Source organism: Ascidiella aspersa, chromosome 9 (assembly GCF_963924565.1).
Source record: "Ascidiella aspersa chromosome 9, kaAscAspe10.2, whole genome shotgun sequence".
Classification (NCBI taxonomy): Eukaryota; Metazoa; Chordata; class Ascidiacea; order Phlebobranchia; family Ascidiidae; genus Ascidiella; species Ascidiella aspersa.
Window position 1 is genome coordinate 21473456 of NC_139455.1, and position 534954 is coordinate 22008409.

General features: G+C 36.7%; 26 protein-coding genes, 1 long non-coding RNA gene, 2 other non-coding genes and 1 pseudogene across 32 annotated transcripts; 10 read left to right on the forward strand and 20 right to left on the reverse strand.

Moving 5' to 3' along the window:
- Positions 1–27720: 27720 nt before the first annotated feature.
- On the forward strand, positions 27721–77159 carry LOC146133569 (uncharacterized). Its single transcript, XM_083397793.1, has 10 exons — positions 27721–27805; positions 29412–29526; positions 30593–30687; positions 32666–32972; positions 43421–44438; positions 44828–45091; positions 46387–46468; positions 47834–48042; positions 74398–75698; positions 76907–77159. The coding sequence occupies exons 1-10, from the start codon at positions 27775–27777 to the stop codon at positions 77157–77159; spliced, it is 3675 nt and encodes a 1224-aa protein (XP_083253919.1). The 5' UTR covers positions 27721–27774.
- Positions 77160–77918: 759 nt separating this feature from the next.
- LOC146133570 (uncharacterized) lies at positions 77919–96110 on the forward strand. Its single transcript, XR_014501652.1, has 3 exons — positions 77919–78046; positions 80203–80333; positions 96055–96110. It is a non-coding gene; the product is annotated as an uncharacterized LOC146133570 (long non-coding RNA).
- A 512-nt stretch (positions 96111–96622) lies between these two features.
- On the forward strand, positions 96623–140443 carry LOC146133571 (uncharacterized). The gene is made up of 16 exons (XM_083397794.1): positions 96623–96865; positions 98107–98254; positions 98920–99033; positions 124549–124729; positions 128948–129008; positions 129791–130112; positions 130969–131121; positions 131722–131856; positions 132466–132549; positions 133289–133404; positions 134425–134560; positions 135040–135210; positions 135658–135800; positions 136262–136377; positions 137057–137179; positions 138632–140443. Exons 1-16 carry the CDS (start codon positions 96623–96625, stop codon positions 138771–138773), a joined length of 2388 nt encoding a protein of 795 aa, XP_083253920.1. The 3' UTR covers positions 138774–140443.
- A 9847-nt stretch (positions 140444–150290) lies between these two features.
- On the reverse strand, positions 150291–153939 carry LOC146133572 (large ribosomal subunit protein uL29-like). Its single transcript, XM_083396741.1, has 4 exons — positions 153886–153939; positions 153630–153766; positions 152053–152134; positions 150291–150459 (listed from the first exon to the last, which is right to left on the reverse strand). Exons 1-4 carry the CDS (start codon positions 153886–153888, stop codon positions 150310–150312), a joined length of 372 nt encoding a protein of 123 aa, XP_083252867.1. The 5' UTR covers positions 153889–153939; the 3' UTR covers positions 150291–150309.
- A 3090-nt stretch (positions 153940–157029) lies between these two features.
- Positions 157030–164592, forward strand: LOC146133573 (voltage-gated potassium channel regulatory subunit KCNF1-like). The gene is made up of 10 exons (XM_083397795.1): positions 157030–157145; positions 157615–157682; positions 157874–157983; positions 158689–158823; positions 159232–159423; positions 160015–160218; positions 161164–161298; positions 162252–162384; positions 162994–163136; positions 164239–164592. The coding sequence occupies exons 1-10, from the start codon at positions 157030–157032 to the stop codon at positions 164590–164592; spliced, it is 1590 nt and encodes a 529-aa protein (XP_083253921.1).
- A 1803-nt stretch (positions 164593–166395) lies between these two features.
- Positions 166396–169754, reverse strand: LOC146133574 (uncharacterized). Its single transcript, XM_083397331.1, has 5 exons — positions 169297–169754; positions 168854–168951; positions 168142–168213; positions 167857–167983; positions 166396–167529 (listed from the first exon to the last, which is right to left on the reverse strand). The coding sequence occupies exons 1-5, from the start codon at positions 169742–169744 to the stop codon at positions 167456–167458; spliced, it is 819 nt and encodes a 272-aa protein (XP_083253457.1). The 5' UTR covers positions 169745–169754; the 3' UTR covers positions 166396–167455.
- A 1535-nt stretch (positions 169755–171289) lies between these two features.
- On the reverse strand, positions 171290–182018 carry LOC146133575 (uncharacterized). Its single transcript, XM_083397393.1, has 12 exons — positions 181833–182018; positions 181460–181581; positions 181149–181293; positions 180847–180990; positions 180604–180765; positions 179802–179981; positions 179540–179641; positions 177648–177727; positions 175446–175542; positions 173270–173472; positions 172246–172396; positions 171290–171941 (listed from the first exon to the last, which is right to left on the reverse strand). Exons 1-12 carry the CDS (start codon positions 182016–182018, stop codon positions 171837–171839), a joined length of 1677 nt encoding a protein of 558 aa, XP_083253519.1. The 3' UTR covers positions 171290–171836.
- Positions 182019–183391: 1373 nt separating this feature from the next.
- Positions 183392–186171, forward strand: LOC146133576 (dolichyldiphosphatase 1-like). The gene is made up of 6 exons (XM_083397796.1): positions 183392–183446; positions 183513–183613; positions 184513–184694; positions 184999–185182; positions 185291–185418; positions 185962–186171. Exons 1-6 carry the CDS (start codon positions 183392–183394, stop codon positions 185996–185998), a joined length of 687 nt encoding a protein of 228 aa, XP_083253922.1. The 3' UTR covers positions 185999–186171.
- Positions 186172–186318: 147 nt separating this feature from the next.
- On the reverse strand, positions 186319–193399 carry LOC146133577 (TBC1 domain family member 13-like). The gene is made up of 11 exons (XM_083396588.1): positions 193256–193399; positions 191309–191382; positions 191159–191225; positions 190815–190944; positions 190270–190383; positions 189955–190083; positions 188992–189193; positions 188627–188725; positions 188217–188319; positions 187734–187856; positions 186319–187464 (listed from the first exon to the last, which is right to left on the reverse strand). Exons 1-11 carry the CDS (start codon positions 193279–193281, stop codon positions 187326–187328), a joined length of 1206 nt encoding a protein of 401 aa, XP_083252714.1. The 5' UTR covers positions 193282–193399; the 3' UTR covers positions 186319–187325.
- A 604-nt stretch (positions 193400–194003) lies between these two features.
- On the forward strand, positions 194004–196597 carry LOC146133578 (peptidyl-prolyl cis-trans isomerase NIMA-interacting 1-like). The gene is made up of 5 exons (XM_083396841.1): positions 194004–194131; positions 194234–194319; positions 194682–194793; positions 195008–195118; positions 195930–196597. The coding sequence occupies exons 1-5, from the start codon at positions 194065–194067 to the stop codon at positions 196037–196039; spliced, it is 486 nt and encodes a 161-aa protein (XP_083252967.1). The 5' UTR covers positions 194004–194064; the 3' UTR covers positions 196040–196597.
- A 2518-nt stretch (positions 196598–199115) lies between these two features.
- Positions 199116–220256, reverse strand: LOC146133579 (uncharacterized). The gene is made up of 13 exons (XM_083397797.1): positions 220112–220256; positions 218583–218747; positions 217988–218109; positions 215993–216137; positions 214243–214389; positions 213087–213248; positions 210538–210708; positions 208315–208389; positions 205470–205549; positions 204388–204484; positions 203260–203462; positions 201903–202053; positions 199116–199914 (listed from the first exon to the last, which is right to left on the reverse strand). Exons 1-13 carry the CDS (start codon positions 220124–220126, stop codon positions 199810–199812), a joined length of 1638 nt encoding a protein of 545 aa, XP_083253923.1. The 5' UTR covers positions 220127–220256; the 3' UTR covers positions 199116–199809.
- A 3401-nt stretch (positions 220257–223657) lies between these two features.
- Positions 223658–243073, reverse strand: LOC146133580 (uncharacterized). The gene is made up of 13 exons (XM_083396795.1): positions 242935–243073; positions 241356–241529; positions 239511–239632; positions 238047–238191; positions 236569–236712; positions 235982–236143; positions 234298–234471; positions 231944–232030; positions 230856–230935; positions 230453–230549; positions 228634–228839; positions 226500–226650; positions 223658–225859 (listed from the first exon to the last, which is right to left on the reverse strand). The coding sequence occupies exons 1-13, from the start codon at positions 243040–243042 to the stop codon at positions 225755–225757; spliced, it is 1755 nt and encodes a 584-aa protein (XP_083252921.1). The 5' UTR covers positions 243043–243073; the 3' UTR covers positions 223658–225754.
- Positions 243074–246969: 3896 nt separating this feature from the next.
- LOC146133581 (testicular spindle-associated protein SHCBP1L-like) lies at positions 246970–258029 on the reverse strand. The gene is made up of 14 exons (XM_083396914.1): positions 257896–258029; positions 257384–257536; positions 256865–256981; positions 256115–256389; positions 255240–255377; positions 254470–254527; positions 253794–253912; positions 252987–253124; positions 252082–252203; positions 251427–251533; positions 250145–250288; positions 249463–249588; positions 248322–248496; positions 246970–247366 (listed from the first exon to the last, which is right to left on the reverse strand). The coding sequence occupies exons 1-14, from the start codon at positions 257998–258000 to the stop codon at positions 247296–247298; spliced, it is 1848 nt and encodes a 615-aa protein (XP_083253040.1). The 5' UTR covers positions 258001–258029; the 3' UTR covers positions 246970–247295.
- Positions 258030–260819: 2790 nt separating this feature from the next.
- LOC146133582 (E3 ubiquitin-protein ligase PPP1R11-like) lies at positions 260820–263209 on the reverse strand. The gene is made up of 4 exons (XM_083397335.1): positions 263077–263209; positions 262212–262332; positions 261705–261845; positions 260820–261374 (listed from the first exon to the last, which is right to left on the reverse strand). The coding sequence occupies exons 1-4, from the start codon at positions 263110–263112 to the stop codon at positions 261331–261333; spliced, it is 342 nt and encodes a 113-aa protein (XP_083253461.1). The 5' UTR covers positions 263113–263209; the 3' UTR covers positions 260820–261330.
- A 4008-nt stretch (positions 263210–267217) lies between these two features.
- Positions 267218–286276, reverse strand: LOC146133583 (ER degradation-enhancing alpha-mannosidase-like protein 3). Its single transcript, XM_083397945.1, has 18 exons — positions 286184–286276; positions 285383–285523; positions 284830–284976; positions 284428–284580; positions 283675–283828; positions 282867–282972; positions 281941–282058; positions 281581–281692; positions 280139–280255; positions 276278–276445; positions 275810–275905; positions 274752–274955; positions 273386–273537; positions 272395–272584; positions 271016–271180; positions 269986–270151; positions 268967–269158; positions 267218–268165 (listed from the first exon to the last, which is right to left on the reverse strand). Exons 1-18 carry the CDS (start codon positions 286213–286215, stop codon positions 267852–267854), a joined length of 2727 nt encoding a protein of 908 aa, XP_083254071.1. The 5' UTR covers positions 286216–286276; the 3' UTR covers positions 267218–267851.
- A 3795-nt stretch (positions 286277–290071) lies between these two features.
- LOC146133584 (uncharacterized) lies at positions 290072–313689 on the reverse strand. Its single transcript, XM_083396585.1, has 28 exons — positions 313106–313689; positions 312583–312777; positions 311781–311903; positions 311302–311517; positions 310821–310998; positions 309650–309990; positions 308768–308944; positions 308083–308156; positions 307658–307819; positions 306625–306836; positions 305991–306102; positions 304833–304934; positions 303915–304079; positions 302527–302664; positions 301223–301358; positions 300227–300325; positions 299354–299555; positions 299021–299118; positions 297709–297974; positions 297087–297193; positions 296388–296608; positions 294511–294620; positions 293766–293916; positions 292946–293014; positions 292494–292587; positions 292326–292356; positions 291438–291599; positions 290072–290263 (listed from the first exon to the last, which is right to left on the reverse strand). The coding sequence occupies exons 1-27, from the start codon at positions 313165–313167 to the stop codon at positions 291445–291447; spliced, it is 3996 nt and encodes a 1331-aa protein (XP_083252711.1). The 5' UTR covers positions 313168–313689; the 3' UTR covers positions 290072–290263; positions 291438–291444.
- Positions 313690–318473: 4784 nt separating this feature from the next.
- Positions 318474–325673, forward strand: LOC146133585 (uncharacterized). Its single transcript, XM_083397798.1, has 5 exons — positions 318474–318512; positions 318584–318746; positions 319470–319690; positions 322491–325007; positions 325648–325673. Exons 2-5 carry the CDS (start codon positions 318586–318588, stop codon positions 325671–325673), a joined length of 2925 nt encoding a protein of 974 aa, XP_083253924.1. The 5' UTR covers positions 318474–318512; positions 318584–318585.
- Positions 325674–326826: 1153 nt separating this feature from the next.
- Positions 326827–337122, reverse strand: LOC146133586 (tRNA-dihydrouridine(16/17) synthase [NAD(P)(+)]-like). The gene is made up of 15 exons (XM_083396640.1): positions 336806–337122; positions 336448–336604; positions 335930–336042; positions 335128–335261; positions 334510–334646; positions 333903–334021; positions 333372–333464; positions 332676–332743; positions 332276–332345; positions 331809–331913; positions 330450–330602; positions 330023–330107; positions 328912–329058; positions 327648–327836; positions 326827–327001 (listed from the first exon to the last, which is right to left on the reverse strand). The coding sequence occupies exons 1-15, from the start codon at positions 337034–337036 to the stop codon at positions 326889–326891; spliced, it is 1914 nt and encodes a 637-aa protein (XP_083252766.1). The 5' UTR covers positions 337037–337122; the 3' UTR covers positions 326827–326888.
- A 2057-nt stretch (positions 337123–339179) lies between these two features.
- On the forward strand, positions 339180–348021 carry LOC146133587 (eEF1A lysine and N-terminal methyltransferase-like). The gene is made up of 13 exons (XM_083396925.1): positions 339180–339374; positions 339881–339990; positions 340418–340519; positions 340899–341084; positions 341305–341448; positions 342202–342313; positions 342572–342700; positions 343495–343652; positions 344356–344542; positions 344986–345115; positions 345712–345962; positions 346790–346915; positions 347399–348021. Exons 1-13 carry the CDS (start codon positions 339230–339232, stop codon positions 347674–347676), a joined length of 2058 nt encoding a protein of 685 aa, XP_083253051.1. The 5' UTR covers positions 339180–339229; the 3' UTR covers positions 347677–348021.
- Positions 348022–351005: 2984 nt separating this feature from the next.
- On the reverse strand, positions 351006–386554 carry LOC146133588 (uncharacterized). Of its 4 annotated transcripts, none has more exons than XM_083397011.1 (9): positions 386333–386554; positions 385486–385566; positions 359187–359312; positions 358238–358399; positions 357241–357409; positions 354737–356586; positions 352901–353101; positions 351971–352103; positions 351006–351598 (listed from the first exon to the last, which is right to left on the reverse strand). In XM_083397011.1, exons 2-9 carry the CDS (start codon positions 385555–385557, stop codon positions 351390–351392), a joined length of 2922 nt encoding a protein of 973 aa, XP_083253137.1. In that variant the 5' UTR covers positions 385558–385566; positions 386333–386554; the 3' UTR covers positions 351006–351389. The 4 variants fall into 4 exon arrangements, with proteins under 4 accessions (XP_083253137.1, XP_083253136.1, XP_083253138.1 ...); XM_083397010.1 differs by having other exon boundaries at positions 352898–353101; positions 386333–386552; XM_083397012.1 differs by lacking the exons at positions 385486–385566; positions 386333–386554 and adding an exon at positions 365992–366877 and having other exon boundaries at positions 352898–353101.
- On the reverse strand, positions 376908–377039 carry LOC146133589 (U4 spliceosomal RNA; annotated as a pseudogene).
- A 2030-nt stretch (positions 386555–388584) lies between the features above and the next one.
- On the reverse strand, positions 388585–393675 carry LOC146133590 (acyltransferase PGAP2-like). Its single transcript, XM_083397799.1, has 5 exons — positions 393489–393675; positions 391465–391623; positions 391028–391121; positions 389638–389847; positions 388585–388715 (listed from the first exon to the last, which is right to left on the reverse strand). Exons 1-5 carry the CDS (start codon positions 393627–393629, stop codon positions 388585–388587), a joined length of 735 nt encoding a protein of 244 aa, XP_083253925.1. The 5' UTR covers positions 393630–393675.
- Positions 393676–403629: 9954 nt separating this feature from the next.
- On the reverse strand, positions 403630–406331 carry LOC146133591 (NADH dehydrogenase [ubiquinone] 1 beta subcomplex subunit 3-like). The gene is made up of 3 exons (XM_083397466.1): positions 406193–406331; positions 405439–405571; positions 403630–403791 (listed from the first exon to the last, which is right to left on the reverse strand). Exons 1-3 carry the CDS (start codon positions 406240–406242, stop codon positions 403687–403689), a joined length of 288 nt encoding a protein of 95 aa, XP_083253592.1. The 5' UTR covers positions 406243–406331; the 3' UTR covers positions 403630–403686.
- A 1004-nt stretch (positions 406332–407335) lies between these two features.
- Positions 407336–416427, reverse strand: LOC146133592 (FIGNL1-interacting regulator of recombination and mitosis-like). The gene is made up of 18 exons (XM_083397800.1): positions 416359–416427; positions 415735–415907; positions 415398–415458; positions 415182–415331; positions 414764–414923; positions 414582–414666; positions 414322–414461; positions 413887–414053; positions 413694–413811; positions 413113–413280; positions 412507–412717; positions 411551–411753; positions 410995–411119; positions 410738–410800; positions 410037–410210; positions 409399–409527; positions 408749–408955; positions 407336–407727 (listed from the first exon to the last, which is right to left on the reverse strand). Exons 1-18 carry the CDS (start codon positions 416425–416427, stop codon positions 407461–407463), a joined length of 2670 nt encoding a protein of 889 aa, XP_083253926.1. The 3' UTR covers positions 407336–407460.
- Positions 416428–418337: 1910 nt separating this feature from the next.
- LOC146133593 (leucine-rich repeat-containing protein 49-like) lies at positions 418338–438615 on the reverse strand. Its single transcript, XM_083396417.1, has 20 exons — positions 438458–438615; positions 437242–437399; positions 436828–436892; positions 435789–435901; positions 435315–435401; positions 434748–434802; positions 434288–434393; positions 431673–431876; positions 431065–431203; positions 429423–429556; positions 427535–427682; positions 427082–427153; positions 426075–426232; positions 425454–425528; positions 425017–425135; positions 423003–423109; positions 421588–421776; positions 421002–421152; positions 420322–420416; positions 418338–419381 (listed from the first exon to the last, which is right to left on the reverse strand). The coding sequence occupies exons 1-20, from the start codon at positions 438515–438517 to the stop codon at positions 419178–419180; spliced, it is 2439 nt and encodes an 812-aa protein (XP_083252543.1). The 5' UTR covers positions 438518–438615; the 3' UTR covers positions 418338–419177.
- A 2312-nt stretch (positions 438616–440927) lies between these two features.
- On the forward strand, positions 440928–460468 carry LOC146133594 (cyclin-Y-like protein 1). The gene is given in 10 exon segments (XM_083396406.1): positions 440928–441096; positions 441337–441411; positions 441690–441724; positions 443232–443335; positions 444047–444140; positions 445117–445236; positions 445319–445391; positions 446428–446521; positions 450150–450312; positions 457629–460468. Coding segments are annotated over 10 exon segments (1032 nt in total). The 3' UTR covers positions 457734–460468.
- Positions 460469–462046: 1578 nt separating this feature from the next.
- LOC146133595 (growth hormone secretagogue receptor type 1-like) lies at positions 462047–473765 on the reverse strand. Its single transcript, XM_083397182.1, has 8 exons — positions 473489–473765; positions 470799–470930; positions 468014–468143; positions 467260–467388; positions 466260–466399; positions 464696–464934; positions 462566–462704; positions 462047–462212 (listed from the first exon to the last, which is right to left on the reverse strand). The coding sequence occupies exons 1-8, from the start codon at positions 473566–473568 to the stop codon at positions 462047–462049; spliced, it is 1155 nt and encodes a 384-aa protein (XP_083253308.1). The 5' UTR covers positions 473569–473765.
- A 16825-nt stretch (positions 473766–490590) lies between these two features.
- Positions 490591–506496, reverse strand: LOC146133596 (dipeptidyl peptidase 4-like). Its single transcript, XM_083397801.1, has 22 exons — positions 506421–506496; positions 505871–506014; positions 505617–505711; positions 504448–504522; positions 504082–504134; positions 503355–503427; positions 502780–502900; positions 502327–502481; positions 501770–501864; positions 500801–500933; positions 499790–499948; positions 498370–498467; positions 497657–497853; positions 496378–496551; positions 495184–495253; positions 494460–494584; positions 494070–494142; positions 493776–493830; positions 492759–492858; positions 491975–492106; positions 491275–491348; positions 490591–490722 (listed from the first exon to the last, which is right to left on the reverse strand). Exons 1-22 carry the CDS (start codon positions 506494–506496, stop codon positions 490591–490593), a joined length of 2409 nt encoding a protein of 802 aa, XP_083253927.1.
- Positions 498943–499017, reverse strand: Trnaa-ggc (transfer RNA alanine (anticodon GGC)). Its single transcript has one exon. It is a non-coding gene; the product is annotated as a tRNA-Ala (tRNA).
- Positions 499202–499276, forward strand: Trnaa-ggc (transfer RNA alanine (anticodon GGC)). Its single transcript has one exon. It is a non-coding gene; the product is annotated as a tRNA-Ala (tRNA).
- Positions 506497–534954: the final 28458 nt, after the last annotated feature.

Genomic DNA, 534954 nt, shown 5'->3' on the forward strand with positions numbered 1-534954 from the left:
TCGTCTTGATAACTGCAGAGGAAACCTATCGGAATCGAACATCGCAGTTTCATTGAGCGCCATAAAACTGCACTGAAGGTGCGAGTAAGCAACAGATTAAACATAATCTTAGTGGGTTAGTCACAAGAACATGGATTCAGCATCCCGAAATCGGTGGATTTTTTTAAAGAAGCTCGCAAGCCCGTACTGCTGCATCTTCTGTTCTGGTGAGTGATGTTGTAATATTTATTTGGAAGTGCTGTATTTCTGATATTTTTTATATTAATTTTGAGTACTGTATTTCTGATGGCAGTAGGGCTAGTGTAAGTCATATCGTTTTAAACTACGTATTTTGTCGGAAGTTAAGAATACGAATAATGTAATCCAAAACAATTAACAAAATATACCGAAACGGCGCGCGTTCAGCACAGAATACAACACTACTGGTAACATTAGGCAAAACAGCATTCTGAGAGAATTAGGAAGTTTTTTGTGCTTAAACGAAAACGAAATAGGCTACACCAAAAACCAAACACAAAACGTGCAATAAGTTGACCATTGATAGAAACAAATCGTTATAATATTAAATCTTGTTTTAGAAGGCTTGTTATTTCTTGCTACTTTAATTTTACGGCGCTGATCTACGTAAGCCGGAAACAAAGAGTGAGCTCCATACCGACGTATTATAATATTTCGATTTAAAAGCAAAGTTAATTTTCAGGGAACTCTGCCTTTTGTTACTGAGGCAAAATGACGCTTTTCTTAGATTGAACCAATATACATGATGTAATTTTAGTTTTCAAAGTTTTTTTTTTATTTTGAAAATTAGTTTTATTAAACAGTGTAAAAAATGAAACAATAGTTAGCGGCAATTATTAGTCAGTGCTAATACGGTGAAAAATATTATGAATATATACCAGACCTGGGCAAACTAGAGCTCGCGAGCCAAATCCGGCCCGCCAAGAATTTGAATCCGGCCCGCAGCTTACTTTTTTTAAAACGTTTTTAAGTAAAAGTAAGCTTATATTTTTTAATTTTATTTTATCGATTAAATTTAACTTTGTAAGACATCCTCATCTATTCCTATTCACCAGCTTCAAAACTAAAATATGTATAGCTTCCTTTACAAAAAACACACATTATGCTTCGTAATCCGAACCGCCAAGACATTTTCTGGTTCTAATGCGGTTCCCTGTCAAAATACGAAAATCATAAAAATGTATACCGCCGAGCGGCCGTTTGCCCTCTGGATAGGAACTTTTATTTTACTTTTTACAACTTTAATCGCAAATATTTTGTAAAGACAAAGTAGTGGAGATATAGGGTCATCAATCACACACCTTCTTAAATGCTTTAGTGCTATATCGACCCACGCTCCACATCAGGGCAAAGTGTAAAAGAAGTTGTTTCAAGCCGCCGAATTGTCTGTTGCGCGGCGGCATCCCGACCAAATACTTTTGGGCTCGCAATTCGATCCAGGGCATTCATTGCCTATTTACACACGAAGTTTCGAGTTACGTGTTGGACTAAACGCCTTTCGCCTGTCCACCTTCTTGACTTCAGTGTTTAGTCGCGAAGGCAGAGCGTCCAAGTCAAACGACTGCTGTCTTGTAAGCTACGAAGTTTCGCAGAAAGTTTGAAGACCGAAAATCTACAAAGCAGACTACTTGACTTGCCTTTGGATGAGCGAAACATGTGTTTTTTAGTTATTTGAAGTTGAGTGATTTTTTGCCGAATTTCCAGCTATGCAAGGTAAAAACACCGACGTGTGTTTTCTAAAAGTGTATAACTGTAAATGTTGCACCCAGTTTAACATTTCACAGCAGACACTATAAGATTTATTCACACTTGTATTAACAGGTCGTTGCCTTTAGACTTTAAGCAGTGAAACTGGCAATGAGCACTATTTAAGTGCTAAAATACAGGTTAAATACATGCATTTACTTTTAAGCCATGTGGAGTGTAATGATGATGCAATTTAATCACGCGTGTGCATTGACTGTACTCTTAAACATTTGAACAAAATAATTTAGTTTTTTCCCTCTGTTGGCTGATGTCTAGTTGTAGAATGGAAATTGTTTAATTCCCGCGAAATGGTTGGTAGACGGTCACATGCAAAAGCATACAGACGGGTTGTCTGAACCACTTTAATACAGGAAAGGGCAACGTCATATAGGAAAAATCCCGGGTAAAGTAAACATCACGTCCTTGTTACGATAAAATTGTCATCAATTGAGTATGCAAATATAAGACAAAAAATAACAGGAGACCTTTTCTATTAGCGGGTGTGACCTGTACAACTAAAAAACTAACATTATTTTTACTTACGCCAAACATCACCCTCAAGAATAGTTGACCCACTAGCTTTATATGAAAACAAAGCCGAAAAAAAAATGACAAAGAATTGAATGTACTTAAAATCTAGGTCTTGCCTCTTGGCAAAGGGTAACCGTGTACTGGTATGAAGGCAGTCCCACAGCGTTTACCAAAAAACGTTTATTTTAACACTAGTGTTTTTTGTCTACTTTATTTGTTAACTCTTATTTGGACGTATTCTTTTCTAATTCATAGTCAAGTTTGCTTTTCCCTCTGCTTATGACTTACCCTCTTCGTTTCTGGCGTAGTCTTTCTTTGTCTATCCTGCACTACTACGGGTTACGATATATTTAGGTTCTCTTATTTGGTTTACAAAAAACGGCTTTTCCATTTCCTATGATTCAGACTGCGGTTTAGACTGAGAAGCCTGTAATGTACTTCGTCTGTTGCACAACAATCAAATACCGTGACGCAACAATCCCGTAAAAAAGCGCGCGTGTAGTCTGGCCTTTTGAAGTCGTTTGCTATATTGTGTAGTTTTAAACAAAAGCTCAGAGCATAGTTCGCCAACACTTGGACATGAACTGAAAACTTATAAGTTATAGCCTGTTGGAATTCAGTATTGACAGTTAATGAATAACTACATCGAGTTCAGTTATGGTGATTTAACGCAGCTGGAATTTATTACTCGTTAAAGTGAATTAGTTTCAGGGTTAGTTCCTTAATGTGAGCTATATGGAATTAAAGCTTCTAATTCAGTTATGCACATAACGCACTGCTTCATTTGCGATGTCTGTCAATATTTTAGGCACGATAGGCTTCTTTAGGAACGTTTTACTAGCACTTTAATGCAAAACCAATGGCATAAATTTAGAGGCTCTAAGTAGGCAAAGTCGTATGGAAATAATTGTCTGTACTTGATGTATTTTTATAGGCGGAATCGCTGTGTGACCTAAGGGGCACTAATTGTTGTCCGCCTAACTTTCTCACCTCATTGCTACTGGCTACGGTGTTTTAAGTTTAGAAAGTTTAGCTTTGTTATTTATGTTTAGCTTATCTCACGAAAGCTTTGTTTGCTGTTAAGCATTTAGAGTCGTTCTTGATTTGAACCTGAATATGTAGCCTAGTGGAACCAAACACATTATACTTTTTGTTTTGATCATTTTAATCTTCTTCAGCATTATACCAACGTTGTGAATTTAGGTAAGATGGAAGGTTTTAGGCTAGCTGGTTGACTTACCGGTAGTTTTTAAAACTGTTAAAGTGCTTTCAAACAGAGTCCCATACGCGTCAATCGATTTAAATTGGCTCTCATGGTGGGAACGATTACGCCACAAGCGCTGGTTTTATGTACTTCACTGTCGTTAACCCTGTTACAAGCAAAATGTAGGTTCTGTACACTCGCGCAATTGACAGTTTTGAATGCTTAGCAAGTAAGGGAACACAGAAGAACGTAATAAGTAAAGCGATGCTTCCAGGCATAATATCAATCAAGTTTGTTGAGCTCTTCTGGCAAATGTAATTTAATATCAAATCGGGACTTTAGCAATTATATTTGTGTCCGAAAGACAAGCACAGAAGAGCATAATCACTAAAAAGAGTCGAACTGGTAGCTGTTATAACAAGGGAATTATGCGCAAGCGGTCTTACAGATCGCCCAATAAACCCCCGACAGAAAAAATGGGCGACTTTCGAACGCAAGGTAAGGCGCGCTGTTTAAAAACCACGCTGATTGCCTGTTTATGTTCAGCAGAGCGTGAATTTTGGCTGGGCCGCTACTCGCACACGCACAACATAGATGATGAGTCTTTTGACAAGGTCGGGGTTTTGAATAGCTGCTGTAGTTTACAGAAACTTGAATTATGTTTCTAAAGGCGAGTCCGTTGATATATATTTTAGACGGTTATAATGGCAGTATTGCAGTTAAGAAACAGCTCAGTGGTTAAAGAGCCTCTCATTGTGTCTTGACCTACCTGGAGTATTGTAAATGCAGTGAGTTTTGTGAGAGCTCTTTGGTAGGTCGGTGCAGTCACTGCAATGCTGCAAACTTAGTATTATGGCAGCAGAAACTTCTTTTAAGTTTGTGAGGGTGCTTCGTGTTATGTTGTAAAGCTAATATTGTGGTAACGTCGTTTCCTCGCGTACCCGCAGCAAAACTCAGTAGGACATGTAATAAATAACAAAACAGTGGTGTGAGCGGGATTATCGCTCAAATATAGATGAAACACGAAGTCAGAATGCAGGCGTTGGAGTTAACAGGAAGTATATTTACCATTGTCAAACCCACCCACCGCCGAAATCTGTAATTAGCCAGGCGCTTTTTCCTGCTTCACTTAACTCACGTGCCAGATTTACGGTAAATTGCCCGCGCGGTAATTTTTTCGAAAACCTATTTGCAGTTCCGTTATACGCTGTGTACCGCCAATGTGCCGACCAATTCGCAGGGCTTGCCACAAGTTAGAATCACACACTTTAATACTGAGACGGTTGACCTCTCCTATGGCCCGCAGCTATCTTGCAGTTGAACCTGTCTTGTGCTGTGACAGATTCTCTTGATTGATCAATTACGCGCGCCGACACAGCACCACTTGCATTAGGTTCGTTCAACTGAGGCTTACATCAGAGATTTAATGATTAAGTGAGAGTGTATAGCAGTGTTGTAAACAAGTCATTTAAAAATTATAGAAGTCCCAGGCAAGTCATTTTTAAAATAACTTAAGTCCAGGTCAAGTCTCAGTCAAGTCATTATTAGAGAAAGGCAATTCCAAGTCAAGTCCTTTTTATGAAAAATTAAGCGTTAAACTATTAAGATTGGCATTATGAGCGATAACCTTTCAAACAAGCAGCTTGATTAATAATTATTAAATAATACATTATCAAGCGGCTTAATTAATAAGAGTTATAGGGTCGATGGTATAATATGTTGCGGGGAAGAATATTAGCTTTTATTTTGACGAAGGCTACCTCGCTTTTTTTGTACCATGTTCGCGTTTCTGATACTTGATAATGTAAACTTATTTTCGGAAAGACGCTCATCCCAGATTCGTGGAATTAAAACAAGACTTTATTCCGTTGAAAGCAGCTAAATATCAAATTCCAACGTTGTCCGACAGGTGCAGAATTACAAACCGGAAAAAATGCTCCTTTTGTAATTTTACCATCGCTTTGCCTAAGGCGTGTTTACAATATTTTCCTTGACCGGCATTTGAAGTTATAGACGTGCTTTCAAGTACAAGTGGTTTCACTGAAATATGAAATTTAGATTTTGATCATAACTGCGAGACAGTCGAAGACGAAATTTGCACATTTATTGCAAAAGTCAGTTTGCAAATATGCGAATAAGATAGTTGGATTTGGGGTCCGAATCTTCATTTAGTTTGCGTTTAGAATCAAAGTATTGCATTTGTTACTGTCTATAGTGACAGTTTTAAATCCTTCACCAGAAAGGCAAAACAGGAGAACATAATATGTGAACTGATTCTTCCAGGCGTAGGCTATCAAATCAGGACTTTTAAAGTTGTAAAAAAAATCGCAAAGTTAGGCCGACATTTGTTTTATTTTAAGCATGTCAAGAAATTAGAATAAATGTAAAACTTATTTTCTTTAGGAAAAATCATTTCGACAGGACCCCACAGGTACAATCCACCGTGTTTTTTTGCCGAGACACAGGAGAAAAGTGGTGACACGTGTTACAACAAAACTACAATATATACATTATACACCTTTACAATGTATACACCTTCATTACGGCAGCGCCAGTCGAGTAAGGGATTGTCTTATGAAAAGGTTATTTCCGTCGATTTTGTTGTGGTTAGTCTTGATCTTTAGGTGTGTTTTGAGGCTTGTACCTTGGCATAGGAGTGTGTGTTTGTAATGTATCGTGTTGTTCAGTTAGAATCCTGTGTTGTTTACCGGTTTGTGGTCCTCCGCAGTCGTGGGAAAGTAATTTCTGTTAAAAGAAACCTTTAACAGCACCGATGTAATTTGTGCTTTCACCCCCTTTTCAAACACGATTAAGGACGAATCGAGAGTTTATTATGGACAAAACTTTAAAATGGCTTCGTTGCGTTGCCTTTGCAATTCGTTATGCTGCTTTAGTTTTAAAGTTTTATGTTTTTAACTGGAATAACTTAAGTATAACGTTCAACTTGAAAACCAATACTTTTGTATAACATTCAACTTTCGTATAACGTTCAGCTTCAAATACAATACTGCATAAAGAGGTATGAAATGCAATTGCAACTTACGCAAAAATGCTTGACCCTATTTCGTGTTATTAAGAATTCGCGTTACTATATAAAAACTTACTAACTTACTATAGACTCGCATCAGCCTTGCCGAACCTCCGGTATCGCCATTTGTAGGGAGACATTTATCCCAAAACCCGATACTTTGAACTAAAAATATCGCGGTGCGCTTTGATACCAAATTTCGTCATTAATGTGCCCAGACAAGCAAAATAAATGAACAAAAACGTCCATAGGGAGCATTTTACTAAGTAATTAAACCAAATTTTGCTTTGGCGTTAATGCATATAGATACCTCCAGTTGTTAACCTACTATATGTTCTTCATAAATTTACATCAAAGTAGAATTCGCCGCGTTGGATCGCAAGCCATGACTAAAAAGCTTGTATTATTACCCAAAAAAATATTTTTCTTCAATTGGGTGGGTAGCATGTTTTTTTACCCAACAAAAAAAGGAAATTTCTTATGAAATACACGCTACCCAATTCTACTTGGGTAGGTTTGAAGGGTACCCAATTTTTTTGGCCCTGTTTCGGGGTAAAACGTTGCACTACCCAAAACTTTCTGAATGAAGTACCCAATATTATTAACAGTGTGGGATCGGATTGTTTCCGATACGAGACGAGTAGCGAATAAGTAGTATTACTTGGCATCGCGGACCACTTGGCGTCGGGTATCGGCTTCGATCCGATATTATCGGACATCCCTATAGTTTTTTTCTATAAATTAAACGTGTTTGCCTTTTTATAGTGGGATCTTTTAAATAACAAAGTGAATAAAGTCATATAAGACGCGCCAAAAAATGTAATATAACGATAAAGCGTTAATATTACCAAATTTAAACGATTCGATCAAAATCGTAATGTTAGAACGCACATTAGTTTCGCGATGCAATGGTCATACGCAGAAGTTGCACAAAATCCCCCCCCCCCCCATTCAGTTGCCGAAAATCGATAATTGTCTACTCTGCCTTTGAATAGTTTTTATCATCCCTATAGCTTGTTTATGTGAGTATTGGATATATTATAGGTTAACGCCGAAATCGCCCGGTTAACGCAGTTATCGGTAAAACGTAAGTTCAAGAATTGCAAATGCGTCAGTCAATTAAACAGTTTCAATAAAAAATTAACCTGCTTAGCATAATCGAGTGCGTTGTTTCGTTCAAAGTGGAATCTTGCCCCAGTACCAATCAGGACATCGTAAATGCGCATTTGAGAGTCAATAGCATGCCAACGAAATGGGCGAACTGCCGCTGGGTTTTGCTGTAAGCGGGGAATTACGGACCTGCGGGAGTTCCTTTTGTCCCCGGCTCACCTCTGCACTTTTGGATTTGTGGCTATGGCAGTAAATCATTCGTTGAAAGTGTAGTCACATACAGGAAGATGTAAACAATAATAACGAAAACTGTTTAATTTCCGTTTAGATTCATATGATGTTTTATCTCGCTGCAAAAGAACAGGGAAAAACAGTTTGCGCGTATTTCCATTTTAAGTATATTTCCTTTATAAAATGTAATTAGAGATAAGTGATATTCGCTGTGGATCTTGTAAAGTTAGTAAGGTGGTTTGAAAAGGTTGAGAACATTAACTTTTGCAACGTGGATATTTAAATCACAATTAATAGGCCGTTTCTGGATTGAAGCTATGCGTAACGACTTAATATACGCGTTGTACCTTTTAGCTGGTCAAAATTTCTGTCATTTAGCCTTAAAACTTATAAAAAAAATACGATATATTACTACTTTTGTTAATTGGGCAACAACCATTATTCGATTTAATTAATTTAGCAACAACAAATATCCGATTTAAGGTAAATTATAAAACACAAGGTATCAAAAAATTACATACAAAAATTGTTCTGTTGACTGTTTTATAACTGGAATCAGAATGTTATTTCTGGTTTCGGTTTTATATTATCGGCTTTGGCAGGAATGTTGTAAAAAGTGCGGTGTGCGACTTTCGGCGTAATTCGTCCAAGCGTCAATGATTTAAGATAAATGAGAAACACGAGGTATTAAAAAAATACATACTAAAATTGTTCTGATGAACTCAAAACTGTTTTATAACTGGAATCAAAATGTTATTTCTGGTTGTGGTCTTATCTTATCGGCTTTAGCAGGAATGTTTTGAAAAGTGCGGTGTGCGACTTTCGGCGTAATTTTCCCAAGCGTCAATAATGCAGCACAGCTTAACATGCTTTGCAGTCTTGTAACGACTATGGTTAACCACTTATAAAACTGCCACTGTTTTTAAATGACCTTGGATTGTACTCCTTTCGTATGTTGACTGACTTTTTTTTTGGGATGTCCATGTCAGGAAAAATTTTTTTCCACAAATTGTTTCCATAATACCTTAGCAAAAAGTTCGCTATTCGTAGTGAGTTAGCTATTTTTTCATTCCGAGAGAATTGTTACTTATTACTATAAAGGTCTTAGAAACTTCACAGCAATTTAACTAATACCGAACTAGTATTTTTTTTTTTTTAACTCTATCTCCGTTATTTGTATTTTGCGAACATTTGGTTAGGAGTTTTTACAAAAATTACCTACTTGCAAATTTTATGGCAAGACTTGGTGTTTAAAACGGAGTGTAAAGTTAACTCTTTGTTCATCTGTAAGACGTTTGCACGGCAAACTATTGAAATCTCGGGGAGAACAACGTTGAGCTGCGTACATAAATTGTCAGCACGATCCTGTATTGCGTTACTTGTTGAAACGATCTTGTTTTGCTTTACTTGTTAGAACAATGTTGTGTAGCTTTATAGTGCAAAATCAATATTGCGATATAAGAGGTGTTACGCAATGTTAATAACACAGCGAATTGCCGGCAAAAGTCCCTGATTTTTACCCACCCTTAATTCTCAGCTGTCTAAATTTTTGCCATTTCGTTGCTTCACATGACGCGACAAACAAGACCGCCTTTCGAACTCGGTTAACCTGCAAAGTCGGCCCATCTCAGTTTTGACGCGTGCAAACTTTTTGGCATTTCGTGAAGTTCGTTGCCGCGACACCAAAATCGCAAGCCAATCTCTCGCGAACCGCGCTCGTCATTATTCGATGACGTCACATTTCCCCTGCCCGAAAAAGTCGTGATAAGTCGAAAGTTGAGAGGTGCGTCTTTTGACGTTGTGCCAAAACCCGAAGCAAACACGTTCGAAAACAACAGCTGACAAACGAATGTCTTTTTTACTGCTGTTATTTCCTGTAAGATCTCGTTGTGCGTTGACTGCCAATCAAGAGACTTTGAGTAATTAATGTATGTATTATCACTCGCACTTTACTTTAATGCCGAAAGTCATTGGTTGTCTTTATTGTGTCGCAAAAGCAAAATGATCTGACCAAACGGAATCATATTTGCTTTAATGTTTTATTTAAAGTCTAAAATTCCGCGCGGATGCATATCCTTATGTGTGTGTTGTACGTGCTATGAGTCAGCTATAGGCAACGACAAAGCCCATTGCGCAAACAGCTTTCGGTCTATTGCGAGACAACCCTAAAATATGTTTGGGTTTAGCTGCGTTTTTATTATACTCGATATCCAACTAGGGAAATTGCAGCGTGTCGGAAAAACTTAATGCAGGTAAGGCTAGAGAAAAAAAACTCAAGTTGGAGTTGCCAGCAACTTAAGTTTTGTGCGACTAGTACGATTCTGGGTGTGTGCTTGTGCTTCAGCGTTTCGCGAAATTAATCCATTTATGTCTTGCCTATCGATTCCTAAGCTGGCGTATGGCAAGAATATATCGCGTACAGCTGAGCATTATGTTGTAACAACGATCAACCAGTCTTTAGTGAAGCGTAGTTTGAAAATGCATCTAAAGGTAGAGCTGTATGTTGTGTGGTCAGCCGAACACAGGATGCCGGGTTTGACGGATGGTTGCTGGATAATTTGTCGCGCATTAAAAATTACATACTAAGAATTGCTGTGCTTTCCTCACGGTATTAATGTCCAATATATTATATATAAACAACCAACAGTGGGTCGGTTGTAAAGCGGATTCGTTAAGGCCCATGTTATCAATATTATTGGTATGTTGGCTTGTTTGCTTTTTTCTTTTGATGTGTGCGCGTTTCTGTAATTTAAAACAATGTCTAGACAGGGGTTGCGGTGTTAATATTAACTGTTAGTGGTATTCTAGCTTTGCTTTATTTGCGGTTATTCGGTTCATTGTCCTAGATTTGGTTGGTTACATTCGGCAGTATGCAGTGCAAGAAATATTGAGAATAAAAGTTTGCAAAACAAAGGCTTGCATAAAAACCCTTTGTGTTGTGTTAATAGGGATAAAACGTTAGCAGAGAAAACTGAAAAATAATCTGTGCTTGCCTGGTGTCTTGTTTCTATAGAAATCTGATATTTCACCCTGTTTCTCGACAGTTCTGCACGTTTAGGCAAATTTTGTACCGCAAAAAGGCGCAGAATAAACTATAGTCCACCTAATTAAGCCTGGCATTATAAACAATACGCACCGGTTTATGGAGGAATGAAGAGCCACGCAGCCAGAAAAGAACGCCCACTGTCTTTTCCGTCATCGTTCGATTCCCTGCCAAACGACGACCCATCATCGCCCATTGAAACCACCTGCTGTCGCTGTCGGCGCGCAAAAAGCGTCCAGACCATTTACTCGCCCGCGAATAACCGCCAGACGGCGCCGCGGAGCTCCTCTCGTCTACCGAAGCTCACCTGGTCGGTTTTCAAAGGCCGTGGCCAGTCAGAGAACGCGAACCAGCAGGCCGTGCGTGTAGGCTCATCGCAGAACCTGCACAAAAAGGACTCAAAACCCACCTCGTGGACCTTTATACCGTGGACCGGGACCGCCGGACCTCAAGAATCACTGAAAACGCCCAACTTGCTGACCAAGCCTAGGAGTAACTGGGAACCAAGCCGCTCGACCGAGTTTCGCCTTTTGCCGGCCAAGCAGGTCTTTATGATGTCGCGTGTCGCGTCGCCAGCTCCTTCTGCTGCGTCTTCGAAATCCGCTTCTTGCTCAATGCACACCTCTTCGACCGGAAGAACTGCAAGCCTGAGGAAACAAGTTCTCAGTAAGGACTCCACGCAACCCGGGAGCTTAAAAGCGAACCGTAAGTTGGCCTACAGCAGATTAGGGTTTAGGTGTGTATTTTTATTAATAAGAATTGCGGCAAATGGATGGGCTTGTTCGGTTATGGCGCCTGCCCTCGTAACAATTCGATATAAATAAAGTGGAGCTTCAAAACGCTGCCTTCAGATAGTCAGTCACATAACGCAAATAGAAGGTGATTGTTTTTAAACCTATGACTGATCAACATTTTGGCTAAAATGGCAGTCAAAACACACATGACTTTTTAATTTATAAATATCTGTTTTGCCAACTTAGTTTGTTGTTTTGGGCTAACAGTGTTTCCAAAACAATTAGAGAAATTATGTTTAAGGGTTTTAAAAGACCCCATCAGTATGGTACTACTTACCTCGACGCGCTGTAAATAGGTAACAGTGTGTAGCGATGTACCGTTGTATTTAGTGCGCCGACAGTTGTGTGTATTACACGTGGGGCGGAATATGTAAACTATGCAAACGTCGCTTTCGCTTGGTACTTCACCATTACCGAAAACTTTAGGTGTTTAAACCTAAGACTGTTCCGTTGGCAAGTATAGACTGGCCCAAATACGTCATAGCGTTGTTCTCATTTAATTGTTTACAATTTCGATGTTGATGTTAGAAAAAGCCCTTTAAGCAACTCTTAAGCAATCAATATTTTTGTTTAACGTAAGCGTTGCTTTAGTTTAAAATGACGGACAATTAAATGCTTTTTAAGAAGTCTTTATGTCTAATTTGAAAGTACTTTAATGGATTAAACCATCAAAATATCTTGGATGTGATTCGTAACTTATGTATATCTTACAATAGTTTTATTCCAAACTCGTCGCTCTTAAAGACACGAGTCATTTCTCTGCGAAAAGCGTTGATGTACATTCTTCGCAACGCGCAAATTTCCCAAAGAACCGCCGCAAAAACTCGCAAAAATTCACGTTGCCCTGTTTGGCCTGGTCGATGTATTACAATGTGGAAGTGTGCGCGGCACTCGAGTCCAGCCCGCCGCCACTCACGCCACTTTGCTGCTTAGTTGTTTGTCTTACGCCGAGCACCATTAGGTTTCGGTCGAGGACTCCCGCAGTCTCGCAGCGGCGCTAAGCATTTGGATGTGGTATCGCTAAGTACATAATCCCGGGCCAAAATGTTGCTTTGTTTGTGTGAATACCGCACTGGACGCTTTGTCGGATCTGCCCATTTGACAAAGTCAAACTGACCTTATAAAAGTCGCTATCATGCCATACACAAATTCGTACATGGTAGCGAATGTAACTGATTACATGTAAATTTTGTTTTGTTTGTTATTGCCGCACTGGACGCTTTGTTGGATCTGCCAATTTAAAAACGTCGAACTGACCCTAGTAAAGTCGTCCCCAGTCGCTACACAGATTTAAAACCGTTACATATGTAAATTTATTTTGTTTGATTACCGCATTTGGCCTTTGTTAAATATGCCATTTTGACAAAGCCAAACCGATCCTGGAAAATTCGCCAACAGTCGATAGTCTATACACAGATTAAAGCGTTAATTTCATTGTACATGGTAGCTAATGTAACTAGTCTCGTGTAAAAGCTGTTTCGTTTGTGTTTTTTGGTTTGTACCGACATTGCTTCGACGGTTTTTGGTTTTAATGTCACATTTTTGCACCATTAGCCATGGTTTCAAAACTTAACCGGAACCGATCAAACATCGGTTCAATTTCACCTAAATGTTTAACACACCAATTGCAGAAAGAACCAAGGGTCATTTATTTACAAAACATTTGTTTGCCGCCAAATTTCGTAGGCTTTAGAATGCATAACCACATACCTCAATGTGGCTGTATGAAACCACCGCTTATATAGCTCGGTGAGCAATTTACTGCTGCAATACTTGGCCTAAAAAGAAATGATCTTATGGTTTATGCCTGTTTCACAAACAGTCTTAACATCATCTGATACAAAAGCAAGAATTTTTCTTTGACATTTGTTATCTGCAGGAGATTTCTTCTGCATACGAAAGTGCTTGTATTAAAATAGCTTGGAAAACTGTGCATTGTGCTCTATTGATTCACCTTTTTGTTCATATCTTTATAAATACTTAGTGGCAAGTTCAAGTGTTCTAATTGCGCCTCCTGTACATACACGATATTTCTATGTCTTCGAGGGATCACCGTTATTTAATTCGGGGGGAAATACTTAAAATGCTATTCCATGGGCGAAAGAATACATAAACGGCTTCCGGCGGGTGTCGCCAAAGATCGCTTGGCACAAGAGCCAATCTATAAATACTCCATTACGCACGTTGTTTGTAGGTCGCTTTGGCGATTTTTTTCGTGCAGGTCGCAGCTGAATGTTTTGTCCGTACGCACTGACCTCAGCCATTGTAACAAAAGCTAATTTTGTTGTTGCTGTTGACCTGGAACCTGTTTTGGCCCCACGCGTATGTAAAGTATCTAGTTTATTAAGTACTGTTGACAAAAATGCGAACCTATGCCTTTTGCAAATTTTAAGGGTTACATGCTTTATTTTGCGATAACGTTAGCAAAAGTTCTGCTTTCTTGGTTTGTTCATAAAAATATAAACGTTTCGTTGGATTGATTTGTGTAGCTATGTCGTTTAAACAATATTGTTTTTTATGTAACAAACAAAAGTGATTTCAATAAAAATATCAAAGCTATACTTGATTTTTACACTGATAATGGCATGAGTTATTGCTAAAACGTCTGTAAATTGCGAAATGTCGATTTTATCGAATATTTTGGCTTTGATATTTTTATTGAATTTACTAAAAAAACGTGTATTTTGTTCCAAAACAAAAGTGTTTTTACTTTTCATAAACGCTTTAGCGCCAATTAACGCAATAATATACCGTAGTAAAGAAAATTTCAGGTACACTTCGTAAGTTGTTTTATTCATGCTTAATGTTGTACTAAAGCACCAATGCTTTATTCTTGTTTTTAAGTCACGCAAAGCACATTTACGAGTTGCCAATCACCGCGTTAATCGGTTAAATTTCTCGCTGGTAATATTTGTTTATTTTGTTTTAGCTGTACCGCGTATAGTGCCTAAAAACGAAAGGCGTGTTTTCGGTCAATCTTGTTTTGATGCAGTCACGTGGCACAGCCAGCCCACCAGAGAAACCCAATGTTGACTTTGCATTGTAAGACTTGGCAAACAAACTTTCACTATCAGCAGAACGGCGAACTCTCGACGGGTCAACGCAAATGTACTTTCAAACTTAGTTTGGTATAATTCCTGGTAATCCATTGTTTACCGAATTCCACAAATACTACAGAGCGTAGCACACTTGTTATTTATTTGTTAAGTCTCGAAGAAAGGGTTTATGACAAGTTTGACAGCCGGTACCGAAGCGGGGTCTACGGGGCCGATGTGGGTTCGTAATCAGTTTTCGAAAGTCCGCTAATCTAAAGCCCTCAGTCCCAACCCAATGACAAAAATAGATAAACTAAAAAATACGAAAATAAATAAAATATCAATAAAACAAAAATGTGTAGTGACGTTTTCCCATGTAAAGTTGTGTTTATAACCAGTGACCGCAAATTAAAAAAAACGCAAGTGGTCCTCTACTTTTTTTTTTAGACTTTGAGCATTGCTATAGGCGGAAAATCAACCCGTACCGGTCGGCCTATCTTTAAAGATAAACGTGGCGTTGCCTTATCCTCATACGTCGTTTCCAGTTGCTTTTTTGCTGGTAAATGTAAGGCACGCGGCAATCTTTGCACGAGAGGAAATTGCCACTTCTGCTTGGCCCTGCACTGCCTGTTTACATGTACACTTTTCAGGGCCCAAGTTGAACGCTTAAAAAGTGAGAACGCGGTGCATTAGACGACAAGTTACACACCACCAACATGGTTTAAGCACCGTCTCTGCAGTAACCTGAGCTAAATGAACGAGCCGAGATCTTTATAGAGCAATATCTCCGAAAGTTGTGACGTTACAGAGTTGTTTTACCCGGTCCTTGTATTGGTTAAAGCTTTTCAGCAAACACACTTTTAGCAAAAAACTATTACAACAAGCTATGTGCATAAATATTTACCCTTAATTGTCGAACTAACAAGTTCGAACTTTAACATTTTAAACTAGGAGGCACCATCTTCAAAATTAGCGATAGATGATGTTGAATTACATTCGAAAGGGGTGTTTAATTTTTCTTCGAAATTTCATAACCGCTGAAGTTCAAAAAATGCTCTTCGTTAAAGTTTAAAACTTGTTTGCTCGATAGTTAAGGGTGAATATTGATGAATATTAATATTCATATTTTCCCATACTTTTTAATATTTTTTAAAATATCCTTTGCTAAAAGGGTGTTTTCTGGAAAGCTTAAGACAATACAAAGGCTGTGCAAAAATCTCAACTCTGTAACGTCACAACTTTCGGAGAAATTGCTCTATAAAAGTATCGGCGCGCTTAGTTCGCTGAGGTATTGCAGTAGCCTTGCATATGGCGTGGTCGACGCCTGGCTAAAGCAACACAAACCGTCGCGCCTCGCATGTAGCTTCAAGTTTGCTCCAAGTAAACAACCTTCCGCATTCCGAACACGCGATAAAAAAATGCGTACACTCGTACAGCCGTGGAGACATGGTTAATGGCGGACACCTTTGGCCTACTCATGTTAAAGCTGACATCGATCGCAATTAGAAGTTGTCAACAAGTGTTGATCAGCAAGTGTTGTCAACAAGATAGCTGTTGTCAACAAGTAAAGTTTGTAATCTGTGGAGGTTTTTTGTAGACGTGAGCCGATTAGTGTTACCTTTTTTTAAAATAGGGTATTTTAACTCGATTTCAGTAATCGTTTTAAAATACTTGACTCGATCTAATAAGTCAGTGTTATTCAATAGGCTTTGAAATGTTTCAACCCGGTGAGTCATTTAGTCGTCTGGCCAGATGTGCTATTCGGAACCTTAACAAGTCTTGTTCGTTACATTATTAAGGTATTTGACCCGTTAATTTAAAAAAAGCGATCATAAAAAAAAAATTGATCATTTTGTAGGTTTAAATTACCGTCTTTTAGAAACCTACATGTTCGTTTCGATATTTTCTTAGTGCACCAACATATTATTTATACATGCCTTACTAGAATTCCACTCCGGGCTAAGCATATTAGTGGTGGGCCGTCATAGGTCGTAAATAATTTATCGCCAAAACCAATTGCGTGTTGTGTTTTCGGGCCGTTTAATGGCAAAATTTGTTTAAGGTTTCAACTGGATGGTTCGTTGGTAGTAACTTAGTGGCAGCTTGTTAACACGGTATTGTCACTTTGAGTTATCGAATTGTGCATGGACGACGTCCTAATTAAATGGCAAGGGTCAAATACCTGTTTTTGGCAGTATTTTAACAGCTTGGGCCGGTATTATAAATATGCGAAGCTGTTGCTTTTAAATGCCGCCTTTGGAGTTATCGAATCATTTTGAACTGAAGTTAAAGTGACAATGGGTGTACTTAGGTTAAATTCAGTTGCGTGACAATGCAAATATCGCAACGTCAACACTCACTACGTCGAGTGAACCCAGCTAATGGACGGTGCTTGTTGGTTTAGAAGATCTCGTAGTACCAAGCAGCAATAATATTTTTCTTGCTCCTAACCCGGCATATTGACCGAAACCCGGCGCCTCACGAAAGGGCAGTTACCGTACTGAGCTTAAAAACAGTCGAGTCTACGTCATTACACGTTACCTCCTAGCGTAGTGCATTGTCCTAGAAGTTATAGTATCATGTTTTGGATCGTAGCTTGTCTTATCGCGTGGGTGGGAAACGCGTATTTTTCGCGTACGTTTTGCTGAGCCTCCGCTTTCTTAGCGCTGCGTGATCTCTTTGTGTGTGATTTCTTTTCGCATTGCGTCGCCATTCGTCGGGTGGATGACGAGAAGGTTGGACGTATTGCAAGGGCAGTTTGCAGTCTCCTGGTTAAGAGGCAAGCTGTAGCCTAATGCGAGCACTTGATGTGCATATGGTTTGCCTTATACAGATTGTCGTACTGTCCAATAAACGTCTTGCTCGAGAACGTAAGGTCAAACCTTGTCCTTAGCAGCAACTATATGGGGATTGTATCCCTAACTAGTCTGTGAGTGCGACACATGTATTAGATCCCGTCGCATTGCCCACTGAGCACCGAGGTCTTGAAATGTGTGTCGTCTGTTTGAATTTTGGCCTGTAGTACCTGACTCGACAAAATATCGACATGGAAGAAGATTGCATGACCATTGCCTAGCGACCACCTGCAGTCTGCAGTCCTCCATGGTGGGGCAGGCATAGAGGAATTTGTATAAAGAGGGATACACACCAGCGTGCTTTATAGAGGGACAGGCGCTTGCTTTAGCCAAAAGGCAATGTGTTCAATCACAGAGTGCAAAAAGTGCTTGACTCTTGGAGTCATTATTTTTTCCCCTTTCTTCAATGTCGAAAACCGAAAGTGACTTGACAATGTTAAAAATAAATAAAGGTTTTGTTCGAAGAGTTCAAAAGGATACCTACTTCTGTATGGGCTTTGATGTTTTTTTACGTCTTACTACAATCACCAACCATTATGCCCGGAAAGTGTCTCTTTTTATGATTCGGGCCACTGTTCTTCACGAAAAGGTTTATTTTATTATTCGTCATTAAACAAGGCCACGGTGCTAATTTAGTATTTGTCATCCACTTGATTCGACCATTTCAACGAATTAAAACACTTCTTTAAATCCACCTTCTTTAAATCCCAAATATTAAGCAAGGTTATTTAAGTGTTGGCTTGTTTGGTGGGTTTATACTTCAAAAAACCTTAAGAAATTGTTTTCGGCACTGTGGTGTACGTGACTAGGATCGCGCACAGTCCTACACGGCTCTGTTTAACTCACCGCGGTTGAAGGCAGCAATGCATCCCGTCCGACTCTCTCGCTTTCACCAAAAAAACAACACGAGCATTCGCCCGCATTCGTTAACCGACCGAGCGCAGAAAACTTCCACATTCCAGAGACGCTACGTAAGCTGGACTGGAGACTGCGGTCGCGCATGGACGGGCTTGACATGAACGCTTCAAGGCGCCCCGGGCCTACTCAGCGCTTAAGTTTGACTTAGCCGCCGCTGCCTCCGTCGACAATCAAACTCGGCCGAAAATATCATTGCAGTTAAGGACGCCGAGCGGTTAATAAGCGCTGGTTGCAGCCGCCTATTAATGCTGCTGCTATAGGCTGAGGCGATTGCTGGCCGCTGCAAAAGCGTCGCGTGAGAACTTCCCATACGGAGGTTTGGCGTTTGTAAGAACGGTCCGTTGTATGTTTTACCTGAGGTAGGAGATTTTTATAATTACACAAGAAAAAAAAACAATTGTGTGTGTGTGTGTGTGTCCAGGTGTTAGAGAAAATGTTGTGTGTTTAGTTAGTTATTCGCAGAAACGAAATCTTCACACCTAAGTATTTTAGGAAAAGAAACAATTTATGTGTGTGTGTCGGCATTAGAGCGAGTGTGTTTAGTTCGTTATTGGAAGAAACGAAATCTTCCCACCCAAGTATTTTAACAAGATGGCGGTGAAATCTTATGGCGAGGAATACAGCGGAATAATTGCTGATCCGCGTTCTTTGGTTTCCACGGAATACATAAAGAGTATGTCAATTTAGTTCGTTATTCGTAGAAACGAAATCTTCACACCTAAAGATCTCATGAAGATGGCGGTGAATCCTACGAAGAAGAATACAGTGATAACCGCGTTCTTTTGTTTCCACGGAAATACAGAAGAGTATGACAAGCGCACACCCCACACCTGTAGCCTATATATGCGCCGAAACGAGGTAGCACGGCAAGGAAGGAAAACTATATAACGTTACAATACTTTCGATTCTTGGACGACGAATCTTGTTGTGTGCGACGACGATCGAATTTGTGTCGCTACATTGTTACCTTTCAAGACAGGGGCGTCGGGTTTCTAATCTGTTTGTTGTGTACCGCAGCCGACAGGCTTGGCAAAGTCCGGCTGCGTTTGTGATCGGGGAAACCGGGCCTCCCTAATCTTTCGAAAGCGAAACGACAGGAGTTTGACACCTCGCATATGTGGTTTGATACCTCACATTATGTAGCAACCAAATGTGAATGTAAAGTGTCGACTGGAGTTCGGAATATAAAAATTACCGTCGATTGATTTACTTAATCAGGCTAAGCATACTTTTTAAACAAGGTAGTATTAAACAACGTAAACAGGCCAGATTGAGAGGAAGTTTGGCCTTGTTACTAGTTTGAAATGAGTAACGCTAAATTTGTGAGCAAAAACTGTATTTTTATAATGAAAAAGTTTCTGCGTTGCAATATTTTTCCAATGAGTTTAATTTGTAACATGAGAAGAGTTACCATGGCAGAATTACCATCGTACTACTTTGTCTCTCTTCTAGTTTTTAAGGAAATCCCTGTTTCTACAGTTTAGCAATTAAGAGATCCTGCGAAAGGTGTTATATATAAACCTTTTTAGGAGTATATGATACACAACGAAACTGGTATGGACAGGTCCCTAATATATTTAGGAATAGGAAGTTATAAATGTTGACGACGTTGAGAATGTGTTGACAGTCGCCATTTGGACATAAATAACGACAATGACTTTGAATTGAAGTAACTTATTCTTAAAACCGAACTAAAACCAAATCAAAGTCAGTAATTTAAGAGTTGTTTCCAAGAGAACAATATTCTGCAATAAAAATGGCATCGTCAGTTTCTTAATTCGTTCAAGCAATTTTTGAAAACTTTTTGAAATTAAGTTTGGTAATAAGGTTAAGCTAAACACATTCGGCTTGAAAGACAGACTTGATATTTTGCTCGATAGCGACACAAATGTTCCACCTAACAATGATCATTTTTTTTTATTTTTTCCGTAATTAACAATGTTCTTTCGCGTTTCTAATTGCTTCGACGACTGACAGTTCGCTGGGTAAGCAGGTCGCTGAGCGGAATAACGTGCAGCGAGAGTCTCAAACTGTATTGATTGCAGCCTTAGATCAATCGTGCATCTGGGCGTTGGCTGCCTGTCTGCTGGTGCTTGCTTAAACTTGACCGAACCAATTACCCTCGTGAGATCGATGGATGCGAACCTTTCGAGGCTGATGGGGTTAAGCAATGCTACGCTTGCAGATAATGCAGACAATTTTGAAGTTTTCATTTTTTACGTTCATAAGTGTCTGTCTTTATATTTTGCACGGGTTTAAATTTTAGCTTTTAGAGTTTGTTTTTAGGTGTGTAATTGTATGGATGTTGTTCGTTTTGCCAACCTTTCGAGGCTGATGCGGTAAAACAATACAGCACTTGCAGATAATGCAGACAATTTAGAAGTTTTCATTTTGTACGTTCTTAAGTGTCTGTCTTTAGGTTTTGCACCTGTTTAAATTTTGCTCTTGGAGTTTTTTTTTAGGTGTGTATGGATGTTGTTCGTTTTCAGTTATCGTTTACAAGCCGTTTACAGGTGTTACATTTTGATTGCGACACAGAGCTGTCCATAACGCTTGAGCAATTGAAAGCCGTATGACAGCAAGCTTTGTTTGAGTTGTTGTCAATATCGCATGTCAGAGAAAACCTCGGCGATAGAACTTCCTCCTCTGTTATGCCGGATGTCTGATCTCGCTTGTCAGTGTAACTCCCCTGCTTGACGTGTTTCGAAGGGTCAGCAGCGGCCCATATAAAAACTTGTGGCCACGGCACCTGTTAGTAAACTTTTTGGAAGTGTGTCGCTTTAGCGTAGCGTAGGTATTATGATGTTAAAAAGCACAGTTTAAATATAAAAATTGGAGGTTGTGGTAAGACGCAGTAAGAATATCGAAGCCCGTGTAGAAGAAGGTAGCATTTTCATGTTGAAAACGAATAAAGAGTCAATGGAAACGTTAAAAATGAAACCTACTTCTAAATGGGCTTTGCTATTTTTACTACAGCTTGAAAACTTTTTTTAATTTTTTCGATCGCGTACCAATATACTCACTTTACGTAATACGACAAATCGACGTACAGTCATACGAGGGGATAACTTTAAAAACCAGCATTCAGACTATTACCTACACAAAATTTTGTCATTGTACTCTTGTGATTCTGTATAGTATCATGTCCACTTAACATGCTAACATTTTCTGTATTTTACTTTCCGATACTCGTTTGAAAGTTTAATCGATTAATTTTCTGTTATGTAGCCTACAGTACTCTCGTATTCGGGTGCCCTGAGATTTGTTCAGTGCCAGACTTTCTCTCAGGCAATCCAGGAAATACTTTGATAGTTGATTGTTTACCAATGTGTCCAATAGTTCGGCGTAACCCCAACCTTATTCGGGTTCACATTCCAATTCGGGTCACGGTAGTATCTCTATATATATACACACCCTTTGTTTAATAAACCCAGTGAAATAGGGACAAGGGCTGTACACGGAAGCCTATTCATTTTAAGCGTGGTCAGTTTTAGTTTTCTAGGACGATGGTGGACAATTCTGCTGTAACTGGTAACTTTGAATGGACGCTTTAAATAAATTCCATCAATATTTGAGTTATTTTGGGATCCGCTATTCACATTGTGTTGCTTGTTTCTAGAATATGTAAAATCAGCGATTTTTAGTTTTCGATCATTTTAGTTATTTTGGGATCCGCATCCAGCATTTGGCTCCAGTTTTAAGATAAGTTACATCGGCAGTTTGTAGATTTAGTTTAGTTCCGTAGTTCTTTGACGCTGTTGTCCGACAGGTTAACTATAACAGCGCAGTTTTCAGATTCAGCTTTTGATGCTTGCTTTAAACCGCAGTGCTTAAACTTGGGTCGCCAGTAGACCGGTAATAATTTTACACAAACCTGCATCTCTCTCTATATATACAAGTATTAATACATCTTGTAGTTTTCTGAATTGCTAAAACTAATCCAACACCGTCACAAAGGTGGTTGCACATTACTTGCAACGAGAAAAGTTGTGTTTAACTGTCAAACGCAGTAAGGTCGCGAGTTTTAATAGATTAAAAAGGGTCGCAGACTCGATAGTTTTGGCGGCCCTGCTTTGAAGGGCTGTTCGTCGAGCTCGATAAGGTTCTGGCAAGGTATGACCGAAGATTTTGCGCCGCCTGCTCTACCATTACGTCAGTGCTTCGCAACCATTTTAGACTTGCGGCACCCTATGTAAATTATAAGGAGTTCGCAGCACCCTTCGTATTTTTGCTGGGTGGTTAAGTGCACCGTTACAATAAACGAGATTGAAACAGCACATTAACTGTGCAACAAGGTTTGATAAACCTTTTTTAATTATTGGCACTATCGTACACAAAAGATTGTCAAGAAGCTTACCAACAGAGCAAACATTGGAATCCCAAAGAATTCTCAAATATCTCTCGGCACCCTTGAGCGTTAAAAAAGGCACCCTAGAGTGCCGCGGCACCCCGGTTGAGAACCACTGCATTACGTAATCGCCGTTCGAAAGGCATTTGCTGGGCATCTCGAGATGCAAGCAAGCCTGGCCGTGAGGCACTTAGCCCTGCAGCGTGGCGAACTGGACTGAGCCGCGGAAAATCTTAGCCAGGAAACCTAAACACTGTAGATAGACTGGTGCGAAGGCTTAAGTGACGCCCAGGGCCACTAATTATGCCTTGCTGTGTATTGTGCAAATGCCAGTGCGGCCGCGTTGTAGTCCGTAAGACACTGTGGTTCTTTTGGCCAATCCGAAAGTAGCCAGAACGCCTTTTTATCTTGTTTATTTATTTTATCTATCCCTCAATCTGTTGACTTGGACTTCTCGAAAGCGCTCGGCTTCCTTTAGCCATTCGTGTTTTCGCTCATACCTATACCTCACGATATAGGGGAGGCTTGTTTTGCTGTCCTGCCTATAACCGCACACAGCAGGAGTAGTACGCACTTGTTTTTGCCGCATGCGCCGTCGCTCAAATTAGCTTACTGGGAATCTACTCTCGTCTTGTGTGAGTGTGTTGCGATGTTGTCGCTAAAAGTGAACGCAAAAATGGATGGAAAAAAGACACGACTCTAGCTCGGACTTTAAGGATTTTGTTGTTTTCTACTACTCGACCGAGTTTAGCAATTTATAAAGCTATATACGCTCGAATATTTGAAGATGTATTGTTTTTAGGTTTTGATCAAAAGTATGCCAATTATTTTCGTAGGGTTTTGTGTAAAGTCAGAAAGTTGTGCCATACGGATCGCAGTTGTTGTCCGAGTAAGTCTTACCTATAAAATCCTAAAAATGTACTATTGGCAACTCTCATGACTTTAAGCGAAATATATTAACAACGTGTCATCATACCCAAGCGCTCAACGCGATAGATTGTTATTATCCAAACAGGAGACCGGATAAACTAGTCACTTCTTTGGAGCATAGTGGTTGGAGGTTGTCGTAACTCGTAAGACGTAGTAAGAATATCAAAGAAAATAGGTATCGTTTTGAACGTTTCGAATATATCTTCGTTCATTTTCACCGTAGTGAGAAGGCACTGATTCTAAAATATATTCAAAACGTTCAGAATGTTACCTACTTCTGTATGGGCTTATTTTTACGACGTCTTACTAATTTCTTTTTTAAAACAACAAAGAATACGATTTCGTAATGTCTATAATTTCCCCAGCACCTGGCTGCATCGGTATTAATTCAACTAGCAGATCAAAAAGGTTGTATTACCGCGTAGAGACCGACGGATACCCATAGGGTTCCCGACCTGGGGTAAACTTGATACTTTTAGAACAAGCTTTCATAAGTCTATTTTAGTAAATTAAGTAGTTATCCTTTTTTACTTACAACAATTGGCAAACCTAACCAGCACCGAGTTGATTTTTTTGTCATAAGAGTATTACACGGGAATTGTATTGGGTTTCAAAGGATTGTCCTAAAATTATCTGGAATTGTTGATGTAAAGCTAGATTATACATATAGCTTCTGCCTTTGTACAGCCAATGTATAATAACTAAGCAAAAACACCACGGTGAACCTCAAAGAACTTCAAAAAACCGGTCTATCAAATATTTAGAGCCGGTTACGCATTGAGCAACTACGTATTTCGCCCCCTGTGCTCCTGGCCGCAGTGCTCGAGTTTGCAATTAAAGGCAGAACCGCGGCCACTTTACTGATTACAAGTAGAACATAATCGCTCGAGTTTGGTCGGCGGTTAGTTGCGCTCGAGATAGGACGAGTGGCTTGTCTTCTACACTCTTGTGGCGTTATTTGAAGTGGGCTGCTGCTGTGCAGAGATGATGGCTTAGCAAGCAAGCCAACCACGTTAACTTGCAAAAAACGTAAACTTCATATATACTGCAGATCGATTTAGATTTCCGGGTTGAGGAATCGCCTTGCGTTGCAGTAATTAAAGAAGTCTCTATTTTTTGAAGTTTTGTCAGTTCGAAAGTTTTATCAGATTTTGAAGTCTTTTTCAGTTACTCGTATTTATTTATTGTATCAGAAGTGTGGTTGCAATGCATTCCAAAGGCTGAGTGTCATCAGAGAAATCGTTAAACCGTTTGAAACTGTTTGAATTTCTAATTCTCCATTATGAAAACTATATTTGCCCTGCGTTTAATGCATTTATACGCAGTCCGAACGATTGAGTTCATCGAAAGACCATTTTACCTAATGACGTAATTCTGTAATGCGTAGAATAGTAAAATGACGGCTACACACCGTTCTATCGCTGATACTGTTTTAATGACGTCAATGACAAATGACTGCCTTTAGTGATCACAAGTCACTGTTTTCATATGGCTTAACTTGACTGAGTCGTTTGGGTAAAATAAGTTGAATTGACTTGGGTCTTTTAGACACATGACTTGACTTGGATTTCAGTCATTGAGTCAAGTGACCTTGGTTGAAATTAAGGGTTTTCATTTTACGATTTATCATAAAATTGGGCTTTTTATCTTAAGTTCTACACGTAAAACGATTAGATTCCATCGTTTTGTCTTTTTTTTGCTACATTAAACTGGACTATTTTTTAAAAATACTTGACTTAGACTTGGGTTATTTGACAAATAACTTGATTGGGCTTAAGTCATTTTAAAACGACTTGTTTACCCAACTGCTGATACTAAACCAAACTTTGTTTGTCGACAACCATCACAGGGTTGTTAACAGACGCGCCTTCCTGCAGCTACTGATTTATTTACCCTGGCGCCGACTTTGATTACTCGAGGCTTATACTGACCATATGCATCATTTGGCTAGCATTGTGTGGTCTTCTGTTGCGCTGTTATGAGGAATAATCGCTTGATCCTCATAACTTCTACTACAAGTTGGGACCTTTTAATGCTAACAAAGTCGTTAAAGGTTTGACAAAGAACTTACGAATTTTGCATTTAGACGGACGATTGAGTAGGTAAATTCCCCGTTACAAGATCACCTGGCATTTTTGAACTAAGCAGTTATGAATTTTGAACGAACTTTACTCACCTACTCCGAATGAAATTAAACGTGACTTATGTCTTGTTTTGTGGAGTGTGACCTTTTGATTTGTTAAAAAGTGTACTTGTTAGCTCGGCAGTTAAAGCTGTTAAGATTTATTTCTAAGAATATTAATGTTTCGCGAAAAGTGTGTGCTCTGAATAGCTAAAGCAGACACAAGGATTGTGTAAAAATGTTATCAGACAATCAAGAGATAATTTACCGAGATGGGGGGGTTGTTTTCATAATCAGTGTTGTAAACTAATTATTTTGAAATGTCTTAAGTTCCAGTGACGTCTTTCAAAAAATACCTTAAGTGCAAGTCTTTTGAATAAATAGCAAGTCAAGTCCCAGTCCAAGTCATCTCATAGTAATTAGAGAAGTTCAACTTCATGTTAAGTTCTTGTCGTAAAAATAAATGTTCAAATTATTAAAACTGTCAAACTCGTCCGATTATGAGCAATGACTCAAGTAAAATATAACATAAATGCAACATGTAGCAATAAAATGGTTTTATGTGCAAAAACGAAGATACTAAATAACCCAATTTAGTGAAAAATTGCTAAATAAAAACAATAAATGATAACCTAACTGTCCAAAAGACTTAAGTTAAGTAAAGTCGTTTTGGCCAAAAACCTTCAGTCAAGTCAATTCATTTAAAAACAGTGACTTAAGTGCACTTAATTTAATTCACCGACTTAAATCATTGCAACACTGTCATTTATGTTGTGACACCTGGAGAGAATTTCGATACGTGCAGTTGCTGCGAGTAAGCTCATTTCCCGATACAGCTGCGGCAAATTACAAACCAGGTGGTAATTTCGCACAAATCGTGTGTGCAATATTCGCTGCCGGAAAGCCAAAGAGAATGATCCAAAGATGTTTACAGAAGTGAGGTCTTATTGGTTTTGAAGCATAATGGTTGGAGGTTGTAGTTAGACGCAGTAAGAACATCAAAGCCCATATAGAAGTAGGTATAATTTCGAACATTTTGAATAACTCTTTATTGATTTTCAACATGAATAAAGAGTTATTTGAATCGTTCAAAATGATATCTACTTATGTATGGGCTTTAATATTCTCCACATGAATTCCGAATTTTTTTTTTTTTTTAAGAATTATGTTACACAGAAATACTGAGATGCCTTTACGAAAAGTTACTATGTTCATCTTCAAAGGTTCAAACAGGAATACTTATCACCCATGTTTACGCTCATCTAATCCCAGCGAAAGGTGTACCCTGTAGTGCGTTGTGTAAGTTGTGTTAGCATCAAAAATATACAGAATCACTAGAACGTTCGCCGTTCGGTCTATCCGGAGCAGCCTGCATACCTGGTGCTTACATCAAGATTAGTCTGCGGTCTTTACCGCAGCCCACTCGGTAGATTATATTCCTAGTGTTTTCAATATATTACGCATGGCATTGATATTAAAATTGGGGCTTTAATAGAATTAACTTTCTATTATAGCCCAACTTCTTTTCAATTTAATTTTTCTTTTTCAATTTTAATCAATTAATAATTCTTCCTAATATTATCCGACGCGCATAGCTCATAGCGATAGTGACAGATACATGGCGATATTCTAAAGCACTAGATTACGTTTGTAACAACATTTAGTCACTTCAAGTTTTTTGTGATACATTTATCATTATTCTCTTTTTGCGATTTAACTATTTTTGGAACATTCGTTCCAGCCTGGTGTTGTACAGAGTAAACATATTTACCCCATAGTGTTCTAGTTGTGTTGTGCCTGTCGTCGTATAGCACGCTGTGGATTTAATTCTCGGATGTGAAAAGCGCTACTAAAAGGATTAATGACTGACGAATCGTCCCTCAGTGACTCGGGTAAGATGTACAACTTGTATGACACACGAACGGAGGTTATACTTTCTACGTATTTTTGTACTTTCTACGATTTTTCTGCGATCACGTGTCATCTAACACAATGTCAATATTTTACATACTAAAATGGAGCAACGGTCCTTGAACAAGTGTTACTTTGAGTAAGAGTACCGTTTATTGCGGTGGTGGTATAAACAAGTAAAGTTGAAATGACATAAGTCCAAGACAAGGTATTTACAAATAATTAAGTCCAAATTTAGTCAGTTGCCAAACATAGCAGATCAAGTGCCAATCCAAGTATTTGGTAAACTTGTTCGATTATATGAGCAATATCTCAACTAAAAACAACCAGAACGTGACCTATGGCAAGCAAATTGTTTTATGCGAAAAAATTGAAATAAATGACTCAATTTTATTTTTATTTAAATGCTTCATGAAAGCGCTATATTTCAACCCAAGTTAATTGTTTAAAATACTTAAGTCAAGTCAAGTCATTTATAAATAGTGACTTTTTAATTGACTTGAGTCATTGCAACACTGTATTTTACCCCTAAAACTGTGTTTTCCGAGACTTATAATGAAGCTTGCGCTATTCTAAATGACTTTATTCGGCATCAACGTCATTTCTGAATCAACATGTTGCATATTAAACGTCCTCGGCACACCGACTTTTTTTGTTTTAACTTTTGTACACCAAACCTAGTGTTAAATTGCCACTTCAAAAGCACTATAGTAATCAATTTTCGTTCGTTGTTTTTTTAACATTTTCACACCTGTAACATGCAAATGCGCAAGGGTAAGAAAAACTGAAGATTCGGTTAAAATAAACATAAACAGGATTGGGAAAAGCTTCGTCTTCAAAAGATCAATAGATTCGTCTAGACCCGGTTCGTGACACACAGTGTTGACCTGCTGAGCTTTTATCCGCCCGAAATCAATCGAAACAAAGTTTAGTTCCCGAGCCTTGCCTCCGCTGCTACTGCTGGCAGCTGGAGTTACTGTGTTTCAGCAAAATCTTGGCTTTAGCTCGCGTGTTAATAAACTTTGTCGATAGTGACAACTGGGAAAGCTATATTGATTTTCGTATGTCCAACAGGGTACGAAAATTGTAAAAATTGTGAAAATAACGCAAGTGTGTTCATCGCCTTTACAGCCGACCAGCTTCGCTGTGTTGAATGCTAATTTAGATTAGAGTACAGACAGTTAGTCCAGTACTTGGTTGTTGGAAACTCAGTTTATTATATTGCCTAAAATAGTTTTCGTGCTAATTAATCGTTGCTCCCATAGTTTGCTGCACTAAAAACGATTTAGGTATCCTGTATTTAATTTGTTATATAATTGCGGTTTGGCGATGATAATCCAAAGTTAAACCCATTCAAGTTTGTTCTCTTTTGCCCGTAACGGACAATTTGGCTCTTTTTGAGTAAAATTTGAATTTTACTTAAGGAGGTTTGTCAGGCAAATTCGTTTATCAATTTAGTGGCAATGTTTTGCCGAAAATAACATGAAACCTCAGGTTCTGTAGTTCTTGGTGAAACCTAGATCGTTTGAAACATAGCAATTATAACTTTGAGCTTAAATTGACTGGAAATGCTATATATTTTTTTAGACGTACCTCGTTCGCCCGGCCCACTGGACGGTAGTCTTTACACACAAGTTAAAAAATCTAAACGAACATTGACCGACGATTCTGATGATAGCCAGGGAAAAATCAATCTTTACAGGTTTGTGGTCTTCTTACTAACTGGTGCACACCCGACGTACAATTTAAATATATTAACTGTTGTTGTCCGGTATAATATTAATCAAAATCAAATAACAGATACTCTGGTAATTATATTATTTTCCAACGTTTTGGCAACATATTTGAGTTGCCCTTTTCAGGGTAAATGATGTCTATCGCTCATGGGTCGTTTTGGAGAAGAATTATTTTAATTACCAGAGGGGCTGTTGTTTAATTAGAACAACTTTTCTATATTGCGATTGTGGATAAATTACAACATGCTTAAAATGTCAAGTCGTGCTGTCAATGTAGAGTTTAGTCCACGTTCTTGGCTATAAATACAGTTATTATTTGTACTCATTTTGTTCAATATGCGGAATCTTGCTATTTTAAAGGATTTGTTTTTCGTTTCCTAATCCCGATTTGGGAACATACTTCGTATTAAACCGCAAACAGGGCACAGTCGACTCGATGTACCTTACGGTGTTCTTTGTAAACTTTGTACTGCGTTCTGGTTGTTGCGCATCTATCTTTTCCAAGAAAGTAGTCTCTAGCACACATCTTGTAGTCTCTATAGAACAGTGCTTGTCAACCTTTTTGGAACTGTACACACTTTAACGTTTACTGAAGGACCTGTACAGTGTACACCCCAGAGTACACAATGCACTAAAGTACCACACAAAAACGTATCAAGAGAAATATTTGGTTATGATGTTGCAACTAGAGTATAGTATCCTAAACGCTACGTACACCTAAATACATGTTGTGCCATCTATTGTACACTTAAGTCAGTCTGGTATAAAACCTGTTTATTTATTATGATACCTGATCATAGGCTTATTGTAATGCGGTATGTTGTACAGCCCAGTACACCCCATCAATGTGCTACAACCTTTAACAATTCTTGTACACCCTGGGGTGTACAAAGCACCCGGTTGAAAAGCACTGTTCTAGCACACCAACTTGTATTTTCTTGACACAAACGAAATGGACATTTCATGCGATGGTCAACTTGGTCATCGCCCACTTTAGTTCTCTATTTTTTAATCTACTCTCCGGTCATCCAGGAACTATCATTCAGCAGATGAGTTAAGCGACGTTTCTACCCTTCCAATGCAAAAATCTATCCAAAGGAAAAGTCTATCCGGATCCAACATAAAAGGTAATTTGAAGTCGTTATGTGCGGTGTGATCCCTGATTTTCATATGTATTCCTGGTTTAAAGAATCACGTATATATAAGGTTAACTTTGTAGTTCATACGTTTCAGTTACATTTTCACAATCCCATCTGCTTTTGTAAACATGCAATAAAAGTGCTGTAGTATTTTCTAACTTTTTACAAATGAGATTGGCAACAGTTTAAGTCGAATTATTTTCAATGTGATGTTTTTGTCGAAAGTTGGGGCTCTACGTTGAAAGTATAGTGCAGGGGTGGGCAAATGTATTCAATGGAAGAGCCATTTGCAGAAAATACAAGCACCAAAGAGCCTAAAAACTATTTCAATACAATAACGGTAAATAATGCAAGGTCAGCCGCAATATTAACAGAATTGTAATATAACAAAATGGTAATAATCAACACAATAATAACGGTAATAGCAAAATAACACGCACAATTTGTTAATATTAGTATTTTGTTAACTAACTCTTCGGACTCTATGTCTAGTGTTGCGTCATAAACGAAATGCTGGCCTAAATAAAGAAAAGGAAAAGATAGAAACATTTATAAACGGTACTCTTGGTAGCCTTTACAATTTTTGGGAATTTTACGATTCAACCAGAAGAGCCGCAAAAAACATGCCGGAGAGCCGCAGTTTGCCCACCCCTGGTATAGTGCACTAGCAGCTATTGAGCCCGGAATTCACAAAACATTCAAAAACCACGCTAAAATTACCCTATAGTCATATATTCCGTAGTATAGCGACTGAAGGGTAAAGGTTCAAAGTTTTCTCGCCATCCAGTTAAGTCAGACAAAGCCGGAACAAGGTGATTCGCCACGCTTCGAACTCAATGGCACCTAAGGGCCACTGACGGTTGCCGAGTGCTTCGCTGAGGTGGCAATTATAACCGGGCCGTGGCCATAAGTCACAACATTAAATATTTCAGGCGTCCAACCGAGTTGTAGTTATGCAGCTATATAAGGAGAAAACGTTTTTGAGGACTTTTTGTCCCTCTGCCTTTTTAGCTACGCGCTGACATTTAGGACCCAAACAACTTGCCCTTTTTGCTTTGCAGGGTTTAATACCGATTCTCGAGGGAATACATCAGGAACGAATTGATATTAAAGGCGAAATTTTAGTTGGGTAGAAACTTTTTCCCAGCTACTCGACATAAAAAATGATAAAATTTAAACTTATTTTATGATATACTTGCCTAAAACAGAAAAAAGAAAAAATCGACATGGCTGAGTAACGAGTTTGGCAAAACCACTTGTCGAGTACTCGATTAGAAAAACTGCGAACGAAAAAAAATATAAAAATGCATCGTGAAACAACCTTTCGTTCATTCGCCAATTTAGGAATGAAATAAATCATAGGTTTACAGCAGGGTATGCCGAATAATTTGTTCAACCATATGTATTTACAAAATTCAGTGGCAAGTATTTTAATTGTTGTACTATTTGTGAAAGTTCAAGTACAACTCAATGTTCGAGTGAAACGCTTATTCAATGAACTGAAGGTGCCTGTATCGGCGAAACATATAATCTCTTTGACAAAATGTCTGATCCTGTATTTCACTCTAGTTTTTAAACTTGTTTTTTTACTTGTTTTCTTTACTTGTTTCAACACGCGTCAGCGGAACAGTGATCGACAAGCTGAAACCTGCTGCCAATAGTTCACACTCAATAAAAATATACCCTTTTATTTGTAAATAATGTTGAAAGATACACAAAGACACACACATATGTGCTCAATAAATGTGATCTAGCCCTTCTAAAGCTGCTTTTCGACCAACGATTACGGCTAAACCATCAAGGACTAACCGAATCTGTCGATCAATGATGCAAGCAAACTTTTCTAGCCTACCTTGCTTGCATCATTGATCGACAGACTCGGTTAGTCTGTGATGGCGTTCGGTGTTCTAATGTTCCCGTGTTCAGTTTTATGCCAATTGCCTATACTATCACTATGTGTTGCCAGAGAGCGACCTCAGAAGCGGCGACTTCAACGACTCGAACTTTGGCGACTCGAATCACAACAACCTCGATGAAGCGCCGCTGATTCCACTAGGGGCGCCGCGGAGCAACGACGGCGAGGCCGACGCAGTTTGTGACGTCACAGTCGAAATTCAAAGCGTCACGGCGGACGCGCAGCGCTCGGGCATTATTCCGTCATTGCACAAGGAGTATGCGGTCACGGAGCCAAGGAATATGACCAAGGAAGATCAAGGGACGTCGATAAAGATAGAGGTTGTGAAGCAGCAGAACGTCGTTACAGTTGACAACGGGTGAGCGTTTTGCCGCTTTTTTGTCATTTTGGTAGGTGTATTTTTTTGTTTTAAAAGCATTCGCTTAAATTAAACCTCCTTTAATTTTTATAGAAAAGTTTTACTTTTGTGCGTATAAAGCAGTTATCAAGTGCCTTGATTCAATTTTTTGTATTTTGTTTTAAACATCTACTTGAATTGAAAAACTTCGTTCCTAATTTATAGAAAAGTGTCATAAATGTGTATATATGCAGTTATCTAGTACCTTGATTCCAATTCTATCTCAAAGCTTAGTTAATAGTTTAAACTAAAAAAAAACGTGTCTATATTTAAAAAACAAACGCTAAATAGGGTTCCAATAGAAGTGTCGGCTATCTATTGTATTATTCTTGTCTAAATTATTACGCTGGTGGCTTTTTGACAAGAAACTGTTGTAGAAAACGATGCTGCTCACTTTTCAACGTCTGTCAGCAACTCTGTTACACGGTGTATGTAAAATGCTTTATGTTGGTGCTTCTTAACAAAACAAATGATTCAGAAAAAAATAAGTTTTTGACGGCGAGGGATATGCGCCAAGTCATTTTAAGACGAAGCGTTTTTTGATGGAAAGGTTCAGTTTTGTTTTTGGCGAGATTAACAGATTGTAATTGAAACAACAGCAAGCCTTGGGCAGCTATGATACTTGGTTTATGTAGAAATGCAGTTGTCTTTCACTGCAGTTTGGTGTTCAGTGAACAAACAAAAATATTAGCAAATTGGACGATACGCAGTACGCTTGTTGAACAAGATGCAATTTCAATGTCACATACTTGCATGAGAATTCCATTCCTCGGTAAAATGACAACTTGCAAAAACAGCAGAAGAATCTGTATGATGTAGAGCGTGGATTATTTAACGTGTCGTATGCTAGTCGTGCAAGTATGTGACATTGAAATTGCACCTTGTTCAACAAGCGTGCTGTGTATCGCCCAACTTGCGAAATTTATTTGACACGGCCAAAGCAGTCTCTCCCAACATTCCTTTCTAGCACGCCGTAAACAAGTCCAAATTTGAACTTGGATAAACTCGCATTTGCAATAACGCTTCCTCTGTCTCTATACCCGAGTTCTATACATTGTTTCACACAGTGGCGCCATTCATATTTACAGCTTACGACTTGGGATGTGATCTCACCCGGCAAAGTAGTTCAAGAATTGTTATTGTTTTTTGGCTCAGCACGCCTAGCTATGTTATAAAAAGACTATGTGGAAAATAAATAAAGAGTTATTCGAAACCTTCAAAATGATACCTATATAATGCCGTATGAGCTTTGATATTTTCACTACGTCTTATTACAACTTCCAACCATTATTCTCCAAAGTTAACGCCCAATATAGCGTTTCATGACAAGCCTGCAGCGTTTACCTTTTTTGCTATAGCTTTTGCGTCCGCGATTTCCCCATTAATTAAGTTGTTTTGCCCCTAAGAAACCGTTTGGAGATTATAATAGCGCCCGCATTAGTAGCATCAAGGTCCGAGCCTTCGATAGTATGCTGCTTTAAGTCGCTAGCTCAGTTCTCACGTAAGATATATAGCATCACTAGCGCACACTGTGTAAGACCCATAAGCCCAGGTGAGTTCATTGGGCGCGCAATTACAAGCCAAATTGCACGTTTTCGCACTCCTACCAACGCTTTCAGTCCCGCCCTTCTGTCGGTCTTGACTCGTTAAGGCGACGTCGGCAATTAAGCTGATTTGAAACGCTTTCCCAAAGCCGATATCTGCCGCGAAAGCCGGACGCCGGCCATTTGGGGGTTTCGCCGCCCGGCACCAAAGCTATAACGTGCGTTGGCTGCGGTCGGGGAAAACGTTTGATGAAAACAAAACGCTGGTTTCTTTGCCATTAGATTTGTTGGAAATAGAGTCGGGTCTGTGTGAAGGCGATTTTGATCAAATTGAGAGGTTTTGCCGGTTGAAAGTACTACGAGGATTTTGAAGAAAATAGTATCAATGTTTGTCTGGAATATATATTTGTTTTCGCCTTGAGTTGCAGTTATATTGCCATGAATAATATTGCCCGAATAGGTGGTCGAAATGTTGGCACTTGAATAAAGTTTTGCCAGAAGAACAACTGTACTATTCAAACAATGCCTGGCAGCAACTGCATATTCAATAATATCAATTTGTGCGCAGTTGGCCTGAATTGGGATTTACGTTTCACACGATAGCAGTTTGAAATTTATGTTGTCTCTATGACTGGTGTTATTAACCCCCACACTAGTAGCGGAATCAGTTTCCTATTGACTTGTGTGCCTCGAGGTATTCAACAGAACTAGAGTTTAAGGCATTTTGTTTATATAACTTGTACATAGTGGTCTGGGACGAATAATTTTTACTAAATGTTTTACGAGCGCATGTTTATCATTGTTTGCGTGTCTCGGGTTTAAATTGACTGGGTCCGCAGTTGTTTTGGCCCAGCATTGCGTAAAATAGTATTTAGAAAGAGATTAGATTGGCGATATACTTGGATTTGACTTTGCTTTACTTGATGGTCAAAATAATATTCGAACTGAGTTAATGCTTGTTTTAATAAGCATAAATACTCCAAGGCTGAGTTAGCAGCGTCATATGTGAATTTTTAATTTTGTAATTAAGTAGAATTGGTAAACAACTTAACTAAAAACAAAGTAGACATTAAACTACCTTCTCCTTGTATATGTTTTTTTTTAGTTTTAAACACTTCTCCTCTTATTGTCGAGCTTAGATAGAAAGGCAATTGTACAAGTAAACGAAGGCAACTATTACTTCGCAAATAGTATAGTGGTGCTGCGCAACATGAAGGTAAATGTGAGACTATAGTAGAGTCTATAACCCTTTCCAATCACCGAGCATATCTCTGCTTTGTTTAAAAGGCTGACAGAAGTCCGTAGATCGACAATTTGCAGATTTTAACGGTTTAAAATAAACTTCAGAAGAAAGAAAAACGACTAAACAATGGGAAAATTAGCAGAACTACAGGATAAGGATATGCATTAAGGTTGCGAGAGACCGAACTAAGTGAAGGCGCGAACTTACCCAGGCGTGCGAAATCCGCAGCTTCTGCATTTCCGCGTCATTTTCAAAACCCTGGCTTTCATTATCGTCTACTTTTCCGCAGCCGCTTTAGCGTGGTGCGAGGTCCAAGGCTAAGTGTGTAACGCCTCACTTACTCTTTACCTTGTACGGCGCGAAATCTCGGGTTTCCTTGCTATGTGCCGCCCCTATGACAAGGGCGCACACAGAAAGTTCAACGCTCCCCTTTTTTAAACGCATTTTTTAACCGCGTTGCCCGGCCACCGTAAATGCGCCACCTAATTCCTATCATTTTTGCGGCATTTTCGCACTCAAGGGTTCAAATGGCCATTTCAGCTGGCCCACTGGTATATATAGCATAAAAATGTGGCCCGTTTGCTTTTTAACTTTTCGGCGAGGAAGGTGCGCCAAGTATTTTTAAGGAGACGCGTTTTTTTGATGGAAAGGTTCAGTTTCGTTGAGATTAACAGATTATAGCTGAAACAACAGCAAGGCGGGGCAGCTAGAGAATTGGTTTGGTTTCAAATGCAGTTGTCTTCTCTGTAGTTAGTTGTTCTGTGAACAAACCAACTGTTTATGTTTTAGTTTCAGCTCACAGTCAATGCTATATTTAACAGATTTCGAACGTGTGCTTTGTTTGTATTGTTTGAAAATACTTTTACCGGAAATCGACGGTTCGATTGTTTACGACAGGTTTTGTACTAACCCATAAATGCCGTTGTTCGCCGAAATGTTTCGCTTGATATGCCGCGTAACTCAAATAAATCCGATTTTGTAAGGGATTTAAAGTCCTAGACAAAAGCTAGTCTCTTCTTTTGGGTTAGGTGTTGCTTAAAACCCAGCTGTTCTCAAACCATAAGGTAACGTTTGTCTAGTGTGCATAATGTTACATTAGGTCTATCAATGTACCGGTTGACAATAAAAGAAGTAGACTGTTTTATGTGTCGCAAGTGACACATATTTGTTTCTAAATGTCTCTTTAAAGTCTTAGCTAACAGCGACTATTATACATCGAATTTTAGTTCGCTCTATAGGCATAAAACCAGTATATTGGACGTGAAAACAGCGTAGGCGAACACGCGAACACTTCGTAACCCATACAATCAGTGTTTTGGTCCAAAACTTCCGTAGCATCCTTTTGGCGAAAATGCTTTCCTGCGCCACGCTTTACGCCTAAGGTTGGACGTAACTTGATAGAACTCTAAACAACTCGCTAATGGTTTGGTCCGTACAAACGGAAAACAAACTAAATGTAAAGAAAAGATTCAAATAGAATGATATTACTGGTCTTAGGCCTTACGGCAATGGGTCTTACCGGGGTGGTGTGTGCCATTTCTAATCTTCAAGGGTTCTGCGATATAATTGAGAATCTTTAAGGATCTGATTTGTGCTCAAATCTTACAACTTTTTGTGGAAGATTAGAGTAGAATAAATCCAATTATAACTTCCTACGTTGTGTAGAGTTGATGTGTGTTGTTCCAGTTAGTTTTATTGTGACATTCTAGTGAATTACCTACCGGTAAATATAGTAGGGATGTCGCAATCTATTCATTATTTCGGAGGAGTGCCGCTAGCCATTAAAGGCTGAGAAACACTGCTTAAGGATCCGACGATTCTCGGAAAGATGGATTGCAAAAAGTAAACGTTGACAACTTTTTCTTCTAATGCGCCAGCACTTGGTAGTGAATTTAAACAAAGTGGAGTGCTTTGTGATCACAAAGTCCCTGGTAAAAGGTGTGACAAGACAAGCCTTCGTCTTGAGGATAAATCTTAACCAATTATAATTGGCAGCGTAAAAATGCCAGTTTCAGGTGTCTGGTTAAACCCACGTAGTCGCACAAGCGAGGCTGTTTCTGCTTAGTCAGGCTTTCACACAGGTAAGCAAGTTGGCGAGAGAAGTATTTAAAACTGCAACAATAAGTTTTGCTCAGAAGCATTGCGTTAAGCGACCCCGTCTCACATAATGCCAACGGTTTTCTAGTTGCCTCAATAGACGTGCTTTTAAACGTGCAAAGGTTCGTTTTGGCGCTGGAAACCAGAAAATATTTCTATTGGGCCTCTCCCTGTTTCCTATGTTTCTTTTTGGGGATAAAAGTTGCTAATTAGGCTTAATACGTAATATTACACAGTGTGTTTGGTTTTGCTCTGTCCTCGTAGGCTCGTATAAGTCTCCACGCGTATTTGGTCATTTACTTGCATTATTTTAGCCCGTATCGATCGCCCACTAAGCCCTTGGGATAAGAGATGGCCTTGCTGTTGCTTGTAGTGCACTGTTTGCTTATGATCCGCCTCTTGGAGTGACGGCTGTGCATTTTGATGCGGCAACGGGAGTTTGCAGAATTTAATCGTTGTAATATTTGTTTTCGGGCATCTAGCCCATTTTAAAAGAGTGATCGAAATCCCAGCGACGAAGACGAACGTTTTAAATGAAATTGCATGACAGCTAACCGCCCGCGAAAGTTATTGCAGATGTTTAGCAATGAAATTTACATCACTCTTGTGTAATCAGTAGACGCCTTAAAAAGACCAGAGTGGTTTAGATTGACTTACTTGCCTGTTGAGGTTGGTGATAAACACAGCTTTGTTTCTTTTACAAGCTGTGTGAGATATATTGTGAAATGTTGTTGTTTTGTTGTCTATGCCTGTCCCAAACTGCGGATTGTCGATAATTTTCCATATTGCGTAAACCGATTTTGATCATAAATGCTTTATTTTTTACCGCCCTGCACTTTTACTCGGGTTGGTAATTAAGTAAGTAAATTTTATTTGCCAATGATAAGTACCAATAAGCAACTTTGGAACGAAAAAAATAAACTGCTTATTTAACATTAAGATAAAGCAAGTGACTTAAAAATACTTTCAAGCCGTTAGGATTTTAGGCATAATTATGACAGAAATAAAACCGAAAACAACCAATATTGAGTATAGTATTGAAAGATATATAACAGATTTTACCAATAAACAATCTTTTTAAATGTGAATAAAAGCCAGAATTATCTTTTAAAACGCGAAAATATTACTTTTAAACATAAAATACGAATCGCAGTGAAAATAGTGAAAAAATACAAGGCATTATTAGAAATGATTGCTATAAAGACAGAAGGGCTACAGTTGTGAACACACATATGTGTGATTGTGTGTGTATCTTTCATTCTATAAAGACGATTGGTTTCTACTAGCAGAGAAGATGACATTTCACAACATTGTGAGGCGTGTTGCAGAGTTTGCTGTGCGGACAACGGGTGTTTGTGGCACAACCACGGCCAACCCTAAAAGCGAACATTCGCCTTAAACCGCCAGCACGACCTCGCATAACCGCCTGTGTATAGTTCATTGTAACAGACCGCCATTCAACCAAAGGTCGCGTGAATAATATGTGATTGAAATCGCGGCGTAATGATGGAATCGCCGTAAAACAACTCGCACCGTGGTGCTGAAACCGCTGCCATAGTATTGGTGAAAACGCTATCCCTATAAGGGCTTATAGCATAAGCACTGTACCAGTGTTGTAAATAAGTCATTTTCAATTGGCTTAAGTCAGAGACAAGTCATTTGTAAAATAACTTAGGGCCAAGTGTTTTGAAATAAATAAGTCAAGTCCCAGTCGAGTCATAACATTGTCAAGTCAATGCAATTCAAGTCCTTTCAAAAATTAAACCTTAAACTGTTAAAATTGGTAAACTCGTTTTGTGTGCAAACAGCAAGATAAATAACCCCATTTTGCAAAAATAAATGCTTAATTAAAACACCTCATTTAATCGAAATCATTTGTCCGAAAGACTTGAGTCAAATCAAGTCATTAATCTGAAAGACTTAAGTCAAGTGAAATCATTTAAAAAAAGTTAAGTCATTTGAAAAGAGCTCTTAAGTCAGTGTATTCAAATGACTTGACTCGACTTCAGTATTTTTTTAATTGACTTAGTCATTACAACATTGTACTGAACATTTAATGTCGAGATGCCGCTTCGCGTGGGTTACGGGTCAATTTGGTTCGCTCCGCCTTGTTGTAATGCGACAAGGTATGCGGGTGATTACACTTGAATGGAATGCTTGATTATTACCCGAACGACAACGTTACGACCACGTGGCCCAGTCGACGCTTACGACCTGTTATATTCGCTGAAAGAAGTGTTGGTTGCTTGAGTTCAGCAGTTTCAGTGGCGATTTTTTGAAAGTGAGCAAAAAGTTGCCTTAGATTTTAGGATTCATATAGGTGTTGTACATTGATATCACACAAGTGACAAGTGACTATGTTAGTAGGCGATCAACAAAAGTTTGAGAAGCTTTATGTTTCGTTTGTTTGGCTGTAGAATTTTAAATTAGATGCTGAATTGAAAATCTTCCCTTGGGAAGGCGTTCTGAACGTATAGGATCTGAAACAGACTCCAAAACATTAGGTTTCGGAAACTTCGAAATCAGCGTAAAAGAGTGAACATTTACTTGTAAAACTAACTAACCCGACAAGCAGAAAGTTTTTATGTCGCCGTGAACAGATCCCTCGGTTATTTTGAAAAACAATGGCGAAACATTAAAATAAAATAATACAGAAAACATGGCAAACAGTCACCTACAAAATGCAAAAGCGAGCGCTAAATGAAAGCTAGACTTTCGTCGGACGAAACAGGTCATTTGGGCAACTCACACGTAATTTATCCTGGTGAGGACGCTAGACCGAAAAGTACACAATGGAATGGCACACAACATTCACAAGCTACTGCTATGCTGCAAAATTGAACATAAAATCGCAATTTATGCAGTGACTGAGTGAAATTGCGGTTTAGCTTTATACTACATGTTCGGCGCGACAAATACTATGGTTGCATATTTAAACTAATTAGATCCAGGACTGTTAAGTTGACTGGTGCTCCGAACAAAGGCTTCGTCTTGTTACTTTCCAAACGGATTTTAGATTGCAGCAATTTTTAAGCTTTGATTAAAATCTGGATCCCCTACCGGACAGATTCATTACAGCATCACGCACCTGGTTAATTCATTATGTATCGATTTTGTTATACCGAGGGTCTGTTATACGCTTTGTTTTGCACAGTCTCCTGGCGTGTGGCGTGCTTTGTTGACTATGGCATTGCGTTGTTTGTTGACTATGGCATTGAGTTTGGTTACCACGTGCATAGGGCCATTACATGCTACGTGGTTCAGGTGGTGTACGAAATGGGAAAAATGTGGTAAAACTGGCTCGACTTGACAACCTAAATAGTTGGTTTGATGTCGTAATGCTTTTTTCTTACGTTTTCTAGTATTTTGTCGACCTGGGAGAAGAAGTTGTAGAGGGATGAAATTCTTTGCCAAGGCCGTGTTCGTAACGTGACACATTTTATATAGTTTATCATTGACTAGATTACTAGAAAGTCATTGGTGCGGTTTTACTACGTTTGAGCGACCTGAGGTTTCACAGGATTTTTTTATTCTCGCTGTTTAAGCCGTTTAAGCAAACCAGAAGCTACACCAAAGTTGGAATTTACTTTAACAAGTGTCCGTGTTTTTTTAATGGTTAGCCGCATTGGTATCCCAAAGCTATTAATATCGTATTTTTGTATAGTTTGAGACTTTTCAGTTTTACCACCTATTGTTGGAAATACTTTAGTTATTGAAAATGCTTTATTTTAGCAGCAAATATTGAAACGTGTGCGTCGATATATCCCTTTTTTTTCAAAACCGCTATTTTTTTTCAAATGTTGATTTTTCTGGCTTAATCGGTGGTGCTACTCGCGTTAGAATTGTTATTCTTTCACAGCAGGTAACATCCCCACGCTGTCCCGTTTCGTGTGTGGTACCGGTAGGTTTGCATAGCGCCAAATGCGTTAAAGCATTCCAAGTTAAACTGCCTTTGTTCGGCCTACGGTGCTGGTAAAAGTCAAAACCAGATGCGAGTCACACCCCAGAGCACACACAAACTTAAATTGTTAACGAATCCTACATAATGCGGTTGTTGATTTAACTTTAGCGATCGCTTACGAGATAACATAACAGCTGGATAAACTTTGGCGTTAATTTTTTCGTCGATTTGTCAAACTTTTGTATAAAGCAGTTAGACCAGCTAGAACTCGCTATGAATTGTGCACTCAATCATGTCAGCTGTACGTATTTGCAAAGCTATTATACGCTTTTTGTGTTTTATATATGGCAGCAGAAAATAGCGATTAACCAAGAGGTTTACAAACTGTGAGTAGTTACCCCAAATGGACAAATTTGACGTTTCTGCGGGTAAAACTGCAACATCGTTTCAAGCTATTTTTGTTCTGTTGCAAAGTAGTATCAGCCTCACACTTGTATTATTGAAATGAGGCAAAATGTGTTGTTTTACACTTTATCGATTGGGGAATAAAACATGTTATAAATGGGCGCCGAACTTTTTTTAAATTCCAGGGCGTTTTTTCCAACCAGTGCAAACATGAATACTAATTATCTAATAACGTTACAGCTATTAGATAACATATTTTGCGCTGTTATTTAGCATCGCGTAACTTTCATGCAGCGCCGTTAGGCTAAAATTTAAAACGGCAAAACTTAAAAGTTGGATTTACGTATGAATAGTAATATAATTTGGAAGGTTCATATCCATCCTCGTAACCATATGTGGTAATTCAGGATTTTTTGAACACTTCTGGTGAAATAAAACTGTGCTACAGGCCTTGATTTTGCACAATAATAATTGTAACTTGGTCAAATTTCATGGCGTTTTGACATCTAAATGCGCTTTGCACACCCACGTTCGCCGCCCATGATGTATATATAACCGTCAGTTCTCCCCAGGTATAACGATGCTAAAATTTTGCTATCTGTTTACCCGATCGCAATCTAGTTAGCGTAGAGGCCAGACCTTTTGATTTTCGCTTGATACTAAATGAATGCGAACTACAGTTTAATTGAATTACATGAGTCAGGAAGGTTAACAAACGAGATTAACTTATCTCGAACGTGGCGCACTTGCTGTCGCGTCAAATTAGAGAAAGGCTAATTAAAAATCCATGAACCTCGTTTGCGCGTCCCCTGAGCCTTCAGCTATCCCATGAGTCCGGGTTCTGGGCACGTTCTCAAATTATAATTACAAACAGATACTGCTGTGGTTAGTTAAGCGTCAACTAATACTTCCATGTAGGTCGGGCTTGCAGGTTCCAATGCTTAGGCTCCGTCAATTTTTTGTTTAATGAAGCTATTTTTTTGGGGGATTTAAAAAAATTACTTTCACTATGCAGCGAAAAATGTACTACGAGTATTTGGGTAACTGTTATGACTTTGTCACTGTTTTGAGATTTTTAGATCTTTTAAGAGTGTCTGACTTGAATTGGTAGCTTTTCTAGAGTTTTCTGCTGTTACGCCAATGCTAAGTTGTTTTTTTTTGCGTTTAAATTTTTGCTTTGTGAATTCAATTTCAATATCCACTCCTTCCTATTTCGCAGAACGCGCAACGAAGCGCCTACACCAGAGACACAAACTGTCATAAAAGCTGAAAACCCAGGGTCTGAAGAGCAAAAAGAAGACGCCAAGGAAGAAGAGCAGTCCCCGGAGGACATGGAGGAGATCTTGCATCCGACCGCCGAGAACCACCTCTCACAGGAGGAGGTCGACAATGCTCTCGCTCTTCTCAACGAGTGTCTGGAGGACACGGAGGCTCATCACTCCTCCTCTCGAAGCCCGGGATCCACCATCGGATCCGGGAGCTTCAACACAAAGTCCTCAACCCTAGGGAGCCACCAGGACTCGGAGGATGGGGACGGGGGACCCACCTTTAGCCCCGAGCAACCAGATTACCCCAGCTTGGAGGGGGAAGTCCGCTTCGCCGAGAAGGGTCCTGAGTACGCACTTCCGGTGAGGGATGTAATTTTGGGGACCGTACCTGCGCGCAAGGCCGTGCTTATCACATCAACCATGACGACGATGGAGTACCGGAGCAACAGTCCGGATGCAGTCGTCATTAACGACGACAAAAATATTGCGGCCACGTTGAACTACGGAAACAACCCTTTGCTCGAAAGTGGCGGCTACGCTACCATCGAGGACCTACACGCCCCCCAATCGTCGACCACGCCCACCCGCTCCACTGGTAAAGGCAGTATCGATTCCGGCCAATCAGCGGGCTCCATCGTCGCGCTTCCCGCCCACGTCACAATGTCCAATAGTGACGTCGACAGTGGATTCGACGGCAGCGCGACCGTCATAAGCAGCTCCTCGGAAGTTCGCCTAAGTCCCACCCTGGAAAGATCTACTGTCGTCACAGCAACCGTGACGTCACCCGAATGTGGCGCCGCGCTGACGTCACCCGGGTATGACGTCACGACAACCTCTGGTAAAACGATTAACGTGGCATCGGATGTGACCGATTCCCAGTTGTCGGGTGCGATTGAGTATATTCCAGCACCGAAGGAAGCTGAGATTAAGATCATCACCATAAAGAACGTTTACACAGACGTTCCAAACGTGAGTATTTATAGCACATCGGTGTTATTTGAGCCGTGGTTAAGTTTCCTCGTTTTAACAAAGGATTTTAGGTTGTGTTTTTGTAAACCAAGTATTTGTATGACAAAACTAAAGCTTAGGCAAGTTTGTATAGTTTATGGTTTATGGTATGGCGAACTCATGAGTCATGACTAGGATAATGTCAGTTATAACTCCTAATATTTCTGTTATGTAAGAGTGAATCCAAATGGCGTCTTAGATAGAAAATACGGTGGACATACTTATGGCTTAAATCACGTTGTGTTTGATTGCGATCTTTGGTAAAATTTCGTCCAAAAACCAATTCAAAGCACGTTACTCCTCTCTGTGACCACTGACCAATGCTCTTAACTTCACGCTCTTTTTCACAGACTGCCCAGACGTCGACCACAATCAGCCAAGCGGCTCTTCCGCAAACCGCGCACTCAATACAAGGCCAGGTCCCCGCCCACGACACACCCCTTGTTCAAACCCTACCTCCAACAGCAACGTCACAACCACACGGTCATCATTCTTCTCCTGCTCCGGCGGAACAGACGGATGTTGCGGAGGTTGTTGACGATGAAGAAGAGAGAAAAGTCCAGGAGGAGATTGAGAACACGCGGAGGAGACTCTTGTGGCTGGAGGAGCAGCAGGTGAAAATAACTTGAAACTCTTAAAGCAGAAAACGGTAACATGAATAAGCGGAGGTGGTTTGTCTATAGGGCGGTGGTTCTCAACCCTTTCAGCTTATGGACCGAATTTTGCGAACCGGTGGACCTTCAAAAATTAAAATCAACCCAAAATGTAATTACGACAAAAGTATGCAACCTAAAAGCAAACAACGAAAACCTCAATGTAATGAGCAAATTGCTGCCGTCTTTTTGATATCATACGTGTTTTACGTGGTTTTATTGTTTTTCACGAACATCTGGTTTTATATATAATTTAACGAGTTGTAGACCTCTTTTAAACGATTGGCCACAACACTTGTAGCATTGTGACGTACGATAAAGTTCAAATTAGACCATTAACTCTACGTTACGTCGCAATGCTTCAAATTACAGAACTGGCGAAGTTCTAAATTTCATGGACAAGCAGCGTTCAACGACTTGCATTTTGCAATTGAGATATAAAATTGTAATATATTTGGCGGACCGGCAGAAAAGTTGACGCGGACCGCCACCGGTCCGCTGACCGGCGGTTGAGAACCACTGGTCTAGGGAGCTCGTTTACCAACCCTCGTAGGTTTGATTGTACAGGTAGGGCGTACAAAATAGTTCATTCAAATGTTTTAGGCTTGCCTATAGTTTAGTTTCGTCACCTAACGGCACGCTGTTCAGCTAGCTAAAAGTTCAGTAGCCATAAAAAGTAAAGACAGCGAACACACCAGTTGTGACCCAAGTTAATGACAACCGAATAGGTGGGGTATCTACGAAAAAAAAATCGCAACAGATCCGGCCGTGTTTTTCTTCCGGGAGAAAACAGACCTTTGCCAAGTTTAATCACCATGATGGGTTCTTATGCAGGCGTATTGCGGTAACGGGTCGCGCCCTTCTAAGAATATTAGCCTTTCCAATTTAAAGCACTCTGACTGTCTGGGTAATTTCTTTTTTACTGCCGACTGTATAACTTTGTCTGACGAAGGTATTTCCCGGAAATGTTGCAGCTACGATAACACGTTTTGGATGTGGTTTGTCCCGGGAAAACTGGCTTACCCCTCGTAGGTTTGATTGTACTAGTAGAGTTTTTTTTTCCAATGTTACTGAAAAGTTTGCCTGTAGTTTAGTTTCGTTTGTTGACAATTTGAGTTGAATGCCACCCAACTGCACGCTGTTTAATCAGCTAACTGAAAGTCAAGCAGCCATCTGAAGTAAAGTTAGCGAACACACCAGTTGTTACCCAAAGTGATGCGACAACCCATTCACCTGTTTCATTTCCTCTTTTACAGAATAAAATAAAGAAGAAAAAGGAAGACCAGGCGAAACGGCACAGCTTTGGCTATTCGAACGCGCGCATAGCCCAATCAATGGGTAAGTGTTGTTCAGGGAAATGTAAAGTTTAGAGCAGCGTCAAGCTTTAATGTTTTCTCCGAAATGCTTGGCACTGCGCCTGAACATCAATGTCAACTCAAACGAAAGGCTGCGGAAAATCTAATTAAAGGGCGCTCACGATAATACAATACAGTTAATGAATTCGTAGTTGTGTAACCATTTCCGTCTAAATCGCTCCGCCTCTAAATTAATTCGTGAGATCCTTTTAGCTTCAAACGCAGCTTCAGGCAAAGCCAACGATCGACATGTTGTATTGTTCATAAGCCGACAAGCACTTGGACCTCATCCCTATAGACTGCAGGATTAAGTATTAAAGAGTGACGATCAATACGGCTGGCTGTCTGTAGCAATTGATAAGGACGACAGGCTAAAAAAATCGATTTCGCGTCCATCCCGCCAAGCATTAAGCAAATGTTTCCGTTTATGCAAACCGATTTAAATAAATAGGACAGGCCTATCTCCCTTTCCGCGCTTCATAAATATAATCCAAACGCGACATGTTGGTGTGTTTTTTAATCTCTATACACCAGTGGTTCTTAACCATTTCTTAATGTCCAGTTCTATACGTTAACCCCTAAACCTTTTAATCTAAATGTTTACAAAATAGGGCAACGCAAAACTATAAAGCTAAGGATTCGCGCAAAACGTGAAAATTACTGTTAAAGTTGGAGGATCCGACCCATTTGCTCACCTTAGCTCGCCATTAACTGTTCCATTGTGCTGATCACACCTATTCTAAATCGGTCGCCTAAATGAGATAATAAAATTCGTAGCTCAAACAATTTCAAATCGCTAAATTATAAACCATGTTTTGCAGTTGCCAAAACTACATGTCGTGGATGTAAAGCGTAGGATAGCATAATAAACTTTGATGCTTATAGGTAAGTCTGTTATTAACTACAACTCGCACCCCTCTAAGAATTGTTCACCCCCGATTAAGAACCACTGCTCTATCCTAGGCTGTTTGTGTCATTTGTATTGGTTTACAACCAGGTCAACTTGATTCCGAAACTGAAAATGAATGAAGCCAAATGGACCAAACAGTTTTTGTAAAATTCTCGATGTTTTCTACATAATATTAGATTTACAAACTCTAAACTTATGGACTCCTAACGACAAACAATTGGCAGCAATCCGCAAAACCGTTTCAATTAAAAGCGCAACTTGATTCCAAAATTGAAAACGAATGGAACCAAATGGACCTAACAGTTATAGTAGAATTTTAGCTCCCTCGATGCTTTTGTTCATAAATTGGCACTTCAAAACCTAAACACATAAACGTAAAGATTCACATAAGGTGTGATCAGTTTAAAACCGATTTAATTGAAAGTGCCATTTGTCCAGACATCCCACCAAGTCACGTGATAAGCAGCACCTTGCCGCGTCGTCCCGTCACGCACGTGACCTCCGGCATCAGCCAATCAAAATCGAGCTCGTTGGCGCCGGACGACAGCAAGTTGAGCGAAAAGGAACGAAACGATATCGACGAGCTTCTGAGATCGGTGCAGGAACTCGACTTCACAGTTTCAAAGCAACGTCCCAAACCTAAAATCGTAAGTTTGTCGATAAATCTTATTGGGCCAGTTAAAGCATATCATTTTTGCTCAATTAGTGAGCTTCTTATAATTTTTTGTGTAAGATTGGAGTAAAAAGAATCAAATTAAAGTTCCTACGTACTGTAGAGTTGATGTGTGTTGTTCCAGTTCCGGTTTTTTTGTGGCGTTTTAATAAATTACGAAAATTTCAGTAGGGATTTGGTGATATTCGAGATGTCTGGTACTTCGTACTTTATTTATTCCAAAACAGATGGCGAATATTACATTAATTTGATTCTATACCATTGACTGCAATACTATGGTCAAATGAGCAAAAGTATGGCAATAAAACTCTTAAAGGTAATGTTTTCCATGTGTTCATGCACAAATTGAGTGGTCGTTTAAACTGGACAAAATAAAACGGCAGTTTTTGTTCATAGCTCCTTTTTGTTGCTAGATTGCTTAATCATCGACTTTTCCATAAAAAATCAAATATGTAACGTCTAATGCAAATCGCAGTCGGTGTAAAACGCAGACTTTTGTTTTTAGTTGCATTAGAGCAGGCATACTCTTTTTATCTGGGAATTTGTAGATACTGCCAGCAGGGATGTCGTTACGTTACATTTTTTTTTCGAGCCTGACAGAGTTGACTAAAAAACGTTGTTCCTATACTTGAGTCCTCTGAAGGCTTCGGGAATTTCCAGCATAGACCGAATAGCTGTGTTTTGACTGGTATAGACCGAATAGTTGCGGTTTTTACAAGTTGAAGTCGGTTGTAAACGAAATTTCCACACTTTAAACTGGAACTTGCCTCCAAAACAACCTCAAGTCGATTGACGCGAGGTTTCACCGGAATTTTAAGTGTGCAAAACCGCATGTATACGTGCGATCAAAATTTCATTTTAAAGCTAACGCCTAAATTGTTGTTGGAACTTGGTTTTCTGTTTTTCACATATTTATATTCAATTTTCCGGCACGTTATTATTGTTTAAATGTTTTCTATTTGTAATGCACTACATGACTATCATGGACTATATACCATTTTCATGTAATATTACGCGTTATGTATTACACTATCGCAAATTGCTTCACGATAGTTCGAAAAAGTCTTGAATTTCAAGCGTGTTAAGCGTAAATACCTAGCGTTAAATTTAGCCTCCAAATGGTCGGATTAAATACTCGGACCGGGAATCGTTTGATTTTTTTTCCGATTTTAATCTTGTCGTGAAAGGTGGTTGACGAGGGCGGCGTCGTTCCTGTCTAAACGAACATCGCATTCACATTAAACCGCGTTGAGTTTGACGTATAGCCTTGTTTATGGTAAATACAAGTCGGCAATGAATAATAGTGACGCCGGTCAGTTTTTCGGTTTTAACCGTTTAAAGTTGAAAAAAATTTGCCGGTTTGCGGGAATGTTTTTCGACAATCGTAAGGAAGAAATTTGAAAGCATTGACTAATCATTTGGCGTTGGCTGATTATTTGGTGTAATGTGTTTTCTAAAATGCCGATCACAACCTTTGCTGTGTAATCCTGCGAATGGCACACAAAAAAAATTGTGTTTTGATGTTTTATGCTGGATTAAAACAATATACATTCCTATAGCCTAAGCTCGGCCGTATCTATAGGTTACCAACTAATATTTTCTGTCCCAAGATCTGATTGCCATTAAATAACCTTTTCTAATCAACAGCTCATACAGAGAGTATTTCAGTGAGCAGATAAAATTAATCTCACAACAAACAAAACAAAAACGCTTTTTTTCGGTACTTGTTTGTAGTATCCCACGTTTCGGCTACCTACCCAGGACGCCGTTGTGTTAGGCGTGGTGTTACATTCCCCGAGGAAGGTGTCCTGGATAGGAAGCCGGAAACTTCAGATAAAATAAATATTATTATTTTAGAAGCTGCACGAAATGCCTTGCCCTCGCTGCGAGAACATAAAAGCAGCACAAAAAATATTTTTTTTTAGTTTTTTTATTATATACTATGTCTGGTGGCATATTTAATAATCCGCTTGGTTCGACTTAGCGTCGACGACAAACTATTACCAAACGTCAACGGTAACCAGCACCGTTCGGGCGTTTGTTTTGTTTTTCGCCGTGTTCGCAAAAACGCCATCGTCTTGTCGTAAGCATCTTGCGAACTTGACCTGACATACTGTTTTGTGCCCCAGGGTCACGATAGATATCTCCACTCGTTTTGGAGCGCAATGTTTTTTTTTGTGCTGCTTTTAAGTTCTCTTTGCGAGCGCAAGCCATTTCGTTCAGCTTCTGCTGATTACGTCTTCCGTATATAAGCGCCGCTCGCTTCGCACCTAAATTGGGAATAAAAGTGACGTTTTGGGGCAGCTACTGATTGCGCCTTAGGTATATGAGCTTTGTACCGAAATTCGAATAAAATTGACGTTTTAGGGCAGCTACTGATTGCGCCTTACGTATATGAGCTTTGTACTGAAATTGGAATTAAAGTGACGTTTTTGGGCAGCTTTGCCTTTTAAATATGCTGAACTATACGTCGAAGATATAGCTGGCGGAGAATGTCAAAGCAACCAAGTCAACCTCCGTGTAAGGTATGACTTTTTTAATATTTTGATTTAGAACACTCTGCCACTGCAGCCAGAGTTAAACAACTGGAGTGGTTTTAGCGTTTTCAAATTGGTTGTTATAAAATTTATTGCTTTACTTTTGCCAAATGAACATAGATTTAAAAATATTGAATTGGCGCTAAGATCTGAAGAAGTTTTAGTTATCTTCAATTTCGACAAAATGACTTTTTTTTGACATAAGAATGTGAATGGTAAATATTCGTACGCCAAGATGGTACTTTTTAACTATACAAATTACATTTCGGTGAAATCGGAAATAAATTAGAATTCGACCACACAAGCAATTAACAAATTAGAATTAGCAGCATATTACTCTAAATCGTCAAATTACTTAACTCGATTTACCAATTTGCCCAAGTCTGTCTGCCACTCCTGTGTTTGTGTAGGTGTGTTTTGAGTGACTGGCGTTTAACTGCTCTGTCGTATTTTATCCGCGTTACGTTTAAATTAAAGCGGCTGGAAATTACACGTTACATGCCGCAGCGACAGCTATTTTCCGTGTAATTTACGCTTTTATTTCGGCTACAAACGTAGCGTCACAGGTTAAGCATTTTTTATGTGTATGACGTAACGGACGGATAGCATGCCTAAGTGTTTTTATGATTCTGTATATGTTGATAGTGTTTATGATTTATGGTCCTGAAATGATAGTACAGCCGAGTTTATATTTATTAGTTATTTATTGTTTTGTAGTTTATTGAAGTTTTAAAGATGTATTTTTTAAGCTGCTCAACTTAAGGGCCATGTACAATTCAAATTGCAGCAGTCACTTAGTTTTAACAGAGCTAGCTGTGTTGAAAGGTTGGTCATTTTGCAACACATGACTTGCGAGCTCGCAACGCATTGCTACTACGTATCAGCGTTTCAATAAAAAAAATTTTCTTGTTTATTGAAGAAGGTTTTTTTAGCTACTTTTGTGTTTGGTGACTTTAGGCTTTTAAAGCAGTATTGATACGTCCTAAGTCCATAATCATTAGGCGAAATTCTTCGTTATATTAGCAAGCCCATTTATTCTATATGTATGCTTGTCGATGTGGACTTATTGTTTTATTCAGTCATTCCCACAGGGGTCAATATTAAATCAATCAAGTAATTCCGTCAAATGGTGCCTTTCGTAAATTTTATGCTTGGCGGCTCAACCTCTGCTTTCAATTATGCTAGTTAACTGACTATTGTTTTGGCCGATGATTAGTTTCATTGTTATTACTTTAAATTGTGTTGGTGATTTTTGCTCTTTTTCACGTTCGGTTGACATTGATTTTGTTGTCTGATGGTGGTTCACTACGTTTGGTGAAGTTTTCTGCAATAAAATAGGAGTTATTTCTTGTTTGTTTAAATAAACTAACAAAATTCTGTCCGTTCAATGTGTAGTTTGTGTTACAGTCTTGTATTTCTGTTTGCAAGAGTTAGCGAATTTTAAACAGTGGCTGATAGGGATGTTCAAAGTAGAATATCGAATCCTTGGATTCGAATCCAATTCTGCCGTATATTTCGGGTAATTGGAACCGATATAATTTAATGTTTTACCGCCGATTGTTGCGCCTAATTATACAAACGCGTCTGGTAAGTTGGCCTGTCGCTGCGGCGACAAATTTATAGTGATTGCTTTAAATGTAACCAGGTAGTGAAGCGTCAGCGTTTTTTCGGGTGACCAATTACTTCGCGTCTCGCGATAACGTTCGTCTAATAATTAGGTGTCAATCAAGCATTATTGGGCGAGCGACTAACGTGTATTTTCAGGTGGGGAGTTCCCAATTTCCCTAAATGCGTTAAGTTGCAAAAGTAACATTACGTTGAAAGAGGTGCTGGATGTCGACCAAATGCGCTATAGGGTTACTTAAGGTCAACTTTAGGCCAATTTTCAGCGAGGTTATCCAGTATTGCACAGCGTAATTGTCAAGTATTCGTTATGTCAATAGTAACATTCTTTGCAGTACATTATTTGACTGCATAACAGATCATTTTAGTCACAAAAAGAAGCACAAAAACCCAACAATGCTTTAAAAACAGGAACGAATTGCTAAAGAGTTCTGTGTTCGGTGTTCTGTGTTCTGTGTTGCATTGTACTCACTATTGGAAAAAATATAAGTTTTGGCAACAACCTGGACAGTGGACATATTACAGTTTGCACAACTGCTTCAAATGACAGTTGTTAAGAATGTTAAACATATGGGAGATTTTTTTTATTATAATGTACACATGTTAGCAAAAAATACCTTCCCCAAACAAAATCGAGGTTGAATAATTTAATAAAATTATACCAGGATTCGATATTCTGAATTCGTTATTCTAGATTCGAAACCTATTATTCTAGAATACCTTGGTATTATACTTTGAACATCCCTAGTGGCTGATCTGATCTTCTAATTTCAAGTTTTACTATTTTGTGCTGTACTACAAGAAACAGTTCAAATCGGTGCAATTGCGTATTGAACTTACAGACCTCGATAAGACCAGCAACGCGGCCAACTAGAATGCCGGGCTTATAAGTTCGCCTGCCGATTCCGATAAACGCCACAATTGGCTTTTGCAATTGGCATCCCCTTTTGCGTGGAAATGGATCTCGTTATAACTTTGCAGCGATTTTCCTTGAAAGCCTTGTCCCTTCAATCGCAAACAAACTATGTGGCACTTTCGGGCGCTGTGTATATGAAATGTCAAAGGGACATGACGTCTTCGACAGCATACAGTTAAGCTGCGAAGCGTAAGCATCAATTATTATCTAAGATACAGTTATACCTTTATTGAATAAACGTATAATGAAATTTGCATTCACTTTTTTTACCGATTTAATTGTACAAATTGTTTAGCGAACTAAACCAGAAGATGTTCAACGAAGTAAACCAAACACTATGTTAAATTAGTCAGCCACTAGATCAAAAATAAATTAGAAAAAAAAGAAAGAAATAGAAGAAATTTGTTTCTTATCAAGGAAACGCCATAAATAATATCATATGAACATGTCAGTCTTATAACTCGCTAGGCCTGGTTTATTATCAACTGATGCATCGGTCTTTCTCTAAAACATACCAAAAAATGGAAAGATACTTTACTTCGGGTTTTTTAGTTGGTCGTCGGTAAGTCGAAAAATCTGCATTCAGTCGCGGGTCTGTCTTGCGTTGATAACGCCTCCTGCAGTCTTACAGGTGTCAGTCGCGCAAACCGCTTTCCCTTTGGTGTTTTCGTGGGAATCACGCGTCTTGTTTACATTCGAGCACAGCCCGGTCTGCGTTGCTTCTCCGAGCTCCTATAAGGCGCATGTAATTGTTTCGATAACGATTAATATTTGTGCTCGGCACAACGCTGAGAACATTCTGGACCTAAACGTTTCTATATAGTTTTGGGAAAGTTCTTGTAAAATTAATATTATTGGTCAAAGCACGCAGCTTTAAATTTCATGGTGTATTATCGCCGGAAGTAAACAACATATCGATCAGAAATTTTTACACATTACTCAAAGCAATCGAGCTTTGCCAATAATCAGCATTTTATTAAAAAATATTAATAATCATATTTATAAATTTCGTATCGATATCCTGTTTAGTTCCGGAGATATAACACAATAAAATTTCGAGCTGTGTGCTTCCTTTGGTCAATTGTCACACCGCCGCTGTTAAAACACGCTAGTAAAGGGTAGTTTTTTCAAGACAAACAGTGACTTTTCCGAGCTTTTAGGATCACAGGATGGAGATTTCCACGCTATAAACCTTATACTATCGATGTTGGTGGAAAAATCAACGCTTAGGAGTTTTATTTCCACCTTTTTTCACATGATGGTGGAATTTAACACCATTTTTTTACGAATTTCCACCCCAAGGTGGATTATTACACCCCCCAAATTTTACAGTGGAGCGATTTTACATTTGTGCCGTTTTTTGGCAGCAACCTAAAATTGCTGTAAGGTGTTTTAAGCTGACGGTTTTAACCCAGCGGCTATGTAATCTTTGTTAGTTAAACACCGGCCTTCTAAATCCCCCGAAATCTGCAAGGTTCGCGCTCGATTGAATTTCGATTTGGCCCAGGTCTTTTTGCCAAGCAGAATCCAACAAGGAACTCCATTCACAAATTACTTGAAGATTTATGAGGTTTTAATACCGAGGCGGAGAGTAAAGACACGCCTTAAGCCGGGCAGAGCAGAAAGTAAATTCAGGCCTCGGTGGAAGATTACGTAAAGTAAACTGCGAAGTCTCGAACTAAACTCTCCCCTTGTTTTGAAACCTTATAATGCATGAACGTCACCGTCTTTTCTTGGCCAGCGAAAACGCCGGTTTTGGGTTCGACAGATTCCAGTCGGGTTGCGAAAAAAAAACAGACTTCCTACAAAAAACAAAGGATTATGTTTTCGCTGCAAGAAACCCAAAACCAAAACTGGCCGCGCTAAACGCAACACAGCTGAGTCAAACCACATTTCCAGACCCCGGAAGTACCGTGTGTACAATAGGCTCCTGGCCGGCTTGTGTTCCAATGTGCTTCGTGGCATTCCGATTGTGAGCGAACGATTTTTGGCGTGTTTAAGGCGTTCTTTACCCTTAGGGTTGTTGCTGTACAGCAGCTGTTTTCCGCTTTCGCTTTCTCTGAATAATTGCTCGTTGAGATATATTAAACTTTGCATCACGTCTGTGGAAGCCATACATCATGTATGCCAGGGGTTCTTAAAAACTGGGGTCAACGGATCCTTTGGGAGTACGTGGAATCGTTTTAGTGGATACATGATGGCCTAAGTAAAATATATTAAATTATCAAAAAAAATTGAACACTATTTTAGAAGAAAAATATTAAATGAAAAAACGTCGCTTTTTTCATGAAATGTGTTTAGACTCCACGTCAATTTCCCTTTTTTAGGGACCGAAAACAGTAGGTTTCCCAGGTTTACTTGTTTTATGACGTCCTAACTAAAATTTCATGTCGACGATGTTCCTCGCTAACCAACTTATTTGGTAAGGGTCCGCGTTCAAAAAACTTTAAAAACCCTTGATGTATGCGGTCCAGTTTTAAAAGAAAACGCATATAGAGCTTGTTAAAAATGTAGAATGTTCAAGAGCCTTCAAACCATAGCCAATTGATTAAAAGCATTAACCTAGTAACTAATTTTGTCACAAGTGAGGTGTTAGGTTATTAAAGCGTCACGTAAGGCGAAATGGAACCCTTGTTTGGGGTTTTTGATAACTTTATCGCATAAGTAGTTTTAAGGAAGGATGCTTAGCTATCCATTTTGGAGCATAATTGTTGGAGGTAATAGTAAAACGTTAGGATATCAAAGCCCATTTAGAAGTAGATAACACTTAATGTTTCAAATAATTCTTTATTCATTTTAAAAAATTAGCCTTTTTTTCAACAGATATTGAAAATGAATAAAGAGATATTCGAAACGCCTCAAAATGTTAACTATACTTCTGTATGAGCTCTGATATTCGTACTACGTCTTAGCTGTACAGCAAATCTTTTTTTGTTTTGTTAGAAGGGAACAGAAAATACAACGAAAACGTATACTTTGTAACACACGAAGTGAAACTTATAGTGAGGCATATCATGTGCAGTCGGTCATGTTAATTTTTTTTAGTTATGCAGTAAATCCAACGTCATTGTGGCGCGCTAAATGTTAAAAGAGAAACCAAGTCAGGCAGCGATCCATTTCTGTTTGTTTTCGCCGACGAAGCGTTGTCAAACACCAGACGCCAACCGCGAAATAACGCGACGGTCAATGTTGACGAATCACCTGCAAATGTCGCACGTCATACGTGTTAGATGCAATGCTGCAAGCAAATCGAGCAGTGTTTGCGGGCGTGGCGAGTTACAAAGTGCTACACATGCTTGCGCTCATTTCTTAGCATCTTCACCGCGGCCCTATAAAGACCGTCCCCCTCCTAAATCCGTTTGTTGACATTTCACATTCTGAAGTGAATTCGGTTTTGTATACTTTTGGTAGTCATTTGACCTTTATGGTATTACTTGATAACCGTGTGTTCCGTGATTTTAATTTTTCAACTCTTGTAAAGTATTTGTAGATTCTTCTGAACGGTATTGAAGGGCTTGCAATTTTCCAATTTTGTATATTTTTCGAAGTTATTTGACATACCTGCTATTATTTTAAACCTTTTTTGTCGCGTTTTTTTTTTAATTTTTAACTCTTGTAAAGTAGTTGTTAGTTGTGGATTCTTCTGAACGATATTGAGGTGCTTGCAATATTTCAATCTTGTATACATTTCGAAGTTATTTGGCTTACCTGCTATTATTTCACAACCGTTTTTTTTTAGTTGAACTCTTGTAAAGTATATTTGTAGATTCATCTGAGGGAATTTGCTGACAGTCAAGCGATTTTGATGGTAATTTACAGCGACTGTTATCCATAGTGAAACCTTGCGTTATATGCAATCGATCGCCAGAGAGGTCGTTACTTGTAATCTCTTGCAGCTTACAGCGAAATACGTTAAATTGCACCCCCTTCCATTTTTTTCTTTCTACCATAATCCCGGATGAGAGCGGCTTAAATTTCCTCCAATCTCCTAAAACGAACCGGACCGTTAATCTTTGACCTGGTTGACCTTGCCGGAATTTCATATTTTAGGCTTCAGCAACGAACCTTTGTAAAAAAAATTGGTGACCAGCCATATCAGACCACTTACCAATTAGATAGCTACGTCCTATAGCAAATCGAACGTTATTTTAAGCTCATGTTTCAGTTTTCTCTCATAAAAACGTGAACGACCTCCTGCTGAAATTCAAAAATTTTGATATTAAAAAGGGTTCGCAGACTGAAAAGTTTGTGAAGCCCTGACTTAACTATATAAGCAACACGTATTCTACTTTTGAAATCCAACATTTAAAGTCGCGTATGCATTGAGATAATATTAATTGCAATGCTTGCCAGTAAAACCACCATTGCCCTGCTATAAGAAAGATAAGTATTACAACAGGCGTTCTTACAATATTTTATATATGGGAGGTTTTGTAATAAAAAATTAAAACAACAAAACAGAAAAAAAACAGTGAAGTCATATTTCTTCTTTAGGTTCCAACGTAACATTATCTGTGGCTCTGTGAAGGCTTTGCAATAATGTAGAACTTTTTGTTTGCCTTCTTCCGATTTTGCCACCTGTCAGTTATTCCACGGAACTTGTCAAACAGCATACGAGTTGTGGGTTGTTCGTCCGATGCTTTTGGTGTTGGTTGAGGCGCTGTGTAAATTGTGCATGACATTATGTCCACATGTAATTGTTTATGGTGCAAACGAAGTGCGATAGTTTACTGCCGCATTTAAAACCTGCAAGTTGCGGCACATGCAGTTCGTTGAAAAGGAGCTTAACAGCTGGTGTTTCTTGTTTGGATAAAAAAAAAAAAATCTTCTCCGGTCAAATTTTTTTTCAAACATGCCTCTATACAAGTAATTTAAGAAGATTAAAATCATTTTTTTCTTGTGCTTTTTATATTACACACATTGTAGGTTATATGCAAAAAATCTTCTCAGGAGCGTTTTTTTAAATATTTCATCAGTGTACATATCTTGTAATAAGTGCAGATTTAACAACGGAAAAGGTATATACACACATTATGTAAGGCGTGGACTACATATAGGCTTCACATGGCTCCCATATTTCTTTTTATGTCGTGTTAAATCGTTTTGCGCAACTGTGAAGAGCCTTTATCGCTGTTTCTTAGCTTAGTGCGGTGTTCCTTAACCTTTTTTCCCACCGACTTAAATACTAAGCGTTAGAACTGTGAAATTTTGGCGACCCAATGCTTTTCAGTGAATTTTTTGTGTAAGCGAACAACACGTAAGGCAGCATAATTACGTTTGAAACAATTTAGTATGATCGATGCCTTTGTATTTCTCCTGCAATTTTCCAAAAGTTTAAATCAGTGGTTCTCAACCTTTTATGGCTTGCGGCACCCCTCAGAGATAATAAATCGGTTGCGGCACCCCTACAAGATTTTTTCATAGGCAACTCACTAGAATGTCACAATACACGAAACTGGAACAAAACACATCAATTCTACACAATTTTGGAAATTATAAATGGTTTTATTCCACTCTAATCTTAAACAAAAAGTTTGTAAGGGTTGAGCAAAAATCAGATGGCTAAAGATTCTCAAAACTCTCTGGACCGTTGGGAATTAGAAGCTGAGAAACACTGATTTGAAGCAATCTTGCTCAGGACCAATCTCAATGAATCTTATCAGTTGAGATTACTGCAGTCGGCGACCAAACCAAATGAAACGGCGACACAAAGGTCGCGACCCATGGGTTAAGAACACTGGCTTATAGTGACTATACGTTCTGTCTATTTACCTATAGGCGGTTACAAAAAAAAAGTTTGGAATATTATCAGTTTATCACCAATTTGATTTTTTATTAAAATTTTGTCACACTAAATTATCTCCTACATTTTTCTTTCACATCGGTACTTGGCTACTTATACAGCATTCGATATATATGTTTTTAAGTGCGTTTTTTTGGCGGTTAGCAGTAATCGATGGCACGCCTAACTAAACCAATGAGATAAGGATCGCCATAACTCACCAGCTGTCGGACCGTTGCCGTAAATCAATATCTGCAGTAAAGGGCGCAGGCTCATAACAATAGCCTTGCAATTTCCCCTAGGGTGAATGCAATTACGTATGCCACGCGACTTTTGTGTACGAGTCATTGCCAGTTATCGATGTCTCTCTGGGGAGACCATTGCTATTTACTTGGCTTTTCGATCGATACCGTTTTTCAATTTCAGCAACTTTTGCGCGCTTGATTGATGGAGCTTGTACCAATAAAGCATTTCTTATTATTATGCATTCATGTGTTCAACGAAATATCCTATCATTTCTCGTCGCTATACAATAATTTTACGTTTGATAAAGGGTTACAAAATTCGGATGTTGCTCATAAATTATGACTACTAGGTGTTTTGTTATAGCAAGTAAAACACTTGCTTAAAGGCAAATATTATTGAAATGTTTAGTGTTATCGCTCCGCGAGGTGGCGCTATGTGATAACGTTTGTCATGAGAATTTCCAGTTTTCGTGTAATCATATGACATGGATAGAAGTTCAAAACACTAGTGAAGGAAGCGTGTTAAGCAAACAAGCAACTCAACGACCCTTGCTTTTAAACATAGCTGGCCCAAACAATATTTAACTCCCAAAATATGACAAAAAATGTCTTTGAATTTGCACTAATTTTCCATCCCTAATGTTGCTATACCAAACCCAAGCTTTAACATATGTTTACGATAATTTAGCTTGTTAAGGAATTTGCAGTCAAAAAGGAGTAGATCGACATCACGTTGATTAAGACGTTAGGACACGAACTTGTATTATCATCAGTTAATCTTCAGTTTTTCGACAATTGGTGCTGGAACTTGAAAATACGACATACCACAGATCGACAACCATGGATTTAAGCCAGGGGTCGGCAACCTTTGCGGGCCGCACAAAATGTTAACTAAGAATTTTGTTGTTCTAATTTTGAAACAACTGTGAATCAGGCCGGTATCGGATTTTTAGCAAAAAAGGCAGTGACGTAATGGCAAAAAGCAAAGCCTCATCCAAAACCACTATTTGTCGTTTGGTATATCATATTTAAGCTGTCCAGTCTGTTATGTGTACAACAGGATGCTATCTCCTAACGACGCCGCCAATCAAGGGCAATAACTGATGCCCATATACGCCTCTGCGATTGGCTGTTAAACATCGGTGACGTAGTTCTGCTGTGTTGTATCTACTCCGATTGACGTCATAGCTCGCGTGCTTGGCGCGCTTTTAAAGATGTTTCCAGATTGAAAGACCAAGGGAACTCGGTTGTCGTGGTACACGGGCAAAGGGCACCGTTTGACCCCCAAACATGGTCATTTTTTTTGAAGTGGAGCTCTGTAATTTTGCATTGTTTCGGTAAACTTGTGGCTCCATCCTTACAAGAACTTTCCGTTTTACGCCTTAAATAATTCGTTTCCATAAAAACTACATTTCATCTGGCGAAGTTGTAATTTGTAGCTAATCTTTTAAGCACAAGACAATTTGCGCATTCTAAACACTTCAATACCGGTTGTCTTGTGCTTTAAATCATCCCACAGTAAACGACGCACATCCAGCCTTGGCGTAGCGAAGTTTGAGTTCAGATTTCCCAGGAGCTTCGGGAATTTCCATCTAAATACTGTAACGCCACTATTTCTGTCGCCTTAGCTAATGCCCGGACGCACCCTACAACACATCAAGCGACATCGTGTTCTGTCAGACACCGATGATGACAACGTCTTCCACACACTTGTAATGCGGCGTGAGAAACAACGTTCATTGCACGATCTCGCGTCACTTCGACAAGTCCTTGGGAGTCTAGACTTGGACGTACTAAGCGTTGGACAAGTTTGCAAGGCTACATCAAAGAGAACCGATTTATTTTTATTACATCCAATTTCCCAACACGCGACATGTGAAAAAGAATAGTGCAAAAAAAGGAAAAAGTATAATTAAACGAGGACCTGGTGTTGTTTTTAAGTGGGATAGTAACCCGGTCGTATAAATCCTCATTATCGGCATTTCCCAAGCGTTTCTTGGCGAGATGACGATCGCCACACATGAACTAGACTTGTTGTGTTAAAAAACAGGAAAAAAGTATGCTTTAAACGGGAGCATCAAGTTGTTTTAAGTGGTCCAGTCTCCCGGTGCTATATCTCCTCATTATCGCGATTACTCAAGCGTCGTTCCCTTTCGAGATGGCGAAGTGAGATAACCCGCAAATCGAGCGAACCAGCTTGTGATTCATAAATTTGCTTTTTCGTGCTGCGAGACATTTGTCGGCGGTTGGAAAACTGTATAGCTGCCCATTGCTGCACAATGCAGTTAAACGCTGGAAGTTTTCAGTCGCAATGGACATGTTTACCAACTTCGAAACTGCTGTGAAGTTTGGCAAAAAAATGATCGTGGCTAGTGATGTCAGATTTTAACATTTTAATGAATCTGATACCGATACCCGATATTTTGGACGAAAAGTATCGTTTAGTGTTATTAGGTTATTCACATCTACTTTATTGCTCGATAAATTTGTGTTTCAAAAAGAAAATCGCTGGTTGGATCCGATCGGCACCCATACCAGCCTAGTATCGAACGAGTACCGATACTAACCACTTAGTATCGGGTATCGGATCCAACCCGATATTATCGGACATCCCGAAGTATAACTTTAACATGCTTTAGTTTGCCAAGGGTTGCGCTTGTTTATCTTGGTTCTATTCTTTTACTTAGAACGTTGTAGTAGAACGTTGTACCCGGCTTGGCCAAAACGCACTTTTTCATCTTACGGGTCAAACCCGTTGTTCTGCCGTCCCCTAAATGTGGCCGCGACGCAAAACAATGCGAATATACGCTTCTTTCATCCAAAACGTTTGACCTTATCCGCGAAATACGAATCGCGCACCACGACCCACGTTCGAATCCCATGCCGCAAAAACCGCAAATAGCCCGCGCTGTCTGCCATCGTGCGTCGAGCTAGCAGCAGCCACAAGGCCATTGTTACCTCACAGGGGCCGCGAACAATAAAACAGAACAGAAGCCGTACCGGAACTGAAGCGACTTCCAAAAATGTACCGGCGCCTTGTGAGAATGCCGACGCGAAACAAAACAAGCCGTTCTGCGCCTTTTTTCTCAAGGCCTGAAAGAGACGAGCGGTCGACGGCGACCAGCGGCTCGTTTGAGCTTAGCAAGTAAGCCGTTTTGAGAAAATTGGAAAGCGCTATTTATGGCTTTTTTATTTTGGGTGGAGTGCCGTTGTTGTTTGGACAGCTTGCGTGTGAAGTCGGCATCAATGGGTGATATTTTTGTATTCCTGGCTTTTTATTAGTGGAAAAGTGTTGCACAGTGCAACGACAGGTAAATAAGTATTGGTTATCACCTGACTTGGTCGGCTAGGTTTATCAAGCTTTAAGTTAAGTGACTAAAATTCGCTTTAGTTGGCGCCTGGGATCTTTATTCTAATATTTTGCACTTACGTGAAAATCGAGTGTATTTCAAATTTGTTCCAAAATTGTCAAACATTTTATGAGTAGCAGCTCGAAATTCAGTTGTATCCGAATCCTTAATAAATTTCAGATGAATCCTAACCATCGTGGAACGGCTTAACCCATGAAAAAAACAAAAAAAAACTGAGTCGCTTTGGTTATACTGAGCCAACTTCATCGCTATTGCAACTTCATCGCTAGAGTTGTTGACTCGATTTTAACCGTTGTCCAGTGGACCTGTCAGCGCCCAGTTTAGAGCGATATCAGTTAGGGTTTTTCATTCCAGCACAACAACAGGCCATTGACACGCTTGCCACCGGCCAGATCCAATAGGAAGTGTCGCTGTTTGTCCTTCTTATCTCGCGCCTACGATCACTTGACGCCGTCGCGGCGACACGGTTCCGCTTAGCGCGAGCAAAAGGCAGAATGACGTGCGTAATATGCCGCCGTCGTAATGGAAAGTTGGTTTAGCGACGAGAATTGAACTTTTATTTTATTTTTTTTAAGCTGATAGATTTTGCTGAAATTTGGCAATCGCCCTGCTTCCCGTGATTTTGAGCTTAGGCCTACTCGTTTAGAGCGGATATCATTTTTAATGAAAAGACTTTGAGCAGTGGTTCTCAAGCGTTGAAATTCCTACCACATTTAGAACGTGTTTAGCAAGAATTAGGTTATTAAAACGGTGCTATTAGTTATTTTTTTGTTTTGCAACAAAGCAATTCGTAGAAAATGGTCAGTTTAATTCTTGTCCCCGTTTTTTTTTCAAAAACAGTGAATGCCTTTGCTACTACTAGCTGGATACATTTGATAACCCCCGGGACAACTTGTATGCCACCGTATACGCTGGACCATAATGCTATACCACTGTAACGTTTGCGCTTGTAGCATAAAAGACAGCAGACCAGCCAAGCGTATAGGCGCAAAAGGGTTAAGCGAGTAATTGAGGGATCGGCCTATCGGGGATCTGCGGCTATTTGGGGCCGACGGCGTTCACTCGATAAGGTTCCTGCCTTCGCACTTCGAACGATAAGAAGCCTCGGCTTGTGCTCAGTCCGTTTCCAGCAGTCGACTAGCTGGTTTTGCCGCCTTGGCTGGAGTTGTTGTTGGATAACTCGCGGACAGGATGCAGGGTTTAATGCTGTTTATTGTCGAGTGGTTGTCTTTGATCTTCTGATCGTATAAGCGCTTTTATTCCCTAACGGAAACGTTTGATATACGGTTTTGTCGGAGTGCGCACGGCTGAGGTGTGTTTTAGTTTTTAGGCGATCGCGCAGCGTTTTTCGCGGCATGTGGCTTTTAAGTTAATATCGTTGTGTTTGTGCGAGTACTATGTAAGTTGCCTTTGATGTCGTTTTGGAGAAAAATTAAAACGACAAACCAAAATTACATTCCTTTTTCTTAAGCTATGAGCAAATAATTTATAACCAAGTTTGTTTATGACTCGGACAGTTCATGCTAAGCGAACGAGACAGTTATACTTATCAACTTTAAAACTAGGCTGTCGGAATGCAGGTTCTGAAACTGATTTTGAAGCACTCATTGCCGAATAAGTCAAAGCAGCATTACGAACGTTTTGGAATAACTCGCATTCGTGTCACTTCAGTTCTTTTGCAGCTTACCTTAATCCTTGGGACGTGCGATTGGGGTTTGTTACGTGATCTCCATAGAATCTGCGGCATATAAGGAGCCACAATTCAGATTTTTCTTGTGACTAAGTTCACCAGTTGTTATATAACAAGGAAGAATTGTTTTTATTTTCTTCTGGTCGATTTAAACTATTTGCGTTCCTTCTATATTTTAATTTTTCATGGCAATTGCTAATACAGCATGCACATCCCGACAAAAACTTGTACAGATAACTTAAACCACAACAAGTTTGAATGTTGATTATTTGCGAAATATGCATTGGCTAAAGATTTAAATTTACAAAAATTAAATTTGTTACAGACTTGAATTTAAAAACAAACTACCCTTTGTTTTTTGTGGCCATTACATACGCACCAGGTAATCACCACTTCTTGTGTATCAAGTTGTGCAATTTTTGTGACGAAAAACTTGATGTATCATTTGTTTTCATACTAAATTTTGTGATTATCGCGACCTAATTTTTTTTTATTTATGTATTTTGTTTTTAAATTGTTGGTGCTTTTATACTGTGTTTCAAAGCCTGTCTTGCTTTTGCCGTATTAGACAGTGTAATTGATTATGCTCGCTTAGTATAACGTTGCACAGCGAAATCTGTTCAATCAATTCCAAGTGTCTCCGCTCGTTATGAGCTGTCGTTTCGCATGGGCGACTCCGCGGCGACGCATGAGCGATTGCGCGTGTGTGCCAGTTTTCATTAGCTCCATGGGTGGTTGGCGTTTTAAGTGATTTACGAGTTTGTTGATGCTGAGCGACTGAACGTTGTTATTTGGTCCATAGGGCCCAGACGAAATTGTGGGCCTGTGTCTGCTTAGTTTAAACAGATTTGACTCGATAAAGTTAACCCCCTTTTCCGTTTGCCGTCAATTTGTACTAATGTCCACTAAATTTATTACAGTTTTGTGTTTCCAAAAATCGGTAGGTCCAATTGTCGCGTTCTGGTTAAATATTGTAACTAATATTCGAAAATCTTTTGCACTAACACTTTCTGCGAGTTTACCAAAATACAATGCATGTTTGTAGTTGACTTATCAGTTAGTAAGCAATTAATGTTGTAATGACTTAAGTCGAGGACTTAACATAAGTGCACTGTTTGAAAATGACTTTCACCACTGGGAATGTTCATGACGTCATAATAAGGATGTTCGCGCACATGGCGGCACTTCCTGTGTTTATCGAATTTCGCGCAAAGTTATCGGACCAGCAACTGTGGAGTGTTGAGTGGGACCTGTTACAATGGTTTGGTGATACTAATGCGTTAACTGGTCAAATCTGGCAAGTGTTGAACGAGGCTTTCCAGTAAGAGTTGCACAGAGAGGCTTGACAAAGATAGCTTGGCGACATTAAAAATCACAAACTCAATACAAAACAACAGTTTGGAAGTATCAGTACGAAAAAGCTAATTTAATTGTTATGCGACCATTTTACTTTACTATGATAAGATATCCTGTCAAAACGTATGTTTGTCTTTTTACATGGAAAACACCAGCTATACACTGCAAAATTAAGCTTGTAAACCTGCGCTTTTATATTTTTACCTTTTCACTACCCTTCGCAACTTCGAAAAAATTTCGCCGCATACCTTCGCCTGTTTATCTCACAACAGGGCCTTCCCCCAGTGCCAGCTTTGGGCTTCTGGGCTTCCATATAAGGCGAGGCTTGATGCAGTGTTATGTTGCGGCTCTCCTGTCGGCATGCTTCGCTGGCTGATTGATCGACCGATATACCCAGTCGCTCTTTCCCGCGTTTCAGCGCTTTTTGACGAAGATTATGGGTAACTTTTGGCAATAATGGGTTTTTACGAACGTGCCAGCACTTATTAGTAAAACACTAAAACTTCAGGCCCATAATTTTCGAAAAAAAAAAGACGCAGCCCATCAACTTTCTCTGATCACCTACAACTGTAGGTGTTGTACGGTCATACAGTTGCTGGTATATTCTTAGGGTTTTAAAAGTCAATGACATTAATTTTAGCAAAAAGCATCATAGATATTCACGACTTAAACGTTAAGTATTTACATCGTTTTAAAAATCGTTTAGAAATGGAATTGTTCCTACAAACCTTGTTTCTATCAGTATTTAGGCAACAAAAACATTGTTTATATTTATTTAAGTTTCAATTGAACAACGCCTGTTGCCCAAACATTGCTTAAAATTACAAACGTATAGTGCAAATTATTTCTAAAAGTTAAAAAGTCACGGACCAACAATGCTCGTAGTACAGGATCTCCTATTCACAACAAGATGTTCGCAACCCTAAGTAGAAAGGTTGATTGGCACCCAACGTTTTCGGTCTCCTTCTTTGCACTAAAACATGCGCCCATATTTGGTCTTGAGCTCGCGCGAGTATCACCGACGCAATACACTCGGTTCGCATAATTGCTCGACCAAACAAGCAAACTGCAAATACCTGGGAACCGCATGAAGTCTGGCGCGCGGCCAAACGCCATAACAAGCACTGCTTTGTTGTTTTCTCAACGGTTCAATCCGTGCTGCATTCCATTGTATCGTTTTTTGCTTTTTTTGTAAGGAAAGGTTGCAATGAAGGCACTAATCGAATTCGAGTGACAATGGAAATTTCTATTTTCACTTTTAATTTGCAAATGGTTCTCCTTCTTAGAAGTGAACTTCGAAATTGATTACATTTTTAGACGTATAAGAATATCAAAGTCCATACAGAAGTATAGGTAGCATCTTGAACGTTTCGAATAAGTCTTGATTTATTTTTAGATTTATTCGAAACTTTCAAAAAGCTATATACTTCTGTATGGGCTTTGACGTTCCTACTACGTCTCACTACAACGTCCTGTCGTCCAACCATTGTGGCTCCATAATTCCATATTCTTTGTCAATACACGAAATGCTGTCGCACTTGTCAATTCGGTAGGGATTACATCCTCTGGAAAGTTTAGCGAATTGTATTTGGGGCTTTTTTGAACCTATTTGTTCCATTGTCCTTTGATTTTTGAAGTTTCACACAGAAAAACGGTCGTACGTCCTTAGCGACATTTAAGCTTGCCAACGATGCTCTGTCAACTGGGGTTAATAATCTGTTAATAGCCCAACAATTTTTTGGGCGTTCGGTATGCATGGTTGCCGCTGCATTTGACTGCGGCATTTGTGGCGCATTTGGGCCGTTTAACCGTTAGTTATTAACTCAATCTTACTCGTGAACGAGATAAACCTTTTAATGTGAATGACTTGATAAACAAGATCGTCTATAGTTCCTGTTGGTTTTGAGTCACTTGTTGCATGTTGTACGCCATCAATAAAATACTGCAGGTAGGCTATCATAAGTATGGCATATGGTTACTAAAATTTGTTTTTTGCAGTTTTGTTGTTAAAAGTTGTCAAAACACAGTTTGGGAAGAGGGTGGCATGGTGCTAAATCCCTGTGCAAAACTTAGAACTCCATCACCAATATCATACTGTTTTGACTAAACATAGCTCAAATTGGCCATAATAGGTAGCAAATATTCTCCCATTCACCGATAAACTATTAAAAAATTGTACAAGAATTATAAAAGGTTACATATATTGCAGTAGAGCTCGCTCCCCCCAAAAATTGATTGGCGCCGTCAGCCAACTGACAAATAACTCGTTGGTTGCTTTAACGACCAAAAAAATGTCCTTAGTCTTTTACCTGAAAGCGACGAACTTGAAATATTTCACCAATTCACGACTTTTTTGACGTTTTCTGTTAACGCACAACGCGTCTACGGTGACCCAACATAAAGAGGTTTAAACCATTTAAAATTCCCTTATACTGCCCTCGTCCGCTACCCAAATATCGAAATATTAATTGCACAAGTTGAGCGTATTTCAGACCAAGTTATATAATGGACTTTTCCACGGACGACCGAAATTCGCAAACCGCTTCTCACAGCTATTGAATTGCTCCGTTTTGTTTGGTCGAGACGATCCTTAAATGGGCGCTTTTTTCTCGGCAATTTCCCGAACTGATTTTTGTATAACTAGACCCTCAAAATAGTTTACGGACTGCGATTTATTAACGTTGTGCCAATCCATTTCGTTTTGTTAGCGCAAATCTCTGCAATAAATAAGTTTGGTACGCTATGCCTGAAATAGTATATATACCATGCAATTTATAATGTTGTAAGTTGTTTTGTCGTAAAAATACTACGTAAATGTGCTTGTTTTTATTAATGGGTTGTGCGAAATCTTGTCGAGAATTCAATACAATTTGTCTTTATGTAATGCAACCAACCCTATTTTGTTCAATTGAAATACCTGGAGAGAAACTGTGGGTAGGCTTATGGTGTGTTGCCAAGCGTTGTCCGCGAAAACGAATTTCAATGCAATCGCGACGCTTCAGATCTGCAATTTACTGATGCTTGTACACCTTGGCTCGGTCGCCTACCGTTCCTTCTGTAAATAATTTATACACGGTCTTGGACGCCACTTACGCTAGCTCCCCTTATCTTGGTACCAAGTTTATTCAGCCTACACAACACGGGAGTCGTTGTAGCGCGATCGCTCGCGAGACAACGATGGAGAGGCTGTTTTTGCGCAAAAGTTGCTAGCACTGTGGACTTCGTACGTCTGCAAAATCCCTGATTCAGGTTTTCACATCCACTGTGGTTTGAGCAATCAATTTACACCCAGTTAAGGAAACTAACGCGTGCAAGGCCACGACTTTGCAGCATGACATTACGTCATTTATAAGGCACGGGGTGAGAAAAAATGACGGGTATTACCCTGAAGAACCGTATTTTGGCTTACCTGGAACATTCACACATCGAAAGGAATAGGTTTAGGCAACACTTTTATATACGGAATCCAATGAATCTGATAAACTTTTATTAATTCACAAAAATTAAGATTTTTTATGTTTTGTCCTATACTTATTGGCAGCCATTGTTCCTGTGGTAGTACGTGATGTTTTAGTTTACAGCTTGGTTAGCGTTAAATTGTTGCATCAGTCTCAAGGCTAAATAAGAATCTATAAAAAAGACATGTATATATGTCTGCATTATTATCAATGCTGAATTATAGGTTCCCTCTAATACTGCGAATCCCGCCCTGTCGGTTTTTGTTATTCCTTCGCAATTGCATCCAAACAAAGTTCGCCCTGGCGCCCTGTAGTACGTCACCAAACGGTGATCCGTCATAAATTTCGAACAGGCGACCAATCGAACGCGAGATTAGGCCTGGCAGTCATTAATAGACGGGCTGTAAATCGTTTAAACCAGATCGCCAGTCTATCAGTCTGTTCTTCCCAGTGTTGTATAGACTTAAGTCAATGACTTGAATTAAGTCTTTCTGGCAAAATGACTTTACTTGTCTTAAGTTATTTGAGCAAAATTACTTTACTTGACTTAAGTCTTTTGAGCAAGTGACTTTGATTGAAATGAAGTTTTTTGTTTAAGCATTTTTTTTTTATAAAATTGGGTTATTTATCTTAATTTTCACACATAAAACAATTTGATTGCTGTACGTAAGTTAGGTTTATGATATATTTTACTGGAGGTATTTCTCGTAATCGGACGATTTTATCAGACTTGTTGAAGTAGACTTGCTGTAATTATGACTTGGACTAAGCCTTGACTAAGCCTTGACTGAGCCTTGACTTGGACAACTATTGACTTGGGCCGGAACTTGACTTTGTTGTTTATTCGAAAATACTTGACTTGGACTTGAGTTATTTTACGAATGACTTGACTGGGACTTCGGTCATTTCGAAATGACTTGTTTACAACACTGGTCCGTCCCGCTTTTAACCCGCTTTCACTAATTGGATTATTCGATCTTTTACGACCATGCATAGGTCAAACTCGCCTTTAGCCCAGCCTTTCGCTGGCGTCTTCCGCATTTCGAAGATGACAGGTTTATGATGACGGGTCGAAGCTTATGACAAGCGCCTTTATTGCAATATCTCCTGTAAGCTCAAAGGATAGATCTGGATCTCGATGTAATTTAAGTCAGTAGATTTATTTGTTTGTCGCCTGGCGGGTTGTTGGTAGTGATAGACACGTTAAGAAATTTGATGTGCTTATCATCTGGTATATTTGAGTAACCTAGAAATGGAGGCGTGTTTATGTCTTCATGTTGCGATTTAAATGTTAAACGTAGAATATTAGCACAGTTTTAGTAATAGCAGTTATTGAGTTTAATTTGCCTTTAGATAAAATAGTTAGGACACTACTCAAATTGTTTCCGTGCCCAGAATTTGTCAAGCATATAAGATATTTGATAAAATCTCATGATCTTCGGTCGTATTTGTTTTAGGAAATTCACGTACGGCACATAAAATGAAGTAAGCTGTGTGGACTTTTACCGGCACTGCTTGCTTTGCAGTAAATTTATAGAAACAACTAGCGGTAGATTTTGTAGAATAAGCAACGTATTTGAGTAGCAATATTTGTTGCCAGCGCATATACGCAAGCATGCTTCCTTCAAAGGTGCATCTTCTTAAACAAGACTGCCCGCCATTACCAGTCAGAGTAATCGCTGGCCGGCGCGAAGTGTGTAAGCACGCGATATTGCTCCCTGCAAACACTATTAAGTCCTCGCAAGCGATCGGCGGCCTTCGAAGCTTCTTAAGGCGCGGGAATTGATACAGGCTTAGCGCCCTGGCTTCTCTGTAGTTGGTCGTAGGGAAGCCCGCTTAGGTTTATTTGATGTTGCGCGCCGCCGCTGCCAGACAGACAGCGCCAAATGCGCTCACGCTTGTCAGTGAAGGCGCCGCGCATAAGACGCGAGACAACTTAGGAAAGACACGTGAAAAGTGACCTGGTATTGTGCTGCGCTGTTTAGGGTTTATCGGGCTAGGGCGGCAGGTTGGTTGCAATTACCTACTGCTGGCGCCCTTTGTCGTTACGTTAAAACAAGTCGATCATTCTAAGGAGCTAATTTAGCTTTAGTGTGAGGGGGTTATGTCCTGGGGATGGGGAATTGTGTTTGGTGCACTTGACGCTTGTTTTGCTTTGTGAAATCGAGACACTTCCTCTGTATGTTTTGATAATTCTAATGGGTATAAGAAAATTGAAGCCCAAGTATATCGTTACTCAGATTGAAGTATATTTATGATGACATTTTACGCTTGTTTTGCTTTGCGAAATTAAGACTCTAGCTCTGTATGTTAATAACTCTTATGGATATAAGAAAATTGAAGCCCAAGTTTATCGTTACTTAGGTTTACGTATGTTTATTTGTGCTATTGACTTAAGTTATTAATTTGAGGAATAAATCGTCAAACAGTATGGTAACATCATACTAGCCGCCGCTTGTCTGCGATATTTATTAGTCATAGTTAATTAAATTGGTTTAGCAAATACTGGATGACGTAAATGCTCAACCAAAAGGCCAATACTGTTTACTTTGCTGCTATATCGTTCTAGTTTAAATGAAGGGAATCTTTAGCTTCCATGACTATATAAAACGCGCCATGCTTCGAGTTTATTGCCGTGTCTACACACTTTCGTTTCTTTAAATTTCGCTTTAAAACATGTTTTCTGTTTTAAGCAAAGTTTTTTTCAGAAGGGTGAAAAAGTAATAAAAATACATAACGGGATCAGCTGCTTTTAACCTCACTATGCAAACTGTCGTGCCTACGTTATATTGGACTTTGTAGCGGTCATGTGTCACTACGCGGAGTCGGCAATAAGGAAGTGTGCGGTTGAGATGCAAGGGACAAATCAAATTGTGGAAGTGTAACCTCGCGATTACCCTGAATTCAAATTTCTGTGTACTTCATAGAGTACAGTGTATATACTATACATACGGGGCCATATCGATTGCACGAGATTTTAAAGTTTATCACGGTAACTAACTATAATAAAGATCAGCAAAGCGTCGGTTTTTTTATTAACGTTTTAGTGTCATTTTCGCACGCGAGCCTTCTTGTTAGTCCCATAATAAAATACTCCATTGACACGGGGCGCCCATAAATATTGTCATCCGTCCAATTGCTTTAATGCAGTGTTTCCCAATCTTGTAGTACATTAGTGGTACAAGAAGGTTTCCAAGCAGCTTTTAGGTTTTATGCAGATTTTTAAAATTAATGTTAGTTGTATTCTATACTCTTTGTCACCTTTAATCGATGAGAAGTATCTGCGGCTAGCCATATAGGAGAGAGTTTGTTTAACTATAAACTAAGTAAAATACTGAAGGACCAACGTGTCCAGGGCAATATTATTGCAATTATAGACCAAAATATGTTTGTGTACCAAACAAACAACAAAAGAAAAATCACAATGGACCACGTTCTAATAATATTGTCCTAACGAAGATTGCCCGAATAGGTCGTCGAAACGTTGGTACTTTAATAAAAGTTTGCCGTAAGAACAATTTTACAATTGAAAGAATGCCTGGCAGCAACAGTATATTCTCTACTTAATTTAACCCAAGTTTTTTTCTGTATGAAACCAAATGGTACGCAGCGTCAGCAAGACAACTCTACGAGTAGCAAACCACTGCTTAAATGCAACTTTAATCGAGATATAGCAAATAGCTTTCGTGCGAAGAACCGACATCCTCTGTACACGGGCCCGAAAATTATAAGGGTCGATCTAATAACCCACTACAGGATAGAGTTTCCCATATTTTATCCCCACCTGTTTCCCCCCTTTTATTATCACCCCACGGGTTCACAGTGGGTTAAGTTTCCGTCGCATTCCTGGAATTCGGCGAGCCTAGCTCGTTTTATTTGCTCCAGTGCTTCCATTGTCGCAGCTCTTGAGTTTCCAGCGAACTGGCGTTTTTTTGTTGCCTCTGTCTTGTTTTTGCCAGTGCGAGGGTTTTTCGCACATTTGCTCCTAAACGTTTCGCGTTAGAATTTTAGCCCGAGGTACAGACGTTATTGGTGTAATTGATTACTGAAACTTCGGAGCCTAATGGTTTGAGGTTGTAGTAAGACGCAATGAATATCAAAGACCATACAAAAGTAGGGAGCACTTTGAATGTTTCGAATAACTCTTTTTTCCTTTTAATCGTGTGTTGAAAATTAATAAAGAGTTGTTTGAAACGTTCAAAATAATATCTACTTCTGTATGGGCTTTGATATTCTTAATACGTATTACTGAATTTTTTTTTAAGGTTCCAAGTTAGCGAGTCGTTATTTGTTAGTTTAGTTATCTGGAAAGGAAGTTTTAGTGATGATGGTCACATTTGCCTTATAGCAACAAAAATTTTTTAATCGACCTTCAACTTGTTAAAAAATGTAACAGAAATATGAATGTAAGTTATCCTGTCAGTTTTGTGCTGATCATTAATTTAATGCACATAATATTTCGTGCTTGGAATAAGGCTAATTAAAATTATTCCGAATCTTCTCATAGTTTATGATATTAAAAGTTAAACAACCACTGGTGTTAATAGCTTCGCATTGCAGTTGTGCAAGTGTTAACTTGTGCTTTGCCGAAATCAGCTTTCATATTTAGTTCCAGTTTCTGTTTTCTTAACGTTAGGTTTGTTTAATCGGATTCTGTTTCTTAATGCAAAACTGCATCAAAATCCATCTCTGAATTCATCTCTGATTGCTTTTAAACACACACATCTACAACGAAGGTATATACTACGTTTAGGCGATATACTTTTAAAAAACAAAACAAATCAATTCACGTGCGTCGTCCCTGATTTGATACACACTTGTAGTAAATATACCGAAAGCTGTCGCAGACTCGTCGAATCTGATCAATGATGGAAGACAGGTTAGAAAAACAACTAGCATGCGGTGAGGTTTAAACTCACGACCTCTGGTCATACCGGGCTAGTTGTTTTTCTAGTCTGCCTTGCTTGTATCGTTATTTCGGTGAGTCTGCGATAGCTTTCGGTGTACTATTGATACGGAAGCCGCAATCGTTGGTGAAAAGCACCTTCAGAAGAGCTAGATCTTAGTTATTGAACACATGTGTGTATATCGTGCTTTGTAGTAAACATGGTTCAGGAAACATTTACATAATTTAGCTTGAATATGAATTGCAAGGCCAAAAAGGTCGAGTAGATCGACATCATCTCGATTAAGACGCTTCAATACGAGCTTGCATCATCTTCAGTTAATGTCGATCTACTCGACCTTTTTTACTTTGCAATTCATTATCAAGCTACATTACAGATCTGTACATAGAGAACTTATTACCATATTTTTCGATAATGCTTTACCGGACTTCTTTGTTTCCGCAGAGCGACCCGCCCCAAACCCTCCCATCGATGGCTACGTCAACAATGACGTCAGCATCCGCTGACCCTTCCTCGCCGCGCTACCCTCACTTCCACGAGACCTCACCCGGCTTCTCTGTACCCGACTCGCGCACAGCTCAGCGCGCCAACGTCTTCACCCCAGCCTACGCGCATCCAATGCATCAGCCACAACAGATGGGCCGCTACGAGCAGCAGCTACACGAACAAAAGCTACAGCAACAACAACAACAGCAACAACAACAACACGACCAGGAGGTGCGCCGCTACGAACAGCAGCTGTACGAGCAGAGACAGCAACAGCAGAGGCAACAGGATCAGCTACATAAGCAACAGAGACAGGAGTACGAGCAGGAGGTTATGCGGAGGCGGAGACATGGCCAGGAGGACCCGCAGAGGACGCGCTATGAGGAGGAGCTGGAGCAGGAGAGACTGGACCAGCAGAAGTTGCAGCAGCAACAGCAGCGTCGGCACCGCGAGATACAGCAACAGCGAGACCAGGAACGCCTGCGATACGAGCAGGAGAAGATACAGCAACAGCAGCTGAATCTACAACAACAAAATTTACTGCAACAGCAGAATTCACATCAGCAGCAACAAGTGTTCAACTACGATCAACCAGTGCGACAGGAAAGGCTACAGCAACAAAGCCAACAGGCTCGAAATGTGCAACAGCAAAATCTACAACAGCAGCAAAATCTACAACAGCAGCAAAATCTACAACAGCAGCAAAATCTACAGCAGCAGCGAAATCTACAGCAACCAAATCTACAGCAGCAAAATCTACAGCAGCAAAATCTACAGCAACAAAATCTACAGCAACCAAATCTACAGCAGCAAAATCTACAGCAGCAAAATCTACAGCAACAAAATCTACAGCAGCAAAATATACAGCAGCAAAATCTACAGCAACAAAATCTACAGCAGCAAAATCTACAACTACAGAAACACGCTTTGGACGCGTTCAACTACGAGCAACAACTCCAGGAAGATTTGCTCCAAACGCAGCGAGAGGAGCGCCAGAGAGAGATCCAGCGTCGGAGGCGCGAAGAAGACTTGGACATCCTCCGGAGGCAGGAAGAACAGGAGAGGCTGCTCCTGAAGAGGAGGGAGTCGCAGTTCGATGAGCAGGAGAAGCAGCGGCAGAAGGAGAGAGAGCGCCAGGACAAGTTCCAGGAGGAGTTTGAGAACAAACAGAAGCTCCTCCGCGCCAACATGGATCCTCCGCGCGATCCCGGACCCGCCCCTCTCGCATCACAGCTCCAGGAGCAAAAGAAGCGTCTGTCGTAAGTAAAGAAATGTATATAATAATAAAATAGACTTCAATAATATCATATGAACCTAAAGTTGTCTGTTTTGTACCGCAGTAACACCACCGCCTTATAAAACGAATCGACGGGCCCTGCGGGAATTTTTAAAATACTGTTAAATTGTCCGTTTAAAAGCAGAAAATCCCATATAGCTTTAATTTGGCCTATTAGCTTTTTAAGTAAGCAAAAAAACAATCATTTTAACAATTAAAGAGGTGCCCATACAAATGACTTACTTTAGTCGAGCTATCAAATGCTTTTTAATCTTGGAAACCCTAGTAGGATGTGCCCAACCAATGTGTCCTAAACCCCCCGCAGTTAAAAAAACTGATCTAGCGAGATGTAAGTTCGCAAAAAAGCTTATGCTAGTCCATATATAGTTGGCCACTTATCTTATCCGCTTATGATGAGGTCATCAAAAGGCACGCATGGCGAGCGTTGGGAAAAACACCATCGCCTGACGGATCGTCGTAAAAACGCGATCGCGCGATCGTTTTCGAGATGACGGAAGAGCGAAGATCTCAAGGCAAACATCAATAAACTTTCGCCGCCGCGCCTTAACCACATCGTACGATCCTCTTGGCAGTGTTCATTAGCCATCACTTATTCATGAGCTAACTGCCAGTCACCTCGTAAACGCGCCAGGGCGAAAATTGCCCCCGCTCTCTTGTTTTTGTTAAATGCGATATTAATAAGCTCGGTCGTTAAAAGGTGAAACTACACGGTAGGCTGTTTGACTAAACGAAGTCTTGTACTACTGTTCGCTTTTGTTTGAATAATGAAACTTATAACTACAAAACGCAAGTCCGAGAAAAACAAATTGACGATATGACCAGATTAATCCTATTAGGTGCCCTAAGCACTTACAATATTGCGGCACATAAAACTGTAATATAAAAATATTAAACAAGTAAATAAGTAAATTGCAAAAAAAACAATGATTAGGATAGAAGAAATATAATGTGAATTCGACAGTAATTGGTTTATGGTGCCACTTACCCTGGATGCTGTAAGCACGTACTTATTTCGCTTAATGGTTAATAGAGCCCTGATTACCCCCATTAAACCAATTTTCCCATTTCTAAAGTATAACCTTCGTGTTGTTTTTCTATCCTGGCCTTGCTTGCACTACGACAAACCTCCCCGTATATGCATCTTGTGTATTAATATTTGCAATTTTCCAGGCGTTCGAGCATTTCATCGCCGCCTGCAACCGCCACGTCACCAGAACTGGCGTCACCGGTGACGTTGCGTGCCGACGCAGCATTTGCGTCACCGCCGCCCGTTGCGTCGCTTCCGGGCCGGGGTCAACCAGAGTTCAAGACGCAGCCGGATTTGGCTCCGGATCTGCAGAGTCAACTGGACGACTTGGACCGATACATTGCACAGCTGACCAGCAGTGTTGCTGACCTGCCCGAAGTCCCCGCCGGTAATTGAGTTGATTTAGCTCGATAAAGGTTTAATGGTGCGTTTCTTTTGTTGTGCCACTGAAGTTTAAAGGGCGTGCTGTGGTTGTTTCGCCACTTGAACTTAAACGGGGGACGAGCGTTGCTGACTGACTAATAGCAAAACGCTGGTAATGTCAAATATTGTGTATACAAGCTTCTATATTTATCTAGACCAGGGGTTCTTAAACTGGGGTCCGTGAACTAGTTTTAGGGGGTCCAAGCCTAATTGAAATGTTACTGTAAAACTTCAATTTTTCTTAAGAATAAAACGGTTTTGTACGGACTGTTTATAAACTCCATTTCACTTTCACATAGTTTGGACCAAAATCAACAGATTTATGAAGTCTAATTGTATTGTAAGTCGTGAGTCAATTTATGGCGTCCTATTTTAAATTTCCTCGCCTATCGTGCTCCCGCGAACCAAAAACAAATTTTAAGTGTTTGCGGTGAAAAAAGTTAAAGAACCCCTGTTCTAGAAGTTTAACCAGTGTCGAAACAAGTCAAATAGCTAAAAAATAACACAAAACACAACATTAGCAAGCAATTTGTTTTACGTGCAAATCTCTTTTTACTGTAAGCACTTCATTTTTTAACAAGTCATTGCCATAAGACGTCAAAACAAAACTCAAGTCTTAAGTATACTAATTATATAATTCATATTATAGACCATCAGTATCCATTTTGTCTTCCAGCTTAGCAATACTTTCCACGGTATCACCATTTGTTAACTTTCGGCTTTTTATTCGCAGTCACCCCAAAAGTGCAACCTTCCCCGGCCAAAAGCGAAGTGGTAAGACGCAGACGTCGATCGTTCTCCATTGAGCTCGAGCGTAGATTGGATCCAAGCGTGCCGCTCACTCAAGGCGAACTTGCAAGGTGAGACTTTCTGGAAGCTGAATAAAAAAGTGCGATTAAAAAATTAATGCTACAATTTTGTTTTTCACTCAAGGCGAACTTGCAAGGTGAGACTTTTTGAAAGCTGAATAAAAAAACGCCATCATAAACTAACGCTAGAATTTTTGTGTTTGTTAAATAAACTATAACATGATTCCCGAATTGCCAAACTGAGCTATCGAATACCGTCGGAGTACGTGTCTTATACGGGTTTCTCCAATTGAGCATCGAAAATGTTAAATTGCGATGAATATAGATACACCTTTTTGTACACTAAATCTATTTTTTAAACTGGTACCGCTTACTATATGTAATGCGTGTGTAGTACACACAAAAAGTAAGTCATATATTGCCAGTATCCAATTTGTCGAAAATCGTAAATGATCGTAAAGGTAGAATGAATATCAAAGCCCTTACAAAAGAAACATTTGTAAACGCTTCGAATAATTCTTAAATCATTTTCAACATATTCGTACCAGTACCTATATACCAGGGGTTCTTAAACTTTTTTTACCGCGGACCCCTAAAATTTTCTTTTATCTCGCGTGGACCACTGTAGGCAAAACCAAAAAAAATTAAAAAATGACGTTATAAATTGACGTCACAGTACAAATAGACTTCATAAATTTGCTGATTTTGGTCCAAAATTGTGAAAGTGAAATAGAGTCTAAATACATTCAGTGCAAAATCGTTTTATTTTTAATTAAATTGATTTCTTTAATAAATTGATTACTTCTTAAATAAACACTAATATTTCAATTAGACCTTCATGGACCCCCTAAAACTAGTTCACGGACCCCCAAGGGGTCCATGGACCCCTGTTTAAGAACCCCTGCTATATACAATATACTTACAGACTTTCATATTCAATTCAATCTATACGTCTCACTTTAGCCTCTAGCCATTATGCTTCAAAGGTATTTTTCTGTTTATGTAGCATTATTTGATAAACTAGCTTGACCCGGCGTATAAACGTTTCCAAAAAGTAATTTAACATGGTCTATTCAAGTTAGTATCATAAAGAAGTTTTCTCAGCTATAATGTAAGCAGAATATGTGCATATACCTCGGTAAATTAATAGTGGCATAATTTGCCGGCCAATGACGCCAATCTGATTTATTTTTTCTTGTTGTTGTGCCAATCTGATTCAATTACACCATCTAATCTTTTTTGGGAGCACTGCCACCCTCTAGCGAGCGAATCCATTTTCAAAGTCTGCCCGCTGGGTGGAGCTAAACATTAGAATCGTAAAGATAAATCAGTTAATCATAAAATAGAAAACCATCTAGGTCACAGGGCAACTCATTGAGTCGTTATCACGCGGTATTCGGTGTATTCTGTTGGTTCGTTATTTTAACGATTTTCACCTCAAACGGTTCTGGTGGCGAATCGCCTTTCTTGTTGGCCGCGATTGCTTTTACAGCCGCGGCTCAGTTTGCAAACAGCAAACACCGAACAGCTAGGCTAACTTATCGTCGCTTTTTACGGCGTTGCTGAAATGACTTTATCGTCGCCCCTGTTAAGCAATGAAACGGGTTTGTTTTACGGCAGAAATGTCCGCTCTGCCTACCTCGAACGCTTTTGTTTCACCCAAGTACGTAACGGTATAAGGACATCATAATAACGTAATAATGATAGATTGAGAGTGCCATTTAAATATTAAAGGAGAAATGTAAACAGCACGCGTTTATAAATTAAAAAAGTCTAGTCTTCTGCAAACCTTATGAGGTTTTATTTCTTTTAAAATTGGGTGTTGTTTGATATTTTATCATGACAAAAAAAAGCGTTGCTAATGTGGTGAATATTTGAGCGGAACAACAAAAAAAACTTTTGGAGTGTTTTTTTCATAGAATATTATTAAATTGCCTTGTTTTATGACCAACGTGCAGTAGAACAACAGATAAACCGATTAAAACCTGATTTTTCATTAAAACGATACATATGCCATCACAGTTTTTTAATAAAACTTTGGATATTATGACACACAGTGGCTGTGGGACCATTTATGCTACCTAACCCTTTCTGCTATACAATTGCGTTTCACTGTTATTCAAACCTGACAATATAACCAACTAGTTTAAAACGTGCAGTTTGCATTATCTCTGTTACGTAACAAGCGCTCGATTGTCTTAACGCAGTCCAATCAGCAACGCTCTCGCCCCACCACGCCCACCATCCCGCACCAGGAGTAGCTTCGAGTCCGTCTCCCGACGTTTATCTCACGGTTTTGAGCTCGCTCAAGCATTAAGACAGAACTCGGCCGAAAGAGGTAAGGACTGTCTTGTTTTTAAGTGAAGAATAGACTTTCCACTTATCTCTGAAAAACATTCTAGTGAGATCTATCCACAAAATATAAAAAATGTGTCCCTTAACCTGACTAAATTTTCACTCATGTCAAAAACTGTGAAAACAGCATCGTAAGAGTCTTTTTAAACTTGCAATCGTGTCCTTCTATCTCTGCAAAACATTCTACGGCAATCTATGTGAAAAAAATCAATTTTTTACCCCTAAATCCAAATATATTTTTAATCATGCCGAAAGCTATGCAAACAGCACCGTTAGAGTGTTTTCGAATTTGCCATGGATCCCCGTATCTCTGCAAAACATTCTAAGGCGATCTATAAAAAAAATTAAAAATGTTTGCCTATAAACCCAAATTTATTTTCTCTAATGCCAAAAGCTGTAAAAACAGCATTGTAAGAATGTTTTTAATTTGCTACTGTAAATTGTTTTCTTTAATCGATAATACCAACCAAATTTCTGCATACCTTTATGCTGTTTTATCTTGTGTGCTTTTGACGTGTGGTTGTTTTTTGCGTTACGAGTGTATGTCAGATTACGATGTTGTGTGCGCTACGGACCCTGAATGTATCGGTTGATGTTACAACAGAACAGTCGAGAACATCACTTGAAATGTGTCGTTGACACGCCATTTGCAAACACTGGCGCATAATTCAGTTGTCGGGCCTATACTTAAGGCCCTTAAACTAAGTGTACTCGTGTGCTGTTTAACGCAGTCGATATGTATACACTGTCTATAAATATATATTTTTTAATAATATAAAATTCAGCTATGTTCAGTTTTAACGTAGGCTGTTGTCGCTGCGTTCTTTGCCATTGGTCATTGTGCTACTTTTAAACTAGAGCCTTATCGATAGTTATGACGTAAAATAAAGTAATTTTTTGACATCTGGAATCTTTATACCCTTAGTTTCGGTTGAACCGGTTGGTCGTACGTTAAATCCACATGCGTGAATCTAGCAAATGGATAAAAAGATTACGAAATGGCGAAGTTAGTTTTTTTGAACAGCTTGCTACTTTTGCTGTTTAACCTTGAAAAATGTTGAGTGCAATGATTTATATGCTTACCAATAACGCGCCGAACAGCCGTACCGATTTCCCTTGTTTTAAGAGATCCCAAGTCAGTGTTGTACTGACTTAGGTCAATGACTTGACTTGAGTGCACTCAAGTCACTTGACTTAAGTCTTTTCGACAAATTACTTGGGTAGAAATGCAGTGTTTTCATTAAGCATTATTTTTGTAAAATGGGGTATTTTATCTCAATTTGTGCATGTTAAACGATAAGCTTGTGTACGTTGCATTTTGTGTTATTTTTTAGTTGACTTATTGCTTATAATTATGGATTATATTCGAAGAAGTTTACCAATTTTAATGGTTTAACGTTTAATTGTAACGACAAGGACTTAACTTGGAATTGACATGCTCATATTATGACTTGACTTAGACTTTTGTTATTTATTCAAAAATACTTCACTTAGACTTAAGTTCTTCTACAAACGACTTAAATTGAAGTCATTCCAAAATGACTTGTTTACAACACTGCCCCAAGTACGCTCGTTCGCGCAAACTTTACGTCACGAGAAAACACATTCCGGCAAAGCCTCATTGCCCTTGTTCACCCAATCTAATTCGGCCACACCCCAAAACCCATTTACGTCGAAGCCCATTAGGCGGTCAACTTGGCATTGGCGCTTGTTTATTACGACTTTATGCGTTTCTACCCTTCAAATTGAACTCTAGTCTACTAGGTAAGGAATAAAGTTTAATCGACTAAAAACAATTCTCAAGTTGACGTCAAAGCCGAACCCTTTTGCCTGTTGTTTTGCCGAACAGTGGAGATAGTGTTTGGGCTGTTTGTTTGGGCTGGGAGGTAGGTAGGTCTCAGTGAGTTGAAAGCTGGTATAGGGTGAGCAAAGTGCTGTTTGAACTTTTGAACGTTTCCTGTTTAGAGAGGGAGAGAGTTATAAGCCCTGGAAGGCGCCCAGGTGCAGCGTGATCGCAAGGCTGTTTTCGTTACGCTAAATTACGGTAATGATTTCAAGGGAGCTGTATAAACAAGACGAACGAGCTGTTGTTTTGTGTGCTTTTAAACCAATTCTAACCTTAGGTCGACTATTTCCGTGTTGTTTTCTTGTCATATTTAGTAATTTCTAGGTCAAACTGGACTAACAAAACGTTAGCGTTCAGAAAAAGTTTGTAAAAGTTATTTGTCGAAAAGCGAGATAATAGGTGGTTGTTAAAAATTGTTTTTACATATAGCTCCTAGAGTTGTTCGATATTATAACGCTCCTGCGTCGATTCTATTCTAGGACTAAACTCAAAAACGCAAAGGGTAAATTTCAACATTGATAATTTTGCAAGCAGGATTCAGATTACGTAATTTCCGAACAGGCAGTATGAACAAAACGGAGTAACGTCGTAATCACCTGGTCTCCCTATAGTTGTCGAATTTCGCGCCGTTTTTGGAGCGCACGGCGTGCAATGCGAGACGGCGAACATATCCAATCAATGGCGGCCCGATTTGTTGTGAAAACTAAAGGGGCGCTTTCGGCCCTAGTGATTTTCGAAAGTGGCCCGCAACTCCATTATAAATTTCAAAGGTGCTATGGCCCTGCTTTGCGCTTTGATGGGCGCTCGCTCCGTTTTCGGTGCTTTGTAACACGACACGCCTGGCATGACGCGAACACGCAAACGCAATGAGGGTTAATTAGGTTTTCTGTTCTTCCATAAGCGAAAACTGCGATTGGCGAAGCCCGGGATAAAGGCTATTCACATCAGTACACTTTAGGAGCTAGAAGGTTTGCATTTTAAAGTGTTTAAACTTTAAACAAGTCTAAATTAATTTAAAAAAATTGGTACATACTAAATCGTAGCGTCCAGACCAGGGATGTTAAACTGGGGTCCGTTGACCCCCTTAGGGGTACCTGGTCTAATTTTAGTGGATCCATGAATGTCTTATTAAATTCTTAGTGGTCAATTTTAAAAGTGAAACAAATTTTGTAAAAGAAAGGAGTTCAATTGAGCCAAAAAGTTTGGCACCTTCTTCTTGTAATTAGACTTCATTGCAGGGGGTCCTCGTTAAAAAAAATAATAACCACTGGTCTAGACCATTTTTAATATGTAAACCATATGCGATATTATCCTTCCAAGTTTATATTTCCATCACGCTTTCTATTAGATGGCAACATCAAATTAGTCAAAAATAACAAACCGAATATCTTAATACCGTTGGCTGGGCATTTGTTATTCCATATCAAGGGTACAAGTGCTACAGCTCGTGAAACCGGATCCAAAGTCGAGATGCACACGCAATAGGGCGGCTTGTGGTGTACAAATCCAAGTACCCAGGCTAGTTCAGAAAATACCGCGTAAGTGGGACGTTATACTACAGGCGGGAAACGAACACAAGGGAAGTTCATACGACCGGAAGTTTCTAAAACCTTCTCAAAATCGATACAATAGGGTAAAATACCCGTTCCGGAGAACCAGTGGTAACTTGATCTGGTGTCAAACAATAAGGTTTTTTTTTTGCCAAAAACGAAAAAGTTTGTAAATAAGTATTTTTGAAATGACGTCCCTGTCAACGTCATTTGTATAAAACCTAAGTCGAAGTTAAGAATTTTTCATAAATAACAGGTCCCAGTCCAAGCCATCAGTTGCCCAAGTCAAGTACTAGTCCATGTCATAATTAGAGCAAGACCCAAAAAAGACGAGAAAAAACCTTATACTTAAAAAAAAATTGATCGTCCGAATAATTATGAGCAATACCTCACCTATAAAATAACTAAACTATAGCATGGAAATTGTTTTATGTGAAAAAATTAAGATAAAAACAAAAAATTGCTTAATGAAAACACATTATTTTAACGCAACTCTTTTATCTAAAAGACTTAAGTCAAGTCAAGTATTTTGTCCAAAATTCATAAGTCAAGTCATTTTGAAGCAGTGACTTGAGTGCACATCACAACACTGTCGAACCATCTTTAACCCTAAAACTGAGGTGAAGTAATAGGAAAACACACTTATCGTTGGGGAGTGTGTCTGCAAGAGATAAATGAGGCGCTTTACTAAAGGAGCGTCGAGTTCTCGTATAAAGCTTACGGCCTTGACGTCTCACCACGTGTTAGTTGATCAATCGCCCGTTGAGCAAGATTTTATTGACTCACGTCGTGTAGCTTTTGTCAACGATCAATCAGCGTTTTGTCGGCATCTCGGTTTTCGGTTATTGCTCTTATCTGCGCGTTTTATTGCTCAGGTATGCATTGCTAAACAAAGGCCAGTTTAAGTGTTTGTTTTAAAACCGCCGGTTTCCTTGCTGTTACCCTATACATGAAAGTCCATTTAGCTTTATTTTTTCCTTTTTTTTTAAGTGGCGCTAATTAAATTTAGCGGATGGTTATTCAAGCGGCTAAAACCGTTTCCCTTTAATGCACAGAGGGGTGCAGGGAAATAATAATTGGCCTGATGCGTTTCATATAAAGTTTATAAACTGTCCAGTGTCCATGTCCATGTAGTCTAAATTACGCATTTTTTTAACGAATTTTAACTAAGGCGGAACTAGATGCATTTTAAATAAAAGCAACATATTTCGGTAAAAGCCCGGCCACATACATGACCTGAGCGAGCTGTGCGCGCCGAGAATTTTCTAGAACAATATTTCCGAAAGTTGCGGTGATTTTTTTATACAAACCTTGTTTTGCCTTTAGCTATCCAGCAAACACAGTTTTACCTAAAAATCATATTGAAAAATATAAATATGAATATTTATATTCAGCGATATTTACCCTTTACTGTCACAACTTTCGGAGAAATTGCTCTATAAAAATTTTGGCGCCTTAATTTCGCTCAGCTACATACATACAGGGGACCTGCTGGCGCTTCCATTCGAACCAGCCTCGTATATCTCGCTTCACATAGAAGGCGCCGTAACGCTCAACGTAGCAACAACAATATCGACGCGAGCGCATTACGCCGCTGTGTGGCCTTGCATGAACTCGGCTCGGTCGCTAACCTTTGGCCTCACCGAGACCCGAGACAACAGCATCGGGATTACTGCCGAACCGTTGTGACTGCAGAAGGCGAGTTTTTCGCCGCTTTCGCACGTATTTTGTATTGGCGAGGATATGTTAGGTTGGCTATATGCGTATAGGCGATCGCGGCGCTTGGAAAGCTGGTACGGCTGTTGTTGTTTTGTTTGGCTTGCGCAGGTTAAGTTGAGAACCTTATCCATTCGCGTAAACGGTCGTTTATTTGCGAATTGCTCTTTTGCAGACAGAATTTTTGCTGGACCCTTAACCGCATGGGAATACGAAGGTTTTGAAGGAATATTTTTTACGTAAATATATTAGCGTGGCAGCGAACCGGCTTTAATACATAGCTGTGTTGAGGAGATAAGTCTAGAATCCAGCAACCTATAGTCAAATATAGTTTTCGAGTTGTTATTTTATGGACAGATGTTTTTTTTACTGAAAGGCATCGCGAAAGGTCAAATTTCGAAACAGACCCTTCAGTGGTTAATTGACAAGTTTCTATACGTGTCTGCAGCCTGGAATCATAAATTCAACTTTTTAAACAGGAGATACGCTAAAAATGACAAGTTACAAAACACGCTCTAGGTCTAGGCAAACTTGTCGAATCTGCGCGGTCTGCTAGTGTAGCAACCGCCGAATGTTTTGGGGCGAGTTAGGAACAACTCGTAAGCCACTCGACCGAGCTACTCAGACTAACACAACACCGCGCCACCGTACAAGTGCAATCGGCAATGCTCGAGTTTTGACTGATGCAAGATTTCACGCGGGTCATGTGCTGACAAAGGCAATGTGGCTATACCAAAAAAATGATGGTGCCTAAATAAAGAAGTTGTTGGTATTTTATCTAAATGAAGCAAGGATCATTTGACGTGTTTAAGGCTGTTTTGTCAGCGATTTGGTTGTACATGAAACTCGTTTTAAGTATTTAACGACGTTTACAGGTTGTAAAAGATGATTTTAACTTAGAACCACACGGCAGTCGAGTGTAGAGTAAGATCTAGAAAACTAAACCACACGCATGCCGTATAGGGAAAGCGATTCAGAGACATTGTTTATCATAGTATGTTTTATAGAAATAGCCAACCGCCAACATGCCAGATTCAAAGTATAAACGAGAATATTGCATTGGTGTTTGCCATGCAACCCTGAACTTCACATTTTAAGGAGGCATTCGTCAGACAACAATGCTTATGCCATGGTCATATAGTGTCATATTTATATGGTGCCATAGCGTGCAGTCGCGCGGCTCCATTAAGTCAGTGAAATTGTCGCCAATCCGTAAATTGTTTCTCGCTCAATAGAAACCCGTATTTTGCGTGACCTTGGCCCGAGAATTACGAGCGAAACGACCTTGGGTTCAAACGTTGTGTCGCTTCGAAGACAATAGAATAAAGAAGTTTAGATTGCGACTCCAATATTCCCCTTTTCATTGGAGCCTATAGTAATTGTAGTTTTGGGATGAAGCTCTTAGCGATTTTTGATTAAATTACGCCGAAGTTTATTCTGATCGAAGTTTATTCCGAAAAACGCAGCGACGGTCAAATTAAAAAAAGTGAAAAAAACAGAAAACCTTGCATTTGCCTTATATTTTGTTAGTACGGAATTAGGATTTTTTGGCAGTATTGTAAATTTTCGCATTTGCCATAAAGCAAGATCTGTTGAAAATATTTACCCGTTGTTTTTTTTTTAGCTACAAACTTTGTGTAAGGGTTTTTAATGGAGTTATAACAGTGTCTGCGTAAGCTAAATAGAAATATTCGTACTAAAAAAATTAAATTTTTACCCCCTAAAAATCTCAAAAGGGTTAGCACTAGGGATGTACGATAACACCGAAGCCAACACCAGGTGCCAAGTTGTTATATCACTACTCGTCCGATACTAGGTAGGTATCGGTACCAAACCGATATCAAATCGTTATCGGAATTTTCTACAGTGTTTGCGATCTAATGCAGTGATTCTACAATGACAATTTTTTTAAAAATAAATAAGAGTTGAAACTACAGATAAATTAACTTCTTGACACTTAAGCAAATTTTGCCCTGATAACCTGGAAAATGGTTGCCTTTAAGTTTAATGATTTAAATGTCATCTATTTTAGTTGTATGTAGAACGGACATTCTAAGTTAGCACAAGAAAAAAATCCATGTTCAGCAGTCCTGCTTAAATTAAAGTCTTTTAAAACCGTTTACTGTTATTGGTGTTTGTACTCTTGCAGAAAGTCGAGCACCGCAATTTGTGAACAAAATTAATTAACTTGTAATTTGGCAATACATTAAAAATTTGATCAAACGACTGGATGCTACCGGAAACACAGGCTCGATTGATCCCTTGCAAATGTCGCGAAATCTTTTAACGTATGTGCAGGATACAAATTTACACAACCGCATTTTCCAAACGCAGTCATCTTAAATATGTTACTCGGTCGCGATCGTCCATTAAATCGAATTGACAGCGGTACAGCGTAGGAGAAGTGCGTTTTGCAGGCCGATAACAGCACAAGCCAAATACGGGCTGTGGTTAAAACAACATGCGATTTCGTTTTGGCGATGCGCAGTTTTGTGTATCTGCACGCGGTTGTGTACCCTACTGCACTTTGTCGAAACACAGAAGTCGCCACTGGATTAAGGGGCGATTTGCTTTAAGTCGCTGCCGGATTCTATTTCGATTTATATTGGTCCACAGTAATGCCCAAACTAGGTGGATTTGTCTTTTTTGTCCTTTGATGTTTTGGCAGTATCAGTCACCCTTCGGGCAAATTTAAGTCTCAGGATTCTTAATTTCGCGATATTAAAGAATATAGCTTGATAATAAATCTCAAAACTAAAAAAGGTCGATAAAAAAGGCGTTTCGATACGCACTTGTATCAAAATCAGTAGATGCGACTGTCACCATCTGTTAAATATGATACAAGCGTGTATCCCAAACGCATTTATCAAGATGATGTCAAATTACTCGACCTATTTAACTTTGAGATTCAATCAAGCCATATTACAGATTCGTGCATAGCGCACCTAAAGAATATTTATATGGTAAGAAGACAATTAAAAAATATTGCGTTTACACTATTTTTGTTATGCTGTAGCGCTCATTTTTTTTAAGGTTAAACATTGCCGTTTTTAAGATTAAACATTACGTGTTAAAACCTAGATGTCAGACACAATGTGTTAAACGTACTCTAACTGGTTTACTGCTACTGTAAGGATATTGCGTTTACAAACCGGGTCCAATCTATTTAGAAGGAGCCAGGTCAGCCAGATCAACAAATTACCAAACGACGCAAGACACTGTTCTTTCGTAGCACCCGATTACCATCGATTGCAGAAGCTAGTTCGCTGGGCTTAAGTTTTTTTTTCGCCTCGCGGCTTCGTACCCAGTTGACACTTTCACTTCAGCAGTTAAAAGGCGGCATTTTTTTCGACAAACACTTCTAACCGGAAAGATGCTTGTAAAATTTTAGAGCATAATAATCGGAATTTGTAGTAATAAGACGTAGTAAGAATATCAAAGCCCATACAGAAGTAGGGAGCATTTTTAACGAAAAAAGCTTAAAAGACGCTTAGAAATTACTGAAAACATTTGGTTTAACAGAATCGAATTTTCGCATAAACTAGACAAACTTAGGTAAATCGTCGGTCAAGAACGTTCAAAATGCTCCCTACTTCTGTATGGGCTTTGGTATTTCTTACTATTTTTAAAGTTTTGGCGTTTTTTTTTTTTTGAAGATTTTTAACGTTTTCCGACCTAGAGTGAACTCGACTGGCCCCGGATCTGCCAATAGCTCGTGAAAATACCGACACTACGCTACCGTCGCCGTAATGTCGTGCCGCAAGTTTTAGCTGCCCTGTTGGCGCAATAGGCCAAACCCTCCCGGCCTGTGCATGCATTAAATCGTATAAATTTGCCACAGTTCGAAGGCATTTTCGCCCAGATACGCACAAAATGGGTGTAGTTGTGATTTTATTATGCAGTAATCATTTCAGTTTAGTAATTAAAAACAAACAAAAATGTGTTTGACCTTTTTAAACGTGAGTCACGTTTAATTGTTTTTAGTAAAATTTTACGCAAAAACAATGTTTTTTGTTACTTTCTTATGCGCAAAAGCAACCTTTTTGTTTATTTTACAAAACAAATTGTTTTCTCTAAAAATGGGCAAATTGGCAGGGTTCTAGACCGATTAAATGTACTCTTGTCAAAACGAAAAATACAGTGATATTTAAAATCCGATCCAAACGTTATTGAGTTATTATGCCAAACGCAACTGTAAACCTAGTTGCATGACGCTTAAAAAATTACTGAAACGCTACTCTGCGTTAAACACACCAAACATTTAGTTCAACAGAAATCGAATAACTTCCCAAAAACTAGACAAAATTAGGTAAATATAAAAAAACCAAACGCTTTGTGTTTTCTGGATAAAAAATGCATTGGGTGAAACGTTGCGTACCATTAAGGCAGTTTAAGTCTCTATGATTGTTGCCCCAGAGATCGGCCTCAAGATATAGGGATGGCGATATTGACATGGCAAGTACTGGTGGTCGTACCTACGTATAGTGTACAGGTTTGATGAATGCCATTCCATAAATACGTAATACGTATAGTTTTGATTGATGCCATTCCTCGAACGGTAGCAAAATCACTCAGATTAGCGGCGAACCATTATCATGGGGCTTTAGGCAATGCGCGATTTTATCAGCTGATAAAAGTTTAGCTGTCGATTCTTCTATTGTGAGTGCGGCGAACCCTTGAGTGTGTGTGTGTGTGTGTGTGTGTGTGTGTGTGTGTGTGTCTATTCCCGGATGGACTTGGTCAAATATTTGTGTCCGCCCGTCGGCAGACAACGCCAAAGTGCGCTTCGGGCATTCGATGAGAATAAGCGACTTTTCCCGCTTTTTTCTCTTGGTGTCCATACCTCGACAAACATGTTGTTTTTGCCCGATGAGATGATTCGCGACGCGCTGTAGATAGATGTGCCTGCAGTTTAGCTTTATCTCACAGGCGACGCGCTTATTTTGTGATCGAATGTCGGCAACCCTAATTACCGAAGTAATAGGGATGCAATATGTAAATAGAAATTTGCTTTTAATTAAAAAGAAAACAGGTATCAAGCGCCCTTTGCAAGCGTAATATAGTACAAAAAATACAAATTTATTTTTAACTACGGAGAAAGCACTTTTGTCCCCACAAAAAGGACCCACCTCATATTTTTGCCCCAGGGTGTCGTTGGCAGCATCGTGTCTGTACGTACGCTAAGGCAATGTTAAACTATGTATCAATTAAACAAACTGAGGTTGTACCGTGCCACCGAGGTGTCAAAGTTTGTAGGTATCGAAGATAAAGGAAACTTTACGTTTCAAGATTTTCGCAAACTCTGCCCGCAAGACGAGCCTCCACAAACAAACTGCTATCAACCTGTCCTTGCTTGATAAGATAACGGTCAGGGCGACATTTAGCTTTAGCGTGCACACTCCAACAGAAAGGATGGAAAGTACATTGTTAAAGTATCAATATGCAATAAATTTATACCCTATAGCAGTCGTCGGCAAACTGTGAGCCGCTGCTCAAATATGGGTCTTTTGTCCGTTTTTTAGCTGTTGTTTTAATATTCCAGTTTTATCGTGTAGCTGTTGTCCGAGTGATAACCGTACATTCGTTGTACTGTTTTTAAAAGGTTGGTGTGTTTAAGAGATTTATTGTGGCTCATGTTGTATCACATCAGGTCTATTTAACTATGGAAATACAAAATTGTTTCGCGCTTCGTAAAACACGCAATGTTTCGGGCTACGCGCATTTAGACTGCATTTTAGCGGCATATTTGCGCACGACTTCGCTCGAGAACAGCAGTTGTTTGAAGATTAATTGTATTATGACGTAACCAAAATATTTTAAGATTTCCAGCCCCAACAAAAATCCTGGATCCGCCCTGCCCGTTGTCGTAGTGGTTTTCACATCGTAACAGCTCTTGATAAGACCATTTTAGGCCTCAACAAAAAAAGTTTGCCGACCATTGCCATATAGCCTTGGCTGCAGTGCAGTTTAATAACGATAAATAATTCTTAATTAAGTCTTTGAGCTGGCAAAGTTTTGACTTCTCAATAGGTTTTAAACCGACATAGACAATATTAAACCCTATAGTCAAACAGAAATAGTTCGACTTGTAACTCATGGTCATTTTAATAGCTCACCAGTATGAGGGTAGTTACTGATCAACCAGACACGATTCCAAATGTTTGGCGATTGGAACAATGTATCTGCAGTGAGCTCTCAGGCCAGGCCAGCATTCGAGCACGAAAATGTTTGCGTAATATGTCGGAAAACTTGAAACTAAACGCGTTTGGTCTACTCTATTGTAGACGATCATTCAGTATTATGTTGATAGTAAAAATGCTACGCTCGAGGTATCAATTGTAAAATTAAGGGATTAGTGGAAGAGGTATACAAAAAAAGTAAATATAATGTCCATCGTACTTTTAGCCAAGTAAAAACAAGTAAAAAAACATTCGCTTTAAAAATTTATTATGTAGTGATTTAGTCTATCGTATTTAAAAAAAAATCAGACACCTGCGATAAAAATTACAACTTTACTGCAAAAAGACAATTCGTTGATATTTAAGGTAAAGTGGGACAACCACGGCAAAAATTTAAACACGGGGTTGCCTATAGTTAGTTTTAGCGGAAACGGAAAATTAACCAAATAATTTCATCAGTTTTCGCGTAAAGTTAAGTTTTATTGCCCTGCGATCGCCACCCTTTCGCCCGACAGCACTTTCGGCCAGGTTTCAGGCTAACGAGCGGGATACGGGTCCCTGCTGATCCAATTGATTGGCAATTACAAGGGGTGGTGTTCCTGTCAGTGGCCGCTGAAGGGATGACAGTGATTTTTACACCTTGGTGCCAACTGCTCGACACCCCACTTAGTCTGTGTAATCTGCGCTCGGCCGCGTCAAGTCCTTTTCACTTCGATTAATGTCAGCTCGTTAGTTTCGGCCTCTATAGAGTGTGTGTATTGGCATTCGAACGTCGGTTGTAATGCAAGCAGACAGGACGGAAATTTTAAACGTTATTGAAACAGTTTTAATAAAAAAGGAACGATGTTAGAACTGGTCATTGCATAAGGTTATTGGTACGAGAGGTTAAGGTATGAAACAGGAAATGGTTTCCGAGGATAAATTGTATTATTAGGTTAGTACCCTTATTGAAGTTCAGACAGTGGCCATTATATTGATTTTATACTTGGTTGTTGTAGTTTTAGGCAAACAGATTAAAGGATTTGTGCGCTATACAAGAAGAATTATTTCGATAGTTAGTGTGCAAGAAGAAATATTTCGTTCTTCTTTCATAGAAGAAACCCATTTTTACTGAAAAGAATTTAAATAATTGTGATTTTTGAATAGGCGGGATGAAAAATAACTGAATGTAATACCATAATATTTGAAAGTCGTTTGTCCAAAAAACTTAGTCAGGTCAAGTTATTTTGGTCAAAATACTTGAATCAAGTGTCCTGTGTGCGCTTAAGTCAAGTCAACAAAGTCAATCCACAGTGGATTGTATGTACAAAATATATGTTATTTCCCGTAAGCTGGTAATGCGGTACGAATGAGAGGCGGAACTATTATCCAAAAAGGTGAACTCTTTACAATTGTAAGGTAACAGTTCAAAGCTATAGGTGTATCAAGTGACGTGACGGAAGTATCACGTGCATAACATACGCTAAACAGTGCACAAAAATACCTAACAACGTCGTAATACCGTCGACGCAGACTCAAATTTCCGCTATTAATCAATAAAACCGCAAAAAATAGCCGTGACCTTTTCGTGCGCCGCATTTTTTGGTACGAAAAAGATCCTTAAATGTATACATAATTCCCCGCCGTGTATTGAATGAGTCTCTAGATTCGCAAATATTGTGATGGAATAACGCCGGAAAAATCGATCTATTTTCATGCGCTCGAAAGAACTGACATGCTCCCCGCAAATTTATTGGCGATAATGTTTTTTTTTGGCTGGAAAGGGGGCAAATATAAGGGAAATACGTGGACAACGGGAAAGGTATAAAACGCGCTTTTGTCATTCAAACATATAGAAAAGGTTACTGTTTAGCGCACGAATAGCTACGTTCAGTAACCGATTTTTGTTGCGTTTTTAGCAGAGCCAATGCAATATTTTCAGTTTTATGTGTTAATCTAGTTCTATAGTTTATCAGTTTGCGCCCCAGCTTTTATAAGTCATGCTTTAAACATTCTTAGTCACCTTAACTGAAGATGATACAAGTTCGAATCGAAACGACTTAAGCAAGATGATGTCGATTTACCCGGCCCGTTCGGCTTTGTAATTTATTATCAAGCTGGTTTATCAGGTTTTAGCAATTTTTTTTTAGCCAATATAGTTAAGGTAATGCAACTTTAACTTGCGATTGACAGCGGTAACTAACAACCTTTGAACAGGGCTTTTTTGTCAGTTAAACATAGGGGTTTCGTCGTGCTGTTGTTCTCCCGACCTTCTCCTAAATGTAATTTCTGACGTGATTCCAATTTTCGACCTTACAGTTTACGTATAGGTTTTCTCCCGTAGTCCCTAAAACCACTTTTCGCACGCGACACTGTCCGTGTACAATGGAATGTTTTTCACCGTGGCGACAGTATGTTTGTTCCGAAAGCACATGAAGGGTAAAGCAAAAGCTACAGCCCATGTCCAAAGGATTTGCCCCTTCGTGCCGTCTTAAACGTTCTGATTGTTTGGATTGGCACCGCGACATTTAAAGCTATTTCTAAATTCCATTCACTGGTTTTTTCGTAGACGCAATGAAGTTTTATTTCATTTTCCAAGCAATATCTCTATATAATGTATAAAAATATCGTTCCTTTCGTTTAGGGTTTGGTCAGATAATGTAGTCCCCAATGGTGTGAAAACAACACAAAATAAACTTAAAAGAACTGTAAAATGGTCATGCAAGCTTAGGTATCCTAATGGATGGATTTCGATAAATGGACATCTACCATTGTCGGGAATTCGTTGCTGTAATGGCCGAAAGCTCAGCGGCCGGATTTCAACTATTTTGAGAACTTTAGAGATAAAAGTCTGGGAATTATTTCTACGTCTTCGATCACTTTGGCGTTGTAGTACGCGACAACCTTAAGCTTGGAATGTGAAAGGGTTTTTCACTTGAAATTTGAACCTTTCTGGACGCCCGTATAAATGAGAAGAACTTTGTTTAATGTAATATGGTCAATGGACTTGTTTAAATTTATTTAGGACAGCTTTGTTGACGTAACCAAATTTAATTTATGTTAGCAAAAATCGCATTTAAATCGGCTGTTTATCCAAAATTCGTGTTTGTTATCGTTTACAGTTTGTACGTTAGTTTGAATACACTATAAGCTTAATTTTTTATGCTTAGTCTTTGGCAGTCGACCTTAGTTTCTAAGAAAAGTGCTAATGTTATTTATGTTTTGCCCTAATGAGGCTACTTAACGCCAGTTTATCTTAAAGGTGTTTGACTTTTCTTGTAGGCTCATCAATAACCAGAAAACACGAAGTTTGACAGTAGGGTTTTTAAACGTAAACACGTTCTTATTACGTCATAATCGGACTTGCCTAGTCGTCGCAAATCGCAATGCGCGACGATGAGGTCGACTGTTTCTCGGAGCTTGAAAGGGTCCTGGCCGAAATGGAGGCCCTGACGCCGGTCCTGAACGCCCGGGCCCGTGCCAGGACGCCCGGTTCCAGTCCGGAGAACGTTTGGGTCAAGAGGGTCGACGACAACGACAACCACTTGGTTTCGCCCTTCGAGCAATCGCGAATCTTAAACAAGGCGGTCGCGGCGAAAAAAAACAAATCCCTGATGCGAAAAAGCGCGGCGCCGGCCCCCGGGGTCGCCCCCAAGCTGATCAGGGACCGCCCCAGGACCGGCCAGTTGGGCGAGGCGCCTCTTAAGGCTCGCAAACCCACCGCCAGGCGGCACACTGTGTCCCTGAACGGCGCTAAAAGCAACTACGTGCGCTTCGACGACCCGGCTGACCAAATGACCGCTCTGAGGAAACTCAACATGGCCGGCTTTTACGGCTCCCAAGACGCCTCAGTGTCCGGGGCCTATTTTCTTCCGCCGAAAAGCAACGGCTTTCGCGGCGCTTCGGACAGCGTGGCCGTGCTGAAACCGCGCGATAACAACAAGCAACGCGGCGCCGTCAAAAGCGACTCCGGCGTTGCTGGCGTCGGCCGACGAATCGCCCGACTTGGTAGGGGCTTTGGTTTGGGGCTCGGTATGCGGATTTTTGAATGATTGCCGATATGGCAACACTTCTGAGCATCTGGATAATCTCTCTTTCCACTTTAGCGTTAAGTTTAAAAGCAAATGTTGCACGTTTCGCATTTGAATGATTTAAATAAAAAACACTGCCTTTAACAGTTTTTGGCGGGCTTTGAACGTGTGTTTGCAAACGGTGGTGTGTGTGAAGAGGTTTCGGTTCGAAAAAAAAACTTATTTTTTCTGAACCTTGTGTGTTTATTGTGCGGTTGAAATGCCAGTGAACGGGTGACTGACATATTTTGTGTTTTGGTTTATTGTTTGTTTACGAACGCCTGGGGACATTTTGTAAGACGAATTCCTTTATGTTTTTCCAGATCTGACATATTTTTAACCTTTCCCATCTCTAACTTTGCAGAGAATCGACTTTCGGTTGGCAAGGAAGATGATGTCTTCACCCCAGGACCACAAGCGTAAGTTGAGATTGCTCATAATTCGTGAAATATTTTAAAACGCAAGTGATTGTGACCATAACATCTTAGGCGGTATTTGAATAGCAGGTTGTCCGCTATTTTTTAGTAGCAGACCGTTGTGTACAGTAACGAAATAAAGGGTAGTATCGGTACCGATCCTAAACCAAATTAAAATAAGAATTGTAGCCATAATCTGCAAACTGATACACCGATGTCTACCTTAAAAGAAAAGTTTATCAAAATATTCAAGTTAACAATGGAAATAACTCAACTTATTTACGCAAGAGCAACTTCTGGCCTAATAACCTGGAAAAATGACCTTTGAACGTTTCTTTCGATTTCATCTATTTTGCCAGTTTTTGCATAGTAGTGACGTCATTTTATATCGGATCAGATCGCAATACTTTTGTCCGAAATATCTGATATCGATTTTGGATTAAAAAGTCCAGTATCGGACATCTCTAATGTGTACGACATATAGAATATATCGTACCAAAAAAAAAAAAAATCCTTATGCACCCAACATCTAGTAACCCCCACTTTGTCCACAGGGCCCCACTTCCTTCGTACCCCCCTAAGTCGTCCAAGACCCGGCCGGCCCAGCAGCAGATCAGCGCCACGTCCCCGCCCCCCTCGGCCCAGACCCTGGCCCAGCCCCCCTTAAAAAAGGTCACTAGCCCCAACCCAGTCGAAGATAGACTTTCCCCGGAGCTGTTCCTCGCTATGACGTTGAATCCGGGCGGGAGGCCAGTCGAGGTAAGAGAATAGCTGAATGTTCCGCTGTTTGTGTTGTTTGGGTGCTTTGGATGTTGACAAAATAGTCGAACTGCCTGAATCAGTCGCTAACGATTCAAATGGAAAGTATATTTTATTGGAACTCGGTTTAATTTGACATTTTGTTCAGCTCTGTGGGATGTTTTGGTGTATTAGGTGTTTACAAAGTTGCTTGGATCGCCATCAATCAGTCGCTAACGAATTAAATGAAGTATTATTGTTTATAAGTATTATTTATAGGAACTCTTTTTTGTTATTATTTTTTATGTAGGAGTTTAAGTTGACATTTGCTTTTGCCTGCGAACGCGGGTGACCTTAGTTTCAACTCGATCGCCAGAACAAGACACGCGATAATCCGTCCATGAACTAATCCTTTTCTGCGGACAACGTCGCCAACTTTTTATATATGATACTGTTGTTATACTAAACGTGTCTTCCTCTATTTGGTGCTGAGCTACATAGTTGACGCATGATGTTTTCTATCGGTTTGACTTTTCTTAGAAGGGACAGAAATTACAAAATCTAAATTAACTTTTCAAGTAAAATTGTAAGATTCTGCTGACCATTGTAAAAGAGGGAGAAAGTATTTAATGTGCAAAGAATATTTTTGGTAATAATCATTTTATGTCTATTATTTCTTTAAAATACGTAGTAAGAATATTAAAGCCCATACAGAAGTAGGATCATTTTGAACGTTTTGAATACCGTATCTCTTTATTTATTTGTTTTCAACATTGGTTGAAAATGAATAAAGAGGTATTCATAACGTTGGTACGTACTTCTGTATGGGTTTAATATGCTTACATCTTGCTACAACCACCAACCATTAATGCTCCCATCGTTTGAAATACGTTTTGGATTTTACATTTTACCATGTACGATACATGATGTCGCAGTTTTTCCCACATCTACCATAAATAACACCAAGGATTACCCACTTAAAAAAATAATTTTAATTAAAAATACCATCTTTATTTTTGGCTTTCTTCTTTTGTTCTTCCTTATCAGTCGTTTTTCAAATTTTTTCGACTCCGTTATTTCGTCGCCAGGATTTAGTGACCTGACCACCTTCAAAGTCCTTAAGCAGTCCGTGTCAGTTAAGTCCTTAATATCGTGTCATTCAAGTCCTAAATGTCGTGCCATTTGAATCCTAAATAATGTATAACAATACTTCAACGTTTATACAAACACGAGTGCTGCATAATCGCTTCTTTTTCACGCAGAACATCCACAGCTTCAAAGAGGATCTAGATCCGGACAAAGTGCCGCAGGACACGGTTGACTGCGCACCTCCCCTTACTCCTGGATTCCCACTTGATCCAGCAACTCCAAACACCCCCTACTTCAACGCTACATCATCCCCTGAAAAAGGTATCAACTTGAATTATATCACAGTATAGCCTAAAGCAGTTCTTCTTAAACTTATTTAGTTTTGTTCACCCCTAGCATCTATCTCCAGATTTCATTCACCCTTTTCTAATGATATGATAAAACTATCTCGTCTATTATAACAGCACAAAATGACTTAGGTTGTTATTATCCATTTGTGACGGTTCACCTTATTCACCCCTTTCGGTTGGTTCACCCCTGTAAAATTTTATTTACCCTTTGGTGAACCATTCACTTAATTAAGAAACACTGACCTAAAGAACGCATTGTACATAACAAACTAATTTGGCCCGCCTACAAGACTAGATTTTGCGATTAAAATGCATTTTAAGAATCCTCTATGTGAGTAAAGTCTCATATTTCCAGCGCGGTCCTTTCCCATCAATATATTTTGGTGCCGCTTTAACTCTGACGCTTAGACTCTGTGTTTTCAGTTTCCACCAAGCTTTTGGTATTCCCAAATTTAGTTTCATGTTCCGATTATAATTACGATTGGTGTTTCTGATTGCAAACCGTCTAAAGCCTAAACTTGGTCAAAGAGAGAAAATAAAATAAAAACGAAATGCAACCTACATTATATACTCTTTTAATTGGGCCCCTAAGTCAACTCCTGTGATTATGTTTGCTAATATTGCGTCCCTTTTTAGGCCACACTCCGTTCGGACTTTCGAAAACTCCTCTGGCCGCTCTGGGACTCAAACCGTCGGAACAACCGACTCCTTCGTATCACGAGCAACTTGCGCAAGAACAGGCTGGCGAAGGTATGTTTATTTGTACTTTCTTTGTCCGATTTTTATATGGCGGAGGTTTTGCAGCCATTTTCAATGTGTTCTCTGTTCAGTAAGTTTCCCTCGTTTTTGAGATTAGGAAATAATAAGAAACATTCTCAGAAACACACAAGATGCTCTCCGTAAGGTTCTTGTGTATGGCTTCCGTTATCGTTACAACTCCAGGAGTCCTTAATCAGAGAATGCCCATTGTGTGTACGCATGTATCAGTTGTATTCAGAAACTAATTATAACACACACGCGCACAGATATACATCCAAATAATTACACACATGAACTAACAGGGGTAGGTTAAAACACTACACAGGTACATGCCCAACAGCATAAAGACGCACTTAAGTGAAGCCGGTAGTTTGTTTTGCGCTATGGCGCCTACCTGCAATGCAGGATAATGGATAAATAGAGGAAAGCTATATTTTAATGTAAAATTGAGTGAATATGTATCCACTCTGTAAAACTAGATTGAACATTTGAAAACCTTTCCAGCAAATTAACCTCAACTGCTGAAAAAGTGCGGAAATACACTACATTTCCGACAGGGCGCATGTTCTTTATACAAACTTTAACTTTGTCACAAAAATTTCCCGGTCCTATAGGTCTAAAACTTACAGAAGTGATTGGTATTAGGAGAGCTGGCCTTAACGACAATGGCTTTAACAACAAACATCAACAATAGCTTTAACGACAAACATTTTCCACAAAGTTAAGAAGGGATATTGACCCAGTTATGTGCCGAGGTCGCAATTTTCATTCAGCGCTGGTATGCCGTCGACGTCACCGGTCAGTGTTTGCCCTGCTGTTACGTCACAAATGGCATTCCATTGTTGCGTGTGCTGTCCAAACTCGGACGTCCATCCGGCTCGCTTGGCAAACAGAGCGATACCGTGTTGTTGTTTTATTCCAAGTGCTGTCCCGTGTAATGTACACAGCAGCCCGTTTACGATTCCATCGGCGCACATTATCTGTGTTCTTTTTCCGTGTGTTTATTGCACGTATTCTTTCGTGTGGAAGTTTGTACGCCCTCGCGATCTGCGGAATGCTGCAATGATTTTATTCCACTTTAGACGTGTGATCTCTCACGACACCATGCGGTGGTAAAACTTTTTTCCACCTGAAAAATTTTTTTTCGCAACGGTTTTAACTGTTAAGTCAGTGGTCCTCAAACGGGTTCCGAAGCGCCCTGTTGTGACATTTCTGATGCTCGCGGGTTTCGATAGGTATTTGAGAATTTGAATCTGATTTTTTGCTCAATTAGTAATCTTTTTGATAGAACTATTTGTGTACGATTAGAGACAAATATATAAAATGACATTTTTCTACACGTTTTAAGTTGATTGTATTGTTCCAGTTCCATTTATAATGGCATTTCAGTAAAATACTAACGAAAATCCCAGTCGGGGTGCCAAAAATATATTTGTTAGTTTTGAGGGGTGTCGTAAAAAAGGGTTGAGAATCACTGCGTTTGATAAATTATGCGATTCACAGTAAACACTTTAAATGGGCAGCTGTTGAAATAGTAAACATCAGGAAAAATTGTTATCAATAAGACCTTTTAGATACTTCAAGACTTACATATAATTATTTATTTGATTACATAAATTGCTATTAGTAATCGAATCAAGTAAATACAAGTAATTCGTACGTTGAATCACGTAAGTTAGTTTCGTTTCCGAGAAATATTATTTTAATAAACCCTAAATGAGTGTTAGCCCTAGTTCAATCATCGTTGTTCTTGAACCTATACCTTACCCTCACCTAACTTATGTTGTGCAAGCTGCATTGTCACATGCTTTGTGTGAGTGGGACATGTCGTTAGCATACATTAACGACAGGGTTTCCCTATGCGACCCATGACATCATAGTCAAATATGACTTTTGATCTTTCAACCGACCTACTCGAAAATCTAATCGAACAACGATATCACTGTAAGTATGATACACATCTCCTTCAAATCGGACTTTGTCATAAATTGATCTTTGTACCGCTTTTACTTGTCCCTTTTTTTTGAGCAGCTGTGATAACTTTGGTAAACTTTTCATCTGGTCATATAGCTTATTTCCTGAAAGATAACAAGAAAAACAGTTTGGTCAGCGTTGACTAATAGTTCAGTAATATCACTGTTCTGGACACCTCTTTATTATCAACAAAGGTACTTTTATTTAGTTTGGTGGTTGGTAATCTTTATAGCACCCACCAGCGAGTAAAAACAAGCATGTTAAAGCGTATAGTTCCACCAGTGATTTTTAGATTTTAAAGCCATTCGTAAGCTGCTGATTGCTAAACAACGTAAATTATGACCTTTGTACAGTTAAGTCAACTGTTCATGCTAAAATCGCATATTTGCACGCAGCTGTGTGACGTCACAAAAGTTTGTTTTCTTTCAAATCAAAATTCCAACATCAGAGCGTTCGCCGACTTCTCACTGGGAGGTATAATTCAACAGAAAACCACTCCAAATCGACTTTTTGTTATTACTGGCGATACTTTCAAGTCCTTATATGGAAACGCGCGGTATTGCATTAGTCCACATGGCCATTTGTGATCGAGTAATTTTCAAAATTTGATCTTTAGACTATTGTACTATAGCCTAGTTGTCTTGATTTTGGACGAGTTCGGCAAACTTCAAAGCCAACTCGATCAAACGACCAACCTTATTCGTTGTTTGGGCATGTTTTGTTGTTTAGTAGAGCAGGGTGCAGGTTAGCGTTTTGTAACAAGAAAGTTAAAGAAAGTTGTTTCCGTTTTTCTCGCCTCGATTTTTTAAACTGCCTTCGGTTGATAACATCACAGCATTGGTGAACTGGAAATGTTTTAATGTTTTATCTGGATGGAAACAGCTGAAGAAACATACTGTAAGATGGGGGTATGGGTAAACAGGTGCTTGTATTACCCTTACAGATGCCTAGTAGAACCCTAAAGAAGTAAAACAAGCCATTAGTGTCCCAAAAACCTATCCCCAGGCGTTTACAGCCTCCGCAGGGCGACCGTATCTGATCTCGATCTGTGATCTGCTTGTGTGTATTGCCTGCAGTTTACCATCGGGGTGCTAATTTGATTTGCCGGACGATTGCCGTATTCTGCGCACCAAAGCTAAGAGCCAACTGCTGTACGTAATAACACGGACAGGATATGGCATGTGCATGTGATAAATAGACGCTGCTTAAAAGACCTGTCCCTTGTAAAGATTGTATCTCGTTGTAACGTAATGTTTTCACGGAACTCTTGTTTGGCCTGAATGATGCTGCTGTTGTATTATGATTATAATTTCATGGTATTCTGTGTGGCGTTTGTGTATACTGATTAGGCGTATCATACAAAGTAAGATTGAGAAATCTGTATATCCTATCATCGATTAAAATATGAAAATGTCATTTGGCAATAGGCACTTTTTAAAAACACTTTATTAGAGTCATGACTTCCGTTTTAAAGATTAAGTATGAAGTATTTTTTTATTGCATATTTAGTTTTAGATAAATGACTAGGTCCCCAAACATTTTTCTAATTTGTGATCAAAATTTATTTTGCAATATTTCTATAGCAACACGTTTAATATTACAACGGTGATTTATTCCGCACCATGACGTCATACCCTGGGAAATGTATTTTTTTTGTAAAGTTTAAAGTTTTTTCTTATTTTTACTTGTCGGGTCATTGACTGCGGATGGCGTTCACATGGATTAGTCAGCAGTCGTAATCCTGACTAATAATTCGCACCAGCCAGAATTCCAAGAACTAAGAAGCACCAGAATGTGTGGGACGTTATATCCGGCCGATTCAAGTAAAAATGCCTCGACGCTTAATTTTCGCAATAACCGCCGAGAAGTTTGCGATGCCGTTTTGCGTTACCTTTTATGGAAAGCTTAAAGTCTATAGTATGTAACCAGCTTGCGTGTTTTTTTCGTAAGAGGTTCCCTTCTAAACGGATCTTAATCCATTTAGACATAGTTTTTTTAAAGGCATAGTTATTTTTATGCTTTCGTTTATTTTCCCATTTTGTGTCAATAGGTGTTAAGGTTCTAAACAAATGCAAATGGGGTTAAAACGGAGTGTAGTTTTTTTGTACCAGCCAAGTATAAGTACATGGTTTTGTAAATCCCAACTTTAACCATCGTAATGCGAAGAATTTAAGCAAAGAGATTAAAGCTTATTATAGCCCGTCGTTGCAATACTGAACTCTTATTGTTTCTATACATTTATAACCTACTGAAGTCAGTAGTTTTACTTTATTTTGACAACAACTATATTTTGTTTTATAATTGCCCGATGGAGGAATGTCGGAATGTGTTTTAATAAAAAAAATCAATAACACAAAGAACACGCCATTTAAAGCAAGTCAAGCCGCACTGCTTGGCTAACTTGGTCAGTTGCTTTGTTGCGCTAGGTTACCTTTGTTTAGCCACTAGTTCTTCAAAGGAAATTTAAAATCGAATTCGGGAAACCCTTTTTGGTCGTTGCGTCGTTAACTTACGTCATCAAGTGTAAGTGCGTATTTAACCAAACTAGTACAACGAGTATTATTATAGCAACCAACGTTTCTCTTTGGCTGTAGAGTAGCAGTCTGCGGTTTGGTCTGTTTCGTAAATACCCCGGTTGTTGTTGCTTTTGAAGGTTTATTGTTCCTTTTACGCATGTCAGGCGTAGTATAGTCTGTGTGTAATGTTCTGCTTTCGTGAAACAACTATACCCAAAAAGCCAATACTTTTATGTTTTATTTTTCCGTTTCAAACAATAAAACAAAATCATTTTTCTGCTTTCGTGAAGCAGATATACCCAACCAGTTTATTCTTTTATGTTTTATTTTTCCGTTTTCAACAATAAAAAAATTTCCTGTAATGTACCCAGGGTCCTCTGAAGGCGTATGGATATATATTTAGTTGGTGCTATATTGGTATTACTCCATGTAGTAACAAATAGAAATCCACACCGTTTGACGTATCAACTTTCTCCAGGCTTCTTCTGCATTTACCTTTCTTCACCACAATAAAAGCCAAAATGCAAACATATAGGCATGCTCAAACTGTGGTAAGCTTAAAGACCTACTTGTTTCGCTAAGGTTTCCGAATAAAAAACAACAACGTAAATCCCGCCCACCCCAAATTGCTTTCGCCCGATTTCGGTTGCCCTTTCGCAGCAGCGAAGCCCGGAGCCCTTCTACGCGTTTCGTTTTTCTCCTGAAAGGCAGCACCGGGGCAAAACAAAACACTGGCCCGATTCTTGGGGACAACCGGTGTTGTTTTTCCCCGCCCGCTACGCCTGGCTGCACAAGATACGCTCGTTGTCTTTTAAACGAAGAAGTCTCTCTTTCTCTCCTTTCTCTTTTTTTGTTTTCTCTTCCTTTTCTTTTTTTTCTTTTCTCTTCTAAATCGCGCACGGGTCGGGAGAATCTCTCGCGAAACGGCGCCGCCGTGTTTTGTTCGTAAATAGGCGAAATAAGCCCGGAGCGATGAGACCAAGACGTTTGCAGCTAGCTGGAGAGTAGTGCGTGCTGGCGATGAAAACGGAATTCTTCACGCTTTTTTTAGCCAGAAAAGCGTACCCGGAGGGTTTAGAACGCGAAGTAGAGAGAGAAAGAGAAATAAAATGTGAGCCTGAGAAACGAAATCATGTTTGTATGGTCTCTACAATCTGCAAGATGTGTTTTTGTCGCAATGAACGAATTCTATATTGGGCCTTACGTAAAATAGTTTAGCGTCCTTTGGAGCATAATGGTTGGATGTTGTAGTACGACGTAGTAAGAATATCAATATCAAACGCCCATACAGAAATAGGTATCGTTTTGAACGTTTCGAATTACTCTTTCAGCATAGTCAGTATAGCAAGAATAGCGTCCGTAGCTGATTTTGAAAACCTAATTTCTTGCTTTAGTCGTTGAAATGACTAAGGGCATCCCTCGTTTCGCTCAGGCGCCAGTTGCGCACGATTTTGCGGGTGTTCGAGGGGCTTTTTAGTCCTACTCGTTTATGGGGACTGAGTTTGGTTGACAGGTGAGGCGGATATGTGTTTCTGTCACTCAGCTGCGTAAACTTTGCCCAGTTTGGGGTCGTGCCAAGTTGAATCTGGAGGTTAGTATTTAAGATGATTGATTTTTACGTGCCTAAAGGTGCTTTCGCGTCTCACCATTTGCCCGTTTGTCATTATTTCGCCAGTTTTACGTGAGTTTTTCTCGAAGATTGGCTAAATTGAAAAATTCACCAAAACCTGGCAAAAGTGGACAGGTGTTAGTTGCCCATTAATTAAACAGAGCTAATGTGTCCAATTCCAACTCTCAACAAAGTTTGATTAAAACAATAACAAAATACATGATATTTTTTTCTTGTGCTTAATAGTTGCTCAGGCATAAGTAAAAGTTCAACTGAAGCTTGGTTTGTATTTTTGTTAGCTCAGCTGTTTGAAAGACTATATATACAAAAATATCGTTTTCAAGAAGGCTTTTGCTCTTTTACCTGTATACAAAATAAAATATTAGATCACCTTTTAGTGAATTGTAAAAGCGTTTTTTTAGGCTCAGTTGCCAGCAACGTTTTAGCTGTGTAGCCCGGATTCCACGTACTTTCGTACTTGTGTTTGCAGCTAAGCTCCAAAACAAACATCGACCATCGATCGGTAGTCAAGCATCGAACCAAATGCCTGGCTGCCAATCGACTATAGAAACCCTCAGCATTTTGCTCGATCGCCCACGAAGCCTCTGGGCCGATTTGTGTTTGGCAAATAGAAGCTTTTCATGCAGCTTGCGAAAAGTATCGAGTTCTTACGTACAAAATACCAGTTTACTTTGCATTTTGCCGAATCTCCTAGTTAATTCGAATTTTTCAAAAATATCTGATCCTGGTTTTACTCGGGTTTTTAAACTTCGAGTGTTATTATTTATATACGCGTCAGCGGAACAGTGATCGACAAGCAGAAACCTGGTGCCAATGGTTTGGAATTCCATAAAGATAAGCCGTATCCAACCTGACTATAACGACAAAGACGAGCAGGTGTCTTGGCAGTCGACATTTTGCGCTTGCACTCTTGTCTTACCAGCTGACCCTGTAATTTGTGTCTAAAACCGGACTCCGGTACTCGACAGTCACAATTACAATCTAGACTCGACAGATGTCATTAAGCTGTGTACAAAATCGCTATCATTTTTTAAATAGTTGTACGCCATCCCTTTGCAAGTTCGATAAACTTGTTGGAGAAGTTTAACACTGTTACATAAAAAAACTAATATTTTCGTATTTAGAGATAAACGACCTTAAGTGTTTCGGTGAGTATTAAAAGTGATCAGTTTTTAGGTTTCTTTAGCATAGTAGAAACAGAAGAAAAACGGAAATCATTTGATTAGACAGTTAGATCCCATTAGAATAAATACTCGTGGTTTTGGAAAAGACACAATGCTGCTCTGTGCGAAGGTTTTAGTCATACATCGCAAAAGGGCTATTGCATTTTTTGCACCTTTTTCGTTTTTAGGCCTTGCTCATAATATGTCCGCATTTTCATCGGATCCATTTTGGCATCGAATCGTCGCTGCGTTGTTAAATTATTGACGACGGTTGTAATACGAATGGCGACATATAAGCCAACCAAGCTTCCGATGCCGACAAATTGCTTTGCTGTTTTCAAGAGATACAAGGTTGCTTATGTCTTTCAGTTAAACAAATGTTTTAACATATGTCAGTAAATAAGATTGTTTCCTGACAGGAACTGATACCTTTTATATTGCTCGGGCCGCTGCACGAAAACGTTTTTAGTTTCCGCAATATTTCATATAGGTATGCTCGTCATGCCCGTATATGGAAGTTGCATAGATTTGAGCTTCATTTTTGCTGTTCTAATTACCGCTTTGTTGTTGTTTGTCTCAAATGCTTACTTTACTCGCATAATTGACGGTCTTACGCACAGCATTTCAAGCAACGCGTGTGTTTTAAGTTCAAACCTCGTTCATGCTGTTTCTCGTTTCCCGGCGCAGCACGACGCCAATTAAAGCTTGCAAAATCTCTAGGAAGGCTTAAATCGGCAACAGTAGCTTATGAGTCCGTTTATTACTTGCCGTATGACGTAGTAGCGTGGTAGACCGTCCGCTTGTCACCCAGAAAGCGCAACAGGTGGTGTTTTGTTCCGTTTTCCGTTAAACGAGACTATTCCTGTAAGGTTTTTTAGGGTATATGCAGTGAACTGTCGGAATGTAGATTATACCCTAGCAAGTATTTTCATCTTCGCGTAATCTTGCTCCAGCTAATGTCGTGTTTGGACAGAACGACAGAAAGAGGGTTATTTTGCGTGCTGTTGGGGTAATTTAACTTTAAACACAAGTATGAACCTGGCAATTTGCCCAAGTTTTTGCGCAACGCCGTAAGTCAGCCGTATATCCTATTTACAAGGAATGAGAAAGTCACCGTAAGGCTTAGCCTTAAAGAATAACAAAATATTTACGAATACCGCCATTAATTCTATGAAACGCGCGAAGGTAGTCTGCGAATAATTGAGAAGACCTGATTTGCAACATTTTTTTTATTTAATCGCCAAAAATTGAAAAACCTCTCTGTACGATGCAAACCTTTTTATATTAAAAGTAACAGTCTAAGTACGTTGGACACGCGGCTGTGAAGCACATAATTCTTCTAGATTTCGTTAAACGATTTCAAGGTGGTTCGACTTAAAAATTTTCAGAAGAGCCCTTCTCTATTAAAGTGAATATAGTAAGTAAACATAAACTGTTACCGCAGAATACCTATACACTGTAGTTTATTTACGTATTTACAACGTTGCTTTGTTCTTTACGTGCGTCATATCGGAAAAGGCGACGTTAAAAAAGAAAACCGATTACGGCCAAGTTGAAACGACAACATTACCTCACTGTGCACTTTGTGTAGCTTGGGCAAACACAAATTACGTCAGTATTTTTCGGCGGTTGTGTTAACAATGCCGCGGGTGTGGCGACGTGGTGCTTAGTTATTTTAACTCCTCCATTTTCTCATTTCTATCGGCGATATTGGAGAAGCTGTAATGAGGCAAGCTGATTTCAAAATCGCATGTAGAGAAACATATAGCCTTTGTGTTAGTAGAGAGACTTTAGGCGAAATCAGGGTGAGAATGTTTTAGGGTGTCGTTAGTTTGCTATTATACTTAACAGTTTGCAGGAATCGCGCTTATCTCGATCAGAACATTCGTTCTCAGTAATATGTTTTCCCTACAGTTTCAGTAATATAATAGTTCTGCCTAGTGTTTCAAAAATATAGTAGTTTTGCCTAGTGTTTCAAAAATATAGTAGTTTTGCCTAGTGTTTTGTTCAATAATATGTTTAACTACCGACCTTGGACGTCAAACTTAAAATTTAACCTAAAATGTCACAATCGTATCTGATTTGGCAATGTTGAAATTGTTATTTTCAAAAAAAGACTCACCCTGTGTTGTTGTTGAGTTGCAGCCGAAATTGTATAACTGAACCAGTGACTTAAATAATTATGCTTACCCGTCGTTAAACGCCATATTATTGTTTTCAGTGTCGAGTTTTTCCCTGTTGATTAATATGCTACGTGACTTGGTGAGCGCGCTAAGTGCCGCGAATGTCGAGTGTTTATTCTGTGACGTCAGCTACGATGACGTAGCGCGTGACAACACCTATGAACAGAATGGGTTTGGCTTGCGTCAGATTCAGCCCTTACCTCAGTCGGCACTGTCAACTTGCAGCAATTACTGTCGAAAGATATCTTGAGGCAATAGTTAATTTTCCCTGCGCTACATTAGAATTTCTTAGTAACCGGTAGTGTTGTTAACAAGCCATTTTGAAATGACTGAAGTCCCAATCAAGTAATTTGTAAAATAATCAAGTCCAAGTCAAGTTAAGTCAAGTCACTTAAGTCATAGCAACACTGGTAACCGCTGCGTAAAAATGGTTAGGATTGCCTTAACTAGTGGATTATTTTAGTGACGAGACCATTTAAACGATTCGTTTCAGATTCAGTCTTTACCTCAGTCGGCACTATTAACTATAAAAACTTGCAACAATTACTGTCGAAAGATATTTCGAGGCAATAGTTAATTTTGTATGCGTCACATTAGATTTTCTCAGCTGCGTAAAAAAGGTTTAGAAGCATTGCCTTAACCAGTGGGTTATTTTAGTGACGAGACCATTTAAACAAGTCATTTACGTGGTTGTGCCTGTTGGTCGCGGTTTTACCAAGTCCGAAACTCGTTTTGTCGTTTTGTGATGTGAGCCTAACCTAAGCCGAGTTCCCACACGGCATTCAATCCCTTTCCAGCAAAAGAAAGCAATATATCGCCCAGTTGGCCCGTAACAGCAATAACAAACGCCTCGTAAGCACGTATTTCGCGACAGCTGAGCGAGCATCTCTGAACGGCACAAGACACCGCAATGCTTTCCTTGCGCAATTGGATTTCCTGTTTCTCACACCCACCTCTTCGCCCAAACGTCGCAGCAGCCCCCTGACTTATATGGGATTTTTTCTCTTTCGCCTTGTTAGTACCTCGATGGTGTGTGGTGAGCGTTTGCATGACAGCCCACGCGAGACGAGTGTTGTTATGAGTTTGTCGACGGGCGGCAATTACCTACTAGACGGTAATTTTAATTTAACGTACTTTGTTGTTGTGCCTTATTATTGTGGAGTGCGCGCTTGGTAAACGCTTTCGTACAATGATGTCACCACACCTCTAATTATATGATAGGTTTCAGTATCGCTGACGAGTCTATTTAAAGTTCGATTTCCAAATATGGTGGCATTGAGGGTATAAAACGCGTTTGAATAAAATCCCGCAGATAAGGGGGTGGTAAGCCGCCATTGAAATCGCTTGTTTTGCCTTCATCTGATTGCAGGCCTGATCCTGTTTTGGCAATTTGTGTGAAGAGTCTGTGAGGTCATAAAGCCCTTTGTGTCCCCGCACTGCAAAGCATATCGGGTTTCAATTATGACGTCATTGTCGAATGGGTGCCTTTTCAGTTTTCTGTTTACTTCAGAAACAGTCCTGGGGCCTATTTCGCTTGAATTGCCTTGCTTGTCGTGTTTTGGGTCAAGAGGGTGAAAATGGCGAAGGGGATAAAAGAGTCCTTTATCTCGGTGGTTTATTGGTTTTGCAATCTAATCAACTTAAACAAAAAGGTGTTTTAGTTTAAATCAGATATGGGTGCACTATGCATGGATCTGTAATGTAGCTTGATAAATGAATTGCAAAGCCAAAAAGGTCAAGTAGATCGACAACAACTTGATTAAGGTGTTTCTAATACGAACTGTATCATCTTCAGTTAATGTGAAAATTAATCAGATTCGTTTCCTATTTTTGAACATGAATTATTATTTCTTTATTTTTTTGGTGGCAGTTTAATATGAACACAGCATTTTTGCGCAAAACTCAGATTTATAGCCAAAGCTTCCACATTACACTATATCGAATCGGATTGTTCGAAAATCAAACTTACTAGCCCTCGGCAAACGCATTTGCCCCCATGTTGACAACTTGTCGGTTTTCCTCTGGCCTCGGACGATAAGCAGATGTGGAAATGTGTAACCGCTAACACCCCAAGCCTTCCAAGATTGCTCGACAGGCGCCAAAGGGTTTATCGGTGTCTGCTGCTTTCGCCCTGCTGCCTTGTACAGTTTCGAGATAGCGACACGCCAGGCCAGTTTGCGGCCTTTTCGGCCAATGTGACTTTTTTCAAATCCTGCCTGGTTTACACGGCTAGTTGACATGACGGAAACCAAGAAAACCCCTGTTTTAAAGTAGTTGGGACAACAATATTCCTTGTGCTACATTGATTTTTGTAGGACGCTGACTCAGTATGCATGTATGGTTGTAATGCGCATTTAAGATAATTTTTTGTTCTTATAAAATCAGACTGGTGCGAATTAAATGTTAGCGTTTGAAAATACAAACTATATTTTTAGAGGACATCACAGTTGGAGGTTGTAGTAAGTCGTAGTAACAATATCAAAGCCCATACAGAAGTAGGTAGGTAGGTAGATATTCGAAACGTTCAGAAAACTTCTATATGGACTTTTGGGAAACTAAATTACTTTTGCTAAATGCGTACTTCTTTCGATTGGTCTTTCGAGTTTCAAATTTGCTTCGCACAGTTCAGCGGCTTTGCATTTTTTTGACGCAAGTGAGTTTTTAAAGAAGGACTCTTTCGGGCCATAAGGGCCCGAGAGGCATCTCTATTGTGCCGAAGTTTACAAAACTTACACCGGCTTCGGGACGCATCGTAGACTTTTTTTCTGTAAGGTACAACTCAGGCATTCATTCGTTTCAGAGCTGTGTTGAACTTCAGTATCGTGAGAAATAAATCCTTCGATATGGGGTGGCTAATTTCTTAAGTTAAAGCATAAATATAATTATTCAATCTTCTTACTAAGGTATAAACGCTGGTGGCTGAAGTAGTGAAACATTTTTATTTGAAAAGAACGTGTGTTTAGTTATCAAAAAAAAAATCATTTAACTGTATAACTTTGTACTAATCATCCCACGTGCAACATTTTAAAGCTAAATACATTAAGACAGGCTGCCTTATTTTGAGATATAGATTAAACACGCCTCTTTAACGTAAGCAACATATTTGAATATGCTGTTCATATAATTTACCTTTAAATTTCTCAGAATCAAATTGTATGTGACGTCATAACGCTCATTATGCACATCATTAAGATGCGATGCAAATTACTCTACTGATTCGCTTAATTAGTTTCTGTGAAGTGCATATCATTCGCGATATATTTAGAAGCGTTTATTCAATTGATAGATGATCACAATAGCCGAAAAGAAACCCATGCCGTTTCAAAGCAAACGTACTGAAATAAACTGACTTCAATTGGTTATATTGGGTATGTTCGCTATTATGCCGATGCTTCATGTTAATTGAAACCGATTGCCTACAAACCACTTTGACATTTTGGCTCGTTACTGTTATAATAATTTAACACACGTCATGGCAGTATAGAACAATTTACTCACAGTCGTGTATATCGCTCACTCGAATAGTATAATGATATGAATATCCTGGTAGCTAATGTTTAGTGTTCTGGATAGGTTTTCGTGTAATGTTGACAGCAAGACGGCCTAAGGTGCGATAAACTGTAACGCCTCGAGCGGAAAAGCGCCTTAGACTTGTCGTTTTCCGTTGCTTGGACGGCTTGTTGCCTGACCTTGTCATAACATCCCAATCAAAACCGCCAAGCTCATTTGCAGAGGAGTGCTGTTAAGATTGCCCTCGGTTATCGGGCCTGGTTAATCTGGCATGGAAATATCAAGCTAGTTTTCGCGAGTATAGGCAAATACAGTGGAACAGTGGAACAAAAAACTAGAAGGTGTTTAGACAAAATAGGCCAATGCAGAGCTATTTTCTTAAATTGGTATCCAGCTCAGCTACGCAGCTTCAAGTAGGCCACTTAATTTGGCCAATTTCGAGCAACCGGTCCCATTTTAGTCCTGTTAAGGTCAGCAGAAAACGAAATATGGTTAAAAAGGGTCTGTAAATGAACGAAGAGTTTTTGGGGCGTTTTAGGAGATTTTATTAATGAAACATGCGCAAACTAAAAAACGCTTTTTCGTGTTTAAAAAGGGCACTAGGCTAGTGGTTCTCAACCTTTCTTCCTGCGTGGCCAACTTTTCGATGCACAAAAGAACACATTATTTATTCAACCGTGCATTAGTGAGATACTTGTTGTTGGACAATAAATTCACATTCCTTTTCGATTACTCCCTACGACATTCTTTATTTAAAAGTAAGTATTGTGAAACAAATGAAACAAAGTTCCTCAATAAATCTAGCTTTTTAAAAATTGGTCTGTGGCTCAAAATGGTTTCATGGCCAAATGGTTAAGGACCGCTGCACTGGGCCTACTTGAGACGAGACGCTGCGCAAGAAATCCCTTCCACCAGGGGTTCGACGTAATTGGCTTGCAAAGCAGCAGCAGATCGACAAAGCACACCCAGTGAGGTGCCCAGAGTGCGCGCCAGACTTGTTACGAGGCGGCGGCGACCTCGGACACATTTTGAGGGCCGTTCGCTTTGTCCCTGGCTTGAGTCGCCGCCTGTAATCTCCCGGTGCCTTGTGTAACAGTGTCCAACAAGTCTGTCTTTACAAATGTGCGCTATTGTTTGACGTTCGCAGTCTCGTCTGTGCAGTTGAGTGTTGAGAACCCTAGACGCGCTTGCAGCTTTTTAGTGTTGCAGTTTTTTGTGTATACTAATTTTTGAATGCTATACGTCAGGTTAGTGAATTGATTATATTTGCTTGGGAACACACAGTAAGACCTGCGAGACAACAGTGTCTAAAGCAGAGGGTTGGACGCCCTAATTCCCCGATGCCGTTGTTAATTTTCACCGACGGCGCCGCTGTTTTGGCACCGGATATTTTGCCCCTGTTTGGGGTTAGTGGGGGAATGGTAGGGAAATTGGGTTAGGGGTTAAAATTATTAGGGGAGATGTTGTTCTTTGTTCAGTCTTATGGCTGGAGTCCGTCTGTACGGTGGTATAAGGATGTTTTATGTTGCGACCAATAGTTCAAGCGTATTGCTTTTTTCGTGCGAAGTTTAAGCGGCTACTAATGGCCACTTCCCGGCCAATTAGGGTCTGCAGCGAAAGTGAAAAGGACAAAACGGGCAATCTCGCGCTCGCTCGCCAGTCGTAAAACCGCCCGTCCACTTTGTTTGAGCCGGTCAGCCCGAGTAAAGGGGGGAAGGGGGATTATCGCCGCTGCCCAAACACGTGGTCAGTGCCGCTTTCATGTCGGCGCGCTCGTAAACCGAATTCTTGTCGTCAGAACTTCCAAAGCTGCACCGAAGTTGTGCCTTGCCCAGCTGGCCGATTAAGTACATCAGAAAGTTCGCTGCTGTGTGCTCTCAGAGGTTACACTAGGCGTTAGATAATTTTGAATCGTAGTCAGGCCTGCGTACTTCTGTTTTTGCAAGATAGAACACCAGATAGTTTTTCGTGGATATCACGCCCTATTTGGGCGACAAGTTTTGAAAAAGCTATACTTTTTGGGCGACAAGTTTTAAAGAATGGCTATACTTATGGGCGCAATTTGCGATTGTGTTTTGACAGGTTTTTGAACCACCGATTTGCCTAATGCACATTGTGGTACAATTGCACAGTAGATAGATCGTTTATTCCTATCTGTATTTACAAAGATGCAAAGGAAGGCAATTTGTGAGAGTAAAGCCAGGGGATTTGCTGCTACAGGCCAACCTGGCGATCAAAACACTCCGAAATCGCGGCTTAAATGTCGCGGTTTGCCAGGTCAAGCGAGTAATGGCAGGTTATCGCTTGCCGTGTGCGCATGTTTACGAGTGCAGGAAGGCAAAGCCACTCGACTTTCAAGTTTTGATTGACGAGCTTTAAGCCCGTTTCGGACCTTATGTGTCCATAGGCAAATGCGCACAGTAAGCCCAAAGGTAAGACTTAATATTTAGCTTGTTCTGTTAAACAAGTTATTAACAGTGCACATCGTATAAAAACATATGTAAAAAGTATAGGCAGGAAGGAAATGTCGGTGTCGTTCACACTGACTAAGGCGATCTCAATAGGTTGCCGAAACGTTGGTTAACAATTACTATTATTACCAATCTGTGTTGAATGTTGAAACAGTCCATAAATAGGTTTAAAAATGCAGTAGTTCTTCTCCGAACTGTTCGCTTTTGGTCTCAATGAACTTAAAAACCGAAATTAAACCCACGATTAATGAGTTTCCTAAAATAGTAAACTCAGGGTTATTATGCATCGACTCTGATGTTCTTTAGATAGAGCGCAAAGGAAGAAGGTTGCACATTATATTTACTGATGGCGCGTATCATTAATAATAATAAAGACAGGTTCTGGGCAAGGTCGGCCTCAATCTATTGTTGCAGCTTGCATTCTTGCGTTATTATTAGATTAGAAAGGTGCGCCGTGGGGACGCCCGGGCTTTATCTCAGGGAGTGTGCCTAGATTGAACGGGTGTAACCAAAGGTTAGCGATTAGCACGGAACTCACCCAAAAGAAAGTTTGCCAATCGCAGGATTTCCCGTTAAAAAAAAAAAAAAAGTTGAAATTTATTTTTGCGTTCACGTCCCTAATGTACTCGGCTATGTAAAAATACTCGAATCGTGTCAACAACAATACCAAAATGTCTCAGAAGTTATTGACAGTGTTGTAGCTGTTTTCAAATGACTAGACTTGACTTTAGGTCCTTTAACCAAAATAACTTGACTTAGAGGTAAGTCGTTTTGTCAAATAACTTGGGGTAAAATTAGGTGTTTTTAGTGATTTGGGCATCTGACGACTTTGACTATGGGACTTGGCTTGTTAGTTTTGCAAAAGACTTGACTTGGACTTAACTAAGTTATTTTACAAATGACATGACTGGGACTCAAATCATTTCAAAATAACTTCGTTACAACACTGGTTATTGGTCAAAAGCGTCAAAGGCGATCACTGATCGATTACAAACCTCGGTATTCTCGACGTATTTGAGTGAATATACACGTTAGCGCTTGAAGCCTGTCTTGATATTTTCATCCCAGCACAAAAGGAACCTAACAGTTCTAATCCGGGTACCCGCAGGCTAAATACAGTCGGGCTTGGCGAAAAATCCGCCATTCATACCCCGGATTGAGCACCTCCGCCCCAGTTAAGCCCATAGTCAATAGTTGGCCGCTATGTCTCCATTGTTGCACTGAGCTATTGTGACGTCACATTGCGTAAAAGGCAGGTCGTTGATTTTGAATGTAAACAGAAAGCGCTAAATCTGGCCAAGCATCGAACGCGTATTACGAATAGCAATTAATTTGTGCCGCGCTTAACGACATAGAAATAGTTCCGGTTTTTAGGGCGTCAAAATATATCTGCATGACGTTGCAAGTTGATAAATAGTTTTACACCCGCCCATGTATTTCCCTTAGGGTTGCCAGTTTTGCCTTGGTGGACTGGCTGGCGCTAATTGATACACGCTAGTGTGCCGAACACCTTGCAGTTTTCCGCCTAGGCCTTCTAGTATTACCAAAGTTTGCCTAGCGTCTAGCCCGAGCGGAAGCAGGTCCTGTTTTTATGTGCGTCTGTAACTCGACGCGCGTTTTTGTGCCTCGTTTTAATACCTGGGACCTAGGGTCCGGGGGTGCCAGCAAACTACATTTAATCCCAGGTTCCAGTTTAGTTGATGTGTAGGCAAAGTTCCGAAACCCCGTTCTGTTACATTTATTGGTATCAAATAACTACCCCAGTGTTATTCCCGCTGCTCATTTAATCACACCCACTTAAAGCCCTCTAGCTTCAGTGAAATGATGACGGTGTTGTGTTGGGACTTTGTTTACCGGTTTAACCTCCAAGGAGAAAGTGCTGCCGTGAGTGATAACAATCGCAAATCGTGTCTGTCTCCGAGCCAGGTGGATTTATATCAGCCAGCGAATGTCAATGTCAGAACTCAGATAGCTACAGCAGTGCACAGGCAGATGATTGATGCCAGATAGTCGACAAAGCTCAATTGCTGAATCAAAAGCACTTTAGCATAAAACCAGCAGAATACTCTAGCAAGGCTAGAAATTCAGGTCAGGCGCTATTAAAATATCTGAAAAGATGTATATATTTCGCAAGCAAAGGTATCGTCAGTGTATCTTATTCTAATAGAATTTGATTCTATTTTTGCTGTTACTGCTCGAGATTTAAGGTTGGCGTTCATCTTGCAAGGGTCAAGGTGATTTCCATTTTCACATATTCAGTGCAACATAGAAAAAAAACAAATTAGTTTGCAATTCCTAAACTAAATTCATGTTTTAGGTATTTCAACATAACTCTCAGATTTGGTTTTATATTCATTTTTTTTTTTTTTTTGGTTTTATATTTTATTTTTTATAAGCAAAATTTGGGAAAGAGAACTAATTTAACAGGCTCTGTTATTGGTTGCATACTTATAAAGAAGCTTGCTGTTTTGCATAAACTCATTAAATGGAAATATGAAGCGGCTCTTTGCCGACGACGCTGTTAAAGGCAAATATATTGTGCACAGCAACAACAAAGTATTTTTGCAAGTCGTTGAAACGTCACTATCCGTTGCGCCACAGACTAAAATAGATGCATAATTTGCTTGCAGTTATTTTGCTGAGCCAATCACGGCGGTCTTGGCCTGTTTAGGGTCACAATTACCAACACCTATATTCATACACCGTGCATAGGCAGTATTTTAAGCGGCGTTTCACGTTCATAACCATAAAGCGACAGCAGATGAGGTTGATGCTTCCATTTGCTCGCTACGTGTCGCTGAATTCGGGTTAAACTTAACGACCCGTACAACGCGCAATTGAGTGTGATTAGGAGTTTTGCTGGGGTGCGACTTCTGCGTAAAAGGCCACTTATACTGGGATGAAATATTATTTGAGGTTTGTCCTATTGCTCTTTACGCTCTTATGCCTGTTTACCGTTACGAGAAGCAAAAACTACTTTAAACAAAAGTTAAGTCAAACAAGATATACTGCGCTCCTAAACATGTATTGCGCATTGTTAGTTGTTCAAAGTACACCGAAAGCCATTCAAGACTCACCTAGTCTGTCAATCAGTGATGCAAACAAGGCAGGCTAGCAAAACAAATTGTACTAATGATACGTAAGCCGTAATCGTTGGTCAAGAAGGGCTAGATCACAGTTGTTGAACATACATGTGTGTGTATCTTTCTTTGTTCAAATTATGTTGACGTTTTTTTTTTTCAGCGTTTAGGCAACAAGGTTATCGCAGGAATCAGGTCGGGTTTAGAAACGGCAATCACGTTTTTTTTTATTTTGAATAAGTGGCGGCAATCTTACGGCGGCTCTAATTTCAAAACGTGCAATTGGAAATTCGAGGATCGATCATCGTTTCTGCTTCGCCCTATATCATTCTAGGTTCTAGCCCATTTTTTTTTTCAGCGCAATTTTCCAGCACCAGCCCAAGGCGTTGTGCAAGCGAAGAGCTGTTTTTATGGCCGGCAAATTGTCCGTTAAATTACCCGTACCGTTTCGCAAACTTCGATTGCTAATTTCCCCCGTGTCCACTTACGCCGTTCCGCGGGGTTGCGGTGGCATCAAAGCCGGCAAGAATATCGTTTTCGCACCGGTCGGCCGCCAACGCTTTGATGTGGCCTAATCGGAAACGACGGTTGTTCGGCAATCAATGGCGCCCATTTACGCGCAACAGAATCTGCAGAACAGATGCCGCGTTAGGATTTTGTCTCGTCGTGTTATTACACATGCTGGGATGCCAATCAATAATTTACGGGTGGCTCTTTGTTCAGCGCTCAATCTAATCATTATCGCAGTTGATATTGACCGAGCCATAGAGAGAATTGCGTTGCGCTAATGTACGAGGCGAAACAGCTGTTTACTTTTATGTGGTACGTACGATGTTTTGTTTACAATTGCGACCTTACACTGAAGCGCGATGCTGTAAAAAAATGCATTTTTAAAGGAAATAGTTTCTGGTGGTTGCTAAAACACTTTTGCAGTGTTGTAAACAAGCTGTTTCGAAAGCACCTTAGTCCCACGTAAGTCATTCGTAAAATAACTTGGGTCAAATCAAGTCTTAAATAACAAGACAAAGTCTCAGCCCAAGCCATCGATTGCCCTAGTCCAGTCCCAGTAAAGTCGTAATTAGATTAAGTCAACTTCAAGTCAAGTCCTTGTCATAAAAATAAACTATTAAAACCTTTAAACTCATCCGATTATGAGCAATAAATCAAGTAAACCAATAACATCAACCCAAAATAGGGCAAGTAAATTATTTTACGTGCAAAAATTAAAATGAATAACCGAATTTTATAAAAAAAAATGCTCAATAAAAGCAATTCTTTTCGATCATTATTTGTCTAAAAGAATTAAGTCAAGTCAAGTCATTAAAACATAGACTTAAGTGCAACAGTGCTGATTCGCGCTAAGGCAGTTAACAAAAGTCACCCATTCATGTGGCTCTGTAAGGATGCACGTTATGATTAAAAAGCGCACAGCAAAAATGCCTTTTCTTTAAAAAGAAAGACGTTACCGAGCTTAGCCTTTGTAGAGCTTAAGAAACGCTGCGTTCGGAAAATAAAGAAAAGCGGTATTTTGCGAAGCTGGAAAACACCTTGCCTCGGGGTTCCACGTTACAAATTGATATCGAATGGCGATAATCGCAGTATTTACGGAGACAGTTTAGACGGCGCTCGCCAGCAATCCAAGGCAGAGGCGTGAAAGTGCCTAATCGAATTCCCCTGAATGGAAATCGCGTTCGGGTCGCGTGCGTCGCCCTTTTCATACGTCACAATGCGCCTTTGTCGGAGGCGAACGCTGAAAAATCGCCGTTTTTCTCGTCAGGCGGGAAAATGGGTTGCGGTCGCCCGAGCGAAACGCGATGCCAGTTGTAGTGGGACAACAGCAGAAGGCAAGGGAGGAAAGTGAAGTTTCCCAGTCGTGGGCTTTTGTCTCGCTGTTTGTAAAAACACACGCTGGAGTTTCTTAAAAGCGGAAGTTGGAAATGTTTTGTTTCTGCTTTTGCGTGAATTTTTGTCTGGAAAAGGCTTCCCTTCCAGGGCGGGATTAAAAGTACGTGGGCCTAAGGCTGATTACTTTAGAAGGGATTAATTTTGCAAACCAAGCTACAAAAATTAATAAAAATACATACAAAATTTTAGCCTTAAAAACATTTGAGGGCCGATTGTTTCCAGGGCCGAATGCTACAGCCTTAGTAGCCTAATAGCTGTCCTCTTCACTGCAGTGATTTGTCGTTTTGTGGTAGCTAACAATTTATTTTAGTTGCATCTAGTAAATTTTTAGTGTATCGCATAGTGGAGGAAACTAAAATGTCAATACAAAAAGATAAAATAACGTTTAGTCAGGTACCGATAAGAAAACTACAGTTTCTCAGCTATTTAGGCGATGCTTAAGCGGAACCAATTGCCTTATTTGGCGTTGACTCGAAAGTTAGCTGCATTCGAAAGGTACTGAAATATGATTTGAAAAGCACCAAGGCCGTTGACTTTGTTCAGCCGGTTGACACTTGAATCAAATTGAACGGCACTCGAGGATTTGAAAAGCGCTGCTGGCAGATTGGGTTAAAACTTTTAATATTTTTCCATGTGATTTTTGCTTTGTATTAGTTATTATTGCTGCTAATTATTATTTATATCACATTGCTTTTTGGCAAACAATGACTGAGCTTATCGTACTTCGAGGCAAATGGTTTTTAGTCAGTTAGGCTAACCGTGTGCATTTGCAAGAAAGTGTTTCGCGCGATGTTAGAAGTCTTTGCAGGGCAGATAACCCATCGGTTAATAATAGCTCGGCCTGTAGCGTGGCTTTAAAAACAAGACTTCAAATGCCGGTGGCATCTGTCGCCTTGTTTGTGTTTGTATACGTCGTTGAAGGCCTGTGACTTTTCGCGTCGTAACAGACGCTTAAAGATTAGCCTGGCGACATGCTGCTTATCTCTAGCTCTCTGCAGCGTTCTTCAATCCGCCTAACGACACTTCTGCCTCTTTATTTATAGCTGCGTGGCCTGAGATCCACGTTATTTTAGAGTCTATATATACTGAAACACTGGACCCGCTGTCTGCGGTCTTACGATAAGCTGACTTCACAATATTGCCCGTGTCTTCACAACAACTGACAAAAGGATTGCATTCCTTCATAAGCAAACCCTTATTTGGACATATAGATCTTCACTCTTGTAATTTGTGAGGATTCTTTTCGCCGGTTTCCCCAGCCAATCAGAAGGCTTTTGAACAATCGGGTTTGTGACGTAGTTATGAGGATTATCGAGGGCGAATCACGTGGTTGCCGAAGCCACCACGACGAGCAAAAAAGTGCAGAAAATTCCGACTACATTATTCTCACCAATATAATGGCCAGCGACGCCAAAGGTAAGACCATTCCACGTAACTTCAAGAACAGTGCTGTGAATGTTCACGTTATTTAACTTGAAACGCACATAGAAAATGACCTAGAACTGTAAAATACCTATTTATTTGCTATACACGGTGCAATAAAAGACAAACAATAGCCTCTGCAAAAACGTGAAGACAGTACACGTGTGTGTATGTTGTTGGATTGAGCATTAAACTAACTTTTAAGGTATGACGAAAACCTTATTTTTTACAAGTTCACAACATTGTTTACGTTGTTGTTATATTTAGCATAAAACCAACATTTTCGGAGCGACACGTGTAATCTAAATTGCTAGAACTATATTGAGGCAATGTTATTTTAACAAAACACTAACATTTAAGGTGCGGCCGAAATTATATGAATCTCAATTGCAAGCGCACTATATTAAGACAATGTCGTATTTAGCATATAAAAACAAACGTTCAAGGTGCGATAAAAATTACATAAATCTAAAAGGCAAGCGCACTATATTAAAGAGCTTGTTTATTCGGCGTCGAGTGCAGCTACTATGTAAGGGCGTGTACCACTTCCACGGTAAAATCTCCCCGCTATTCCTGGAAGCCTAACACCCCCGCTAAGTGCCCAACAATGTCCAGGCACCTTTATTGACGCTGGCCCGGTCAACATCTGTAAGTGCTACAGTTAATGTAATATCGACGTTCTTTATTAAGGTCGGTCGTGGACTCGCAGTTTGCTCAGCACTCGAGATTCGTGCTGTCGTGAGTTAGACAGAGATTGTAGCCATACTTACCAATGGCTTAGCCAGCAAAAAAAAATTGGGGGAAGGGCACAACGTTCGAATATTTTTTGTTCGGCTTTTGTCATTGTATGAACTACCGTATCGAACACAAATAAATATGCCGGCAAACCGTTTCGAGCAACAACTGACTGAGTCTTAACGCAATACTTAAAAACCACGCAAAAACGAACGACTAAAAAGTAGTAAAACTTCATTAATAAGTATAGCAAACGTAATAATAAGTACATCGTTTGTGACGTAACAGTGTATGATAAGTAATTGAAGGTGTGGTATGCCTTTAATCGACTGCTGTGATACTTTTCATAAATGTCCTGACCTACGTCTATGATAATTCCTCGCTTGATTAATACGCTCGGCTTGGTTTGTGATGTCATTTCTCGAGGTCGAGTGTAGCCTTCTCCAAACATTTCAAATTATCAGTCGTCGTTTTCAAATAATTCAACCCCATCCTACCAAGATGTACAAGACGCAATATTTAGGACGCGTGTTTTTCTCCTCCTCCACCAAATTTCGTTTCCGTTTATCAAAATTGAACCCAAGCAAATATTTCCCAGTTCCGCGATATTTTGTACCAAATTGCTTGCCAGAGCGAAAAATTGTCCACAACCGAAAGGGCCTTGTAGCAATGCAAATAGGCGTTACACATTGAAAGGTGCGCGCCATAAGCACGGCAGATGTGAGTAATATGGGTTGCGGATTCGTCATAGAGGTACAAGGCCTTTATCAGAATTCAAGGATTATCGAAAAAAACGTATAAAAAGGCACCGAGAGCCTAAAAAACATAACGCCACCCGTTAAAAAACTATACAAAGGCTATAGGTGGTGTTTCATAAAAAAATTGGCGTAATAAAAAAGAAAACAAAGTTGTGTTTAAAAAAACAGTGCAATTGGTCAGTTTCACTTTTTCGAACTAATTTAAAATTTTGTACTTTGCCACACTGAACTTTTAACACATCACTTATAGCCTTCGTAAGAATAAATTTTGTGCTTTGTCACATTGATCTTTATTGGCCCCCCAGCAAAATGCTAACCCACCGAAGCTCATAAAATTGGCGAATCAAAACCTTTGTTTGAAATTCAAGATACCAATTGATGTCTTGTTGGAAGGCTTTTCAAACCTAGGTAAATAAAAGGGCACCAAGAGTATAAAAACACATCACCCCACCCGTTAAATTTCGAAAGCCTGTGCCAAGGCCGAACCGACAACGTCACCAGCGCCGTACTACGGATCGCGTGACAGTCCTTGCCGTTGACAGAAGGCCTCAGCGCGTCTCTCGTTCGCGATTACGTCCGCGTCCGGGCGCCTATGTTGTTTTGTTGACTGGCAGGACGCTAGCTTGTAGGGCTGGCGGACGAGCGGACAGATTCAATTTCCGTCCCGTCGCTTAAGATAACACGACGTGTGCGCCTTCCCTGCGTTCCGCATCTGCTTTGCTTCGTCCAGCGGGTGATTGACACTTGGTCAAGACCGTCGTCGGCGCCTGCTGTATAGCTTGTCCTATCTGCTGTGTTGTCTTCCTGTCTTATGGTGACCGCTCGTCGTTGCGTCCTTGTTGTTTTATGTAATATTTATGTATTAAAAAGCATTTCAAAACTTCGGGCGTTCGTTCGCGTTATCTTCGCCAATAAAATAGAACAACATATCTTGGAAACAGTAACTCGAAGATCTAAGGAGCTATTTGTTGTTACTCGGGTTATTCTCATAATAAAACTCCTTGTGTTTTGTCAAGCAGAAACCTAAGCAAGTCACTGTGCGTCGCTAACTGTTGGCTACTAAATGATTTTACCGATAAAACCCTTTGCAATCCCTGGCTTACCCCAATCTCGTAAAGTTCCACTTCCTATATTTCGCGCATATTTATGGCAAGGCGTAAAACTTTAATCCATGATTGACAGCTTTACAAGCTGAGCAGTGTGATTGGTCGATCGGTTATGACAACGCAATAGTTCGTTCAGTAATAGCCTCCCAATATTTTTCCCTTGGCAGTATAACCCCCAATATTCGCAATAAGGCAGACTGCTCGCTTTCGTTCAGGTGGAAATTTCTCTATTTGCCTTCCGGGTTAAAACGTTGTCCGTCGGTCCAATGTCAATATTTGCTTCTTTTTGCGAGAGCGAGGACCGGTTGTGTTTTTGTCCCTCTCCGTTCTTTTATCTGCGGAGGCCACGTTTTCTGGCACTCTTCCGGATCTCAACGGTATCCGACCTGTGGGGCAGGGTTTCTCAACCAGGGTTGCTCCTTTCGGGTGCAAGGGTGTGCGGAGATGCTGAATCAGACACATACAATGTATTACTGTTGCTGTAATTTTATTTCTTCGCTCGGTTAAATGTAAAGCTAACTCGCATTTTGGTATTGTGTAACTGTGTTATCATTAAAAATAAAATTACAAAGGTTTTGTTATTTAAACAATTCTAAAATGGGATGTGAGAATTGGTTGTTGATTTAAAAGTGGTGCAGCAAGTAAAAAGGTTAACCACTGCTGTAGAGTGTCAAACGACTGACCGCGCGTAAAAATTGAAGTTGTTTGGTCCTATCACGAAAATTTCCTACGTGTCCGGTTTTCTTTGCGGCCTAGCTTTAAAATATGGCTATTTGAAATGCGTTGCACACACTTTTCATGAGTATGTAATTGTGCATTTAATCTGCTTATGCACATCAATCAACCTATATTATGCTTTGAGCAGATAAATGCCTACAAAAAGCGCTATAAAACTCTATTTGTGCCAAGGAGGACGCGGATGTATTTTTCACGTTAAAAAACTATCTATTAAACTTAGGTGACACTAAAATGTTATATTTTGACAAACCTGATACTCGCACAATACGTTCAGCCAAATTCAGCCAGTTCATTCTCTTTTTAATTTCATCGCAGTTGTTCGCGCCCAACAGCAGCTCACTGGCGCCACCAAGCCGCAGCAGCAACCGCTGACAACTTTCGCCAGCCCGGTCGTGACGTCATCAAACGGATTCGGTCCCGCCTCGGTAGCACCACCTGCCGGACAGATTTTGATGGGCAGGGAAACCTCGCTGATGCAACCCAACCCCAACTCGAGGTGGGAAAATAAAAAATACGTTGTAATGACTTGAGAAATCGAGTTTTTGTGAGATGAACAATTTATGATTTTTGAAAACTGGTAGGAAAAATGAGTAGATCAGAATTTAAACGCTCATTAAATGTCGCTCATAATGCCTTTGTTTTGCACCAGCTAAGTTTTGTTGTATTTGACATGTCACCTGGTAGGAAGTTCGCATGCTATGCCATTTAAAAAAGTGTCGAAAGGTTTGCTAAGGGAACCCAAATTCGATAAACCTCAATTGGACAAAAGCTTCGAATAAATTCTACCGAATTCGAAGGGACGTGGCGAAAAAACAATGCAATTCGTCAGTTTTACTTTACGAACTAATTTAAAATTTTAAACTTTGCCGCCACATTAATGGTCCTAGAAAAATGGCCCCCACACCGAAGCTTATAACAGTCGCGAACGGATTTTTTTATATTGGCGAAAGGCAATATATTAATACGGTAATGTCTTGTTCGATTTGCTTAATCACGCAGAGGGGTCCATGTGGTTATACCCCAGCCTCAAATAACACACTGTCGACCAAATTGTACAACATATTTGCAGACGCATAAAAACAAGGGGACTCTATGTTGAAGAAAATTCCCATGTTGGTAAAATTTCCAACTAATTAGAAGTCGAAGTAAATCGTTTTGACCCGACCCTGCGGGCAAGTTTCCAGAACATTCGTCTGACACGTGTTTTCTTCCTCCCTGGCATTCGTCCCATCATCTTTAGGTCCCCGTTAACCTTTACCGGGAGATAAGTGAACTCGCGCTCAACCCCCCGCTCCCGCTTTTGATTGGCTCATGCCGAATCACGACTCTTGTGACGTCACTATGGCACGTATTTTGAAAATCGCGATCGGTCGTTGAGCGGCGTTGGCTGGCGAGAGGTGTCGTTTGTCACAGATTACCTTGACATTTTGGGGAGCGGGGGTTTTTGTTTCGATCTTGGCAAAAATCGTGTTGTGATTAAATGACCTTTTTTGCCCTCGACGCAGGGCTACACGCTTTGCTCAAACGTGTTTAATATTGGTGAAATGAAGTTATTTTTATAAAAAAAGCATTTCAGGTGAGTTTTTTTTTTTTGGGGGGGGGGGGGGGGGCTGAGTAATCAGATTAACAGATATCGCTCTTTGACCTGCTTGCTCCACCCATGATACCATTATAGTTGGGTTGAGGGCTTGAGGCAGAGTAGGCGGTTACCTCTTTACGGGTGGTTTTGGTAATTAAATTATAAAGTGTTTAAGTGTAGTTGCAATGCATTTAGATATGCCAACATTGACTACTAGCGGTGTGTTTTAACGTTTGTAAACGAAGTAAAAGGGCAAAAGAAGGGTTGTAGCATTTTTGTACAAACCACTTGTACAACCACTGTGGCTCTGGTAAAAAAAACTTCCAGTGTTCAAAAATTTCGATCGCGCCCCTGGAAAGTTGGTTATCCATGATTGCCGCAAACTGGTCCAGGACAACTTTTCCATGCATGCCATTATGCATACACACACAGCTTAGGGGAAAAACGAGGGTGAAACGACGCGAGAGAGATCGAAAAAGCGGCAGGGGGAGAAGGTCGACAAATGCCATCGCAAATGTCAGTGAGAAGTCATCGCCTCCCAGTGACGCAAGTCGAACGACCTGATTGCTCGAGCGCGTGTTTATGTCGAATCGCGAACGAAAAGTTTTTCGGCAATCAGGGGGGCGTCCCCCTTGTTTTTTTGTTTTTTTGTTTTCGAAATTTTAGAAATCCCGACGAAATAATGACAACACTATTAAAAAGTTTTTTTCAACAAAATTTACCTGAACGAGAAATGGGTGTTTTAAGTCTACGGGAGGCTTTTTTTGTAAACAATAAAGTTTGAGTTAGGTGTATTGCGCCCCTTCCCCTTTTATCAGCCACAATGTTACTGGGTGGGGCAGTTGTGAAAACAACAATTTTTTTTCATGGAATTTCGCGTTGTTTAAGATTAAAACGAGAAACTTTACATAAAAATACCGAAGCTATAATTTTAGCGAAAATCGGCGTATTTCATGCCATCGTCAGTGCAAAAATCGAGTTTTAGAAACACAAACCTCAATAGATTTTTTTCATAAGTAAACCCTTTTAATTTTAATTTTGTTTTTTTACTTCGCTTTGCTAATTGTTCGAATTGGCGGCGTTTGGACCCAAAATACCCTGGAAAAGCTCAAAATGTTGCTGAATCACGCAGCGGGGCGATGTGGTTATCCCCCAGCCCCATATGCCACACTGTCCAACAAATTGTACAAAATAATTGCAGAAGCATAAAAACAAGGAGACTCGATGTTAAAGAAAATTCCCAGCCCCCAATCAAATGCGTTAACTATGTATTGCGGCAATCCCTCTTAGACGATCCCCGACCGCTTTCGTTTTGCCACCTCACCTTCTCGCAAGTCGCGGCCTTTTTTCGCGCTCGACGCGTGACGTAACGCGACGACAGCCGTCCGTTTGTGACGTCACTGTTGATTGGCATCGCGCGCGAGCGAGGCGCCCCATTGTGGGTCTGGCTGTCGTCACAAATGGTTAATTGTCGGCGCGAAAGCGCGCGCGTATCTGATTTAGGCCTTTGTGGAATGCCTTTCACCGACTAACCGCTGCACAGGCGAACGGGATTCTTTCTTTTTTTCGTTTATGGAGCGGCGCCCATTGGAAAGTGTTTGGTTTCGCCCGGTCAGCGTAGTATCAGTGCGGCCTGGCATCGGTGAAAGTGACAGTGGTTTTCTGAGGAAGAGGAGTTTGCTTGACTTGTAGTGCAGAAATTACAGCGCGCCGTCTCACCTTTAAAGTTAGTTAGTTTGGTTTGTGCAGCTAATGAGTCCGCTCAGCGTATATTTCAATGTGGTTGATTGCTTAACGTTATAAACATATATTAGCCGTTAGCGCTTACACGCGGCTTTTGGTAGCAATATTTATTACATATGATTGTTCAGTTGTATTCTTTACTCAAAACGCTTACCGTTTTTGCTATGTTTGTGCCGCTAAGAGTGTCATCTCAGTGTAGTAGCCGCTAGCTCAAACGCGGGTTTAGGTAGCGATATACCACGTATAATTGATATAATATAATTGATCAGCTGTATTGTTTACACAAAACACCAACTGTTCTTTTTTGAAAGTCAAAAGTAAATTTCAAATCACGTGATTCGATAAACCCACATTTCCGTTCGTAAAAGAGCAAACTTAAATTTGATTTTAACAAAATTGCATAAACTGTTATCACGTGCCCCCTATGGTGCGCGCAGTTGGAAACGTTTCGCAGAATAGTAAATTGAATTTAACGAAGACGTAATAGAACTTTTTAACAAAATGCGTGGGCGCCTACATTATGTATCGAAATGTTTTTGGTTACTCATGTCAGCACGCCTTTTCCTTTGTACCAAACTAATTGGAGTATACCTGTTAACTCAGGCAGTAGTTTATGTTAAGTCTGGTTCAACCTACACCAAGACTTGTGTCGGAATGATTTATGTTTGACAATTTGTGGACGGAGTTGATTGGCGAAGCAATAATGAAGCAAGCCTTACTCCGCATGTGAGTTAAAGTCGGACGTTAAACAGAATTTAATGGACCCTGTGTTAAGATCAGTGACAGCCTTACACTGTTTTGAACAATTTATATTTTTGTGATTAATGCTAGAAAATGGTGATAAGAAATCACTGTTTACAACATGTTTTTTTTTGGTGTGTTTAAACTAAAGCTGGAGGTTAAAGTTAGACGTAGTTAGGAATATCAAAGCCTATATATATGTAGGTAACGTTTTGAACGTTTTGAATATCTCCTCATTCATTTTCAACACGCTAAAAAGGCACTGGTGATGTGTTTACTATTTTATTGATCAAAATACTTACTTGAAAAAGTAAAGATATTTAGAGCATAATGGCTAGAGGTTGTAGTAAGACGTACAGATGTTCGAAACGTTCAAAATGATACCTACTTCTGTATTGACTTTAATATTCATACTACGTCTAAACATATTAGCATACAGATTTACCCAGAATTGCTTTTACAAAAAAAGACTATATTTTTCGGCCCTAGTGTTGATGCTGAAAAACAAAATGAAAATAAGCGCAGGAAATCGCCAAGTTTACTTATTTGCCCCTCTAATTTTCCCCTTTCGATAAGAGACGCATAAACTTGCGCCTGTGTTTCCGCCCGCCAATTCACCGCCGTGTCTTCACCTTTTTCTTTTCCTCACAGGCTCGAGGCCCAGGCCATACAGCGCGAGAACAACTTCAACCATCTGCAGCAGAACATCAAGGTAAACACGCCTTTGTATAGCACTGGGATTACTGCAGGGGATTATGGCGCCCGTCGCCATGCGTAATTGCGTAACCTATACGCTGTGTATAGTGTTGAACCCGATTGACCGAAGCGTAAAGCATGCCAAGGAACTGTACTAAGCCAAACGATTTTACAAAAGACTGTACACCTCTTGTTAAAAAGACTGTAGGGAAACTGGATACTCTGCCTACGCTTTTGTGATTTCATTCTTGAAATTTTACACTTGTTGATGCCTTGTCCGAGACATAATGGTTCGGGTTCGATATTGTTTGAAACGCTATAACTGACTTATTAAGGGTTAGGATATTTAACGGCGTTCAAAATTGGTTAATATGTTAAAACATAAATGTTAGTTGTTGGAAGGTCATGATTGAACTATGATAGTTTGTCGAACAATTTTCAATTGATTTATTTTTTTGTTACTTGGATAATGTATACATTTAAGGATATATAAAAACAAAAACAAAAATACGTTTATACCCAAACATTATTTAATTATTCAAGTTGCTGGTTAGTCAAGGTTAAACTAAGATAACATGCCAAAATTTTAAATCAAAATGTATATTACCTATAAATAATGTAAAAAATGTATTCATTTTCTTTTAATTGCTCTATATTTTAAATATCCCTAAATACATTTTTTAAGCAATTTAATAATTAAATCGATTAAAAATTGTTCGACAGAGTTCTCCCGTGACATGTCAATTAAACATCTGTGTTTTATTATTTTGTTTATTTACAACTAGTTAATCTTTCCAGGATCCATCGATTCATGCTCAATCCTACCACATTACCCCAAACGTCCCAGCCCACATGACGTCATCAGTTGTTTACCCCCTCCACCAGCAACAGGCGCCGCCTAACGGATGGACCCACAACCCCCAGCAACGAACCGTTGCCAACGACAACACCAACCCCCTGAACGGTCATCACGACAACAACTGGACCCATAGCAACGCGAACGCAGGAACTCCCGGCACCCTAGTAACCACCCCCACGACCAGGAGCCCGGGGTCGTCCCTTACCCCCCTAGCGCTCGGCTCCGGGGGGGTTTCACCGTCCGGAACAAGAAGCCTCACAGGTATAAAATGGATAAGTGGAAAAGGAAAAGATAGAACCAATGAATGATACACACACATTTTTGTGTTTTTTGTCCTGATGAAATAACTCGTAATCGTTGGTCAAAAATTAGCTTCAGAGGAGCTAGCTCACCGTTATTATAAACACTTTTGTGTGTGTGTGTCTTTCATTGGATCTATCTAGAGATGATTTTAATTTGAATATCAGGAAAAAACATAATCCAACGAAATCGAAATGTTTTGCATTGTTTGACGTTTCCAGCGTACAGCGAAAGAAATCCATCTCCCCTGTTTTTTGCGTAGCCTTCTGCATTATGGCCGTCGCAAAATCTCGCGGGACAAATCTACAGTGTTGCAAACAAGCCCAGGTCAATCTTTCGTAAATTACTAAGTCCTAGTCGCGTGTTTTCGAATAAATACCAAGCCAAATCCCGGTCAAGTCATAATAAGAGTCATCTTAAAGCCAAGTCCTTGTTTGAAAGTAAAACTTTAAATTATTAAAACTGGCAATTTTGTCCGATTGCAAGCAAATTGTTTCAAGTGCGATAACCTAATTTAAAAGAAAATGCTTAGTGAAAACACTTCATTTCAACAAAAGTCATTTGCTTAAACGACAAAAAGTCTTTTAAAAACAGTGACTTAAGTCAAGTCATTGCCGTATACCAGTGGTTTTCAAACAGGGTTCCGTGGAACCTTAGGGTTCCGCAAGTACAGTCCAGGGGTTCCGCAATTTATGATGCTGTTTTTTGCATGCATACATAAGACAACCAAGTTATTGCACTGGGGTTCCTCGAGCCAGTGGAACATTTCCGTAGGGTTCCGCTCCAGCAAAAAAAAACAAATTTCTCATTCTTCCAGGGAGCAACGATTCCCTCCTCTCTGACGGGAGCGCCTCCGGACTCAACCACCAACATCCGGGCGGTTACCACGGACAGCAGAGATCGCATCCTCCTCTTCCTCCCAAAGAGTCGTCCAGGAACTCTGGAAGCAGCATCCGAAGTTCCTCCACCGGTAAGTGAAGCACAAAATTTTCCACAAAATAATGTATACGCGCCTGTAATTTATTAAAACGAAGTGGCATTACGGAGCATATTGGTTGGAGGTTGTAGTAAGACGGAGTAAGAATATCCATACTGAAGTAGTTATCATTTTGAACCTTAAGTCTTTATTCAACTAATGGCTCTTTATTCAACTACTACTCTATGTTGAAAAATTTTAAGTTGAAAATAAATAAAGACATATTTAAAACTTAATGATACCTACTTCTGTATGGGCTTTGATATTCTAACTAAATGGTCTCTTTTAAATAACAGTTTCAACAAGAAGACGTTCTGTGTCACATTATATTAGGTTACACATTTTTTACCCTTGTCCTTTAACTTTTTACTATTATACAAATTTTATACTATTCACTCGTTTCGCCACAATGTAATGTATTTTTTTAGTTAGCGTCCGACTAGTTCTATCTCTTTCATAGCAAACGTAAATAAAAACAGAGCTGATAATGTTTTTTTAGTTTATAGATTATAGACTCTGTACTAAGTCAAATTCTATTAAAAAGCATTTCACATTTAGTCGAGAATTAACCAAACGTTCAATTTCTGGCAACAGGCAGCGGCTACCTTGGCGGCGCATCTCAAACCTCGCCCCATTCTGCTGGAAGCCCGGCCTCCGTTTCAGGCGCCTACCCCTTCGCCCAGCCAATCAACAAGCGGGAAAGCCAGATGTCCGCCTACGACCGACAGAGTAAGCAATTTCCCCTGATTCCCCTGTCCGTTTGAGTAATTGATGAAGTTTAGCGCAGATTAAAAGGCGACGCAGCCATAAAATAGCGGAAAATAAAGTAGCCTTTTAAATACTTTTTACTCTATTTGAATCATACCTAAAAGAAGCCTTCAGTGGCTTCAGTGCCAATTTTGAAGAGCTGACAATGCTGTTTATATTAAACAGCGGTTAAATTTCCGGCCACAATTTCGTTAACATTTGGCTTCGTCCAAATTATATTAAACACATGTGGTTATACTGTGATGTGACTATTTCGACGATGCACTGGCCACCTTTAACCACACGCATATCGATAATAATAATACACCTGGACCCATCGGGGAAGCCTTACGAAATCAATTGGTCATTAAATAATTTCCACGAACAAGAAACCGCAAAATAATCCTGCGGTAAGATTTGCCATCTCGACCTTAACCTATTGGGAAGCTCTAAAAGGGTCAACTGATTTGTGCAAGGCTTTCCTAAGGTTTCTAGTGTACTATTTGCATTAGGTGTAGAATTTATTCATGTGCGGGAGCAATGAATAAAACCCTGAGTAGAAAAATTGACCCTTCATCTATTACTTTTCAGTGACCCACGGGCAGCGATTTTCGTCGGATGATGGCGGAATGAGTTCTCCGACTTCCGGAAGAACAAGTTCCTCTTCCGTTTCGGGTAAGTTTACTTCTGTTCTTACAGCAGGGGTTCATAAACTTTTTTGTAACGCGTACAATTTGGTTCGCGTGGGCCAGGGTTCGGCCCTTAACACACGACAAACTATATGTATATGTCTCAATTTGATTATTTGTATTTTTATATTTTGTAACGGCTATAGAACCTATAGTGACTGATTTTGACTGAGACAAGAAAGTCTATACTGTTTTGCAACCATTCGAAGTCATTGTCGTCATTAACGTGCATTAGGACGAGGAGATATCTTCATTTTTACATATTAAGTTTGCATTGTAACGGGTGATGCGAATTTAAGTCTAAAATGTCTGCGTGTATGGCTATTGGCAATACAAATAAGTTATTTTTAAAAATTACAAAACGTTTCGCGGCACACTTGGCAATCTCCCGAGGCACAATAGTGTGCCGCTGCACAGAGTTTGGGAATCACTGGTTTAGAGCGATGTCATAAAGCAAATTGACTTCGCAAACCTACTGTTTCCAGTCGAACACATGCAAATAAATCAAGTGTAAATCCCTTAAACAAGAGATCTTTTTTTTATTTTGAATATCTTTTTTGAAAAAGGAATCATTTCATTTTCAATTATACACTAAGGTTTTAATTAGTTCCTCATGGACTCCCGTAAACTAGTACATGGACCCCAGTTTAAGAAACCCCTTCTATAGAGCCAACAGCTCACGCAATACTTGATTCCGATTTTAATGACGTCATTTTTTTTTCCAGATCTCGAAAAACTCGCCCACGAGATGTCACACGCGGGACTGAACGGGAATTCCCCGCCAAAGTTCATCAAGGACACCACTTCTTACTGGTACAAGGCCGACATCACCCGGGATCAGGTAATTCAAGAGATAGACACAACGCACTTTCACCAGGGTTTCTTAACTCATTTAAATGTAAAACTCACATTTTGGTAAATATGCTGTTGCTACCAGGCATAGTATATTTAAAACAGGTTCCTCTGGCAATATATATTATTTTCTACCAACGTTTCGGCTTACTATCCGGCAAGCTTTCGTCAGGGACTGACACAGCCAACAAGACACAAAGTAAAATCACAATAAGAAAAAAGGAGATAAAAATGTGCGAGACGCGTTCAAAATTCACAGCGATAAAACAACGTTCAAAATATAAAGCGATAAGACAACGCGCAATTTAGAGGTTATCTTTTAGCACCTGTCGGTATGGCGCTGGAAACAAAACGTCCGTTTTGATATTCATCGTATCCGGCGTTCGGTGTATCTGCCAGGATTTTTTCAATATTTTGGTATTGTGTTACAGTGTTATCAGTTACTTGTATACAAATTTAATTACAACGGTTTTGTTACTTCAAGCAATTCCCAAAGAGGCGCGAAAATTGGTTGGTGATTTGAAAGGGGTGGAGCAAGGAATAAGGTTAAGAACCACTGACTAAGGCGTTCGACCTTTTAGTGTGACCTAAACATTTCCCCCGAAAAATGATATTTCTAATATTTGATTTTTTATTTAAATGAAAACGTCGATCCATATTATTATCAACTAATTGAGTTGCACTGCCAACAAGATTGCTCGCATGTGTGTTGTCGATACAACAGACAATAAGGTATACTATAGCATAGCCGAGGAAGTTTACCACAAAGATAAACGTTGTTTTTGTTAAAACAAAAAATTGAAAAACAGGAATTCGTTTAAAATAGAAAGGAATAGGTTCTAAGGTTTTGTTAAGGCTTTTCGACATACTGATGAGAATATAAGGGCATATACTTTCAAAATTTATAACAGCCCGCATGGTTTAGGTTAAGTGTCTAGTTTTACACAAAGTATCACACCGAGTTTTTTCACAAGAACAGAACTTTTAACATTTTCCCTTCACTTTTCAGGCTCTGCTCATGCTTCGCGACCGACCGGCCGGTAGCTTCGTGGTGAGGGACAGTCGGTGCTACCCCGGCGCATTTGGCCTCGCTCTCAAGGTCAGCGAGGTCCCACATGCCGTCCTGGCCACCGCAAAACCCGGAAGTAAGTTTTTTTTTCAAGTGACCAAAGTAAATTCTTAAAACACATTAAAAGCGGAAATTTTAACGCCTTGTCTGGTATGTTTTTTAAAGGTTTTAAATTTGTAATTTTGTTAGGCATATACTGCATCTTGTTGTTTTCTTCGTATCCGCAAACCCGAAAAGTATACCCCAAAACTCGGAAGTAATTTTCAAGTGACCACTCTTAATTTTTAGTACATATTAAAAGCGAGAAAATAAGGCCTTGTTCCGCAAATTTTTAATTTTTTTATATTTCGTTGGGCATATACTGCTGCATCTTGCTGTGAAAATTCGTTTTTACCAAAAAATCCGCTTTAAGTATCTCAAGGTAAATTAAGTCTTCAAAATCGTCCGCGACAGTAGTTTTTCGCCACTCCAGTCATTCAGAATGGCTTTCGCTCTGTTTTATTCCACACAATCCTCCACTTGTATTTTTCAAACGAATCCTTTGTTACGTAACAGCCGACATGAACAACGAGCTGGTGCGGCACTTCCTGATCGAGCCGAGCTCGCGCGGAGTCAAGCTGAAGGGTTGCGCCAACGAGCCGGTTTTCGGCAGCCTGTCGGCGCTCATCTACCAGCACTCCATAACGCCGCTGGCTTTGCCTTGCAGACTGGTCATTCCAACAGAGAGTAAGTGGCTGGTATTGTTATTTTCGAAGCTTGCGAAAGTGTCAGTACTAGGCCTGACATGATAGACGCTTTAGAGAAGGGCTGGGTATTGGACAACAGGCCCAAATCCGTCCTGCCAATGAATAGTATCCGGCACGCCACTTCTTTTTTATTTTAACTAGGTAAATGCGAAAACTTGCTATAACTATGACTTGACTGAGACTTAGACTTCTGATTTATTGACAAAGATTTGACTTGGACTTGGACTCAAGCTATTTTACATGAATTGGGCTTAAGGTATTTTACGAATGACTTAACTGGGACTTTAATTCAAAACTTGACTGGGAAAGTCAATTCAAAATGACTTGGTTACAACACTGCGCGCAACGTTAACAACAGCAAGCGCAGAAAAAACACGAAGTGCTTGGAATAAACAGCAATGTTAACCTTTGCTCCTTTTTCTTGCAGACATGGAGATCCGATCGCGTCCAGGCTCGCTCCGCAGCAGCCAGGAAATCTCCAACTCTGCCGCTGAGCTGTTGAGGCAAGGAGCTGCCTGTAATGTTCTTTTTCTCGGCTCTGCTGACACCGAGTCACTCACCGGACCAGAGGTAAGACATTCGATTATGTTTTTTAGACAGGGGTTTTTGTGTTCTTGAGCCTTTTATTTTTCAAAGGGTTTAACTAATGATTTGTAAGTATTTTCCCTGTTGCAAGCTATGTATACCTGCCCGTTTTCAAGATCTATGTAATGAGGATATAAAGGTGCTATTTTCCCTGTTAAAAAATTTCGCGCTGTCGCCAAATTAACCGTTATTAAATTTTTATTTAATTACGTCCGGTCCAAACAAGATATTGTTAGTTAAATGGCATACTTTTAATCTAATGGTTACGTCCCTATATTATAATAAAGAACAATACTTTACACTTTTTCATAAAAATAAGACATTTAGGGACAGGCCAGGCTTGGCTTAAACTTATATGATTGTTGTGTCACTTAGACGTTTATCGAGCCCAATCAGTGGTTAACTGTCACTGCATTTAATATCCGTTTGTTCACATTTTTTTTTAGGCAATTGAACGCGCAATGCGTGAAGTGACGCAAAACGTCGGTCAAGCCGTCAAGACCTCCATCGTACACTTCAAGGTTTCGCCACAGGGAATTACCCTCACTGACAACGCGAGAAAGTAAGTTGAATGGACTGCGCTCTTAACATTTAACGATTTTTGCGATTTACTGGAAAGATGTTGTATTTCGTTTTAACAAGCTATACCAAAAACACGTTTTTGAAAGTTAAGATTATTGTGTGTAAGTTAGGTAAGCAGCAATCATTATAAACTAACCTTAATGTACACCGAAAGCCATCGCAGACTCAGCGAATCTGTCGATCAATGATGCAAGCAAGGCGGGCTAGAAAAACTAGCCTGCAGTGAGGTTCGAACTCACGACCTCCGGTCATACCGGGACCGTCTGCTGCAAGCTTTAGCTGTTTTTCTAGCCGGCCTTGCTTGCATCATTTATCGAGAGATTGGTTTGCGATGGTTTTTGGAGTATATTAAGGTTATTTAATAGTGATGCTGCTTACTTAAAATTGAAACGATAGTCATACCTTAAAAAAAAACCTGTGTACTTCGATACAAAAGCCGTAATCCTTGGTGAAAAAGCAGTTCCGGTGGGGCTAGAACCCAGTTGTTAATAAAAACATAAGTGTGTGTATCTTTCATTAACCTTAATATTCTGTCAAACAAAACATTTTGAGACCGGCCTATTAATCTAATTGCGAACAACAAAGAGAAGCCAAATATAACCCCGTTTTCACGTTATTAACTGTATTCCCTACTAATCTGATCCTACCCTTTTTCACAGGATATTCTTCCGCCGTCATTACCCCACGAGTTCCCTCACCCACTGCGGAATGGACCCCAGCTCGCGCGAGCCCCACAACCGAAGGTGGGACGCCACCGCTTACCGGGGCCCACCCAACTCGAGGTAAGCCTACGAATTAACTAAATTAACAGAACGAACTTTTAGCGTTTTTTTTTCGTTTTTTCGTAGAACGCCTCAAACAAATATGTTAATCCAGTTTAATCAGAAACAACAGAAGTCTTTATCTGTTATAATTTACATAAACTTATACCACAGTTACATGTGCAACTCATTCAAATAGAATTATATAAAACAACAATGTTATATGAAGCAAGTAAATATGATAACGATAATAATAAACATATTAGCATAGTAAGCAAATGTAACGTAAAGACGAACAAGCTGTAATACAAAGACTGGAGCTCCCTACTGCTCGAAGCACGGACAAACTAAGATTAAAGTCACGTGAGCCCAACACATAAATTAAAGCGCATGAGAGAAAGGAAAACATAGAATACTTAAACAATTTAGATAACTTAACAAAATACTTTGTTTTAGGGAAAAAAAAAGTTGCCATGCTTTCTTGTATCATTTTGCCGTGAACTCATTAATAGACGCCCAGTTTGAGCTAATATGCGTCGCCTGAAATGTTTAATACAATTGATAATAACAAAACCCCTTTTAAGTCTTAACTAATTTGCCAAATAACGTTGGACATTTTTAGTGGAGCTGGATTTATTTTTGAAAATGCTTTTCAAGAATATGAAAGATCCGATTCCACCTTAAAACTTTTCTTTAAAACCAAAACCCCGGCCTTAAACGAAGCTGCTAAATAGTCGAGACCTTAAATCAGTCGTATCCCTATTTTAGTGTTTTCGATACTCACCAGTAGGAATGTCTGATGCTTAACTTGTATTTCGATGTCGGTATCCGGAATTTTGGACGAAAACTTTCGCGATCTCATGCCGAATGACGTCATTTCTATGCTAAACAAACAAAATAGATAAAATTAAGTGTTTAAACGCTCTTTTGTTGCTATGCGCAAACAAGCAATACAGTCATATGTGAAAAAGGGGCAAATTTTTTCCAGGTTATTAGGCCAGAAGTGGCTTCAGCGTGATAAAGTTTATTTCCAATTACGTTATTAACAAACTATTTTCTGAAAAATTTACCTTTCAAAGTAGAAATCGCTGCGTTGGGTCGCAAATCATGACTGAAATTATAGGTTTACTATGTACGGATATCTGTAATGTAGCTTGATAATGAATCTCAAAGCCAACAAGTCGAGGCTATGGAATTCACTATGGCTAAAATTCCTATATTAATGTGGTATCGGATCGGCACCGATATTACACCAGTGTCGTACGAGTGCTGATACTACCACTTAGCATCAGGTATCGGCTCTGATCCAAAATTATCGGACATACTCACTAGGCAGTTATAAGTTAGTCAGCTTAAACAGTTAGCCCAATTTCAAAATTTAGACAATAATTTTACATTACGTTGCAATTGCCCGGCTTTGCACTAGTTATTTTTTCTCAGTTATAAGTTTTTAACACACTTTTTTGCACGCAGGGTTTTCGGCTTCGTGGCGAAGAAGACGGGCACCACCGAAAATAGCTGCCACTTGTTCGCCGAACTCGACATGGACCAACCAGCGCCCGCCATCGTCAACTTCGTCAGCAAAGTGCTCATGCCCAGCTCGCACAACAACTGAGCCACGCCCCCACCAAAGGGCCGGCCACGCCCACCTACTGTATACAAGAGCTGCATGCCGCAAAAAAGTGGAAAGCTTCTTGTTTTTTACGCTTTACACCCATGAGAAGTTGTCATCGCTTTTTCGGTTGATGCGCGCCGTGGGAATCCTTGAGTTGTGACGTCACGACTCTCGGGGGCATTGGTCGTGATGTCATGTTTTCGTATGACGTTTCGCTCGATGTTATTTCAGCTTTAACGTCGGCGAAAAAGGAAGAAAACGCACCAACAAAGATTATTTTTACTTTCACAACGCGCTCCAATTTTAAAACCGCACCAAGTTTTTATTCGCTTTCCCACGTCAATTTTTTTTTTTCTCAAACTTTTACTCGCAAGAATTTTAATCTTTTACTGTAAGTGTTTTTAAATCGTCGCTAAATCGAATATTGAACTCGAGCAAAAAAATGTAAATCAAGCAAAATCTTTTCTGCAAGAACTCTCGCCACCAACCGACACCCTCACGCGTCCCCTACCACATCACTGCCCGGTGACGTCATACTTTAATGACGTCACGCCTGCGCGATCTCAGTATTACGGCGTCTGTTGTTGTACGCGGAGTTGTAAAGTTGTTTTCCCCTTGTTTCCTTTTTCTAATTTAATTGCAAAGTTTCGACGTCTTGTTGTGCTTTTATCGCTGTTTATCTTGTTGTTGTTATTGTTGTTGTTGACGATGGTCGCTTTGATCGTGTATTTAGATTCCGGTACGACGCCGTGATGCTTATACAGTAATAGTACAACAGCCCTTTGTCGTCTACTCTATACTATTGTATTGTAGAAGATGAATGTCCGGTCGTACGTTAGATAGATACAATGTAAAATTTGTTCCCCATTGAGACTTCGAAATCCGCGTATTAACATTTTCTGGTATGTCCTTATAGAAGTAACATTAGAATTAATGACAACCCGATGTAAAATTGGGATAATTTTGTGTTATTTCCTTAGTTTATCATTTAGTCGGCGCAAGCCCCAAATAGAAAAGCAATACAAAAATCAAAGCATCCATACCTAAAATAATTGCTTTTACGTCATTTGGCAATAAAATACCCTCAAGACGATCTCATAACAAAATTTAGTTTGTAATTTTGTCTCAGTCGGAACGCAATGTCGCCGATGTTTTAGTCTTAGCTGTCCGTTGTGTATGTATACGAAAGGTGGTAAATAGTTTTTTCTAGTTTTAAAAAATCGCCAAACATAAATCTATATATCGCATACCAGCCGTGTAAATTATTATTATCGTTGGTTGGCATTTCTTTCGACACTTCGCATCATGTCGCTTTTACTTTCTTCTGACCGCTTTTTGCGTCCGTATCTTTTGCGTTGTTGTTTTTCTTTTCATTTTTTCCAGTTCCCGTATAAATGAGAGAGAGAGCGAGCGGCGTTTTTCTCGTGTTTTCCTTTTTTCTTTTCGACGTTGCACGGGTCATATTGTTGTCTCGGTACCAGGGTCTTTCAAGGTGGAGTTTACTTGAAGGCAAGACACATTTAGCCACCTCAACTTCGTTTTTGAGACTCTCAGTGGCTCTACAGCGTCGAGAGAAAAACGACTTGTCCAACTCTTGGGCCCTGATCGGTACATTTACTCGTATTTGTTGTGAGCTTTGCTCCTCGTAATAAATTCGAAAAGTAACGATATTGTACTCGCTATTTTTTAGTTCGTTGTGTATTCCAGATTGTATACTATGTGAGTTATGAAATCGGAAATGAATTGTTTTTTGTTTTAGGCTTTAAAATTAACCGAAAAATAGTTTTTAGTGTTTAAAAAAATTTGAAATTACGTAAAAGGTCGATGACAAATGTCAAAAAAAATTTTCAATTTTTAAATCTATTTAAGCAAAAGTAGACTTATCAGTCACATAACAAATATATTTGTAACATATTCATTTATTTTAGCCTAAGTGTTTACAACCAGGGCTGCGGAGTCGGTTAAAAATAACCCGAGTCCGACACCGGCCAAAAAAATAAACCCGAGTCCGACTCCGATCAAATGTGCGATTTTGTCGAGTTCCGAGTCCGGCCCGGACTCTACAGCCTGTATTTCACCAATTTTCCTGTCGCATAATTTATTCACTCCCAATACATGGTTGGAAAATATTCCGCCATATAATATTCCACCTTTACAATTTCCAATTGGCGGCCATATCAGTTTTAAAATTCGGTGCTGCGCATTTCGGCCTCGGGACTTGCTGTAACAAAGTTGCTGTAAAATTCGACACTTTTCGCTAAACCAGGTGTTCTTCAACAAGTTAACAATTAAAAAAAATTAAAACAAAACACTTTTAGTTATGTACTCAATGAACTTGAACCAAATAATATAGATTGAATTACTTCAGGTTTGGAAGGAAGAGTCTAAAACTAAAAAATGATCTGATGCACTACAACAGGGTGGTCCAAGGTTGACATCGAGGGCCACAATATTTCTTGCATACTCTTTGCGGGCCACCTAAAGTGCTGCAGGCGTGCCTGGGACGGATCAATGATTTTCGTTTGGTCGGGGCATAAAATGTTACAAAAGATGACGCCACAAAGCATCGCCAAAATGTAACGTCGAAAGATGCATAAGCTCTAGAAACTTTCTGCTATCGTCGAACTTGTGCGCAAATGAAATCGAATGATAATTATTATGGGACTGGCAAAATGGTGCGTGCAAAGCGCGAACAAATTTCGTATTTGACAAAACTTTTAATTTAGGTTATAAGCGTAGAATGTTTTTAACAAGATCAATTTGGCTGAAATGACATCATGAAACGAATAGGGCGTTAGCCTTTAGTCATAGTGAAAACAATAATTTTCAGAAGCGCGATATATTTTATTGTTTATTTACTTTAAAGTGGAAAAAATAGTAATTTATCTGGGGCTTTTTATGTTATGTTTATATTAAAAAGACGTAAAACAAAGCGCAAATATAACTAACAAATCGCAAATATTTAATTATTAAGGTTTGCAAAACAGCCATTGTAGAAAGTTGCATATAGAACGTACTGGGACTTTCAAACTGGTCTAACACAAAAAAATGTTCTTGTCACCTCCTGGACACCAATTTGATGAGCAATAGTAAACTGGTTTATTTAATGGTGTAACCGGAAAAATGTGATCATAAGCAAACAATTGCAGTATGCTTGCTGATCGTTAGCCATTTTTGTTTCTTTGATTAAACGCTCAACTAAACGCATTACAATAATTTAACAGTACTTCGCGGAACACGAACAATGATGTCACATGTGGCCCGCGGGCCTGGGTTTGGACCATCCTGCACTACAACATGACCGTCTTTTATAAAAAGATATTCTTAAAGCATAAACTATATACTTCTAACCAGTGTGAAAAGCCTCATAAAAGCAAATTTAAAACACGGCGTGGTTTGTATTAAATATAGCGTTCAACTTTATACGCGTGATTATTTTTATGCCATTAATAAACAAAGTGATATGTTTTTAATTGTTTTATTACAGCATTTGCAGACTGTTTGGTCATATTTTTCAAAAAGTTTATTAAATTTAGGCAAGTTTCCCAAAGATTCTGTTACGTCATAAGCGACCTAAAACAATGGACTTTTGGTTGAGCAAAGTTTTTTTGACATTTTGTTCACATTCGTTCAATGTCTTTTGTCGGAAACGGCAGAAATTTATGGCAGAAGCGATTACTATGTTTTTATTTGAATCGACTCGAAACTGTTTGCGCCCTTCAATGGGTTTACGTTCGTACCAAAGCAGATTGCGAATGATTTCCAGGCTTTGCAGAAATGTTTCTATTCAATGTTCCCTGATTCATTGAAAGAACTGAAGACCATCATGGCTTCGTTATGCTGTTGGTCAGTGTGATGATGCTCATAGCATTCTTCGAGGGTGGATGTGTTCTCGTGCAAAGGTAAATACATTCCAAATTAACAAAATTATAAATCTTCGTATGCTGTTGTGTGGATATTTAAGTGATGTAAGTTTACGTTAAATAACCTACAGTTCGAATAAGTTAACTTTTGTTAGAAAGATGTACATGCTTTCTACGAAGAATTGCGCGTGCAACCGCAACGTTCTATACCTTACAAAAGCTTGAAGGTAAAACACAAATTACAAATAGTGTCCGAATTGTTCGAAATGTGGCCTGTGTTGCCTATCATATTTATTTTTCGAACTAAACTTACTGTAGTAGGACGTATTCAAACCGGTTGACTACATGGACCATGGGTCCCCAAACTTTTTATGAAGTGCCGGAAAAGTGTAAAGATTGACGGTCGCGGTCCGAATATGAAATTTTGTGTCGAACTTTATTAAATTGATTATTAATTATCATTAAACAAAATATAAATAACTATTAAACAAAAAACGCGTGCATTTGATTATCACGTCTGATATCTTCGAAATATTCATTGCACACCTGACAAGGAATGTGTCAACCAAAGCTAATGCCATCCTGACCAAAGTAAGGCAGCATAGCATAAAATACATTTTGACCAAAACCATTTTTTGGGTTCGCATGTTGCTAGTGCTAAAAGCGAGGACGAAGTTTAACAAAGCAACACAAACCACTACTATTCCAGCAAGGTCTGGTCCAAGTGCTTTAGAGAAGGCAAAGAAAGCTGAAAAATCTTCCGCAGTGGCAAAAAGACTGAGCCCAGTACTCAGCAAGTCCCATGTTATCATCACTTGCTATTCAGGATAGGATGAACTGGGCGGAACCCTGGCACCTGAACACGAATACTGGCTTCAGAAATGGTCTAAAAGAAAACATCCTTTTGTCAAAATACCAAAATTTAGCAATGACACAGAGCAGGCGAAAGAAGACGTACAGCGACTGGAGAACAAAGAGAATATACAAATTCAACACCGGACACACCAAGCAAAAATACAATTCCTGATGTTGACATAATGATGAAAAAAGTGTCCGTCAATCTCCGACGGAGGAAGATTCGCAGAGGTACTACGAAGAGGAACTGGCGGAGCAGGCGAAAGGGGACGCACAGAGAGTAGCGCAGAAGGATCAACAGAGAACAGATCATCCTTTCGTAAAAATCTTGGTAAAACATCCAAATCGAAAAACCTTGCTGCTGATGGGTCTCACTCCAAATTACAGGCACTAAATACAATCAAGCCGTCGATGAAAGTTGGAACCCCTGAATATTCCGCTACAACCACCTCTCACAAAGCATTCGATCGTCCTCCCTCTAAACTTCGGCTACCAACAAGCCTTAGTACGCCAGGCAAACTTTGTTCGGCATCTACACATTATGCGCCGGTCAATGACAAGGCTCAAGTTGGGGTGGATACCCATTTAAAACTGCGACAGCCAGGCAATCCACAACGACCTGTGTCCAAGCTTTGTAAGCCTAAGAATCAAATTGAGCCGAAAGATTTGGCTGACGCGCTTAAAATGGAACCCGAAATTAAGTCGCCTCCAATTCCCATAGAGTCTTCAACGCTTCACGACATTACTAAATCAGATACGAAGAAAGAGGAAGATTGGATAGCCAACGTGCAGAGAGCCTTGATGCGGGAGACGTCGTTTAGGATTCAGGATGACCCTAAACATCTCTGCACCTCATCCTCGGTCGTCGGCAAGATGAGGAAGCCGACCTGGATGAGAAGGAGCGCACTATTTAATAGGTTGACTTCCTGGATGAAATTCAGGAACTGGAGGAACCTCACCATGAGAAAAGATTCCGAAAACATGACGTCCAGACCTCCACAACAACAAGAAAGTGCCTACGATTCCATCTGACTCACCACAACTGACGTATATCTTCTGGATAAGACCTAAATGGTAAGAATCAGGCCTTAACAACACTTTACCTATTATAACCCCAAACCTCACCCCTAAAAATTTTTCTAACTGCCATGATAATTTCAACCCTAACCCATTTTTTAACCCACTAATTAACCTACAATAACCCCAAACAGGACCAAAAATCCGGTGCCAAAACAGCGGCGCCCCAGGCGTTATTTTGGCCATTTAGGCCTTATTCGGGTACGATTTTCGATCTTAATATGTACTGGACTTCACTGCGTATTTAGCTTTATTATGTCGTTGGTTTTATCAATTTTTCTGCTTTAGGTATTGTTGCTTTTTAAGTCTTAGTCTGTTTTCCCAAATAAAAATACCTTGTAGTAAAATACAATTAGAGCTTCAATGTGTTATTTATTTCCGGTTGATTTCCATTGTTAACACCGTTATTAAAATCGTCGGTGGTATTTGTGAATAGCGATAGCTTGATTATATAATAAAGTGTTTATTGAAATTATGATGTAAAAGTTATTAAACTTGTAAAAAAAACAATGGTCTTGTGAAAAAAGGGCGCTGGTCTAAAAATCTACCACTTTTATTTTACAGTAACAAAACGAGTTGTCAAAATTGTACCACGTCCACCACAAACAAAAGGTTTAAACATTTACCTCTTATACTTACTTACTACATAACTTACCAGCACAAACAAGTGGTGAAACAGCTTCCCTACTCCGGCCCTATTGTTGTTGCCCTTGTTCCCTAGTTGAGGCAGGTTGCATGAAGGACTTGGCTGATCATTATTTTTTCCGGCGTTTTCTTTGCCAATCGGAAGAATCGTGCGAAAACACCTACTACAACTTACATTCTATCAGTTAAGTTCAGCACTGGCGGAAATTGTTTGTAACTATCTCGGCCTGAATTTTTTTATATGATTTGCTTTAATAAATTAATCACAACATACCAAACTCATTGAAACAAAAATTTCAGTTAATTTTTGCTACACTTTCGACCAACAAACGAAAGTTTTTTCATACAGTTTATAACCTTAATTTGACATACAGGTTTTGCATTACAACAAGCTAAAAACTCTTGACTTGTGGCTTTTGGGCGCAGCAGCAAATTGCTCCCGTTAACAGCTTCACTGGATGAGGATGTATTTGGCAAAGTGCTTACTGTCCCTTGTTGCTTGCACTGTCACTTGTTGCTTGCTAGCATGAGGTTTCGGCGGTGAATTAGCCTGAACACAGAAATTCTGACATTGTCAGAATGAATACTGAATAAAATTAACAACTGATAAATATTGAAAAAAAATTCCCGGGGATTTTATTTTTTAAAATTCGAAAAATTGAAAAAAAAAATCGAAAAAACTTTAAAGTCGTTTTTCAGCTTTATTTTACGTGTTAGGGGGTTGAAACTTTACCATGTTGTTTCTACGCCCAAGACGCATCTACACACAAAGTTTCACTCAAATCAGAGAAGGTCGATTTTTGAAAAATGCCAAAAATCGCGTTTTTTTGGATAATTTTTATAAAAAATGTCCATTTTCTCGTCAATTATAAAGAATTGGACTATATAAGTATTAGCGTTAGATTCATATTGTCATAACGCATCTTCTGTGAAAATTTCAGCCAAATCGGAGCAGGTCGAAAATTATTCGAAAAAAATCGCTGGTATATGAGCGTCGAAATTGGCCAATTTTGCCGATTTAGCCCTATGTTACAACATAGGAAATACTAATGATGTGAAATGCGCTATAATAAATAGTCAAGCGTTATATCAAACAGACAAATCTCGTTGTTATAACAATTTGTAGGCTGCGATAAGCTTCATGTCGACACCTGTTAGAAGACGTTTTTTGAAATCCAACTTAAGATGAACTGTGTATATTCACCAGTATATTCACCAGAAGTCTTTTAACAACCAATCTTTAGAATCCACAAACGCTACCGTTTTTGAGAAAATCACTTTAGAATGAATAAATAATAATTTGCAGTTTCTCCAAGTGCGTTTGGACAAACTGCGAATATTTCGGCTCAAAAAAAAAAATAAACTGCGAACATTTCGGCTCGCTAAAAAAATATTATTATTTTTTTTGTAACTATAAAACAAAATTTTCTTTTTCTAATATATTTTTTGTAAGTTCTTTTTTTATCCAAGATAGTGAGGTTTCTTTAGCAGAGTTTTTATTTATAGGCGCGATGTTTGTAATTTGTAGTATAGTATTCTGCCACATCGAGAAGAAGACGTTGTGTTGGTTTAAAAAGCAACCGTTTTCAGTGATTTCTATCTACTCGTTCCAATTTAGAGTAGTAACTATCAACAATCAACCTGCAACAACTAACCAACTAAAATGACAGTATCCTTACGAACAGTCTTCTTCTGATCGCCCACCGAAGTACAATCCAAGCTCAAAGTTGCGTAACTTCCTAGATCGGACAAGCTCCTATAGCCAAAGGTTTAGGGCTTGACGATTAGGCGTAAACGTCACGCAGCACTCGGCAGATCTTGAAGAAGACCTCTTTAAACCTTAAAATTTGTCTTAAGTAATCCTCGATTAAACTTTCGTTTGTTGGTTTGCGACGATGAGCTTAGTTTCTCCATGAGAACCAGACAGTAAGAATTCAAAGTTGTTATTTTCGTTTTTATTGTTTTTCGCATTTATATTTTGGCAGGAGCCGCTTTCACAGTTTGAAGCAAATGATGTCAGTTGACACTAAAGCTAAAACATGCACTTAATTTTACTTTCAAACGTTACTTTTGAAGTCTACAATGTAATGGGTCGTACAACATTATTTTCTTCATTAATTAATGGGTTGTATAATAACTTATTTTCATGTTTCTTTTCTAATTTTAACTAATAATAATCGCGCCTCGGATAAACGACATCATCAGCACGATAACGCCATCAAACTCAGTTCGTGTACGTTTTATTGTCTGGCACCTAAGAAGCAGAAACAAATTTGTACTTTGCGTTAAAACTTTAGTTTGTTGGTTGATTCTCGTTAAAATGTGAATTAAAATATTGTTATTAAAATTACAACGTTTCACGTAAGCGACGACGCAGTGTTTTTTTTTTGTTTTTTTTGGTAACGCAAGTTAGGTTCAATGTCGAATACAAGTATATATAAATATATATGTATATATATTTATATATAGCAGGGCTGCGGAGTCGGTTAAAACCAACCCGAGTCCGGCCAAAAGTAAGATTTTGTCAAGTCCCGATTCCAGCTGTGACTCTACACCCTGTATTTTTTACCCATTTACGCAACTAAATTAAGGTGGAGGATTTTCTGCAATCCACTCATATTGGTGTCATTATTGATCTACCCGCATTACATGGTTTAAAATATTTCACTATTTCTATTACACTTTTAGTACTTACATTTTGCCGCCTTAACAGTTTTTAAATTTGATACTGCGCATGCGCACGTCGGATTCGGGACTACTTGCGCGGTACTACTCGAGTCCCGAGTCCGCCTCCGCAGCCCTGACGTATAGGCTATATATATTGGTATATAGGCAAAAAACTGATCATACCCATTTTTATTATTTTTGAAAAACATAAATGCGAAAGCTACAATTCTATGATAAATTAGTGTTATTGCCTTGGGTTTGTGGTGCTTTGGTTTAATTTGACTTTCGGCTTGTACTTCAGTTGAACTATTCACTATTGGCTTCTCTTTTCTTAAGTTGAATGTCGCTTCGTTAACCCGTATATTTTAGTGTTTTTTCGCTTGTATGTTGTTGTCCCGGTCTTTTGTTGGGTTCAGTCAGTGCTTGGGAGTGCTTTCTGTCTTTACATTATCTTCTAACCTTCTATGATAAAGGCCTACTCTTTTTCCAAAGTTCCCAGAATAAATTGTTTATTGAAGACAAATTACCTTCGCAGAAATATTGTAATGTCGCCACGTTGAATCTAAAATACAGTAAACACAGATTAGCAAACATAAAAGAAAGAATAAATAAAAGTCGTATCTTCTGACTTGTCCGGTGTTTCGTCATTTGTTTGCCTTTTTATTTTAAATAAGAACGTTTTATTTTTTATGATAATTCAAGAAGGGTTTCTTTTACATCCATCCTTGTGGAAGCTTCTGTCTTTTTTAAGCAAAATTGTCATATATAGATTGTTTATGTTTTTTTTGGTATCATAATATCAACTATACCTCTTTCAACCTCCGGTGAGCTAAAACGTTTGATATCAAGACCAAATTAAGATAAAAATAACGATTGAAATGGAAAATGTAATTATTAAGTAATAAGTTATAATTATTGCGCAGTAAGCTATGATTTCAATGATATTTCGTGTAAACAATTTCACGATCTCGTTAAAAATGATCCTTCCTTATTGGCAAAGTTAAGGAAACCACAAATTATTCATGGGCTGAATCTAAAAATAAATTTGATTTGTTGTTTTTGATTTTATTTTTGTTTAACTTGCCGGCAAAAAAATTTCCTCTTTTTGGGTGCTGAAATTATGGTAGTCTATAATTAAAACAGTTTAGGCCCTTTTCTGGGACAGAACGCTTCCTAATCTTCTTGTGCCACGTTAGCTGTTGTAAGATGTTAAATGTACGTATGAAAATGTTGGGAGCATTGGTATAAATGTTTTAAGTATAATTTGACAGCCTTAAACACACTGATTTTGGCTATACATATATAAAAGCACATTTGTTCTATTTTGCTAATGAAACCATTTATCAAATTTAAGGAGAAAATTACCGACAACACTCATTTTAGAGCAATTTATTAAAACCACTTTAAGGTTTTTCGTAAAAGTAGTTTTTTTTTTCTGACAGTAGGTTCAGACCTAATATAACAAAATTGGCAATAATTTTCTTAGTAAATACAACTCAATAGCACTAAAATTGGGCTTGTTATACTCTATCTTGAAATGCGTAACTATTTTCATTTACTCTCACGATCTGGGCTATGAATATTTTATGACATCTTTGTAAATTTAATTAATTGAAGCCAATCACTTCACCTTGCCATTCAAGTGTGAAGGTGGTTCCACCACCTTGGTGTGCTAGCTTACGCCAGAAATTGTTACAATCACCGGCAAAACACCAAAGAAAAGTTCCCAATAAAAAGCGATGTTACAATCGGACAATGTTCACACCAAGAAAAATCAAAACTATCGCAGTTGTTGACTATTAGTAAAATGTTTTGTTATTAAGTTTTTGTGTGTGCACCACGCAGATGTAACCTCGGCCGGGCGCTTAATCATTTAAAATTGCGAATAGTCACTGCTCTAAACAAGAAAGGTAACAAATCGCCTTTTAACAGGCGGCATTATATTCGGTGATCACTTTTTATTAATATTACAACGTAGTATACGATCATATAACAGACAACTGTCTATCTACATTCTACAATAATACGAGATACCTATAGTACATAAGAATCGGGGGCTAGCTGGAATCTTTCGAATTTCCTTGACCCAGTCAGTTTAAACTCGATTTCATTTGCTTACAATCAAGATAGTTGTTTTGCGTCTGGACAGAATACTAGGAATCACTCTACACACTATGTCTAAAAGTTGTAACGTCACCCAACTAAAAATAGGGCAGGTTAAACTTAATTTGGGGGTTTAAAAAAAGTTTTAACCTAAACCTAGCAATTCAATATTTTAGACAAATGCTAACTAATAATTTTAACTCCAAGCCTTCGCGATTCTATATATTTTAGATTTTAATAAATTAAGAATATCTTTTGATTGTCCACGCACCTCAACTTTTCAACAAATATTAGTAAACAAGCAAACTGCAGAGGAATAATTTTATTTAGGCTTTAAGCGCGTAGAGACGTTTGGGGTAGAGCTGTTGCTTTCGAGCAGCCTTCTTGGTCACCAAACTTTCTTCATGCTTGTTCAGCCTTCTCCTCAGAGCGCGGGTCTTCTTCGGACGCAGGTCCTTGGGCTTGCGTTTTTTGCCCTGGAAATAATAGGTAAGTTTTTGTAGTGTTTCTTGAGCATCCATCAGTCATCTTCTTATGCAGTACTTAGTTATGACCACACCATTCATGGAAATTGTGAAACAACTTTTATTTATTGCTATATAAATCAGGGAGTCGAACCGGGAACTTTATGAACCGGTTTTGGACAATTTTCCGAACCTTGAACAGTTTTTTGTTAGATTTTAGAGAATCGTACGGGAACTGAACCAAATATTTGAAAAAACCTCAAGCCCAACTGAACCCAACAAAAAAACGGTTTACTCCACCATGATGTGAAAAAGTCAAGTTATGCCAAGTTCAAAACTTAATGAATACATAAAACGTTGCTTTTTTATTTTTCATTTTAAATATGATCCATTTGTTTTTAATCGGCCTATGTAACCATTTTAGCTAAGGGAGCCATATAAGCTAAATATTCTTGTTTAGATTTCCATGAGAGCCATATAATAATTTTTAACATCTAGTTATAGGTTGGCAAAAAATAGTAAATTGAGCAGGGCTGAAAAGAATAGGGCCTTGGATATTGAAATATTCCTTCAAACAGGATAACAGTTTTGAAAAACAAAAAGGATAAGTGTGAAGCGCAGAAAATTTGCTATTATGTATGTTAAAAATGGAAAAATAAAGTTAGGAAAGCAGTCGTAGCTGTGTGCAGTTTTATTTGAGATAATGCTGTCAAATGATAGCTTAGATTTTTCTGCAAGCAAGATTCTTTTATCAAAAAAGCCATATATGTCTTGAGAGTCATAGGTTCCAGACAGCAGGCCTATGTCACAAAACTTAGTTTAAATTAGAGTTACAAATTTATTATTCTCAACATTTTTTGACACAACTATGAAACTGGAAGTGAACATGAATAGTCAAACGGTTCAACACCTTAATATAAATGCATATGTTTATGTTAAAGTGGTCATTCTATAAATGCACCCCTAATAATTCCTTGTTTTATATTGAGTTGATTATGTGGCGCACCTGAATTAGAAATTAAATAAGGTCACAAGAAACAAATATTAATTGGTGCACGAAAAATAAAAGGTTGACCATCACAGTTATATATAAAGTCAAAAAACATTTGCACTAATGATAACCTATGCAACAGTATACACAACGAGGGGTTTAGTAGATGATTTTCACAATTTTGCAATGATGCGATAGGTATATTTTATTGTTGGAAAATTCTTAAACATCATTCCTAATCAATATTTAAATTTAATTCATACAATTTTTTGGTCATAATGCTGTTTTTACTTATGATTGCATTTTATAAGTGGACAAATTCTTCTTAGATATAACAGCACTAAAAAGGTAAAGAACCACTGTGAGAATTAAATATATGCAATCTTGTTTTTATGTTCGCCATTTGCTCGAGCACAAATTTCAGTGCTGGTCTAGAATCCTACCACTTTTTTACAGTAACGCAACAAGGTGTCAAAAATGAAATTGCAAGGAAGAATTATCATTTATAATAATTTGAGACCAGCACCGATTATTGTCCATTTTAAATAATCATGTTTTGTGGCATAATATTTTTGATGACATAAATCATGATTTATATTTATAGAAAATTTCACCTTGAACAGCTTCCTAAGATTGTCCTTTTGTGTTTGGTTAATGACGGTCAGAACCCTGGCAATGCTCTTGCGAACAAGACATCTGCAAACAAAAAAATAATAGGTAAAATATAAACATACTGGCCCAGGTCTAGAATCCTACCACATTTTATTTTACAATAAGGAAAGTTTCCAAATTAAAATTGCAAGGAAGAAATAAATATAATAACATTACTTGACCCACACAAACTCGCAACCTAACCCAAATAATGTTAGCAATATACACGCTCCGGGTTTTTTTAAGGTAAGGTTTGGGTGACCGCTAAGTAGTTTTAAGAGACCGCAAGTGTTTCATTTAAACACCAAAAAGTTACAAAAAATTTGGGAAACCGCTGGAGAAATTTTTTCGGTTCCCCAAAACACCTTAAAAAAACACTGTATACGCCCAATTAAAAATGTGGTACAATTTTAAACACCCCGCTGGTCTACAATCTTACCCTTAACTAACTTTATTTGGGTAAGGGTTAGCGTTTGGTATAGGGCTAGTGTGGAAAAGTATGGCAGATCTAAACAAAATCTTGTGAGTGCACAGCAGAAAAAATCGGCGCTCTTTCACTTATGTACGTGAAAATTAATAAAAAAAAACTTTCTTCAAATGCCGCATACCACAACGCATATTGTTTGGGTTAGGGTGCGGGTTAGCGTTCGGGTGAGGGTGGGTCAAGTTATTATTAATAATAAACATAATATTACTTGACCCACCCTCACCCAAACGCTAACCCGCACCCTAACCCAAACAATATGCTTGGGGTATGCGGTATTATTTTGTTTTGTTTTTTTGCACAACTTTTCACGTACATAAATAAAGAGCGCCAAAAAATCTGGGTACCGAGGAAACAGTAAAAAGGTTCAAATCAGGTGCACTTTCAAGTTTCCGGGTGCATTCTATGATTTTTCCGATGCCCTCTGTATTGCATAGATTGTCCTGTAAACACATGGCGGTGCGATAAATATGGTCACAAGCGTTTTAGATTTTTTAGCAGTTCAGATTTTTCAGGGTGCACTTTTGCAAGGTTGAAAAAACACGCGGGGGGAACTTGCCATACTTTTCACAGTGGGGTTAGGGTAAGGCAATATTATTAAATAATAAATATAATAATTCTTGAACAAAACAAACACTAACCAACCGACACTAACACAAATATTCGGCGTTGATCTAATAATTGTTTCAGCGCTGTGGTAAGATGCTAGAGTCATACCACAGCACACATTCTGGCGCTGGTCTAGAATCCTACCACAATGATGAAATCAACGCACAATATTTGGGTAAGGGTGCGGGTTAGCGTTTGGGTGTGGGTGTGGGTGGGTCAAGTATTATTATATTCATTATTTAATAATATTACTTGACCCACCCTCACCCAAACACTAACCGACACCCTAACCCACATATTGTGCATTGCTTAATAATTATTTCAACAATGTGGTAGGATTCTAGACCAGCGCCCATACTTTTTTTTTAGTTTCCACAGAAATGTTGATAATTAAAATTAAACCGCCTGTATTAAGGGTGTGTTTTTTCCTGTTGATATTTTACTTACATTTTTGAGAGCTTTGAAGCGGCGCCGCCGGTTACTGTCGCAACACGTAGAGTTGAAAGTTCCTGTTTGAAATCGTTCAACTGCTTCAGTAACTCCTCCTTCGTTTTTCCTCGAAGTTCCTTAGCCTTGATCTTCGCCTAAAACCAACATAATACCTTGCATAATACTCTCTGACGAAAAAACTTTCTATTTAACAACTTTCTGGTCTATTATTCCCATCTAGAATTGCGATTATAACAGATTTTCGAAGCCTTACCATGATCCTTGTTTGGGTTGAAAAGGGAATTTTGTTTCTTCACTGCGTGACAAGTAGACTTACCACAAGGTGCGCTGTTGGACATGTTTTTATTATAAAAAGGGTACTATGGCACAATATGTAGTCAGGGTTATTTTTTTTATTTTGTTACCTTCAAGTTATCTGAGTCACTTATCGAACAGGAATCACAATAAATTCAATCTGTTTTTATCAGCCGTTCCTATTTTTTTTTTTTCTGAAACATAACCGAACTTTGTACCAATATTTGTAAGATTTTGAGAAGTCGAACCGCAATAAAAGTTAACTGAACTTAGCGAACCTATAAAATCACTTTACTTCAGAAACGCGGCGAAACACCTCGAACTTAAAACAATCATACTATGTTTAATTTTGGTCCAGTTTGCGCAAAATGTAAAAAAACTGAAATATTTTAGAACACGAGGATACACCGGATGTTATTTAAGTTACGCAGTTATCATTGCTTTTTGCATATACGCCACGTATGATGTTTTGAATTGGTTATATTGAAGATTGTAATAACGTTGAAAAATAACGCTTTATTAACGTTAAAAATGACGTATAATATAGTCTAATTCTAAACACAAGTAAGCTTCGATGTCAGTATTTACCGTAGTTTTTACGTCACGTGAAGTTCTAATTAGATTGCATTGTTGTTAGTTACAAACCAAAAAATAACGTTGTTAAAACGCTTAAAATCACGTCCAAAATGCTGTCAAAGAAGTTAGCTTTGACCTTAGAATTCAACGTCATTTATACTTCACGCGTGACGTTGTCAGTTAGTTGGATCTTAGTTTGTCGCAACGTCAAGAAATAACGTTATTAAAACGTTTAAAATTGCATCCAAAACCGTCTTAAATAAGTTAGCTTTGACGTCAGAAATCACCGTTGATTGTACGTCACGTATGATTTAATAAATTGGGTCCATTGTGGTTTCTCACGACAACGTATGAAATGAAATCAAGTTTACTTTGACGTGAGTAATTAACGTTGCATGTACGTCACCTATGATGTTCTAAGTTGGTTACATTAAGGTTTGTAATAAGGTTGAGAAATGAGAAATGATGTATAAAATAGTCATAAAAAAAATATGCTTGTTACAAAAGGTAACGTTGTTGTTACGTCACGTTTTACGTTTTAATTATATAACATTGTAGTTAGTCAAAACGGTAAATTGACGTTATTATAACGCTTAAAATGGCGTCCTGGTCTCCAAGAAATTAGCTTTAATGTCAGAATTTAATGTTGATTGTACGTCACGTATCACGTTGTAAACTAGTTACATCAATGGTGGTCACAAAGTTTAAAAATAATGTTAGCAAAACGTTCGCTCTGACGTACAAAATAGCCTAAAACAAGTTATTAGCCTCGAAGTAAGTAATTAACCTTGTTCGTACGTCACTTTTTACGTTATAATCAGGTTACATTGTGGTGCGCCACAATTTTTTTAAAGAATACCATTGAAAAAACGTTTAAACGACGTCAAAAGTGGCTGAAAAGACGTTAGTTTTGACGTCAGTAAACAACGTTTTTTGTACGTGATTTATGACGTTTTGAAATAAGTTGTATTTGGTTTGTTTCAACGTTACGAAAGAACGTTAATCAAACGTTTGAAGTTACGTTAAAATTTGTCTATAACAAGTTAATTGTGACGTCAGAAATGAACGTGAATTCTACGTCACGTATGACGTTCTAAGCTGGTTGCGTTATAGTTTTACGGAACGTTAAATATACAGCGTTAATTAAACGTGTAAAAGACGTCTAAACCGGTCTAAAAAATGTTAGATTTTACGTTAGTAATAAACGTTATTTGCATGTCACCTATGACGTTGTAAATTTGTTTCATTGTGGTTCGTCTCAACGTTAAAAAATAACGTTCAACAAACGTTCGAAGTGACGTCCAAAATGATGTAAAACATGTTAAGATCGACGTCTGTAATCAACGTTGTTTGTACGTTACAAATGACGTTGAAATTTGGTCGCATTGCGGTTTTTCTTAACGTTAATTTTGACGTTAGTGCTACGTTTTACATTACGTTTTGATAACACGGCCTCGACGTATTTTCTTAACGTTCGTTTGGACACATTCCCACAACGTTTACTTAGTTTTAAAAAAAAATCCGAACGTCGAAAAAACGTTGTGTGTTAGCTGGGTAATTGTTAGCAAGCAAGTTTTTTTCGGGTAAAAAGTTTTCTGATTTGTAAGACGTCAAGTGTTTATTTTATACATTATGATTTTGTGTCCTTGGCATAGTAAACGGCGAAATAAGTAAGCGCATGCAGGCTCATTTCTGTATCATGCACCTAACTCGGTGGAATTTTTTTAATTAAACTTTTGGTAAGGCTTCTACACAGATGCTTGCGCTGTTGGCAAAAAATAAATAACAAATGATAAAAATATAAAATGAAAATAAAAGATTGTCGCAACGAATTAAAAGAAGTTCCAATTTGTGTTGTGGCACTTTTATCGACTATCAATACGTAAAATTAGGTTTTGTTTCTACAACAGAAATTAGCCAGTATTTGACCGCACACGTATTAATCACGTGTGACATTTATTTCGAAAAAATCAGTGTGAAAAAACAGACGATTTTATCAGCACAATTGTTGCCTAATTACTATATTTTGGAGTAGGCCTTCTACACTAGTATATACTATAGTACATATAAGCTATTGCTGCCAGACATAATATCAAGTTTGTAGAGCTCTTCTGGCAAATGTAATTTTAAATATTACATTTGCCAGAAGAGCTCTATACTATAGTACGTTTGATCTCAATTAGAGTTTTCGATGTTGTTAGTCAGGTGTGTTAGTGCTAAACAAGTGTAACAACGTCGTTCCGAGACGAAAAATCCTACACCCTTAGGTGCAACAAAACAAGTCCCACAGGGGCAATTTGGTCACTCGGTGCCTGATGTTCTACTGGTTTGATTGTTTGTCGCGCTTCGGAAGCCAATTACAATTAACCAAAACGGCTCGAACAAAATCAATGTTGTTCCTAATCAAGTTACGCAGCTGATCGTTAGTAGACGCTAATCAATGATTTGAACTTGGAAAGGCGATCCAGACTGGCGGGATGTGTTCTATGCCAAGAGGCCACGGGCACATGCAAAGCAGGCCAGAGTCATGCAGGTGAATGTCGGTGGCGAGATATTTCGCCTAACTAACGAGCAGCTCAACAACTTGCCGAACAGCAAACTTTCTAAATTGCACAGCGAGAGGTTTGTAGCAAAGACCGAGCGATTGTTTGACGTTTTATTGAATGCGGTGCCTTAATTATATATAGGCCTACTGTTGGAAAGGCATTGGTTTGGCAACAACACTTTAGCTAAGTTAACCGACAAAATATAACACTTTGTGGCAATACTAGTGGGAATCACTTTGCTTTTGTACAATCAACTTACTGTTTTAAAATTCCTTACTAGAACCCGCACGACCAGCTTTACTTTGTGTGAGTCATTTGGGGATCGGCAGCTTTGACGTGATATTGATCGAGTTTTAATCGCATAAGTTAAAATGTTTTGTCTTTACATGTGACAGAATGTAATTTAGCCTGTAACTTTTATACACAAAAGCACAGTGTAGAAATGAACGCTATATATTCTATAAATACGGTCTATTCTTTTTTTCAAGTGTGGCTTTCAATGTAAAGTGTTTTTAAAGTTTTATTTGTTGTAGAACTGGTCGGTCTGATGGATCAAAAAACGCTACGGAAGATTCTGTGTATTACGACAGGGACCCGGAGTCATTCAAATGCATTTTGTCAGCCTACAAAGGACGTACGTATTCAACGAACGAGAAAAGTCTATAACTATAATCAGAGCCCAGATGCGTGCGCGAAAGCTTTTAGGGAATCTATGTTAGTTGACTTGACAGTCTACACCCAAGTGTAATTATCGGCATAAATATACTTTGCAGTCATATAAATTAAAACTATGAAGGAACCTAAATATAATGTTTGTTTTTTCAGGTTTGATATCTGTACCTAAATCAATATGCCCGGCTCAACTGAGAGAGGAAATGCTGTTTTGGGTAGTCGACGAAACTTTCCTGGACGTCGATGCTTGTGAAAGGCTTGAGGTAGCCTCCAAAACATGTTTTATTTTATAGCAGCCTCGTTGACAAGCTAAATTTGTACCTACAACGTACAGATAAAATATAAAACAGGTCATTTGAATTATAAATAGCAATCGATTTTGCTGGTTTTTAAACACTACCTGACTTTGGCTATCGATTGAGCTTGGCATTTAAATGCCTTAACGTTGTAATTCGAAAATGTATGTTATTCTTCAGGTCTAAGTGCAAGGGTGGGCAATTATTTTGACAGGGGTCCGCATTAGAACCAGAAAATATCTTGGCGGGCCGGATAACATATAATATAAAGTATAATTTTTTTGTAAAAGAAGCTATATACATATTTTAGTTTTGACAAGCTGGTGAGTAAGAATAGACGAGGTTGTCTTACAAAGAGTAATTTAATCATTAAAATAATATTAATAAAAAAACGAAATGGCTTATTTTTTCTTAAAAAACGTTTTGAAAGAAAGTAAGGCGTGGGCCGGATTAAATTGCTTGGCTGGCAGGATTTGGGCCGCGAGCCCTAGTTTACCCAGTTCTGTCGAAGAGCATTTGGGATTATAGGAGTTATAATTAGAAATGTATAGGGTCACTCGAAAAAAAAATTAAGCACCGTTACCTTCATGTAAAATTCAAAATACCGCTGATGGTGATCAACCAAATGAGTGCTTCTAAGTTGGATGACTGTATATTTTCTTTTCTTAACAGATGGCCCTAGGTATCGTTGAAACCATCGAGAAAAATGTCGCCGAAAAGATGGCACAGTACTCGCTCGCTCAGAGGAAGATACAAATCCTTACGAAAGTCACTTCTTGGCAAGATTTTTGCAGGAACTGGAAAACTGTAAGAATATTTCGCTTTTTTATCATTTGAGGAGTAGGCCTACCCACATTATGCAAACAATTTTTCAATTTGTTTTCCATTTTTGCGTTACGATATAGTGTTTTGGTTTTTACAGTCAACGACAATGTCAAAACAGGGTCTCCGTTTGATTCTACCGATTTGCAAACAATAACATGAATAGTATTATTTAAACCAGTGGTTCTCAACTGGCTGCCATTTTCCAATGATCAAGGGTGCCGAGAGATCGTTGAGAATCTTTAAGAATCATATTTTTGCTCAACTCTTACAACTTTTTGTGTAAGATTAGAGTAAGTGCTTACAGTGACATAATATACATTTCTTCAATTAGAAAATCGTGCTTTGCAAACTATGATTAAAAAATGTTTTAAAATATAATCATTGTCCAAGGTCCGGCTCCGTCTGTGCAGTATCGTGGAGGACCCTTCTTCCTCCAACTTGGCCAAGTGGTGGATGTTGATCTCGATCGGCTTCATCCTCATCTCGCTCTGCGTATTTGTTGTCGGAACAGTTCCCGGCTATTATGACGTAGATGAAGACGGGATTGAACACGAGATTGAGACACTTGAGCAAATCGAAGTCGTAAGTATTTTTTTACTGACGTACATAGCAGCAGTATTGTGAACAAGTAATTTCAAAAGGACTTAAATTTGGATAAATGGCTCCGTTTTATAAAAAATAAACTTGATGAAAACACTTCATTTTAAGTCATATGTCCGAAAGACTTAAGTCAAGTTACGTCATTTGAAAACAGTGACCTAAGTGCACTTCATTTACAACACTGATCAGCAGTGTTAAAAGTCAAGTCATAAAAGACTTTCAGTCAAGCCAAGCCAAGTCAATTGAAATCGGGGACTTGAGTGCACTTACGTGATTACAACACTTCACTAGAGTCTAGTCAAAACTTAGAATTTTACAGGTTATGTTCAATGGAACCTATTATACTAGTTAAATAATAAATTTCATTATGTTTTTTTTTTTCAGAATAGTCAGTTATGTGTATCGATAATAGTAATCAATTAATCAATCTGCAATAACACTTTCGTGATGCCTTTTGATGATGAAATGACATTTTTCGTACGTAAAATGTAAAAGGAAATTTCACTTTCAAACCTATATAGGCTTGCAAGCTGAGATACAATGAAAATAATACATAATATGTCCGATCAACAGGTTTGCATGTCATGGTTCACTTTTGAGTACGCGGTGCGTTTCGTCGTTGCGCCGAAAAAGTTCGTATTCATCCGCCAGTTTCTCAACGTGATCGACCTCATGAGCATCATTCCCTTTTTCGTGCAAATCTTCACGCAGTCTCACGGTTCACATGAAGCGGAGTCGGCTCAGGCCAATGTTGAGACGTGGAAGCATCTGACACAAGTGTGTTTAAAATAGAAGTTAACCTCTTATTCTGTTCCGTGTCGAAGTTCAACCTAGCTATTAAAATCGCACTGTTAATTATCCCTGCTGTGATTTTATACCGTCTTACCATTTTTTAAGTTCAACGTTTAGGTGTTTTTAACTTTTTTCAAGTTTTATTTTAAGTTTTTTACCCCGCGTTTATTAACTAATAACCTATGTATTAAAATCTTTCTGTTTATTTATCTCTGTTTTAATTTTTACGGGCTTACCGCAAATCTATGTAGAAAAAAACAAATTTAAGATTTACCGACGGCCAATATTTATTTACTGCAAATTAAATGGATAGGTAATATTAATTGCAAACTGCCTTCTTTTTTTAGTAATCGCTTTTACCGGGTGTAAATTACACACATTTGCTTTCATAAAACTTGATAAAAAGTTATGTGTTTTCAACTAAGAATTTGAATTAGCCTATTGTGGTATCGAAAAACTGTGACATACACAATCGATGCGTGACATTGCTCATTAGGCGTGAAGTCGTTAACTTTATCAAGAGGTTAATCAAGCCTTCGATTTTGGTATCTAATTAGTAAAGAGCACAGTCGGTTTGATCATCCGATTTCACACGTGTTTGTCGATTACTTGTCACGAGCATTTTATACAACAAAAAGTTATTCACTGGGTGCCGTAGAACGTACATTTAATTCATTATTGCACAGATACAATCGGGGTAAAACTGTTTTAAGTTTTAATTCAGTACCACTAAAGATGTATAGACTATACACACTTTAATGTCAGAAAAAAAAATTTATACTGTGATGAAGCCCTCCTGGAGTTGTACTGGTCAACGATAGCGGCACCGGCCAACAATAGTCTATATAGCAAACTTATTTCGGTATTTAAAGCCTCTCAAACGGAATATTTTAACGTCTAATTAAGTCGTCATTTACATATTTTATTTAGGTGATTCGAATTCTCCGTGTCGTTAGGATCTTTCGACTTGGACGGCACTCCGAAGGTTTAAAACTTCTTTGCATAACGCTTGTTCAGAGCGCTAACGAATTAGTGATGCTCTCTATATACCTCTTCATCGGAATTGTAAGTAAATATTTAAACCTATGGTTAAACGATAAACTTTAACAGTAATTTTGGTATTTTGATTAGTTTTGTCGTGTTAGCCTACATTTTTTAGTATTCTGATGTCCCTCAGTTGTAGGGTTTCCAGAGGTTTTGTCAATTTTTTTGACGGAAAAATTCTAACCCAAACGAAAACGAGAAAATATTGCCCGGGAATATCCAGTTACCAAGTTTACTAAGGTATTGAAGAGCAGCAAGAATTTTAAACAAGAATACATATAACTCTAGTAAAAGCAACATCGGGATAGTGCTTTTTGAGGAATTAACCAACAATGTCATTTACGACTATTATAGGGATGTCCGATACTTGATATCCTATTCCGATAACGATACCCGATATTTAAGGCTAAAAATTATCGCGGTCCGATTCGGTATTAAATATCGTCATTGCTATGCTTAAACAAACAAAAATGAAACGTTCATAGGTAATAGTTTTACAGGTTCAAAAAACCTTAATAAGTTTAGTTACGTCCAGTGGTTAACCTACTGTTGGCTAAAATTATAGTTAACTCTTCCAAACTTGAGATATAGTTTGATGAGCGAACAACGTATATCAACATTTAGCGAGCAAGCTATTCTCCAAGTAGAAAGTCAGTAAAAACTATATGCCAAATCGAACTATATTTTTTAAATACATAAGTGAAAATCAAATCGTTTTCCTTAATGACTGAAATCCAAGTCAAGTTATTTGTTCGCCGGGCCTTAGCCAAGGCAAGTTAATTTGCCCGAAACTTTCCAATTAGGGCCATTTTATTAAAGAAACAGTTACTTAAGTGCACTGATGTGAAACTCAAGTCATTCACCGCACAACATGAAATGGTTACCCTGGGTAGATGAAAATGGTATACTTACGGAGCATTTGATTAGCAACCACAAACCAACACAGGGTTGCTAAAAATACCGTTTTTCCTTAGATAATACTTGCAACAGCTCTCTTTATGATGGAAAGCGAGAAAACTTTTCCCAACTTGTGCGAGGCGTTGTGGTTCGCCGCTGTTACCATAACAACTGTGGGGTACGGAGACAAAGCCCCACTCACCATCCCAGGTAAAACGAGCTGTGTTTGGTGTGTTTCGAAGGACCAAGAGGGGTATATTATCCTTCGATCTATGGGGTTTGTCCCCAAAACAATGGTTTTCAGTTTTATCAGCTAAAACCACAAACCCCTGAACTAACGGAGTCATGGAATAAAATTAAGTAGGCCTATATACTGTGATATACCGTTACTGAAGTACTACTGATAAAACTAGATGTATTTTCAGCATAAATCAATTTGTCTTTCTTACGCGTGTTGCGCAATGGGTACGTCTTTCTTAACTCGGTGTAATTTCCCTTCGTTAGAACGAAAGCCTTTTTTATCTCAAGAGTTGTATAAAACGCAACCCAAATTTACTTAAAAATTAACCAAAATTATAAATCAATATCAATTTCAAACAAATATTATTAGCCTTGGGTACATAATGCTTAGATCAGTAATGTGGATTGATAAATGAATTACAATGCCAAAAAGGTCGAGTAGATCGACATTAATGTCACATAACTGAAAATTATACCAGCTCGTATCGAAATGTCTTAATCAAGATGAAGTCGATCTATTCGACTTTTTGTGCTTAGCGATTTATTATCAAGTATTAGCCTTTCTTTCTATTTTCCTAGGTCGCATAGTGACGGCGTTTTCGTTTCTCCTTGGCTTGATTGCGATCGCAATACCTATTCACCCAATCATAACCAATTTCTCCAACTGCTACATGATCAAGAAAGACATGGACATGGCATTTAAGCGGACGCTTAAACGAATGGTAAGTTTCATTCGTGCTCTAACAGTGTTCGTAACTTAATTTGACTTTGTATAAATTGGTTAAGTGGTCAAGTTAATATGCCTGCGGGCAAAATGTGGCCGTTGGACATTATTCTTCCTGCCAGCGGCAATTTTTTCCTAATGAAAACAAAAATGTACGTTTGAAATGTGTGTCGAAAAACCCAATTTTGAAGATGCTTTAAACTAAACGACAAACTTATTAAACTTACTATGTTTTATGACGTAACTTTTCTATGTTTCGTATACGTTTAACGATAATTAATTCAATAAAGTTTGACACAAACTTTTATATCCAGCCCACAATCACCAATTCTTGCAGCTATCCGGCCCGCGATTTTCAGGCCTTGCTATTGTCCATCCCATTATGAAATAAGTTAGGCGGGCATTGCATTTGGTACAGGCATTACAAACAGACCAAGTAACGTAATGCAAGCGCCTAGAGGAAATAGTGATGTTAGGCACTTCTAACGAATGAGACATTTTTATTCCTGTCGCATTCATACGGTATAATTATTTTCTAAAGAACACGGACGGAAACTAATTTACATATAGGATGCCAATCATGATGCATTAGCTCACTGGGGTGCAGGAACATTAATAAACATGGACAGAATTAAGAAAAACGTTAGGAATTTGAAAGAACGTCAGGAGGGAGCCAGGAATTTACCCTTCAGCCTAAAAATACCGCGCTTATCCTGGCTTATGGCGTCTGGACCCCTAGTTGTGCATATGTATTGGGTGCTGCATAGAATGGCGCTATATGGTCAGATTTTAAACGGCCAAAAATGGTCAGATTTTAACTCCCAATATTCTTATGTAGTAGATCGCCCAGGTTTGAATGCGGTTGTTCGAACTCCAACACAAGCTGGATTTTTTCTTACCTTACATAAACGACCAATCTGATTGGACCGAACGATTTCGAAAATAACCTTAACCTTCACGAAGGCGAAGGACTTGGCAACGCTACAAAGGCTCTTGGGTTTAACATTTTGAGTTTCCCGTTGTTGTTTTCACAAGTGTTAGATCACAGAACATTGTACAAGCAACGTTTTTACCTATACTTACTTTGTGTAATCTCGCAGAAATACAAGGAAGCGACGGGCGACGGAGTCGAGCAGCAAAGCGACGAAAGTTCCCTTGCAAGCGGATCGCCTTTTAAGGAGGAAGAAGCGGATAAAGCTCATCCAGCCACGCAGCAGCCTCTTCTCCCAAGGGCCTCTTCCGAAAGCCTCAGAAGACGCGCCTCCACAGGAACAAAGAGCCGTCTCTCAATCTTTCGACACTCCCCGTTGAAGAGAAGGTGGAGCACGGCAAGTGGTAACAAGAGGTCAAAAATGAAGTCCGGCCTCGCTCGATCGTCGATTCTTTTTATTCCAGTGCCGAGTGCGGGAGCTCAGCATGAAGGACACTGCCGGTGTATTTTCTGCACCGATTGACTCTAAGCGTCGGTTTCAGAAAAAGGCTTGTGGACGGTGCGAAAACTGCCGGACAGAGCCTTTGTATCTAAAGCTGTGTGGATATTTAAGACTCCGACTTGTGTACGGTCCTAAATGCAGAAGTGTTAACCCACTCGAAGGAGGTATTACGTCTAAATTTGTTTTGCCACAAATGTCGCTGAATATTATTAAAGGATTACAGCATTAAAGTCACTATGAATAAAATCGCTGGAGGGAAGCTTTATACAATATGTTTGGTAAGAGCGTCTTGAAGTCGACAAACTATTTAAAAAGTCAGTAGCGATGTGTTTCCGCGACCCCATGTTCTCGTATTTTCTGCACCGGTTGACTTCTATCGCTTTTAACACTTACGTATTGTCTTAAAAAAAACACTGAATAATAGTTGTCCTCACTGGCGCCGCAAAGACCTTCTACGCTGCACAATTCGTTCACTAAACAACAGAAATTAGATGCTATAGGTTGCGTAGGCTAACGGTGTAGTGGCAAGGTCAGCGTGTTGAATGATTTTCAGAAAATAGATAGTCGAGAGACGTGGTCAAAACGCGATACACGTATGTTTTGCATGTTATGTTTATTCTGACTTACACGATGTAACAGAACTACGTATGCGGCCAATTAACAACTGTTCGCTCTGTTTTATGATGACAGGCAAGGGCGCCCGCAGAAAATTTCCAAGGGGAGTGCAATCAGGGTCGTAAACTGAAAATCAAAAAGGGGGTCCTGAATTTTCAACATAGGGAATTCCCCTAGTTTTCGTCTGACGTTAATGAATAATGACGTCATAAAACAGTGACAGTGTGACGTCATAGAATGGTAATTGCAAGATGTCATAAAACTAATCCGAAACAGTCAAATACGTCCAGCAAAAGCGAGCACGTGCTTCGTTGACAATCTAGTCAGGCACCAGATGCGAAACCACAGTGTGCACTGTGCAATCGTTAACTTCAGGCGAAAAAATAAACGAAGACCGTGAAATATGTGTGACTAATTGTGGTAAAATCATAAATAATTTGACTATCAGCAGCGCAGTTTCCTTGAACGGAACTAGAGCTAAATTACAAGCACGCCTTTCACCACCTGCAATACTAAACGAAGATCGGTTTTCCAGGGTTTTATCATGCCACGTTTAGCGCAACAATTGCGCCGAGCTGTGTGCCAAGTCAGCAAAATTACAAGCTGTGGTTGAGGGGAAATAAGTTGTGTCCATTGCACACTTAGCACGTGGTCTTAGAGTATGTTTAAAGGGCATAATTTTGCGTGAACTATCATTACTTAAAAACGGAAACTTTGAAACGTGCAGGACAGTCACCATTACACCTCCTTTTAGGAATCTGCTTCAGTTAAACAAATGCCGTTGTTACACCAACATCAGATAAAAGTGCATAGACCGAACAGCGAGGACATCCTGCGTATAACTCAACGTTTCTAAGCGAGAAAAAAAGAAAGAACCTTTGACTTAGCGTTGTCAATTGTCGAATACACACTTGCTAATCAGTCAACCTAAACAAATAACGAAAGAGAAAAACTATCCAGCGTTTACGGTCGACCAAACTAAAGACGAAAAACGTCGCTTTGCGCTCGATTTTGGTTTCGCATTAGATTAAGATGCGTGACCCAATTACTGAAAAGGCACGTCGCTTCGACCAGTTTGTTAAACCATGACAAAAACGATAATATCACTCACAAAAAGGGGGTAAGAACTCCCCCCCCCCCCCCTGGATACACCACTGGGGGCAATGGATAATATATAATATGTTTATCTTCATAAGTAATACATATTACACTTACAACTTATACTAATAATGGCATTTTAAAATTCCAGGGGGGGGGGGCAAGTGCCACTGGTCTATAGCATACAGGTGGTTCTCAGCAAATACTCTAATTTTTATTTATTATTCTTTAAATTTAGACAACCATTAAGCAAAATAAGCAATAAATTTTTATGCTGAAAAGGAAAACTCTGTTTGCTGATTATAGCTACGCCAGAAGTATCCTTGTTTCAGAAAAGGACGTGTTAATTTCGAGGCTGAATGTATTACTTTGGATATGGCACGTTTTTCACGAACGTAACAATTCTACTTTCGTTTTACTTGCATGCAAAAAATGTCCCGTTTTTGGGTGTTGAAAATATGGTAGCCCTAACATATCAGAGCTTCCAAATCAAGTGCATAGCACGAATCAATTTACAAAAATGTAGTACAGCACCTTTTGCTATATAAAGTCGCCCTACATAATGGATGCTCTTAACAAAACATAGTCAACCCTGGTTGAAAAGGAACGGTGTAGAAGGCAGGTAAAAGTTCGCATGGCTTAAACTTGTAGGTGAGCCGCCTTACAGAGCCGTTTGTATCACTATTTCCAGCACTATTTCAGACTGTATTCAAAACATGATACACCAAAGCAGATTCCGTTTATCGAATCGGACCAGTCAGTTCTTAAGCGACCATGGCTCGGACTTTAAGGTCTGTTTTTCATCTATTTAGGTAACTAAAATAAGGTAGATATAAGGCAATCCACCCATAATGTAGAAGAGCCATATAATTCATCCAGCCATAATACATGGTTGGAAAATATTACACCATTTGCTATTACATGAGTCCGACTTCAGCAAAACAAACCGACTCCACCAAGTCCCGAGTCCGAGTTTGACTTAGCATCCCTGTTTAGCATTACATGAGGACGTCTACATTCGGTCTATCACGTGTTGTAAGTTCTCATTTCTCTAAAAATTAACAACAAATTTTAAATGGTAAAAAAAGTTTAGTGTTTTGGTACTCTGAACGAATAAGTACACCGCGGAAACATTTTAAATTAAAATGTACAAAGTTCTCTTAAGTAAATGTTACTGGATGTGTGGATGTAACTTGAATTCTTCTTTGTTGTACGTCACAAATGGAACTTTCTCATGCCAATAACCTGGAGAAAGAGTATAATTTGAAATGCATAAGGTCTAAAAAATATAGTTTCCATTTTTAGTAATTATTCAGGTAGTAAGCTAAATTGAGTTAATACTTTTTAAATACATATACAGAATGCATACAGTGATAGAGGCCTTTGAAATCTGCAATGCTTTTACGGCAAAATCTTTACATTGTTAACAAATATTGTATCACTTACATGCTACTACAAATATACTGATAAAGCCTTTACGAGCGGAACATATTTATCATATAACATCCAAAAAACTAATTTTGATTTACCAAGCTCTGTACTTATCTTTACCAAATAAACACAAAATTATACCATATTTTTTGGCAATAGCAACAGCTTTTTCCACTCTTTTCATTTTTTCTTGACAAAGACCAGTCCTCAAGGAACTGTGAATTTTGCCAGTTTGCTGGTCGGTGAATTGTGCAATTAGGGGGAGATTCTGTGACAAAAATACCATTTTACAGTAATCACAGAAAATGTTTTGCAATTAAAAAATAAAAATAAAATAAAAAAAAGTTAACCCAGTTTAATTTCACTACTGCTGCAGCACAAAATGGTAAATTTTATGAAGATTTAATATTCATTATGAATACTTACATTGTATGTCATCAAAAGTCGCTCATCGCGGCACAAAGGACAAGGAGATCCAACAGCAACTACTCCATTTTTCTGTAATTCAACATACAATTTTAAGTACATGTTCAACATTGTGAGAAAGCACCGACTCTTAAGTATAGAGTTATTCTAAACAAGTGGTTTTCAACCTTTTTTTTTCGTGGCCCATTTACGTTGCAAAAAAATTCTGTGGCCCAATAATTTTTTATGAAAGAAAAAACTGTAAAATAGGTTTAGAACAAAACACAGCAGAACATATTTCAAAACAGATTATTTATTCAACCGTGCATTAGTGAGATACTTGCGGCTGAACAACAAATCTACATCCCTTTTTAATTTAGCCCCAAGCCATTATTCCTATAAAATTAAATATAGTGACACAAATGAAACCAGATCTAGCTTTTTTAAATTGGTCTGTGGCCCACCTTAAATGTTCTTATGGCTCACCAGTGAGCCATGGCCCACTGGTTGAGAACCGCTGCTCTAAACATTCAAAATGCTACCTACTTCTGTATGGGCTTTGGTATTCTTAATAAGTTTTACTACAACCTTCAACCATTATGCTCCACATGTAAAAAAATGAATATACAGGGTGTTATTTAGGATTCTAAGCAGCGAAACACTTATAATATTTAACTATTACAGCATGCAAAAAATCGATTATATAATGAATTAAAAAATAATTTCAACATACCAAACATGTTAATCGTGTTTTTTGTCTTTGTATGGCCCCTTTCTTCATTCTAAAGTAGCCTTTCCAAACTAAATTTTCACCGTATTGCTCTTTGTATTCTAAACAAGGTAATAAAAGTAAGGAATACCAGCCAACAAAAAATATCAAATTAGTCAAAGCCGTCTTTCCTAGAAAAACATATTCACTGAAAACAAATTGGAGCCGTTCTATAAACACTTTATATTTTTATAGCCAAATAAAATAATTATATATAAAAACAAGTTAATAATAGTTTGGAATAACAGCCAACAAAAAATAATCAATTAGTCAAAGCCGTCTTCCCTAAAAAAGCGTAATTACTGAAAACAAAGTGCAATTGGGGCCGTTCTATAAACACTTCATATTTTTATAGCCAAACAAAATAATTAAAATACATGAACAAAAATTTCTCAAGAATCACTAACCTGCAGTTGAGAGATATTCAATAGGGGAATGTTCAAACTTGGCCGAGTATTCCTCCCAATCCTCATCGTGTGATTTTCGTGGATCTGCCGGTAATATTTCCTCCTTGAAATGTTTCCACAACAAATCATAATGGCCTTTTTCCCAAACAGGGCCTGTCGCCACATTACGAAATTCTGGAAATGGCTTTAATAGCGTTATGTCCAAGTTTTTTATTGCCAATTCGTTTGGATCCAATTCTTCTTCTTCATCGGGCATTGTGTCTTGGGATGACGCTCGCTTTGGCATTACAAAAATGGAGGGGTGTTTATGTGATAAAGGCTTTTTAGAAATACAATCCATTTTTGGGTGTTGTTTACCAGCAAGTGTGTGTTTGTGGCTTCTACATATTCCTGAGAAGCTGGAAATAACAGGACTCGCTCTTTCTGCTAATTTTATTGCGGAAAGCATTTTAGGTAACAAAATTGCTGAAATTTAACAAAACATGTGTATTATATTAGTAATGTTTGTTTTTTTAATTTTAACTCAAACATATTACAGGCACTGTCTAGAATCCTATCATATTTTCGTCCTGGGTGGTTTATATTGCTAACAATATTTGGGTTAGGGTGGGCCAGGTAGTATTATCAAATTTAATTTTCCATAATTTATTTTTTTCTTGCAATTTCTTGACCACCCATTTTTATTTCTGCAAAAAAGTAGGGCGCTGGGCGCTGGTCTGGAATCCTACCACAACGCACATTATTATTTGAGTTAGGGTACGAGTTAGCGTCTGGGTAGGTCAAGTATTATCATTAAATATTCGAATAGAAAATTGTCTACAATAACGGTAAGCTACAACAAACCGACTATGGCTGTATATTTACAACACATGCCACTATCGCTTTTACGCTTACAGCTATATGCTTAAAAATATTGATTTGAAAATATTTTACTACTTCGGGATAAAACATTTATTGTGTAAAAAGTTAAACAAAGCCGTAAACAGGGGTAAAATTAATAGTTTTCGTTTGAACAATTTTTTTAGTCGCAGAGTTGTATTTTTTGCCTTTATTTTTCGGGTTATCTTTTTAAAAGTAATCACTATAAAACATTACTTTAAAAGGTATGTAACAGCACAGGTTGTTACAAGGGAAAGTCCCGTTTTTTTCATAGTCTTTAAATTCAAGAACGCTTTTAAAAGTAAGTGCTAACTATTAACCTTTATCCAAGAAAATTCTGCAAAATTTGTCATTTTTTGCGTTTACCGACATATTACTTTCAGTAGCTAACGTGCCAAGATAATACACTCCCAAAAGCTAACGGATGGCCGACTTCGTAATAGTTTGCTTTGTTTGATGAATCACTATAGTACCTTTACCCAACATAAAAGTGAACTATAAAACACATTGATAATGCTATTTTATCAATTAGGCTGCGTTGTTATAACGTTAAGTCTCAAAGATTGTCAAAAACGTGAGGTCATAAATAAGTAACATTACGAACAGCTCACAGTTTGTGTTGGTTGGACTAGGTGTTCCTATCAATACAACGGCTGCATTCTAAAGATGTTTGCATAGCAAAAGTATGCAATTATATCACACAAAAAACTTTCATTTTAGAGGATTCAATGAGTCGCTAAAACTATTTAATTAAAACAGTCTAAAACAAAACTAATTGGGATTCGCGCGGAGAGCAAAATAATTTTTCTTTTAGGCAGTTACGATAGGCAAAAAATACAGTTTTTTGGGGAGGAGCGTGACACCTTAATCTGTCCCTGGCAGGCTGGGTGGATAATTTAAATAACAATGCGAACATCGGAGAAAACATCGAAAAAAGTTATGGTAATGTGACATTACTGCCTCTTTACGATTACACTTTATTTTGCAAATAGCGCGACAAAAACATTCAGCAATTTAAACAATTAGCCTACATCCAATTTATTCCGCTTTGAGTAAAATTTACCAAATGCGAAAAAAAAATATATACGATGAAAAACTTTTACTTTTAATACGGATGCAATCGATGTAAAAAATACAGGTGGCCATTCGATATATCGTACAAAAACAATTGCAATAAATACAGTAAAAATCAAAAGGGAAATATGGTTGACAAGCTGGTAAAAAATGTCTAAAATTTAAGTGCAGAAAAATCGTATCATCAAATGCTCTAAAAAACACCAACATTTCACATTGATAGGATTCATACTAATTGAAATGACAATTGCGGCTGCATAGTAAAACATCAATTGTGTAAGTTTGGAAAAGAAAATGACAAAAAAAACGTACAAGGTGAATGCAATAAAAAATCATGTTTCAGAAAGTGATTGGGAAGGCTTTTTGAATAAAAGGGGTAATGCTTTAAATCAGCTTCTACTAATGGTCTGTTATATATGGAATGGCCGGGCATTATCAACACTGACGATCGGTTAGGTCAAACCGTTTCTTGCAAAGCATAGAAAGCGCCATTTGATATACAAATAAAAGTCCCATGGGGATTGTAGGGGTATAAATTTATACATTGGTAGAAACACTAGCAGCTGATAGGCAAGAATTGAAGAGGCTCAGAAACAGTTTGATCGAACAAGCTCTTTAAGTTTGATGATTTGCATTCCTCTGCAACGTCGCTCGTCTTCGCGGTATGGAAGATGGTAGTTGCCTTTCTGATTCTAGACAAATACCAATTAATTATTTCAACTTTTTTTCAATATCATTTTTTGGCGTAAGAAAACAATTTTTTGCGCGTCTATTTCGATGGAACGTTTTATTGGGAAGACATATTAATTAAAAAGCAAAAGTATCTAAATAATATATAATACCTGATATAAAGACCGACGACAATGCTTGAGATATAACTTTCAGTTATGGTTAAAAAAAGATTTTTATAGATCGTAACAAACAGTTTATTCCAATCTATTACCAGGTAAATTTTAGGAAGTAATTCTGAAAGTTTGCATATAATCATCCACTAACCATTAAGTTTCCGTCCAGTGCTCTTAATCCTGACTTGAGTTTGCGCTGCGAAGCTTTCAATCTAGGTTCACTGAAGCCGTAATCAGTTGTCATCAAGGAAAGATCGCAGCTCGGCGACGGAATGAAGTCCACAAACACGTTTAGAAAACAGCTAAATGGAAACAGCGGTAATAAGATGTTGCTCTGTTATATTTGCATGGTGTTAAAATAAGCAACGAAGGAGATATGCGTGTTTTAATGATAACATGATTTTCGTTTGATTTAACATAGCCCCGGTTATTACACGTTAAAAAAGCGACATGTTAAACATATTTATCAAAAACAACCTCCTTAACTACACGTAAAAAAGCGACATGTTAAACATAAATTTATCTTCGATAGTTAATTTGAAAAGTTCTTTACCAAAAATAACCCTCTAATTCCACGTCAAAAAAGCGACATGTTAAACATATTTTATCTACGATTAGTTAATTTGATAACTTCTTTATCAAAAATAACCCCCTTAACTTCACGTCAAAAAGGAGACATGTTTAACACACATTCATCTTCTATAACTAATTTGATAAGTTCTTCACCTAAAATAACCCCCTTAACTACACGTTAAAAAGCGACATGCTAAACATACATTTATCTTCGATAATTAATTTGATAAGTTCTTCACCAAAAATAACCCCCTTAAATACACGTTAAAAAGCGACATGCTAAACATACATTTATCTTCGATAGTTAATTTGATAAGTTCTTTACTAAAAATAACCCCCTTAACTACACGTTAAAAATGTCACATGTTAAACTAACATTTATCTTCAATATTTTGCTTTACGAATTTAACTGTCGTTTTTAGCACAAGTTCTAGGGTGACCTTAAGGGCTTTCGTCACCCTGCACGTTAATTTCCAGTTTTTTTGCGTATTTTTCTAAAATATTACAACGTGCAAATAACACATATAAGTTGTATTTATCTCCCATTTTTAGAACACACAAATTACAACAAAATGCGTCTATTTAGGCCAAAGGCAGCTCACCGTGTCCGCAACACGTCCATTGGTTTCACGAGAGAAGTGACGTCACTTTTGACGTCATCGAGGGAGCAAAGCGGCCCAGTGACGTTTCTCCACGAGGTCGTGTTGGAAAAACTCTGGAACTTGGTTCTCATGCTGAGACAACCGTAGTCACGTGCGAAGTATTGCAGGTAAGAAAGGTGGTCCGCTGAATGCTGCACTGAAACCTGAAATGAAAATCTTTTTTTCAGATCCGACAAGTTTTGATGGCTTCAAGCTAGTTTGAAATATTTCCTTTGAAACTGAGCAGTAGATAGCTGCTGTTCTATTGGCAGATTGTAGTACATCCGTAACCAAAAGTGCGGATTTCGAACTTCCATACCGAGTAAAGGATGATTTACACAGAGTGATTTGCTTTATTCATTACATTAGGGCGTTCATCTATGAAACTATATTTTACCAAAAACATATTTTTTGGAATTGGAATTGGATTTTTTGCCCAGCGTTTATAAAGTCTTAAAATAACAACATAAAATGTTAATTAGCCAAAAGACAAAAATCGCAATTAGTCTACCGTTTTTTTGGTACGGTTAATATGGTTTGTATCTATATAAAAATCGTTAAGATTGAGACTGAATCAAAGCCCGTACAGATGTAGGTAGCTTTTGTTAAAAGTTTCAAATACTGTTTTCTTCATTATCAACTTTTAATGAATATTTATTTCAGGTGAATAAAGAAATGTCATTCTAAACATTCAAAACATGCTACCTATGTCTGTATGGGCTTTCATATTCATTTTACATTTAACTACAGCCTCCATCCATTATGCTACAAAGTTTTAAGATTTAAAATTTGTTCGTTAAAAAATGTGGTTCTTCAAAGGATATTTAGTGGTTGACCGAGTCAAAACCATTACAACTTTTATAACCTATAGTATCGTTTCTATTTACGTTTTAAAAACACCTTGTATATAATTATGTAAGTATGTAGAAACTATTTAAATTTTATATCCATTTTGCGTTTTTGATCAGTGTTGTAAACAAGTCATTTTGATATGAAGTGCCAGTCAAGTCATAATTATAGCAAGTCAATTCCAAGTGCAGAAAAATTAGGATATGTAACTAAATTTTCATGCAAAAAATTGCAAAACACTTTCAATCCAAAGTCATTTAAAACAGTGACTGAAGTGCACTTTAAGTCATGTCTTGACTTAAGTCATTACAACGCTGGTTGTTAGAACAATTTTAGTCGCAAATGCTTTGCAAACGACAGGTGTCGGGCATCGTGACAAAATGCTCAAACCCGATTTGCCCTTTCTGGAACGCGCGGTAAGTGGCCAATTCAAACCTAACTACCTGAAGAAAATTACAGATCATCTTGTTTCGTCATTACGCCGCTGGCTCACTTCAGTGACATACGTGAATCTTATAAACACGATGATTAGTTTGTTTTCCTGGTGTTGCCGATTCGGCTGTTGAGAAACAATGACGAGATTTTCCACTGGCGTCATATTTAATGTAATGGTGACTAAAAACTAATCAAAGGTCCTGAAATAAGTTGCCAGAGCATGAAAATAGCAACGTGCTGTTTCTTGTGGTTGTTCTCATAATGAATGACAGTGCCTTGTCTAATTTAAGAACGGCTAAATTTAGGCACAGTTTTTCCAAGCTATTTTCACGACATTATGCACAAGCAATGCATTTAGCATAATATTATGTACATGCATTTGGTAGTATTATCAAAAACCTAACCGGAGTAGAATAAGTGTGCAAACCTTGGGGCCAGACGGTTTTAAAAACGCATACTCCGCTAGCTAATACTGAAAAAAACAGACTAACGACAAAACTAAGGGGAATCCCCTAAATGCATACGTGCCTGCGAAACCTTTAGGAAGTGGGTTACGTGACGGGTAAGAAACAAAACTAGTGCTAAAATCTTAATAAATAGCCGTCATGATCCCTTCCTGGCAAAATCCTGTCGTGAAAATTTCAGTGAGAAAGCTCGGGAACTATTGGGTTAATATGGCTGAATATTAATACTCACGTTTATGCAAATTTAATTTTGTTATTAATTTTTAAACAAGGGCGCTGCGCTGAATAGAAAAATCAAATACAAGGATTGTGTAAAAAGTTATGCTTTTCCACCATAAAAAGTTCAGCACTCCAAGTGTACCGTGAACCGTATTCCAGGCTTAACTTACCGTGTGTATGAATGTTGTGACTGCGTCCACGAACGAAACGTACTCAAAGCGTGGCACATGGCGAGAGATTGTGTGCGAAAGCTCGAGCCACTCCTGCCTGCAATCAAATGGCAACACACAATAAGACCTAAAAAGCAACAACGCCTAAAGCAGAAAAACCTATAATACCCGTATTAAGACCAACGACATAATAAAGCAGCCAAATACGCAGTAATATGCACGGCAGAATAAGATCTAAACCGTCTGAATAAGAAATAAACCCGACGGAATAAGTCCTAAATTCATCGAAATAAGGCCCAAATGGATAAAATTACGTCTGGAACTGTTGGGAGAGTGTATGGGACGATCGGGGACTATCGGTCTGGCATCGGCCATTTTGGTGTCGACGTTTGGGTGCCCTCGTTATACGGTATTACGACCATTAGGTATTAGTACTATTTTGGTCTAATTTCCCAAGTGTTCTATTCCGACGTTGATTTTGTTCTTATTTCGATCATATATGGCGGGAGTCCAATAAAATACTCTTGTCGAAAAAAAAATAGTGAAGCATATAAAAAACGAAACGAACATGCGGTTAGCTGATCTGAGGATATATATTCGCCCAAACTTGACGTATGAACTTATAATCAGTTTTTAACTGACTTAAAGTTAAGTGACAGAAAACGTGTTTATTAAGGTTTAATTAAACGAAACTAAGCTTAAAATAGAGGTATAAAAATAAAGCGATTGACATGAAATTGAAGAAAAATTAAAACGACGAATGAAAGCTATCCAATACTATACGACATTTAATTCATAAAATGGCCTACAGAATATCGTCTGAATAGAAGATTGGAATTTATGTTATTCAAAAATTTAGTTACGAAGGTTCGTTTCAGATCTGGCTGGTAGGTTTGTCATGTTCACCAAATTTATGCATCTCAAAACTTTAATTGCTGGATATTTTACCCTTAAGGTTGTTGTGATTGCAATGTTAAGATAATACGTGAGCACGTCCGCAACTTATTAAACAGGCTTGTCTCAAAATAGATTGGCGTAGTGGTGTCTACTTTATAAGCCTTTTGTTTTAACGTGTTTGATTGAAATTATTCGACATTTTTCAGTTGGACATATTTTTAGGCATATAAAATTACATAATTGTTATTCGTCATTAAATAAGTTGTTTTTTATTCCTCAGGCGTTTCAGTTTTAATATTGGAAAACTTGATATCACTACATGTGAAAAACCTGATTTATTTTTTCCTACTAAAGTACGCTCCTTTTATAATTTGCTTCTTGTGAGGTGCAACCTAAAGGTACAGAAACAGGTTTGGGCCACTCTTGGAAATGTGGATGAAACGAGGAGATTATCGCGGTTAATCCATAGATCCAAGAAAAGTTGGTGGGAGGCATTGCTTTAGGTGTGTATTTTAAAGCTTGACAAACTTCAAGCGTTTGCGCGCACACTAGAGCGGTAATCACACTGAATGCAAGCGTACGTCCACGGCCTCCGGCTTTTGGTAAAGTCAGCAGACGGCAACAAAGCCGAGCGGTTTCTCTCGATTGCTTGCGTTAAAGCAAAATGCGCAACAATCTGGTTTGAGGACACAAGACACATAAGTAAACTGCTGTTTGAAATATTAAAAAATTGTACCAGAAGAATCCTATTTTGAGCATTAGGATAGTTCACCCGATGTAACCTATTTTCAATTCAGAAATGACTTTTCCCAATCACCTGCAGATAATTTTTTTCCTAGCTTTGTACGACAACGATTTGTTTTTGCAATGAATAAAATAAGTCAATACACAAAAGTTTGCAATAGAAAAAGGTTATAGATGTTATTGAACTCTACTGTTATGGCAGGGGTGGGCAACGTTTTTCTAGCCGTGTGCCAAAACCAAACTTAGAAGGTCTCTGCAGGCCTTTAAATTTTAACTGTAGACATAGCAATCGCAAGGACTGTTAATCATGGATAAAACCAGGGTGTTTTGCAATTTACACTCGATGGAGCAACAAGATTAGGGCAAAGCGCAAAAACATTGCTTTAAGGCAGTTTAAATCACCAAAAAATATGAGGAATGGCCTAGTGCCCAGTTTGTAAAATACGTCGCGCTGGCGGACCGGATCTGGAATATGTTGTACCACTGGTGAAATCGTGTTGAATAGTTTCGCTCGCACACGCTTTTTTGTGACAGACGTAAGTGGCGCGTAATGCTACGAACCTGTCAATGTGTGGCTCCATTTCCGCCACGAACGACTCGATAACCTTGTAATACTGCGTCAAAAAGTTGATGTAGGGAATCTGCGCAAAAGAAACATGTACGTTGAAATTGCTGGTTGCGTATTGAGGTTGACACTGTTGCGTTTTGCTATAGTTTTAGACCAGTGGTTCTTAAACTGGGGTTCATTGACCCCTTTGGAGTACGTGAACTAGTTCTTTAGGGGGTTCATAAGGGCCTAATTGAATTATTAATGCATATTTAAAAAAAAAAGAAATCAAATTTTCAAAGAAAATAATATAGGTGAAAACAAAACGTTTTTGCATTGAATATAGTTAGACTTCATTTCATTTCACATTTTTTAGACCGGAAACAGTAGATTTATGAAGTCATTGATATTGTGACGTCAATTTATGACGTGATTTAAAAAAAAAAAGAAAAAAAATATTTTTAGGGGTGCGCGTCAAAAAATTTAAGAACCCCTGTAATGTGGACAATTACAGGGGCGTATCTAGAAATTCAAAAAGGGGGGGTTACGAATTTTCAATTTAGGGAATTCCCCGTTGTTTTTTCGTCTGACGTTAATGACGTCATAAAATAGTGACGGATGTGACGTCACAAAATAGCGATGGTAATGACGTCATAAACAAGAAAAAAATCATCCGAAACGAACATTTAGACGGAAAGCGAACACGTGCGTTATCGACAATCCTACCAGGCGCCAGCTGCGAAACCGCTTAGTGTGCAATCGTTAACTTCAGGCGAAAAACTAAACCAAGACCGTGAAATATGTGTGATTGATTTTAGTGGATCCATGTCCGGGACTAAGCTAAATTACAAGCACGTCTTTCGCCATCTGCAATACTAAACGGAGATCGTTTTTCCCGGGTGTTTTTTCGATTAACGCGACATATAAAACTATTTCGAAAAAACGGTCTAACTTCAATAGTTAGTTAATTTAGTTCAGCGTTTCATAACCGTTTTAAGTTTGGGCGCACCTGGCGAGCGAAGCGAGCGCGATTTTTTTTTTTGGTATAACGGCGTTTCTTTTAAATTTCTTGCAAATTTTTGTTCCATTGCCGAAAATGAAAAACGTTAAAAAATATATGTCAAATATTTTTGAATACGTTTTCGGTTTGTCCGCGACGCAATTGGCAGCTTTCCACGGCGCAACGGTAAAGAAGCGCTGATCTAGTTCAAAATACAGCATCAAAATGTTAACAAATGGGACGTAGTAAGATCATTCGAAAAATTTTCGCACTTGCGTAGTTAAAATAGTCAAAAAGTATTTGAAATGAACTCGTGTATAGTTTGTCAAAGAGGCGACGGGCCCGATACAGGAGGTTGCCGACCCCAGTCTTACACCAACATCTGATATTAACGCAGATAACAAACAGCGAGAAGCATGAGCACCGTCTAACTCGACGTTTTCAGAGAGAAGAAAGCGGAAACCGCTTGATTTATATTATCAATTGTTGAACACACACTTGCTGATTAGCCAACCCGAACGAATAAGGAAAGGCGAAAAAGAAAAACTATCTAGCGTTTACGGTCGACCAAACAAAAGACGAAAAACGGCGTTTTGCGTTTGATTTTGGTTTCGCATTAGCTCAAGACGCGTGACCCAATTACATTTAAAAACACGCAGCTTCGGACGGTGAGTAAAACTCCGACAAAAACGAACAAAAAACGATAATGTCACTTACGAAAAGGGGGGGTCCGAACCCCCAAAACCCCCCCCCCCTGGATACGCCACTGGACAATTATATGCATTTGGTAAAATTTAACAAGCAGGAAGGTGTTCCACGCGGTAACTTATACACCTTATAAGCCTCGATATTTTTTGCTTTTCGAAATTAAAGGTTAAGAAAACGAATAAAAATAAAGCGCATTACTTCTTGTTGAGCTTTTTCGGTCGTGTACATCGGCGGAAACAACCAGTGGTCTCTGCTGAACGGCAAGTCTTTCTTCAAGTTTCTCGCCGACAAAGAATCCTCCTAAAAAGTAAAAAGGAATTCCTAGATTCTAAAATACACGGCAACATTCGTACACTTTGCTTTTCTAGTTTTTGTCAAAACGCGACAAAAATCAGAAAACCGCTGCGAATTTCTCTTTTCAGGGTGGGATTGAAAAAAGGCAAAACGCTGTCATTTTTACCTCGTTATAGCTTCCTCTGATCAGGCAATTCCTGCTACCGTTAACGATGAAAAACTCCTTCAACCGTCGTTCGATACTTCCGATGAATTGTTCCTTCGTGATAGGAAATGACTTCCAGTGACAAAACAAGCGCTCGAACAGCGATCTAGTGTTTGAGGCTGCGTGGCTAATTCTTAGCGCCTGCAAATAAACAAAAATAAAAAGTCACATTTTATAATTGAGTCCCATCTCTTATAAGTGATGCTTGATTTACTTCTGAGTCACATTAACTAAAGATGATACAAGATCGTATCGAAACGTCTTAATCAAGATGATGTCGATCTACTCAACCTTTTTGGCTTTGAAATTTATTATTAAGCCACATTTTATATATTTTACACATCCCAATGCTATGTTCGGGTTGGATACCACTAATTAGCTATTTATCAACGCATTTGGCTTGACATGCAAAATAGTAAGAATGCCAGAATTAAAGTGGAGATCGGTTACTAGCACCTTAATGTTCAGACTCAACCGATTTCCTGTTATTTGTAAGTCGCTTATAACGGTATCTTACCAATACATTGCTATTACAAAGGGTAATACATCAAGCCAACACACAATGCTCTGTTCTTACTGTGACCAACAATAGCGTATGTACTACAAAAAAATGTTTATCTGTGCAAAAAGCCAGTTATTCAATCCGTATATAATGGCAGTTTTCAGTTACGAACAAATAATTATAAAGCAAAACTGTACCTTTGTGATATGAGTCCTAGATGGAATGTACTATAATTGTTTATATGTTAATAACTCTCCTTACTTGGTAGTTTAGTCTCTCCATAAATCGAAAGTGTGGTGCCAACAGTTTGTAAAGGACTTTGTCTTTGTCCAGCAATTGCTTTGCATAAATACACATTGAACTTGGGAAGACAAAGTGTACATAGTTATGTTCCAGTCCAGGACCATAGAATGTCAGACAGATCTAAGGTAAATAAAATAAGATAAAAAGTACTACTTCATTAGTAGAGATATTCCTTTTTGGTTAAACCATTGGTATGCAAACCTGCAAATGCAACTTAGCCAGCTGATAATCGGCCTTCTTTGATTGGACACAATCTGAACTGTACTCCTCTCCGTTTTCCATTTCTATTCTGATTTTGTTTGTATCTACATTAAAAGTCACTTTGCGGGCATCCCAATAAAATCCCTAAACCAGACAATTAATTGTTAAAAAACTGTATATAAATATTGGAATACATTTAATATAAATTAATTACAACTGAATTACAAATTCGATACATTTTAAACTATGAACCTGTATTCGCACAAAACAAAAATAATGTTTATACTTGTTAAAAAGGTTACCTCAAATAAAGTATACTGTTTGAGTTCTTCCATATTTAAGACAAACATTTTTATATTTTTGTCATATTGCAAATCAAGGGCGAACACTGTGTTGGTGAGAACAAATATAAGTTGTTCATCTGAGATTAATTTTACTTTTTGACACCTAAAATTAAAATAATAATAAAAATGTTTAACTAAAGTTGTATAAACAAATACCTATTGAAATAAATTGGTGTTACATTTTATATACTGACTTATACAGAAAATTAAATCACAATAAATTGAATGAAATAACTTAAACTAATGAACAAAAAAAAAATCAAAAATACCTCAGGAATAATTTTGCCACTTCCTTGGCTGTCCAAAGTGTAACTCTAATAATATAAGGTAAACTTCTGTGTGTAAGAAAGTCTATTTCTTCTTCAGTTGATGTTTTGCCAATGTCATAAACCTAAAATAAAAATATCAACATAATAATACCCTCTTTTATTAACGTAACTAATAAATAGTTAGTTAAAGGCCTACAGGTAAAGGCTAATATAATTATAAAGTTAAATATTAAAAAAATTAGGCAAATCTTATATATAAAAAAGGTATATAGCCTATGTATCTATATATATATATACTTTTTTTTCTAAAACCAGATAGTTTTGGGTTAATAAATATTTTTAATCTTACTCTTTTAGATATAAACACACAAACCTTGCTTTTTGCTGATAGTGGTGATAAAAATGCATGGTCTCCAATTCCAAACCTTTTCTTTAATTTGTTTAATGTGAGTTTTATTCGAAGAATTATTACAAAGCAAATATACAAAGGACCATAAACCACAAGCAACCAATAATACAATATTTTTTCAATCACATAGTCAACTAGATGATGTAGCATTTTTGACCTAGGTTAAACATTTTCATTAGTTTAGCCTGTTTTTGCGCCAAATAATGTTTCAACTTTTACCCTAAAGAAACTATATATATATATATATATACCAGTATATATTAAACTTCAAAAGCAAAATAAATTAATTAAATCAAATTTAGAAATAAAATAGACTTGAAACAAATATTCAAAAAATATAGTCTCACATTATTTAGGCAAAACTGTGACAATTCATGTAAACATTGACACCACAATTCAACAGTCTAGAAAAGCACAGGAAACGCTGCAATTTTAAACAGTAATACAATTCTCTAAATCGCTAGTAGATTACAAGCTCCGGTCTTGTCCGTCTCTACGTCTGACCGCTATTCAGCCGCGAGCTACGATTAACGCCTAACGCTATGTGAAATAATCGCCACCTAAAACAACATTTTTACGAATAAAAGTTTGCCTGACAGGTTGAGTCGAGATAACCATCATTCGAAAAACTGCCCGATATCTGACACGAAGGATGTCCGCAAACTCTACGCGTGTTTTTAAATAGCATATTTTTAATTACCATAGATATGTTTTGGGGAAAATACCCCACGCAATTATGAATAAACAGCTGTTTATTCCTTCGGTGGAAAACTAGTAGTGCTAAGTTAAGACAGGCAATCGGCCTATTTTAGTATGTGGTGAACGGAAACTGTCACGAAGCGTTAATTTCCCATTATCCGCGCACGAACTGTGACGTCATATGGAGTATTTACGTAGTATTACAAATCATGGATCACGTTAAAATAGCAGATTGCTGACTCAACGCTGACTCCTCATTTCAAACATTTTGCTGAATTTTGTTTTTTCTAAAATATTATTCAAGCATGTCTGAGTGCGTTTTATGGCAATTAAGGGATTTACTACTCCTAATATTTATTATTTAATTAATTATTTAATCATCCTAATTACGAAGGAAAGATAAAACTTTGAATACCAACATCAATATAAGATAAACCTAAAAAATATTAATCCATGTGTAGGCCCAGTGTTTTTTTAAGGTGTTTTCAATTTTCACCAGCGGTTTCCCAAATTTTGGACTTGCAACTTTTTGATATTGAAATGAAACACTTGCGGTCTCTTAAAACTACTTAGCGGTCACCTAAACCAAACCTTAAAAAAAAACCCTGTGTAGGCCTACAACAAAAACTGACATAACATATTCTGCTTCCTGCAAAAATTCCAATCTGCATTATTATATTAGTAGATATGGCTTAACTTTAACGTAAAGTCTATTAACTAGTATAGAATGTGTTAATATTATTCTGTCTTTTATCATTTCGTTCATAGATTTAAACTCCATAATTTTGAGTGAGGTTTTATTTGCACATATTTCTAATTCAAGAATGGATGATCCCGATTGGAAACCTTTTTCTTTGACCCATGTGCAATACAAACCAGGTAAACAACGTGAATAAGAATGCTATAATTGTTTGCTGAAAATAGATTAACAACATATGATTTTAGGTGATTTCGTTGGTCTTGTACTTGCACTTGTTAGTCTTTCACCAATATTTATTGTGGTTGGATTTGCAACTCATATTTTCTTCAGAAGAGAAATTCACACGGTAGGTTTATAAACGTTTTTTGAACAATTATAAAAATCCTCTAAACCAGTGGTCCTCAACCTTTTTTAACCCTTGGCCCCTTTTTGGTGCTTTAAAATAGTCGCGGACCTTTTACATTTTCCTGGTGTAAAAAAATATCTGTTTTTAGTTCTTTTTAATAATTTAGTATATCTGCCTTGTCCGCCTTATGTTGAGTAAACTAACAGACAACGCAAAATTTCTCTAGCAAGTCTTAAATGGTAGATGCATGTCATCTTTGCGAACAATAGCATAAACCAAGATCCAGTACATGTAAATAATGCTGCCTTCCATCTTACAATGAAATTGTGTTACATCACAATGGAAGTGTTTTGTCACACTTAATGCGATTTACAACATTTTGCAATGTAATTTTATCACTTTCCAAGATTGTGATTATGCATCTTTCCCAGCGTTTAATATAGGTATCTTTAAAAGTTTTTGCGGACCCCCTAACAACGTTTTGCGAACCCCCGGTTGAGAACCACTGCTCTAAACCATGTGTCAAGTTTTTTCATTAAGAGGTCGGACAAATAACAATTTAACATGAATCCTGGTGAGCTTTATAAAACTGTGTTCAGTATAAACTTTCATCAAAATTTAGTACAACATTTCAGCCATACTTTATCTCAATTAAGTAAATGCCGTGGGCTAATAGAATTTATTTAGGGCTAGATCTTCCATTATTTATTTTTTAATCAATTTAAATTGATTTGTTAGTCGGGTAAACAGCCTCATGAAGTGCCCATTTGGCTATTTGCCCAGTTCGACCCATCCATTAGTAATTACATATAGATTTTAACTTTGTAGTTTGGTAAACCTTGCTATAAACAAATCAGTTTAATTCAAAACATTGACGTTTGCCTTTTTATGTATTTTAGATTTGTTTTCTTCTTGGGATTCTAGCAAACGAAGCATTTAACTTTGTCTTGAAGTTCACTGTAAAAGAGCCTCGACCAGACAGTGGCCACAAAGCTCACCATGTGGAATATGGTTGGCCTTCTTCCCACGCTCAATTTATATGGTTCTTCGCAGCTTATGGGATTCTCTTTTGTTATATAAGGTTATACATTTATGCTACTGTGTAGCTTACTGTTCAAGTTGTTATATATATTTGTTCAGATCTAGTTATCATAGTTTAAACCTCTCTGAACAGTTTGCGTTTCTAAGACAATAAACTAATACTGATTTTACTATTTTCAAATTTACTGTTTTTTTTTTAATTTAACAGTGAAATGTATCCAATCTGCATTATTGATTCAAATCTTGCGAAACATTTTTGTCTAGTTTATAACGCAATGCATGCCATCATTCTTTAAAAACTATAAAAAATTAATGTATGAAAATTTTCAATGTATATGTTTTAGAATCCATCATGGCACCACAATACTTGACAGCATATGGAAGCATTCGGTATGTTTCATTGGTTTGCTTCTTGCTTGTCTAGTATGCTGGAGTCGAGTTTACTTGGAGTACCACACCATTTCTCAAGTTTTATGGGGAAGTCTTATTGGCTCGGTTCTTGGCGTTTCATATTTTGTATTTGTCCATGTAAGTAAACAAGTCTTGAATTTGTTCTCAATACTGTACATGGTTACTAAAATATATTTTCCAAAAATAGTGTAATTTTTAAAGATGTTTTTTTGCAAAATTTTACAGTTGGTTTTGACACCTCATTTTACAACAGTTGTCAACCTCAAAATATGTGAATTGTTTTTAATCCGTGACTCAACTCTGATTCCCAACATCATGTTGTTTGAATATACAGCTAGTAGGCACGAAACCAGGTGGGAACCTTGATCTTTAAATTTTAAGCATTACATTTTTCAGGAGTTGAGTGCAATATTTTGGCTACCTTGAGTTTAAAAGCCTTTTAAATAAATTTAAACGACTTCACATGTATGTCAAAAATGTTGATATGTTATTGTCAGTAAATATTTTTGAACAATATACAATTGTGTATGCTGACTTTCATTACCAAGTTGGATATGCGTTTGTAAGCCAAACACCATCAGTGGTAGGCGACAAGGCCATATATTAAAATTTTGACAAATATATACATAGTCTTTTAGGAAACGGACTATGTGAAATATTCTAGAAAGTATTTTTTTGCCAAAATGTGATTTGATTTTTTTTATATCCACTTAATTCTGTTATTTTATTATGTAAAGCAAAAGTTTTGTTTTGTGCTAATGGTCTCCAAATATTATTTGGTATGTTTTGTGGCACTGTAAAATGGAGTTACATACGTTTGCGCTGGTTAAAAAAATATTAATATAATGATGTTTATCAGTCAGCATTTAAAAAATAACACTTTTTGTTTTTTATAGACAAAGGTTGCGCAAGACATCCAAAAAGCATGGGTAAGGCTGAAGTTTTATTCCAAACCCTACACCAATTTCATTTTGTGATGAAAGCACATTTGGGAATGGAAGCAAGTAAAGCAATGATCAGTGCAGTAGTCATACAGTGATGCTCTCACTAAAACATACATTGCTTATTGCCATATTTGTTTTATTATCTTGAAATCTATTGTTGCAAAAAAATACATTCCATGTTGTGTATTTGTGATAAACTATGTATTGCGTTTGGAAGTCCAGAACAGTAGTCATCGCTATTTAAAATATTTTCCCATTTCAAGTTTAGCTTTAGAATAATTTAAACTCGCAAGAACACTAACATTTGTTTGAAAAATTTATGAGCGAAAAACAAATACAGGTCGCTATGATAAATGGTAAAAGACAAATCTTAAATTCTACAAAATCAAATGCACTGGCAAAATCGAAACATAAACAGCAAAAAATATTTTGTTTTGAAGTTTGGATAGAAAACAGCTGAACCGTACAAATTTTGAATTGTTTACAGAAAACTGGATTTGTAAGTCAAAAAAGTTAACAAATCAAATAGAAAGCACCTAAAATAAATAGGTCATTTACAACAGGATTTTTAGGGGCATATACAACATATTACTTGGTCTAGTACTGTCAAATATATAATGAGATTCACTAAGAGGTAGGCCAAGTGAAAAGTTTTAACTGGTAATTTTAAAACACACAAATCAGTAAAAATAATTATCACATATAATTCATAAATTTAACACTACTAAAGTTGAATCAAGTTAACATAGACATATATAGAAAAAATCAATAATACTGCACAATACACAGTAACCAGTATTTAAATTTAGCAACCCCAAAATCTATATAATTAAAACAATCTAAATTGCAGTTTAGAATGTTGGCAGTTTAAATGCAATGATTAAACATTTTGATATAAGTGTCTCAAAGTTTTTGTGTTCAGATAGGGTGTTTATTATGCCAACAAAACAATAAAAATAAAAGAATACAAATATTTGGCAATAATCAACAAAGGTCTAGAATATTACGAAATTAAAAACAGTAAATGGCGCTCATTAGGTGCACTAAAGGCAGATACATATTATATGATAATACAATGTAAAGCATTAGTGAAATAACAGCCCCGATTTTTCCCAAACAAATTACATTAATTTATGATAAAACCCAACCAGGATATTAAGGCAAATTTTAAATCTTACCAAGAAAGATGCAGGACTGTAAGGAAAGTATTTGAACATTCACTGCCATTTTAGATTCTTTATCACAGGGTCTGATTTTTTACACAGTAAACACATTGCACATAGTTCATTATAATTAAAAATTAAAATACAAGATTTTTAGCTTGCTTCATAAAGATGGTGTGATATTTCTTCAGCTTTGCTGATAATATGCCGTACTTCTATACTTTCAGGGAAGTTTTGTAAAAGTTTCACACAACTACTGAAATCTTCGGTGAGAATTTGGTGGCGTAACAAACTGTGCAACACAATTTTTTTAGTTTTAAGGTAAATCAGCTAAGAAGAAGAAATATAATTCTATATTGGGAGCAGAATGACCTCAAGATTTGTGCATAGAATTAAACTATTTCTTTTTATCATTTTTAGGATATTATGTTTCATAAAAAAAAATATCTTGAACTTAATTAATTTATGTTTTTAAGTATTTTTAATCGATATTTTAAAACCATGGTTGAGCTAAGGTTATCATAATGCACAAATGCAAAATTATCGATTTAATGAACTTACATGATCATTGCCACACAGACAGCTATTAACATATCAAATCGCATTTTGTCAGAAAACAAACTGTCCCAAATGTGCATTACATCTGGCAATGGAAATTCCTGGGATAAAAGTAAGGTTATCCACCTAAAAACGAAAAAGGCTTTAATATTATGAAGAAAAATAGTTAATATACAAAAAGGGGGCACTGGTCTAGAATCCTACCACATTTATGTCTTAGTGGTTATATAATATATTGCTAACATTATTTAGATAAGGGTGCAAGTTGGTGTTTAGGTTGGAGTGCGTCAAGTATAGTATTATTATTATTATATTTATTTCTTCCTTACATTTCAATTTTTTACTTGTTACTTTGCCGTAAAAAAGTGATAGGATTGCAGACCAGCGAGAAAAATGAAAAACTATTTCAAAATTAAAAAATATTTTATTAAACTTATGCAAAACAACTATAGATACATTATGTATTATGCATACATCATAGCGTACCTAAACAGAAAATATTCTTGTTTGATCTTGAGTTTTGTTAATCTTGCATGCAGATCGGGATCACAACATTTAAGTAGATTAAGGGTGCGCTTCATAGATCCGTCTACATTAGCAAGAAAACACTTTTAAATGCATGCAGTTTGTCTTACAATCTTCTAAATGGCTATATTTGTCTAATTCTAAATAGGGCAATCAGGCGACACTATATAAAGACAAATTGTATTGAATTCTCAACAAGCTGAGTTCAATACAATTTGTCTTTATATAGTGCCACCTGATTACTCCAGTTTTTATAACATGATTGACATTTGCATCAACTTGTTTAGTAACAAAAAAAAAGAGTTGTCTTCTAAAGTGAAATGATACTTGATAGAAAAAAACTGTGACTATGGTTTAAATTAAGCAAATACCTATGCCAGTTGTTGACTTATCGAGGAATGTGATAAAATTATCACGGATTTCTCCCATTAAAAGAGCAAAACAAAAGAAGGTGTCAGCTTCAGCATGCTCTGGAGGAAAAACACAAACATATGTTACTTATTTTTAAAGCGTCCAGTTTTTTTTTTGATAGATCTCATAAAACTAAAAGCTTTTAAATTTTATCACTAATTTTGGTAAAAGCTTTTTTTTATACTGTTAAAATTAAAAAAAGCACAAAATTTAATTTAAATAAATTATATGCAGCCTTTTAAATAAAACATACAAGAAAGATTTTAATTCCTGTGGTAATAGTTATTACCATAAAAACATTTCAATTTAAATAAAAAATCCTCACCACTCCAGTCTTTGTTAGGATCTGATGCAAATGTGTAATACAGAGGTCCGATAATTTCGTTCATTCCCTGGACATACCCAGTGCCGGGATTTAGCTTTGCATAGATAAATAACATCCTCTCTACCACCTCCCAGTGTGCTTCTTCACCGTTAGCCAGGATAACGTCGTACTCTTGTGATGCCTTCTTGCGAGTGCTGATCAACTGCAAGCAGTAGTCCAATTAAAATTTCAAAGTTTGACAAATTAAACATATAGAGCATTAACAGATTTAATGGATTTTTTGTAAATACCTCCATAGACACCTACCTCTGTTTTCACAGGGGTGCTTAAAGATTTTCATTAAATATAAAGGCACTAAATTACCTGAAAATATATAGTTTATATGTGGAGTAATATAAATTTGAACGAACAATGATTGTTATTATATAACTGTAAATGTTTTTATTAATAATGCAAACTACTTAGAAGTAACAGTTTATTTACAAGGTAAGTGGCATGGGAAACTAATGTTAGACAATGCAACAAAACTTTTGGACATGTGTTGTGTTTTTAATGAAAATCCTGTTTAAGTCTCTTATAAGATTATTTCACAAATATTTAACAACTTCGTAATAATACAAAATACCTAGTTGTAGCATTTCAATGAAGAATACCAATCTGTTTTAAATACAAAAAAAAAATTTTAAAAGATAACTATGGAGAACATTTAAATAAATAGGGCTCGAAACATTTAAATAATAGGGCCCAATTTTCATAAAATTTGTTAAAAAAAAATATTAATAAAATTAACTTTCAATCAAACAGCTTAGCGAATTTAAAGGTAGACTTTAGTTAAAAATGGTGATCATACCATTTGTCAAAAAAAAAGTCAAACACAAATAAAGGTCACATACTATTTCAGACAAAAACAAAATGTGTCCCAAAAAAACTTTTTTTGGGCCACAAAATTACAACATAGCTTACATTCACAACCCCCATTTTCTTGCGGGTGAAGCTCTGTGAGTTTAGGACGGTTCTTTCCACTCGCTTGCGAAGACTCTCAACCTTGTTGTTGTTTGTTAACAAAAGCTGACAGGGATAAGGTGTCGCATTCTAGACACAATATTTGAAAGACACAAATCAGATTATACAAAACTAATTCAATAACATTTGCTAGTTTTGTGTAATTCAATAGTTATTTTGTTCTGGCATCTTTAAGCATTTAACACTAAAATTGATTACAATTAAATAACATGTTAAACAAAAGTCTTTTAAATCGCGGTTTAAAACTTTACAGACCTGGAAAAAGGCTATGTCGGGACATAAGCGTCGCACATCCTTGTCAATTTGTAGCAAAACGGTATTTTCTTTGAAATAACTGTTCCATTCACTTTGAGGGTTTGGATTTAGTGGCTGCAAGATATTAATATGTTGTGATATTCCTAAGAGCACAATTTTTACTTCGATCAAGGGGTTCTTAAACTCTTTTAAATGGACACCTTACACAACTTTTTTGAGCGTGCACCACGGTTGGCAATAAATTTACATAGAACAAGTGGACTTGAGAAACCTGCTGTTGAAATCAAATCGAAATACAAAAATATAAGGCCGAAAGTGTTGTTATAATAATTCTATTATTTTAAGAAAAATCATCACAATTTTTTTATAGTCTCTGTACCCAATGTGTCCACAGACCTAAGTTTAAAAAGTCGTGAGTTAAATATTATATTAGCAAATTTTGGGTTAAACAGGTGATGACCGGTTGCACCTGAAGTAAATAACTTTTCAATACATCAAGCACGATATGCCCATTTTGGTAAGTAAGTTTAATAAATTAAACTTACATGATCGTTAACTGCAATTTCGGATTGTGATGCAGTTATTCTGTGAACTCCAGGTTGGACAATAACTTCATCTATAAAGTTAGAATATTCCTTTCTTTGTCGCTCTAAGACAGCAGGCCATTCTGACCGCCTAAAAGGTCACGATTAAAATAGTACAGTTTTCCGTCAAGGTGAACAAATGCAGCAAAAATTACTTTAGTAAATTCAATCTAAACCTTAAAAAATGTTTTAAAAATTTCTAACATAAAATGTTAAGATATATCAGTACATTTTACAATTATTTTTGTACAAAAGCGAATTTAACTCATCTAAAAACAGGTAATTAAGCTTATCTGCTTTATTACTTTCGAGGAAGATAGTTAAGAAGTATCCTCCAACAAATTGATCTGATTCCACAAGTTTCTACTATTCCTAAAAACAAAAGGTTCTCAGTGTCAAGCAAACAATCCTTTACTTAATAAAAAAAACCTTGAAATATAAGTACAAATGTAGACCTGAAAAGCACAACTCCCGTAGCTTTTTGATATCAATATTTTCTGATCCAATAACTTCAAGAAAGCTTGATTCCCTGTACAAAAAAGACAAAAGTAAATAAATAAAAAGTAATGCTAAACGGCCATATTTATTTAATAATAAATTGTAATGATTAAAGTATAAGCGATAGCTTCAATAAATGTAAATAATAAATACACTTTTTGTGAAAGGAACTTTGGAAGTTCAACTTAATTTGGAAATGTTCTCCATTCCTTATTCTGACGTATAAAATGTGGCTAGAATAATATTGAATAAATGTGGTAATGGAAATAGCATTTAATTGGAAGACAGAACTTTATATTTAAGGTGAGGCCCCTCTCAAATAATTTGTAATTGCTAATAAGTGTTATTTAATAAAAACATTTTTTGCAAGGTATTCCAACAACAAATTAGCAAAATACTTATACCAACATGGCACATTTATTGATAATTTGGTTATACACTGTTAGGTTGAAAGAGCAGACAACCAAGCACTGCGTGGCTGTTTGTGTCCCTACAACTGTCATTATACTAACCATTGCGTTCCGTAAAATTTGTATGTCAAATATTTAATTTCTTTGTTGTGTGAATGGCAATGATTTAACAATTAGTTGAATGCATACGGGCCCTTAAAGACATGAAGGTGTCACTTAACAATGCTATGAATTTTTGACAAAAAAATATTTTATGCTCACACAAGATTTGGACTTTATTAACAGTCAAATAATTATTAAATCGAAGCAAAATATTTGGGTTATGGTATGGGTTAGTATTTTGGTCAAGTATTATTATATTGATTCTCTCAGTTTGTCATTTTTGTGAGTATGGAGTCAATAAGTTTAAACAATAAAAGTTTATCAATGCACTCAAGGCCCTGTCTGCAAAGTACGGCAGATCTTGTGGGTGCACAGTCGAAAAAATTGGGTTGACCCAGGTTGGAAAGTAGGGCCTGCTTGGGGGATAAATCCAGTATCCCACACAGCCACGGTCATAGCCGCTCATGTTATATGTAAAATCAACGTAAAATGTCAGCCGCAAAAAATTCGTTGCGCTAACAGTTTTCAGTATAGTACTCCATTTTCAGCCATGCAAATTTTACAAATAACGTTATTGCAGCCCGCAAATTTAGGAGGAAATGTTATTACAGCGGCGCAATTTTAAGCTGCAAAATCGTCTCCCCCGTGCAATATCCAAAGTTTCCAATCTGGGGAGTGACCAGGTACAAATAAGGTCAAAAGTACACCGCACCATAATAAAATATGGGAAAATCTGGTACATATTCATGTTCTAGGGGCATATTCATGTTCTACAGGTCTAGTCTGTTGAAAAAAAATCATGGGTGCACTTGCCATACTTTCCATAATGCAGCAGGGCAAACAACTTTTGTGAGTCAGGGGTTTACCTAAAAGGTCCAGTATGGAAAGTATGGCAATTAAGCGATTTTCATTCAACAGACAAGACCTGGGCGCTGGTCTAGAATCCTACCACAACGCACTTTATTTGGGTTAGGGTGGGGGTTAGCGTTTTGGGTTAGGGTGGGTCAAGTATTATTATTCAATAATTAATATAATAATACTTGACCCACCCTCACCCAAACACTAACCCGCATCCTAACCCAAATATTGTGCGTTGATTTAATAATAGTGGTAAGATTCTAGACCAGCGCCCCAGACCTGCCTTATAACTCATCACTGAGCAAATAGAATCTTCCAAGAAATAATTTGATATCATTGTGATACTTTCACTTTAAACACAATAAGGAAACAATGTCATTTTGTTTTATAAATAGGTCAAATAATTACCAATAACGATATCAAACTAATTAAAAGCGTTCCCAAATGGAATAGATGTCGTGTATCAAGTTTAATGGAGTTTAAGTAAAAAGTATATAAATTCTTAAAATTCAAACAAAGTAACAAAATACTAACTTGTTGCTTTGCTTTTTACTTGTCATAGTTAAATGTTACTGAAGTCAAGCTAGAATAATTTAAGAATTTATTCCGTTTTCTGCCAGTCCATGGTTAATTTGTTTAGGTTTAACCAGTAGTTAACAGTATCCGGCAAATTTAGCGATTTTGTCAAACATGGAAAGTGAAGGTTTTAAACGCAATCGGGCGTGACATTTACGAAAATGTGAAAAATGTCATTCCTGTTTACCATAACGACAATCATTTAAAATTAATAGTTTTTAAGATGCAAAAAAATTGTATACGTAATATACACAGAAATGAAACCCACATGGTATATGACGTAAATTTACCACCTTTCTATTTATTAACGTAATATCATTGTAAAGAGATGCTAATAAATATCTTATGGTAAAGCAAAATGCTTATTTTTTACAATTCCGAAGTTGTATACAACGTGAAATCATCTAAAGAAAAAGTAGTTTGGTTACTTTTACGAGGATATAAAAAAATTATAAGTCCTCCCATATTTCTTTCTTTCTTGCAATTTCAACTTAGACAACTCGTTTCATTGCTGTAAAAACGTGGTAGGATTCTAGACCAGCGAATAAATATAACAATAATACTACTTGACCCACCCAAACACTAAGTTTGACTCTTGATGTTTTTATTGCTGCTTTTCAAAACTAAAGAATTATAACCGTGAATATAGACTTGTTTCTAAGTTGGTTAATTGAAATAAAATATAAAGAAACTATTTGCAGGAATATTGTACCACAGGCTTTATTTTTGCCTATATTTTTCTTGTAAATATTACAACTTACACAAACATGGGTGACTCTGATCCCACTAGCCCTCTTCCAGATGGCTGGATTAAGAAAGAAAGTCGGTCATCAGGTTAGTAAAGCAAACATATTAAAAAAAATAGTAAAACCAACAAAACTACATTTATATTTTTTGGTGTAAATTTTAATTCTAATCCGGTTGTTTCTTTTCTAGGGAAGGCATACTACATGAACAAGTACACACAAAAAAGTCAGTGGAATCGACCAACTGAAGAGGCAAAAAGACCTGACAAACCAGAGGTGTTTATTACTGACACATTTTTATGTTGAAAAATTTTTTTTGCTGTTTACCAGTCTGCATTTCATGGCACTTTACGCTGAGATCTCGGTGTGTAGCGCCAAATTTTGAGAAATATTTGCATGCTTGTTTAGTTTTAATTTTTATAGAAATATGTTATTTTCCAAAATTACAAAATGTTTTGCTCCACATTTGGGGAACCCAAATTGCACATAGTTTGATATTTACTGCCTTAGAGGGAATATTTGCTGTATACAATATAATCTTTAGAAGTAATGTTATCCGAGTGATAGAGGACATGTATATTTTTATTATTGTGATTTATATTTTTATTATTGTTTGTTCTTCTGTGCTGTTACAACAGAAAGTGCAATGCTACCATCTTCTCGTAAAACACAAGGATGTAAGAAGACCTGCTTCTTGGAGAGAAGATCCAATTACGAGAACAAAAGAAGAAGCTCTCAAAATTATTGAGGGTCATTTGGCATTTTTTATACCCTTAACTTGTTTGTTTTCAAGAAAAATACTTTTCTTTATAATTTAACTTTCATGACATTTTATACCATTTCTGATTTGTTGATTGGGAAGATGTAATTTTATGTTTAGCAAACCTGCCATGTTTTTATGAATAACTTCTCAAATTAACCAATCACATCTGGTCACTAAAATGCCCCTATTTGCCACATGTAGGTTATCATGAGCAGATTATATCTGGTGAAAAGAAGTTGGAAGACCTTGCTTTTCAGTTCAGCGACTGTAGCTCGGCAAAGAGAAAGGGGGACCTTGGAACATTCGGAAGAGGTGTGATATTTTATAACTTTATAAGGCAAAGGATGACTAATATTTAATTATTTATATTACCAAGTAGAGATGGCCGATACTTGCTATTTTACGCAAGATACTCAATATTTTGGGCAAAAAGTATCGCAATCTGATCCAATGCCAAATGTGACATTATTACTATGGTCAAAAAGTGCATTGAGAATGTTTTTCGTGGTATTCAGCCGAAATTTGTGTTGCAAAGCCTATTACTCTTCAACTTTTAATGGAATATTTATTAATAAAAATTTAATTTTAAAGTAGAAAACTCTACATTGGGTCGTAAAACATTGCGGTAAAACGCAAATTACTATGGTATCGGATCGGCACCGACCCTAGCAGCGGACGAGTACCGATACCACCACTTGGCATCGGGTATCTGCTCCGATCCGATTTTATCGGATATACATATTACCTAGTCCAGTGGTTCTCAACCTTTTATGGATAACGACACCCCTCATAAATAATAAAAGATTGCGGCACCCCTAAAATATTTTTTTCCGTAGTTAATTCACTAGATTTTAGAGTGTCACAATAAACGGAACTGTGAAACAACACACATCAACTCTACACAATGTAAGAAGTTATAATTGGATTTATTGCACTCTAGTCTTTACACAAAAAGTTGTAAGAGTCAAAAATCAAATTGTTAAAAGATTCTAAAATATGTCGAGGCACCCTTGATGATTAGAAATGGCCCCCAAAGTGCCACGCACCCCGTTTTGGAACCACTGGCCTAGTCCATAGATTAGGTTGATCAATTGCATTGCCTAACTATAATTTTCGTTTGCAGGGCAAATGCAGAAGCCGTTTGAAGATGCTTCCTTTGCTCTGCACCCTGGTGAAGTTAGCGGCCCAGTGTTCACCGATTCTGGGATTCACATAATTCTGCGGATGGCATAGAACGCTGCTCGTTGCAATGAACGCCGTTCATACAATACAGTTTTATTCGTCCAAGAAAGTTATTGTGCTCATGGGCTGCCATCTCATAATTTAAGTGCATTGTACTTTGTGCAAATACGTTTTAATACACTCGCTAATGCTGTGTAAAAATAGATTTTGACAAAAGTTGGGTGAACCTGAAGAAATGTTTTGTTGCCGTTACCCACGTATATCGTCATTCTATTCATTGATTTTGTCCACTCTACTGCTATAACAACTCATATATACAGCTTTTTTATTTTGTTAACTATTTTATTGCCTTAAATAAATACGAAGAAGTTATGGTTAAATTCATTCATGACAAATCATAAATTCGTGTCACTAAAAATTGGTTTTACGAACCGTTAATTCCTCTTAAAGTTTCATGTTCCTATTAAGGTTATTAGCTTGTGTTATTACTGTTGTATGAATAAAAATGTTTTGATATCAAACAGCTTAAATTATCTTTGTTGTAATGTCCCTGTTTAAAAAAATGATATTGTTGCGAAAAGACTTGAATTGGCCTCTTGGAAAAGGCGTTTTCTCAACACAATTGTTTACAAAATAAACAGTTTTCTATCTGTTTTTGTTGAACACTGTTCACTTGGACTTTTTCTTAAAATAATTTTAAGATAAAAAATTATTTTAAAACCACGCTTATTTGACCTTTCTCCATTTTTTAGCGGCATCGACAAAACATGACACTTTCATCAGTAAGAAATAGGTACACACACGCCAATATCGAAGTAAAACCAAATTACGTTGGGCCAAAATAAAATAACCGAGTATGTCTGAACAAGAAATCTCCGGGTTAAGATGTAAAACAATTCCTTGCCTAACCCTATCGTACACAGCACTGTTTCCTGTAAAAGTTCATTCTTAACCAAACTTCTAACACATTTATTTTCCTAACCAAGAACAAACACTCCAGCGAACAAACGGTTAATTGTAATCCGCCGTGACCCTACAGGAATAGGGCATTGCCGCTCAACTATCTAATAAGCCTAGCTTTGTCTGCGGTTTGACGTTATTTAGGCCATTTCGATTGGACTTTATCGCAATTATTTGGCCCTATTGACGGACTATAGCACATACATATTAAGCCGAAAGCTGATTACAGTCGATGTATTGGTATTTTTTCGTATGTGGAATTCCTAGAGTTCGATAGGGCGGATTATGCAACTAACCTTTCGCCAGGGCTGCGGAGTCGGTTAAAATAAACCCGAGTCCGACTCCGACTAAAAATATAAACCCGAGTCCGACTCCCGAGTCCCGAATCCCGAGTCCCGAGTCCGACTAGCAACAGGGGACTCAAACTTTTTCGCGCGAATCGATAAAGTTTTTGCAATATTGCTGCTGTTGTTGTGTGTTATCACATCTTTTAAAACACGATAAGGCAAAGTTTAATTTTTGCGCTTACTTTTTTATTTGCGCTGACATCGCAGCCTTACAACTGTGGAGTGAATGCCTTCACGACACGTTTGTCAAAATCATCTCGTGCACGAGCAATTTATTGTGTGTCCAATGCTAAAATCCTCCTGAATTTACAGTTTAGCGCCAATTAAACCCAATTTTTGTTTCGCGTTTTCGCGACCGACGACAAACGTCACTATTTTCAAGTTGTCTCAGTGATATTTAATTAAAAATGCCAAAGTGCTTTTCGTAGAGAGGGGGGACGCAAGGCATGGGAAAATTACCAAGGGGGACACGGCTGAAAAAAAGTAGGAACCACTTTGTCTGGCATCAGGTGGTTCTCAGCAGACACTTTCTTTAAATTAAGACAAAATATAAGCTATACATTATAATGCTAAAAAGGAAAACTCTGTTTACTGATGAGCTACGCCAAAAGTATCCGTGTTTCAGAAAAGGACGTGTTAATTTCGAAGCTGAATGCAATACTTAGATGGCACGTTTTTCTCAAACGTAACAATTCTACTTTCGTTTTACTTGCAGGCAAGAAAATGTCCTCTTTTAAGGTACTGAAAATATGGTAGCCCTACTCTACAGCCTGTATTTTACCCATTTACGCAACTAAATTAAGGTGGATTTTTTTGCAATCCACTCATATTGATGTCATAATTGATCCACCCGCATTACATGGTTTAAAAATATTTCACCATTTGCTATTACACTTTTACAACTTACATTTTGCCGCCTTAACAGTTTTAAAATTTGATACTGCGCATGCGCACCTCGGACTCGGGTAGTTTTACGTGACCTTACCCGAGTCCCGAGTCCGACTCCGGCAAAACAAACCGACTCCGGCGAGTCCCGAGTCCCGAGTCCGACTCCGACTCCGCAGCCCTGCCTTTCGCTTAGGCTAAGTAGCCTTAAACAAATCCGCTGATTATGTAAAGATCAGTTTGTAGAGCAAGTTTCTCGGCGCTAAGGGCGTAAGTTCGAATCTGTTGAGCTTTGCTTGCAAGAAAGCCATTAAAAGTTAGTCGGAAAAGAAACCTTTCATAAAGAGGAGACGTTTGATCGAACTGGTGGGGGTTGACCAGTGTGGTAATGACATGTCAATGAGCTGTTACTCTTTTCAAATATCTTGACTGAAGTGGTTTCGGTAAATTGACCTGGCTAATCGGTCTTTTGTATAAATCAGTGGTTCTCAACCTTAAAAAAAACTAGTTTTTTAAATTGACCTGTGGCCCACCTAAAATGTTTCCATGGCCCACCAGTGAGCCCTGGCCCACTGGTTGAGAATCGCTGGTATAAATGAAATGACTTGCACTTGTTATTGAGTCAAATGACTTGGGTTGAAATTAGGTGTTTACAATTTACTTTTTATTAAAAAATTGAGCAATATATATCTTAATTTTTACACGTAAAACGATAAGATTGCCACAGGTTGATTTGGGCAACTGCTGACTTGGACCGAGACTTGACCTGTTGTTTTGTAGAAATACTTAAACTTAAGTTGTTTTACAAATGACTTGCCTGGGAATTTTAGTCATTGAAATATGACTGGTTAAAGCATTGTCATTTTGTAGAGCAATTAAATACCACTAAACTTTCAATTTATAAGGTAAATTTATTCATACACGCTGAATTAACGTTGTCCCAGCATTTTTCATATTGCGAATAATAAAGCCTTTGAAAACAATTTACATTGCAGTCAGCTGTTTTGATTTTTTTTAGCTTCTTGGAAGTGTTCATATAAAACTAGCGATAAATATACAAAATAATGAGCCTTATAACTATAAGTTGGTTTTATTCACAAAATAGCCTACAAGGCTCTTTTATAAACAATTATAAGATTTTCCAAAGTTTTATAAGAAGTATATCCCACGATAATATGGTCGCAATCAACAAACATATAAAATCTGCTTTAGTTTGTGTTAGAAACAATAATACGTCACCTTTTTAATATTTTTTTGTCTTTACTGTAATATCACACTAATTTTGCACAAGTTTGTGCACTTTAATAGTATTTCTAAATTAATTGCCCCCAATCATGCAATAGCAAATGAAGAGGCTTACAAAAAAAAGCAAGGATTTTTCAAACAACCCAAAACATCTCTCGGCAACCTTAAATTCGGTACTTTATGACCTACGGTGCCGGGACACCTCGGGTTATAACCACTATTTAAGTAATTAGCGCCAGATTAAAAGCTTGTTGTTTCAACGCGAAGGCAATTTGATAAGAACACTTGATAAAAGGGAAATGTCAATGGAGAAGGGGCGCTTTTAACATCTGATACTTTCCAAAACTTGGATTCCAGACACCCTAACTTTACAGCAATGTGCAGTTAAAAGCTTATCGAACGAACGATGTTGTTAAGCTCTACTAGTTGGTTCCCCTGGCATCTTGCCGAATCCTTGCTGTTGCCCAAGCCGGGGAGAATCTTTTGTTTCTGTTCAAGAAAAAAAATACAACTTGGGTTATTTTAGTAGCCGACAGCTGTGGTTGCGATTTATGCAAAAACAGTTCCGCCAAGAGGCAGTAATGAGCAATGTTGCATCGTTCATTTTTATTGTTAAAAGCTTGCTTTGCTTAGCCTATATAAAATAGCTTACAACAAACTGTAACCTACTGCTTTCATTCCTTTAGAACAAATGGTAAGTTATACTTGCACTTGACTTGATTGGAATTACGTCAGTTAAAAACGACTGCTAAATATTCGCGATCTTGTTTACAACACTGTGCATCTCTCATTGCATTATTTATCCACAAATAAGATTAGTGATAACTGTTAAAGCGCAAGATATGGATTGAAGACAAGGCGTCCAACCGAAACAAAAAACGTAAATCGAACTAACTCGGACAGCTACTTTGTACTGAGGGAGTGAAACGATGGTGACAAAAAAAATGTTAAACAGATACATTTACGCTTTTCAAAAAATAGCAGTGCGTTTATTTCTAAAATAACAGTAATAGCATTGGCTTAAACCGCCTTGTCCTATTAGAAATTTTCCACTTGTCCTGTTATCTTTTTTTGGTGACCGTCTTGAAACTTAAGTGAAATAGGGAAACAATCAATAACCTTTTAACGAAATCTAAGTCTGCAAACCCGGAAGCAACGGCAGAGAATATACCTCCAGAGTCCGGGTACAAAACTGCTTTGTGTGCAAATATTTTTTCTCGACTGGAAACCAAACTGAAAACCACGCAACATGCGTGATTGATCCGACAATTACGCGGTTTTCAAAGTTTTGTAAAAGGCACGTGTATGTACTGAACAATCCACTTCAAATCAACCAAAACATCTAAAAAAATACTTTAGTAAACGTCGACCCATGGTACAAACACGAGAAAATGTATTAATAAGACCTGTGTTTGAGTTGTTTATCGTATATTACGAAAAGGGCATGACAAAACTTTGGAACACAATACACGGGTTGTTTTAGTAATTTCAAATAAAAATGAAAGGACACCAGTTGTCACCTAAGTCGGAAGTTTGTGCCCATTTGCTCGTGAATCCTACACATAAGGTTAATTTCAACAAACCGGAAATATTGGGTTCGCGGCATGACAAATATCGCCATTTTTCCTGAAGTCGCTGAAGATCCAACATCACAAACCAAAAATCAACTTCGATGCCATCTCGGCACCCTTATATATTTAATACCTAGCGGTACGCACTGACCCATACATCGCCTGTTTTCGCCGCTATTTTTTGTCCTTTTTTCTTTTCTTTTTACGTTTTATCGCTTTTATCTTGACTTGATTTCTTACACTGATGATGGCATGAGTTATTGCTTAAACGTCTGTAAATTGCGAAATGTCGATTTTATCGAATATTATTGCTTTGATATTTTTATTGGTATGACAAAAGTTCCGAATTAAACCCGTGGTTCCCAAACTGAGAATTAAGCGGACATATTGGGGTCCGTGAAGCGGTTTTAAGGGTTCTGCCAATGAAAGTTTGTAGTACTAAATTCAACCAATAATATGGAGGGCGAATTAGGCAAAGTGAGTAGACCCATCTCCATCAACTTCTTATATTTCTGTTAAAATTTTACTTGAAATTTAGTAGAACAAACTTGTCGCCTAATTTGGGTACATCACTATCTTATAAGGTAGAAATGTTTCGCTCATACGCAAACAAAGTTGGTATGCGGTAAATTTTTATGCAAGTGACAATAAAGCCGCCTTTAAACTATACCTATAGAGTTGGACGAAAGTATAAATAGGGGGTTTGCGGTAGCGTGCTAAAGGTATCCCAATCCATTATTTTTTTAAATATTGTTGGTTACGGCCGTTTTGCAGGCTCGGATAAAATCCCCAGCAAAATACAAAGATACGCTTTAGAAATTGCCCGGATACAAGACCAAGGTTAATCCAAGCTTCTTCCCTTCCGACTAGCATTGAACCGGGTCGACGTAAGACTTTAGCAATTACCTTTAGGTTCTCCTCGAGATTAACCAGGTTCTGTGTGAACTGCGCAGCTGCCTCGTTGGCTTCTGCTTGTTCGAAGTTGTAGTGGACTGTGGCGATGCGTTGGTCGCAATCTGGATTCGGCACAAACGTTCCGAATACGTTGGCGAAGGCCCTGTCGAGAAAATCAGTCCACCAGTATGTTGAATGTTAATGAAGCTTTTACTGTATAGTTTTTAAGCAGCACTGATAATGCCATTTTTAGTGTAACCACACTATTCTGAATGTTATTATGCAAAGCGGAAACCAACAACAGAGCGATATATAAGGAAAATTATCCATTTAAACGGGATTAACACATTATAGGTAAAATCGAACCCGGGTAAACATTAAAGCTTACTTGGTACGTTAGAAGAAAACCAAAATGAGAAAAGTACATTGGACGTTATGTGTAAAGAACAGGTAAATCGTTTGTTGAGAAAAACTACCACCCAAGCGAAAATAGTGCCGAAAAAATCGGCAAAGGAAAGATTTTTAAAAGATTGATGTTTTCAAAGAATTTCTCATCATAACTGACGTTCCAATTACTTACCGGTACTGTGTTTTCACATACAACCATACAGTAGAATTTAGTCCCAATTAGTGCTTTTAAATGGTTTACGGTTTAGAAATTTTTCGAACCGTCTGACAAACTATTGCCATCTTCTAACTATGGCTATAACATAAAATCGGCAATTTTGTCCTGTACGCTGGTCTTTGCGGTCTTATAACATTTGTTTGCGGTTACATAGAAAGTCAAAAAATTGTGCTAAACAATCTGGTCAAAATTATATTTGCAGCACTTAACAACTCGTTAAAGCGAGGCTTTCTGCAGCTTCGTGTTCCGTTGAAAAGACGGACAGTTACACAATGCGATGAACAGTTTGACACTAAAAGGAAAAATACAATCTGCCCGGTTCGGTGTAATAATAGGTGCATTTCAATACTATTACACGTTTTGCCAGTTAAATGACTTGACTTAGGTTCAGTCTTTCGGACACATCAATTGACTTGGACTTGTCATTTAGTCAAATGACTTGGGTTGTTACTTTAACATTTTATTATAAAATTGAGCTATTTATTTCAATTTTTCACGTAAAACGATTAGTTTGCCACAGGTTGTTTTATTGCGATTTTTAGTTGAGGTATAGCTCATATATTTATACGAGTTTACAAATTTTAGTTGTTTATTGATTTATTTTTACATCAGTGACTTGACTTGGAGTTGACTTTTGAGAATAACTTCACTTCGACTTAGACTAGGACTTGGCCTGTTAACTTAACTTTAACTTAAGATATTTCTCGAATGATATTTTCTCTAATGCGGGTGTAGCCTAATCACCTCGTCCGCATGATGTCCATCTGCTTGACCAGCAGCGACGGGTCTCGGCGCAGGGATTCCACCGGGTAGCCGGCCTTGGCCGATATTTCGGTCCAAGCGTCCCTCTCGCTGAAGCTCTCGTAGGGAACGCGGATCGACATGCAACCGTAGAGGTGTAGAAAGCGCGCGAAGCTCTCATGGTCGCTGGAATGGACGATCGAGGCCTGCAAAACACACATACAATCCCTTAAACGTGTAGTTGAGGTTCTCAGCAAGGGTTCTGCGAGTCAACAAGGCAAATCTGGGTCAATGTTTCTATTTCATTCAGTGTAACTTTACGAAAATACCTCCAAAATATCCTGCTCTGAATACACTGTTTTGAACTGCCGAAATTGCCAGAACTAATATTATTATTTTAGAAGTAAATAAACTGGTCAATATTGAAAAACCGTAAATGTATCTGTTTAACATTTTTTTTCACAATAGTTTTACTCTCTAAGTACAAAGTAGCTGCCTGAGTTAGCTCAGATTTTTTTGGATGGTTTTGATTTACACTTGGTTTCGGTTGGACGTCACAGTTTTCAATTCATATCCTCTGCTTGTAACAGTTATCACTGGAGCGATTCTTTTTTGGCCTAAAAATTAGGAAATTTTGACCTAAAAAATTAAAATTTTGACAAATATTGACCTAAAAATAATTTATTTTGACAAAATTTTACCCTGTTCGAAATACACTGATTTAAATAACCTAGGCGTCGTTATTCACACGTTTTTTATACCTTATATTGCTCTAATGAAGATATGATACGGTTAAAATGACTTTGAATATAAATCAAAACTAAATTTTTTTGATAAAATTGAACGATTAATTTTAAAAAAAAACTGAACGACCAATTTTAAAATGCTGACCATAGTTTTTTTTAATTTTGTGAACGATTTATGTGCATTTTTATTGGATTTTGACTTGTTTGACAAATTTTGACCTAACTTGTAAATTTTGAAAAAATTTTTACTTTTTTTGACAAGTAAAAAAATAATCGCCCTAGTTATCACCAATCCAATTTGCGTATAAATAGTGCAATAAATGATGTACAGTAAGTAAATTTACGGCTGAAACTGCCAGAAGTATTGAAGTATTGATGGATATACCTGGTGAATAAAGGTGGCCACGGCGCTGACGAAATCAACCTCTTCGAAGTTGGGGATGTATTTTGCAATCAGTGACGACATGTTCTTCCACTCTTCCCTGAAATCCAGATTGCACCGATTAATTTACTCTTCGTTTCGTATCAAATGATAGAGAGATCACATAATATTACATATAGGCATCAGGTGTACGCCTGTACGGGCGACACAAGTGGCTCATTTAATTGCCTAAGCAAACTAACTATTGTTTGATTCAAACCAAAACCCGTAGAACTATTATCATTTCATGTTTAAATTTTGTGTTTATAACTTGTTATTTATGTCACATGGAATTAATATACTCGTAGCTGCTTCGGACAGCCGTAAACAAGGCTGTGTTTTTATTGATTTATTTCGATAAAAAAGTAATCATGACGCTGATTGTTTTAGAAACAGCGTTCGTTGACTAAATATCCAATTTTATTTTTCTCTTATGGTTCACAAAGCTTGAAATTTCAGAGACTTGGTGAGTTGCACAATGGATAACACTTTTTCAAAGGGTACTTCATAAGATACGGTTGTTTCCAGTGGTGGGATTCAGCCGGTTCGCACCGGTTCTATAGAACCGTCTCACAAAATTTTATGAGATCAGCGACCGGATAGCATTACTGGTTACTGTCAATGGATTTTTGCATCTTATCTGATAAGATTTTTAAGGTCCAAGTAGTTAATGTGATTTTTCGAAAATGTGCAATGGTCAAGTTCGCACGTAACAAGTGTAATAATCTTCCTTTTTGTGATAGTTTGTCTTAAAATTGCATTGTTGCGTCATAAGCAGATCTGACGAGACGACTGCTGCTTTTTAGTGTGGCTGTTAGCAGTGATGGGATTCAGTCGATTCGCAATACGCAACATTCGCTGGATCCGGGGTTGCATCCTATTCTTGCAACTTTTAATGATTTGCCGAAAAATATGACTTTTGTAACAGAATCGACTGGAAAAATATAACTTTTGTGATAGAACCAGCTTACAAAAAGTTTGAATACCACCACTGGTTGTTTCCCATTTGAACAATTTACAAAGTAACTGTTTATTTCTACACCTACATGTCAACGTGTTTACTCATGTTTCGCACGAAGTCCTCGATGACATGATAATACTGACGAAGAAAGTCGTGATAAGGAATCTGAAAAAGTTAAAAATCAATTAAGTTTAACTCTAGCAATACGCAGTTTTGTGATCACTTAAGTCAATTACAATGAATTGACTAAGTTCACTTACATCACTTTGTTTCAAATGACTTAGGTTACAATTAGGTGTTTCCATTTAGCATTTTTTTTATAACATTTGGTTGTTATATATCGTAATTTTAGTAAATAAAACGATTTGCCTGTTATATGTTTCGTTTATGTTATTTTTTTACTTGAGTTATTACTTTTAATCGGACGAGTTTACCAATTTTAATAATTTAAAGATAATTTAATCTTTAAAATTAATAATTTAATTTTTATGACAAGGTCTTGGCTTGACGTTGACTTGCTCTAATTATGACTTGACTGAGGCAAGAGATGACTCGGACTCGCACTTGTTATTTGTTCGAAAAGCTTTGACTTGGGCTTAAGTCATCTTATGAATGACTTGGCTGGGACTTAAGTCATTTTACGAATGACTTGACTGGGACTTAAGTCATTTTACGAATGAATTAAATGGGACTCTGAATTAAATGGACTTAAGCCATTTCACGATTGACTTGACTTGGACTTAAGTTATTTTACCAAATGACTGGGACTTAAGTCTCTTTAAAATGACTCGTTTACAAATACAACACTGATAATACGTCAAACTTTTTTGTTCCGATATTTTATAAGCGACAGTGAATTATAGCGCGACGTGACATTCCCAGAAAAGAATTAAGGATTTCCGTAAAACACGGAGAACAGCTGATTGACGTTGTCAAGCTGAAACAAGGTTACCAGGTGTCGGGTGTCAGATGTCGCGCTTTAAAGTACAGTTCCCACGAATCGTAACGTCAAATTCCGGTTTCGCATTTTGCAGTACGAAGTATTGAACATTATTTTAGGCGAATGTTAACGCTAAAGCTGCCGTGCTGATACATGGAAGGCTTTTAGGCGTTGCTGGACTGTGTCACATGTTTTTATCATGTTTCCTCAGCAATAACATTATTATTTTTAATTATACCAGCAACCTGTTTTAAAAAAGACCACAATATTTTGCATGCTTTCGTTGTTCCCGTTATTGAACTTTCAGTAAATTTTCAGTAACAAAACTGCCCTAAATAAAACACTAATATAGATCCCTTTTAACAAGTTGAATCGCCTTTATCTCATACACTTACCACAACAAATGTAATGAACATAGTTTACCACAACAAATGTAATGAACATTTCTCTCCAAATTGTTTCGACAGCAACAAAAACCGTATCGCAATAAATCAAGGTACGCTGAAAACGACCATATTCATGGCCAACTGCCAGACATATGTCAGCTTTGAGACGGGACAGCGGAAATCCATCGGTCAAGTGTCTTACCTGTGCCATCACAGACAGGAAATTATACTCCAGCAAAGCATAACGTCAGTTTTTAAAAAGTAAACCCGGCAGCTTTCGACATACAATTTCGTTTTGACATTGAACGCACATCAATTAAAGTACAAAAGCAGGAAATTTATCTGTCATCCCAGGAAAAAGGCCCTTAATCGCGTGTGGCCGTTTACATTGGTTAATAAGCCAAGGGAAGCAGGAAGGGTGCATAGGGTACACGGAAGCAACTTTAAATCCCTTACATCAAGTTTATTATTTTAAGCAATTTTTGCTTATTTTTAGACCGTAAAACACGTTATGGAAATGCCTACATTTTAGTCGATCTAATATAGGCCTAAATAGGATACATAGAATTCTCTCTATACTATATAGTCGATGCTGTGCACGTTGCAAAGCATGTAGCTAAATTCTTACTGGTGCGTTTCAGGAATGCTATATCAAGTCGTTAACGGCTCAAATTTAGTATTGAATTACAGCGGAGAACTATATGCACTTTTCTGGAAAACTATATAAACCATTTTTATCAGATGTAAGTTTTGTTTTAGGTAATGTGGCACGACTACGATCTTATCTTTAGCCACGTTGCAGTGATATATGCCTAAAGTTTGCAAGACAACTATGGAGTTCGAGACTTAAAAGGTGTCGGCCGAAACCTAATTCTAAGCGGACTATAGTTTCGCAAAAATGCTTCATGTATTCGCCCCGGGGTAGTTAAATAAAAGGAAACTTGACGAAACAGCGGGCTTTCAGCATTTTTCAGTAACATGAACTTGTTCGTTTTTCAATTGACTACAATTTTAGCCGGAATTATTTTTCGTAAAATATTTTTTTTAATAGCCCAAAAGGTCGAGCAGATCAATGTAATCTTGATTAAGACGTTTCGATACGAGTAGGTATCACTTCGGTTGAAAGAACAATTTTGTATTAAATAATTCCAAAAAGAATTATCTTGCAATATTTATGTTGAAAAGGACTAAAACTCAAAGAAAATGCACAAATAGATTCTCGCCTCGTTTTTGCAGCTTTTTGATTGAATTATAATTTTGTCCATTGGTAAATTTTTCAACTATACTCGAATAAAATTTGTATAGCTTGTTTTCTAAAATAAACAAATTGCTCTTCAATAATCGCAAAACAGCTTTGACGCTTATAGCCTAGTTTGGTGACTAAACAACTTAATTGCCTTCAGGCGTGTATTAAATTATATACGGCAATGGTTGAACAAATATGACACCAAAAAAGGATCATCAAGACATTTTAATGCGACAACAACCAACGAGTTACATTCCAAAGTCTGTACATGAAAATTCCTTGAAGTAGTTTTATTTTAGTACAACGCGTAAACAGTGGAGATCAAAGCATAGAGCTTACTTAAAGACTTTAAGCTTACCGGGTTTTCCTTGGGTTTTGCGACGTAAGGAGGTGGGTAGATGCAATTGGTGCCTTTTGCGTAGCCGTTGCTGTTCTGTAACAATAGTAACAAAGTGTCAATTCAAGAGCTGCAAATGGATAGTCCACAATAGCACCTGACCAAAACTTAAGTGTAAATGATTGATTTAGGGTAAAAAAAACATAAGTGTAAGTCATCTCAATCGCAAAGTATTTACGTATCCAAGTTAAATTCAAGTCCAAGTAATTTTACGTCAAAATAAAATGATTTAAACTAACAAATAGCAGGCAACTTTTATATGCTACAAGATTAAATATAAAGACCACCATGTAAACTTGCTTAGTTTTAATCAAATCTTGTGTAAAGTTGACATAGTAACAAGTCAAACTTTCCCCAAAACTAAAAGCTAATTCAAATCAAGTCAGTTTACCCTAAAATACTAAGTCACAAGTCATTACAACACTGGGTAAACACTTCTTGGTCCCCTTTTTAGCAATTATAACCTTACCTAATAAAAGAATGTAAAAGGAAGTTAAAACCTTGGTGTATTTTTTGTGTTTCTTTTCTAGGCATCGGTTACGCAAATGTAATAAGATTAAATTGACACTTCCAAACTACGTTTCTCAGTTCAAAACATCTTATTTTTGAAGTTGTTGTATGAACCAAGATGTCATAACTAAATCATCGAACGGCATGTAACAATAAATCACAATTTTAAACTTGAACAACCTGCTGTTTTTTGTAAAGTTTGCAGCTTAAAAAAAGCTTAAATCATCGTTTCGAGTCGAATAACCTTTGCCCTACTGGACTTGCAAAAGGCTTTAACTAAATCGCAATGTATTGGAGAAAATATCGATTAATTGACACGGCGCATCATGACACAGCAGGCACGATTGTCGATTTTATGAAATAAAAAGCACTTTGCTACCAGTCAAGAGTAAAAAAGTCAACGGAGAATATTTTATTTGGGCACCGCCCAGCAAATAATGTTTATCCACCAAAACCATAATTTCGTTCGTGCGAATTTAATCTGGGCGTTTTCTATCCCTATTACCTAACTAAACCACAACCCGAATCTGGAAATAGCTACATTTTACACGCAGTGCAAATAGTGCATAGCGTTTTTCATTTTTATTTCGATGTCGCTTTTTGAGTCGAGCCTAACAATTCAATTTGTAGTTTAAATGTATTCCTGTTATTCAGGTTGCATGTTTTTATATGGTATTTTTTCCCCGTGTATGCACGAAAATGTGGGTATATTTAAAAAAAATGTACATTATTTCGCACACTGTGCAAAAACACTCTCATACCGGCTCTACGGCTTGTCTCTAACCAAAGGCTGCAAGCTGCTCATAATTAAAAGCTCTACCAAACGGTTATCTCAAGCTATATTTGTAACGCTTATAGCCTGTACAATACAACAAGAGTCGGACAAGTCTGTTGAAGACAGGTGTGGCCACACTTATTCCACGTAACGGTATTTAGTATAGATGGGGCTTGAAACCTAGCACTGCGGGCTGCATGCATTGCACAACGTAAGTTCTTAGGGCCACATTAATTTGCCGCATATAGGACATAAAAATGTAGAAAAAGTTATGCGTGCGAATTTTTTTTTACATAAACGTGTTTTCAATTGAGGAAAGTAAAGGGTAAAGTAAAGCAGGTAGGATTTGTGGCTGGGTTTGTTCCATTGGACAAGAAGGAGGCCGGGGACTTGACTTGGATTTAAGGTATTTTACGATTGACATGACTTGGACTTGGACTTGACTTATTATTTATTTGAAAAGACTTGACTTGGATTTGAGTTATTTTACGAATGACTTGACTTGGACTTGGACTTGACTTATTATTTACTCAAAAAGACTTGAATTGTATATAAGTTATTTTGCGAATGACTTGACTTGGACTTGGACTTGACTTATTATTTATTTGAAAAGACATGACCTGGATTTGAGTTATTTTACGATTGACATGACTTGGACTTGGACTTGACTTATTATTTATTTGAAAAGACTTGACTTGGATTTGAGTTATTTTACGATTGACATGACTTGGACTTGGACTTGACTTATTATTTATTTGAAAAGACTTGACTTGGATTTGAGTCATTTTGCGAATGACTTGACTTGGACTTAGACTTGACTTATTATTTACTCAAAAAGACTTGAATTGGATATGAGTCATTTTGCGAATGACTTCTTAACAACACTGCTAGGTATCAACCTCGGCCATGTTGAGTTTGTGCTGAGCCTGCTGATCCACGTAGTACTCCCGACAGTGCTTGGCCACTCCCTCCACAAATTCCTCGCCCGTGACAGGGAACGACTTCCAGAAGAAGAAAAAGCGATCCATCAAGGAGCGATGGTTGTCCGTCGAGTTGCCCACCCGTAAAGCCTGCGCAAGTTATTGATATATAATTAAAACATTAAACTTTTAAATTTTTTAACCTCGACCTATAGTGAACAATACCTCAACTAAAAATTAAAAAGACACTCCTATAGCAACCAAATTGTTTATGTGCAAAAATTGAGACAAATAAATTATATTTATTAACAAATATTTGATTAAAACACTTAATTATAACCAAAGTCATTTAACACAATGCCTTAAGTCCAAGTCAAGTCATTTTGGTGCCAAGTGGTAATATCGGTCTCGATTCAAAACCAAATCCAACGAGTTTTCAATTTTTAAACGCAAATTTCTAAGAGAATATTGCATTAAAAATAGCAGATAAATAAGCTTCATATAGCGCAAAAACTAATTTCGGCCGAATAATACCATGAACAATATTACCATTGGACTGTTTAGTTTGAACAATTTTGCTTACTTGACCATATTAATGACGTCATTTGATTGCGATACGTTTTGCTTAAAATATCGGGTATCGTTATCGGAATAGAATATCAAGTATCGGACATCCCTGGCGCCTAGTCAATGCCTTGCTTTTAATTACTTACTTAGGTAAACGCATTCGCCAGATCACTTAACCTCTTCACATTATCAATGATTTCGAACGCAAGTGAACTGCTCGAGGTCAAGGGTAATCCCATTTACATGGCCGAAAGCAAGAAAACTACACGTTAGTGTGCGCAATGAGTTTCTTCATATTGTAACCGCAACCTTTTATGTTATTGTGTTTTCAAAACTAAATTCACCAATAAGTCTTGACAACAACTTCTCTATATTTCGTTTTACAACAAGACTCCGAGATTTTTTCATTATAGTTTTTAATATTTATTTCGTGTAGGAATACATCAGATTCGCGGATTCGCGGCGGGAAGGCGGCTTGTATAGGTTGCCGAAACGTTGTTTAACAATTACAATTACCAGAGGAGCTGTTTTTGATTTATAATACATCAGATTCCTTTCTTGTATCAAGAAAGTTTTCGTGTATAATCGTGCAAGGAACACACGTGCTAAGGACAAACCTAAACATAGCTTAATAGTGTAAATGGCAGTCAGTTTAACACGTATGAAAAAATGCCTCAACGCTATCGATTATTTGTTTGTTTAATAAGGTTGTAAATTATGAGCTTTTGATACTGAATGAAGAATCTGTAAATTTAAAAATCATTTTAATATTCTGGTTCACTTCCCACAATATCAGAAGACGCTATGGAAAATTTAATTTACACTTTGAAAACGCATCGTTTAAGATCAAAAATCTTTGCACATTCAAGAAATTAAAAACAGGAAACACATTACCGAATGCAAAAGCAGATTTTTGCTATTGTGTATATAAAAAATGTAGCGCTGTTTTCATTTTGGAAACAAATCACAAAAAGTTTAGTTGACCCGAATCGAGCAGTGGCAAAGTTTTGAAAAGCGTGTTTTTGAAAGTGCACTGGAGCGTGCAGCTTTGAGTGTCGCGTGATTGCTCAACTTCGCCGAAGCACGACATTTATCGCCATTTTTTGTGTTTAGAAAACTTGTAGCACATTTCAAATCTTATTTGTGCCATATTATCTTTCACGAATGTAAGAATATCAACTCGATTTTTGTAAAAGGCCTTAAAAGCAGTGAGCCGTGAAAAGCACAAATTTAAGTTTCTATTGAAACAGATTTGAGTCTGGTGTGCAATTTGTTCCTGAATCGATCATCCGTAAATCGCTATAACCGCAACTTGAAATATGCTTGAGGCGTTTTGAGGTATTTCGCTATGGCCTGTTTATCAAATCAAGCGGGCCTTTAGCATCCTTTTGTTTTGCAATAAATCTGATGAGATATTTTTCCCCTTATCAATGATACCCTTGTATTTAACGTATCGTGCTCCACTCATGATTCGAACGCTTGCAACGCTATCGTTTGTTCTTATTGAAGATTGTTTACAGGTTGTTTTGTCAACAAAACGAAAACATCGTTTGTATTTTAACTCGAGTAATTATTCGTTCTATTGCGGATTTGTTGGGATACAAAAATCACTTTACCTGTTTCTACCTTTTAGTTAGTTTGGGTAGGTTTTATTTTCGAAAAAAAGTAGCATTTTTGGGTATCCCATTTTAGGGTGAGACAATTTGCCCCGTGTTACTTCAATAACTTTTTAGATTGAGGTAAGGCCACTGTTGGTCAAATAGATTTTCTAACAGTTTCAGTTAATCCTTAAAAAACTTGTCAGTGTTCACCTAAAAGGTGAACAAGCATTAAAAAACTAAAACGGGTTCGATTTCAAGCGCCTATGTTGCATAACCAGAAATGCGAAAGACACCTCACGTTCGCCATATAGCCTGTATTTTCTATAATATGATAAACGCGAGGCTTAGCAAAGCACGTACCATGAAGTTGATTTGTTCTGTGAAGCGAAAATGCGGGGCCAGCAGCTTGTAAAGGGTCCCGTCTCTGGGCAGACACTGCTTAGCGGCCGTACATACCGCACTCGGGTACACGAAGTGCACGTGATTGTGTAGAAGGCCGGGTGCGTAGTAGGAGAGGCATACCTGCATGCAAAAGACGGAAGATGTTAGCTGGGTTGATCGCTTGTTTGACGTACAAGTATATAGGCTTTGTTTTCCAACAACAAAATTAAAAGTTTCAATTTCCAAAGGGCATAGGATTATACTTAAGGCCTCCTGCTTTTTACAGTCCATTTTTGGTTACAATATGCTGTTGGATTTACTGAAAACTGTAACCAAATATGATACAAGTTCGTATCGAAACGTCTTAATCAAGATAATGTCGATATACTAGAGCTTTTTGGCTTTCTAATTTATTATCACATGTAGCTCAATAACTTTTATGGAAAGGACCAATACCAAAATAAGGCAGTTTTATACGATAGTATACTTCAGGACCAAACGTTCCCGCCTTTGAAAGTAAAAAAACATAAGTAAATGAGTTTATGTAAATAGTAAATAGCCTTACTACCTGTTTCCTTGGGTCGGCCCCTAACACCCGACCCCCGACCCACGACCCCCTGTTGCAAGCCCCAGGATATAGGCTACTTTAACCCGCCAAGACTGTAAAGCTACAATAGACACTAATCGTATGAGCATTGTCATGAACTGACAGCTCTAAGAAGCGATGGACAACAACCTGATAAGTGGTAACGATTAGGGCAGCTAATGGTCTGTCGTAAAGGGTGGGTGATTTAATATTAGCTTTGATTTAATCTTGAAAATTTGCCCTGCGTTAAGTTATGACCTCATTACATTGATCCCATATTTAAAACACGGGAACGAATGGCAACTCGGGTCACGTTAATTTGCTGACTTGTTTATTTTTCGCGAAAATAGGGTCATTTTTCCCGCTTTAGTCACTGAATCGGAAAATAGGTGGCAAACGTGCGACAAGAGACTATACGTGGACAAGTGTGGTTGGCAATTCTCCCAAACAAATGATGAAAATTTTTAGTTAAAATTGAAAACCGTTCACCAATTGCAGCGTTAAAGTTTTATTTTATACTTTTCAGAGCTTAATCTACGTTGCATTTACTTGCAGGTGGAGTTTCGCCAATCTGTAGTCCGCCTTTTCGTTTTCATCTTCTGCATCGGAGCTTAACTCCTGTCCATCAATCATAACGATTACAATTTTAGATGCGTCTGGAGTGAAGTATAAGCGCCTGGCGTCCCAGTAGAACCCCTGCAATGTCAAGAGCTAGATTTCAGCACGAAATCAACAAAATGTCTATCTAATTGCCAAACAGATTAAACTGAAAAAGGGTAAACGGCAAGTAAATGGTTTTCCAACAACTTTAACTTAACGTTTATGTTTTTGAAATGGAAGGCTGCCCTAAAGAAATAAGAAGACAAACTATTGAGTCGTTTACATTTCATTTTTAGTTCCAATGTGCTGTTGGATTTGCTAAAAATGGTAAACAAAGAGTTACAAAAAAGGGGACCAATGCTAAAAAGAAGGACAAAATACAAAAATAAGGCAGTTTTGTGAGGGAAAGCATTTAGTTTATATCCAAAGTCGAATTTGCGCACATCTTAGCCCTAATGAATTCACTGGAAACAAAAACACTTCATCCGTTGAAAAACTTTTGATCCTTCGAGGGATTAGCTTAACAGGGTGACTTTCGATGTATCGCAGAGAGTTTGAACTTCAAGTTGAATGGCGGCCAGGAAACGGGTTTCCGTGACGTCACACAATACTTGCAAATGCAACATGCCGAGTCACTTCCACTGCATCGATTTAATGTTCTATAGTAGTATGCAGTGTTTTTTTTAAGGTGTTTTGGGGGACCGAAACGGTGTTTTTATGCCCCTTTCACGATTTTAGTTAAAGATAATCGGCGGTATGCTAATGAGGAGCAGCGTGTTACATTTACTGTACAGTGTGTGGGGTAATTGCACGCGTAGCACCTTCAAAGAAACGGCTTGTTTTTATAATGCTAAGGGGATTTTACTGCCAATGTCTGTTTGCTGTTTACATGACTTACATTAGAAGATCTCTACATTACCACTCGTCAAACGGTGCTAACAAAACCTGGCTAACACCAGTAAAGTTTGATGAGGTAAAGCAGTGTGGTCAACTACAGAAAAATTGGGCAAACTTGGTCGCGGGGTATTTTTATTGACTCTCGATTTTATTTGAATGGGCCAGTTGGCGAGAAAATTGTATGTGGACATACATTACTGCATTTGCCCTTTTTTAATTTCGCTGCAGTGAACGCCAACAAAACCACTTTTTGCCAACTTGACACACGTAAACTCAAAAATTGAATGTTTCTGGATCGTTAGTATGTTATGCATGATTGCATGGCAATGTTTGCCATTTCGGCCAAATTACTTAATTAATATAATTACCCATACAGCTTTGCTATATATGACCATTGCATCGTGAGCAACACCTTTCCTATTTACAAAAACAAGATAAACGCCATGTATGCTTTTTTGCGCGAACTCTACAATATCTCTGCGCAGGTATTCAGGCGTTAAGATAATACTGCTCATATTTCCATACCAAATGTGTAAAGTATACTCCATAAGTGCCACCTGAAACCAATAGACGCATTTTAGCACGCTTTTTCGAGAAGAACACGTTTTGTAAGACTATACTCGAACTATGACACGTTATGACGTAAATGGTGACATCATATGTAAGAGTTTTAATACCTCTCATCCCAGCATCCCTGCACCAGCTTTTACAACACTGGTCTGCAATACGAAACGAATTGCTTGAGACTGCCCGCGACAAAATATAATAATTCGACCACCCCGAGTTAAAGCAACTTCTTTACTTTGAAAGTGACGACATTGTCGAATTCGGCCATGTCCAGAAGATAGCAAGCCCTGCTCTCTACCCACTGCAGGTTGTGGCCGTACACAGAAGTTAGGAGGGTGTACACCAGCTGGTCGTCCGAAATCTCACGCACCTTCTGTTCTCTGCGCACAAAATAAGGCAAAAATGTTAAAGCGTGGAAAAATTGGAGCTGGCCAACGTTTAAAGCGGCCAGGCAAACCGCCTTGAAAAAACAATTAAACAGAGAACAGTTCTGGCGCTTTCCGAGTACAAGCAAAGTCATATACAAAGGCGTATCTTTATGAAATTTAAAACCATTGGCAACAGGTTTCTGCTTGTCGATCACTGTTCCGCTGACGCGTTTATAAACAATGATTTGACTCGGATTTTTCAACTTTGAGTTTTATTGTTAGGCAAAGTTAGAGTTTATACTGGAGATGTCGTATACATTGACATTTTGTTCTTTTGTTTTACGCGACATTTTGGATAAAATGCATCATAAACTGACCAGTATAAAATAACGTCATTACTATGCGCAAACCACCAAAAAATATTCAATTAAAACGTTTAAATACATATAATTCCGGGTAATTAGGCAAAATGTTTCTTTAAACTCAAGAAGTTTAGCTACCTTAAGTTGTTAACCTACCAATATTTGATAAATTTAACTTTTAAAAAAATTGCGGTAAATCGCAAATCATAGCTGAAATTTCTATATCGGATCGCCACCGATTCCACCCTAGTATCGACCAAGTTTCGATATTGTTGCTTAGCATCGGATAACGACTCCGATTTATATTTCGAGCATCCCTAACCTATACTGTTGTTATGTGTGTTAATAAAACAGTCGGTTAGTGAAATTACTGTCTACGATCGTTAACTCCAATGGCGTTATTGTAAGTAATGTTTATTTTTTTCCGTTAGCGCTTAAATTAAAATACATTGTATAGTTTGCGATTTAGGCCGATGCCCCAGTCAACAAACTCGTGAAGATTTCATGTCGAAATTCGCACGAACGGCGACCGCAGACAGTCGTCTACGCTAAAACAAACGAACGCGGATGATTAGGCGTTCGAACTCAGGGAGCTTAAAGCACATGCGCACTGCCATGAACCGGGGCATATCGCAAACAAGTCATTTTAGCGGCGACGACTGATACGAATTGTATCAGACGAAACCCTCCGTGCATCAGCGAAATTTCCGCTTAACTAGACGAGCTACGTCCTAGAAATACTCGAGGAGGCCCGCTTCTGCTGTTATGGCAGTATTCGCTACTTGAAGGATAACGTAGCCCTTAACGCATCGGTATCTTTTGATGTTTTGTTAGCGAGTTCATAGATCAGTGGTCGGCAAACTGTGGGACGCGACTCAAATGTGGACCTTTGGGCAATTTTTCGTGGACCGCGGGCTATTTTTTAATATTTCAGTTTTGTCATGTTGTTGTGGGCCGCGTGCTAGCAGTACATTCACTGCACTGTATTGTTGAAATGGTGTGGATAAAGTTTTTTTTTTGCTCATTGTTGCGTCACAGGGCTACCGTGCTATGCACCCTGCACACCCCCCCCCCCCTCCAAAAAAACTTTATGCAATTAAATCGTTTAGGCCGGACGCTATACATAATCAGTTGCGCCGTGAGACTTATAAACGCTTCAAAGGTATTTTTTTATTAAATGAGACTATAAACTTCTCGTACTAAACGCAAGATTTTTTAAGATCAAGTGTTTTATGACGTAACTTTGTGACCACATTTGTTTAATGTATAGTGGGCCTCAACAGCTCTTGAAAGAACACTTTGGGCCGCGAGAAAAAAGTTTTCCGACCCATCGAAGTCGCAGATCTTGGCCAGGTGTTTCCTACAACCAAGCCTTTCGAAAAACAGCGCAGAGCGCCGCATAATTTACCCGTCGGCGCAACTCCCAAAACTTGGGAAGCGCTGTAGCGTGTAAACTTGATCTACGAGTTTCGATTTTGGCTTTCCTCCGCCTTTTCTTACCCCAAAATGCAGCGCTTGAGTTCGATGGGGGTCCACAGGCACATTCGCTTGATGTAGCAGACTCCCCTGTGCTTGAGGAAGTCGAGACTTTCCTCGGTCGAAACGCACCCGACGTCGGACACCTTTAAACACGGTAAAGTTGTCAAACGCTAAAAGCCAGCCAACCAATTTGCGGCAAATCTATGGTAGATAGTCCCGAGTCCGGCTCAGACTCTACAGCAGTGGTTCCCAGACTTTTTTGGCTCACACTAAAAAATCTTAAATATTTCGCGGCACACTTTTAACAGAACAACAATAGAGTAATTTTACAATCGCCCTTAACACACCACACACTAGATGTAAATGTCTCAAAATTACTAATTTGTAATGAATGAGTCAACACTAGAAACGTTAAACGACCACAGCTCCATCTACAGAAATCGCTCTTCTGGTTTAAACGATTTGGCAGCAAATACCAGCTGACCATCAGGGTTAATACTAATTAGCGATTTCTATCTAGGATTGATTGGCGATTTCTATCCAAAGAGCGATTTCTATCTATTGATTTGTTGACTGGTGGATCCAACTCTATTTGTAAGTTGACATCAGCTCCTACCCTGAATTTCCTGCTGATGAGTGACATCTTGGCACGGGGAACCACCCCCTTGCCCAGCCATTGCTTGCAGCGAAGAGTCGCGTATTTCCGCCACAGACCAAGTCTCAGCAATCCGTAGATGATCAGATAGATAAACATGAGCAGCACGTACAGCGCCCCTTTCGCCTATAAGCATGAAGGGTGGTAAGCAGAGTCGCATTTCAGTTCAGCTTGTTTTGCCGAGCTGAATTTTTACATTGAGGTCATTTGACAAACAATTTACGTCAAGCTGCAAACGATCTTCGTATTACGTATAGTAAGAATATCAATTTCGAGATATTAAAAATGAGTTATTCGTTCGTTTTAAATGCTACCTATCTCTGTAAAGACGCCAAGAAAATATGTTTCATTTTAATGTAGCTTTGTTAAACCTTTTTGTTATAACGTTTTAACCAGATGGCTTTTCACCTTAACGAAGAAATGTACTATTACGGGGAAATAAGTAGTTAACAACTTATAGGCTAGCTTAATTATTGGGCTAAAGCAAAACTGTGGCTCAATACCACGAACAGTCACATTTCCCGCCCAAAATGTTGTTATCGGCATTGGAAAAAATGCCCAATTATAAAACACCCCAAATTGCAAGTTAAATCGAGAAAAAAAAGTTTTGGCCACGTTTTATTTTAATTTATTATTAAGTTGGAATGCCTTGATGTTTAATGAATAATGGAAATCACCTTGACTCTTGGAGATAAATGTCAACCTTAATTCCTGATCAGTAACAGCAAAATAATCTAGCAAAGCTAGCAATTCAGGTTAAAAATCTGTTAATTGTGTCTGACCTGAATTGCTATCTTTGCTAGAGTATTTTGCAAGTCTGTGATTTTATGGAAATTTGATTGGCGCGAATTTTCTTTGGACGCCTCAGCAACATTTTATTATATCAGCATCGGACAAGTACCGATATTACAGACTGATATTATACGATATGTTTTTAGTATCGAAACCTTTACCTCAGTTTGATAGTCTAACTACGTCTTACTACAGACTCCAACCATTATGCTCCAACATTTTATAATTGAATTTTCAACATAATATACAACGACTTTGGCGAGGAATTGCTGCAAAAATTCTAATTTATTAGTCTCGTTCAGTGACCCCACTTGGCTCACTTTGTTGTACAAAGGGAAAAAAATCATTTGTTAATTATTATTGGCCCTTTCTTACCTAATTAACATTAGTTTTATCGTAAATTGTTTTCCCAGAACGCCTCACAATAGTTCAACATGATCACTGCTATTGTGATTATAGAGAAAGTAATAAAAACCGTTGTAAATAATAAGATAGATAAATATTATGCCGACCGTTTATATGCCCGAAAACATACATGACTATTTTAAATAACTTTTATGGGGTACTTTTTGCGGCTTATACGATACAATCCTACAATCCGACGTTTAATACTTTAAGTTTAATTTCCTAAAAAACGTTCTATTTCAAATTATTTTTAGCTTGCAAATAAACGCCAATAAATGGAAACATTTACTTACCAACGGCTTCAGCATTTTGTCCGTCTTTTAGTGCGGTGTTGCAGTGTAAAAATATTCAAAATAAATAACAACCTATAGTGAAGCGAGATCTTCGTCTGAATTAAATAAGACTGCAGTACCTTTTCCAAAAAACACCTATATGTAATTTGTTTGTCTAAAAAATATTCAGCAGGTTATTGGTAGGACTTGGAAGCAGTCATTCGATACAAAAGCAAAACAATTACTTTAACAATAGCACATTGAGAAGCATTCATAGTAAACAGTGTATAGCTATGCCATCTTCTCTGCCAAGCTTGGAAATCCGGTTGCTGTTACGTCATAGGGTCATAACGGTGGATTCTTTGTTTTGCAACAGTACGTCGGTCGGGTCGCGGTTCCTGTGGGATTTTTGTACAACCTATTGAACCTATAGTGCAGGGGTGGGCAAAATGTATTTAATGGAAGAGCCATTTGCAGAAAATACAAGCACCAAAGAGCCACAAATATTTTAATACAAAAACGGTAAATAATGCAAGGCCAGTCGCAATAATAACAGAATTATAATATAACAAAACGGTAATAATCAACACAATAATAACGCTAATAGCAAAATAACACGCACAATATTTATTTATATCAGTCTTTTTTTAACTAACTCTTCGGACTCTATGTCTCGTGTTACGTCATAAACGAAATCTGGCCAAAATAAAGAAAAGAAAAAGAGAGAAACGTTTATAAACAGTACTCTTGGTAACCTTTACAATTTTTTTGAAATTTTACGATTCAACTAGAGCAGTGGTTCCCAAACTGTGGTACGCGTACCACCGGTGGTACGCGAGAGTCTTTCAGGTGGTACGCGACTAACTTCAGCATACGTATAAATTTCGAAAACGTTCAACTTTTTAAACTTTCAGATTGGGTAATTTGCCGTGCTGCGTTTTAGTTACCTTTAACTTGAGGTTTCGCACGTTTATGACGTAACACTTATCTTGTTCAAGCCCCCCCTAGGGGTGCGCCAAGGAATTCTAAGGGGGGCGCGAGCTCGACTTTATATATTTTTAATTTTTGCAGTGATTTTAATGGTTTCGTTTGGGTTAGGCATAATTCCTACATACAAACTCTGTTTTTTGCCAACTTTAACATTAAAACTGCAAAAATTTTCGCGCTGCGCGCGAATCTTACGGTTCCCTTTTAGAAAATCCATGGTATCACCGTCCTATTAAATTAACTTATAGATAAACGATAAAAGCTATCGCCCTTTCGGACTATTTTTCATCCATATTTTATATATGATAACAGGCTATAGCAACAGGGGGAGTCGAACTTTTTTTGCGCGAAACTATATTGTTTTTGCAATATTGCCGTTGTATTGTGTGTCGTTACATCTTTTGAAACACGATAACGCAATGTTTAATATTTGCGCTTGACATTTTTTGCGCTCGACATAATAACTCTTACAACTGTGGAGTAAATGCCCTCGCAACACGTTTGTCAAAATCAGCTCGATAAAATCAATGTGTCGAGCTCGCGCAATTTGTTGCGTGCCCAATGCGAAACGCCTCTTCGGTTGCAGTTTAGCCAATTCGACCAACTAAAACTCAAAATTTTTCGCGCTTCGCGCGACCAACAATCCCTTCCTTCACTATTTTCCTGTTTTCTCAGTGATATTTAATTGCAAAATGTCGAAATATTAGGGGGGCGCAAGGCATGAGAAAATTACCAAAGGGGGGCGCGGCTGAAAAAAGGTTAAGAACCACTGAGTTAAAGTTTGAGATATTCTGGTAAGGTGTAACTTAGGTGGTACATCAACACTGTACAAAAGCTCAAAATGGTTCGCGAGAAAAAAAGTTTGGGAATCACTGAACTAGAGCCACAAAAAGCATGCCGGAGAGCCGCAGTTTGCCCACCCCTGCTATAGTGTGTGGTTAATGATTATTATGAAATACCTCTGATTACTTTTCACCTTGCCCCCATAAACCGCCTTCGATACTTCGACCAATTAGTGACGTCATTACAACACTGCTGCTTGGTGATTCGTAAGAGCCTTTAGCAAAACACGTTAGGATTTCAACTAGGATAAGAAAATCGCCTGTTTTGTTGGCATTGCGTTTTTTGCGTGCGAGTAAAAAGCCGTGTTGAACAAACGTGATTGTGGATGCCGACGTAAATTTGTTAAATAACGAAGCAAGTTGAGTCTGGAGTCATTTGTTTTCAGGTTTAAGAACCAAGTCGAACTTTCTGGAACGCAAGGCATTGATCAGGCTTGGAATAAAATATGAATGATACACACAGGTTAATGAAACGCACAGGTACTTGCGTGACCCCTTTGGATACCTGGAGCTAAACAGCACACAAGCACAAAATAAATAAAGGCAAAACAAACATATATATGATAAATTATTTAAGAAAAAAATCATACCACAATACTAAGAATGGTCTTTATTGTTTCAAATATGAAAAAAAGCTATAAAAATTGTGAAAACTACTAATGTCCAATATTAATATTTGCAATAAAATGAGCAAAAAATTCTTCCCCAAGATTTTAACTAACAATTTCGGATTGCGCATAGAAAAAAAATTTGTGTTGACATTGTGTGTGGCTAGCTCCAGGTCCGTTTTGAAAACGGTGGATTCTCGATTTTTTACCTTTTCAAATATTAAGAATGTGGTTCCAATATTTAAAATAGATTAATTACCACATCGAATGAACCTTTGTAGAGGTTTAAAATCATTTAATTTTAGCCTGCAGAAGACCGTTCATTTTATTTTATCGTGCAGAAGACCGATGTCGTGCTAAAAATTTCAATGTCGGTAACAGGCTTTTTAAATTCACTACCTCAGATCACAACCATTAAACAAATCTGCAGCCTTAGATGTAGGTTGCTTTTCAGATAGGTCTTCCTTAATTGCTGTCCATAGACTGTAGGCTACCTCCTTCTCTACTTGCCCTCATTCAAAGTGAGTCAGCTGCGTATGGTCACCAATTGTTTTCTGCTTACAAACCGCTTGCCCCATGAATAAACGAATTACTCAACAGCCGAACGCCTGGTTTTCGCGCTGTTCAGCTTCCCACCATTTCCTGCTCCTTCGGGCAAACACTGCCACTGTGTTTTGTGGAAAAACGCCGCAAGATTCGCCCTTGCCTAAACTTGCAGCAGCAGCGCATCCAAGTCATAAACGAAGGAGCCCGAACGAAACGCACCAGCTAAGCAGAAACGCGTGCACCTGAGGCAAGGTGAAAACCCGCCGCTAAAAAAATCGACGCTCGCGTCGCAAAAGGTTGCCCGACGGACCGTATCAAAACCCGGGTAAACTAAACGCCAATTGAATCAAGTCTGTCTCTAGCGGATTGGCTGCACACTGCAAATCGGTGAACAAACCGAATGTAACTTTAGTGAAAAACAAAAGCTACACATCTAAAAAGTCGCAGTGCTGTAAATAAAAAAAATGAAATTTTAAATTAATATTAATTGTTGTCCTTGCTTTTATTTTTCGAATGTTGCAAAAGGCGGCAAATACGAAAATGCGTTAGTTTTGTTTAAATTGGGAATCCATAGGTGGTCATCCATGATAACAAGAGAAGCGTATAACAAAAATGCTTTTGGGAAACGCGATAATGCAGATTGGCGGAACTTTCGTGGGTAATAGTTCCAGGCTAAGCATGGCGCCTTATTTAGTCGAAATAAATTCCCTGAAATGCACCGAATGCAAAAACAAGATTCTCGCGAAGCGCGAAACATTTTGGGTTTACCTGGTTCAAAAATAGCCAAAAAATATGGGAAATAGCCTCGTGCCCACAGTTTGTAAAAGAGGCGGGGGGGGGGGCGGATAATGAACATTGGCTAGCGGGATCCAGCCTTTGGGCGGTAGGTTAATGACCTCTGGTGTATAAAACAAAGTTTCGTAGTCACAAGAAACTTTAGATATGCTAACAATTGTTTTAGTAAAGCAAAACATATTTATATACTGCAATACTTTTTAATAGCTCTATAGCCCACTGAGAATGGTCTCGTGACCCATTACTGGGCCATGGCCCACAGTTTGGGAACCACCGAATTCCAAGGAAAGAAGTTTTAACATTTAAATATTAACAGAACATATGCACAGTGTTACAAAAACACTTTAATTAATCCCTACCGCAAATCGCGGAACATCCTTACTTTAAAAAAGGCTTAACATTTTTATAAAATGAAAGTACACATATTGGGCTATAGGCATACAGTTACGAATATAGCAAAGTGTGTATGTAGCAAAACAAGAGTATAAGATTTATTTTTACAATACACGAGTACAGCGTTTGCAATTTATGAAGAAATGTTGTGCATGGTGCTTTCACAAGAGAAATGGATAAACTTTGTCATTTCTTCTCAATAAGTAAGATATGTAAGGAAGTAACAATCCAATAAACCAAAACAAAAAATGTAAAACTATAAACGGAATTAATAAACATATTAAAAAGAGTTCCAGGCTAAAAAAAATACCCGGTTATAGATTATGTCATGGAATATAAAAATGTAAACATTTTTCGTACAACTGCTGTTTTAGGTGATATACCATTACAATCAATTGTATAGGCTTTATTAATATTAGTTTCTATCGAAATTAATGCTATTGAAATTAATATAATGGTGATAGATGTTGGTTTTCTTAAAAAGGAATTCAAAAAAGAAAAAATTTAAACGTCTTTTACAATATAACACAAAATCGTAAAGGTTAAGAAATACGAAAGCACACCAAAACTCTATAAGTTACACTTACTGGAGTATATTGCGTAAAAATGAGCATAATGTCAACAGTGGCAAAGATTAAATTTAGTAGTTTATGCTATTTGTTAAACATTTTTACTTCTCTAAACATCCTTTATAAAAATTGAAGAAGCAAAACATTGTCTTTGTGTGTAGTGCTAGCAAAGATGTATTCACTGTTGGTCTCTAGTTATCCAATTAATGACGCTAACAAAAAACTCAACTTAACTAAACGATAAGAAAAGCCATTTAACATAGAACGAATCTGGAAGGTATACAAGCAATTGCAAAAATTCGAAAGTGCCTAAAAATCTTTGACATTTTATGTCAAGTTGTACATAACATCACCATTTACAATAACGCTATGCGATTTAAATGAATTCACCTATTACAAAACAGTAAACTTCGCGCTTCTTATAACACAACTCAGTCAACGTTTAAAAACCTGGCGAAGCAGTTTTCGTGCTCAGACCGGTATTCCTTTTTAAAATACATGGTTTATATTTCAAAGGCCTCACAGTTGCATTATCTTTAAATAACTGTGGGGTGAAAGAGCAAAGTCGAAATAGAAAGTAAAAAAGATAAAAAAACAGATGTTTTATTGCGTTTCATCTCTTATAAGTGATGCTTGAATTGCTTCTCAGTCACATTAACTGAATATGATACAAGCTTATTTTGAAACGTCTTAATCAAGATGATGTCGATATGCTCGACCTTTTTGGCTTTGCAATTTATTATCAAGATGTTTTATATTGAGAATATTTTATCCCCTTGCGCACCTGGCAACGTTTCATGGCGGACCATGTTAAGAAGCGCTGGTTTACAGGTTTTAAATTTGCACATCAGAGATCGGCAAACAATACAGCAATGACTTTATATGCGTGAAATGAGTCGTGTTCTTTTTTGATTATAGTGAAGTTTAAAAGCATACAGAACGAACTATGTCTTCAACTGGAACGATCTGCATTCCTATTGGTCGTTTTTCTTTATCCCTGCGTGTGTCTTCGAACGGATCCTTTTGTTCCTAAAAAGCATCGCCGTTTAGTTTTGGAGCAAGGCTCCGATTGTGTTTGGCCCTCCTTATTTTCCAACTTGCTTTGTCCTATTTAAAAACCTCAAAATATTGCAGGTTTGAACGGAAACCCACAGAATCTGACCATCTGAATGTGGCCAAACTCTAATTTACCGACTGTTCAATTACTTACGCCAGACCGAGACCGTATTTGTAGCAGAATAAGAAATGCAAGCACAGTATCAAGTCTTTTCAAATAACAAAAACAAGTCCCAGCATCAGTCCCACTCCCAGTCGGCAGTTGTTCAAGTCAAGTCAAGTCATAATTACTGCAAGGCAAATCATTTGTCATAAAATAAATCATCAAATTATTGAACTTGGTAAACTCGTCCCATTATGAGCATTAATTTAAAAAAACATTTGATCATTAAAAAATAACGAAACGCAACGAATACAGGCAAAAATTGTTTTATGGACAAAAATTCAGATAAATATCCCAATTTTATTAAAATTGCTAATTGAGAACATTCTATTTCAACCCAAATGTTTGTCCAAATGACGTTTAAGTCAAGTCAAGTCATTTTACTCAAAAGGCTCAAGTCTAGTCATTTTTGTCAAAAAAAAACTAGTTTTCGACAGAAGTAGTGCTAACCTTCAGGTTCTCATCAAGCTCCTTGAGTTGCGACATGAATTCTGTCGCCACCTTCTTGGCATCGACATCGTTGAAACTGTATTTTGTGTCAATGAGTTGGAGGTTGCATCTTGCATCTCGGATGAAATCCACGAAGAGGTCCAGGAAGCACCTAAAGAAATCGGGTAAATCTTACACGATTCATTTTTCCGTGTTGTTTAAACTATTTTCGATAACGTCAGTGATGCAGCTTTTACAAAAGCAGTCATTATTTATAATGAGTTTATCGATAACTTGACTTGAATGGACCGAATTCATTATTTTTAAATGACTTTGCTGTTGCCCTAATCATATAAGTTACTTCTCGAACTATAATGTGTTTTTCAAAGGACTTGACATAACTTCTATAGCCTACTTGGGATTTTTCGAACAGCGACCTATTACTGCTTTCCACAGACGTAAAAGTTATCAATAAATTCAAAGTCATATCCAGTTTAGATTTCAAAAAAACATTTTTTTCCGATTGCAGTGGAACTATATAACATTTTGCACAACATGATTTGTTCATAATATTCAATTGAATGAGTTTGACTAACGCTTTTCAGGAAGTAGTCAGCAAATGACTCATCTTGAACTAATGTGACCTAAAACGCGGCCTGTTATGGAAGTGGCTGTAGGTTCCTAGCTGCGTCACATGTATTAACAGTTTGAAAGTGTGGCTAGATTATTACACGATGGACTGTTGTTGTGATGTTCGATTAAAATATATTTCCTCAAATCTGTACACAATAGCAGCGCTATGTCTTGTTTTCCCAAGTGATGAGCTTTTACTAATTTCAGTTCAAGTCAAGACATTTGTTAAGGCAGGGGTCGGGAACCTTTTTTGCACTGCGGACCAGTTTAAAACTAAAATTTTGTCGCGGACCGGCCTTAAAAAACAACAAATGTTCAGGAAAGGAAATTTATTACAACTTTCAATGCGAACTTTATGCTTGTTTTGCCGCAAAGAGATGCTCCCATCTAAGAATTATTGAACTTACTGAAACCCGCGAGCGGCATCCGGCCAGCCAAACAATTTAGTTTAACCCAGCCCGCGGCTCATTTTAATAAAACTTTTAGGCATTTACGTTTTTTTCTTAAATTACACTGGTTTAACATAATTACGAATTCCTATATTTTTCCCAGCTTCTCAAAATAGGGATATTTAAGTACGCTTTTCAACAAAACTTTAATCTTACAACCCTGCTACGGAACGGTAACCAACTCCTCGCGGACCGGCGTTTGCCGACCACGGTGTTAAGGTATTTGGTTCTGAATTCCCCGAATTCAAATCAAGTAAATTAATAAAATGGGTGTACTAAAAAGGCCTAAACAACGCCATTAAAACTAGTGGTGTACGAAACTTTTTTTTCGATACCGATACCCGATAATTTTTAAAAGTATCGCGATCGATCCAATACCACATGGAGTCATTACTATACTCAGAAAAACAAAACAGACAAACTAGAAACGTTCAAAGTTTATTTTTTTCAGATTATTAGGCCCAGATGATATTGACCGTTTAGACGTTTAAGTACTTGCAGCCGTTAATTTACAGTGTTTTCTAAATTCACATTTTAAGATAGCATCGCTGTGTTTAATGGCAAATACTGATGAAATTCCTACATTAATTTTAAATCGGATCATTAGCGATACCATCGTAGCATTTGACGTATAGGCCTACCGATAGTATACTATTTAACATCAGGTAACGGCTCTGATCATATATCACGGACATACCTATAGTTACAACACTGCAACACCAACTTATAGTGTTATAAACAAGTCATTTTGAAATCACTCAAGTCCCAGCAAAATCATTTGAAAAGTAACTTAAGTCCTAGACAAGTCTTTTGCAAAAATAACAAGTCAGGTCCCAGTCAAGTCGTTAATACAATTTTATTCAAAAATATTTAAAATAAAAAAATATAGTTTTAAACCGAGGTATTCAAATTAAGTCCAAGTCAAGTCATTTGTCCAAAATACTCAGGTTAAGTCATTCGAATACAGTGGCTGAATTGCACCCAAGTCAAGTCATTGGCTTATTACAACACTGTCGGATTATTCCATATAGTTACAGTAGTCTCCTTTCTGTCTAAGATAAAAATCTTTATACCTTGTTCTCATAACGTCTCTCTGCCGGATGAGCTTCAGCGGGTTTTTGCGGATATCCTCCTTGCTGATGTTCACCTGCTCGGCTATGTCGTCCCAGTGCTCGTCGTTTTTGAAGGTTTCGAACGGGGTTCGGATCGCCATCGTGCCGTAGTCGTAGGCGAAGTAGCGGGTGTAGCTGTTATGGTCGCAAAAGTGAACGACGCCCACCTAAAGAAAGAGGTTGCTTAAAGGAGGCTTAAAGCTATATGATACGTTGTTGTAATGACTTACTTAAGTCACTGTTTTTATGTGACCTGACTTGACTTAAAACGTTTTGGTAAAATTACTTGACTTGACTTGACTTGACTTAAGTTTTTTATACAAGTGGCTTAACTTAGACGTCAGTTATGGACACAAGTGTTTTTTTATTTTGGTATAAAGTTGAGTTATTTATCTCAATTGTTGCGCGTACAACGATAAGATTGCTGCATGTTGTTGTTTTCTTATTTTATAATTAACTTATTGCTTTAAATCGGACTAGTTTAACATATTTAAAGGTTCATCATTTTAGTTTGATATGGGTGATTCCTACCAAACCATACCGTGTTTTATGATAAGTGTGCTGTTATGTTATCGTCGGTCAGTATGACTCCTGTAAACTTGATCGCAGATGTATACACTTGTGTATAGTTTTTTAGTTAACTAAGCTCATTAATTACTTAAAAACGCTTTTTTTTAAGTTTGTTGATACGGCGTTAGCTGCTAGGTCAGCACAATCCCAAGGTTTGGGATTCTTATGTAACTTAAGTTGCTCATTAAATAAGCAGCTGAATCTGGAGGCCTGGATCATTCACAAGAAATGGGCCAACACAATGAAGATTCCCCTCAATAATTTTTCGAAGAACGATCACAGGACGATCTTAGAGTCAGCTATGTCATGGTTGTTGCTTGCTCTGTGCATTAAATTCGAATCTTACCACAGGTTTGCTTTTAACCGACACTGCCTTGAACAGCTCGACTCGATGAATGTAAGGTAAGGCCCTTTCGCTGTCCTTGTGTTATTCTTTATGGTATTTATATTCACAAAATGTATTAAATCTTTAACCTTGCCTTACTTGCGGTTCAACCAGCGGTTCCCAAACTTTTCTAAAAATTTTGCCTGGTGGACCCGTTGCAATTTTTTTGATATTTCGCGGCCTTATAAAAATTGAAGGGTCAGCTGACCCATGTTTCTTGTAGTAAACTAGTACAGTTACGATTCTTTCTAATGTAAGAAGTGACATCATAAAACACGCTATAACTTAAGACAATAATGATGACAGATAATGTTTAAAAGATAGACTAATGTTTAAAAACAATCGCTAAAGCCTAATGTTGAAATACTTAAAGACTAATTCTTTTTGCGAGCCCTCTGAAACTGTTGTACGTACCCCAGTTGGTCCCCGGACCCCAGTTTGGGAACCGCTGGGTTAAACCCTTGTCGACTACCTTCGTAGTACGGTGATCTAATAATACGGAGCCTATATCGATAAACGGTATGACTTAGGAAGTTTGAAGTTAATAATCTGAAAACATGTCGTTTACTTTTCACGTCTCTAAAATAAAAAAAAAAAGTATTTCATCGGTTTTTTGCTAAACTTTAACCTGTCAGCACAACTTCAACTTGCATACTGTATGCGTTACCAAAATGTAAGTTTGCTTGAAATGCGTTTATTTATGGCTTTCACTTTTGGATGTTACGTCGTTCTGTTCGTTTGGGTTAACTGACATTTAAAATAATGCACATATCGCGGCTCTGACAAAAGTTCGAACGTTAATCAAAAACAACTCGTGAGCCCCACCTGGTGTATAAACGTGGCAATTGCTTCGACCATGTCTGTTTCATCGAATTTGGGCACGTGACTTGCAACAGCTTCGGACAAGCGAGCCCACTCATTCCTTGAAAAACAAAAATTAAAAATTGGCCATACGGCAAGTAAAAATATATTAAGTTGGTTTAAATTGATATACCATTTTGTGATTTATTTTTTACTAGTGGTCCAGAGAAAGGTGTTTATCTTTCGCTGGTTAGCGATAAGATTATTAAAACCTTTATTTGCAAAAATCAAGTTCATCTTAAATGACTAACTTTCATTACAACTTTTTGTTCGAACAAAATACAAATGTATTTGGCAATAGCGAAACGAATGAACGTTAAAACGTAGCAGTCAATAATTGTACATGGGGACTTGGTAAAACACTCACTTGTCAATGTAGGGAACCATGTTTTCAACAAACTTTCGAACCACCAAGTAGTACTGGCGCAAGAAGCTTAGGTAGGGAATCTGCCAAGACATAACAACATTTATTTAGAGTACATGATGGCTACTATACTTATAAATCGAAACAGAGCAATTAGGAATGCCCTACATGAAGAGTGTGTTTTCAACTATAGCAATACGTTTTACATAAAGAGTATTTACAGACAAATATAAATCATTCGGAATAGTTGCGTAAGATTTTTGAGCTCGAAGGTATACAGTGTATTATTTACTGAAGTCGCCACGGTAAAATGACTTGATTTGACTTAAGCTTTTTGGAAGGACTTAACTTGGACTTATGTCATTGATTGGAATTACTTGAGCTGAAATTAAGAGTTTTTATTGAATATCTCGTTATAAAGTTGAGTTATTTATCTCATTTGCAGCGCGTCGAAACGATCAGATTGTTGCTACGTGTTTTTTTATAGTTGACTTATTGCTTCAAATCGGACAAGTTTATCCATTTTAAAGGTTTACCATTTTATTTTGACATCAGGGATTCGACTTGGAGATGACTTGCTCTAATAATGACTTGACTGGGACTTATTTTATTTTATTTTTTGAAAAAGGACTTAATTTATTTCACAAATGACTTGACCGGGATTTAAATCATTTCAAAGCGATTGCTTACTACCATGATAAGACACTTTGCCTGGCGATTTTGACTGAAATTCATTTTATTTTATTTTTTGAAAGAGACTTAACTTGGACTTAATTTATTTCACAAATCACTTGACTGGGAGTTTGGTCATTACAAAATGACTTATTGACAATACTAAATTAAGACACTTCGCCTGGCGAGTTCGATCTCAACGACAAAAGGGAAAGCGGTATCCCCGCACAAAGTCTTGAAGCAGGCCACCCACCAAGAAATGACCCCCAGCCCAGCTACAACGATGTAGCAACTTCATCATTACCTCTCTCTTTCTGATCGATCACACAGAAGCCCAAGCAAAGCCCCAGTCACGCGAACGACTGCTTCGTACCAATCAGTAAAAGCAACCTGTCATTTCAAATACGAGTTCCACCAACCTCGGCCAGCTGCTTGTCTGTGACGTAATCGGGGGGGAAGAGTGTGTGACGTCGCTTGATCGGTTCCATGCCGCCGTAGTCTTCGCACTGCATGGAAACAAAGGTGTAAGTTGAAGATTAAAGTGGTAGGTAAACCCGGTGTTTTAGTAAGTCGATTTAGTTAGGGTAAACCATTTTGTTGGAATACTGAAATGAAAACAATTAAGCACAAATGTCCTGTTGTTTAGTTAAATTTTACAATAAAAAAAGTAGAAATCCCACTGGGGATGTTCGATACGGCCCGATTTTTTTCACTTTTTTTAGGTTTTGAGACAAAAATTTGGTTTAGGCGTTTAATTATTTTCAGTTTTTTTCCAGATAAATTTACTTTTTAAAGTAGAAATCAATGCATTGCAACAAAAATAATGGCTGAAATTTCTAGTGATGGACGAGTACCGATCTCAACCTAGTATCGGACAAGTAACGATACTACACTTGGAATCAGTATCTGCTTCGATAGGATATTGACGTATCCCAAAACAACATAATGTAACGCTGCAGTCTCAAAAAGAGACACAGAAAGCACCTAACATTTGTATAAAAAAGAAACAAGTTCACACGTGGATCGGTTAAAAAATGTCCAAAGTATGATTGTCAAAACCGTGATCATTTGGTATTGCTAAAGTACAACGAAAGGGCAACGTATCGGAATGGGCTTAGTGAAAAATGACTTATGACTTGTCAAATATTTTAATACATTTTATCGCTAAACTGTGCTACCTTTTCGAGATTTAGTGTAAGACAATTACGGCTACCAACACATATTAAATTAAATGTAAAGTCTGATTTAAACTCATTTTTAAAATGGATCGGGGATATGCTTGAACGTTAGGAAGTTTAATTACAATCCGTTGTTAACCTAATATACATCAATAATTTACCTTTTGAATTGAATTTACCTTTTTCAACCTTTGTATAAATAGTTAACTGAGCAGCATGCCAGACGGGCTTAGTGTAAAACGACTTAAGTCGAGGTGTATTTTAACGCGGTATCCCACAAACCAACCCAAGTGCTATTCTGTGGATTGGGGAGCGCTTCCTGGTTAATGGACTGTAACGAAGTGTACAGTCGGTCAATTCGGATATCAATTATCCGCTTGTAATCTACCTGCCTCAGCTGTGCTTAAAAAGTACCGTTTTTGTGAACGAATCTGCAGCATTTACCGCCGCACTGCAGTTAGTATAGCGTTTAGTCAGCAACAGGTGAACCGGGGTATTGCCTTGCGTTTAGAAACGAGATGGCTAGGGTTAGCGGAAAAAAAGTTTCTGCCTTACTTCGTTCACTCGTTGCAAGAAACGTAGGTTAAGGTGCAATAATCGATACAAGAGGAGCTGTTTTTTTATAATTATAATTATGCCTGGTAGCAACAGTTTATATAGTGGGTTGTGTTATGTTCATGTTCGGAAGCTTTACATTCACGCTTCGGGGTCAAACACTTTGGTAATATCTGTTCTTTTTCTGCAATCAGCTGGGCGTGAAGTTGGCACACGCATAAGCTGGAGAGCTCCAAAACAAACAAAAAACAACCAAAGAGTTTGGTGATCTTTACACTTCGCAGCACAGAGTAAGCGGAAAGTGGAATTTATAGTTGCCCGTCAATTGGTGCTTTGTTGGTCATGTTCTAAGAATCTAAGATCAGATGGATGTATTAACCGCCTGCGAAGCCATGTTTGCCGTTTACACGCAGCCGGCTATACAACTTTTATATCACTGCCTACTGCCGTTTGGCCTAGTAAAATGGGAAGGGGGTTTTGAATTCGTTTAGGCAAAAATATCCCGCAGTTAATCTTTCTCGGCCTAAGAATACCTTTGTAACCGGGTGTAAGGACAAGAATCATATCCTTTTCAAGGGACAAATATGGTCAAAGGAAATTGCCTAATATGCGTAGGCCTATAACTAGAATATCTAACAACAGGTTTATTTTTTAGTTGGTTTGTGTATATCAAGGGGGCATTGTAGGTTAACCAGCACCGCATACCCTGTGTTGTGTGGCAAAACACATTAGTTTGTTTTTGCATCAGCACAAAAGCAAGAAGAAAATCCCCAGCAACAGAATACAGTGTGATAATGGCTTGACTTAAGTGCACAAGTCAAGTCAAACGATTTAAAAACAGTGACTTAAGTGCACTTAAGCCAAGTAATTACGTTATGGACTCAAGTCATTACAACAAAGTCTTTGACTCATTGACTCAAGTCATTACAACAAAGTCTTTGACTCATTGACTCAAGTCAATAAAACAAAATCATAGAATCATTGACTTAAGTCACTAGAACACTGCTAAAACGCATGACAAGCGGACCAGCAATACCCACCAGCTCTTTCCCTTCTTGACAAAGTTCCTGCCCCTTATCGAAGTAGTGCTTCTTGCACTTGCGCGCCACACCCTCCAGGAATTGCTCTTTGGTGACGGGGAAGGGTTGCCAGAGGAAGAAAAGGCGATCCAGGATCGAGCGCTTGTTGTTCGTCGCCTTGCCAACTCGTAGAGCCTATATGGGGATCAGTACAAACGTAAGTCATGCGTTTGTCACGTTAAACATACATAAACACCCGTCACACGTGTACAATAACTGTGGTCTGGCAATTCTGAAGTTGTTGTTCGATCAAAGATAACGGCTTATAATTCACGTATGTGTATTCGTGTTTAATTGAATATATTGAAACTGCAGTTCCCCTTCATTATGAAGTTGTTTGTACTAATAGGGAGCAAGTCAGGTTGTTTAGATCGGTTATGTTTTTCAATGTTGAGACTAAAGAAACGATTTGGAGATAATCTGTAAGTTAGATCAGTGCTATTCAACCATTTTTGGTTTGATAAACCATTAATGTTGTTTGTGACGAACTGTAATTTTTTATTAAATGTACGACCTGCCGAATATAAAACTAAAACAAAATAAACGAACGGTGTCGTGTTTATAAGGTTACTTTTTATGACGTCACATTTTGAAGTAACTTGACGTCACTATATGGTCCACATTTGTGACGTTGCGTTATGTTATGACGATCATTGGCATCTCTGAAATTGACGTCCCTCCCACCCTAAACACAATTTGTAGATCCGGGCCTGCTTGCTTGCTGGTTTTAAATTAGTTAGACAAAAATGAAAACAACACAGATCAACTTTTGTAGGAAGTATTTTAAAATATTGCACTTTATTCGAACACAAACAATTGAGAAGCTTACCAATTACGCTTAAACGTTAAAACCCCAATCATTCACACTAACACTTCGCACATTTTAGCATCAGATATCATTGGTAAAAAAAGCTTCGTTCAAAACAGGTTTCCCTTCAATGGGTTTTCCATTTCCTTTCAATCTTATGAGGAAACGAAAAGTGAATCAATTTAGATAACGATCGGCGATAGATCAGTCAACTTAATAGGTCGCCATTTCCGTTTTGTTCGGCTGAAAATTCCATTAAGTATTTTTTCATTATAAAATTGGGTTTGTCTTAAGTTTTGCACATAAAACAATTTGCTTGCTATATGTGTTTTTCGTTATATTTTATTTATGCTCATGCTAATTTGGACTAGTTTACCAAAAAGGACTCGACTTAAAATTAACTAGCTCTAATTATGACTGAACTGGGACTTTATTTGTTAGTTGTCATATATTCCAAATACCTTAACTAGGTTCATTCAAAAATGACTGGACCTGGACATAAGTTTTTTTACAAGTGACTTAACTGGGGCTTGAGTCATTTAAAAATGACAATTGTTCACAACACTGGTAATAGATCACAATAAACTCTTAGCGTTCCCAGGTTAAAGTCCAGCTTAAAATAAAGGCTTTACCTGGTAGTTAATTCGAATGGCTTGGATTTGAGTTTTTCTTTCAAACATAACTTGATTTAAAAATGACTTGTTTACAACACTGTTAATATGTCACCATTAACTCTTAGGGCCCCCGATTTAAAAGTGTTTTAACTGGGACTTAAGTGTTTACAACACTGTTAATAGACCCCCCGGCTTAAGGACCAGCTTAAAACAAAGGATTTACCTGGTAGTTGATTCTCTCGGTAAAGCGGAAATGAGGAGCAAGCAAGTTGTAAAGGATTCCATTCCTCCTGAGTATCTTCTTGCTGAGCAAACACACAGCGCTGGGAAGGACGAAGTGGACGTGGTTGTGGGAAAGGCCCGGGGCGAAGTAGGACAGACAGACCTGCAGGAAATCGGCAACGTGGGGTGAACAAACGTATAAGGTACTTTTATCAAAAGTATATAGAGTAATGTATATTTAAAAAAAAAAAATTATATATAATTTTACAAATCTGTCCTATTTAGCATGTAGCAATACTTTTTTATGTCAATATTTTAATTTTAACAAGCCACGTAATTAGGATTTCTGCCCTTTTGAACAGAAAGTTTACAGCCAGGCGTTAATTACACTCCGAAAAATAGTTGTACTTTTAGGCATTTTAAGTTTTATAGGTTTTATTGTTTTCGTTGAATAAGAAGTGCGTTATAACAACACCCCATAGTTTGCATGTTACGTAAAAAAGCAGGAGTCTATGTTCGGAAGAATGTCTTTGTGTTTGCAAAGACTGCAACCGGACCCTCCACCTTAATTCAGAGCCTGGGGGATACCTGAACGTGGAGCTTTGCGAGGTTAAAGTCATCGCGATCCACTCCGGTTGTGTCGGAGGCAAATTCCTCTCCGCCGTCCATCTGGATGATGATCTTACTGCCGTCCCGACTCACCAAAACGTGCCGGGCGTCCCAGAAGAAGCCCTGCAGTTATAAAAAATCGAAAAAAAAATATATTTTAGATTTTCGTGATTCGAAAATGTCTTATTGTATCCGAAACGGTTACAAAATATTCTATTTAACTTGGGTAAATCAGGTGGCACCATAACCGAGTGTTGCTTATCCAGCAGTTTTATATATAAAGTTGCTGGATGATCAACACTTGGTTATACATTATGCCTGGCAGCAATAGCTTAGTTTAGGTGGCACTATTTAAAGACAACTTGTATTGAGTTCTCGACAGGCTTTCGCACAACCGTGCTTCATCAGGTCAAATTAGAATTCTTTTTTTCAGTTTGTTTTTATACAGGGCAACATGATTGTTCTATTTAGAATGAGACAAATAAGGTCATCTACAAAATACCACATACTTCTGTATGGGCTTTGATATTCGTTTATACGTTTGAAATACATTGTTCACGGTTTTATTATATGGACCGATAAATTATAGCGGAAATTGTTTTGCCGCTATTCGTTTTTGGTTTGCTTTGATATGCTTTTTAGACCGATTTTTGTCCAAGCATATATTTTTATAACAAAGGTATATACAATTTAGAACCTTCAAATTATCAGACATGACGTAGGGTGGTATGTTGGTGCGCGTAAGAAGTTTTTGAGTCTGTACCCCCAGGAGCCTTTGATTGGAAAACAAAAAACCTAAAATTATATGACGTCATCGTTCCAGCTCTATGTAGCTATCGACTCCTATGTAGTTTAAAGTTGCATTTAACATTATACCTACTAAAGGAAAGAAGTAATTACAAACAGTGCAAATAGATTGAGACCCAAGCATAAAAAGGCACTATAAATCTAAACATGATAAACACAACTTTTTGATTGACCAACATAGAACATGGGAGTATAAAGGCTGCATAAACAAACGCGATTACCAGCGGGAACAACCAGCGTGCGGTAACATATGTTAAACGTCATATAACATCGCTTTGATGGCCTGCTCGCATTATTACTGGAAATTTTGCAACAGATTTACTAATGCTTCTTTGATTGCCGGTTCTATTTTTCCAAGAACAACTGCCTTATTCTTAATTGAGAGGTAATCTTCAAGGAAAGAAGGTAAAACAATTCGTTACGCCAATTCATATGGCGTAGTAACAATAAGAGTATTAATTATTAAAATGTAAGAAGTTACGCAAAAGTCCATACAGAAGTAGGTTGCATTTTGAACATAAAAAAAATGAAATAAATATTTTTGGTGTCGAAGGTACAAATCTGCTACGAAAGGAAAAAATCTTTATTTATGTAGACAATGTTTTTGCTGCTGTTTATAAGAACACTATTGACGGAAAAGAGAAGCAAACCTGAAACAGAAAGAGGTCTTCGAATCCTTCCATCTTAAGGCGGTACATTTTCCTCTCGCCATCCCACACAACAGAGTGCGCGAACACAGTTGACAAAATCACAAAAGCAAGCTGATCGTCTGATATCAACTCGATCGTCTGCATTCTAGTATGAAGAGGTGTTTTTACTATCCTGGTTATGGTTAAATAGGGTTTTGTTAAAAAAAATGGACCATAGTTTAACACGTACCAGAGTAGGTTAAATAGATTTTTTAATTAGAACGTTTTTAGCATTATTATGAATCTACAGAGTCTTGTCAATAATAAATAATACGAGAAGAGAGTAATATTGTTAGTTTAAAGCTTTTTGAGTGGTCACAATGAAGGTTTTTATATACGACTATTTTTCTATCCTGTCTCTAAAGCCGCCAGCAGTCGTCATTTCATGGCAATTGATGCCAAAATCTCAGGTGTGCAGCGCCACATTTTGGGGTGTGCAGTTGTGCAATTTAAGGTTTTGGGCACACCTGAGGTTCAGGTATCTAGCTGTAGCACATTAAGCTTTTTCTGAAATTTAGGCGTGAAAGTTGTTAAATCAAGTGTGCACACAAATTGCTTTGACAAAGACTCTGGTGTGCACATGCAACAGAATACAGACCGGTGAAGCCGGGTACGTGCTATATCTTAAATTTGGATAGGTTCATTTATCAGTTAAAACACTGAAATTCGACGCACTAAACTCATAAAAGGCTAATAATAGGTCACAAGCTTGTACAATAAAAATATCTGCGTGTGCCTGTTAAAACTTAAATTGGGCTCCAAAACATTTGACGTCGCTTTTTTGACAAGCGTTGAACAAGTTATGGCTGTGCGTTTAACAAACGGGAAAACGTGTTCGGATTTACAGCAAATATTCATAACAAACAACAGACTATCAGAAACATCTAATTAGCCTTTTCGTTTCGTTGGTTTAACTGCATTAACAACGCTTAGCACACTCGACAATATTGTTTTGCTGCACCTAAAACTTGTTTTTATTTAGCGAAATTAGGATTATGGCAGATAACACAACAATATATAAACTATGGCTATAGTAAAGTAAGAGCCATAAAAAGCTATGGAATCAACATGGCTATATACTGTGATCAGCCTTTTTTTAGAGGTACAGACCAACGATTTTAGCATACTCATATAGTGTATAATATAACCCTTTGAAAAGCCGATATAAATAGTAAAGTACAGTAAATTAGAAAAATCCTGACATTTCAATCGATTTCGTTATACTGAATACCCGTTTTACCAAACCCTTGAGTATAAATAGTTAAGACTAACGGGTGAGTAAATTCCTTATTTATCAACCGACGGCACAATTAACGAGTTTGGTTAATTGAAATGGCATGCATTTACCGCGTGGTCTGTTAACAACAGATATATAAAGGTGCCTTTGTTTAAAATATTATAAAAATGGTAAAAGAACATACAAACCTCAGAAGGGTTTTAACGAGTTGCTGAGGTGTCCAGAAGGCCATCCTATGGACATAAGCCATACTGCGGTGTTGTTGAAAATCGATTTCCTCGTCGGTGGATACCTGAAGCACGTCGGTCACCTGAAAAATAATCGCGCCAGGTTCTGTTAATACGGGGATGAATCCAGAAATACAAACCAGGCGCAATAGACAGTAAAAGATGTAACAGTGTTGTAAACAAGTCATTTTCAAATGACTTAAGTCCCAGTCAGGTGATTTGAAAAATAACTAGGTCCAGCATATTATGTATTTTGCAAAAATAACAAGTCAAGTCCCAGTCCAAGTCATCGGTTTCCCAAGTCAAGTCATTATAAGAGCAATTCAATTTCAAATTATGTCTTTGACATAAAAGTAACAGCATTCCAGCTGGCGGTAATTAAATATCGTGACAACATGCTTCAACACGAATAATGAAAAACAGGAAATTTTGGACAATTGACCAAACGCTTCCAGCAATCTGCTGACAGTTTGTATAACACGCACAGGCAGGCGTTGGTTGACGTCACACAGGCCAGCCTGCTTCATCTGAATGGCCGGGATTTGATCCGATAAAATGGAGTCGCTACACACGTCAAGTCAATGACTTCAGTCATTACATCACTGAGATTTCGTATACAACATTGTATATACTTCAGTCAACAATAACTTGGCAGCATTTGTCCTTTTTTAAAGAGTGCGCCCAAGTACCAACAAAAGGGACCTATACACTCGACTTCTTTCACTGAAATCTATCGTAGGGCGACAGCTGTTGTTTTATCTGCATGCTCCCTGGACGATTAACATGCTTTTATAGTAAGGTTTTCCAAAATATTTGACCCGGCACATTGACCCACCTTACGCATTGTTATGTTTAGGGGTCAACCAAGAGGTTTATTCCCCTTTTAAGTTTGTATTTTATTATGTTGGTTTTCACTGTTTTACGGGTTTGTTTAAAATTTTGCTGTTTAGAAAAAAAACTAATTCAGATGACCAAGTTGGAATCAGCGTTTGGCCTGTTCGAAGCGGAAATAACTCAGAGTTTATTTGCTTTTACTGTCGCAAACACGCCGGTGCTTTGCAGTCATCACAGCAAAACATAAAAGTTCGCCGCACATCGTACAGTGCGTGTGGGTGGAAACAAACTAGCATAGCCTATGTGACATGTGTGTAAAAGGTGGGGTGCAGCAGTAACTCGCCGAAACGCGTCGTAAACAAAAATTAGCCATAAATGTCATGAGCGGACAATTTATAAAAGGCCAATTCCCTTTCAGTGGGAGCATATCGAATCACTTGCACCCACAGATCCAAAAATAGCGCAAAAATTACATTAAATCGCCCACCATTTAATTTGTTCGCCAGACCAGAAAATTTGAAGCGTTTTTTTGAAGCTCCTTGTAGGTAACTTTATCTCAGTGGCTTAACAACTATTGTCCAAGGCTACTGGACAATAGCTCCTGAAATTAGGTTAAAAACGATAAGATTGTCGTTGGGCAGGCAATTTGCTGTGCACCAAAGACGACTGAAATATCGAAGGTAGGGAAAACTGTTAAAATTCAAAGATTTATTTTAAACTTTCACCTCAAACAACAAAGAAAGGTTGAGTTTGAGTTTTTATTTGCATTAAAATGTAATTTACTAAAAGGCGAACTTTTTCTAACTTTGAGGCTTAAAACTTGCAATATTAAACGTGTTATGATTTCATTTTGCTAAAAAAGTGCCCGTAAGAGCGTTAACTAATTACCCTAACTCAGAAAATCACGTAAGAAATCAGTCAATTTCATTGCGTGCCATGACCGATTTACAAACTATAAAGTCCGACGCTTACCCTTGATCTTCTGCTGACCAATCCCAGCTTCGAGGTGGTGACCTTGAAGTGAAAGAATCGTCTTAGCTTGAGTATGAGCAGATTTTTCTGGATGGTGAAGAAGCCCATCACGTAGATTGGAAAGTAGACGAGTAAAAGTGCGCAGTACACAACGACGCCGATTATGTCCTTCATCTGCAAAACAAAGTCTACATATATCTCTGAAATTACCACACTGAATGCTGTTTTTGGATAACTAAGTTTCCCAAACCTTAATCTTGTGATTGCTGCAAAAAAGATAGACCTATATACTGACGATGTTTAAAGAACCAGCCGGAACGTACAATTTAAGCATGTTTTATAATATTTACACCTTGTGCACTATTACGACTTAAGTCTTGCGCCTTTGAATATTTGGATTGAACTTTTAGTTTCTACCAGGGGTATCTTGTTTCTCTTAACACGTTTTTTGATCACAAAAAATCACAATGATTTGATAGCGTCGCCTATACCATGTGAAATAATACGAATTCGATCGCTGAAGAGTTGCAAATCGTGCGAAGGAGCTGATAGCAGCATGCGTTTGTCTGCAATATTGCCTCGCTGACTGGCAAAAGTTCGCGATAGTCGGGCTATAATCACATTGCTTGCAGAATAAAAAACACCCTCTTTAAAGGTGCGTAAACGTTTCACGCGTATGACATGCGGAAATTACTAGCTAACACAAGGTAACGTGAGCAGTAGCAGAGAATAAAAGCGTCCAGACTGTTACGCATATCCTTTTCCTTCGGAAGTTTCTACTGTTATTAACGAGTTTCAACTTTCATCCTCATAGGGTAATCCCGAATATGGCATATCGGCATGAATGTTTCCTGGTTGCACAAACGTCGGGTTTTCTTTATTCTAGCTGGCCTCAAACCAGGAATTCAGTTGCATTTGATTAACAAAAATCTACAGTTTCTTATTTGCTATCAAAAGCTTTCATTTCACTGACCGAAGTGCAACTAATGAGTTCGTCAAAACGGAACATAATTATCCGCAAAGTTTTTGTCAGCATTTGGTTGCGAAATGACTATGGTTTCATATTTGTTATTAGTTGCCGTGCTGGACAATATTTGTTATCAAAAATAATGTACGTATATGTACCTGTTGCCTACCATGTTGATTTGCAAAAATTAACAGAAAACTAAACGGACAAAGAATTGTTAAGCTATATGTTTACTCGTTTTAGTTGGCTACCGTCCTCGCACTAAGACGTTTTACTAACATGACCATAATCTTCCATTTGCGTTATCAAGGACAGCAGAGTGGAAATGCAACAGTGCAATATAATAGGTGATAGGTATTATTCAGAAAGCAGAATTCCACATAATCGGAGGCCTTCAAAAGGTTAACCAAAGAAAATTTAAGTGCATAATGCTGTAAAACGTCTTATCCGATAACAAAAATATTTAGAAATATGTGTAAGATGTTTTGGCTTTCACATATCCATGACAAAAAGCGTCGCAACTTTTGTACAGTATTTAAATATACTTATAAGTAATATACCCAACATAATATACCCAACACAGCATCGTTACACCTAAATCAAAATACTTACAATTTTCCTGTTCATCTTTGTGACTTTAATTGAATCAAATTGAAGTAGAAGCTCCAAACGACTAGTTACTATATCATCAATTTCTAAAAAGCAAAACAAAATACACATTGGTTGGTCTTCAGTGCTAAATCAGGTGTATGGAGGTGCAATTTTTAGGTTATTTCGTGCCCCAGCAATTTTCTGTAGCATTCGCATTCAACCGAGACCGTAAATGTGTTATCATTGGCAACTGCCGGCTTGGCAATACAAAAAGGTCAACCGGTTTAGGTATTTACGAGAAAAAAGGTGTCGCCAGATTATGTAATATGCGATTACATACAAGCGTTGGTTACTAGATTCGTATTTGAACATGATATGCTTGTTATCTAGTTGAATATTGTACTCTACCACATGCCGCACAGAATAGGTTCAAGAGAGTACAGGGCTTTACAAGAAAAACATAGCTCAGTGTTGACGTTATACAACATAGCATGATTTCAACATGCTTTTGCATCACCCATTTGGCGTTAAGGACCAATTCGGACAAAAAAGCAATGGGATTAGGCCTGCCAGCAACATTAACCTCAACTGTGTCGCCATGGTTATTTGTGTACAGTTAGTGAATCACCTTATACAACCTGTGTCCACAAGTTTTACTTTATCTGTAAACAAGTGTCCCACTATAAACACTCCATTCCATCGATACCAGAATTCAATTAGCGCCAAAGCAATCTACGATACTGTTGGTCAAAACGAGACCTATTTTTGTTGAAATAGCGATAATACCGGGTGAGGACACACACTAAAAAAAAAACAGAGCTCTCTCTCCCTATATGTAAAATACATTTTTGTATCAGTTTGTATTTCTAATTTGACTTCAAACACTAAATAGTAACTTTTTGACGCTGTCCCGACTAAAATTTTAACTGAACAACAATTTCAAAAAGGTATCTTTAGTTTTTTTTTTAGTTTTGTTTGTGCATTTTTATACGATTTTAACTTGAAATATTTTGACAAATTTTGACCTTGCGTGAAAATTTTGACAAATTTTTGACTTATTTTGGCAAGTCAAGAAATAATCGCCCTAGTTATCACTCTTTAAGCTGTTATACTGCTCGCAATCTACTTCTACTTTGCTTTTCCTAAAACTCACAACAAAAGATTGCCTCTCGTTTCGGCGCAATACTGCGTCAAAATGACTCGCACTGACAAAGCACGAGAGATTTGTAGAACTAAAAGCTTTTTCTAAGCCGCGTCATAGTCAGGTAGGTCCCGTCTATATCCAGTGACAAACTGGTCTTTTCCGGAGAATAAATATGACGGTGTGATTCGCAATAGACACAACATAGGCAATAAGCGCGAGCGAGTCGAACCTTATTTAACATTCTCCTGTATATCAACTCATGCCGGATTTATAAACAACCAACGTTAGCCATTGACCTTGAGCCAAAGGACACCAGTGGACCACTGTAACGTAAATAACAGTTTGAGATGACTTAAAAGTCACGGTTTTCAAATGACTTGACTAAGGTATTTCTGACAAAAAGGCTGCCAGTAGTTAATCTCTGTTGACTGATATTAAGATAAGTGCACTGCTTACACACGTATACCCCAGCCAATATGATTTAGTATTCCCTCTAACTCGTTACCTCAGCACATCCCTTAGCGCAAGTTAATTTTTTAATCCATTTACTCTTTATACTTGCTGTAAAATTCCTTGACGTGGTACTGCGTAATTTGTGAGCAGTGAACGGTCTGACGATAACCTCCTAACACTTCCTTATTTTTGCGAACACTCTACACGTTACCTGCGCCTGTAAAACGCCCCTCGCTTACAAAATGCATTTTAAAACGCGGGTCATGCGTGTGCCGATAGCACAGTAAAATCTATCCTTTTATGCTCTTCAAACAATCTTGTACTTTTTACTAGCTGTGGTTTTTGAAAAAGCAAACTGTTATACCCTAGTTCTTCAACGGGCGATTTAGGCTAGTTCACAACGCTTTTTTAGATAAAAGAACTGAGATGTTAATTTCAATGCACAGCAAGGTTTTACAAACCGCAATTGTGTTTATTTTCCCGACTTAGCCCAACTTCGTCGTTAATGAAAAGATATTTTTATCAATACATCAGTGTGAACAAGTGAAATGATATACGCTACTACTTGAACAGTCGATTTAGTTCACAGCGCTTTAGATACTGCATACTGAGATGTTAATTTTAAATGCACTGCAAAGTTTTACCAACGCCAATTATGTTTTTATCCCGTCTTGTTCAACTTTGTCGTTAAAGAAAGTATTTTTTTCATCAATACATCAGGCAGTAGAACAGATTACCAAATATCGAAAATCAAACTTACAAATAATTAACGCTTTCTCACAAATTAACAAAAATGCTTTTTCCCCAATCATTAGGGAATAACCCTACTGTTGTACTATACATCGATGATTCAAAAATTGAAATTTCTTTATGAACATTTTTAATAAGCATTAAGTATGAAACGAAACTTACCTTGTGATTCCTAAAATCCATTCAAAGCTGTTCAAACGCAGGGCAGAACACAAGCCGCTGCACAGAGTGCACAACTCTTCGAGGCGTAAATTGTTTGGGGCGTTTCGTTGATTAACCGTCGGTGATAGTTTTCAAAAGGGGAATGCCTTTAAATTTTTGCGGCACGGCTGTTCATTTTGCCTTATGTGAACTGGCGCGTGGCAACAATTGCGGGATGTTTTTGCTTCTGTGTTTGACTATAACTCTATAGCTCCACGGTAAGTAATGTAGACCTACTCTATTCTACAAGATTTTGAGCAAACTTACCGAAATGATTACTATTAATAATAATAATTTCAGTGTTGTAAAACAATGGCGTCCAGTTAAGCCATTTGTAAAATAACTTTAGTCCAAGTCTAAGCATTTTGAATAAATAAGAAGTCAAGGCATTATCAGAGCAAGTCAAGTCTTCGTCATGAAAAATAAACAATAAACTATTAAAATTAGTTAACTCTTGCGATTATGATCCAAAACATTTTGTAAGCAAAGCGTTTTATGCGCAAAAATTGTGATTAATTACTCAGTTTTCTGAAAAAATGCCTAATGAAAACAATTAGTATTAAATCAATTTTTTTTTAAAGACTTAAGTCAAGTCAAGTCATTTCAAAACAGTGACTTAAGTCGAGTCATTGAATTAAGACATTACAACACTGATAACTAATTAATAACATAATAATCAATTGCAGCGCAATACTTGCAACTCTTAAGCCTAACTGGCAAGCGGTTATTTCTTCGAGCTTTCGAAAGTAAAGGTTTTAAGGATACTTACGGAGCTTATTAGCAACTCCTTATCAGCGTGTTTACTAGTTGCTTAACACCTGTTGTGCGATTCATGTAAAAACACCACGCGGCACAATCCAAGTCAAACTAAATAACTTGTTAACCATAAAAACGAAGAAACGAACTAAAAACGGCTAACGCTAAGCATTTGCTAAATTAGTGAAAACACGTTATATATGTATAGCACACTCTTAAAAAGTCACAGGAGCAGTCGGTAAAAAAATAACGAAGATTTCTAGGCAAAATAACAACTTGGTGAAAACAGAACAAACTAACGAAAATCGGAGTACCTCAAAGCAATCCACAAAACTTATTGGCTGTTACTACGCCTTAAAAAATGGCTCTTCGGCAAATACGAAGGGGTGTCGGTCGAATTGAATATAAACTACATACATAAGTTGTAGTTGATCCTCACTTTAGAAAACAATACTTGTATAATACTTTTTCCCACTACCAAACGGTTCTGTAACTGAAGGGTAAATTTATCCATAAAGAATAATTTTATTGAACGAGGCTATTATTATTTTCATTAATTTAGAAATATCGCATGTTTCTTTGGGCTACATTCGAATATAATTACGCTTCAGACTATTGCTTCGCAATTTAAGATTGGCATGCGATATTTATCAATGTTACTCAACCACGGTAGCTTTAGTTTGGAAAAAACAAATTTAAAAAAGGCTAATATCAAAAACGTGTAGTAAAAATTGCCCAGTGGTGTATGAAAACAACAGTGAGAAAATGTATATTTAGTTTGCTGATAAAAGAGCAGGCGCCTTTAACGGCTAAAAGCCCCGAGTTTGAAGAGAGTGGGCAAAAAAAACGAGTTTGAAGAGAGTGGGCAAAAACAGTGTCTAAACAAAAAAATACTAAACTCGCGTGAAACAGTGCTCGCATGAAGCGTTAAACAGTGATGCTACCTCATATGAAAAACTCTACCGATAGAAAGCACCTACGAACGTGGAGAGGTTCCAGTAAAGCACAGTAATAACGCGTTACACGTTCTGGTTTGAAGCGGAGATTCTCGAAACAAGGCCGGGATTGAAATCCACGTTCAGGTCGACTGATTTTCGATGACGTTGTTGCTTGTGTCCAGGTCGATAAATTGGCCCAAGCCGTCTCCAGCTGGAAAATAACGAAAAATGCGAGTTTAAAATGGTGCTCGAGCGGGAATCGAACTCACCACTACGGGAATAAAATTGAAACTGATCAAAAAAAATTCCTTTTGCATTTGTTTGGGAGTGACACATAAACGTGTTCGCACGCAGTACATATTTAGTTCTGTCTTGTTACCTATACCTACTAAGGACCAATTAGTTTTCTGCTTGCTATACAGTTCAAAATATTGCCCAAATCGAGTTAGCTGATTGTCTACAGGCAAACGTAATTGGAAAATAAAAAAGTTATGTTCGAAAGCTAACAAAATAATTTTATGTGCATTACAGAGCAGCGACAGTATACTCCGCTGGCGTAAAACATATTTTTGTGATGGTGATATCGTTAATCGATATTATTCAATCCATAAAGGATAAGACACGCTTCTATGATTACTGTTGAAAATCCGTCCGTATAGTCTTGCATACGTTAAGATCGCACTTCTCTTTTATCTCAGGGGTCACCGAAACACGGCCCGTGGGCCAAATCCGGTTCAATTAATTTGAACCCGGGGAATATTTTCCTTATGATACAAATACGGTTATTAACAGTTCATGAACGGAAAACGTTGTCGAATGCACATTTAAGCTAAATTTGGATAAAATTTTCAACTCCAATTTCATCAATCTAATTATATAATTTAGTAAATATTTTTTTAATTTATTTTTTTTTAATAATAATCTGATCGTTCGAAACGAACTGCTATATCCAGCCAGCGATCTAAAATCGTTGAAATTTGGCCAAAAATCACCAGTATTTAGAGTTATCCGACCTATTATATTCGTTGAACTCTGTTCTAAACCTAAAATACAAAAATGTCTGTCAAACGAGACATTTCTTAACCACTAAGCGCCTCGAAATGTGGCAACTCAAAAACGGTAATCATACAAAAGTCCTTTAAACATATGTTAATCAAGATACGCACCTTTGCCGGTAAGTCCATGCAACGCTGTTGCGTCGCCACCGTCGCCGTCTGCCACGTTCTCGGCGGTCGAAAAAGCCCCGAACCTGTTGGCGTTCTTCTTTCCAACTGTGATACCTTGGCCTCCCAAGCTGCTGATGACGTTGCCTGAAAGACGGACCTTAGGCGGCTCGTAGACCTGTGTGGTGGAGAGGGCTGCAGTTTAACAACCAGGCATTGTGCAAAAGAGTGAGCTAAGTGCACTTTGGGACTGGGAAAAAAGTGGCACATTTGTCAAGGGCTGCGGGGTCGGTTATAAATAACCCGAGTCCAACTTACGACTTCGACTAAAAGTGCGATTTCGTCAATTCCGGCTGTGACTCTCTACAACCTGTATTTTACGTAACTTAATTGGGAGGATTTTCACTTATTCAGCAATCCACTCATTTAGGTTTCATAATGGATCCACCCACAATACGTGGTTCAAAAATACTTAACCATATGCTATCTCTCCATTACAACTTACATTTTGCAGCCCCTTTAGGTTTAAAGTCTGCGCATGAGTCATTGGTCATACAAACGCTAAAAAGATTCTCGCTCCTATCACAGAAAGGGCTACAGAATCGGACTCGAGACTCCGGTAGTTTTACGTAGGAGTCCCGAGTCCGATTCTGTAGCCTTTTCTGTGATAGGAGCGAGAATCTTTTTAGCGTTTGTATGACCAGTAACCAAAAATTCATGTGTGTTTCTGTGACACACTTCGATTGTACTGCTAAGATGTACATTAAACAGAAATCTTAAAAGTTTATGTTTTAGGAATGGAAATTAAAAAAATTACGTGCACTACTGGACAGTTACTAAATGTTAAAGCAGCAATAAATTACTGCCACTTAAATTCGTTTTACAAAGTTTAGTTTATAAATAACTGTCATATGCTATTCTGACCCGTGGCAAAATAAACTTATGTATAACCTAGTTCAATTCGGATTAGAAAATTTAGCATATTACGAAGTAACTGTAAACACATCAGCAAAGAAAATCCCTTTTGGAGTGAAAAGTCAAAACAAAACAGATCAAAATTATAATAATTGATGATAAATAGTGATTTGATTGCCTAACGAACAAAAAAGCGAAGATAATGATTTATGATATATCAGGGATTTACCTGCAGGTGGACTCCGCCCTTTGTCGCCTCCCTGTGGCCAGCCGACATATCTCTGTAGCCCACGTTTGAGATTTTATTGTTCTCAAGCACCGAGACACTACCCGCCATTAGTTCGACGCCTGCGCCCTGCGAGAGAAAAACAATAGTATGCAACGACTGTACATGGCGGCTTTGGTAAACTATACAGAACAAAACAGGCTTGGACAACTAGATGTTAGTTTAGATTTGTATAATTAAATTAGAATTAGAATTAGCTCATTTTAGTGTTCTCGAATTCGATTAGAATTAGAATTGCTGAATTCTTAAAAAACAAAAGTATAAACTAGAATTTGAACTAAAATTAAATTATATTATTCACAATCAATTCGGTTTAAATCGCAATTTGTTGTATTAGAATGTAAATTGCAAGTATTTCTTTGTTATTTTTTTACGTTTTGGCTTTTAGACTGCAAAATCACCTATAAATCGTTTCTAACAAAAGTTTTAAATTCTTAGGTTTCGACTGAGAGACTAAAAATGCCGCTGGACAAAGTTGCATTTTCGGTAAAATCTGAATTAGATGGATTAGATCGCGAATTTATCAATCTTAAAAGTACTATTGCATCCAGTATTACAAGTTCCAAGTTCTGCAAAGTTTTTTGAATTTCCACAAGTCTATCTCTGTCTTTCGAAATCGACAAACCTTGGCTCCCGAGACCTCGCTTTCTTTCATCGTGAGATGAGCGCCCTCATGAACCGTGATGCCGCTGCCGTCGCACTTGAATGCACACGAAATCACTTGGGCGTGACCGCTCTCGACTCGAAGAACTCCTTCAGTATTGTCAGCCTTTCAACATTAAACAAGACGCGTTAAATGAAAATGTCAACGAATGTTTTCGCTGAACTCTCATATATGCGACATACCATCAAACATTTACTAGAGACTGTAGCAGACTGTAAATTTACACTAACCGTTGACAAAATATAATAAGCCACAGCATGGATGACGAGTTTGGGAATTGGGGTTCTTAGAAAGCTCCGAACAATTATAAAGCCTTATTTTCCATGACTATCAATTCAGCAAAATCCCTGTTATTCGTTAGGGTCGAGTTTGAGGGGCTTATGGTGCTCCGAGCACCTCTTGCAGAAACGTGGGGTGCTTATCCCCCCTGAATAATGATAAATCTTCCTCTAAAATACCGTGTATTGCGTTTGATGCGTGCAATTTGGAATTCTGGCGGTTACTATCTCGCATAGTTCACAATTAGTTATAACAAGCCCAGGGTCTGGGGTCATGGACGCCGAGTTTGGGGTGCCTAGGGTGCTCCGAGCACCGCTTGCACAAACTCGGGGTGCTCAGACACCCTGGAATAATGATAAATCTTCATGATAAACACTGCATGTGTATTGCGTTTGATGCGTACGAATTGGGACTCAATTTTCCGCATAAATTAACTATTGCGCAAGAACTATAATGCTCCTTTCCATGACTGATGGCAATTCAGCATAATCCCTGTTATTCGTTAAAACAAAGCGTATCGCACTATTAAGGAGGGTTCCCTAAAATAAGGGTCGCAATCGTTTTTCGCATTTAATGATTGGATACCAAAATATATATTACTCCACATAACGTCGCATTTAGCGGATATTTTGAGCACCTCTGTGAAAAACAAAAGTCGGCGTCTATGAGCCACAGTCATAAGGGTAATATGTGGAATGTGGGGTCTATGATGACATCACGTTATGACGTAACTTTGTAACGTCATACCTGGAGATTTTTCGGCGCCCAACTCAAACCAAAAATTTCGGATCCGTTCCTGGGAAAAACAACTAAATTTGCCAAAACAAAATAAATGAGGCAAAAATCACGGCCAATCGACCCATAATATGTAAGACCGTAAGACCATCCATTAAATTTAGCAATGCAAGATTAGGATGCAATTTCAAGTTAGTTTGTGGTATTTTGCCGGGATTTATTGTTTTACCTGCACGAAGGTCAAGTTTTCCAGCACGACATCCGAAGCGCACACGTTAACGAACAAATCGTCGTACGGGACTGCCTCGATCACAATCTCGTCTCTTTTGCCCTCACCTGCAAAAAAATGATATTTATCGAATACGTTTAACAACCTTGGTGCAGCCTTTATTCGGTGGTAAACTTGCCCCCTGCCTGGAAACACAGTAGAAAAACGATTAGGAATACTCCACTGTCTAAACAAATCTACCTAAGTCAATCTTTTCAAATGACTGGACTTAAGTATTTTGGAATTTAATTCGGGTTATTCATTTAATATAAAAAATTTTTTTTCTTATTTTGTTCTAAATAAAACAATTTTGCATGGCTTGACTGGGACTAAACTTCATTTATTGACAATGACTTGACTTGAGCTTGAGGTATTTTAAAAATACTTGACTTGAACTTAGGTTATTTTACAAATAACTTGACTGGAACTTGACTTGTTTACAATCACTGACCAGACCAGGTATGAACCATGGTAATCAAAATTTGTTTGTCCGGGTTATACGTGAATCACGACTAAACTTATAGTTTTCATACGCTTGGGAGCCAGACAGAATTACCCTCTATCTTAAAAAACAACGCAAATGTTGAATTTCTATTCACAAAATAGGTGATCTTACCCTTTATGGTGATAGATTCAGTTAGTTCATGGAAGCCTTCGCCTGTGTACGACCCAGGAAATATGAGAATCAGATCACCTTCGTGTGCTTGCTCCAATGCGGTCAGTGGGATCTTGTGTTGTCTGAAGGTAAATGCCCTTAGTTTAGAAACTAACTTAACGCACCATCAAAAAGAACAAACATAAGAATTCCCAAACATTAGGAGCATATTGGTTGGAGGTTGTAGTAAGACGTCGTAAGAATACCAAAGCTCATACAGAATTAGGTGGCATTTAGAAAGTTTTGAATAACTCTTCGGTCATTTTCAAATTTCCAATGAATTAGGAGTAATTCGAAACTTTTAAAATGATATCTACTTCTGTATGGGCTTTGATAATCTTACTTCGAATTCCCAAACAAGTATTGGCGTTAAAGAATAAATTATATACATATATATATTGGTAAATTGGTTCACAACAAACTAAGAGTATTAAAGAAATAAAGGACGAGGTTTTGACAAAAGCTGTTAGTTCAACCAGACAACACATCAATAGATAGAAATCGCTCTTCCGGTGTAAACGAAGTATAAACCGATGTTTCGGCAGTGGAACGTCGGTTTATACTTCGTTTACACCGGAAGAGCGATTTCTATCTATTGATAGTAGTTAATAGTTTAAAACTGGCAGGTCTTTCCTGGATTGAAATCTTTGTAAATCGCCGTATTTGTCTAATTCTAAATAGGGTAGTTAGGTGGCAATATAAAGATAAAAACAGGTTTCTACTTTGACCTGATGAAGCACGGTTGTGCGAAAGCTTGTCAAGATTTTAATACAGTTTGTCTTTACAGAGTGCCACCTGATTACCCACCTGGATTGAAATGTAGGTTTGCGGACTTTATCGCAGTACACCTGGTGTTTTTTACTTACTGAATGATAGTTTCGTCTGGGAAGCTTTTAAGCATCGATAAACTCAAGGTTTCAGCCACAACGTGGGTTACTGTGGAGTTGTCTTTCCTTGGGCCCTTGGTACGACGCAGAACACGTGGAAAGCATGGGCCTTCAGCACTGGATGCAAATCAAGGGAAGTTATGGATATAAAGGTAAAAATTTCTAAATGTATTGTAGACTTCTGAAAGGTATATCCATAAAAATACTAAAGCTATTATATTCGATAAAGTCGTCATTTCTTAGCTTCACTTTCCGTATTGGCTACAAATCAACTTTGGAATACAACACACGTTTTTTTCGTAATTTTAATAATAACATATTGGCTTTAGTATGTTTATTGAGATTACTAAAAAATGTATTGTGTTTCAACGAAGTCATATCAATCATGATTTCTTGACCATTTGAATATGGAACACTAACTAAACATTAATTTGTAATAATAATAAAAAAACAGCTTCTCTGGTAATTGTAATCTTAATCAACGTTTCGGCAAGCTATTCAAATGGCCTTGTTTAGGGTGAATGACCGTACAACTACCAGAGGAGCTGTTTTTGATTGTTATTCTTAGTATGGCTCTGGTAGCGACAGTTTAAAATAAACCGAATGAAAACACAAAAGAGAAATTTTCATCATTTTCTTTCCATTAACTTGTTTTTAGAAGAGTCACAATATGTTAAAACTACGTTTTTAAGAAGTCGACTTTCGATCAAATTTCTTAAGAAATCTCTAACTCTATAAAAGCTGGTCTATTGGTTTAATTTACTACCTCAAAGCAGTTCCACTCACCGCAGTTGAAAGGTCTCCCAAACTTGCAGGAGGCCACTCAGCATGAGAACCTCATAATATCGCCTCCAGCACTCGACCGCTTCACTCGTTGTAGGTTCACCCTCACTTTGGATCTTCGACTAGAATAATATGTGTATGGTTAGGGATATTTGATAATATCCGATCGATGCAGATACCAGATGCCAAGTAGTAGTAACAGTACTTTCCTTCCGATCCGAACAAATTTAATATAGGTATTTTAGCTACGAATTGTCACCAATGCAGCAATTGCTACCTTAAAAGCTGAATTCATCAAAAGAGCAGTAGATTAACAACAGATGGCAATAAAACTTCTTAACGTTAAAGCAATTTTTAGCCTAATAACCTGGAAAAATTCTTTATTATTTTAAAGACAGCTTTAAAACTGTGACATGTCACTTTCGTGTTTTACAACCCTAGTTTTATGTGGCATAAAATTAAAAAATAGTTGTGGAGAGCGTCCTTTCTATTTCACAGTCAGATGTTTTGTTTTGTATTTTTTTATGATACATTAAGACTAAAATTGAACTGCAATACAAAAACAAAAATACAACACTTTCAATAAAAAAGAACAAACAAACAAAAAATGATGTTTACTTAGTAAATTAGCAAATATTTTATTGTGCTTAGTATTGTTTTTATTGGAAAAATAAATTACCTGGTAATCAAGCAATTCCCTTCTTCTAACGAAATACTTAGCCATGGTGCGATTGTATCTACAGAAACAGAAAAACAAATTGAGTCTTTAAACTACAACCCGCAAGCCGGATCAATGGGGTAATTTACTCAGACAGTGGCATATTTAAATTAAAAAAAAAAATTAAATGACAACTTCTAAACGTTGCTACTGGATTTGATAAATAAAGATTAGGTTCTTCTTCATTTAATGAGAATTATGAGTTACAAAATATAACAATTATGAGTTACAAAATATATAATTTTTTTTATCAAGCTGCGGCCGCCAGGCATTACAGCTATCCAGCCCTTAATGAAAAAAAGTTTTGCCCTCTTCTACTGATAAAATTACTCTACAAAACAGAAAAAAATATAAGTGAAAAGGGGCAAATTTAACCATTGCAAACAAAAATTAATTATAGTTAGCAAACAAAATAGTGAATGCTGCAATGTTTAATGTATAAGACCAGCAATGAATGAAATAAGACCAGCAATGAATGAAAGCATAGCAAACAATTCCTGAGAACACACATCACAGAAGCGTGCCATAGCAACAAGTTAACAAGCTAATATTTAAACAATACCTTTCAGCCAATGACCAATTTAAAAATCAATATGGGTTTCAACATAAATATAATGAACATAATCACACAACTAGTTTTAAACGGCAAATACAATCTTATAAAATAAAAATGTATAAATTCTTTTGACCTTATTCTACATTTTAATCAACATAATATAAACTGCGATTACCTTGCAATAAGTGAAGCGGGCACGTGTCCACAAACGACGTCGAAGTACAGCTTGAGTCGAGCTCGCAGAAAAGCATCGTAAGCGTGTTCACCTTCGTCCTCATCATCCCAATCGCGACGAATATGATCGAAGAAAAATCTGAGGGAACAATGCTAGAGTCACACTTATAAGTAAAGCAGCTGAGGCTAAAGAATGCTGTGGGGTGTGACAGTTTCAAGTCAAGTATATGTAAAGTGGTTTTTTGAATGGTCTCAGGTGAAACAGTAAACCACTTCCCTTAAACACAAGTTTTGGGCATTGGTAAATCATAGAGTATAAAAGATGAGGCACTGTTGTTTATATAAGGCATTTTAAACAAAATCATCAATTTATAAACAATAAAACTTTGGGAAATGTATGCAATCGAAAACTAAAACTAGTGAAACTGAGATATATTCAGTTTACTAAAATTTATGTAGTACGATTAAAGCCAATACATATGTAGGTATCATTTTGAACAGTTTCAATACCTCTTTATTCATTTTTAATATCTATGCATTACTACAACCTACCAAGCATTATGCTCCAAAGTTTACTAAACATTTCGATCATAATCCCAACTACATGACATAAATAGGAGAAAGCTAATAAAACTGACAATATAGTGCTTATGTTTGCCCCACCGAAAACAGCTTTTAAATAAACACTGATGCTCAGACTGTCCGGCTAAGCAAATGTGGAAGCTCACTTGACAGTAATACATAGAAAGCGCTAATTTGGTGTAAACGAAGTATAAACCGTTCCGCTGCCGAAACATCGGTTTATACTTCGTTTACACCAGAAGAGCGATTTCTATCTATTGATGTGTTGCCTGGTTGAGCTAACTCTATTCTTACCTGACATTGTCCACAACTCTTGCAATATCCTGCTGTTGTTGCTGCTCATCCATCCTATTCTTGATCACGTCCAGAATTGCACTTTCATCATCCACCTCAGAATCTTCATCTATATCGTCGCTGAGGATACTGACTGGGTAAAGCTCGACGATGTCAAGCGTAAAGTCGAGCTCCTCCAGTTGCTCATGCACAACAGCACGCGGAACCGACGGCTCGCTACAAACGAGCGGGTCGACCAGGCTAATGTGCGCTTGGTCCAGGCAAACATCGTCAACCTTTAAATTAACAGTACGTAGGTTTAGACTTGTGATGTCTAATAAATAATTAAGTTTTTTTTAAATAAGTGTAGATAGCTTTTGGTAGAAAACAATAAGCCCTATTTTATTTAAAAATATATGTATTTGTTAGCTTGAGAAGCGCAGCACGTTGAACAACAATCAGTCAGCAAGGTCTAAATCTTTTCAGATAAATATGCATTTTGCCATATAAATAAATGGCCTTTTAGACTGTTTATCGTCGGTATTATGTGTTCTGTTGGAGGGCAAGATTCTATTATGTTGCAGAAACACATAATCAGCATAGGTATATATTTGTTTTAATTTATATTCTTCTTGTTTAAGCCGTGACACTTCAAGCTTGGTTACTATTATTAAACTTTATATTTTATGAAATGATTTTATGTTGCTTTTTTATTAAGCCGCACAGGATACAAAAAATGTAATGGTGTTTTGGTTAATTAGTTGAAATAACCTCAACAAGAATATCCACAGTGCGGCAAGTTGTTCCGTCATAAGGGCCTTTCCACACAGCAAGCCATTTTTTGTTCATGAGGTTTTCTTCAATGTAAGAATGGACTCTGTTCAAAACCTAAAGTAATAAAAATAACATTTACCAACAGCTTAATTTCTTAATTATTTTCTTCTAAATAAAAAGGGCAAATACAACTCTGTTTCAGGAAAATTAATTTGTTTTTTCTCGCTACACTGTTGATGATTAAGCAACCAGGAGTGTACAAATCAAAATAGATTTTTTTTGTTTTTTGTGCAGTTAATTGATGTTTGTTAAAGCACTACAGTGGTAAAATAGAAATCCAACCTTAAAAATTACAGATCTGATGTGAAAATATTGTAGTTATTAAAAATGAAATGAAAATAGACTTTATTTGTTTATTGCTCAATTAATTGAAAGCACTATAGTGATAAAATTGAAATTCAACCTTAAAAAATTACAGATATGATGGCAAAATGTTCTAGTATTTAAATGTTGTACCTGGGTGGGCCTGCAATCTGCCAGTTTCATGTCTTTGCAAAAGATGTCATATCTTTCCTGGCAACCTAGTTTCGGTAGCTGGACGCAGTGGGGCATTGACACCATAAAACAGGATGAATTTAGATGTGGAACAGAACCAGATGAACATGGAATCTAGAGAAACACACTGAGGAATTAGAAGGTTGTTCTTTGATGCAAATTTGTTAAATTAAGGTGCAAAACAAAGCATAACTGGTACAGATCTTGGTGAAAATATTTGAACATATACAACAAAATTTTGCGTAACTATAGTATTCTGCTCTTTGGAATAAAATTGTTTTAGATCTTTTTTTACACTCTTTGTGATTCTGTTTGGATCTTAAGATATGGATAAAAATCAACAACTGTCAGTGTTGGAACAGGCTTAGATCCCAATATAAACAATAAAAATAACAATAATAATGTTATTATTTTATCAACATATGTAACAGTGTTAAATAAAATAACTACAAAAATAGGGGGTCGCTTATTACATCTTCAAGAGCAATGTTTTCAATTCCATCTTCCAAAACCTCATCAAAGGATTGTGTTGTTATTGATTGGGACGCCTCCTCAGTTGGCTTTTCACTGTCAGACATTATTAATATGATGTCAACAATACAAAAAAATACCTATAAATGTATATAATAAATGGTATTAAAAAGGGCCAGACAGTACTGAAAATAATGAAATCATTCCAATTTTTCATTTTTATTCGAAATTTTATTTAGCGATAAAGGGCAGATTTGAAAGACTCAAATGCGCCCCAATTTATGATTGAAAAAGACCTCAAATGACAGTCAACACTGTCCATGACACTACTACCATGTAGTCCTGTTTTTTTAAACTTACGGATAAAGGCGCTCTTTCACTTATGCACGTGAAATTTAATAAAAAAAAACTTTCTTCAAATGCCGCATACCAAGAGGATAAAGGATAAGATTTTATTTGGAACGTCAAAAAAAACAATAACAAAAAACGAGAATCGCCAAAATCACAATGTTTTGAAATATTTGACGTTCCCAGCAGACAGCGAAAGACCGTAAGGTTCATCGAGTCAGCTGTCTCCTGGTTTAGATTCGGTTCGAAAAAACGATAAAATTGGAATGCTAAATTCAAATTACATAATTGACATTATTTGTATTACTTACAATAAAATACATAAAACATATAGCTTACGTACATTGCATACATCAAGTTATTATTTAATAATAAACATAATATTACTTGACCCACCCTCACCCAAACGCTAACCCGCACCCTAAGCCAAACAAATGTGTTGTGGTATGTGGTATTATTTTGTTTTGTTTTTTGCATAACTTTTCACGTACATAAGTAAAAGAGCGCCCGGATAAATTACTATACAAAATGAAACTTTACTTTTCTTGATTATTAGGATAAGCCAAACCAGCGCTGGTCTAGAATCCTACCACAGGTATTAAATCAACGCACATTATTTTGGTTAGCGTTTGGGTGTGGGTGGGTCAAGTATTATCATATTCATTATTTAACAACATTGCATAACCCACCCAAACGCTAACACACACCCTAACCCAAATCATGTGCGTTGTTGGATTCTAATCTACATCAGCGCCTAACACTGTTTTGATGAAGTTTATTGTTTAGTAAAATTAAATTAAACTACGTCATACCTAGCATCTAGAAAATGTTTTAAAATGGTCTGGACTGGCCACTGGCGCCTTAGTCGAGTTTGTAAATTGTCAAGAACCCCATTATTTTAGTTAAATCAATTTGTTAACCTTACTTTGCCCAATAAGTAAAACGTTTTAAACAACTTTATTCAAGTCGCAAAAGTAAACTGCCCAACACTAGGAACCTCCTTTCGCACTTCACAAATTAGCAACTTCAACTTTCGAGTCGTTAAAAAATTTAAATTCGCACCAGCGACGCAGTAACGTACGTGTGACGTCATAATGTATACTATTACCAAGAGCAGCGCTTATACTTTTAAGGGAACTCAGGGGATAACCGTACAATGCAATTTGAATGTTTTCAAAAAAATTTTCGTGCACATTTGAAACTTAAATATTAGTAAAATATGAGGATATACTTATATTCCTTAATGAAGAAACTAACAACTTCATGGAACGAAAATGGCGGGAAGATTAATTAATTTTATTATACTTTTCGGGGTGCAAAATCAGCATTTTCTTTTAGCTTTTAAGTTTTGTTTTGACGATTTCATTGTAGCATTAGTAACTCAAATATTAAATATTCTGCTAACACTAAAAAGAGTTCTAGACTAAAGCATAATAAAATGTACAAAACCATGGTTTTAACACCAACGACATTTCGGGGGGAGGGGAGGGGCAGTGGAGTGCACATGTCTCCGGGCGGCAAAATAAGGCTAGTTTCTTTAAAATACAATATCCTATTGAAATTTGAATTGTTTTCCGTACTGCGTCTTGTCGTACTATCTAAAACAATGGTCGGCAAAGTTTGGGCCAAGGCCCAAATTCCAATTGGAGTCTTTTGGGCATTTTTAGTGAACCGGGGTAGTTTTTAATTATTTCAGTTTTATCATATAGTTGTTTGACGCGTGATAGCTAGTAGATTTTAAAAGTTGGTGTGGCTAAGAGTTTTAATTTTGGCCATTTGTTGCACCATACTCTAATCAAGCCATCCCCATAAATGCACTGTTTAGTGTTCTTAGGATTATTTCCTAATGACATAACGTATAGATGTAACTTTGTGTAACAAAATTACGTAATACCGTGACGTCACAAAACATGCATATTGTCGACAGTGCAATTTTCGCGCAAGTGGCAATTCAAAATCGGACAAAATGTATTTCGATTGTTTGTCATTTTATGTTAAATAACAGCTTCTACTAGCCTACTGTTACTGAACTATAGCTATTAGCTAATGCGCCAACAATCAGCAACCACCAGTTGTACGCTATAGTGACGAAGCAATTAAGTTAAATTTTACGCTTTTTTTTTACGAAACGAAAAAACGCACATAAATGTTTTTATTAGTTCTTTAAAAAAGTAAATACAATTCCAAACATTTTCTAAATGTCAACAATAAAACGAGCTTTAATATTTTTAAGGCGGACACAACGAATTAAGGAAGAAGTATGAAATAAATGCTTTAACATCAACTAGTTATTTTTTGCAATAAATTTTTTACTTGACAAATGTGTTGGGACAATTAGAGATGTCCAATACTTGATTTTTTTGAGTCCCGAGTCCAGCTCTGACTCTACAGCCTGTATTTTACCCATTTACGCAACTAAATTAAGGTGGATTTTCTGTACTCCACTCATATTGGTGCCTAATTGATCCCCACGTATTACATGGTTTAAAATTATTTCACCATTTGCTATTACACTTTTACAACTTACATTTTGCCGCCTTAACAGTTTTAAAATTTGATACTCAACATGCGCACGTCGGACTCGGGACTCGGGTAGTTTCACGCGGTCTTACTCGAGTACCGAGTCCGACTTCGGCAAAACAAACCGACTCCGTCGAGTCCCGAGTCCGACTCCGCAGCCCTGCCTTCAACTTCGGTTTTTTTCAGGTTGTTAGGCCAATGTTTGTTTTACGCGTAAGACGTTTAGTTACCTCCAGTATTAACCTACTATAATTTAATTTTGAATAAATTTACCTTTATAGTTTAAATCGCTCCGTTGGCTTGCATATCGTGGACGAAATTCCTTTATTAATTTGCTATCGAATCGGCAACGACCCACTATCGCGCGAGCACCAATACTACCGCTTGGCATTGGCTCCGATCCGATATTATTGTACACCCCTTGGGACAATTTTCAATACGCACAGTTTGTATGCAAAAAATAAAAGCAATAAATACTAAGAAGAAAATATATAAAACTATTTGTTGTGAGTAGAATTACACATCGTCAGGAGAATAGAAGTATTAAAATACAGCTCAAAAAACAAAATTCAGGTTTGAGGAGTCTTTTCAGGAGCAGATGATGAGGGTTGTTCTTAAAAAAAATAGTAAAACATCTTTAAAACTTACCACAATAAAAGGTATAGTCTTAGTGTAAGGAAGTTTTAAAACAATATAAATTAAATACTATTATTGCAGAAAAAAACAAAATATGGTATTCAAAGAAAAAATCAACCAGATGCAATGACACCATGTAGCTAAGCTAAATTAAACTAATTTGGCAATAAGGTTTACATTGAAGTAAACAATTTACCATAAAGAACTTTTGATTTCCCAGCAGTCACACACTATATTATTGCGGAATATAGGGCAAGCCACAAGTAGGAGACCTTGAGTACTTAAATACTCTTGATGGTGCACTTACGATCATGCTCACAGACGTGCTTTTTGGCTTTTGACTTTCTTTTCTTTTTCATTTTTTCGTATGGATTTAAATCGTCGTCTGAGGTATCACTTTCTGATGAAGATTCACCAGCTGTGCGAGGTTTGTGGTAAATACAACAACCTAAAAAGTGAAAAGTTGTAAAAATTGTACAAATCAAATATGAAGTGTAGCACCAATGCAAAATTAAACTGAATACACATCTATTCTGGTAACAAACAACTATATTTATGTAACAATGAGTTACCACTTGCAGTGTGTTAGATATAGAATGGCACATCACAAAAATAGTTTTTATAATGATTTAATCAAGTTTCAAAAGACAGAATACAATATTATTCTGTAAAACAAATTAATAAATAAAAAAATATGATAAATGTTGTATAATTTAAAACAAAAAAATAAAGAGAGAAATATAAAAACTTGGTGGATATCGCTAAAAGGTGTAGCAACCTTTATCCATAAAAGATATACGAACTGTCATCTTACACTTTGAAGATTTTTTTCCTAGATGTTCATTGTCAATTGTGTCGTTTGACCAACGTACTCCTCTGCTTGTTTCTGGACTTTGTAAACGTAATTGACTGTTTTCTGATACTGTTTCTGTGATCTGCATTGAAGTAGTAAGTTGGTTGTTCAAGCAAAGGGGTTTAAATATGAGCCATTGAGTATGAGTATGGGTTATATTCCTGACAGAGAGTTTCATTCATCTATCAGTTTTTATCAAAAACTTTAAAGGCCTGTTTACACTACAGCTGCACTGAGCTGAGCAAAGCGTAATTCGCATTTAAATTCTATTGTGGCGAGCGTTTCACGCTTTGCTAAACTCAAGCCCCGTGCAGAAGCTGCAGATAGCTTAAAGTTACGCTTTGGGGCGATTTTCACGCTTTGCTAAACTCAAGTCCAGTGCAGCTATACAAACACGTTATGTTTGGGGCGATTTTTACGCCCAGCGCAGCTCACTGTGGCTGTAGTAAAAAACAATTTCACGCCCAGTCCAGCTTAGCTCCGCCCAGTGCAGCGGTAGTGTAAACGGGCCTTAATTAAATGCATAAACAATATTACTATCCAAATGACCAGTCTGCATTTCATGGCACTTCACGTCAATCTTTCGGGTGTGCAGCAACAAATTTTAAGGTGTGCACTGTGCAGGTATGCAATGTTGGTGTTTTCTTGCACACCTTTGGTTGCAAATCCTACCATCATATCATTTAACTTTCGCGACATTTAAGTGTGCAATATACCAATTCAGGTGTGCACACAATTTTCTAGGTAAAAATATCAGGTGTGCACCTGTCACAGAATGCAAATTTGCCAAGTGGTATATTTTACACAATGTATTACTTTTGCTTACAGTTTGTGTTCCAGATGGGCAGCTGGTTTGAGACATTTTTTACTTTCGGAAAATTGGTGTAGCTGGCAGTGAACGTTCTTGACCACTTGCTGTAAAATAGTAGTTTTTCTAGCCTTTAGTTTTTTAATTATCTGGAAACACAAAACATTCACAATTATTTTACTTGAATACTTTATTCTAAGAAAGTCCAAATATCTCAACAATTTATAATCATAGGTCCACAATTAGGTCAAGTTAACCTGATAGTGATAGACCAAACAACCATGATGAATGATAATAAAATTAGAAAAATTCCTATTCCAGAAAGACATATATATGTTGGCTGTAATTTGAAAAAACACAAGATTAATGAAAAAGGTTTTGTTAAATTAGTTGTATAATTTCAGTTTATTCTCAAACCATACAAGTTTTGCATTTTAAGTGGTGTTATGTTTAAACACAGATCACCCAACTACACTAAACCAGGGCGTCTCAACTTAGGTCCTTGGAAGTTGGACCCTGTGACCCACTATGAAGAGTATGGCAAGTGCACCCGGCACCCACAATTTTTGTCAAGAGACTAAACCTGCACCCCTAAAAAATAAATCGACACCCTTATTTCCCATCTGATACACTAGCGGGGTGCACTTTTGACTTTAGATGCTTCCGGTCACCCAGTTTTCGGTGCAGGAATTTCAGCCATGAATTTTAATGGCAGATAAATAACAGGAAACTAAACTTTTTGGCGCTCTTTCACTATTGTACGTAAAAAATTAATAAAAAAAATGTTTCTTCAAATGCCGCATACCACAACACATATTGTTTGGGTTAGGGTGCGGGTTAGCGTTTGGTTGAGGGTGAGTCAAGTTATTATTAATAATTAACATGATATTACTTGACCCACCCTCACCCAAACGCTAACCCGAACCCGAACCCTAACCCTAACCCAAACAATATGCGTTGTGGTATGCGGTAATATTATTTTTTTTTTGCATAACTTTTCACGTACAATAGTGAAAGAGCGCCAACTTTTTAAGCCAAAGCATGTTGGCCAACTAACCTGGAGAAATTACCTTAAAATTTTTTCTTGATAACTCATAGCTGCTGTTCTACAATTGGACGGCTGTCCGCCCGATACATACTAATTACGTATTTTTGAGCCAAAAAAATCTGTTTACGACTTGGAACATTGTGTTTACATTGCTATATGTTCTCTATCGCCACCTAGCCGTTAGTGTAAATTATTTTTCATTGTGTTCACCAAAGAAACTTTATGCTCACGTATCAATCATGATCAAAGAGATTTCAACCATGATTAAGTTGTGCAAAAATGCATATTATATAACTATTCTCCAGTGTTGTAATGACTTAAATGTACTTAAGTCACTGTTTCCAAATGAGTTGACTTAACTTTTGAGCAAAATAAAAGTCCTTATGAGCAAAATAACTTGACTTAGGCTGAGACTTTTATACAAATGAATTATGTTAATATGAAATATGAAGTGTTTTCAAGTATTTTTTTTGTAAAATTCGACTATTTGTCCAATTTTTGCACGTAAATATTTGCTTGCCGTATATTGCGTTTTTGGTATTTTTTTTATTTAAGGTTGCTCATAACCCGAAGCGTTTATTCAATTTTAATAGTCTAACGTGTATTTTTTTTGACAAGGACTTTAGTTATTTAACAAATGGCTTGACTGGGACTTCAGTCTATTTCAAAATGACTTGTTTACAACATTGCTATTTTTGAGTTAAATACCACATTTTTACCCAAGCAGCTTCAAATTGAACTTTGTTTTTGCCACGAAAAAAGGAAATTATGTTACACAGTTGTTGGACATAAAATAAATTACATTTTCGTTGATTCAAAATAGAACCTTTCTAAAAATAGTCAGGTAAGAATGTAAGAATAGTTTAGTTATTGATGTATTTTCTTAATTATTTCATAAACTAATTAACTTTAATAGCATAATACAACAGCCTAAATATTATTCACTAAATAAATATATAACCTTCATCTCACAAACGCCCTAATTAACAAGCCTGATAACACGTAGCCTACGTCCCAATAGAGTTCTTATCACGCATTTTATTTCACTAAATATTTCTAACGACTGGAAAAAAAACGATAATATCAACGTTGATACACTGCGTGACAAAACAAAAGCGAAAATGCTGCCGTTAAGAGAAAACGTGAGCATTGCACATCCAGCGATCGGAGTGGTAGAGAACATTGTACAAAATACAAGCAAAACCATGATATCTATGGCGGTCTAGAAAGCGAGGTCTTTCATTTTTAAGGTATTTTAGATAAAAGTTTTGCAAATATCATAGTAAACAAATTACAACATCGTCGTTCGAGATTTAAAACGACAAATGTGTCTTCGTCCATACCTTAAGGGCGTTTAACTATAGTTTAGAAAACACAATACTATTTTTTGCCATAAAATACGACCAACCTCTTAAACACTTTCTTTAATAAAAAAGCACCAAAATTGGAGAGAAAAGCATCTTACATTAATAAAAATACGATTCTTTGCCTAAATATATAAAATACTTTTTTCTTGTGCCCATGTGCCTAACATGAACAGTCAAAGTAAACGATAAAATGATAAATAAACAAACAGAACTTTTATTTTATACTGCAATCAACTAAGTGGTTACAGACCAAATAACCTGGCGTACTGCATCAATGGCACTTACGTTTAAAATTGTGAATAATAATAAAACGTCGTTTGGCTATTACCCTATAAGAAGCAATAGTACACTCAATTTCGATCGGTTGTAAAATATGTGAAAATTGAATTTGGCTTTACACTACGTAATAGAAGGATACGTACAAGAAAGAATACAAATATTGCACTTTCTTTAGTCACCGGCAAAAAGCGATAACAAGACGAAAAAGGTGCTTAGCGGGTTTCATCTTAAATAAGGATTCCCACTGGACACAATTTATTTAAACCAGGGTCACCAAACTTTTTTAAGGTCCGAATAACTGTAATGTGAGGCCTAACCATTACAGACCGGACATAACGTTTTTGGAAAACTGTGTTCACTTAATTATCGGTATACGAAGTAATTATAAACAACTATGCAATACCAACAAAGTGGGCCTTTGTTAATATTCGTACAGTTTAATGTTTCAATAAAATTTAATTGTGAATTGAAGTGGACAACATTTAAACTGTACTTTTTTATCTTCATTAAAGAAATACGCCGCAGGTCGTAGTTTGGCGACCCCTGATTTAAACCATCAAAAATATAAAATTCTAACATGGCTTTAATTAAGCGACCGTGCGTTGTTCACACAGAAAACACACACAAAAAAAACTGTCGCAACCAAACGAAACAGTCCAGCGAGGAAGTTAGGTACTTTATGAAATGGTGCACCACAAAAAACGTGAAGCCGTTTCACTTGACATTCTGTACCCACCAAGCACGACAAACGCCGCAACATTGCAAACGTGAAAATTTGCATAAAAATGCAAAAGGGAAATAGATATTTACTAAAATAAACGGATTTTTGGGGGCGCAAAAACGACCAGGCGCCGATGTACGTGAATTAAATTCACAAAAACGGTTGTTTTGTGGAAAAAAGGCCGAACCCTATGAATTTAAAGCACTCGATCGACGCTATATCTAAACTCGTTTTACAATATTTTGGCTAAAAATTGATTCGTCGCTCTAGTACTGAGTTTCTTTCCCAGGGGTATGGCGGTACGAGAATGGTTTTAAGGGGGTGCGGGTATGGTGAATCAGACACAGAAAATGTACCGGTAGTTTTTTGCTCACTTAAATGTAAAACTAACTCACATTTTAGTATGGTGTTACTGTGTTATCATTTACAAAAGTTAAAATTGAACTATTTTTTTTTAAACTTAAAAAGAGTAGAATTGTTTGGTGATTTGAAAGGGGTGCAACAAGGGAAAAGGTTAGAACCACTGATCTAGTGATTCCAGCAGGGCCAGACCAACAACACAACGGTTCACAAATAAATACACGTTGCATCTCAAGTGCAAACTGGAAGAACAATGGATCGCAAGGAGCGGCATTGCTTTCTTTGCAAGTCAAAATAGCCGTGGGTGGAGAGTCCTTGGTTAGGGGGTTGTACTGATTGGTTTTGTCGTAGGGACATAATCTAATTTGAGGTATATTTATGGCACGAGCAAAAATTGGTAAAGAGTAGAAACGACAAACAAGTATTTACTATAATACGTAGATAACTTCTAAGATTGATTCTGATGAGAAAAGTTAAATTTCAACATCTATGTTGTCCAGTGTGCGGAATACAAAAATACATAAAGATAACTGGACAACAAATTTTATACGCGCTTTGAAATATGTACCGATGAAATTTGATCAAAAAAACGTAGGTCTCAAAACGCTATTAGCACATGAAAAATTCCCTTGGCAAACAACACATCCATATTTTAGCAATTAGTGTCAAAGTCGTTATTTTAAAGTAGAAACATACAAATCTGTATTAGTTGGTTCTTATTTCTTTTTCAGGAAAACTTCTGAAAGAGGAGACGCGATTTGGTCAACAGATTATGGCGTTTTTGTAATTTAACCTGACAATGATTGGAATGGGTAAAGTTCTGTTTTACGTCCGGTTCAGCAATATTCCCGTTACGCGACTGTAATCCACCAGTCCTAAAATTGCGCCTAGCATTAGAACAAACTGCCTTCTTTGGCAAAACAAGCAAGCAAGCGCGTGGTTGAAGCCGATTCGGTTTGAGTGCTTTGTATAGGAAAGAAGTAGTGGGACGCTATTTGTATCACACTACACCTAAGCATCACAACTCATCTTTATCAGAAGGTTCGGAAGATTTAGTCCTTTCTTCTTCTTTCCTAACAATGCTGTCTTCTTGTGCGTTCGTTGATGTGTGAGCTTCATTCGTTTCACTTGTTTCAATAGAGGCTGAATTGGAATCCTGGATTTCCGTGTTGGCACCTTCCTGGGTATTATTTTGGTCTTCTTGGTTGGGATTCTGATCCTTTTCGACAGAAGCATCTTCACTCGCTGCTTCACCTTCAGACTCGGCGAGTTTTTGCTCTTGCAATTTTCTGTCTTCGTGAGACTTGAGGTTGTTTTCGAGAATAATTTCGGCTGTTTAAATGAAGGACAAAAGTAAAAAAGAGTGACAAGTTCAACACGCACAGTCGCACATATATGTGTTCAATAACTGTGATCTATAGTCCTTCTGTAGCTGCTTTTTGACCAACGATTACAGCTTCAGTATCATTAGTACACCGAAAGTCATCGCAGACTTATCGAATCCCACTGCCGATTTGACTATACTACCTACAGACTAGTTGTTTTTTTAACCGCCTTGCTTGCCATTGATCGACAATTTCGGCTAAGCCTGTGATGGGTTTCGGTGTACGAGTGACTATGTGTTTAAATAAAATAGTTTCTTTAATTGGTTGCGCTGAGATAGGGTCAGAAAATTGTCAAGGGGGTAGAATTTCATTTTTTAATGGCTTCACAACTACTGTGATGACGTCACGCGTTCATGCAAATTGACTTAATAGCAATCATCAGAATTATTTTCGTGGTTGCCACCCCAGACAAACAAATATGAAAAACCTTTGTTATATTATGATTTTCTGCAAAACTACATTAAAACAATGATAAATTGAGTGCTTGGCATTAACGGGATAAAGCAAGGGTGGGCAGTCTTTTTCTAGTCGCGCGCCAAAACCAAACTAAAAAAATTCTATGCGGGCCGTTTACGTTTAGGTAGCTGAAAAAACTAAAAATATGAGAAATGGCCTGGTGTCCAGTTTGTAAAATAGGATATGCGTTGGCGGGCCGGTTGCCCATCTCTGGGATTGAGTATAAAAAAAAACAATAAGGAAACCTAAAATATGAAAATACATAATAACTAATTTATAACTTTTAACAAACCTAGGCTTTTCAGTCTGCTGGTCAGCAGTAGCGTGAGTTCGCGCGAGTTGTCAGTATTCTCGGCCAGCGAGTTGCGCAAGATGGTCGCCTCCTTGTTGAAGAGAAATGCGGCAGGGATGTCGACCTCAGTTTTGTCGTCACCGGCCATAGCGAAAGGTGCGCTCGCTTCGTACGACGAGTCGGACACGTTATCTACAGCAGTGTTTGTTAAACAGGTTAATGGTTTACCCCAGGTGAATGCAATTTTTGCAGGGGTGAACCAACCAAATGGAGTGAATAAGGGTGAACCGTCTGAAATATTTTGCTTATTGTAATAGTGAAGTTGGTTTGCACTGAGTGTTTAAGTACAAAATTTGGTGACTGTGTTTTGTGCTTTTGTAGCTTTCTATTTCTGGACTTGAGAAATGGTAGATTTGCAATGGTAAAACTTTGCTTGAGTTGATGTTAACAAGAATCGAAACAACCTTAATCATTTTGTGCTGTTATATATAAACAAGATAGTTTTATCATATCATGAGACTAGGGTGAATGAAAACTGGAGGTAGATGCTAGGGGTGAACAAAACTAAAAAAAGATATTGTAAACTGTAAATGATCAAGTGAACGATATCACTGATCCTCAAGTAACTCGAAATTGTAGTTTTGATTTTTATCTGATCTGCTTCTTTTAAAGTTTGGTGATATTGCGACACCCAGCAAAGAGTACTTAAAAAATGTGTGCCTAATTTTTATGTTAAAATGCTCAAATGTGTAGCTGCATATACAAAAAAAACAGCGCAAAAATTTCAGATAACATTTTAGTGAAAAATATTGAAATAATTAAAAAATTAAAACAACGCACCAGGGCGCCGCGATGCACAGTTTGAAAACCTCTGGGATAAATGACCAAGTGTTACGGTATCGATGATTCTCCAGTTAAACTTGAAATTATAGTTTTCATATTTTTATCTCATAGACATAGACTCCTCAGTGGCGCATGTTTTCTCGAACGTTCTTTTAAATTTGCTTAAAACCACTCACCGAGCACAACCATAGCGATACCACCGGCATCTTCGATGAATTTGGCCTTCTGCACAAACATGCACTGGCCCCGGTCCACCACCACTACCTTGCCGATGGCGTCATCATGGTTGGTGAGAGGGGAGCATCCGTGGGGGGGTTGCGCGAACACTGCGGCGCCGGCCGGCTGTGACGTGAACAAAGGGGGTTGATAAATATGTGACGGTTAAAACGCGACTTAAACTAAGGTAAATGATATACAGGGCAAATAAAGAATAGATATCAACTAAAGTTTTGTATTTTTTTACACAACTTGGGCGTTTGTTTTTTAAAACGCACAAAAATCATTTGCAAAATTACAAAAACCGTAGCAAGTTTTTGGAAGTTGTATTTTTAGGTAAAATTCTATCAAAATCAAGTTTTTAACCAAAACCAACACCATTTTAACTGTATGATAACTTCAAAAGAGTATATTATAACTTTATAAGAGCAATAAACGTTACGAATTAAACACGCCGGCCTGATTTATCGCACAGGTTCAGCTCGAACTTCGTTTTAGCTTCACATAGTTGTGTATCGGATTTGGACAAACGTATTACGCAGTATTTGCTGTGACTTTTTTTCGGTGATTTGCAATTAAAGCGTTGTTTAAATCAAAGTATTACTATTAGTATTACTAAAAAATAAAAAAAATAAAAATACTATTAAAAAATGTTTAATGGAAACATTTAATTTAAACCCAAGTTATTTGAAGCAAAGACTGAAGTCCAACTCACGCCATTTGTCCAAAAAGACTTAAGTTTAGTGAAGACATTTTGGTCAAAATACTCCAGTCAAGTCAAGTCAAGTCATTTAAAAACAGTGATTAGCGCACTTAAGTCTAACAACACTGGCGGATGCTGAAACATAACTTAAGGCGTCACGCTTAAAAATATCGCACACACTAGTCACAAGTTCGGGATAATAAAATTTCCCACCAAAACAAAAACACACATTTGCCCCGCAGCTGCTGCCCGATTATTCCAAGTCCATTATTTTCATTTCCACTCACCGCCAGATTAGCTTCCAGATCAAGGCCGAACTGGGCGGAACCGGCCCGCAAAGCCAACGAGCCCATGTATGGCGAGCTGATGAACTGCACGAACACCGGTTTGGCGCTAACCTCGATCGATTGCTTTGACAGCTCGATCATTTCTTGCATAAAGACGCTTCCCTCCTGCGAAGGAAATTGAAATAAGAATAACGCGAGCGAAGGTTTAGGTATATATCGTTCGAACTAGGGCTTTACGAACTTGATGTTGGGCAGAATTCTGATTTAACATACTAAAATACTATATATACCAGAAGAACATATTTTTAGTATGCCATGTGTGTCATTACCTGATGAAGGCTTTCTGAATAGTAAGCCGAAACGCTGGATAAACAAATATATACCAATCTTTGTATATGGCCGTATTTGTCTAATTCTAAATAGAGGAATCAGGCGGCACTGTATAAAGACAAATTGTATTGGATTCTCGACAAGCTTTCGCACAACCGTGCTTCATCAGGTCAAAGTAGCTACTGTGCGAAAGCTTGTCGAGAATCAAATATATACCAGAAGAAGTTATATTCAGTATACTATGCCTGGTAGCAACAGGATAGTTTTTTCTGATTTAAAATATTTGAAAAGATGCGTTTACATAAAGGCTTAGTGTACGATCGTAAATTAATTATTACGCTTTTGCTTCGCTGCGTTATGGGCAGTTTCGTTGTCCTTGTGTTGTGTTATTTTATGCTTTTTTTCAATTATTTCAAAGATGCAAAAAAAAGAATCTTGAATCAGTGCAAAACATTCCCCAACGTGAAGCTATCGATGTGTATACAAGCAATTAAGTAGCTTTATTTCCCATAATAAAATAATTTAAATGGGCTGGCGAAATAGGCGATTTGTCAAAAACAAATCTTAGATTATATGATGAACTAATCAAGCTGTGCGGTTATAATAGTGGTTATATTGCAAGAGATTTGTAGCTCCCTTGCAACATAGCGAGTATAAAAAACGTCAAAAAGTCCCGAATCGGCGATCTGTCAAAAAAAAAAATCTCAGATTGTAAATAACTAACTCCCTCGCAACATAATCACTATATAAAAACACCCAAAAACGCCTTGACAAATTGGCGTTCTGTCAACTAAAAAAAACAAAATTCTCAGATAGTAAAAAAATTCAGATGTGCGGGTATTATAGTTGTGTGTTGCGAGAGATTCGTAGCTTCCTCGCAGCATAGCCACAATTAAAACGCCCAAAAACGGCTCGAGAAACCGGCGATCTGTAAACTAAAAATAAATAAAAAACCTAGATTTAAAAAAATCCAGCTGGGCGGTTATTATAGTAGAGAGAAATTTATCGCACCCTCGCAACACAACCAATATATAACCGCCCCAACTCACATTGGCGTCCTCGGTGGACAGAGCGGCGTTATGTTGCTGAACCAGCTGCACCTTTCCATCTTGCAGCACCACGATGTTGATGCCCATCTTCTTAAGGATTTCGGCGTGCTTCTGGTTGCCCGGTAGAAACTCGGCGGCCTTGAGCTGTCTCACTCCTGTCCAAGCCTTGCCAGTACTGCTGGGTGGTTGGCTGCAAAAACAATGCACGAGTTTAGGCTAAACTTAAAAGTCGTTTTCTCAGTTTCTAGTTGCTGGCCTGTAGTGAAAGGTTGTAGTGAATTTTACCTGACAATGTAGTGTTAAAAGCAGTGTGTGATGTGGTGGATTTGTTTCAAAAACTATCGATTTCGATAGCTAATGACACAAATATTTACATGAAAATACATTTTGACGACATTACAAAATGCTAATAATTTAATCCTAAAAAACGCATGATGTCGCACATACACCACATGTCCACCATACAGTGCAAAACTTTCCACAGACTCGCACCTTCACAGGTTTTAAATAATTTAAGAGGATGTAGTTTGATTGTAAATAATAATAACAGCGAAAACAAAAGTAGGTAAACTTAATACAGTGTAGAATAGGTGTTGTAAATACTTAAAATAGCTATTTATCGATGATGATTTAATCAAAAAGTCGTTAAGCTTGTTTTTATCCCTTAAACCAGTGGCAGTTAACCGGGAGCTCTACTACAATATTTAACTTTTTGTAGTAAATTGATTGGCTTCATGTTAGTTGTTAATTCTGCTTTTATGATGTCCAATGTATTCACATATAAATTACACATGCGTATGTAATTAAGGAAATGGTTCATAATTTTTCGATTTGCGAGATCTACACAGAAAAACGATAAGGATCTTTGAACGCATCTAGTCCGAACGACAACCAAGATCAAAAGGTTTAGAAATTTTGCATGGGCGCGATCAGACTAAGGCCAACAACTTTTGAAGATACCGCTGTTCGCAATCAACTTCGATTCTCCTACCAGACGGGCTGTTCCTGCCGATGTGCGTGTCGATCGCTGATCTTGATCTTTCTCCGAAGTTCTTCGGTCGATTTCCGGCTTCCAGGCTGAACGTAGACAGAGTTGGCACACGAGCGTTCGAAGTTCGACTCAGCGTTTACCGGCGAAATCACCTGTGGCGAAAAAAAAACACGAACGGGTCAAAAAATAAGTCGCTTGCATTCTAAACTATATAAATTTTAGCGTTAAGGTTTGCGGATAGGTTGTTCCAGGTAGTATTAGGTTTTATTTGAAAAATGGACAGTCCCAGAACGTGTGCTAAGTTTTATTTCAAAAAAATAGATTTAAAAGTTTATTGAAAATATAATAGGTTGTCCCAGATGGCATTAAGTTTTATTTAAAAAGGTTCCCTTGTATAAGATTTCGTCCCAAATAATTATCTTGAAAACGTTCTACCGTAAATATCACGGCAGTCGAAATCGAGTTTTTTAACCTGGGCGAAAACTAAAATGACAAGTCGTCATTACAGTAAGCTAATTCCAATTAGACAATTACAGTAAGCTAATTTCAATTAGATATCTTTTTGCTGTTTGATTATATTAAACTGACATTAAAAACCAACTGGCTACGATGTCCCTTACTTGGAAACAATGAACCTGGGGAAACCCCGAACGTATTATCGAAAAAACAAAAACAATAAAACTTAAATCGTCAGTTCCTTTATTCGAATGAATCCATTCATAGGCGACATATATATTCCTTAAAAAATGTCTGATCCTGGTTTTACTCTGGTTTTTAAACTTTGAGTTTTATTGTTTATATACGCGTCAGCGGAACAGTGATCCATAAGCAGAAACGTGCTGCCAATGGTTTTGGATTCCATAAAGATACGCCCTTTTATATAATTGTAATTATTATATTAAAAAGTATGTTTTTTAAAATGCTACACAGATCGACAGCTAATTTACCTAACGCCCTTAAGAGTTAAAGCAAAACCCGTAACTTCATAAATATGCTGTTGCTACGAGACATAGTAAATCCTAAAAAATAAGATCTTCTGGTATTTATTTGCATCCTGGATAGGTGGCCGAAACGTCGTAAACAAATGATTACCGACAGAACTTATTTACTAGTTGAAACACTTTGAAACACTCCCTATAGGGTTTCGGTACAAAATGTAGAAATGCCAAATAATAGTAGTTAAAAAGTAAAATATAAAATTTATAAATACAAGATTATTTACACGTTTGCTTTTTGTACAGAAACTGACGATAACTTATAGGCGAAATATATATTTCTGTAAATTTTAAGAAATTACTTTATGTTTTATCTGTTTTTATAAACAGTCTTGAGATCAACTTATTTACAACTTGTAACTTGTACCCACCCCTTCCATGCTGGTGTTCTTTGTGTGGCCAGTCTTAAGCGAAAGCTTGAGTGGAAGAACGTGGGCCTCTGTGGTGAGCACATAGTTGTCAAGGTCGATGCCGAGTCGCTGGTCGCTCGGTGTAAAGAGAAGGTAAAGGTATTTGAACATTTCAGCGAGGAAGTAAGAGTCCATTCGGTCCTCGTGCTTAAAGGTGCGAACGTCCTGTTATAAATAGGAAATATTTGTGATGATTTATGATTTTTAAGCTTAACGTGTGTTTCACAATCTTACCCTCCAACTGAACACATAATAAAAGTTCCAAATTATCTTTTTTACTTTAGTGTTTGGCGTTAACAGCAGTTTGTGTTTGCAAAGTTAGTCTTGGATGTATTTTATTTATTTATTTCACATTTTTAATACGTTCAACATTTTTTACTATTTATTTGTGCAAAATAACTGATGATGATGATACAAGTTCTTGTATACTGATTGTTGTTCCAAGAGGTGCGCTTTTCCAGCTATTTATGAGTTTTTATGTTTTAGTTATTTTATTTTCCTTTATTTTATTTTTTTTAACCATTTCAAAGTTTGTATTTTAAAATTCAACATTTTTGAAGTTTGTAATCTACAGTTTTAATAGTATAAGTTTGTGCCGTTAAAGGTAAAGTTTTTATATGTAAAGTTTATTTCGTTTTTTTTTCAAGGTTTCGTGCGGCTACGAACTGGCTTCCAACAGACTTAAAATTAGGCGTCGGCAAAAAAATACCCGTTTGTCTCGAAAACGAGCGGTCGCAAAACTATTCCGATAAAACTGAAAGTTTAAAAACCAGAGTAAAACCAGGATCAGACATTTTGTAAAGGAATATATATTTCGCCTATACTGGCATCGTCAGTTATACTATAAGTAATGTTACTTTGAGTTTAATTGTTAATATACACGTCAACTGAACAATGATCAACAAACAGAAACCTGCTGCCAATGGTTTTGGATTTCATAAAGATACCCCTTTATACAAAACTACAAAGCTACCGATACAGGGTCTTTTCAAAACTTTTACCATTTGAAACTCACTCACCTTAATTCCAGCAAAGCCGCATTCGACCCTTGCCTTGCTTTCCAGATTTTCGACGATCGTTTTCCCAACTTCGAGGTAATACGGGTCCCCCGTCGCCTATGATAAGAAATCACGTTTATTCAGAGGTCTAGTGTAGTGATCACCTGACTCTATTTAGAAGCATTAATTGAATACCGCGAAGCAATAAAAAAAAATTTCAATGGTTGTGCTTATGCAACAGGATATGTAGCTCTATGTTGACTAAGACTATATGTTAAGTAAAAACAGTTGGGTAGGCGCATCTTTTATTAAATAATTCAATACTGCAAAACGTTTTCCACTTGTTTTTTCGCAGTGTTACTTTGCCTCTCTTTTTCGGCGAAAATCAACTTGAAAGACATTTTAAGATTCAAAGATTTCGTGGAAACCCTGAGATATCGGCCAAAAGGTTATTGGTTTCCCATATTGGCTCAAATTAAATGCACTTGCCTTGTACAGCAGATAGGTGCTCTCGGCGAACTCTGGTCTTAGCGGGTACTGTCCCCAGTGGATGTCAAAAGAAGTTGTGAAGGCCTCGGGTAGAAAGGTGTGACGTACAAACACCTGGTAAAGCAGCTCGTGGGTCTCGATCGCCGACTTCACGTCGCCTTTGAGAACCTGCCAAAAACATACAGGCTTGTATTGGTTGAAGAACAAACGCAATTCGATTGTATAAGAAAGAAATGATAACTACGTAAAGAAAAAAATTTTTTTTTTAGGGGTAGCAAACCGGAGTATACCCAGATAACTGTCTGCGTATATTTTGTAAGAAAGTTCAAATCTTTTTAGTGTACACCCTGTGGGTTTCGAAAAGGTGGGTTATTGCAAACAATTAGTACCCTGGAGCATAATGGTCGGAGGTTGTAGTAAGACGTAGTAAGAATATCAAAGCCCATACAGAAACGGGTAGCATTTTGAAAAAAATGATAAAAAAAACATGAAAACGCCAACATCGGGAAAAAAATAACAAGAAAGATAGCTGTAATGGCTGGAGGTTGTAATAAGACGCAGTAAGAATACCAAAGCCAATTTAGAAGTGAGAATCATTTTGAAGGTTTGAAATGACTTTTGATTTATTTTCAACATGAATTTAGCTGTAAAAGTTAAAATAACAATGACAAGGCTAACAAAGTTAGACACCACTGAACAAAAAAATAAGCAGTCACGACATCCAAAGACTGGTCAGTTTACGGACATCGCAAACAAGATAAACATAACAACTGCGCTGACCTTCCGATAATACCATTAGTACTAAGAAAAACATCATTTGTTTGTTGTGTTTATTTGCACAAAATCTACCGACGATGCACAGGCAAAATATTTATGTTTTACCATAAAAAAAAAACGTTTTACGAAACTTTTATGTTTTGCATTGGCGATTTACACAAGTGGTCCGTCCCAGTAAAATGTGCACAACAAATTGGATTTATGGGACCAGGCAAGTCTAAATCCACTGTTAATATATTACAGTTAATTTAAACTAAGTATATTTACTCATCAGTGTATTTTTTTAGGGCCAAGGGAAAAGCTTGGCAATTTACGTTTTAGTATCGACAAACTAGCTAGAGCAACACGCTAAAATTACATCATTGAATTGTACATTATGTAAACGAAGAAGAGCCTATTTATTTATTCGTAAATAAATAAGAAGGAAGACCCTATTTATTTATTTATTTATTTATTTTGCGCAACGAACTCTGGGATTTGTCTGATGACAAATGATCAATACAAGGTGTTAGTGACACTTTGGGGCAAGTAACACTGAGATATATTTCTTGGAGGCAATAGCACTAAAATCGCATTTTCTAACATTTATTCTCTAGTTATGAAAGGTGTTCATTGAAAAAACAAGCCGCTTTACTTCAGTGAGTCATTGACCCGGGATATGCATCACTTCCGAAGACCTATCGGCACCCCTAACAAAATGCCACAAGCCTAACACGAGATTTGCCCTCGCGGTTCACGCACAAGATCGATAGAGCGTACTTCATGACCAAAAAAACGTTTTTCGACAAGGCAGAAAACTATATACAGGGTTGGCCTTGAATTAAAATTTTCACTCGCCAGTCGGGCAAGTATCCACCAATCAGCGCTCGCCCGAACGAAATAATACTCGCCAAAAAAATGTAGTAGCCAAGCTGTCCGCGAATTTCTGTCCTATCAAGTTGTTTTTCAAGAAACTATATTGCCTTAGTATTTTGGTGAGTTTAAATAGCTCCTAAAAAGGCAAATCAGCGTGTTTATTTACACGCATTTATGGACAACTTGAAATGTGTTTGTGTGGTCAACTGTAACTAACATTTTTATCGGAAATCATTATTATTATTTTTGTTAATATCGGGATCTAAGCCTGCTCCGACATTTCTAGTTGTTGATCTTTTTTCCATATCATATGATCCAAACAAAACCACAAATATTGTAAAAGAGATCTAAAACAACTTTATTCAACAAAAGCAGAATACTATATAGTCACCCGATCCGTTAGAAATCAGTGCATTTCTAAGCAAAAAGGTCTACGACAATCAGGGCATCCAATGGCAGAAAAGTCTAGACTTTTAGACCTTGAGGTCCTGGCAATGCACTGATTTGGACCTTTAGGTAAACTCCCGGCGTAGATAAATTAAAAATATTCATTAAAAGTTCAGAAAAGATAACAAAAAGTATGAGATAGGATTAATAACACTTGACCTACCTAAACCCTAACGCTAACCCGAATCCTAACCCAAATAATGTGCGTTATTTTAATAATTCTTTAAATGCTGGGGGAAAAAGCCCAAACTCGGATGGTTTCTCGTCCATTGTATTTAAGATTATTACGTCACGAATTGAGGTATTGGGGCCTGAAGCGTTATAATTATTAAATTATCGCACATTGTTTGGGTTAGGGCGCTGGTTAGCGTTTGGGTTTGGTTGGGTCAAGTATTGTTAAACTTAATCTTCTTATGCACATTTGTTAATGCAAATTAGTGCATTGTCCAAGACCTCAAAGTCTAAAAGTCGGACTTTTTGATCCTTTGAATGCACTGATTGTCGTAGACCTTTTTGCTTAGAACTGCACTGATTTCTGACGGATCGGGTGATATAGTTACGCAAGAACGCATCATCAGTTCTGCTAATAACTTATTCAAATGGAAAAAAAAATGTTTTTGAATAAAGTTGTTTTAGATCTTTTTTACAACCTTTGTGGTTTTGTGAGGATCATTAAATAAACTATACATCGAAAATAAATAGCCGATTTTTTTTTTTTTTTTTTTACAAATCTTTGCATCCGACTTACATATTTACAGTCGTTACATACATCCTGAACAAAGTTGTAAGATCATTTGTTTTTGTAACAGTTTGCGTTGCCGTAATAACAGACGGTTTCAATTAAATAATACCGAAACGGTTTCATCAATTGACCTTTAGTCGTTGTAGTCGAACATAATTTTTTTACGGATTAATAAAATACGACCTTTCGTAGGTCTGAAAACAAACTAATTTTTGCTTTTGGGTACTCGCGAGTCGAGCTAGGGCGAGTGGGTGTTAATCAGCACTCGATCGAAGCGCATTTACAGTTGATTCGTTCCTGAACGGATTTTTGATAGCCAACTTACTTTGTGCTCCAACTAATTAAAGCAAGGCCAGTAAAAAAAAATATTTTTGCTGTTAGAAACGCAATGATTACTGACCAACAAACTAAAGCAATCTTTTTTCGCATACAGTGGCCATAGCAGGTGGTGAAACATTCGACCAAGTTTAATTAACAACATCCTGTCATAACTTCCCGACGTAAGTGGGTAGTTTGTTGGCTGGGTAGTTTGTTGGCTGGGTAGTTTGGGTTATTTTTTTATTGCAGACAATGGAAAAAAATCGGTTCTGGTTGATCGATAGTCTGGCAATGCAGAGTCAGGAGGACATTTTGCCCTTTACGAAGTACGGGTTATTTTCTTTACTGTGTACTAATTAAATATTGGATCGGAGAGATCTGGCAAATATAGGGTGCTATGTAAGCTGTTACTACCAGGCATAATATTCAAATAAAAAATAAAAATAAAAAACCAAAAAAATGCAGTTATTGGCTTGATTGTTGTAATATTGCGGTATCAAGAATCCGAAAAAAAATACCTACACGAGGTAGTACGTTCGGCTTTTTGTCCAGATTGTCGATTGGTTTGAGAACATTTAGCCAATATGCAATGCGATTGGTCCATGATCGAATGTTATGTTCTCATAATTAGAAAAAAAATTGTATGATGCAGCATAAGAACCGCTTAAGAACAAGTGATATTTTAATCCTGATGTACGTAATTTGACAAAGTGTATCTATACCTGAAGTCCGGGCCAGAAAGCCGAAAGTGCGTCGACGAAACCTCTAGCCGAGGTGGTGGGCTTATGCATGAGCACGTCGATGAGGAGTGGACCTTGGTTCATGTACTGCTTGATGGCCTAGCAAATAGTTTGGTTACGATTAGACGTAAGGTCGCTTCTTTATTTTAGTAAATTACAATTGAAAACTTAACCCCTAGAAAAACGAAGTGTGTACAGTAAACATATAACTGGCGAATATTTACGCTGACCATTCAATTTTATTGTAAGTTTTCTGCTTGATGGCCTAGAAAACAGTTTGGTTACGATTAGACGTAAGGTCGGCTGTTTAATTTAAAAAAAAATACAATTAAATACTTAACCGCTAGATCATGGTTCTCAACGGGGGTGCCGCGGCACCCTGGGGTGCCATTTCTACAAAGGGTGCCAAGAGATATTTGAGAATCTTTAAGAATCTAATTTTTGCTCAACTCTTACAACTTTTTGTGTAAGATTAGAGCAGAATAGATCCAATTAAAACTTCCTACGTTGAGCAGAGTGGATGTGTGTTGTTCCAGTTCCGTTTATTGTGACATTCTAGTGATTTACTCACGGAAAAATCTTTTAGGGTTGCCGTAATCGATTTATTATTGCTGAGGGGGCCGCAAAATAAAAGGTTAAGAACCACTGCGCTAGATTAACAGAGCGTGTACGGTAAACATATAGTGGCTTATCTTTAGGCTGACCATGAAATTTTTTCTTGGCGTTAAATTTAGGTTTTCTTGGGTTAAATTTTTCTGAGAAAATACAAATCCAAAAATGCGTTTAGTCATATAAATATCTCCATATTTTGTTAGGATCAATGTCTAACACTTATTATGATCATTTTATCCGCGTATTACACGCTGGGTACAATCACAAAAAATGTGTTTGGAATTGTAATGTTACAGTAATACGAAGTGTTTCAGTTTGATTCTCATTCCAAAACCATTTATTTTATATTGTTCGTTCGTATCGCATTGGGCGTTATTTTTCCAATTAATCGCACACAATGAAAGTGTAATGACTAGTATGGACGTCAAACTAGTTCACGGGTTAGCCAAGTACAACTACTTATTACAACGTTGCAAACCCAGAATTACGTCGATTATAGTGAGTGAGACGCAGGAGACAGCATCCAAAGGCACAATGCAGAGTTCTTTTTGTTTGTTTTGTCACGCTAATAAAACGCAAAATGAAATAGGTTTTTTATGCGTTTTCTTGTGCCATTGTATAGCTAACACAACACGGTGATTCAAATAGTATTTTTCAAATAGAAAAATAAAAACCATGGAAGATGAAATACATATAATAAATTATATATATATATATATATATATATCGTATCAAGACGTAAATAATTTACTATCCATATCCAGTCGTTAAAGTGTGATGAACATATTAATAAACAATCGCTCAAATTTTACCTGATAATGTGTATTAAAACGTTGTAAGTAGGTCTCATCACCAAGTAGTATATAGGCTTTGAGAAGATATTCATAGTAAGAGTCAATGCCAGCACCAACTCCACTCTCCTTTCTACAAAAAAAGAAAACGGGGTTTCTTTTAAAAGGGCATAGGTAAAATACAAAGCGAAAGAGAAAAAATGAAGTTATAAGTACCATATATTGGACACATAAACAAGTTAAAAAAAAGTGACTTTTACACAGTTAAAAAAATAAAAAAAAAACATTTCTTGAGAGGTAGAAACATTTGTGGACCACTTTCTATCGTTTTTGTAAACCAACTTGTTTATGCAATTCTAGATGGTTATACTTATTACCAACCTAATCCATTCCCCATTTTCCACATTCAAAACAGTTCCCATCAGATCAGACGACCTCTGCCTTCGTGACCAAAGATAATCCATGGCTCTCCTGGCGCTCTTCTCATAAACAGCTTCACCTATTTATGACAATGTTAAAGTAATATAAAGAGGAGACATATTATATAAAAGTGCATTTAAATTACAAATCAAACTTACTTGAAAAACATAACTAGCCATATATATTGGTAAGAAGTATGTGTGAGTGTGTGACTTGGTGAAGAGTAAATACATTGTCTTATAAAAAAAATAGTTGTTCTTAAAATGTCTCCCTGCCGGATTTCTTTGGGTCACAGAGGTTAAAAAAAAATTTAAGTTAATATTAAAATTTAAAAAAATTAAGTTAATATTTGTATTTAGATTTGCAAACGCCCAACAAAACAACAGTTGTTTAAATATAATCACAATGTATTGTGGCCTGTTGCTTTGCTTGGTTAGGAGTAAGATAACATTTACAGCAATGTAATTTATGTTGCGGTTTAATTTTAACGAACACAAGTAAAGAAGGGTCAGTAGTATCAGCGGTCTAAAGTTTGAAATGTTAATGCTGTGAATGTTACTATTAATCTGTGAAAAAAATGAACTACAAATCACAATATATGTTAAACGCACAACAAGTTTATCCTCGGATTTTCAGGAGTTGTATAGTGCTGGTCACTACCGTTTTCAGAATCGTTCTAGGGCTAGTTGATGGGGACCAAATTTAAATACTTTAATGCAAAGGTTTAGTTTTTACTTAGTTTATTTTATTCTGCAGGTTTTGAATATAGGTTCATAGGGATAAAATATATTGAGTATTATTGACTTGAATAAATAGTCAATGTAGTTTCCCAACAATCAAGGTTTTAGCAGGTAATTAATAATATGGATTTGTTTAACTTAACCCACCAGTAAATCGAGATAAAGCAGCCATCTCCAGTATCATCGTTCCAGCACAGGCAGTACATGTGTCTTTGTCCTTCACCTTTCGCACAGCACCAGTAAACAAATTGATCTATACACAGAAAGTATTTGTCAGTTTGCGCTGCCGAGTGAGAATACAACAGAATCCTTATATTCCGATAATAGATAAGATGGCACAACAGGTTATTCGTCGGGGGCAAAGATTAACTTTTTAAGATCAATTTAATGCGTGACGAATACCTTCTGGGAAATAAATAATGACCGTGAAATTGTCACCTCCCAAATTTTTAGCAAGGACAAAATATTGATCTTGTGGTTAAAGATTAGACGTCAGAGCTCGGTTTTTCTTGCACGAATTTATTTTTCTAGATTAACTTAATCAATAAAAAAACATCCTAGGGGTACAAATTAAATGACGGTGGAAATCGCCATGAAATTGTCACTTCCACCTTTTCGGCCAATCTTGCCATCTTATCACATGCAGATCAAAAGTCAACAATGACCATGCTATTTAATTGTGATTTGCAAAGGCCGGGAACAACAAGTCTCAATTGGTTCACAGTTTTTTCTTTACTAATTTGGAGCAAAGCATACATCTCAAATTTGTAAAAATATATAAAAATATCTTAAAATTAAAAACATATGTTTATCAAAATTCAACAACACACATTTTATACACACCAATGTAAGGTATGCAGTATGTACTTATTTAACATTTTCATTTTATAATTTAAATGATATGTCTAAATAATATCACAATAAAAATATTGTAATGGAACAACTCATTTCTCACCCTGCTAAACGGCATCCCAGATGAGGTGTTAAAAGCTGGTAATAACCTATCTCCCAGCTCCTTGGCCATGTGTAGCAAAGAATCGTTGTACCAAGCCATGCGGCCATGGCTCTCTTTTATTTCCAGTGCAGCAGAATGGCCACCCAGCAAACCGCTGAAAAATATTCATCAATTTCCATACAGTATAAAATAGAAATGGCAATTCAAAGGTGATTACAAAACTGACTTTAAAAAAAGGTATCAAAATGAAAGTGTATTTAGTTCTAATCATAATTTGCCACAAGTTTATGTAATGAAGTTGTAAGACATGGCACAATTGTATAAAGATTTTACCAACATTTTTTAGGTCGAGGAATAAACGCCGACTGACCAAAAAAAAAAACACATTATATTAAAAATTGTGGGAGGCAAAGCATTTCGTTAAGACAGGCCATAAACACATCTAAATTTTGATATTAGGTCATGAATGGTGTATGCCTTAATAAGTTGCTATTAATTGGAGTTTATAGGTGTTTAAATAAATCAAACACAAAGGTCCAGGTAACCTTAGGAAAAGCGCCAAGGGCCTGGCTTTAAACATATCCTAAAACGCTTGCATTTCTCATTTATAGGAATTCCACTGTTGAATTATTAAATTTGGTGTCACAGAACATTAAATACATCATTGCAAAAAATGTTGTTAACATTCAATTATATAAGAAGATGTTGACGGGCTTTATACTGGTCATAGCAAAACGTAACTTGTGAACTTACCCCAACATCCTAATAATCGTTTCAAACACTGAAACTGTAACGTCTGTTTCAAAGTTCACATCCTTTTCAACTTTCTTTACAGCTTCTTCAAACTCATCGTAAAGTCCAAGAACGGCCAGAGTGTCAAGAGTATCAACAAGCGTCAAGGAAAAACTATTTAAATATGCCAAATTATTATTTTTTATTATTCTATGACATATTTTTTATGAAACGAGAACACAAAAAGGGTTGAGTGCCTGTGGAAGGAGGCTACAACACATGAAAAAATGAGAACCACTGCCGTAGTCTAATAAAATAAAAATGCTTCAACCATATTTTGCATGTTTAAGGAAAGCTACTTACAAGGGAAAAAATTTAAACCTCATCTTATTTGCATTAAAAACCGATTTAAAAGAAACCTACTTTCCCAGGACATCGTCGATATCCCCTCTTGAAGGGGTAATGCCACGGATTCTTCCCTTACAAGCGATTGGCATTAATTCATCGGCTGGGTAGGCATTCTTCATGTATGACGTGTAAGCATGTTGAAACATTTCTAACACCTTTTCCCTGTTTATTTAACAAAGATATGCATATCAATTAGGGTTGTCAGATACTTGACATTTTAGTTAGATACCAATAACCGAGATTTTTGACAAAAAGTAAAGTGATCCAATCCTTCATTACTATACGAGCGAAATGGATGCAATAGGAGCGTTTAAAGGTTATTTTTTCCTGGAGGTTATTTGGCAGAAATTTACACCCAGTTTATAACTTATAATAACTTATAACGCAAATCATGAGTGAAATTTCCATATCATTTTGGTATTGGATCGGCACTGATACCACCCTAGTATTACCTTAAAAAGTAACTACAGACATTAGAGCAAAAATAATTTTTGAATGTTCATCTTACTTATCAACAGTATTTTAAGTGATATTTATGATACATTGTTTTCAGTCTTTCTTGCGATACCTTAATTCCAATTGTTTGATGTCTTGGCTCCCAGTTGGTCTCCATGCTTTGCCAAATAACAGCAAAACAGACGCAAAAATTACAATCCATAAATAGGGTTTATATATGTACTGCTTAGCCAGCTTGATTTGCATAATGATCCTTTGAACAGAAAACAGTTTCATAAGAAAATTTATCTGGAAGTTGATTTACTGTAACCATATTGTCACTGATTCTTTCACGGGGGTGCTTAAAATATTCTGTACAGGTAGATTTGTTTTACAGGTAGATTTGTCACTTTTTAGGGGGTGAACACAAATTTCAGCTCAGGCAACCTAAGCACCTCAAACTCAGGGTCTATGGCTGTTACAATTAAAGCAGTTTACCAGGTTATAAAGTAGTTAAAAATACATAGATTTTTATTCAATCAAATTATATTTGGCAATTTAGCTTCCATTCAACTCCAAATTATTCCTAGTAGCTTTTAACTTACTGATGTAGTTATGGTTGTTTGGTGCTGGTTTTTGGTAGGATTTTAAAACAAAGCCACTTGATTAAACTGTTACACCTCCATTAAAAGGTTACATTTGGCGGTTTAGCTTCCATTCAACTCCAAATTATTCAAGATTTGGGTTAGGGTGGGTAAAGTATTATTATATTTATTATTTAATAATACTGCTTAAGCTACCTAAACTCAAACGCTAACACGCACCCCGACCCAAATATCGTAATGTTTGTTGTGGTAGGATTTTAGAACAAAGCCACTTGATTAAACTGTTACCTCCATTAAAAAAGTCTGTAGTCTTTGCTGTTCGAACTTACCAGGTCCAAGAATAGCAAATATCATTGCCCATAATATATTCTGTGTTCACATCCCTATCAGCTTTCAACCTGCTTCCTCTGCCTGTGCAATCAGTAAGTAATCAACTAAACAGTCATGGCAAAAGCCGTAAACTTAGTGAAAACGTCTAAACTAGTGCTCTCGCGAATATCGCAGACATCGATCCAATCACCTTAATAACCGTAACAAGTTCACATTAAAAAATGTTGAGCGTATGGTTGTTTCCTTTTTTAAGTTTGACGTGAGAACTTGCTATTGCTAATGAATGAATGAATGAAAAAGCTGAAGGTTTTATCCCTACTTGTGACGTACACAAAAATTGTGCTTCTGCAATAAGCAGAAACAGCGAAAGCAAAAAGACAGGTGTAAAACAAAAATCTGTCATAGTAAGACAAGTAATTTACAAGCTTTTTTAATTTATTTTAAAGTCATATAAGTTAAGTGTAATTAAATTAATTTTTTAGTTGACGATGCGGGTCAATGAGCAGCTTACAACCCGTGACAGAGGCAAGAGTTTGGAGCGAGCGAGCGAGCAATGGTATTTGGATATTAATAATTATAATGCGTTTGTTTCGCATGTGTACTCGAAAAATCTGTTTAAAAAATCTGCGTTCTGGCATAACAAATTCGATAACTGACCAGCTCATCCCTTACGCATTCGTTTTTCCTGTTAGTTCATACGAATTTTACTACTTGACACAACGACATGAATGCCTTCCTTGCGAGTTGCGAGACGTCTTTGTTGTGAACTATATTCATTAAAAGCGCAGTTAGGCCAATTTTTCTAGTGTAGAATACGTAGCAATCTGACAGTGCGCGCTTTGAATTGCCAAGACAGTTTGTTTAATTTCGATTTAGCGGAGTTTGGTAGGCCTACGGTGGTCAATGTTTCCCGTATTGAAATATACGAGACAGTTGTGTGCGTTCCTGCTGGAAAGTTAGGCTCGCTCAACCGCGGCTAAAGTCACGCATTTCGTGTAAAAATCGCCGTAAAATGCGCTAAGCCGCAAAAAGTCGGTTAAACGCGCAAAACTTCCGTCGCGCGAACGGTATTTGGTGCCGTACTTCATTTTCAGTCGTGTTAATTTTACAAATAACATTATTACAGCCTCGCAATTTTAAGCTGCAAAATCGTCTCCCTCAACTTCAAAAGTTTCCAACCTGACGTACGTTTACTTTAGCTGCGTAATACGTGACTATAGCACTCTTTTTTGGACTTTGATCATTATCCCAAGTGGGCCTAAATATATTTAAGTCACGTGAATTGGCAAAACCTAAAAGTTGTAGTAAATGTTATCGGTTTAACGAATGATGAAACCCAACACAAAAGTCCAAAATAAAAAGGTAGGGCATCAAAAATACATTATTTTAGCATTACAGCACTAGGTACGGTACAACAGACCAAATTTATTTATATTTTCTGAACAGTGAAAATAACCCCCAAATAGATGGCAGCAAAGATGAATTATTCGGTTACAGGGGCAACAATTTAGGAAGTCGGTATTAGGCTACATTTATTTAGTAAGTGGCCACCCCATTTTAGGTCCGCCGACTGGAGAAGTTGCCCGCCCCTGCGTTTAACGGTTATTTCTTTACATCTGCGATACAACGCCAGTAGTCAAAGACTTTCATTATTATTACAGTTTAAGTTGGCATAGTATTAAGCCTAATTAGCTGAAAATACCCTACTAAATATATGGGCAACGTCATATATTTCGTCTAGTGTCACTTAGTTTTCCTATATACCCAACTTCAACCACCTGGTGGCGGTACAACGTTTTATATCGTATATTTCGCTTTCCATGTTGTTTTATAAAGTAGTTCAACAGTAGTTTCACAAACTCAAACAAATTTTAAGCAAATATAAGGAAGTTGGTGCATGGGTAATATAGAAATATTGTTTAATTTTCTTTAAAAAGATAAGTCAATACAATTTGTCGAAAAAATTTTTTGCCAAAAAGTATTTTTTAGCCGGGAAAACTGCCTGCACCAGAAACGACAACAGGAAACCGTGGGTACGCCTACGTATAGGTATTTTTAGAATACGCATATGAAAGTGGGCAGCGACCACCAGTACTTGACAAGGCAGATCTAAACAGAACAGGGACGAATCATTGTCATACCGGTATAAAAAACAAATGGATTGCGATTTGGACACCGAAATACATACGAAACAAAATCTAGAAGAGCATGCCGAAGAAGAAAGCATCAGCCATGTTATTGACGAAACTACCTGTGATAAAACTTTGACTGTGGAAGTCCAACCTTCTGAGGATAGGATTTGTGAAGAAAGTGATAAAAACGTACCCGTAGTGATAACAGCTCCTTGGTATATCAGCCTCAGTTGTTGTTGCAACATTTGTTTTGGAGACAATTTTGTGTGTGAAGTTGAACCGGAAGAAGTGGTTCTACGTCAGTTAGTTTCGGGAATGTACTGCGCTCCTGTGACAAATAACAACAAGCTTTTCCTTCTGAACAAGAACGAAATAAAATGGGATTTTTATCCAGTAAAAACCAGTTCAAAGGAGGGCATGTTAATGATAAAGGACGGAACTAAGCGATTTGTGCGAGCTTATCCAAAGTTATCTAAGGTGATACTTCAGGGGTACGACAAACTTCAGGCAGCGAATTACCTATTCAAAATAGATACCATAAAAAAACAGGGTTAACGGTTATCGTACATACATTCAGCGAACAATATCTCAAAGAAACTGTTACAGCCACCAAGATAAGAGTTGCCCTAAGTTCTGAAAGCGACTCAGCCATCCATTGGGAACCCATTTTTTAAGACAAAGATTACACCGGAGAACAATTTTTTTTTATTGTTTGTTGCATTACATTTTTAACTGATCCTTGATAGATTTTTCGCCCTGATTCCAAATCTGAAATCGATTTTTGTCTACTCTTCTAGTTTTTATGCAATTTGTATATTCAGACTTTTATAAAACGGATTTGTGAATGTCTATACATATGGTATATGTAATTAACCTAACTGGTCTCGAAGTCACAAACGCTTACATAACTTCAGTTCTCTTGGCAATTTAGATTTGTTAGCTCATCATTAAAATCAGAATATTTAAGGTATTAATAACCTACGACATGCTTTTAAAGTTGAACTGCAGAAACACTGAATGCGTGCGGTCAATTAAGGTTACCAGAAAGCTCCTAGAGTTAGCAGTTGAGAGTATGCATGCGTCGTTAGCTGGTCTTGGCAAGTCAACCACGTAGGGCCTTAACTGTGCCATTTTTAACATTGCGTTTTTACTGCTGGGAAATGTAGTTTATCTTGCAAGTTTAAACATGGCTTGTTCTATAGTAGACATGGATGTAAAAATAAGCCTGGTCTTTCTGTTATGTATGTGGGACTATGGGTGCTATACACTTCTTCCTCAAAGGCGTAATATTACTTTTTTTCGTGAAGAGTGCCTAAAAAGCATATTTCCAAATTTTCCTCGGCGACATAAAATAGGTCATCAATTTATTTGTAAGTTTCCCTGATACTTTTGTATGTGGACCAAACATTGCGCACGACCTTCAGACAAACACCACTGGTGACGATAGTGAATGTTTTCACTACTTTTTGCACTTCCTAAGATGTCGTTTGGCAAATATATAAAGGCGGGGGTGTTTAATGGACCACGGTGATGCGTACCCCTTGAACGCGATGAGGACTTCTACTTAATAAGGTAGCAGGACTTCTACTTAATAAGGTAGCTACGCGCGATAAAACTACGGTGCGTTGATTAGATATACACTTGGGTTTACACAGTCTACCCGGTTAAATAGCACTGCTCAAAACTACTTATATTTTTCCGCATACAATTTTTACCAAAGTTAAACACAACAGTTTAAAATCGAAATTCGTCAAGTTTATTCACAAGTCAAACATTTGCACGATAAAAACGCGAAGCCAAATATACAGAGGGGCGACGATATAACGATTGCATGCTTTCGCGATGAAGTCCTTATTACCAGCGCCTCGCAGTTTTTACAAAATTACAGGCCGATTAATGACGTCATCAGTTTTGAAACGATGTTGGGAGTCCTTGAAAGTTTGCCACCTGGAAACAAAATAAAAGGATTGCATTTTAGGCGCAATAAATATTTCAGCACATTAAAACTGTTTATAATTGCGTAGAACGCAAGCGAAAAGCATTCTATTTTTAAACGTAAATAAATAAGTACTAACAGCTACTAAATTAATGTTTTAAAATGGCGAATTTGTCATTTTACAGCACTTTGAATATCAAAACTGGTCGTAGAATGTTAAGGCCCATTCAATTTCTGAATATAGCAGAAATAAAACCTCTGATATAGTTATAAAAAAATAATCCTTTGAACAAGCGATTCAAGCTTTTGCCAATTATTTTGAACTTCGAATAAAAAAAGCATAAAACTTGAATATAAAAAAAAAGTTTTGAATGAAGAAGGAATAAAACCGATAATCGCTGAAAAACATTTTAGACAATATATAACATTTTCACGCACACATATTACAGTAGTGAGATTTTACCGTGATGTTATACACGGAAGCTAAAAAATTAGTTGCCCACGAAACATGGATCCAAAAACGCCAGACCTTTTACTGCCCAAAATAAAACCACTAATCGCTTAAAATCTAGAAAACGACCAGTGGTTCTAAAAAAATTCTCCCAATTTGTTTCGTTGAAATAAATAATGACCCATATTTTTTATTACAAGGAAAAATACAAATAAAACTGTAAACTATTTACTTAATGGTGACAAGCTTCAGATAAAAAAAAAACTAAAACGAGTTCCCACCGGGCCGTCATAAAACAACAAATCTTGAAAACACACAAAAAAAATTGTTTATATCAAAAATTCATTCGTTTGAAGTACACTTTTAATTTAAAACACGTGGCGAATTGGGCGCATAAACGAGATTCGCATATATATTTTTTTAAATATAATTGCATTTATAAAGAAATAGGCTAAAATTGCACTTGGGGCCACATGCCGCAACATGCGAAACCGCATGCCAGCGCCCTTCGGATGACAAGACTTTCTTTAAACGGAAAAAAAGAAGAATCAAACAAGTTAGCGCGAACTGCGAAAACATGACTTAAATCGTAAAAAGTTAAACAAAAAATAAAGCTTTAAAGGCATGGTTTATGTAAAGGGGTCAAGGTTTATGCAAAGAGGACCCACTTTGACCACCACTGACCTATGTTTCGAAACACTGCTTTAAACAAAAAAAGGAAATTAGTCACCCACCAAGTTTTCATTCCTCTGTCTTTTCTTGTTCCTCGAACATATCGTGGGCCCACTGGTCCGGGGACTTTCGGCGCACCTTGGGGTTACCCGGGGCCCCCTGGGGTTCCTGATCTGGGGCGGACTCGAACGACTGATCGGGACCAGGGTCGGCCGACGCTTTACCTGAATAGGTGTGATTGTAAAATAATGAGTCAATAGATATTAGATAGGCATAATGAAACGTATAATTATTTGAATATTGTAACTTTGTATAATACCGTATTTAATTAATAAGTGCATTTTTTCGTAAGTTAAAAGTTTAAAAAAATCCGGGGTAAAACACAGAATGGATTGTATAATGTAAGCATAACGAGTTTTAATTATTCGAATTGTGTTAGTGACTTAATGATTTGTATAATAACTTAAAATAAGTTTTAAATATTTTTTGTTTAAGTAATTATTGTGTTAATTATTTGTGCAATTTTCAAGTAAGTTAAAATTTAACATCCAGGAACAACACAGAGTGGATTGCTTAAAATAACATATGTTATATACATGTCCAAATTAAAACCTGTATGTATCCTAAATTCATTAAAAAAATGGTTGATCAAGTTTTAGTTGTTCTACTTGCAGTTTAATTTATCTTTTAGTTTTTTATACGCGCCATGCTTTTTATACGCGCCATGCTATTTTTTTATACGCGCCATGCGCCAAAAAGGCAGTAGCAGTAAAGGACCAAGCAAAAACTTGCTGCAATAGTTTGGGATTCCATGAAGATACGTTTTATTAAAGGCAATTGATGCGATGAAATTTGCCACGAATTTTTAAAGGAAGGTATTATCGCCCCTTGAAAGGTGATAAAAGTAAGTCTAGTCAACAACACGGACAACACGACTATTGTCAACTCACCTTTGGTGTAATGTGCCTCAGAGCTTAAAGTCTGAAAATAAAAGTACACAATAAGGCCAAGGTAACAACAGGAACAAAAAGTGATGTATGTATTTTTAATACAGTCAACAAAAATGGCAGAACACAAAGTCAGACAAAAATGAATCTATTTAAATGAGGATAAAGTACCGGTTCAGGCTTGCTTCTTTTTTCTTTTACTTCCCCGTCGCTGCTTCTGCTTGAGTAGCTTTGCTTTCCGCTTGAGTAACTGCGACTTCGGCGCCTGCAATTTATAAAAAATCGGTTTAAGCTACTTGAAAAGGGGCTTCGAAAAACTGATATGAAATAACAGTAAAACCAACTACAAACGGTTAACCTTTTTTGTAAGTAAATTTATTAGGCAACGCAATTAAAACTTGAGCAAAAATTTGTTCAGTTGTTGTCAGGTTAGTATCGGACGAGTACCGATACTACTACTTGGCATCAGGTATCGATTCCGATGTGATATTATCGGACATCCTTACTCACTAGTTAGAAAAAAAGGACATTACAAGGATCAAGGTTAACAAAAAGGATATTAAAAGGGCTTCATGGTGTGAACGTAGACTGAAAACTAGCATCGTGCAGCAAGATCTACTAACCTTTCCCTTCTTTCCTCTTCATCTGAACGATAGCTTTGTCGCCGATTTCTCCACTGACCTCCTTGGTCCCTTTAAAGTAAAATTTAAAATAATAAATCAATGAATAAAAGCATTTTTACTGTCCGTACCCGCAAGCTTGGTAACACTTGTTAATAGGGTGTTACGCTTTTTATTGCTCAATTTTCTCGTTATGTTATTTTATTTGTTTTACTTTTTGTAGTTTTTGTGGTATTTTTTCAATAATTGTACTGTTTGCCAAAATATTTTAGGCGGTTAAGGTTTGTATGGTAAGGGTCAGTTGATCTTCGCTTGAAGATTTATCTTCGCTTGAAGATTTTACACTGATGATGGCATGACGTATTACCGAAACGTTTGTAAACAACGAAATGTCGATTTTATCGAATATTATGGCTTTATTATATTTATTAAAATTACTGAGAAAACCTGTATATTGTCTTCCGAAATGTCTCTTGTTATTGTATTTTATCCAACCCTCAAATTCAAGAGATTAAGGCTAAGTGTAGTTTACCTGTTGGTATTGCAGTAAATGCTGTTGTATTTTCTTAACTGTAGGAGATTAAGGTCAAGATAGTCAATGTTGTTGCTATTGTAGTAATTTTTGTTGTATTTTATCTTACCTTCAAATGTAAGAGATTGAGGCTAAGTGTAGCTACCTGTTGGTATTGTAGTCATTGTTGTTATACTTTATTTAACCCTTAAATACTTAAGACCTAGGTCAAGCTGCCTGTTGTTTTGTAGAAATTGTTGTTGTACTTTATCTAACCGTTAAATCTGGCAGATCAAAGCTAGACTTAGCTACCTGTTGTTATTGTAGTAATTGTTGTTGTTGTTGTAATAGTTGTTGTTGTAGCCCCCTCTTCCCCTGTAGTTTGGGTTGTAGCCGCCCCTGCCTCTGTAGTTGGGGCTGTGGAAGAAACGGCCTCCTCTGGGACGAAAGTTCTGGAAGTTTCCTGAAAAAAACATACAATGTTAAACTTGCTGGACGTTTTTAAGTAACTGTATGAAGCAGTAGTTTATGGCCATCAATATGAGCAAGGTGTACTAACATTTCGATGAGTACAAAACTCGATAATAAATTGCAAAGCCAAAAAGGTCGAGTGGATAGACATCATCTTGATTAAGACGTTTTGATGCAAACTTGTATCATCTTCAGTCAATGTTAATGTCGATCTACTCGAACTTTTTGGCTTTGCAAATTATTAAGTAACATTACAGATCCGTGCATAGCGTACCCAATACAAAACTTCATTTAAAAAAAGTTATAGAAATAAGGTGAAAAAGTGTTAATCCATTGTTTAGAACTTAGTTACAAAGCAATAAAAAAAACAAAAAACAAAATACATAGCTTTTAATAAGACTCGTTTTTTACAATTTTAACGTTAACATAGTGAAGGATGTGAAGGAGTGAAGGATATAGTGAAGGATACATTGGGTAAAAACATTTTTAATATTTGACGAAAGACATTATTATAGTGTTCTGTTTTAAACCTTTTAGGTGGAGTCTTCATATTTTTTAATTTTATGTTGTTAATGTTAACACATACCTCTGCCCCTGTAGTTGTTGTATCTTTGGTTGTATCGGTTGTTGTAGGGCTGGAACTGGCCTCGGTGGTATCCGCCCGAACGATAATCTCGACGGTCGTCTTCGCGGGAACTTAAAGATAATTGGTGCAAATATTAGTCACTTCTTTATTTTTTACAATTAAATTTACACTTTTCTATTTTCAACATGCCTTGATTTATCGACATGTGCAAAGTTAATCAGCCTCTTAGAATCAAACTGTTAGGCGTTTAAACTTCAAACTGTATGTGGTTATTTTTAAAGTGCGTGAATTTATATAATTAGGAAAATTTCTTATGTATTAAAAGTTTGAAACAATTGAAAATATATCAAAATTTAGTGAAAATAATTATGCAACAATTACATTTCTAATAAATCAGGTACTTTGCCAAAAATAAAAGGTTTATCTCGTCCCAAAAAACCTCTGCAGCATACTTTTTATTTAACGACTCCGCCATCCCTGGTAATACCACTTACAAAAGAACTTCCTAAGTGTGCACTTGACACATGGCTGATAAGTTTGTCGAAACCAGACTCTATTTGGTCAGGTTTAAGCAGCACCACTCCAAAGCGAACTCATACTTATCGATTTTGAATACATATATACAGTACTGGCAGGAATGTTGAGTTTAACTATTACTGAAGCAATTAACTTTCTCTACAAGCTGCCTGAACTAACATAAATACGTTTTGTTATTCTCTAATATTAAAAGCTTTGCCTTTAGGTAGCGGTTCTCAAATTTGGGTCCGCAGACACCTTACGATCCATGAGGAAGTTTTAAGCTGTTTGCTTAATATCTTCTCAAAAATTTAACTGATAATATTTTATAAATTAAAGCACAGGCTCCATTAAATTTGTACAATACTGTACAGTTAATTTTAAATTTTCCTTTTTGTTTGCGAAATGTATTGAAGCCATTAATTACTCAAGAGGCAAAACGTTCAGCCAGGCAAAAAAATGGTTTGAGGGTCGTGCCGCGAGAAAAAGTACCATAATTTTTCAATTTACAGTAAACGTCAAAATATATGCATAAAATCTAACATGAACAGACTAAAGCTTCTGGCACAAACCTAGTTCTGTCTCGACTGTCTTCCTGATCGGAATAAACTTCACATTGCCTTCCAAAGCGCCTGATGAGTAAAGGTTAATAAAATGAACTTCGGCCTGTGTTACGCTAATGCCTTTTTACACTGCTTTGTAAATATGAAAATCTAGATTTAAATTTTTAAAAATAAACTTTTGCCTGCGTTGCATTAATGCTTTTTAACCCTGCTTTGTACATGCGAAAATTTAAATTTAAAAATAAACTTTTATTTGAGTTACATTAATGCCTTTTAACACTGCTTTGTACATTGCGAAAATCTAGATTAGACTTGTGATTAACTGAATGGCCAGTGTGTAAAAAGTATAGAAACATAGTTAGTATAACTTCTTACAATCTTGCGTATTGGTTCTCAAACTTTGTTACCCTGCAGCACAGTAAAAAATAAAGAAATATTTATGGATTAAATGTCTCAATATTTTTTTCAGTAAAAGTCTTGATGTTATTAGTTTTCGAATGGATATTCTGTTTCAAGTCACAAATGCTTACCTGTTTGCTTATTTGGAATACATAAATAGGTTATTTCATAAAATTATAAGTTCTGCGGTATAATTGAGAATATGAGGCATACAGTATGTAAATCCTTGCATGTATAATTGTATATTGTATATATACAAAATAACTGTCCTAAAGATAATCTTAAATAAAACCATGAATGATAAGCTTTTTTTAAAAAAAAAACACTGTCACAATAAACCTGCAGTTCTGCTAAAGTCTCTAAAGTTTCCTTAAGTACACAATTATAAAAAAAGATTACCCGTCAGCACTGTACGCCTTTGGTAGTGACCTTGACCTTGAATGGGATCTCGACCTTGACCTTGATCTTGACCTCGACGACCCCGATTCGTTGGAGGATGACCTTCGACCCCGGCTGGAGTGATGACGTCGTTGGGGGGTGGAGGATCTGGACCTGGAACGAGACCGTCCCTTCTCAAACTTGTCCTCCATTTTTGAAACGCTGGCCAGGTTTACAGAAACCTGAAAAAAAGAGTAAAATTGGTGGTTTTAAGGCAAAAAAAGGAAAAATTGTTTTACGTTGTTGCATCGCCACACTTGCAGTGGGTACATAGCGTCGGATCTGTTAGAAACTACATTTACATATGCATTTTCAAAAATAGTTTGCAATCCAACGCAGCGTTCTTACATCAAAAAGGTACATTTTTTAGAATATTAAGTAAAAAGTAAAGATGAAACTTGTGAAAAAACTTGGTTCAAAACTTAAAAAAAATTACCTTTTACTGTTTGAATTTTATCTGACTTGCATATCTGGCCATAAGTATGTTTTCATCTGGAATCTTATATCCACATTTTGACCAAAATATCGACTAATGGCATCCAAACAAAAGGTCAAGTAACGAACGTTGTCAAAATATCACTTTTCAATATTTAAATTTGATATTTTATCACGGTTGCAATTTTTATTTGTTTTTCGCAAACGCTCAGCTTCTGATGTTACCTTCTGTCGACTCGACTTGCTCTTTTCTTCACTCCTGCGCGATTCGTAAATACTCGCGATTCTCTCAGACAAGGAGACTTCGGTCATATGCGACACACTACGTGGACCTAAAAACATGATAAAAGTTGTACAAATGAGGGAGTATATCTGCGTAAATTTATAGTATAAATAGTTGTAAAAATGAGGCTTTATATGCTTTAACTCCTATTAGTTGTAAAAATCAGGCATTGCATATCTGCTTAAACTCATAGTATAGTTCATTTTGGTTGATGAAGTTGGAAAACGACACAAAGTTTGATATCATAATATGACAAAATTTCAAAATATGTAATATGTAATCTGAAAAACAAATAAAGTTTCATTTAAAACACAATTTAAGGAACGCAAGCATAAAACATAATTGGTCGTCTTTGTAAAAATAGACAAAAATATAGGTATGTGTTGCTAAATGCTAATAACACATAAATTAAACAGAGAATAAGCCCAAATAGTGGTAGGTGGCATATTTCGAACGTTTCGAGTAACAAACTTTATTCTATGTCCAACTACAACCACCAGCCATAGTGCTGCAAAAATAGTTTGGGTAATGTGAAAATATGAATAGTTTGAACACACTCGTTACCTTGAGGGGTGACCTTGACTTTACGAAGCGACTTTTTGCTCATGCCAAGAACGCTGGACTTTGATGGTTTCGGTGGCTCCTCCGATCCTCCAAACAAAGACACAAACTGATCCTCGTAGGAGTCCTTCTCCCCGATTGCGATGTAGCCTTTCTGCATTGAGAGCTTGTCGAAATCAACGTGGTGAAAGATCGACTCTTCACCTTCGGAATCTTGCCGAACAACCAAACCACGGATGTGCGATAGAGGCAGATCGTGAGGAATGTTCCTGTGCGCAAATATACGAGTTAAAGCATAAGGAATGCCAGCAGACTTATCTTTTCATCCGATTTTGTTATTGCAACAGTGCATTTCGTTAAACGTTTTCATGAACTTCTTCGGGAGAAACTGAAACAAGCATATCTAATCCAATGTGTATTCTGTGATCAAGTCCTTCTGGAGTCGTACTGACCAACGTACGGAATTATATAATTATATAGTACACAACATGCCTTTGGAAAGGCTCGCCGAAATCAGTCGGCCTGGTCAGGATTGAAGTGAAGTGCAAGTAAGGCCAGGCTAGAAACTAGAAAAAACGAATGGCCTAGGGCAGGGGTTCTTAAACTGGGGTCCATGGACCCCTTGGGGGTCCGTGAACTAGTTTTAGGAGGTCCATGAAGATCTAATTGAAATATTAGTGTATATTTAGGAAGTAATCTGATCATTAAAGAAAGCAATTTAATCAAAAATAAAACGGTATTGCACTGAATGTATTTAAACTCCATTTCACTTTCGCATTTTTGGACCAAAATCAGTAAATTTATGAAGTATATGTCTATTGTAACGTCAATTTATGACGTCATTTTTTAATTTTTGTTGCCTACAGTGGTCCACGCGAGATGAAAGAAAATTTTAGGGGTCTGTGGTAAAAAAAGTTTAAGAACCCCCCACCCCCCTGGCCTAGGGTGATGTTCGGACTCACGACCTCCAGTCATAACGGGATGTTTGCTCTACCAACCGAGCTAGACAGGCTTAGAAAAAAGCGAGCCAAGAAACAACAGTTGAAATAGTTATGAATAAACTTTTTAAGAGATTAAAAAAACTTGAAATACAAGTCTTGTCGGTTTGTTGTTGCTGTTAAATCGGAGTGAAGCGAGCGTGTCTTGTTAGCCATTTTATGACCTGTTTCGTTTGTTGCAGAAAAACTAACAAAATGAAATTTCCCTGTTTCGTAACTGATATTATTCCCAGAATAATGGCAATAAAAGAAGGAAAAAAGAACTGGAATTTGCTGTAAAAAATCCATGGTGCGCGGTGGTAGCAAAGTTATATTACCTGACTAATTCGTCATCTTCCATATGTGATTCATCAATGTTACGCTTTTTCTTTGACCTTCTCATTTCTTGATCACTTCCAATGCTCATGTCTTTGTCCTAAAACAAAATCGCTGCTTTGAGACAAATTTTATACAATTTGGTAGCTCCAAGTGGCAAGAATACTTGGTTTTAGTTTGGGGGAACATAGCCTGGTATACCGACCCGGTGCAAGACTGTCAAATATAACAAATTTTTAGACTAAAATTATTCTGAAAAGCCAACACAAAAAAAAAGAATAATATTCGTAAACGACCTACTTCTATATGGGCTTTGATATACACTTTCTATAAACCTTATTTTTCTTCTTCTTCTTGCGTTTTTTCTCCTTCATGAGCGGGCTTGTGGGCTCCTCTGTTCCGATCGAGTCCTTGCGCTCCTTTTTATTCTTTTTACGCTTTTTCTTTTTGCCATGTTCGTCGGCAGAAGGCCCCTCGTCTTCGTCCATTGGCTCAATTTGTCCCTCGTCCTGGTAACTCTTCTTCTTGTTCGATTTTCTGCGCAAAAAGTTTATAGTAAAATATTTGTGACATTGCTGTGGTGGATTGTAGTGGTGACTAGGGGTTATTTTTTGTAACTTCAACAGGCCCGCAAAAGACGTTTGGCGGGAAGGAACTAGAATGTGATTGGGACTCAGAGTCTCATATAACTCATCCACCCAAAATTTACGTCTGGAAAGAATTCCACCGAATGCTACTTTACTTTTACATTTTTGCAGTTGTGGCCTTATCGATTTCGAATTCAATACCACAAATGTAGTACGGATTCGGGTAATCATGCATAGTCTTACCAGCCAGTGAAACAAAAATGTGAAAGGCTATCTGGTTTAAAATGTAAAGGTATCCGAAGTTAAATAAATAAATCTTAGCTATGGTCAATACCATTTCTACTAAAAGATAGGCTAAAAGGCTTCGAGTTGAAAGATAAAGCATTAAATTGAAAGAAAAATTTTGAAACATTTGAATCAATTTTTGTTCTAAAAGTACAATAATGATAAAATATTAAAATAAAGCGGATTTATAAATATCTCCCAAGCAAAAAGTTTGACAAATAAATTCAGCAACAAAAATTCCCAACCAAACATTAAAACCGTATATTTTCTATTAATCATCTTTAGGTCGTTTAATTTTGTTAGAAACGCCAGTTGTCTACATAATGTGCAACATACCTGTATTCTGCACTCTGGTACTTCGCCCTGATAGCTTTTGTAAAATCATCATCCGAGCTGCTTTCCGGTTCTGGAAATTTGCTTTTGGGGGCATTTTGTCTAAATTTCAACGAAAGTTGTCACGGAGTAATACAAACAAGTATACAACAAATCATACACATATTTAAATAATAAAAGAGTTAAGCAGGGGTTGACAACAAAGCATTTTGTTCCGATGAGCATAAAGTTTTATGTTTACGTAAGATGCGCCTAACAAACTGTTTTAGTGTACAAAGAAAAGTCCTAATAGATGCATACAGATTACAATTTAAAAACACAATAAAAAATGGCAAATACATTGATTTAACTAAAATGCCTGTTACACTGTTTTTCCTAGAAATCCGATATATTTATTTTTTATGTTTAGTCATACTCTTTATAGTATTATTTCTGTGTTATATTATTGCACCATCAACGTATGATGCACATAATACTGTTACCTTAGAAATACTTCAATTGATTTCAGATAAATTTTGTTTGAACAACACAATTTCCCCTTTTTTACATTGCTTCAGAGACTTTATTATTCATTGTTGTTTTTAATTTACCTATCTACCTCGTTGCAGGTTTTGTCGAGAAAAAATATATATCATGAGAGTCTGTCCTTTGTATTTTTGGCCATATTTCTCACACTATTTAAAAAAAAAAAAATCAACAAAATCAAACGGGCAGGTGGCATAAAGAATATATTAAGTTTGTGTATTGCTAAGACCTTTGCGTGTTTGCTTTGGCCAATCATTAGTGAACCCTTGTTTTAATATATATATATTGATTCACAACAACATCAACAAAGTTCCCTTGAAACTTCTTTAATTATTTGTCCTAAAACTATTAAGCATAGTTACATGAAATAAACAGAAAGTGGGAATTGACCAACATACACCCACATATGAGTTCTCAATTTTTTTAAACAATTCTATTTTCAAATACAACATTATGGTGTAATAATTTAGTCACCTCTCTTGTCGATGTAAGAAATCCTCAGCAGCAGCGTTCCACTGCTTTTCTTTGTTCCTCGCAATGTTGCTCTGAATGTTGGCCACCGGGGCAACCGACTTGTTGGCCTGAGCTCCAACATAGACTGGCTCATAAGCTGCTCAAAAATTGACTTGTATTTTATAAATTTTTTAAATTTACCAACAATAAGGGGAAAGGAAAAGTAAAGTTATGTAAGCGGTACCAACTTAAGAAGGTTTGCAATGAATGAAGTGAAATCATTCGTAACCAACATGTACTTTTAAAATTTAAAGGTAAATAAGAAGTTAAAAAAATAATGTTTTTTTTTCAATAAATATATTCTGTGCAAAATAGGTAAAAAGGCTTTGAATTAAAAGACGTGCATATAAATGGGGATTGAAGTTGTAAAACAGTTAATTCACTTTTTGTTCTAAATGTGATCATTAAATATTCATCATCCAACTTATATTGTTTGCTGATGTTTGTTTTCAGAAGTGACCAAAAGCCGTTAGTAGACTTCTTCAACATTCTGATGTGTACCATTTTTAACCCAGACCACTTTTTTGTAAACAGTGACAAATATTAGTTGATTGAGCAAACTTAGAATGAAACATTTATTGTACGAGTGTTCAGTGTTATTCACCCTGACAAAGGCGACTTGCATAGGTTGCCGAAACGTTGGTTAACAATTACAATTGCCAGAGGAGCTGTTTTTGATTTATATTAGAATGAAAACATTAGGACCAATACAGACCGCTAAATAAAATGTAGACAAAATAAAGGAATTGTTTTATTAAACAAATTCTAATTGGGTTTTTAAGTTTTAAGCAAAGATGCCATCAGCCTGACACCATTTCTAATACTAAATCAAAATAACCGGATGAATTTAAGTTTGAATATGTTTGGACTGCCTAGCCAATATACCCAACATTAACCTTAATATTTTAAATTTAAGTGAAGTTTAAGCAAAAAACATTATAATATAAAGATACCTAATCAGATTTATTAGTTGATCACAGACGGCCTGAAAATTTTAATCCAGTTTTCAGTCGAAAAAAAAAATATATATATATATATTGGTTGAAAGTGGCAAGCAAAGATATGATTAAACTGCCAAAAACAACCCTTTGTTCTATTTTACAAAAAAAAAACAATTTAGTTCAGGCAATCTTATTAAACTAATAAATGCAGTTGTTTTGAAATTCAACTTCTAAAGATTATTCCCGAAAAATATTTGTAAGTGCTTTGCTGCCATATTACACAAGACGTAACACTGATATATATGTGTTAAATTAATTTCCTACCATTCTGGGTAATATGAGTGGGGTAGGCAACCAACTGTGGCTGAAATGAGCTCTTTGAAACCTCAGACGAACTTTGACTGCTTTGAATTGGTTGCTGAATGTTTTCTGGTTTCTTGCGAGGCAATTCATCAATTGTTTCTGTGAACATGGGGATCGTTTTATGTCTTTTTGTATATATGACCTTAGGTGTGGAGCTAAATAAAGGTACTTAAAATTTCAATAAAGTAACCAACTTTTTTTCGATAAATATCCGGTTAAAAGATTTATAAACTGGGCACATTCATTGCAATTTAACAGACCTATAAGGAAAGACAAACAGCAGATGTAAAGGTAATTACGAGTTAAAATTGATATTTGGTTATTGTTTTAAAAAATAACTCATAAACTGTGTATTTTGATGTTGAAATTCCATTAACTTAATCCATCTGTAATGGTTTTTAACTAGATATTATGTTAACAATAGCTCTAAAACACTTCCTAACTTGCTATTAATTATCACTTACGTCATTTTGCTGTGAAAATTGCAATATTAGAACAATGATTCAGCACATTTCAGTGCAGCAATTGAAATTTGGTGCGACTCAACACTTTTTCAATACCAACTTTGCCAAAATTGCTTTTTGGCAGTGCGCTACGTTATTGGGACTCAATTATGCAATTATCTAGCCCAAATCTAGACATTTCCAAGTTACGAGAATATCTCAAATACTACAACGACAAGTCTCATTCAAATCAATTCCTCTGTTTGATTCAACGATAAAGCTTCAATAGCATTTTGTAGGAGACATTTACAAAGCATATACTTTCCAATGGCTAAGATAGCTGCAAAAAAGAAGTGGTTACATTAGGAGGGGCAATAGAAATTGTTATAGTAAATCAGCCTGTGGTTTTCGAATGTTTTTCATTTTCAGATCTTCATTGAAACGAGTAACTGTTTCGATTCAGAATTGAATTTCCAATAAATTACCAATTTTCTTAATACCAGTGATACCTGTGAACTATTCTCTTCCATTAATACAGTACACAAAAGTTCCATTTGAAAGAAATAACTATTCCTGTTGGATCAGCAAACAAAAAGAAAGTGGTTGCTAATGACAAAGTACCCTAAATCAATGATTATTTCATATTTGAATAACTGCTGCTAATTATTTTTACATATTAAAGTGACAAAAAATACTTGTTACATAGCTTTTAGCGTTTAAGGTAATAAGAAACAAACAAAACAATAATCAGATGATCTAAAAAATATAACAAAACATATAGCAAGAAGTGCTGCAAACATATCTTTTTTTCAAATATTCTATTAATTCCAAATAAAGACCTTGTGGAGCTGCTATGTGTAAAAGGTGTTACTCAACCTTTTACTGCAAATAATAAAGAAAGATTACCTTTCATAGTAGTTTCATGAATGGGATTGTTCCTGGTCAAAGTGGGAATCTTTTGTCCTGTGCCACTGTTATCAGCTTGTTTTTGCTGTTGCGACAAATTGCCTTGATTCGGAGAATATTCAGATTTGTTTCTCTCTTCACCCTCATCCTGTTGTTGCTGCTTATCTGAAAAAGAAAGACTATGCTTAAACAATTTCGGAGTAAGGAATCTTCTGCAGACAACAAAATGCAAAAGAAAAATTCTTACTTTTATATCAGATGATGTTACGAGTGTTTAAAAAACAGGTATAAAACATCAACTCATTTCTTAAAATTTTAGAGAAATATATAGTTATTTTTATATTTTACATTTTTATTACTATTATTGGCATTTTTACACGTTTGGTTTTTGTACGAAACTGATGATACCTCTTCATAAGGCGAAATACATATTTCTGTAAAATTTTAGGAAATTATTTATGCTTTAATCTGTTTTCATAAACAGTCTTAAGATCATAAAAAATATGTTTAAATTTGATTCTATAGCAAAAATGTTTCCTAACAATTTTTACAACAAGGCACCCCTGTAGATTTTTAAAAAGGTTGTTGTGCATTAGGCATGCAAAGTGAACCCGCATTTTATTATATATACCAGTATACTTCTCTTAAACTCCTTTCCATTACATAAGCTAAATTGTTGCATGATTTTTAGGAGTGCTGTTTTAGGAGTGCTTATTAAATGAGATCAGACAAAAAATAAAACTTTAAAAAATAAGTTTTAGTTAATAAATCAAACTATATAAAAAAGGCCTATATTGAACAAAACATCACACCATTTATTACGCCTAATGCTCCAGTAAACCGACTTACAAGCAATCTAAAAAACAGATTTTATTAATAATTTAAAGACGTGTATTATTACCTAATTGTGATACGTACCATTGGATTTGCTTGTATAGTCGAAACCCGGAATTCCAGAATCGGACTTGGAAGGTTTTGTCCATGAATCAGTTTCCCGTTTTTCCTCTTCAGCTTCTTTCTCTGTTAAACAAAAAAAAGATTAAATCCACAAGTTATCCACAAATTGAGCTGTTACAGATACCTCAACTTTTCAGTTTATTTAACACACTGGCATAAAAATAAACGTATAAAGCAATAGGGATAGTTTTTTTTCTATTATAGCTGATTTGTTGAGTTAATGCAAAAACACTACATTGAAAAAAGTGATAGTTGACTGAGCACACACATACCATTGTAAAGGTTTACAAATTGTGTGGCATTTGGCCAATATTTTAAATTTAAGTGAAGTTTAAGCAGAAAAACATTATAATATAAAGATACCTAATCAGATTTATTAGTTGATTACAGGCGGCCTGAAAATTGTTATCAAGTTTTTAGTCGATAAAACAATAAATATATAGCGTTAAAAACAAAAAAAAAAAAAGATTTTTCTTAACTTTCTACCTAGTTTTTATTATATACATTTTCAATTAGGACCTACTTGTATTTAAGTTTTAAAGATTAATGTAATATATTAAGGCAGACTTGGTATGTCATTTTTGACTTTTTAGGCTCACTGCATATAAACTGCTATAAATTATTGAAGGGGATCAGCTGCATAGACCAAACTAAGTTGCACATAAGGTATAAGAAGACTACCAGCATTTGGTCACAATATTATTTGTGTGCCTTTCACAAGCTACACATAAAAGCAATCAACTTGTATGGTAAACTTTAATTACTGTTCAATTTGTCAAAGATTTCTACAACTTAACTGTTGTTTTTTCAAGTTTGGGGTAATTAGGTTGATTCCAACACCCCTAGTCAATACTTGGGGTGTTAATCCCCTAAAAAAATGACAAATGTACTACAAAACCATTACATTTCTGATAATGCATACTATTCGGGCCCATATTTTCACATAAATTTTGACAATTAAGTCAATTATTTTGAATAACTTGCAAGGCATCTTGACTTTTTCACCACTCAGCATAGTAGGCATTTTGTGACGCCATATATATCGGAAAATTCTAAGCACACCCTCTCAAAAACAAAAGTCGGCGTCTATGGGTACAATGTTTAGAGTTTTGCACAAACCATGTTCTTCGTTTTGTTGATCGCCTTCTTCTCCCCAATTTGATGAGGCAGGTCTTGGCCACATCCTGGTTCGAATCACCTCCTTTCTTCGCTTTTGTTTCTCAGACAACTCCTTTGTAAAAAAGTACTAGGTGAAAATAGGTCACACGGATAGATAAATGAAAAATATCACACTTTACGTCTCTCATACAATATTGCAGGACAATTTGGGGCAATTTTTGACACAACTAGCCTGCAGTTCGGTTCAAACTCACAACCTCCGGCCATATCAGGGACCAGTGCTCAGAGGTTGCGAGTTTGAACCTCACTCCAGGCTAGTTGATTTCCTAGCCTGCCTTGCTTACATCGTTGTTCAGCAGATTGGGTAAGTATGCAATGGCTTTCGGTGTACTATTGATATGTAAATTGTTATCATTAGTCAAAAAGCGACTTCAGACAGGGTAGATCGCCGTGTTTTTGCCTTTCATTTTTTCAATCATAGGAATGATTTCTTTGTAGAGAATCAGGTTCTGCAAAACTTTTAACCACAAAAATTGGAATTTCGCATTTCAATTAAATACGAAATGTGGAACACCCATATTTACAAAAAATACAAGTAAAAGTCCTTTGAAGCATTATTTTAACAACCTATCACCTGTTGTTGTAAAACTTCTTCAACTTCATCTTCTTGTACTTCCTCCTCTTCCATTTCTACTTCCTTGATGTCTGTCGGCGCCGGTGATTCAGAAGCAGGAGGCGGAACCGGCTTTGGAACGGGAACCGGTTGGGGCTGGGTCGAAGTTGGTACACTCGGGTAGCTCATATTTGCTTGTTGTTGAGGCTGCACAACTGTGGGCTGAGCTTGCACTAAGAACATTAAACAAGATTTATTTTTTTGTGAATTAATATCACCTACCAGGAATGGTATATATATATATGGTTAAAAGAAGTTCTTTCAGTGCTTATTCGTTTTATCGCAGCATTTCGGGTAACCAACATAGGTAGCCGAACCTTCGGAATAGCAACTGCTTGTAAAAAAAAATCATATTTGTTGCATCTGCTGCAACCATTAGTGTTTATGATGTCACCATCATGCTTGCTTATCAATGAAACAAGCCTAGGTTCAGTCAAATATTTTTGCAAATTAAAATATGCTACCGTGAGCGTGGTTTCTTTACGAACTCTATTAAACATTGAACTTTTATTAAAATGTGTATGTTATGTTCATGTGTATATTTTTTTAATATTTTAAACAAATGTATTTTAGAGTAAATGTGTTGGATTTAGCTTTCCAATAATGTAAATTACACAAGTACAAACAATGTTTCCCAACTAAAGCAAAATTGTTATATCTGTAGAAAAAACGGTAAGACTAAAACAAAAGTAATGTTCATATAAAAAAGCAGGGTAATATTGATTTATTGTTCCACAAAAAGCTTAAACATTTAAACTATTTCTTTATAAAAACAGTTACACAATGTTAACTAAATTTTCAATGGCTTGATTATATCATGTTCACTGTTACCTAACCTGGTGCGAACAGGCATAGTAATAGTAATTAAAAAACACTTCTGGTAATTGTATGGTCATTCACCCTGAAGAAGGCGATTTGACTAGGTTGTCGAAACGTTGGTTAACAATTAATTACCAGGAGCTGTTCACATTGTTAAAACATAAGGGCAACTCACTTCCTTGAGGCAGCATAACGAAAGGAGCTTGCTGTCCATCTCTAGTTGCCATCTGTGGTATTTGAATGACCTGCAACTGACCGTCCGGACCAGGTACTGCCAATTGGATCATGCCCATGGGCTGGCCGTTGGGACCCATAAAACCAGGTGCCATGAGCATCACTGAAAAATACATGTGGAAATGAAGCAATACCATAGTAGAGATCGACCACTATAACTTTATTGTACATATGGTTTCCCAACCGATTACCTGATACCTATAATCGCTTTTTTATATACGGCAGATAAAGTAACACCTTAATTAATCCAACATAATAATGCAAATTACCTTTAGTTTAACCTATTAAATTAAAGAACTCTTATTTTGAATAGTAACTTTGCTTGACGGTGAACACAGTTAACCAAACAGCAAATGTCTTTCTTACTTGGCTGGTTTGGTGCCTGTACCATCGGTTGTTGCATTTGTTGCAAGAAAGGAGCAGCAAGTTGATTTCCGTCTCTGGTTTGGCAAAACAAAGAGTGTTTGAAATAGGATTTCAGATTTGCAAATTTCAAATTTATTCGGTGAACAGTTGTAACATTTTAGATTTCTGTAAACACTTGTAAACCAAGGTTATTGTACTTCCTCTTTGAATGACAAGCCAATAACAACTCTCTTGAATATCTAAAGTGTCTAGTTGTGTCCGTAAAGCATCCATTTCCACCTGGTCTTGTTTAAGCAAGTAACAGCACATTTTTAACAAAACCATTTTACACTGCTGGATAACTAAACAATTTACGCAATACAATCAAGGTTGGTTGTTTAATAGCACATTGGCTGGAGGTTGTAGTTTAACGAAAACTGATTTCCTCAAAGTGAATACAAGAGTAAGTAACATTTGTGAAAGTTACATATAAATCTTTATTTATTGTTAAAAATGAATAATGTTTATTTAAAATTACAGATGCCTGATAATTTCGGATTGGAGCCAATATCGGATGCCAGTAGATAATATCAGTAATTGTCCGATACAAGGGTAGTCTTAACAGTGCCGTTCCAATACCAAATTTATTTATTTGTTTAATATGGCCATGTTTTGATTTTACAGCAACACACAGCTCTTGACAAACCTGGCCGCTTGGTTTCCATTGGCTGGGTAAGCAGACCCGACAGACATTGGGTCAACACCGGACCGCATTTTCTTGCTCTGGGGCGACATGGAACCCTGTTTTGACTTCATGTGCTTCTTTTTTCGAGAACTTTTCTTTTTAATTGCCTCCACACTGGAGTCCGAAGAATTGTCAGAGCTGGATAAATAAATAAAGTTTTTAAGTAATTTAAGGCTATTTAAAAATAATTTTGAACTTCAACCAAAATGTGTTTTATTAATAGAAGCAATACCAAGTCTTTTGGACTAATGAAATAACAAGCAACTTTTTGATTGAAAGTTTTTTTTCCCGAACTTATAAACTCAATATTTTTACGCTTGCAATCCAATGGATTTTGACTGGAATCTCATCAAAGCAACAAAGCTATTAACATAGCCAATAGTTTGAGACCTGAAGAAAATACTTTCATAAATTAGTAAACTGCAGTCAGCGTAAACCATAACTGACAAATGAGATATGAAATTTCCCTTTTCTGAAATCCAGCAATTGAGGCTCTGCGATGTATATTATATGTGGCGTTATAGGAGTAAGTTATTGTCAAAGAAAGCTGGGTTAATCATGTGAATTTATTAAATAATAATAATAATAATTTAGCAATCTAGTTGTAACCTTGAAATAGTATATACAACAAAAATATATAAAAATATATTCAAAATGTTTAACAATACAACTATTAAGTATGTTTTTGCAATTGTAAACCTTTACATAGTTTTTAAAAGTTATATGATAAATATCTGTTATTAAAAGTCAACCATCTGATTTAATTCATTTTTGCTAGAACTAAAAAATGTTAAGCCGCCAAAAAAGTTTTTTCGTATTAAAAAAATCAAACATTTCGCAAACCTTTTGTCATCCGAGTCTGAACTGCTGGTGGCCATTTTCATTTGTTTTTTCATCTTTTGCCTCGCCAGTTTCTTGGCCATTTTGCTCTTGTTCTTCTTCTTCTTGGCCTTCTTGGCCGATTTTGCCATCAAGATCATCATCTGCTCCTCTTCTGCAGCATTATCCTCCTCCGAAGAGTCGCTCTTCGCTTGCTTCTTAATCTTGCCCTGGGCCTTCTTGATTTTTAGGAGGGATTTCTCGTGTCGAGCAACGGATGCGAGAGCGGTCTTCTCCATCATTTGTTGGACCTCGATGGCGGGTTTTCCTCCGGCCGGTTCGTCCAACTCTTTTGGATTGATCTCCTGAAATAATATAAAAAACTTTTTCAGCAAAAATGTTAAATTGACTTTTCTTTTTGACAATGTAGCACGCAGTAAAAATACTAGCGCTAAGAGCAGAGCCGCTGAATTTTCATTACTCTAGGGCGTTTTCGCCAAACAGAAAAAAAAAGTTGCATTTACAGATCATTAATAATAAAATATAGGTATATAATTCAGGGAAGTTTTCAACACTGTTAGTGAACATAAACTGTGCTACTGTCAGTTTATATTACAATATCTTATTATAGTTTTCTCAGTAGGGGAATTTTCACAATAATTACAAGCGTAACCTGGAAAAATTCCAGAGCGTTTTGACGCCCTGTCAGAAATTCAGAGCATCTAAAAACGCTAAGCACACCCACATTCAGCTCTGAAAATAGCACAGCTCTTTTGAAACAAAAAATATTTTAAAGTACTTATTTTGCATTATTTCTGCTAGTATATTTTTGCATTATTTCTGCTAGTATATTTTGCATTATTTCTGCTAGTATATTTTGCATTATTCTGCTAGTAAAAAAATTATAGCATTTTGCAAGGAGATAGTTACTGTATTATTCTTTAAAAAAAGTTATACATTGCAAGTTGCAACAAAAAGGACTGCTTTAATTCGCTGGAAAAAATTGTAAATTTTTTTAATAAAATGGTTATATCAATTTGCTAGCAATGATTGCAACAACATTTTGCCAAAAAATGTTATATTATGTTATTAGATTGTTTCTGCTGAGCAATAATCAAGGGAATCACTTTAGATGGCTGATTGCATTTTGGTCAAAAAGAACCAAAGGATAAAAATAAAAAATAAAAATTCTTACCGGGAAACTTTTGAACTGCATTGAAGGTTTAAAACTGTTTTTCTCAATGGCTTCTTGGTTTTTGATTTTGTAATTTCCCAATGCAGTTTTTGGCTTCTCTTCAAACTTTCTCGGTGGCGAATCCCACTTGCCAAAAATTTTTCCGGTTTCAGATTTCTTTGGGGATTCTTTAGTTTCCCTGCAATTGAATAAATGTTTCGATGGTCAGCTCACAGATTTGTAACAGACAATCTGATCTAATCTTGCAATAGAAAATATTTGCAAAACATAATGTGTCATGTTGTATAACTACTATGCTATTATACAAGTTAAAGTATAAAACATTTCTTAAACAAACACAAGTTTTCTATAAATACTATTTAATAAACTATTGGAAAAACAGAAAAAAAGTTTTATCCAAACTATTTGTTAAAGATATAGAAAACTATTTGTTAAAGATATACAATTAGTAACAGACTACATCATATGTTGCAAATCTTACTTGAAGTATGATACAGCCTCAGACTTTGCAACAACATTTTCGGGTTGTTTTTGTGGAATTTCGGCAGAAATCTTTTTGGTTTTCATGGGCGATGGTGACCTTGAGGTGGAAGATCGCCTTTTGGATCGTGACCTTGAACGTGAGTAAGAATAGCGACGCTCTCCAGAGTATGACCTTGAGCGCGATCTTGAATATGACCTTGAGCGTGAACGCGACCTAAAAAAATTTAAGGAAAAATTTGACATCACTAAGTTAACAAAACTGTTACGTTACATTTTTAAAACATATAAAGGTCTCTACTATTAACATTGATTATTTTATTAAGATTGAGCCATGCAAGGTTTTAGTATAAAGAATTGTTCCTGGCAATTTCATCTTATAAAAATACCTTAACAAAAAATAATAAGAAAAAAAAGCTTTTTGTATTATTTTTGATATATGAAGAACATGCCAAAAAAATTAAATGCCTACAAACCCACCTGGATCTAGAACCCCTCGAGTAATTTCGCTTTTTTGGGATGTATCGGTCTCCTCCACCTCCGCGATTGTTCCAACCTCCGCGGTAATTGTTGTTTCCTCTGTAGTTTCCCCTGTTTACCCACCTGAAAATAATTGTTGCCTTGCAGTTTTCTGATTGGCAGGATTTCCTTGTTGCATACAGTTAATTTCCTTGTTGGAAATAGTTAGATATCTCTGTTTCACAATATACTTAAAAGAAAGAGATGTTTTATGAAATGAAACTTCACCTATTTTTACACCAATGAAAATGACAAGTTTCTATCGAAAAATGTAAAATGATGGTCATTAGTAGGGCGATTAATTTTTGACCAAAAATTAAGAAATTTTGACCTAAAACTAATTTATTTTGACAAAATTTTCACCTGTTAGAAATACATCGATTTAAATAACCTAGGCGTCGTTATTCACACTTTTTTATACTGTATATTGATCTCATAAAGATTAAAATGACTTTGAATATAAATCAAAACTATTTTTTTTAAATTGAACAATAAATTTAAAAAAAACTGAACGACCAATTTCAAAATGCTGACTATAGTTTTTTTTCAATTTTGTAAACGATTTATGTGCATTTTTATTCGATTTTGTTGACAAATTTTGACTTTTGACAAGTCAAAAAATAATCGCCCTAGTTATTAGCTATTGCCAAAAAATAAAAATGATGAGTTATTGCCAAAAATTAAAAAAAATTAAAGATATGTAGATACAAAGCATATAATAGTCGGTGTAAATATTTAAATAATAGGCTACATTAAAACTCACCTTCCCCTTTGATTTCCGTAACCACCCCTGTTGTAATTGTTATGGTAGTTTCCCCGGTTGTTCCAATTGTTTTGATGGTATCCTCCCCGGTTATCCCCCGGGGCTCGAAACCTCATTTTTGTCCAGTTTGCCGTTCGCAGATTTGCCCCGCTCTCCGTGCGAATCGGACTCAGTGAAATTGACTTCCGCGCATTTCTGCAATTTAAAAAATGATTAACATTATAATGTTCTGTTTTGTCAAAACATATTTATTTAGGCATATTTAACGAGAAACCATTTTTTTTTTCTTATTAGTTACTAAGATAAAGTGTTACCCCCGAAAATGCTAGAATTGTAAAGCTAAGCACATACTAAGCTCTCATCGACGATTTTGTTTACCACTAATATCACGTTACTATATATTTAATACACTTTTTTTTAAACATTTTCAAAGTCTATAGCTAACAATCTCTTGTTGCTTTGCCACAATACTAATTTAAAATAAAAAAAATTATGTTTTTGTTTCAAAAACAGCACAAAATACCTCCGATCTGGATAAGAAGGATAAGAGGAATGTTGTCTCGGGCTAGGTGACCGAGAAGACATGATTTCAAGTTTTAGAAAACAATTTAGTTGTGAACACGAGACAATTCAACAAACAGTCATAGTAAATTCTTCAAAAAATACTTTCTTGAATAAAATATCTATAAAGGAAATGTTGTTATGTTGTTACAAAAAAAGCAGAAATTTGTATATGTTATAACTTTAAACCAAATATACAATGGTTAATATTAATATTGTTAATGGATAAAAAGGGTAAGTAGGCATTTTTGACTTTATGATAGAGGAGACAGGATTTCAGGTTTCATTGACAGATTAATTCCAGGTTGGAAACATTGTTTGTTGCTCCTGAAGAAATTTTTAAATGTCTAAAATTTAGTAGCTGTAAAAAGTTACTTATAAAATTTTGGATGATGTAATCACATTACTTTCACAAACTGAAAGGGTTAACTGAAGCTTAAGGGTTTAATGCTAATTCCAGTTGGTGCAGCTGAACAAATGTCATGACAATTTACAACAAAATGTGGCGCTGCAGTTGCAGGTAAGAGTTTTTTTTGTAGGTTTATACATTTAAAGAGCTTAAATTGGAAACTTTGAATATTGCGCAGGGAAATGTTTTTTTAACAATCTGAGAAGCCACTGTTTTAAACAGGGCTTCGGAATAAAGTCAGGACTTTGGTCGCGTCTAAGTCTGCAGTTGGTTAAGAGCCGGACTGAGTTGTAAACTGATATGGCTGCCAACTAAAAATTCTTAAGAAGGCATAATATAATGTGAAATATTTAGTACTGTTCTCTAGAAGTCTACCAGATTTTTGTCCAGGGCTAACAAAATTTGGTTTAGGATGGAATTCAGCCTTGGGGGGGCAAGTATTATTATATCTATTCTTCCATAATTATTTATTTCTAGCAATTTTAATTTTGAAACTCATTTCTTTACTTTAAGAAAAGTGATACGATTCTAGAGCAGCGCCAAATATTTTCCACCATGTATTGTGGGTGGGTGAATTATGACACTCCAGTGAGTAGATCTTTTTTTTCGTTATGTAAATGGGTAAAATACAGGCTGTAGATAAGAGCCGGAGATGGAAAAAATTGCACATTTGGCCAGAGTTGGGACTCTCTTTTTTAGCAGGAGTCGGATTTGTTTTTTTTAACTGACTCTGAATCGCTGGTTTTTGGTTCTAAAAAAATAGTGAATCTACTGAGAACATTTAACAAATTTACCGTTATATCAAGTTTTAAAAAATAGTTCCATAAAAAAGTTAAGTAGAAATAAACTGTAGTTTTACAAACTTACAAAATGAAATATTGGCGCTGGTCTAGAACCCCACAACAGTTATAAAATCAACGCACAATATTTGCGTTAGGGTGTTTGGGTTAGGATTGGTCAAGTATTATTATATGTATTATTTAATAATAATACTTGACCCACCCTAACCCAAAACGCTAATCCACACCCTAACCCAAATAATGTGCGTTGTGGTAGGGTTCTAGACCAGCGCCGAAATATTTGCATACAACTTACTGCAACAGTCAATGAAGAGTTTTCAAAGCTGATGTAAATATGAGATTTTAACAATAATGGCGATTATCAAAAACAATGCAGGCAGAAAAGAAACTTGATTTTTAAGGCAATATTGTTTGAAAAAAGATAAACTTTACAAGATTGACAAGTTTGCTAAATCTCTTTGCACAATATCGTAATATACGCTTACTTATCAAAACAAAAGTTTAGAAACCTATACGTTTATTTATCGATTTGCAATTGCGCAAAACAACTCGCCTAAACACACTTTTACGCTTGTTATAACGTCACTTAAATAAAAACTTTTTTAACTGAATTTCGGCTCTTGTTAGTTTTGATCCTAATTAGTCAAACAAAAGTTCGGTAAATATATTTTAAATTTAATTTTTTTATTTTAAACATTTAACTTTTTCTTTTTGATAAGCTGATGGCAAAACAATTTCGGTTGTTTTTTGTCGTAAAAGTGTCATTAAAACAGCCACGTTCTTCTAGTTGGGAAGAAAGAGATTTTTTTTTTATTGCAAACAATTTGGTTTCTATTATCAGTTTAAAACCCAGCCATGGTCAAAATTCCTCACTCCCCTTCTGGGAAAAATCCCCTTTAGAAAATAAAGACATTCACACCACGGCGAAAGCTTACAGGTTCCATACAGGAAAGAGTTAAAAAAGCTGCGTCACTGGCAAATGTCTTTGGAACTACATTGGCTAATTTTTATCTTCGATTTTGCAGTGTGTTTTTCTCCGTTTTCAATAGAGTTATGATAAAAGTCACCGTGTTAGTTTTTATGTTTTGTGTCCACAGCTTAGCGCTGTTTGGACTCAGACTTTGACTTCTATGATCTATCAACAGAGTTGAAGTCCGGTGCCGGTCCGCGTCTACTTTCCTGCCGATCCTCGAAATATATTACGGTTTTATATCTCAATCGCAAAATGCAAGATGTTAAAGGCTTGTCTATCAATTAAGTTAGAACTTGGTCCGTTCTGTAATTTGCAGCATTGTGACGTAACATACAGTTACTGGTCTACGTTTGCATTGTGACGTAACATAAAGTTACAGGTCTACGCAGGACTTTATCGTTCGTCACAATGCTGCAAGCGTTGTGCCCAACTGTCAAAAGTAGGCTCCAACTTATTGAATTCTTAAACTTGAAGACCAGTTGTGTGTGAAAAACTTTAATAGAACCACGTATAACACGTATAATATCTCAAAGACAGCAGCAAATTGCTCATTAAATTGAAGTTTCTGTTATTTTCTTTTAAGTTGCATACTTTTGTCGTAATTACATTTTGGGTTGATTTTGATTTTGAAGGTCCACCGGTCCGCAAAATTTGTTTTAAAAATTTAGCGGTCCGTAAGCTAAAAAGGTTCAGAACCACTGGTTTAGGTCATGTCGATGCAGACATCTATAACTGCTAAGTCAAAGTATCCCTAAAACTGTTAAAAAAAGTCGTGTTTCAACTTTAGGCCTAAATCCAGTGGTGGGATTCAGCCATTTTTTAAAATTGTTTAATTGTAGTAATTTTTCTTTTGCGATTGTTTGTCTGAAAATTGAATTGTTGCGTCATAAATGCAAGTCATGAGACTGTTGTTCAGGGATGGGATTCAGCCGGTTCGCACAAAACGCTGGAACCTGGGGTTGCATCCTGTTCTTGTAACTACTTTAATTATTTTCCGGAAAATATAACTATTTGTAACAGAACCGGCTGAAATATATAACTTTTGTGATTGAACCGGCTGACAAAATATTTGAATCCCACCACTGCCTAAATCTATGTGTTTATTTTGTGGGGTGCGGGTCGGATAATGAGTCTCATCATTTATATAATTGCCAAGATGAATCGACCACACTCCTACAAGATTTGAGATGGCCTGTCTTCGTGAGGCCAGACAGGTCCAATTCTTTCCTTTAGTTCAGATACATGAACAGTCAATTTTTGCTGTCTTCAGTCAAAGCTGTAAAAGCCTCTCTCTGGTTCAGTCACAAAAGCACTCAAGTTTGCTGTCTGAGTAGAAGCTATAAAAGCCTCTATCTCTCTTTCTGGTTTATATTGATTGAACACGCTATTTATAGACGAGAATCAGTTAAGAAAATTTCTGCGATAAAGAAAGATTTACGTCATTAATTCTTATAATACTTAACAAAATATCACGTGATAACAAGGCGTGGTCTAAACCTTTTTCACACTTATTTCTGACGCGAAACATACAAATTTTACGTCAAAATGCGATTGCGAAACAGCCTCTGCCTCCAGTTAAAATGTCAACAGTTTGAAAATCACACAACCGGGGAAACCGACTAATGTTCAGACCGCGGTGTTTTGAAACATATACAAAAAAAAACGGATGTAAATACCTTGACGCATAAAAATTGGTGTCAGCAATTTGAATTTTGCAAATTCGCTGCAAATATTATGTGGTTGCAAGAAATCTACGTAACGGAATTTTACCGAAAACTTTCCGCTTATCGTCTGCACATTGGCTGCAAGGAGTAACGTAAACATTAGAATATGGTCACAAAGAATTTAGGCCATAGATTTTTACTGAAAATTTTCCGTTACGACACATCGATTAAAAACAAAAATTCTCTGTGTAAACACAATATGACAAAATGGCTTCTACAATTTAAACTTATCATATGGTAGTGTAGCCAAAGTTCTCTGGAAATTGTATGTTACTTAAACATAATATTTAATCGCTCGGTTACATATTTATAATTTTTTAGAAAAAAAAACACACTGGGGACGCATGTAAATACTTGTTTTATTTTATATGTAATTTTCGGTCGGTTCATAAAAAGGCTGGAGACCACTGTTTAGGAGATATGGCTAACACTATTGAAAGGTATGAATCACCACACATATACGGACCGTCGCCTTATTTAACAGATTGCACACCCCAGCACTACACCGATAGTGTTATACCTTTGTTTGAATCCTTTCTTTGAACGTTTTCTTCAAATAAAAATACATCCCAACAATGGCAGTGGCATCAAGTTACAGCCATTGTTACAAATAGACCAACGACTTCATTCAGGGCGAAGTAGAGTACAATTGTTCTGTTATTACTGAGTTTGGTTTGGTCATATTTCGACAGCCTAAGGAAACTTGTTTATCAGTCGTAAATATGTGACGCTAAAACAAGTGAGCTTAAAAAAAATGTTATTACGTTAGAGGTGTGCACAGATGTAGAATTGAAGTCGAATGTAGGTACTAACTTTTGTTCATATTTAAAATACGGAATACCTACATTCGAACGAAGCGCAAAAAAGAATTATACACATGACTCCGCAGTCGGTTAAACTAAAGTAACATGCTGTCATTTCAGCAAAATATCGGACTGTTAATTTATAGAAATTGCTACGCAACAGTGACAAAGAGATCGGCGCAACATATATATAATTTGGTGAACTCATTGTTTACAATAACCTGGTTAAAATAGTTTCTCCCGTTCACAAGCAAAAGCTTTCCTAACACTCAAACAAGTGGGTCTATAGAAAAAAGACCTTGTTTTGCAGTGGCGCTCGACGGTTTGACTTGTTTTGTTTAGCTTTACCTTGAAAAATCCCCCTTAACTTTAGTGGGGACTTTCCGGACTTTTTTATATGCCGAGCATACAAATGAGCCGTTTAGTTACCTTCGTTAGGCTTAAGATTTGACGCGTGTCATTTATTTATGCTACATAAATTTTAATAGAACAGGTTTGGCGAGCTTAATTTCGATTAATTATTTTGTTTAATATATTCTTTCATAGATTGAGCAGCACCATAGTTAACGTTAAAAAAATTAATCATAATTTGTTTGACGTAATTATAAGAATATATAAGCAGGAGAAAACGAAATCAAACGTACGTTCGTGGATTGTCAGGTAGCATACATTAAAATTATTTGTAGGGACTTTTTGGCGAAGTTTTATGAGTACTTTGAATTTAAATTCAGGTATGGACAGTTCAACAAGACGAATCCGGATTAAAATCATTGCCCACTGCGAGAGTGAGAAAAATGCCGAAAACATCGCCGAAAAACTTAGGGGCCATTACGATGTTTCAGTGTTAAATGTGGAAAATATTGAACCCAAGGACGCCAATGATGCCGATTACTGGTAAGTTTGTTGCACACGTAGTTAGAACGTGGTTGGGGAAGTGGGACTAAACTAAATAAACAGGGTCTATTTCAGTAGCCAGACCAGTGACGCATAGCATATTTACATTATGTGTAGGCCTACGTAGCAATAATTGGCTTACTTACTAGCTGCGTTGAACAGAGATTAACCTACACGGTGTGTGTTTTCTGGTCACACAGTGTGTCCAGGTCAATCTCAGGACATCTCAGTTAAATAAAGAACACCTAGCTTAAAAGTACACTGGGAGCCTTCTGAAGGGCTGCATCGACTACTCCTTGAGCATGTGTAGCTAAGTTGATCATGGGCAGCTCGACTCGATGACCGAAAGGTCCTTTCGCTGTCCTTTGTTTATTTCTTTATGGTACGGTATTTTGTTTTTTCAATGTTTGCAAATATGCACAAAAAATAAATTGAATCGGAATCTGAAACCCAGTTTGACAGGATGTCATATATTCAAACCTCTCCACAGGCTAGTTGTCTTCTAGGCATGGCCTAACTTAGTAACTTGTACTTAAATTTAATCGATAAATTGGTTTCGGCAAGCCCCTCTGAAGGCTTCCGGTATAGTCAACTGGGATATGTGTGCCATTACCGTTGATCAGTAGGCCTACGAGGGCCAGATCGCATTTTTTTCAGTCACCTATAGCTTAAAATTACGCATGTAGGCACACAGCAACTACAACAAAGAGTAATCTTTAAAAGGTTTATTTGGACAACGGACGAAACACCGTGGACAAAAACCTCAGAAACCAACTTTGCCAAACTTGCCATTCCTCGCAATGCAAGATGTTTGGCAATCTACGAAAGCAGCGTGTGTAAAGTTGCCCGGAAACACTTCGCTTTCCCGATGATAAAGGTCGAAAATAACATCGAAAACATAGCAAAGGAAATGATGATTTTCATCGAAGCCCAGATACTCGCAGGTAATAGCTGTAACAAACCTCAATAGGCCTATAGGGCTCAGTGGTGTAGCCAGCCTAAAATTTTTGGGGGGCCAAAGTGTTTGAACTTTTTTGTTTACCTTTTACCATCGTATTAACTGCCGAAACGAACACAAATAACAAAGCTAGCAAACCGTTTCGACTGACTGAGTATTAACGCAATACTCAAACATCCCTGTGTAAACATGTCTACAAAAAGGATTGCTGAATATCCACGTGATTTTACTATGGTAATTTGGCGGATACATGCTGTAGGTTCAGGGCTGGACTCGGAACTCGACAAAATCGCACATTTGACCGGAGTCGGACTCGGGTTTACTTTATTGACCGGAGTCGGACTCGGGTTTATTTTTTTGACCGGAGTCGGACTCGGGTTTATTTTTTTGACCGGAATCGGACTCGGTAGTCGAACTCGGGTTATTTTTAACCGACTTCGCAGCCCTGGTTTTAACTATGTTAATGCAAAAAAATCTTAATTAAGCCTATGTTTGTGGTAGGCTATGTCACAATTCAAAATCTAAATCAATGTTTAAAAACATTATTTGCTGTAGTTGAACACTTGTCATTGCAACCCAATAAATTTTCGTATCGCAGCTGAGGTATGCGGGCGGAGAGATGATTTGATATTTTTATATTCATTAGGCTGTCATCTTTAACCAAATTTTTATAGTCAGTGTTCGTTATAATTGTGCAAAAACTAGTCGTTTCGGCAAAATTAGTTCTTAAATAATACAATTTAGTACAGGGGTCGGCAACCTTTTTGTAGTCGCGGGCCAAAACCAAACTCAGAAAGGTCACTGCGGGCCGCACAAAATGTTAACTAAGAATTATGTTATTAAAATGTAAAAATTACAGTGAATCAGGCGGACCTCGGATCATTTTTGCGCCTAAAAACGTGTTTAATTACATTTAAGGAGGCAGTATTAAAGTATTGGCACAAAGCGCGAATAAAATGCGTTTGTTTGGTTTAAAATCCGAGTCCACACATCGTCATCCATACAGCTAATGAAAAGTGTAATAAAACTACTTTAAGGAAACGCAATAACAATAGTTAATCTAGTTGAGTGTTCGTCAACCTTTCAAAGTCCGGGCACACCTGGCGAGCGAAGCGAGCGCGATTTTATTTTGGTATAACGCCATTTCTTGCAAGTTTTCATTAGCCTACATTGCCGACAATAAAAAATAAAAAAATGCTAAAAAATATATGTCTAATATTTGTGAAAACGTTTTCCGTTTGTCCGCGACGCACTTGGCAGCCTTTCACAGCACAACGGTAAAGAAGCGCTAATCTATATTTCAAAAGCCAGAGTCAAAGCGTAAACAAACCGAATGGAGAAGGATCATTCGCGCGAAGCGCAAAATTTTTTCGCACTTACGTATAGTTAAAATAGTTAAAAAGTATTTGAAATGGAATCGTGCCTAGTTTGTCAAAGAGGCGGCCGGCCGGATGAATTTCATCGGCGGGCCGGATCCGGCCCGCGGGCCGTAGGTTGCCGACCCCTGATTTAGTAGCTTCAACACAATCATGCGTTCAAATCAGTGGTTCCCAAACTTTTTTGGCTCGCAGCCCACTAAAAAAATCTTGACTATTTCGCGGCACACTTTTAACAGAACAATAATAGAGTAATTTTACAATCGCTCTTAGCACACTACAAACGATATGAAAATCTATCAAAATTATTCATTTGTAATGGATAAAGCGTATTTAAGCCTAAAATGCTTGCATGTGTGCCTATTGGAAATACAACACTCTCTTTTCCGAAATTGCAAAAAGTTTTGCGGCACACTTGACAATCTCTCGAGCCCTGGAGGCACACAGTTTGGGAATCACTGGTTTAAATGCATGTGTTGTTTTGCTCAATCCTATTTTAATTCCTATAAAGACCGCGCAGCAGAATTCGTTTATAATAGTGATATCTGCTGTGAAGTTCCGTTTGTAAACCATTTGATGTGCACAGAAATAACTTCGCCTATGGTGATTTTGTGTGCACGAACATTAAGCAGTATTGAATTGTCATTGTGTAGACCAGGGGTCGGCAACCTGTGGCCCGCCACCTCTTTTGCAAAATGGGCAAGATCAAGGCCGTTCCCCATATTTTTTGTGTATGTTAACTACGTAAATGAAAACATTTTTCGCGCCTCGCGCAAATCTAGTTTACATATCTAGTACATTTGCCTTTTGGGAAATGTTTTTAGCCTAAAGGCGCCTTGCATAACCTGGAACTATCAACAAAGGAAGCCAATTTGTATATTTGAATGCATTTTATTGTGCTGCGCTCCAGTTCTTCTAGATTAGCGATTAAATCTTTCTCGCTTCCCTAAAGTTTTTTGATTACCCTTTTCATTGTGATCATGTGTGACGCTGTGCTGACTCGAATTTTAAACCTAACAAATGCTATGTAAAATATCCCGCATATTATAGGATTACACAGTTTTTTACTAGACATGATTAAAGTAGCATAATCTGAGGAGAGACTCAGGGAAACAATTGATAATTATAGGCCCAGGTGTTGTGTATCAAGAAAAACTGTATATATTTGTTTGTTTTTTCATAAACCAATTCAAAACAATTAGTCTACTGGCATTGTTTAGTTGGTTGTACTTGAGCACTTTAGTTTAGGCAAATAATTCGTAACACATATCAAAATATACTTTTTAAAACATGTTGAAAAAATAGTGAGTGCAAAACAATCCCCTAAGTTGCTAAATTGATCGCCGGCTGGAGGAAAATACAGCTTCTAATTAGATAAGAGTAAGTGGCATAACTTTTTTAATTTTTTAGAATCCAACACAACGCAAATGGAGGACAATCACTTTTATGCAACTCTTCTCATTTCGTCCCTCTCACACCCTCAAGATAAAATGATGGATTGGAAAAGTTATACTAACCTTTCTTCATTATTTAATGAAGTTTATGGGGGTTTTAAAAACCTGAATGTTGGGCCCATGATAAAATTTTTGGAAAAAAAAACTTTTTTTCTATCTAAACCTAAAGAGGAAAAGTGCAAAATTAATGCAACTACAACTAAAGAAATTTGCCAGCTTATGGATAGAGTAAACCCTACATTCACTGCATACAACAAAGTGTCACATGTAGGCCTACAGAGAAATTCATTACAACAGCAAGTCGATAGACCAATAAGCCCAGATATCATGCAACAAAATACTTACCAAACAGAAATAAGTAAGAAGGTCCATGATATTTTAGGGGAAATTCATTCAGGACATGCAATGTTTCTTGTCACAAATGTACCACATTCATATGGTGACCTACAGGGTATAACAAACATTCCATGGGTAAGAGTGTTTGATTTTGACACAGAAAGCCGTTCATCTGGTCTCCTAAGCAATCTGGAAAGCACAATTCAACGAAAGAGTAAGTTCACAATCTCAACTCCGTTTGATTCCATCAAAAAACTTTCCCAATTGGCTACAGACTGGATGTTTATTAATGGTTTTGATGATAAGCCAGACACAATTCTTGATGGAACTGTAACAGGATGGTACAGAAAACACCATGTTTTTGTCAAGCAGTTACACTCAGAACAAACTGAATTCTGCCAAGGAAAACGCATGCCAGTATTTCTGGTTTTATGGTATAAATCAACCAAGTTTAGTGACAAGCTACTAGAGAGATTTCTTGCCGATGCATCGGCAGAATTTTCTACCAAAACTGATAACTTGCCATTAGAAATAATTGTTTGCATGCCATCTAATTTAACAAGTAATGAAAGTGTAAATGATCATATAGAAGAACTTGGTCTTGCTGAAAATACTTTTCAGTTGTCATTTCCAGAAGTGGTAAGTTGGCTGTCACACATAAAAGTGTCCAGTTCTGTTTATCACCAAGTAATGCTACCAAGACGATGTGATAGGGATGGTGATAAGGAAAAAGTTGCAATTATTCCAGAAGATTTGGCATGGGTTGGAAGCCAAATTGAGCTAGTTTCTACGAATAGCGAAAAATACAAAAGAGAAGTTAAAAACCCTGGTCTTGAGTTTGTTAAAGGTGGTGAAATCACTTGGGAAGAAATTAAAATGGATAACATTGCAATTCACAGATCACTGGCAAAGGAAATGTGCAGAAAACTTACAGGGGACTACATCACACAATTCAGTTCAGTGATAATCAGTGTAAACCACAGTCCAGGTGGTGGTGGTACAACATTTGCGAAACAAATTTTGTGGTATCTTCAAAGTAAAGTTCCATGCGGTGTTTTAATCCCCAAAGTGGCTTTTGAATATGAAGAGATAACAGAGCGTCTTGATTTCCTGTTTGACAAAACTTTGTTGCCATTTGTGCTTTTAGTAGATGGAGGAAGTAGGTCGGAGATTGACAACTTATTTGCTGAAAAGTCATACCCCCTTATGATTATCCATGTCCAAAGGACGTACACTCAGCTATTGAAATCAAAATATGAATCAGGAAACTGCCAACTTAGTGGTGATGTAACTTTACAGGAGGCAAAACAGTTACAAATACTATTCAGTAGGTTTGCTCCTAAAAGTCGCAAAGCTTTGTTGAATTTGTGTGATGATGTGGCATTGGCAAAACCGACAAGACAGATATACGAATTTGGATTGGCTGCTTTTGATCATGAATATAAGGGTGTCGACCGGTTTGTCCGGGGTAATATGGATTGCATTGAAAAGGGTAAAGAATCCAACAAAGTTAAAAGCATTCTGAAATACTTATCTTTGTTAACATACTATGGACAAACCGGCATTCCTTCACAGACGTTCCACAGTCTGCTGCCTGGCACAAAAAGATTTGTGACAGTTGAAGCTATTCCTCAAGCAGAATGCTTTATTGTGGAAGCAAAGGGCACATGGAAAATTAACTATAATGTTGTAGCTAAACAAATACTAATATACACTTTGGGAGATTCATATTCTACTGATTCGTCAGGTGATTTGCCTATACATGTTAAACAAAGAATGCATGAACCTGTTATTAATCTTATCAGACTAATCGGGTCGGTTTGCAGTAAAAACAACAATGAGGAATTTGTCCGTCCATTAGTTAACACAATTTTAAAGAGGGATTATGAAGATGTTAGTATAACTGACATTGTAAAAGAATCCAAAAAAAGTAAGATGTCCCGATTATTAGAACATGTTTCAGAAGAACATCGCCTTTCAATTTTACAAGAACTGGCAAATGCATTTCCTAATCATGCTGAGTTTCATGCACATCTTGGTCGCTATCTAGGAATGATTGAAAAATATGATGAGGCTGAAAAACAATTAAAAACAGCTGTGGAGATACGTATCGCTGAGACAGCAGGGGCAAACTCAAGTAGAAAGGACAATGTTCTGGGAAGAATCTATCACATGTTTGGATGCAGCAGGACAAGAGAAATAAAAAATATTATTAAACATATAAAATCAAATCACGAACTTTCAATTGATAGTCTCACACACAAAATTCTTCCTGTTACAAGACATGCCTTAAAATGCTTTAACCAAGCCAGAAATTTTGTTTCTCACAACAGAAACTACTCATACATGGGCGAAATCGGTGTACGATTAGCTTTGATGGATTTTTTATACTTGCACTTAAAAACAAAAGTAGATGAACAACCTAGGTTACGCCAGTTTATCACAGAATCTCGTGGAGAATGTGAACGTCTTTTGCTGGAATGTGAATATGAGCTACCAGCCCGTGAGCTTAAACGGGTTCAATTCGAGTATGATGGGCATTTGTCACTTTTCTACAAAATATTTACCAGATGCAGGCAGGGTTCCAATGCCGCTATAGATATACCAGCAGTGGCAAGAAACAGATATGAAATTTCTAAAATAAAGACAAATCACAGACAAATATCAGTCAACAAACTCAAAAATGTAAATGATGTTAAAAAGATTATCAAACTAAACGATGAAATTTTACTTGAAGTTTTCCGCAACAATGACACCTATTTATCCATTTCATCAAGCATTCTGGAATGGCTGGATGCTATAAGACACCCCTTAATTAGGGATGAATATGCAATTACAAATGTACTATTCAGGATGGAAAACTGGAATCGCATACAAGGTTCAGCAAACTTCTCATATTCCATTTTTTATGTGTTTATCCTATATTTCTTGAGAGTTGTTACATTTCCAGCAGGAAAACTGTTAACTAAGTTCCTTAGTGAATTGGAAGAAACAAAATCCAAAGTAATCAAACAGTACAAACGATCAGGTTTCAAAAGAGATTTAATTGAGTTTTATGCAAACCACAATGACACAACTATCCGAAAACTGGTTTCAAGAAAAGAGGTTGAACCATGGGATGATAAAAGTAACCTTTTTCAAAAATCTGAAAAATTGCAAGTATGCACGGGAACAGTTTTTCGGTCGAATAACCCAACAAATGGTCTGATTTCTTTCAAAGTCCAACAGCATACAATAAAACTGTACTTTACCCCAAGAAGGTGTTCGTTGTATGGGAGCCGTTTTGCACAACAAAGCACACCAGTTCAGTTTTTCATTGGCTTTGGAGTTGCCCATGGGGCCGAAGCACTTTCAGTTCAACCACTTCAAAAATCATTTTGTGACCAATGCAAAACAGAACAGCTTATGATAACTTTGAACGAGGCTGCCAAAAGTGGAAGATGTTGTAGATGCCACTTTACAACAGTAATAAATCCTGCATAAAATACCATAGAACTTGGGGCGTTTTTCTACAAAAATAAAACATTTGTTTTACAACTATTTTTGCTCATATTTCAAATTAGAGAAAGACTATAAAATTGGGGGGTTATGTTTGTACAAAGATAAAAATGGTGTTTTACAATTGTCTTTTTAAGTTGGTTTCAAATTGGTTTATAATACACTTGGCGTCATAGAAAGAGATAGTTTAATGTATTAAGTTGTTTCTTATAGAGCTGTTGTAAATATATTTCCTTTTTTTAATTTGTAAAGTTGTTTTAAATTTTATAATGAACTTTTTTAATCCCCTCAATTAATATGAAATACAGTTTCTATAGTTTTATTTTGTACAGTTGTTTGTATTTTATATATTAGGCTTAGGTTTTACCTTTTTTAAACCTTGCATAATACTTTTACTGTATTATTTTCTGCTTAACCTTGTTTTCTTTTGTATTTTCGTAAAATCAGCAACATTTGCACTGTAAAACGATAGTTATATTTCAAAAAATAAACGATTAATGATTATTTAAAAAAAACGAATTTACAGTTGTAACACGCTTTCCACAAACTTGTATCCTTTTCTTGGTGGAACACCTGACTTTAAGGCTGACCGCCAGCACCCAGTTGAATGGAAAGTTAAAAGAATGTCAAAAACTGCAAGGGAAATATTTGTTTTGAAAGAGAAAAAAAAATAATACAAATATCCAAATTATAATAAAATCATCAAATATACTTTAACAATTCAGAATAGCAAATAGTATGCCTAGCAAGGCAGAAAGTGTGAACTCCTAATCCATTAGCCAATCGTAAAATTTAAATACTGTTAGTCAGGGTTGCTCTGACTTTTATGACTAATAATGATATGTAAAAAAAAATAAGGCATTCTTGTTAAACCATAAACGATTTAATGAATTGCAAAGCCAAAACGGTCGAGTAGGTCGACATCATCACGTTTCGATACAAGCTTGTATCATCTTCAATTAATGTGACTGAGAAGCAATTCAAGCATCACTTATAAAAGATGGGATACAATTGTTATCAGTCTGAGTTTCTATAGTTAGAGCTTCAACGATTTTCCGATCCCTATTTTCGCACATACCTTTTCTACAAAACTTGAAGCTGCACATATTAAATTTAAAGACTATTCATAGACTTTTGGAAAACCATAAAGTTTTTTAAAGACTTTTCAATACACAAATTAATCCAAAGACTTTTTGGAAACCGTAATAAATAAACCCCACATTTCTAAAAGAAAAAAAAAAAAATAACTTTAAAAATATAAAATAGATTAGTATATTACCTTGATTAATCGAATATACAGTGGAGTAGTTGGATCTGCCTTCAATTCTTTCCATGTGTTCTTGGACCGGAAGTCGCCGTGTCACGATCCCACGCCCTTGCGCCCCATCCAGTGTCAGCTTTTTTATAACCGTTTCATCGACCAAGCCACCGAGAACGTATACAGAGGACGGTTGGACTGTGTCGAGGGCTGTAATTGTAAAAGCAATATTCACAAAACTGCAAAGGGAACAATGGAACATAATGGTTGGAGGTTGAAGTAAGACGTAAAATGAATATCAAAGCCCATACAGAAGTAGGTGGCACTTTGTGAACGTTTCGAATTACCCTGTCTCTGTTGAAAATGTATAAAGAGTTATTCGAAACGTTGACAAAATGCTACCTATTTCTGTCTTATGGGCCTTGATATTCCTATTACGTAGATGAAATATTGTTCCGGTCTCTCAAAGTACAATGCCACGAGAAAAGCGGCGGGCAAACTTTTCATCAACGCAAGCCGCAGTTTGATATTTAATAGTTTATTTATTAGTAAACAGTGCGATAAAAAATCTGTTAAAATTTTTTTTTTTGCTCCCTAGGCCACAACAGAACTATTAATAACATGGCAACATAAGATAACAACTATGAATTTTCGATATAAGATAACTGCGAATTTTCCACATTAGATAAAAACCATGAATTTATTAGATAAAAAACAATAAAAAGAAGTGACGGTTTAGCCATAACTGAACAGTTCAATGTGGCTCCAATAAAAGTTTTTTTAAAATATATTGTAAAAACAAGTTGCTTGCTATATGTTGCGTTTTCGTTATTTTTAGTTGAGGTATTGCTCACAATCAGACTAGTTTGCCAATTTTTTATAGTTTAACAGTTTATTTTATCACAAATACTTGACTTGGGAGTTGACTTGCTCTAATTATGACTTGACTTGGGCAACTGATGATTATGACTGTAACTTAACTTGTTATTTGTTCAAAAACACTTGACTTAGGGCATAATGGTTGGGGTTATAGAACGATCTAGTAAGAATATCAAAACCCATACAGAAGTAGGTATTATTTTGAACCTTTTTCATATATATATGTTAATGTTGAAAATGACTAAAGAGATATTTGAAACGTTTAAAATGCTACCTACTTCGTTATTGGCTTAAAAAATACCATTTTAGCGATGATATTCTTCCTATGTCTTACATGACTTGGCTTAAGTTATTTTACGAGTGACTCGACTGGGACTTAAATGACTTAAGTTTACAACACTGATACCTTGTTCTGCATCTGGGGTGAGGTAGACAATCCGAGTTTGAGTGAAAACTTCATTGTACGACTCTGACTTCATGTCAATGATAAAACTTGTGAAGCCGTCGTGCTTGCGAATGCATTCCTCCCATAACCTGCCATTGCGGTCCAAACCTTTATTTTAAAAAAGACAATTCTCAGTAATAGCTTGACCAGACAAGCATTTTGGTTTACACGTCTAAGTCTCTGTAAAAGTAATCGGTATTCGACAATGTAAATTTATAGTTTAGTAATATATTCTTGTTGATAATATAATGAGCAGATTCATAACTTTTGAAACATTTTAAATCCAAAACGCCTTAACTCTTTTAATCCGGACTTTTTATTTCCCAACTCTGGCCAAATGAAATGATTATGGTTATGAAGTAAGTCCGATATCAAATGCAAAAACTCTAACATAAGTTGAGAGACGAACTTGGATCGAAGCAATTTAGATTTGTCAAGATTTTCAAGTTATTCGCACAATTTCCTACAACTTTTTATTAAAACACAGAGCTGTTTCAAAAGTAACAGAAAAAAGACCTACAATAAAGCAACAATATCTAAAGCAAAAAAATCTACATTACCGCAGGATTAGGACCAGCGAGATAAAAAGCCATATACGCAGTAATATACACGACAGAGTAAGATCTAAAATCGTAAAAGAAATCGACTCAAACCTGTCAGAACAAATTGTACATCCATTAAAATAAGGCCTGAATGGCCAAAAAACGCCTGAAACTGTAGGGGGAGGGGTGGTACAGAGCGAGTGTGGGTCACCTTTGGAGGATCTGGAGGCCGTTTTTGGTGTCGACGTTTATTTCGTTATTGCGACCTTTAGGTATTTGTCACATTATAGTCTTATTCTGAACTGTGTTTTATTCCGACGTTAAAGTTCTTATTATTTCGGTTTGTCCGTTTCAATTTAAAAAATATGTGAGAATCTTACTCCAATAACCAACATGTAGCCACCAAACAGCATATGTAGTCAATGGTGTGATATCATTTAATTACAAAGGGTTCAGTCAATGATATTGAAACTTTCAGAGGCTTGGTGGTATCTTACTTTCAATTCACATCGTTTTTTTTTTCAACTTACTTGTAAAAACTAATCTTGCTGGTTTGGTTGCATTCCTATTGCTTCCATAAATCCGGCCAAGTTGTCCAGACAATTTGTTCAACTCCTGAAAATCAAACGAAATAACATTAAGATAGTGAAGAAAAGATAAAGTGCATATCTAACTTTGCATATTAACTATTATCTTTGTATAAACAGTTAACAGTTTTTAATTTTTTACATACCAAGATGAATTTAGCTGAAGTCGGCACTTAAAACAAAGCCTACACCTTTGTACTCCAAAAAAACAAATTGGCAACATTCGTGTGGCAAAAATTATAACAAATACCAACTCTGCACAGAAATATAGAGGCCCCTTTGTTTTGGCTTTGTGCAAAGCACTATTAAAAGTGGGACTAGAAGCCAAAGTTTGTATGAAAAATATTGGCACAAAGTACACAAAACTAGCCTTGTCGTTCATGGAATCAGACCAGCTGAGATCCACGCAAACGGTAAACGTTTCAACATCTCCGTTCATGACCTCTGTCATTCGCTTGCTTATCGCTTCCTTTTTTTCACTTCTTCGCAGAACTCTCTCGCTTTGGACTTCGTTCATGTGTAACTTTACAAAAAAGAGAAATGTTCGCTTAGGTGTAGCAATTTTTTGGCAGGACCCTAGTCAAACTCCCGAGTCCGACTCTGGCCTATAAATAAACCCAAGTCCGACTCCCCGAAATTCCCCGAAACCCCGAATTCGGCTTCGACTTTCCAGCATGTAATAGACCAATTTATGTAACTCAACAAAGGTGGATTTTCAGCAATTCTCGCATAAGGGTGTCATATAATAAATTTACTCATAATACATGGTTGGAAAATATTCCACCATTTGCTATTACACTTCTCCCTTAAGATTAGGGGTCACCAAACGTTTTTGGTTGGAAACTGTAAGGATTGGCAAATGCGGACCGGATAACTGTAATTAAAGATCGCGGGCTGGATATAAAACGTTGTATTGACCTATTTTTCTTTAATTACATAATTAAACAAAGGAAATATACACAGTTATTCACCAAAATATATAGTACCCTTCATGAAATGTTCGTTTAGTTTGACATTTCATCAAAACTTAACCCAGATTGGCATGTGCCAAATTTTTCTGCTAATAAACTATTAATAGCCTTGTATTAGAGAATTTCCCGAGGTCTGGAATAATTAAAGCGGCGGGCTTGATCCATGGGCAGTAATTTGGTGACCCCTGCTCTAGATTGCTAGTCAACCGTTTTACAAAAGCAATAGGGAATTAATTGAAAGCCAAATAAAGGCCTTAATTTTTACAAAAGTCAATTCTATACTAAAATGTCAGCCGTTAGTCTGCATTTTGTGCCTAAATCTGCATTTTGTGCCTAAATCTGCATTTTGTGCCTAAATTAGAAAAATTACCAGGGCTGCACAGTGCACGGGCTTCTTGAGAAATCTATTTTAACAGGCGAATAAATCAGGGGTCATCAAACTTTTTTCATGAAGGGCCGGATAGCTGTAATATAAAATTTTGTGTCGAACTTTTTAAGTTGGTCAATTAATTATTATAGTTACAAGAAGGAAATACAGATGACGATGCAACGAAACTGAAGTGAGCCTTGATAAATGGTGGTTAAATTTAAAGTTTAGCAAAAAAAAAATGTTTGGAATTACATCTGTTACATTTCAACTGTTCTTTATCTTAATTAGGTAAATATGCCGCGGGCAGGATTTAAATCGTGGCGGCAGTTTGTTTGCTGACCCCTGGAATACATCAGTTTGTTTAAGTTGTTTTCTCATCCAAACAAACCTGTTCTCTGTCTCTTTGCTTCCGTCTATCGTGTTCTTTTTTCCGTTTCAACTTCTTGCCTTCGATTTTCCTTTCATAGCGCAAAAGACGTCTTGCTGCATTTTTCTAAAAAAATTGTAACTGACTAGTTAAACATGTTCACTCAGTTGAACTTGATTTGCTTTTTTCCACTTAATTACACTTTTACAATAGAGCGCTTGGAAATATTTGAGTAATGAGATTGCCAAAGCGACAACAACTATTATAAGGAGGCTTTTATACCATTAACAAATTAGAGTGCCGGTTGGACAGCTGGACACTTTTTGGGAAGTTAAAGTAACAACAAACCCGTTAAGATTGAGAATCAATTGTGCGAATAAGAAATAAACTGTTTTTCGACAGGTAGGTTTAAGGATACCACTAAATAACCATTTTTAGTGACCAATTAAAACACAATTTTAATTTAAATGACACTTCATTGAACTTACAGACAAAGTTTTGTTTTCTGAAGTTTCAATTCCGTTCGCTTGTACTTTCTCTTTGTTGTGCTCCGGTAACCTTAAAGAATGGCAAAATTTAATATATAGTCAAGATCTTTACTCACTAGAAACTTGATTTAAAAAAAACGCACTATTAATAAACTAAACTAAAATTTAAAAAAATAATGTTTAACTTTAAGTACTATAGATAAGTTTCTTTAGACGTATAGATAAGCCTTATTAAGATATAATAAATATCTGTGAGACTGATAAGTCAAAATTTTTAAACCCGAGAATTTCTTTGTAAGCATCAGGCCGAAAGCATGTAACATTTTTTATCAGCATAAAAGCATATATTTAATTTTTTATGGTGATAAAAATGATTGGAAGGCTTTCGAACAAATGCTACCTGTTTGGTCGAATATAAGGTTGACAAATCCAGTGACAAGATGCTCCATATTCCAGGGATTCCTCATCCTACAAATCAAAAGAAGGACAAGTTACCTTGTAGTAAAATGTTGAAAATAGGCGTTGGTAAACTTGGGTCGATAGATAGATAAATAGATAGGTTAATTGTTTGGGATAAGGATTCCCAGGGAGCAGCAACCAAAAGGTCATCAAAGTCACCTGCTCCCTGAACGCAACACCACCGGAATACATTTGTAGGTACACGGTTAAGAGTAAAATGAATATATTAGAGAACAAGTTAAAAAACAATAAACTTGAGCCTGCTGATTTAACTTATCACCAATTTATTTTTAAAATATATTTTTTTTATGTAAAGACTTTATCAGATTAAACTATCCAATACTTAGAGCAGTGGTTAGCGAACTTCTTTGCTCGCGGCACATTAAACAAATCTTAACTATTTCGCTGGACACTTTAAATAGAGTAATTTTACAATCGCCTTTAACACATGACAAACCATATGTAAATGTCTCAAAACTATCAATTTGTAATGAATAGTGGGTATTTAAGTCTAAAATGCTTGCGTGTATGCCTATTGGGAATACAAATAACCTCTTTTCCGAAATTACAAGAAGTTTTTGGTAATCACTGGCTTAGAGAGTAAAAGCAAATAAATTATACAACATGAAAAACTTACTTTTTGGCAACGCAATATTAGTTCATCATTATGCGAAATAAGTTCTTGAACAGTGGTAGCTTGGCCAAATTTTTCCCTCATATCTCGATGAACCTTCATGACACAAAAACTTTTAAGATATTTCTATGCACATACCCTTTGCAAAGAAGTTTTAAAATATATTTTCTGAGAGTTTTCTATAGCTGTACAATTCAGTGTTTTTTATCATGTGGGTAATTACTTGCAAAGGGGAATTTGATAATTTTGTGGAGATTTTGCTGATGATATGAGATAAATAGTTTAAAGTAGTATCCATCTTTCGAATTATTTCCAGTTTTCTGTTTATTTAAAGCAAGTTAGTAGATCATTCTAGTGTTCTTTATTGATTAATTGACAGCGAGTCATTACTTTATCAAAGCAGGTGGCAAAAGTTCAGCTAAGGGAAAATACACACAAAAAACTGTTAGAAATCACTTTTACACTTGAACATTAAAAACAAGGTTGTTACAAAACTGCATTAATTTGTTTAAAATTTTCTTGAAAATGAATTACCAGAAGTGCATGAGCCCACAGTCTAAACAGGTGTGTCCTGATATGGGAAACAGGGCAGGGATAGGCTTGAACCAAGTCGAAATATTCATTAGTAACTTGACTTACTTTCGGTTGCACACCTAATAGAAAAAATAACAGTATAACATGTAAAACACTGTGTTTTTTTAGCATTTTTATTCATAAAGCAACACTTAACTATAAACAGAAAAATAGGTAAAAATATTTAGGATTGATTTTAATTTATTTTTAAGCTTTACAGTAATATTTTAAAGTTTGCCTTTATTATTTTACGGCATTTTTTTACCTTTTAACGGCAGTGGATAAAAACTATAGGAGATTTGGCAATTACAAATAATTTTTAAAAAGCAAAAAAAATTGAAAATTAAAAAAGCATTCAAGATTTAATATTTTAAAGAATTTTTGGCATAAATTGCCAGGTCATTAAAATGTTGTTGATCATTATTTACAAAAATGAAGTGATGTTGCAAAGTAAAATGCTTAAAGTTCTTCTTATGGCTAATAATACTAAAAGGTTGATAAAAACACTGTAGTGTAGATTCCAGGGTTTACATAAATCATTAATTCATAAGGAAAACAATGGTCTTACCTTCAAAGATAAACGGATTGCTGAGATGTCCTTCAGCCAGCATTACACCATCTACACCGGTTTGCTCTAAACAACGATGTATGTCTTCAGTGTATTGGATGTTGCCGTTGGAAAATACTGGAATATTGATGCTTTGTCTGAATTGTAATGCATCAATTAAATTAAACATACTACAAGTTTGAAAATCAAATGACTCTTTTTGCCTTTTTACTTATATCAAAGTCAAGGAAATAACTATTTAAAAAAACTTTAGAATTTAAATTGACAGATGTTAAAAAAAGGTAAAAAATTTCATCCACTAGAATATATACATGGAATTATGTACTTTTGTCAAAACCCTACCAACTTTATATGTAATGTAGCTTGATAATAATTGTCCAGTCAAAAAGGTCGAGTAAATCAAAAACACTTTTGTGACATTAACCGATGATGATACAAATGCGTATTGAAATGTCATTATTAAGATAATGTCAGTTATCCAACCTTTCTGGCTTTGAAATTCATCAAGCTACCAACTTTACCAAAAAAAAAATAATAATAAAAAAATTATTAGTACACTCATTTAAATACAAACTAATTAATACAAAGGCACTTGATAGAACAAAACCTATTGGCTACTTGACAGTTTTTATGTGAAGCCAGCTTGCTTTCCCGGTCAGAGGTCCTTTCTGTTCCCTTGTCCTTCCATGAACTGTTATAAAATGGCATCCGGAGCTCTCCAGCATTTTGGCGTACTCAACTGTTCTGTGCATCTGATAAAAGTTGTATCCAAATAATTTTAATATATACATATTACAAGGCATAGACCAAGTTTTGTGTTTCTCGGGAGTGCTCAAGATTTGGCGCTAAAAAGTAAGGACGCTAAATGCCCTCTAAAAAGATGAGTTTATATCTGGAGTAATCAATATTTTACTTCGTGTATTTAACACTTTTATTGGTTATGTGTGTGCGTGTTTTATTGAACAGTTGAAAATAATAGTTGATTTGCTCATGGGAAAGAAAAGCCAAATAGTTGTTTGACAAACTGTCAGAGTCCCAAATTGTACGCATCAAACAATATATATATATATATTTCACAAAAAGATTTATCGTGTTTATTTTTTGAGCAACCCAAGTTTTACCCAGGGTTGTTTATAATGCAAGAAATATAGTAGGTCAAACCCAAATACAACCAGTTTATGTTACTTTTCCATGGCAAGTAATTATGCAAATTACTTCCAAGAAGTAAAGTAAATCTATTAAATATGAAAAATTACACCTTTCAATTTAATTATGTGCAAATTGTAATTCCAATTTTTGTGAAATTCGCTCACTTTTTGTATATCAATTCCCTCACTTTTTGTACATTTCACACATTCTGTCTATATTGATGCTTTAAATACACCAAATAAAAATACCAAAAAAAAAAATTTAAACTTACATCGGAGAATACTCTTATTTTGGCTGAGACGCAAATTTTCAATTTTTCTCTACTACTTGTAATTATTTCTTTGATTAGTTGCCAATCATCTTGTAAGAATGCTCCAAAATGCCCTTCATATAATGAAAGAATGTATAATATATTTATAGGAAAGTCAAATATATAAACCTTATTTGTTTTATTTTGCCAATTTTTAAATCAACTATGGAAGCATAATGGTGAGACGCAAGTAATTGGTCGCTCAAAAAATGCTAACACTGCACTACTGGGCTACATTTAAAGCAAACACTATGAATGTGTCGTCGCAGTGACAGGCCTTAATCCAAACTTGCCACTCGCGTACGTACAATGAGGCGCAACATTCGGCTGTAAAACATTAAATTACATTGGTTTCAATTACCCTATATAAACAGCAGAATTGGTTACGAATCCCATTTGGATTCGTAACCAAGGATTTGATATTCTACTGTGAACATCCTTATAGACCACAATTAAAAATATTGACACTACAAGCCTACCTCTCCTAGCAATGTGTTGGGGACATCCAAGATTTAAATCAACACCATCACAGAGTTCTTGGACAGCCAGCGATGCCTTCACAAAGTTTTTAGAAGTGTTTGAACAAAACTGAACAATCAGAGGCTTGTCTTCTTTGCAACTTAAATCTTCTAATACCTGAAGAATAACATACAATCTATTTAATAAACAAATAACTTTTTATTGCTCAAAAAGTCTAACCGAGTCATGATACTACTATTCAAAGTTAGCTTGCTTTAAAGAAACAAAAATATCCTGTTTAAGAAAAGCTAGAATTTTGTATTTTACAATATAGATTCCAGTTAATTATTGCACATGAAGTACAACTATAATAATTACCTTTTTTTTGTAAGAGCTGTCATTCACAAAAGTATTTGCGCTATACATTGGCGTAAAACAGAGCTGTGCACCATGTTTTCGAGCCAGCATTCGCCAAGCCAATTCACTTTGCTCAACCATTGGTGCCACTATGTATTTTGGCGAGCCAAGTACATCTTTAAATCGTCTGTATGCCTCGTTGTTTTTGTTCATGTTTGTGACAGAATAACTCTCTGATTCCTGTTTTGCCATATATTTTGATTTGGCAAACAAACAAGTGCACAACTCATAGCATTGCAAATAAAAAATTAGAATAACTAAATCAACTTATAAAACAAAAAGTGCTATCTGTAGAGATGATAATGCAAATATAGTAGTTTGTTCCAGACAAATTGAATATTATACTAAATGAGAACTTGATTAGCAAGAATTGAATGAAAAATAAAATAAGTTTACTAAAATAAGTTATTGCCAAAATAGTGTAATATTCACTTTTTCAAAATAATGCAATATTCACATTTTTTGGGGAAATGGGTGTAGTAGATAAGTTATTATTTACATAACAAGCAAACAGTTTGATTCAGCTGGTATTAAAAAAGGGCTTGTAAAATTAAATCCCTGAAATATGTTTTTTTCGTGATTTACTGTGTGCATTTAATGGCACTCTGTCAGTGTTATAATGACTTAAGTCAATGACTCATTTAAATGAAGTGTTTTTATTAAGCATTTTTATAGAACTGGGTTATATATCTTAATTCTTCAAAAAGCAGACCACCCGTTCCTTGATAAATGTGTAATTTAAATATATGTCCGAGTTAGGCAGAAAAAAACATTAGTAATATAGTACATTTTGCCCAAATTATCGCGACAAATCAGAAGAATCAAGCAACATTGTCTTTCAACGAAATGCAACATCAATAGTAGGCATTTTAAGTGAAAAAATAAGTTGTGACGTCATAGACGGCACACATGTGTGAAATGGTTTAGTAAACAAATATGGCGTCCGTATTTACAGATATATCCTAGACTACAAAATTATTATCATATTTATTAGCGTAATTATAAGGAAAATAAATAAAATATGACCACAAACGGTAAGATAGTAATAAGTTTACAAAAAATAAAACTAGAAGTAAATAGAAGATAAGTTGTGATGCAATAAAAAGTACGAAAAACAATACTACGTTGCCACGTTTTTGAAAAACATCTCGGCATGTTAATTGTAATGCTTTCAACGTAAAAAGGGGTAACACTAATTTACGGAATGATGAATGGTCGGAATAGTCGGAACGCTCACTAATTTACGGAATGGTCGGAATGGAATGAATAGGGCCGAAACTAATTTGATGAATGGTCGGAACGGAATGAACTGTCGGAATAGAATGTATGACGCTGTAGTAGCAGAATGAACTGTCGGAATGAAATGAACGAAGCTGTAGGAACAGAATGAACTGTCGGAATAGAATGAACTGACGGTATGGAATGAACGAAGCTGTAGAAACAGAATGAACTGTCGGAATAGAATGAACTGTCGGAATGAGATGAACGAAGCTTTCCGACAGTTCATTCTGTTCCTATAGCTTCGTTCATTTCATTCCGAAAGTTCAACCCTAACCTCAACCCCAACCCTAACCCTAACAGCTTCGTTCATCTCATTCCGACAGTTCATTCTGTTCCTACAGCTTCGTTCATTTCATTCCAACAGTTCATTCTGTTCCTACAGCTTCGTTCTTTTCATTCCGACAGTTAATTCCGTTCCGACCATTCATCAAATTAGTTTCGGCCCTATTCATTCCATTCCGACAATTCCGTAAATTAGTGAGCGTTTCGACCATTCCGACCATTCATCATTCCGTAAATTAGTATTACCCGTAAAAAGCGAACAATGTAGATACCCACGGTAAACCACCCCAATTTGAAGTTTGAACGTCCATATTTTGATATAAGAGTAGGTTGTGTTCATGTTCCACTAAAAGCGTTCTATATATTTTCATACAGTCTTAATGAGCTCCATTAAATCGTTGGTTGTGTAGCAGCTTGGAAAATGTGGTCAACACAGCTTGCTGGAGCGCTTCTTCAATAGTCTAGAATTTCCTGTTTTGAGTTAAAAGCGTAATGCCATGTGGAATTAATTATATCTGGTAAAAAGTATTTAAGCGCTTACAATTTTATGCTAAAACAGCAGTCACATAATCCACACATGTGTGGTCGATTGCGTTTCTTTTCGGAGTTGAAAGTGTTGAACTTATCGTAAGAAAAAATTTTAAGTACTGATTTACTGATTGTTTAAATTCGCTAAAAATAGTCTTACATTGTGGCTCACACCCACAGTTAAAATTTGGGTGCTCTGCCCTACTAACTTTCTTATGTTTCAATATGCACAGGTAGTATGCATTCTGCAGTATCAACTAAAAACATTTTTTGCTAAAAAGTTGCTTAAAGGCAATGGATTTGCTCCCCAAAGTAAGCTCTGAATTCAGTTCTACTACCTACTGGGAGAATTTCTTTTCTCAGCGTAAAAGCTCATTTGAATGGTATGGAAACTACTTCGAACTGTGCGGAATTATAAGCAGATACGCGAAAGCTAAAGGTTGGTACATGGTAAAGTGCGCTGTGAATGTGGATTACGCAAATGTTTGTCAAAGTTTGTAATAAAATGATCACTGTCAAAAAACAGGTTTATATCAACTACATTTTTTGATAAAACATGAATTAAAGTTCAAGTCAAGTTTTAACAAATTATAAGGCATTGTCAGACAGTTTCTATACCCCTACCGCCAAAGACCTTGTGTGTTTTTTGCCGAGCAGTGAAAGATCTTTTGGAAAATAGATAACTTGAAAAGAATAAGAAAAAACCTAAACCACTGAGTTAACCGTTCCATACTGACTCTGAACGACATTTTACTGAAACATGATATTTTTATTTTATGTTTAACCTTTTTTTGAAATGTCTTATCCAATTTTCTCAAGTCATTATATCCTCAAGACTGTATTCAAGTCATTTAAAACAGTAAGGTACAGTTTTTACAATACTGTTGTTTAGTATTACAACTACGTTTTTGGTCAACTATACTTAATGTGTTTTATTTTTTGCAGATGACATTTTGGTGGTTGGTTGTGGAAACTCAACTCTCAGTGAACAAATGTACGATTCAGGATGCCAGAAAATAACAAATGTTGACATCAGTAAAGTGGTTATCAAACAGGTAAACATGCACAGTTCACCACTCTGCATGCTGTGACACCCAAGATATTTTAAGCAATTTGTGTGCACTTTAGAATTAGTGAATTGCACCCAAAATTTCAGAAAAAGTTGAGTTGTGAACCTGTGGTGTGCATTAAACCTTGATTGCACACCTGAAAATTTGGCGCTACACACCCTGAATTATGGCATAAAGTGCATATAAATTCAGATTAGGTGCTTCTAAAATCCAAGCTTATGACATATACATACATCTTCTAATTCAATAGCTGCTAAATGTTTTTTAACTGACCTTAATCTGAATGTAATTTTCTCACATTTATTCTTTGCTTAGTTTTTGACTTTTAATCTTCCTTATCGTTATTCTTTGCTTATTTTTTTACTTGCATCGTCGTGCTTTTCCAAAAACCTAACCCTTGCTATTTTTTTAGATGAAAGAACGCTGCAAAGATCGTGAAACCATGAGATGGTTAGAGATGGATATCACAAATTTAGATATGGAGGACAATCATTTTAGTGTTGTCATTGATAAGGTATATACAGCACTTTGTTATAATACCACTTTCTGTTATTCAATGTTTCAACACATTGATTTGGCAGTAAATTTGTGTAAATTATAACTAATATGTAATTTCAAAGTTTATCAATGATAACAATACATGCCAATATTGTTAAACTGGCCCTTTCAGAATTACCATCAATATTTGGCTTTAATTGTCTTATTCTAAATCAAAAAATTAGGTGACACTACTGACAAATTGTATATCTGGAAAATTCATTTTTAACAATTTAACAGTGCCACAAGATTATAAACAATGCCTGTATCATTATTATTAAATTTTGGTTCATTTTTTTTAATATGTGCCCAGAAATGCTTTATTAAAAATAATTTGTGTATTTAAATTTGAACAGGGAACTCTTGATGCCATGATGAGCACTGATGGCGACGTTGACATTGTCGACAAAATGTTTGACGAAATTAGTCGAGTTTTGCGAACAGGAGGAAGGTACATTTGTATATCTCTGGCTCAAGACCACATCGTGAAGAAAATTGTCTATCATTTCGCAGAACGGAATTGGCTTGTACGCATTCACAAGGTAAGTTTTTCTTTAAATATATTTTTTGTTTTCATAATCGTACAGATTCATTTGGAATTTGGTATTCCTAACAAGGAAAAGAAGGAATTTTGAGTAGATATTTTTAGCTATTTATCAAAATGCTCGAAGTTATTCTGCAATTTTAACTTTATTCATTTCACAAATAATAATTTGAGACTTCTCTGCTTTGTTGATTTGTATCAAGTGCTATATTATTTAGGTGTGGACTTCTTGCGGCACCGATGACTCCAGCACACAGATGCCAGTCTTCGCATTTATTTTCACAAAGTTTTCGAAACTTCCAGCAAAAATCCTTGAAGTCTGTTTGGAGGATTCTGTAAAACCAACTCGAATGGAGTCTGAGGTTTAAATTTATTTTCTAAGAGTTGTGATGTTTTGTTTGTTCATGTTTGTTTGTTACCCCCTATACTACATAACAGTGTTTTATAAAATATATAGATCAGTGGTTTCCAACCTATAGGGTTCGAATTGACTGTTAAACTTAAAATACTGCCTAAATAACTGTTAAACTTAAATACTCATCCTAAGTGTTTTAAAAGGTTTATAAAAATTTTTACATAGAATCACTCTTATACAGTTAAATAGCTGTTAAAAATTTCAATTATGCGGCTATCTGCCCTAAAGGTTTGATATTCTAATTTTTACAGGCGTTATATTTAGCCAGGCGATTTTCATTATTTTTTACCGAGTGCGATGTCGACGTACTACCAACGGTAGAATCACAGTGTTTGATAGTGTACCGTTTTTCGAAGTTACTTAGTTGCGAGCGGTTGTACTAGGATTTAAACTCGATTCAAATACATAAATAAGCTCAAAATCGGATTCAGACTACTGTAGGTTAAAAGTAGATGTCCGCCACACATCTCTGACTTGTAGAGTTTGATTTGAACTGTTTCGCTCGTTTTGCCGTAAAGTAAAGAATACGTGAAAACGTTGAAAGCTTTACATCGCCTGTTAAAAGCCATAGGGCTGTGAAGCAAGGTTTTATTATGTCCTGTTTTACGCCATATTTATTTTTCTACAAGGTTATGAAAAGTCCCATTTAGCTTGTTTTTTTGCCTCAAGTAAAACAAACTTTGGGATTTATTATTTTTAGAAAGAAGTAATCCATTTCATTAAAGCGCAACAGTACTATGCCATGGTCCGCCATTCGCTTTCCACCAGTAAAGTCGGTTCTGACTTACCGCCGATCGAACTGTTCAGCAGCGGTAAGCAACTAAATATATAGAAGTAAAAAAAATATTCGGGACAAAAAAGTTGTATTCGTCTTTCAACACAGTCACCTGATTTTTAGCAATTTTTCCAATTCTGCTAGTATGTCCTGGTTTAAACCAGAATGCTTTGCGATTCCGTTGTTTGTCACCTATGAGGATGAAAAATTCTGCAATACTTTATTTAACCAGCAGTGAAACACGTAATAAGCTTTCAAAGGTAAATACTGTTTAAAATTTTCTTGTTTTTTCCAGAGCAAGTGAATATTCCCCGATACACGATACACGTGGTCGACCTGAACGACGGAAAACCTTCGCAGTTGTTCGGTATTTTTATTGTTCCGCAGGGAAGGGAGTTGGAATGGCTGTTTTCGAGTCACGGAGGTGCGAGAAAATTAAATGTTTTTTATGCATTCCGGGAACGTTACTGTACGTCCGATGAAAATCCATCGAAAAACGACGCGAGCTCTTTATCTATTGCGAGATTTCAGTTCAAACTCAGTATCTTATTTTAAGCCTGTTATACAGACTGTTGTCATAAAAACATCGACCTGTTATTTGCGCGAAATGCCGCTATTTTACCCATTTTTGTCTAAAAAATCATCCAGACTTCGTATTATGTTTAAAACTTTCGGTTTATTTCTAACATTTCTGTCGTAAAACAACTCGAACTCTTTATCCTGTGTAAAAATTAAACTTTTCTAGAGGCCAATGTTGAAAAACAGTATAGACACTTACACAAGCAAAATACAGAATTACTTCAATTAAATTACCACGGTCCTCGCTTTTAAATAGATCATCCATTTTTCCTATTTTTTTACTTTTTAGGTAGAACCGTTCAATAAACTCGCTAGTTTACCATTGGTTATAGCATTGTAGTGGTGTTGCTTAAAAAACATTTAAAAAAATCACAACATTCGTTTATTATTTGTTGCCAAGTTTATGTCCCTCAAAGCCCACTTCCACGTGATGGTACAAAAAATATACATTATCTATTCTACAGATTTTTATCCAGTATATGCGGCTTTCTAAACTCGCGACTTTCAGAATAGGTCTTGCGTTGCTGAAAAGTTAGCTCGCCCCTTATCTCTTCAGTAAAATTGCCTTGTCTAAGAAAAAAAAACTATTAATGTGTCCAACTGGCTCTACTCCTGAAAAATAAACCTTTTTGTCGACAGGACGCCAGCAAATTGCTGACAGCGCGAAATTCAAAAGGCTCGCCATTGTATCGTTGAGTCGTGATCACGCTTACGACAAAGGGATGCAGGGAATTCAAGATGAGCTCTCCACCAGGGTTCTGGAACTTTCTCCAAGCAACCTTCCGCCACATTACAAAGTAAATTTCAAACTTATCCCAGATCTTTTGTAATACAATATAATGCTTTAATTAAAAGTACAAGAAATTCAGATCGATAAAAAGGATGTTTACAGAGTTTACAAAAACATGAAATCTTTACCCTAATTCGGTCAATAAAAGTTGGGTGCAATCCGTTTAGTCGAAAAAGTTTATTTGCGAGGTATTTGTATATTTATAGGGGGTAATTCCTTTTTTATTGACCCATTTTAAGCAATTTTTATTGCAAGGTACCGCGAATTATCAAAAAAAAGGGTCCGCCTCATAATTAGTTTTGTGAACTACTGCTCTATCCGTTAAATGCATTGGTTCTACCACCGTCATAAATAGATGGCGTCCTAAATTAACATCAAAAATCAGTAGAATTAGAAACTGAACTGTGGTCTAAGTACATTTAAGGCAGGGGTGGGCAACGTGCGGCCCTTCGCCTTCTTCCTGCTATTTGAATCCATAAGTAGACAGCACCGACAAAACTACCGTAGTTGCAGCCTAGTAGCTCATTCGTTTTTCTAAAAAAAGCCGAAAATATGAATGAGTGTTTGTTTGATGTGCGGCCCTCCTGTAAGCATTACATTTCCTAACTGGCCCTTGAGTTAAAAAGGTTGCCGACCCCTGATTTAAGGCCTTTAATGGGCCCCTTAAAACCTTGACCACGGACCTCAGTTTAAGAACCCCTGCTCTATAGGTCCCCTTTCTTTCACTCGGGAACAACGACATCGGTCAACGATTCGTTCGTGAGAGGATTGATTCTTCAGTAACTGGTTCTTTCGTGGTCGAAGATTTCATCGGAGACGACCAGACGTGGTTCCGGCAGCTCGTGTTCAACGACCATAATTCCCTGGTGCAGAGCGTTGTCCGCTTGAAAAAGCCAAGTAAGGAAAATAATCTTTGATTTCCGGTATTATCGCTGTCGATTTTACACCACGCCTTGAGTAAAAAGTTACACTCGCCGAAAATGCTAGCAAGCAACGCCGTCTGCAAATTTAGTCCTCCCAAATTGTTTTTTCCAATAGTTCAAAAAAAATGCATAATGAAAACGCTTTATTTCAACCTAAGTCAAGACTTATATGAAAATTTATAGGTTTTGAAAGACCTAAATTGGGGTCACTTGCCACGTTTTGAGTATACTTCGATACAATTCGACTACGGCACTATTTCTAACCACACAACTTAGGAAGGCTGCACAAAATTATTTCAAAGGCTTTTTATGGACTTTTCGAAAAAACAAAGGGTTTTTCTAAAAACGCAAACCAACTTAAAGAAATTTAAAGATTAAATACATTGTGACAAGCCTGTAATTAAATCCCAATTTCAGAATCGCGTAAAAAGAACCAGAAAAACCGCGATCGAGTGAAGATCGGTGAAGACGTGATCTTGGATCCCGACCCTTCCCACCTTGCCTCAGAATACTCACAAGCAGTAGCGGCCGGATTCGCAAGCATTGTGTGAGTGTAACTTAATAAAAGATAAATACACATATGTGTTGAAGCTGCTTTTTGACCAACGATTACGGCTTACGTATCAGTAGTACATCGAACCCCATCGCAGAAACTGCTGTCTTTTCATTCAAAAACAGTAACATTAACAACGATATCATAAAACCCCTTTTTTCCATGTACGAAAATTGAAAACAAGGAAAAGGGTTTCTCAAGATAAAATCGTTATTGATACTTAATTAACCATAAGCAGGATTCTGCAAAGAAAATACTAAAAATCAAATAAAAACTTTGAGGCATTATGGTCGGAGATTTTAGTTGAACGTAGTAGGAATATCGAAAAAGTATAGAAGTAGGTTTTTCAAAACGTTTCGAACATCTCTTCATTCAGATAAAGACTGAAAAATATATTCAAAAACAAAACGTTCAAAAAGGGAACCTACAGTACTTCTATATGGACTTTGATATTTTTTTGGATATTTTTATATCTATACCGATGTATCCTGAAAATTAAAAAAGAAGTATTCAAAACGTTCAAAATGAAATCTTCCTCAATACGGGCATTCATATTCATACTGCGTCTAAAAAAATCTATTTTATTCTAGCGACAAACTGTCTGATATCATGCGCGTGCTGGTAATCGGCCTGGGCGGCGGCTCGCTGACCTTTCACCTACTTCACGTCTTCCAAAACTGTCGCCTGGTGGCGGTCGAGCTCGACCCGCTGGTGGCCGAAGTTGCGCGAAAGTGGTTCGGAATCGATTCGCGAAACTTCGCGCCCGGGAGGTTAAAGGTCGAGGTGGCCGATGGACTAGATTACGTCACGAGGCACGTGACCGAAAGTAAAGGCTCGGAAGGTGTGTGCGAAAGAGAATTGTAAACTAAACAGTTGGGGGCTTATGTGCTACTTATTGCTATAAATTATTATCGATTGTAGTGAAAACTACACTCTGTCGATCAATGATGTAAGCAAGGCAGGCTAGAAAAACAATGGCCTGCAGTGAGGTTCGAACTCACGTCCTCCGGCCAAACTGGAAAAACAACTATACGTCAATGCTTGCTACATTATGTGGTACAAGCAACTTCACACATTGAATCCACAGTACCATATCATTACTCAATGAAAGATAATCTCACATATGTGTTCCATAACTGTGATCTAACCCTTCTGAAGTTGCTTTTTGGAAAACGATCGTGTCATAGTATCACTTTATTGTAGCGAAAACTATTTATCTTTTAACCGAAAAAAAACTAAACCAACCGCTTTTTGGTTCGTAAGTTTTGTATTGGTAGTTTGATCCTGCTTTATGTGCAAGCAAAAATGACACGATTTTCCGCGATGGGATTTAGGCTTATTATTTTTTTTTCGAAATTAAAACGAAAGTTTTATTTTAAAAGTGTGTTAAGTTTTGATTGCGCTGAAGTCATCGGGCCAAATAACTTGGTGTGAAATTAAGTGTTTTCATCTAAGATTTTAGTTAAAATAGTTCGCTTGCTCTATTTAACGTTATATCATTTTTTTTTACTTGATACATGGTTTATACACTATGCAGTTTACAAACGTTTGGTAAAAAATGACTTGTTTACAAAGTACAAATATTGCTAAACTGTTGCGATATCCTTCATAAAGGACACATTATGCAATCACTCTATGCAAGGTTAAATGTATTTTATTTGTTTTAAGATGAGTTTGACGCGATCATTCTCGACGCAGACACGAAAGACGAAACCCTGAGCATTCAATGTCCGCCCAGACCTTTCGTCGAAACGCACTTTCTTAAAACTATGGCGCAGGCGCTGTCAGATAAGGGTGAGTTTAAAATCCGATTTATCATAAACTAACATGCTGTAATGAGGCCCATCAGAGGCCAAATATATAGGTAATACATTATTAGCTTTCGAGTATACGTTAGCCACTAACCTTTATTCGGATACTATTTTTATTGGCAACGTTTTATTACCGAAGTTTTGTAATTTACTAGGTTGCATGTGGAAATATCTTGCCTGAGTTAGAAACCTATTGGGCTAAAACATCTTTGGTGCCGAATGTTTGTCGAAACCCCACCAAGAGGCCTTTGGTTGGAATGGTTTCAAATACCCTCAGGGCACAACAAGGCATTCAAAATATACTGCTAAATTTACCGAGACACTAAGATTACAACCGTTTTCGACGTATATACTGTATTGCGGACGAGCTATCGTAAAGAAACAACCAAATTCCCACAAAAACTACATTTGAGTTCTCGGTTTAGGGTGCACGCAACCTTTATTTAATAACACCATTTTTTTTCAGGTTGCCTGTTCATCAACATTCTGAGCCGCGATAAATTGGCCAAAGACGAGGTAACAGAAAACCTCAAGGCGGTGTTTCCCACAGTTTGCAGGGCGCCCTGTGCCACTGACGTTAACGAGGTCTTTATGTGCTTCAAGTCTGAAGTCACCCAAGCGAATCCGGTTCACGCTTGGACGAGCAAGGCGAAATCGCTGGAGCGTGAATGGAGTTCGTCGCGAAAAAACAGCGGAAAACTCGACATAAGCGACATGTTTAAAAACCTTGTGAAAATAACGTAGTCCAAAATTAACTATTATTACTTTATTCAATATTTACAGGTGGTCCACTCTGAAGGTGTAACGATAAGTTCTTGCGCATGATGATTTACGCACGCGTTTTTTTGTGGAAGTTATTTTACGATTGTTTTAGTTTTAAATGAGCAAAACATCAACACGTACGTCGTAATATTTGCATGTTATTATATTCCAATTGAAACCAAGCCTAAAACCTTGTTTTTCAGGGTCATATATTTTTAGATAAGAGAACATTTTGATAAGCGTGAACCTTCAGTGCTCAGGGGGAAGTAGGCCTACATCGAAATAATTTTGGGCCGGGCAGAAATCGAATTAGAACGCCAAAATGAACATCTGTGACAAAAATCTCGCGTCTACCTATCGTATGCATGCCAAATTGCCAATGCACATAGCGCTCCCCACTTGTGTTGATGTTGAAACAGAAGTAAGCCACTTTTCTTAAGCAATAGCTAATGCTAAACAGACGTTGGTAAAATATGAAACAAAATTTCGGGCGTTGCCTAGCCATTTACTCTACTATATCTCCCAAGAGTCATGAGTTCGAAACTCAACGCAGGCTAGCAGTCTTGCCTTGCATGAAAACCCTTGGTCAGACGACTGACTTCGGTTTGTCTTCCTCATATGCTAACTAACCGGAAATGGACAAGAAATATAATATTATCAAGCAACTGCTAACCGATATCATTGTTAAAAAACTATCGAGACTTCGAGCCTAGCCTATTTTTTAAAAGTTATATTGCGTCTCTTTGAAGTGTTTTGCGTTTGAATGTGCTTAAAATCATGATTGTCACAAATAGCAGTGGTTTTACCATCGTGGGCAACAGTTACAACATCTTACTATATTTATGTTCGATGTTATCGATTCAAAGAGTAAAATGTTATAAAAGAGGCAGAAGGGAATATAACGATTACGTTATGTAAAGACTATTATCTTGGAGAGTCAACATTGAGCTACAAATTCAATCGAAATCAATTTAACCTATACACTACTCAACAGAATAAGGCGATCCTTCTATACTTAATATACGATTTTCTACCACCTTAATATATAGGGTGTTGTCTATAATATAATAACAAAAAGTATGTGTACCTGTTTATCCTTTTAATGTTTTTTTATTGCAAATTGTTGGTCAAGTCTTGTGATATTTATTACTTAGCAAATTCAGGCCGTAACTTTCCAATATTTAGACAGTAGTAAATGAAAGCTTGTTCTTTTTTCGTCGCCCTGTCAAAGTTTCACCAGAAACACCTGCTAGAAACCGTTCTTGTTCCCACACTTCGTTTTTTTGCGACTGCCCTTATTTTACGCTCGCAATATTTGCACCGAATTTGCGCAATAAATAAATCACGCAGTAGCAGCATACCTAGTTTAATATTGTGTGTGGCGACGACATCTCGCCATAAGCACGCTCGTCAATTGCACAGCGACGATTCGACACCAGAGAGCGACCGGGAGCAATTAAACAAAGGTCAAAAGAGAAACTTCTTTTTTTTTCAGAAACTGAACAGCTTAATATTAAGCAAAGACCAGAACACAATAATCTCAAAACGTAACGGAACTGTGAAGACTAAAGAGAAAAATGTTAGGATAAAGAAAGTAGCTCAAGATAAATTTGTTCGAAAATGCTTGTTTCCTATTTTGGCGGGTCGTCGCAATAACTTCTAATGTTATAAACGACCCTTTACATTACCTCACCAATGGAAATTGCAAGCATTAAAATACCCACATGATTAAGGTATAATGTGCACTCTGTACTCCCATAGAAAGTTACAGAATTTCAACCAAGTCAACCTTGGCACAAAAAAGGCCTTTTACGGAAAAACGAAACGACGGTTATAATTCCTAGCGAGTGCTGCCTGTAGTGTTTAGCATATGTGTTATACAGTGCAAGATAAACACAGAACACAGCGGGATATATATAAGAAAGCTGAGGCCACCAGAGGAAATAAGAATGATGACTGGCGAGGTCACAATGATAAAACACCCAGCAACCGCTAAAAAAAGTGGTTTCGACGGGGTAGATCAATTGCTTGTGTGTGTGGGAAGATATGAACATGTAAGCTGACTGCGTTGTGAGTTTTTTAAGCACAGTGTTGCAAGCAATTATGCCTGGAAATGGGAAGGGATACAAGCTTACACGACGCAAAGTAACACTTGAAACAAAAAGAGAATATTTCCAGCTTTTTAGTAAAAAACAGAAATATTCGCCGGTTATGTAACATGTTTAAAATAGAGATATGAAAGCGTTTTTTTCATGAAAAGTAACTATACAGTTTAGCGTGCATTCGTAGCTGAAATTATGTTAAGTAGAGTAACATCACGGGAATTTCGGATTGATCATCAATCACGTAACCAACTCAAATCGGCTCTATTAGTCAAAGCCGAATAGTTATAGCGGCTTCACCACAATGGAAAAGTGTAAATAGAATATATGTAGGAACACTCGTACATTACAAAAAAATCGTGGCGAAATTCAACATGTGTGAAATAAATCAAGCACAAAGAAAAACGTTCAGTCGCTTTCCTTCGTTTTGCCAAGGAGACTCCGAAGAAACACTAAGAAAACTGAACATGCATGTTTTAAAGCAGAAACAGTGGACGCTTTTGCTTCTTTAAAAAGTAAACAAGAACGCGCGACTAAGTTAAGTAACTAACACTGATCTAAAGCATAGACATTTGATTACCGATAAATTGAAAGAGAAAAAAAGCGCAGTGTTTATAAGCACACCGATCATATGCGCAAAGGCACAAAACTTATTTTTTGTCACCAATGGCTTTCAATATGATTGTGATCAAGGAAAATAATCAAATGTAAAAATACGTAGATAAGAGATATTCCTATTAGAAAAAAAGTTCCAGAAATTTAAATTTTCATAAAAGATTGGAATTTTTTATGATTGTTTGATTCCTCGATACAACCGCCTCTGGAATAAACAAAAGCTTACAGAGACATAAAAACACCTAGGCGACACCAAAGTTACAGAAAAAAGCTTCGATATTTAGCGACAACTAGCCAAGTCGGTTTATAGGCACGATCAACGCGCAAAAAAAGTAACGAAAGTGCAGGAGAAATAGTAAAACCGACATCTGAACAAGTGTGCCAGCAGTGTAAAAACAAAACTTAATTTTCTTTTTTTTTGGGGGGAGGGGGGGGGGTCTTTTGCCGTTGATGGGAAGTTTGTAAGACAAGGCTATCGGTTGTAGTAAACCCTACTTGCTTCGTCTCTAGCTACGCTTAACTGTGTGTACAACACATATTGTTCGTATTGGCAGTAAATATGGAAGATTAGGGATGTCCGATGCTTGACAAGACCGTCGCACAGTAATTTCGTTTCTGAACTCAATTGCGCTAACAAAGTGCTTGTAAATTTTGTTATCGATGGATTACGATTTTTTGTTACAAACAAACCAATAACAAAAATTGGTAAATTCCTGGCAAACCCGCAAGTAGGTAGGTCCGATATGTTTTGCGATATAACGCAATTAACGTTATAAAGACGATATAACGCAAAGCAACATTGTATCTACGATATAACGCAAAGTAACGTTACATATATACGATATAACGCACAGCAACGTTATATATACAATATAACCCAAAGTAACGTTATGCTTTTTGTGAACAAAGCCCAAAGTAATAAAAAATATAACGAAAAGTAATAAACAGCCCTGGCCCACAGGAAACTACAGACTCCAGCTAAAACAGAAGATCGGCCGAATCGGTTGAGCTAAATCCTGCGGCGTCCTGAAGAGGCGTTGCGTACTCCGAAGAGGGAGCGGACTCTTGTTCCGGGGAGGCGAGAGTAGGAGGAGTAGGAGAATCCTCCTCCTCCTCTTCGTTGGAGACGAGCTTCTCCTTCATGGAGAGGAGGTACTTGGGAGTGTAGCGACCCAGGTTGCTGTCTTCTGCGGGTGGGAAAATTAATGACATTAAAACGTGCGGTTTTAGAAATATCAAAAAAAACATCTTTAGATTTCAATGTTACTATCTAAAACATTTTTATGTTTCGCATTATATTTTTTTCAAATTTTATTTTGTAACTTTAATATCTAATACATTCTCATGTGCCGCATGTTATTGTTTAGAGCCTTAAATTTCTTATAACACACTTAGAAACGCACAGAAATAATTTGTTTTTTTTTAAGATAAATTGGGCTAAAACTTCTTTAAAACATTGAAAAATAAAATTCGACAACAAAAAAGGGCAAGGTAAAATAACAGGGAAACTGGTCAATTTGGAAAACAAAATTCAACAGCAAAAAAGTTTTCTCGCTTACTTCCCGATCCTGGTAGTTTGTCGATGGTCGAGTCACGCATCATCGGGTTCTCTTCGCGCAAGAGTGACTTCTCGGAGGGATATTCGAAAACGTCTTCCAATTTTTCCTGCTTGAACTTAACGTGGTAGTGGTTCTGTGGAAGAAAAATTACATAAAAAACATGACCAAGTTCGACACAAACTGAATATCTGGTAAGTTTAGGGAAAAATTTAAAGGTAGCAAAAAATCCCGAAAGGTATCTGTTATGGAGCATAATGGTTGGAGGTTGTGTTAATAAAAACCGTTTCGGTAACCTTTTAAATCGCGTTACAAGGCGAATGACACCGTTTTTGATTATTATTATTATGCTGGTAGCAACAGTTTTTATGTAGAATGAATATTAAAAAATCAAATGTTTATTTCAAACTATACTTGCTTCAACTTATCGGTTTTCCTATTCATTCTACGCTTCTTCGGTAATTTTTTCGTTGTGTTTTTGTTGTAATTTGTTATATATAAACTTAAAAAAGATTTCAAATTTACATTTTTAAATCTAGATGTAATTTTAGCCTTTCTTTTTCATTCTCAGTTTTTGTTTTTATCCATTCTAAGTTTTTGTCATATGCCTAACCACTTAGTAATGCAAGAAATAATTTTACAATAAATTTAAAATAATGTGCGGCATACAATTACGATATGGAATAAAATCGAATATCGTCAAGTAGGGACGCCCGATATTTAGGACAAAATTTAACCCGTTCCGATCGGATTCCAATGATATCATTACCAAAATTCCCATATTAATTTGCTACCGCATCGTCAACGATACCACCCTAGTATCGGACGAGTACCGTAACTGTCACTTAATTTCGGGCATCGGTTCCGACTCGATATTATCGGACACTCATATTGTAAAGTACACAATAGCGCCAAAGTACTTTTCCTTACAGCATTGGTGTTCCTCTTTTTGGACAACGTGGAATGCTCGAGCTTCACGTAACCGCCAATCACTTGGATTTGGTCCACGGTGAGTTTTCTTTTTCCTTTTGGAGCCGACCCGTCGGTGTTAGTTTTGTTGTTGTTGTTGGGAGCACTAGATTGGTTCGACGGGTTTATGACTCGCGTGTTGAGACCGTTGGTCATACCAGATTTCTGAAAAAAAAATGGCAAGTTTGGGTATTAGCAAGAAAAACGCATCGTTTGGGATCAAAGGAATGCAACAGTGTTGTAAACAAGTCATATTTAAATGACTGAGTCAGGTAATTTGTGAAAAAACCTAAAGCTTAAATAAAGTCATTTAGAATAAATGACAAGTTGAGTCCCAGTCAAGTCATAATTAGTGTTCGAAAAATTTATTTCAACTCGACTCAAGTCAATTCCTTTTGTCAAAATGACGTTAGTCAAGTCAATTCATTTTGTCTGAAAGACTTAAGTCAAGTCAAGTCATTTGAAAACCGTGATCTAAGTGCAGTTAAGGTATTGACTAAGTCAATACAAAGCTTGAACGCAATAAACCGTTTGAAACGACTGATTTTACTGGTCTTTAAACATGTTTACATTGTGGATCAGCGTTCATGTTCCATTGTTCATAAATTGACAGCAAAGGGCCTAATCTTCAAAAACATTTGACAAAATACTGTGGTAATTCCTATGATATCTCAGAGGCAATGTTTTAATTGTTGAAGTCAAGTATAATGATTGTTGTTGCACATTCGAACAACATGAACGACGCCTATAAACTGCTTTGTTGCCTGTATATAACGGAAAGACGTACTCACTACTCGTACTTGTAGGATGATTGCCTTTGTTGGAAGCGCCATAAAGTGTTTGCCTTTGTTGGAAGTGCCATAGAGTTATACGAAAAAAAATAAAAAGAGCTGCACAGCTTCCGCTAGTTGATATCGCGGAGCACACTTTCCAAAAAATGGCAAGGCTGTACGAGGCAGCATTAGAGGTACCACGTGTGTATGTTCTATATAGACATCAAATTATTTCGCGAACATCATTCTCCCGTTTCTTGTTCTCAAGCTGGTTTACCAGAAAACACTTCACGTAAAGAAAGCAGAAAACAAATTGGGCAGAAAGGGGATAACATTAAAAATGCACAAACACGCATCCTTGCCTATATTTTTAACTATTCGTGAAATGATTGGAAGTCCTATAGAAGTAGTAACATTTTAAACTTTTACATTATATTTTTATTCCTTTACAACAGTGCTTCTCAACCTATGGGTCGCGACCCAAAATTGGGTCGCTGTTTGATTTGGTTGGGTCGCCGACCGCAGTAGCTCACATTTTTACACTAATTGAGATTGGTTCTGAGCAAAATTTATCAATTAAGAAAATTAAGGAAGCAATTCAAATAATGTCTTAGAATAATTATTAAAATTCGAAATTCTTTATGCTAATGCCTATTTTTTGTTCGCTTACAAGTTAAGCTAGTTTTTATTTCACTTACAAGAAAAAACAATTGGGTCGCCAAAGCTCAGTCGTCATACGCCTAAAATTTGGGTCGCCGCGAAAAATAGTTGAGAAGCACCGATTTACAACATCGATTAAAAAAAATTCTATTAAAACTGATCAGAAAGGTATTCGAAACGATCACAAAGCCAGCTAGTTCTATACGGGCTTTGATATTCTTACTATGTCTAACCACAACATCCAACCATTATGCTACAAAGCAAAAAAACAAAGTTAAAAAAAGGCAAACGACAGAACCAAAACCATAGCAAAGCAAACGACAGAACCAAAACCATAGCAAAGCAAACGACAGAACCAAAACCACACCTGATTCGTTGCGCCGTTGGTGGCCGAAGGCGCCGCCGATGACTTGCGGAATTTGCTCGGATCGATCACGAAGCTCTTGCCTCCGAAACCTCCGGACTTTTTCGTACCGAACACGGGCTGGGTTGCCGGCTTGAGGGAGACGGAAGAAGAGTTGACGGGCACCAGGTTGGACTTCCCGCTGCTCGCATTTTGAACCTGTGGCGTTGTTTTGTTGTTGTAATTCGTGGGCGTTTTGTTGTAACTCGAAGGTTGTGAAGTTTTGTTGTAATTCGAAGGTTGTGAAGTTTTGCTATAATTCGAAGTTGTCGTAGTTTTATTGTAACTTGAAGGTTGTGAAGTTTTGTTATAATTCGAAGGTGCAGGCGTTTTCAAGCCCTCGTTTTTCGGCGCCGTTTGCTGGACATTGTTGCTTTTCAGCTCTTCCGCTTTTTTACTTTCCTCCGAGCTTATGATGACGTCATCAACTGACGAAACGGGCAGGGCGTTTGCAGCGGGTTTCGACCCAGAAAAGTCGGCTTTCTTTTCCACCGTTTTAGGAGCTGAGCTTTTACTTTTAAGCGAAGATGCAATGGCTTCAACTTTATTGGAATCTTTCGCTTTTTCGACCAAGCTCTTCTGAACAGGCACCTTTACGGGATCTTTGCTCTTTTGCTCCGAGGGAGTAAGGGATGTCTTCCGAGGGATGATCATGATCGTCTTCGACTCCTTCATTAGCTCGTTGGCTGCAATGGCTCCCTTGGTCTTGAGAAGAGAGGGATCGATTGAGGTTCTCCCAAGATCAACGACCCGAAAGTTTTCCCGGTTTTGATTCACGTCGACATTGGTCAGTTTCTCTCTGATCGTCTTTGGTTCGACGCTTCGAAAAACTTGTGGTTTCGAGCCGGTTTTCGAATCGACAGAAGGTATTTTCGGCTCCGATTTTTGGGAGTTAAAAGGTTTCACGTCTGACTTTTGATAGGGAGGAGATTTTGAGTCTGATATCGAATTAAGAACAGGTGTCTTTTGCTCTGTTTTTGTAAAGTTGAGAGGCTTTGGGTCAACTTTGTGAATGAGTGGTAAATTTGGTTCGTTTTTTTGTGGGGCTTGCGGTTTTACTCCGCCGTTGTAGGACGTTTTTACTCCTCGCGAGCAGCGAGGCGGTGCAGCGATAAGATGATTTATGACTCCGATGTCGTTCTCGATTATCTTCACGCTCTGAGTTTGCTCTTTGGAAGCGGGAGGTTGCCTGGCAACTGGTTTCGTCCTGGAGTCTTGGCGGAGCGACTTTTCAGGCGAAGTTGGCTTTTTCGAAGAAGCGGAGTCGGTCTTTTTCGGCTCGTTTCGTGAAGAAGTGTAATCCGAAAGCAGGTTTCTCTGCCTGGATGCGATCCGATCGCTGCTCCCAGAATGCAGGTCAACAGAGTAATCCGGTGATGAAACGGGAGGAGCAACATCCACAGGAGGAACAACAGAAGCAGAGGAGGATGATACCTTCTCTGGAGTACCGGCAGAATGGAGACTGCCGATGTCCACTTTCTTGCCACTTTCACGCGATTCCGAAGTGGTTGACTTTACGTTCAGAACGGGGGCTGAGACCCTTCGGGTGGGTGAAGTTACCCTATGGAGCTCCCTGGGTTGCGAGAAGGACTTTGGGGTGAAAAAGTCCAGGGGCTTGGGTTTTACGAAGTTGTTGCTCTCGGCTCTGCTCCGCTGCTGGAGTTTGGGTGACACGGGCTTGGTGGGGAGTGAGAAGGTCCTTGGGTGAGGGGGCTCGGCCGTGGTGGGGGCCAGTGGGGCTAATGGGCTGGGTACGTTCTCCTTTTCGCGCTCGGCGACCAGTGATTTGTCGGCTTGGATGGCTTGCGTTGAAACTGTGGGTGAATAAAACAAAGGAAGGTGGTAAATGTTACAGCAACGCTCAAGGCTACAGGGTTTGCCATACATAAAAATTAAATATATAAAAAATATAAGAAACAAAAAAATCAAACAAAAATTGTAGGTTCATGACGACTTTTTTAAACAAAAAAGGTGGCGTAAGTGAGACGACATAGCTTAGGGGTGCCACTTAAGTTTATACAATAATCAGACTTTCAAAGACTATTTGAATAATATAAACTGGTAAAGTCGTTTTATGTGGCGAAAACCATATTTGTATTTAAAGATTTAGAAATAACTGACTGATGTTGTTTGATGCGGTGCGTTTTTTAAGCTACTTTCAAAGACTTAAAAACATATTTGACGTCTTAAAATGAATCATGTGTTGTGAGCTACAAGTAATGATATTTGCAAATGGCCGTATTTGCCTATTTTTAGAAGGGTAATCAAATGGAACTATGTAAAGACAAATAGTATTTTATTCTCGACAAGCACAATCGGACTTAATCAGGTCAAAGTAGAAAATTATTATTTTTCTGCGAAAGCTTGTCGAGAATTGAGTACAATTTGTCTTTATATAGTGCCAGGTAATGGTGTTGTAAGCCTTATCTTGGTTTAAACCACCCGACTGGTCTATATCGTGATTTTACCGGCGTCGAATATATTCCCGGAACTTCTGGAGCGCTGATATCCGGTAGGGGGCGCTTCAGCGTCGACAAACTTGTCTTTGAGTCGGTTGACGATTCCACTCTCCGGCATTTCAACGTCGTTATTCGCGTCTTGTAGGTGGTTCATTGCATCAGCATCACCATTCAGCAACTGGAAAACAAGGGGTTTTATTAAATATATGAAAGAGCGTATCTTTATGGAATCCAAAACCATTTACAGCAGGTTTCTGATCTTGTCGATTTAAGGCATTTTAAAAACCTAGCTAAATACTGTTTTACTTTTTTGATTTTTAAGTGTTTTAAATCGATTTATATTTTTGTTTTTAATTTGTATACTTGGTTATTTTAAACCAATTTTGTAAATTGGTTTAAAACTACAACAAAACAGGTTTTAAGATTGATACATTATGTTTAATCAATTGTCGAAATATTGTTTACAATGCAGCAAATTCAGTGATAAATATTTTTAAATTTGCTCACCTATTAAAACAGATAAATATTTAATTTCTTAATTTTAACAAACTTGCAATTTAAGTAAAAAGTTGAAATTTTTCTTTGAGAAACTGCACATAAAGGTTTGTGTCCAGTTGAACACAATTTATTTATTACACTTTGCAGGTTGCAAACAACGGGCATTGTAAACAAAAAATGGTTGAATTTACAATTGAAAATCAACCTCAAGAGTAAAAATCAAAACATGATACTCTGATATGCCTGGCTAAAACAGAAGCAACAACTTAAACTAATCTATATTGTCGGAACTACTTTTACATTACAATAGCTACTACTTTTCCAATCTGCACAAACTATAAATTATAAATATCCTGCCTTAACATGTGACTCAATATGCTCTTTGTGCTTGGCCTGTAAATAATTCATTTAAAGCAGACATCAGACGCAAATAACCAAGTAATTGAATTCATATAAATCAGAGCCGAAAAAAAAATCACAAAATAAATATTACGGTAATTTAGATTACCTGTGTATCCTTTTCATCCTTTTCAATGATGACAATGTTGTCGGTTCGAATGACATGATATCCGCTGGACGGATATTCTTTAGTGGGCGACGAAGGTGAAATATAATTGCTTTCAGACATTTTTTGTGTTTTTTCTTTGCGCACGAAAATGTTGTCAGAAACCTGGATCAAAAAACACAACGCACAATTTTAAACGATTTAAGCTAAAAAAAGACTAACTGGTGCACCAACAATATGGAAATAAAGTAACCAGTTAAATAAGTTAACCATATATCACTACCAAACTTACAAGACCATAAACTTGGTAAACAACACAACCTTTTATTTCTTTTTCTAATTTAATTTCAAGTGTACTTAGTAAACTACTCTAGTCACAAAAGTACACCAATCATGCTTAAGTCAACTACTGCTTAGTGCAACTGCAATATAATGGGGTAGACACCAAGCTGGTGACATCAAAGATATCGCTTTACAAGGTTCAGGATGAATCATGTTGGCGAATGACACATTTACTTCACTCGGCGAATGACTACTAGTCTGCTCCATAGCGGCCATAAAAAAAGCTTACTAACAACAAAGCATAAACAGGAGGCTTTTTTAATTTATTATAAACTACTAATTTTTTATATTTGTGATTTTAATGCTCACTTAAGATTGATTTACTAGAGCAGGCCAGAAAACATCAAGCTTACTAAAACCAATTAGTAAAACAAGTTTATATTCATTTTTTCTAAAAAAGACGAGCTATTATTTGATATGGTACTAGATTATTTTTTATAATCTTAAGCTCAAAACTCGAATTTATCAAAATAGGAAATGTACTAAAAACTAATCTTTAACTGACAACATTATTTCATTAAATTTTTATTTTTTTCTATTTTCTAGTGCAGGTTCAGAACAGTTTTTCAGTGGCATGATCACCTATAAAGTACAAATTTATCAGTCTTACTTTCATAATATGTTCGTTTAGCACGGTTTGAGTTCCTTTGGCAATTTCATCCTGGGCCATTTTAAGCTTGGCCGCTTCTGCCTTCGTGTGAAGACGCCTTAGAAGTTCCTTTTTCCATTCTGGGACCTGCAAAACGAAAATGGGAATATTAAAAATATATTAAACTATCCGCATATTAATTCGGAAGATAATACACGGGTTTACTTAGAAATTTCATCAATAAAGCCATAAAATTCAATAAAATTGACATTTCATGGTTTACAAATGTTTCAACAATAAAATTCATGCCATTTTTAGTGAAAAAGTTCAAAGAAATCTCAATTTTATTAAATAATATGGCTTTATTATTTTTTATTAAAATTGCTTCCAAAAATAAGAGGAAGCAGATATAGATTTGTGTCATTTTTGGTTGTACATTTTGATTTTCGGACATTGTACTCTCATTATATAAGTATTTGTTGCACAGCATACACATAAAAATTAAGTTTTTTTGTAAAATCTTACCTAACGGTTTTATGTGGCAAATAGTTCATTGTGATGTTTGGATTAAAAAGCTTGATTACTACAGCAGCTATTTCAGTTTTATAAAGCAAACTGGAAAAATGTGTGCACAAGGGTCAATAAGGTACGGTGAAATTGACACAATGTAAAGATTTTACTACATCAAGCCGCCAGCTTAAACCAACAAGAGATAGTGAAATTTGTAAATCAAATACCTAGATAGCTGTCCTGGACAACGAAAGTGGCATGATGGTGCCTGAAAGGCTGAGTATAACATGTCAAAGATACACAGACTACACAAACAGTACAACATAAGGTACTCTTAGCTGGGCTTATTAAAGCTGATATAAAACGAATAAATAGACTATTTTAATTGAAATGTAAAGTTTAATTTGTATGGTATTGCATGACATGTAAATTGACTAACTCCCTATTTTGTAAAACTAAACGTCTTACAACTTGGTCCTATAAGCTAAGGTTTCTTCCAACTGCAAACACTACAACTTGTTATCATTAAAAGCGTCGAATAGATCGTGACAAGATGTCTCGCATCTCGACGTAAATAATGACGGGTTAAAATGGGTTCGTAACTATACGGAAAGTTACAGTAGGTTGAATTTATGCTTCCAACTTTAACCGCGGACATTGATGGATGATAAACGGACGATAAAAAACTAAAAAAGCGATCCTTCAGCATCGTAACGCCAAACACTAATTCCAACTTTTTCTTGCTTTGGTGAGTTCGCCCTACGTAATTTAGAGAACTTTGGTCGAATTTGGGTATTGGATGTAATTCCCCGTCAGTCGCTTTAAAATGTTAGGATATTCGACGATTTATTAACAAAAATTTGGAAGTTAAAATCAACTTTCCAGGTATAGCAGCGGTGATAATTATGATAGCTGTTAGCTACAGCTTAACAGATGAAACAATTTGTAAAGAATAGCCTAACAGCTTTCAAAATGCTTGTTGTACTAATTTGACAAACGGTAATTAAAGTAGACTTGGACGGATTTTGTGTGGCTAAGTTTAGGTATACAAAATACCACATATTTTTGTCGGTTAACGTCTATTCTTCAGACCAAAATGAGAAATGTCACATGAAAATAAAATTGCTAACGTTACCGTGTTGAGATGTGGCTAAAAGAATCGCATGTGCAATGCCTAAAATATTTTTATTAAGAAAATACGCCGCAGCCATTAGAATTAACTCTGCGGGCCAAATCCGGCCTGTGGGCCGCAGTTTGGTGGCCCCTGGTCTATAGTATGATTGTGCGACAAGCAGATACGTTAAACTATCTTTGTATTCGCTCGGCACGTCACGAACTTTAGTCAGTAATATTACGTTGCATCTGCACACCATGCAAAATATGTCGACAACTAGACAGTGCGTACTTGTTTGAACCAAGCTTGTGTGAATTGCAGCTATAGTTTCTTAATAGAAGTAAGTCCGTAGCAGAACAGAATCCATTTTTTTCGTTCGAAGAAAACACTTGTTACAAAATAACTGAACAACACGTTAATATGATTTGTATTCAACTTGCATACTTTGAAAAACGTTAAACAGACTTTGCCATCTAAAGCTTCTTTAAATCTGAGGGACAACTAAGTACAACAATAAGCGCATGTCATAAATTTATAGCAAAATATATCAAAACAAATGTGTCAAGGATGGGCAGCAATGCGCTTGACACTAAGCGTGCGCTACTCTCGGTTACTCGGCTTCCACCACATTCCAAACGCAAAAAATAGTAGATTTTATCATAAACTAATAAAAAGTTTAAAAGGAAAAACACTTTTAAACATATAACATTTTAAGTTGATATTGCTTACCTAATGCAATACGCATATTACACACTGGGCACACTTACTTTTTAAAGCCGTTTTCCGCGGAAAATACAGCGTGATAAGACAAAGTAATAAAGCTAGCCTTTAGTCTCTGGTAGATTTTTAACTGCTCGCTTCTGGCAAATGCATCGATTGAGCAACGTCGGTTGTCACCCACAAACGCACAGCTATTATTTTACGCGACCAATCAGCATTAACGATCGTGACAAGAGCACAGACCGTTTAACCAGCGAAACTCGTATTTCGCGAAAAATCGCTATCTGTACTGCTTTGAACGTTAGGTTCATGACGGCTACAAATGCTATCGGCCTCCCTTTCTTATAGTTAGGACAGTGGTTCACAGCCTGTGGTACATTAAGCGTTGTGCGCGAGCAGCATTTAGGGTTTATGAGGAGTTTGAAGCCGGTGTGTATTCTTGCGACTATCGTATGCTGTATTCTCTGTATGTTACAAGCAATTTTTCAATAAAATTTTAAAATATACAGATAGGGTTATGAGCAGTGTTTTTTAAGGTGTTTTGGGGGACCCCCAAATTTCTCCAGCGGTTTCCCAAATTTTGGACTTGCAACTTTTTGGTATTTAAATGAAACACTTGCGGTCTCTTAAAACTACTTAGCGGTCACCCAAACCAAACCTGAAAAAAACCTGGCTATGAGCGAGGCTATTTTAAACTATTTTTTGGCTTTGATATTAGCTAACGATTTATTTCGAAATTTAAGTTTTAATTCAAAGTTATTTCTTTTAAAACAGGAGGTACGCAGCGATTAGCAAAAGACACAAAGTCACGAAAAACTGAAATAAACTTACTATAAAGTGTGATTTATTTTAAATGAAAGTTGTAAATACTCTTGTTTTGACAAGCTGGTGAAAGTAGGAATAGGTGAGGAATTGGGATGACCCCTTTTTACAACGACCTTTTCAAAACGAAAGCGACAGTTCAAACTCAAACAAATGCCTCTCGAGTCCACAAACAGAAATCTATTTCCGCGTTCACCGCGGAACTGGTGCGGGAAATGCCAACACATTTTGGCGGTGGGCACGAAGGCCGATTCTCACTAGCGATAACAAGATCGAAAAACCCATTTTCGCCTTCTGGCCGCTAGCATGACTATTCCGTGACGAACTTCACTAAATTTGTTATTTAAAAGGTTGTATCCTCGTGGAATCCAAAACCATTGACAGGAAGTTTCAGATCGTTCATCACATTTCAACCGACGCGTATAAAAAAAAAACAGCAAAACTCGGCGGTAAAAAAAGAATTATAATTGAGATTTTATACTTGTTGCTTAATTTGAGCACAAATCGTCACTAAAAACTTACGATCTGCGAAATTCTAGCTCAGAGGTGTCCAACATGAGGCAGACCATTATAAAAAATGGCACGCAAGCCCCCCAAAAATACAGCCAATTGTCAAAAAAGCTAAATTTGTTATACAGCCAATTGTCATTGTTTATTCACAATACAAAATTCCCAGCAATTACGACAACAAACAATAACTTCTGATATTATAACACTATACTGTTTTTATTTTTTGTATAAAAGCGCTTTTAATATTAGAAAAAAATAAACTTTTGGCACGGGAAGAAGTTATAAGATAAAAATTGGCACGTAGGCATGTTTGAGTTGGACACCCCTGTTCTAGCTAAAACGACTGATACGGCGTTGTACAGCTGGATTAATTTCTCTATAAATCTCTACCTCAAACGAGATAACACTTTTTCGCATTCTTTCTTCTAGTCCAAATTCAATTTTTCATCAAGACTTTTGCTAAATCTGGAAACGGATCGTTACTAAACTTCCGTAATTCTAACGATTTGCGTAATAAATAAGTCTCGCCAATACGCCTGATACTCCGGTGGTTACCAACATTCACTTATCAGGGAATTGCGATAAGCCCGTATCAATAAACAATTTTCGGCATATAGATAGATAGCACAGATTCTAGGAATTCTAAAATAGCTAACCCAGCGCTTGTACGCACGGCTTTTAGTAAGGTGTGGCTGTTGAAAAAAATTAAACAGACATATACTGTTTTTTTCTGATTTTAAACATATAAAACTATTAACCATAGTTGCACTTGCACCACATAATAATTTTTAACATTTCACTGAAAAAATTGAATATCTCACTTGTATCTTCAAAATTGATGAATAACAACTGATATCTGCAAGTTTATTTTAGAAAACCTTTGGAAACGTTTAATAGACGGATCCGGTCTATACTAAAACACCTAATAGATAACTACAGTTACTAATGCAGTTTTTCAAACGCTTAAAGCACACCAAAAAGACCAACAATTTACAGCAACTAACTTTATTCCGCCTACGTAGTTCAGCAGCAAAAGCAAAACTCCAGCACACCTGTGCGATATCCTACAACTGCAACTGTTTTGTGTCCCTACAGTGTACACAGCGCACACGACACACAGCTCTTTATGCATGTAAAATTAATGCCCGCCCACAACAAACGTATACATCTGTCTGCTGTTGTGTTGCGCCAGATGCACGACCTGAGTTTTTAAGAAGATTAGTAATACGCAAATCGGTGGCACACCTTCGGCGCTCGTGTACAAGTGTGTAAAAGCCTTGATGCTCTTGTAATCACGAGACAGAAACTGGAGTTAAACCTGGTCACCAGATGAAATTTCAAGTCCAACAGCAAATACAATCCAGATCAAACGGTATATGACGACTAGGCATGAAAATAACCTAAACGTTATTGAAAACCAGATGCCTTTTTTATTTATCCACGACTTAATCACTCAAAAGCTATTCTGGTGCAAACAAGGAAACAAACCCAACCATAAATAGACAAAATCGGACAAGATGGTAAAAATCTTAACCCCATAAGCCTTCTCTTAAAATATTTGATAATTTGGATTCGATAAAAAATCCTTCAAAAATATTAACAAAGATTTTCCTGCATAAATTAGTGTTACAAACTTAACAAAAACTGCGTTAAATTTAACTATTTAAAAGTCGAAAAGCCCTTTTCGTACCAAGCAAGCAAACATAACATGTCTTAAAACTTTGAAAATAAAATCTAAATATACCAAATTGACAAGCATGTTTATTTTGCCTTTCAATAAAATTCCTTCGGTTTACTCAGCACACCCACAATAAGTATTACTTCATCTTTTTTTTTTCTCAACTCGAAAATGTTTAGCATCCCTGAACCCTATCACGTCTCGATGACGTAGTGATGACGTATTTTTAGGCGCACGCCAATTGTAGTTAGGTCTGTGCTTGATCCGGGCAATAAATGAGATCAGAGCGACAATCGACCGACACAACAAGTCCAAGATTACCGACTTCCAATACTAGCTTCCGATCTGGAGTGCCTTGTTGTCGGTGAGTGCGTGTGTGTGCACCTGTGTCTGTGTTTCAGTGTGTGTCTGTGTGTTGATAGTTTTTGATACTTTATTTTGTTACTGCCCGATTATGACCGTTTTCGTGTGAACTTTTGACGCTAAGACGGCTATCTTTCGACCATCCTTGGTGACTTTCGCAAAAACAGCAGACTTTTTGATATATACAAAAACTTTTTTTTCAGAGTAGTCGAAGCCTAGCAGCGTGATTGATTTTTCATGATAATGAATTGCAAAGGCGAAAAGGTCGAGTAGATCAACACCATCTTGATAAGGACGTAGCGATACGAGCTTGTTTCATTTTCAGTTAATGTGACTTAGAAGCAATTCAAGCATCACTTATAAAATGTGGGACGCAATTGTTATCAGTCCGTGATTTTATAGTTGGAGCATTCTTTAAACCCAGACTGATAACAATGCAATTCATTACCAAGCTACATTACAGATCCGTGCATAGCGTACCCAATGGATTAGTTTTATAATTTATTTCTATACAGTTGCATTTTATTAGGACAGCTTGTGGCTGTACTTATAAAGCTGTGGCTGCCTTTTATGGTCTAAGGAACGTGTCTGTTCTAATTTGATGTACAATACATATATATTAACTCTCCTGGCACGAATGCAAATTATCTGCTAACCCTTTAGCTGTGACTATGGAACGCGAGACAAATTCGAGTTTTAAGCCCCTATTGATTAAAACGCATAAAATGATCTCGTTCTGTTGGCCTTTCACAGGTAAATCATTCCAAGGGGGAAAACGTTTGTAATTGAAACCTGTCTGACTTTAAATAAAATTCCCCGACTTAAACCTTTCTACAATGACCGCTTTTCAATTCATATACCCCACAGTGCCTACTGCCAATCTGGAAAAATACTGCGTATAGTCTACGCTTTTTAAATAACAAACAAAATGGGTAAATCGACGTTAAGTAAACAAATAGTTTAAGCTTTATTTAAGATATACAAACTATTTTTATTTAGAAACACATAAAAAAAATTATTGTCGTACTGAATAAAAAAGTTTACAAATTGGACACATTAAAGTAAAATTCAATTGTTCTACGAAAACGTTTTCAGCATTTTTCACTTACCATGACGTCGGAATCGCCACAACAAACAGAACAGCAAACCAGCAAGCAGAACAAAAACACGAAAAATCCCAAATCAAACGCGTCTCGGAAACTCCAGAGCGACAACTGCGTAGGTCAGAGCACAGCACAGCAAACGACAACTGGTACAACAGGTTCGATCGAGCCGCAACAAAGCCCAACAGCAACACAGAGTAATAGTAGCAGAGGCGACACAAGCTCTCTACACCACTCTCAAGTCGAAAGTCAGGCCGCAAACTGGGCGCTGTGGCGACGCTGAACGCCAGTCAAGACGCACGAGCGAGAGGCTCAAGACTTGGCACTCGCGTCTCGCGCTTTTTATGCCCAGAGGGCCTTTAGATACGCGCGAGGTTGTTGCTACCGCTGCTGCTGCTTCGGCGCTTGAGCTGCGAGATGGTGTGAATTTTTGACAGGCAAATTTGCGTCATACTAACGTTACGACACGGATATGGTGCCTTGCCTTTTTTGTTGAAAACAGACACAAAAATTGAGGTGTAAATAACAAATTTTAGTAAACGTTAAATAGTAAGCATTTTAGTCACGCCATGTCCCTCAAAGACCAGACCAAAGCGTTGTGCCTGCTGTCGTGTCTATGGCGTTTTGACTTTTTTTAAAAGCAAAAAAAGGTTTTAGGTTTAAATATTAGGGTATAAATAACCAAATTTTCACGAAAAGTTAAATAAAGTAAACACCTAAGTCTAAGTCACGTCATTTCTTTCAAACATCAATGCGAGGTGCCTGCCGCACTGGCGATGGTGTTCTGACTGAAAAAACAAACTATATTTCAGTGATAGTTCCGGCAAAAAAAATACGGAAAGCTGCAGAACACATGACATGACAACCGATAATAACAAGCACAACAGCAATGCGCGAATCAGCCGAATCATACAGTGACAATCGCCAATCAGACAACGCAATTCAGCGAAATGCCAGCATTTCGGTTTCGCCATGTTTTCAAAATGTTCTTCTCACTAAAATTGTAAGAAGTCACCTTTACTTTTTTGAAGTATATAGCCCTCTTGAATAAGTTAACTCTGCGAACAGGATATAGCACAAATAAAGTTTGGGCAATAAAGTTACGTTCAACGCAAACTGCTAAATGTGCAACACAGGAGCAAAAGTCAATCGCAATTCTCGATGAAGTTCTAACAACTGCGAAACCTTGACCGCAGTCTGTTTGCTGCAATGTCTTCAATCGATATGTCGTTTTTTGTTTTGAGCCAGACCTTAATGTTATGAAAATGGCGTCGTCGTAAACAAATTTCACTCAAATCGCTTCAAAAACATCGCAATTAGTTTTTTCTCGGTTTACGCCTAACGCCGATTACTGCGAACTAAAAAAATCTCACAAACCGCAACCGTGGGCTTAATCTGAATTCTGAGGCCTGCGGCGTTCACGCCAAGTTCGTAGGAGGCTTAAAAAAACGAAATGTCAGCCCATCTTAGGTACGAGAATAGCTGCCAACGTCACGTGATACAGGCCGTTACTTGGAACTCGCATTGACGTTCTTACGCCATGCTCGTTAAACGCATTTTCGCCAAAATATGATTACGCGCGCATTCGGTCTTTTCATGTCTCGGAAGCGTGTAGTTCAGTGTGAAAGGACCAAATGCAAAAATAGACCCACCGACGCACCCGCCCAAGCGAAACAATGGGATATTTCCGTGGCTGTCACGGTACGTTTGGAGGCCTTTCAGCAACGCTAGTTCTCAATACACACCTTAAATTTGATTTTTAAGGGCAGGTGTTCATATTCAACGCGCACCCCCTTAACAATTTTTTTGGTTCGCTTGGATCAGGGTCAGAATGGAAATTTTAGAGACGACGTTTTTAAACAAGTTAATATATTAGCCTGCTGTTTTTCAGTCGAACAAACGTGAAACTAAATTGAGTCGAAAGATACTTAAGGAGAAAGCGCCAAAGCATTTTTTTTTCATTTATTAGGTTGTACATCAATATTTTAATTAAGCCATCATGGACCCCCCCAAACTAGTCCACGTATCACCAAGGTGTCCATGGAAATCAGTTTTAGAACTCCTGTTTTGGGGGTTCGAAATCGCTTCGCAAATCTATCGGCACCGATACCACCGTAGTATCGGACGAGTACCGATACTTCAACTTGGCATCGGGTATCGGATCCGATCCGATAATATCGGACAACCCTAGGCGCAATACTTCAACTCGAGGTAATACAACTATCCCAAGACATGCCTGTCTAAAAGTTGTTTTAAGGCATCAAATAAGACGTTAACACAAAACGAGTTACGCTGAAACACAACAGCCGAGTCTGTACTTTGTTCAAAAAAGTCCTTATTCTTTTCTGTTCGCCTCATGCCCTGTTGAAACCCTTAAGCACAGATGTGTACCGAGCGAGACAAACATATTGTATTGCCCACAAGCATAGCGTATTGAAACGTGAGATTCTGTTCGGACGTCAATCACCTTTGAAAGCCACTAAAAGCGGCGATGTATTGCAGCTCACAAGGAGGCCATAAACGACAGTAAAACACCTGGTCCTAAGAAGCACACACGTAATACACGGCGACTTGTGGTTTCACCTTTTCAAAGCGTGAACACTGAGCGAAAAAAAGAAAGTAAAAAAATCTCTAGTGTAATGATAACCTGGAAAAGATAGATTTTTGTGTAGGGAGAATTTTCACAATGACACATTATTTTGTTTTGTCAGCAGTAAAATTTAATTTTCATTGACATATTTTTTTTGTCATAACACAAGCTTCACAGTATAACGCGTAAGTAATAAAATATACCACATGCAAATTTATTTTGCGATTTACAAAAAAAAGAAAAATCGCATGGGTAATGAATAATGATGATCTAAAAAGGGTAAACTTTCATGTGGGCATGAAAATTATTTTTTACGTCACACTGACCAATCCTATTGTTTTGCCAGCAGTAAAATTTAATTTGCGTTGACATAATTTGTCATAACACAAGCTTCACAGTATAACGCGCCAGTAATATAATATATACCGCATGTAAATTTGTCTCGCGATTTACAAAAATTAGCATTTAACTTGAATGTATCCTTTAGCTGACTATTGTTCAACCTTTTTTCGCGGCGATCTGAAATACTAAGCGTAAGTTTAAAAGCGAGGCTTTGGCGACCAATTATTCTCACAAAAGATTTTATAAGCAAACAAAACAAAAACATTATCTTAAATAAGTTCTAATTTAAATAATATGAGCCATGTCATAGTACTGCATATTCCAAAATTTTAGAAAAATCCTTCTCAGAACCAATCTCAATAAGTCTAACCGTTTAAAACTACTGCAGTCGGCGACCCAACCGATTTGAGGAAGACGGCTTTAACTGTTTTGTCTTCTCAGCGACACGGAAATATATCTTACTGAACAGCCGTGTTTTCCAGCGCAAACTTTGACGACTAAAAATTACAAAGCCGGTTATAGTTCAGCGAATCAACCGAACGCTAAAAAATCATGTCTCAGTAGCTCCGTGAAGCGATAGATACGAACCTTTCTAATCCCGTGGTTCTTTTTTCGAAGTCGAGCCGCAAATTACCAACTAAGGTTCACGCGCATATGTGGAACGCGCATTGTTCGCCACAAACTCACAGGCCAGTGCTTATTAACTTTGCGTGGAGCGCCGAGTGACAATTCTTGGGAGAGGGTAATAGAATAAGATACCGGCACAAGGCTATACTTTATCATTTTTGCGGTCAGAGTAACAACGGCGACATACAGGGCTACTTCAGGATGAGAAAGTCATAATGACAAGAATTGCCTTCCAACTTTTATAAGGGAGATTTGGAAAATTTCAATTACATTAACTGATGATGGGACAAACGAAAACGTCTCTTTAAGATGATGTTGATTTTCTCGACCTTTTCGGCTTTGAGATTCATTATCAAACTCCATAGCAGATCCGTTGTTCGTGCAAAATAAATAAATTTTATAAAAATTTATAGATTTTCGTAGACCTAAAATTACATCACTTGACGTGTATTTAATGATTTGAAATCAAAACAGTGTCAAAGCCATGATCAACACAATATCAATTGTTTAAAAATTATTTTACTACGGCCGGTAACTAACTTAAGCCAAAGTCGCTAAGTAAGAGAATTTTCTGGCTGTGCTGTTACGGCAAGTTATAGAATAAGGCAGTAAGAGTAGTGGCTTTGCCGTAACAAACAGTGACATAAATTTTGTCCCGATATTGCTGCAAATTACTTAACTATAGCATAATACCAACCTATCTACCATCAACCAAACCAACTAACTCCATCAATATACTGTTAAACCAAGTTTACATTTTCTGACCAGGTACAACGCTGCCCTTCATGGTATGTCGGTTTAGTAATTGCAATAATAAAGCGTATAGCCAATTAAAAAAACACATTAAGTTTGAACAATTTTCTAAAAATTAACTAGCCTTACTGTCATGATGAACATGGCTCCAACTTACAAAGATGCTACCACACAAGCCAACAAACAACAACCATAATGCAAACTGTCATCTTTGTCAAATTAGGCATGTAGGTTTATTTTTAACGTTCAGCCCTACAGGCGTTTCGTTATGATAAGAGAGATATAGTGTTAAGATGATACGATCACATTAGAGATTTGTGGGTAGATTCCTGACTAAAATCTAACCATTTCCTGACGCAAATCTGACTCAAATTCAATGCAGGCTGCGGGTAAGGCAAACTCAACGTGGACCATTTATGTCTTGTACAAAATGCATACGAGACTGCGGAAAGTAAGAGATACAAAAAAGGCGTTTTTATTGTTAAGTGGAACACGTTTATCGAATCTAGTAAATTCTTAAAAAGTAATTTTAAAGCAAAACGGTAACAAAAAAGCTCGAAAACTGAAACCCACTTTTGGCACAATTGAATATCGAGCGCATACAAAGGTAGGTATTTTTGTAAACGTTTCAAAAAATCCTAAAATAATGGCTGGAGGTTGTAGTTAGACGTGGATTGAATATCGAAGTCAACACAGCAGTAGGTAGCATTTGGTCTCGGATAAATATTTGTCCATTTTTAACCTCAATTGAGTTTATTACCGTGGAAACCCGTTGGAACGGTACTCTCATATTGATTTTACAACCTTTTCGTTGCACCTATGGGTATCACAAATCACAACGCTGCTTTCATAAGGTCACTGCTGTTTATAAAACGAGGAACGCATTTAGTTAACATCCTTTATTAACAACAATTTTATTCAACTGCACTGGACAGTTTACTTTAGCTAAGAAAACGTCATTACTTGTTTTTTCGTCTGGCGTTTTACGGAATTTTTATGCACACCGCGAAACTTTGATAAGGTTGTATAAGTAGGGTTTTCCTGGTAACTTTTGGTAAGTAATATTAAAATTAAATGCTTCCAGTTTATATTCGTTTTTCTTGATTACACCTCTTGTCTCCAGCCCACAAATGAGCGACCTCACATCTCTTTACGCGGAGGGCGAAAAATCCATCTACGCCCAACTATACCTTTCCATAAACAGAAGGCGGGCAGTCTGTTGGCGCGATCAAATCAACTGAGGACGGTAGGCCGACACAAATAAACAGGAAACACGCAAATGACTCGCAGCCTGGGCGGGTATAAGTCACATCTCTGCGGAGGTGAGGCGTGTAACCTGGTCTTATCTATATCAGGAATCTTTCGTTCTGTTGCAGACAACCGTTTTACAAAGCTAGGCTCACAAGATCGACACGCGTATGCCAAAGTTGAACAAGTCTATGAAGTAATTGGTAAAGAATGCACCTCACATCGTACGAGGGCATCTCTTAAACCTTGGTCATTTAAAATATACTTTATATTTTTGCCTTACTTGGACCTGGCACCTTGACAATGTTCAACTATAAAAATACAATTTGTTTTCAAATAAGTTTCCCTGATAATTCTGATTTCTATATTTAAATACCACATCAAATAAATACAGTATTATTGATGTCCCAAAATAAATACAGCATCATTACCACAATCCAATTGGCAAAACCTAACCAACTAAAATAAAACTATAAAAGTTTCCGTTTAAAACTACACCTTAATGCAATCGTTCCGCGTTGGTAAAAAATAATTGTCTTTTATCAGTGGCACATAATACAATCCTACATCGGTTGGTAAAAATAACAATTAATTTGTCTCTGAAATACGGCTATCCTATAAACAAAGAAAATATAGAATTCTAGGTTCCTTTTTTAATGTAAAGCTGTGGTCTAACTACAATTCTACATAGACTTGGTCAAAATGCAATTTGCAGTGCCACCCAATTAAAAGCAGTGCCACCCAAATTAAGAGTTTTCAAACTCTGGAAAAATGCGGCTATACAATATCGTCTAAGAAATAGATTCATATAGGTTCTTCTCTGCCCAATCAAGGCCGTAGCCTTACTACAACCCAGTACATCAGTACCCAATCAGACCCCACCTGAACAAGTGAAGTGTAAAGTGTTACGCGAGCCTGCAGACCAGTCAAGTGTCACAACAAGCATGGTAGTCAGACGACGACCTACTAAATCTTAGCCAGCACTACTTAACCTTAGCCAGCCCTACTAAACCGAAGCGGCTAACTCAATTACCTGCCCGTAGTTTCGGTTGTAGACAGGAAACAGCCTTTTTACTGCGCGATAATTGTTGCCAACAACCATGACGGGTTGCTACAGTTAACTGAAGGTTGCTATAGTTGACCGAGGGGTTGCTGGTCGACTGTAGCGTTAATTAATTAGAAAATACGCAACATTTCTATTGGGTACGTTTTAAGCCGGGTGCTGCTCGGTAACAATCGCTTGAATTCCATGGTAGCGCTCTTTCAGAGGTATATTTGACCGAGTACTTTCGTTTTAGTGTCTTTTGTGTGGGCAGTTGGCAGCACGAAATGCCACTTTTTGTACTTTAAACACTTGATTGTTTAAATAAGGAAGAATAACCTTGCAGACACCTATTCCACGTGAGATTTCGGACAGTTCGATAAGTAACGCTCAAACGACATTTAATTTAAAAAAATCCGTGTTTTTTTAAATGATTTAACCCAAATCTAATAGGATTTTTTTTGTTTCCGACAAACTTGTTTTATGGTAATTTTTTGCTTCTTATGTAGATATCTGACTAAAGACAACTATGGAGACTTGAAATAATTGTAAAAATGAACGTATTTTTCTGTTTCGAAGCCTTGTATATCGCATTGTAATCGAAAACATGTACATCATATTTTCGACTCTGGGTCCGAAAGTTAAACCCATTATCTCCGACAACTTTCAGTGCTCAAAAGCGATCCGTAAAAACGTAAACGGCTTTAAACGTTATTGACAGCGTTAAAAACCACACACCGTTAAAACGCAATCGTAAAAATAAAACATTCAATTTACCTTAAGATTCCAACTCTTGAAACGGCGTCTTTTACGAACAGAACAAAACCTTTTATAAGCAAGCGCCCACCCGCAGTCGTAACTGGCCTACGCTTCACAAACGGAAAGAGAGGCGGAGAAAAAAAGGCAGGAGACGATTTGAACAAGAGCAAAGGATATTTATTTACGGACGGCGTTGATCCGGGAAAGTACCGAAGTCGCGACCCGACAAGCAGCGTACCAAGCTAACAGCAGCTGGCGATTTAATTAGAAAAAACCCAAGGGATTCTGACGAGCTACTATTGCTTTCCAAGGCGGTGGTGCGTAAGTGCTACACGATAGACGACGGAATCTGGGCAATTTATGGCCTGTCACTCCACAAAATACCCGTTGTACTAACTTAAGTCACTGACCTGAGTCCTTTGACCCAATTAACTTGACTTAAGAATTAGGAGCAAAATGACTTGACTTGACTTAATCTTTTGACCGAAATGACTTGACCTGAACTTACGTTATTTTTTCAAACGTTTGGGTAAAATGAATTGTTTCATGAAATAATTTTCAATAAAATGGAGTTATTTATCTCAATTTTTGCACGTTAAATATTTACTTTCTGTGTATTGCGTCTTTGTTATTTTTAGTTATTGCTCAGAATAATCAGACGAGTTTAACAAGTTTATTAGTTTATAGTAGAACGTTTTATTTTTCAGCGCAACTTGTTATTTTTTTTTGCAAAACCCTTGACTTCGACTTCAGCCAATTCAAAACGACTAGTTGACAACACTGCGAAATACTGATTGCGAACTATTTGAATTAGGGATGACGATACGCTGCATTGGTTTGCAAATCATGGCTAAAAATGCTGTATCCAAATATTGGACAAGCACTGAAACTACGAATATCAGAAATCGGCTTAAATCCGATTTAATCGGTCTATCCTGGCCAACACACCGACGAAATTGCAGAAATAACAACAAAAACGACAACTTTGGCCAAACTACTAGAAAAATACACATACTCGGTTGGTTTTGTTTGAACAAGCCAATCAACAGCAAAGCGAAAGTCAGTGGCGTTGTAGACACACGAACGCTATTGTGCTAAGGGCATGGTGAAATTGAAGCTGCTAGTTGGTGCGAATGACAACGATAACATCCCCTGCTAATGTTAAGGTGTGATCACAAGTTCACGGATAATTGATTTTAGGCTAAAGCGCTCTTCAGGCTTTCCCGTGTGACTTTGGTGTGCGCTATGATCTAGCTGTTTGCTGTTGGGTATTTCACCCTTTCTGCTTCTAAATTCAATGTACTTAATCCAGAAAGGGTTAAGTTTGGCGTATATTCATGCTATCACATTGCATTGGAAGCGGGTTTATTGTCGTCGTTTACTGCTTTAACGATGTTTTTTGGTAAAAAAATATATCGATGTTTGTAAACTGGATTAAAGTGGCACCTACACTAGTTTTTGAGAAGAAATTGGTACCTTTTATTTCATTCGAATAAGAAAAAAAACGATGCCACCTCCTATGTTTGCCATTAAAATGGCTGGATCCAGGATTTTTGTTTCGGGCATGGTCAAATTAGAGAGTTGTATTTACATAGGATAATTTGGCCAAACTTTTAATTTAAAAGGTTACATGACGCCTTGGCACATAAAGAGAGAGATTTGAATTTATCTTGAAACAGCATTTATGTTTCAGAGGACTTTCTCGCCGAACCCCTGAAACAGTTCAATGGAACCCTTGGTAAGAACTACTGGGCCATGAAACAAATCACAAGGCAAGTGTGTGTTTCTAGACCAATCAAATCAAGTGGGTCAAAGTGAAAGCAACTGCTGGGAAGCATGGACGGGTTTATAATCGACAATACTCGAATGGCTGTGTTGCAATATCAACAATACAACACCAAAACCACTGATACTGCGACTAGGGGTGTGAGATATTATTCAATCGGAGTCGATACCTTATATTAAGTGGCTGTATCACCCGTGACTTGAGAGTAGGATTGTGTCATTGTCGATTCAATATAAATGTAAATTAAAAGTCTTAGCCATATTTTTTATTTGCTTATTTAAATAATTTATTTACTTACTTAAATAAAAACATATTTTTTGACCAAACGCAGTATTTTTCTACCTGGAAACTATCTCTTGTGTTCAAAAAACGTTAAGGTAAATAATCGAGGATACTAAACTTTTAAATACGCTATAGAACAGGTCTGCGCTACTTGCAAGAAACCTAGAGCCTTATTTTTTAGCCAAACTTACTGTTAACTAAAGCCACGCCACACACATACGCGAAACAGAGTTTCAACATGTTCCTTCCTCACTGACAAACATAACTTTCCTCAACCATATTTATTGTAGGGTACACTATGCACGGACCTGTAATGTAGCTTAATAATAAATTTCAAAGCCAAAAAAAGGTCGAGTAGATCGACAGCATCTTGATTAAGACGTTTCGATACGAACTTGTGTCATCTTCAGTTAGTGTGACTGAAAAGCAAATCAAAGCTTCACTTATAAAAGGTAGGACGCAATTGTTATCATCAGAGTTTTTACAGTTGGAGCCTTTAGGTGTTGAATAGGTAGAGCGGATGCTGTCGATCTACTCGACCTTTTTGGCTTTGAAATTTATTATTAAGCTATATTTATTGTAAATGTTACACAACAAAAATGGTGAGAAGGTTACCTGAACGCAAATTGAACAAAAAATGACAAAAGTTTGGGAAACCCTGCTATACGGGAGACACAATGTATCTTTCTAAATCTAACGCTGGGCGACTGTATCAACTATTGCCGGGAATTTAAAACCTGGTAATTCGTTTTTTTGTTCATTGTTGATTGTTCAACGACTAAAGACTAAATTTGCAAACTGTGTCAGCGTAATGTACATATTAACTGGCTTTTTAAATTGCGGCATTTTCAACTTTTTAAATGACCGACGTCGGTTATAGTCAGTTACTTTCCAGTGTACACAACGTTTTTGAAACGTAGCTATGAACGCGATGAATCAGATAGGAAATCGTTTTCCTTAACGCACAAATGTAAACATCTCGAGAAGCGTATATATACGGCCCGGCTAACAGTCAACAACAATTTCATGGATGTGCAAATACACATCTTCGCCCGTACGTCGACTGTCAAACAAGTAAATCAAAATGGATAAAATGTTTAAAGAAAAAAATTTCAGACCCGAGTCATTTAAAACCATGTTGATTGTGGTTAGGGGGCAATTGCAGTGCTGACCTGATGACTTAACTGACTTCAATTATATGGACAAAAGACTTGACGTCGACTCGAGTCATTTAGGGAAAAAATCTTAGTTTGCTCATTGTTGCATTTTTAGTGTTTGCATGGCAAAATAATGCCTAAAACCAGGAGTTTTGTCCATTTTAATAGCTTAACATTTATTTTTTTTTTAAACTTCACTTGGGACTTGATTTGATATTTGTTAAAAATCACTTGACGTAGACTAAAGTTTTCTCGTAAATGCATTTCCGATATTTAAACTCATTTTATAATGACTTGTTTATACCACTTCTTAGTTTTTCTTTTTATACTGTACGGGTTTCTTAAAACCGATCAATTATTGCTTCGATAGCTTTGTAAGCAAACGGGTAGGGTCATGGAGATGTTCTAACTAGCAAATAACACGCCTCGGATAATCCTCATCAGCTACGCTGTCACCTTAGACAGGATTAGAGCAAAGTCAATAACTTACTCTTGCCCCATAAGTAGTCATGTGGGCATATAGCGCCACCTAGGGTAAAGGCAAAACGCAGTGAAAAATCTTTAACGTTTGGTTCATGACAGTGGATCACATAGATGGTTAATGCGATTAAATCAAGCTCCATTAAACATAAGCAGCTTTTAAAAGGCAAGTTTTATTGGGAATTTGATGTGACAATAATAAGTTCCAATTTAAACACATCTAATATGTACTCAAGTGGTGCTTGACTTTTTGCACCACGCCCTTTTTGGTAATTGTCTTGTGCCTTGCGCCCCATCATACATTAAATAATTATCATACTAAAAGCTGTATTTTAAGTATTAAACGATAGTAGCCCGAAATTCGCAAATCAAAATCATAATGAACCATTTTTCTTCAGTTAGTTATCTACAGATGTGTAATTTTGATGTTAAGCATAGGACAGTATTGACGCAGCATTAACAACGAACAAACGCTAAATGAAACAAATAAAATCATTTACATGATTAAATATTGAAGTACAGCTAGCGTCCCCTAGGAATTGGTTAGCCAATTGATGAAAAATAATTTACACGTATGAGTTAAGATGCTGTTATCAGTAAATTTAATGAGCTAACGATCTTCGCGTTTATTGTTTTGCCACAGCACCTTAATTATGGGTCTTAAAATAATCCTAATAAAAGAGAGCCGCTATACAAGAAAGGACTGTACAAGTGGACGTCATCAAGCCAGGAATACAAACAATTTCAGTTCCGCATTTTATGCATGTAATAAAAAAATGTGGGCGACAAGCTTGCAAACTATGTTTTTCGTTAACGTTAAGAATTTCAAAAATATTTCACCTTTAGCAAGTGATCTTGCATTTGTTAACGGCCAAAGGTGAGGTGAAGGCATTTTGTAGAAACTTTAAAAAAAATATCACAAAACGTCAAAAAAAGAACGGCGAACCGGACAATGTCAGTTATTATATAACACGAAAAGCATAATATTTTTTTTATTATTATTACGCTTGAACAACAAAATAGAAAAACGAACGAGAATCAAAAATTAGCACCTATCAAGAAGCGACAGGCTGGGCTATAGGCTAGCTCACATAATTTTATGAGTTACAAGTTTTCAGAATTGAAATACTCAGGATGTTTTATCGACTTAATCAACATAGAAAGCGTCGGTAGTGTCTTTGCATACTTACAAAGGTACATAAAGAACCGCGCACATAACAGTAAGTAATTCAACAGATTATAGTCAACAGCAGTCTCCAAACAGGAGAGTTGCAGGATTGTTTTGTAAAGAAATTAAAAGCTTTAAAGGGATCCAAGATGTAATTTCTTCACAAAAGCTTTCAATATATTACCAATTATAAAATATATGCGATATAGTTTCAAGGGCATTGCGACAGAAAACACAATGGTCGGAGTCAGTTTTTACAAACGAGAAAAATGCTTCGTTTGCTGCAGTGGCACGTAGGTTAAGTTTTATGTGAAACGAGCGCAGTTTGGTTTCAATTATGGAATTATAGACATTACAGTTTTTCCCAAGAAGTTGTATTTGGATAACGGCCAAGTCCCGCTCCCAATTTTTCGTTGCTTTTTTTCGTCGGAGCGATTCATATTTTATTGTATAGGGTCTATGGTGTGTCACACATTTGAAATAATGCAGTACATTCGTTAATTAAACATACTTTAATTTTGGAGATGTCATCAGTATAATCCCATTCAGGTGACAAGGCAACAATCATTTTAATAAAGGATGTAAAATCGTTAATATATGGGTTAAAGCAGGGTATCTTAAACTATTTTTACCGCGGACTTCAAACAAAATGTTTTGATTCGCGTGGACCAGGGTGCGAAAATTTATTTAGAGATGACATCATAAATTGACGTCACCATACAATAAATCATTCTGCTATTTCCGATCAAAAAATGCGAAAATGAAATGAAGAAGTCTAAACACATTCGGTGCAAAAACGTTTTACTTTTAATTAAACTATTTTATTTGAAAAAATTATTTCTTTTTAAATATACACTTGGGCCTGATGGGCCCCTTAAAATTCACGTACCCTCAAGGGGTCCACGGACGCCAGTTAAAGAACCCCTTGGTTAAAGTTGTATCAAAAAGCGAACTCTCGCCTTAACCGCGTGAAAACATGGCGTTGCTCGCTCCAAACGGCAACAACTTGTCAAATAACTTCCTCCCCGGGTCTCGAGTGTAAGTGGTTGAGTCGCGTCGGGCGTTCTGGCCGCTTACCAATCACGCGAATCGATTGGGCCGCCCGCAATTGTGCTTTATTGCCTGTGCGCGCGCTCTCCCTGTTTCGTGCTATTGGGGGTGAGTGGTACGGACCACAAAGAAAAGTTACCGATTTCGAGGGCTGCTGTTGCGCTGTGAATGGTTTTGAGCGCTGAACGCTGGGTTCGACACCACAGTATGTGCATTGTACATATGTAATAGGGGAGTATCTTTATTGAATACACAACCTTTGGCAGCAGGTTTTTGCTTGTCGATCACTGACGCGTATGCAAACAACAAAACTCAAAAGTTTAAAAACCAGAAACATTTTTGGAAGGAATAAATATTTCGCCTATACTGGTATCGTCAGTTCCTTTAAGGAAAGTAAAATACATACTTTTTATTAATTTGATTATTACTTTTCTATGTATATGTATTTTACTTTACTTATAGGAACTGAGGATGTCAGTATGAGCGAAATATATATACCTTTAAAAAATGTATGATCCTGCTTCTATTGTTTATATGATAGGGATGTCCAATACTTGATATTTTGTTCCGAATCCGACACTCCATATTTTTGGTAACAAGGTTTTCGATCCGATTACCAAATGATATCTTTGATATGCTCAAACAATCAAAATTGATGTAATCAATAAGTTTTAAGGCAATTCTATCCGGGTTACAAGCCAAAGTTCGTTTTGGCGTTAAGACTTCAATTACATCAATTTTGATTGTTTGAGCGCAGTAAAGACATCATTTGGTAATCGGATCGAAAACCTTGTCACCAAAAATAGGAAACTTTGCTTTGCCGTTGAGGAGTTTAGTTACCTTTGGTTGTTAACCTACTGTTTTTCACGAACAAAGCTTTCAAGGTAGAAATCGCTGCGGTCGATCGCAAATCGTGGCTGAAGTTTCGATATTAATTTGATATCAATTCGGAACCGATATCACCCTTGTATTGGAGGGGATCGATAATAATACCTGGTATCGGGTATCGTAATCCGATATTATGGACATTCATTTACATTAGACACGAGTAGCTCACTGTCTCCTGATATGACCAATGTCATTTCAAATTTTGTTTTTGTTCCTTATACTTCTTACTTGCAAGAAAATCTCGATGGCCGAACATTTGCTTCTGTTAATGTTCAAGTGGTCGTGAATTACAGCGATTTTTGTAGTCGGTTTGCGAACTGCTCGACGAATTTCAAGATTCATTAAATGTGTTTTAAGAGCAGTAATGAAACAGTTGGTATCGAATCTAACGACCGCACTTTCAACTCAAAATATCAGGTTTTGGAATGTAAAAAAGCATGGACATTTCTAATTGAATTGCACTGTTTGTACTTAATGCAATGCAAAAACGCATTATTGCCAATCTTTATGACCTAGCCCTAGGCACATAAATGATCGAATGCGAAATCTAAGTGAATAGGGCAGTGGTCTATACAGCCAATCATGTTTTTTGATAATTGTCGTATAATTACTACATTATTTTTGTTAATATGCACTCAAAGTTGCCTTTGTATTTCGGTTTGCTAGTTGAAGACAGAAGTGTTACTAATGAATATAATTTATTTCAATTAATGGCCACTTTCAGCTTTAATTCCGCGAGAATTTTCCAATTTAAATTAGGGAAAAAGCCACAAAGGAAGAACAATTATTATAACATTTTAACATTTCGTGGCACTATGAACTTAAGGCTTAGCAATAACTAATCATCTACTCGAAATTGCACTTATGCTTATTATTTCATTTTTAACTGACTGAGTTTTTGGCAACTAAACATCGCAGGATTATATACAGTAGAAGCAGAATGTTAAAGTCACGTATTTTCATTTAGAGTTGATGTATGTTAATGCTTAACTACCGTGCATAGGCTTAATTGCAGAACTGTCTAACTGTCCAACTGTCACAGACTTAGATATCGCTTGCACGTATTATAAAGAATAGCCGCCACACACGATACGTGGTTGATATTAAATTGACTTTTGCACCCGCCAGTTGGACCAATCAGCACTGGCCCGGACAACTCACCAAAACATCGGTACGTCTTCTGCGAATTTCCGCCCTATAGCCTAGTAATTTTGGATTTAGCAAAATAAGTATATTTCTAATTGCAAATAAGCTGAAACACTTAGAAAGTAAGGATCTCCCGCGGACAATAAAATGTAAAAGAAAGATTCTTGTCTTCGTATCCAAAGATCTTAAGACTGTTTATTTATGAAAACAGATAAAACATAAAATCATTTCTTAAAATCTTACAGAAATATATATATTACGCCTATAAGGCATCATCAGTTTCTGTACAAAAAACAAACATGTAAAAATGCCAATATGGGTGGTTAAAAAGTTTTAACTATATATTTCTGTAAGATTTTAAGAAATGATTTTATGTTTTATCTGTTTTAAGATAATTGCAAATAAAGAATGTCTTGAATGGTGACAGGTCGTACATTGTTCGACAACAATCGGCACTCGCCCGGAGAGAATTGCACTTGCATTAGGGCGAATTCAAAATCTCAACCCTTCGTCCTGGCATTGAAATCGTGAATTCTTGCAACACTTTATACTCGTACACTTAAATGAAGGTTTACCATAGGTATTTCGCTTTTCAAGTTTATACGACGAATCCCTTGAGCTTTGCTGTTTAGAGTTTAGTGCAAGAGTTTGGCCTGTCTTGCACCGCATTTTGTTCAAAACATGTACACTCTGGGCGTTTACATAAGCGAACAAGACGTACACCACGTAACTAAGTATCAAGCATGTTTTCACTTAAAACTTTATAGACGTACGCACACCATAAAGAGACAGCTGCCTTAACCAGAGTAAATGTAAACCGTAACGGTAAGAAACGCAGATCCGGTAAAAGAATTGCTGCCGGAACGCCGTTTCAGTAAAATATTTTTAGGGACATCGTATTGGTGGAAAAATGTTCGATTTTCTACCAGTTCATGTCCTTTTTTAGCAGACCAGCGCCACGACTTTCGACGATAACGCCAAGTTTTCCTTCAGGTACGAAAATTTTTAATCATCTCGGTAAAAAAGTATTCCACCCTTGTACTTCACCTACTTTCTTTTGGTTGTACTCTATCGTAATTGAAATTTAAATTGGTAAAACTTTCCTACATACTTTGCGCAAAAGTAATCAGATAACCTCGCCAGACTTTGAAAACTCCACGTAACAAGAGTTAATTAAGGAACCGTTTTCAGGAGTTAGAATTCGTTCGCGTGAATTTGCACTTTGACCTCTCTGCTGGTAGCGCACAAAAAGGTTTTGTTTATTCCCAGATTCTTTTTTTGCCTTCGTCAAAAGAAAGCAGTAATCTAAGCCTTTTAATTTAATGTTTGGTATGTGCGCGGTGTATTTGCCGTGCTCATTCAAATTTAAATACAGGTTTGTCAGCTTCGGGTTTCAACGACAAAAACGTGTTGTCCACGCTATTTGTTTACAAAAGCTTCTGAAGGTCTCTGTAGTTTTACAACAATGCACGCTTTAAATTTAAAGCCTTTATTTAAGTCAGCGGTTCCCAATCAGGGGTCCGTAAACACACTACAAATAATAAATATGACAGACATTTTATTCAATGTTCGCTTCTATTTATAAATACAGGCGCAGGTTTGAAAAAATACTGGCTACGTTCGCGTTGAAAAAATTAAAAGTCTGTAAGTTTTATACTTTGTTTTGACAGTTTTAATAAAAAAAGGTTGGGAACAACGGATTTAGGATAAAAGGCAGTAAGATGCCGAATACTACACTGTCAAATAGGTCAACATACGTGGTTTAAATGCCTGTTGGCACAGTTGCGAAATTCGAACGTAAACAACCTGAATATTGCCCTTTAAACGACCCAGTTGTCACCGTGGAGCGTCCTACTTGGAAAATAACGTCACAACAAATTGTTTCGACTGCAAATTTGGTGTCCAACAGCACATCGGGATTTATAATCGCATTAAACATAGGACAACATAGTGGCCACAATAAAGCCAGACAAAAAGATCACAACCAGTCGTAACTCCGCGGTAACACGAGTTAATTAAGCATTTCGAAGATTTCTTCAATAATAGCATTTTTTCACGCCAGGGGTTAAGTAAAGGGATTGCTTTCAGTAGTTACAATTAGAGATAGACCGATATATCGGTTTACCGATAATATCGGCCGATAATTGGCTTCTACCGATATATCGGTATCGGTAAATGTAGGCCAATACTGTGGCCGATATTTTAGAAGTACGGAAATATGATATAATTTTTCCTGTACAACAAACAACTTAACCATTTAAAAAAAATGGGTTTTAGCATCACGCCAAGTCAATGTGCAAAAAAATAGTTTTATAATTGATAATGGTATATAAACTAAAACGTTATTTGGATTTTATTTTCAATTAATTCAAATTTTGAACATTTCTTAGGTTTATAAAAGATCGATTTCGGTATCGGGTATCGGTCGACAAAATTGTAAAAAGTCGGGTATTGGTATCGGTCAAATAAGTGATATCGGTCGATCTCTAGTTACAATTTCTTCGCGTTAAAGTTCGTCACTCGTTAGTATTTATAACTACAAGCGCAGTTTTGCAAAAAAATATTAGTTAAGCGTTTGAAAAATGGGAAGTCTGTAAGTTTGATACTTTGTTTTGACAGTTTTAATAAAACAAGGTTGGGAACCACTGATTTAAGCTATATATAATACAGTAAGATGCCGAATACTACACTGTCAAATAGGTCAACATACGCGGTTTAAATGCCTGTTGGCACAGTTGCGAAATTCGAACGTAAACAACCTGAATATTGCCCTTTAAACGACCCAGTTGTCACCGTGGAGCGTCGTGCCTGGAAAATAACGTCACAACAAATTGTTTCGGCTGTAAATTTGGTGTCCAACAGCACATCGGGATTTATAATCGCATTAAACATAGGACGACATAGTGGCCACCATAAAGCCAGACAAACAGATTCTCACCAGTCGTAAATCTACCCGTGGTGACTTTAAAGCATTCAGCGACGGATTTTAAAAGCGTAGTATGAAATACCTCAGTTTTGCGCACGGCCTAGACAACGAATTTCTCCCTTTTCGAAAGCAAACGAATCGGCGAACGTAGCAAGGTCGCTATTATGGTTTGTTAAACCACACCGTACCGGTTCCCATTGCGTTCCCGGCTGGGCAAATAAGATAAAGCTTCACAACCGCTTTTATCCGAAAGAGCTACCTTTATAAGTGGGTAAACAGTCGGACGAACTGGAAAAATGTGGCGTTGTTTTAACAGTGTTCACACAGTGCCTTGTACTGTGCATGTGCAGTACAAAAAAGCATTTAGCTTGAAATTTTTGTGAGTTTTTATAATACGAACCTAACAATCAAAACACACTATTTTTTGAAGACATTATTGACAAAAGCGGTGCACTGAGACTAAACCAAGATACAATTGGCAAAAAATACACAGACTAATTTTAACACAACTATATGTGTTTTTATTTACTAATTGTGTACTTCTTGCTTTATTTTATTTTGCTTTTAGATACTCAAGATGCTCACAGGAATGAAATATATGTATCACATAACACCAAAACAAACTGATTTTTGGTTTTCACAGATTTGTGCTTATTTAGGTTTTCACAGTTTTATAATTCTTTGTTTTCATTCTCTGGCAACCAACGTTAGGTATTAAAGCCGGGATAATTGAAAATTTTAGTTTAAGGCTGCGCCTAATTAAAATTCAATATTTATGAGATATACAAAATAGGAGTGCGCCATGTGTGCATAGGGTGTGTACTCTAAGGATCTTTGTTTAATGAATAATTTAGGCGACTCCCTAAAACACAAACTAATGGAGAATTCAGTTACTGCTGTTCCTCATATAACTCGCTTTCAAATCTACTACATTGTTCATTTATACACACTTGATCATGCAGCACCACTAAGCAAAAGTGTATAATGTCACATGTAAAGGATCTTAAGTTTGTATTAACAGAAATAAATAGCATCTAGTTCTGCTAGTGATAACATGTCAAATGTATTATTTAACTAGGCCAAAAACATGTTTAATTTTTTACACTTTCTTCTCATTTATCTGAATAAATTCAAGTTTTTTTTTCCGAGAAAAAAAAAACTTAAAACATATTTTTTTGCTTGAGAGTTAAGACTTACAATTTAAAAAATGTTATTAGGCCAGTCATATTAAATTACATCCTAATATTCCTAATCACCTGGCTGTTTCTGGCTTTTTGACTCTTCTTTCGCTCCATTAGTTCAGCTTTCCATGGTGGCAGTTCCAACATCTTGATGATCTAAATAAGTGACAAAAAGCAGTGTACTAATTTTGCTTTAACCGGCATTTAGAAGCAACAGAAAGTGTGTTACATGTTACTTCAACAGTTGATTTAACTCAAAATAAAGTATTTTAACTGGAATGATATTCATTGTTTTATTAGGCTTTTGACATAGTGCTAACCCTAATTTCACTTTTAAGTGTGGCCAAAACTTGAGATTTATTTTGAAAGTGACATTTTTCAATATAAGCTTAAGGAGAATACAGCTGTAATGCCAATTTTATGAGTAGGTTGGTTCAATTTATGCTTAACCATGTAATAATCAACATGTTTAAAAAGTAAAATAAGTTTATTCCATAATTTTGGGGAATACCTTTCTACTAAATGCCCAATCATTTTTGTAAAAACACAAAAAATGGTATAGGTAGATTTCTTATTAGAAGCCCGTGGAACTTTTACATCACACATCTATGGGTTAAAGCCCTTGGGGTTTTATTATATTAAATATGAACCAAAACAACGAAGTCAATTAACCTTTTTAAAAGCCCAACAAAAATCAAAACATATCCATGATGTATGACTATTGCAAAACAAATTAAAAGGCAGTTTACATATGAACCCGTCTGATGTGAACATAGATTTACTTAACAAGCAAAATAAAAAAAAACGAACAAGTCACATCTTTAAATTAACACACAACACAGTTAGTTAGATTTGTAATACTTTTATAGAACTTCAAGTTTGGCTGAAAATTAACAATGTACAACATCTTTAAACGTCTTACCGGTTTTATTTCACAGGGTTACGGCAGTTTGTTTCTTGTACTTCGGTTGATAATTTGATAAACTTGATATTGCAATAACAGACGGTAAAATGTCAACGCCAATTACAAAACATACAAAATTTCAGCAAAAAATCAGTAACCTTATGGCGACAGCGACCAGTTTGACAGCAGTATACCATTTATTGCCCTATCTGTCACTGTCCAGCCAGCTAAAAAGCACGTCAGCAGTCAGCACTTGGTATGTTTTGCAACTTCAGCTTCAAATTTCAGCCGCTTCTTCTGTTCAGTTTAAAAACAATAAACGCCGAACAATTTTTTGCCGATTGCTTAACAGCGTCGTCTACCGGGTGACTAAAATTATATAGCTTACCGTTTGGCGGCAATTATTGGCCGCGAAGCTTTTATACCAGGACCTAGAGATGTCTGTTAAAGTAAAATGGTAATTTTATACAGGGCCTGGACCGTGCGAACTTGGCTCCTACATACGATACCAATTTAGCTTCGTTGTTTTTTCATTGTTTTATTTTCATTTACTCTGCAAAGAAGAAAACTGTACGTTAAATAACAAAATGAGCCTGTAGTAAATAAATTTATTAGTATCGGACGAGTACCGATACTACCACTTGGCATCGGGTATCGGCTTTGTTTCGATATTATCGTAAATTTCTACCGCAGTTTGTCAATGTCTGGTTTATACAAACGACGAGTTTTTATTTGTTTGCCAAAATATGTTGAATAAAAACATTCTATTTTGCATTGTTAAATATGTACGTTGAGTGTTTCAAGATTTTCCCGATATATGTCTTTTAACTAAATACAACCAAAACGACAGTTGTTTGGTATAAAGTGTGTATATAGACCTAAACAGCTACACTAATACTTATACAGCTACACTAAAACTTAATTAGTAGCAAAATACCAACTGATTTACTATTGCAACAACATTCCTAAAATATAACGTGCAAGTCGTCAAAGTTTTATCGAAATCAAAGCCAGTTGTAAATTTTTGACATTACCTGATGAAGAAAAAAAATACTGTTGAATACCCTTTCAGTGTTAAAGCAAATTAGGCAAAAAGCTCAGGCCAATATAGTAATTTTATTTTGAGAAGTAATCTTTTGTCAGCATGTTGAGTTCATTATGCAAACAAGATAAAGCAATGTTGCATATTACTTGTAGTTATGTTAATACTCGCGTAAATATATTAGACTTTGAAATAAAACACAATAAAAATAGCCGTTGCAAATTTCAGTAAATCATATCATATCATATCATTAATATGTATGTTCGTCATTTACACTTAAAACGTGCAAGACAATAGAATCATCAATATGAATAAATAGATTTTGAACACTGCATTAGAATACGATATTTCCAATTTTAAAATTATGGAACATGGAGCAATGACCATACCCCAGTTTAATAATAATAAACGAAAGTTTTTAGGTTAAAATATATGACAATATGACAATGTAGGGCCCAACAACAAAGCAACTTTAAAAAGCGAAACCGAATACAAAACAGTGTCCTAAAACGGTATCCAAACAACGAAAATGCTGGGTTTTATAATGAAATTGTTTAGAATAGAAGGCCGCCTTATTTGTTATTTCCAACGCATTAGAATGAAAATATAGCGGAAAAACGACAACACCCAGGGTTGGCAGACATTTATGAAATAAATCCAAAGATTTTTTAAAGACCTAAAATTGAATCACGAATTTGAGCATAATGGTTGGCGGTTGTAGTAAGACGTAAAAAGAATATCAAATCCCATACAGAAGTAGGTATCATTTTGAACGTTTCGAATAACTCTTTCATTATTGATGTTGAAAACGAATAAAGAGTTATTCGAAACGTTTAAAATGATACCTACTTCTCTATGGGCTTTGATATTCTTATTACGATTAACGAATTGTTTTGAATATAATTCAAAAACAAAACAGCATAAATGTAACGGTCAACGCAATAACAATTAGTTTTTACCACGGCACATTCCAAACTTAACATGCACCAAAATTTACTTAAAAGACTTGAACATCATAGAGCTTTCAAATGTGCAAATCAATTCAAAAGTCCATTCAAATCAATTCAAAAGACATTTTAAGATTCCAAAAAATGGTGGCAACCTGGTAGACGCGCTGAATTTAGCTCGTATATAAGAAACTAGTCAAAATTCAGTTCGGAAAGCTTTGATGAGGAATCGCGTTGTTTACAGTGAAGCGAAAAGACGAGCAGCAGCAGACCAGCCACGGTTAAAACACCTTGACGCCGTCCAGCTGAATAGCGGTGATTCTGTACTCGCACAGCTCCAGCATGGTCACAGTGTGGTAGCCGATGTTGCTCAGTATTACGGTGTACTCGCAAAATGCGAAGTAGGTGTAAACTGTGAACACAAACCAGTTTAAACGACGGTAGGTAGGCCTTATTCCGATATTTAGCGACAACGCGATGTAAAAGGTTAGGGTTTAGCTGGTGATGAAAGACTTTTTTAAAAGATTGGGTAAATTTTCCATTTTTATTTTTCATCTTTAGTGGCAAACTAACAACAGGAAAGTTTTGTGTGTTACTATTGTAGTTTAAGTTAAATAAAAAGCGGGTCAATATATGAAAAACATGGCTTGAACATAAAAATTCCTACAAAAGGTTTTTAAACGGGGTTTTGTAGTATTTATGATCAACAATAACATATAAAAATCTTAGGAGAAAATAATATATTTAATATTTTTTATTAAAAAAATTATCTTGTGTTTTTCAGCATTTTGTTATTTAATAATTTACTTTAGCAAATTTTGGCATCTTCGGTTGTAAAGTTAGGCCTGCATTTGAGGATTTTACTTCACGTTTGCAAAAGGTCAGGGTTTAGCTGGTAACGGAAGACTTTTTGCAGACATCAGGTAAAAAAATCCATTTATATGAATATGCGGCCAGGACTGGGGAATTTTTTTAATTAATAATTTAGCTCCAATAAACAAAAGAAAATTAGACAAGAGTTTTTTTGTTTTGTTTTACGCAGCTACAGTGAAAATCCACTGGGGAAAGGCGGTCTGAAAATACTAAGAAAGCTCGAAATTTCATCGCGCAATATCTCCCAAAGTAAACAAGATTTTGATCAGAAATTTTTATAAATTACACTCGAAGCACTCTAGAGAGATATTATATTACGTAAAGAAATTTTGAGCTGCGCGCTTCCCTTTAGTAATAACTACTGCCATACAGGCCTGCAAACAGAGGCTCTCAAAAATAGGTCGAAAAAACTTTACAGGTCTACAATAAAAGGCTCCAAATAGGTCGAAAAAAAAACTTACACAAGGGTATGCAGCTTTCGTTGTGGTGCCAGTAGAAGTACATCGAAGCGAGAAAGGCACAAATATTGACGGTGAAGAACATCGCCTTCCTTTTCAGCAGCTGCCTTTCCCTCGGCGTTTCCATGGCGACAAGTTGCTTTGAAATGAGATCGAGGATCATGTGCGTGAAAGCTCCCGTGATGAAAAAGATAAAGAAGAACTCGTGCACCTCTGAAATTGTATACAGGAAAAAAATAAAAAATAAGGAGGAGACTTGTTTTACCCTGCTAACAAATTTAAATTTATTAGGGGGGAAATTAATTTATACATTCAAAAATTAGTTGAATTTAAGAATTTAAATTAATTAGGGGGAGTTAAATTTAAAACTGGAAAAACTAAATTTAATTTAAGAAACTTAAATTAATTAGGGGGGAAATTAATTTAAACATTGAAAAATTAGTTGAATTTAAGAAATTTAAATTGTTTAGGGGGGAAATTAATTTAAACATAAAAAATTAGTTTAATTTAAGAATTTAAATTGATTTGGGGGAAATTAAATTTAAACCTGGAAATACTGAATTTAATTTAAGAATTTAAATTGATTAGGGGGGAAATAAATTTAAACCTGGAAAAACTAAATTTAATTTAAGAAATTGAAATTGATTAGGGGAAACTAAATTTAAACCTGAAGTAACTAAATTTTTCAGCCAATATCGTAATGAAGTAACTTGAATGGATTAGGCAAAAAATCATGTAATTAATGCAAAACTGGGAAACTTAATATTGGAAGAGGCTATATACCCGGGTCAAAAAACATACTAAATTGATTAGGGAGAAATTAAATTTAAATCTAAATATGTTGAAAATACTCTCTACAAAAAAACATTTTAAGTGGACCTTAAACTGGGCAGATGTAGTCTACTAGTAATCTGTAAAAGGCTCTTCTTAATGCTTATGTTAGCAGCATACTGCGTTCCCAGGCTCCTTTTTGGTCAATGGGAAGGAGAAGCCACTACCCCCTTGCCCCTTTACTTTACTCTTAATTTCTTGAAAAAAAATACTAGCTTCTGTAAAATAAAAACAATGAGGATGCCCCCAGACTGCATTTCATGAAATTTTACACCAAGATCCTGGGTGTGCAGCATCAAATTTTGAGGTACGACGGTGTGCAATCAAAGTGTTATGCACACCTGACCTGAGGTTCGGAAATCTGATACAACCCAAGCTTTTCCAAAATTTAGTTGTGCAAGTTGCTAATTCTAGTGGGCACACAAATTTGCTATAAAATATCTCAGGTGCTATAAAATATCTCAGGTGTGCACCTGCCACAGAATGCAGACCGGGGGATCCTATGACTTTATTTTAAAGAAGCCATTCTATCAATACTTGCCAAACTTTTTGAAATACTGACCAAAGTTTTCTGTAGATGAAACCACAGACAATCCCATGAGGCAAGAAATTTCCAGAACACCTCCAATGATAGCAGTAATGCACAAAAACCGAAACTAGAGTAAATGAAAATGTTTAACTGAGCTGTAAAACAACAAACTATGAACAAACACAGTTCTAATAATACCTGTTATTTGTATAAAAATGGAAAATACTTCTTACTGTATTTTTATTTATATTTTTTTAATATTTTACAAACTGTCCCATATATATAAGTTGAAGGTAAAAATCAATATAAATTTAACGACAATCAAATAACATTTCGCTGCAAATGCTTGTTTCTAACTTCAAAAGAAATACTGAACATCAGAATAAAAACACTATTTTCATTATACTGTTTGTACTTTAACCCTTATGGATATATTTATAGATATGCACTAATAACAGAACAAAATTCACCAGTTTATGGTATTTGGATTTGTAGCGGGGCATCCATGCGCTGTACATCCACATGAGCAAGTAGCGCAGGGGAGTATGTAGACCAATGCATGTTCGCCACACGTAGGCCTGTGGCGTCAGTGCGATGGCCGCACTGACTGACGGCAAATAGTTTGGAACCTTGAAATCAAGTCGTTGTGTCAAATTGAATAGGGGAATGAATGGCTTTTGAAAGCAGGGAAAGTATACCTAATAAGGGTCCAATGGTCTTTAACACTGTTTTTAAGGTCTGGCATATGTGCCAATCTGAATGAGGACACATTTGTCAAAAAGTTTAAGTAGCGTTAAAGATATTCTATCACAGTACTTTTTCTGGTTGGTTATTTCTTAAAATATTTTATTTAAATAAAATTGGCCGTATTTTAATATAATTTCTATTACGGTAAAGCTTTCATTATAAGGATGTAGGGTTTTGCCATGTTTACTGTCCCGGGAAATTATATACCAAACACAGCCATGTACAATTTTAAAACTGTATAAGCATTTTCAGACATAAATGTCACAATTTTTTATGAAAAAAGTTGCTATAAAGAACGGTTGAGAACACTGCCGTGTATGAATAAATACAGTGCTGCTGTTGTAACTGTAACAGTGCCGTAAACAATACCAGGGTGTGAAAATTCAGTGCATGATACAAAATCAAAAAATCACATGAGAAGACATGTGGAGATAGAATTAAATTGTGTGCAAAGAGTGATTGCAAAATCAAACTAAACAAAAATGTGCATATGAAAATATTATTCTAAAAAGAAGGCACAATGTTTGCCTCAAAAATAAACTTTAATGTTTTCTATCCATTTTTAAATGTATTAGAAAGACAATTGCCCCCTGACAAAATGCTTTAAACCCCTCCCCCCCCCCCCCCCCCAAAAAAAAAGATATACAAACATCATTTTCTTTCTTTAGGTTGACAGCATTGTGGGTACTTACAATCAGGTTTTACAGATGTCCGACTTTTCAGTCAGATTAATGAATGTTGGCACCCAATGGGCAATAAGCTAGAGTTGGCCATGGAAAGTACTTCTAGCCTACCCAAACCTAAGATAAAAACAAAGAACATGCTCGGGCCGCCCCTCATGCTAAGCTTATATATATCTGATTCGTTGTGTTTCTGCTTAACTACCAATACAATAACGGTATCCCATGCACAAAAGCCAACCAAATATACATAGAGGAAAATGTAAAATTGAAAAGATTGCTTCAATATTGCCCAGCGATATATGCGGCTTTGTCTACTATTAAGAGTGTGCAAAGTTTTAAATATAAACACATTGCATAAAGCCATAATACAACTTTACAATAGAGCAGAGGTGGCCAAACCACCGCTTGCTAGCCTCATGCAACATTTTGACCAGTTTCAAGTGGCTCTTATGATCAGGTTTTATTTGAGGTATTAAGAATGTCCAGTGATAATTCTTGTGTACTTTTTTTGTATGTTTTAACTGCTTTCCTGCAATTTTTTTCCCAAACTCGATTAACTTTCCCATAGGTCTGAACTCGTTCTGAGAAATCTTTTTAGCATAAGGCACGATGGAATAAAAAGTTAATGTATGACAGTGCTATAATGACTCAACCTAAAGTAGATAAGACACTGACTTCAAATGACTTGACTTGATTTATGGCATTTTGACAAATTTATGACTTTACTTACAATTAAGTTATTCAGGAAAATACTTTGAATTACTCTTTTACTTAAAAATATAATTGGTTATTTATATTTAGTTCAATAGTTAGATGTAAAACAACTGCTTGTTATTCGTTTGGTTTTTAGTTTATATTTGCTATACGCAGTATGGCCTGGAATTAAGTGAGTTTATTCATTTTTATAGTTTAACACTTGTTTACAACACTGAATTTTACAAGTAGGATTTTAAAATTTACATGCACAATTAAATGTTTCCATTGCAATGTAGAAACATTAACCTAAAATATTCAACAAAATCATATATTATATTATGTATGAATATATACATTTATACATATACCCCACAGTGAGTATGTGTTGAAGGTCCGTAGGCATACAGAAGGGAATAGGTTAATGCAAATGCAAATCCAAACAAAAGTATAGAAACTCCACCGTATCCAATATGGACAAATCTAACTGTGGTTAATTGGTTCACTTTCATGACACAGCATGCAGTTTTCAGGTTAAAACAGAAAATCTATTCTGAAAAAGTTTGGTTGCTTTATTAATTGTGTTTTTCAAACAAAAGAAAAGAATTTCAATCAAACATGCAGAATCAGCATTCACCAAATCACCAACGTTAGTAATTTTCAACTAAAAAAGGTGGCACCCAAATCACAATCAATACAGGTTTCAGAATAAAAAATAGAATCAAACAGTGATTTGGAAAGAGTCTAGTAAGCGCCAAATGCTATCGTTAACAAATTCACTGATATCTCAAACTTGGTCATGCAGGTATATTGACAAATTATATATTTAACCATCTTGGTCAGAGCAGGATTTACAATGACAATTGTTTCACGTAAAAAAGGGGGAGTGGGACATTAATACAAATAACAGACAATTTTCTGGAATATTCTCTCAATATTACAATTTTGAATGCACATACTTTATATGGAAAATTAATGACAAACTGCAGGTATACTCAGTATGTAACAGGATTGGCAAAATTACTTTACTTGGTTAAGCAATAAAAAAGTAAATAATAATATTTTTTGTCCAACGATAATAACAATATTTGGCAATAATAATATTTTTTTGTCAAACAAAATTGAAATACAAGAAATCTGACAAAAAAGTATGTCAACAAAACACAAAATAACTTAAGATTACAGTCTATTCAGAAGTCACCAAACTTTTTTACAATGAGCCGGATGACGGTTATACATGAATTCTGATGATCGTGAGCCAAATAAATGTAAAGATTATTCACAGGCTGGACATAAATTTTTTAGTCAAACTTCATTAACTTAATTATTGTCAAACAAAAAAAGCACAAATAATTTTTTATATTTTTATTTTTTTTTAAATAGTTTTATGAAATTTTCAATCAGATTAATACTTCATCAAAATTTAGTTTTTGCATCCGACAACACTTTAACCGTATTTTATCTTGCCACTAGGACAAATTAACCACATTGAGGCCTTGGGCCATAGTTTGGTGAGCTCTGGTATATATCTATATATACAATTGTTATCCTTTATTATTTTTTGAGGGCAGAATGTAGCAGAAGTAAATTTCATACAATACCGTGCAGTGAGTTCGGGTAGATGCTCCAAACGCAAATGCCAGGGAATAAAAAACAGCAAAGGCTAAGCCAAAAGTTGGCAGAGCAGTTACAATTAATGAAACATAGGCAATGTTTATGGACACAAGAGGGGCTAGCCTCATTTTGCAAATTAACAAAACATAAAAACAAATTACAAATAGGGTGAGTGTGATGCTAACACAAAACAAAGCTGAAATGTAAATGGGTAAATAACAGTAGGGCATTTTTTTTCAAGTTTTTCAAAAGAATGTATTACTGTATTAGGAAACTGCAACAACAAAAAACAAAAGGTTAGGAAACTGCAGTATTAGTAAGATATTATATTTTGTACAACTTTAACAACAAAATATGTATATAAAGTATTTAAATACGGACAAATGAAAGATAGCTTGTGGGACCTTTTTATAAACAATAAATCACTTTACAGAAATACAATTAAATGGACAAATACTATCATTTACTGGGTTGGGTAAAATGTCACCGTTTAATAAAGGTGACATGAGGTTATTTAAAGGGCTTACTATATACAATAACATTTATATTTGGAACTAATAATGCATAATATATATATATATATATATATATATATATATATCAAACATTTATATATTTAAACAAATTTTAAAGTAACATCCACACTAAAAATCAAAAATTAAGGGAGTGGTATATCAGTGTTTTTTAACCTATGTGTGACTCACAACCCAAAATGGGGTCAATGTTTGATTTGGTTTGGACGCCGACTGCATTAGATTTATGATGCATATATATTTATTGGGATTGGTTCTTGGTAAGATGTGTAAAATTTAAGTAAACCGTGACAGAAATACAAAGAAATTGCGCATAATAATTAAATTTAAATTTATTGATAATTATTGTCTTATCTTGTGTGTCTTACACAACAGTTCAGTTAAGACAAATTGGTCGCCAAAGCTTATATATTTTGGGACGCAGATAATAAAAGGTTAAGAAACACTGTGTTTGATTAAATATCATCAGACCTTGTCGTACTGTACAACACACATATAAAAACAAAACTAGAAACTACTTCACTACAACATCTAAAATCATGATGGTGGTGAACACAATCACTAGTTTACAATGCAAACCAAACCCTTAACATACCTTGCAAACCGTACGGGTTGAGGCTCCGAAGGCGAATATCAAAGAATAAATGACGGAAAAAAATAGACCAAAAAATGGCAAAAACACTACAATAAAATAATGTTTACCCATTTCAAATGAAAACAGAGGCTTTCTCATTGTTACTTGACCCAAAGTGGTTAGCTTAACAGAAACAAAACAAAAAACAAGTTATCTTTATTGTATTGCTTGTTGACTCTCACAGTTTGCAATACAAATGGAAAGTGGTATTTTTTCAAGACCCTTGGGTGTGTAAAGTAAACACTAATATTTGGTTTAAATTAGAAAATCTTTCCATTTAAAGTTAAAGAAATTTTCTTATCGCTTCTTCTGGAAAGTATGGCAGATCTTGAGCACATTTTGCGGGTGCACGGCCTATTAGGGTGGCCGTGTGCAACTAAGGTCAAAAGTATACAATCCGCTACTATGACATAATGCATAATCATTTTTTTTAAATGCACATTCATTTTTGTGGGTCCAGGTTTAAAATAAAACGCGGGTGCACTTGCCATACTTTCATATTGGCTTGTTGCTCAATATAATAGCATTTCTAGTCTATTTTAACAGAAACTGCACTTCATAGAGTTTAAAAGTTAACACGGCGCAATATGATATAGTATGGATGACACCCTGATTGGATTCCAGTGCCATACTAACAGCAGAAAGAAGTTTGTGCCAAGCCCACAAAATTTGCATTAACACAAATAATGGAATTGAATCGGCCCTGGAGCCGTCAAACTGGATCCTCGGCGCTGGTCTAGAATCCTACCACAACAAACATTACTTGAGTTAGGGTGCGGGTTAGCATCTGGGTTTGGATGAGTCAAGTAATATTGTTAAATAATAATGCTTGACCCAGCCCAACCCAAATGCTAACCTGAACCCTAACTAGAATATTGTGCATTGCTGTATAAATTGTATCAATGCTGTGCTAGGATTCTAGACCAGCGCCGGATCCTCCCCTGACAGACACCGAATTGGGATAAATCATTCATTCAGGATTGTAAATAGTGTTCCCCTCCAAGAATGTTCCACGGGAAGCCGGGACTTTTATAGGTTATTCCGCAACATAGCAAAACTTTAAAATAAATAGTCATTTTTGACTGTTATAAAGAAGAATAAAAGTACCAAACCTATAAAAGTCGTTTCCTGGGTTGCTTTATTTATTTAAATCTTGTTAAAAAAAATGTAAAAAAATCCGGGATAAAAAGGAACCCTAGTTGAAATGATTGTAGCGGATTTAGTTGGTTGGTAACTTGGCAGGTTTTATATACATAGTATGATTTATCAATATAATTTGTTGGCAATTTTGAGATTATTTATCAACTAAATTGTTCAAGCGAAGCGTCTAAACTCTACGAAAGAAATCTGAAAATTTGTTTACTTTTTATATTCGAAACTAAAAACGAACTAACTTTGTTTAACGCAATCGTGCGTGACCATTACTCTACCGTGACGAACATGATTATATTTTTGATATCTAAGGCATTATCAGGAAACACAATAGACTCACTTACCTGGGTGCTTTCCACGAAAATCCGTTGAGAAAAATCGCACGTACCAGAAAAGGTCTATTCCCTTTTTCCATAGGCTACTTTTGTTCCGTTTTAGGGTACCTACAATCGCCCTCGTAAAATAAAAATTACCCTGATACAAACCAGGTGCTATGGAGTCGGTTAAATTAAAAAAGAACCGAGTCCGACTCTTTACTCATAGCCTTATAGGGGTGTCATAATTTTCTTATCTAACCACAATTATACATGGTCGGAAATATTGTACCCTTTACTTCCACTTTTACAATTTGCGGCCATCGGTTTCCAAATTTGGCACTGCGCATGCGCATGTTGAACACCGACTCCACTGAGTCTCGACTCCGCAGACCTGGTACAAACTATGCGAAAGGATAATGTAGTTTAATAGTTAGCGCAGTTCAGCAGTAGCACGGTAGTAATAGAAACTTAATTAATTTAAAGTTCCACAATTTAGTCATCCCTAATCAGACATTGCAAAGATTCAAATGTGCAAAAATAGGCCTACAAACCTACGATAAATAGGAAACAAAAAATCGACTTACCTTTTAAAACCGTTTGAGACTGCCGGATTGAAAAAACAAATGCTATTCTCAAAAAAAATTCTGAATTGGTTTGTTCTAAATTGCCAATACCTGGATTGTGTACATCTTCAGATTAAACAACTTGTTCGCAAATCACCTTTACTTAGGCCTAAATTTATTTACAGAATATTATAATTGGCAAATAATTTTAGAAAATAGAAACATCAATACAAAACTTTATAGCCGTGTTGCTTTGCTCATATATTCTTCATACAAGTAGCACTGAACAGTTCACATGCTAAGCAGTAAAATATTGGCTTACTATACGAGAGGTTCCCTAGAGGCCTAGAGTGCAAGCGGTATCACATACAAGTATATTTTATATAGGCTTTGGCAATAACACTCCTTTGCGTTTTATTTTGATGCAAACATCCTTGTGAAACCCCAACCATAAGCCTTTTCCTTTCGGTTATTAGCTGCCGACTTCCGAAATGGCATGGCGTAATTAATTCATTAAAACGTCTGCATTGCCGTTTTGCATCCTTTCTACAAATGAGAAAAATACTTCCTCTCTACAAATGAGAAAAAATAACAATAACTAAACGCAATAATTCGTACTGTTTCGCTTTATTAGACTGTCGTAATATATATATGCTGGTAATGTTACAATCATATCCGGATGCCAGTTCAAAGGGTATTCGGTATTTTACTATTTTAAAGAATTGTTTTTCATATGTCGTAACCCGTGGAACAACGATGTTAATTTGAGCTCAAAAAAATTCTAAAATTGAGGTTGTCTTGCAGTGCCCTTTTTGCCAAACAACTTAAAAAACGAGTACGTTTTGCAAATGTTGCCCTTCTTGAAATCAATTTAACAATAATAAGTTGAAGGTAAGTAAATAGCAACGCAGAATATGCACATCTAGTTACAGATAAATGCAGTAAAATGGACTGCGCTTATATGGCTTTTGGTAAAATCTTTCCCTACATGAAGTTTTCACATTTTAATTACATTAATAAGCGTTTTATGGTAGTAAAAATGGCTGGTGGTCGTTGCGCCCATCTATGAGCCCGCAGCAGTTAAAGGGTTAAAATAAAGTATCTAAGGTAATTTGAGTCATGATCTTAAAGAATCATAACAGACCTAAATAATCGACCGACTTTACATTTTGTGTGCTATCTACCACGAAGGTGCGCAGTGCTTTACGTAGCAAAGTCTCTAAAGTAATGTCGCAGTGTTACAATGGTTTAAGTAGATGTATCGCTGTGGATCGGACAGCTGTAACAATTTTAATTACTTGCATTGGCACTTAACTCTATAAATTTAGGACTGGAGTTAAAATAGACCTTTTTTAATTGAGTATTCCTTTTTTCATAGGTAAATTTAGGTCCTTTTTTAAGGTTGCATAATTAAAGGCACCTAATTGCGCTGGTAATATAACTATTACCATGCTACAAACTATGCGAAACAATAATGTAGTTAAATATTTAGCGATGTTTAGTAGTAGGCCTAATAGTAAATAACAACTTGGTTAGTTTTAAAGTGGCCATAAGACTTGGCATATAGGCAGGCCTATTAATGTGCACAAATACACACCGATAATAGATAGAAAACAAATATTTGACTTACCTTTTGCCGTTTGAGGCTCCCGGATTAAAAATTAAGCCTGCTATTCTCAAAAAAAACTCTTTTGAATTTATTTGTTCCAAATTGCCCATAACTGGATTTTGGACATCTTTAGATTAAAAAACTTGTTCGCAAATCAATACTTAATGAAGTGGAGGTACGCCGCCGTCAGTTTAAATAAAAACAAATGTCCTACATATATAATAACTTTGTCGTTATTTGCAGCTTATTTTACAATTGGCGACAATTTCAGAAAAAATAGAAACATCAGTACAATAATTTGTAGCCTTGTTGTCAGGCTTAATCTTTTCGCACAAATAGCATCGAATAGCACACATGCTAACCAGTAAACTATTGGCCTATACTACGAGTAGAGTCCAAACAGTATAACATACAAGGATAGGCTTTGTAGGCTTGACGTTAGCTCCATTGCGTTTTATTTTGATACAATATATGCCAGTGAAAAACCACCACAAAACTAGCTGCCGACTTCCGAAATGGCATATGGCCCAATTAGTTTAATAAAACGTCTGTATTGTCATTTTGCATCCTTTCGCCAAATGAGAAAAATATTTAAATTAACTATAGGCCTACCGGTCAGCTATAATTCAAACTGTTTCGTTTTATTAAACTACCATATAAATACGCTGTTGCTACCAGGCATAGTTAATAGGCCACTGACAAGAAGTTTATCGAGGAATGTAACCATCCTACGTAAAACCTCTTCTGTGACTTTTTACTTTGCGAGGTGTTGTTACATTCCCTGTTGAAGGTTTCTTGGATTTGTAGCCGAAACGTCCGTAAACAAATAAATACCAGAATAACTTATTTTCAGATAGACTGCCATATGAATATATATGCCGTTCATGTTACAATCATTTTCCGGTGCCAGTTTAAAGGGCATTCGGTATTTTACTATTTTAAAGCACCGTTTACAATCAGTCGCAACCCGTACAACAACGATGTTAATTTGAACTAAAACATTTCAGATATTAAGGTTGTCTTGCAGTGTTCGTCTTGTCAAGCAAATTAAAAAAATATTTACATTTTGCAAATGTTGGCCTTCTTGAAATCCACAATTGTGACTATAATACTTTGAAGGTAAGTAGGCCTAAACAGCCGCTCGCTAATAACGGACTAAGTAAAATCGACTGCGAGTTAGTTAATGGTGTCGGTCAATCTTTCGTTGCCATACATGGTTATACGATTTCTTTGTTCCATACGCAGCTTTTTGTTCCCGGAAATTTTACATTCCAATAACAATTGTTTAAACGCAGTGGGAAGTATTCACAGATTTGGGCAACGCATACGGCCAGGCATTGCAGTGCGCCATGGCCTCCTGACCGATTGTCGAAACTCTTTTTATAGCATACAAAAATGTGAAAAGCCAAATTTTTTTTTTACTTTATTGCACAACTATAATCTAGGGCTGTAGGCCTACCATATGTCCATCTTTAAGGAGAATTTGTCCTCTTTTCTTGAGAAAAGTGATTGGTCCTCCGCAGACTCTCAAAAATGCCCAAATATCCTCTTTTTAGCATTTCGAGTTAGTTGCTTGATTTTTAGAATTTTTTCGCGCTTCGCGCGTGTATTCTTCGTTTTATAGTATTTTTTACATTATTATATGGCAGTGTTTCGGGCATAAATCACTGTGTAATAATTGACCTTAAAATCCATTATCTTAAATCCGCCACTGTTTCGTATTGGTTTTATGTAGGGGGCCTTCAATAGCTCTGAAAAGAGTACTTTGGGCCGCGACAGAAAAGTTTGCCGACCACTGGTCCATAGCATACAGGTAGTTCTCAGCATATGCTTTCATTTTTTCTTTATTATTCTTTAATTTATATAAGCATAAAGCAAAATAAGCTATACATTATAATGCCCGCAAAGTAGGCTATTCATGGGCTGAATCTTAAAAACAATTTTTGATTTGTTGTTTTTTGTCTGTTTTTCTAACTTTTACTTTTGCCTGCAACTATCCAAGGAAATTTAAAACATAATCAAACTCAATTTTACTAGCCGGCAAAAATGTCCTCTTTTTGGGTGCTGAAAATATGGCAGCCCCTACTATAAGTATACAAGTAGGGGAGCCAGGCAAAACAGGCCCCTCTCTTTTCTTGAAAACGAAACTTGCCTGCGTCAATATTTGTTTTCTTGGCATTGACAACCGTTGAAAAAACGTTTGTGGCTAAACATCAGGCAGATTTTATTTTGCTCAACCAGGGGGTAGGGAGAAAATGTATTTTTTGGGGGATGTTGATATAAGGATAGTTGGCTTATAGCAGATAATCTGGTATTTGAGATAACTTACTTACAAATAATTGAAGTAAAATGGACTGCACGTATAGCTGATGATGTCGGTCAATATTTTGTTGCCATACGCGGTAAAAGGATGTTTTTTTGGTTTCCATACGCAGCTTGTATAACTGGAAATTCTAACAACGTTTAAACGCCGTGGGAAACGTTCACAGATTTGAGCAACGCATACGGCCAGGCATTGCACTGCGCGATGTCCTTGTCCTGGCCAATTGTCGAAAGGCTTTTCATAGCATACCTAATTTTCAAGGGCCCAACAAACTTCGACTTTTATTGCGCAACTAAACAGAGAAGTAATAGCAGATAATTTTTGCATTTTCGGATAACTTGATTTTGATTGCAGCAACTTATACACATTCAGACAATTTTAGGATTAAAACAGCAACTGTTTGAATACAATCCATCTTGAGCCATTTTTGACGCCTGATTGCTAAACAGAACAAAGTTTAGAAATGATGTCACAAAATTACGCCATAATAAAACACCTGTTGTTCTCGAGCAAAGACATGCACAAGCGCAATATGCATCTGAGATTCAGTCTAATCGTACGTAGCGCGTAAAAATGCGTGGACTTGGATCCGCCCCTGTTTACAGCATACCTAGTAATTTGTTGCCATTGGCCATTCTGCAATTGAGACTTAATTATGTAGCGTCACGTATTAGGCAACTTTGCGGCAATAAACAACAGAATTGTAAACAAGTCATTTAGAACTGTCGTAACTCCCTGTAAAGTCTTTAGCACCTTCCAAATAAAATACGTTAGATATTACTTTCTTCAAGTCTAATTTAAATATTCACTGAACCCACTAGCTTGCAACAGATTATTTATAAACGACAATTATACTTATGCTGGAGTTTTCAGTATTAGCTTACGCCTGCTCTGATAAAGTTTAAAAAATCGAGCAGCGACGCAGCACCAACGCGCTGTTGCCCCCACGCGGGACACAACACAGATCTGCTCTTTGCAAACGCAGCAAACTATGTTTTCTCTTCTTACGGAGGATGTCCGATAATATCTGAAATTGAGCCGATAACCGATAGTAACTTAGTGGAAGTATCAGTACTTGTCCGATACTATAGTGGTATTAGTTGCGATCCGACATCAAAATGATATGGGAATTTCAGCCATGATTTACAATCTAATGCAGCAATTTCTATCTTAAAAAGTACATTCATCCGAAAAATAGAAAGTTAACAACTTAAAACGACTTATGGCGCTGGTCTAGAATCCTACCACAACGCACATTATTTGGGTTAGGGTTTGGGTTGGTCAAGTATTATTATTAAATAAAGAATATAATAACACTTGACCCACCCACACCCAAACTCGCACCCTAACCCAAATATTGTGCATTTCTTTTATAACTGTGGTAGGATTCTAGACCAGCGCCCGACTTATTAGCGGCAAAGGAAATTTGGGCCCAATAACGTGAAAAAATTACCATTGATCATTTCAATTTTTGTCTATGTTGTTGTTAGCATAGTAATGACATCATTAGGTGGGTACACTATGGACGGATCTGTAATTTAGCTTGATAATAAATTGCAAAGCCAAAAAGGTTGAGTAGGACATCATTTTGATTACGACGTTTCGATACGACATCACCTAAGATGATACAAGCTCGTATCAAAACGTCCTAATCAAGGTGATGTCGATCTACTCAACCTTTTTGGCTTTAAAATTTATTATCAAGCTTCATTGGGTATCGATATAAAGTTTTGACATCCAAATGTTCTCACATAAAACAAGAATCAGTAAATTGACTTGGTAAACTGTATTGGATAAGAAAAACAGAAAGGACCCAAAAAAATGTCAATGGTGTTCATCATCATGGTTAGATTTGGAAAAAAACATCTTCTCGACAGCGAGTGCTCCACAGAAAAGTGCAAAGCCAGGGATAAGACCTCTTGAAAATAACTAGAAACAAAAAAGCAAAAAACTTTTAAGATATATGTACCTAAAATATCCACAGTTAAAACATTTAAAACTAATTTTTAGAAAAAGCAATTCTTAGAAATTTTTAAAATATTATTTGTAAGCGTAATTGTGAACGTAACCAAATGTTTTATCTAGTAACTCAACTAAATAGCATTGATTAGTCCAATAAATAGCATTGGTTAATCCACTTTATGGATAAATGTTGCAAACACATATGCAGTCTACTTAGTAATATTATGTTATCGATGTTTTTTGTCCCCAAGAACCTAAGAAGTAGACCATGCAGCATGTCAAATTTCTACGTTGTTTTGCATTGGGCCATGAGAAAGCTGCGACTATATGGAAAACAAATGCTAGCTGGAAAAGCAATGGCGGTACATTTGGTGTTACAAGTTTTCTGTTTCTCATACGCTTTATATATTCCTCATTCGGAAAGCACCAGTGTTGTAATGACTTAAGTCAATGACTTGACTTAAGTGCACTTAAGTCATTGTTTTTAAATGACTTGACTTGGTCATTTGGGCAAAATGACTGGACTTGACTTAAGTCTTTCGGACAAATGACTTGACTTGACTTAAGTCTTTTGAACAAATGACTTGGGTTGAAATAAAGCATTTCTTTAAGTATTTTTTTATTAAAATTGAGCTATTTGTCCAAATTTTTGCACAAAAAACAAAATGCTTGTTCTATGTTCCCTTTTCCTTATTTTTTAGTTCAGTTATTGTTCATAATCATACGAGTTAAAATTCTAATGGGTTTAACGTTTTATTTTTATGACAAGGACATGACTTGAAGTTGACTTGCTCTAATTATGACTTGACTTGCGCAAATGATGACTTGGACTGGGACTTGACTTGTTATTTATTCGAAAAGACTTGACTTGGACTTAAGTTATTTTACAAATAACTTGACTGGGACTTGAAGTCTTTTTAAAATGACTTGTTTACAACACTGGAAAGCACAGCATGAGTTTGTAATATTATATTACCTAGGTGTGTTTTTTTACTTTGGCAGAATCCATTCTGTTTTGTTGCAATTTAAAAAATGTTAAAATGGCCAAATAATTGCAATCAAAAAATAAAAGTAAAGGTTTTCTTAACCTGTGTTTTTCATCCTGAGACTACTATATTTACTCAAAGTTTATAAAGTTTTGTTAGATACCCGCTTTAATAGGCATCACCTCACATGTGAAAAAATCGAAAACAATAGACGAAACGGAAGAACTATTAAACCAATGAGAACGAAACTAATTTGTAAGCTAAACAAAGATAAAAATACGAATAAATATCCATAACATTGTGACAAATCGAGTTTCAGTATAAGCGTGTTTACAATTCGAATACAAAAAATCAGATCAAACTTCAAGAGTAAGCTGAACTCATTTGATTGGGATTTTGCAATCAGGGCCCTAGGCCATACTAGAATGACCCGAGGAAAATGCATTGTAACTGGGGATACCTCATGTTAACCTAGCCAGTATGTGTCGGTACATGTACAATTCTACGTAAATTTACTACTAATTTGTGGTAAAAAATTTTGGGTGACCCCTGCCAAAGAATACAGCCAATTACCGTCATAAATTATAATCAAATCTGGCATTTGGGTTTTACAACAATCTACTCATACATTTTTCAGTGTGTAGTGTGTATTGCTCATTGAATAGACCCAGACTTCATTGCGCAACCATGGATTATGGAGTCCCTTTGCATTCAACCTTTTTTGGACATTTTCAAATGGAGTTCCTTCAATTTTCCATTTGCTGCAAAATAAATGACAATAATTTTTAGCCTATGTATTGAAACAAAAACAAAAATTCTATACTCATTTGTTATACTTACTCATTAATGAATTTTAATGTTTACAATGTTGGGTGCTGGTCTAGAATTCTACCAACCCAAACATTATTTGGGTTAGGGTTATTGTTTCAAACGCTGTGGTAGGATTCTAGACCAGCGCCCATTGTTGTAACAGTTTCAAACAATTGAGTTCATTAGTTGTGAATCAAGTTACATTTTATCTGGTTGTGAACTTGTTCTTAATAAGGTTGCACCCAAGCAAACAATAACCCACTATGGAAAGCTCGAGTCAATGACCAGATTAATAAATAGCTTGACTTGAGACACTGTTATCAAATCACTGGGACTTGACTAAACTCTTTCGGGTAAAATTACTTGAGGTTACTCAGGTCAAGATTCAAGAAAGTATATTTGAGTTGGGTTTTGGTCATTTGTGTAAAAGACTTAACTAGGACTGAAGTCAATTCTAAAAAAGGGTTGAGTTGGACCTTAGTCATTTGACTTGAGTTGGAGCAAAGTCATTTACGCAGTCGACAAACTAAGGGTGGTGGAAAAATGAAAACAACTCATTCCTTGATACTTACGAAGGGTCGGGCTTGTATTCTTTCGGGATTTCACTCCAAATGTAACCCATCTCAAGCCACTTTTCCGTTTAAAATTGAGTAGTTTTTAACTCTTGCAGCAAAAATACAAACTTTGACCTAACTTTTTATTTCGTGTCGCGTGTCGCGACGCGTTTCTCTTGACGCGTCGCCGAAAATTACAAATCCTTCTGGCCAGTAAAATTTTCCAAAATTAAAAATCAGTCAGTAAAAACAAAACAGTTTAAAATCTTTTTGTTAAAAACTTTCCCTGTAAAAACTGTTTTGTTCTTCAGGTCCACAGCATTATGAATACGGTCGAAATGTTGTGGATTGCAAATCCAAACTAAATTTGATGAAAATTTAAAATGAACGTAGTTATACTAAGCTCAGTAGAACAGTTTATGTCAAGTAATATTTATTTTCTAAATTTTATATCGGGCATGCCATATTTAATCCGTACAGTTATACGGCCCTTTATAATCAAAAGTTTGATGGCCTCTGGTTTAGGAGGCGGTTTCGTTTTCTTGCAAGATTTAAAAATCTCTGAGTTTTTATTCTCTAGGAATTGGTACTAAACTCGCAAAACTACGTTGAATAGTAGGCTACCACGTATTAAGTGGGAACATATAATGTTCAATGTTAACCACATGCTATTTTTATGTCAGAGGTAGCCATCGAAATCAGCATAACAATACAATAATATATCACTACCCAGCAGTGGTAAAAGTTAAATTATGTTTTACCGGACGCTTAAAACTTTCAGAGATGCCTTTACAAAGTTACGTCATAACGGAAACACTAAAACAAGTAGCCAATGGAAACTTTCGATGACGTGCACAAATATGCATTGAAATCTTAGTTTAAATTTTATGAAGAATATGGCGGGATGTCCTGGTGAAAATAAGGACTTACTATATGTGGAGTATTTTCCATCCATTCATAGGGGTGTCGTATAACTTATCTACCCAAAATGCGTAAACACTGCACATATATGCTACTTGACGTATACGATTTGTGGTTTGCGGCCTTATGTGTTTCGAATTACTGTGCGTCGCATGTCAGACTCAAGGCTCGAGTTTGTTCGACTTCGTCGAGTCCCGAGTACGAAGCTCTGCAATAAAGTAGGTTAAGTAGCCCTTAGTTTCAAAAAGGTTGGCGACCAGACTGACCACTAGAGTAAAAAAAACTATCAACATCAATGTAACTTCAAAATAAACATTCTTTAGTCTTGACACAGATAAGCACAGTCCGATTTTTTCTAACCACTTTTACGATTTGGGTAAAACGCTAGTAATTTCGGCAACCGAGTTTCTCAAAGAGTCGAGTAGATTCGAGTTGAAATCTCCCGCCGAAAACTCGCCCAGTCTAGCAGCGTTTTTTCCGATCAGCTGCACGACATCCGAGAGCGATTCTGACGACATAATTACGTCACTGATGACGTCGGAATTGGTGGTGGTATCTGCTTCCAACAATATCCGCCCGTTTTGTCGAACAACGTCGTGGATTGTCAATCCGTTTGGAAGTGGGTCGATGCTCTGCAAGTAAAACAAAAATGCAAGTATATTTATTCATTAGCTGACTGTAGACCAGGCGTTCCCAACCTTTTTGCTGCTCGTACCCCTTTGTCAGGTCAGAGCGTTCTTCGTACCCCCCAAAAAATTCCGATCGAATTTTTCTTATATATATTTTTCTAAATTACATTGATTTTATAGCTCAATTCAAAGTTAAACCGATATTTCACTTAAAAATTACAAAACAATCGAAAGAAATTAAATGTCAGGTATTTTGTTTGTCACTATATTGAGATAATTGTTGCTGCTTCATTGGCAAAATTCGCTCAAATGATGGTCGATTATACACTTAAGGCAACACGTAAAATATCTGCAGTTAGAAAAACGCAAAAAGGTTTCTTACTAAATAACAAAATTTTATTTGTAGATAATTGTTTTTAGACTGTAATGGCACAATATCATTTACAATCCCAAAATAAAACTGTACTCTTATGAAATCGTTGAAAAGCTGCTCTGTGGCCCAGGGATCTTCGTACCCCTTGTTGTTCAATCTCGTACCCCCAAGTGGTACGAGTACCCCCGGTTGGAACCCTCTGCTATAGATTTAAGTCTAAACCAGGGATCATCAAACTATTTTCAGAAAGGTCCGGATAACTATAAGGATTGACAATCGCGGGCCGGACAAATAAAAATTGCGTCAATCTTTGTTTAACTTATTTATAGTTAAATTAATGTAAACCTAATAAATTGATCAAAAACGGTAGCAAGCTTTATGTAATTGTCGTTCAATTTAATTTGTTTTAAAACGATTGTGTTAAATTGCACCCAACAACAATTTATACTTTATCTTCATTAGGGAATTGCTGCTGGCCGACAACATTAACACAGCTGGCCGGTTCTGGCCGGCGGGCCATAGTTGGCGACCCCTGGTCTCATTTAAACATGACAAAAAACAATCTTTAGCAATCTAATCGTGTTACGTGCAAATCTTGAGATAAATAGCTCAATTTATTATTGTTTTCTACCACATGTCAAAGCGCCTTACTCGTTTTAGATGCGATTTCACCGAGGCGCCGATTTTCGTGACGTCATCCAGGTCACGTGACTGCTCGCTGGTGCACACGCGGGCGACCACTTGCGGATGTTTGGTGGCGCGCGAGAAGCGCTCGAACGACCGCAGGGTGGCGTGGTTGAGGTGCCAGTTGACCTCTGACCTCAGAATGAGCCGTCGCCATAACAACACGAGATCATGCTGTGAAGTAACATCACGTTTTACGTTTAAAATCGTGTTATTTTTACTATTAATTAGGCTCAAGGTTGGGCATGTCCGATACTTGCCATTTTATTCATTAAAAAAAATTACGTCGTTATTTTGATATAATAAAAAGTAATAAAGAAAACAAAAAACAACAAAGAAATAATAATTCGGACAAACCATATGTGTCCAAAAATATGTTGTTTTTTTTCGGGCGACATAATCAACGAGAAAAACTTATTTGTATCGCGATACTAAGCTAAAATTTGCTTTAACGTTTTTTTACGCCATAGCTCGTTGAATCGGCAAACGTGTGAAAAAAACGTTTGAAAACTCGTGATATCGCTACCTCTCGTCTTGTCGTATATCTAGCTGCATTAACGGGAAAAATTTAAGGGTTTTGCCAAAAAATCAAAAGTTTTGCAAAAGTAGGTTTCCACCTGAATATCAACCGAGAGTTGTAGGGCCTTGAACGCTTCGCACATTTCCACGAGACGGAAGAGAAGAAGGCAAAGCTCGTTGTTTGGCCATTTATTAAAGTCGACGATTTGCAAAGCTTTCTTGGTTATCTGTGATAAACAAACAACTGAAAAAGGAAAAACTTGTTCGGAAAATTAATGTTTAGAAATGTTTCGGTTCGCTAAATTTATATTACTTTAATTATTCATTTCTTTTTTGCCTAATTAGAAAAAAGAAAAACAGCAAAAAAGTATATTCAGAAATCAAAAAAAAAAAATCGTCTGCTGCTTCTGTTCGGGTGGTTGGTTTAGAAATACATTGAATTTCTTGTATTATTCTGGTTTTCTTTAGGAGTAGATATAAATTTTGATTATAGCAAGCGTTATCTGCATTCCTGAGCGCTTTCAAATCGTGTGAAACTTTTCCAAATTAAAAAATGACCATCGTGTTATATTTTTGTAGAGATTAGTTGAATGATTTTTTAACCAAAAAAGTTTAAAAATACTACCCTTGCCGTATATACAGTATTCTGTTTTACTTCAAACGTGTTGTTTTTCTCCAAACTTAAAAAACTCGGTAATTTATTTAAAATTTATTAATTTTTTTAAGGAGCACTTGCCTTTCGCAAACTTGCGTTGTCGTACACAAGGGTCAACAGGCCAGTGACGCAACCAGCCACGTCAGAGTACAACGTCACAAGGGCCTGTGTGACGTCACAATCGACCGGGAGGGAGAGCCAGAGGTGGAGTAGGCCTGTTCCGAAAGCCGAAGCGGCTGTAAGCAGGTCTGGGTGCTGTGGAAATAAAGATGGTGGAGGAAAAACATTCGGAAAATGACATCGCGACAGTGCGCGACAGTGATTTTTATACTTTTTACTATCGTTTCAATGTTGTCCATGGTTTTTAAACAAAAGACGGTAACAAAAAAATGAAAATTGGCCTTTAAAATAGCCTACTTAAAAAATAAACAGATGAGATAGCATTTAAACGTTAACAAAATACACAACATTTAAAAGAATCCCGAAAAGTGAGTTGCTATTAAATGGTTAATTGATATTAGAAGTCGAAATCCCCTCTATAACTTCTAATTACTATTTATGGGGTTAAATAATTAAATTGTCAGAATGACTTTCACTAATAACAGTTTATCTTCGTAAATGTTTTAGTTGCCCCATCTCGCCAAAAGGTTTATATCCTGCTAAACCAAATATCTGAAAAAGCCAACAAAAACTAGGTGGCCGTCTAAAGTCGATCTGGAAACGCTAAACTTGGTCTGTAAAGACTAAAATGTTAAATAATTGTTCCAATATGTTAGACAAACCTTTGGGTGTATTTTGTCTTTGTGTTTCGATAAAATGTTTGATGATGCTTTGAGGGCTGGAAGCTGAAGCAAAATTGACATTAAAATAAAAAAAAAGTTTACCAATGTAGAATTAATAAAAAAATTTGGAGTGATCTTAATGGCTCTTGTATTATACTTAGTGTAAAAAACTTCCAAACCAAACATTAATACTGTTTGAAGTGATCAATGAATGCAAATTAAATTGTAAATAGCCACTACCTTGACCTACAACCCACCAGATATGAAAGTTCTTTGGTTGAACCTTTTTTCTCCACAAACATTTTAAGGAAACTTGTTGTGTTTTCCATAACTTTGCCGACAACCTTGTAAGGATCTGAGGCATTTTCCACAAATTGTGGACCTATATAACCAGATTTTTTTATGTACATAATTTTGCATAAATTTGTAACTAAATATTTTTTTTTACTAAATTATTATTCTTAAAAAAATATTCAATTTTTTGTGAAATATTTTTACTTTTTTTGTATTCTTAAGAAATAGATTTACAGTTTAAACTTCTAAAAAATCTAAGGAAAATATTGGTGTTAAATTTAAAGTTTATCACAAAACTTTCTTCAAAAAAAAACATGAATTTTTAATGAAAATAAAATACATCAAAGACAAATAATAGCATTTACTGATGTAAAAGTTCATTTTATGCTCATAATGTTTTTATTAAATAAATTTGGCTTCCGCATTAACAGTAGGAAACGTTAACATTATATTTGTTAATTAAAATAACCTAAAACCATAGCACAGTACCAAAAGTGCAAGCAGATAATGGCAACCAACCTAAAAATTGCCATAACTTTAAATTCCTTTTATCATTAAATGGATGTCTTGAAATCATTTCCTTTTGCACATTTGGTTGAAGAAGCCTAAATAGCCGTTGCAACAGCATACCAACTTTGTCCAAATAAAGTACTGGCGTTTGGTCAGACGATAAAACCTCTGCAAGCATTGCTACATGCTTGGCACAAAGTGAGGGGTTCTGCCTAAATACAAAACAAAACAAGGAAAATAAAACAAAACAACAAACAAAATTAGCTGAGTAACTGCAACCACTAAACTACGGAAAGCGGGCTAGATGTGGCCCTATATATTTTAAAACCGGTAAACTGTACTTTTTTCAAGTTATTCGACCAAAAATTGCTTCAGTGTTTTTTGCTTTAGTGTTGTGAGTAACCTTCAGTTGTTAACCAACTTACTTTTTATTAATTTTACCTTTGAAGCTAGAAATCAGATGCAATTTATAGCATTTAGTAATTCAGTATTGGATCAGCACCTCTACCAACGTAGTATCAGACAAGTACCAATACTACAACTTGGTGTAGAGTATCGGAACCATTCTGATATTATCAGACATCCCTAACCTTTGGTTAAATTGTTTCAGCCTGCGCCATATTGCTTTATTGAAACTAAAACAAGTTTTTTTAACTTTTTTTTTTAAATCTGGATTTAATTGTTTATATTCTTGAAAGTCAAATGCAGATCTAAACTAAAATTTACTTATTAAGGTGCTAAAACTTAATTTTTTGTTTCTACGTTATAGCAAATCAAGCCAATAAACTTAAACACTCAATTTTATTGGCAGCCTGCAATCTTAAGTTTATTTAGTTATTCAGCGCTTTAAAAAAAGGTTTACATCTGGAACACAACATAAAACCATCATGGTAATAGCTTATCAATTAGCTTGCCTATTAAATTAGAATATGACAGTGATTGTTTTTAAGTAAAACACCTCTGACCTGGCTACAAAACACCACAAATCAGATGCCAGTAGGTTTTTGTGAGGATGTGAGGACAACAAGTTTTCCAGCAGTGCATTTTCCAAGTGAGGCACTGATTTTGCAGGGTAAACAGCGGCCATGGAGCACATATGTGAAACTACTGCTTGAAAAAGTGGCTCTTTGCTTTTGCCAATTTGAAGCAATGGAGAAAAGTATAAACCAGAATGAACTATAAATCAAAATAGGGAATTCGGTGTTGTAACAGCCTTGATAAAATTTTACAAAATAATCTTTTGCAACTTAAAAAAATTAATTAAAAATGCAATTTTTATTGGAAAAATAATAAAAGTTCAGACTTCAGAAATATATTTGCTGTTGCTTTGCTTTTCATCACAAGCAAGCTAAACCAATTTTATTTCACACAGTTTGTTGTTTTCTACATTATTTATAGACATCTTACTAATTAATAGAGAAAAGCAAAAGTTTTAAAAAAAATGTTCCTTTTTTAATTTGAAAACTGATTAAATAGACACCCGAAATTTTGGTAGGAAAAGTCCAGTAGGTCCCGAAGCAGTAAAAGGTGCAGTTGTCCTTTTATGCAAAATTATTTATGGCAAAAAGTACCTTTGGGGAGCAAGCGAAAAACAGCTTGCAGTAGTGAACAGCGCTGCTTATCGCCTTCAAACCAAATCGATAAACTATCTTTGTTTTTGTTCGAAACAATAATTTTGATCAAACAAACTGAAGTAAGCAAAAGGGCCAAAGGACTGGTTGGTTCAGTAGGCTCTGCTGCTAGATAACAAAATGGTGGTATTAAGTAAACAACAATAAGTTGTAATGAAATTTAAAAAATACTAACTCAATGTACTTCGGAATATGTCATTTTGCTTAACAGAAATACTCATGCAAAAGTAAATATATAATAATGGTGGTTTTATGTGAGAAAATTTAACAAATGTAATTCAAACCGAGAAACAATAAGTTGTAATGAAATTTAAAAAATATTTACTCAATGTTACCTACTGTGGTATATGTCATTTTGGTTTACAGACATATTCATGCAAATGTGAATATATACTAGTATATTATTTTTTTGGTTTTAAGTACGAAAATCTAAGAATTGCTATTCAACCAATGTTTAATTTCAAAAATATTTAAAGACGAAAATTGTAAACTTTATGGCTATAAGGTAATAATATACTGACTTGGTAAAATAATCACATTTTCGAGACTTTGTGAAGGCAATAATGCCACTAAACACTGCTCCACTTCATCTGTAATATTTTGGATTTGCAAATTATTTTCTTTGGGCATTTTGTCATCCTAAAACATTAAAAAAAGTTTAAAAAAACATAATGGTTTCTAAAAGTCAATTTAAATAAAAATCATTACCTGCATTAAAAATGATTTTGCATTTTCAAAAAAACGCAAAACCATTTTAATAATTGTGTTTGAAACATCAATATTTTCAATCAACTGAAAATCGGAATGGAGTTGTAGCAACAATTTGACAAATAATGTCGATAGTTTAGTCAAATTTGCCAACGTTTTATTAATAGCATTTTCTGCAAATCCAAGTGAACTTTTTTAATAAAAACGCTTTATAATTACTGCAGAAATAAAGCAACTTGTAAAGGTGTTTCAAACTCCATTAAATAAACAACTCTACAAACAACATTTTAAAAATGATGTTCTTGGTATTTAGATGTTTTCAGGTTGTTTGTAAAACAAACAATATGATTTGCTGGAAAATCTAGTTAGAGAATTTAACACTAAATAGTATAGTTTACCTTGTTATTCAGCCTTATACTGAGATACAATAATATATCTTACCTGTTGAAAGTTGCTCTTTGTTGTTGAGATAAATCTGAGCTATTTGTTTAACATGTGCAGTTATAACAGCTGTTAAGCTTGGTAGAAAGAAATTGATATCAAGGACTCCTACAAGTGCGATTTTGCTCGAGGATAAAAAACTAAAAAGACAATTGGTTTTACATTTGTTGCATGTTATTAAAAATACACAAGAATGTACCTATAAAATTTTTTTTTAATTATAAATCAATTTTCTTTCCTGTTTTTTAGGCAAATCTTACTTTATAAACAGTTTCCAACTAGAGAAAAGAAGTGTATTGTCAATTCCATCCACAGTTTTACAAATTTCAAACATGGCTTCAGACACTGTAAATTAAAAAAATTAAATACCCTTCTAATGAAAAAACAACGGAAAAAAATGCCACAAAACTTGATTCTTGTAGCTTTTGTTGTGTCTGCTTACAATATTTGAGAGAGTCAGCAGTTTCAGTGTCAGCTGAAGTAATGTGCAACTTGTTAAGCAGGCTGGCAACAACTCGTTGCAATGCGAAAGAACTGTGGAAAAGGTCTCTCAAACTTGCGGACGCAGAACTAAAATTAGATCCATAAGCCTTCTGGCTATTCTGTGAGAAATTGATATCAATTTTGTAGTTTACATTTCACTCGCACACAAAACACATTTCATAAAGACAATGTAGACCATTTTTGTTAATTTTTTTCTAGTTATAGTTTATGGCTAATTTAATAAACAATCTGTATGGTTTTAAAGGAAGTAATTAAAGACAAAACATCAAGAAGGAAAAAAGTATTCATGTTTTGGAAAAATACAATAGATTTTCATGATGCTTCAAGCCAAACAGACAGAAACCTTTTTATCTTACCTTACAATGTCGGTATGAAGAGTGCATAACATTCAGAACAGGTTTAGAAGCTTCAATGATCAAGCTGTTTGTTTTTAAACTGTTTTCAAGGATATTCTTTGAAAGTTTTTTTAGCACATTGGTAAGTAAGGTAACAGATTGAACAACATTCTAAAAGATAAAGTTTTAAACCCAGAATATACCAAGGTAAAATACATGGTAAACAAAAAGTGTTACCTTAAGTATTCCTAATTGTACGACCTTTATTCCATTGTTTTCTTTCAGAAGATTGTCAATGCTGAAAAGTTTACAAACTCAAACAATGCAATTTATTTGTAAACTAAAATTACATATCAAACTTTGTGATAAGTATTTAAATTAAGTGTTTTAAATAGCTACATCTTTACTAATTAGCAACAATATGTCATATTTAGTGACTGAGAAACGCTTATCGGTGATAGTTAATTTGTATTAAATCTTTTATTTAAGTGAATGTACTATTTTTAGCAAAATCTGTTTTCACAGTGTTATCTAAAAATAGTAATATTCTATTTTTTATTTTATAATAACATACCTTGCTATAGAAAAAACAACAATCAATTTTAAATTGAAAATAAATTTCCTAATAAATTCATAGAGTTCCTTGTCACAATTTTCAAACTGAAATTTTTCAATCGCATCTCCGTATGAAGACAGCAGATTTGAAAGTTGATTTGCACTTTGCGCCGTACTTATTCCATTCAACTTCTATAACAAACAATTAAATCTTAGGGTGACAAACTGAGCATATATAACTTTAATGTTAACTAAAAATTTGCAAAGAGGCTATTCACCGGACACCAAAGTAGTTTAAATCAACATCACTAACAAGTGCAAGCGTAAAAGAGCGATCCGGTCAAATAGCAAAAAAGCACCTCCTGAGGCTATTTACCCGGCTAACAAAGTAACTCAAAACAGGTTTTATGTAAAAAAAAAACGAGGTAAAAATATGCAATACGATAAATTCCAAATTATCCACTAATTATTACTTATGACGCTACATTGTTTTTCAAAAATTCATTGAAATTATGCAAATCTCGGAAAATCTAATACTATGACCAGCCAAACCCGAACACCAACCCAAACATACAAATAATTTTGTATTGGTACAAGCGTAAAGAGAGATCCGGTCAATAACTTTCAAATATTAATAAATTACCAAAAGGATTTTTGTGTCCTTGATCAAAACCTCAAACAAATGATTTTCTTCTTGGGAAGCTTGTGACATTTCGACTTGTGCCAAAAGAAAAACGAAAAACTATTATTTTCTATTACATCTTTAACTTTTGGTACATTCAAATCGTCTAAACTTGGCAAAAATTAAAACATGTCTGTTCCAAGAAATAGTTTCGGTGATTTCCCTATTTGGATCACAGTGATTTCCCGCCAAAATACACCAATGCGGAAATTTTGCAGATCGAATTATAGATTTGTGAAGAAGTCCGTTTTTTGCCAACGATTGCATTGCAGAATAGCGTACTTCGTAAGCGTTGACTTTGCAATTTTTTTTGGTTATTATGCTGTGGTGTTGACGTATACCGTATTCTTCTTGTAAAATAATCAAGCATACATATTATATAACAAGGGTCGGGAATCATGTATGGCTCTTTTTGTGACGCCATATGGCTTTTTTGATACAAGAATCTTGCTTGCAATAAAATCCAAGCTATTATCTCTCAGCATGATCCCAAATAAAACTGCACGCGGCTACGACCGCTTTCTTAACTTTATTTTTCGTTTTTTTAACATACATAGGCCTAATAGCAAATTTTCGGCGCTTTGCGCGAATCCCACCTGTTTCAAGAGACCGTTATCCCGTTTGAAGGAATCTCTTACTATCCAAAAGGCCCTATTCTTTTAACGGAAGTCCGTAAAAATAGTTGCGCAAACTAAGCTAATTTATTCTTGGTGCATAGCATGCTCTGTCCTTGAAATAAAATAAAAGGCCCTGCTCAATTTACTATTTTTGCCAACCTTTACCTAGATGTTAAAGTATTATATGGCTCTCATGGAATTACAGCAAAGAATACGTGGCTTATATGGCTCCCTTAGCTAAAAAGGTTATTTTTTTGAATTTATGCAAAACTCATGAAAATGCTAAGTTGATATTTTTGTCATTTGAAAAAGACAAACTAGCAAGACGCTGTTTATTTTAGGAAAATGTTATGTAAACAGTTGAAATACTATAGTTTTCTTATTATATAAACGATTAATTGGCATTTATCGATTTTGACCTAAAATAATTTTGACAAAATTTTGACTTTTTTTGACAAGTCAAAAAATTCTCGCCCGAGTCATACTTGTATAGGACGAATAGTGATAGGCTACTACCGCATCATGTATTGGCTCCGATGCGAAATTATCCTATAAATACATATCCCTGCGTTTACCTAATACAAACGCCTTTTTTCAGTTTTGAGAACAACATTGGTTTTGCCTGTCAGGCCGGACATGGTATTAGAGGATGCTAAAATCTGGCACACGTGTCAGTTCAGTTTAGTTTGCTATGTTGTATTTAAGGGGCGCATAAACAGTACACACGGTGTACTTTTACTAAATCTCAAGCACAGTGAACTAACGCGAACGAAAATCACAAACGAAAGGGCTACGAAAAGAAGTAAAAGTTTTAAGGGGAAAACAGAAACGTGAATGAGCTCATAGAGTGCAAAAAAGTTGTACCTTGAAGTATTTCGGTCGCCAAAGGTTTGCACAGATACAAGACAATGGGCAGTCGGCGAAAAATGCGAGAAAATACACGAGACATTTTCGAAAAAGGAACGTATACTTTAGAGTGGCTTGGATCTCAGCAGAAGCTGAAAGTTACATAGTGGTGCCTGGAATGTGGAAGTTTAGTTTCGTGTACTACGCTACAAAATAATTTCTTTGCGCCGACAGCTGGTAATCACGATAACAGGTATGTTTTTGGAGCATAATGGTTGGAGGTTGTATTGAAACGACGTAAGAATATTAAAGCCCCTACTGAAGTAGGTATAGCACTTTGAAATCGCCACCATATTGAAAATGAATAAGGAGATATTCGAAACGTTCAAAATGCTGCCTACCTTAGTATGGGTTGTATATTTGTTACTAGGTATGCCTTTGGTTGTGAAGAAAAGTCAGAAAGGAAAAAAGTTTTAAAATAAGCCAGACTTAAATCCAATGTTAAAGGTCCTTGCAGTCGGCTTAAATGACCCCCCAGTATGCGTACATATTTAGCTTTTGTTTCAGCAAATTGATTTATGTAGTAGAAGATACATCAAAGTGAACAGTAGCTCAATTGTAGCCAGCTTGTTACGCCCAACTACAACCTACTCTAAAATCAAGTAAAAAAACGAAGCTTTAAAATAGAGGTAAACAGACTTGTGATAGCTTAGTTATTACAAATTTAGCTCAGACTGATTTTTTTAAATAAGAGCAGAAACGGAAAAACGTGTGCATGAAGCAGTGTTTCTCAACCAATGGGTCGCCGTTTGATTTGTTTTGGTCACTGACTGCGATAGTTTCATTTCGTTAGATTTACTGAGATGGTTTCTGAGCAAAGATTGCTTCCAAATTAGAGAAGATTGTAATACAGTAATACGGCGACATGGCTCATATCAAATAAATTCGAACTTATTTTTGCTATTGTCTACGCTTGTTCGCTTAGAAATAGTTCAGTGAAGAGATGTGGGTCGCCAAAGCTTAGCTGTTATACTGAACTTACGCTTATCATTTGGGTAGCCGCGAAAAAGGGTTGAGAAACACTCACACAAAGGCTGTAAAAAAATCTTGACAAGAAAAAAACAAAATACTTTTCTGCAAAAACTATTTTGACGCGCTTTTGCCAGATCACGAGCTACAACATCGATTTAAGGCAACAAAAAGAGAAAAAAACGCCAACGAAGAAAAAAAATTAAAGGACAACCGAAAGCGGTCGACACCAATCCGTGGCCGACACGTCATCAGTGCCTACGTCATCGTCGCGTCACGGCGCAGGGCTCACGAGGAGGCCTCGAACCGGCGACCTACTTCGCGGATATAGTTTTCAGGTTGACGCATTTCGAGCACTGCGTCTTTGACCATTTCGACGAAGACCTGATCCCACGTGGCGTGCAGGCGAGACTGCTTCGAGGCTATGGCGCCCGCCTCACGCGCCAAGGTCGCCACAAGGTCACGGGAGATCTGCTTCCGGGTCGCGCACTCCTAGAGAAAACGGTGCTTTTGTGTTAGGCTTCGCTTATCTGGCTGTCTGAGCCCAATCACTAACAGAATATCACCAACATGAAAACTAATGGATCCGATACTGAAGTCTTTAACAGTCAAAGTGGATTCATATCCTAATTCGAATGAAATACAAAACAATGCTAATGAAACAGAAACAGCATTAGTGTAAGTTAAACATCATCACCAAACACTTTCAAGTAACTAACAAGGCGGGCTCCTACCGCGACAAGGTAGTAACACAAAGTGCCATAAGGACAACTACAATGTCAAGGCACCATGTGCTCAGTGACCTTTGACAGTCTGACCGCAAGTAATAGAGTGCTTACACAATTAAACAGGTCATAAAACACTTACATCATTATACGCTTTAGCAAACTCACCGTTAATCGTAACTGTCGGCTACTCCAGTGTGACATTTAAATCGGGCAATTGGGCAAAGTAAAAATTTAAATTAAATCCTTATAAGCTAAACCAATATATTTGAAATGACTTTAAGTCCCAGTCAAGTCATTTAAAAAACTAACTTAAATCCAAATCCCAGTCCAAGTCATTATTAGACCGAGCCAAGTGCAGTGAGGTCATGATTAGAGCAAGTCAATTCCAAGTCAAGTCATTGACATAAAAATACAACGATAAAGTAATAAAATTACTTAAATCATCTGATTATAGGCATTAACTCAACTAAAAATAACACAATACACAGCAGGCAAATTGGTTTACATGCAATAATTGAGATTAATTACTCAATTATATACTTAAGTCAAGTTAAGTCATTTTGGTTAAAATACTTAAGTCAAGTCTTGAAAACACTGACTTAAATGCACTTAAGTGTTTTTTTGTGGTGACCACAACAAGTTTTGGGTTTGTTAATAGCACAAAAAGTAAAAAACTTAAAATCCGCTCGTTTTGTAAAACTTACCAGTTTCCTTGAAGCCATGCTTTTGGCGGGACTATATTGGAGCCCGGCTCGTCCCACCGGCTCTGACGGCCCGGATATTTCGCTTTCGCCATCTCCTGCAAGGTTCGGGATTAATTGAAGTCGAACATATTAGCAACAGGTGTGTTTTTGTTGTTAAAAAAGTCTACGATTAGTTACCCGTTGTCAAATGTGGTTAAAACTTAAAACACACTTTTTGAAAAATGAATAAAAAAGTGCGGGAAAAATTGAGAGTAGGAGTGTACGATAATATCGGATCGAACCGGTAGCTGATGACAAGTGGGGGTAGTATCGGTACTAATCCTATATCAAACTAGTTGGAGTATTTTAACTGTGGTTTGTAATGTAACGTAGTTTCTACCCTAAACAGTATAAGGAAACCAATTTTTTTAACAACCGAGAAAAATTTTGCCTAAAAACCACCCAAAAAAATTACCCTCCCATTTTTAGCACATTAAATTTGCTTCTTTAACAAATAAACTACGAGATTTTTTATACGGTCAAAGGCCGTACTTTCTATCCAAAATACCGGGTTTCGTTAAAATTGAGTTATAGGCTATTCCTAGAGGGGTTAAAAAATCCAGCACACTATTCGAAGTATTGGTCTTAAACAGTATACAGTGTTGCAGTATGAAGACGCGCATAGCAGGCGATTTTTCTACCTGTCTTGTTTTTCTTCTGGTCCTTCGCCGCCTGCTTCTGCTTCAGGTCGCTCATTAGCGCCACCAGACGGAACTGCGAGAGCTGAGAAGTGGCCACTAGGGACAGTGAGCCGAATATCTTCTCAGCGTTCGCAACGCTGGCCGCATCGACCTATGCGAGAAAAATACCATTTTATGAAGTATGTTTATCCTAGTTAGTCGCGAGTCTTCCCCTTTGTAAAGCTGAAAATTACTTTTAATTTTTGAAAAAACTTTTTGTTTAATATTGTTAAGCTTTCGCAGAAAAGCGTTTTGTTTTATCAATGATAAAAATAAAATATCTAAACAAATTTTTGTCGATTTAAAAAATGCAATCGGTCAACTGCAAAACTTTAACCAAACATCCAGCAAAGGTTCTTCGACCTTTGATATGTCCAAGTTGAGGGAAAAAAGTTCCATTGCAATTCTTACCTGCGGGTCGGATCTGGCCCCTGGTCTAATCCATCAATGTCCGATTTTAGCTCAAATAACTATGATGCCATTGCCATATAGCGCAAAACGTTGACGAAATGCCACAAAAAATGGTCTCACAGTACACCTTAGTTACCTCTTCCCCGTTGAGCCTTGCAATATTGAGGTGGGCCAGGCGAAAAAGTGCGTACGACTTCCAAAGGGCGAAGCTGGTAAGCGGGTTTGAGGGCGAGCAGTCGACAGTGAGCGAGTCGAGTTTGCGGAAGAGCGAAAGGGCGTTGAGCTGCTGCAGACAGTGAAGGTTCACCTCGCGAAGTATCAGCGACTGAACAAGTAAAACAAATACGGTTTGTTGCTGGCAGTCTGAATAAATATGCTGTTGCTACCAGACATAGTATAATAAAAATAAGTTGTTCTGGTATATATTTGTTAAACCAACGTTTCGGCTTACTATTGGGAAAGCCTTCACCAGGGAATGACACACATGGCCAACAGGACGCAAAATAAAATGACACAAAGAAAAAAGGAGAAAAAATGTGCGAGACAACGTTCACAAATAAACAGCGACAAGACAACGCAGTCCGAATGTTTTTGAACAAGATAACGCCCCGCTGTTGCGAAATTGACGACAATGGCTTCAAATTGAAGCAAATATTTTTTAAGTCATTTTATACAATGTAAAGAGATCTAGCTTGAAAATGAATGTCAAAGTCAAAAATTCGAGTAAATCGACGACATCCTAATAAAGACGTTTAGATACGCACTTGTATCTTCATCAACTGCTAAATTACAGAAACGTGCATTGTGTATCAACCTGAGATATATATATATATAAGAAGTAACTTTGATCATGACAGAAAAGTCTACAAAATATTGGATTATTATGATTAGTGATGTCCAAATAGCAAGATTAGGCTTAACAAGTGAAATACATTTCCTTTTGAACGTTAGGATGTTAATAACTTGCCTATTTGACCAACGCAATGAGCTGCGGTATGGGGTCGGACGGCTGTAATTTATCCTATTGTTTCTTTATATAATGGTTGGAGGGTGAAGTAAGACGTAGTTAGAATATCAAAGCCTATGCAAATTGGGGGTCATTATGAATGTTACGAAGAATCTCCTTATTTTTTTTAAATGATCAAAATGTTACCTTCTTCTGTATGGGCTTTGATATTTTTTCTACGTATTTCTTTATTAATATTCATGTTCAGACAAAATGCTTGGTAACTCAGTCGACAAAGCAGTGGTCGCATGTTCCCAGGGGCGTGAGTTCGATTCTTAAGCAAGCTGCTTTGTAGATCAGTCAGCGGTGTACGAGATAACTTAAGGTTGCGAGTTCGAATCCCACACACACACAAGTTGCTTGATAACTGAGTTGGCAAAGAGGTGGTCGCGTAGTCGCACGGGCTGTTGTTCGATTCTCACTCAAGCAACAGATGTTTTGTATGTCTGATTACTACAATATTTGACATTATTTCAGATGCTTTTTTCATGTATACATGGAGAAAAATATGATATTTCAAAGCTTATTTTTAAGCCAAATCCTACCTTGGTGTTCGGAAATCGGTTTTTAATCTTGCCGATGTACGGACAAAAGTCGTCGAAGTTGATGAACTGGACCGTGACGGTGGTTACGGCGCTCGACACCTGGTTGCCTGGCAACAGGATAAACAACAACAAAACGGTTTAGCTGGAGTCACATAGGCACAAGATAGCTTTCTAAAACACGTTTATTATCTTTTTACCCTATTTAATTTTGCGTGGCTCTGTTAGGCGAAATAAGGCAGCTTTTAAAAAAGTTACTCAATAAAAACAATCAAATCGTATGGTGAAAGCTGGGCATAAAGTCAGGTTAATTGATCTAAAAACGCAAAGACACATCAAGTCACGTTACTCCAAGAGTCAGGTCATATCATGTCGTCTATTAAAAACAACAACAATGACTAAAGTGCACTCAGTTAAGCCGCCAACAAACAAGTCGTTAAAACACTGTGGCTTACATTCCCTGACCGTGTAACTTATCCACTTCTGACAACTACCTCAACCACCCGCCCACCCCGTCTTTTTACCACCTATTTTGCAAACTAAGCTAAATGGTGCCGACCGTTGATTTAAGTGGCCCCGCTTGACGGTTAATTGCCACTTGAAAAAACAAACACAGGTCTTAACAAATTGAGCCAAACAAAAACTTGTACCAACTCAGGGCGCAAATTTACGCGGCCACATTTCAAAACATCGATTCATTACCCTTGATTGACGTCATTCGGGGCCCCTTGGCTAACTTCACACTGTCGAAAGGCCTCTGGAGTGCCCTGTGATCGGTTTGAATCCGGTCGAAAAATCTTCACGCATTTTCTTTTGAAGTGGACCTGTTGACTCAACTACTATGGTCTGTGTTTATGTATGGTGGCCCAAGGAGCAACCCGCTAATTCAGTGGTTCCCAAACTTTTTTGGCTCGCGGCACACTAAAAAAAATCTTAAGCTATTTCGCGGAACACTTTTAACAGAAAAACAACAGAATGATTTTACATTCGCCCTATAAACACACAACAAACTATATGTTTATGCCTCAAACTTTTAATTTGAAATGAATAGTGCGTATTTAAGTCTAAAATGCTTGAATGTATGCCAATTGGTAATAAAAATATTTTTTTTTCCGAAATTACTTGACAATCTCTCGAGGCACACTAGTGTGCCGCGGCACACAGTTTCGGAATTACTGCGCTAATTGATGTTTATCGTTACACTATTGTTTGCGATCAAAAGAGTCGTAAAACTTATTTGGAAGGGCCGTGGGTTCATCGTAAATGACACATACACCTGACACCTGTCTTTTCTCCCAACTAGCAACTCCCGTAAGCCAGACAAACAACATTATCTCAAGAGATTTTTGTGCAATATGACTGAAGAGATTACTTTTTTGGGGGCCTTCTTTTTTAGTATTTCCATACCTTTACATAAGTTTTTAAACGCTGTCAGACAAATAAAATAATTCCAAATAACTCAATTTCCTGGTTAATTGGGGCGTATCCAAGAATAAAAGAGAATCACGCCCCATGTTTTAAGCAGGGCCATGGAGTCGGCTACAAACAACCCAAGTCAAACCAAAGAGTCCGATTTAGTCTTTAAAAAAATTCGACTCCCGAGCCCCGAGTTCTACCCCAGCCAATTTGCTAGTAGGGCAAGTCCCGAGTCAAACTTCAACTCTACAGTCTATATGTCATCCATTTACGTAACTAAATTAGATGGAATAAACAGCAATCTACTCAAAAAATATAACTCATCAGCCAACAATAGATAGTTGGAACAATTGGAACTATTTGCTATTCCACCTTTACAATTTAAAGTTCGAGGCCTTATCACAGAGAACTGAGAACTGCGCATGTGCACTTCGGTCCATGAGATCGGATAGTCTTACGTATAGTGTTACTCCCGACACCGACTCCGTAGCCCTTATTTTTAACCGATTGTTTTTGGTCCATATTAGGCAGATTCCCTGTCTTTAACCGAATAATAACACAACTTACCCCACTTTTACCAACCCCCACATGGCCAACTTACCCCAGCTTTTATCCAAGGATTCAAGCGCCCCAGGTCCGAATAGTTGGAGGTGTTCGCCGTCGATTTCGGCCAAATATGCTTCAGATATATCAAGGGAGGTAGTGGCCATTGCAGAAGGTCTGGGAAGGAATTGAAGAACGTTAGAGGTCTGAACTCTGAATTGCAGAGAAATCGAACCATACTAAGCAAGCTGGAATGTTTTGTTGAACCTAAATGTTGAACCTATTGCTATAACTATACATTCGTATTAGATATTTTTTAATTGCAATAAAATAATCCTAATCTTGCACTGAAAGTGTCAAAAAACTGATTTTTTTAGAAACAAATATTACTCCCACAAAACGTCCAGCTCTATGCAAAAATATTTTTTAACTATATGTAAAACTTGTTTATTTATAGGGATATGTGAAACACATAATGTTGCGAGTACGACTTACCCATTTTTAGTAATGTTGTTGTTATTTGCATTAAGCCACGACGACCTGTCCATTTTTCTGTCTGGTAATTGGTTTCTACATGAAGAAATATTTCAGGTGTCAAGAAAAACAATATTTGTCGTTAAAACAAAAACGACACGGACTCAGGGATGTTCGATAATATCGGATCGGACCCGATACTTCTATATACGATTTCCATTGATAGTGTCGGTACTCGTCTGATACTAGGGTGGTATCGGTGCCCATACGATACCATATTAACTATCGCATTCAGGTAAGGGGTATAACCAACGTTTTTTTTTATCATAATAAGGGTAATTTATTCTGCAAAATGTAAATGAACTAGCGAGTTTAAGTGTGATTCCTAAAGTCTAAAGCCATGCCAAATTTCGGTTGAAAAACCTAAAATTAAATATCTTTGTACGGCTTTATTTCTTCTATTGTGCTTATAAGAAGATATGAGGTATCAGTATTGGGATAAAATACGAATTATCCGACATATCTACAAATAGTTACTGCTATTAAAAAAAAAATACGTTAATGATCTATTATAAAAGATTAACTGCTTTAAATAAAATATCAAAAAGAAACTGTTTTTCGATAACATGCAAATTTTCTAACCTGGGCGTTGTATCGGCAGATCCGGCGTCGGGCTGCGCGAAGAGACTGTCCCGGGCGCTGATTGGCTGGTCCCAGAGATGATTGACAGGGTAGTGCGCGGCCTCCCACTGACGAGCTGCATTGCTAATTGCAAGTCGCTTCTTTTCTTTGGCGATCGCCTGAGAGTCGTAATAAATATAATTTCATGGTTGCAGCACTTTTTTTTGAAAAAATGCAAAGCAATTCAAAGACTTTTCAAAGAAAATTTACAGGATGACGTGTTTTGAACATAATTCGAACTTGCCAAACAGAAAAACGGCATGGTCAACGCAACAACAAATAGTTAAAAAAATTGTTTTGTGTGGCACTTTTAAAACGCATAACTTAAGCTGAACATATAATAAATTCAATTCAAACCTATGATCACGTCATCCATATATCACGCCTTAGGAATGAAAAGTAAGGCTACAACTTTGATTTATAATTTAACATTTCATTTTCGCCGTTTACGGTGTTGGCCATGCTGGAAAAAGTTACAAACGCAAACAGCAGAGCTCAAAATGGTATACCACATTAGTAACTATAGTGAAGACACAATACTTGGATTTGCGCAATAAAAGTTGTTGCCAATAACTAAAAACAACGTTGTCCTCGAAAGGCCTACAAATAGGTTGTTCAGATGACAAATATTATTCTAAAAGGACTAGAGACTATACGCTATCGCTAATTGCTTTTTTATCGTGTTTTGATCGCGTCTTTTCTTGATTTTTCCTTTGTGTCTTTTTCATATATTGTACGAGCGTTTGGTGTCATTCACCCTGACGAAGGCGACTAACATAGGTTGTCGAAACGTTGGTAAAAAATTACAATTACAAGGGCTGTTTTTTGATTAATATTGCTCTGAAACGTTCGACGTCTCGACTTTTTCTTCTGAAAACATGGAAAGGCGTGTGGATGAGGTCGGTACCCTTTCACTATCGGTTAATCGACCAGTATAAACATGAAGGGGGTATATGTGGGCTGCAAACCTGTTTGTGAACTTCACGTTTCCTCTCCTCTTCTTTTCTCAGCATCATCGAAGCAACGCGCCGCTCATCCTCCTGAAAAGGAATATTAATTTTTCAAATCCTGGATAAACTGTATATTTTCATTGAATTTACGTCGGTTATAGTAGTAGCCTCGTTAGATGATAAGCATAAGCAATTAGGCAAGGCAACGTCCGGGTAATATTTAATACCAAACCCATGGAATATTTAATAACAAACCAGTTTTATAATAAAGTATGAAGCTCATTCTAAACGTTAATATATATTTTACTTTCAAAAGAAGCACGGCACGTGCCTTTTAAAACAGGAAGATGATTCCATTGTGTTTAAAACAAAAAATGGCGTCGTTTTTTTCAAAAAAATAAAAAATGGCGTCGTTTTATACATTATACAGAAACGTGTCCAATGGGTTGACAGCAATGCCCTTTTGCTCACCGAAATCCGCTTCATGTCCAGCTGCCTGAGATGTGGCATACTCTTGATGACGATTTGCTTGTAAGGAGCTTCGTTGGTGATCGGATTTCCGTCCAACGAGATTTCGCACAAAGACGCCGAGTCGCCCAAACACTCGATGTCGCTCCAACTAAGAAAAAGAAAAGTTATTTTTTTACTTTATTTATTCGTTTATTTTTTTTTTACTCGCCCAAAACTCCATCCAAACCAAGAAAAAAAAGAAAAGGTCGTTTTTCTAATTTTTCAACTTTTTTAATTTTTTACTCGCCCAAATAGCCGGTCGCTTCAATTAAGAAAAATAAAAGTTAGGTTTTTAATTGTTTTACTCTAGATTAGGGGCGGCCAACCAATCAAAGACAGAAAGCCACGTTTTCTATTTTAGTCACATAAAAGAACCGCACCTTCCACAAGGACAGAAATGTATATCATTCTGCTTCTTCACTTACACACATGCCTTTGTCCATCTAGATATTTGGTAAATATCGCACACTATCAATTTTTCGTATAGGTTACTTTTTAGTATTCTTTTTATTAACAAGGCATTGCTTCTTAAATAAATGTCATCACGCTGTCCAAGTTTGTTTTAGGGGGGCGTGGTAAAAAAGTGACGACATAAAGTCAGTCTCATGTGCAAATATACAACAAAAATCAAGCATAAATATACTTAAGGTTAGGTCGACAAAAGCCTTTGCCACGTAGACGTTACCTAACTGCCAAGAAATGTTCGGTGTGTTTATGCTTACACGATTCTTGAAACGCGGTAGGACTTGAGAAAATTTAAAAAAAAAATGATCGCGAGTCACGAGTCCGACTCCAGCTAAATGTGCGCAGTGCGGGTCAGTGGTTCTCAAACTTTTTTGCACTGCGTACCACCTCGAGCGTCTATTATCTTGTTGCGTACCAACAAATTGTCGAAAAAGCCAACTTTACTCAAAATGTATATAGGATTATTAACAGGGGTGGATTAGCTAATTAGTTAGCCCGGAAATTTCAAAACAAATGCGGCCCACTACTCTCAAAAAAATTTCTCTTTTTTAACTTGCAAGATACTGGTAGTCAAGTTTTGTGATTGTTTGTTGTTTTGCTATGATGTCATAAAGGAAATTTGCATTGATGATCCGGAAAGATAATAGTTCCTATCGTTAAAGAAGCATAAAATATTTAACTATACAATCAATACGATGAATATATAGTTTATTACAATAACAAAAAATGCTTAACCTTTTGGTAAAACTGTAATTTTACTTAAAAACATACTGCGTACAGCGTACCACCCAAAATGACTTCGCGTACCACAGGTTGAGAACCACTGCTCTAGATTAACACAATCGCGTCTCACTTTTTACTAAACAATGTTATTTTTAAAAAAATCTTCGGCTACAATTATATCAATGCAACGGGTGAGACTTTTTTCAGAAATTAATCAAATTAAATGAAATTCTGTCGTTCGCATGTTATCACCACGGTTTGTTTCAAAATACACTGCCACTTTTCTTATAAGTAAGACTTACGCACAAGAAAAGGAGAATTTTCACCCATATAACTGCACATAGCAAAAAGTTGTTAGCAAACTAAAAAAGCTATAGCAAATTAACATTAAACATAAATGCTAATAAAATTCACAATTTTAAAAAGAAGGATATGCCTAATTTTTATTGCTTAATCCATATAAATATAGCGAATACTACAGGGAAAGAATGTACGAATTTTTAACGGCTGTGTAACTTCCTAATATAGTTTTAAATTGAACAGCGCGTACATCACAATGTTACAAGTAGCACAAAAAAATCAAAATCCAGCCCCAAAACTTGTAGCAACGACCGCCACAGAAGTTCATTTGTCGTATAGCTTATTTTTTATTTCCACTCACCAGCTAATGTTGTTAAAGCTGAGGAAAAGTCGCTGTAGCGAAACGAGCATTTCCACTTCTTGAATGGTGACGATGGAGTTTCGTCTGAGGTTAAGTTCAGCAAGTGTGTCCATCCCAGCCAAGTTACTAACACGCTGCAAGCAACAAGCCAAAATCCTTAATTTGAAGACAAGTCGATGACAAAACAGCTTAATTTGGGAAAAAGTCGTTTTAGCATAAAAATACCGAGGTAAAGTGTAATCAATTAATTAAAATTTTCAAAGTTGACATACCTAATCGATTCCAAAAAAATTTTGCATGACCAAGTTTTAAAAATCAACATTTATTTTAAGTCAAGTAAATTTTTTTTTAAGTCAAGGTATGGTATTAAATCAAGTGATCTCTATATAAAATAAATATTGTTACAACTTGTATAGGCATATGCGGCAATGCGTAACATGAATGTCAATCGCCGATACGATAACGATGTTATCAGGCAACTTTAGACCAGTTACGAGAGTATCGAATAACCTTAGCCCGATAAAATACTATCAGACAACAAAAGCACTGATAAGGCAATTTGAACAAACTTTAGTTAAAAAAATGACCGTTTTAAACACACTAAACCCCAATAAGATATTATCGGACAACTTTAGACCAGTTACGAGAGTGTCGAATAATCTACCCGATATAAGATATTTTAATATAAACATTACCCCAAAAGACAGTTTTAGACATACTAAACCACGATATCACATTAAAGGACAAATTGAGACCAGTTACGAATACCCTAACACAGGGATGTCCAACCTGCGGCCCGCGGGCCGCATTGCGGCCCGTCTGATATTTACGTGCGGCCCACCACTAATTCTCACCTTCAGTATCCTTTATTAAAAACAGTTGTTTCAAATATCATCAAAACGTGAAGATCGCGCAGTATTTGATGTAGGCATAATCTTGTGTTTTTTATAATCGAGTCTAATGTCGCATTTCAACATCCATCGAGCACATGTGCACCCATCATTGCTAAGTAAGATGTTTGTTTTTCTGAATGTGTGTTTTTCCGGACCGTTTTAAGGAAATATGTCAGCCCAAACACGTGAAAACTTAAATTTTCGCATATTTGCGCATAAGTTCACTCTCGAAGAACGGGTGTTTATAAGTTAGGTTGTTTTATGACGTCACGATATGACGCAACTTATGACGTCACCCCTTTAATTTGAGAGATTTTGCGGCCCATCGAAATTTGTAAAGTGGCAATGCGGCCCATTCTGCTAAAAGGTTGGACAACCCTGCCCTAACACCTAAAACAATCGGACAACCAAAGCTCTAATTGGATAGTGCAAAAAATCTTTAGCCATAAAAACAACAGCTATGGACATACTAAACCAGTGTTTCTTAATCAGGTAAATGGTTCACCCCAGGGTGAATAAAATTTTTGCAGGGGTGAACCAACCAAAAGGGGTGAATAAGGGTGAATCGTCAGAAATGGATAATAACAACCTAAGTCATTTTGTGCTGTTATATATAGACAAGATAGTTCTATCATATCATGAGACAAGGGTGAATGAAATCTGGAGATAGATGCTAGGGGTGAACAAAACTAAAAAAGTTTAAGCACTGTTATATATGACATATGGGACAACCTCAAAACATCGCTTACCACGATTTGGTTTCCTGCCAGATTGAGAACTCTCAGCTCGGAAAGGTGACTCAGGTTTTCTACGTCACGGATCTGGTTGCCATGGAGATCGAGCACGTCGAGCTTTGATAGGCTGTCCAGACCGCTCACGTGACTTATCCTGTTGTGACGTAAAAAAAAGAAATTTGGCAAAAAAATACGTGCGTGTCCAAAAACGAGTACTTGGAGATAACCTTATGCAACTGTAATAAAAGTGCAAAAAACGAAAAGCTTTTCTTCATTTAAAGACTTTTGTCTGATTATTGTTAAATCAATCAATAAAAAACTGTAAAACGGGCCCCAAAAAATAAAAAGTGCATTATGCAAACTTTCAATTCTGAAGTTGAACCAGTAGTCATAAACTAACCTTCACTTTACTCTATTTTACATTTCTGTAATGTACGCGACGCGAACCTTTTTGATCCACAGACTTACTTCAATAGTATCAGTCAAACGAAGGGCACACAGTTTGATATACTCCAAATACTTTTTCATCATACATACAGGTATTTTTTTTTTCTTTACGGAACCCCAAGGGTATGATGATCCCTGTTTGTTAACCACTGTAACAGACAAAAGAGACTTCCCACCTATTTTTGCCGAGCATTAGGACTCGTAGGGACTTGAGTGCCGAGAGCCCGCTCATGTCCTCGATGTGGTTGTCATAGAGATCGAGGAAGATCAGTCTCCGGAGGTTGGAGAGGTGCTGGATGCGAGTGATGACGTTGTGCTGGAAGTTGAGGAGGCGAAGGTGCTCCTCTCCCTCCAGGATTGGACACACAGAGAGGTGGCGTCTGGTGAAAAGATAAGTTGGATCAATTGGAATTTGTATTTGTAATGTAATTGAGGCATTTTAATTGTGTGTAATTGTAATTTGGTAAAAATTTTGGCTCAATAAATTGATACAGGGAAAATTGAAGTTTCAGTGCCCAAAATTGTAATTGATATAATTAATTAATTTTTTTAATGTAGCCTAGTTGAAACATTTAAGGAAGTAATTGTAATTGAACTGAATTAATGTAATTGATCCAACTCTGGTTAAAAGATAAAGGAGGAAAGAGGAATAATCGTTACCATCAGGAGCGTAGCGTGACGTTTAGTGTGATACATTCATTTTGTTTGAAACATGGTTTCTACGTTGTTGGCAGGTCGAAACACACGAGAGGCAAAGTAAAACAGCATTAAGAGTCCAGTTCCGGAGTCACAATGTAAAAATCGCTTCGTTGGATCACTTTGGTATCGTATAGGTACCGATACAACCCCAGTATCAGAGGCAGGGCTGCGGAGTCGGAATCGGACTCGGGACTCGGGACTCGAGAAGTCGGTTTGTTTTTGCTGGAGTCGGATTCGGGACTCGAGTAAGACCTTGTAAAACTACCCGAGTCCCGAGTCCGACATGCGCATGCGCAGTACCGAATTTTAAAACTGACATGGCCGCCAATTGGAAATTGTAAAGGTGGAATATTATATGGCGGAATATTTTCCAACCATGTATTGTGAGTGAATGAATTATGCGACAGGTAAATTGGTGAAATACAGGCTGTAGAGTCCGGGCCGGATTCGGGACTCGACAAAATCGCACATTTGACCGGAGTCGTACTCGGGACTCGGGAGTCGGACTCGGGTTTATTTTTTTGGCCGGAGTCGGACTCGGGTTATTTTTAACCGACTCCGCAGCCCTGATCAGAGGAGTACCGATACTTACACTTGACACCGGATTCGATCGGATATTATCGCACATACCTAAATGTTTTTGTCTATTACCTTGCCGTGTATTAAAAGGTTGATTTTCAAGTTAATATTAACGTTTTGCAGCAAGTCCGCGCTTTGTTTACTTTCTTCATTTAATTTATCTAAAAAAAGTTTAAGAACCAATGATGAAACGGCTTGAACTTAGAACTAGTAGAAATATCAAAGCCTGGCTTACAAAAAATATCAAAGTCTACACAGTCTGGGGATTAGACGAAGAATATATTCCAAAGCCTTTTAGAGACGGTGATTTTCAAAACTTTTTTAGGTTTAAGGGCACTAAAAACTAGAAATATTCACGGCAAACTTTCATCATTACACAAAAAAACGAATCCAAGATGGTTACAACTTGACCATCACCATTACTACACAGCATGGCGATAGGAAAATAGAACTCCTAGTTTGTGATGGATTGTGTGTAATTGGTCTCGTATTCTTGCCTGAATGTTAACTGTAATACTAATAAGCATACAGTGTAAACACCCTCATAAGAAGTAGAATTGCACTTCTCGACATTCCACTTGATAATCAGATTATTGACGTCATAACGTATTGGTGACGCCATTATATTGGAGTTTGCAGTTTGACGTAGAGGCGATTTCAAGAGCTAAGAGGTTAGCATTGTTTAAACGCAATGGACTATTCTGGCGTCATAATGGCTGGAGTTAGACCAAGGAGAAATACCATAGCCTGTAAGAAACATGTGGCATTGTTCGAAGATTCCATTTAAATAATGCACATTATTGACGTATTAATTAGTATAGTGGTATTTAGACACAAAAGAAACATTTTACATTTTAAGACTATTAGAAGCAGTTAATACTCCTGAAAACTTGGGTTGGACAATGTTTAAAAATATGTGGCGTTTTCCGCGTTACACCTTTTATTTAGCGACCACAAAGTTGTTTTTTCTGACTCGCCTTCAGGTTGTGAAATCACCTCGTTTTAATGTTGTTTTGTTATTTTTGACTTGCCTTAACGCTGTGAAATCACCTCGTTTATTGTTGTTTTACGCTTTTCCGATTAGTTGTGATATGGCTTAAGCCAAAACGCCAATAACAGAGATCGAAATATTCGGCCTCTTAAAATATTTTCAAACCCTAGAATGAGTTCAATTTGAACTTTGGCAAAAAAATACAAACAAAAAGGTTTAGGAGACGTTATAGTATGTGGCGTACCATCGGCTTCATGGGTGACCTACCTCTGTAGGATTTTGTTTCTAAAGTTGGGGTTGGGAAGCTACCTTTGACTTCAACAACCTATTAGTAAACAAACCCAAAACAGCGTTTCAATAACTATAATCATACAGTTAATAAAGTTCTTAAAATAATATTTTCAAGGTAGGCACACATCCTATATAAAGACAAGATTTCGGAGGTCACGCCCAATGGTTTAAACTCTATAGGTATAGTACTAAAACGCTGTTGTAGTAAGGTTTAGGAAGCAAACAGCTTACCGATCAAGATTAAGCCGATCTGGGTTGGCCGCCCTTTCCTCTGAAGTTCTGTAAACTATTGGGATGCCAGGAGCAGATGGGCTTTCGGCAAATACAACCCGGTCCCCTGGTTCAATATATCATAATATTACTAATTGTTTAATTATACAACGTATACATGTATGCATATACAATTATACATGCATTAACTGATGAGAATATAAAAATTGTTTACTATAGCAGTGGTTCTTAACCGGTGAGTAGTGTTTCCAAGGAGAAATTGGACAGTTTAAAAGGGGTAATTTTGACATGAAGTATGATGCTTTGTTTGACCATTTTAAACCAAAAAGTAGTGTCCAAATCTTTTTTCTTACTTAAATCCATTTTCGAGGGTAACAACACTGCAAAAGTTAATGACCACTCGTATATATAATTATTTAATATCATCATACAAAATTGAAATGATTGAAGAATGACATACCTGGTAAATAAGGGTTAGACTTTTGGGTTGGAATTCGGTTTCTTGCAGAGTCCTGCTGAAATTAAAAGTGTTGAAAACATATTACCATTTGAGTTGAAGTGTTGTAACAAATCAAACTAGGCATATGTAAGCAAATAGAATAGGTCAAAATTATCAGCTAATATTCCACTTGTAACGATATAACTGTAGTTTTTACAGATATTGTTAGCGCTATTTCACCATAAAAATAATGTATAGATTCCCTTAAAAAACAAACAAAATAGATATTAATGAACTTGCAAATTTCTTCTTTGCTTTTCTTTTCATGACTGAATAATTTAAATAGCGTTTGAATTACTGTGTTCTGATAACGCAGAGTTAATATGAAAAATAAAGATTGTGTGATTAAATAAAAACTATTTAAAAAATAAAGCTATTTAAAAAACGGGTACCAGTATTGGATTTAATAGGTTGGCTCAAATGTAAAAAATCGATTATTATGGCTATTAGTCCAAAGAAGTAATATTAGTCGATATTTGTATATAATGGTTTTATATGTTTTAGGTAAAAATTAATATTTTGTTTCACCTGATACAGGTTCTGACTCCCATTCATCATTGCTTGTTCTCCGTCCAACGTTGTGGTGCTAAGTCGGTGGTGGTCACCAGATGATAGCTAAACAACAAAATTAAGCATTTACATGACATTGGCTTAGCAATAAATAGTTTTAACATATTTCTGGTCAACCTGTTGCCTAGATACTTTAAATTATTTTACTCAGTCCCTAGCCAACTTTTGTAAATTAAGCAAACTGTTTTGTGGTACAAATGAGTTGTTGAAAAATAACATAAAATAGCATTCTTGGGTATAATTACCAAGAATCAATGACAAGATTGCCATCTCAAAAGTCTACATCACAAATTTTGTATATTTCAAAATAGACTAAAAATTACCCAAATGTAGCATGATCTCATTTTTCATCCAAACAGCTTAAAGGAAAATGCTACCATTTTAAGCAAAAAAGGCGAAGAAACAAACACCCTTTAGAGAAGGCTGTGTCACCTGAGTGAATTCAGCATTATACACTTTGGCAGGGCTGATGAGGTTTCGTCTGTGGGGATTCCCCAGTATTCTTGTTTCGCTCATTGTGTGAAGGAGGGCCGGAGGTCCAAAACCTACACCACACAAAATGACAATGTCAATGTGGTAATTATTCTTTGCAAGTTGTTGGGAAATAAATTAACTTTAGAGCGGAAAAACATTTTCTGGGTTGGGTTGTTAGTTATAACTAGGGCCATTTTTATTTTAACTTTAAAAAAAAATGTTAACTTTATTTTAACCTAACGAAATTGCTTGTTTGTAGAGGTTCTTCCTTGATTTGATGCCAGTTACCCAAACGTAATATTTTATCACAAAGTCAAGGTGTTATATGGATTATAAACAGTGTGTCGGGTTTTTGGCGATAGATTTAGCTTGCTTAGGCATTTTTGTATTACAGAATGTCAGTAGGCTATTCCTAAAATCCAAACTGTTGATCTTCGAAAAGACCACGTTTATAAAGATGAAATGTTTTAAGAATTATTTGAATACGTAAAATAAATAAAAAATGGTCAATTTGCGATAAAAGTTACTGCTGATCGAAGTGGGCATTGACTATTTGCCTGCTTTTATGGGTTAATATGGTTTAATTGTGTCACAGTTCCTGATTTACAATGCTTCCACGAAAATGTTTACAAAAATTACTCTCAAGAAACACAAAAACTTTTAAAAGCCATAATTTGACAAATTTTGACTTAGAAACAGACCCCTGATGCTGAAAACAACTTTATTCTTTGATTCGTGAACAGGCGAGGTCCTTAAAAAATTTTAACTTTATTGACTTTTGCGGGCGCTAGTTATAACCTTCCAGTTCTATAAAAAGTTTTAAGCGATGATGTAGAATCCTACCACTGTTTTTACAGTAACAAAACTTGTCAAAATTGAAATTGCAATAAAGAAATAAATATTGGAGAATAAATATAACAATAATACTTGACCCACTTAGACCCAAATTTGCACCCTAACCCAAATAACGTCTTGCAATATAAAAATTTTAACTTACCAATAGTTCTTAACGGACCAGAAGCCATGCTGTTAGCAGAACCAGTTTCACTGTGGGCAGAAGCTCTATAAGTTAATGTGTATAAATTTTACAGTAATCTACTAATAACACATAGAAGACAAATTGACTTCTTAGAAGAATATAAATTGCCCCAACACCCAACTACATATTTTTCAGTTGTGAAATTCGTCCCATTTAAAAGTGATGTTTGTTCTTATACAATATTTGATAATTCAAGGGGAAAATACAAAATATTAATGAACCATGATATAGATTTTATTTAGAAAAAAGTAGCTATTAATTTCACATTTAACATATAAAACTGGCCAGAAACTAAACTATTTCATGCATATAATAACATTAATTTCCTGGCAAGTATATACATTTGATTATTAAACGAACATGCCAGCTAACCTGCGATTGTTTGTGGTCTGCGCAATTGGGAGATCTGAAGGCCTGAAAGTGGTGGCTTGTTCCCTCGTCACACGATCGGGCGTTACATGCCTGATGTGTCGGTCTGTCCCCGGGTTTATTGATGCATGAAGAGTCAGTTGAACTGGATGAAGCCCATGCTGAAAGCACAAAAAAATTTTACATTCTCGGCCTAGTGACTTTACAATTAAAATCAGTCAATTTTTGTGCATATATCGTCTAATTTGGGCATAGAATTCCATTTAATTTTGGACATGGAGCTTACCTAAATTTTGAGGTGTGAAGTTGTGCCGTCATGTTTCTATGCACAACTGAGATTCAGACCCTACCACAAGTTCAAAACTCAATCAATTCATGATTTAGGTGTTCAATTTGCTTATTAAGGTGTGTACACCGATTGTTCTCAAACAATGGGTGTGCACCTACCACAGAATGTAGAAAGGGTGTTATATAGAAAGGTGAACTAAACCTATTTGAATGAAATAGATAAGGGAAATTCATTATACATATAATCTAAATTGCTATTCTGTTTGCCCTGTTTTTTTCAAGTAAGTAAAACTTAGTGAAAATAAAATCTTAAAAGCTATTTAAGATAGGGATTTAATTCATGTGCCACATTGCATTTCAGTGCCTTTTTGCCAAATATTATTGGCATTAAGGATGCTTTACTAAAACTACACTACTGACGTCATTTGGCGTAAAAATATGCTGTATTACAATAAAAACATCTTTTCTTGCATATTTATGTCAAATATGGCGTACGATTGCAGTCAAAAATGGCAGGCACAAATTCTGGAATGTAGTGGGACCATCATTCCAAACTGAAAACTTATTGATTTGTCCAAATAATTCACCTAATAAATAAAAACTTAGCCCCTGGTCTAGAATCCTACAGCAGCGTTTAAATTATTAAATTATTTAAGGATTAAGGTGGAGGTTAGCATTTGGGTTGGGGTGGGTTAAGTATCATTATATTTATTTTCCACAGTTTTCAATTTTGACGAGTGGTTTCATAACTGATTTTCGGTACTGTAAAAATATGTGGTATTCCCAAACTTATTCTAACAACAACAACAAGTTACCATTTTCCATCACAAATTCTCATTGCATGTTTTATAAAATAATGTTCCATTTTTCAAAACCAAGTTTTCTGATACTGGTTTAAAAAATTCCAAACAAGGTAAAAATAATAACGTACCGATTCTCTAACACTCTTATGAACAGCTGGCTGTCCACGAAATTTTCCTGTATGATACATCCAAGCGGTAGAGAAGAATGAAATTCATTCATTTAGGCTAGGTTATTTTCTCGCAAAGCTTTTACTCTTCATACCCTTGAAAGTTGTTTACCAGGTTTTTAGAAAACATGTAACACAAAGACGTGCAAACAAATTCAACATGAAGTTAATACAGCTGAACTTAGTGGGTGCGCAACGTCAAGGTTAAATGAACGTTGCATTATTCAAACAAAAAATGGAATATTTTAAACAAAAAAAACAGCTGAGTCGCAAACCTTGGTCACTAGGGTTATCATTTGTTTTCATTTTTTCCTGAGCAATATGGATGTTTTAGTTAAATGATACGAATTAACTTTATCGAGTTATAATAGCATAATTAAATCTGATTAAATGCGACAAAATCAAACTACGATTTTTAAATTTATAGTTAGAAAGAAACTAGCATCACAAAAAGATCAATGAGTTTAGTTGTGACGTTGCTCTGGATTAATCGCCACTCCTAGTCTTTTCTTATAACTTATTTTTAAAAATTTACAATCTTTAACTGTATAAAGGGTATTACTAATGTGATTAAAATTATTTAAAACAATTTCTAAACCAAATGAGCTATAAAGAAGCTAACAACTTTTAATTAAATGTCAACGGCTGATTTGATATATGCAAGCTGATATAACACACTCGTCGAGATTACAAATGCTGTAGTTTTAAGTGTGACCTGCCACAAGTGAAAAACATTTTGCAAGGTACAAATTAATCTCTTGCGTATAAGCAAATTAAAAAGATTTTGACGAATCGTAGTTGTTGCTCTGTGATTTTATGAAATTGCGTTACATTTGTGTGTTACCAAGGTTAATTGTATTGCTGGATATTTTAAAATAATGTTTACGTTTTTGCCGACAACATATTGTTAGCTTGAATATTTCAATTTTGTTAATTTAAAGTAAACACTATTTTGTGAAGGGATAAGGGTCTGCATATTTGTTATATTCCGCTTGAAGGTGTATTATTTTTATGTAGACCTTTTAACTGTTTATTTTTGTAGCTAAGTGGTCCAATCATGTTTGGTAAGTTTGATTTGTGTGATAAAATGTTCTGCATGCGAAACATTCATCAAGCATTCTTATTTGGCTGATGGGTTATTTCTAGTCACATTCACATTTTGGAATCAATGAAAGCCATTTTAGGACTACTGAATATTCTTTAAATTACACAATTTCTGAGTTTACCATTGTGGGTAGATAATCGTAAGTAAGGTGCTGGCCCTTAAGGGAGGGCATACAACTACCTAAGTCTCTTTCATGTTCCTTGTATATATATGTGTCTTACTTCTAGGAGCAGGCCGCTAAAGATTCCTGTCCTTATAACTTCTTGAACCCTGAACAGACTAACGTACTCAGTTGACTTTGACATTGCTTGTTGATTACACAAATCTCAGTCAGGTTGGAAAGTAAGGGATAAATCCCCGCAAAGTTTTCTGCTCAGTCGCAGTCTTAGACGCGCATTTTGGGTAAAATCAACAAAAAATGCAGTCACTCAAACGCGCAAAACTTTCGTCGCGCTAACGGTTTTCATTATAGTACCCCATTTTCAGCCCTGCAAATTTTACAAATAACGATAACGTAACACTGCATTCAAGCCGATTACAAGTAGTGGAGTAATGCTTGATAAGTCTGCTCTGAATTAGGTGGTTTCATTTCATTGTTTCTGCAGAATATAAAGCTCCTTGTTAATACTTCGGATTGAGTTTTATGAAAAATGTTTAATTACATTATTTTCTGAAATTTGTGAACTATTCTTTAAGCATCTGATCAAACCCGATTCCTGACTTTGTAAGCAATCTGCAAAACTATCCCTATGAAAATCTTTTGGGTTCACATCTTATACAAAATTATAATATATTTAGGATTATATCAATATAGTTTTGTATTGTTTGTATGACTAATTCTCTGGATACCATTAGCAAAGATTACTATGTTTAAATTTGTTTAAGAATCCATTTTAAACCCTAGTCGCCAGTCTGCTTTTTATGGCACTTTGCGCCAAGATTTTTAGCATGCAATGCCAAATTTTGAGGTTTGCAGGTGTGCAATCATGAATAATGAATCCTACCACAACTTAACCTTTTTTTGCATAAGGTGTACAACTTAGTAATTCAGTTGTTCAAATAAATTACTTAAAAATAATTCATATTTTCACAGAATTTTATTTTGAATTCTTTTATATATAATTTAAAACAAAAATGGGCCTTCATTGTTTTAATTTTATAAATACAAATAATTTCAATTGCAATTAAAGCTAAGCTTGTCTTTGCAAAATATCCACTATTATATCTTGATTTTCGCAGTAAATTAGGCTTATCTTAATCTAGGGATCCAATTAAATTTAGCGAAACAATAACAGTGGATAATCTGTAAGCCCCCCTTCCCCAAGAATGGGAAACAAACAGTGTAATTGCCTGGCAGCGTCGTCTCCAAAACAGCCAAAGAAAGACGGCAAGAAAGGATACAAGCGTGCCGGGACTGGAAATAACTCTCTGCAAGTGACTGATGGCAATAATTCTTCGAGATTGCAACATATAAGTGACAGGGAACAGCCCGATGGTAGGTGAAAGTGGATAAGTGACTTGTTTATAAATACGACGGGAAGTTTATTTGACATTTAACTGGCATCATTATACAATATCTCCAGTTTCTTGTTTACTAGACTAGATTCTCATTTTTTCACCAATATCGATGTTAAATCTGATCTTAAGCAGATGAGTCAAACTTTAGCCTTATCAGTTTTTGACGTTAGAAGTCCTGATAAATTATTTTGACCTGCAGCAAATTTACTTTTTTCAGATATTGAGCAAACATTAACACCATCTGACCATCCGTTGCCCACAACACTTTTTATCAGCAAATCACAACCAGAAAGTAAGTTACAAAGTTACTTCAATGATTGATTACTCAGTAAAATGTTTTTATAAAGTTAAACTGCATTTAGTTTAAAGTATGTGCAGTATGTTTTATTAACCTATTATAAAGTTGTTGTGATTTTTACCTTTGTAAACATTTCTGCAGTTCAAGACCAAATGAAAGCCTCTCTGCAAACTGTAAGTAGAAGTTTATTGATTTTTTTAACTTTTTGTGCTAATTTGCATATACTTGGGTACACTATGCACGGATCTGTAATGTTGCTTGATAATGAATAGAAAAGCCAAAAAGGTTAACTTGATCCACATCATCTGTTTAGGACAGGGGTTCCCAACCTGTGGTACGCGTACCACTAGTGGCACGCGAAGGTATTTCAGGTGGTACGCGAGTAGTTTCCAGTTTTTTTACAAAAAACAGAATTCACCATTTTTATATTTTGTTTTTCTGTTTTTTCACAACAACAAAAAATCCTGAAGCCTATTCATTGCTACGTAACTATCCCTGCTGTTTCGTACCATTATGAGCTTCAAAATACAGGTTATGTGAATTGTCAACAAGGAGCACTGGTGCTTTAAAAAGCCGTTCAACGCTGTAGGACAGAGGGGTTTAATTATGTCAAATAGGTGCTCTTGATAGATATCATCTGTTTTATAGCTTAATATACAAATCGCATTGAACAATGCTAGTTGTAAGCTAAAAATAGGTAAAAGTATGATTCAATCAAAATAGTTGTTCACATCAGTGGTTCTTAACCGGGGGGCGCCAAGCACTTCTTAGTTGGGCTCAAGCTCTACTCCAATATTTAACTTTTTATAATGATTTTATCAGTTCCATGTTGCGTTAGTTATTAAATCTGCTTGTATGTTGTCTTATGCATAACATCAAAAGTACACATGTTCAGAGAAGTACGGCAATTGAAGAAAAATGAATCATTGTTTTGCGATTTGCGAACTTTGAGGCTACTTATGTTTTAATATATGTTCTCGAATTTGGGGACAATATTTGCTATTTATTACGGTCAATTCGGATTGTGTTTAGTCTTAACAGTATGATATGGTAGAGAAAGATCTAGGTTGTGCACCATGCCACCCTCTCATCAAACTGTGTTCCAATTTTAACAACAAAACTAAGAAAACATTTTGCACTTGCGCAAATTACGAAATATTTGCGCTTTACTAATTGGGGAGAACTCAGACATTTTTGCGCCAATTTATAATCATTTGCAGTAAATAACCTTTGCATTGGGTGCCATCAAACTTTTTTTTAAAAACGATTGCTGCGTTTTTTTTTCACAATATGTCTGTCAAAATCAGCTCGATGTAAACCAATATATCAAGCCCAAGCAATTTTTTTCGCGCTACGCGGCACGAAGAGTTAACTTTTCTATTTTCATGCTGTCTGATTGTTATGTAGGCCTATTTGAAAAATACCAAATTTATTTAGTAATATTGTTTAATATCCAAGGGGGCACAAGACACAGGATAATTACCAAAGGGGGCGCGGTAAAAAAAGGGTTAAGAACCACTGTTCTAAAAGAAGTGGTACGCTTGGCACTACACAGCGTCGAAGTGGTACGAGATTGTAAAAAGGTTGGGAACCCCTGGTTTAGGATGATTCAAACTTGTCACAATAAATAGTCACATTACCTGAAGATTATACAAGTTTGTATATAATATATATATATCGATCAATATACAATTTGTTTTTATTTGTTGTATGCTTAATTGTACAGCATGTATGATTCACTAAAACAAAGAAAACAAATTTTGTTACTTGATTTAGAAGAAAACTTTTGTGATAGTGCTGTGTTTGCTTTTAAGACCTCCCCTGGCGCAAACCAACACAAGCGGAGAAGTTCGTGTTCAACGATTTATTTGGACGATAGCACAGTCAGTCAGCCCAATATAAAGGCATCTATAAAGTGGTATGTTTATAGTTGCACCATTTGTTTAATAGGTCTGAAATTTTAAATAACAGCTTATAATTTGTCATGAATCAAACTGAATCTTTTTGTGCTGTTACCCAAAAAGCCAAACTCTGTTTTTCAAGAGATAGTTTTGTCAAAGTTTTATTTAATGTATTTTCCTGTTTCTAAAACCGGATTTAGTATAGGTTTTTAAATGAAACCTTTTTTTTTGTATATGGAAACCTTTTTTGAATATGGTTTGCATAATTTCAAATTAATGCTAACAATATTGGTTGAAGTCTTTGACAGATTAACCATATCAGTTAATCACGATTCAAGCAAGGCAGGTTAGAAAAAGATGTAGTCTGTGCTGAGGTTCGAACTCACGACCTCCGGCCATACCAGGACTGTGCTAACATTGTTACAATTTGTTTCCGTGTAAAACCTTTGCGAACTATCTAAAACCTAGTGTAACAAAAAAAATTATATGGGCCGAAAATTTATTTTCGGGACATATCTTGTTTTTGCCGAACTTATTCATTTTTGGTTGTTATGGTTCTCTACTACTCCTATCTAGTTTTACTTTTTCTACTCCTATCTACTTTTACTTGCTATTTACTCCTATCTAGTTTTACTTGATTTGCAGAAAGTTAAATCATTACAACTTGATTTGCTGCAGTTTATAAACGAGGATACATTTAACGAACTATGTCTTTTTGTTTAATTTAGTGTTGCCCTTGCTGTATATTACCACATAAAGAACCCACGCGAGGAAGAAAGACACAAACCTGACATTTTTGACGAAAAACTTCACCCCTTAACTGTAAGTGGGCTACTGTAGTAAACAATTTGATACAGTGCTTCATTTTTCTTAACATATATGTTTCACAATTTGGCTTCTCTTTATTTTTTAGGTTTTAAACTATCAGGGACCTTACACGTTGTTCTAAAAAGTCTCGCTATGAGGGCCCATAAAAAAATTTGCAATAAAACCGTGTTATTTTACTGCTTATTTGTTTATTTTTGATGTAGCCATGCATTACAATTCATTTCAAATGATGTGGTATCGCCTTTGTAACATTTTTTAAATTAAATATTTGCATGTTAGAAAATTTAGTTTTTCACCAAAGTAGAAAACCAAACAAATATATAAAAGGTAATATTTTCATTATCTAGATACAAACAGACTATTCTGTAATATATTGATGTTCTACTTTGAGCTATTACAATAATAAAACCATGTTAAATGGTTGTTTATTAGGTAATAAAGATATGAAAAGTGCATTTTTTAATAAATTTTAGCGAACAGTTGCAAACAAATGGAAAATAAGTTGCCAATAACCATCTTGTTTGTGGTTGTTTGTTATTTGTTAAGTTTCCGTTCAATTGAAAAAAATAGCCCACTAGCCCTAAAAGTATTGACAATCAATGGTTTAACTGCTTAATTTGTGCCTATCCACTCACATTCAGCTTAACTCCCTATTTAATAATTCAACAAGATCTATTTTTATGGAGTCGATACTGCAGATAGTTACAAAAAGAGAGTGATAGTTTAGTGGTTCTATGTAAACTGCTGGGAATATGGTGTCGGCAATAAGGTTATATATTAATCAGGAACATTAAGCCCACGTTAAAAATGGAACTCAATTTTAAACATTTGATATTTACCAATGCTCCCAATATTTATTTACCAATCATGTTATACCCATTTTACTAAAATTCAAAATTTACTTTTTTTAAGCTTGATTGATTTTGAACTTATGTCCCCTTATTGTGCTTCCTGTATTTGATTGTTGCAGCACGAACGAGTACCATCGGACTATGCATCACAGAAGCCAGATCACAGACACATCTACAAGTTTATCCGAACTTTGTTTAGCGCAGCACAACTGACCGCCGAATGCACAATCGTGACCTTAGTGAGTTTTGCATGCATGGTTGAAAAGGATGTACAGATAATAATCAGGTACTAATTTTTTATCTGTTTCCTATTGCTTTCAGATTTATGTGGAACGCCTTTTAACGTACGCAGAGATTTGTATTTGTCCAGCTAACTGGAAAAGAATTCTTCTTGGTGAGGGTTTTGCTTTTGGACTAAAGTTAATGTGCACTGTAAATGTGTATAACTATATAATCACAGTAAGCCTGATTTATTGTTGTAAGCATGTGCTTATTCTAACCCTATGGTTATTACACAGACATGTGTTACCAGTTACCATGTTTACCAGTTACCACACACAAAAATAGATATGTCCCCATTGTATCTGGTTTTAAAGTAAAGTTCATGACCATAAAATTTGTCAAAACCTTTCCAGCCACTGCATTAAACAAATGAAAATGAATGCAAATTTGCTTAACGATTTCGCTGCATTAATTCCGAAATTTACTTTCAGTTGTTATGAACACCTCCATAGAAGTACTGGGATATTTAAATTGGCGTGTATGTTTCTCTTTTCACATTCATGCAGTTTTGGTGTGAAACGCATGTACTGTAGTATCTAGTGATGTCCGATAATATCCTGTTAGAGCTGATATCATTGCAAGTAGTCATTATCGGTACTCATCCTATACTAGGGTGGAATCTGTGCTGATCCGATACCAAATTAATATTTAAATTCCGGCCATAATTTGTGATCAACTGCAGCTATTTTACCTTATAAAAGATAAATTTATTAAAAAATAGTAGTTTACCAACCAGAAAGATGACTATACTTTGGAATACTAAAGCAAATTTTAGCCTAAAAAACAAAATCATTACCTTTAAACATTTAATTTTCATATACTTTGCTTGTTTAAGCATAGTAATTGGTATTTAGTATCCGATCGGATCGCAATACTTTTTGTCCAAAGTATCGCGTATCGATATCAGAATAAAATGTGAGGCATTGGGCATCCCAAGTAGTATCCATACTAAGGCAATCAATGGCAACGAGTAACATTCAGTAAGTGTCAGATCAATATCTATAATTTTCTTAAAATGCAAGCCAGACACATGTGACAAGGATGTGCCACTGTTGGCCACCTAACACCAAACACTAATTGGAATGCCATGTTAAAGCTTTTTATTGTCATTTTTTGGTCTCATGAAGAGTTACAAATACATGTTTCAGGTGCCATCCTGCTTGCTTCAAAAGTGTGGGACGACCAAGCGGTTTGGAACGTCGATTACTGCCAAATACTCAAGGACATTTCAGTTGAAGATATGTAAGTGACTTTTTGCATATTTTTTTAAACTACTTTCACAATAGCAAAAACTAAAAAACTGTTCTTTTTATAGTAAAGGAAATAAAAAGTTACCTAATAATTTGTGTTTCAGCATATTTTTTACAAAACTTAGTTAAACGATTAAGACCAAAAGTTAATTAATAAGGTAATTTGTCTTGAATTAGCAACACCATTCAATACTTCATTGGTATAATATGCCAAAACTGTGTAATATGGTTCAAGACTAATCTCAGATACACAGGATTCCTAAACTCTGTTTAAAAAATATTGCTTATTTTTTTTGCTTTAAAAAAATATATACATACTTTAAACGGTATGAATTGAATTTTACATGACAAACTTCTAAATGAAAGTATTTTTGATGTTTTTATAAGTTTCTTTAAAGTTTGAAATCGACAAGCACGAGAAGTTAAAAACGAATCACTGTTGTTTAATTGCATTGTGGGCAGTGGCAGTGCTATGTGTTTGTTTCTCCGGGTTGGGTTCTGTACAAAAGCGGTGTATTTGTGGAACATTGATTTTTTGCCAGTGACCTTTTCTTCGCTCAGCCGACTCTTGCTTAATTAAGCGGGTTTATTGATTTATTGATATACTAACTGTGTGGGAATCTGGGGTACCCTGGCACACCTGGAAATGCGAGGATGTGCTATGTGTGCACTTCTCGCTAATTGACTAACCTTTCTGTCCAACAGGGCTGCATGAAAATCAATACAAAGTCTATATTGATATGTTTATTCCTGCTTTCAAAATAGGATGGAAAACAGTTTTTTGCTATTTTAGAATGGCAGGAAAATTGTGAAAACTAGAATAAAATACACAGACAAACGATTTCAGTTTTTTATTTAGAGGACTGTATGGAATTTATTAAAATATCTTCGTTGGTAGAAGTTTATTCCCCCAATAAAAATAGAAAAAAAAACATTTTTGCTTGGAGCATAATGTCTGGAGGTTACGCAGACAGAGAATAAATATTAAAGCCCATACAGAAGTAGGTAGCATTTTGTGTACAATTCAAAACGAAATTTTATTTTTTTGTTAATGGTGGATGTGGTGTCATTTTTTCTGTTTACTATGACTGGAACATATTAAAAACTAGGGAGAAATTCATAGAAATGGTATTAAAGTTTTTTATTTAGCTTTATGTGTTTTTATGGGTTCCACTGTTCACACAGTCTGGTGTTTCCCTGTTGACTTTTGTCTACTCCGCTTTGAGACCTCGAAGTTTTATCTACCTACTTTGCTTGCTTAATTGTGTGTTTTTTCCTTCAATTGCTGCAAAAGTTGTCATTTAGGATAAATTTCAAGACAACATCCATAAGCAGTTCACATTCCATATATCCTGACTTTTAAAATAAAAGGCAGTAGTCTACAAAGTTATGCATCTACAGAAACCACTTTATCCCTGATAACTTCAAACTGCTATCGCTTTTTGTATTTTTGTTGTACCTATTCACTACTTTTTTATCCTATATTTTTCATGATTTTGTTGTTATAAACTGGCTAAACCCATTTCAATTCCCAGTATGTAGTGTAAACATATTTTTGCCTAAATTTTGAGAATATACTCTTCAACCATGCACATAAAGCCAAATATGTATTGTAATCATAATATTTAAATTAGTAATGCCTAACAATGCACTAAACTGCTGGATTACAGACATATTTACACCACTAGGCCTATTATATGTCAGGTTTAGCATTCTACATCATCTTTAAAGGTCAGGGTTATTTTGGTTTCAATGCAAGGAGACACTCCTATACAATTCACATACAACAGGCAAACAAACACAGCGCTCAGGCAAATTCATTGACAGCACACTGGCTGTTCATAACTTGATGTCACTGTTTTTGTCAGCTTTCGATTTTCTTAGGCTACCTTGCCAACGTGTCTGACCAACAATTCATGTTTACTCTTTTCATAGTCCTTCGGAGTAGATGTATGCCTATTTTAATATGGTTCCAACTAGTATTGACTTTAAAAAATAGGTGGAGACCTCAAAATAAATAATGGATGTGTGAGTTGCAAACCACACCTATTTCATGCTTAGTGCAAAGATTATATCTTCCTTTGTTAGGGTATAAGGCACATTTTTGATATAGGTAATGTGTCAAATTTGTTGGCAATAATAGTGCTCAGAGTCCTACCCTGAATTGAAGTCGTGAATACATTGCAGAACAAACATCCACTCATTAATCATAGATTTGACATAAAAATTGTAGACTTTCTTTTGAATGTCTGGGCCCAGTGTTGTCCCAAAAAATCTACCAGATTGTGAAGTGGTTGTTGGATAATGGACTGGATACAAGCCAATGCTAAGTTGCCAATCATACTATGTATGTGTTACAGTTTGCTGTTGACTTTGCCACACATGGCAAGTTGCCCTTTAATCCCTCATATGCTACATTGTAGTAACACTTTTAACGAGTTTATCCAGATTTTTGGCAGATTTTTGTCAGACCAAAATTTTTCTGCTGACCTTTATCAGCAAACGTATATTTTGTTGCAATTTCTGTCCAGTTACACTATGAATGCCATTATTTCGAGCAACATGCAAACCTGTTTCATATGCCAAGGCTTTAGGTATCCTTTCAAACTAATAAAATTTCCTATTTAAACCAAACAATGACATGCTTTTTTGTGGACGAGTTTGCCAGAGAAACAAAACATATTTTTAAAATTATTTTTTTTATGACGTCACGTGTGACGTAACTTTAGGACGTCATCCCTGGAAACTTTTATTTGGGGTTCAGTTTAACATTAAAACTCAAAGTTTAAAAAACGTTTTTTTATTAATGTTTGATCCTAGTTTTACTCGGGTTTTTAAACGTAAGTTCTATAGTTTATATACACGTCAGCGGAACAGTGATCGACAAGCAGAAACCTGCTGCCAATGGTTTGGGATTCCATAAAGCTACGCCCTTTTATTTGGGGTTTAACGAACGTTTTCTAAATCAGCGCTCTTCAACCACCCCTGGGTGCATCAAAATGTACATGGGGTGCACCACTGCACCAGTACGGATAGGTATACATAGGTGCAGTGTTTTTTTAAGGAGTTTTGGGGAACCGAAACGGTCCCCCAAATTTCTCCAGCGGTTTCCTAAATTTTGGACTTCTTTTTGGTATTTAATACAAACACTTGCGGTCTTTTAAAACTACTTAGCGGTCACCCAAACCAAACCTTAAAAAAACCCTGCATGGGTGCATCACAAACTTTTAATATACCATTAATATTTGACTTCTCTTTTTTAAATGATTTTTTTAAATGCTGTTTTTTCTTCTCAAGTTTGTTAGAATGCTGTTTTATGACATGCAATAGTCCTCGCAAGCAGCCTGCAGCCATAATCTAACTCTCATCGACAGTGTGTTAAACTTCTGCAGCTACGCTCGGTTTAATTCACATGATGATATTGATATGCATAATGATTTTTCATATCGCCTTTTACCTTAGTTTATCTTTTACGTTAACAGTGTGCATGAGTTTGTCATAAAAACATATAGGGTTCACCAAACCAAAAAAGATTGAAGAGCAAAATAACTGAAGTGCTGGCAGGTTAGCAAAGGTTAAGAACCACTGCTTTATGACATCGTTTTCCTTTTCCTTGCCAGGAACGAAATGGAGCGTCAGTTCCTCGAGCTTCTCAACTTTAATATCAACGTGCCAAGCAGCGTCTACGCCAAGTACTACTTCGACCTGCGCAAACTCGCCACTGCGCATCAGCTGGTCCTTCCCGCCGAGCAGCTAGGAAACGAGCGCGCCGCCAAGTTAGAGGTCAGTTCAAGGACACACCTCGTGGTCCTGAAAGTCGAAAAGCAAAACGATTGTTTTTTTTCTATCGTCAAATTTGCAAAAAGCGGATCTTTAGGCTTTATATCCGGAATGGGATGCTTACAAACAAAGTACCGTAGGCCGCCTGAATTGCACAACTTCAAGAAAAAATAGGAGATTTAAGTTTAAAATGTTTTGTATTTGATATTTCTGAAAGGTATTGCCGCAAACGGCTTACTTTTGTTGCGCTGTTTTGTTATTTGCTTCAAAACAAAAAAAATACGTGGCCTACATAAATCAGCTGTACGTTTCAGTTGCACCTATTGACCATTTAGGCTTTTGAAAATATTTAAAGCGTTCAAACTTTGCAATCTAAAGCTATGCAACCGTTACGGAAACGAACTTTGACCACTACAGCCGTATCATTCATCCTCTAGCAAATTAGTCACGACAGAATAGTTTGTCTACGGTCGTTTTAACACGCATTGTAGACAGCCGAAATGCTGATACTATTTGCCTTAGGATCATCATTTAAATGTTACACCCGAAAGTCAAATCTTGCTGTCAGGTTTATTATCAAGCGTGGCATTTCGGCAAACATCTAAATTCCGTTCGAGTTATAATATGGCCTTATTATATGGACCGGAAAGAACATGAATCGTTTTTTTTCCGTTCTTTGTCCGGAGCTTTATAATTGGTATACATCGTGGAATTTTCAAAATATAGACATGACGTAGAGTGGTATGTACTTGCCATTCAGAGGTATAGGAGTCTGCCCCCGCATGTACAATTTCTAAAAATCCTCCGAAAGCTCTTAAGCTCCACTGATCATAATATTTAAATGCATATTTCATACGCCTAAATATTTTCCATTACCCGAAAATTCGCCTAAAAAGAGGACCAAAGTGCAATGTAAATGGAGTTTTACCTTCAAAGAATTTGTCGCTCTTTTTGGATAATTTTACGCGTATTCAGCGAAGTTAACAGCAAAAAATACAAAAAAACGAAGAAAATTTATTTTAACATTTAGTGATTAAAAAAAAACAGATTTCTAAAAATTGAAGGGTTATAAAAATGATTAGAACTGATACTTTCGGCGAAAAGTCAATTAACTTACTTAGGCTCAATGCCGAAAAGTCGAATAAAAATTTATTCGTGTTAAAAATATTAAACAAACGCAAAAAAACAAGAAACAGAAGGACGACCGGTCATTTTTCTACTAAAAAGAAGGAAAATCCTCTAAACGAAGGGCGTATGGCAGCTCTGTTGTAATAACTTGACTTGACTTAAGTGCACTTAAATATTTTAGACAAATGACTTGGGTTTAAATTAAGTGTTTTCATTAAACATTTTTTTTTATAATTTTATTTTTTGCACATTGCTTGCTGTATATTGTGTTTTTGATATGTTTAGTTAAGGTATAGCTCATAATTAGGGCGATTATTTTTTGACTTGTCAAAAAAAGTCAAAATTTTGTCCAAATTTACATGTTAGGTCAAAATTTGTCAAAAATATTTCAAGTCAAAACGATAAAAATGCCCATAAATCGTTTACAAAATTAAAAAACTATAGTATTTCAACTGTTTACACAACATTTTCCTAAAATAAACAGCGTCTTGTTTTGTTTTGTTTCTAAATCACAAAAACATTAACTTAGCATTTGATGAGTTTTGCATAAATTCAAAAAAATAACTGATTTGTGTTCGACTGGTAGTCAGTATAAAACAATTAAAACGTGTGGTTGGCGACGTCAAGTCACTAATACAGTAATTCAAATAAAAATATGTTGTAGGCCAAAATTTTGTCAAAAAAATATATTTTTAGGTCAAAACTTTTAAATTTTCAGTTCAAAATTTCTCATTTTTTAGGTCAAAAAATAATCGCCCTACTCATAATTAATCGGACCAGTTTACCCAATTTTAAAATTTTAATATGGACTTGACTTGCAATTGACTTGTTCTAATTATGACTTGTCTTGGGCTTGACTTTTTATTTATTCAAAATGACTTTGGACTTTACATATGATACTTAAGTCATTTCAAAACTTTACAAACACTGGTTGCCCTCCTGTTTCTTCCAACTCGTTCTAAAGTTGCCACGATAAGATTCGTTTCCACGTTGACTCTTTCTCGTTCCTCGGCGTGTAACAATGTGGCATTATTGACGTCACACTGCCCGCTGTCCGCCGTTTACGACGTAACAAGAGGCCCAAGGTGTGAGGGGCATTGTGTCGCACAAGTGCCACCATTGTTACGTCAAAGCTCGTGGCGAATCAACGCAGAGCTTTTATTGCCGATTTAAAAGGCTCTAAAGAAAGATCTCGGGTTTCAAATCTGCGTTTAAAGCAGGGGTTCTTAAATGTGCGTTTCGAGAGCCCCTTGGGTTTGCATTGTGCGTGGACTGTTCCTTTTTTTTGGGGGGGGGGAGGGGGGAAGGGTGTCCATGAAGGCCTAGTAATCAGTGGTCGGAAAACTGTGGCATTTAAGTCATTTTTAGTTGGCCGCGGCCGGTTTTTCAGTAACATTTTCATTATAATTATGCGCCGCGTGATAACCCTACCGGCGTATCGTTCATTTACTGTACTACATTTAAAAATGGTGTGGTTTTATTTTTGCTCATTGTTGTATCACAGGGCCACTAGGCTATGCCCCTCAAAAAAGTAAACTTTTAGCTAACTTAATATGTAAATACTAGAGATAGATTGATATTTCGGTTTACCGATAATATCGGCCGATATTTGGCTTCTACCGATATATCGGTATCGGTAAATGTAGGCCCATACTTTTGCCGATGTTTTAGTACAAAAATATGATATAATTTTTCCTGTACAACAAACAACTTATCAATTTTTTGTCAAAAACATTTTGGTTTTTACCATCACGCCAAGTTAATATGCAAAATAATTGTTTAATAATTAATAAAGGTATATAAATTAAAACATTATTAGGAATTTATTTTCAATTAATTCAGGTTTTGAACATTTCCCAGGTAGATAAAATAATCAGTATCGGTATCGGGTATCGGTTGAAAAATTGTAAAAAATCGGGTATTGGGTATCGGTCAAAAAAATGGATATCGGTCGATCTCTAGTAAATACATTGTTTATTTTATTTTCATTCCCCCCCAAACAAAAACCCTTGGTCCGCCCCTGTTGTCGTAATGTTTTCACTTAGTAGGCCTTCGATAGCTCTGAGAAGAGTATTTAATTTTCGGCCACTGGATTAGTTGAAATCCTAGTGTATGATTAAAGAAAATGGAATAATTTGTTTAAAGCAAGAGAGATTAGATAAGCAAAAAAAAACGCTATGGCGCCTAGAATGTTTTTGAACTCAATTTCAGTTTTCACATTCTTCGACCGAACAAAACAGGTTTCGTGCGTCTACTTGTCCAAAATTCATGACTTCATCTCAAACATTAGTGTAAAATATATTTCTCTCGTTCAAAACCCGAATTTCAGGTGGCAGCGTTGACAAATTAGATAATTTTAATTCTATTTGTATGGAAATGCCATTTTTCCACTTACTATTTAAATTCTATAATAGGTCACATTTTCATTACCGATAGAATGATGGGCAACATGTATAATGTATATCCCAACTTTATTTTTAGCTTAAAAAGGCCAACATTGTGTGAAGCGTGAAAAATTGATTTCTTCCCTTTCTTGGCCAGTAGTTGACATTGCCGCTATAGTCTTCGTTAATGATTACCTGGTAAGATCCAGAGCAGGCCAAACCCCGCATTAAGATAATCCCGGGTCATTACGCGTACGTTAAAGTGCACGTGTCGCATGTAATGGGCCGGTGGTAGTGGCCCGTTAAAAGGAAGCATATCTTCATTTTTTTTTAGACCTTTTTGGTGTTACAATGACTTGGGTCGTAGTCAAGTCATTTCAGTTGTAAAGTAACTTGAGTCCAGGTCAAGTCTTTTGCGAAAAAATGTCAAGTAGTTTCGCAATACAAGTCATCCGTTACCCAAATCATGTCCCAGTCTATCATTATGAGAGCAAGTCATCTCCAAGTCAAGTCATTCAAATAAAACTAAACGTCAAAGTCATGTAATTTAAAAAAGGCTCTACAAAGTCATTACAACACTCCCTAAAGGACTTGAAAATAACCTTATACCTCTTAAAGTAACAATGTACACTAGAATCTAGATAATGGGTACAAAATATAAACCTGCACTTGTTAATCATGGATACTCGTCCCTTTTTTAAAACAGCCAGTCAAATTGACCAGGAGTTGAAAAACAGGCCAGGCGTTTTGCAATCATAGTATACACATTACACATGCTCATTGGTGAAAAGATGTGGCTGTATAATTTAAGGGATAGATCAAACTGTTCGAGGTAAACAAAAATCTGACTTTTTGTAAGATAATATTTACAAGTCAAAGCTGAAAAGAGACGAGGCATTTTTTGTGGGACAATATAAACCTGTCAAAGATTAAAAAAGGGCCTTGTCACATTTTAAGAGCCCATGTTAACTGACATGTGTTATAAAAAAAGCCTACATAGCCTCTTTTAGAAAGCTTGCAAACCGACCAAGTAGTTTAACAGACGCCTTGTAGTTTTTGGAAGTGGCCAAGCATTACAAATAAACAAAAAGAGTCATCGCGCTTTTTCTAGCGGCACAAAAAGCTGCCCAACGGTCGAACACGAGCTTCGCCCTCTATTTTAAGCGGTCATGAAATTCAAGCAAAAAGATGAGCCGTAACTTTGGAGCATAATGGTTGGAGGTTTTAGTTAGTCGTACTAAGATTATCAAATCCCATTTAGAAGTAGGTGTCATTTTGAAGTTGTGTTATTCATTATCCTCTTTATTCATTATCAACACAGAGTCGTAAAGATTTACAAATTAGCCATACATGTAAAATATTCCACAGAGTGTCGATGCCATTTGAAAGCGCCCCTCCCTCCGTAGGTCTTGGCGCTTGTTTCTCCCAGCAATCCGCTGATGATAATAATAAGATAGGTTAGTTCTCCCTTGGGATCCACTGCTGAGTGATTGTTCGCTTGGGATGCGATGCTTCACATGTATATATATCCACTCTCCCACGAGCTGAGAGTGTCGCGCAATTACGTTTCCAATTGTACAATGTTAATTAATCTTGGCCCTATTTAATCTGCGGTTTGAAGTCCGTTGAAAGATTTTTAATATTACAAACTCACTTAATCACCATACTAGTATTATTAGGGTATTCTATACTAGACATTATATTTTGATACCGATACCCGATATTTTGGAAATAAAGTATCGCGACCCGATTCGATAGCAAATGACGTCATTACTTTGCTCAATTAACCAAAACTGATGGCATTATTTCTAGGTTATAAGGCTAAGTTACCTTCGGCTGTGAATTTAACATTTTTTGATAGTTTCTTCTTTGAAGGAAGAAATCGCATATCTGTGCTAAAATTCCTATTTAATTTGATATCGGTTAGGTAACGATACCAATCAAGTATCGGGCAAATATGGTTATTACCACTTGTCATCGGGTATACACGATATTATTAGACATCCCTTTTAGCGATGTATTAATAGCTAAAATATAATTCCGTAATTTTTGCGATGCAAATTTACAAAAACAAAGTAGCTGGCCAATCGGTGATACAGTATTATTTAAGTTAACTCGAACACAATCGACAGCCAATGTGGAAATAGAGATTTTGACTCTTTAAAGGCTGAAACGCGCCCTTTGAACCCAAGTTGAAATACTTTGTCACCAGTTTCTCAAAGCAACAAAAAGTTAACAGAAAATGGCTATTAGACCGCATCGCTCTTTACTCTTGCACCAATACGTGATTATTAGTGATTTGGGTTGGGCTTGGGGCTTGAGTTTCGGTGGTGGTAGTATTAGATTTAGTTTTTCGAGTTTCGCATAATTTCAATGATTTCGTAATGAATCGACTTAAATTACTATGTTAGCCGGGTAAATAGCCTCAGGAGGCGCCTGTAGGCTATTTGACCGGATCGCTCTTTTAGGCTTTTAGGCACCCGGTAGTGATTATATGTCGATTTTAACTACTTTGCTGTCCGGGTGAATAGCCTTTTCCAAATAACAAACATCGACTCATCGAATTTCCGAAATGACACGGCACGGCACGGTCGTCCATCCCACACACGCCACAACACACGTCACTGTTTGCGCAAGCTAGCCAGTAGTTTGTTGACTTACGCCTTGTCCTCATGATTTACCAGAGGCGGAACACATTGAACACATCAAAAAGTACCGCCCGACCCCCTCCCGGTAATTTACAAGCACCGCTGACCGAAAATTAAGCGCTGCGCGAGCAGATTTCCAGAAATCATAGTTTCCCCTTTTATCTTTCAAGTTGGAAGAATTATTGATTTGTAATAAATAACGCGTATTTAAGTCTAAAATGCTTGCGAGTTTTCTGCGATTTTGCTTAAACCAGTGGCGTATCTTCGTAAGTGATATTATCGTTTTGACTTGGCACACAGCTCGACGCAGATGTTGCGCTAATCGTGGCATACTAACACCCGGAAAAAACGATCTTTGTTTAGCATTACATCTACATGTGGCGAAAGGCGTGCTTGTAATTTACCGACGTCCCATACAAGAAACTTAGGAAACTGCACTGCTGATAATCTAAACATGATTCTAACAAAATCAATCGCACTTATTTCACCGTCTTAGTTTAGGTTTTTCTGCACACTCAGCGGTTTCGACGCACGTGTTCGCTTTGCGTCTTAAAGGTTTGCTTTTGCTGGACGGTAATAGGCTATGTCTAATTATTTTTTATGACGTCATTACAATCACTATTTTATGACATCATACCTTTAACTATTTTATGACGTCATTATTCATTAACTTCAGACGTAAAATAGGAGAATTCCCTAAGTTAAAAATTCGGGACAGATTTTTTGGATACGCCCCTGTCTCAAACTGATGCACCGACCCCTGGGGGTCCATGAATTTTAGGTTCATCGATTAATTTTACCAAAAGTAATAATATTTTTTTTACACAGATTAGTGCGGTTAGTTTGAAAACTCGTTTGAATAGATGTTTTGCCAGAACTGGTGATGTTATTTTACATCGAGTTTTACGACTTGTCGCCTTTTTAATTTCATTTTGACTTTTAAATTGGACAATTTTTATTCGCAAGGCGATATATATACTTGGTTTTGTCAAGGAAATGTGTAACTTTGTGTCAGCAAAGGTTATAGCTTTCATTTGGATGCGGGAATTGGTTAAACCAATGTTGATATAGTAAGAATATATAATTCAGAACGGTGCGAAAGTTGTATGATTCGTGTTAGCGGCAAAAATACAATTTATCACCAACTTATTTCATCCAGGCCACTTCTCGCTCGTGTGAAAACAAAGTGAAGCATTCTCTTCGTCGAACGGTCAGCGCCGATCAGCTGGCTGTCAATCACAACACCAGCGTTGTTCTGTCATAATCGGCCCGCCTTGTTGCCCCGCCCTGAAAGGCCGGGAGCGTTGGAGCGCGACTTAAACAGGCGAAGCGGAACGCGAAGCGCGAGAATGGATGTCGCTGATTGGTTGATGACTGCAGCGGCCTCGAACCCGAAATTGACGTGGTTTTCTTGAGGTCGCGAGTTCGATTCCGGCCCGATGCGTTGTTGAAAAACGGTTTATTTCACTTTTGTGTTGTTTCTGTTGTATCGCGCTCGTTACGGACTGTAGTTTTTAGTAAATTGAACTAGTAGTATGACCTGTATTCCTTACAATCAATATTTATGTCGAATTTTATTCTCTAGGTATTAAGAAACGATATTTGTCGCACATTTTGTTTGTAAAATACAGATCTTAGATAGCAGTTCGCCCTTTTAAAGAAATGCACCTAAATAGAGCAAATTTTGAAAAATTATAAATTTCTGAACTTTCAGGTTGATGTGGTGTTGAACTTATTTTTTGTTTGTCTTATCTCTTGTTATTTTTCAAGATTGTTTTCCTTTTTATCTGCCTTTGAAACCTGTGATGACGCGTTTTTGTTCTTTTTCCACCTCGAGGGATAAAAATGCAACTGGAACAACAACAACGCTGATTGAAAATAGGCCACTCGAAAATTGCCCCAACAAAATTCCCGTCTAACATTTTTTAGTCACTTTCCTACTATTTTAAGTTTAATTTAAAATTACGTATGTCTAATAATATAGGATCCGATACTTGGGTGATATCGGCGCCGATCCGAGAAAAAATTAATTTAAGCATTTCATCCATGGTTCGCGATCGAAGAGTTTTCCGCTTTAAAGGTATTTTTTCAGAACATTTTATGTTCAAGGGAACTAAGCGCGTAAGTAGTTTTTTGCCTAACAATCCAAAAAACCTTTTTCGGTTTGACCGTTTTTTTTGAAAATCTTACATTACAAATCGAAAAAAAAAATAGGTTTGCCAACAAGAAATGGAACTTCGGTCTAATAAACTGAAAAATCATTCCCATTGCGCTGTTTGATTAAATAAATGTTGTTTATTTCACCCAAAAAAAAATGACGTCATTTGGTTATCTGATCGTACCGTGGGTGCTTTTTCCAATAAAATAGTATCGGAATAAAGCACCAAGTATCGGACATCGCTATTCAGAACCTGATCATTTCCCCTTGGAATTTACTTTTTCTCCCAGTGTTACCCTTTCCGTTGTACTTCTTCTTCAGTGTTTCCGACCGTTTGTGACGTCGCCGTATCTTACACAGTGACGTCACAAAACGGAGTTGAACGGTTGCCAACGTGGCACTGTTTTGTTTTGTTTCAAATCAAAAGTCTAATTAACGTTTATGCTGAATCAAAACCAATCAATTGTTCTACGATTTTTCGCGGCGAACTGGTTACGTTTATTGTGACTTGTGAACTTGTTGAACTTGTGGTTGGCAGAGCGCGGTATTTTTGAGCTTATCTCTTGCGTTCTACCGTTTTGCAATTGTTCACGAGGCATTCTGTAACGTACAGAACTTATCTTTCACGTTCTCAACCCGTTAAAACCCCATAGAGCATAATAAGTTCAATTTTGTAGTTAGTCAATAAATATGCTGTTGCTACCATGCATAGTATACTAGACATAAGTTATGAGTCATACCAAAATAAATTCGTTTTAGTTGTGTAGTTAGACGTAGAAGAAATTCCAAAACCCACACAGAAGTAGGCAACATTTTGGGAACGTTTTTCGAAAACGTACCTACTTTTTACTGGCGTTTGATATTTATAATACGTGTATTGAACCTACGTCGCAACCCGTCCCCATAATTATGTTTATTTTAAAATATTCGTATATTTCTCTATTATATCGAATAAGTAATAGTTTTAATCTTTAGCCAACTATTTCACACAGGGGCAAATTAATTGTTTCAAAGACTATCCATCAGCTTTTTTTATTTTGCTTTTCAGGTAAAAGATAATTGTGTTTTTATCTGCAAACACATTCAAATCTTCTCATGATTTTTGCGGCCTAAAAAATAGAGCAACATTTAAAAAAAAGCTTGCATTTTTTTACTTTCTTCGGTTTCTGTGCTTACCAGGTAAAAACATGTTAGTGCTGTAATCTGCAAACAAAGTCGAATCTTTTCATGCTTTTTTTTGGCAAAAATAAGAGCAACATTTAAAGTAAAACTTGTATGTTTTATCTTTCCTCGGTTTGTAATTCGTAGACGATACGAGTTAATGAACCGCGAGATTGCTTTTCCATCTCCGAAGTTTTCCATCTGTAATTCGCGCTTTCCAATTGTTGCGTCGGCGCCCGTTTGCCGCCCCCCTATACGTTCATATAAGAAATCTATCTTTTTAATTCTCTCTAGTACAAATTTTTATTGCGCCTTTTTTTATTCTCGCCTTTCATCGATTGTGTTTGTTTGTTTTTTTCCTTGCGAGTAGAACCGCGTTTGTGCCGATGCGAAAAAAAGTGAAAAGTCGAAATCGCGTTTCTCTTGTCCGGACCACCAGGGATTAGCGGTTTTCGTCGTTAATATTCTTTGAGAAAATTTACAAAAAGAATTGTGTTTAGAAGATTTAAAAAAATTCCATTAAAAAAATTCCAAGGGAAAAGCGAACATTAACACTGCTGCACATCTTCTTAATTTAGAAAGTCCGAAATAATTCAGCCCACTTTTTTAATTAAAAATAATACTTGTTTTTTCGTTGGGTACCTAAATGCATAAAAAAATGATAAGCTAGTTTACTTATGGGCTCCCTTTCTATAGCGGTATACCGGAATTTTTTAAAGTGGTGGAGAAATCTTGCTCAGAACCAATCGGAAAAAACATGGCCATATAAAACTACTACAGTTGGCGACCCAACCAGGTCAAACGGCGACCCAAGTTTGGGTTGCGGTCCATAGGTTGAAAAACACGGGTGCATCTAAAATATAGAGGATCGCAAGGAACTCGTTATGACACTCTTTGCGATCCTTGTGTACCTTACGATCCTGTATACTTTAGATGCACCGGAGAAACACTGCTGTAGTGCATGCTTTCCTTTTCTGTGGAATCGTTGTTATGAATCAAGCTATAGGCTTATATCTTCACTTGTTTTCTGTTTATGAATACATACTAGGTATGCCGTGAAACTTTTTGCTGACCCTAGTGTTACAAGTAAAAAAATAACAGGTCAAGTATTTGGTTTTTGAAAAAGCCTATCAAATGTTAGTTAAATTATTAAAATCGAAATAGCCTTTCGATTTATGTTTTGTGATGCAACAATCAAACACTAAAAATATATTAAAAAATGGGGAACTGAAGTAATTTAAAGTTTGTGTAACTCATCTTGAAGTTAGTCTTCGGAAAATACTTCTAAATCTACAGTGTATTATTTTGAGTGAAGTAACGAATGTAATTTTTTACCCAAGTAAATAAAAAGCAGCACTGGCATCTATGTTTTACAACATTGTTAAATAAATAAACTTTCAACTCACACCAGCATGAGATTTGTTTTAAATATTACTATTTCAAAGCGTAAAAAATGCAAAAGTTGCGACAAAAAACGAAAAACAAAAATCAGCACAATCTAACCTGAAACTTGGAAATATAGACACAAAGTACACTCCAGGTCCGCAAAAAAACACAAAGAAAACCACTAATAAACAAAAAAAACACTATTAAAATAAAATGAGAAATAAGTATTGCACGCAAAGAACTTCGAACTGTTTACCGTGCAGAAATCGAACTGCGAAAATGGTTACAGTTCAACTGTGTCGAAGTGCACTTGGATGGCAAGAATTGACAGTTTACGACAGCATTGAGTTTAAGAATTATCTGATAAGGGCCATTTTTGAACTTCGCTTTACGCACAACCAAACAAATTATGACGGAAATCCATCATAAGGAATAATTTGACGATTCGAATCAATTTTGTTTCTATATATTACGTTTTAAGACAAAATCCAAGGGCGACATATCAAATAACGCTAAGCACAGTTCACAAGTAAGGTTAAGTCATGGAATCGCTCTAGCTCCACTACATAAAACGGCTCAATCAAATCGCACTGCAGTAAGAACTAAAAATATGCGACAAAAAGTAAAGTAATTAAAATCGGCACGACTATATTTTCACGTTAGTGTTGCTTAACCAAAATTTAGTAAAAATAAAAATGGTGAAATCATCACTCAAACATACACCTGTTTTAAAAAATACGACTTCAGTTTTAATACCTACATCCGACCCAATAATAAACCAATTGCTTAAAAAATAAGACCTTTTTATGCCCTTTGCTTGACCGAGCTAGTTTTAAAGCCCTAAATAGAAATGAAAACAACTCGAGTCAGCTTCACAATTTTCCGTTCGTCACCGTTGTAACTTTGACAGTGTTCGGAGTGGTTGCTGGCGGATGATGAGGGGTTGCCCCCAAACTGGATTCGGATGAGCGCTCGCTGACGCGATGACGACATCCGAACACGCGGTGGCAGTAGAGAGACGTCTCGGCTCGCATTTTGCTAAAAACAGTAGAGTCGCGTTAACAAATGACATTACATTTGTGTTATAATTGTTACTTTTTGGAGCAGGCCTCGATTGTGTTATTTAATTTATATCGCTGCGCTTTTGTAATGAAAACTGAGTAACTGTCAATTGTATTGTTTAAAAAGACCTTTTTAAAATTTTAAAAGACCTTTTCTTATAGCAAATGTGGTGCTGCAATGAACTAAGTTTACCAATTAACTTTTTTTGTTGATAATAGTGGATACATAGATTAACTTTATTATTGTTCTTCAAATAAATACAGACCATAGACCAAATTTAAGTCTTTTAAAGCTTTTTAAATTTAAAGTGAACCCAACAGGCATCTCACCTTGAACCGAGATTGTAAAAAATAGGGTTTAGGCACTCGGAAAAACGTAGGCATATGTATTGCACCGTTCCGAACCTCCAATCTATTCGAAGTCCCTCTTTAGTTGTTTGACTGACGCTACCGGTGTAGAATTCAAACGCTGAAACGACGAACAATAGATTACTTAGTTTAATTGCAATTAATAATTTAGGCTAATCTAAATAACTAAATAAGTGTAGGCTACACAGCATTTTGAATTTATTTCAAAACAATCGCAAATTGTTAAAATCATTTCTTTTGTGATATACGATTAAGAGAACTTCATACGTTAATGCAGTTTCTCAAAGCATATCTGTTTAACAATGTGGCCAGATTGAGATGCCTACATGTAAACATTATTGAAAATATATCCTTTTATCTGCGGCTTTATCTGAAAAATCGTGCGTCGAAGAAAACTAAATCACGAGAGATAGTGAGTTTGTCAATCGCTTTTAAAGCAGCTTCATTTCTCTACCTATGCCCGATTTTCATCTTTACGATATAAACGAAAGCACAATTGCATTAAGTTATTGACTAGCCAATTTTCACAATAGCTCATTTTCAATCATGTACAATTGAAATTCGTACAGCAAAAAACTCTTTAGCAATTAGAGTTGGTTACTTTCAAATTTATAAGAAAATAGGTCCTGGCAAATCTATTGAGTAATGATGAAATATAACAGGCCCTATTAACTTTAAACAGAATCTTTAAAAATGCTTTAAAGAAAAAACATACCCTTAGAAAATAATTTAATTATTTATCTGCCTAATCAGCCATAGAAATCAACCAAGCGTATTCGAGGACAATTCATGTTTTTGTTTTGTTTGCTTTTGTTGGCGGCGACTTTCATATCTACTAAGAAGGTATTTTACTCAAATTATTCTATTGTTAAATCCCAACAATTGCTAAATAAAGACCTAACTTTATATAACTGTGGTTTGTTAAGCAGTCACGCTAAGAACGTCTCAAAAACAGGTGTTTTGTGGCCTAAATTGGGCAACTCTAAATTTCAGTTTACCTAACTCGGATGTTATTAAAATTTGTTTTACTCAACCGTACTAGTAATTATGTTTTCTTTAACGTTTATAATGGACATCGTTGTTACTAAATTTTAATCAAATTAGAACACTTTTGATATATTTTTTGCTATTATTTTGGCTGTAAATACGAATAATCCAAAAACTGGTTATAAATTCTTCAAATGAAAAAATCCATTTGAAGTAGACGTTTTGTTCTCTTTTAGGGCAATGAAAATATGGTAGGCCTAGTATATAGTCTTTAAAAAAACAAAGCAAATTGACATATAATCGCGTGGTTAAAGTTAATTGGATTTAAAGTGATGCCATCGACAACCTTGTACTATGAATAATTAATTTATAATTTGTGTAATGAATTATTAACATTTGTTTAGAATCCCTTTCAAGTACCTACCGACCTAAGGAATGTTAAAAAATCCTACCAACTTTTTATCTAACCATTCACGCCTAGGCCGGCAATCGATGCATTTTTACCAATTTAAAACCGCATTTTTGCTTAAAACCAAATTTAAAAGTTAAAAAAGCGTTATTTGATCATATGGTGTTAAAATAATTTTTTTCCGTATTTTACTAGATGCCATATTTTACTAGAACCTAATCCGGGACTGGTAAACGTTTTTTTATTTGGCTTAGTATGAAGTATAACGATATTTACAATGTTTAATTAGTGTGTTTTTCTGTTTATATGACGAAGTTTAAGCTTGTCTCGTTCGTAGACTTAACCAAGTGACCAAACACCGCCGTTTTTAGTTTACAGTACAATGCGCCTTTAAAACATGTATTATGATAGCTTGATAATGAATTGTAAAGCATCTTCATTTATTTTTTAAGTAAATCAAAGCATAACTTATAAAAGGTTGAACGTAAGTGATGCTTTGATTTACTTTTCAGTCGCATTAACTGAAGATGATACAGGTTCGTATCGAAACGTCTTAACCAATATGCTGACGATCTAGTCGGCCTTTTTGGCTTTGCAATTCATTATCAAGCTCCATTATAGATCCGTGCGTAGCGCACCCTCCATGTACGGTTCCAAAAACCTCCCAAAATTAAAACCAATGCTTAAAAAATCACCTGTAAATGGCAGGTAGCCGAGCAGAAATGACCCGACGATAAGCGCCAGCTGAAGCAAGGCCTGCTGTTCCTTCCGTTTGCGTTTGGAGATCGCCTGGGCCGAAATCGCCCTCGAAAAGTGCCTTCTACCCTTGATCATGACGACCCCGATCAACGTGGAGACGATTACGACGCTCAGGATAGGAAGATAGAAGAAAATGGAGTAGGCAACGTACGTGTAGATCTTGTACGTCTCCAACCTGGCGAAAATGCGTTTCTCTAGGTTAGCCTGCGGAACTCTGATATTTCAGTGCGATTTCGGTCAATGTTCTCCAATTAGTTGTGTAGATCTAAATCTGTGATTCCCAATTACTTTAGTCAATTACTTTAATGACTTGACTTAAATCTTATACACAAACGACATGACTTGACTTAAATATTTGGCGCAAACTGACTTGACTTGACTTGAATCTTCGAACAAATGAATTGGGTCCAAATGATGTGTTTTTATCGAGCATATTTTTTTCATAAAATTGCTGTTTTATATAAGTTTTGTACATAAATAATTTATAAGTTATATGTTATGTTTTTGTTATTTTTTAGTTGAGTAATTACTCTCATAATCGAACTGCTGATAATCTTCGAACGACTTTACCAAATGTAATAGTTTAACGTTTAGTTTTTATGCCAAGTACTTTGCTTGGCATTGACTTGCTCTAATAATAACTTGACTTGTTATTTATTCAAAACGACTTGACTCGGATTTACATTTTACAAATGACCTGACTTGGAGTTGAGTTATTTTAGAAATGACTTGACTGGGACTTTATTAACGTATAAAAGGTATAAAATCATTTTTTTTACGTAATAATTTTTGACGTAATAATTTTACGTATGAAAGGTATAAAATCTCGTGATTAAGGATGTAATGTCGGTTTATAATTAAAAAAAATGGTAAGCATCAAGCCTTTTTTAGACTGCTATACCTAAATAACCTTTTAATGGCGCCCATGTGTTTTCCTGCCGCCATATTTAATGGCCTATATTTCTCTCCACGGGGTAGCGAAGGTCGCAGAATTTACATTATTGGAATGTTTAGTTCGTTTATTATGTGGCTTTAGATTGTTTATATCCATATTTGGGCGTTGATTCAAACAAGAAGCGGGTGTGTTAGGACAAATTAAAAATAATCATTATAGGAGTTGGCAAAACATTTTGAAAACACATTATAAAAAACATTATGAATTTAGAAGAATTGCACTTTTAACAAGGAGAAAAAATAAGTTTAAAATTCCAAGCAAAATACAGAAAAGTTTGTTTGACTTTAGCGTAACCTGTAAAACGCTTCCTATAACCCCTTAATCGCAACATAAGTTTTAAATTGGAAATTTAAAAGGCAAGGCCTATACCTTGCAACAAAAAAACATGGTTATGTCTTTGCTCAAATATGCCTGGATAAATGGGCGCATTTCGTTAAAAAAGTGGCTCTACAAGAACTTACACCTAAAAAACAGGCCGGCGTTTTATTTAAGCTTATAAAGCTCCTTTAGAGATTAAAGGTATAATACGAAAGCATTGCGCTTACCATTCCTCGTTCTGAGTGCAGGCTGGCCACTTAGAAACCACCGACTCGGACTGTCGATCCCTGACCCTCGCCCCACTGAACAAACCCATAGGGATGCAACCGCACGCGAAGGCAACGAACCAGATAGAAGCTGTCCAGATCTAAAAAAGATTTATTGCTGGAAGGTAAGACTTCACATGTCGCTTGTTAAACTGCAATTAAATAAGAGGTACAAGGTGTTGTTTCGTAGAGCCATAGATTAATTGCTTATACAACTATGTTGTCGACGTATTCGGTTAAAGACTCAACTACTGATGTTAATGCGTAACATTTAAAAAAATATATAGGCCCCAAAACAGAAATGTTCTTAGCTAGATTTCAGATACTTTTTGGTCGTGTGGACCAGGAGTTTGCATAGAATTGTTAGAGATGACATCATAGATTGACGTCATAAAACAATTGGAATTAAGAAACCAATTTTTTGGCCCAACAAATGTGAAACTGAAATGAAGTCCTAATACATTACGCTAAATCCATTTTAAGTCTTTACTTTTGTGACTTTAATCCATTTTTCAAATTATACACCAAGACTTTAATCACGACTTTAAAGACACTTTAAACCGAGTCTACGTACCCCCAAGTGGTCCACGGATCCCAGTTTAAGAACTACTGATCTATCGCTTTATCAATATTTGGTTTGATAAAACAGCGCGGCCGTTATATGCTAGGTTTGGTTTCTCAGCTTTTCATGGCAAGCGGCTCCCCCCAGAAATAATAAATAGGTTGTGGCATCCCTATAAGATTTTTCAGTAGGGTTTTCACTAGAATGTCACAATAAACGGAACTGGGACAACACACATCGACTACACAACGTTGGGAGTTATAATTGTATTTTTCTACTCTAATCTTACACAAAAAGAGTTGAGCCAAAATAAGATTCTTAAAAATTTCGAAATATGAAACGGCACCCCAGGGTGCCGCTACAACCCTTTTAAGAACCACTGGGTTTAGTGAACCGTACCTTTCCGTGTGTTCTTGTAATCCTTTTCATGACGTGTGGAGCCACCACCGAGATGTGACGTAATATGGCGAAACTGAGAATGTGAAGAGCTGTGACGTAAGAGGTCCAGACGTCAATGCCCCAGTAAGCCTGCAAATGGGCAGGTTGTTAGTGGGGAAGGTACGAACCTGTGTCTGACTTACTTCCTTATTGTCTAAAAGCTTTGTTTTTCGATTCAATTAGATAGAGTTTACTGATTCTACCCTTTGCGTACGTTAAAACAACAATTTTTTGCAAAAAAAATTTTTTTTTTTTTTTCACTTCCTAAAAATGATTAATCGTATTTCGACAAAAATATTAAAATTATTATCAACCTTTTTTCTTTTTTACATAGTTGAGCACACGCCAAACGTGGCACGCAAATTGTGACCAGGGCCAACAAACATTCAAGGCTTCGTTAATGAAAAAAACATATTTATTAAAAAAACAAAACAAAAAACAACAACATATTTATATAGAAACATTTCAAACGCATTATCGTTGCTTTATGGGGGCAATTTAGGTTTCGATGTTTTTGTGGGCCACCCAGTATTTATGATCTAAGTGGTACGACAATATTTTTCAGCTTTTCAAAACCCAAATACCTAACAATATATGCGAGATGGGAGCCACTTAAATTTAGGTTTACGTAAACAATGTTCGTAGGTTTGCGGGCCTTTAAATAAGAGTAAAACATAAAGTAATTGCACACTATAGGCAGCAAAACCGTTCTTACCACGCAGAATGCGTTTGGCATCTGGAAGTATTCAAATCCCCATGTTCTCCTGTAGAGGTTGATCCAGCTAATCAGAGCCGAGATTAGGTCGGAGAAGCAAAGGCTCAGGATGAACTGGTTGAAAACCGACCTGCCGAAAAATGGAGTTTTGCGTTAAAAAGTTAGTTTTGTTCTTCATTTTTATTTACAATTGAAAAAAAAAAAAAAATGGATAGCAGTAGATAGCTATAAAGAACTAAAACGACGAGAGGTCACACTAAATTAGGGTTTTTTTGACCTCCAATTAAAGCCTATAGTGGGACATACTCCTAAACCATACCACTCTACGCCATGTCTAAAATGTTGTTAATTCTACGATGTTTACTTTTTCTATAAATCTTCGGACAAAAATCGGTCTGAAACATACCAAAGCAAACCAAAAACGAATAGCGGCAAAAACAAGATATGGTCCGAAAGTTTATTTATATATATAACTTTGTTAGCGCCAAACAAAAAACATATTTAGCGTGTATTTTGAAAAGTTTTCATACTTCAACTACTTATATAAGTAATAATGTTCGAAGTTGAATAGTAAAATAGAGTATTTTGGTAATTTTTTTTAACGGATTTTTTTTTCTTTTAAAACAATTATGTATAGGATGAAAAAAACCTTCCACATACAATTACATATTTTGTATTGGAAAACTATCAGTAAATGTGTGCTGTGCAACAATATATTATCGTATGGTGAAGGAAAAGGCTTGGAAAACTTATACTTTGAGTTATGTCGGTTTATCGTTTTGGATTTATCTCCTTTTGTGCAATTGTTTGGCAAAATTTTTGTTTTGCAAATTTCTATGTTCAAACAAAAATTAACAATAGACAACAAACTGCTGTGTATAAAACCGTCTCGGAAAAGACATTTCTTTCTATGCGAAACAACTGCAGCCCCGCCATTAATTCTCTCTATACGCGTTTTTGCTAATTGGCTTTTTCCCTAAAATTGATCAAACAAAAATCGATGCCCTTTTAGCGGGTGTCCAATTAAGACGGCCAGTAGTGGACACGACAGATGTAACTGTCTTGTGATGGACTGAAAATTAGGTTTTGAGGAGAAATAGCAATTAACCACGTGGTAAAATTTCGGATTTGGCAAGTGCAGCCAGAAACGATATTGGAAAATCAAGCCGGAATTTTAAGCTGACATTCGTATGCTAAAAATCAGTGTTGGAATGACTTCAGTCGATGAATTAACTTGAATGCACTTGTTTTTAAATGACTTTACTTAAGTTATGGACAAATGACTTTGACTTTGACTGAAATCATTTTTACTTTGAAAATAAGTGTTCTCGTGAATTATTTTTTGATAAAATTGGATTATTTATATTAATTTTGGCTTTTAGCGGGACTTTGCAACACTGCTAAAAATTGACTAACGCTGGCCTTTGCGAATGAAACCAATGTTTCAAAATTTTTGGTCTAATTGTTGCATTTTAGAACACAGTATAGACGTCGTATGGTTTCAGGTCGGGTCGCAGTTCTTTCCGCCTGAAATATCGGCTGTGGATACCGTGTTTCGAAGTACCAGACTTCCCTATCGCCGCGTGAAATTACATTTTATCCGTCCTTCTCAGATACACATTCTACGAAAGCGTTGTTTTCGTCATCTCTCGGTTGGTGTGAGTAACGTCTGTGCTTTTTTAGGTAACTTCCTTAACCACTAGAACTACCATAGGCGCAACATATCCGCTATATTTCCTAAAAATCCCCCCCAAAAAGTTTTTTTTTTATAAATGCCTTATGTTAACGGATGTATGAGGCAACATTAATTGAGCCCGCTGCATGGGTAAGGCCAGGCGAAAAAATGGTGTAAAGCAACTTAGCTTTGAAATGTAAAAGCAAATTTTGGTAAGCAACCCAAAAGCATTTTTTTTTAATTTGATGACTTTTTCACAGTAATGACGTCATTTGGTATCGGACGGCCGCAATTTTCGCCCTAAATATTAAGTATTAACTGACTAAGCCAAACTAAGTTTTTAAAATGAAAGACACACACAGTCACACACGTATGCGTTTAATTACAACTGTGATCTAGCCCTCGAAAGCTGCTTTTTGACCAACGATTACGGCTTACATATCATCATAGTACACCGAAAAGCCATTGCAGATTTGCCGAATCTGTCGATTAATAATATGGTTGTTTCTCGACTCGCTCCTCTCTGAGCTTGTGTATCTCAGTTGGTAGCACAGTTGTTAACACACATATGTGTGTACACTGTGCATCTTTCATCGAATAATCATATGGTACTGTAGATCCCTTTTAAAGTGATGTTGCTTGTACTAACAGAATGTGGCAAGCATTGGCGTATGGTTGTTTCTTGACTCGCTCCTCTCTGAGCTTGTGTATCTCAGTTAGTAGCACAGTTGTTAACACACATATGTGTGTACACTGTGCATCTTTCATCGAATAATCATATGGTACTGTAGATCCCTTTTAATGTGAAGTTGCTTGTACTAACAGAATGTGGCAAGCATTTGTGTATGGTTGTTTCTCGACTCGCTCCTCTCTGAGCCTGTGTATCTCAGTTGGTAGAATGACGATCCTGGTATCGCCGGAGGTCGTGAGTTCGAACCTCACTGCAGGCTAGTTGTTTTTCTAACCTGCCCTGCTTGCATCATTAATTGACAGATTCGGCGAGTCTGCGATGGCTTTTCGGTGTACTAACTAAGGTTGTAAAGTTGTATTTCGTTTTCTGCGAAACCGCTGCTGCTCAACATTTTTGCGGCGAATTTTTCTTCTGCTTACCTGTTAAGCTTCTTTGACGTCACAATCACCGCTATTGTCAGTCCGTTGCCGATCACGCCGCAAATAAAAAAGAAAATCAGAAGGGTAGCCGTCACGATGACGTCAGCATTTGTAAAGGGAACTTCGTAAACGCTGTAAAAAAATATTATTTTTAAAGTTTCGTTGAGTTAAGATACTGACACGGATTATTGATTTTAGCAAATATGTCGACGTGAACATTGATAACTTTTTTATAATGATATTTTTTAAAACAAAACCATTATGACCTCAATGTGATTCGAACACACAACCTTCTGATCGGGAGTTAGACGCGCTACCGTTGCGCCACGGAATTTTGTTGTTGCGTTATAAATGCTTTATTGCCCTCGAAAGTATTTTAACTTGCAAAAACGTTGAAAATTCAAGCAAATCTTGATCACGATGTGATTCGAACATGCAACATTTTGTTTGGGAGTCAGACGCGCTACCGCTGCGCCACGGAGTTTCGTTGTGGCGTTATAAATCCTTTATGACGTCGAAAATATTTTAAGCTGCAAAAACGTAGAAAATTTAAGCAAATCTTAACCCCACCGAGATTTGAACACGCAACCTTTTGATCTGCAGCATCAAGATGTCTTGTTAGTCTAGGTCACATATGATATTTTGTTTGTTCAAGAATGCGTCACTTGTAATTAGCATAACTTAAACGTCAAATATCAATGAGACTTTAACGTTTGTGTATCAATACTGTATATTGGATTTTAAACCGTTTAAACCAGGTTGTGTTTTTCAGCATACCAATGCCCTTTTTCCATCGGCGTGTTTTTAAGCAAGCTCCAAACTTAAAGAGGGTAAAATGGCTTCTAATAAAAAAGTGATTTTAGATTTTATTTTCTACCAGTTAAAAGAACACTGTGTAAGGGTGGTTTGCTTGTAAACCGTATTATTAGTTAACAAACGGGATGAGCGCTGTTTCCCTTGGATTTCTAAATTTTATTTTCAAAATGTTTTACCAAGTGATGTACCCAGCACAAAAAATAAACAAAACGAATTACAAGGTGAGCTATTTTCCATTTATAAGATATCTGGTTATGTATAATCTAATTTATACGCAGTTTCATTATTTAGCTGGGAGCCATTTGCTTGCCAAACGTACAGTAACGATACCGGAAATAACAAGGGATTTATTTCCTGTTGGTTGTGTATTGCCCGTGAATCATAGATCACTGCGTTACATCGAACTGCACCATACGTTTAGTCATGTTGTTACTAATACAAGACATGGTTGTTACTAATACAAGTGGTGCAATTGGCATACGCCCACTTTTCCTATACGTATAAAGTGAACGCCCAGCAAAGTTAGCGTTTGTGGAAAACGACCGCCTGTAATATTGAAGTTTGGTTCGAAACTTAAAACGCTCTAACGCAAAATTAAATCACCTTGAATAGAACATGGTGGCATATTTATATATATTCAATGAAAAGTGCAGTAACGATAAAACAGTGAGGTGTGTGATTGTTTTCGACTCACGTTTTCCTCAGTGGTGCACAAACTTAAGTTAATGAATCGACGTGACTCACTGTTGTCAAATGACCCGGCTTGGACTTAAGTCATTTACGCAAATGAATTGACTTAAATTAACGCCTTTTATAGTTCAATACTTAAAATTTGGTTATTTAAGCCGAATTTTAGATTGAATAAATACCAACTTGCTATTTAATTGTTGTTTGTGTTACCTATATGCGAAGTGTCGCCCAAAATGTAACGCGTTCAATTTAATGGCTTTAACATTTATTTTTGATGCCTTATACTTTGAGTTGGTTTTGACTTCGTTTGTCAACGACTTGGACTTAAGTTAATTTTAAAAGACTTAAGTGGGATTTTTATTTACATCACATATTTACAACACTAGTTTACCTTATTTGATTGTGGCGTTCTTACTACAGACAGATTTAAACGATCGTGGTAATGATTAGAATATTACCGAAGTTAAATTAGTAGAAATATGGGAGGTTTTTTGTGTTGTTTGGTATAATGAAGCCATTTTGTAAAAAAACTAAGTTCGTCAAAAAGTGGCTACTGTCAGTTCGTCAAAAAGTGGCTACTTATATACTGTTTATTAAGTTTCCTAGACACGACGTTTTAGCGCAATTGGTTATTTATTGTATATATTAAGTACAGGTATACGTTACAAATATTGGCCGCACAGTTTTATAAAGACGCGCACTTTTGTCACACGGTACCCGACTTTTCGCAGTATAAAAAAATATAAAAAACATTGAAAAAATCTACATATTCTTCGATCATTTTTTTCACCTTTTTGAAGTTATTAAATGTTTTGGCTTTTATATTTATTGAAAGCAATACATTGAAAGAAATTTTATTGTTTTATACTTTCTTTGGTCGTGTTAAATGGGTCTAGAAATAATTTTATTGGCCGCTTAAAAAAAGTTAGTCATACCATCTCACATTTTTTGCAGTTTCACAAATGTAGACATTCCGTTTAAAAGCCCCTTGCCAAAAAAAAACACGTAAAACACAGACTAAGTGCATCAAAAAACGTTTTGGTGTTGCTGTCGGTGTTAGCTCAACGCAAACCACGTTCGTCAACTTATAAACGTCTTACATTTCCGCCATGTTCCATTTAAAGCAATGTCGTGCGGCGTCAACGCACTATAAACAGCAAGAAAAAACTAAGCGTTATACGTACAATGGCGTCGTGCCGGTTTCAGGGCCTGCTGTAGTGTTCCATGATTCGTTGTTCATCTCCACAAGTATAGTATCGCCCATCTTGATTTTTGCCGCTTTAGTGTGGGTTATTTAGCTAGAACGCGTAGATTATGCATGTCATATCACGCACGGCCTATTGGGAACGTTTCTGCGTGACAAAAACAGGTTCACTCTATTATGATTACAATAACATTGGTAAAGGATTACAAGAACATTGTTTTTTCAGTTTGACTATTGTTGTAAGAACCATTTCTCCCTGTATTCTTCTTTTCTGGTTTCAGTATAAGTTTTATATCAGTTTCTTGTGCGAAATTAGCATTAAATAATATATGATTTTAAAGATGGATTTAAAGGTTGTTGGCAATGGAGCTTGAGCTAATAATTAATTGGCCCCTGCATAATTGATTCAAATGAATTGCAGTTAAACGATTTATCTGTGCCTCCGTCCGTATAGTTTAGGGGTCATCAAACTTTAGAAAAAGGCCGGATAACTATGGGGCTTCGCGATCGCGGGCCAATATAAAATTTATATGTCGAACTTTATTACCTTGATTATCGCTAAACAAAAAAATATAAATATTTAACAAAAATGTACTGAGCAATAAATTTTCCTTCAGTATCATCAAAATTTAATTTGCAATTCCATCCGATAACGTTTTGAATTGTACTTTATCTTTATTTAGAAAGTATGCCGCGGGCCGGTAGAATTAACTTTGCGGGACAAATCTGAACCGCGGGACGTAGTTCGGTGACCCCTGGTACAGATGCACATGAACAACAAAGTTAAATTTTCCAAACAAAACTACCAAGAGCATTCACGAAATGACAAAGCCCATATAAAACTAGGTAACGTTGTACATACGTCTCTATAAGCATTTCTAAGTCATTATAATTTTGAAATATAAAACACTATCATGATTCGAAACCTTCAAACGTTTCTACATTTCTTTGAACGAACTCTAATCCTTATTTTCTAGAGAAAACTTTCTATTATACGGTCCCTCTATGCGTTTTTATAACTGCGATATCTGTTTCAGCAATGTTATACTAAACGGCAACAGTCACAAAAACTGTGCTTTATTTTCTTTTCCACATTTTTACACATTTATGCTTTTTTACCACTTGGCCCAACTACCTGTCCAAAGTCCCTAAACATAGTAATTAACTATACAGTTTAACGTATTTTTTCGCCCTAACCGCCTCCTTATTTCTCGCGTTACACTGTTTGAAAATGCAGCAAAACTCAGATGTAGCTTGCTAATGATCAAAGTGCATCTCCTGTTCACTCTACAGTCATATCATTGCTCATAACATCGAACCGGAATAATCTCACTTTTTTCTAGCCTGCTGTCATGATAATCATCATCTAAACTCTGAGTTGTAAGTGACGCGATATTAGCATTTTCGTTTAAAAATAAGTTTTCAACTATTTGCACATAACAAATCTTTCCGAAATTTAACAGTTATTCGCACATACTTACAACCTCTTCAAAATGCTACCGTCAGGGTAAAGTCGTGAGTTTCATTATAGGTGAGTTGAAATGACCACATAATAGACAGTCAGCACCTTTTTTGACCCTGTTTTTTTTTTCAAGTTTGCACTTAAATGCTAAGAAAACATTATTAGAACAACTACTGCCCTGCAAACGGGCCCAAAACGCTTATGATGCTCAACAGTAGGCCTAAAAAACGTAACCCAGGGCTTTAAAATTGCCTTAAGCCAATTTAGAGCAAGAGAAATCTCAATACGATCTTATCTCGCATTTTTACGTCACAATCGGAAGGCCGTTTTGTTTACGTTTGAATTTAAGAGACCATCCTTGCTACGCTGGTGGTTAGAGTCGGCTTTACGAGTTTTGACCGATATGACGTCATGGTTTTATGTCTTTTTATCGATGTGGATAACTTGTTTTGTTTGCTGTCTATAAAAGTTTAAAAACATCTATAATTTCGTGGGTTATTTGTATTATAAAGTGAATTAAACTTTTACCTAAAAAACGATTTTATAGACCTCTTGTCATCCGTTTAATTCCATTTACTCTATATACATTTAAAGTTTCTTCGCTTGGCAACTCAAATTATTTTGGCCTTAAATTTCAAGCAAGCAAGACTATGAACACTGCACGATTGAGAAGTAATATTCCCCTTTTCCGGTTTTTGATAACCACGCAAGTATATAGGCCCCGCGTGCGTAGGGCAATGACCTGCAATCGTGAAACAACGTCTGCAAAAATAAAACTGCTTCGATTGGGAGTTACAGTTCCTAAAAAAATGTCACGCAAATATCAAATAAGTGCACCTAACACCCGCCTGACGTGGCTTTAGTAAAGCGACTCTCGAGTCCATATGCCTTACGTTGGCAATGACTAAGGCTGGTTGAAATACGTGGACGCAAAAAGCTTGCTGATAGCACCTTTGGTGTGACTCAAATTAACAGTCAATCCCGTTCGTTCCTTTGCCACGAGAGTTTAAAATTGTGATTCAAACCTACGTAGTTTGCAGTAGAAATCCATGACTATTTTATTTACGGAAGTATCAAAATGTATAACTGTCATTAAACAATGGATTTCCTTTCAAATAGTTATCATTGGAAATTCTGTTTGTCGATAACACATGCAACTAATTAAACCCGGAAATGTGCGTGAATTCTAATGTTCTTTTATGATGGATTTTACGCCCTATACTTTCATATATTAAACTATAAAGCGGAACTAGGGATTAGTGATGTTTTACCTGATAACGTTTTTGAGTCGGGTTACAGAATCAAAAAAGTGTTAACTGCATTTCGGTTGCCTGTCGTATTTGCATTGTTTTAAAATGAAAAACAAGCTTTCTACTTTGACCTGATGAAGCAAGGTTGTGCAAAAGCTTGTGTAGAATCAATACAATTTGTCTTAATATATTGTGCTTCCTAATTACCCTTTATTAGAATTTGACAAATAAGGCTATTTACAAGATTGAAAAACAGGTGGTAATGTAGACAATTTATCGACTTTTACATATGCATGTTTTCACCGTTCCTACTCTGTTCTGAACTGATAAAGCGCGGTTGTGCGAAAGCTTTTTGGCATTAAAACATAATTTGTCTATGTGGGTATGCAGTGCCGCTTGTTTTTCGACAATTTAATTTGATTTTTTAAAGTTTGTATTCTTTTCGTTCTTAACGCACTATGCGAACCTATTAACGCGTTTACAGGACGAGATACAGAATGTACAAAGACAAGCCAACTGATCTTTAAGCTCCAGCACTATTAAACTCAAGCAACATCCAACCCCTAATTACGCATATCTGCACTTTTAATTGAAAAACTGGGTGATTTGTAACTTACAGAGTTACGCAGCATCACTTATAATTAGTTATTGTGCGTTCGTTCATCACCCACTTAGAATTACCATTGATACGCGTAATGCGCGAGTCGATTATAAACCTCCTTGTATTATTTTATACTAATGTCGCCAACTTTACGGTAAATTCTTGCGGAAATCTTAAATGACGACCCGGCGTTGCCATAGCGACCATTTTCTTGCATTTGACTTTAATTGTTTCGAGCTGTACAAAGCAATACTAACTTTTATTTCGGTAAATTTTTATGTGCCTTCACCCTTCACCCTAATATGGGTATCAAGAAACTACTATTAGCTACGCTATTTCGCACTTGTAATTAGTCCTTCATAACTTACTGATTCGAATCTAATCATTAGATCATCAACTGCTTTTTTATATACGGTTTGATTTTATGGGATAAATAGAATTACTTTTACCGAGAATACGACTCAAGATCGAGATGGTTTTGTCGTTAGATCTTATATATATTTTCGCACACAAATTTATGGTGAACGACATTGAAATATATTTGCTCTGAAAATCTCCATTTTTTATTTCTATATATTATGTACTGCCATCGTTTAATACAACTTAAAACCTCGCCGTACATCCTCTGACATGAATGACACGGATAAAGTTTCTTTTTTGGGACTGTTGCAGTTATTTTTTTCATTCCCGTCTAATTTAGTTCACGTTTTAAAACAAACGCGGCTACAAAAGGACGTAAACTTCTAACACACTCTTTGACTTATAAAATATATATATTTTGTATTACGGTTTCTGCGTCAGAATTTTTTGAACCTTTTTCTGACACACCTCCGACACGCCCACGAGTGTCGCGAACAACCCCGCCAAACAAAGTTGCCATATAAGTAAAGGGTACACACGATCGTATAATTGCTCGCCTTGACTGGATTCTGGAGAAACGTTGTGTTGTTGCGTAGGTGGTTCGTTCCCGCCCATAACAAGGGGATGAGGTTACAGACTTAGTGTTTCCTGTCGCCATTTACAATTACATTCATGACGAAAAACCGATTGCGTAGTAAACTGAATTTGTTTCCGATAACCTTGCCATGCTATTTCCACACTAACTTAAAAAGGTCTATTTTATCTTGATCTGTTTGTAACATCGGCTTATAACACTTAATGTCTATTTAACCCCTATGTGGCATAGAACTTCAAAATTCGTTTAAAAATATTAATGATTAAATACAAACTCTGATTAATACTAACTTTAATAATATTTACGGATATTTTCCCGCTAAAACTATACACGTATAGGCTACTTTTTAACTAAAGGTATGTTGCAAGTCCATGTCCCAATATTCCGGCGAATGGTGTATTCAATTTCGTGGTCTACAATAACAAAAGTTATTAAGCCGCTTTAGTCGTTTGCCCAGCAAAGGCTGATCTACCGCAGAATCTTTTCACACGGGCAAAGCCATTTCAATAAACATGGTGGTTATATGCTCAATGTCGCCGCCTCTATTGTATTGCATATCACACTCGTTGTCAGCATTGAATTTCGTCAGCTACGTGTATTGCTGTCTAACCTTTATTTAGTAGAGTTCCGCTGTTACTAATCTTATCCTTGCTCAATTATTTATTTGCTTTTACTCAACTATCATAGTCAGTAGCATATACGTTAGTAGTGCTAGTACGCCAATCTTCTACCTACTGGCTCCGCTGTGAAAACAATTATCTACACAAGGGCTATACAAAAATAGGTTGTACAACTGGGTGACGCTGTGTAAAGTGCTATTTTTAAGTTCAACATCATCGCAAACGTACAACGAATCGTACAATTAAGTGTTTCTCAACCTTTTTTCGCGGCGACCCAGGACCTTAGCGTTAATATAACAGCGACGATTTTGGCGACCCAATTTTCTTTGCTGAAATTTTTGCGAGCTTAAAGTATACAAAACACAAATCAGACAGTAGCAGAATGTCACTGCGAATCGAATTAAAATGGGTTATCGCTTTCGACAGCTATTACCATTTTCTAAAGGTATGAGGAACCTTGCTCATAACCAATATAAAAAATAGCCATATAAAGCTGCCGCATTCAGCGACCCAATTTCGGGTAGCGACCCATAGTTTGAGAAATACTGGCGTAAATGGAAGCCACTGCAGGTTAGACCTGAAAAAACCTCTCTGGTTTCAAAGTGGCGCAATCGCCTAACCGCTAACGACCGGTACATGACCGCTTTGAAGGCAACCGACACAATTTTACAACCGTTCCTTTTGCTGAGAATTTTATTCCTCCTTCGGTTTATATGAAAACTTTAAAACATCCCCTTTGCTCTTCAGTCTACAGTTACACTATGTTATGCTTTGCACGATATTTGACAGTTAACGGGGCCGCTTTTATGAGAATCCGGCAACTTGCTCTATTGATTATGCGCATTTCTGCTTAATTTCATACGTCGGTCAGTTTACATTGATAAACTAAAAAAAAAACGTTTGGCTCTTATTTCATCTGCTTTTCTCTGCTTAATTCTGCATATTTTTCCAGCTTACATAATGTTGAAAAAGCGCTTCTTTTACTTTTGAATCGAGCTTTTTATACGTTTATCGTAACCTTTGTTTAAATGGTTTCTTTAAAAGTAGTTCAATCGCAATTACGGTATATTTTCATGCTTTACTTAACTAGCTAGTTGGCATTCCCTAAAAGCTCTATCTGTGTTCGCGTTTACCTGTCCTTAACTTCTTCGCAACCAAATAGCTCTCAAAAAATCTGGAAAAAGTGGTGAAACCATCCTGAAAGCAGTTAGAAAAATAAAGTAAGACGCTACACAAAGCGTCAACAAGTGCGCGCTGTCACCAGTTCAAACCAGAAAGCCACAAAAACTGGAAAAAGGCGCCGCTCAATAGTCCAGCTGGCCAGACACAGCGAGAAACATCGGAGCAATAACGCCGCTTTATTCCGCTCTGTGCGAAACTAAATCCCCTTATTGGCTTTTCGAAGCTTTCTAATCGAACAAAATCCCGGCGACTGAAAAAGGTTACGCTTTGTCAAGGAAATCGTCAAGTTCAGAGTTAACGTTGCCTTATGCTGCTTTTTTGCTTTTGAATAACTGCCGAAAAGGCATTTTGCACGCTTTCGTTTTTAATCACTCTCGAAATTGCACTAAACGTGCCCAAACTACTTTAATAACACCAATGCTGTTTTAACCCTTAATAAAAGCGTTTTCAGCTAACGGCTAAAGACTAAGCTACCCAAGTTGAAAAAAATGTGCAAAAAAGAGACAAATGGGTTGAATCTGAACAGAATGGGCGTTTAAGCCAACTTTCAACGCTTTATATTTTGCACGAGAAGGAGCCATGTGGCAAAACCCTGAAGTAAGCGTTGAACGCAAAATTAAAATCCCATACGGAAGAAGAGAGAACATTGTGTTAACTTTTCTAAAAAATAAGTTTCCATTGTCAAGACCTTGTACAAACGTCTCAAAACGCTCACGCAAAGCTGCATTATCTTCTATACGGCCGTTAATATTTCTTAGACGCCTTAACAAATGCATTACGTAATGTCAGAACCTAACATAACTTCAAAACATGTAGAAAAAAATCCTTAATTGCCCGCAGGATAAAAGTGCCTCAACACGACAGACTTTCGCGGTTTATTCAGCATTTCATCAGTTCGGCAATTTTCGTCAAAAACAAGCGTTTTTACTCTTCGCCTAATCACAGAAATCAACTCTTAACGAAAATCGCTCCGGGCGTCGTTTCTGAACTTGTCCGACATTGGGTTGAACTGTAACCGTAAGCGCAGTGGTCGAAATAAGGACCAATTTATTTTACTTTTTTTCATATGATATGAGTAGTTTAGTCTTTAGCTTTTAGCTAGCAATGCTTTTACTAAGGGGAAAACAGTATTGGCTATGGCAGTCAATTTAAAATAAAACGACTTTGAAAAAGCTGTACGAGATCATTTTATTTCCCTTTGTTCGCATGTTCCATACAAACTTTGAGATGCGTCATATTAACAATTATTGCTTATGTTTTAGATAAGAGTTAATTACAGTAAATTCATTTTTATCTATAAATTGCATTATACATTTTAATAGGAGACATTTACGTGTATTATTATTATTAAGTCCTTTACATCAAGGCATCGACATTTGTCGAAATCCTCACTTTTTTATTATTCGGGAATATTATGAGACTTGTCAATCGCTATTGAACAGCCATACGGAAACATTTATGTCGAAAAGCTATTAAAATTGTGGCTTTATTAGGGGCACCGACCCTTGCGAGAAAGCCTAACTTTTTTATGACTTGGCAATACTCGCAACTTGCCAATTGTCATAAGACCGACTTGATATTTACCTAACACGCGTGTTTTGAAATATACGCAAAGGCACTGTTTAAACATCGAGAAACATCGAGAAGCGTACAATGCACGTCGCTTTAGGAGGGCGATACCTTTTGTACTCAGAGCGCCCTTCGATGGCGTTGGCCCGTTGTTCTGTTTCTTTATGACGTCACATGCCCGCCAGGAAATTTCCGCAAAAGTTTTTGCGGGGGGCGAATTTTACGCTTTGCCAATCCGGAAAAGAAATGCGGTTTTCTTTGTTGTGAAATTTTCTTTGCTAAATACAACAGATTTCTACTTTCGTCCTTAAACATTCTTGTCCTAAAATAACTCATTTTTTCTTCTTCAGTTTCCACCTCTCTAAATCTGTTTCCAGTTGTCATATTAACAAATAATTATATTGCCTGAAATCAATTAACTTTAAAACCAAACAAAAGGACGACCCAATACCTTGAATTGAAATTACCATTAACTATTTATATAAAAGGAAGTCATCAAACGGTTAACAATGGCATTTTAGACTAGGTTGGTTGCCATGCGGAACAGTGTTTAATTTAGTGTTGCCTGCATTTTTTTTCTCTGTGCGTAAAATTTGGAGGTTTCGTACAGAGCTTGAGATAATCACACCTAAAAACCAGTAAAACTGACAGATTAGACTATCATAAAATATATTGGGTAATCAGGTTGCACTATATAAAGTAAAATTGTATTGAAATCTTAACAAGCTTTCGCACATCCGTACTTCAACAGGTCAAAGTCGAAATAAAAGACTGACCTAATGAAGAACGGTTTAACGGTTATGCGAAAGCTTGTCAAGAATTCAATACGATTTGTCTTTAAATACTGCTTGCCCTATTTAGAACGAGACAAACACGGCCATTAACCAATATTTATAAATAATACATCTGCATGGGTGACAATGGTTAACACACTGGTTTAGATCTTCGACAAAATTACCTTCTGCGAAATCAAATTGCCTATTTGAGATTTCCTATGCGTGGTTTAACACAGAAACAAGCCGGTCTATCGTAAAACACTTTAAACTCTGGAGCATAATAGTTGGAGGTTGTAGTAAGACGTAATAAGAATATCAAAGCCCATACAGAAGTAGGTAGCATTTTGAACGTTTAGAATAAATCTTTATTATCCGATGTTGAAAATGAATTAAGAGTTATTTGATACGTTCAAAATGATACCTACTTCTGTATGGGCTTTGATATTCTTATTACGACTTTAAACTCTCTAAACGATAACTGGATTACTTAAACTGCAGAATTGAATTTCTCTGATGTTTTAAAAACAACTGCTTATACCTGGTGTTCCTTAATTACCAAAACTTGACCCATACTTAAAATTATTCTGGGGCAAAACTACCCCCGTTCCCTAATGTCCCCATTGATAACGTTCAACTAAAATGGGTTCACGTTATCGCCAATTGCATACATTTTGGACTCGGTATATATTTGGCAAGTCACTCATTATACGTAAATAGCAAAATCCTGTCCGTTTCTTCTGAAACCGTCCATTTTACTCAAAGTATACACTTCATAGCCAACGATTTTTAAATCACTTTAACCCAGGTATCTCAGAATTTTCCCACACCGTTGCGAAGTGACCCTATAGAAAGGCACACCTGGCTCGAGATTACGGGTTAAAGAAGTCAAAAGATTTTCTATTGCTGGTACCCGTATACGATTGTTTGTCGTTGTTTCAACGCGTTTGCCCAGCACAGCCCTGCAGGCGACAACCTAGATTCCGAGGAAATGTTGAACTAAACTGTGGTCGTGTCTGTTTAACCTCCTTAGCGCATAAAACAGCCCAGACAAAAGCCATTTAACAGTTTGCTAAAATGGGAGTTTGACCTTAAGTTCATACAGAAGTAGGAATCATTTTGAACGTATAATTTTAAGAAATGATGCGAAACGTTAACAAAATGCAAGCTATTCTGTATGGGCTTTGATATTCATTTCACGTCTAACTACAACATCCAACCAATATCTTAGTCTTATTTGAAGCGTTTAAAATGCTACCTACTTATCTATGGGCTTTTATATTCTTACTCCAACCTCCAACCATTATTCGCCAAAGACCTTCAGTTTTTACTTGGTTTTCAATCCGTAGAACTGTTTTGATGTTAGCGCGGTTTACCAGCATAAAGGTGCTGAACTATAATAGCATGACTGCTAAAATTCAGTGAATGCTTCATACTACATTACAAAAATCGGCACTGGTCTAGAATCCTACCACAACGCACATTATTTGGGTTAGGGTGCGGGTTAGCGTTTGGGTTAGGGTGGGTCAAGTATTATTAATAAATAATGAATATAACAATACTTGGCCCACCCACACCCAAACGCTAACTCGCACCCTGACCCAAATAAATTGTGGTAGGATTCCAGACCATCGCCCAAAAATCATCTGAGGAGCTAGAAAAAGACCCCGCACTCTAAATTTTAAAAGCTCGCAAAATCAACAAATATAGTGGCAATGGTTTAACAGTACATTCTACACCGATTACAGCAAACTTTCAATTCAGTTGTCGAAAGACCATAAAGGTTACACGGTCACTACATAATAGAATTTATCGGATACGGACGGCGGCTAATGCGCCTATCCAATATTTACACACCACAAAGGGCAGGTAACACCTGGCATCGTAAAGAGCGTGTCAACCTTAACAGCTGATGCTAATGCTTTTTTTGTTTTGAAATGTTTGAGCGTCAATCCCATCGCTTCAAACCTCACGATTTTGCTCAAAAAAAAAACTTCGAACAAAAAAAAAAACTTTAGAAGCGGCATCGTTTTACTTCAAACAAATGGTTTTGTGAAATGTTTTAACGCCAAAAATGTCAAATGCTATAACGCTCTCAAATAAAACAACCAGTTTTGGTTTACAACCCCAAGCCGCATTATCTTAACATTTTTTTTTCGAAAATTTTACTTCTTTCCTTTTGAGCTTTGATATTCATTTTACGTTTTACTACAACCGCAAGCAATTATTTTAAGACTAATGCGAAACGTTCAATTTATGCTAAACTACATCCGTATTGGATTTGATATTTCATTCTACGTCTAACTAGAACCTCCAACCATTATTTTAAAGTTTATTTGAAAAGTTCACCAAACGCTAAAGTTCTTTTGTATGGGATTCAATATTTCATTTTACGTCTAACTACAACCTCCAACCATTATTTTAGGATTTATTCAAAAATTCACCAAATGCTAAATTCTACTTCTGTATGGGATTAGATATTTCATTCTACGTCTAACTACAACCTCCAACCATTATCTCAAGAAAGTTACTTTCTTAGCACTTCGAATTTCGTCAAACTTCGTCTTTTTGGAACTTTAAGACTTACTCTCCCCTTTCAGCCGCACGTTGGCTGTTAATGAATCTTCATTGTGCAATTTTAAGCAGAACGGTTTACGCCCGCAGGGAGTAAACGGTGTCATTACGGCACTCGAAAATCAACCGCACTTATTTTAATTCCGCTTTAAAAATTGCCTTTGCTGTTTTAAAACAAACTCGCCTTTTTTGAACGCAAACCAAAATCAAAGGCATTAAGGCCTGAAGTAATTTAACGAGATTCTTGTTGGCGGCTGTAGCAAGGTTTTCGGGTTATTGGAAGTTTTGTAGTTAAAACAAAATCTTAAAACCAACAAAAAATGAAAAAAAATCTCTATACCATGTAAATTCAGTTATTTCCAGAAAAATTACGTTATTTTACTTTTTGAACGGAGTCACCGTTTTGCCAACCTTAACTGTTTGCTATATCAAGCTGCCACGATAAACAATGTATTTTTTTATACGGCCAATAAAAGCCCAAATTGCGTTTCCTGAGCGAACCTTTCAGTTTATTGTAGCCGTTTTTTTCCTATTAGAATTCCTGTCTCGCACCACTTGGTTTTATTATATGTATTTTCACCGTTCGCTTATGACTCAAACATTTTCTGCACTCGACCGGTTTAAGTTCAAGTCGGTAATGATAAGTTGCGCGGTGAGCCGATTTAAATAGGCACTTGGAAAAGCGGCGGACTCCTTTTTTTCGATCGCGCACTTGTGAATCTTTTCGCTCCGTAGCCAGATTAAACGGCAACATCAAAAGCACCAATCTACGTTTTTTTCGCAACTCTTTATGTTTTGTGACTACTCCACATGGCTGGGTAAAGGCGCCAGGCTTTTATGTAAACATTTTTTTAAAGCGCCCTTTTTTTACTCGCTGACAACTTTCGTTGTACCCTTTCGCAAGTGCTATAGCCTTTTCATCATATTCCTTTCCCATAAGTTACTGATTTACGTATTTTGTTTTCTAAATAGCTAACGCCACCCAAATAAGAACGTCTGAAAAAACAGGATTATTTAGCAAACAATCTTTTAATATTGAGAATAATATAAATTTGGTTTGCCTTAACGAAGCTGCTTTGTTAAAAAACAGTCAAAATAAGACCATTATTCACACATTGCTTAGAATCAAGGACAACAATTTTGTAATAAGAGCAAATCTCAGAAATAAGGACGGCATGTCAGTCCTTGCCATAACCCTTTTTCATCACCCTTCAAGAGTTCTCTTTCTATTTCTTGGCCAGTACTTATGGTCGTTTTTCAGGGCCAGCCTACCTTTTTCATTTCCAACAGATGCAAGCCCTATATTCCGAAATGGTCTACACAAATATTTCTCAAGTTTTTTTTTGGCAAAAACACATATCCTAGGCGTAAATATAACGGCAATGCGTTGCGACCCAATTCTTTTCGCTGTAGTTTTCGTAACCGAAAAAAAACCTATGACATTAGCATCAATAAGGCCAAATTTATTTACTATGATCCACGTTTTCGTATGGCTTCTACACTGTTCTCAAATTTTGGATAAATTTTTCTCAGAACTAAACTGTACAAATCTAACCAGGTGAAGTTACTGCGGTCGGCGAAGCAACCAAATCAAGCGACAACCAAAATTTGGGTCGGGACCCATGGGTTTAGAAACACTGACCTGCACTACATTATCACACAAAAATCGCCTGACTTACCTTTTCACCGCTTACATATTACTCTATTACATTTTTGACTTGTTTAAATTTCCTTATTTTTCTAACAGAGAGCCTAACGTTTTCAACATTCCATTTATAAATGCTTTATTCGATTTATGTCTATAGTTTTCATCGACGCTTGCGTAAATGCCATCCCCTACTTGATATGGCCACTTTATCAAGCGGCATATATAAAGATGCTTTTGCCTTTAAAGTGCCGAGATAATCCGGTCAGCTAACTGTGACTCCGACGCCTGACAATAGTTTATCTTATCGAATAACGAGCCGCCATGCATGCGATTTGAGCTTTTCGCTTGCAACTGACATAAACATGAACGTCTTATCCGCCTTTGTGTCCAATGCAAATGTCTTGATTTGTAAATCGCAGCGTAAAACGCCGACAACGAGCCAAAAAAAATGACTTGAGGTATGTGGCATATACTTGAATGGAGCCCGGCGCATTTTGCTCCACGGCGGAATGACTCATGTGAGGTTACGTAATTCGTAGGTATGCGACAATATGCGCATTTTTGTACTATAACCTAGTTTTGGTTCGTAAATCCGCGACTGTATTGCGTAAAAGGTTGGATAGGTTTAAAGATAATATGGATAGCACTTGTGTTGCCTGTTTTAAGGTTTAGAAACCCTAAAATATATCTAAAAAAATGCTAAGGAAACTAAAAAGATCCCGTATCATTAAATCTGTCAATCAGTGGCATAATTATAATTATTTGAAAGACAAAATATACATTGAAATGTTGAGATGTTTCTGGTTTATAGAATGAAATACCCAAAATCAGAAGGATCAATGAAAACTTTTCGATATTGACCAAACAATTTTTAATTGAACATAGCACTGCAGCCTAACGTAATATCTTATAATTGGCAAACCATCCACCTTTTCTGTGTTTATTATTAATTTTCATTTAAATCAAGTCAACTTAACAAATGTAAATATAGTGGGAAACGGCCCAACAGTTCACGAACCCCTGATGTATAGGGTATACTGGTTATTGAGCTTAAACTGTAGCAAAACGTTTACCTCGTGGTGGTATCAGTCCGTTTGCTGTTACCCCACGAGGTAATGACGAAATGCTTATGTATTACATAAAAATAAAAGTTACCAAACGAAACTGATCCAAATGCTTCAAGCGCAAAATTAAAGTCGGACACCGCAGTGCTTCCTACCACACGGAAATTAGTCGAAGCAAGCAAAACCTCAATTACAGCAAATTAGACCACGAAAATATTTCAAAGAAATTCGGCGATTGGCGGTTCGACAGGAGCAGCAATTACGACCGCGTTCAAACGCCAGTTGTTCACGTGCGTTTTAATACCGTGCTGAAAAGTAAGGCCTTTACATTTTCTCGTTAAACTAAGGATAAGTTTTCTTTTGAAAAGTGTACCACGAAAGAAACGCCGAATCAGCATTTTGCGTAATTGTGTCTCTGTAGCATTCCCGGTACCGAGCATTGCATTACCATGGAAGTGATTTTTTTCTTACGAGCATAACCGTGTTTTAAAGTTGTTTCTTTTATGGAATATTATTGTAGGAAACGCCGAATCTGCATTTTGCGTAATTGTGTCTCTGTAGCATTCCCGGTACCGAGCATTGCATTACCATGGAAGTGATTTTTTTCTTACGAGCATAACCGTGTTTTAAAGTTGTATATTTTGTGGAATATTATTGCAAGTCTTATGCTTCGTGTTTTATTCTGATACCCGATATTTTGAAAGCAAAGCGTTGCGATCCAATCCAGTACCGAATTACGCCGTTGTTGTGATAAAATAAAATAATTTTTTTTTTCAAATCAAATGCGTAGTTGTATTTTTTTTTCACGTTGCTGGTCATCAATTGCTTTAACATTGAAAAACCTACGTCTAAATGACGTTTAAAACTTTCGAATATTAGTACACTATTTTCCGAGAACAATAAGTTTTAAAATTGAAACCGTTGCGTTCAATGTCAAACTGTATTGAAATAAACAAAATAAGTTGATATCGGGTTGGAACCGATACCACCCTAGTATCGCACTGACACTTGTTATTAGCTGAAATAACCAGTCAAAATCCATTCAGAAGTTGTTAACTTTGATAAAATCCCGATTTGTTAGAAACCTTTGGCTGACGTTACCTCACTCGATGTGCTTCGAACTTATTCTGTCATAATTATTTAAAAGTAGCGGTGGCAATTTTGCTGCACTTGTTTGCCAACTAGCTACTTCCTCTCGTGAACGCGGCCTAATCTGGATGTTGTGATGGCCCCGGCCTAATTATAAACCTCACGGAAATCAGCGAATTAGTGTCGGGGTCACGTCTTATTTGCGGACCTGTGCGTTGTCCCATCCGCCACAAGGCTACAACTAGGGGGTGCGTAATTGCGCGCTGATTTGCTCACACGCTACGCCGCCCAATTAACCTGGAAATGTGCCAAGCGCGATAAACGCTTGGAGTCCTATGAGGACTGACGGATACTGCTGGATGTGCTTGCCAGCGGATGCAGGATTCTTGTTTGGTAAAAATGGCGTGCGAATTTTACAGGTGCTGACGTTAAGTTTTGTAATGATGTAAAACGCTATTTTCAGAAGAAAAATCAGTAAATTGAATTGTCGCGATAATATGAAACATTGATGGCTCAATAAGTTGAGAGCCTGACGTAGATAGGCATTTCTAAATTTTACTATTTTCTATTCGATAGGTAAGTTGTGCATTATCATTGCGTAACATTTATGCAACAATGTAACAAATACGTAACAATTCAATATGCAAGCTGAATTTTGAAGTTTCGCCCTAATAGTAAATTGTATCCATTGTTTATATTCTCATTAATTTGTTTTTCATTCGTTTTGTCATATCTCATGGGGGTAGCATAATAAAACTTGCAGTAAAAGTAGGATGTGATCTGAAAAAGGTTCTGAAGCACTGATGTATAAAGTGAATGACTTAATGAGCCAACTGTTGAATGATTTAGGCGTTCAATTTTTGGTATTTGTTTTTCGAAATTTGGCTCCGAATAAAATATAATCAGTATTTTTAACAGCCTAAAATTTCGTTTAGCAACAATTGAAAAGTTTTGTAATGACGTAAAGTGAATTACTTGATTAAGCCACTGTTTATAGATGATTTAGGCGTTAAAGTTTTTGGTATTTGCTAAATTAAATTGGCAACTTAGGCGTTAACATTTTTGGTTTATGCTAAAATAAATTGGCAAAATTTATTTTAACTACAATTAAAAAGTTTTGTAATGACGTAAAGTGAATTACTTGATTAAGCCACTGTGTGTAAGTGGCTTGGCTTTACAGTTTTTGGTATTTTCTTTTTGAAATGTTGCTCCGAATGGATGATAATTAGTCATTTTAACATCTTAAATTTATTTTGACTACAATTTTTAACTTCCTTGGTTCATTTAGACTCGACTGGAAATGTCAACGAACTGGAACCTGGTTTGCCATTTGTTGAAAATGGATTGACTGAGACTAAAGATATTTTCCAAATTTATTTAATTAGGTAATTTTAGGATGCCTATAGTTAATAACACTAACAATTACGTCACAATAATTTAGGTTACATGAAAACGTATGCCAAGGCGAACTGTTCGCAAAATTCAAAGTTAAGTGAACTGTATAGGTTAAGGTTCTCACGAAGTGTTAAAAATCTTTCTATTTAATTAAATTGGCAAATCTATTTCGTTTCGAAAATGTCGTAGGGTCACACAAAAATAATTGTCGCAGAGCCATCGATCTGACAGCTGCATGATTGCAAAGAAAATGACGCATTTGTAGAAAACTATTCGCGCCGATCTTTAAACCGAAAAATACATCTATTTTCTATAAAAAATGGTTAACAATAATTCAGCTATCAATTGTGTCGAGTACCTGGGCCTTTTTTTGGAATCCCGCTATTTTCGTCAAACCCATCAGTTTGAAAACAAGAAAAATTAGATGTGAAACCATACGAAAATTTTGGCGAAGAATTATATTCATATTAAACACTGTAGAAGATTGTTTGCGTCCCTTACAATTTCTTTAGACACTATTTCAGGGTTTTATATTTTTTAAAATGGAATTTCCCACTTCGGGAATCTTTAGTAAAGGCGAAAGATTTACAGGTTGTGAAATAAGGCCAGTGTATTCCCGTGTTCAAATTAGTTCGTTTAGTTGTGTTAGAACTCTATACTGCCTCGTAGCGGACGTTCTAATACGTATCAACTATTAATAGAACGGAAATAGAGAAATATCACAACCTTGTATTACAATGTCGTGCTTTTTTGTATTACCGTTAATAGCGGGCAATAATTTTTCTCTAAAGTGCAAAATTATTAACACATTGACAGTAATTACGGTGGAAATGTTCACACTAAACAGTTTAATCCCCTACTACAACCATTTCTGGCGGAAAATGTCACATGTGTATCCTATCAGTTCATGTCCCATACATCAGCCGGCACCGGTATATCGAAGCAAGTGCAAAGGTACTTGGTGATCATTTGGTACACGTGGCGCGATGTGTTTGGTCCAGCGTTTATCGAATGATCTTGGTCGGCGTAATACTATGACAGAAAAATAACAATTAAATAGGCAAAAGTGTGCTTGACGCAGAACAGAAGGTTATTAAAAGGTTAAAACTCATTTTGCCTAAACTATACTTAAGTCAAGTTAAGTAATTTGAAAAAAAAAAAAAAAAATTTTAAAGTCTTTAGCTGCTGCATGTTTAGCTGTAGTGACTATTTAAATAAAAGGTTTTCTAAATACAGTTTTTTTGTGCTTGGGTACATGTATTTGGTCATAGTTACTCATAGTTAAATAATTTAACTGGAAAGAATGTCAAATCTGGAAGGTATATCCTTTAGAAGATTCCAGATTTAAAAAAATAATTTATAACTAGACTTAGTTGGAATGTCAAAGCCCATAAATAGGTAACATTTTGAACTTTCAAATACCTCTTTATTAATTTTTTAATGTTGAAAAACAAAGAGATATTAAAAACGTTCACAATGTTACCTACTTGTGGGCTTTTATATTCGTAGGCTATTACGTCCAACTGAACGCCCTAATCATTATGCCCTAGATTTTATAACCAAAATTAAAAGTTTTGAACTTACGTAGCTGACGAAATCAACGTCAGCGTCCACCAAAGCTTTCGAAAGTTGAGCGGCATTTTGAAAATGAACGTTGTCTAAAAAGCAAATATTGTTATATTTGTCAACCTCCAATACTATTACTTGTCGAGTATTGAGTTGTCTTATATGCGGCCAGTGATGTTAATTCCAATAATAATAAACACTTAACGAAGTAAAGAATAGTCTGAAACAGAGTAGGTCGTCTTCACAATGTTTTTTACCCGGCGAATAAATTTTTATTTTCCGATGTGAAAAAATATTGAAATACTTTTTTATGATTTACGTATGGGGTTGGTTTAAGAACCACTGCTTTAAAGCGCCCGGGGAGCAAGCATGTAGCTCTAAAAGGTAATTCAACTTGTGTGAATTTATTCCAATTTAACCGGGCTCCAACCATAATATCTACATAAGAACAACGTCAACGTCAAAAAACACAGTTTGGAATAAGACCAAAATAGGACTGATACCTATAGTCTTATAATAATGTCTAAATCGGAATAAGTCCTAAATCTGTCGGAATAAAACTTAAATGATCCGAATCAGGCCTATATATAACATTATATCTATCCTCAACTCAACCAATAAGTCCATCACTATCTCTTTTAATAATTTGAACCTTTATCCAACATAATCCCCCCCCCCTCCTACTAACCCCAACAATCCGGTGCCATTTAAATCTTACCATCTGCCATCCCGTGGATCAGGTAGTAGCTTGATTGTGGGAAGTTTGCCGCCTTATTCATAATGTTAGCTCCCTCGTAACCCGGTTCGTTGTTCTGGGGTTTTCCCATGTACCTTTCAGCGTATATGGTGTCTGTTGGGCAAAAGTATAGTCTTACTTACTTCAATTTGGCATGTTTGCATGCTATATACTAAAAATAAGTTATTTGATAAATATTTGTTTGTACAACGTTTTGGCTAACTATTTAGAAGGTCTTCATCGGGGAATGACACACATGGCCATTAAGATGCAAATAAATGTGTGTCATTCCCTGGTGAAGGCTTTCTTAATAGTCAGCCGGAACGTTGGACAAACAAATATATAGCAGATGCCCTTTTTTAGTATAATGCCTGGTAGCAACAACATATTTATTGCATACTATATTTAGCGTTTTTATTGTTGCTAAAGAAATGATTGCTTAGGATTGGTCGAGTTCTTAGAAAGTTTGACAATTTATTCTCGTGCCAATAGCAAAATAGTTTTATCGTTATATGTTGCGTTAATGATGTTTGGCAAATCGAAATATTAGCTATCTTCGAACGAGTTCATTTTTTTCTGTCCTACGTCAAACCTTATTATAGTTTAACATTTTAATTCTATGTCAATCTTTTAACTTGGACTTAAAAAAAGCAAAAATTTAAACTATTCAGAAGGATTTAATTTTTTTTATTACAACTCTAAGTAAAAGCTTTTGAATGACTTTTTGACATATTCCTATTAAGGTTTGCTTTCTGGTAATTCTTACCATAATATCTCCAGTCAGTCAAAGGTGCCACTGCAACCCCACACTTCAATAATCCGCTGTTTTTCCCAATCGCATGTGAAGTGGCAAAACCTCCGTACGACTGAAAAAACAAGTTTTGGCTTTAGACTGAAGGATGCTTTTTGTGGTTACAAAAACACTTTACAGGATTTATATTCCAAGTTGGCATGTATTACGTGCTTCAAGATATAAATTTTGTAAAACAATTAAATTTCCGGTTGAAGTATTGTTGGCTACGCAAGATTAAACTACACTAAAATAAACTTAGTTTTACATTCAGACAAACAAATTAAATATTATGAAGTGACTTAAACTAATTGTAATTTTCATGTCATTATAAAAGCTGTCCCCCAAAATTTCGAGTTATTCTATTTAGGGTTATTTACCTGCAGGTTTAAAAACATTACCTACCTAAAGCAGGGTTTTTTTTAACGTGGTCCCCCAAAATTTATTTAGTTCACGGGCATGGAATTAGACATGCTGAAAAAATTGGTATCATAAAACAAAAAGTTTTAGGAAATATACAGTTATCAGCCCAACAAAACTAAAACGAAGTCAAAATTCATTCAAAAAAAAGTTGTTTTTCAATTAAACGCTTTTCTTTCTAAATTTGGTCAATTTTAAAAATTGGACACCAACATTTGGATTATTTCTTCATGAACCTCTAAAGCTTTGTTCACGTGCCTCTACAGTGTTGTATTTTCAGTTGAAATTATTGCTCATACTCGAAGTAGTTTACCAATTTTAATAGTTTATCGTTTTATTTTGATATTAGTGATTTGAGAGATGACTTGTTCTAATAATAGCTTGACTGGTACTTTTCAGCTGATGAATTGGACTGGGGCTTGGCTATTTTTTAAAAGATTTGACTCAGACTTAATTCATTTCAAAATGACTTGTTCACAACACTGATCTACGGACCGCAGTTTACGAACCCCTACCCTAAAAAGTTTCAGGTACTGTAACGATATGTATGGTTCTAAACAAGTGTTCACTCACCCATCCCCACATTGCAATTTTGCTGGCGTCAACATACGACAGATTGCCAAAGTATCTGCAAAAGTATAAAGAAAAAGAAAGTTTGCATTTTCTTACAGCACCCTACGTCACCCGGCTATAAATCTCTAATTAAGCAAGAAGGTTTTTGTCAGTATGTAGCAACAAACTAGTATCATAGTGTTGTCCGAAAAAATTTTTCACAAAAATGATACTGAACACTTTAAGATGGACCTTGCTTCAGCGTAAAGTCGTTGAAAAAAATAATAATAATTTAAAGGTTTTTAAATAACTCACTCGGCCGCTTCTAGCTGATCGTCGATCTCTTTTTGACCAAGGTTCTGGTAAACTTCGTGCATGAAAGTGTCGCCTGGAGAAGACACAAGTTACCCTTTGATCAATCTAAATCTACAGCGTTAATTTACTTATGATAGCCATTATAGTGTACATAAGCTTCTTGGCGTTGGTATTTAACAACCGGTCATATTTTGTACTCCGGTGTCTTTCAATTTAAGGGCCGAAAACCAAAAAAAGTGCAGGATTCTATTCAGAAAACTTTGTGTTTGCATTGACTTGCATTGATAAACGAAGAAAAATTATCAAAATTTTAATGAAAATTGAACAATCAAAAATATTACCACTTCTTCAAAAAAAAAAACTATTTTTCTATTTTTTAAGTTTGCCTACCGTGGAAGTTTGATCCCCTGCCGTCTATTCTCACAACGATTGCGTCCAATCCGCTGGGAACGTACACTGGAGCCCAACTGCGCGTCCAATACGCGTCAACATTCTGGTAACCGGGTCCGGCGTATCTGTAGAAGGTAAGAGATGTTATTATCACGATCTCCTTGTCTTATCTGGTTTTATGTTATTTGGCGAAGATTTCAGAAAGACTCGATGTACGTACTTTACCATTTAACATGTGGAGACATTTGCCGCGTTATAAATTGCCTAAAAAAGAGTGTCCGATTTTTATTAGGAGCAGACAGCGGTGTTCTGTTGTTGTGTGAGAAAATACATTAAAACCAAACATTTTGCAGGTGGCCAACTAACTCTACATTACAAACCCAATGAGCAAAAAAACGCAATAAAAAAAAAGTCAACTCGGCCTAAGCGCAATGACTTGACTTAAGTTCACCGAGTTCACTGTTTTTATACGACTTGAATTGAGTTATTTTTTTGGATAAATTACTTTACTTGGACTTAATTTTCATGGCTCGTTTGGTGAAATTTGTTAATTTTGCTTTTTTGCGGTACGTTTTATCGTAAACGTTTATGAAAACCAATATAACAAGGTGTGTCATTCGTAACTTTTAATTTTACAATGCCTCTATGGCGTATTTTGTCGTGCGATTTGAACATTGCGTTATTATCAAGATATAACACAAGCTTCATTGAAAGTGTAACTTACACGTCAATTAAAAGCGGATATTGCTTGTTTTCGTCGAAGTTGGGTGGATTCCATTGTTCGTAGTGGAATTCTGCAATGATATATATGCTATGGATTGATTATACAATTAAATTTAACTGACCCAAGTTATACACGTGTGTAACTGGGTATATCTAGAATCTGCTTTTTTGGAAATCACAATACTGACTGACCTTAAAGACTATAAATAGCGTGTCAGGTACATTTAGCAAGGATTACCAAAATCAGTTGACCTTAATGATGTCCGATAATACAGGATTACACGTATGTAACTGAGTATATCTAGGACCTGCTTCTTTAGAAATCACAATACTCATAATACCTTTAGCAAGGCTTACCGAAATCAGTCGATACCCGATACCAACGGGTAGTACCGCTACTCCTTCGATACTAGGGTGGAGGTAAGTAAACTTCAAGCAAATTTTGGCCTAATAAACTGGGAAAAATCGTTTGAAGCTTTTAATTTCATCTATTTTGTTTCCATGGGTTTAGTAAGGATGCCATTTGGTATCGAATCGGATGGCGATACTTTTTGTCAAAAATATCGGGAATCGGCATGTGAATAAAATGTTAAACATCTGTATAGTTGGCCTATTTAGAAACTGATGACGATACAAGTGCGTGTCGAAACGTTTTTTTAAGATGAGGTCGATTTACTATTTGGCTTTGGCTTTGATATTCACTTTCAAGCTGCAATTACTTTTAAATACACATCAATACGAAAGGCGTACTCTAGCTGTTATAGTTTATCAGAATTTGGATGTCGCGCGAACCCAAGTTAAAAGACCACTGATATAAACCTAGTCTAGAGCAGTGCTTCTTAACCTTTTTCAGTTTTGTTCACCCCTAGCATCTATCTCCAGATTTCATTTACCCTTGTCTCATGAAATGATAAAACTTTCTCGTCTATATAAAACAGCACAAAAAGACCTAGGTTGTTTCGAAGCTATCATCAATTTCTGACGGTTCACCCTTATTCAACCCTTTTGGTTGGTTCACCCCTGCAAAAATCAAGCTATCATTCATTTCTAACGGTTTACCCTTATTCACCCCTTTCGGTTGGTTCCCCCTTGCAAAATATTTGTTTACCCTGGGGTGAACCATTCACCTGATTAAGAAACGCTGGTCTTGAGCAAAAACTTGAAAAGTAGTTTTGTACTACAGCAGCGCACTTACTGTATCCAGTTTTGCTGTCAATAGTCCCGTACACTTTCTGAGGCCACTGAGTAGCGTTGACCGCTGCCACAAGATCGTCATTGGCTTGTAGAACAACCTCGTCAAGCAGCACGTCGTCGACACGAGCGGCGCTGTGGTCCACTCTGTACTGTAGGTAGATGGGAGGGCCTTCGCCTAAACACGCGAAAAGCAGTGTTGTAAACAAGTTTAAAAATAAATTAAAAAAACAATCAATTTCATGTCAAGCCATTATTAAAGCAAATCAACTTTAAGTAATGTCATTCACATAAAAATTAAGAGTTTAATTATTAAAACTGGTACTTGTACCGTATATGAGCAATAACTTCAGTAAAAAATTACAAAAAAACCCAATATATAGGAAGCTAATTGTGTTATGTACAAAATTCTAGATTAATGAATTAATTCTATAAAACGATGTTAAATGAAAACACTTACTTTGAGCTCATGTCATTTTAGTCATTGACTTAAGTCAAAGTCAAGTAATCTGGCCGAAAGACTTGTGACAAGTCAAGTCATTGTACCGAAACGATTATAGTTAAGTCAAGTCATTGAAAACAGTGACTTATGTGAAATTAAGTTAAGTCGTTCAAACAGTGCGTTACAAACGTGTATAAAAGTAGAAAAAGTGTTAGGTAATCAAATTAACTTGTTTATTTCCGTTAACCCTTTCCCTACGGTTACATTTGTCTGGTTTACATGATGCTTAACGCAGGCTCAGAGCGGAGTAAGTGGAGTCAGACTATGCCTAGCTCAGTCTGTAAGGGCTGAGGTCGTTAGTTCTAATCTCAACGTGGTCATTGGTTCGAAATCTCTCTGTAATAGCTGAGGTCAGTAGTTCGAATCTCACCGCAGGCTGATTGTGGCAACAGTTTCAGCAGCTAACAGTAAAAAAAGTGCAACTTAATAAAAAAGCTAAAGCTTTATAGTTTTGGTTAAAAAATTATGGCTTAAACAACTTAAAACTTTTTGGTGAATTAAGAACGTATGCTGGTATCAGACGAACCCGCAAGGTTTTGTTAGAGTGGCCCCGAAATACATGATTCACTTGTTGGCGGGTGTGTCATTCTGTGATGAAGGCTTTCTGAATAGTTTTCCGAAACGTTGGACAAACAAATATATACCAAAAAAACGACAGCGCTGAACAAAACGCATTTTTTTCAAACAGCTACAAACGTTGTTTTTTAATTTTTAACAAATATCGACAACTCATAAAAAAGATTATAATATTATTTTTCTAAAAAGAAAACTAAATCATTACCTCTGCACCCCACTACTATGTAGCTCGCGTCCGTGCTGAACGTAGGCTGAATCAACGTACACCTGCCCTCGTATGACGTCATCAGTTTGCACGTGACGCATTCGGGTGCGTCATCAGTGGCCTGTCCGGCGTCCAAGCGCCCTCGGCGCCGGTAGACGTGGCGCCCCTTGGGCCCGTCGTACGTTGATAGGAAGTAACTGCGCAAAATGCATTAAGATTGATTTTGCGGAGTCGGACTCGGACTCAGGACTCGTCGGAGTCGGACTCGGGACTCGAGGAGTCGTTTTATTTTGTCGAGTAAAACTACCAGAGTCCCGAGTTGTGCGCATGCGCAGTACATAATTTTGAAACTGATAGGGCAGAAAACTGTAATTTTAAAAGTTAATAGGCTAGCAATGGGTGGAATATTGTGGAATATTTTCCAACCATGTATTGTGGGTGTATAAATTATATTACATCCCTATAAAGGGATTGCTAAATGTCTACGTTATTTTAGTTACGTAAATGAGTGAAATGCTGGTTAAAAAGTCAGAGCCGGACTCGGGACTCGATAAAATCGCATTTGTATTTTTTAGAGTCGGACTCCGCAGCCCTGGTTCTTAGAATATTAGGTACAAACGTATAGACATGGCCAGGTAAAAAAAACTGCAAAACTTATTTTACCAAGACGCCGTTCTGGACCATTTCGGCTTACTTTCGCCACTGCCACTTACACGTAATCGTTTGTTGCGTCATAGTACTCCACAGCGGGATAGGACGCGCTGTATGACGTCACGGTGTATTCTCCTGAAGTCAGAAACGTTGGTGTGTTCTGCACGGTAGTAAAAATATAGTTATTACCGAAATAAAACCGATATCGTTACCTATTGTGCTTTGGAAGGCAGTATGGAGTGTTCAACTTCAGTTAAAGTGTTGTAATCATAGTGACTTACGTACACTTAAGTCAGGTCATTACAACACTGATTACTTTCAGTGGTTTGCAAAAAGATTAACATGCTAGGCTAAACGTTCCAGTGGGCATAAACATCGTCCACTGATGGTTGTTGGATTGCGAGCCAAAAAGTTTATAATATATTGCCCTCGAAAATATAGCCCGAATAGGTTGTCGAAACTTGGTACAAAACTTTGTCGGAAGAACTATTTTACAAGTGAAACAATGTCGGCAGCAACAGCATATTGACTAAAAATTTATATTATCACAAATTATCATATACACCGAAAAGCCATTGCAGACTCCCCGAATCTGTCGATCAATGATGCAAGCAGAGCAGACTAGAAAAACAACTAGCCTGCAGTGAGGTTCGAACTCACGACCTCCGGTCAAGCCGGGACCGTCGCTCTACCAACTGAGCTATGCAGGCTCAGAAGGGAACGAGTCGAGAAACAACCATACGCCAATGCTTGCTCAATCTGTTAGTACAAGCAACTTCATAATGAAGGGGATCGCCAGTATCATATCATAATACCCTTCATTATGAAGTTGCTTGTACTAACAGATTGAGCAAGCATTGGCGTATGGTTGTTTCTCGACTCGTTCCCTTCTGAGCCTGCATAGCTCAGTTGGTAGAGCGACGGTCCCGGCTTGACCGGAGGTCGTGAGTTCGAACCTCACTGCAGGCTAGTTGTTTTTCTAGTCTGCTCTGCTTGCATCATTGATCGACAGATTCGGTGAGTCTGGAATGGCTTTTCGGTGTACTAATAATACGTAAGCCGTTATCGTTGGTCAAAAAGCAGCTTCAGAAGGGCTAGATCTCAGTTGTAAGCACACATATATGTGTGTACATATGTTTCATTAAATTATCATATACTCATTTTTTTTACCAGAACTTTGTGCTGGTTTAAAGTTACAAGTTTCCCATTTTTAGTTAAAATTGTTTTAATTTAAGGAAAGATACTTTTTAGTATTACAGAATATTTTTCTTGCATGTTAAAAGCCCTTTTCCTAAAATTTTGCTTCTTGAAAGTTGCTCCGTGTTACTAAGTAAGCAGTTTCTAAAATCATTAATGTTGGAGCCAAATTTGCACGATAGACACTGAACTAAAGTTGGCCCTGTAGTAATAAACACAAAGTCTTGTCCAGAGTCCAAGTTCAGAGACTTGCCTCGTTACATGGTGGAACAATATCTAAAAAACATTAATATCGCCTGCCTCGTTGATCCTTGCAAGGTGCTGCCACTTGGTGTCTGGGTCGGGCAGGACAACGAAGAATTCGTCCAGCGTTTCTCCAAACACAGGAATCCAATACGGACGACGCTGGTAGAGCCAACCAGTTGTGCTGCTGTGCTCCAACGCCTGAAAAAACAAGTCATTGACTTCAAAGACAAAGAATTTTGGGTCCAAAGGGATGGGACATGAGCGAGCTGAGCGTGTAGAATTTTTTATAGAGCAATATCTCCGAAAGTTGTGAAGTTACAGAGTTGATTTTTTTACGCTGTATTGGCTACACCTTTCCAGAAAACTAACGTTTAGAAAAAATATAATGCGAATGAGTTTGTGTTCAAGTAGCCCATGTTGCTGAGTTTAATCTTGGCAACCATAAGTATACTCCTCTTACTTAGTCACATTTTGAAATGCCTGGTAATAATTTTTGTTTTACAAAAAAGCTTGTTTGAATCCTCTACTGGCGTGATGATGCTAAACAGATACATTTGATCTATTTCAACATTCTGCTTATTTGTATAGACTCTAAGACCCTTCTTAGATTTGTCTAACAGTTTGGATTTTCGACTGAATACGTGAATTTACGACTGAATACGTAGTAGTTACAGTTTGTACACTAAACGGCATTTTTACAAACTATAGCAGTTCCACCCTAGGTTCCCAATTTTACCGCTCAAGGGTGCCGCGAGACATTTTAAATCCCTTTGGATTTCATTTTTTGCTCTATTGTGTAGCCTTTTTCGCTTCTTCCAACAAATTTTGGGGATGATTGAATTAAACAAATTAAGAATATTTTCCTGCATAATACACAGTTCAAGTATTAACCACTCGACGAAAAAACTATACGAAATATGTATATTTTATGTAGTGGACCAAAAAGGTTTTGATTCACTGAGGTACAGAGTCATCATGTATATGTCACTGTAAAGCACCTTGCATACAATATTTCATTCTGACAAGACTTCAGAGAGGAAAAATACTCACTTTCTGACAGTTCCAGGTGAAATCCGACTGCACGTCGCACATTAACATAACGCTGTGGGTTTGCAGACGATCACACCACGTGACTGTGACGCGCGAATCGTTGGCCCACGTGACTCGACTGAAGAGAAAGTCACTGCAACGAAAAGCAAAGTTGCTTTTCCAAGTATTAAGTATATAGGTATATATATTCACCAAAGATGTCCGCAAACAAATTCCAGGGGGTGTAAATTTGAATATATACACATAATTTAATTTCAGTACCTATGGTATTAATATGTAGCCTATATACGACTTTTATCAGTAGACATTGATACACAAAACAATATCATTCCATTAGTAACTTAGTAAAACGTCATTGGTAATACATATTACACTCATGAACAATAATAATATTCGCATTTTTAGATTCCACAGGGGAGCAAGTGCCGATTTCTTGGTACCAGTATTTTATTCCGATGCCTAATTATTTTTTTTAGTCCATTTTTTTAGTCGCTAATTATTTAATACGAGGGTATTTTCCGTTTCTGTAACGATAACAAATTCATTCGTGTATTTCAGCCATTGTACGTGATCAAAAACTTTGCGTTTTTCACTTGTATTCTTCAAAGAGAACATTAACAATAATTGAACTTGGTTTTATTTCACCAAAGTAACTTTTCTCAACTATACCGGGAATAAATTTCAATTAGTATTGATCTGTTGAAATTATTTGAACAAACAACCTTCTGGCACGCATACCATTGACATATAGATGTGGGACTGTTTGCACAGATGCCATTTTGGGATTTTATTGTAATTTTTGCCCGAATGGTTTTTAGTACTCCCTTCTTCCCCTATGACCCTCAAACATTGTCATTTCAACTTCAACAGAATACGTAATCTACTTGACGAAACATACTTACCGATATTGTACATGCTATCAAAGTTTAAATGATAAACTACCTATGTTTGGCAGGAATTAAAACTTACTCAGAGGAGAGTTCGACTGGCGGTTCGATTTCAACCATGTCGGTGTTATTTTTGTTGAAGATGAACACTTTGTTGGTTGGTTGAGATGTTCCTGCCTAAAAAACGGTTTGCAAAATTTGGAGCTTGACAAAAACTGGGTAAAGCAGAGATATAATTTTTACATTCTTAACTAGACGCTAGCGAAATAGGTGTTTTTTAAATGACGGATACATTAGTTTTTACAGCAACATAATGGCCCAAAACAGGATCGCAAATAAAAGCCAATTTAAAAATGGGTTTTGAAAAAACTGTTTGTGTTTCAAGAAATTGCAATCAAGAGTGCAGTTCTGTGGTTTAAGGCTTTGTGTTCGGTTTGAAACAGTGTTTTCTAATTGTTCGCTGTGATCCAAGTATTGTTTGCCAGTATAGCAGCGGGGCTTTAGCGACCCAATTTTCTTTACTGATTTTTGTTATAACCCTAAGGTAAATCACAAATAAGACTATAACATAAATCAGTTCAACTTTTAATTTATATGAGGGAGGAAGGTAGGGAAAGAGAGAGAGAGAGAGGCCCTCACTTTGGGATAAGACACGTCGATCATCTTGGGATATTGCTCTCCGTCGAATCTGTTGAACTCTATGTGCTCGCATGTTGTGTCGTTAAACTGCGCGAAGGCAAGGTAGCTTCCACCAGGGGAGAAGTACATCACGTTGTTGCTGGAAATCATTTCCTCTGAAGAACAAGACTCAAAATATAGTTTAAAGTTTCATAGCAGTGCTTTCTAAAATGTCGGCCTTGAGAGTTTTTGAAGTAGGTGATGCAATTTTTTTTTACAATAACCCATCCTACCCGAAACGGACTTGCAGCGAACATGTAAAGCTTAAATGCAATGATTCTCAAACTGTGTGTAATGAGATATTTTTAAGTGTGCCACGCAACCTTTCCCTTCATTTTTGAAAATAACGTATCACGAAATCTAGACAAAAAAGCAACACTGTTCATTAGATTGTTGGTAATGTCTTAACTCTACCTTCATAAACCCAATCAGGGATTCCGTTGTACACAAAATTCGCCCTTCCAGTCAAAGTGACGTTAATATCTGGAGAAGTCGGTGTTTCTCTGTAGAAGATGTCGTAGTCGTAGACGTAAGCCTTGAAGAAAATACAACAAAACCAGTAAACGTCAGGGCTGTGGAGATATAGTTTTTAAACAACCAAGTTACAAAAAAGACGTAATAACAAAAACCTAATTTTATTTTCCTAATTGTGGTTTGTTTGTGAATAGGGATGTCTGAAGTTTCGTACTGTATTACGATACCCGATATGTTGCCAACAAACTACGGCTGTCCGATACGATATCAAATGACGTCATTACTATCGTCAAATAATTAAAATTTGTAAAATTTAAATGCCTAAAGGGTGAAAACGCAGTTTTGGATACAAAATTATGCATAAGATTCTGTTAGTAATTTATTATCAAATCGGCAACGGTAGGCTTACTATCCTAGTAGCGGAAAAGTACCGATACTTCCTACGACCATCGGGTATCGGCCACGATCCAAAACCAAAAGTTATCTACCCCTAGTCGTAGATATGTCATACCCACCAGTGCATTTTCGTTTGGGGCCCACGTAATGTACTGTACGTCGTCAGGCAGCGTGAAATCAGTAGAAAGTGCTCTGAAATTACATAAACGAGACATCAGATAACACCACACACACAGACAAGACGTATTTCTATTAAGAGTTTATGCTAATTTTGCTACTTTTTGTATGGTTTTGCTACAAACCTGCTGTCCGTAAATCCTTTAAATGGGTACGCGAAAAAAATTAAAAAAAATTGTAATGTTTAATTTTTTATTATTGTATACCGAGTGGCTATGGCTAGTTATTTATGTTAAATTTTACTTAAAACTCCACACCTTTTACATAACTGGCAATCATAGATTACAGCACAAAAAAATCGATTTCTAAACTTCTGTTGGGCCAAGCTATATTATGAGCCTATAGGGTTAGGAAACTTCGTTATAATAAACCAACCAAAATAAGACGCAAAGCGCTGTAATTGCAATTGGGCGTAGCACAAATATTGGGCAAAAAACAAATGAGTAAAATGCTAGAAGGGCCTGCTTTAAACTGTGACTTGCAAATTTTATTCTCGCATCACCAATAAAATTTTTTTTTTTGTATTCTGGTACGACCAAATACGAAAAACATGGAGTTATTGCATCAAATTTAAGTTCATGGGTTTTTCTTTTGTTACATCTTCAAATAATATTGCCATTTACGTTATTTCTGGACATGTCATAGAAAAAGACAGACATGTTCACTTACTGTGCTGCTACATCGAACAGCAGATAAGTCCCGTTGTACGAATGCCTCCAAATCTAAACGAAAATTAACATTACAACTTTATACTATAGAACAAATATTTTATTATTTACTCAATATATTATCATAATGATGTTTTAGTTAAACATAAGGTATCTTAACATCATTTACGCAAAAAAAGTTAGTCGTTTTACTCTTTAATCGCCATTGGTTCATTGCAATTATGCATAGTTTAAGTTTTCCAATACAAAAAGGGCCAATTTTTTGCCTAATAAACCATTACGCTTGCGTTATAGTAATGGCGTTATTGGGTTAAGACTTTCCAGTAAAAATGTATATTGATTGTCGGGTTTAAACGACGATTCAAACCTTTTCGTAGTTGGTCAGTAGAAGAATGTATTGTTTGGTTGATGAGACTTTATATGACCGTGCTGAGTTGTCCGTCTGCAACAGTAGAAAGTAAAGGTTCGTTCGAGAACGTTCCAGCAGTACCGTATTCAGTGATGTAAACCAACCATTTTGAAATGAATTAAGTCCCAGTTCAGTCATGTAAAAAATAACTTTAGTCCAGGTCAAGCCTTTTGCAAAAAATAACAAGTCCAAGTCGGTTGTCCAAGCACTTATAGTTGTTCAAGCCAAGTCCTGGTCAAGTTAGTATAAGATCACGTCAATTTCGAGGCAAGTCATTAACATTAAAGTTAAACGAATGAAATTAGTGAACTCAAACTAACAAAAAAAAAAAAAAAAACAAATTTTTTTATGTTTAAAAAATTGAGATAAATAACCACCTTTTAATAAAAAGTATTTAGTAAAAGCACCTAACTTTAACCCAAGGTATTTGGAACAATGACTTAAGTCCAAGTCAAGTCAATGTGTTCAAAAATGCAATTTAATCCGATTGATTTGAAAACAGTGACTTAAGTAATGACATTACAAACTGGTGGTATTGTAGCTATGTGGATACGACGTCTAGCTAAAACGAGAATTTAATTTGACAAAAGGAACTGTATTATTAAAACAATATAATGCTTTCATGAAAAACTTATCAAGTTGGACAAAGTTTATTATTTGAGTTGGCAAAATTCCAAAATAAGTAATTGATTAGATTCAGTGTTTGTCAACTCATAAGTCGCGACCAAAAATTGTACCGTCCTTTGATTTCGTTAACTTGCCAACCGAAGTAGCTTTTTACGGTTAGATTTATCGAGCTTGGTTCTGAGCAAGATTTCTAAAAAAAAAACGAAACGAACTTATTAATTATATAATTAAAATCGAACTTGTAAATTCTAATGTTTCGTGGTATGTTCGCTTACAAAATGTTTAATGAATATATTTGGTTCCAAAAGCGTTGCTGTTACGCGTAATATTTTCGTGGCCGCGAAAAATTTTGAGAAACAATGAATTAGGCTTGGCCAATTCAGCATCAAAACATGCATGCTCGAAAAGACAACCTTTGCTTAGTGTGACAACTTCCTTCCTAGAGGAATCGCCGGTGTAATATTTTGTTTCCTGACTCAGCCCAAACAATGAAACCTTACGTAAAACGATCCTGGCATCAAAATCGTCACGTTAGAAGTAGTGACGTCACGAAGTACCACGTCTCTGTTTGATTCCATTATGACGTATTGGGTGCCTGCAAATGTTTGCAAACAACATAAGGCACTTTTTATCGTCAATTTTTATTTAATTTTTTTATAAACGGAATACAAACTTGTTTTTGCCTCCTGGTTTAAATATTTTCCAGGCATGTGTTATAAATATTATATATTATTTGCTAACAAGAAGTTTTTACCTGAAATCCATCGCGGACTGACTGAGCTGTAACTGAAATTCGAGCTGAAAATGTCCTTGAATCCAAACTTGGGTTTGTCTTCCGCTGTTTCGGTGATTTCCCGAACATGCGGATCGACTTTGTTTTTATTTTCGAGCTGGGGACCTGTTGTTGTTAACATAAGTTTTTAAGTTAACATAAGTTTTTAAGTAGTTTTTGTTAACATAAGTTTTTAAGTATTTTGTACAAGAAATAAGAAGACGGGTATTAAAACCAAATTGCGTAAGAAATAGCGGTAAGTTGTGCTAATCCAAGTCTCAATCACGTTTTAACAAAGGTTTATTAAATATCCAGACTGCAACGAAAATGTGCAATTGGGAGCGCTAGACATCTTTCAATTCCGTATTATTCCTCAATGACGCTATAGTGAGTAGCACAACATTTACTCACTACAATCGGCATGACACATTCTGAGAAATTTATCACCCTTTAAAATTAACACTTTTCGTGCTGAGTTAGTCTTCTATATACAGCAGCCAAATGCAACGATTACATTAAAACTATAAATTACCGAACAGGTAAAATACTCCAGCGGCTAGCGCAAGAAGCGAGCAACCGACCAACACCAGTTGCTTTGCAGGACGCATCTTTACGTTCTATTCACCACAGATCCTTCACTGCAAAATAATTATCCAACACGTCTAAGCTTTGGAACACAATACACGGATTTTTTAGTATTTAAAAAAATATTAAAGCCATTTTATTCGATAAAATCGACATTTTGCTGTTACAAACGTTTCGACAATACATTTGGCAATTGACCTGTATTTTTACACTGATGATGGCATGAGGTATTGCCGAAACGTTTGTAAGAGCAAAATGTCGATTTTATTCCATATATAGGTTTTAATATTTTTATTGACATTATGTCTTAGTTTGTAAAATATAATTATCTGCGACAATTTGTGTTTGTTGCCGATTTTGACAACTGCATAATTCTAGTTCGGCTAATTCAATTTCTAATTTAATTCGTGGATGACTTACTGTATGTTTACTAATTCTATGTCTAATCTAATTCGAATTTTATTAAAAATGCTACTTTATGACATTTTTAGGCCATATGGTTTAAAAATCGCTTTAGGTGCGACCAGCGCTTTAAACAATACGACACAGATTTGTGGCCCTTGGGTATCTTAAACCTGAAAATTAACTTGCAATGTCTCCATCTAACTTGATTTCAGCCTGGTTAGTTTTACCAATAGCCAACAGGTATTTAGGCCGTAAAAGTAACAGAATCACACTTTAAATTTAAATAATTGCTTCTGTTATAAATGCTAAGCCTGAAATTCATTCAAGTTTTTGACAATTTAACCATTTAAAATTTCAACAGTAACTTGGCGTTATATCCTAACTCTTGCACACAATTTCAACATGTGCAACTGAAATCTCCTTTATGGCAATGTTTGTTTTGTGGAAAGGCCGTTTGCGTGTGGATGATTAACCAGGGACTTAGGAAATCGGCAAACATCTTTGCAGTAATTTTGTGAATTTTGCTAACGGTCAACAAAGTTTGACGTAGTCTGGATAAGTCAACGACCGTATGAACGACATGGTGCTAATGGTACTCCATATTTGACGTTAAAAGCACAACAGTTTTGTATCCAAAATGTAAGCCTATCCTTGAAAGTTTTTTACCTTCATCAACCAAATTAATAGTTGTTATTTTGTAAATATAGATTTCACTATAACGGCTGTAGGTAAATTTAGTTGCTTAGCGGTATGAAAACGAGTGCAATATAGTTGGGGACTCACAACCAACATTTCTTCTTGAGTAAAGAGGGTAGCTCATTTGGAAATATCTTGATTATGCAATCGTTTAAAAAGTGCTATGCAGAATCGGCTATAAATGTGTTTGCAAAAGTTGTTTTCAAACTTATTTTTTTATTGTTTTCTTTTTGGAATGAACTTTACGTACCGGTTAACAACACCAATTATTAGAAATCTATTATCTTCCAGGAACTTTATGCACATACAAGAATGTGTTAGAATAACAAGTTAATTGTAGTAAACTATACCTCTTGCATTGAATCAGCAGACTAGAGAATTTGTAATGCAGGTTAATCTTTTCACCACAAGGTCAACAAGGCGATATCGCTCTTTATCCGCTCGTTTAGTGTGGCAATTATGTAAGGTTACACAGCAAACAATCATTACCGATAAGGCGTTTTTAGGTCATACCAAAAGGGTCGATTCACAATGCACAGGAGTAGGCTACATAGGCGTACCAGCGATATTGTTAAATTAATTATCGCTTCAAATTATTTGTTTTGTTGGGGCACGGTTATGACCATCACAGTTTGGTTAAGTGTATTGACGAAAATATTGTTTAACAATAAATCTACGAAGTGAAAAAAATCGACTAGATAAAACACACAATCAATCGATAAACAATTGACTATTTTTTCGAATGCGACACACGAGGTTTCTTGTTAGCAATTTCAATTAAAGTATAAAAACAAAAACATTAAAAAAATCGACATATTTGTGTGAAAAATAAAGCAGTAGATATTATTTTAATTATTATACAATTAAACTTAATTCGTTTATTTTTTAGTCTGACTTAAGACACCACAGTTTGGAGTATTTTTCCTAAACGTATGAGCCATGGGTAGCACAAATTTTCATGGAAGGGGCCAACATACAAGGTTAAGAAACATTGATTTAAATCATGTTTTCCGCCCAAAGCTTTAAAACCTGAAACTAAATAAGCTAGAATCTTTTGTAGAACTAAATCTATAGCGTGGGATAGTAAATCTGATAAATGTCAGGACAGGCATCCTAAGTTTTGAATTAAATGTTATTGACTATTCTTATAGGTTATCGCTAAACGAACAAAACTTAAAAAAATATTTTATGTAAATAACACTGAATTTACTAAATAATTGTTTGAAAAAGTTCATTAACATTTAGTTTATATACCAATTCGACAAATATTAAAGGCAGGGATGTTAAAACTTCTTTAACAGCGTACCAATTCGATTTGTAGGCATGTTTGGCGTACCCCTTTAAAATAAGAGTAAATTTAAATCACAAAGCGTGCTTAATTTGTTACGATTAGAAAATATTGACTTCCACAAGGGCGGAAAATTGTTGTCAAAACACAACGTTGATTATTGTGGAAAGGTTTAATAATTTGCTACTGCTATTAGTATTCCAATAAAATGATTTTTTATGTCTAGCAGCAAGGTATTTGCGCATAGTTACGCTGTCCTTAGTACACGTATCCCAATTTGAGAAACTGATTTACGATTATACACTAATACAAATCTATTTTTGCTATAATGTCAATTTAGCTTTATCCGAGCGAATAAAATAAGGAGGCGATGGCCTGTGGGCCTCATTTTGGTGAACCCTGCCTACTACATTAATAACTAAGAATTGCAAAGCCAAAAAAGGTCGAGTAGATCAACACCACCTTGATTAAGACGTTTCGATACGAGGATAAGTTAATGTGACTGAGAAGTAATTGAAGCATCACCTTAAAAGGTGGGACGCAATTTGTTATCATTCTGAGTTTCTACAGTTGGAACATTATTTCATACTGATCTACAATAAAAGTGAAATTCCCCCAATGCCATAAATAACCCAGGGGCTTACTGTGGAAACGAGGGATCGAACGTTACTAGTTTAAACACGCCCACCAGATGTTTTTTTATAATCGCTTTTTACTATTTTTTTTATTGTAGAAAGCGAGGTTAAATTACAACCCGACACATTTGTGTCGAGGCACCAGTCACGTTCTGCGCTCGCCTTAAACATACAACAGGACATAAAGGACATTGGGGCACGGTTATGACCATCACAATTTGGTTATTAGAAACTAAGTGCATTGACGAAAATATTGTTCAACAATAGATCTGGAACTAGTTAAAACACACAATCAATCGATAAACAATTCACTAATTTCTCTAACGCGACATTTCTTGTTAGTAATTTTAATTTACGTATAAAACCAAAAACATTAAAAATAGATCGACGTATTTGTGTGAAAAAGGAACGAGGATATTTTTTTTAGTTGTTATACAGTTAAACTTAGTTTGTTTAGTTTTTTAGTCTGAGTTAAGACACCACGGCTTGGAGTATTTTTCCTAAACGTATGAGCCATGGGTGGCACAAATTTTCATGGAAGGGCCCACCATACGAGGTTAAGAAACATTGATTTAAATCATGTTTTCCGTCCAAAGCTTTAAAATCTGAAACTAAATAAGCTAGAATCTCTTGTAGAACTAAATCTATAGCGTTGGATAGTAAATCTGATAAATGTCAGGACCGACGTTTATATACCAATTCGACAAATATTAAAGGCAGGGATGTTAAAACTTCTTTAACAGCATACCAATTTGATTTATATGCATGTTTGGCGTACCCCTTTAAAATAAGAGTAAATTTGAATCACAAAGCGTGCTTAATTTGTTACGATCAGAAAATATTGACTTCCACAAGGGCGGAAAATTGTTGTCAAAACACAACGTTGATTATTGTGGAAAGGTTTAATAATTTGCTACTGCTATTAGTATTCCAATAAAATGATTTTTTATGTCTAGCAGCAAGGTATTTGCGCATAGTTACGCTGCCCTTAGAACACGTATCCCAATTTGAGAAACTGATTTACGATTATACACTAATACAAAACTATTTTTGCTATAATGTCAATTTAGCTTTATCCGAGCGAATAAAATAAGGAGGCGATGGCCTGTGGGCCTCATTTTGGTGAACCCTGCCTACTACATTAATAACTAAGAATTGCAAAGCCAAAAAAGTTCGAGTAGATCAACATCATCTTGATTAAGACGTTTCGATACGAGGTTATATCCTCTTAAGTTAATGTGACTGAGAAGTAATTGAAGCATCACCTTCAAAAGGTGGGACGCAATTTGTTATCATTCTGAGTTTCTACAGTTGGAACATTATTTCATACTGATCTACAATAAAAGTGAAATTCCCCCAATGCCATAAATAACCCAGGGGCTTACTGTGGAAACGAGGGATCGAACGTTACTAGTTTAAACACGCCCACCAGATGTTTTTTTATAATCGCTTTTTACTATTTTTTTTATTGTACAAAGCGAGGTTAAATTACAACCCGACACATTTGTGTCGAGGCACCAGTCACGTTCTGCGCTCGCCTTAAACATACAACAGGACATTAGGCCAAGGTTATGACCATCACAATTTGGTTATTAGAAACTAAGTGCATTGACGAAAATATTGTTCAACAATAGATCTAGAACTAGTTAAAACACACAATCAATCGATAAACAATTCAATAATTTCTCTAACGCGACATTTCTTGTTAGCAATTTTAATTTACGTATAAAACCAAAAACATTAAAAATAGATCGACGTATTCGTGTGAAAAATGAACGAGGATATTTTTTTTAGTTGTTATACAGTTAAACTTAGTTTGTTTATTTTTTTAGTCTTATTTAAGACACCACGGCTTGGAGTATTTTTCCTAAACGTATGAGCCATGGGTGGCACAAATTTTCATGGAAGGGGCCACCATACAAGGTTAAGAAACATTGATTTAAATCATGTTTTCCGTCCAAAGCTTTAAAACCTGAAACTAAATAAGCTAGAATCTTTTGTAGAACTAAATCTATAGCGTGGGATAGTAAATCTGATAAATGTCAGGACCGACATCCTAAGTTTTGAATTAAATGTTATTGACTATTCTTATAGGTTATCGCTAAACGAACATGTAAATAACACTGCATTTACTAAATAATTGTTTAGTTTAAAAGTTCATTAACATTTAGTTTATATACCAATTCGACAAATATTAAAGGCAGGGATGTTAAAACTTCTTTATCAGCGTACCAATTCGATTTATATGCATGTTTGGCGTACCCCTTTAAAATAATAGTAACTATAAATCACAAAGCGTGCTTAATTTGTTACGATCAGAAAATATTGACTTCCACAAGGGCGGAAAATTGTTGTCAAAACACAACGTTGATTATTGTGGAAAGGTTTAATAATTTGCTACTACTATTAGTATTCCAATAAAAATGATTTTTTATGTCTAGCAGCAAGGTATTTGCGCATAGTATTTTGCGCAACGCTGCCCTTAGTACACGTATCCCGATTTGAGAAACTGATTTACGATTATACACTAATACAAAACTATTTGTGCTATAATGTCAATTTAGCTTTATCCGAGCGAATAAAATAAGGAGGCGATGGCATGTGGGCCTCATTTTGGTGAACCCTGCCTACTACATTAACAACTAAGAATTGCAAAGCCAAAAAAGGTCGAGTAGATCAACACCATCTTGATTAAGACGTTTCGATACGAGGTTATATCCTCTTAAGTTAATGTGACTGAGAAGTAATTGAAGCATCACCTTCAAAAGGTGGGACGCAATTTGTTATCATTCTGAGTTTCTACAGTTGGAACATTATTTCATACTGATCTACAATAAAAGTGAAATTCCCCCAATGCCATAAATAACCCAGGGGCTTACTGTGGAAACGAGGGATAGAACGTTACTAGTTTAAACACGCCCACCAGATGTTTTTTTATAATCGCTTTTTACTATTTTTTTATTGTAGAAAGCGAGGTTAAATCACAACCCGACACATTTGTGTCGAGACACCAGTCACGTTCTGCGCTCGCCTTAAACATACAACAGGACATAAAGGACATTAGGCCAAGGTTATGACCATCACAATTTGGTTATTAGAAACTAAGTGCATTGACGAAAATATTGTTCAACAATAGATCTGGAACTAGTTAAAACACACAATCAATCGATAAACAATTCACTAATTTCTCTAACGCGACATTTCTTGTTAGCAATTTTAATTTACGTATAAAACCAAAAACATTAAAAATAGATCGACGTATTTGTGTGAAAAATGAACGAGGATATTTCTTTTAGTTGTTATACAGTTAAACTTAGTTTGTTTAGTTTTTTAGTCTGACTTAAGACACCACAGCTTGGAGTATTTTTCCTAAACGTATGAGCCATGGGTGGCACAAATTTTCATGAAAGGGGCCAACATACAAGGTTAAGAAACATTGATTTAAATCATGTTTTCCGTTCAAAGCTTTAAAACCTAAAACTAAATAAGCTAGAATCTCTTGTAGAACTAAATCTATAGCATGGGATAGTAAATCTGATAAATGTCAGGACCGACATCCTAAGTTTTGAATTAAATGTTATTGACTATTCTTATAGGTTATCGCTAAACGAACATGTAAATAACACTGCATTTACTAAATAATTGTTTGAAAAAGTTCATTAACATTTAGTTTATATACCAATTCGACAAATATTAAAGGCAGGGATGTTAAAACTTCTTTAACAGCGTACCAATTCGATTTATATGCATGTTTGGCGTACCCCTTTAAAATAATAGTAACTATAAATCACAAAGCGTGCTCAATTTGTTACGATCAGAAAATATTGACTTCCACAAGGGCGGAAAATTGTTGTCAAAACACAACGTTGATTATTGTGGAAAGGTTTAATAATTTGCTACTACTATTAGTATTCCAATAAAAATGATTTTTTATGTCTAGCAGCAAGGTATTTGCGCATAGTTACGCTGCCCTTAGTACACGTATCCCAATTTGCGAAACTGATTTACGATTATACACTAATACAAAACTATTTTTGCTATAATGTCAATTTAGCTTTATCCGAGCGAATAAAATAAGGAGGCGATGGCCTGTGGGCCTCATTTTGGTGAACCCTGCCTACTACATTAATAACTAAGAATTGCAAGCCAAAAAAGGTCGAGTAGATCAACATCATCTTGATTAAGACGTTTCGATACGAGGTTATATCCTCTTAAGTTAATGTGACTGAGAAGTAATTGAAGCATCACCTTCAAAAGGTGGGACGCAATTGTTATCATTCTGAGTTTCTACAGTTGGAACATTATTTCATACTGATCAAAAATAAAAGTGAAATTCCCCCAATGCCATAAATAACCCAGGGGCTTACTGTGGAAACGAGGGATCGAACGTTACTAGTTTAAACACGCCCACCAGATGTTTTTTTATAATCGCTTTTTACTATTTTTTTTATTGTAGAAAGCGAGGTTAAATTACAACCCGACACATTTGTGTCGAGACACCAGTCACGTTCTGCGCTCGAAACATACAACAGGACATAAACGTTTTGGGCGTTTGCTTATTCTAAAAAATGAATAGAAATCGACGGATGAATATTTTTCTACTTTTAGAGATGTTAATTTGTTTTTCCAGAAACACGAATTTTCTCAAGTATTTTTATAATTATGCAGACCGTCCAAGCTTGTTTGTTGCTTTTGTTCGTCGGCGTTCAACAAATCAAAGGTAAGGTGATATCAGAATAGCAAATAACTTGAATAAAAAAAATCGCTATTTTTCCTGCAAAAAATTCGTAAGTGCCTAAAAATATTAAGATGCTTAGGAAAAAAATTGCGTCAAAATGCAATGTTTTAATTTTTGGGGTTATTTTGCAGAAAGCGCAATAATTCAAGCGATGTTCCTGTTTATGCTTGCCTTGTGACACTAAATGTTTCTTTTAAACACTTTTTGTTTTTTTAGAAAAACGTATTATAGTTTTTAAAACTATAGGGGCCAACCATAGAGTTTTAGGGTTCGTGAGTCAATGTAAGCATATCAAATCTGATAAAATATGTTCTTCCGTGCTTATACTGAATGAAAGGTAAGAGCTTGATTTAAAAATGTGTTTTTGTGTTTTAGGAGGTAATCAATGTCTAGATTGTTCTTCCAATGGAGTAAATGATAAAACGGAGCAATGCAACTTCGTCGGAGACGAAACGCAAGAAACCACTTGCAGTAACAACGAATACTGTTTGACAACCATTACACTAGAAGAAGGTTTCTGTAATGTATACTTATAATTTAAAGACTGTTTGAGTTTTCTGAAACCTTGCTGCCGGTTGATTTGAAATAGTCGCGTTTATAAAAATTCGCAGATATACCGATGGTATTTTACGAACTAAAACAAAATAAAAGGGTCGAGTGTCTGTATTCTTCCCATTGGCCAAAATTTGGGTCGCGATCTTATCTTAGTATTTGTGATCGAACTCAGTCCTCGGACAACCAGTCACCCTTAAGGTGCCGCCGCTGAGGTAGGCCAGAGTTAACCTGTGCTCAAGTTTTGGGTAAACTTTTTAACCTTTTTCGTTTATTGTGTTAGGTAATATAAATGTTAACGTAAATAAAGGTGATAAATCAAGTTATATCTCCCCAGAAAACGGTGTTACCCGAGATAAAATGGCGGGATACCATACCCACAGTATTCAGTGAACGCCACCGTCAGGTAATCGGAAATACTACCTTGGTCCTTTCTTTCGCTTAGTCACTCAAAGTCCTAAAATATTTAACGGTAAATCGACGTGTTTTATTATCCATCTAAATTTTCTAAAAAATCTATTTATTAATTGACTCAACGTCCTAACGACACGGAATGTTTCCTTCGGTGAAAGTATCTATGTCCTTTAATAACTAACAAATTTAAACAAAATTTAAAACAAGTTAGTGTCGAACCTGCTAATAAACCAATATTAAGTTACATCTTGTGTGGCTTTTCTGTGCCATACATAGGTCTCCCGACGTCCCTGGAAAGAAGATGCGTAACGGTTCCCTCTAACGAAACTACTTGGCCCAGTCATGAAATTACTGACCCCACTCATGATTATTGCGAGACGGACTTGGGAATTAGTTCCGAGCGAACAACATGTTACTACCCTTGCAACGACACTGCTAAATGCAACGACGTCAGTTTTGGTAAGAAAGTTTCATTTTTAACACAAAACTCGGCAGGCAGTTCTAAAAAACTTATGGTTTAAGACTTTAAGTATAGTATGAAATTATAGTTCTAACTCACGAAGTGACCCAGGATTTTTTAAATTGTCTCATAGATTTAACACTGCACAGAAACCACGTAAAAAGTTGTGGTAGAGCACTAATACAGTGCGTTTATCCCTTTTTTTAATAGGGGGAAGAGGTGTTACTTACGTTACGATACCCATATTGTAAATGAAAAATGACATAGATGCTATTATTTCGCATGTGCTACAAAATAAACTTAAATAGATTGTGTTGGCGAAAACTTTGTTGTTGAGAGTTCCATGGAATACATGGCGGCCTTGGGCTAGGTAAATTTCGCAAACAACAAAAGATTAAAAAAGAAATGATATACTTTTTAAAACATTAAATGTTAAAAAAGAAATGATATACTTAAAAACATTAAATGTTACTTTTTAATTTTATTTTTTAATTTTATTTTTTTAATAAATTTCATAAATAATTCGTAAAAATGTCGAACGTTTCATATTCAACTTTATGACAAACAATAGCGGATAAGTCGTTCAGTTGAAATACAAACATACAAGATTTTTTAACGAATGAAATGATATAAATCTAGACCTATTTCCAGTGTTGTAAACAAATCATTTGAAATAACTCTCCAAGTCAAGTTATCAGCTTGAACATGGTTGTTTTAAACCAGGGAGACGAACCGGAACCGAACCGGAACTTTATGAACCGGTTTTGGGTCAATTTTTTCCGAACCTGAACCGGTTTTTTTAATTTTAAGAAGCCGAACCAGAACTGAACCGAATAATTTGAAAAAACCTGAACCTTTACCGAACCCGAACCTGTAATCAAAAGCGGTTCGCTCCAGCATGACGTCACAACTTCTATTTTACAGAGTCAAGTTACGCCATGTTCGAAATTTTATGAAAAAATATTAATATTGAATAAAAAAATCGTTCATTTTTTATTTTTTAGATATTTCAATATTGAGTTGCTGTTTTTTTAATAAGTCACGTAACTTAGATTAAATGACTTACGATTCAAAGATTATTCCCTACATTTATCGACCCACATTTTGAGATTTATAGCAAATTATATTGTATCTGAACCGGTATGAACCGGTTTTGAAATAATATGATGGTTGAACCTGAACTGAACCGGAACTTTTAAATTTCTCCGAACCGAAACCGGAACTGAACCGAATTCCGAAAAAATCCTTGAACCCGAACCGAACCTGAACCGGAAAAGTCAAACGGTTCGACTCCCTGTTTTAAACTTTTAGAATGTTGGTAAATTCCTGCTATTAATGGATTACATCGTACCCACCTAAAAGAAAATAAATACTGAACACCAACTTTAGATATCAATATTTTACCAAAAAATTCTCATTCCTATAACTGGTTATTTCTGTAAATCAAAGGTTAACAAAATAATGTCGGTCTTTAGCGATTTGTAAAACGGTAACATTCCGAGGCTTGGCGCAAAGCACGGAGATTACAAGCAATTTTGTTCGTCCGGTGGCAAATTCCCCGTCGCCTAAATGGAGCCTATGTATAAGGTCACATATCTCGGCAACCTTCAACAAATATTTAAACTGCTTTCGGAATAATAACTGCCCAGATCAATACATTTATAAAACGTAGCGATGTCAAAACGAAAGTAATCGCATTCGAGTTAATGTTTCACGAAACGAAAAACACGTCGTAATGTTCGTTCGGTGGTTGCCCAGGTTTATTGATTGCAGATGTAAGCCGTCCATCTGTCTTCTTCACTATTTACCATCTTTACGTTTGTTTAATATGTCGTGGGTTATATTTCGGCGAACTATCAAGATACTCGGGAGTTACCTACATTTATTACAAGTGCCAGTTCTTAAACTGACGCAATCTACTGGAAAGGCTAGGGTTAGACTGAGCCTTTATGGAGGCTGGTCGTTTCCATATAAGTGAAAACTAATATATAATCATATAAATCTAATATGTACAATCCCAAATTGGCCTAACACTGAATGTATCTGGCAAGTATGTGTCATTTTTGTTCATGCCAATACATAACTGAACAAATGAGGTAAAATATCAGTGTTATAGTCGTCATCGAGCATTCTGCTGTAAAAAATACCCACGATATTTTGTTCTCAAGTACAGGCTTTTTGCTTAATTGTTTACCCAGTCCTAGGCTAGATGTAAAACATATTCAATTTGAAACGATCGAGAGCATTGCTTCAAAAGTACCTGGATGTAAAGTAAAATTGGTCTGATGACTTCTTTCGTTTACAGAGAAAGTGATACAATGCCAAGGTAACTGCTCTAGTGACCTCAAACATGGATACTGCGATTACATCACTGGAAAATGCAGATGCACACCTAACTACAGTGGCACAAATTGCGAAACTTTCACAGGTAGTGGTTTAAAATCAACAAATTAACTTTGTCTGGTTGTTTCATTGTTTGGTTGTTTGTAATTTTGGATGTTTGGTTGGTGTTGTTTGACTGTTTAAATAATATTATGTAAAACAATTTGTGTTTTTTTTTTATGTTTTATACAATGTTTTTATCGGTTAGCGCCAACTACGAATCCAGTGTCGTGCATTCAGTGCAACGAGGAGACAGATAAGAACTGTGTTGGTGAAACTTTACTCGCTGGAGTTCCGTGCCAAACTAACGACCACCGTTATTGTGCTGTGAGCCGAACTCAGACTTTGGATTCTGGTAAGTGGTTTATCGTCGACATGAAAAAATAGGTAAAAAAATATATATATCTTTGCAAGTAAATTACGACAACCTGTTTAAATTGAAACAAATATACTAAAGACTTTTCTATCACAATAAAAGCCAGTCATTTTTAAAAAACTAAATTTTTCTTAACATCTTATTCAAATAACTGACTTTAATTACGTTTAAAAAGTCTAAATAATATACTTGTAGAAAATCTTTAGGTTTCCAAAACGTCACAAGTGGTTGGATGTTTTTTTTTAAATGAATCAAACTGTTTGTTCAGATCGAAACGCCATAAGGTCGATTGTGACGAGAGGATGCACTTCAAGTTTAACTCACGTGGACGAATGCTTCTTTTCCACACCGAGTAATACAAACCTACCCGAGTACACCGAATTCACGTGCACGAGTACGTGTGAAGGAAACGACTGCAACATTGGAATACGTGAGAAATTGTTGGGAATTTTTTTAAAGATTTGAGCCGCAATTACAGACACAAACGGAAGATTTCTAATATACGCACTGCGTTTTTTTGTTGCGTTTGTTTTACAGCAGGGGTCAGCAACCATCTGTCCAGTGACCTGTTTTACAATCTGGACACAAGACCGTCATCTTATTTATAGCTATGTTAGCTATACAAAAACACAAATTCTCCCTTAAGTATATCTGCGTTTTGAGAGAGGTTTTTTCAGACCAGGCGACGTGCGTATGTATAGAGTGAATTTTTCATAGCATGGAACTCTAAAATGAAAGTAACTTCAACTTAATCTACGATTTTTTTAGCCGAAGTATTTTGCCTTTTATGTTAAACATCATCAAAAAGAAAAGGAAAAAATGCATTTTTCATTTTATGTGTGGCCAATGTGCAAGGGTCATTATTTACGCCAAAGGTCAAAAGTTTTAACCAGTCAAAATCGTTTACAGAGTGCACGTTGGTGGTATTGTTTGTCTTAGTTGCTAACTAGTTCATAAGTTATTCAATGATAAGCCATATTTTTTACATAACACTAGATCACTGAAAGAACAGACTGTCGCGATCGCATTACTGTAAGATCGACTAAAGCGGGCCGTATATAAACGATTTATCTTCGTAAAACGAAGAAAGTGAATAAATCACTAATTAACAAAACTTAAAACAAACACGTTTTTACTGGCTGTTTGTCTTTGAGACATGACAAAAATATCATCTATATAAGCATTTCCTAATGTTTTACATAAAAAACGCCGGTCGTCAGAACACAAAAATGGCTGTTAACAATTGATTGGCGACGCCAAGGCAAAATATACAGTCCTTCATACAACAATGTAAATTTTATTTGTTTAGATCAGAAAATAATCGCGCTATAGTTACTATATAAATTTATATGGTGCTGGCCCGCCATGTTGTGTTTTTCCCATTTTCAAATCTTATTTCGATTTTCACATTTAAAGCTTTACCCCAGGGATATTATCAATCGATGTTGTAACGGTAACCTATATAGGCAATGTCTTTCTAACAATAATTTAAATTTACAGCTGACGGGTTGGCTGACAAGGCGCTCTACTGCTACGAATGTTCTGGAAAGGATTGCGGGACTTCGCCTGGAAGCAGAAAACTCTGTCCACCCGAGTCAACGCATTGCTACTCACGTGTGGAATACTACATTTCTGACAGGGTTGATACTTTCTATCAAGGTTCAATATATTCTATGTTGTATGTAGACTGACAACTAGATAATTCCAGTTTTCCAATTGAATAAATTAGAGCAAAATGCGGATAATTCTAATTCTAGTCTAATTTATGAATTGCTTGTGGGTTCTTATTCTAGTCCTCATCTAACTTGGATTTTACCAAAAATGCTATTTTGTCCAACGGCATTTGTGGTCTCTCAGTCGAAACTAACGATTTTAATTAACCCCCTTGGTCGGAACGACTTGTAGGTTTTCTATCTGAAAAGCATTGGCATTTAAAAATTAGCACACAAAATATTACCATTCATAGGAACACTAAACACGGATCTGTTGATTATCTTCAGTAGAAAGAGAGTGGCCCAAATAATAGATAAAAGATTCATTCTTTTATTAGCAAACGTTTCGGCAATTTCTTTTGCCATCATCAGTGCAGTAAGTGAGGCTAAGATAAAAACGAGTCACTATATAGACGCTCGGACGTTTTAGAACGTTATATAAACAGAAAAAGGAAGTCGCAAAGTAACAGAGATAAGAACTGCAACGAAAAATTACATCCGTAAGGCGAAAGTAGGGCAAAGATAAGTCAATGAGGTCAATGGGAAGCAACAGAAATTGCCGAAACGTTTGCTAATAAAAGAATGAATCTTTTATCTATTATTTGGGCCACTCTCTTTCTACTGAAGATTACCATTCACATTCTTATAAAAATAAATTGCAATTAAATTAAATCGATAGTGAATTATTAAATTTATTTCCAGTTAAAATTCTAGTTTAAATTCTTTTTTAAAGAATTCGGTAATTTTAATTGTAATGGAATTTAAAAAACGAAAATGATCTAATTCTTATTATAATTTAATTTGTAAAACTGAAACGCTCTTAATTCTATTTCTCATCAAATTTTAAAAATCTAGATCTATTGTCTAAGTCAGGTTCTATGTCACTCAAATCCAGCAACTAGTTTGCGCTTTTTTGTTTGTTTTTTCGCGATTCAACTGGTAGACATTTTGTAAAATGGTCAAGCAGTATTTAATTCGAAATGGGGAAACTACAAAAAAATCGCTTAACATCGCCTCGTAGTTCAAACCACTTTATCTTATAAACAAAAAATGTTTCTTTGTTGTCATAAAGTATTTCGATATTTGGGAGTTACATTGAAAATCTTTCAGAAAACCCAAGCTATACACTGATCAAGAACGAGAGAGGTTGCGCAACTTCGTCGTTGGATAGGGGATGCACCGAGGAAGTCCTTAGTGACGACATAAAGGGAGCAAAGCGTGTCGTGTGCCAGGAATCGTGCAACGAAGACGGATGCAACGACGGATGGCGTGAGTGGGACACGACTGCGAAAGGACGCGTAACTGACACACATGACTACGAAAGGAAGCGTAGCTAAACGGACACGACTGCGAAAAGACGAGTATAGGTTTACAAATGCCTGCGGAAGGACGCGTAGCTGAACGGACACGACTGCGAAAAGACACATAACTGACAGACACGAGTGCGAAAAGACACGTATATTTTAAAAACGACTGCAAAAGGACGCATAGCTCACAGACAGAAATACTAGGTAGCTGATAGACACGACTACCAAAGGACGCGTAGATGACAGACACGACTGCGAAAATACACGTGAAACTGACAGACAAGACTGTGAAAGGACCATCAATTTTAGAAATGACAGCTAAAGGACGCGTAGCTCCCAGAGACGACTGCGAAACAACACGTAGCTGACAGACACCATTTGTTACCCCTAAACGTTAAAAGGAGAGTTGTGTTAGTGTTTTAAACGCTAAACTGTATTAATTTTGAATTGTCATGTACCTCAATGAGAAAGTAATATCTAAAATATTTTCTTGCACAATTTAGTATAATCATGACCGCCCATGTGATGTTAAAACAATAAAGGTATAAACGTATATTTATACACGAACTAATGAACCTTTCTTCTATAGTGTATAGTAGCTGAAGGTTGTAGTTAACTGTTGAATGAATATCAAAGCCCATACAACATGTACAAGGTAGAATTTTGTGGACGTTTTTACCAACTGAGAGATACAAACACATTCGTGTACTGTAACCATTGTTAGCCTAGCACGTTTTATATAAATTTCTATTCATTGTTAATATTCCTAACATTTTTCCTCTTATTTGATAGCTGCAAGGCCTCGTTGTCACCGATGCTCTGTCGATGAAATAACCTCTCCATCGGACAGAAATTGCATGTTAAGTCAAACTTCTGAAATTTGCCCGGCGCCTTATCACGAGTTCTGCGTTGTTGCCGAAACCAAATATGACACTTCAGGTGATTTTTTAGACATGTTTGAAAACAGAAGAATGACTACTGATGATTTTAAAAATTTTAAAAATTAATTTTTTGGTTTTTAAAAGTTTTTTTGATACTAAGGTAGCGATCTGGGTAAATGTAACCTGGGCGCCCTAGAGCAAATATGTAATAAACGGTAGTAGGATATAAAAAGAAAAGTAGATTCTTAAAAAAGTGGTTAAAATTAACAAGGTTCTTTTATGACATACTTTTTTACAATTTAAAAGGTCAATAAATTTCGGGCAGTAAAAAAATTCCAAAGGCATTGACATACAAGTTGTAAACCTTTCCCTTTTTGAAAAATATTTACTGTTGAAGTTTTAACCTGCCATAATTTTTTCGACGCAGTTTCGTTTTATTCCTCCTACGAGCTCTCGATCCATCGCACGTGTTCTTACAAAGGAATCGGCAACTCGTGTCACGTGACCACTGTCGACAGCGTGTCCGTGAAACTGTGTAACCGCACTTGCTCCACGGACGGGTGCAACATCGGTAATAAACCTTTGCTGAAATCACAATTTTCATTATAAATATATACAAAGCCTGAACAGTCGGTAAAATTAACAACATTATCAAATGTTTTTGCATTTATATTTATTGGAATTTCTTTGAAATCCCGTGTATTTTAACACACTATTCATAAAAAAACCCTAATAGAACTCTTCTACTCTTAGAATATTTATGAAAACTAAACGACCAAGTCCGTGTTATAGTTACTGTCAAAACAAAACGTTGTATAAACCGAAAAATAAAAAATATTTCATAATATACACTTTCTTTTCAACTATTTTTTTCGGCAATACCGTAACTCATGTCTTTACTCATCATTAGTATTAAATAAGTGGCATTGCCAAAACGATTGAAGAAAGGAAAATTACTGGATTTTACCAAATATTGTTTCATTTTATTTTTAGCTTTTCATGAGTCGTATAACGTTGTTTTTGTTTTCAGGACTTTTCAATTCCGCTTCGGCCCTTCAAACAAAGTACCGCATGGTGGCGGTATTGGGACTTATGGCTGCTTTGCTTTTGCTCAAACAATGATATTCGACAAAAAATAATGCAACTTGCATATATGCGTTACCATATGATTAATTAAACGGCCATCAATTAATTAGACAGTACATGTACCCTGACCGTTATCCTTATTTTCTATAGATATTGTAAACAAGGCACGATGTTTATGAATCGCCTAAAACTGTACAAAACTTTAGCAGTTTCATTGCTCAAACCATATCTGTTATATTTTCGAAACGATTTTTAGTAAGCTGTCTTCAACTATAAATAAAGCAGAAATTTGTAAATGAACTCCAGTTTATTGTGAACGTTCCAATGCTATGGTACGTCCGCTATAAATTCCATTTTTTATTTCTTTCATTGTGAAAACCAGGTAGCCTATCGTTTTGCCGTAGAACTTCATGACATGCTATTTTAACCCATGTCGCCCCGTCTTTTTAGCCCTCGTTACTTAATTCCTAATCGTTCAATCGGTCAGACAAGTGACCTACTGTACACGAATGATTTAAGCACGAAGGTAATTTATATTTTGACGATTGTTCCTGCGTTAAATACACATTGCAATTTCGTGTGTGTAAAAATTTCCAATAAAAACACAAGTGTTTATGCAAAAACGATGAGTACTTGACTTTGATTTTATTGAAACATATTATTGATAAATCTAACACAGGATTTTGTACTTTGGTATGCAAGCAACTGGATTTTAAAGATTTAAACTCGGTAAACATGTAGGATCTGCTATATATCTGACAGTTATTGTGCGTAAACATAGATTTGCTCTGTGCAACATTTAATGCTATCGGCCACACAACTTAATAATAACGCAAATTTATTGCAACCTAAGCATTTTTAAACATTAAACAGCATGTAACTAAGTTTGAACTTTGGAAGGATATAAATCTAAACTCGTATATTAACTGGATCCTACTAAATCGTACGAAGCTGTAATGTATACCTTACAGTCGGGGTTATGTTTTTCTATGAAAAACAATAATACCTTAAACTTCTTACTAAAGTTATTTAACATATATTAAAAATAAGGTAAGTAAATGCATTAACTGAAATAGATCGTTTTTAAAATGTTTGCAGACCTACAAATTTAAGAATGCATAGCCGCTAGATGTCGCTACCAAGCGCTAAAATGACGTAATTCACAAAAAAGCGCCGAAATGCGAAAACTCCTCCGCGGTAATAATTAGGCGTGCTGCGTTTAATTTTTTCGTTTTATTAGCAATCAGGGGTTTGATTGTAAGTTAGGAATAGGATTATAAGCGCGCTGTTACTGGAAAGTTAACTTATGGCTGCTGAGGCTATGTTATGAGTTGGCTTGTTTTAGTTATATGTTTGGAGGTTTATATGTTTTGGAGGTGTAAAAAATAACTTTGGTAAGGCTATGTATGACTGCCACAATGATATCCCAGCAAATTATTATGGCTTTGCAACCTTCAAATAAAAGGTTAGTGACATCGTGTGCTTGTTGACACAGAGGTTCATTATAGACATTGGCGCTCGACTAGAACCATCTTGGTTGCAAAGGTTTTACTGAGACAAACTTATACGTGGTAAAATTGGAACTGCAAATTTTGTTCTTTATTTTATGTAATGTAGTCTATCAATAAAAAGTGTTCGCACATTTAAAATAACTTAGCACAAAAACATGTAAAGACACCGAGATCAGCGTTAGGTGTCTTGGTTTGGCAATAAGGAACAGTTATTATCCCTCTTTCAGTAAAAACAAATATTGTGTGCATTTACATTGAATCACTTTGGGTATTACCCGGAGAAAATGTCTAATACATTAGCAGAGAGAGGTGATGTCAGTTCAGCTAAATGTATATCGATGTATAATTATGTTATAATATTTAACCTATAAAATGTGAGGGAGTTTTCCAATGAATTTAATACATTTGATAGCTTGTGTCTATTTGTGTGACTACTGACTTGAATGTTGGAGTAATTATACCGTCATATTTTTTTTTCTCGTTTATTTATAAGTTCCTCCATTATTTGAAGGACGCAAAAAGGATTACAACGGTAAAAACGTTTGAGAATTACTGCTATAGATCTTTAGAGACGAAGTGTAGATCACGTGACACTCGGGGTAATTCCCTTGCGTTTTTTATCTTGGAAAGCTAAAGCAATGGAAGTCTGCACTTTGTCACTTATTTTTAAGTCACACAGGCTTCGAAAGCCGACCAACGCACTAAAACGATGCAGCGCTTCAGAACAAAATATCCCCTGTTTAAAAGCAGATTGAAAGGAAGGGCTTCGCTCGGTGGTCGGTAAATTGTGGGCCGCAGAGCCATTTTTAGTGGGGCGCGAGTTACTTTTGAATAGCTTAGTGCTATAACATTTGCACTTTATATTAAAAGTTTGTGTTGCATAGAATTTTTAAATTAGCTCAGCTTGGAAAGATCCACGTGCCAAATGCGGTCCTGAGAGCCTGTCGAACTATTTTTTTGCCAACTTAAACTGTATGTAATTGAAAGGGTATTATTGCAACGTTGAGCGGTAAAGCTAGTAAAACTAATTCGTTGCAACTCAAAGGATTCACAGCTTGCGTTCTTTAGACCCGAATTAATTGTTTTTTCGTAAAAAAGTACAACCGAAACTTTAATGCTTCTTTAAAATGGCCTCGTTGGTCGAGCTAAGTTTGTTTAACCAACAAAAATAGATTTTTGAAAGCAACAGGTTACGTATGCAACATTGCAAATACTTAGTAACGAAATAATACCAGTCCGTGTACATCAACATTTACATCCAGATTTTTATGCGTGTGGTAAAATCTGTTTTTGTGATTTTGTTTACTTGTTTTTGTGATTTTGTCTACTGTTTAAGACTTGGTAAAAATGAAAATCTTTATCTGTCTGCTTGTTTTCCTTCTGGACTTCCAACAAACCGCAGGTAAAATGGATAACATAAGTAAAAAATCGTGCCGCATGTTTGTATAACACAACTCCGTTTATAATGTAGGCTGGACAGTTATAATCTACCCCGGCTGGCGGATCAAAACATAAAACAAACATACCTTACGAAATGAATAGCGCTGAAATATTAATGTTTGTTAATTTGCAACGAAAAGGATAAACCTTTTTTATGCCGTTGACATAAATCACTTTTTAGGGTTTCAAATCTAGTCGGCCAATTTTGCTGATTTTCGATGCATTATGTTAAAATTAACGTGTAAAATATAATTTGGAGTTCAGAAACGATTATAAAACGTATTGATACCGATGTATTTTAGGGTCAATTTGATTTTTTATATATAATATCTTTATTTTACAGGAATCAAATGTTTTAACTGTAGCACGGCTTTTGTTGATGGTTTGACAAATGTGGTACAAAGTTGCTTGTATGTAAACAACGCCACTCAGAACATTAGCTGTTCGAGTAGCGAAGTCTGTAGAACTACTTTCCAGTTAAACGAAGGTAACTGCTGCTAGTTTCTTGTCACACATGGGTAAAGATGGTACATGATAAATATGTTGTAATAGTCAAACAAGCTGTTTTTCGGTTAATAAGTTTTGTAGGTTACTTAGCTTAACCTTTGTCCGTAATGTGCAACCAGAATCGTTTGTTTTTTACCATTTAGATTCAGGCAGATTCCGTTATTTGAAAGAAAATTCTGAATACACAGACATAGGTAACTAAACGTTTGTTCTAAAAGGGTCGTATAACTGTGAGAACTCTCACGGGCCGGGTATGAAAGCTTGAGTCGACCTTGATTAACTTGTTTGTCGATAAACGAAGAAAATTAAAAAAAAACTACTAAATTAAAACTGATAGTGAGGATTATGAAGTTAACGGTTAGGTTAAAAGTTCATCAAAATTTAGTTTACTTTTGGGGCTATAGTAAAATTAACCTAGCTGGCCGCATGTGCCTTTCGGTGTACATTAAATCCCTGGTGGGAAGATATCTGCAAATCATTAATTCTCCAAATTGGCAACTTTCAGACACTTCATCCCAATGTAGCATCCTAATAAATTATTGTGAAAAATTGCTTCAGTAACCCATTTCTTTATACGTCGTTGCAGCATCAATCCTAAAAGCAATCTTTTATTTTTAACCGCTTGCTTTCTTCTCACAAGGCCTTCCGACAATGCTGAAGAGGGATTGCGCTGCTAAGGACCCAAGCAATGCCACAAACTGCGTGGTTAACTTGAGTTCCAGCTACGAGATCACGAAATGCTACACAACATGCAACACTGAATATTGCAACAAAGTGTCACTAACCAAAGGTTTGTTTCCTTGTGGCTTCTTTCCAGCACGAAATAGTTACATTACATTTCGGTTATTGACATGCTCATTTAAAACAGAGAGTGCAAACTAACTGTCATATATCGGGCAATGTGCGAAAAAATGTAATAAAAATGACGTCATTTTTACATTAAGAAACGATATTTATTTCAGTGACACTAAATGAAAGGTTAATGGCACATAACCAGTAATTGAGATAAATTCCTAAATGATTATCATGCTGCTTGGACAGTAACTCGAAGTAAGCTCAAAAAACTGTGTTCAACTGCAGTCATGAAGTGTCCGGGAAATTGTTCACGAACTCTAAATCAGGGCTATTGCGACTACATAACTGGGAAATGCCACTGCACCTCGGGATACTCCGGCGCTAATTGCCAGAACGTGGATCGTAAGTAAACTAAAGCTACAATACCAATTTGGCATATGGTATACTTTTTAATAAAATAGTTGAAAGTCGCTAACAAATAATGTAATGTATTTTGTTCGGTTAAAACATTTTGTTGGATGTTAATAGCTTGTCTTGAACTGGGAATTAACTGGGATAACTTGTGACTTGGACTGGGGCTTGGTATTGGTTGCAACTAATTGCAAATGGCTTGACTGGGATTTAAGTCATTTAAAAATGGCTTGTTTACAACTCTGCCATAAGGACAAGTGCTAAGTTCCAAATAAGTAAATGCCACGAAGTGTCGTTTGCCTTTTTAGTTAAATAAAAAATGACGCCTGATCATAATGTAGGCAACCTGAATAACATCAGGTGCATTTTACATGGCGAGAGTTTAGTATTATCGCACATTTTATAATCTACCAACACCTTTAAGTTTATACGCTAACAAAACTAAACACGTTCAAGCAAAAACAATGCCATTTTCATCTATTTTGTTCATTTCAGCACCGTAATGACGTCATTAGGTATCGAATCGGCTCACGATATTTTTTGTCTAAATTATAGCCGATATCAGTATCGGTATCCCTGTAGTCCTAATTGTATTTTGCTGTCGGATAGCTCCCGAACCTCCGGTGTCGTGCATTCAATGCAACGAGGCGACCGACTCCCGATGTGATGATAATCCACCTAAAGGACTTCCGTGCTCAGATAAAACTCACAAGTACTGCGCATCAACTCGAACACAGACTTTGGATAACGGTTGGTGATTTTTTTTTGTTTAAACATATTTCCAGTGTTGTAATGACTTAAGTCAATAAAAATGGACTTGAGTAACTAGATTTACATCACTCGACTTAAGTTTTGGCGTAAGTTGCTTGAACTTGACGTAAGTTACTTGAGTAAACTACTTGACTTAACGTAAGTATTTTGGACAAATATCTTGACTTTTTACATTATAGAGCAATTTACTTGCTAAAAATGATGCGTTTTTTGTTTACCAAATTAAGTTTAACGTTTTCATTTTTTTATGTCAAGGAATTGGAATTGACTTCCCCTAATTTTGACTTTATTGGGGCTTGACTTGTTATTTATTTTGACTTGAAATTGTTTCAAGAAAACGTTACATTAAAAGTCCATAAAATAAATAGTCTTTCTAACCGAAAATAAATTTCGGCCTAATGCGTGGACAACCATTACCTTTAACTTGATCAAATGCTTATTTGACCATAGTAATTATGTCATTCCCTAAACTGATGTAAAATATAGCCTTGTTAAATCAAACTGTTTGTTCAGATCGAAACGTCATAAGGTCGATTGTGACGAGAGGATGCACTTCAAGTTTAACTCACGTTGACGAATGCTTCTTCTCCACACCGAGTGATGCAAACCTACCAAGTTACACCGAATTCACGTGCACGGGTACGTGTGAAGGCAACAACTGCAACACTAAAACACGTAAGTTGTAAAAAGGAAAACTAAAATTAATATTAAAAAACTTAGCTGGTGTGATAAATTCCAGTATTAATTGTGAGTTTGATCTTTAAACGATGATTTGCGAGCCTTTTTCTTACTTTGGCTTATTTCTTAAGTCAATAGTCAATTAACAGTCGTAAGCAAGTTAGCTTTCCAACTTTTAAGCAAATCTTGCCATCAACCTCAAAACAATAAAGACGAGATCTACGTTTCAGCAACTAAGTATTTGTCACACTAATGACGTCATTTGTTATAGGAAAACCAGGAATATCGGGTATCAGTATGGGAATAAAATGCGTAATATCGGACTCTTAACCTTAACAGATAACTTAACCTTAACCTAAAGGCTACGCAACTTGTTAGGCTCCTGCAAAATGTCCGTTTAAAAAGGGGAATTTAACTTGTGCTGGATTGTGTCAAAGTTCATGTCAATCCAAGTTCAATACCAACCTGCTGGAGTTTCCCATTTTTATCAGCTGCCACTTAAGCCAGCTTATTATCTAAAGCAGGGGTTGCACAGAAAATGTCTTGGAGGTACTGGCCAAAAAAGGGATCTGAAATAAGCATAATTCAAATTGAGGTTATTCTACAAAAATAATGTAACTATAACCGTGATTTGAAAAACTGGTAAGACTAGGAAAACGTTTGGTTGTCTTACAAGTGTAATTTACTCAAAAAATTTTCTAAAATACAGAAAAAAATTTGTGAAGAATGAGCGGTTCGGGCTGGATTGAAATGTTTGGCGGGTTTACCCACGTCTGTTTTGAAGGAAATTCCCCTCTATTTTCGTTTGAATTGATGTCCTCTGGTTTATGTCGTTGTGGCTGGAAAAGCTAAACCGCAGATAATTTGTGTGACAGGTCCGCACAACATTGTGATAGATTTTCTGTTTATTACTTTGATTTTAAATAAAGTGCGGACTTCCTTATATTTATTTTCATGGAATCATGTATGTATTATAATTTTCGAAGGCGCCCTTATGAGCAAGTGGTTTTAATTTTTTTCTAACTCGGCAAAATCTGTTGCTCGACTATTTCGCATAATATACAATACCAAGTTTATTCATCAAATTTGGAATGCGGTCTGCCAAAACCAGTTTGTCTTGTTACGTCTCGTGTATTGTTTTAAGTCACGCAGGCCTGGTATATGATGAACCGCAGAAATAACTTTGGCAAAGAACAACGTGATATAGCCGTAGCCTACATTCATTACACTTTATTTTCAAAGTTGGTGTGCCACAGAATTTTTAAATTGGCTCAGCTTGGAAAGGCCCACTTGCCGAATGTGGGAGCCTGTCAATCTATATTTTTTGCCAACTTTAACTATATGGAAAGGCAAATTTTTTCGCACTTCGCGCATATATATTTCGTTTTATAGTATGTTTTATATTATGGCATGGCAGTGTTTTCGCAATCAAGACGCAGTGTAAATTCACCTTATATCCTGAATCCGCCACTGTTTTCGTAGTGGTTTTACTTAGTGGGCCTATAATAGCTCTGAAAATAGTACTTTGGGCCGCGACAAAAAAGTTTGCCGACCACTGTTGTAACGTACTATAGACAATGTCTTTCTAACGGGAATTTATACTTACAGCTGACGGGTTAGCTGACAAGGCGCTCTACTGCTACGAATGTTCTGGAAAGGATTGCGGGACGACGTTTGGAAGTAGAAAACTTTGTCCCCTTGGTTCAACGCATTGCTACTCACGTGTGGAGTACTACATCTCTGACAGGGTTGATACTTATGAACAAGGTAAAATAAAATGAATGAACAATGAAAGATATACACACATACGGCATACGTGTTAACTTAACTGTGATAACAAATGCGCGCAAAAGCAGACAACGAGAAATAGTATATATTTATCACTCCTGGCAAGCGTAAAGGGTCGCAGACTAATGCGTTTGGTTTGCTAAGCTCTACTCTAATGATATTACACCGCGGTAGCTTTAACTATATGAATCGCATCGTTAAGTTAAGTCGTTTGAACAAATGACTTGAGCTGAAACAGGTGTTTTCATAACACGTTTTTTATAAAATAGGGTTCTTTATCCTAAATTTGCACATAAAACCATTCGCTTGAGTTGTTACTCATAATTGGACCGTTTTACCAATTGTAATAGTTTAACGTTTTAAATGCTCTAATTATGAGTTGGGTGGGACCTTCCTATTTAAAAAGACTTGCATTGTACTTACTGGGACTTATGGCATTTAAAAATGACTTGTTTAGGACACTGTGAAAATAAGTAGTTTTATTCAAGGTAAAATAAGTATGTTTTTTGTGTTGCCACCAGCACTCAACTGGTGACCAAAAAACTTACTCTTACGGTATGTTTTTTATGAAAACTTTGTGATTCCCCGTAATCTCTGGCCACCAAAATGTTGCAATAATTTCAGTAAAACGCCAACCTGTTGTTTTAAGTGGACCCAGGTTATCAACTGATCAAGACAGAGAGAGGTTGCGCAACTTCGTCGATGGATAAAATATGCATGGTGGAGAACCTTAGTGACGTCATCGAGGGGGCGAAGCGTGTCGTGTGCCAAGAATCGTGCAAAGAAGACGGATGCAACGACGGGTGGCGTAAGTGGGACACGACTGCGAGAGGACGTGTAGCTAAACAGACACACTGCGAACAGACACATAAATGACACACACGACCAAAAAATTTTGTCTAAAAGACTTTTAAGACAAGTCATGTCGTTTGTCAAAATGGCTTAATCTAAGTCATGTCATTTTGCACAAAAGTTTTATGCCAAGTCACATCACTTTAAACATTCTAGTCGTTATAACACTGGCATTTGTCGGCTTGTTTAGCTGTCCTCGTTAATTAAAACTGTCTGGAACTCTAGATCATAGTTGTTTACCAACTATAAATTTTTAGATTAAGCAACTAGCCATGATAAAGACGTGGGTATACTGTGTAGTGTAATCTCGCCTTGTTGAAGTAGTACTGAACAATGATTACGGAATACTCCTAATAACATACCGAATGCTTTAGGATACGCTATTCCGAAAATAAGCCAATCAAGGTTGATAGCGTTAATAAAAATTTAATTCGCTATACATAATATAAAGCGTGAGGCATTTTTCTCTCATTGAAATATTTATTTGTTCTATTTAGCCACAAGACCCCGATGTCACCAGTGCTCTAAAAGCTACGATTACGCCTACGACGAGACAAGTTCTTGCATTCTAAGTGAAAGTGCTCATTCATGTCCGTTGCCTTATCACGAGTTTTGTACTTTGGAAGAGACGCGAATTTTCACCTCCGGTAATTTGACAAACGACTGCTTGATTTTTCCTGACATTGATCTTATTTGATACTTGGCCTCAAGCCGGGATTCCTAACCTTTTCAAGCGGAATCCGTGAAACAAATTTTGCGGTTCGAGAAGACCACGGTCGACATGTCTAGGGCAGGGATGTCCAACATTATAGTGGGCCGCATTGACACTTGAAATAATTTACTATTAGGTATTGGCCTTTAGAGTTATAACGGGTATTGGCCTAGTATTGGCCTTTAGAGTTATTACTACTTGGGAGTTAAAATGACTAGCGGGCCGCACAAAAATTCCAGGCGGGCTGCAGGTTGGACATCCCTGGTCTAGGGTGACGTCATAAAACAGCTAGACATGGTAAAACGTACTGTTTTGTGTGCAAACAAATTCTAAACTGAATTTAATACATTCAATACCGAAGATTTTTTAGGTGAATTTTTTCTTTTAAACGGGCCCATGGACCCCTTAATTAAATTACTTTTATACAATTTTTTGGACATATTTACAGTAAAAACTAAACTAAACGCAAATGCAGTGTTTCTATTGGTGTACCATTCCTTATATCCTTATATTGTACAACTTCCTGTTTCAGTTCCATTTTACTCCAACTACAAGCTCTCGATCAATCGCGCCTGTTCTTACAAGGGAATCGGCAACGCGTGTCACGTGACCACGGTCGATAGCGTGTCGGTGAAACTGTGTAACCGCACTTGCTCCACGGACGGATGCAACATCGGTAAGACATCTGTATCAATCAACAAATATACGTATTTGTAGAATTTAGTAAGCTTGGTACTTCAGTACAACTGCGCAATAATTATAACGAAAAATGGCAAATATGTCACCGATGTTTGGCTCATCAGGTTATTTAGAAGGGCCTACCGAAAGAGACATTGCTTTGTAGAATAGTTTCATATTCTCCTGTAAAATATATCTAAATATTTGTTATCTATTCTGACGGTCGCCATATAAGCTATGTTTGCCTTAAATCAATTTTCCAATTTATATCATAATACAGTTTTGAAGCCAACAAGCAAAATAACACTACCGTGACCCATAAACAACTGATATATTAGTTTTAGAAGAACGTTTTAATATTTCTTTCTTTCAGGTCTCTTTAATTCTGCTTCAAACCTTCAAGTGATTCACCGTTTGGTGTCGCTGCTGAGCTTAGTATCAATTTTTAATGTAATGGAAACATTTTTGCACTGAACACGCAATTCTGACCAACATTTTAGTTTAAGGAAATGCTTTTAAATCCCTTTATATGTTTTTAAGCCGTAGTGTCATAAAATATATTTGCCTGCGGTGTTACGGTTGGTAGGTACTTTTTTATCTTGTGCTTTTGCAAAGGGTGTAAAACACGTAACACACAAATCCACGAATTATTACTTTAATGCAAGGGCTGCATGCTTCTAAGTTCTCTAAATTGATCTTTCTATGTTGTATGAGCCTTGTTGCGAACAAGGTAGTTTCAAATGATTTCCAATCAAGTTATTTGAAAAATATTTTAAGTTCAAGTCAAGTATTTTACCAAAATAACAAAGCACGTCCCAGTCAAAGTTATCAATTATCTGAACTCCAAGTCAAGTCAGTTGATTTGAAAACAGTGAATGAAGTGCACTTACTTACGTCCAGTCGAGTCATTGACTTACGTCAGGGAGTCTTCTTCTTTTACCCGGACCCCTAATTTTTTTAAGCTTTCCGAGGACCACGATAAGCAAGGAATTTAAAAAAAATGAAGTCACAAATTGACCTGACAATACAAATAGATTTCATACATATGCTGATTTCGGTCTAAAAAATGTGAAAGTGAGTTAAAGTCGAAATACATTTAGTGCAAAACCGTTTTATTTTTAATTAACTCTTTTATTTAAAAAAATGATTACTTTTTAAATATAGGCTACACTAATATTTCAAGTAGGTCTTCATGGACCCCCTAAAACTAGTTCACCGACACCAGTTTAAGAACACCTGACTTACCCCCATATGACCAGTAGCAGTAGGTACCGGCTGCTAAAAATCAGGAATCAGTTTATTTGCACAAACGCATTTATTTCACCTAATTCAAACGACAGGTTTTATACCTTATTTTAAATAAGAAGATTAACCAACCGTTGGTCCTGAACATCACAAAACTGTAG

What these genes read in the sequence shown, in the direction of transcription:
- LOC146133569 (XM_083397793.1), top strand. Translation starts at nt 27,775, where the DNA reads ATGACTGACGAATCGTCCCTCAGTGACTCGG. An exon ending in GGAAAAATCAATCTTTACAG is followed by an intron (nt 29,527 to 30,592) that starts GTTTGTGGTCTT and finishes CCGGTCATCCAG; the next exon opens with GAACTATCATTCAGCAGATG. An exon ending in GAGCAAAAGAAGCGTCTGTC is followed by an intron (nt 75,699 to 76,906) that starts GTAAGTAAAGAA and finishes GCAATTTTCCAG; the next exon opens with GCGTTCGAGCATTTCATCGC.
- LOC146133571 (XM_083397794.1), top strand. Translation starts at nt 96,623, where the DNA reads ATGCACCCAACATCTAGTAACCCCCACTTTGTCCACAGGGCCCCACTT. An exon ending in ATCTGCAGCAGAACATCAAG is followed by an intron (nt 129,009 to 129,790) that starts GTAAACACGCCT and finishes TAATCTTTCCAG; the next exon opens with GATCCATCGATTCATGCTCA. An exon ending in CATCCGAAGTTCCTCCACCG is followed by an intron (nt 131,122 to 131,721) that starts GTAAGTGAAGCA and finishes TTCTGGCAACAG; the next exon opens with GCAGCGGCTACCTTGGCGGC.
- LOC146133572 (XM_083396741.1), bottom strand. An exon ending in GCTTCAAAGCTCTCAAAAAT is followed by an intron (nt 152,135 to 153,629) that starts GTAAGTAAAATA and finishes TTTTGTTTGCAG; the next exon opens with ATGTCTTGTTCGCAAGAGCA. An exon ending in ATCTTAGGAAGCTGTTCAAG is followed by an intron (nt 150,460 to 152,052) that starts GTGAAATTTTCT and finishes TATTATTTCCAG; the next exon opens with GGCAAAAAACGCAAGCCCAA.
- LOC146133573 (XM_083397795.1), top strand. Translation starts at nt 157,030, where the DNA reads ATGCAGGTGAATGTCGGTGGCGAGATATTTCGCCTAACTAACGAGCAG. An exon ending in TTTGTCAGCCTACAAAGGAC is followed by an intron (nt 157,683 to 157,873) that starts GTACGTATTCAA and finishes TTGTTTTTTCAG; the next exon opens with GTTTGATATCTGTACCTAAA. An exon ending in TATACCTCTTCATCGGAATT is followed by an intron (nt 161,299 to 162,251) that starts GTAAGTAAATAT and finishes GTTTTTCCTTAG; the next exon opens with ATAATACTTGCAACAGCTCT.
- LOC146133574 (XM_083397331.1), bottom strand. Translation starts at nt 169,744, where the DNA reads ATGCTTTCCGCAATAAAATTAGCAGAAAGAGCGAGTCCTGTTATTTCC. An exon ending in TGAATATCTCTCAACTGCAG is followed by an intron (nt 168,952 to 169,296) that starts GTTAGTGATTCT and finishes TACCTTGTTTAG; the next exon opens with AATACAAAGAGCAATACGGT. An exon ending in AAACACGATTAACATGTTTG is followed by an intron (nt 168,214 to 168,853) that starts GTATGTTGAAAT and finishes GTTGAATTACAG; the next exon opens with AAAAATGGAGTAGTTGCTGT.
- LOC146133575 (XM_083397393.1), bottom strand. Translation starts at nt 182,018, where the DNA reads ATGCTACATCATCTAGTTGACTATGTGATTGAAAAAATATTGTATTAT. An exon ending in TCAGAGGAAGCTATAACGAG is followed by an intron (nt 179,642 to 179,801) that starts GTAAAAATGACA and finishes TTTACTTTTTAG; the next exon opens with GAGGATTCTTTGTCGGCGAG. An exon ending in ATGGAGCCACACATTGACAG is followed by an intron (nt 175,543 to 177,647) that starts GTTCGTAGCATT and finishes ATTTGATTGCAG; the next exon opens with GCAGGAGTGGCTCGAGCTTT.
- LOC146133576 (XM_083397796.1), top strand. Translation starts at nt 183,392, where the DNA reads ATGGATGATCCCGATTGGAAACCTTTTTCTTTGACCCATGTGCAATAC. An exon ending in CATATTTTGTATTTGTCCAT is followed by an intron (nt 185,183 to 185,290) that starts GTAAGTAAACAA and finishes AAAATTTTACAG; the next exon opens with TTGGTTTTGACACCTCATTT. An exon ending in GCTAGTAGGCACGAAACCAG is followed by an intron (nt 185,419 to 185,961) that starts GTGGGAACCTTG and finishes TGTTTTTTATAG; the next exon opens with ACAAAGGTTGCGCAAGACAT.
- LOC146133577 (XM_083396588.1), bottom strand. Translation starts at nt 193,281, where the DNA reads ATGACAAGTAAAAAGCAAAGCAACAA. An exon ending in AGTAAAAAGCAAAGCAACAA is followed by an intron (nt 191,383 to 193,255) that starts GTTAGTATTTTG and finishes TTTTTTGTACAG; the next exon opens with GGAATCAAGCTTTCTTGAAG. An exon ending in TCCTAACAAAGACTGGAGTG is followed by an intron (nt 188,726 to 188,991) that starts GTGAGGATTTTT and finishes TTTTTCCTCCAG; the next exon opens with AGCATGCTGAAGCTGACACC.
- LOC146133578 (XM_083396841.1), top strand. Translation starts at nt 194,065, where the DNA reads ATGGGTGACTCTGATCCCACTAGCCCTCTTCCAGATGGCTGGATTAAG. An exon ending in AAAGACCTGACAAACCAGAG is followed by an intron (nt 194,320 to 194,681) that starts GTGTTTATTACT and finishes CTGTTACAACAG; the next exon opens with AAAGTGCAATGCTACCATCT. An exon ending in AGCTCTCAAAATTATTGAGG is followed by an intron (nt 194,794 to 195,007) that starts GTCATTTGGCAT and finishes TGCCACATGTAG; the next exon opens with GTTATCATGAGCAGATTATA.
- LOC146133579 (XM_083397797.1), bottom strand. An exon ending in TGGCGAAACTCCACCTGCAA is followed by an intron (nt 213,249 to 214,242) that starts GTAAATGCAACG and finishes TTTTGCATGCAG; the next exon opens with GTATGCCTCTCCTACTACGC. An exon ending in ATGGACATCATGCGGACGAG is followed by an intron (nt 202,054 to 203,259) that starts GTGATTAGGCTA and finishes TTTTCTCGACAG; the next exon opens with GGCCTTCGCCAACGTATTCG.
- LOC146133580 (XM_083396795.1), bottom strand. Translation starts at nt 243,042, where the DNA reads ATGTGTATTTTGTTTTGCTTTTTAGAAATTGATGATATAGTAACTAGT. An exon ending in AAGACCTCTTTCTGTTTCAG is followed by an intron (nt 236,713 to 238,046) that starts GTTTGCTTCTCT and finishes TTATAACTGCAG; the next exon opens with GGCTTCTTCTGGGACGCCCG. An exon ending in AGCTTGATGAGAACCTGAAG is followed by an intron (nt 225,860 to 226,499) that starts GTTAGCACTACT and finishes GATGCTTTTTAG; the next exon opens with GAACAAAAGGATCCGTTCGA.
- LOC146133581 (XM_083396914.1), bottom strand. Translation starts at nt 258,000, where the DNA reads ATGTCTGACAGTGAAAAGCCAACTGAGGAGGCGTCCCAATCAATAACA. An exon ending in AAAACTTGACCTTCGTGCAG is followed by an intron (nt 250,289 to 251,426) that starts GTAAAACAATAA and finishes TAATGTTGAAAG; the next exon opens with GCTGACAATACTGAAGGAGT. An exon ending in GCATGGACTTACCGGCAAAG is followed by an intron (nt 247,367 to 248,321) that starts GTGCGTATCTTG and finishes GTTATTTTCCAG; the next exon opens with CTGGAGACGGCTTGGGCCAA.
- LOC146133582 (XM_083397335.1), bottom strand. Translation starts at nt 263,112, where the DNA reads ATGTCTCAAACCAGCTGCCCATCTGGAACACAAACT. An exon ending in GCCCATCTGGAACACAAACT is followed by an intron (nt 262,333 to 263,076) that starts GTAAGCAAAAGT and finishes ACTTCAATGCAG; the next exon opens with ATCACAGAAACAGTATCAGA. An exon ending in AGGAAAAAAATCTTCAAAGT is followed by an intron (nt 261,846 to 262,211) that starts GTAAGATGACAG and finishes TTCACTTTTTAG; the next exon opens with GTTGTTGTATTTACCACAAA.
- LOC146133583 (XM_083397945.1), bottom strand. Translation starts at nt 286,215, where the DNA reads ATGGGCAATGATATTTGCTATTCTTGGACCTG. An exon ending in ATTTGCTATTCTTGGACCTG is followed by an intron (nt 285,524 to 286,183) that starts GTAAGTTCGAAC and finishes TTCTGTTCAAAG; the next exon opens with GATCATTATGCAAATCAAGC. An exon ending in TGCTTTATCTCGATTTACTG is followed by an intron (nt 282,059 to 282,866) that starts GTGGGTTAAGTT and finishes TGTCATAAATAG; the next exon opens with GTGAAGCTGTTTATGAGAAG.
- LOC146133584 (XM_083396585.1), bottom strand. Translation starts at nt 313,167, where the DNA reads ATGTCTTCTCGGTCACCTAGCCCGAGACAACATTCCTCTTATCCTTCT. An exon ending in CCTTCTTATCCAGATCGGAG is followed by an intron (nt 312,778 to 313,105) that starts GTATTTTGTGCT and finishes TTTAAATTGCAG; the next exon opens with AAATGCGCGGAAGTCAATTT. An exon ending in TCATGAAACTACTATGAAAG is followed by an intron (nt 302,665 to 303,914) that starts GTAATCTTTCTT and finishes CCATGTTCACAG; the next exon opens with AAACAATTGATGAATTGCCT.
- LOC146133585 (XM_083397798.1), top strand. Translation starts at nt 318,586, where the DNA reads ATGGACAGTTCAACAAGACGAATCCGGATTAAAATCATTGCCCACTGC. An exon ending in GCCAATGATGCCGATTACTG is followed by an intron (nt 318,747 to 319,469) that starts GTAAGTTTGTTG and finishes AATCTTTAAAAG; the next exon opens with GTTTATTTGGACAACGGACG. An exon ending in CGAAGCCCAGATACTCGCAG is followed by an intron (nt 319,691 to 322,490) that starts GTAATAGCTGTA and finishes TTAATTTTTTAG; the next exon opens with AATCCAACACAACGCAAATG.
- LOC146133586 (XM_083396640.1), bottom strand. Translation starts at nt 337,036, where the DNA reads ATGGCAAAACAGGAATCAGAGAGTTATTCTGTCACAAACATGAACAAA. An exon ending in TAATATTGCGTTGCCAAAAA is followed by an intron (nt 332,744 to 333,371) that starts GTAAGTTTTTCA and finishes TTTGATTTGTAG; the next exon opens with GATGAGGAATCCCTGGAATA. An exon ending in CCTTATATTCGACCAAACAG is followed by an intron (nt 332,346 to 332,675) that starts GTAGCATTTGTT and finishes CCATTCTTTAAG; the next exon opens with GTTACCGGAGCACAACAAAG.
- LOC146133587 (XM_083396925.1), top strand. Translation starts at nt 339,230, where the DNA reads ATGGATTTGCTCCCCAAAGTAAGCTCTGAATTCAGTTCTACTACCTAC. An exon ending in TTAGTGTTGTCATTGATAAG is followed by an intron (nt 340,520 to 340,898) that starts GTATATACAGCA and finishes AAATTTGAACAG; the next exon opens with GGAACTCTTGATGCCATGAT. An exon ending in TGTCCGCTTGAAAAAGCCAA is followed by an intron (nt 344,543 to 344,985) that starts GTAAGGAAAATA and finishes TCCCAATTTCAG; the next exon opens with AATCGCGTAAAAAGAACCAG.
- LOC146133588 (XM_083397010.1), bottom strand. Translation starts at nt 385,557, where the DNA reads ATGTTGGAACTGCCACCATGGAAAGCTGAACTAATGGAGCGAAAGAAG. An exon ending in AAAAAGCCAGAAACAGCCAG is followed by an intron (nt 359,313 to 385,485) that starts GTGATTAGGAAT and finishes TTCGTTTTGCAG; the next exon opens with GTCCCAGAATGGAAAAAGGA. An exon ending in AGGATGAAAAGGATACACAG is followed by an intron (nt 357,410 to 358,237) that starts GTAATCTAAATT and finishes CTTGTTTTCCAG; the next exon opens with TTGCTGAATGGTGATGCTGA.
- LOC146133590 (XM_083397799.1), bottom strand. Translation starts at nt 393,629, where the DNA reads ATGAAAGTGAACCAATTAACCACAGTTAGATTTGTCCATATTGGATAC. An exon ending in CAACACATACTCACTGTGGG is followed by an intron (nt 391,624 to 393,488) that starts GTATATGTATAA and finishes CTTGATTTCAAG; the next exon opens with GTTCCAAACTATTTGCCGTC. An exon ending in CGAAAGCTGCATACCCTTGT is followed by an intron (nt 388,716 to 389,637) that starts GTAAGTTTTTTT and finishes TTGTGTTCACAG; the next exon opens with TTTACACCTACTTCGCATTT.
- LOC146133591 (XM_083397466.1), bottom strand. Translation starts at nt 406,242, where the DNA reads ATGGGTTACATTTGGAGTGAAATCCCGAAAGAATACAAGCCCGACCCT. An exon ending in GAATACAAGCCCGACCCTTC is followed by an intron (nt 405,572 to 406,192) that starts GTAAGTATCAAG and finishes TTTATTTTGCAG; the next exon opens with CAAATGGAAAATTGAAGGAA. An exon ending in CACACTACACACTGAAAAAT is followed by an intron (nt 403,792 to 405,438) that starts GTATGAGTAGAT and finishes TTTTGTTTCTAG; the next exon opens with TTATTTTCAAGAGGTCTTAT.
- LOC146133592 (XM_083397800.1), bottom strand. Translation starts at nt 416,427, where the DNA reads ATGTCACAAGCTTCCCAAGAAGAAAATCATTTGTTTGAGGTTTTGATC. An exon ending in TGCTGACTCTCTCAAATATT is followed by an intron (nt 414,667 to 414,763) that starts GTAAGCAGACAC and finishes TTTAATTTACAG; the next exon opens with TGTCTGAAGCCATGTTTGAA. An exon ending in CCAAAGAACTTTCATATCTG is followed by an intron (nt 410,801 to 410,994) that starts GTGGGTTGTAGG and finishes ATTTTGCTTCAG; the next exon opens with CTTCCAGCCCTCAAAGCATC.
- LOC146133593 (XM_083396417.1), bottom strand. Translation starts at nt 438,517, where the DNA reads ATGTATCATACAGGAAAATTTCGTGGACAGCCAGCTGTTCATAAGAGT. An exon ending in TGGTCCGTTAAGAACTATTG is followed by an intron (nt 435,902 to 436,827) that starts GTAAGTTAAAAT and finishes TGTGTGGTGTAG; the next exon opens with GTTTTGGACCTCCGGCCCTC. An exon ending in GATCGGCTTAATCTTGATCG is followed by an intron (nt 431,877 to 434,287) that starts GTAAGCTGTTTG and finishes TCTTTTCACCAG; the next exon opens with ACGCCACCTCTCTGTGTGTC.
- LOC146133595 (XM_083397182.1), bottom strand. Translation starts at nt 473,568, where the DNA reads ATGGGCGATACTATACTTGTGGAGATGAACAACGAATCATGGAACACT. An exon ending in TGCACTCAGAACGAGGAATG is followed by an intron (nt 464,935 to 466,259) that starts GTAAGCGCAATG and finishes CATTTTCGCCAG; the next exon opens with GTTGGAGACGTACAAGATCT. An exon ending in TTTTACAATCTCGGTTCAAG is followed by an intron (nt 462,213 to 462,565) that starts GTGAGATGCCTG and finishes TACTGTTTTTAG; the next exon opens with CAAAATGCGAGCCGAGACGT.
- LOC146133596 (XM_083397801.1), bottom strand. Translation starts at nt 506,496, where the DNA reads ATGCGTCCTGCAAAGCAACTGGTGTTGGTCGGTTGCTCGCTTCTTGCG. An exon ending in ACGAGGCAGGCGATATTAAT is followed by an intron (nt 498,468 to 499,789) that starts GTTTTTTAGATA and finishes ACTACCGTGCAG; the next exon opens with AACACACCAACGTTTCTGAC. An exon ending in GATCCACGGGATGGCAGATG is followed by an intron (nt 491,349 to 491,974) that starts GTAAGATTTAAA and finishes TTTGCTTTTTAG; the next exon opens with ACAACGTTCATTTTCAAAAT.